Here is a 553,617-nt window from a genome sequence, read left to right on the forward strand (position 1 = left end):
ACACTTCACCACTTCCAGGTTAAATTAATGTGAAAACAAAAGCTGAATGCTATTTCCATAAAGCTGATTTCTCGTGTAAAGGTGTCTTCCCTCCCCTGCCCTGTATTGACGCTGCTGTACCACCACAACAGTCACTGTGTAATGTAGGATGTTTTTAGGAGGTTTAAACATCCTGATTATTTGTTAAACCCAAGTGAAGAAAATAAACCCATTTTCTCTCGGGTTCTCCTTCACACTATGGTTTTAGGTATTAGGATTTTGTCTCAGATTTGTTGCCTTTTATGTTTTTCTTTTGTCTGCCCCTGCTAGGCAGCAGTGCTAATCCCACCCATTCACAATTGATTCATCAATAAGACAGTTTTAATAATAAATAGTGGCTTGGGGTTTTTTATTGCTTCATACTTTCTCAGCCTTTATTGTGCTCAGGTTTTTCCCTGCAACTCTGGACTTGAACAAATTAGCTACCCTTCAGTACTCCTCCCTTTCTGAAACTGAAATCTGCATGTAATGACTTGCTGTCAGGACACAGAGCTTCAGTTCACATCCTGAATATTGCTGGGCTTTCAAGTAAATTGTGAGACCTGACCAGTTTTGGGGATTAATAGAGATAAGCTGATCAACTCATGGTAGCACAAGTGACTTCATTGGATAATTATCTGTTTTCTAGGTCATTCTTAAAAGTAGGATCTGTTGCTAGGTTTCACACTTTGTTATTTTGATAAACTGCCCAAGATGCAAAGGCAAATATCCAGCAGCAATTATAAATATCACACTAGCTATTTCAAAAGCATTTCTGCACAGTTTTACAAAACTGGAGTGTTCCCATCAGCATAATGCAGCATAATAAAAGCTTGCAATGAGTGCAGGAGCACAGCCTGGCCCCTGCCCATCATCTCCTGGGCACGGCCAGAGGCTGTGGCCCAGTCTGGGCATTGTTCCCTGGCCCCAAACTCCATGAACAAACTCCAGACTCCCCCCACTGATTCCAGGTGTCCCAACCAGGTGTGCTTAGGGTGCTGTAAGCCTTATGCAACAGGTAGAGAAGGCATAGTGTCAGTCTTTCTGTCCTGCTGAGGTTTTAAAGCTAACCACTCAGTACCAGGTGACAGAATGACACAGGAAACATCCTGAATTCTAAAGTTGGACAGTGTTTCTTTGCGAGGGAGTTAACCCACAGAAAAACATTTACCCAGTGGAAACATCACAGCAAAGGCAAAGCCCTGCAATGCTAGCTTTATTTAACCTGAGTCCAAGCCCCAAAGCACTTAGGCACTCTAATCCAATGCTGCAAAACATACAGGTACCTGCAGGCAGGATCAGCTTCAAACAAGCTGAGTTTCCTGACAGTCTCCACCTAATGAATGTGGAAAGCCAGCTTAAGCTGTGCCTAAAATTGGGATGACTGCAGACATGAGAAGCCATAAAAATGCCTTTCTTTTTATACCTTACTTTGGATTAGTGCAAACATATAAAAAATAAGGTGGCATGGCACATCATTGTTTCATTCTCCTTTTATCCAATGTATTTGTGTACAGCTCAGCTATGGAAAACATCAGAACAGAAGGAAAAAAAATCTTTAAACTGGCCTTAAAACAGGCACAAAAACCCCCTGGTGAGCAGTGCCCAATTCTTTCTCTAGCTTTCTATTTAAGAAAAAAATTATTGAGGGGAAAAAACAGTTAGGGGCTCACTAGATGTTTAGGTAAGGTATGGGAATGACTGTTCTTAAACAAAACATGTTCCAAAATAAGAACCTGAAAGGCTCAAGTGGCTTGACAAGTTCCTGGCAGATATCTGCTGGAGGTAACATCTGCATGCAAGAAATGAGCAGAAGAATTAAGAGATGTTTGTCATGAAACCGAATTTGTCAGATGTCTAAACATCAAGAGAAAGAGGTGACTTCGCTTTGGACACTTGATGGAACGCCTGGGCTGGATTTGGGAGCGTAGGACAAGGGTGGGAATTGCTCCTTGACCCCAGCAGCTGGATATCCAGCCTGGCAAGTGCTTGGCCCACTGCCAGGAGGAGGAATGGCTGGAGGGCACAAGTAACACATGTCTGGCACACCATCTGCTAGGCGTAGCAGGGAGCAGATGCTCAGGATACTTCCTTACTCTGCCAGGAGGGAACAAGCCTGCGAGGAAGGGAGGATTTTTTCCCCCTCAGACATGTCCCTGTTTCCTCCTCCTCCTTGCTGCATTGCAAGCCCAGCACCTCCCTCAGAGCAGCTTCTCTAGACCTTGCAGTGCCCTCTTTGCTTTTCAGCATTTTCTTCCTTGGTCTCATGCTGGTGAGGAAGCCTCTCCTGTATGTCTGCAGAAAGGGCCAGCTCATCCCAGACAGTTAGCCTCTTCTCAGCTGCACTGCAGCAAAGGCCCAGGTTTATGCTACAGGCTGCTGAAAATGTTTCCTTTTCAATGATCTTTGCAAATCTGGTTGACAAGCAGTAAATGAGCCACCATTACTCACTCACTTTTGATGAGGTAAGCACACCCTTATTTGGATTAAAACCAAGCCTGTTTAATTTTAGATAGATCATTTAGGCACATGTTTAAACTGAAGCAAAACAAGAGCCTGCACAGTGGGGTGTACCAGCATAACCAAGCAGGTCATTGCAATGCTATTTCTCTCTTCACCATCTTCATTTTCCTATTATAACTCAAAGGGTCCCAGGTGCCCAAGGTCACCTACAGCAGAGTAACATGGCACAGAATGCTCCACCTACTTCAACAGGAACAGATTCTGCTTTTCTCTGTACATGTAAAAACTACTTCTACTTACTTCCACCAGTGTGAGAAAAGAAGTTTATGTATTTTCCCTCTTTTCATAAGCTCTGAAGAGCAACAGGCATAGCCAGAGCCTGCTTTGGGCTGCACTGTTGGATGCAGCAGTTTTGCTGAAGTCAGTTGAGTTACTCCATAACTGATGGGACAGGGGTAAAATCAGCGGGTCAGAGCATTGGCCCCAGAGAGGATGCTCTTATAACACCAATGGGACACAGCAGCTTTGAGGCCTTTAATTTGCGTCTCTACAACCCTTTGCAATGTGCTGGAGTCCCAGGAGGCTGCTGGAACCTCCTCCTTCATCATTTTTGCTGAAGAGCTAATCACAGAGAAACAGTGAGGCAGCATTTCTGCAGTCAGATGATTTCCTTGCTGCCAGAACATCTTCCTAGCAATGCCAGTTGTCCTAATGTAAAGCAAGCCCCTGGCAGGTGCATCAGATCTTTCCATCCAAGACAAGGCTCATGTAAAAGTCACTTTCAAAACCCTCTCTCTGCTTCCAAGCAAGCATATTTCTGTGACAGCTCACCTGGGCCAGAATTTGACCTATTTTGGATAACTTAGTGTCACTCCATAGATGACACATGCTTAAAACAGGACATTTTCCCCACATCAGGTGAGCCAAACTGTAAATTACATCTCTTGCTGATGCATTCACATACCCATTGTGCTGCTGAGTAGCTCAGCAAGGTGAGAAACAGCTGTTAGTCCTTCTCTTTTGCCCTGTTCTAAACACAGTATTCCTCAGTGCCAATTTTCTAGATTACATTAAGGAAAACCTTTTTTAAAAACCCCAACAACCCAAACTGAACTGTGGCATTAATTGTATTAATTTAAAAGCTAATCAACTAAATAACTCACAGTAGGTCTGAGCTCTTTGTTATTTTCCTGTGTTATATAAATATCAAGGCCCTCAACGACAAGAGCATCAGGTTTAAATAAAGCAAGCTCAGAAGGCTGGTGAGGCTGTGCAGGCTGACAGTGAAGCAGGCCCTGCATTTTGGAAAGAGGCAGAAGCACACAGAGAGGGGACAGCAGGCAGGGACAAAGCTGCCTGCCAGCCAGCTCACTGAGAGCCTGTACTGAAGGCAATGGGGTATGATCCAGGGCACAGCTGCATTAGTTGGTTCTTTAAGGACTAGACTAAGGAGTTAGGGAACAGATGGTTATTTCCACTCACGTGTCTTGGGAATTCAGAGATTTCACTGGCATCTGCTGTGATTCCTTTATTAATTCCTAATAACTTGAATTTGTATTAAATTCCTGTTATTCCTATTTTGCATGAAAGCAAAATGCACCATTGTGGTCAATGTCAGGAGCCAGTAACTGAGGCAGGGCTCAACTTTAGCACTTGGAAATATCACTGTGTGGATTTAAGATTGTAACAGTAGGTTCCTATTTCATACATCTGGTTAGAAAGAAATAGACTTATACTTCAGTCTTTGATGTATGTCCCTCTGCTCTGTTCTTCAGATAATGCTGCCTTTCCAGAACTGATTAAAAACACCTGCCATAAAAAAGCCTCAACATCCCAAACCCAAAAGAAGGCAAAGCCAGGCAACTGAAACACATCAGACGTCTAAAAGGGATAACTCTAATGTGTTGGGATAACTCTAATGTGTTGATATGGGCAGTGTTTTCACTGGATGTTATAAAATCCACAATTAAGATATAATAAAATGCCTCACTGCTTGGCTCAGAGCCCCCTTGGGAGGGTTCAGGAAAACAAGGGAACAGAGCACCAAGCTAATTGTACCTTGTTAAATGTAACCATTTAAATAACCAGGCCTTAATGGGGAACTTTCTGTAGCTACAGTAGTTTCATATGTCTGAACTGTTTTCCAAAGCAGCTTTTGTGCATCTGCAAACACAAGGGTGTGTTAGTGCAGGGTGTACACTCCCAGGCTTGTGTAGCAGGCGTCTGTTCACACTACTCACAGACATATACAGATGTGGTGTCTTCACTGAAGAGCAAGTCAGGTCTCTCCTTCAGAGAGACTTGCTTAAAGAGCAAGAATGAGCCTGCACTTACACCGACAGAGGACCAGAGATGCAGTACTTCAGAATCACATGCCTAAACTTGTCAGGCAGACTCTCTGCTGCTATAAACATGATTAATTCCATAGGAAGATGAAAGCAGATGTGCTGCAGCTCTTCCTAAGCCATGTCTGTGAGATGAGCTGCTTCCACCTGTAGCGTCAGCATACCAGACTGGCTGCAGGGACCCTGCAAGGGCAGAGATGCACTTTCATCTTCTTCCTTTTGGTAGCTGACCAGGGCTCCCCATATGATGATGGACTGTCAAGACCACATTAAAGACAAGGAAAACTGTTGGCACAATTACAAACAAGAATACAAATATATTTTCCCCTTCTTCTTCTGTCAGGATACATCATTGTATCTGGAAAAAGACCTGTAGTTGGAGGGGAAGAACTGGAAGCCAGAGACATCCTGATTTGAAACCCTATGCAAAGAATGTCACCCTTTATCACTCTGACAGGAAGAAATTCACCCTACTATATACATGTAGCACCGACAAAAGCAATGTTAGTGGTCCTACTCTTGACTGGAGTACTTGCAGTTCTTATAGGCAGTAATGAATGTAACTCATGTGGCAACTGTAGCTCATCATAACAATAAGAAGGTCCTCTGACAAAGTGCTACCCTAAATAAAAACCCACATCAGGTATGATGCCAAGCAGACAGCCAGCATTCTCCTGTTTCCATCTAAGCCCACCTTCCACACAGATATCCCATAGGTATCCCAGGTCTGTCACACTAGAAAATTAATTCCACATTATTTATCACTCCACTGAAACTAGCTGTGGTTTTTATGTCATTGTGGCCATCAGGTTTTGAAGAGTACAGCATTTGCCACTGTGTCACCCATACATTTTGCTCTTGCTGCCTCTGCTTCTCTCCCACCTTCCTGAGCTCTTCTTGCTTCTCCTCCTTACCTCAGCACAATGGACTAGGTTTCCATCACTTGGAAAGCTCCTTATTGTCCCAAAGGTGCCTGGTCCCTGGCACAGTGCAGTGCCACTCACAACACTGCTAAATCCATCAGCCTCATCTTTACTTGTTAGCACTGAGTATGAAACTCCTCCTGCGTAGAGCTTTTGCAGATGGGCAAGTCCTGTCACATTGCTTCCTGAAGACATTCCTAGGGAGAGAAGAGTAAACCAAATGCTTTACTTGGCCAGGTGACTGTGTACTGCTATGTAACATCTTGAAAATGGCAATTTATTCTAAGCATAGAATCACAGAATTGTTTTGGTTGGAAAAGACCTTTAAGCTCATTGAGTCCAACCCCTCCCCCAGCAGTGCCATGGCCACCACTAACCATGTGCCCTGGCACCACAGCTTTGTAATCCCTCCAGGGATGGGGACTCCACCACAGCCCTGGGCAGCCTGGGACATCATCAAGTTGGTCTTTGAACATGTGTTTAGGAATGAGATGTCAGAAAGTAGGGCCAAGCTAGGACCAAAGAAGGCAAAATTTCTGCAAACAGTTCTGTATTTTAATCACTTCAAATATCTTATTGGCATGAGTAAAATTCCTTACCCAAGTATCTGCACCATCATACAGGAGCCAGCATGGCTGGAAAATTGTTTACTTTGCTCCTTAGCTATTGCTAGTCCAGTGATGAAGGGGATACCATCTCCCAGTTCAACACAACCAGACAGAACCACATTAACATGACATATGTCATAGCATTTAACTTAAAACTAAACCAGCCTAAAGGAAATTGTATAACTCAGTGTGCCTTGTTTTATTACATCACACACCCAAATGAAATGCTACTGCAGGACTGGCTTTTTTATTGTTTGGATGCTAACTCTTGTGCTCTTTGCAGCATGTCCTGTGCATTCCGTTCTCATATAATGTGTATTATAGGGAAGGTGGTGTTCAGAGCATGAAAGAGTCCCTCTTACCATACAGGACATTTGGTTTTGACAGTGGCCAGTAAGTACACCTTGTCTTTCACGGAAAAGGTGAGTGAGACCCATGAAATACAAACCACAGGTAAAAACGCCCTGAAAGCAAATGATCTGGCAGCAGGTACACTTTGCATTTGTGTGACAGACTTCAGACCAGGTTCATAGAACCATGTGATGATCATTTGATTGTTTGATGTAGATAAGTCCTATTTACATTACCTGATATCTGTATGGATAGCCATGTAACAACTATGAAGTGTAACACCTTTCAAATAGGAGCATATATTCATTTCTGGGAATGGCTCTGGATTATGGGTGCTTTGTGTGTTGAATTCTCCCTCTGCTCTCAATGTTCAGTGGTGCTTAAGCCAGTGGAAGCTGCAGATACAGAGTAAATCCCATGAATGTAGGGATGTGCCTTCTTCCCCTTCTCTATAGCACAACACATTTCCCACACAAGACTTTTGGTGTGATGAAAACAGTTGAGGAGTAACTCAAAGTGGTGCTCACCAACAACTCACCCACTCAGGCAATGCAGCCCAGCTACCTGAGGGGGAAGCTGGCCAAAGTCAGACCCTGCTGCTTTTTGTATTGAGTGACCCAGACACCCCTGAAGCCTGTACAGTAAGAGAGAAAGGTTTAAACAGTAGAGGGAGAAATGGGACCTGGTGCAGTACCTTTGAAAATCTCTCCCCAGAGACATAACTCAAAAAGCCATTCATAGGGTGGAGAGCTTTCATTACTCAAAGCATGTTTATTGCATGGCTTTCCCCTGAGGAAAACAGCACCCAGCTGTGAAATGGAAGGCAGTTAATGGATTGCAGCAGCAGGAACAGGAACTAAAGATATTTTCTTCTATAAGTACAAAAGAAAGAAGAAAAAGGTCAGCACAGGCACTACTCACGGAGGCTAACTGCTGCCCCAGTTCCCCAGACAACACATCAGTTTTACACCTTCCCACAGAGCTTTTTATGTAAGATGCTCTGTCCCCGGAGGATTATTCCTCCCTAACACTGGCTAAAAGACTCACATTGAACAGCTGTGCACAGAGATATCTGAACAGGCTGGAAGGGACTTAATGGTCAAGGGATGGAGGACTTTGACAGACACAGGTTTTCTGTGGCCATCTCTACAGCCTTTCCTGTGGGCATTCTTAAGTGCCCAGCCCCAGGTCATGGAAGGATGCATCTGGAGGGCCACAGTCTAACATCCCACTGGAAGATCAAGTCTCCCATAGGTTGGTTCAGCTACTCCCAGCCTCTCTGGGTAACATCTGCCACTTTGCTGCTTCACTCCGTTTGGGTAGAATTGCTGGTGTGCAGTCCTCTACCAATTGCCCAACTGTGATGACAGATGATCTATATCTCTAAGGCACCTCCAGGCAGCACATTTCATTTCTTCCACTTGGCCTGTATAGAAACCTGCCCTCCACCACCCCAAACCAGCCCCTAATATAAGCAAATGTGCCCCGGTGCTGAGCACTGGCCATTAGCAAAGAGGCACACCAGGCTGCAGGCTCACCACTGGCCTCACTTCCATGGCTCCTGCCAAACAGCTCTACTGCCTAGCAGGAAAGAGCAAACAGAGGAAAAAGAGCATCACCCTGAGCCTGGCACGTACCATTTCTGTATCTTGTTCTCTACAAATTCTTTCCAGCAGAATAAAGCCAGGGAATCCCCTAACTGAACAATGCAGCTGTGGCTGTCACTCTGATGCTGCAGCACAAACAGAAAGGAATTACTGAAGTGTCAGTGTAGGAAGGAGAAAGGAGAATGCATTCCCCACCCAAGTCTTGGAAGGTGAAGCAAAGCCAAGAGGATTCCCACTTTTAGAAGACTCATACACACTTTAACAAACTGGCATGTACAGGAACTGTTATGGGGTATCTTGAGTTCTTCTGCTGACTTGGAAGATACTGAACAGAACATTGGAAGCTGCAGAGAGATGCTGGCATTTATTCCATTAGAAAAGAGCTGAGATTGAATCATGAGCACCTTTACCCTGGGAACCAACACTGCTCTGAAGGAAATACTGCAGGACATGGGAGAAGGAGACAAATGGATTGGAGAAACATAAACCTCATGGTCTTTACATGCAAAGTCAGAATAAGACTTTGAGGTGAAGAGTCTGTTTTAACTGCTCCTGAAAAGAAGCACATACACTGTCAGCTCCAGGCTCACTGGAGAGTACGTGCTGGCTTTAGACAGCTATGTCTGTGCATACCACTGCTGCCTTTCTGGGCTCCTCAGCTCAAGAGGGACAGGGAACTGCTGGAGAGAGGCCAGTGCAGGGCCACCAAGATGATCAGGGGACTGGAACATCTTTCATATGAGGAAAGGCTGCGGGACCTGGGGCTGTTTAGTCTGGAGAAGAGGAGACTGAGGGGAGATCTTATTAACATTTACAAATATCTAAAGGGTGGGTGTCAGGAGGATGGAACATCCCTTTTTTGTATAGTAGATAGTAACAGGACAAGGGGTGATGGGATGAAGCTGAAACACAAAAAGGTCCACTTAAACATAAGAAAAAACTATTTCAGTGTGAGGTGAGGGAGCCCTGGCACAGGCTGCCCAGAGGGGTTGTGGAGGCTCCTTCCTTGGAGGTCTTCAAGACCCACCTGTACATGTTCCTGTGTGACCTGATCTAGGTGACCCTGCTTCTGCAGGAGGCTTGGACTGGATGATCTCTAAAGGTTCCTTCCAACCCCTACCATTCTGTGATTCTATGATCACTGTTACAGATTATTCTATGCCAGTGATTCAGCCTGGACAGAAGCTGAAACTTCCAGATTTCCCAAATACTGACAAAACAAAACAGCAAAAGAAAGGGATGATTTTCCCCAGCTTTTCTGCCTGGTTCTACAGGAGGCTGTGGTTACAGTGCAATTTTCCAATGGGGAGAAATGAAGTGAGAATGAGAACTAAGAAAGTCAATCAGAAAACTGAGATTTGTGAGGTACTCTTGGAAATACCTCACTGAGACTTCACACTGTGGCCTCCTCATTCCCTACTTCAAGACCCTGTGCTCTACTAAACTATTTGTAGTCTATATAAACTGAGTGGAACTACAATGTTGTGAGAAACAGATGCTGAGGCTGACCATTCCTGACTCTCCACTCCTGGCAGACAGATGATGTGTTCAGTGAGACTGATCCTGTAAAACTATACTTGTGGGGTTGAATTTCTCTTCTATTCAGCTTTTTTTCCCCCTACCCTTCCCCCATGGTGCTTGCCTGGCCAGTAAACCTTTGAAAGGCCCAGCCCCACCTTTAGATTAAACACTTGCAGATGACCACAACCTCCTTTACTAGAGCTTTGTCATCAAAGCCCTTAGTTGCAGTCCTGCCATAATTCTTTCTCCTGTGTGTTTACATTCCTCGTGTTCCCACTTCAAACTCTTCAATGCATGACCCCTGCTCTGTGACCATACCTGGGCTATAGAAATATCTCAGGGCAGGCGTGTTCTTTGCAGGATGTGTGTCTGCTGTAGCTGGAACAGGAGGAGCAGTGGGGTGAGCAGGTCTGCAGTGTGAAGCTTTGAAATACATCCTCAGCCTTTTGCTTGGGCAGCACAGGGGGAATTGCTGCCTCGTGCTCTCTGCAGTCAGACCTTCTGGACTTGTGCATGTGGACAAATCATGTTTTCAAAGCTTTTGCACTCTTGGGAGCTGGACTGTCTCTCCATGTGATGTGGCAGCCATCCCCTACTCCACTCTCTGTCCTCAAATTTAGTTGTGCTGATATTACAGTAGGAAAAAACTAGCTGTGGTTTTTGTGTCATTGTGGCCATCAGGTTTTGAAGAGTACAGCATTTGCCACTGTGTCACCCATACATTTTGCTCTTGCTGCCTCTGCTGCTCTCCCACCTTCCTGAGCTCTTCTTGCTTCTCCTCCTTACCTCAGCACAATGGACCAGGTTTCCATCACTTGGAAAGCTCCTCATTGTCCCAAAGGTGCCTGGTCCCTGGCATAGTGCAGTGCCACTCACAACACTGCTAAATCCATCAGCCTCGTCTTTACTTGTTAGCACTGAGCATGAAACTCCTCCTGCGTAGACCTTTTGCAGATGGGCAAGTCCCGTCACATTGCTTCCTGAAGACATTCCTAGGGAGGGAAGAGTAAACCAAATGCTTTAGTTGGCCAGGTGACTGTGTACTGCTATGTAACATCTTGAAAATGGCAATTTATTCTAAGCATAGAATCACAGAATTGTTTTGGTTGGAAAAGACCTTTAAGCTCATTGAGTCCAACCCCTCCCCCAGCAGTGCCATGGCCACCACTAACCCATGTCCCCTGGCTTTGCAATCCCTTCAGGGATGGGGACTCCACCACAGCCCTGGGCAGCCTGGGACAGGACTGGACAGTATAATTCAGTGCAAATAAATAAACAGTAAGAAACATTAAATAAACCAACTGGAATTGTCAAATTGGGTTCTGAACATGTATTTAGGAATGAGGAGATGTCAGAAGGCAGGGCCAAGCTAGGACCAAAGAAAACAAAGTTTTTTACCAGAATAATCTGTCTCAAACTACTAAGAGAGAGAAGGCAACAATTTTTCACAAATTGAGTGGGCAGCAATTAGGAAGTTTACAAAAGCAGCAGCTGCTGGTGGGCTCTCACCCATTTCCCTTCGTAACCAAGTACCACGCACATGCTCCTAAAACCATTTTGCTCTTGTTAACATTCTTGTTGCCAGTGCCAGAGCTTCTGTGTTTCACTGTCATTCCAGCTACACTTATATTTGTTTTTCTGTCTATTTGGAGACAGGCATAAAGTGACAGCAGTTCCCCCAAACCAGCCACCCCAGCTGCCAGGACGGGTCCTCCTGAAGCTGCCGGGTCATCCAAAGTAGTGGAAATTGGAGAAGCCAACATCAGAGAGGACAAATCTTGGTGCTGCATGCTCAGAGAGGGAACTGGGGCTCCTGGGGATGACCTGTCATCACAGGGGAACACGAGTGGATAGATGGGGCTCAGCAGAGCAGCGTGGGAGCGAGGGGACCTGACTGGTGAGCCACAGCTGTGTTGGAACAGAGAGGCCTCCACACCTACTTCGTTGGCAACTGGTAAGTCTTGCATCAGTATAAATGGGTTTAATCATATGCTCAAGTGCCAAATAATTCCTCCAAATATTAAGTTATTAAAAAAATCATAATAATCCAAGAAAAGTTTGTGGGTGTGAGGTGCTTCAGAGCAAACTCGCTGAGCTTAGTCCTCACCGGCTGTGTGAGGACGGGCCTTTTCTACCAGGACAATGTCATCCTTCAAAGTGTTTTGCTAACATTTTTGACCTATTGCTTAATGCTTCTCTCTTGAAGGCAGTTACATCTGTCCTGCCAATTACTAAGGAAATAGCAGCTATAACAGATGTCTGCCTTAGCTCAGTGACGGTGTCAGTTGTACATGGGTACGGCTCTTGATCCTACAGTTTTGTTCCAGTTATGACACTTAATGTTGTTTCAAGCACAGTTTTAGCAGGACATGGTGTTCTTCTGTAGTAAAGAACCAGAGATTTTGTTTTGGTCTGGATTTCCTTTTTTTAGAATAAAGGCAGAATAAGATTTTAAAGGGATTTGCCCAGGTTTTGGACAAAAATCAGCTTTTCTGAGGCAAATTCTATTTGAAGCAAAAATGTCATACAGTAATTCTTCCCTTTCCTTATAGCATCATTGATTCAATACACATTCACCTGGCTTCTTAAGAACATTAAGTGTCATTTCTTCGGAGTAATGAGATTTAATCATCCCTTTCATAATTACACACACTCCCCAGCCTCAGGGCATTTCCAGTTGAAGGTAAACATGATCAAACCTGAGACAAGAGCACAGGAGAAAGAGGGTGTGGAGACTATTAGCAGAGACAAAGGTAAGAGCAACTGCTCAAAAAGCTGAGCTTTTCTGGAAGGATTATGAAAAAGGAAAAATAATTAAAGTGTGGGAATGCAGCACATGCCAGGAGAGCACAGGGCAGCTATGGCAGAAGAAGCTACTGTGCAGTTCCCAGAGGTGGCTTTAATAACAAAGACAAGGTTGATACAGTACTTGATCTTTCGGAAGATGAGAAAAAAAAGAGGTCAGGAATTAAGAAGTAATTGGGGAGAGGATGGTAGGAACAGACCAAAGGGAAAAAACTGTCTCTTGGATGGTGGGGATCAGCTCATCTGGGAGAAAAGCTCTCAGGTTTCTACCTGAGTATCCAAATTCCAAAAGTTTGCTTTGACAGCATGGGTTGCTGTGGATGTGATGCCTTAGATGCTTCATCCAGGAATGCTACACTGGGGTTTAGGTAGGGCTGAGAGGCTTGAATAGGTTTAAAACATAAGCCAGATCATTTCCAAACCTAATTCCAGTTTAGATGAAGAAGTAGATCAGATTCACGACCCACAGGCTAAGTAAAAATGAACTTAAAACCTGTGCTATTCAGTAGCCTATGCCAGGGAAAAAACCCACACTCTTTCAAAACGTTACAACACATTCTGGAGAAAAGATGAACTTCCCAAACACCTTGGAAATACCCAAAGGGGATTTTAAGAGAAGCTTCTCCCATCTCTTCTACACAAGAACCACGGTAAATCTTAGAGAAACAGTGTGTCAGCATCAACGTCCTTAATGCAGATTGTAAGTTGAGTTGGATGCTCTTTCCCTGCTTATCACAGCTGTGAAGATTAAAAATTAACATGCTGTTGCTAGGTACAGTTTGTATTTCTGAAGTCTCTCCTGTTTCAAGCCATAGACTGCCAACTCACAAAACCAAATATCTAAATCTCAGTCCATGGAGGAAACCAAACACTAAAATCCCAGTCCCTGAAGGCAGCTAAAGTCTCCATCCTCTGGTTTCCAAACAGCCTTTTATCAGAGTGAATCTGACAGTTGACTTAAGGTGACCTCTATCATCTGCAAGGAGAATTCTCAAGCAAAGAGCTGAATCAGCTGATGAATTAGCACAATGTCTCAGATTACTTTGTCTTGCAAAGGGACCAGGGAAAGGTAGGGAGGGGAAAGACAGAAATTTACTCCATTACTCGAATACATCTGAATTGCCTTCAAACTTACAGCTGCTTCAACTACAGCTGCCATTTTAAATGCTGCTCTTCCCTTTACAGAAAACAGGATATAACTACATTGCCCTCAAAGTTGCTGTGGTCTCAAATGCAGAGTTCATGAGCTTCTTATTCTACCCTCAAAATAGGCCAGAGAAGCGTGAGAGAACAATTTGGGATGATACTGGCTGGAATAACTTGCTGGGTGTTTTGAGCACATTTATGCTGATTTCTATACTGGTGGGAAACAGAGGAGCAGTGTATATTTAGCATAACTCTAAGACAGAAATTATCTCTCATCAAGTTTTGAGTTGATTATTAAGACCTGAAGGCTGTTTACACAAGCGAAAACCTGGAACAAGTAATTTTAAAGCATGATTCAAACAGCTGCTGCATCCTTTCCCTGCACTTCAGCTCCTGGATGCTGCTGCAGACAGCCCATGCGAGCAGGGAGCACCAGCTTGGCAGCTCACTCAGATGGATTTCAAGAGGACCACAAAGTAATGAAACAGGGAAGGTGTGAGAAGAGACGTGTCATTTGTCCAGCGTGGATGAGCTTCCAAAATCCATGCCAGAACTAACCAAGTTCAGATGATTTGTGGGAATCAAATGACACAAAGGTTTCTCACCCTCCTCTTATAAAGGTTTGCCCCAAGCAGTAAGTAGCTTGGAGAGACACAGTTTATGCTTCTCTGTCACAACCTGCAGAGGCAATCAGTGTGTTCCCCTCTGACAAATGACTGTGGTAAGTACAACGGAGGCTGATGACCCAATTTACAGACCAGCATTGCTGAAGGGATGCTGCAGAAAAGTGCCTAAGAAGAGCTCCACAGGAAGGTCCAGAGGAGCTGGCATCAGGTTAAAAGATTAACTCCTTGCTGGCAGAGGTGCACAGGGGGTCTGCCCATATGAGAAGCAGTGGGAGGGTTCCTTACATCCTAACACATGTTCTGAAGAGTCTAGCCAGAGATTTTTTTGACCTGGGCATCCAAAATGAAGATTAAAACACTCCCCTTTGCCTTAGCTTCTTATCTCTAAAACAGGGGACAAAATATCCTCTCCCTCCACAGGGCTCAAAATAAAACACAAAGCACCAGTGTGCCATAGCTAGAAGGGTCTGGTAAGCCTCAACAGTCACGATGGATGCAGGAGATAAGACTTGAGTCAATTTATTTGAGAAAATAAATTATTAATGACTTGGTGAGGGTTACCTGTTGCTGCTCTGACTGGACCAGTGACAGGCACCATGCTTAGGAGTTCTGGAAAGTAACACGATGTACCACAGCTGAAGGAAGTGCCAGGAAAGAGTATTTGCAAGAGAAGTTACCAATCTCACAGCCTTCTCTGCATCATAATTTCCAAGGAAATACTATATATAGGGTTCTGGAATGTAGATAAAGTCCCAGGATCTGGTGGTTTTTAATGGCTGATGCCTTTCCTTCAGCTGTACAAATTGTCCTCTGACATATCTATACTCCACAAGGATCCTTCTTCCCAGTAACTAGAGAGCAATGCCTGCTGTGCCTCTTGGAAAGCAGATGCCTTGGTTGAGAAGTGTCAGAGAGGGGAACAGAAAACCTGTAGCTATGACAGAGTTGTTGCCATTATGGGGTTAATTGGGCATTAACAACTGAGGCACAGGGTGCATTTTCTGGGGATTAATGACCATCTGGGAGAAACTGATGGCCCAGGAAACCCTGATTATTAGTGTTTAGAGCTTGTCCTTCCTCAAGGTCATTAGTAGAGCTGAAAACGGAGTTCATGTGCCTATTCAAAGGCCACTCCAACCCCCAGAAATTCTGTCCCTGGCTCTGCAGCTTGTGGTTTGCAGCCAACGGCCGATAAACTGACACGGGTGAGAAGGTTTCTAAAGCATTCAGAGACCATTGTCTGCGTGAAGGGTATAAGGTTCACTGATCAGTTGCATTTTAATCTTTTCAGTTCATACTACTCATCAGTTAATTTGTTTCACAGTAACAATTTTTCCCTCAAGCTCATAAGCTGCTATTTTGCTGGTGTCATTCCCCAAAAGCACAAGTACTGTGGTGCCTCAGAGTTCTACCTGCCATACCTGCCACAAAAAGGTGGGAAATGCAGGACAATCCACCTAAATGGGGAGATTTTCTTGCTTTGGTGTGAAATGGGAAGGTTCCTATCTTCACTGTTTTTATACAGACACTTCATCTATAGACACAGGAGTATATGGATACAGAAAGAGAGAGGAAGACAGGAATGCTGTAAAGGCAATGAGGCCCAGTGCCCAAATAACATGGCTCTGTATCTCTTTCACTCTTAACTAATCTTCAGTTCTAGGTAATTTTGTGTCTTCCTTCTCAGCTCTTGGCTGAGTTATGTGACAGGACCTCTGCTCCAGCACACAGACACATGGTACAAAGCTGCTGATGCCTTCCCTCTGGTGCTGAGCTCATCTGCTTCATTAGGGTGCCCTAAAAAGTTCTGGAGGCGTTTATGGAGGCAGATGAGTTCCCTCAGCTGCCCTTCCTGTCCTGCTGGAGATTAGGCCTCTTGTTCCCCTTTTTATAATAGAATTAGCTGAAATGAATATGCTCTGGCTTTTCACCTGCCTCCATCAAGTGCTGCATTAACTGAGGTACCAAATTAGTTCATCCCAGCAGGACTCTCCAGAGATTACCTGCAATTGCTTCTTATTTGACTACTTTATGTCTCTCATCACTTCCAGTCAGGCAATTTTCCAAGCTTTTTTGCAAAATCAGATATATTTTATTTCATTTTTTAATCCTTTAGCCCTTTATCTTCTATTTTGTCATTCAGAATTTGTTTCAGAAGTGTTTCACCTTGCCCCACCCAGAGGCAGAGCCACTGCTGGGCACTGCCATCCACACAACACAGCACAGCCCTGAAGCAGTAAGGAGTCCTGAACTGTGGGTAAGAAACATGACAGTTGCCAAGAGGGCTGTCAGCAGTTAAACCCCATTAACTCCTGTCTGCTGGTGCCTGCCAAAAATTGCATGTGTAGACTGAACAACCCCATTTTCCATCCCAATGAAGAAAGAATGGTTGGGAAAAGTGAATAATGAGTGTGTAACTTACATTTGCTCACGTTACAAGCAGCTGTGCAGCGTGATGTTTTCAGAGCCCATTGCTGTTTGATCAGAAGCAGCAGTGGTTTCAGAGATAATAACAGATCACATCAAAAGCAAACCCCCTAACTCTTTTTTTTTTTTCTTCCCCAGCAGAAATGACCAATTGAGTTTTGAATAGCTCCAGACTTTAGCAAAGTGTGTATTTGTCCATTATGTGGCTTCAGCCTCTAGACACAGACAAGTCCATACTGAAGCCCAAGCCATGCATTCAGCCAGCATCCTGGTCCATCTTTATTCACTCCATCTCTTATCTTCCTCACCAGCATTTGCACAGGTATTGAAAAATTCTTTTATGATCACTTCACAAAAATACCTGAGTTTGATTGGTTAAAAGCCAGGGCTCTTCAGTACATCCTGGCTACTGCCAACACAGCTGAACACAACCATCCTCTGCTCAGTAGCTCCCAGTGCCTGACAATCTACCAGTAATGCCTCCCATGTTCCAGTACAGGCAGGGGAATGAACCCGTAGAGAGTTGTGTAGGGGAAAGGGACCTGGGGGTGCTGGTGGGCAGCAGGATGAGCATGAGCCAACAACGTGCCCTCATGGCCAACAAGGCCAATGGCATCCTGGGGTGGGTTAGAAGGACTGTGGGCAGTAGGTGGAGAGAGGTTCTGCTCCCCCTCTATTCTGCCCTTGTGAAACCACATCTGGAATAATGTGTCCAGTTCTGGACCTTTCAGTTCCAGAAGGACAGGGAGCTGCTGGAGAGAGTTCAGTGCAGGGACACAAAGATGATGGAGTGGAGCATCTCCCTTGTGATGAAAGGCTGAGGGAGCTGGGGCTCTGCAGCTTGGAGAAGACTGAGGGGTGACCTCACTCATGTTTACAAATATATAAAGGGAAGGTGTCAGGAGGATGGAGCCAGGCTGTTCTCAGTGATGGCCAAAGGTAGGACAAGGGGCAATGGGTACAAGCTGGAACTTGAGAAGAGGTTCCAAAACAAGAAGAGGTTCCAAAGAAACACAAGGAAAAACTTCAGTGTTGAGGTGAGGGAGCACTGGAACAGGCTGACCAGATGGTTTGTGGAGTCTCCTTCTCTGGAGATGTTCCAAACCCACCTGGACAAATTCCTGTGTGACCTACTCTAGGTGCTCCTGCTCTGGCAGGGGGGTTGCATTGGATGATTTTTTGAGGTCCCTTCCAACCCTTAACACTCTGTGATTCTATGAGAAGCCCAGGCACGGGCAGGCCATGCTCAGGGAGTGAGGACCCGAACCTTTCGCTGGTAACAAGCTGCTGTCATCAGATAATCTGAGTGCTTGGCATATGTCCATAGGGCCATTTAAGTGTTCTCTCCTTCAATGTACAGAGTATGTCCTAAAACCCTTAAAGGCTTAACCAAAACCCTACATGCTTATGCTGTTTCTCCATGAAGCTGCTGAACACAAATTGCTTTGTTGTGTTATCCATTACAAATCCGTTAAAGCAAATCATTATTTTCAATATTATAGTACTTAAAGCTTTTCTCATTTCTATTTTGATTGCTCACTAGAAGTCCTTAGAAGTAAAAAGAGAAAGAAGGAGAAAGGGCAAACAGCAATACAACTAACCCAAACACCTCCCCAGGGAGGCATCCTGGCCCTAGGAAACACACATCAAAAATTCCCATTGTTTCAAGTGGACGCTTTTCCAGCCTTTGTCTTTATGGGCTGAATTAAATTGTAACTCTTTAACTAAGCATAGAAAATTACAGCAAGTTCTGACTCTGAGTGCCTCATATTAAGTCTCATTGTGTCCCTTTGTTTATATAAAAATATCAAGAAATGGGTGTTTTAAGAACACAGGCTGACTTAGCTCACAGGTTTTTCCCTGATCCTGGCAGAAAAAAGAGATTTACTACCTCATCTCTTTATATCTTGTCTACTATGTCAAGGTCTTGGTCATCCCTGCCAGTCTGCATGCTTTCCTGAGAGCCCTGTTTGCCTAGAACATCCTCAATTGCATTGACAGTCTGTTTAGAGCAATCAAATTAATTTGTGACAAAGGCAATTGCTCCAAATGACAACAAACAAACCAACCCCTTAATGTTCTGGAGCTCATTTATTTTATTTGTTTACATTGAGCACATTCAAATCATAGTAAAAGTCTTTGTGTTACTGTAAGAGGAGTAAGAATAGTGAACGTTTTTCTTCCCATTCAGTCCTTTCCAGTTTGTGGTCCAAGCATCTACCCGTGGGCACAGCCACGAAAACGCAGCAACTGCCGTTTGCTCACTGGGTTGGGCAGAGGAAATGGGAGGAGGGCTGGGCTAATCCTGCATAGCACAGCTCTCCTTACTGAACAGACATGCTGCTGTGCACAACAAAGCAGTTCAAGCCTTGATTTTGGCTTTCTTCTCCCAGTTATTCTGAAGTTAAGCAGACTTAACTGAGGTCTGTCTAAGCAGCAACATTCAAGGTGGTGGTTGCAGGTGACCCTTCAAAGTTAATGTCCCTTTACCATTGATTGAATTAACATGATTAGCCACAGGAGCTTGTATTTAAATAACTTAAAGCCTCCTTTTATTTTGTTTTTGGATATGCAAAGCTGATGTTCAAGCACTGCTGTTCCCTTGCAAGGTAATTTGCAAGTTTCTAGGGACTGGGGCTCACAAAGGGGAACAGCGCTTTATGATGCCCAGTGCCCCCTGACAAGCTTGGTCTGTGGCTATTGTAGTGTTCTGATCAAATTTGGTTGAGGCTGGTAATCCAGGAGCTATGGTCAAAAGGCAGCACAGCTGATTCAACTACATAGTGCAGAAGATAATTTCTTTTTAGTTATCACATGGCACACACTCTACCTAGCTGGCCACAGGTCTGGTGCCTACCCTATAGCACACTTCATTCTGTTCTCACACATCATGCCTGCATTAACTCTTTCCCCTTGTGCAGCTCCAACTTTTCTCTGAAGCATAAGAAGGTGAAGAACAAGCTACTTCTCTGCTGCAGATCTCCACTGCAGGATCAGTGCTGCATTTGCCTGAGGTAAGCTCTTGCATATGCCGATTTAGGTTTCATTCTTTGGTATGAAATTATTGCCGAGTGAGGAGATGAGAACTCAACTTGAGACCCATGAGTGTGTCACTTATGCTCTCTGAAAGCTCATGTTTCTCCCTACTCAGTTGAAATTTGATCACTTTGACCCTTTCTGGCCCTAAGATGTAGCAGCACACAAAAATGGAACTAGAAATTAAAGACACTTAGAAAAAGAGACAGATTATTTGGGATCCTATTTCAGTCACATCGATTTGCACTGCAGCAGTTGAAAAAACAGAAGTCTATGCTGAAGCAAAAATACCTTTCTACGGTCCCTATTATCATACCACCTTTAATAAATTATCTATTTGAATAAAGAGTCACAGCTGAGTGCAGTGCTTTCAAACACCAGCAGTCTCAGGCTTTTTCCTCAGGTCTCTGGGACCACTGCCCCAGGCTTGGTTACAGCCACAACGTTGTGCTGAGCAAAGAAACAGGAGGAAACACAAAAATCATAGAGCAATTTGAGTTGGAAGGGACATTTCAAGGTGTAGTCCAGTCCCCTGTAATGAGCAGGGACATCTTCAAGTACATCAAGTTGCTCACAGCTTCATCCGACCTGACCTTGTATGTTTCCAGGGTCAGGGCACCTACCACCTCTCACAGCAAACTCTGCCTGTTGTTTCACCACTCTCATCATAAAAAAAGTCTTTCTTACATCTAGCCTGAATCTCTCCTCTTTAAAACCATTACCCCTTGTCCTAGTGCAACAGGCTCTGCTAAAACCTCTGCCCAAAACTCTGCCCTATCTTTCTTTGAAGCCCCTTTTCAGTCTTGAATGGCTGCACTTGGGTCTCCCCAGAGCTGTCTCCTCTCCAGGCTGAACAGCCCCAGCTCTCTCAGCCTGAGGTTTTCCATCCCTCTGACCATTTCTGTGGCCCTGCTCTGGACCCTCTCCAACAGGTCCATGTCTCTCCGGTGCTGAGGACCCCAGAACTGGAGTCAGCACTGCCAGAGCAGAGTCAAGGGGCAGAATCCCCTCCCTTGACCTGCTGCCCACCCCACGCTGCTGGTGATGCAGCCCAGGACACAGTTGGGCTTCTAAACAGCAATGCATGTTGCCAGTTCATGTCCAGCTTTTCATCCACCAGCATCCCCAAGTCCTTCTTAGCAGGAGAAGCTCTCAATCTCTTCATCTCTTACCTGTATTGATACTGGGGATTGCCATGACCTTGATGCAGGACCTTGCACTTGGCTTTGTGGAACCTCATGAGGTTCACCTGGGCCTACTTCTCAAGCTAATCTAGGTCCCTCTGGATAGCATCCCATCCCAAAGGCAGGTCAACCACACCACTCAGCTTGGTGTTGTCTGAAAACTTCCTGAGGGTGCACTCAATCCCAGTGTGTATGTCACTGACGAAGATATTAAACAGTGCTGGTCCCAGCACAGACCCCTGCAGGTCACTGCTTGTCACCAATCTCCACTCACACAGCTCAGCACCTGAAAGAGCTAGGGATGCTTTCAGCCTGCTGGCAGCAGCTGCTAAGAAGAGCCACCTCCTGGTCAAGTTGCTTCCCGGGCCTGAGGAAAATACCAGAACTTCACTGCTTCTGTGCTGCTCTACCTTAGGCGACTATTTTACCACGAAGCACAACAGATGCATGTCTAGGTGCCTACCTGTGCGCGGTCGGGAGGGAGCCCGGGCGGTGCCCGGCCCAGAGGGCGGTGCGGGGACAGGGAAGCCCGCAGCCGCCTCTCCGGCATCCGCCCGGCACCCGGTGACGTCAGGAGGAGCGCGGGCCGCCATTGGCCAAGGGGCAGCGGCACGGCCAATGACAGCGCGGGGAGGGGTTGCGCCGCTGTGGGCCGGGCCGGGCCTCTACCTAGCGCCCGGTGACGTCAGGCGCCGCGCGGGCGGCCGTTGGCGGTCCCTCAGTGGGCTCGATCGGGCGCCGGCGGACGGGGTGAGCGGCGACGGGCGGCGGCCCGTGCGGGGACAGGGCCTGCGCTCGGCGTCACGCCGGGGTATCCCAGCCTGCGGCCAGAAGCGCAGCGGCCATGAGAGGGGGAGCCGAGCCATCCCCCCGCAGCCAGTGGATCCGCGGGGCCGCGGCCCTGACGGCCGGGCCGTGGGGGTGGCCCAGCCCGGGGCCCAGCCGCCTACCGCTGCTGCCCACGGCACCCGGCCCACCCTTCGTGGCACAGAATCCCGTCAAACGATCCCGTCTTTGCCGCCCCGGAGCGCGTTTGTCGCTGGATTTCCCTCTCGGTCCCACGGTCGGCCGCCTGCCCAGGTTCCCTGGGCTCCCAGGCTGTGTGCTGGCCCTGCACCTCCGCTGCCGCCATCCCCCAGCCCCAGGGACCCGCTTCTGGTGCTGATGTGCCCCTGGAAAGGTGTGTGTGGGACGCTGGTTCTGCCATGTGGCTGCCCCAGCCTGCAGAGGCGCTGGCTGGGTTCTGCTGCTTCACGGGAAGCCCAGTGCCCCCAGGGACAGGGACACCCAGTCGATGGGTCAGTGTCAAGGGCTTGTCTCAACCAGGGATGAGGAATGTGGGCGCGAACACTGGAGGTCCCATGTGCACAGGGGTGTCAATTCATGGTTTATTGCCAAGGAGATACGGGGGAATAGCGTGGCCTCGGGGACACCCTGCAGTGTGCTGTGTCATCTGCTTTCAGCTCCTGCAGGAGATGGGTGAGGCTGGTCAAGGGCAGGCAGCTACTGTACCCTGGAGCTGAAGGGGCTGGTGCAGCTGGGTGAGAGGAGACCTCACTTATGCCTGTAGTGCCGGATGGCTCCGGAGAGGCCTACAGCCACAATCAGCAGCACCACTATAGTGATGCCAACAGCAAGACCTATATTGGAGCTGTCTGAAGGGGAAAGAAGAGAGAGGGCTTGTGTGAGTGCATGAGAGGCCAGGACTGGAGCTGCCATTGCAACCTGGCCCACTAACCTCCAAGGAGGTCTGTAGGGCTACTGTACCCCAGAGCCCCAGGTGCCACATACCCCAGGGCACGAGGAGGCTGCGGGTGCCCAGGCTGCTGTGGCGCACACGGCAGGCGTAGCTGTGCCCATCGCGGGGGGCCACAGCCAGGACGCTGCGCAGCTGGTAGGTGAGGTCGGCGTTGGGCAGGATGGCGCTGGTGCTGAGCGCCGGGCCCGGCAGCACCTCCTGGCCGTCCCGCAGCCAGGCCACGCTGATGGGCCGTGGGTAGAAGCCGGTGACGTGGCAAACGAGCAGGAGCTGGGCTGGGCTGGGCGTGCGGGCGAAGACCGTGGCCACGGGGAGCTCTGGAGGGCGAGAGCCAAGGGGTGTGGGGAGGCTCGGTGGGGCACTGCTTGGCCCTGGTTTGTTGGGGGCTTTGGGGTGTCCGTGGCAGAATCAGGGAGGTCTCACCTTGTCTCTCCAGATCAGCCTTCCCAAACTTGATGAATTTCTTCATGTGGTCAACACAGGTCACATTGAGGAGGAACTGCAGGGTCTGAGAGATGCCAGTGTAGCTGCTGAACTCTTTCTCAACTTGTGCTGCCAGCTGACTGTTCTGCTTCCTCTCCCAGTGCCTGTTGTCTACATTGAAGCTGAGGAATTCATGGGCATTGAAGGCAAGATGGCCAAATCTGGTGTAGGAGCCATTGGGATACAAGTCGCAGCCGGCTGTGGCCTGGATGACAAAGGGGTCTGGGAGAGATGGTGGGTGTTACGAGCACAGGTCGAGCTGGAGGATGAAATGGCAGCCTGGCACCCACTGCTTTAGGCTCAGCTCCTGACTGTTTTCCCAAAGCCTGTCAGTGTTCAAGAGGCATTTGGACAGTGCCCTTGATAATTTGCTTTAAATTTTGGCCACTCCTGAAGGAGTCAAGTAGCTGGACAAGATGACCATTGTGGGTCTCTTCCAGCTGAACTATTCTCTTGATTCCATTGCATTCCCCCATGTCACTGCTCTGCTTTACACCAGATGGAAACTGCAGGTGAGAAACGTGTCCTGAGCTCACTGTCCTTGAGCTGCCCCTGCTCACAGCAAGGTCAGGAGCCACAGCAAAATGGGCAGCACTGCTTTGGGGGAGCGAGAGCATATTGGGGGTGTGTGAGGAGGAGGAGGACAGTGGCACTCTATCTGTGCCCTGCTCTTGGATCAGCACTGCTACACCAGTGCCAGACGCTTGCTCTGACTCTCCCCTCTCACTGACCTTCTACTCCACTTCCTCAGATTACTTCTGCAATGAGGTTTGTGGTGTATGCAGAGAATAATAGCAGGGCCTGGTTAAGCAAAACTAAACACAGCCAAGGCTTGTGGGGGGCACCACGGTGGCCCTGTGTGACCTTTGTACAGGACAAGCTGTTTTGGGGGTTTAGGATTGGGTTTACTGGTGCAGGACGAAGCCCTTTCCCTGCCTTCCTGCCAGGCCCAGTTTGGTAAAGCTGTTGGTGGCTCTTAGCAACTTCTCCTAGCTTCCTGCCGTGAGCAAGGAGGAGTTGGGCATCTGGTACTCACAGGGCGTCTGTAACTGGCTAGCATCAGTGGAGAGGGACAATATGAAGTTCTGAAAGTAGATCTTGAACATGTTTATCAAGTTCTTCCACTGTGCATTAGGCAGGGCTGGATAGACCCATGGGTAGCAGTAGAGGACGCTGTTGTTGTGTTTCTGCCATCTAACAAAGATCATGTCCTCCAGGGTGGCCCAGGCTGAAAAATCTACAAAGCTGGTGTTGTGGAAGATCATGGTTTGGAAAAGGTGGAGTTTACAGGAGCCTGTGCGGAGAGTGGGGAGTAGAAGCAGCATTAGAGTGGATGACGAAGAAGGAGGAGGCCAGAAGACTACTGGCCCCATCCTGGTAGATAGCTCTTGGAGGAACGGTGGCTGCAGCGTCCCTGAGGACAGGCAGCACCCACAGCCTGGGTGCAGGGGCCAGGGGGGCTGTGGGGAAGGGGCATTCCCTCCCCGTTTAGGGATCCAGGCAGTGCTCAGGACCAAACCCTAACAGGAGGCAGGACAATGAGTTTGGTGCTGCAGCGCCAGGTGAGGCTCTGGTAGTGAGCAGGGCAGGGTGAGGCTGGTTTTGGAGCAGTGGGTGAGCATCTGCCCTAAAATGGGAATCATGGGCTGGGGATGCAGGGGAGAGGTCGTGGCAGGTGCAGGAGGAGCCTTCTAGCATTGTGTCACTGAGGTTCCAGGGACCATTTGATTACAAGGGAAGTGGTGTGGCAGGCTGAGGGCAGTGCCTAGGAGCTGCTGGAGGGGCTGGAGCCCAGCAAAGGGCTACTGTGCCACAAGGGGCCGAGCACCCCTTCCAGTGTGGTGCCTGTGGTTGCTCCTGCCCCTTTGGGGGCACCCCAGGCCTGGCTGAGGCAACCCTTGGCCCTCAACTGCTCATGTGTCTGAACCCTGGCGCCAGTGATGCTGGGCTGGGCAGGATGATGTGGGGCAGGGAACCCCGAGCATCTGGGCAGGGATGGGGCAGCTTTGGGCACTGTGGGTTAGGGGGTGCCCCCTGTGCCACTCCCACCAGAAAGTGGATCCCACAGCTAAGGGATAGGAGCAGGTGGGGGTGAGCCCAGGCTTCCACTTACCCTCTGGATCTGCCGCCGTCCCAGGGAGCAGAAGGAGAAGGAAGAGGAGGAGGCGAGCGGGCTGCATGGTGCCAGCAACAAGTGTGCAGGAGCAAGTGTAGCAGGAGGAGGAAGAGGCTGTGAAGCCACAACCACACATTTCTCCCCAGGGCTGCTCTAGCAGTGCCAGCGGTGTGCCGCAGCCCCGGCAGCCAATGAGACCAGTGGGGAGGCTTTGGGGGTGGCCAGGGCAGGTGGGCTCAAAGGGAGCTGTGGTGGCTGGTGGAGGGCTGGGGCACTCGGGCTGCGGGCTGTCAGTGCCAGGGGAGTTTGGGTGGGTATGAAGTCATCACTCCTGGCTGCTGCAGCACTCTGATACCCAGGGGAATATGAGCAGAGCCTGACCTGTGGTGGCCTTTGCCTGCTCATGTGGAAACCCCCAGTGCTTTACTCTGTAATCCCCTGTCAGAGGGTACCAGGGTTACGTGGCTGGGATTTGGTAGCAGGTGGACTGCAGAGGTCATGCAAGATGATGCCAGAAGCTTTGCCCATGTCCAACACAGCCAGTTTCAGCCATCTATGGCCAAGGCTGCACCAGTGATGTTGGTAGTGCCTCTGGGACAGTGTTTAAGAAGGGGCAAAAGTGCAACAGCAGCTGTGAGAGAGGAGTGAGAATATGTGACACAAGCATGGAAGCACCAAAGTCAGTGATGAAGCAGAGGAGGAGGTGCCCCAGGCTCAGAGCAGAGGCCTGTGGTTTGGCCTATGATAAGGCTCTGCCCCTGCAGCCATGAGGACCCCATACCAGAGAGAGTGGGTGCCCAAGGGAGGCTGTGACCCAGTGGGAAGCCCATGCTAGAGCAAGTTCCTGGCAAGACCTGGAAACCCACAGAGAGAGGAGCACGGCTTCTGTCAGTACTTGTGACCCTATGTGAGATTCACCCTGGAGCAGTTTGTGAAGAACCAGAGCCCATGGGAAGGAACCTCGTTGAAGAAGTTCTTGAAAGGCTGTTTCCCATGGGAGGGACCCCACACTGGAGCAGAGTGAGGAGGAAGGAGCAACAGAGACAAGAGGGAATGACAAGAGAGGTGGTCACCTAGTGAGTAGCCCAGGTCAACCCATCACACCACACCACAGCACACCAGCCTTCTTGGAGGCACATTGCTCAAAGCCAGAGTCCCCCAGACCCTCTGCATGGGTCTTTCATGGCTCTCAGGTGTATTGGGAGGGTGAGTGTCCCTCACCCTCCAGCTTTTGCAGGGGAAGAAGTCAGGCATGGGGGCAGGGACAAGGAGTGGTGCAGATCCTGTCCCAATGCCGTTGCAGACAAGTGGTGGTGTCAGCACTGGTTCCAGAGTGGCTTTGTGCCTGCTGCAAATGCTTCCCTGCCTCAGGGTCCTGGAGATATCACTTGGCTCCTCCCTTCCCCTCCTCTCCCCAGTGAAACAGCTCAGGTCTCTCCATCATCCCCTGGTCTGTGGCCACTCAGTGGCCTCGTACTGGTCTGATCCCACATTGTCACTGCCCCTGTACTCAGGACAGATGCTGGCCATGGAGATGGTGAGATGTGAGGGAGGTTGGTGGGGAATTGCTGGCCGGGGAGTTGGGTCAGTGCCCAGAAAAAGAGAGAGTTTTCCTGGCTGCAGTGGGAGGTCTGTGCAGTGCAGAGGGAGTTTCCTGGGGGGAAGGTGGGCGAGAGGCACAGGAGTCACATGTGGATGGGGAAGTTTGTAGCTGTTTAATGTGATCCTTTTCCAGAGCAAACCCTCGTTGCTTGGTGGGTCAAGGACAAGTTGTGAGATGAGCAGGGAGAGACAGTGGTGAAGGAGCCCGTTGCTGGGTGGGCAGATCGGCCTCACATCATGAGTTCTGTGGACTCATCGCTTTTCCTGCACTGGCAGGAAAAGATGAGATGAGATGAGATGAGATGAGATGAGATGAGATGAGATGAGATGAGATGATCAAGGAGAGCCAGTGGTGAAGTAGCTCGTTGGACAGATAGACCTCAAATCCTGAATTACTGGGCTTCATCGCTTTTCCTGTATGGACAGGGGCCACCATGAGCTGCACTGAGGGCCGGCAGCTTCATCCCTGCAGAGCTGCTACTGCAACCCCTGCGCAGAGCCATCAGCCCATTGACCCGAGAGCAGCTGGTGGGAGGGGGAGCTCACCTGTGCTTCCACCACCAAAACCCCCCGGCACAGGCTGCGGCCACGAGGAGCAGCACCATGACAGTGATGCCGATGGTCAGAGCTGAGCCGCGCCTTTGTATTTCTGGTTCAGAAAGGGAGAGGAGTTGGCGGCCGTGTGAGCGTGGAGCAGCGGGCAGAAGCTGCCGCTCATGGGGCCAGCTGCTGCCAGCCACACCCTGCTCCCCAGAGCCCCAGGTGCCACATACCCCAAGGCACGAGGAGGCTGCGGGTGCCCAGGCTGCGGTGGCGCACGCGGCAGGCGTAGCTGTGCCCGTCGCGGGGGGCCACGGCCAGGACGCTGCGCAGCTGGTAGGTGAGGTCGGCGTTGGGCAGGATGGCGCTGGTGCTGAGCGCCAGGCCCGGCGGCACCTCCTGGCCGTCCCGCAGCCAGGCCACGCTGATGGGCCGTGGGTAGAAGCCGGTGACGTGGCAAACGAGCAGGAGCTGGGCTGGGCTGGGCGTGCGGGCGAAGACCGTGGCCACGGGGAGCTCTGGAGGGCGAGAGCCAAGGGGGGTGGGGAGGCTCGGTGGGGCACTGCTTGGCCCTGGTGTGTGGGGGGCTTTGGGGTGTCTGTGGCAGGGTCAGGGAGGTCTCACCTTGTCTCTCCAGATCAACCTTCGCATACTGAATGAATTTCTTCATGTGGTCAACACAGGTCACATTGAGGAGGAACTGCAGGGTCTGAGAGAAGATAGTGAAGCTGTTGAACTCTTTTTCAACTTCTGCTGCCAGCTGACTGTTCTGTTTCCTCTCCCAGTGCCTGTTGTCCACATTGAAGCTGAGGAATTCATGGGCATTGAAGGCAAGATGGCCAAATCTGGTGTAGGAGCCATTGGGATACAAGTCGCAGCCAGCTGCACCCTGGATGACAAAAGGGTCTGGGAGAGATGGTGGGTGTTATGAGCACAGGTTGAGCTGGAGGATGAAATGGCAGGCTGGTACCCACTGCTTTGGACTCAGCTCCTTTCCCCCTTCCCTCTACACCCTGAGTCTTCCTCAGGGAGAAGTCACAAAAGGCCAAAGCTCAATTAGAGTTGAAACTGACCAGTGTTGTGTCAGAAAGGAAGAAAGCCTTTTACAATTACATTGATAGCAAGAGGAGGTCTGAAGAAAATATTGGACCGATACTTGCTGAAGGTGGTCACTTGACTGATAGGGATGAAGAAGCAGCAGAGGCATTCAATGCTTTTTCTGCCTGTCTTTGCTAATACTGACAGACCATGGGCTGCTGGTGACCTGAGTGGCAGGACCATGAGTGCAGGAGCAGTGACTTTTGCAGACACTGACATTGCCAAGGACCAGCTGCACCACCTGAGTGTTCACAAGTCCATGGGTCCTGATGGCATTCACCCTGGAGCACAGAAGGAGCTGGTGGATGTCATGGCAAGACCCCTCTCCATCACCTATCCAAGGTCACAGGAATATGGGGAGGTTCCCACTGACTGGGCAAGAAGGGTATGAGGGAAGACTCAGGGACCTAAAGACCTGCAAGTGTGACCTCAGCCCCTGGAAAAATGGTGGAGAAGCTGAGAGCAGGGCAATCATGAGCATCATGAAATGAAACAGAAACACATGCTGGCTGTCTCTCCTGGGGTGGAGTGACACTGGGTACGAATATGAACTGTGAGGGGAGCGGCCCTGCAGAGGGTGCCAAGGATGCAGCTCACCATTTAGTCATTGCATTGCATTCCCCCATGTCATTGCTTTTCTTTACACCAGCTGGAAACTGCAGGTGAGAAACCTGTCCTGAGCTCACTGTCCTTGAGCTGCCCCTGCTCACAGCAGGGTCAGGAGCCACAGCAAAATGGGCAGCACTGCTTTGGGGGAGCGAGAGCATGTGGGGTTGTGTGAGGAGGAGGACAGTGGCACTCTGCCTGTGCCCTGCCCTTGGGTCAGCACTGCTGCACCACTTTGTGGGGCCAGAAACTTGCTTTGACTCTCCCCTCCTACTGACCTTCTACTTCACTTCCTCAGTTGACTTCTGTGGTGGGATTCGTGGTGCCCAGAGAGCAATAGCAGGGCCTGGTTAAGCAAAACTAAACACAGCCAAGGCTTGTGGGGGGCACCAGGGTGGACCTGTGTGACCTTTGTACAGGACAAGCTGGTTTTCAGGTCTTGCTGGTGCAGGATGAAGCTCATTCCCTGCCTTCCTGCCAGACCCAGTTTGGTAAAGCTGTTGGTGGTGGCTCTGAGCAACTTCTCCTAGCTTCCCACCTTGGGCAAGTACAAGCTGAGCATCTGGTACTCACAGGGTGTCTGGGTCAGGTTGACATTGCTGGATAGGGATGGAACGAAGCCATGAAGGTAGTTCTTGAACACATTTATCAAGTTCTTCCACTCTTCTTCAGGCAGGGCTGGATAGACCCATGGGTAGCAGTAGAGGATGCTGTCGTTGTGTTTCTGCCAGCTAGCAAAGACCATGTCCTCCAGGGTGGCCCAGGCTGAAAAATCCGCAAAGCTGGTGTTGTGGAAGATGACGATTTGGAAAAGGTGGAGTTTACAGGAGCCTGTGGGGAGAGTGGGGAGTAGAAGCAGCATTAGGGTGGATGATGAAGAAGGAGCAGACCAGAGACTGCTGGTAGGAAGCCCTGGGGACAGGCAGGGCAAGATGGAGCAGCACGGGGGAGATCCCCTGTTTTCATGCAGTTTGCTGTTTCCTTCCATGGCCTCTCAGAGCCTCTCCCTGCTTCACCTCTAATTTCCTTTCCCTACCCATCTGCCACCCTTGTGACCCTCTGGGAGCTGCCACTGAGCCATGGGGAAGGGATGTCAGGGGGATGTCAGTGCTGCTTCGGGCCGTGCTTTGCTCAACAGGAGCAGCCATACCAGCAACCACAGCCTGAGTGTAGGGGCCAGGGGGGCTGTGGAGAAGGGGCATTCCCTCCCTGTTTAGGGATCCAGGCAGTGCTCAGAACCAAACCCTAAGAGGAGGCAGGAGATCGAGTTTAGTGCTGCAGCGCCAGGTGAGGCTCTGGTAGTGAGCAGGGCAGGGTGAGGCCGTTTTTGGAGCAGTGGGTGAGCATCTGCCCTAAAATGGGAATCACGGGCTGGGGATGCAGGGGAGAGGTCGTGGCAGCTGCAGGAGGAGCCTTCCAGCATTGTGTCACTGAGGTTCCAGGGACCCTTTGATTGCAAGAGAAGTGGTGTGGCAGGCTGAGGGCAGTGCCAAGGAGCTGCTGGAGGGGCTAGAGCCCAGCACAGGGCTGCTGTGCCACGAGGGGCCAAGCGCCCATTCCACTGTGGTGCCTGTGGTTGCTCCTGCCCCTTTGGGGGCACCCCAGGCCTGGCTGAGGCAGCCCTTGGCCCTCAGCTGCTCAGGTGTCTGAACCCTGGCACCAGTGATGCTGGGCTGGGCAGGATGATGTGGGGCAGGGAACCCCGAGCAGCTGGGCAGGGATGGGGCAGCTTTGGGCACTGTGGGTTAGGGGGTGATCGCTGTGCCCCTCCCGCCAAAACTGTGGGTCCCGGAGCTAAGGGATGGGAGCAGGTGGGGGTGAGCCCAGGCTTCCACTTACCCTCTGGATCTGCCGCTGTCCCAGGGAGCAGAAGGAGAAGGAAGAGGAGGAGGCGAGCAGGCTGCATGGTGCCAGCAACAAGTGTGCAGGAGCAAGTGTAGCAGGAGGAGGAAGAGGCTGTGAAGCCACAACCACACATTTCTCCCCAGGGCAGTTCTGGCAGTGCCAGCGGTGTGCCGCAGCCCCGGCAGCCAATGAGACCAGTGGGGAGGTTTTGGGGGTGGCCAGGGCAGGTGGGCTCAGGGGGAGCTGTGGTGGCTGGTGGAGGGCTGGGGCACTCGGGCTGGTGGCTGTCAGTGCCAGGGGAGTTTGGGTGGGTATGAAGTCGTCACTCCTGGCTGCAGCAGCACCCTGATACCCAGGGGGATATGGGCAGAGCCTGACCTGTGATGGCCTTTGCCTGCTCATGTGGAAACCCCCAGGGATTTACTCTGTAATCCCCTGTCAGAGGGTACCAGGGTTACGTGGCTGGGATTTGGTAGCAGGTGGACTGCAGAGGTCATGCAAGATGGTGCCAGAAGCTTTGCCCATGTCCAGCACAGCCAGTTTCAGCCATCTATGGCCAATGCTGCACCAGTGATGTTGGTAGTGCCTCTGGGACAGTGTTTGAGAAGGGGCAAAAGTGCAACAGCAGCTGGGAGAGAGGAGTGAGAATATGTGACACAAGCACGGAGGCACCAAAGTCAGTGATGAAGCCGAGGAGGAGGTGCCCCAGGCTCAGAGCAGAGGCCTGTGGTGTGGCCTGTGATAAGGCCCTGCCCCTGCAGCCATGAGGACCCCATACCAGAGAGAGTGGGTGCTCAAGGGAGGCTGTGACCCAGTGGGAAGCCCATGCTGGAGCAGGTTCCTGGCAGGCCCTGGAAACCCACAGAGAGAGGAGCCCATGTCAGAGCAGGGCTCCTGTCAGTACTTGTGACCCTGTGTGGGATTCACCCTGGAGCAGTTTGTGAAGAACTGGAGCCCATGGGAAGGAACCTCGTTGGAGAAGTTCTTGAAGGGCTGTTTCCCATGGGAGGGACCCCACACTGGAGCAGAGTGAGGAGGAAGGAGCAACAGAGACAAGAGGGTTTGGGACCAGTGCAGATGTGTCAGTGCTGGGGACCTGTGGGAGGGAGAAAAGCCAAAATAAGGTCTCAAATATGAATTGCCATGACAGACTGGGGCTGGGGATAGCTTGTTCACGAGGAGATAGTACAGAAAAGAGGCCCAGGAACTACCCAAGCAGTGGGAGAAAACAGGTTCCCCCGACTCTCCCTCCATGCGGATGGTGCCTTGTGCTGATCCCCGTTCTTGGTTGCATCACACCCAATGAAGGTGATGACAACTCTTGGGTTTCAGCCCTGACAGGAGAAAGACAGCTGCTGTCCCCTCAGCTCTTGCATGGGGAGAAAGGCTGCTTTGGATCTCACTGGCACCTCCAGCTCAGGATCCTCCTGTACCAGCTGCCTCACCCCAGGGATGGGGCTCCTCAGTGAGTAGGTGGTGAGCAGTTTGTGCCCAGCTCACAGCTGCCAGAATAGTGGTGGGGAGCTCCAAGTCTCCCAGGACTGGGCCTGGGTCTGGGCTGCAGCATGGCACTCCCCTTTCCTTCCCATCATCTTTGGTGGGGAACCTCATCCCCCTCCCCAAGTGCCCCTGGGCATGGGAACAGAGATGTTGGGGATCAGCCCCCTGCTCTGTCCCATGGACACCAGTGCCCAGTGCTGGATGGACAATGGGGTGGCCTCACCCCCACAATGGCCTCTGCCCCCTGCTTCTCCCTGGCTGTCCCCTGCCTCCCCCCACCCCACTGCAGTTTCCCTTCCTCTTTCCTGGGTGTGTCTGCACTGGGGGCAAAGGCAGAACCGAAACCACAGCCAAGGGGAAGTTTGAAGTGGGGTCTGTGGTGACCTCCAAACACAAACAGGGCCGAGGCATCCCCTCTGCAGTGTGTCAGGGCTCTGTGTGACCCCTCCAGGTGCAGCAGGGACCGGGTGTCCCTGCTCCACGTCTCCCCTCAGGTGTCCCCAGCTGTGGTGGGCACACGGGGAAGGCCCGTTCGCGGCTGCTGTGGGCTGAGCTCCCACGCCCCGTGACACTGAGTCAGAGATGGGGATACAAGGACACCAAACCCCTTCCTTTCCATGGAGCTGTCCCATGGAGAAGTAGGGATGCTGTGGTAGCCTGGTGGGCCCACAAATGGCACCAGCTTCCCCAGAAACTCAACTCATCACCCAGGGGATGCCCAGCCATGGCACCACAGTGCCCACATCACTCTGGGCAGGGCCAGCAGTGCTGGGGTCAGAGGAGAGTGTTTGGCTGGTGAGGTGGCAAAGCACAGCGCTGGATGGCCAGCATGGGAGGGGCAGGGGGGCTTTTGTCCACATAGTCCCAGGAGATGAGCATTTGTCCTCACAGTCCCCCCTAAGGTGACCATTGTTCACGTCCTGCTGAGCCATCATGTCCTGGTGGCCATTAGCAGGCCCCTGGCTACCACAGGTGTGTGCGAGGTCACTGGTGGCCAAGTAGCTGATGGAGCTGAGCAGGTCCCTGGCTCTGCACGTGCTTATGATGTGTTCAGACTCCCCTGAATTTTCTCCAGATGTCTCCCATTGTTGCTGTGGGCCAGACCCTCTGCTTTAGCACTTCCTCATCACTATGGGGTGTACTTGTCCTCATGTTTTGCTGTTTATTTGCACTTATGTTACTGTAGCAGAGGTTCAGCTTCTTTCTCCTTGATGTGGTCACTCCCTTTGGTCAGCAAATGGCCAAGGGCAGAAGGTGCTTGTTCATCCACACAGACTGTTGGTCCTCACAGTCCCTTAAGGTGGACATTGTTCCTCAGATTCACCCCACAGTTGACCACTGGTCACCTGCATTCCCTCGGGTGACACTGATTGTTACAGGCCTGCTAGGTGACCACTGGTGCTCACTGTGTCCCCCCCCTCTGCCCGGGTGACTGCAGGACTTTGCAGTTCCACCTCAGGTGGACATTGGTCCTCCAGACCACTGAGGTAACTGGGGAGGTGTGTTTGGGCAGAGGTGCAGGGCCTTGGGGTTCTGCACTGCTTGTATGGTCACCAGCATTTGCTGGGCCGAAATGTCTGAAGAGACCCATTGAAACACCGGCTCTGTGTGTGTTACTATAGGGTTTCCTGGGGGCTGTGAACAAACATCTGCCAGCAACTTTGGTACTGGGTGTTTGGGAGCATGTTACTTACTGTAAAGTCTCATGTTCAAAACCTACTCGTATGCATTCCTCTGTGACTTGATCTAGGTGGGACCTGCTTTAGCACACTTCTGGAATATTGTGTCCAGTTCTGGGCCCCTCAGTTCCAGAAGGACAGGGAGCAGCTGGAGAGAGTTCAGTGCAGGGACACAGAGATGATGGAGCAGAGATGAAAGGCTGAGGGAGCTGGAGCTCTTCAGCTTGGAGAAGAGGAGACTGAGGGGTGACCTCATTCATGTTTACAAATACATAAAGGGCAGGTGTCAGGAGGCTGGAGCCAGGCTGTTCTCAGTGATGGCCAATGATAGGACAGGGGGCAACAGGTACAAGCTGGAACAGAGGAGGTTCCAAAGAAACACAAGGAAAAACTTCTTCCCTGTTGAGGTGAGGGAGCCCTGGAAGGGGCTGCCCAGATGGGCTGTGGAGTTGCTGTCTCTGAGGACATTCAAACCCACCTGGATGAGTTCCTGTGTGACTAACTGTAGGTGGTCCTGCTCTGACAGGGGGGTTGGACTAGGTGATCTTTCAAGGTCCCTTCCAACCCTTGAGAGTCTGTGATTCTACAGTGAGTTCCTCAGGCCTTGCAGTGCTGGATGTGGTTCTGGCTGCCAGGGAAATTCAGTCCTGCCCACAGCACTGTGGTTCACAGGGTCTGGCCAGGAGAGAACCAGCCCTGATGGAGCTGTGGTAGAGGTGGCCACAGGCCAGGTGTGGTTCTTCTGACTCAGGTGATAGTTTGCTCGCACACAGCTGCCAGAGTCATATCCTGTGTAACTGCTGAGAAGTTGTCCTGTGAAACAAAACCTCATGAAGCCGCGTGTTCAAGCGTGTGATTGATTGGGAAGACACGCTAAATTCCTTCCTATGCCTGTCTGAACCCCGCTGACTGTAAAGGGAAACCAGCTTCCTTTCTGTCCTTAACTGTGAGGCTTGAGGCCACTCTGCCCCCGTGTGCTCGTCTTTGTATTTGCATGAACTATGTAAGAAGGTGTTTGTACATGCACAAACACACTCTTACTGCTTTTTTTCTTGCCTTGGTGTTTCCTGCAGTTGGCACCAATATTTCAGTGGTGCTCCAGCTTCTATTTGCAGCTGATCAAAACCTCCCCAAGCCCATCAAACTCGTGAGGAAAGGCACGTGTTCTTATTGAAAACATGAATATTTTAATGTCATTTTCTACACACCTGCAGCTCCCACAGATTTCATCAGAGACTCAGAGTTACTCAGAACTTTGTAGGATGGTTTATGTCTATGTCAAACAGTTCCGTTTCAGCACAAATATTTCTGGAATATGGTTTAAAAAGGCAGCTTTTAGGGAAAAAAAAGTGCTAGAAAGCGACAGTAGCAGGGCACAGCTTACTGCCTACCGATAAATGCGTCACTACCACAGAAACTGCCATCTGGGCATTGGGGTGCCCTGAAGAGCCTCATAGGATGCTTGATGCAGTGCCATGAGGTAAGAGGTCGTGTGTAATGGGTGAGGAGGGCTCAGGCTTACATCCTTGTCTGCTTAGTGAGTTGAAGCCCTCCCCAGGTTTCCCCCACTGCAGGTCCAAGTCGAGTTGACCTTGCACTCAGCACTGCCCAGAATTTTGTCAAAGCAGAAAAAGGTGAGAGTTTGTCCTTGAGAGAGTGGTGGAAGGAAACAGAGGCTGCTGGCTCCCCTTCTGGTCTAAGTGTCTCTGCTCAGGATGGAGTTCCTGGACTCTGATTCCTCCAGCTGCCGGCGCTTTCTGGAACGGGCAGAGGGGCAGCTCAGGGGTGGCCCACAGAAGGGACCTCGTGGGGGGCAGCTGACGGGGCCAGAGCAGGGGCTGCGCTGCCGATCTCAGCCATTCCCTGCGGCATTTCACCCCCTCCTCTCCCGCTCTGTGCCATGGGGCAGAACTGGCCTCACCTGTGTCTCCACACACAAAGCGCTGTGATGGCAGCCATGGCCACGGCTGCCAGTAGCCCGGCTCCGAGCCCTGCGATCAGCACCAGCTCCGAGTTCCCTGAGGAACACAAGCAGAGGCTGCCCTGAGCTCTCCTGGCTTTGCAGCTCAGCAGCCCACCCCAGAGCCCCAGGTGCCACGTACCCCAGGGCACGAGGAGGCTGCGGGTGCCCAGGCTGCGGTGGTGCACGCGGCAGGCGTAGCTGTGCCCGTCACGGGGGGCCACAGCCAGGACGCTGCGCAGCTGGTAGGTGAGGTCGGCGTTGGGCAGGATGGCGCTGGTGCTGAGCGCCGGGCCCGGCGGCACCTCCTGGCCGTCCCGCAGCCAGGCCACGCTGATGGGCCGTGGGTAGAAGCCGGTGACGTGGCAAACAAGCAGGAGCTGGGCTGGGCTGGGCGTGCGGGCGAAGACCGTGGCCACGGGGAGCTCTGGAGGGCGAGAGCCAAGGGGTGTGGGGAGGCTTGGTGGGGCACTGCTTGGCCCTGGTGTGTGGGGGGCTTTGGGGTGTCCGTGGCAGGGTCAGGGAGGTCTCACCTTGTCTCTCCAGAGCTGCCATCCCGTAGTGCAGTAACACCTCCGTGTCGTCAACACAGGTTTCGTTGAAGAGAACTTCCACCAGCTCAGTGAAGGCAGTATAGTTGTGGAGGACATCCCGGACATACCGCGACAGGTTGGTGTCTTGGGAGGGGAGCCAGGTGTAATTGTCCATGTTAAAGCTGAGGAAGTCCTGTCCATTGTAGCCCACGTAGGCAAAGGCGTGGGAGGTCCTATTGGAGAAAATCGTGCAGCCTGCCATACACTGTGCCACAAAGGGGTCTGGAGGAACAGAGAGGAGAGAGAGGTTGCATGAGGGGCTGGGACTGCCTTCCTGCCAACGTGGTCGGCATCTCCTGTGCAGTGCCAGCACCGTCTGGTCCTTCCCCACTTCCCAGATGCTGCTCGGAGAGAGGACACAGGGAAGATCATGTACTCACAGGGCACATCCTTCTGCATGGCACCTTCATTGATCAGGTGGTTGAACTGCTGCAGATAGATCTTGATCATGTTCTGAATGGTGTCCCAGTCACTGCGGGGCAGGGCTGGGCGCACCCAGGGCTGGTAGAAGTGGATGGCCCAGGTGTGCTTATCAAGAGAACCAAGCTCAATGTCTTCCAGCAGGCCCAGCCCCTCTGTCTCCACAAAGGTGGTGTTTTGGAAGACGGAGGTCTGCAGCAGCCGGACAGTGAAGGTCCCTGCATGAGACAGGGAGCAACAGGGCGGGAGGAAGTGGGAAGAGATGACTGGGGAAAGTGAAGCAGATGAGAGATGGGTCCTTGGGGTTGCAGGGACCTCTGGGCTCCCCATAAGTGCCCCGCATCGTTGTCAGCCTTGGCTCTCACCCTCTGTACCCACCTGAGGTGGCTGCATCCCTTGCTGGGCAGAAGGTATGGAGCCAAGGAACAAGGAGGGGTGAGGAGGCAGATGCTCAAGGTGGATGGGGAGCAGGGAGATCATGAGATCCCACGGGGACATGGAGCAGATGTGGATGAACCAGGGCTACCACTTACCCTCCGGATCTGCCCGTGTCCCAGAGATGAGGAGGTAGAGGAGAAGGAGGAGGAGGAGACAGCAACGAGGGGGCTGCATGGTCCCAGCAGCAAGGTCCCAGGCAGCACACCAAATGGGTGCAGCAGCAGGAGGAAGGGGCTGTGAGAAATGTGGCTGCAAACTTCTGCTCAGGGTGGCTCCTGAGGCAGCTCCTCTGATGCTTGTGGCCCTGGCAGCCAATGAGGCTGGCACCAAGGTTTCAGGGAGGGCCTCGAGGTTCCTGCTTGGGGTGTGGTGGGCTGATCTGGGCTGGGGAATCCTGAGTAGAGCTGTGGGTACTGGGGGAATTTGAGTGGGAGCCAGGCCATCCCACTGGCTTCAGGAGGGGTTCCTCATGTCTGGGACCTTGCACCTTGACAACTAGGGCAGTGCAGCAACCTGACCCTTCTTTTCTACCTGCATTACAGGTGGAGATGTTAGGAGATGGTAGCTGGGCATAGACTGCATCCACTTTCCCTGAGAGGAACAACCCTCGTTGCCACTCCTACCCAGCAGCACACACATCTCCATCTGCTCTGCGCTGCCTGGTGAGCCAGGAGTGTTTGTCCAACATGGCTCTCCTGCAGGTGAGGCAAATGGAGTTCCTGCAGCCTGTGCCCTCAGGCCTCAGGGCAGCTCCAGGCCCACCCGCAGTCAGGTCATACTGAAGCTGCTGCTGAAACCTGCAGGAGCAGAGCTGGTCCAGGCCAAGGCTGTGGCCATGGACAGCTCTGGGGGACCAGAGTGAGGAGAGCTGGGGATATCCCTGACTTCTTGGCACCACTTCAGGCACTGGCCTGATCCTGGGAAGGTTTTCCCCAGGGAGGAGGTGATGAGCAGTTCAGGCCAGCCGACAGCTGAGGGCTCAGGGGTGGGCGCAGGCAGGGCTGGGAGAACACGGCTCCTCTAGGAAATCCTCTCAGGGCACAGGAAGTGGATGGGCTGGAGCTGCTGTAATGGGATGATTCCCAAGGGGAGAGAGAGGCTGTGGGGACTGCACAGAACTGTTATCCACTGACAGTCATCAGACACTTTGAGCAGTGGCACTTGGCTGGGCAGGATCCCCAAGCTGCGATGGCGATGAGACCATGGTTCACCCCTCCTGAACCCATTCCAGTGGGCTGCAGTGGATAAGCAGTCTCCTCATTTCCATGGAGACCTATCCATGCCAGAGATGCCATGGAGTGTGAGAAATGCTTCACTGCTTTCCTGCACCTCACAGTGCTGGAAAGCTCCAAGTCTCCCATAAATGCACTCACAAGCAGGCCTGGGTCTGGGCTGAAGCATGGCACTCCCCTTTCCTTCCTATCATCTTGTTGCCATCAAGTGCCCTCCGGGCATGGGAACAGGCATGTTGGGGATCAGCCCCCTGCTCTGTCCCATGGACACCAGTGCCCAGTGCTGGATGGACAATGGGGTGGCCTCACCCCTACAGTGGCCTCTGCACCCTGCTTCTCCCTGGCTGTCCCCTGCCTCCCCCCACCCCACTGCAGTTTCCCTTCCTCTTTCCTGGGGGTGTCTGCACTGGGGGCAAAGGCAGAACCGAAACTACAGCCAAGGGGAAGTTGGAGGTGGGGTCTGTGGTGACCTCCAAACACAAACAGGGCCGAGGCATCCCCTCTGCAGTGTGTCAGGGCTCTGTGTGACCCCTCCAGGTGCAGCAGGGACCGGGTGTCCCTGCCCCACGTCTCCCCTCAGGTGTCCCCAGCTGTGGTGGGCACACGGGGAAGGCCCGTTCGCGGCTGCTGTGGGCTGAGCTCCCACGCCCCGTGACACTGAGTCAGAGATGGGGATACAAGGACACCAAACCCCTTCCTTTCCATGGAGCTGTCCCATGGAGAAGTAGGGATGCTGTGGTGGCCTGGTGGGCCCAAAAATAGCACCAGCTTCCCCAGAAATTGATCTCGGCATCACTCAGGGGATGTCCAGCCATGGCACCACAGTGCCCACATCACTCTGGGCAGGGCCAGCAGTGCTGGAGTCAGAGGAGAGTGTTTGGCTGGTGAGGTGGCAAAGCACAGTGCTGGATGGCCAGCATGGGAGGGGCAGGGGGGCTTTTGTCCACACAGTCCCAGGAGATGAGCATTTGTCCTCACAGTCCCCCCTAAGGTGACCATTGTTCACGTCCTGCTGAGCCATCATGTCCTGGTGGCCATTAGCAGGCCCCTGGCTACCACAAGTGTGTGTGAGGTCACTGACACCTATCCTCTCCCTTTCCAGTCTCCACAGTGTTTGTTATATCACAGGTTACCATTACTCCCTTTGATGCAGTGGCAGCAGCATAGAAGGTTGTGTCCAGGGCACAGCTGTGTCTTTCAGCTACTTCTTATTCCTTAAACTTTTTGTCTGCTGCTCCTCCTGTCTTGGCTGTTTCCTTTGCTTCAGAAGTGCCAGAAATGCCTCTTGTTGAAAGACAGTGAGCTGACAGGAACCAGCCATCAACAGCACAGGGCACTTCATCATCTCCTTCCATAGATGTCACCCTGGTAGCCTCCTCATCCCTCCACAACTAACACCTGGCCAGTTATGCCCAATAAAATTCTTTACAGCAGTACAGCTACTGGATGAGTATTTGGCTGAGACTTTGGGAGGGTTGATGCATATTCACCATAGTAGGATGAAAGTTACATTTATGACGTACTGCAGTGCACTTGCACCTTTTTAACTGAGCACAAGGTTGGCTTGCTAACAACTGTCACAAAGACACCGGTAGGAAACTTGGGCATAACCCAACCTCCACTTGGGAAAGGCTTTTTACTGGGTATCTTGTCCTTGCTTCCCATCTGTGCTACACAGGAACTATGTTGCTCTCTGTGTACCTCCTCATTCCTGGCACCAGTCCTGTCCCATGGGTTTATCAGCATCTCAACTGTCACCTCAGGTTTCCTGCGTGACCACTCCTGGTTGATGCTGGTCACAGTCTCCAGACCTGATTCTTACCTTGAGCTTGCTGATTTGACTTCCTGGATCCCAGTTGATGATGTAGCAACCTTCCTCCCTTGCTGTGACCCTCAGTTCTGAGCTCCCTGTCCCTTGTAGAGCAGACTATCCTTAACACCATAGCTGTTAGTGCAACACAGAGGGTTTACCCTAAGACTTCCCAGGGAGATTTTGTGCATGTCTTCATGTGATTTACGTGTACATCTTGTCTACGTGATCCTCGCTGAAGCTACACAAGTTGCCCATCAGCTGATACGGGTACAAGTATCATTGGTCAGGCTCAAAACTCCACATACTCCATTTTCATAAGTGTAGAGTGGGCCAGCCCAGCACTGGCTGCAGGCAGAGCAGAAGGCATGCCAGCACAGCTCCAGGACAGCAGGATGTTGGCAGGGCTGCAGGCAGATGGGCCAGATGATCCCACCAGCAGCTCCGGGAGGCTCCCGGCGCTGCCGCCTCCTGCCTGGATGCCTCCACGATTGCTGCAGGAACTTGGTGTCTGGGTGTTTTGCCTGCGGCAGGCACGATGCACTATTGGTGCCACTTAATGGCTCTGGATGTAGCCCCAGCCCTGCTGGGCCCCACTCTCTTGGTCATGACCCAACTTGCACTCTGCCTCATCTTCCGCCTATTAATGAAGGAAGATGCTAAACAGGAGAGGATCCAGTTCTGAGCCCTGGGAGACAAGTTCCTGGCCTCACACTAGACTTGGTGCCACTCAGCAGCTCCCTCAGGGCCTGGCCGTTCAGCCACCTCAGTCCCACTCGCTCTTGCCTCTGCCAGACCATTTCCGTTTGAGTGACTGGAACTCTGTGTTTCTGAAGCAGAGGCTGCACGATGGGCACAGGCAACCCCCCTGCTTGCAAAATCCCCTAACACAAATTTCTTGGACTGGGTATTTCCACCAACTGCCCCGACACCTACAGAGGAGGAGACATCCCGTGAATGACACATGCAAGACCAACAAGTGTTTTTTGTTCTGGCTGTGGCTGTGTTTTTAATTCTGGCTGAACGCGGATTAAAGTTCTTCCTCAGGGAGCCACGGGCAGGCAGGTCAGCCGGCAGAGCTGTCTGAGTCTCTCAGCTCTTCCTGGCCAGAGGCGGCACTGGGAGGAGGGACAGGGTTGGCTGCTGGCGCCTTTTGCGCAGCTGGGGTCGTTTTTGCTGCTTCCTGGCTCCATTCTCCATCTCTGGCATTGCAGAAGGCAGATGTGGTGCTCCTCCCTCGCCTGGGTTGGCAATCTGTCCCCATCGCCACCACAGTACCCTGACTGCTTGTTTGATGGACATCCCCAGGCTGCTGAAACCCTGCTCCTTCTCTTCCCCCTGCAAAGCTGCCGCAAGGACCACGGCCCCACTCACAGGTGCAGATCTGCTCCCCCCTCTCCGCCTCAGCTGAGTTTGCTGCCAGGCAGCCCTGGGTTTGGGAACCCTCTGGAGTGCCCTGCAGCTCTTCTGGGAGCTGGGATGCTGGAACCCCTGGGAGCGCAGCCACAGCCACAACTTGCAAGAACAAGTCTCCCCTTCCACCTCCGCCGGCCTGGTGGTTCCTCGTAGTCCAAGGGCTCAGCGACCCAGCTGTGGGGATCTGCTGCGGGTCCTGTCCCTGGCACCGCTGCTGGCGCGGCGGGAAGAACGGCTGCGGCTGTGCTGCTGTCTTTTGCTGCCTGCTCTCTGCTGACCCTGCAGCACATCACCAGCTGGCGAGCGCCGGGCTGATCGGGCACGTTGCCTGATGCTGGGTGTACGTGGCGGGATGAGGGGCAGATGGCCGGCACGTGCTTCTCCTGCCCCTGCCTGGGCTAGCTGGCTTCTGCTGGCCGTTTCAGAGCAGCTGCTGTCCCCTGAACACTGCACTGCCGTGTCCTGCAAAGAGAGCTGTGATACCATGCTGCCCTTTCCTCCTGAAAGGACCAGAAGGGTGGGGACTCCCCAGAAGCTGTGTGAGGGGGCAGCTAAGGGCTTCCTGAAGGCTGTCCTGGAGGGGTACAATGGCAGAAGGGCCAAAGGCCCTTTGCATCTAGGGCTGCATCTAGGTGGGAGGCTTTGAGAGGGAGCAGCACTGCAGCTCTGAAGAAAGCTGCAGCATTGGAGAGAAAAGACAGCAAAGCAAGATCCCAGAAAGAAAGATGCTGTCCGTTTGGTGCCCTGGCGCCCCTCCCCAGAGTTACCTTGGTCTGCACAGGTCCCACAGAACCTGCCTGGTTGTTGCCAGCCAACCACTGCTTGACAAAGGAAGGAAGATACGGTGCCACCAGGGAGGAAAAAGCCCAGTCTCCGGTGTTCAGATCAGAGCTCCTGCATTCTGGGCTGCCTTGGACTGCTTCTTCAGTCCTTTCCTTGGAGGAGCTTCTACAAAGGAGAGAAGGAATGGGAAATTCGGTTGGAGTCGTGTGACCAGTTCTTGCCCCTGTCAGAGCAAGTCCTCATTTTTCTACCCACTATGGCCTCCATTGCATAGAAGCATAGAGCCACAGAAGGGTTTGGTTTGGAAGGGACCTTCGAGATCGTGTTCCCACTCTGACATCATCTGGGACACCTTCCTCTAGAAGAGCTTGCTCAAAGCCCCATCCAACCTGGCTTTGAGCCCCTCAACCAGGGGATACCCACAGCTCCTCCAGCCAACCTGTGCCAGTGCCTCACCACCCTCACAGGACAGAATTTCTTCCTAACCAGGAAAAGGAAGCATCTTCCGGACACGTTTTGTCATTACCTGACATAAAACAGTAAATAGGCCTGCTGCTGGAAAACTGTGCTGATGCTACAAGGTTTCACAGACTCATCGTCCATCTTGTACCACTGCCCATTGCCAGCCTGCAAAGAGAGACACAGACATCTGCAGATCAGCTGCACGACTTCTCCACAAAGACAGCGGCAGACAACTGCAGAACCAAGAGGACCACCAAACCAATCCAATCCAGCCCCTAAGGAGACCTTCTCCCCCAAAACCTGCGCTGCCAGGAACCGTGCCGTGGCACTCCTCCAGGGCACACATTTCTCCCCTGCTGGGAAGGGAGCTCCTCTTTACCTTTGTATAGCAGAAGTAGTGTCCTGTGTCACAGGTGTTGCCGCTGTGCACCAGGACAGAGTATAAAGTGTAGAGCGGCGGTTGCGCAGACATCTCAGACATGTATGGCTGAAGATCCAAGTGCTCGGGGTACCTTACGTGCTGGAGAGAGACCAAGAGGGCTCAGAAATGATCCTGAGCTGCTTTGACAAAACAGCCTCCAACACGTTGTGCTTTTGGTGGCAGGAAGCCGTCCTTGGCCAAAGCCGCTCTCTCGGAGCAGAGGAGATGCTCGTCTCCCCACGGGGACTCTCGTCTCCTCAGAGGGCAACGGGAAAAACCCAACATGAACAACATGGGACAGAGCGTCCTGCTTTGGGGAAGCTCCTGCTCCAGGAAGAGAAAGTTGCCCTCCAGTTGTGTACACACCTTGCAGATCTTCCTGTTGCTGAAAGGCTCAAAGCGCTTCAGGCACAGTGTGAGAACCTGGGGCTCGTGATGGACCGTGAAGCTCTTGGAGGCAGCCTCCAGCTTGTTACACCTTGAAAGCAAGCACAGAACCAAATGCCCAAATGCACTCACTCTTCCCACAAGAGGACCAGGCGAGCTTTCATGTCTTACGCAGCCATGCGCTACTTGCGGGGCGGTAGGGAGCAGAAAGCCCTGTGACAAACAACCCCCGGCTCATTCCTGTGCATTAAAACCCACGTGGGGGGGTGACTTGTGCTCCAGGCCATGCAGCACCTTCACATAAAACCAGGAACCAATATGGCATTAGGGATCCTCTTACCTGCCACACCAGAAGCGGTTGTCACCATCCAGCCGCTCGGGTTTCACAAAGGCCTCCAGAGCCGCGGTGACAGACGAGGCTGCCTGGGGGAGCGAGACAGGAGAGCCCTGAGCTCACAGCAATGCCCTTGCCCAAACACTTCACGAGGTGGTGACAAGGAGACCCAGTGTGAGCCCGAAAGCAGTGTGCAGAAGGAGGCAGAAAGAGGGTGAACAGTTCCCCCAGTCCCCAGGGACTGAGCTGGAAGGGTTCAATCAAGAGCTGGTCTCTGTGGCACCACGCGGTTCAACTGCTGATGGTGTGCAAGGGTCACCCGCAATGAAAACAATATAACCCATCGGCCTGGGACCCAGACACTGTGTTGAGGGACGGCAAAAGGAAGAAGGGTGAGAGTACGTCAAGCCTATGCAGAGGAGCATTTGTGCTGTCCCAGCTAAAAGCCAGTACCCACTGCCATGGCCTCCTCAGGAGGAATCCTCGGGAGGGTTCTGGAGAGCAACAAGGGCTGTGGGAGGCTTTGAAAAACAATGAGAAACCCTCTTACTTTTATATCCATGGGGATATCCAGGAAGACCTCGTAGGTAATGGAAGCTGCTGTGCAGCTCAAGCACATGACTAGAAGGCAAAGAAAGATGATCAGCCGCAGGGCAAATGGACTGGCCCTGCGGGTGTCATTCCTTCACACCCACCACCCCAGGCACACGACCAGCTGACCAAGGGCACGGACAATCCCAAGGAGAGCAACAGTCATGGCAGAGTACCTCTGGATCTCAGAAGCCCCCCAAATATTTGATGGATGACAGTAGTCCCTTGGCAGCAGGGGTCCAGGCTGGAAAGGAATAGTAAGGCAGAGAGTTACCTCCTCCATAAGATTTGCTTTGTCCAAAAGCCCTGGGCTCAATGTTTCCCTTAGGGGAGAACATCCAGGAGTCCAAAGGGCCTGGGAACGTGGGAAAGGGAATTTGCTTGTGCTTACTCGCTGCTTCCCTTCAGACAATCTCTCTGCATGGCCTCCACAGTGCAGCGTAGGAACTCATGGGCGTCTTCCTGCCTGCCGAGATGGAAATCTCCTATCCCTAAGAGAGAAGAAGAAGTAAGCACTTCTCTCGTCCAAGAAGGGAAGAAAACGTGTGAAAGCACCTGGGATGACTTACGTGGAAGGACATTGATGACACTACGGGGACAAATGGCTCTCTGGGAGGTTTTCAGGACCACGATAACATGTGCTTCCATACTGCACATCGTGCAGAAGTCTAGCCGACAACCTGGAGGGAGGCAGAGAGGGGAGGAAGGGAAGCAACGTCCTCAGGTTATCCAAATATCCACAGTCATGGGAAACCTAATGCAGATCTTGAAGTTATGAGCGCAGGTACTAGGATCCTAACCAGCCCAGCCACAGGGCTAGGACAAAGGCTGGGCTCGATGATCTTAAAGGCCTCATCCAGCTGAGACCATTCTGTGATTTTAATGCCTACAAAACTTTCTTCAGAGGGATGCTAAACTGACACAAGATTTCTGTGCAGTAAGCCAAAAGAGATTAACGTGCAGGAAGAGGGACAAAGACCCAGAGCTAGAAAGAGGTGCCTTTCTGAAGATGAGCACGCCTAGACTGGACAAGAGGCTTCTGGGCTTCACTGTTCAAGGAACACCAACTCAGGGCGTTGACAAAGGAGGGCTGCTTTTCTCCCAAACCGGATCCCAGATGCTGGGAATCCGTGGCAAGTGCCCAACAGATTGACAAGGAGATGTTGCCCCAGGTACTCACAGGACTGGCTGTGCTCCTGAGAGAGCAGGTAGTTGGCCAGAGGCGGGGTGTGCGTCAGGCACTGCAGGATTGAGTTCAGGAAACACGTGTTGCCCACGTTGTAGAGTCCCACTCCCACGCTCTGCCCTGGCTGCCAGTCCATGCAAAGCTTCTCCGGGGGAAAGAAGGTCCTTTCTGGCGGAGCTATGTCCTGCGGTGCCACTGCAGCTGAATGACATTGGAAATGGATGATACTGTTGTGTGAAAGCACGTTTGGAAAGTCACGTTCTCCACGGGAGCACTTGGCACACCCAGCTCACACCTAACGCTGCAGTGGACGCTTGCCGGGGAAGAAACTGCTTTGGGAAAGAGTCTGCTCCCCAGCTTACTTTGCACAAAGTCCAACAAGCCCATTCTCTGATTGCTGTGCCTTGGGTACCTTCCTTGCCCTCCAGAGTCTGAAATCAGATTATCGGGTCACGTCTTCCCTGAGTTTCCCGATTGCATCCTGACACAAGCGAGCGTGTCCCTAGCAGAGAAGGTAACCCTCCTGATGTCAGATCTTTCTAGGAGCGGTGTTATCTTTCAACATCTTGTACCAGTGGCAGAATGCCTGAGGTCAATTCAAAACCCCTGCCAAAGCCTGGCTACCATCAGGCCGTGCTTCAGGATTCTCTCAAGGCTGCCAGCACAGGAACGTTTGGGGTGGAGAACCAGCCACCGGCATGGCCTTTGGGGTTCACATTGACAAAGCCCAAGCCTGTAGCTTTGAAGCCGCTACTCACAGTTCTTGTTCCCCATGGCGCTTGCCGGTCCTCTTCAGGGACAGACAAGAAAGCTTGTGATGACGATGTCAGGACGCCCTCCAGAAAGCAAAGAGCCGCCCCAATCCCGTCACCTGGTTGCAAAGAAATCATTGCAGCTCAGCAAAATGACCTGAAAAGCCCCAAATGCAGCCACCGGCACAGCATCTGCCATCAAGTGTGTTACAGAAGTCCTTGGGAGCGCTGCAGAGCTGCAGGCCCATGGCCCTGCTGGCCCTGCCACGGGACTCCAAGTGACAGCAGTTACCGAGGCTTCTTTCCAAGACTACGCTGCATATCACCCTCTCTGAAGATGACCTGCCTCTTACGTGGGGCTGGTGTTAGCAGCACAGCCCTCTGGCTCCCCGGCCCTCCCTTGACACCTTGTAGGCAGCACTGAGCAGCCGTTGGCCACTGCTTCAACAGCTGCCCTTGCCTTGCTCCCTTCCTACCGCTTCAGTCAAGGTGGGCTTCCCGTGCTTCTGGGCTGAGCCCAAAGCCTCAGGCTACCCTGCCACCCCACTACTTAGCTGTCGTAGGATACGGTAAAGAAAGAATCGGCAAATGGGAACTCTAGCCATAGCCCTGGGCAGCCCAGAAAGGCGCAACAGCTCAGCCCAGAGGTCAGCAGGTATAGACCAGCCTCTACCTTCACCCGCTCTCTACCTGCTCTGTGATCTGTCCTGAAAGTCAAACGGTAATTACCTTTGAAAGAGGATGAAAGGTGAGGAGACGTGGGCAGCAAACGACAAATGCCGTGAAAAAACACAGGGACACTCGAGCAAGGGAAGGAGCTGAGTGGTCCCAAGGGCAGCTCAGCCCAAATGACTTTTGTCATCCCGCTTCTGCACACCCTGAGCCCCGGACAGGTGATGTCACAGACACTGGGTGGCTCCTGTGACACAGGCCGCAAGACAACGTATCCCCTGGAGACCATGGCAAGGGGCTGGTTTGGCCCTGGCCCCACTCCTGGCCTCTTTTTTTCCCCAGGCCTGCTCAGGGCACTTGGTTTTGCCCCCACTCCACTCCAGGCAGCTTTGCCCTTGCCATGTTTGGCTTGAGGCCCCCACTTTGCCCCGTGCCTTGCCCGGGTGTCTTGCTCACATCGGGTCTCCCTCGGGACGGCTGAGCTGTTCTCCTCTTCTGCTTGCAGGGGCTCATTTTGCCCCTTCCCCACACAGGCTGCCTTCATTTCCTCCAGCCCTGCTCAGGTGGCCTTCTATGCCCTTGCCAAATTGGGCTGGCTGGTTTGGCCGCTGCCCTGTGTGGGGCATTTAGCTCTGCCCCTGTCCTGCTCGGGGCATTCCTTTGCGTCCCTGCTCGCCCCAGGGGCATGTCATTCTGACCATATCCCCGGCCCCACTTGGAGCAGATATTTTTGCCCTTGTCCAAGCTTGGTCCCTCTTTTCCCCAGCCTTTCTCTGCCCCACAGTCTCTTTTGGTGTATTTTCTCTCTCCTCTCCAGCTTACGTGGGGGACTGAGAGTGCCTTTGGTGGGCACCCGAGATCCACTCAGGGTCAGCCCACCGCAGCAGGCCATAATCCTGAGGTGGTATCTCAGCTGGGGCTGTTGTCTCCTGCCTGGATGCCTCCGCGATTGCTGCAGGAACTTGGTGTCCTTGCCAGCTGCTGCTGGGTCTGGATGTCTTGCCTGCTGCAGGCTCTGGATGTAGCCCCAGCCCTGCTGGGCCCCACTCTCTTGGTCATGACCCAACTTGCACTCTGCCTCATCTTCCGCCTATTAATGAAGGAAGATGCTAAACAGGAGAGGATCCAGTTCTGAGCCCTGGGAGACAAGTTCCTGGCCTCACACTAGACTTGGTGCCACTCAGCAGCTCCCTCAGGGCCTGGCCGTTCAGCCACCTCAGTCCCACTCGCTCTTGCCTCTGCCAGACCATTTCCGTTTGAGTGACTGGAACTCTGTGTTTCTGAAGCAGAGGCTGCACGATGGGCACAGGCAACCCCCCTGCTTGCAAAATCCCCTAACACAAATTTCTTGGACTGGGTATTTCCACCAACTGCCCCGACACCTACAGAGGAGGAGACATCCCGTGAATGACACATGCAAGACCAACAAGTGTTTTTTGTTCTGGCTGTGGCTGTGTTTTTAATTCTGGCTGAACGCGGATTAAAGTTCTTCCTCAGGGAGCCACGGGCAGGCAGGTCAGCCGGCAGAGCTGTCTGAGTCTCTCAGCTCTTCCTGGCCAGAGGCGGCACTGGGAGGAGGGACAGGGTTGGCTGCTGGCGCCTTTTGCGCAGCTGGGGTCGTTTTTGCTGCTTCCTGGCTCCATTCTCCATCTCTGGCATTGCAGAAGGCAGATGTGGTGCTCCTCCCTCGCCTGGGTTGGCAATCTGTCCCCATCGCCACCACAGTACCCTGACTGCTTGTTTGATGGACATCCCCAGGCTGCTGAAACCCTGCTCCTTCTCTTCCCCCTGCAAAGCTGCCGCAAGGACCACGGCCCCACTCACAGGTGCAGATCTGCTCCCCCCTCTCCGCCTCAGCTGAGTTTGCTGCCAGGCAGCCCTGGGTTTGGGAACCCTCTGGAGTGCCCTGCAGCTCTTCTGGGAGCTGGGATGCTGGAACCCCTGGGAGCGCAGCCACAGCCACAACTTGCAAGAACAAGTCTCCCCTTCCACCTCCGCCGGCCTGGTGGTTCCTCGTAGTCCAAGGGCTCAGCGACCCAGCTGTGGGGATCTGCTGCGGGTCCTGTCCCTGGCACCGCTGCTGGCGCGGCGGGAAGAACGGCTGCGGCTGTGCTGCTGTCTTTTGCTGCCTGCTCTCTGCTGACCCTGCAGCACATCACCAGCTGGCGAGCGCCGGGCTGATCGGGCACGTTGCCTGATGCTGGGTGTACGTGGCGGGATGAGGGGCAGATGGCCGGCACGTGCTTCTCCTGCCCCTGCCTGGGCTAGCTGGCTTCTGCTGGCCGTTTCAGAGCAGCTGCTGTCCCCTGAACACTGCACTGCCGTGTCCTGCAAAGAGAGCTGTGATACCATGCTGCCCTTTCCTCCTGAAAGGACCAGAAGGGTGGGGACTCCCCAGAAGCTGTGTGAGGGGGCAGCTAAGGGCTTCCTGAAGGCTGTCCTGGAGGGGTACAATGGCAGAAGGGCCAAAGGCCCTTTGCATCTAGGGCTGCATCTAGGTGGGAGGCTTTGAGAGGGAGCAGCACTGCAGCTCTGAAGAAAGCTGCAGCATTGGAGAGAAAAGACAGCAAAGCAAGATCCCAGAAAGAAAGATGCTGTCCGTTTGGTGCCCTGGCGCCCCTCCCCAGAGTTACCTTGGTCTGCACAGGTCCCACAGAACCTGCCTGGTTGTTGCCAGCCAACCACTGCTTGACAAAGGAAGGAAGATACGGTGCCACCAGGGAGGAAAAAGCCCAGTCTCCGGTGTTCAGATCAGAGCTCCTGCATTCTGGGCTGCCTTGGACTGCTTCTTCAGTCCTTTCCTTGGAGGAGCTTCTACAAAGGAGAGAAGGAATGGGAAATTCGGTTGGAGTCGTGTGACCAGTTCTTGCCCCTGTCAGAGCAAGTCCTCATTTTTCTACCCACTATGGCCTCCATTGCATAGAAGCATAGAGCCACAGAAGGGTTTGGTTTGGAAGGGACCTTCGAGATCGTGTTCCCACTCTGACATCATCTGGGACACCTTCCTCTAGAAGAGCTTGCTCAAAGCCCCATCCAACCTGGCTTTGAGCCCCTCAACCAGGGGATACCCACAGCTCCTCCAGCCAACCTGTGCCAGTGCCTCACCACCCTCACAGGACAGAATTTCTTCCTAACCAGGAAAAGGAAGCATCTTCCGGACACGTTTTGTCATTACCTGACATAAAACAGTAAATAGGCCTGCTGCTGGAAAACTGTGCTGATGCTACAAGGTTTCACAGACTCATCGTTCATCTTGTACCACTGCCCATTGCCAGCCTGCAAAGAGAGACACAGACATCTGCAGATCAGCTGCACGACTTCTCCACAAAGACAGCGGCAGACAACTGCAGAACCAAGAGGACCACCAAACCAATCCAATCCAGCCCCTAAGGAGACCTTCTCCCCCAAAACCTGCGCTGCCAGGAACCGTGCCGTGGCACTCCTCCAGGGCACACGTTTCTCCCCTGCTGGGAAGGGAGCTCCTCTTTACCTTTGTATAGCAGAAGTAGTGTCCTGTGTCACAGGTGTTGCCGCTGTGCACCAGGACAGAGTATAAAGTGTAGAGCGGCGGTTGCGCAGACATCTCAGACATGTATGGCTGAAGATCCAAGTGCTCGGGGTACCTTACGTGCTGGAGAGAGACCAAGAGGGCTCAGAAATGATCCTGAGCTGCTTTGACAAAACAGCCTCCAACACGTTGTGCTTTTGGTGGCAGGAAGCCGTCCTTGGCCAAAGCCGCTCTCTCGGAGCAGAGGAGATGCTCGTCTCCCCACGGGGACTCTCGTCTCCTCAGAGGGCAACGGGAAAAACCCAACATGAACAACATGGGACAGAGCGTCCTGCTTTGGGGAAGCTCCTGCTCCAGGAAGAGAAAGTTGCCCTCCAGTTGTGTACACACCTTGCAGATCTTCCTGTTGCTGAAAGGCTCAAAGCGCTTCAGGCACAGTGTGAGAACCTGGGGCTCGTGATGGACCGTGAAGCTCTTGGAGGCAGCCTCCAGCTTGTTACACCTTGAAAGCAAGCACAGAACCAAATGCCCAAATGCACTCACTCTTCCCACAAGAGGACCAGGCGAGCTTTCATGTCTTACGCAGCCATGCGCTACTTGCGGGGCGGTAGGGAGCAGAAAGCCCTGTGACAAACAACCCCCGGCTCATTCCTGTGCATTAAAACCCACGTGGGGGGGTGACTTGTGCTCCAGGCCATGCAGCACCTTCACATAAAACCAGGAACCAATATGGCATTAGGGATCCTCTTACCTGCCACACCAGAAGCGGTTGTCACCATCCAGCCGCTCGGGTTTCACAAAGGCCTCCAGAGCCGCGGTGACAGACGAGGCTGCCTGGGGGAGCGAGACAGGAGAGCCCTGAGCTCACAGCAATGCCCTTGCCCAAACACTTCACGAGGTGGTGACAAGGAGACCCAGTGTGAGCCCGAAAGCAGTGTGCAGAAGGAGGCAGAAAGAGGGTGAACAGTTCCCCCAGTCCCCAGGGACTGAGCTGGAAGGGTTCAATCAAGAGCTGGTCTCTGTGGCACCACGCGGTTCAGCTGCCGATGGTGTGCAAGGGTCACCACAATGAAAACAATATAACCCATCGGCCTGGGACCCAGACACTGTGTTGAGGGACGGCAAAAGGAAGAAGGGTGAGAGTACGTCAAGCCTATGCAGAGGAGCATTTGTGCTGTCCCAGCTAAAAGCCAGTACCCACTGCCATGGCCTCCTCAGGAGGAATCCTCGGGAGGGTTCTGGAGAGCAACAAGGGCTGTGGGAGGCTTTGAAAAACAATGAGAAACCCTCTTACTTTTATATCCATGGGGATATCCAGGAAGACCTCGTAGGTAATGGAAGCTGCTGTGCAGCTCAAGCACATGACTAGAAGGCAAAGAAAGATGATCAGCCGCAGGGCAAATGGACTGGCCCTGCGGGTGTCATTCCTTCACACCCACCACCCCAGGCACACGACCAGCTGACCAAGGGCACGGACAATCCCAAGGAGAGCAACAGTCATGGCAGAGTACCTCTGGATCTCAGAAGCCCCCCAAATATTTGATGGATGACAGTAGTCCCTTGGCAGCAGGGGTCCAGGCTGGAAAGGAATAGTAAGGCAGAGAGTTACCTCCTCCATAAGATTTGCTTTGTCCAAAAGCCCTGGGCTCAATGTTTCCCTTAGGGGAGAACATCCAGAAGTCCAAAGGGCCTGGGAACGTGGGAAAGGGAATTTGCTTGTGCTTACTCGCTGCTTCCCTTCAGACAATCTCTCTGCATGGCCTCCACAGTGCAGCGTAGGAACTCATGGGCGTCTTCCTGCCTGCCGAGATGGAAATCTCCTATCCCTAAGAGAGAAGAAGAAGTAAGCACTTCTCTCGTCCAAGAAGGGAAGAAAACGTGTGAAAGCACCTGGGATGACTTACGTGGAAGGACATTGATGACACTACGGGGACAAATGGCTCTCTGGGAGGTTTTCAGGACCACGATAACATGTGCTTCCATACTGCACATCGTGCAGAAGTCTAGCCGACAACCTGGAGGGAGGCAGAGAGGGGAGGAAGGGAAGCAACGTCCTCAGGTTATCCAAATATCCACAGTCATGGGAAACCTAATGCAGATCTTGAAGTTATGAGCGCAGGTACTAGGATCCTAACCAGCCCAGCCACAGGGCTAGGACAAAGGCTGGGCTCGATGATCTTAAAGGCCTCATCCAGCTGAGACCATTCTGTGATTTTAATGCCTACAAAACTTTCTTCAGAGGGATGCTAAACTGACACAAGATTTCTGTGCAGTAAGCCAAAAGAGATTAACGTGCAGGAAGAGGGACAAAGACCCAGAGCTAGAAAGAGGTGCCTTTCTGAAGATGAGCACGCCTAGACTGGACAAGAGGCTTCTGGGCTTCACTGTTCAAGGAACACCAACTCAGGGCGTTGACAAAGGAGGGCTGCTTTTCTCCCAAACCGGATCCCAGATGCTGGGAATCCGTGGCAAGTGCCCAACAGATTGACAAGGAGATGTTGCCCCAGGTACTCACAGGACTGGCTGTGCTCCTGAGAGAGCAGGTAGTTGGCCAGAGGCGGGGTGTGCGTCAGGCACTGCAGGATTGAGTTCAGGAAACACGTGTTGCCCACGTTGTAGAGTCCCACTCCCACGCTCTGCCCTGGCTGCCAGTCCATGCAAAGCTTCTCCGGGGGAAAGAAGGTCCTTTCTGGCGGAGCTATGTCCTGCGGTGCCACTGCAGCTGAATGACATTGGAAATGGATGATACTGTTGTGTGAAAGCACGTTTGGAAAGTCACGTTCTCCACGGGAGCACTTGGCACACCCAGCTCACACCTAACACTGCAGTGGACGCTTGCCGGGGAAGAAACTGCTTTGGGAAAGAGTCTGCTCCCCAGCTTACTTTGCACAAAGTCCAACAAGCCCATTCTCTGATTGCTGTGCCTTGGGTACCTTCCTTGCCCTCCAGAGCCTGAAATCAGATTATCGGGTCACGTCTTCCCTGAGTTTCCCGATTGCATCCTGACACAAGCGAGCGTGTCCCTAGCAGAGAAGGTAACCCTCCTGATGTCAGATCTTTCTAGGAGCGGTGTCATCTTTCAACATCTTGTACCAGTGGCAGAATGCCTGAGGTCAATTCAAAACCCCTGCCAAAGTCTGGCTGCCATCAGGCCGTGCTTCAGGATTCTCTCAAGGCTGCCAGCACAGGAACGTTTGGGGTGGAGAACCAGCCACCGGCATGGCCTTTGGGGTTCACATTGACAAAGCCCAAGCCTGTAGCTCTGAAGCCGCTACTCACAGTTCTTGTTCCCCATGGCGCTTGCCGGTCCTCTTCAGGGACAGACAAGAAAGCTTGTGATGACGATGTCAGGACGCCCTCCAGAAAGCAAAGAGCCGCCCCAATCCCGTCACCTGGTTGCAAAGAAATCATTGCAGCTCAGCAAAATGACCTGAAAAGCCCCAAATGCAGCCACCGGCACAGCATCTGCCATCAAGTGTGTTACAGAAGTCCTTGGGAGCGCTGCAGAGCTGCAGGCCCATGGCCCTGCTGGCCCTGCCACGGGACTCCAAGTGACAGCAGTTACCGAGGCTTCTTTCCAAGACTACGCTGCATATCACCCTCTCTGAAGATGACCTGCCTCTTACGTGGGGCTGGTGTTAGCAGCACAGCCCTCTGGCTCCCCGGCCCTCCCTTGACACCTTGTAGGCAGCACTGAGCAGCCGTTGGCCACTGCTTCAACAGCTGCCCTTGCCTTGCTCCCTTCCTACCGCTTCAGTCAAGGTGGGCTTCCCGTGCTTCTGGGCTGAGCCCAAAGCCTCAGGCTACCCTGCCACCCCACTACTTAGCTGTCGTAGGATACGGTAAAGAAAGAATCGGCAAATGGGAACTCTAGCCATAGCCCTGGGCAGCCCAGAAAGGCGCAACAGCTCAGCCCAGAGGTCAGCAGGTATAGACCAGCCTCTACCTTCACCCGCTCTCTACCTGCTCTGTGATCTGTCCTGAAAGTCAAACGGTAATTACCTTTGAAAGAGGATGAAAGGTGAGGAGACGTGGGCAGCAAACGACAAATGCCGTGAAAAAACACAGGGACACTCGAGCAAGGGAAGGAGCTGAGTGGTCCCAAGGGCAGCTCAGCCCAAATGACTTTTGTCATCCCGCTTCTGCACACCCTGAGCCCCGGACAGGTGATGTCACAGACACTGGGTGGCTCCTGTGACACAGGCCGCAAGACAACGTATCCCCTGGAGACCATGGCAAGGGGCTGGTTTGGCCCTGGCCCCACTCCTGGCCTCTTTTTTTCCCCAGGCCTGCTCAGGGCACTTGGTTTTGCCCCCACTCCACTCCAGGCAGCTTTGCCCTTGCCATGTTTGGCTTGAGGCCCCCACTTTGCCCCGTGCCTTGCCCGGGTGTCTTGCTCACATCGGGTCTCCCTCGGGACGGCTGAGCTGTTCTCCTCTTCTGCTTGCAGGGGCTCATTTTGCCCCTTCCCCACACAGGCTGCCTGCATTTCCTCCAGCCCTGCTCAGGTGGCCTTCTATGCCCTTGCCAAATTGGGCTGGCTGGTTTGGCCGCTGCCCTGTGTGGGGCATTTAGCTCTGCCCCTGTCCTGCTCGGGGCATTCCTTTGCATCCCTGCTCACCCCAGGGGCATGTCATTCTGACCATATCCCCGGCCCCACTTGGAGCGGATATTTTTGCCCTTGTCCAAGCTTGGTCCCACTTTGCCCCAGCCTTTCTCTGCCCCACAGTTTCTTTTGGTGTATTTTCTGCTTGCAAAATCCCGTAACACAAACTTCTTGGACTGGGTATTTCCACCAACTGCCCCGACACCTACAGAGGAGGAGACATCCCGTGAATGACACATGCAAGACCAACAAGTGTTTTTCGTTCTGGCTGTGGCTGTGTTTTTAATTCTGGCTGAACGCGGATTAAAGCTCTTCCTCAGGGAGCCACGGGCAGGCTCCCTGCTCTCCACACTTAACTAACACTGCCATGGATGCTGATCGGGGAAAAAACTGCTTTGGGAAAGAGTCTACTCCCCTGCTTACTTTGTACAAAGTCCAACAAGCCCACTCTCTGATTACTGTTCCTTGGGTACCTTCCTTGCCCTCCAGAGTTTGAAATCAGATTATCAGGTCAGGTCTTCCCTGAGTTTCCCAATTGCATCCTGACACATGTGATCGTGTTCCTAGCAGAGAAGGTAACCCTCTTGATGTCAGATCTTTCTAGGAGCAGTGTCATCTTTCAACATCTTGTACCAGTGGCAGAATGCCTTTTCCTGAGGTCAATTCAAAACAGTCTGGCTCCCATTGAGGTTAATTGTGGTCTTTTGTTCCTTGATGGGCCTAAACCATGACATTTGGCACCCAACTTGGGGCTGGAGGTACTGGAGATTGGAATTTGTGATAAGGATGTTGAATTGTGAATGGTAATGGACAAAACAGAAGACTAGGTGAGGCCAGGTTGTGTCTAGGGCTGGATTCTGCTGTTGATGTTGAATATGTGTATTCTATTTATGTGTATTTATTATATTATGTGGGTGTCAGGAGGTTAGGATCTATGTCTTTTACTTTCACAGGGAAGTGTTTGATTCTGTTTGATCTTAGTTACTGTGTGGTGACTTGTGAAGGTGGTTCAGATTTCCTTGATGTTTTCTTGTGTAAGTGATTCGCAGAGGCCAGGGGTGGAATGCTATGGTCTAGCAAGGAGCAGTTTTTGCTTGGTAACAGGGGAAGGGGGTTGCAGTGAACACCCGGTAAAGGGTTTGTGGACTCTCTCCCCCGGCTCCTGGGTTGACACCCACCTCCGGCCCAGCTGGGCCAATCTGGCACCTCTACCATTTAGGGACGGGAATTTGAAGTGCTGGCAGGAGGTGTAAGAATTATACAAGATGGAGGTGACCACACGGACTGTTCAGTCAGAGGAGGAAGGAAGGAAGGAGAAGCAATAGACCAGAGACCCCACTGCAAGACCCATGGCAGGGCTGAGAGCCACCAGCAGCTCCGTGTGAGTGAGCCCGGACGGGCAGGGACTGTGTGGGGAGGCGGCCATGGCCCAGGCCATGCTGGAGCCTGTGGGCCCAGAGCAGCCCCACACGAGAGGCCGAGAGGAGCTGCGGCCTTTGGGATGAACGCGCGTGGGAGCAGCCCGGGCAGGGCTGTGTGTGTGTGAGGGACCCCACAGAGGTGCAGGGAGGACGGGTGCGGAGCCCACCTGCCCTGAGGAGGGACAAACAGTAAAGGGTTTGTGGACTCTCTCCCCTGGCTCCTGGGTTCACACCCACCTCCGGCCCGGCTGGGCCAATCTGGCGCCTCTGCCAGCACTATCTGGGGACGGGAATTTGAAGTGCTGGCGGGAGGTGTAAGAGCCATACAAGATGGGGGCGGTCACGCTGACCCTACAGCCAGAGAAGGAGGAAGGGAGGGGGAGCACCAGTCCAGAGACGCCTCTGCAAGCCATGGTGAGAATGCAGCTGTACCCCTGCAGCCCATGGAGACCCATGGCAGGGCTGAGAGCCACCAGCAGCTCCGTGTGAGTGAGCCCGGACGGGCGAGGGACAGGCTGCACACCATGTGTTGTTTCCAGTGCCCATTCTGTAGGTACAAGTATCTGCTTATCTCAGAAATGCTCAAGAAGGGCATCCAAGTCCCCTTCAGGTTGCCGTCCTTCTGCCCAGGTCACAAGAGCTCTGCAGGACAGGCCCATGCTGCGGACACTTTGCCTGCACAGCCATGAACCCATTTGTTTCCCCAGGCCATGGGAACTGCTCCTGTGCTGCTCCTGCCCTGCTGAGCCTACCCACAGGTGCTGCTCCCAGGTGAGGGACAGCCCAGGAGCTGAGAATGTGTCAGCTGTGCTGCCCACAGCACTGGTAAGAGGCTGGCACGTGTATGCCCCTGGGCTTGGGCCAGTGCCCAGGGTGGGCTTGGCAGAGCCTCTCTGCTCCAGGAGGGCTGAAGGCATCACTCTGGCCTGTGCTGCCCCGGGCCTGGGACCCATGCATTTGACCTTCCCGCTTCCTCTTACGGCCTCCAGTGCCAGGTCAGCTCACTGGCCCCAGCACTGCCAGCCAGGCAGCATCAGAGCTGCCCACAGCTCCCTGGCACTGGGGCCAGCCCCAGCAGCCAGCTGCCATCAGGGCCCTGCTGTGGCTGCCCAGCACTCAGAGCAGCAGCTGCTGTAGACCCGCTGCGCCTGTGTGCGTGTGCCAAACCTCTTCCGTGTGCACTGCCCGGCCCCACATCGGCACAGGGCCAGGTGTGTGCCATCGCCGTGCTGCCCCTCCACCGACATAGTAAAGGTGCCCATTAACCTCTGCATGGAGACGCCACACTCGTGTCAGTGCCCTCCTCTCCCCTTCTCAAGGGACTGCGCCCGGGGGCTTGGCAGCACCTTCCCCAGCCCTCCCTCCTGCGGGCTGCCCTCGGCCGGCTGCCCAGCGCCATGGCCTGGCTGGCCGCGCAGCCTGCTCAGCTTCCCCGGGGCCAGCTCACACCCAGCGGCGGGGCCGTGGGGGTCTCTGCCCGCGCCCCGGGAGGGGACGGCAGCTCGGCCCGGCGCGGCCGAGGAGCGTGTCCCGCGTTGGGGCTCGCCCCGCCCGCCGCCGCCGCCGTCTCCCGGCAACGTGGGCCCGCCCGCCCCGCATGGCCCTCGCGGCGCGCCGTAGCGCGGCGGCGGCGGCGGCGCGGCCGGTGAGTGCGGCGGCCGCCGGGCCTGGGCTGCCCGGGCTTCCCCGCGCCCGGCCCGGCAGTGCCGCGAGCCCCTGGCAGCGCCCGGCCCGGCACGGCGTCTGCTCCTGCCGCCGCGGGCTCGGCGGCCGGGCAAGGGGCGTCTCGGGGGTGCGGCCGGGCTCGGGGAGTGCCGTCCGGTGCAGGGAGGGGGCTTCCCCGGCTGCGGGGGCTGGGGGCGGGCGGGGCGGCCCCGGGTTCGGTGGGTTCGTGGGGATGGAGGCGACCGGGGGGTGTCTGTGGCCCCAGGGAGGTCTGCCCGGGCTGGGCGGAGGGTGCTGGTTGGGAGTGTCGCTGGCCTGGGGGCGTGCGGCCAGCTGCGGGGTGCTGCGAGCCACGGGAAGGGTCTGGCTGCAGGGTCGCTGCCTGGAGCTGGGCACTGCTGCCCGCTGGGTCTGGTCTGGGGGTGCTGCCAGCTGTACGCTGCCACAGAGACCCGCGCTCGTGAGGAACACAGAGCTGTTAACGCGCAGCACGGGGCCTCACACAGACGTGTGTGTCCCTCTTCTGCCCTTTCTCTGACCTGTTGAAAGTAGCATCTGCTCCAACCAGAAAAAAAAGCACCAAACCCAACAGCCTGTGGCTGCAGCAGTGCCAGCAGTGCATCTGATACGTGCTGGTGTGGCCATGCTGCCCTCTCTGTTGGGCATTCAGGCTCTTTCAGCAGGCAGATACCAAGCCGGTGGACCTTGGGAAGAGCTTGGGATGCTCTGCACCACCCTTGGGTGTTTTTAACTTGTCCTGCCGGAGGTAAAATCATGTCTCTCACAGTTAGAGTACGTTAAGGGTGGTACACATTGTGCTATCTGCAGTTCTTCAGTAGTAAACAATGTGTTTCTGTTTACAGTTTAATCATTTTATTCCTTGCTTTGAGTCGCTGATGGAGATAGTTCAGGGCCATTGGTCCCGTAGTTTCACTTGGCAGTGCTGCTCCACAGCTGGATTCTGGGGTGACCCTGAGGAAAGAGGCTTTAGGCATTCAGTCTAGCTGAAGCGCAAGGGATCTCTACCAGTGGGGTTGCCATGGCACTCGTGTCACTTGGCAAGTTTGCTGACTTTTCTTGGGCTCACCTTAGTTTCTGCTTTGTATGAGATTGACAGTAGATGTTTAATTCCTGCAGTCTTTGCCCCTGCTCCATCTTCCTGATGCTCTGCTTGTCACAAAACAGTTTGTCAGACGTCTGTCTAGTGAACAAGAGAAACTTCCAGTCCCTCTCCTCTCCAGCCCTCGGGGCAACCAGAAGCAGGAGAGGAGTGTAACCTGATGTTTTGAAGCTGGATGAAACTAGCAGCTTGAATTTATTCTTTTTGTCCTGGCACACCTGAGATCAGCTTGGAGAGCATCTTTTGCATTCTGGTGATACGAGGAAGGGTCATGAATCTTTAGTCTCCTGCTAGCTTTTCGCCTGTAAACACTTCTGCATACTTCTACCTGCGTCTGCTCTTGTCCCTTCAAAACCAGCTGCCGTGTCTTTTGCTTTGTAGTCAGTTATATTCTTTTGTAGTCCAGTCTGTCTGCATTAGTCTCATTCCTTCTCTCTCTCTCTTTCTGTTTTGGATAGCAGAATAATCTAGTAACCTTTTAAGCAGAAGATTAATTCATGTCTTAAAGAATACAGTGTGGGAGAGAAAGGCAGAAGTGTCTCATCAGGACATGAGTAGGGAGGCGATGCAGTTGCCAGTTCTAGTGTTGGTTGGCAGCTGTGGACCTGTGCTGGCTCAGTGCTTCTGGCTCAGACCTGGTGCAAAGGTGGCCTGTGTTTCTGGCTTGGTTCTGCCTGTGCCTTTGGTTGGAGTGGGGTCTGTGTGAGTTTAATGCTTAATGCCTAGTCTGCTCTGGGAAGATTTGGAGCTGTTGGACAGGTGGGACTGAGAGCAGGGTTGTCGGGTAGTTGGCTTTGGGCTCTTGTGTGAGGACCTGGCTGGTTTTTAGCTTATCCTTGTTATTCAATCCAGGTACGTCAACCTTCAAGAAAGGAAGAAGTGTAAAGCCAGCATCCTCCCCAGCAAGTTTTGGTTTAGGTGTCTGTCTTATGTCCGCTCTGGCAGCGGTGCATGTGAAGAATGACGTCGAGAGGTGCTGGGACTGCTTTCCCGAGGAAGAACTACAGGCTGAGCACTGAGCCAGAGAAGTCCAAGGTTACAGGTATGGGCCTGTATGTGCTGTGTAAAAGAAGGACCACTGTGGATCAGGTGAGAGCCTCTTGCCTCACTTGAGATCAGCTGCCTTCCGGTTGCAGTTATGCTGGGAGCTGTGCTGGGGCTGAAATGGACTAAATCCCTGAACTTAGATTTTTGGGAGGGACATTCCTGTGGCACTAAGGACTCCAGAAGCTCATATCACAGTGCTGTTTCTTCGACACACAGCCCTGCCTTGTGAGGCTGGAGAATGTCCTGTTGCCAGGCTTTGTCCCATGTGATTGAAGGAATTCCCTCTCTGGGATGAACAGCTTGTCAGGTTCTGAGATGAATCGTTTTCTGGGAAATGCTGGTACCTGTCAGGCAGTCTCTTTTTCTCTTGGGCTCAACAGTCCTGCAGAAGTGTGCTTATGAGACCACAAATCTGGCATTTGAGGGCTTTGTTGCACCCAGAAGTAAAGCATGCTGTGTCACTGTGTGTTGTGCACAGTGGAAGCTAAAGAGAGGCATACATCATTAAAGAGGGCTGTGGGTTAGGTGAGATGATTTGCATCTGCAGGCCTTTTAGTCTCAGCATCTTCTAGTGCAGTTAAGAAATGTAGGTACTTAAAATGTGCCAGGTGTGAACAGGACATCAGGAATTACAGTAGTGATAAAAATGATCTTTTTCTGTTTTGGAAATGAAATTGGATCCCCAATGCCAGCTTTATCTGGATATACAGCAGGATTCCTGAGGATGGAGTTCCACCTGTGGTCACCAATTGATAGCCTCTCATTTGCTATGGTAGAGCAGCTCAAATTGGAAAGAGCATTGTTATGTGAAGATACACCCCATAATACTAGACTCTAGGGCTGCTACTGAAGGGACTAAGACAACAAATGATTTCTGGAAGCTGCATTTTCCACTGAGTTGATCTGCAAACTTGAACTCCTCATTTTCCTGTAGTTACCAGTTTCTTGCTTGTATGTGGAATTAATGTTTGAGTTTCCATCCTGACTCCTTAAGCTGCTTTCCTTTCTGTTTTCTTGGTTTTTTTCTCACAAGGCATTGTGAACAGCAGGCTGCTGAATGATTATCTGCATCGTGTGTTTACCAATGCTGATGGGAACCAGCCTGCAGCTGCTTACAGGTATCAGACTTCTCCTCATTCACTAGATGGCAAGCGATGCTGTGTCAGTCACCAGATACACAGCACTGTGGGGAAAGGAAAGATCTTTTAGTGCCACACAGTCATCTTGGTTAAAAGCACAGCAACACCATATTATTGAAATGACTCTTAGCTCCGTCCTTTAGTGGCTTTTTCCAATTGCAGGGCTTGCTAGGAAGGATTCTCTGGAAATTGGGGTTTTTTCCATGAGAAATTCCATGTACAAAATCACTAGGCAATGTTTGTGCAATAAATAGGCAGGTAGCCTTTCACCTTATTGCTTCTGTTCCCTCTTGACTTATAAGGAAGTGCAAAATGCACAGGTTGTAGCCACAGGAATGGAAACCAGGTCATCAGTGCTCTGTAAAGTGGAGGTGAGGCTAGTGCTGGTGCGTGGCAGTGGATCGGTGCTACTTCTATTATTAAGAGTCACTGAAGGAAAAGCAACACAAATTTCCTGTTTCCCCTCTGTTTTCTTCCATTTGTTTTTGATTCTCCTCCACTTTGTAGCCCAGAAACTTGTAGCTTTGGATGAGAAGAGTTTCCCTTGCATTTAGCTGTTTTGCCAGAGGCAAGTCAGACAGGTTCAGGACAGGCAGGAGTGTGGTGGAGCCAGGCAGGCGTGGAGCTCCTGCTGCTTGGTGGTGCTGCAGAGCGAGTGGCTGGGGTCACGTTCCACAGGCTATACTTAGTACTGCCAGCTCAAATGTGAGCTCAGAGCTGCTAAAAATAGCTCTTGGCCCTCTTGGTGAGCCAGGGTTATGGCAGGGGGGAGGCAAAGTGGGTCATGTTACTTTGCCACGAGCTCTCCTGCCAACATGCCTTGGAATATTCCATCTGCCTGAGCATTTTGGTTTTCAGTATTTCTAATATCTTTGCCTGGTGATTATTGATTTGAAAGCATAGAACTGAGAGTTTGTTGGACTGATGTCTCTTTTTTTTTTGTCCTGCCTTTTCCCTGGACTTGGCTATTTGGTAGAAAGCCCAATAACAGTCAGATAGGTCTTGAAAATAACGTTTGCCCTTTGAGAGCAGTGTTTATGATGTGACATCTTGTCCCTGGTGGCCTAAGTTCCTCATAGAGGAGCTTGCTGCAGATGTCTCTCTGGCTTTCTCCTGCTCTTATAACCACCTTCCAGAACACCTCCTCCAAGCTGCTGATTGAACTACTTTGCAGAAGCCACCATCTCTTACACCGACCAAAACTGATTCTCTCGTTCCACTTCTGAGCATCTTCACATCCATCAGGCTTTCAAAATGTCTCTCAGCGTGGTTTTAGGGAGACACTGTCCGGATTGAAGTTGCTCCACAGATGTCTTTGGAAATGGGAAGCAGGGATAGGAGCAGCTGGTGACTGACAGTAAAATGAGGTCCTGCTGGGGGTCCCTCAAAGACCTGCAACTCAACATATGTTGTTCCTTGTATCCTTGTGAGACTTGGAAAGGGAGAGAGCATGAGGTGGGAAAGTTTGCTGCTGTTACAAAGCCATTTAGAGCAATGTGAGGGTAAGGTGGCTGTGATAGTGGCTGGAGGGTGAAATGGCCTGTGAAACTCAGCGTGGGGAGATGAAAAATGATACACTGAAAGGACACCACCTTTGTGCATAACATGATGGCCCCTGGGCTGATTTTTAGTGCATAGAAATGAGATTGGGGTGGGAGTGCTAAGTTAGGAAAAGAAAGTAGAAAGTTGGGAATTGTTAGGAAAAGGCTGTAGGATAAGTAAAATCATTATGCCACTGAATAAATTTGTGCTTTATCCTCATCTCCAGTGTCATGTGGGTCTGGTCCCACCAGTTCCCAAAGGGTACTTAAAAGTTGCAGAGGTTTGGAGGAAGGGCAAGAGCGAATCAGATGTCTGGAATGACTGTTGTACAAGGAACAGCTAAGAAAACTAGCCTTGACAAAAAGAGAACAGGATGTGTGTACTCAATGAAGGGATGAAAGGGGGAGGGCAGTATGAGAAAGTTTTCTAAGCCAGTGGCCCAGAGCAGGGTGCATGTGTGACTTCTCAGGGTGAAAGCACAGTGGATTTGGCTGTTGTCAGAGGGTGCTGGGCTAGCCTGACCACTGTCTGAACTGCTGCACCTGCTGGGTTGCTTTCCTCTCTGAAATACTAGGTGAAAAAAACCCAAAACCCAAATCCTGACCATATTTGTGTGATGCTGACTGCAGCAAAGGTGTGGCCCACGGTTGTTGTTAGGACAGCTGGCTTCTACTGCCACTGTACAGTTTTCTTACTGACACAAAATACTCCCAAGCAGACCAAAGACTTTAAGATCCTTTATTACCTACTTTGCTTGTTTGTGCTGTGTTTGGTCCTGGGTTCACTCATGACCCCAGCACTCTGGGCTGCAAATGCCTCAGATCCATGACAGGAAACACACATTGGCAGAACCTCCTTGTTCATGTCTTGTAGCACAGGACCGTGTGGACACAAGTATCTGAGCTGCAATTGTTCAGCACTTGGAGACAGGGTTTTCTGAAGAGTTACTCTGCATGTTTATTCCCTAGAAAGCACCTGACTTTCCAGAACCTGCAGGAGCACCTTGACCGGTTGCTGGCAGAGGAGAATGGCTCTGAAGACAGTCGAGGTAGGAGATGCTGAGTGTCTGTGCAATTTGTGCTCCTGCTTGTGCTGCTTCATTGGGAGGACAAGTTGTATCATGAAAAGCAATTCCCTGAGTGAGCATCATTCTGCCCCTCTGTGCTCTAATTTATTGTACCTTTAAATCCTGCCCGTGAGGGGCTCATCAACCAGCCCTGGAGTCCTGGGCCCTGCTTGTAGAAAGAGGAGGTACATTTCCAGGCAAAAATGCCTGGAAAAGCAGTTTGGGGACAAATGGTGGAGATGTTTCACTGATAATGACATGCAGAGCTGTTGCTGTGAGCAGCAGTGTGCAGTGCTGTTCTCAGCAGGAAGTGCAGAGGCTTGTTGACCATTTTTACCCACCATTCTCTGATGCAGGTATTCACTTTGGGCCTCAGGCTGTTGCCTGTATTCCTGGTAACATCCGTTTCCCTGAGTGAGTCAGGGTATGGCAATGTAGCACCTGTCTCCTCTCCTAAAAAGAAGGGTTTTTCTCACTGCACTCAAAGCAGTCTGACACAGGTGACACTATTTCAGTCTTCCTCCTACTCTAGCAGAATCTAGGTGGTGGTGTAGCCTAGCTGGAGGCACTCATCAGGTGTACTGTTCAATCCTGCACAACTATTCCCTAACAGGTTTTCTGCAACTGTTGTTTCAGATCAGGTAGCAGAGGGACGGCTTGGTCCCTCCACTGTGGTGCTGGACCACACGAGTGGTTTTGAGGGGCTCCTGCTGGTCGATGATGACTTGCTTGGGGTGAGTGTGAGATAAAGGTCTTGTGGGACTAAAGGCACTTTGGGCTTCCTGGTTATCCCTGTTACTGGTTTTGTAGTGTGTTGTAAACAGAGTCTATCCAGAAAGCTGCAGGGTCCTGAGCTCTCCTACGAAAAGGTCTCACAGTACCCCTAAATCTCAGCAAGCTCTGAGTGGAGCTGCAAGGAAGCAAAAGGATTACTCTGTCACAGGGGCTGACTCAAGAGCCTGGCTAAGCAGAGGAAAGGCCAGCAGCCAGCTTTCCTGTCCCTCCCTCCTGCAAACTGCCTCTTCCTTCCTTCCTTCTGGTCTTCTCTAGTAGTGGCAAGAGGCTGAAGCTAAGACTTTCCTTTCCGTTTTGTTTCTACTAGCTCCCTGCATGCTCCTCAGCTGATGTTCCTCATGCAGAAAGTCAGCTGAAAAAGTCCATTGGAATTTAATCCTTTCCTATGTCAGTAATTTTTGTAACTCCTTTAACTCCTTCACTGAGCACACACATCCTGTGCTCATTCCCTCCTTCATCTATGGATCTCCTCTAGCAGAGGAGACTGCCCTGGTCTCCCCTTTCCCATTAAAGCACCCACTGTAGTTTCCTTTGGCTGTATCTAGAACTTACCCTCATGTCAGATCAATCTGGCTGGCCTGTGAATTCTTTGTTGCTACGTTCTTCACTTCCTCTGTCTGAGATTGAGAGTCAGGAGTTAACATGATTTGGCTTCTGGGCAGCACATGGGCAGTCCTGGGCAATCTGAACCTATAGTTTTGTTGAAACTTGTGCAGGATTCAAATGGCTTTCCTATATACTAGTCACTTTTGTGTACCTGTCACAATTCACTGCGAGTCTGTCACCACCCTGCCCCTGTGCTGCTGCCATGCTGCATGCTTCAGCAGGGTTTATCAAGCACACATGAGCCATGAGGAGGACCTGGGTGGTTGCTCAGGGCCTGTCAGCTCTGAGAACAGCTGCTGGTTTGGGGAAGATGTCCTGTCTCTTCCCTACACTGTGCTTGTGAATAGCTCTCCATCTCATTTTGGTTTTTAGGGCTGGGATGGAGGGAATGGAGGACTAAGACTTTTGTCTGACTTTATCTTTTGTTTGTTGGTCCAGGTGATTGGCCACAGTAACTTTGGGTCTATCAGGGCTACGACGTGTGTGTATAAAGGTAAGGAGATAAAGCAATGATGCTTTGGGAAAAGGCCCTGAGGAGAGTGTATGAAGAGCAACACAGCTGGAGAGCTCAGGAAATCTTGAACATGTTCCAGATCTTGAGCCCCCTCTTCCTCAGTTCATCCACTGGCTTTTCCAGGGAGTCAGAAGGATGGAGGGTTGTGTGATGGCAGAGTGAAGACGTGGGAGGGGAATGCTGGGGATGTCCCGAAGGTCCTTTGTGTGTCACATTTATTTATGTGGGAACAGTGTCAGGTTCAGCTTCTCTAACAATGAGTCAGGCAGCAGGGATTTACTGTGTGACATGTCTTTTTCTTTCAGGGAAATGGATTTATGAGGTGCTCATCTCCTCCCAGGGACTCATGCAGATTGGCTGGTGTACTCTCAACTGCAGATTCAATCAGGAGGTAGTACAACTGCTGCACGTGGCACAGGCCTACTCTGTGTTCCTCCACTGCTTTTCAGGTCATTCTGGAGCATCCCATTGGTGCAGTGCTCCTGCCCTGCTGCCGTTATGTGCCCAGCACACATGCTAGAAACACTGGGTCTGCTGTTGTAAAACTCTTTACAAGGCTCTGTGGTCTGTGTTCACAGACTGATGCACGGTGTGAAAGCCTCACACGCTGGGTCTGTTGTTCAGCTGGTGTCTCATCCAGAGAGTGTGTACGTGGGCAGTGCTGGCAGCTGGGATGGCCCTCAGCAGCTACTCCTGCTGGGTTTTCTGCCTAGGACAGCTCTTCTCGGGCACAGGCTGAGAAGGGATGTCAGCTGCAGAGTTTCACTGACTTGTCTCTCTGCAACATGTGAGAGGGGAGGTGATGAGCATCCTGGGGGATGGCTTTGACAGAGGTTTGAAGTGTAGGATGCCAGTACTCCTCTTCTGACCCAAAACCAAGTAGGCAGTGGTGTATTCCTCTGAACCAGAGATCACAGGTCACTGGATTCACTCCTAGCGTGAGGGCGTTTCCCAGGCAGTGCATGTGTGCTATCAGCTCCTCTCCCTGCCTCCTGGTATCCCCCTTAAAGCCACTCTTGCAGTGAGAGGGATCCTCTGTGCTTGGCTTGATCTGAGTCCACTCTTCCACACTTTGGTGCAGGAAGGAGTTGGAGATACACCAGATTCGTACGCGTATGATGGAAACCGGGTGCGCAAGTGGAACGTGACAACGACCAACTACGGCAAAGTGAGTGGCTGTCCTCCCAGGAACTGGGGGTAGAGCATGGGGGAGAAAGCAGGTGGCTCCTTCTGCTCTCTGAAATGCCCTCAAGCTGTCCTCCCTGCTTCAGTCTGCTCTTGGGGAGGCTGTTTGACAGCAGTGGTTTGTACTGTAGGGGTGCCGCACATACTGTGTGGGTGTTTTGTCGAGGCAGCCCCAGCAGACTGATTCCCAGCAGTGTTGCTGTTGGTCTCTGGAAAGTTGTGTTAATCTGTAGCATGTCAGATGTTGCAGTGTTGGGATAAGTATACTTTTGATCTTGTGCATGTTCCCAGTGCTGTAGGGAAAAAAAGATCACAAATGGTGGCTTATGTGCAGCTTCCAGAAGTGTCTGAAAATGAGCTGCTGCGAGAAGGAACTCTCTTTTTCAGCCCTGAATCACAAGGGATTGGTTGGGTTGCAGTCTTTCTTCTGATGTGGGAACACCCTGGATGTATATTTAACCTTTTCTCTCCCTTTATTGCAGTCTTGGGCAGCAGGAGACATTGTCAGCTGTCTGATAGACCTTGATGAGGGCACCATTGCTTTCTGCCTGTAAGCATTTTTGGCCAGTTCCCTGCTTTGTTGATATTTCTGTGTAACATTAAGGTTTCCTCACTGTTCAGCAGGTTTCTGAGTCGTATTTTTACCCTCTCCCCTTTGAGTTCCTTCATAGCTCCAGCCTTTGCTTTTCTGCTTTGTGTTCAGAAACCATCTAAATGGGCTTTTGGGTCTCCTAAGCTCAGGTGAGAGCATTTGGCAGAAAGATATTCAAGCTACAAACTCTGTGCATTTGCTAGGATTTTGTAGGGGAGAGCATCTCTTGTCATGCTTAATACTGCAGTTGACTGAACCACACTGATTGCTTTTGTGGTCAGTGTAGACCTTGTCTGTCCCAGATTCACAAGGAGCTGTGGCAAGAGAGATAAATCTGTAGCCTCCAGTTCCTGTGCACAATGAGCAGAGGCCAGCTCAGATAAGAATTTTTCCCTGGCCCTAAACTACTGCAACAAGTCCACAGTAATTAAATACTGTTAGATGCTCCATGTCATCTTTTAGAGAAGAGCAGATTGAGGAGCATTATCTTTCTATTTCCAACATCATCAAATGAAGGAGGCAAAAATGTCACCTGCCTTTAGAACATCCTGCTGGTCAGTAATAAGCATTTGGGTTGCCCTTGAAGCTGTGTGGGCTCTGCATGTTGTGCAGGCTCCAGTGCCTTCCTGTGCCATCGTATGCAAGTGGGAGTGCTGCTGTGCTTCCCCCTGCAGTTACTCAGCAAAGCTGTGATGTGTGCAGTGTGCCAGCTGAAGGAGCCATGACTGACTGATGTGTCCGTGTTGGCAGCTTGCTGGGAGGGGAATGCACGTACCTGGATTGTCCAGCTGACCTCAGAACCCTCCTCCTATGACTAAGATCTTGTGGTTTTTCCTTCTTTCAGGAATGGCATCTCTCTGGGAACTGCTTTTGATAACATCACAAGGGGTGCTGGCATGGCCTACTTCCCTGCCATCAGCCTCTCCTTCAAGGAGTCCGTCGCGTTTAACTTTGGAAGCCGTCCGCTCCGATATCCTTTGCATGTGGGGAGAGGAGGTTTGAAGGGAGAAGGGCCTCTCTGAGACTGCCAAATGTACATACCTGACTGCTGGTTACTTTCTTCTGTTGGCACTTGTGCATAGAGTAGAGCGAGGGAGAGAAGAACCATCTACCTCCTCAGCTGGAGAACTGCAAGGCACACAAACATCTGTACTGGTCCCCAACAGCTTCTGAAATGAGATTCTCTTTCATCTCTGAGTTGGCAGCTACTGCTGCAGCAAGGGGCTGCCTGTTCCTGGGCACTCACATCCTGCAAAGATCTCACTCTTTAGTTTTAGAAACCCTAATGCTGCTGTGCTGCTGATCCCCTTGATCACTGTTCCATCCACATGGGACCCAGACATGGTATTATGGTTGCCTGTTGCCTTCCTTTGTGAATGCTGAAACCTGCAGCTCCTGTCGGAGCAGTCCTGGCTGTGCCTGTGGTAGCTGGAGTGGAGGCTACTCTTTCTGATGAGAGCAGAAGTGTGCTGTGAAGTACCTCGTGCTTGCAATATTGAGGAAGTGGGGATAAGAGCTTATGGCTTATCATCCATTTAGAAGGCACTGTGGTTTGAACTGTGCCTGAGGCACACGTGAGCATAAAGTAGACACTTTTTTTTTTCCTTGCATAAACAAAAGAAGTCCTGAAAGGATCAGATTACATCTCACCTTAACACTTGCCTACTTATCCAGTGGAAGGTTACCGGCCCTTGCAAGATCCTCCTGCTGCAGACCTGCTGAAGGCTCGCAAGCTGCTGGGCTACCTGAAGAATGTCATCCACATCGGAATAGATGTGACAGTAGGCTGACATCACTGGGTGCAACTGGGGGGCTTCATGCTGGGAAATGTGGTTCTGCACTTTTCAGCACATGCTGGCAGCTCAGATACATCTGAGAGTCCAAATGCTTGAGTGCTTTTGTGCAGGGTGTGGATACCCCTTGGAGCTCTTGAGCTTGCAAAATGGGTTTCCTGATAGTTCCAGGAATTTAAATCAAACTGAGCTTTGTTGTTCTGAGTCCTGTGAAGTTTCATTCCCAGTATGCAAGGGGTGATTCTTGTCAGAGTCAGAACTGCTGGATTTGATTTTGCAGCCTTGAAAGACACTTGTTCATATCCTGGACTTTCTCCTGGTGTCCTGGTGCACCGATGCAGTGACATTCTGGCAGACCTGCCTCACAAACTGTTTTGGCTGTGTGTCTGTTTGCTAGAGACCATTTGGGCTTTTTTCTGCTAGGGTGAGAAATGATCTGTTTATGCCCAAAGCACAGGGAACACCATCTGCTATGGTCTTGGAGTCCTGCTTTACCAGTTGACCTCCTCCGTAGGGATTCCCATTTACAAATGGTCATGTACACTTGAACCCTTCTGTGAAAACATGGTCAAGGTGTGTGCATGTAACTGATAGTAACTGACATCTGGACTGCACTACAGCTCTCTTGAGGCATGGGGCTGGCTCCTTTGCCAACCTAAATTCCAGTGTTCAAGATTTTTACTGCAATCAGACATGGAACAAAAAACCAGTGGCAGCTCCAGCCTCCAGTTCACTGGTGTGTGAATAGATTGGGCTGGATCCAAGCTGTGTGTTTTTTCTGGGTTTGTCATTACAGGAGGGGAAGCTGGTGGAGAAGGACACATCCATGTGGCAGCTGCAGGGAGAACCCACAGTGCTGATTACATTAGCCCACATCTTCAATTATTTCTCACCTCTCATGGTGAGTTTTGCTTGCCCATTGCCAGCTGCTGTAGGTGCCTGTTGTGCTTGCAAGGAGAGATAAACTCCATCTTTCTCTGGGAAGTGTGCCTTGGAGGACTGTTGACGTGGCTCTCTGTCTTGCAGTGCAAGGTGTACCTGGTGGAAGATGTGCTCATGACCTTCCTGTTGAGTATCCTTGAGCAAGGAGGGGCAGTGGAGGCTCATCCCCTCATTCAACAGTTGCTGGATCTCATGTGGCTTCTTATGGAGGTGAGTTATGAGGATGCTAGTTCCTCTCCAGGGATCACAGGGAGAACCTGGGAGGTGCTGAGGACAGGAGCCTGCCCTAGAAAATGCTGATAGAGGTGAAATCCCTTTTTGTGGTAGGCCAGCCTCTCACCTAGTTCATCTAACTGCTGCTTCACACCCAGAGAATGAGGGTTGAACGCAGAGTGACTGGAAATAGTGACACTGGCAGTGAGCTAACAGGGCAGTTCTACACTTCTGCTGCTGAAGGAGCTGGTGATGTTAAATAACTTCCTGCTCCTGGGAACATCAAATTTATCAATAGGAAATGAGTTGATCTCTTGCATGTTGTTAATGCTTATGTGACTGTGGAGGTCTTACATGCCACCATGTGTCCCAAGAGAGTTGATCAAAGTGTACAGGACTGGGGTGGAAATGGGCACTGCACTCTCACCACCTCCAGCACTGCTGGGGGGAACCTCCTCCAGCTTCCCATGCCCCTTCCTGTCCAGGCTGATTGTGGTCATTCCTTCCTGGGGGACACTTGTTTGAGGCAGTTTTTCCTAGCTACTGGGAAGTTGTTGTTGCTAGAGTGCTGGGGTGGTTACACAGAGCCATTCGCTGCCAGGGGTCTGCATGGAGACAGCATGTCTGTCCTTTGAGGTGACAGGTAACAGGGGCACTTGCCCAGCCAGATGTCATGAAAAATGTAATTGAAAAAATGTCATGACCCCTTCAGGCCCATCATCTTAACAGAGAAGCTGAATACCCTGGTAGGGCAGCTGTGCCTGTGGAAGTGTTGGCTGTCATCCTGATGGCTGGCTGTGAGTGGCACTCAGACCTCTCTCCCATCACCACACTTACACAAGAGCAACTTCTTTCCTTACTGGGTTGATTCTACCACGTTTTGAGTCAGTTCAGGAGATAAGAAGACTGGTGACTCAGCCCAAGTGTAGAAGATGTGGGAGCTGGCTTTTTGTAGCTGCCTTTTGGGTTGGCTTTACTACTGCAGGAGTGTTTCCCTGTAGCAAAGCGATGGCACAAACTTCTGCTGGGGCTGTTGCCTGTGGAGTCAGATGGACAAACTCTGTGGGTTCACAGCACCTGCTTTTTCAGTTCCTCCCAGGGTCATAGTCAGGGAGCTATAGCTGTTCCCAGCTCCATGCTCTTACTGCTCAATGTGTTTCTCATTTCCTCAGGAGTATGAAGTGCACGAGTGCCTCAAGCAACTACTGATGTCCCTGCTGCGGGCTTATAGGTTCTCCCCCATCATCCCAGACCTGGGATTACAAGTGAGTTGAAGTTCTGAATCCTCAGGAATCTGTGACTAGCCAGCTTCTGTTATGTCCCCTTGTGCCAAGGTACATGATGTTTTGGATTTTGCAGTTGTTTGGTCCAGGAATGGCAATTCTGTCACCTTGTACCTATTGCAGAGCCGTGTCCTATTCTGCAGGTGGGGTCACTTTTGCTTCTCCTGTTTCCCTAGATTCACTACCTCCGCCTCACCATTGCAGTCTTGAAGCATGAGAAATCCAGGAAGTACCTGCTCAGCAATGTTCTGTATCCTTTGTGCATCCTCTAGTCTCAGTTCTCCCTGCCTTCAGTAATGCAGCCAAGGACACTTCAAGGATCTGCAGGTCCTGGGAGGCAGAAGCTAGCCTGGCTTTGAGACGTCATTTCTAATTTCTCAAGTCTCCTCTATCTGCCTGACACCATTCTCTACAAAGTCCTGCTTTGAGGAGGGGGAGCAGTGTCTTGTCATTCACATCCTGTTAGTACAGAGGACTTCATTTCTCTTTGACTCACCTCTCTAATGTCCCTAGAGCAAAAACACTTTCAGAGCAGTCCAGCTGCCCTGCTAACATTCGGGTAGCTGCTGTGATAACTGCATTGAGGCTTCTCCCAGGAGAAGAGGGCTCTGGATCACGCAGAGCTTTGAGTGGTTGCTGGGAAAGGGGTCTCTCACTACAGCTCTGGAAACGTGTCCTGTACCTTCTCCCGACGTAGCTTCTGTGCTTGCTTTAACTTGGCTGCAGCTTCGATGTGCTCCGTTCGGTCGTGTTCTTCTACATCAAGAGCCCCCTGCGTGTGGAGGAGGCTGGTTTGCAGGAGCTCATTCCCACCACGTGGTGGCCAAACCGCTTCACCAAGGAGGTCAGTGAGTGAGTGAAGGAATTTTGTGGCCTGCTTTCCCAGTCAAGGAAATCCATGGCTTGTGTTTCCAGCTGCAATAGCACTGGTGGACCCTGCTGAGCTATGAGAGCTGTAGCCTTTCTATTGCCCTCTCATCCTTGTTGTCCCCTTACAGGAGATGTTTGGAGTGTGCTGCCCAGAACGGGGGAGGGAGACAACAAATGTGTAAGGGAACTTCATAGTGTCCAAGGAATCACAGTTTGGCTTGGGTGTCCTCAAGAGATCTCCTTCCCTTACTTGTTCCAAGGCCAGGGCGGCTGGTTTAGGTGTGCTGCCAGCTGCAGTCACACGCTGCACCTTGTTCCAGGGAGTTTCTGCTCTCCATTTGGCAAGATATTTTCCTTATGCAGTGATCTCCTACTAATGAGTGTCCTCCAACCAGGGCAAGGAGAGTAAGGAGGTAAAGGAGGAGAGTGCTGAGGAGAGGCTGAGGCGGCGGGCGTACGAGCGAGGCTGCCAGCGGCTCAAGAAACGCATTGAAGGTCTGTGAGGGACGAGGGAAGTTGCTGTGATCCCGTAGCCTTGGTGCCAGGGGAACCAACCCATGAGCTGTTTCCAAATCCCCTTCATGACCTGAAGTCCAGCTGTGTTCCTGCCAGGACAGGCTGTGCTGCAGAGCTGAGGGCTAGCTGTGCTGTTGTCTGATGGAGGGTTTGCAAGTGCTGGGACCCCACTGCCCAGACCTGCAGCATCCCACCGTGGGGCACGAGCAACCCAAAACGCTCCTTTAGGGACATTGTTTATCAGCTGTGGGTGAATTTATTACTAGGTGGTGGAGGAGAAGATTCTCAGTGATGGGATTAGCTTTTGCTGCTGTTGGTTCTTCCTGGGCCCCTCTGCTGAGGAGGTGGCCTTTCTCCTGGGGACAGGGAACTGCAGCTGGGGTTATGGGCTCTCCAGTGCTTGTTTTCTGATGGCAGATGTGTGTCCCCATTTTAGTGGTGGAAGGACTCCAGGTTCAGATTCTAAAGCTACTGCTGAACAACAAGGACAGAGGAGGGGTAAGTGCTCTTTGCTGCAGTATCTCCACAGAACAGGACTTGTAGGGCATGGGTTCACCACCTGCTTTTCCTGCTGCCAGGGGGAAGCCTCCAGATACATCTTCCTGAACAAATTCCGCAAGTTTCTTCAGGAAAATGCCAGCAACAGAGGGGTAAGTCAGAGGAACAGCCTTCCCACAGCCTCACCCTGAGAGCTCTCTGGCATCATCAGGCTGGGATCTCTGCCCTTTTGACTGGTCTGCTTCCAGCAGCTGATCAGCTGAGGCCTAGATGTGGCAAGGGGTGGGATAGAGGAGGAAGATTTGAGGCTGGATAACAGGCAGCTTATCCAAGCCCTGTGCAGTGACTGATGAGATTTATAAGCAGTCCTTGGGAACAGCCTTAGATAGGAGCTGAAAGTTCTCCTAGAAGCTCTGAGGGAGCAGAGCTGTAGCGTGCTCTGGCACAGCTGGCCTGCTGGCTTTGGCATTCTCTTCAGTGCCTGGGTGAGGACTGTTCTTGTGGCCCTGGATGAGGCTGTTGGCCTGCAGCTTTGGGAGCTCAATGGCTGCTGTTGCAGGAAACCCCCTTTTTTTCACATGCATCTCTTGTGTTCCCAATCAGCCCCATTTTCCATGGTGTACAACATGGTGTCCATCCTCCTCTGTCAGTCCAGCTTGTTGATTCAGTGCCCAGGGCTTTTTAGACATATGTAAGCTGCTGCCTGCCACCAGCACTGGGCTCTCTACCAGCACTGGAAGTGAGAGGTGCCAGCAAGACTGAGAATACAAACTTGCTGCCTATCCCTTGTGGCTACTGGGACTAAGATGCACTTTCACACCTGTTCTGACAACTGAACTCTCATTCTTGCCCTAGAACCTGACTGTGTTGTGCCCACCAGAGTACATGGTGTGCTTCCTGCACCGGCTCATCGCTGCCCTGCGCTGCTTCTGGGATGGCCACAAGGCAAAGAGCCCCTCCGCTCTCAGCAGTGAGGGTAAGGCCTGGGGGAGATGCTTTGGAGGCATTTCTGTCATTAGGACAAGGTTTGTCTCTTGGAAGTGCTCTCCACGATGCTGGAAGCATCGTGTTTCTCCTGAGTGCTCGAGCCTTCTGTCAGCCTGTGTCTGCAGTTCCTAGGCACCCTGGGAAATGCCTATGTGCACATCTATTCCAGTTAGCATCCAGGACTTGCAAAGAGGCACCTGTACTGTTTGCTGGTTCCCCCTGTGTGCTCTGGAGCAGGCTCCAATACTGATTATGGGTCTGTAAAGGGCAGCTCAGTGGTTCCATAGTCAAAGATCAGGGGAAGACACCTGTCTGATTCTGTGTTTCCCAGACTGGGGGATTAAGGGGAAGCCAAGTCAGTGCCAGTTCCTTTCCCACTCTCAAACCCCACCTTCTGTGTCCTGCCATGATCTACTTGTCATTCCCTTTTCTTACATTGGGCTGACCCTTTCTCTAGACTCAGTAAGTGCCTTTTGATCCATGTGGGACCAAGTGACAGAGCTGGCACAGCCAGGTGGAGAGCTGCCCAGCTTTCTGATAAGCCAGTTCCCAACCAGTGCCTTGGGGGGTGAAGTACTGGGATGCTTCTTGTCAATGGCCATTGGTTGCTCCTGTTCCTTTGTGGATCTAATACTTGCTTCATTGTGGAAATCACCTCTTCCTTAATGATCTGTGCTTTTATGACAACAGGCTGGGCCCTGGGGGTCTGTCTTAGGAGGGTGTATGTGTCTCTGTGGATTCCGTGCATGGGACTCATGGGAAAAACAAACCTCTTTCTCTGCTTTAGAGGCATATGTCCCTCCTCAACTCTTCTATAATGGGAAGGTGGATTATTTTGACCTTCAGCGACTTGGAGGCCTCCTGTCTCATCTTAAGAAGACTCTGAAAGGTAAATGCTCTTATTTCCCATACCTGCATCCAGCTCCTGGCTGGAGTTCACCCAAGGAACACCCCAGGAAGGGAGCCGTGGGTAATGAACTGTGATTAAATTAGAGGAAACTTGAATTTTACTAAGATGCCAGTTACACTGAAGAAGACACCATCCCTCTTGGGTGGAGTGAGCATCCTTTTATTGTTTCTGTCCCTGAATGGGGCCTGTGGCTGCTGGTGGGAATGGAGTGGTTGGGAATACCCTCTGGTGTGGTGCTCTTGCTGCACCACAGGCAAGGGCTGGGAGCTGTCAAAGCACTGACTGCCAGCCTGGCTCTGCTGGGTGTGAAGGATGTCCAGGATTTCCTTGCTGTAGCACTCCAAGCACACAACAGCAGCCCTGTGTATGTCCTGCAGCTGTGTGTTTGTGTGCAGCATGCTATATTGGCAACAGACTTTCAGAGCCTCCTTTTTGGAAGGGTTGGAAACCCCTTGTCATTCCTTCAGACTTTGTTTGTCTCTGGTTTCTGGCTAATGCGGCACTTGCCTTTGGCTCAGATCTCTTTTCTCCTTCCCCAGTGTGTTTGCAGGATTAAGGCCATTTTCTCTGTCTCAAGTTGATCCCTGTCTGTTCAAAATTAACTTGAGAACCGTGTGATCTCCTCTGATACCTTACCAAGGTCTTCCTGGCCAGCTTGAAAGACAGGGCTATGGACTAGAGGACACCTTGTCCAGGCTTTGTACAGCATTAGCTGTCAGCACAGCCTTCCTCAAGGCTGAGAATGGTTTCTGATCTGAGTCTCAGTCCTAATGACTTGGGGACATATTGTGGGACAACACTGAAGTGCTATATGCTTAAAAATGGCCTCAGGCTGTGAGTTTCCTTCCCCACACCAGTCCAGTTGGCTGTGGTGGTTGTCTCCTGATTCCTCAGTTACTCTAATTGTTGCTGGTAGGACCAGAAACAGGTCCTGGGTGAGCAGCACCTGCTGCAGCTCAATCTCTGCCACATTAGCAAGGGCAGAGCTGTTCTGTCTGAGCTTGTTCTGATGCAGCATCCAACTGTGCTGCTTCTCTACTGCTGAGCAGCAGAGAAGAGGGTGAGCCTAGGGCTGCCTCATGGGGAGCAAAGGGTGACTCCTACTTCATAGCTGCCTTGATGTGCTCTGTGCAGATGACCTGGCTGCAAAAGCCAATGTCTTGATTGACCCTGCGGAGCTGCAGGCAGTGACTATGGATGATCTCGATGAAGATGAGGAGTCAGCAACATCAGCAGCACAGGTGAGCTGTTACTCACCTTCAGAGCCCCTGCTACTGGAGCAACAGGCTCTGCCTCTGGCTTAGAAGAGCTTTGCCTTAGAGGAAGGCAGTCCATGGGCAACCAGATAAGCAGCTGCACTTGCAGGAGGGTCACTGGAAATCAGCAAGGTCCTGGATCCACCAAATTTGAGCAGCAAAGTATCTTTACTGTGTTCTCTCACTACTCACTTGTCTGAATATGCCCCTTCCCTTCCATGGCAGCACTTGCTGCTTGCATGTGAAAGGGTGTAAGCAACTGCAGAGAGCAGCTTCCTCCCTTAGAAGAAGGCTGTTTAGTCTGGAGAAGAGCAGACTGAGGGGGGATCTCATTAATAGTTACAAATATCTAAAGGGTGGGTGTCAGGAGGTTGGAGCAGCACTTTTTTTTTCTATTGTAGCTAGCAACAGGACAAGGGGTGATGGGATGAAGCTGGAACACAAACAGTTCCATCTAAACATAAGGAAAAACTCTTTCAGTGTTTCAGTGAGGGAGCCCTGGCACAGGCTGCCCTGGGAGGGTGTGGAGGCTCCTTCCTTGGAGGTCTTCAAGACCCATCTGGACACGTTCCTGTGTGACCTGATCTAGGTGACCCTGTTTCTGCAGGGGGGTTGGACTGGATGATCTCTAAAGGTCCCTCCCAACCCCTACCATTCTGTGATTCTATGAATATCCATTTGCTGACCTGGCACTGCTGGCCCAACCATGACAGCAAGGGCTTCTACTCACTTTCTGCTGCACACCTCCACCAGCAGCCTTGCTGGTACAAGGGAGGAACAGCGAGCAGCCAAACAACTAGAACTGTTTCTCCCTTAATTGCTTTCCAGTCTCAGCGTCCCTCTGCTGCCCTGGCCATTGGAGGAGCTCTGGCCAGGCCTGGCTGGCTCAGCTCCCCCACCCTGGGCCGTGCCAACCGCTTCCTCAGCACAGCAGCCGTCAGCCTGATGAACCCGCGGCGGCCGCTCGGCGCCCTGGAGAAGATCAAAGTGCGCACGCTCAGCGTGGAGCAGCGCACAGAGGAGGACAGTGAGTGCTGTGCTGCGTGCTTGGGGGCCCAGCTGGGCCCTGGGACGATGGTGTCTTCCAGCTCCCAGTCCTCTGAGGAGCAATGCAAGCCATTTACTGCCAGCGTTGCCCCTTCCCATTCCCAGGGCATGCTGACACCCACGAGCCCACAGCTTTGCCATCCTGCGTGTGACGCTGGTGATGCTGTCACTGTGTGTGAGGAGATGCTGCCTTGGCCCCTGCAAGGTCAGGGAGACTTTGCAGGGAGGTAGTTCAGAGGCAGCTGTAGCCACACTTGCTCTCAACACAGCTCACCCAGAGGATGCCATGTGTATAACAGCACTGTCACTGTTGGATTGGGCCAGGCAGGCCTCTGAAGCTCGTAAAGGGCTCAGGGAAGTGAGACCTGCATGTCTTGGGTCTGTTTGGACAGATCTGGTGGGTCAACCTGATGCAGGTGGTGTGATAGTGTATCTGGTGAATCACAGTGGCTGGGAAGGAGCACTGTGTTACAAAGGCACAGCAGGCCTTTGGCTTCAGAGAAGTGCAGGCAGCAGCTGAGGTGCCAGAACACCTTACTGAAAGCTTCTCTCCTGTCTTGGGGATGCATTGCAGTTGAAGGCAGCCATGGAAACGAGGGTCTCTTGCTGGGCAGACCTCCAGAGGAGCCTGACCAGCCCATCACAGAGAATTCCCTCCTGGAAGTCCTGGATGGGATAGTGATGATGTACAACCTCAGTGTCCACCAGCAGCTTGGGAAGGTGAGTGGCACGTGCTATGCAGGAATCCATTCCCCCCACATCCGTGCTTCTACACCCACTCTGTTTTCTGCTTACTTAGAGACTGTTTGTGCCCTTTTCTTCTCCCAGCCCTTGTGGGGGATCTGGTTGCATGCTTTTAGGTCCAGGGGAAAAAAAGTGTCTTCATTTATTGTTGGAATCTGCTGGTTTTCAGATGGTTGGTGTGTCAGATGATGTGAATGAGTATGCCATGGCACTGAAAGACACAGAGGAAAAAATCAGCCGCTGCCCAAAGAGGGTAAGTCCCAGCTTCTTTCTCTGATGGGACCTCAGCAGCTGGCAAAAAGCATTAAGCAAAGTGGGTGATTTCTAGCCCTGGAGCAGCCAGTATCTTGGATAGGACAGTAAGCCATGCCTAGAGCTGGCAGCACATTTCAAACTATGCAAACTTGCAAATCTCCATGTGCTGCAGACACCTCAGAACCAGGCACCTTGGGGAGGGACCTGTTCTGTACTATTCCAACTGTGGGACACTGTATCTGATGGCATTAAAAAAGACTAAAGCTGCTGTCCACACTGGACCAGCATCTTCATCAGGCCTTGTGGGCTGCAGCTGAGACTGGTAAGAGCTTGTTATAGCCGATTCCCACTTCCTCTGCAGAAAGGCTACTCACCCCGTTCCCTCCTGCTAGCCCAGGATATACCCCCTAGCTAGCCCCAGGGTGGTATTTGTTTATACATTGTTTGCCCAGCTCTGAACAAGGATTCTATAAATGACAGTGACATCTGCCCTCACATCTCTACACTCTTTTCAGAGGAGAGACATCCACGAGGAGCTGCTGAAGAGCCAAAAGGTCTTCTCGGAGAAGCTCAATCACCTCAGCCGCCGCCTCGCTTGGATAAACGTCACCATTTATTCAAAGGTGGGCAGGAGCATCATGTGAGAAGCTCAGAGGAGACTGAGCAAGTGTGCCTCTGTGTCTGTGCTGCGTGGCTCATATGTCCTGAGTGTCATTTTCCCTGGTATTGGAGAAATGCTGATGATCTCTGGGGCTTGTTTTTCCCTTCTTGTGTATCAGACACTCCTTCCTAAGCCTGAACCCTTTCCAGTCCCAGGGCTTGGTCCTATAGTGTTTATTAGGATACATCTCAGTCTGTTCTGAGCTGTGCATGGTGCTGTAGGCTTTGCAGATCAAAGGGGCATTCAGTTCTCAGGGCAGCTCCCCAGGATAGAGGCTACTGTGAACCATTTCCCTGACTTGTGCTGTGTCATGGGGTCTCACTAAGTGCTGCTCTTCCTGAAATCAGGCAGGATTTAAGCCTAGGGGTTTCTATTCAGGTGTTGTCACTTGTTTCCCACATAGAGTGCATCCTGCATTTAGCAATGCAGTGACTTTGCACAGCTTGTTTGGTGTTCCCTGCATCACCATTTCTCAGGATAAAGTCTCTGCTCTGTTTTCTCATGAGCAGTTTTGCTGTTATGCACTGATGATCTGTTCTTATCTTCCCTTGGACGTTGCCTTGTCCCACTTCTGTAGCTTTTTTGTGCTGGACAAAGACAGGTTTCCCTGAACATGCAGCAGCAGCAGGGTCTCTGCATGTGTCCCAGCATCTAAACAGGGAGTGGAGATGTGGTAGTTCCTATGAACACTTGTGGCAGAGCTGCAGTGGCTGCTCCTGACGCATGAGCTTTTTGCTCATCCTGTCCTTCACTCCCAGAGCAGGGCTGCAAGGCCCAGTGCTGTGCTGCAGCAGCTCCCCAGCTGCATTAGCATAGCCCATGCTTGCCAGAAAATGAATCTTCCATCCTGGACTGGTGTGGGAAGGCTGAGGGGTGTTACTGGTGTGCACTGCAGGGGTTGCCAGCCCTGTCTCAGGGGGATCTGTAGGCAGATTAAGCACAGGTGCCCACCTCCCATCAGGAGCGTGGTGTCACCTTTCCTGATGAATCAGCAGTATCTGGGAGTGTAGGTTACAGCCTGCCTGGCCTGTACTCCTCTGGTCTGTGTGGCCTGTGGGCAGAGCAGAGCTGTAGCTGTAACTGCTGGAGGTGTGCCCCAGGAGCCCAGCAAGCTGGCTCTGGAGAGGAATGCAGCTGCATAGAGGAGCTTGTCCTTCCCTTCAGGGCTCCATCTCACAGTCATCCCTGCTGATCTGTGCAGGAGACATCCACAGAGCAGGCTCCTGCGTCCCCAGGGCTTGTGTGCAGGGAAGGGACACATCTGTGGGAGTGTTGCAGGCACGGCTGATGCTGATGGAGAGAAAGAGACTGGTTCTGTCTAGAGGTGAAGTCCTGCTCTGTGCTGAGGTGTCAGAGCAAGGGAGAGGCTGCATCTTCCTCAGGGGAGTTAGTCACTAGTTTATTCTGAGCTGAGAGATTCAAGGTTAGACAAAAAGGAGCACTCTGAGTTTTAAAGTAGATAATCCCGCCTTCAAAATATCCCAGTGGGAAGACTGTTTCAGTTTATTGTAATACAACACTGTATTTATCCATCACAGTGTGGGTAATCACATCTCTGTATCCTCCTGGTGTAAGCTTGCTTCTAGCTTTACAGTACTTGAAATGACATTTTGAGGTTATGGAGCCTCCCTCAGACCAAACACAGCTTTCTTTACCTTCACATTGTCTACTGCACCGTTGCTTTTTACCCTGAAAGCAACAGGAGCTGAGATGTGTGTCAGTGTTGAGACAAAGATGCCTTTTAGTCAGTTCAGTCAATTTACACTGGTTCAGTATAATTTACAGAACAAACCCAGTACACCTCCCGAAGATGGCAGCAACACACCCTAGAAAAGCCACTAAGCAAATGAAATCACTTACCTGTGCCTCTGGTTTTAGTTTCTTAGGTTAGACATGTCACCCTCTCCATCTGTTGTTATGCAAGTTGCTCCTGCTTATGATATTTCTTGGCCTTGCAGGATGTGAAATAATATTTCTTCCTTCTGGGGCTTTGTTGGTGGTGATTTTTATAGCTTAAAGTTATGTAGATGCCCTTAAGTTTCCTGGGTTTAATTTAGGATCCCTTGAGGTTTGCTTAGGGAAGCAAGGGACAGAAAGTCTGCTTGATAGGCTGTGGCTGCCTATTGCAAAGATCTGAGTTGGTGTGAGCTTTCAACCTGTTCCCATTGAATTCCCACAAAGCACCAGCTTTCTTTCCAGCAGGGTTATGCTGGGTCTGCCAGTGCCTGTCTTCCTGCAGCCACTGTGCCTGGAATAAAAGCCAGCATGTCTTTTTTGCCATCAGGCCTGTGTGGTCCCACGTGCCCTAGCAAGGAGTCATTCTTGGAGGGTTTCAGGGCTCAGTCAGATAAAGCCACAGCTGATCTGATGTCACACTGGGGTTGTCATGCTCTGAGCTTGGGGTTGCTGTAGAGATCAGTTGTCCCTTCCCCTTGATGCTTCTGTGGCTCTATGAAAAGGCCGAATGGTGCAGATCTGGTTAATGAACATAGAGCAGTGTTCTGAGGCCCATCTCAGACAGGGAGATGTTTCTGAGCTCCAAGCCTGCTGCTGGTTGTTGTGTTTGTCCAAAGAGACCTGGACAAAAGTGAAATGGGGTTGTTGTGTTCTCTCTGGACAGGAGAAGATGCAGGATATCTATTGGCTGCTGCGTGTCTGCATCCGCACCATCGAGCACGGCGACAGGACGGGCTCGCTCTTCGCTTTCATGCCAGAGTTCTACCTCAGCGTGGCTATGAACAGCTACAGTGCACTCAAAAACTACTTCAGCCCTGTAAATAGCATGGAGGAACTTCCAGGTAAGGACACAGGAAGGCCTGGCCAGTTCTGGCCTCATAAAGTCTAAAGCAAGTCCCATCCTTACGGGGAAGCACCGGTAGCATCATCCCGCCTGTGTCTGCTCCTGGTAGCAATGTAGTGTCCAGTGACAGGACAAGGGGTGATGGACAAAAGCTGGAACACAAAAAGTTCCACTTAAACTCAAGGAAAAACTCCTTTCCTGTTGAGGTGAGGGAGCCCTGGCCCAGGCTGCCCAGGGAGGGTGTTGGAAGCTCCTTCTCTGGAGACATTCCAAACCCACCTGGACTCGTTCCTGTGTGACCTGATCTAGGTAGGACCTGCTTTAGCAGGGGATGGGACTGGATGATCTCTAAAGGTCCTTTCCAACCCCCACCATGCTGTGATACTGTGATTCTGTGATGTCCTACATCAGTGTGTTGACTGGGTGCTCTGGGGCAGGGGCTGAGTGCTGTTCCTTGAGCAGGTACCCACTGGTGAGCCATGGCCATTGCTGTGCCTGGACAGGGACCCCATGCCTTGCCCAAAGCAGTAGCAAGTCACAGGAGCAGCTGTGGTGAGAATCACTGGCAGATGTGGGTTTTGTTTCCAAGAAGGTACCAGGGATGGGCTGGGATGCTGGAAGATGTGATTGCCCCAGCAATGCATGCCGCTGCCTGCTGCTTTCTGGGTGGAAGGAGATGTGCCAGGAGGGCAGGAACAGGGTCTGCTTTCAAATCTCCCTGGGATTTGGATACATTCCTGTGGAGATGACCAGCCACTTGATGGCAAGAATCTGTATTTAGGTGGATTGCCTCTGTACATGTTCTGTGCTTTTCCTGGCTAAGTGATCCCACTGAGCTCTTAGCAAACAGTTCTGTGCTTTCCAGAACCTGCAAATGTAAGAAGAGCTTCTGTTCCCACCAACAAGACATAGCTAAAGTGTTCACATCCATTAAGTGTGGGCTGTTCAGAAGTAGCAGAACTGAAGGATAACAGATCTCTTCAGGGCCTGCAGGCTGGACATGGCTTTTGTGCATAGATGTAGGGTGCTGCTTGTGATAGTCATGGAATCCTTGCAGTTGGAAAAGACCTTTAAGATCATTGAGTCCAACCAGTCATGATAGGAGGGAGAATGATGCTCAGCCTCCTCTGTACTAGGCATCTCTCTCTTGTCATCCAGCTCAATGGCAGGATGTCTTTCTCTGAGTAGCTATTTCAGACTCTGTAGACTGAAGTGAGAGGTTGTTGGACACAAATGTGTTTTCACAGCTGGCTGCTTTGACAACTAGACACACCACAAAGCTGCAGTTAGCTGTGGCAGCAGTTAATTCCATGCCCACAGGAATGCTGGGGCCACAGGGCTGCCCATTAGGCTGTTGGTGTGACCTCTGCTCCTTCCTTCTCTTTGCAGGCTACGAAGAGACCCTGATGCGCCTCGCTGCCATCCTGGCCAAGCATTTTGCTGACTCAAGGATTGTTGGCACAGGTAAAGCTGCACTTCCCTGCTTTGGGGTGGTAACAGGGGTAAAGCTGCACTTCCCTGCTTTGGAGTGGTAACAGGAGTAAAAGCTGCCCTCCTCTGCTTTGGGATAGTAACAGGAGTAAAAGCTGCCCTCCTCTGCTGTGGGTTGTTGATTTTGCAGCTCTGGCCAGATCCACTGCCAGTGGCTCACCAGACATCTGATGGGATGTGTCTTCTGAATCTGTTGAGTGCTTTGTGTCTGCACATGCAAAGAGAGGCCAGGCACTGCCCTTGTCTGGTGTTCCCTGCTTGTTGCAGGGTTGGATGCATCACCTGGGATACCCTTCTGAGAGCGGGACTCATGTCCCAGCTACTTGCATGTCCAATCTGGGCTTATTCCTTAGCTGCATGAGTGTAAGCACACTCTCTACACCAGCTGGGACAGTAAGAGTCAGTCCCTGCAGCCTCTGGTGCTCTGGGCTCCCTGGTGTGCTGTGTCGTCGTGTGCCCAGCCTGGTCCCTTCTCGTTCCTCCTCAGACATCCGGGACTCCCTGATGCAGGCCTTGGCCAGCTACGTCTGCTACCCGCACTCGCTGCGTGCTGTGGAGAGGATCCCAGAGGAGCAGTAAGTGTTCCCTGCCTGTTCCCAGGGGGCTGGGGCAGGGCTGGAGTGGTGGCAGGGCTGGGTGGGGGAGCAGGTGGGCTTCAAAGCACCGCCAAGGGGCTGGGAGCTGCCGCAGGGGACTGGAGTTGATTTGGGAGCCTTCAGTCACCCTTATACCAGTGGCTTTGCCCTGCCCTAGCTCCATGGGTCCTACTTTACTGTGTGTTGCCCCCAGACCCTTTGGGCTGAGCTCTGTCCCTGTCTGACAGGCGAATCTCCATGATGAAGAACCTCCTGGCTCCCTATGAGCAGCGGCCCTGGGCACAGACCAACTGGATCCTCGTCAGGCTGTGGCGGGTGAGTGTCCTCCCTCCCTGCCCCTCAGTGTCTGGGGCTACCTGCACACTGAGCATTTCACTTCTCAGTAGAAGGAAGCTCCAACTGTCTTCAGCCTCTAAGATCTTTTCTTTTGTCTTTTCCCAGGGCTGTGGCTTTGGGTACAGATACACACGGCTCCCACACCTGCTGAAAACCAAGCCTGAGGATGCCAGCCTGCCCAGCCTGCAGAGTGAGTGGGGCAGGGCACAGGCATGGGTGCTGAGGGAGGGCCAGCCTCTTCCCTAGCAGCTGTCCTTACTATGGGCCAGGCCAGCTGCTGAGGTGGCTGCTGAAGAAGGGGAATCCTGACTAAACACCCAGGCCTGATCTTTGCACCCCCAGCCTCTCTGCACTGGCTAGGGACCCTTGTGTGCTGGCTGATTGATTAGATCAATCACAGGGAGGGGTTCTTGCCCTTCAAGGGAGAGGAGAGAGGCCCAGGACTGCATCCTTAGCAGAGCTTTATCCCATAATGTAAGCCTGGGAGAAGACTCTCTGATGGCCACAGAGTTGATGAGTGTGCCAAGCAGCAGGTACTGTGTGAGAGGGAGCAGGTGCCCAGGGAGGCAGGGCTCTGGACAAGGTGGCAAGCAGGGAGTGTTTCTATGAGGCATCTCTCAGAGCCTGTCCTGCCTTTGGCAATGCAGTTTGATTCTTGGCACTGCCACCAAACTGCAGGATTCTTTGACTCTGCTGTGGCTGAGAAAGATGTGGGGAGGAGAAGGTGCCTTTCCTGAGCTGAACACATCCCCAGCTTCACCCTTGCAGGGTCTGGGTCTGTCTGGATACATTCCTGACCCTCCCTCTGCTGTGGAAAAGATTTTGTGGCAGCCCTTGCTCCTGGAGAGCCGCTCAGGGATGGGGAACAGAAGGTGCTGCAGCCTGATGCGGGCAGGCAGCGTGTGAGGTTGTGCACTGAGCCCTGGCCAGTGGGGAAAGCTGCCTGTCTCTGTTTTAACAGCATTCTTGTTCTCTTTCTCTCTCTGTGGGTGCCCAGGAGATCTCTCTGTTGCTAGTTTCCAGAGTAAGTTTGTTATGTGACCCTCTCATGTCTGGTGAAGTAGCTTTTAGAGAGCTCCCTCCTCCTCCTTTCCTGTCTAGAGACACCCTGCTCTGGGGGCAGAGGGCTTCACCCAGTGGTCATTTGTCTCAGTCAGGTGCCTGGGAGATGCCAGGCAGGCTGGTGCCCATGTGACAGTCTCTGAGGCTGCACCATGCATCCCCCCTTACACCTATTTTCTCAGGGCTACCTCTGGGGTCAGAGCCCTGCCACGGGCTGTGCCAGCCTTGGCTTCCTCTCATCCTTGGAGGACAAAGGGCAAGCCCTGGTACACATGTGGGAGAGACCTCATGACTATCCACTCAGCCTCCTCCTACCTCACAAGCAAGCCCCTGAATGGCTGCCACCAGTCCCTGAGCTACACCCATCCCAGGGAGCTGTGGGGCAGGAGCATTGTTGCTCAGCTTTTGGTGCCTGTCTCCATCCACTCTGGGTGGCTCCACACAGTCTGAGCCCGGAGTGGGCCGGGCTGGCTACTGGGGACTTGCTCTTGGGAATGCTATTTTAAGGTGCAACCTAATCAATAATGAATGCTGATTTAATTGGAGAGGGACAGGGGACAGAGGTGTCCTTGAGATGCTGCCCAGGGAGAGAAAAGGAGGCAATGCCCCTCACCTTTCCCCCATTGGTCTTCACCTTGTTGCAATTTGAGCGTTGCCAGAGACAATGGGAAAACTGCTGAGCTGAAGGAAATCCCTGTTTGTCTGGGGCTGCTTTTTCAGGCCAGGCTGAAGGGAGCTTGGGAAGCCCCTCTTCTCTGGTGCTGCAGCCTTGTCCTGCTTTGGAGATGCTCCTTGGAGGACCCTGTCAAGGTGGGGAGGGTGTGCTGGTGCAGCCTTGCACCGTGGCCTGTGCTCACGGATAATGGGCATGGAGGTGGCTGCTGGGCTGGCCCAAGGACAGGGAGAGGCTCAGAACGGCCCTGTGTGTTCCTGCTGGCTCCCTGAGTTGTTCCTTAGCCCTGCAGGCAGAGCTCTGGCCCTGGTTTGGCTGCTGGGAGCAGGCAGGGGTTGTGCTCAGAGGCGGGGGTGGATCTGGAGGAGCTTGTTTTGCTTGCATGGTGCTGGTAAGAGCGGCCAGCCTTGCCACGGCACGCACACGGTGAGCAGCAGCCCCGGCCCTGGGCCAGGCCCAGCCTGCCCTGCTTTCACTGACATGCAGGGTGGCTTCAGGTTGCAGCACAGGGCACCTTTGCCCCAGGCCTTGGGGTGGAGAGGAGGTGGATGGGACGGTGAGATCATCTATCAGAGCTGTTGTGCAGCGTGGGCCAGAGAATTCAGCCACAGCCCCTTCCCAGGTCCTGGAAGTTTAGCCTAAGCTAAAGAGGCCTTTCAGGAGAAATCCTGCTTGATCTGACAATACCTAGAGCATCAGCTGATGGCAATTGAAGTGTCCAAGCCATTTGGATAGTAGTTCCCCACCCTTAGAAAGAAATCCTATCAGTTTTTCCTGCTGGGAAGATACCTGACCTCATCTGTCATCCACTGCTGCTGCTCTGCCTGTCTCTGCTGGGTTAAACTCCGTGCACTACACTTGATTCTTCAAAAGTGTCTGTATATCAGGGACCTTTTCACTGGTCAAAAGCAAGTGTAGCCTCTGTGTCTTACTCAGGAAGGGGTTTTGCTTTTCTGTGAGCTTCAGTGTTCACCCTTCCCACATATCCAGCTGCCCCAGAGGTGCCAGTCAGGGAGCCAGTGTTTGCATTAACCAGCTTGGAGGCATGTGGGAGTCCCAGGCGTGTGCTGGGGTGTCCTGATGCCTTGCACTCAACCACACTGATATCTCATCCCCTGAATGTCACTTGCTTTCCTTCAGCCTCACCCTGCAACGTTCACTTTGGTCCTCCCCAAATGTACCTTTGCACTGTCACAGCTCACTGGTGGCTTGGACCTCTGCATGCCCAGCTTACCCTTCTCACTGCTGTGTCAGCAGTCCAACAGCCACTGAGCTGCAACAGTTTCACATCTACTTTCCAAAACTCCTACTAGTGTTGGGTGGAACAATCTTTCTGCTGAATGTGGTCCATGTGGGGCTTTCCTCCTCTGTGCTCCCAGCCCTGCTGGAAATGCTGCAGTGTGCAGAGCCCCCCTTGGGCTGCTGACCAAGACTTCTCACAAACAGCCCTGTTATAAATCTTCCTGGGTCATTAGCAAACTCTTAAAGTACATCATTATCTTCCTGTGATGAAAGTACATGACCCTACTTCTTTCCAATTGCCTAGTAGGAGCACTTATTGAAGGCTTCCACTTTGCTTGATTGCTTTCTAACTCTATCTGTGGGCCCCTGCTCCTGTTAGATTTTCTCCCATGACTACTTTTTCTGTTACTAATTCTGCTGGGATTCTTTCTCCTGGCTGAAGCAGCTTTGCATGTGGTGTCATTCCTGGTGGATGTTTCTTTTCTGTGTCTTTATTCACTGTGTCCCCTCACACCTAGGTGATTGGCTTTTCTTCCTCTGCCTGTTTTGCTCATGTTTTTGTGGGGAAGTTTGTGTTGTGGAAACATCAGATATATCTGTAATCACTCAGGGCCATGCTCTATTGCCCACATTAAATGTATTGAGGTCATCATTTCTGGCCTTGGAAAACCACTGCTTTCTGTTCCAGTGTCTGATCTTTATCTGTCATAATGATGGCTAAGCCGAGACTGAGTGGCTTTTCTATTAGGGAGTTAGAAGCTTTAGAAACACTTGCCAGGGTTAAGAAGGTAACCACATCAGTGAGGATCCACAGAGTCTTTGTGAAAGGCTGTGCCTGTCTGAACTGGCACAGGTAAGGGCTGTGCTGTCACCCAGGAGGGCAGTGGTGTGACCAAGATGTGAAGGAAGTGGGTGGAAATGTCTGAGCAAAGCAGAACACCTTGCAAGTGAAGGTGAACACAGCACCAGGGTTAGGTTTCTGGTTACCTCTAATGATTGCCTTATGGAGAACCTCACCTGGGAGCTCATACAGGGGATGAAGCTGCTTCTGCTGTGTTCCAAGGCTGATTGCTTGTGTTGCTTCCAAAGCCTGGCAGTGACCTCAGTGTCTTTAGATTCAGAATCCTCTTGGGAGCACTGTTTCCTGGGGTTAGCTTCAAACCCTAAAACAACCTACGTAACTAGGGAGAGGTTTGACCAGAGGCAGCACTTTCTCATGCTTTTATAGGCTGGCACAGTCTTTGCCAGCAGCAGGGAAAGCATTTAAGAACCTAGAATTGGAGATCTGGAGCAAATTCACAGCACTTATTGGAAAACAGACCATTGAGGAAATAGTCATTGGCTCAAAGTCAGGGTAAAGCAAGTTATTACAAGCATGGGAACATCTTCAGAAAGCCAAGGCTGCCTTCAAATGAGGTAGTCTTTGGCTGGGCCATTCATTTTGAGATCAGTCCTGACCTGAAATGTTGATAGAAGAGGCTTTGGCGACAGACCAAGGGGACAGCCCATAAAGCTGATCCTGGCCTGGAACTGCTTCAGTCCTCGAAGGCTGGAGTGTCAGCACTTTCCATGAAAAGCACTTTTTACATGTTGAAGGGAGGTTGGGGAAAACAGAACTCAAAAGCTTAACCCTGGGGTAAGGACCTTCCAGTTCTGAATGACTGGGAGAGAAAACAGGTGGCATTCAGCACTGATGTAGAGTGGTGAATGCAAAGGGAAAATGAAGGTAGAAATTGGTGCTCTGTGAGCTGAGCGTAACCCTTAGAGACAAGATTGCATGATGGGCTACCTGGGACCTGTCTGTGCACCCTCCTGAGGAAAGAGCCTTGATGTTTCAGGTGTGACCTCTCCAGGGCCAAGCAAAGGGGTGGCATCTTCCCTTGATCAACTGAACACATCCTCCTACCATCACCCACCTCTTAGTTGTAGTGAGAGCCTTCACCTGTCCCTATTCAAGCTGGTATCCTACAAAACCCCTTTATGGGATGGTGCTCAGGCTGTAGTTCCCCATCCAGGACTGATGTTTAGGGTCATCCTTCATCAGATGCAGAATTTTGTCCTTTTTTTGTATATGAGCAGGTTTTTCCCCCCAATCCTCACGTTGCTCAAGGTGCCTCTAGCACATCAAACACCCTTGTTTAGTGTCTAAAGCAAATGTGCTGCGCTCTGCCATCCATCACAGAGAGAGAAGACAACCAAGTGGGCTCCAGTGTTGACTGCTGGGCTTCTCCACTTGTGCCTTGCAACCAGCAAGTTCCTGAGACTCTCAAACTGTAGTTCCTGCAACAGGGTTATCCTTGAACTCTCATCTTTTGGAAAATATCAACTTGATGCCCAGTCAAAGCAGCAGCAGCATTTATGAGGGAAGCAAAACAGAAACAAACCAAAGCACGTTATGTCTTTGTGCAAATCTGCCCTGCACTTGTGGTTTGGGTGTTGTGTGAGCTTCTGATCCCACCTCCCCAGAGAAAGTCTGGGAGAACCAGCCAGGCTCAGGGAGGAGTGGCAAAGGGGACAAAAACAGGACACTGGGACTGTTTCCATTTGAAAGACTAACATAAAGGTCTGAAATCGGGGCTAACTGGAGATCCATGTAACTTGAGAGCAGCATCTCACTGCCTCTGCCACTACAAGGGGGAGGTTGCAGAGAACTGAGTAGGAGCCAAGTTCAAATCCAAATCCCTCCAGCCACACACAGCTGAGCTGTGAAGTGTTGCTCCAGGATGTGTTCAATGCTAAAGGCTTACACAGTTTCAGGAAGCCCTGGGCAAGAAACACACTGAGGAGCACTAAATAAGTGAGAGGGATGTCTGGCTTGGGCTGTCCCTGAGCCACGTGTACCCCAGGGCTGGGAAAGAGCCTGCAGGTGGGAGTAGGACAAGAAAAGTGTTTCTTGTGATGAAGTCCCTCCCAGAGATGTACTTTTAGGCAGGATCAAAGCCAGGGTGCTGGTCTGCCCAGAGTGATTATGCACTGTGAGACATCAGTGTGTGTCCTCTCTGACAGCAGAAGCTCATTGAGTACTTACAGAACAATTTATTCTGTTCCCATTTGAGCTGGCAGCCTCCTGCCATCCCTCTCTGGCTTTGCTAATCCCAGCTATCAGTCTGTACTTATCCCTTGCTTCTCAATCCCCCTCCTGAGGGATGTGATGGAGGTCACCCTGTGTTTCTGTTGCCCACTGGCCCTTCCAGCAGGCTGCCACCCCAAAGACCTGCAGTCACAGCACAGCCTGTTCCTCTGGGCACCACAGTGCTGGTGCTGCCAGAGCTTCCCCCTGCTCTTACTTACTAATAGCTTCAGGTAGAGGGAAAAGTAGTTAGATTGGGTGTTTTCCCTACATTTGGTAAGTCTGCTCAAGTTTCTTTCTCCAAGCCCTCAGTTTTAGCCTGTGGTTTGAACTCTGATGCTCTTCCCTCCTAGTGCTGAATGCTTTTGTGAGCCTCTTGCTCACAGTGGATCCTTCTGCTGGTGAGAAGCATCTGTCCCATTTGTGCTTCCTTCCTTTCTTTGCCTGTCCATAGGGGCCAGTGCCACATGCAGCCCTGTTTCCAAGGTGCTGGTTCTGACCCTGTCTGTGCTCTTGATAGTGGAAAACCCCAGAGGTGAGATGTCACTGCAGGGACATCTCTGTGCTCAGGCTGAACCTGGCCAGGGAGCAAGGGCAGCACTGCCTGAGCTTGCTGAAGACAGAGCCAGCCCCAGCTCCATGCAGAAGCCTCTCAAGAGTGGGATTTACTGGTTTCCTTCTTCCTCAGACACAGGCAGACAGGCATGGCCACGTGAGGGCAGAGGTGCCTGTGCTGGCTCCAGGCAGCTGCTGCCACACTGGTATGAGGAGCAGCTACTGCTGACCTGCCCACAGGCTTCTGCAGAGCTGAGCAGGAGGGCTGCTGAGCTGCAGGGCAGTGCTCCTGTGCACGTGGGCAGCAGCCAGCACACAGGGCTCTTCCCTGCTTAATTCGGGCTGGCGTTGCAAAAACGAGCTCGGGGGTATGACAGGCGAGGCTGCTGCTCAGAATAGCCCCTGCTCCCTGGCTCCCAGTGCCCTGCCAGCTCTGCTTACTGTAAGTCACAAACCAACATTTACTGAGCCCAGGACCCAGCCTGCCCCTGCCCCACACCCCCAGGCCTGCTGAACTGTCCCTTTCTCCCTGCAGAGCCGTGTCCCTCCACCTTGCTGCAGCGGCACATGGCAGACCTGCTCCGCAGCGACCGCGACCTGGCCCCCAGCTTCCTCAACAGCGTCCTCAACCAGCTCAACTGGGCTTTCTCCGAGTTCATTGGCATGATTCAGGAGGTGAGGGTGCTGCCCAGGGCTCCACAGGTGCCTGTGTCCTACCTGCATCAAGGTTCAAGACCCGGAGGCTGGGCGTGCAGTGGTTCCCTGCTGTGCACGGGAGCTGGGCTGGGGGTCGTGGCTCTGCTCTGGGGAAGGAGCACTGAGTGACTCTGGCTGTGTTGCTTGGCAGATCCAGCAGGCAGCAGAGCGCTTGGAGAGGAACTTTGTGGACAGCAGGCAGCTGAAGGTGTGTGCCACCTGCTTTGACCTGTCAGTCAGCTTGCTCAGGGTGCTGGAAATGACGGTCACGCTGGCGCCAGAGATCTTCCTCGACTGGAATCGCCCATCCTCAGAGCTGCTGCTCCGGAGGCTTGCGCAGGTACAGCACCCTCTGAAGGGCTGGGAGGGCCCCTCTGCCCTCTCTCTGCATGTGCTGTGCACTGGGAGCTCCTGCTGCCAGTGCTGAAGCAACTAAAGCTGCTGCAGCAGACCCAGCCGCTGCAGAACAAGGGGTGCTCCCTGAAATCCCTATGTCAGCTGCTCCCCTCTTTGGCACAGCTGATTTCCACCCCCACCTTCTTTCTAGAAGAAGGGAGGATGATGGCCACTTAAAATCTTCCATCAGATGAGCTGTGGCCTGTTTCTTGCACTCAGTAAATGCTGAACTTGCCTGTGACAAGCAGTGCTATGAAGTCTGGAAAGGAGGTGTGGTACATCTCAGCAAAGAGCTGTGGAGGCTGTAGCTGCCTTCACAGGGAACATGCCCCAGTGTTTAGGCCTGTGTCTTGGTCCTTTGTCCCTCAGTCCTAGAATATGGTACTATACATCTCCACTTCCCTGCTGGCATGACCAGGACAGCTTCATTCTAACCCATAGCACCCCTTAGGCACCAGTAAATGAGCTTCTGTTCTAAAGCACGGGTAAGCCTGGAGAGCCCTGAGGACAGGCTGCTCTTGTAGGAGTCAGCCTGTGGAGAGCAGTAATGTGTATCCTCACTATACCACAAAGGTTGGGTTGACCCAAGGGTTGAGGGCTCTGAGCAGATGAGTCAAAGCAAGACAGTGTGGTCTAGTTCAGCAATCATGAGGGAAATGCTCAGTCTGGGATTTCTGTAGGGTCACTGTGTGAGGAGGAAACTGAGGGGCCCTTCACAGGTGGGTTAGGCAGAGCTGGGAGATGGGCAGTAGAGAGCAGAGCACTGCAGCATCCCCTTCGTGTCCTGGTGCTGCTGTAAAGCTGTGTCCCATGACTGAACATGCCCACAGAGGGATGCAGTGTTCTGCTCTTCATCCATGAGGGCAAAGGGAAGAGGGGTGCTGCATCTGAGAGCTGATGCTCAGCTTGCAGTGGTCATGTCAAGCCTGGAATGGTCCTTGCTCATCCCACTGTGAGTTTGGATGTGAGCTAATGGGGACTAATTAAGTGTCTTTACAGCTGATTCCTTCTCTGCTGGTCACAGGCAGAAACCCTGCCCTGTGGTGCTGCTGTGTTTGGCAGAGCAGCTGATTGCTCTCTGTGCTCATCCTGTGCTTCAGGGCTGGTAGATCTGTCCTGCTGCCAGCTCCAGGCAGGGCAGGACCCTGCTGACATTGCTTTTGCCTACAGCTGCCAGCTTGCTCTTCACAGGCTGTGGCTGCCCTGGGGACTGCAGAGAGGGAGGCTGGACTCCTAGGGACTGAAGCTTCTGCTTGCCAAGAGCTTTTATCCACAGAAGCAGCTTGACTTCCATAAATGAGACTCAGATTTAGGTGGAGGAGGCTGAGATTCAGGTATCTTGGACTCAGAATGACTCTTCCCTGGTTGGGTCTGGTACAACCATCATGGTGTGGTGCCACCTCCTCCCATGGCAGGACCAAGCTAGGTCAGTGCTGTGAGCCTCCCTCCCTGCAGCCACCAGCTCTCTGGCACCCAGCATGAACCATAAGGACATGCTGCCCCAATGCATGCTCTTTGGATACTGCTTATATGAAGGCCCATCTAGAAAACACAACCCCTCTCTGCTTTTCACCACACAGCTCTTGAACCAAGTGCTGAACCGTGTGACAGCTGAGAGGAACTTGTTTGACAGAGTGGTCAACCTCCGCCTGCCAGGTGAGTCTGTGCACTGACTCTGGCCCTCTGCAGGGAGGTGAGGGATGGCTCACACCAAGGGTTGATGCAGAGGTGTTTGGGATCAGACCTCAGGCCTGCCACATCCCTGCTGGGAATCCAGTTTGGTCCCACACCCTGCCATGGGAATGCTCTCCTCAGAAGACACATAAATCCTCCAGACAGATGTGAGCATTGGTGTTCTCCCTGGGCCCTGAGCCCCTGGCTGCCCAGCAGCTCTGCTTCCCTCCAGGATCCCTGTTCTCACAAGACAGCAGATACCTGGGTCTGGCTGTCTGTGGTGAAAGTGGCAGATGCACTGTGCCTGGCAGGAAGGTGTCCTGTTAGGCACTGATCTGACACAGGTGGGAGCTGTGTGAAAGGCTCAAAGCCCTGGACAATCACAGTTTAGGTAGCAGGCTTGGTTGCTGGGCTCTGCATCAAGTAAAGGGTGCACTGAACTGCTGGGGGAAGCTGCTCACAGCAATACCAGCCCTCTGCCTCATGGAGGTGACTGGGGGCAGCTGAGCTGGGGCTGTGGGCAGAGACTGGCTCCAGGTGCTGGTACAAGCATCCTGCATTTCCCATACAGCAGGTGGGTTCTCCTGCCTGCTTAAGAGGGGACAGACCACCTTTTCCACTTGCAGTGTGGCTGAGGCAGGGGTGCTCCATTGTGACAGCAAGACCTGAGTGTGGGGTTTGCATCAGTGGGGCAAAAACCCATGGCCCCATTGGGTGTTACCTCATCACTGTGCCTCCTGGGCTGCTCTGCATTGAGCTTGGGAGGAGAGATGCAGCCCTGCTGTGCCCTGGGAGGAGAGGTACAGCCCTGCTGTGCTCTGGGAGGAGGGATGCAGCCCTGCTGTGCCCTGGGAGGAGGGGTGCAGCCCTGCTCTGCCCATCACACAGCTCTCTCTTTCCCTTTTCCTTCCATAGGGCTGGAGAGTGTGGACCACTACCCAATCCTCGTGGCTGTGACAGGGATACTGGTCAGGCTGCTTGTGGACACTGATGGTCAGGGGTGAGTGGCTTTTGGTTCCAGAGCAGGTGGCTTTGGGCATTGCAGCAGTCAGCCTCATGGGAGGTGGTGCAGGAGCAATGTGGGTGTGTGGGGACTGAAGTGACACGAGGCAGATGTGTATGGAGCAGGCAGAGGCCAAAGAGCCTCATGCCCCTGCAGCAGCTGTGTTCCAGTGCTACTGCTGGCTGTCAGATTCCTTCCTGTGGTGCAGAAAGGCCCTTGTGAGAGGTAGCTGTGAGGTACTGTACCAACAGCACATGTGAACCTTCACCCTGGGATGGGGCCTGGCACTCTGTGACATGACAGCTGCTGTGGCTGGTGGTGAGTGCTGTGTGTCAAAGTGCTGTGCTGCTGTGGTGACAGAGGCAAAGTGCTGCTGCCATGGGTGGAAGGGAGCTTGTTAGAGCTCCTTCACACTGAACCCATCTCAGGAAGGTATCCAAATGTGTGCAGAATTCTCTGTCTGCCCAGACCTGGTACAAAGGTGGCAGAAATCCTGTCCAAGCACTTAGGTGATGCCTGTTTTCAGATGAAGCAAATCTTCTTGTCTTTATGGTAACCATCAGAGAGATGGCACTGGGGGAATGATGTGGTGGTTGATGTGTGTTTGTGCCTGCTTGTACTGCCAGCAGGCTGGCTGTCACACCCTCTGCAGCCCTGCCTTTGCTTTGTGCCAGTGTCATTTGAAGGTGGCTGACCTGACCAGAGTGCCCTGTAGGGTACTGCAGGAGATGGGGCTGTTTGGCCCATGCTGCACATCCTGCTTGTTTTCACATCTGGAGAACATGATAGTGCCTGGCTTTGCAGAGAGCAGGGTCCCATCTGGCCAAGCAGCTCAGCCCTGCAGCCAGTCTTTCAGCTGCCTCTCTCAAGGACTCAAAGATGCACACAAATATATCTAATTATATCCTGTCTCCCATGGCTGCTGCACCAGCCTCACAGCCCCAAGCATGACAACACCAAGAGCTCAGCACAAGGTCAGCAATCAGTGGCCTTTCTGGACTGTGAGCAGGGGTGGATTTTCCTCACCCTCAGAGTCCTGCTCTGTGGAAAGGGCAAACGTCATGGATGTGGTGCCATAACCAGACACTTCTTCCTGGAGGGATATGGGGAGGTGATAAAGCAATTCCCTGTGTGTCAGGCAGAGAAACCCTTCTCTGTCTCCCTGTCCCTTGAACATCTGTCTCAGGCCAGGTCTTGTGTAAAACCAAAGAGAGAAAGAGATGAAGCACTTTGTGTCCCTCAGTTTAGCAGCCTCCATAGAGCACTGAGAAGATGCTGGTGTGATGGCAATCACATCCTTTCCAGCCTGCAGGGAGACAAAAAGCTTCTGGACTGTGTCTTCTCTGCCTGCAAAGCTGATATGAAAGAGGCTGCAGAGCACCAAGCAGCACTGTGCCCTGTGTGCCAGCAGCACCCTCTGTGCCCTGGGCAGCACCAGGAGCTGATGGATCCTGCAGCTGGGAAGAGGCAGGGCTCTGACTGAACTTGGAGGGCTTTGTGGTCACCTCCTTAGGCACTAGAAAGAACAATGCAAGAAAAGCATCAGGTCCTTATGGTGGACCTAGAAGACGAGCAGCAGAAGCTCTGGGTGGAAGAGGAGGAAGCACAGGGAGATGTGTCTGTAAAACAAAGTGCATCTGCCTGATCTTGCAAAGCCCTGCACTGAAGCTGAGGTTTGATACAGCACTGATCTATGAAAGCAAGCAAAGGTTGCAGTGAGGACACTGAGGTCCAGCACTCTGGATTGAGGACCAGGGTGTGAGTGTTGTACCTCACTTACTTACAGAGGAGTTATGCTCTGTGCAGGTATGTTGAGAAACAGCAAACAGGGTTGGGATGGTGAAAAACAGGGGGTGTGAGAGGACACACAGAGGTTATTCTACTGCCCTTGCGTTCCTTGAGGGTTCAGTCCTGGTTTGATCCTGTGTGCAGGTGCCTTGGCACCACATGGTGCTGAAGATTGGATGTGCAGCTGGGGTGAGCAGAGCCCCATAGGGATGGGTGTCCTCCCCACAGTCACCCAGAAGCCAGACACATGGTACAGGTCAACAGCAGCTGGCCCAGGGCAATGAGAAGTGTGTCTCCAGGCACCTGAGTGAGAGGATGGCCCATGGAGTGGCAGTGGAGAATCTGAACCTGCCAGGGGCCTGTATCCTCCATGGGAGATGATTGCCATGGGCCATGTTGCTGCAAAGGAGTAACTGGAGAGATTTAAAGGCTGCCATATGTAACCAGTCTGGCCAGAGCAGACCTGGTTGTGTGAACTCAGATGGAGACAGCTTCTCTTTTCCCTTTCCCCTGTGTCTCAGTGCAGCGAGCAGGATCACAGGATGGGCCTTTTTCCTTCCTCAGCAGCACTTGCCCCAAGCTGTGCTGGAAGAAGGTAGAAATCTCTTCCAGGTCCCATTTGATAATTCCCACGAGTTCCTGACAGAGATTGTCCAGCCCATGTTAGCATGTAGGAACTTCCCTTGGGACACTTCTGTGTGGGAAGGACCAGGGACACTGGCTGTTACCCTGCCCCAGGGGGTGAGGACGGGACCTTGGCTGACTCTCCTTGGCTTGCCTGTGGTTTTCCTGGCTGCATCTAACCCAGCAAACTGACACTGTGAACAGGCATTTGGCTGGTCCTGGGACAGAGAGGATGGGTTCATGTGGGAGGTGAAGGAGTGAGGTCCCAGTTATGAAGCCAAAACATTGCAGTGAGCACAGTGGGAGTAAGGACAGCAGGGCCCTGCCAACTCCTCCAGCCACGTTAGCAGGACACAGTCGGCTGCCTCACCCAGCACAGGACACTCAGCCAGGCATCAAGTCCCCTTGCTACGGCCTCCTGGCGTCAAACAGCCATTAAGCACGAGAAAAAGGAACATTGCCCAGACTGGGATGTGATGAGACAGTTGATACATGGTACACCTCAGTCCCTGGATGCAGAGGGCTGTGCTTTTGAGAGAGCAGAAGTGCATTTCCTCAGCAGGATGGCTGGTGCTGCTGGTGGTGAGCCACAGCTTCAGTGCCCACCCTGCCCAGCCTTACTGGTGGCTGTGGCACAGCTTCAGAGCCCACCCTGCCCAGCCTTACTGGTCGCTGTGGCACAGCTTCAGTGCCCACCCTGCCCAGCCTTACTGGTGGCTGTGGCACAGCTTCAGAGCCCACCCTGCCCAGCCTTACTGGTCGCTGTGGCACAGCTTCAGTGCCCACCCTGCCCAGCCTTACTGGTGGCTGTGGCACAGCTTCAGAGCCCACCCTGCCCAGCCTTACTGGTGGCTGTGGCACAGCCTGGGCATTTCCCAGCTCAACTCCTTCACAGGGTGCCACGAACTCTGCAAACAGGGTGTCATGGTTTTGTGTGGAGCTGTTTCTGGTAACAGGGGAAGGAGCAGAGGGAAAATTAGTGCAGGAAACAGGCAGGACCCCAGCTGAGGATCTTCTAGTTCCCAGCAGGAGCGTGGCAGCTGCCTGTCCCTGGAGGGCTCCTGGGAGGGAGTGAGAGCTCCCTGGCAGGTGTGAGCAGAGCTGCCTGATGCTGGTGGCTGTGCTGCCTCACCAACAGGCCACAGCTTCACCGTTTAAAGCTGTTTTGGCTTCTGCAGTGTTACTGTAAGACTGCTCAGGCTTCCTGACCAGCTGCCCCATCTCAGCCCACAGGTGTGGGAGCAGTTGGGCAGCACCTTTGTTGTGGGAGTCTGTGTGCCTAGCAGGGCTGAGGGGCAGGGAGGCCCATGTACTGCCCAGGGGCCAGGCCCTGCTGCCAGAGGCCTGGCTTTGCAGCGAGGAGAGGGACGGCAGCATCTGATGAGCTGAGGCAGGAGTTGGACTGAAGTGTTGAGGCCATGCCAGAGACCCTGGCTGCCTTCAGCCAGTATCATCCCCCCATTTGTCTGCTAAATAATTGAGCAGATTCTCTATTAAGGCTCCTTTGGAGTGAGCTAATGGAGCAGTGTTGGCCAGAGCTTGTGTCAGGATGCAGAGCAGAGCGAGCAGCAGGCAGAGGGGTGAGGCAGTCGGTCCCCCACGTGTGAGGGCACGTTGTAATCAGCAGAGGGCATCTCCCTTGGAACAGGCTTTGTGGAAAGTGAGTGGCTGCTCATAGCAGAGATGAGCTGTATTGTGCCAGGGCTTGGCCCCCAGTCTATGCCTCGGGCTTCCCCTGTGGCCACCATCCCCTTGGAGGCAGGGGGAGTGAGGCCAGGCAGTGGCCTCCCCAGCCCTGCCCACAGCTGATGCTCTCAGGGAGGAGACAGCCTGACCAGCCTTCAAAGAGCATCTCCCAGGAACTTCTGCCTGGAGGATGGAGAAGAGAGAGGGAAGAGCACTGTGGTCACCAGGAGGATGGTGGTACCAACCAGCAGAGCTGCAGTCCTGAGCCAGAGACAGCCACATGGTGCTGGGGATGCTGAGCCTGAGCCAGGGACCTGCCAGGATGACATGACGTTGGGGTAGTTCTGGTTGGAGCTCTGCACTCTGCTCCTTGGCACAGTGGGGATGGGTGCAGAGGGAAGGAGTGGCAGGAAAGAAGAGGCAGAGAGGTGCCCTGGACAGAGTATCACACTGGTGAGCAGGGAAGTGAGGAGACACAAGGCCAGGTGAGGGAGGCAGACAAAACAGACTGTTCAATTGCCACATGGTTTTGGGGTCACCTCTGCTGGATAAGTGACAGAAGATCTGGGTCTGCAGGTTCCTAAACTCAGCCTGTCCACCCACCTGTGTGCTTGAGCACTGCTGAGACCCTGAGGACATAGCTGGTCCCCTCTGGACACACCAGGTCTCTGCACTCCCATAGCACCCTGTAGTTAATCAAACACTAAAGCTCCTTCAGCACATGTTGCTGAGCACGCTGGGGTGGAAGGAGCTGCAGGAGTAAACATTCCATGGACCCCTCGGTCTAAAGGAATCCTTGCTACCTTGCTCTAAAAGCTCAGACAATGAGTGGTGCTCAAGTCTTGCAGTGCTGACGTGGTGGTGAGTGGGAGCACAGAGGCATGTCCATCTCACAACTAGGGTTTGTGGTTAACAAAAGTTTGATCTTACAGTTCCTGCAAGCTGCCAGCTGCAAACGCTGCACCCTGAGCAGTGGCACTGCTGAGGCTGGCGTCTCCCTGCCCCTCGGGGCCACAGGAGCAGGCACTGAGCTGGAAATGGGGAGTGCCCAAAGGCAGCCCCTACCCTGCCCAGGCCCCTGTGTGCCAGGGCTGCTGTGCTTTGTGCTGACCCATCGCTTTACCCTGCAGAGTCAGGGAGTGGGAGGCCAGCTTGGCAAGGAGCCGGGGCTGTGATGGTGCAGATGGCTGCTGAGAGGACGCTGCATTCCTCGGGGAATCCAGTACAATTCCCAGCTCCTGCCTGGCAGAGGCTGTGCTCTGGGGCTACCTTTTCCCATGCTGAGATGATTTGCTTTTCAGGCTGCTTAATGAACTGCTTCAACAGTTCACACTGCCTTGCCTCGCTCACTGAAGAGTCCTTTCCAAACATCAGGAAGGTGTGAGAGGCAGCAGCAGGATTTTCCTGGGTACCAGCAGTGGAGCCCTTGGGACAGCACCCATACAAACCTCAGGTGTGCTGTCCCTGGCACAGTGGGGCTCAGCCTTCCCACGGGGACAGGAGGATTGCAGCAAGCCTAGAAGAGCTCTCCTGGGCTTCTCCAGGCTGGTGTGTCCCCAGAGAGGCCCTCGGGAGCTTTTCTTACACTCCAGCTTCAGTCATGAGCCCCATCTGAGGGTGCAGGTTTGCAGGAGCTCTAGTGCCTGGGAAGCTGGTGTTGGCACTGGGGAGGGGGAAGGTTTGCAAGGAGGCCTGTAAGGATGGTGACAGGCACCACAGGTGCTGGAGCCCAGAGCAGCACTTCACCTGCTCACAGCAAATCCACATCCTTTTGTCTGTGGGATCCCTGCCTGGGTGCAAAGCCAGGGCCTGGCATCTCTTCAGCTGCATCCTCTAGGGCCAGGGTGCTACTCATCAGATGCCAAAGCACCCCAGCAGCCCCCAGCACCCTGGGCTCAGCAGGAGCACGGCGCTGGGCCACGCAAGGCGGGGACAGCAGCGGGCAGGAGCGCAGGAGGGCACGGGCTAGCAGGGCCTGGTGCTTCATGGCACCCCAGTGCCTTCACCATGCCACTCTGCACCCCTGCACCTTCACCATGGCTCTCTGCACTCCAGCAGCACCCACGGGGCACATAGCAGCCAGGAGGGAGGAAGGCATGGGGAGCTGCGCTTGTCTCGTGACGCTGCTCTCCCCTCCGTGAGAGTGGGGGTGTTTCTGACAGGGGCAGTGGGCAGGGTTGACTTTCTGGTGGGGAAAAAGGCTGCTTGTTTCCTGGCTGAAAAAGTTGGGAGACAAGTGCTAGTGCTGTCCTGGTGCCACAGGGATCTTCCCCTCCCACCGATCACAGGGCTGCCAGTAGCTTTTGGGGCTGGGCCCCAATGGCTGTGGGGGTGTATGGATTGGGGGGGAAGGTCTGCAAAGGGTCCTGCTCCCTGTTGGCGCAGCCTGGGTTGTGTCTGGGCTGTGCTCCCGTCAGCAGGGTGTCCTCAGTGTCCCCTGTGCTGCAGGTGACAGCTGCATCCTCCTGCTTCAGATGACAGTGGCCAGCAGATGGGGGGACACCCTTAACCCTCTGCAGGATGAGGGACAGAGGCTGTCCCTGTGCCAGGGTGATGTGAGGCTGGGGAAAGCAGTACAAGACTCCAGTGAGGACAGAAGGACTCAGGCAAGTTCAGGGCCCATCTGATCCAGGGTGGGTGTCCCCAGAGTGCCTCTCCCCTGCATCTCAGTCCCACTCATCCCTTTTAGGCTCTGGATATGTCCTTGTCTTCCCAGCTCCCAGGCATCACTTTGCAGACATGCCCTCCCCCAGGACCAGCCCCTGGACGCTCCTTTCGAACCAGCCCCAGGCCACCAGCTCTGTCTGGCCACATTTACCCCTCCGGCACCACTGGATGTGAACAGAGGCTGTGAGTGAGCTCCCTGTGAGCCGCCCAGCTCCGTGTGCCGGGCCAGCAGGAACTCAGGGCTCCCTCAGTGCCACTGCTGTGCCTTCGGGCTGCGGGGTGGCTGCAGGCCACTGCCTGGCAAGGGCAAGGAGACACTCAGCCCAGCATCAGCTTAAAAAAATAGGCATTTTTATTCCAATGTAACTAGAGAATCCCGACCCGAGAGAGCAGAGGGTTACTCACATTTATCAACAGGCTTATTGGGTTACTGCCGCTGGAGCTGGGCTGTAGCAGCGCGGTCGGCTGCCTCAAGGAGAAGCAGCGGAGGAGGATGGTGCAGCTGAGTCCTCCTTGTCCTTGGTGGCACAGGGAGCTCTGAGCGATGCAAACGGGGCGCTGTGTCCTGTCACCTCCTCCTGCTGTCGCTATTTACAGCCTCTGGGGAAGCAGAAGCTTGTAGCGTTTGCTTGGCGGCGGGGATGTATTTGGGGGGGGGGGTGTACCCACCTTGTGAGGGGATCACGCTGCCCCTGCTGCCAGCCACGGCATGCTGATGGGGTGATGGGGACTGGCATGGGCTGGGAGAGGACGGTGGCATTGCTGTCCCCAGGGGCCCTGGCCATGCGAGGACTCGCCATGGTTATTCCTTGGCTCGGGGGTCCGTGGTGGTGGTGCTGGGTCTCGCGTGCCCAGGGATGTGTCAGAGCAGCGTCCTCAGGGTCCTCATTCAGTTCAGCTGCCCCAGTGGAGTGGGGGCTTTCTCAGGTGTGCTCTGCTCGTCAGCATTACCCTTGTGCTCACAAGGCCGTTGCCAGTGGTTGATGCAAGGGGTTCTTGCCAGGCACCCGTGTGCCCCTCGGTCCAAACCCCCCCAGGAGCTCGTGGCTGAAGCAGCTGTGGGTGACGCCGATCACCCTCGTGTGTCGCAGGGGAACTGGGGGGTGCCCGGGAGCGCTGCTTCTGGCAGCGATGGAGCAGAGAGGCTCCCGGGCAGCCCCGGCTCCGCTCCCGGCTCTGCCCCGCTACGACACGATGGGGGTGTCCGAAAAGACGGAACTGATGGACTCCGAGTCCGACTTGAGCTGCAGGACTTTGGGGTGTTTGGGGTCGGGGAAGTCCTCGGCCAGGGCCAGGCGGATCTTGCCGTTGTGCGGCTCCCTGACGGGCTCGAGGAAAGCCACGTGCTTGTTGGCGCTGACCTTGCGGTTCGGCCCGTCGGTGGCGGGGGGGGTGGCGCTGAGGATGGACGACTGGGCGCTGCACTCCTGCGGAGGGCTGGGGGGAGCCGGCCTCCTGCAGCAGCTCAGGCAGCGGCAGGGCGTGAGGTACAAGTAGATGAGCACGAGCAGCAGGCTCACGATGCAGCCCAGCAGGGTGGTGAGGCCGGTGCTGAAGGTCTCCCCGTCTGGCTTGGGGTACTGCACCGTCACGTTGACTTCGCACAGCCTGCTGAAGTTGCGGGGGCTGCTGATGGCCAAGCCCACGTAGACCCCCGAGTGCCAGGGCTTGGCCGCCGCGATCTTCAGGCTGCCGTCGCGGGAGACCTCCACGGAGCGGTTGCTGTTCCCCGGGTGCTTGACGGGCTCGTGGTGGGGGGTGATCCACATGTAGGTGGTGGCCAAGGCCGGGGGGCTGGCGTTGCAGGCCAGCAGCAGGGTCTGGCCCACCATGACGGGGAAGGGCACGGGGTGCACATCTTCGGGGCCCGACGAGCAGTTCTCAAACATGTGGCTGTATTTGAGGAACTTGATGAGGGATCTGGGCACGCTGTCGGACACCTTGCAGGTGTGCTCCTCAAAGAAATCCTTCACGGAGCTGAAACCTCGCTGCTTCCAGCGCTGCAGCATCAGGTAGAGCGGGCAGCTGCACCTGATGGGGTTGTTGTGCAGGTACAGGCCGTTCCTGATGTTTTCGGGCAGAGCCGCCAGCTCCTCCACCGGGACGCTGCTCAGGCTGTTGGAGGAGAGGTCCAGGGTGCGGAGGCTGTAGTTGCCCAGCCCCTGCACCGAGTGGAAGGGGAAGGTGGTCAGGTTGTTCCAGCTCAGGTAGACTTTGCGCAGGCCGCTCAGCTTGGCGAAGGCGTTCTCGGCCACCCGCGTGATGCGGTTGTTGTAGAGCAGCAGCTCCTCCAGGCTCACCAGCGCCTCGAAGTAGTGCGTCTCCACGGCTCGCAGGTGGTTGGAGGACAGGTCGAGGTGCCGCAGGTAGGAGGCGTTGTGGAAAGCCTGCGGAGAGAGGTCCCTGATCTGGTTGTGGCTGACGTGGAGGGCCTCGAGGTGCGGGAGGGCGGCCAGCCAGCGGTCGTGGAGCTGGGTGAGGGCGTTGTGGCTGAGGTCCAGCGTGGTGGCGGTGGGCGGCAGCGCCCGGGGCACTCGCTGCAGCGTCTGCCGGCTGCAGCTCAGCAGGTCGGACGTGCAGATGCATGCGGCGGGGCAGCTGCGGGGCGGCGGGGCGGCGCGGCCGTGCGCGCACAGCTGCAGCAGCACCAGCAGCTCGGCCGCCCGCAGCCAGAGCGGGGCTGATGGGCCCCGGAGGGACATTGTGCCGGGCGGGAGCGTCGGCGCAGCCCGGCGGCACGGCACGGCGCGGCACGGCACGGCGAGGAAACCTGCCGCGCTCAGCCTGCTCTCCTCCTGCGCTGGCTTGGCCGGGGGGTGGCTCTACCAAGCATCCACGGAGAGCCCCCGGCTCCCCGCAAAGGCAGATCCCGATTCCAGTCGTGGGGCTTGAAAGGAGTTAAAGGGCAGCATCACCGTGCCCGGCCGTGCCGCGCCGCCACGTACCTGCGCTCCGGCCGGCCGCGGCTGCCCGGCCCCCGGGAGCTGGTGTCCGGCGTCAGCACAGAGGCGCTCCGGCGCGGGGCTGTGCGGGGGGCTCGCCGCGTCCCGGAGCCCCGCGTCCTGGGAGAGGGAAGCCTGTCGGGGCTGAGCGCGGCTGCAGCGCCCGGCGGTGCCGCGGCCGTCGGGGAGCCCGGTGCGGCGGCGGCTCGCTGCCCGGCAGCATCTCCCGCGGAGCCGCGCGGCCGCCCCTATTTACGCCCTGGCGGTGCGCGGCGCGGGGGCCGGCCGGGATGCCATTGGCCCCGGCGTGGGGAGTGGTGGCAGTGGCCGTGGGCCCTCCTCAGCCCTGCGCGGGCAGGGCGCTGCGCAGCCGGCACCGGCTCGGTGTGGCCGCTTGTCCCCGGGGCCGCTTTGCCGACCCTCCCGCCGGGGAACGGCAGCCACGACCCGCTGTAACCCCTGACGTGACTGGGAGATAAACTCCACCCTCACCTCTGGGAGGTGTCCGACCCTGCCCCCAGGCTGGGAGTGAGGGTGGCATCACCCCAGCCCCGTTTCTGCACTCTCAGTTGTGGTCCTTCCCACTTCTCTCATCCTCGTGAGCTGGCAGGGACCCCCCCACACCCCCCCGAGCACCCAGCCGTGGGGTGAATGGGGTGGGCAGAGCCCAGTGGGGTCCCCAGAGCAGAGGGGTGTGGGGAGGGGGTGGCCGCAGGGTGAAGGACAGGCAGGAATGTCATCGCCCAGCACCCGGAGCGTTAGTGGGAAGCCAAAAGCTCAGCTGGGAATTGGTTTCCATTAGGGCAGCAAAAAAGCTAATTTGCTTCTGCTGCTGCACATCAAGGGGCTGTTAACCCCCTGCACCCCGGCACAGGCGCAGCCCACACTGCTCCCTCCACACACTGCTTGCTGTCTGCTGCCCAGGCAGCTGTGCTGGCCCGAGGGCTGGCCACAGAGCCAGCTCTGCTCCTTGCCAAGGGCTGTGGGCAGGCCACAGCACTGGTGTCTGATGGAGACGCTTGGGAAGGTGCCCTTCAACTGTCCTGATTGTCCCCACTGATGCTTGAAGCCAGGGAGAGCCACGACTGCTCCTTCCTGCTTGGGGAGCACCCGCTTGCCCTGGGGACCTTGAGCTGTCCCTTTGGTGCAGGGGGGCCACAGGTGAAGCTGCAGGGTGCCTTCCCTCCTTTTGTGTGCTGTGAAGTGAGGGTGGCTCTGGCTGCTCGAGCTGCCCTGCAGCTCCCCAGTCTCAGCTGGGCACTGGGCACGAGGGCTGCAGCCTCAGCAACTGCTAATGCACCGTATTGATCCCTGGAGCTCCGAGAGCTGGGGGGAGGACGGCGGCTGCTGCAGCGGCTGCTGCTGCTGCTGCTGCCACCTTTCAGCTGCATCTGAGCATCTTCCCAGCTTGGTGCAGCTGGGAAGGGGGGGTGGCTGTGTGGACAGGGTGGGCTGGAGCTGAGGCCAAGGCCTGACTGTGTCCCTTTGCAGGGCCGAGCGCGCGACGGCGGTGCTGCTGGCGGATCCCTGCTTCCAGCTGCGCTCCATCCAGTACCTGCTGGGCCACGCCGAGCCCTCGGCGCTGGCGGCTGCCGCCCCGGCCACGGACAAGCGCCATTTCTCCCTGCACACCTGTGAGTGTTGGCACGGTGCTGGCAGCTGGGCTCTGCTCGCCACCCGGCCGGGCTGCTGCAGGGACACGGGGCTGCCGGCCTCGGCATCTCCTGCCACACGCCCCTTAGCCCCGGGAACAGCTCCGTAGCTCCGCTGCTGTCCTCTGGCAGCGGCACTTGGGATGGAGCTGTGTCCAGGTGCCCGCTTGTGGCAGCAGTTTTGTCCCTTCATAGTGCCCAGCTTGCTGTCTCAGCACGGGGATCCCTGTCCCGAGCACCAGGCTCCCTGTGCTGGCTGGTCCCCAAGGGCAGCTGCAGCCCAGCTGTGCCTTGCCAGCAGCACTGGGGCAGCCCAAGGCTCAGTCATCCCACGTGCACCTGGTTTGTCCCCACAGACACAGAGTACATCAGTACCGAGGAGCTGGCAAAGGTGGACAAGATGCTGACCCACCTGAGCGAGGAGTCCAAGCAGGCAGCTGCCACCACACTGGTGAGTCGCAGCGCGGTCCCTGTGCCCGGCAGCAGCCCCGGCTCCCTGGGACACGGGCTTTTCGCTGCCACCACTAACTGTTTGCTGCCCCCTGCAGCCCACCAGCGAGGAAGACCTGTGCCCCATCTGCTACGCACACCCCATCTCAGCCATCTTCAGACCCTGCTCCCACAAGTCATGCAAGTGAGTACCCCACACACATGACCCTCACCCCACGCCCCCCTCCATGCCCTGTCAGGGGACCTCATGCCGTTTCCTCCTCTGTCCCAGAGCCTGCATCAACCAGCACCTGATGAACAACAAGGACTGCTTCTTCTGCAAGGCCACCATCACAGGGGTGGATGACTTCACCAAGCCAGCCAGCTCATAGCGCCCAGCCCCGCACCACGGGCTCCCCGAGCTGAGCCAGGCAGTCCCCGGCCACATGCTCATGCTGCCCAGCCCCTGTGGGGGCACGAGGCTGCGGGGAGGGGAGAGGACGGCAGGCAGGAGGCCCAGTGCCAGGCTCTGAGGCCAGCAGAGCCCAGTGCCTGGCCCGCAGCAGCCTCTCTGGCCCACGGGCTGTTCTCAGGGAGGGGAGCCCGAGGCCTCGGCTCTGTGGCAACCCTGGGGCTGGGGGGCCAGGCTGGGCGTTCAGGCTGTTAACTTGCCCCTGGCTGGGGGCTGACATCATGAAATGCAACATTAAATTATTCTTCCTTATGTGGTGCCCCGAGACCCGCGGAGAGGGAGGCAGGGGGAGGCAGGAGGAGGCAGGAGCAGCCCTGGGGCCCGGCTGAGCTGACACTGGGCGGTAAATGCAAATATAAATATTTAATGGCAGCAGGCAGGGCCCGCCGGGGGCTGTCACATGATGATGCGCGGCTCTGGCACCGACTCGGCGATGGACTTGTGCGGCAGCACGTTGGCCCCGTTGAGGTAGAGCTCGTCGTTGACGATGACGTCCTCGCCCAGCACCGTCACGTTCTCCATCCGCACCTGCCCCACGGAGGCCCCGTCACGCCCGGGCCGCGCTCCGTAGAGGCGGGAGGGCAAGCGCCGAGCCCCAGTCCCCCTCGCGGGCACCCCCCGTCCTCACCCACTGCCCCACGGAGCAGCTCCAGCCCACGATGCAGGACTCGAGCCAGGAGTGGGAGCGGATGCGGGCGCCCTCCAGCACGGTGCAGCGTTTGATGCGCACCCCGTCCTCCACCACCACGCCGGCCCCGATCGTCACGTTGGGGCCGATGACGCAGTTCGCCCCGATCTTGGCGCTGGGGTCCTGGAAGGAAGAGGGGCTGCACCACGGCCGGGAGGGCAGCCAGAGCTCTCACACAGCCCACGTCACTCAGCCAGCGCGGGGACAGGAGGGCACAGCTTGAGGACGGCGGCAAGGACGGCGGTGGGAGGACGCAAAGAGCCTGAGGTCAGCGTGCTGAGGGCTGGCACTTACCACCAGCACGTTCCCCACAACACCAGGCCCCGAGTGCAGCTTGTCAGGGTGCTGAGCCCGCAGTGCCTGCAGGTACATGCACATGCCCGTAAGGAAGTCCTTTGGCTGCCCAATGTCCATCCAGAAGCCTGCGGGGACAGGATGGGCTGCAGCGCAGGGGTGACAGCGCAGGCAAGACTCCCGCCACGCTGCCAGCACCGCACGCAGGGCCTTACTCTGCAGCTCCATGGCGTAGAGCTGCCCATCCTGCGCCATGGCCGGGAAGATCTCCTTCTCGATGGAGGTGGGGCGCAGCTGCAGGCACAGGGCACAGGGCTCAGAGTGGGCCCTGCGTCCCCAGCCCAGCCCAGCGTCCCGGCCCGTACCTGGATGCGTCGCAGGATGCCGGGGCTGAAGATGTAGAGCCCGGCGTTGATCTTGTTGGACACGAAGACACGCGGCTTCTCCACGAAGCGGCAGATGCGGCCGGTGTCGGGCTCGCTCACCACCACACCGTACTTGGCCGGCTCCTCCACGCGGGTCACCACCAGCGAGCCCTCGCCGCCGTGCTGCCGGTGGAAACGGGCCAGCGCCGCGAAGGGGAACTCGCAGATCACGTCGCTGTTGAGGACAAAGAAGGGCTCCCCGTCCTCGGCCAGCAGGTCCCGCGCCAGCGCCAGCGGCCCCGCTGCCCGCAGGGAGTGACGCCGCAGGGAAAGGGTGAGCCCAGTGCCCGGCTGCCCCTGGCCCCACAGCCCCTCCTCTGCCCAGGGACAAGGTGAGCCCAGTGCCCGGCTCCCCCTGGCCCCACAGCCCCTCCTCTGCCCAGGGACAAGGTGAGCCCAGTGCCCGGCTGCCCCTGGCCCCACAGCCCCTCCTCTGCCCAGGGACAAGGTGAGCCCAGTGCCCGGCTGCCCCTGGCCCCACAGCCCCTCCTCTGCCCAGGGACAAGGTGAGCCCAGTGCCCGGCTGCCCCTGGCCCCACAGCCCCTCCTCTGCCCAGGGACAAGGTGAGCCCAGTGCCCGGCTGCCCCTGGCCCCACAGCCCCTCCTCTGCCCGTCCCGCCAGCTCTGCTCCCCGCTGGCCCTCCCAAGCCCCCCGTCTCCCTGGAGCCTCGCCCGGCCCTGCAACCCAGCTCCTTCCTGCGCCTGTCCCGATGCGCCTGGACCGTCTCATCCTGCCCGTGCCCATCCTGGCATCCCCCTCCCGGTGTCCCCGGCCCTGCCCAGTCACACGTACCCTCCCGCCCATGCTGTCTCTCTCCCAGCGCCCCCGGCCCTGCCCGTAGCCCGACTCGGTGTCCCCTTCGGCCCCCCCGCCCTGCCCTACCCGTGCCCAGCGGCTCCTTCTCGTGAGACAGGGAGATGCGGATGCCGAGCTGCGGGTCAGAGGGTGAGCGGCGGGTGCGGGCGGGGGGGCGGCGGGGAAGGGGCGAGGGGACACGTCCCTTACCCGCTGCTCCTGCTCCCGCATGGCGGCTTCCAGCGCCTCCGACATGTAGCTGACGGCCAGCACCACATGGCTGACGCCCGCCTGCCGCAGGGCTTCCAGCTGGTGCAGCAGCAGCGCCTTGTTGCAGAACTCCACCAGCGGCTTCGGACGGCTCAGGGTCAGCGGCCGCAGCCGCGTCCCGAAGCCGCCCACCAGGATCAGCGCCCGCATCGCCCCGCGCCCGACCGACACGTCAGCGCCGCGCGCGCCTCCCGCGTCACCGCCGGCCGACAACGCGCCCGCCCCGCGTCCCGCCCCCGCCCCGGCTACCGGCTCCTGCTGCCCGCCCCGCATCCTGCCCCGCCCCGCGTCCCGCCCCCGCCCCGGCTACCGGCTCCTGCTGCCCGCCCCGCGTCCCGCCCCCGCCCCGCATCCCGCCCCGCATCCCACTGCCCGCCCCGGCTACCGGCTCCTGCGGCCCGCCCCGCGTCCCGCCCCGCATCCTGCCCCGCCCCGCGTCCCGCCCCGCGTCCCACTGCCCGCCCCGGCTACCGGCTCCTGCTGCCCGCCCCTCATCCTGCCCCGCCCCGCGTCCCGCCCCCTCCCGGGCTACCGGCTCCTGCTGCCAGCCCCGCATCCCGCCCCCGTCCCGCGTCCCGCCCCCGCCCCGCATCCTGCCCCGCCCCGCTCCCGCCCCACGTCCCGCCCCCGTCCCGCGTCCCCCTGCCCGCCCCGGCTACCGGCTCCTGCTGCCCGCCCCGCGTCCTGCCCCCGCCCCGGCTCCAGCCGCCCGCCCCCTCCCCGCCCCGCGTCTGCCGCCCGCCCCTTGTCCCGCCCCAGGCCCCGGGTCCTAGCGCCCGCCGCCCCCGAGGCTGGCTGCTGGCGCAAAGCAAGCAGCGAGCCGCAGCAGGGTCCCGCCCGCCCCGCACCCCGCCCGGGGGGAGCAAGGATGGAGGTGAGCCCTGAGGAGAAGGCGGAAGGGCCAGAGCCGTTTGCACCCCCTGGCTGCAGGTCCCGGCGGGGAAAGGCAGGCACGACACGCCGCGGACAAAAACAGATCCTTTAATTGTTTTTGGTTCTCTGTGAAGCACAAACAGGGTGATTATTCATGTAAAAACAAGAGGGGGGCGGGTGGGGTCAAAGCTATGTACAAGCTGTGGAGTCCCACCGCGGTGGTCCAAAGGGAAGGAGCGAGGCACCGACCCCTCCAGCACCCCTCGCCCGCACCCGGCCTGCTGAGGGGAGGAAGGGCCCTGCACCCGGGGACAAGGACATGCACACGGTGGGCTGCGGGGGGCAGGGAGGGAGGGGGGAAGCTGTCCCGGGCATCCCGCTGCCTCCTGCAAACCTGTTCCCTGAAAAGCTGGCAAGCCCGGCCTGGCCAGGCAGGAGCCAGCAGAAGCCATGGAGAAGCAGCCCAGCGAAGGGCAGCAGGAATGGAGGTGCTGGTCCAGAGCAGTGATGGGAAGCAGGGGTCAGGGCAAAGGGGGAGACAGGCAGAGAGGATTCAGGCTAAGCTGGCAGGGCCCTGCCCTCTTCCCCAGCCGCCCCGCAGCGAGCCCTCCCGGGCAGCCCGTGCAGGGAGGCAGCACACATGCTACATGCGAGGATTCCCCAAACAAGCTTTCCTGAAGTAAAAAAACCCCAAAAATATCCCCACCCACGCCTGGCCTTGCAGGGCCCCAGCCCCGGGGCAAGGGTAGCGCTGTGGAACGTGACAGTGACACCGGGGAGGGAGCAACCAGGGGCCCAGCACAGAAACACGGGGGTGGTGCAGAGCGAGGTCCGGATGGGGACCCCCAGGCCACACGTCAAACACTAATGCCCTCATCAAGGGAGGCCACGGGAAACACAGGGGTGGGGGGAAGGAGCCCAGGCAGCCAGGCACATCCCCACAGCCAGCACTGGTTTTGGGAAAGATGCTGTGAGGCAAAGCTGAACAGCCAGGTTCCCCCTTACTTGCACCCCCGGCAACCCTGAGGCAGGAGGAGTAGGGGGCAGCCCTGAGCCTTGGCCTCCCCCCACCGTGGTGTGTGGAGCCAGGAGTGGGGGGCAGGTGGGTGCTGGAGGGACACCCACACAGCCCCTGGGACCAACATGACAGGAGGGGAAGGGGTGCACTGGTCCAAAAGGCCCCGCTGCACAGCTGGGGGGTGGGAACTGCTACAGATACTATTGCTAGCCCGCGAGCCGAGTGCTTGCTTGGTCAGTGGTCCAGGGCAGAGCGAGTGGCGCAGAGCCCGGGCCCGTGCCGCTCCCAGCGGGCACAACGCGGGGCAGGCAGCACTACCGCCAGCTCTGACACGGGGTGCATTTGGTCATTTACGCCTTGGGGTGGGTTATTCACAGTGCCCAAATAGTGGAAAAAGGCAGCATCAAAAGCAAAGCCCCGGGGGCAAAGTGCAGGGGGCTCAGAGCCCCTGCTGCCCACCAAGTGCGCAGCGCCCCTTTCCCAAGGGCTGGGGAGAACAGCAAAGGGCAGGCGCTCGCGGGGGCTGCTGAGGCAGGAGGCTCCTCACGCCGCAGCTCCAGCTGCCTCAGGAACCTGGGCCTCTCCTTGCTCTGGCCTAGATCCAGGTCCTCTCTCCAGAGCGCGTGAGCGAAGAACGGGGACACCGAGCTCGCAGGTGGCACGGACAGAGCCTCCTGCAGCAGGCAGAGCTGGGGCACCGAGAGCTCTTTGATCCTGCCTCCCCTCACCTCTTCTATCTCAGTACATTTAAAAACAACGGAGCAATACAATTGTTTAAAACCAAAGCTGTCTGCTTTTCTCCTGTGCTAGTCGGTGGGAGTGTCTGCTCCTGCCACCAGGACAAGAACGAGAGGCCGCAGCCCAGGGCTACTGGTTTTCCTCCCGCATCTGTTCCATGATGTTGATGAGACTCTCCAGCCCGAACACGTAACCCATGTCAGGGCCGTCGTGCACGGTGGGGTCGTCGCGGAAGCCTTTGAAGGTGCTGTGTGCAAAGTCAATCATGCGCACGTCCACCTTGGGCTGTGCGGAGGAGCCGGGCTCCGCGCTGCCGCCGGCCTGCAGGCTCTCCGGGACGCAGCCGTCCACCCGCTTCAGGCGCGGCTCGGGCCGGCGCTCCACCCCCATCCCCGCCCTGCTGTCCTTGCCGTCGTAGATGATGAGCAGGGAGCTGGAGTAGAAGCGGTAGGAGGCCTGTCTCTCCAACACCGCCTTCAGGCTCCGCAGTTTGGCCAGCACGGGCTCAAAGAGGTCCTTGCGCAGCTCGATGCCGTTGTGCAGGTACTGGTACAGGGCGTTGCGGAAGCCCTCGATGGAGAGGCCGCGCCCGTAGTATTTGTTCCTGCATAAGTAATGCCCCGTGTCCAGCTGGTAGACCTAGGGCACCAAAGGAATGCACGTCAGCTGGGAGACACAGGTTAAGGCCACACAGGGAGAGCCCTGAGTTGTCCTGCACCGGGCAGAGGGGATCTGTCCCCACAAGAGGGAGCAGGAAAGGGCTGTGCCTGTTCCCCAAATCCCCAGGCTGCTCCGGGGTGCATGCCACAGGCACAGTTGGGGTGCCCCAGTGCTGGACACCCACAAGGCAGCTCATCAGTCCCCTTGTCCCCAAGCAGCATGGCACAACTGACCCCAGCGTTTAACAGCAAAGTCTCACAGGAGCTGCCTGCACGTATTGCCATTGCTACATGGCACGTGATGTGGCAATGACTGCCCTCATTGCTTCAGAGTCTGTGGGATTACAAGATCCTTCTGTGGGTGGGGAACAGAGTGACTATTGCACAAGAGCTCCAGCTGCACATCCCCGTGTGCAGGGCCCAGCCACACCAGGAGAGCTGTAACAACAGCACAGGGAGGTAAATGTCAGGAGGGACACCTCCCTCCCCAGGCACCGTGGTCCTAGCGGAACAACAAGCCAAAAAGAGCATTTGAGCAGAAAACCACCTCACTGTGACCAAACCAGCCTTGGATAAGACAGGCCACCTCAGGAGAAGCAGGTTCCCTTGTGCTAGGCTTCGAAACGAGGACAAAAAGCACATACCACAGACACTGGTGCACAGGCTGAAGTGGGAGACCCTGCAGCTCCGTGCTCAGTAGGAAGCGCTGCCTGGGAGGTCGGACGGGGGTGCACAAGGGAGCGAGCAGTCCTGCAGCCATGGGATCCCTACCTGCATCCCACACACGCGCACGCCCAGCGTGGCCGAAGTGCTCTGCTCACACTTCTTCATCTGCCGAGCAGCCTTCTCCTCCGAGGCGTCATCGCCGTGCTGCCTGGTCCCCATCTTCAGGTCAAGCACGCAGGGAAGCTTGAAGTGATGCACCACGTTCTCCAGCAAAAGGAACTCTGGGGGAATGTGTCAAGGAGAGCTCAGCTGCCACAGACACTGCTCCCAGGGGCCACCACAAGCACAGACTCGGGCATGAGACAGGATAACAAACAAAACTAAGGAACAGACAAAATGAAGCGCCTATGGAGGTGGAGAAAGGGATGAAACCCCATCAGCGGTGCCCAGGCTTGGACAGCTAGTAGAAGGAATCAGTCTGGAAGGTGGACTGGTCAACAGTAAGCAAGGAGAGCGCATGCAGGCAAACTGGAAACTCGGATGGAACCAAAGAGCAGTGTGAGGAAGGACACAGCACACCAGTAAGAGCTGCTGATACACTCAGGGGAGCTTAAAGTCTTCTCTAGTTAGGAATTTAACCACATGGATAAATACAATCCCTACAGACTGAAAAGGCTCAACACTGTATCACTGCTATCGGCCTACCCAGAACAGCAGCACTGGGGGGAACTGGGGAGGCTGCAGGGCAGCCACAGAACAGCACCCAGCAGCCTCTGATGGCTGCACACACTGTGGGCAAACCCTCTCAAGGGCCCAGCACTGAGAAAAGGATCCATGTGGGTGTTTTTCATGGAGGAACATGACCCTGGGGTCTGCCCCACTCAGTCCTTTACAGCAGCCAGAGTCCTGGCAGGTTAAACTTGCATTCAGGGGGAAAAATGGATCACCAACTGCAGCTCATTGTGAAAGAGGAACCTCATAAAAATAAGGAAGTGCAATTTAAAAGAACAGGAGAGCCAAAGAGAATTGTTTCTCTGCAAGTGAGGCAAGATATTTAAAAATAAGAGCTGGAGGCCAAAGGCACATGTTTTAGAATAGGAAAAGGAAGCCCACACGGCTCAAATGATGAAGAATGCAGATATTAAAAGGGAGTTTGCTTCTATGGGAGGAAATCAGAATCAAGCTCCATCAGGTGAAATAAAAACCCCCCAACAAGCTGGCAAGTTTCAGCCAAAAGCACATGGGAGTCATTTGTGACGGCACAGAGAGTGACAAATCCATCTCTGAGCAGGTGAAGCAGCCAGCCAGACTGCCCCAAGGGTCTGGAGACACTGAAGCCACAGGGGAGGGGGTGTGAAGAGACTCCCTAAAAGACTGTTACCAGTCAGGAATGGGATCTTTTAGAATAGCAGAGGGTGTCAGGACTTAGAAGGGAGAGGAGAGGCAACAGCAGCAAGTGGAAACCTGGACTTTCTGTACTGCCTGCAGTTCCAGGCACTGTGTCCAGAAGGATGTGGGAGAACTGGAAGAGACTCAGGAAAGGTCACATGGACAGACACAGCTCCCTCCCAAGGGATTACTCACTAGGGTAGCCCTGCATCTGTTGCTGGACAAAGCCTGATGTGACAAACTACAGGTCAAAGCACAAGCCAACAAAGAGAAGGGTCAGAGAAAAAAAATCAGTCACAGGACCCAATCAGAACCACGGCTCCTATGAGCACCAGCATCAGACACGAGAGCCCCTGTGTGGGACACAGGAAGGAATAGCAAAAAGGAACACATAATACACAACTTTGGTCATGCAAAGGACAGCAAAGCCACAGGAGACACAGGCAGAGCTGCCTCAGGCTCAGCAGCAACCTGCCCCACTCAGTGCTGCTGTGCAGAGGATACTGTAGAGCTTCCGGTCCTTGGACTCGGAGCGCATGCGGCTCAGCTGCTGCTTGTGGCAGCGCAGGCTCCAGGGGTTGTAGCTGATCTTCTCAGAGCTCAGCCCGCTGTTCCCATCCAACATCTGAAATGGAACATCCGAGTGGATGTGCAAGTCCACCCTGGGACTCTTTGTTTCCTGGATGCTGCTGATATAAAGACAGAACAAGCGTGCCTGTTAGAATCCCCTCGTCCTCCAGGTGCCTACGGTGTTGTGTCCTCCCCCTGCACACATCTACCTCCTGCTCCTTCTCACAACAGGAATCTTCCGAACAGCAAACCCTCACTGAGACCCTGTGCTCTGGACCCATGCTCCAAGATCTGCTCTCTCAAACGTCCCTGCCAGGCTGTGTTGTAATTGATAGGGTAAGCAGGAACGTTTGTTTCTCAGGGAGCTCTGGCTGGAGTGAGGAGGCCGATACCCATATACCCCTGGACAATGCACCCTTGGAAGAAACCTCTGGGTTAATAACCCAGGGTTAATAACCTCTGGGTTAATAACACAGGTGGTTGAATCTGCTCCACATGCTTTGGTCCCACATCCAATGAACTACCAAGATCCAATGAACTATCCTGCATCAGGGGCATTTCACATGGACGAGTTTGTCCTGAACCCAGCAAAGCTCCTGGCACAGTTTGCAGTGCCATAGTGTGCTGGGCTAGCAAATACCAGCCAACCTGGCCACTGTGTGGAAGTGCAAAATCCCCTCAGCACAAGCAGCACGGGACCTGAAAGGGGAAGAGACTCCCTGCCCTCCAGGTTTTACCTCTCTGTGGTGTCAGTGGCCAGGCCAGGCTTCTCCTCCTTGTGCTCAGTGCCACTGCTTGACCTGTGAAGGCTCCGACGCGAGTGCTTGCGTCGTGGCTGGTCCCTCTCTGGCATGTCATCCTGCTCCAGAGCCTCGTTCTCCACATAGGGATAGGCCACCAGGTTAATGTAGCCATCGCTGTCTCCCTCAAAACAGACAGACACCACACCTGCCAGAGAGAAGGGACCTGTCAGTTCTGTTTTCCAGGAGAGGATCCAAACATTCAAGAGGGAGGAGAGCAATGCAGCTAAAAGAGCAGCAAAGCAAATGCAGAGAACTGAAAGAAGACTTAGGATTACATAACCCAAATGTTGTCAGCACAGCAGAGAGGAGAAAATGCCCAAATGGTGCTCTGGGTCACTGCCTGAGCATCCAGCCAGCAGCAGGAGGGGAAGCTCTGCCACCACAGCGTGTGAAAGACAAACATGCAGCTGAGGGCTGTGATTATTTCCTTCTGTCCAGTCTTGCAGCAAATGTCATCAAACTGATGGAAGTCAAGTACAGTCTACCAAAACACTGAAGAGCATACAAAATCTGTATCTAGCTCATTTGGGTAAGCAGCTATCTCCTGCAGAAGCATTCCTGCTGTGGAGAAGGCCAGCAAGGAGGAGTGGAAGGAGCTGGACTTCTCCAGCATTGGCTTTGCAGGGTCCCAGGGCTTCCTAGCAATAAAAATGGGGGGGCCCTGGGAGTAAAACTACATCACCAGGAGCAGCAGGCAAGCAGGATCATTTGTGTCCTGTCTAGTTTTACCTTCTCAAGGCTCCTGGAGAGCACCACAGTCCAAGGGAAGATCTAGATCTTTCACAGCACAGACCGAATACATTTATCTGGCCAGCCACAGAGCAGGACAGCTGGCACTTCTAGTTAGGGCTGACATCTTAATCTTTGGGACTCTCTCAGCCCTGAAAATGAGGCTGTCAGCCCATCTCCTAAGTTGCAATGACAAAAATCTTTCATTAGCTTGTCACCAGTACTGAACAGTTGCCAGGAGTATCAGATGCTAGATGCAGAGAATCAAATGGCTCATCACAAAGGAATCCTTGCACTGCTCAGCTGATGTAGGGGCTGTTGTGCTGCTGTCCTTCCCTTTTCCTTATCTGTACATGACAATAGTAACGAGGTTCAGGCAGCTCAAAACAACTGGAGGGCAGTTCAGACTCCAGCAGGTCACCACAGCAATGGCACTCCCAAGTGCTCTGGCTGCTCAGACACACTCCTGAAGAACACCTCAGTGCTCAGACAGGAAATGGCATCCCTGGTGCTCCTCTCCCTCAGGTCAGGAGGAACAGCTTCTGGGACTGTCAGGAAACTGCATGAGTCTCAGATGAAAGCCCACACTGGGATGGAGGTGCACTGTCTATGAATTTAGGCTACCAAGAAGTATCTGGCTTTAATTACAGAACCACTGAATATTAAGGGCTGGAAGGGACCTTGAAAGATCATCCAGTCCAAGTCTCCATCCAGATAGAATCATCACAGAATCATAGGGGTTGGAAGGGACCTCAACCAGCCCAACCTACTGCTAAAGCAGTTTTCCCTCAATCAGGGGCACAGGAACATGTCCAGGTGGGTTTTGAAAACCTCCAGAGAAGCCGCCACACCCTGTCTGGGCAGCCTGGGCCAGGGCTCCCTCACCTCACAGTGATACAGTTTTTCCTTATGTTTAAGTGGAACTTTTTATGTTCCAGCCTTTGTCCATTTCCCCTTGTCCTGTCACTGGACATTCCAGGAAAAAAGTGCTGCCTCATCCTCTTGACACCTTTCAAATACTTGTGTTAATGAGATCCCCCCTCAGTCTCCTCTTCTCCAGGCTGAACAGTCCCAGGTCCCACAGCCTTTCCTGATAAGAGCCATCAGCTTCATCAGTTTTAAACACCATCTCCCAAGGAAGGTTTGACATGGGAGATGTCAAGATCCATCCTTGTAACTACATGGGCTTCACTAGAGCACCATATGGCCGGAGAGTGGTTTGGGGGTATGAGGACCCGTCTGTTGGAGACAGTATCCTTGACTTGTGAGCTGCTAACAGACACAGGTAGGTAAGCTGACACTGTTACAAGACCTTCAGGCTGCAGCCAGATCAAGTGGGAAGACCCTGAACAGATGGTGGTCCCAGCTGTCTGTGAAGCACCCTCTTCCCAGAGCCACAGAGCAGCAGAGGCAACAGGAACACCGAGTCCCCCAGAAGGCTCCTGCCAGTGTCATCATCCTGAATACATGGCCCAAAGCATATGGAGCTTCTGAAAGCAACTGCCAGCCTCCCACAGCAGCACAGGCCCTGGGAAATTCCTTTCCCTCAGAGTGCCTGAGGCTTCCTTTTCGTGCTGCAAAAGCAGTGCTTCCTGCTTCAGCTCTCTGCTATGGCTCCACAGAAGAGACTGGGTGAGGAAGTAATAAATGACAGGGCTGGAATGTGTAAATGCTTTAGTATGTGATTTAACTCCCATTTGCTCAAGGTCAAGTCTGTAATCGACAATGACTCGGTAGTAAAATTACTTCAGTTACACATTCATAACCTTAAGCTTCAGGCTGCAACTGTCACAGGGGAAATTCTCTGTCTAGAATTCAACTCTGCATGCCTATAGGAAAGAAAAGTTCCTCCTTTCCAAGCACTCCTACCGAAGTGCTAGCCTGGCAAAAGAGAACTAAAACCAACAAACCAAGCGCCACCAAAAGACAGCAGGAAAGTGAGAGGGTGGGTTCCTGAAGCAGGTAACTGCGCTCTGGAAGGGCAAAAGGCCTCACCTTTGTACTCAGGTGTGAACTCCTTCATTTCTGGAGGCAGAGACTCATAGAAGCGCTGCTCTCTGGTGATGAGGGGCTTGCACACAGTGTGGTCGTCGTAGCGCATCATGCTGCTGTGCCCACCCACCTGGTGAATGAAAGGCTCCAGCAGGACCCCCCTGTCTCCAGATCGAGTGGCATTCTTGCCATACTTGCCCACTTCCATGGTTTGACAAACACACATTGCGTTGGGCACCAGTTGCACTCTTGGAGCATGGGGAGAGCCACATGGGCTGGGAGGGGGAGCTCAGCGGCGGTCAGGCAGCCACAGCAGGGAAATCCTGGTGACCTGCTTCCTTACAACGATCTGAAAAAGCAAAGAGGACTCCTGTGAACAGGGGATCACTTCCATTCACTCCCTGACGGCTAGGAAAAGGTTTAGGTATTTATTTACACCCCAAGCTGCTCCTCTTCTGTTTACATCCCACTAGTTCCAGTGTGCCCCTCACCACCTCTTTAATCCTACAGGCAAACACATGCTAATCTGGAGGCAGTCTCACACAGAGCTTCTCCAACAGGGTTGGCAGGAGACAGGGAAAGGAGAAGATATGAGTGTTCTGAGCCTCCTTTAGAAAGTGCTGCTTCCTTCCTTCAGTTCACATTACCAGTGAAGTGACGTGATAATGGTGCACAAACCACAAGCTACAGCACAATTAAAGCCAAGCCCACAGCTGCCTCTCAGTACCAGTGACTGACACAGGCAGAACAAACATCTCCAGAATCCAAGTTCCACTGCTTGTGCCTCTGCATTTTTAACATCTAAATGACTAAATAACTGCTGTTCACCTCCTACTCCAACACTTTTCCTTCCTTTACTGATTTGCTCCTCTTCAAGCTAGCACATGAGAGTGAGAATGAGGCAGTCATTCTGTCACTGTGTGTATGCTGGAACTGAACGGATTCCATTCACATTCTCTCCTTTATTACTCTAAATCCTTCAGGATGACTATTTCCTGATGCTTTCACAACACCTATGTGCACAACAGGTCCCTGATGTCTAGGAAGAGGCAAGAGAGATCACTAAATCCAAACAATCGAGAAGATAAATGCTGTTTTAGTGTTTGCAGAGTGTCCAGCACAGCCACGGAACAATGGTAAAGTAAAGCAGTCCAAATTCTCCCCAGATGATTTGCCCTAATTGCCCTTTCCAGCTCAGATCCTAGCTGCTCCTGAGGCTGCTGGGGAAAACACCACAGCATCTCCTCACAATGATGCATTACTCAGTCTCTTGTATACGAATCATATGGTGACTCCAGCTTCTGAGTTCATCAGACATCCTGTTTCTCGGCACAGCCACAGCCCAGGGCAATAACACAAGAACTGAGGGGTCCTGGAGGCCTGAACAAGGGACAGGGTTCCGGCTGTTCCTCATCCGGCCACGGGGTGTCTCCACAGCTACACCACACCGCCAGGCTTGGGACGCTCTGGATGGAGACGGGCTCTTCTCCCTTCCCTCCAATTCAATCTTAATGTAAAAGATGCTGCTCAAGAAATTCGAAAGGAAGGGTTATACTGCATAACCTGTTTAGCCCAATCTAACTTAAAAGCTCCCCACAGCAGCACAAACGCTTCTCTCTCCCTGTCTGCATGTTCCTGCTCATTCCCTCACACTGGATTTTGGGACAGGATGAGGGTACTAATCCAGTAGAAAACATTTCCTTTTGTGGTTAAATGACCACACAACTACATTCAGTGTGAGGGGAATGATTTGAATATTCAAGCTGGCTTTTCAGTTGAGAGGCAGGGAATAAGAGGGAAAAACCCCCTAAATCCCACAACACTGATAGTCCTTCCCTGTAGCAACTCACATCAAAGTCTCTTCAAGGTATCCTTAACAGCCTCAGCCTCCTAAACTCCCTCAGATCCCAATTCACACCACAAAGACAAAAACCTGAGGATTTCTGTCCTCTCTCTTATTTATCAACAAGGAGCAACTTCAGCAGCACAGGCTTGCTTATGTCAGGGATGGTTTGGTTTGGTTTAAGGGTAGTTAATATCCCACAAGCAGCAAGGTGCCAACATCTGCAACAGAGCACCAATTCAGAGACTTCAGAGGCATACTTCACAGGCTTCAATCTCCCCTTGCTGACACAGCTTTGTCTTGGATTCAGCTTCTTTTATTTTGGCACTGACTGAAGGAGTTTTCAGTTCTTCCAAGACAAGTTTAACTTCACACTTTCCTGTAGTTTCAGCTCCATGGGACAACAGAAAGATTTGTCTGTGTGATAACAATAGCTGCCACACTCAGGAGACACACTGACCAGATGCTCACATCTGGTACTAGCCCCAGTTTTCGCTGAGAGCCAGTCACAGAACCTCTCAGTGAAGGAAGGAAGTACTCTTACCCATGCTTTAGAGAAGGGGGATTATCTAAGCAGACCTATTGATTTCAGACACCTTCACTAAGTTCAGATGGAGATCACAAACACCCAGGCAGACACATATACACAGACCTCCCCCCACAAGGCCCTTGCAGATTGTTCTTGTGGTTATAAATGCCTCACTGGGGGCTTCAGGCACCAGAGCGTGAGATTTGAACCCCCTGCCTGTTCTCAGCAGCCTTCTCTCCCAAAGCTGAGCAACCAGGAAGCACATACCACCTGAATTATTCTGAGGGCAGCAGCCATTGGCTCTGCAGAGTCCCTCAAGCCTCCTCCACTGCACAGCCCCGAGATACGTGCGAGATGTCTGTAGCCACCCAAGTGGCAATGGAAACAGGCTGCAGTCACCATCTGAGTACACCATCACACTCAAGAAAACCCAACACTCAAAGCTTCAGAAGTGCAGGAACACTGGGAGTGACAGCCACAAAACCCAATGTTCTGTCGCCATAAGAGGAGGAGCTGGGCTCCAGGCGGGGAGAGAGCCCAAGTCCAGTTACAACTGCTCCACATATTCATCCAAGAGCTCAGCCACACAGCCAATATCTTCCCACATACAAGGGAACGTGAGAAAAAGTACTTTGTGGCAACTGGCATTTCAGAGAATGTTTTTAAAGAGGAAGCTATCTATAGGGCTTCAAAACCAGACCCTGCATAGCTCAGATCCAGCTCAGTGCTTTTCAGACTAACTCAAAGGTAAACATGGACACTATCCACAGAAAGACAGATGAATCCCAATAGTTTCTAACAAATAGAAAGCAGAAAACTATTTGAAGGCTTACCTATTACTCATCCTTCTGTTAAACAGAGGCATGGGTTCAACTATTTTATTTAGCCTATAAAAGTCAGAGTCCTTCCCATTACACTGTAAAATGCAAAGCACAAGCCACACAACAGCTTGAGGGAAGCCACTTCATCTGCACAACTCCTTCAGTCCCCTCCAACACCACCTTTAGCAGCCCCCTTCCAACAGTGACCTAGAGTCAGCCAGCCAGATTGCCCATGGAGCCAGGCTGGTGAGAGGTGGGGGGTGAGGTTCAGGGGCAGTTGCTGGGGTATGTGTTTCTGCAGTCACCATCCAACGGTCCATTATCTTCCCCAGTGAAAAAACTTCTTGTACTGGAAGAGAATTTGCTCCATGACATTGAAGTCTAGATGCCTGTGTGTCAGTGTACCTGCTCCAAACTCCAACTGCACACCTCATCATGCTAAAAAGTAAGTATTTGAACAAAGAAGAGCAATAAGCTGTATTAGGGTTAGGGTGAACCCTGCCAGTTCACAGTGCCAGAGCAGGGCCACCTGACACCACACAGGAACAAGGGAGTGGAAGAGGAGGGGTGTCCTTTTGATGGTGTAACTCGAGGTGACAGCCAAACTGGCCTCAGAGGTCACCACATAGTTGAGAGGTGAGGACAGAGCTGCTCTGACACAGGTGTGAGAATTACTGCAGACCACAGCAGGATGCTGATGTTTCCACTCTTTACAAGCCACCCAGCAGAGGAACTCGGGCTACACTTGGTGACTCACCAGCCAAGCTATTTTCCAAAATAAAAAGAACAAACAATCAAAACTGTGATGCACTGCACTGGAGAAAGCTGACTGCATTAAGCACTGTTGACTCATGTCTTCAATGTAAGCAGCCTGCACATCTGTCTCTCCAGCACTGCCTTGCTGCAGCTCCCAGGACTGTGGTCAGCTCTTGGGCCCTGCAGTGATGAAGACTAAGGCAGATGGCCACTGAGGATTCTGCAGGCAGACCACAGGCAAGGGATGAACACTGACCTCAAGCTCACACTGCCAGAAGTTGGACTTTCTCTTAACAACCCCAAAGCAGCCAGAAGCAAAGCACAAGAATACAAAACACCAGCATCTGGACAACAAGTGCCTGGTGGCTGCTTCTTGTTAGCCAGGAGAAGCAGCAGCCAGTGTCGGTGCTGACTCTGTGCACAGTGTTTTCCAGACATGATGGATTGGGTGATCCAACTTCTACAAAGAAAATCCAAAGGAGGAAAGATGTCTCCCAGTGTGCTATGAGATCAGGTTCCCAGCACAAAAGCTGACCACAGACCTGAGACATGTCTGTCCAGTCAGCAGAAAAAGGAGATGACCCCTGGGACTGGGGCAGAACACACAACTTGGGAAGAATCTGCAGTAACATTTAGGATGTAACCAGAAACATGTGGCCAGCCTGGTATCCAGGAAGCTACAGACTTTCCAAGCCTGCTTGAGCTTTGAATCCCAAGCCTCTCTCTGCATCTTGTCCAACACTTGAACTATTACCAAATACAGCCCTTTTTGGAGACACTGCCCTCACCAAGGTGAGCGTGGCTCTTCAGATGGAGGCCAGAGAGCAGAATATGATCCTTATGCAAACTCATCAAAAGCAAAACAGATGTTTTAGGGAAAGCTGCTGAAGAATGCCAGTTGGGGAAGGGAATGCCAATAGTAAGGCTGGTGGAGGAACTGCCCTTAACAAGGCCACAGAGAGGACAACAGGCACCATCACCATCTGTGCCTCCATCACCAACACCTCTCCTGCCTCAAGGACAGGGCACCCAGTGCCAAGTGTGCACAAGGAAAGAGCCTCATCTACTTTAAGACACAGCTGGATTGAACTTAAAAGGATCACAGGAAAAATAAAAACAAACTTGTAATATGAATCCTTAGGCATGTCCTCTCCTAGAGATCTGGAGGAAGACTCTTTGTGCCATCCTTCTGTCACACTCATCACAAAGCTCAACAGTCCTGCCAGTAACTTGTGAGACCAAGAACTCTCTTCCTAAGAAAGGAATGGGAGCCAAGTCTTTTCAGGTCTTTCTGAAGAAAGAGAGGCTGAACCATGCACTTGTAACTATGGCTGGAATGCCTAAACCACTCATTAAAACCTGTGCCTAGATCTGGGGTTTAAAAAGGCTTTTTTTCTTGAAGGCCAGATCAGCAGGAATTGCAGAGGCTCTTTCTGCTGAGGTATTTGAAGCCCTTGCTAGAGACCTAGACCCAGGACACAGACAATACTGTTTCCTCACACTGGCACAGTACAGTGATAGCTTCTCTCTTTTTAACAAGCCAAGCCTTAGCACACAACAGTGGACAGGGAGTGTCCCTCACCTTTAGCAACATATGGAGCCAGTATTCTGCAACCTTTGTCAACATCTGTCACGCAGCTGTCTGCAAGGGAAGGTAACCAAAGCCAGGGCTCAAATGGCCTCTTCCAGCTCATATTCCTGCTCAGCCTGAGCTGCCACTACTGTGATAACATCAGGCTGGGGAGCGTGAGAGCACTGCACGTAACAGGGATGATATAAGCTGATTTAACTCCCCTGCTGCTCTTTCCTCCGGGTTTCCCCTCCTTCCCTGGAGAAACACAGTGTCTTGGCAGGAGGGCACAGGCTGCCCAGGGGCCCAGCAGCCCCTGTCACTGCTGTCAGCAGAGCTGCAGGGAGAGGCTTGAGGAAGGTTCGGCACCACTTTCCTCTCCAGTGAGCAGGGAGGATGAGCAAGGGGTAGCTGAGCTGCTGAATCCCACTGCACTTTGCCACAAACACACACTGCCTCAGTAGTAAAGGGCACCTTCCTCCTCTCTTTGGACACTGGCTTCCTCCCAAGCCCGAGTTTCCATGGCAGCAAGACCTGATCAAACACCTATAGTAACAAAAGGTTGCTTTATCAGTACCAGCCCAGATTATTTCCTTCCAAGCTTGTGCCCAGGAGAGCACAGTCATCCAACATCAGCTTTGCATTCTACAGCAGAAATAAGAGTGACACATGCTTTCTAGAGAAGGGCTGAGGGAAGATCAATGCTTGGGAGGCTTCACTGTGCAGCTTTCTGTGAGCTCATTTCTGGCCTCTCTTCATCTCATTTCCAGAAAGGAAAAGTCTCTGCTAGATCCAGGTAATTTTTAAACCATTCCAACAGAAATGCTGCCATTCAGCACAGCTCTCAGGCCCAAGTCAGAGACACTCCGAGAGGAACTTACTTTGAATAGTCATAAACCACAAGGAATCATCCTAACCCATGAGGAAAAGACATCTCTTGAAATCATACTAGTGAAGGGGCTCAGAAAACTCATCAACAGGCTATTCAGCAGAAAACTGCAGTCCTGGCATTCATAGCCAAAGAGCATCAATCCCATTGAAGAGGTCTGGCTCAAAGACTAACCTGGAAAGAATTTGTAATTCAACTCATTGACTGAATAAGCAGAAGGAACAGTTTCACCTCCTGCCTCAAAAATCTGTGTAGGTTTTCATTAATGCTGGTAATAAAGGACACCTGCTCTTCAGTCCCAGACCTTGGCTGCCTCCCCAACAACGAGGCTTAAATAAACCAGCCACAGCCCTAGGGAAGTCCTGAAGGATGGCACCATCACCCAGGTAACTCCACCCAACTGATTCCCCAGTAGGAAGCCAATGGAACAACTCTGCTGAGCTCAGCACAAGGAGGAGCACGTTCAGAAACGCTGCACTTCTCATGTCAGCTGTGAATACCAAATTCTACAGCCTCAACAGCATCAGAAGGTGGGACAGAGAAGCAGGTAAGTGCACTCCACTCATCTGCTGACACAAAGAGAATGAGTCAGAGTTGGTGATGCTTGTGCTGACCAGAGGACAAATGCAGCATGCTGAGAGCCACTGCTGGCAGAAGAAGGCAGGTGTGACCTTGTGGTGACGTGCAGAGAGCCGAGCCAGAGGGATGGCACTGGGGAAGATTGCTCCGGGCCACCAAAGAGACAAGAATCCACCCCAGTCAGGTGAGTGTCAGCTCAGGTTTGTGCCACAATGGGAGCAAACAGAACAACTGGCACACCCTAAGCTAAGGTCTTACCTCATCTTCTCCTGGTTAGAAATGCCCCAGAAGCCCTTGGAGGTGTCAAAGTCAGGGACAAGGAAGTCCTTTTGGCCTAATCACCTGCAGAGCAACTGCTGGCCCACGAGCTGAGAGGATGCTGCTGTTGTACATGTGTGCAAGCACCTCTGGAGTCTGAGCTCACACTCACACCTCCACACAGACTGGACAAGTAGAAGCAGTTGTGTGCCATAGGCCTGTGTCCCTCAGACTCCTAGCCAGTGCAGATCCCTGGAAGGCTGGTGACAAGATGAGACAAGATTCTCCCAGCTCGCATAAGAACAAGAGGAAACTTCCACTAAAAGCACCAAAATCCCAGAAAAGGGAAGTACTTGTGCGGCAATAAAACCTGGAGAGGGCTGTTGACAGGAACTGAAAGGAACAGTCAATGTGCTGCATCTTACACCTGCCACATTCAGAAAGCAAAGCACTGAGGCCAAAGCGAGGATTTTGCAACAGGAAAAAGAGTCAATTCCCCTGCCTCAAGAGCAGAGGCACACATGCACTCCACTTTCAGACCATATGCTAAAGAAGAAAAAAAGTGTTTTCTAGCTCTTCACCCCCCACCATCTCATAAGGAACCCTCAGAAGGGAAAAATAGATTAGAAAAAAAACAAGATCTAGAAAAACAAAATATAAAATCCATTTGAAAGTAAAAGTCCAGTAAAAAAGTTTCATCCACCTGCACTTTGCAATTTTGTCCTGCTTTCAGAATGTCTACACCCAATAAAGTCAGAAGCAAACCTAGGTGAACAGCTAGGCCTCCAGCTCTTAGGGAAATAACAGTCAACAAACATAAATCAAAAGCTTAGTCTGCACAAGGAAAATGTATGTTGGTAGTTTATTCATCCACCACATTCTCTCTAGTACAGTAAAACCAGGCAGATTTTGGGATAGAGTCAACTGCTTGTCTTGATTGCTCTTTAAAGTGATCCTCTGCAGTAAAACCAGCTCCATCCAAAAGCCTGGCTTTAAACCAAAATACCCAATATCCAATTCAGATTTCTTTTGGCACTGATCACAGCCAAATCAGTTTCTAGTTCCTCCTTCAGTTATTTCTTCAGACCTCGGTTACACAGGCAATCCTGTGACAGCTGCACCAGCCTGAGCAGTGCCCTCCCACTCAGCTCTGCTGGTACAACCGTTTGCAGCCTCACCATGAATCAAACCAGGGAACTGAAGCCAGTTAAAAATAAACCAGTACTTTGGTTTGGTTTTTTTAAGGATTAGTTTTCAGCTCAGGTCAGATCCCCAATCTATTGTGCAGCTGTACAAACAGTTGTATCAGCACAAGGTGCCTGAATTGCTGATGGTTATCCTAGTGCCCAAAGCCAACGGCTGCGTTCCCGGCTCACCTCGTACTTCCTGGCTGCTGTAGAACAGGATTCCTTTCTGCATTGAACATGCAGGGTACTTTATTGCTACAGCTTGCAACTGCGTGGAGGGTCTCTTTAATGAGACAAAATGAGGTCACACTGATGTGTATCCTACGAGTAAGGCATGGCTACTGAGCTCCCTTGAGCTGTTGCTTGTCCTAAATGATATGTCATCTCTGCAGATTACACGCTGAAATAAATATCAAAACATGACTAACAAAGTCACTGATGCGAATGAACAGCTTTGGGCCAAGTTCTGAAACACTCCTCTCCTGGAAATTGCATAACCATTAACTATCTTGGTGATCTTCCATTCAAAAAATAACCCTCAAGCCTACGTGATGTGCAGATTCCCACCAATCTGAAGACTGTGACATTCAAGGAGCAGGGAGTCTACCTGTAGTTTTGGCAGCTCTTTAATTGCAGCTGAATTGTGACTTAAACATGGAAATAAAAGAGAAGGAAAACAAAAACAAGCAATGATGAAATGCTAGCACACTTTAGAAATGATCACAAGAGAATGAGACTGAAGGTTCTTTTCCCAAATTACCATCTCAAATGCTGTTTGAAACAAAACCAGCTGAAAACACTTCCTATTCCAGGGCTGCCTGGCAACCTACTGGAAAGGACCTGGTTCCCAGTTCTCTGCTTTCAGCTGGTGACAGGTACCTACATCAGACACACACCATTAAGTAAGGCCTTCTCATTGAAAAGAAGGCACAAAGGAGTGAATAACCATTAAGATTTGACTTCTGGAAGAGGGTCAGAGGCATGTTAATGAAACAGCTTCAGGAAAGAAGATTTCTGCAGTTCCTGTTGTGTCTGCTCTAAACAGAAGGAATCCCAGTCCCTGACCTGTTCAGTAGCCTTGTTTAGTCAATGTCAACAACCCAGTCCACAAGGAAATCCAGTTTCTTGGAAGTCCAAGATTTCCACAGCAAACTAACAAAACTGCTATTTGTCAGATCTTACTGTTTGTTCCTTTACATGCATCTCAGCACGGCTCAATGGCAGCTTAAATCAATCCAAGTCAGCACTCTTCAAACCCATCCTCTCTCCTGAGTCAGCGCTGGCACTGCCCTGATCCTGCTCAGACACTTGCCTGGCAAAAAAAGTTAACTCAGAAAAAAGAATAGGTTGTTTTTGCCAATGGAGCTTCCTGCATTGGTTTAGTGCCAGTGCCCAACAAAAGTAAAAGGGGAGAATCATCCAGCAGGACGAGGGCAGGCAGAAAAGTAGCAGCACCAGTTTCATTCAGCTTCAACTGTCCTGTAGCCATGTGCTCAGAGAACAGTCTCACCCTGACTTTAAAGAGAAATGAGTTGCTGCTCCCAGCAGATAGTTCAACTTGCTCACCTCTCTCCTAATGTCTTTACCTTGGCATCAGCATTCTTGCAGACAGCTAGATTAAGTACCAGATCTGTCAGGAAACTCAACCAGCAACATACAAAACAAAAAGCCTTTAGTTTTCAGCTGAATCAGGCCTCTGGTAGATCTGACCATGAGGTTTGACAGTCCCTCCAGCATCAAAAGGAGAGAGTGCAAACTTGGGACTAAAGGCAAGGAAAGGAAAGGCTGAAGCTCAACTTAAAGCAACCAAAGCTGTGCTCTTAGTCATCACAGACCAAACATGACAATGGGATGACATAACATTTACACAAAACCATTTTTGTACAAAAGATTTTAATTGTACATTGAAAAACAAACCTGCATGTTTCCATTTCCCACAACACATCATCAATACTTACAATACTCTATATCCTCCTAAATAAACCTTTAGTTGTTAGCCACACTCGCTTCAGAGCCAAAGAGCTACTAAAAATATATAGGGGAGAGTGAGAAGCAGCCTGTTGTGATTAACTGGGGCATGACAAACGCAGCAGCAGCATGTGCAAGCAGTACTGGGGAGCAAAGCCAGGAGGAACAGTGTCAACAACATCACACAAACAACATTGATTCATGAACAACAAAGAATTCTTACAAACTGCTGCCTGGGTCATGGCCAAGGTTCTCTTTGCCTTGGTTAAACTACCAAGAAAGTCACTTCAGAAAGCTGACCACTTCTGCACAACCAAGCTTTTTTGGAAGCAAGTGCTCCTCCGTTTAAAGGGCTTTATGTAGAAATCCCTGCAGCAGTTACTGTGAGGTGATCCATAACCAAGTGGGTTCCAGCAGTAATGCACACAACTCAGGTGCAGGAACTCCCCAGAGGAGTGGTCACTCAGGATAACACAGCTTGCTGTCTGCTCTCAAAGGTGAAAGCTTCACCAGACATGCTGCAAAGGCATTAAAGGAAGCTGGAACTAGTAATCTGTCCCCTGCCTCACTGTGAAAGGGGTCTTGTGCCATCACAGCTCTGAAAACTGCATGTATGTACACACTCCTCACCTACTGGAGGCCAAACACTTCACCCTTCAGCATGCATTGCAGTACCTTAGTGCCAGTGACATTTTAGAGTCTTTTCAGATGAACTTCACTTATTCATAGGTCCATTTCATTACTTGAGCCTGACACCCATTTCCTCACAATCCACACCTGTTTTAGCTAGCTCTTGTCACACTCTGGACACAGCATTGATCAAATAGGGGATTCCAGGAAGACCTAAGACTCAGAGATGCAGCAAATGCATTTTCTGATCATCATCTTGCTGCCAGAGCACATCCACAGCACAGTCTGGGCTACTTCCACACACTATGCACACCTCCAACATTCAGAGTTAAAACTGTGGCTGCCTCTGGAATAAGCAGCACGTTTCCAGCACTACTGTATTTGGATCATCTTGAAAGAAAAGGTCTTTTCAAAGCAAAAGAGAAAAATGCCACAACACCTCTGTCCCAATAAATCACTACAATATCATAAATCAGAAGCAAGAACTTTATCTTCAATTCTTGACTGCTGACATTGAAAGTCACTAACATTGGAGGTGTTTCTCCTTAAATATCAAATACACATACTAAAGGATCTAAAATACTATGACAATTCAGTAAAGCCATTATTAAGGACTGCATTTAGACACCTGCATTTCTCCCAACTCTCCAAAACAATAAAACATCTGTGTGACAAAAGAAAGCAAAGGTAAAACAGCAGTAAAGCTGAGGAGCACTAAGTAGAAGCATGTGCTCTCATTTAGACAAAACGATGCTCAGGGTGTCTCATGAGTAATAGATGAGTGTGAGTACAGAGTAAGACTTCATAACGCTGTCACATGCTATCACACACTATTATCAACACATCTGCACAGCTGTCTTCTGGCAGGTAGCCTCTGCTTGTGCAAACCTGAGGCAGTAGGCATTTTACAGAGGTCAAGACTCCTGAAGGATTCATCTAGATCTGTTTTCTGTTGCTGTGAGATGAAATAAGAAAAAAGGGAGAGAAATCGATGACAAAGAGGTAGAGCTTCACACATGGATTGCTTCTCACCCCACAAAAGGTGACCTCCCAAAGCCTCTTTGACTCTCCTCTCTGTTAAGAGGTTTATGGGTCCTCTGCTCAGCTACTGGCCCGCTGATAACTCTACCTTAACACTACGTCTTGTCTCTTCATTTCTATCAACAAAGAGATATTACAAGAATTTATAAGGTCACTGCTCAAAGATCAGGACTTTAAATGAAATCTCTAGGGCAAGCAAGGAAAGGCACAGCCAGTGGTGGCTGGTGGGGACTCTGCTTTGTGGCTACCACAGCACTTCCCTGCTCAAATGCCAGTTCAGCTTATCCCCACACGCAGGCTACCGGCTCCCCTTGGCAGCAGACACTCAGTCAAGAACTGCACACCAGAGATTATCATATGCTATAAAATTAGGGCAAGTCTAGTGAGTGCAGTTCACAGCTCATGTACCAAATCCAAGAGTCTCAGCCAGCACTAAGCCCAGGCACATTTTCAGGAAGCGAGGAGCAGCAATGCACTGCAGGAACACGCTGGCATGTCAAATGGGAAGCCAAGGAGCAGACTGCAGTAAATTCAATTACATAAATCTTTGCTTTTCACACCAGGAGCCAAGAATTGAGAGGCCAATTTCCCCCCCATTCTTTTGGGTTTTGCACCTTCCAACATGACACCATTTGGAGATTTCTGAAGGAAGTCTGTGATGCAAATCCTGAATGATGCTCAGACAGCAGGAATCAGGAATCATTTTCCTTGCCACTGAAGAGTACACAAGTGCAAAAGCAATCTCTGCTGCCATGCAGGTGAATGCATGTGGGATTTCCCTCATAAAGTCATCAAAGTTCAAGTACATTATGAATTCCACAGTTACAAGAACTGGGAAGATTGGACATAAAGAGAAACATTGATAGGTAAGAACACATTGCCAGCAAGGATGCAGAGCCCCTGTGAAAGGAGATTCGGGATGTGATTAGACACAAATAGAAGCTAATCCCAACAGATACAGTCAGTTATGACTGGAGACAAATGCTAAAATGATCTCAGAAGAAACAAAAACGTATGTGACTAACACGACAGAAGAGCTGCTCAGATGCAGCTGGGAGCAGTGTCCCTATTTGTGGCTGTTTCAGAGTACGCAGTGCAATAAGCAAAGCCAAGAGAGAAGAGTTTTAATCAAGAACTGTGCAGAGACACTACAGGGTTAACCACAGAAGCACAAAAGCAGCAAGGAGCTAAACCCATGGAGAATTATCACAAAAGCTGGAAATGCAGAGGTGCTCAAATTACATTCCTTAAGTAGTTCTGATAAAATAAGAATGATCTACAGCTTTCCAAGAGACCAATAACTGAAAGACAAACGTTAGCAGCTTGTGGTGAACTTGCATTTTTAGTATGTGTTCTCAACTTCTGAATTATGATGCTTTTAAAACATAAAACACAGCTTGGAGTAAAAAGAAAATGGCAGTTGCTGCAGATAACCGATTGCCACAGAAAAATCCACAATTAGGGCAAAACAGAACTTCCAATTGCTATTTTTAATTCTGCACTGACAAAAAAACCTCAAGGCAAACATTATGCAAGACCATCAACCTCTTTGCTCATAACTGGCACCTTAATTTAGCACACTACCACACCAGACAGTTTAAACTGAATTCTTCATGCCAATTCTTCTACTGGCTGCAGCCAGGCACAAACAGCAGCAAAGGAAAGGAAAAAAAATCCCAAAGCAAGCACAATATACTGAATTTTACAATTCCTTGGGCACAGGTAGATACCTGAGCCTGAGTAGCTCTAATGAAACAGTATTTCTTCCAGATTGGTAATACCAAAGATCACCAGATGCTCCCTAGTATCTTCAGAACACTGAAGAGAACTTAAAAGTACACAGTAGCTCTGGACTGGCAGAAAACCTCCAACTCACCTTTTACATTTGAATGCAAGGGTCAAACCCAAAGAGGCTGTAACCTGCTGAAAAGAAGATTAATTTCTGTTTTGAGCAACTATTTTTCTCTTGTCAAAAGTAACTTCTCAGCGTTCCACACAGATTCTCAAAGGCAGTTTAAGTCAGGTGTGACTGTAAGGTTCTAAACTGCCACATATCATACTCAACTGCAGTGTGGTGTCTATCACATACACACAAAGGACCGAGCAAAAAACAAGCAAATCTTGAAGAACATTCATGTCAAACACCCCCTCCAACAGAAGACAGATTAATTTTCTACACTGATAATAGGCAAGACTGATGAATTTCAACCAGTCAGCCTCTTAAATATTGTCTTTCATCCACTCTTATCACAGTGTGGCAAACAATGACATTGAGGAGGAAAAGAAAGACTGATTAAGAGCCTGCTTTCAGAAGCTATCGTCCTGCTGTGTGGAAAGAGCTTTTTCCATGAATCACCAGTTTATCCTCCTCTGCCTCCATTTACTCTTCAGAATTCCCTGATGTGCTTTTATTCATACTCCACCCATCCAGACTGCAATGTCCCAACTTGCATACAAGAATACTGTGGGAGATTGCATCAATACACTCCATAAACTTAAGCTAAATGGCCTCTAGTGCTCTTCCTCATCCACAAATCCGATTATTTTATCACAGAAGTCGAGGTGGATCAGACACAACTTACCTTCAGTAAATCCAAACTGACTGCTACCAGTCACATTCCTTCACATGCCCAGAGAGGTGCACCAAAAGCTCCTGACCCATGATTGCCCTTGGGCCTGAAGTAAGGCTGACCAACCTGTAGGTCCCTGGATTATCCTTTGGGCCTATTTTCAAGTGCAACACTTGCTTTTGTCAAGTGACCAGAGACATCCCAGCACCTCTGTGACTTTTCTAAGATGGCCAAGACTGGCATCTCTATGACACAGGCAGCTCAGCACCTTCAGGTGCAGCTCATCAGGTGCCATGGACACACATAGCTCAAATTCTGTCAAGTAATTCCTCAGCTGTTTTATTTGCTTCTGATTGCTTTCCTCTTGGAGCTCTGCCTCTGAACACAAGAGCCTGGGAGACCTTACCACTGAAGGCTTAGGCATAAAAAGCACTCAATACCTGAAGTAAGACTGTTCCAACCATCACTCATTCAGCAGCCTTTGTTTAGTCTTTTACTGATGATATAGAGCTAGAAGCTACATCATAATTATCAGGGATGTTGTAATAAGCACTGTTCTGACAGAAAGCTGTTTCCCCAATTCAAAGAGAGAAACACAGACTAACACAGCTGAGTCTTCTCTGTCTGTATTCCAGGTTGACAAAGCACAGGTCTCTTTGCAGGATTGAGAACTAACTCGCTGGAAGGTTGCACTGACCCTGTTTCTAAACTGTTTGGCAAAAAAGCCTCCCTCTTCCTGTCAGCCAGGCTGAGTGAGTTCAGCGAAGGGAAGTCGGCTCTGTGAAGGGCAAACATAGGCCCTCCTGAAAATCCCTCAGAAAGTTTCATGGAGAAGCTCCTTCTCAGCTTTGGGAAGCAAATGACAATGGAATAAGGAACTAAGATTTTCACCCAGTTAGATGTCAACTAGCCAGCCTGCTTCAGGTACACATAAGGAAATGACTCCATACTCTCATGGCTTTTTAGATGCAAAATATCAGACGAGAGGGAACGGCAGGAGAAAACTCAAAGCTCCTCTAATGCTCCTCACAAGAAAGGGGAATCAAAGGACACAAAACACTCGCAGCCTAGGTCATTGCTGCAGGCTTCTGGCATGGAGCAGGCGTCTCCTTGTGCCATGCTTGCGCTGCCAAGGTGATGGCAGTGCCTGCTGTGTCTCAAAGCCTGCACGGAAGCGGAACACAGGCAAACAAAAGTATGTTTTATAAGGCTCCAGAAGTCCAAGTCTCCCCTGCCCCCTTCTGGGAACAAAGTGGATTTGAAAACTCCTATATCTATTTCAAATGATAAAATCGGTTACTTGAGCAAACAACTAAAAGAAAACCAGGAAGAGTTTTGCCCTGAGCAGGAGTCTCTTCCCTTCAGCAAAGACATGGCTATTATTAAGCACATCTCCTTCAGCAATAGAGAGAGACTCAGGCTGGATTTTCTTTACCCATACACTGAAGCCACCAGCGAGAAATCCATGCCTGCCTGAAAATGGCCTGACAACTCACTACAGCTTAGTTATGACTAAGCCAACCCATTTCTCAGGTCATGAAGATGCACAATGCAGACTCCTTGTTCTTTACCCCAACAACTCCACTGCTTACTTCTACCCCCTAAAAAAAAGATTAAAAGACATAATAACTAGAGCAAAACTTGCAGGATGTGCATTAACTGCACAGCAACTTCCTCCACAAGCTACAGAAACCACATTCTATTAAGCTGCTGACTGAGACCTGACTTAAGCAAAAATCCCTTTGCAGTGACTTGCCACTCCACATACTTATGTTGAGATCTTAATGCAAAAGACAGACCTCACTGGAGCCAGAGGAGAAAGATTCTCCCACCCGCCTCTTCCTACCACTGCTAACAAGGAAAACAGTGTGCTGTTTGTCTGTGCCCCTTTGCATTTCACAGCATTCACCTCCAGAGTGCAGTCCTGCATACTCTGCTGCTCAGAAAAGTTAAGCAGATATTCACACATTTTTCCTTTGTCTCTGCTTTGCATGTGGGCTACTGAAGAGGAAAACTTAGCAAAGGCCCCACATCCCACTCCCAGCTGTGAAAAGCAGGGAATATCCAAAGGAATGGTGCAGGACTGCTGTTAAGCAGCCATTTAGGATCTGTGAAGAGAAACGCTCCTCATTTTGAAGGGACTGACCCCGCACTAGAGATTCAGGAACTGTATCCAACGAGCACATTGTGAGCAAGGACACGTTTGTGCTCTCCCCTCCTTTTGCAAAGTCTGCTGGTAAAGAGCAGAAACTGGCTCCGGGACTCAGGAAGCAGCACAAATGTTTTGTTTCCTAGGAATTAGGACAACATCTAGATTTAAACCTATCAAGTCTGAGAGTTATGCACCACAGACAGACACAAAGGTCCCATGAAAATCCATAACAAGCTAATCTCACCCTTAAGGCCTTTCCAAACCAGCATTTAATTTGGTTTCTCTTCACTGTAAAGCAGCTTTACGATTCCTACAATTTGCTGTGAGCTGTGACACCGCTCTGATCCATCTCCTCCTCAGATCTATACATTGCCCTTTTCCTGAGCTGTCTGAGAATTAATTATATGGAAATGAACAGTGTTAGATAAAGGGATTCCATGCAATTTGCCGTCTCAAAGGAACACACAACTACAGGACCTTTGCCTTCAGGAATCTGTAGTAGTGCCCATTCAGTACAACACATGCAGTTAGAAAGAGAAGGAGCTCAAGGTCTAAGCAATAAGCAAGCAAACATTAGTACTACATCCACTACTACTTGTGGCTAGAAACAAATATGCTTAGCCATGGCATGGCTACCTCTGCCTCTTGTCACCACCAGCCCACATCAGAGTAGCATCCTGACCTGAGGAAGTTCTGCCCAAACTGCAGGTGATCCACCACCAGCAGCTTTAAACACTAAAGATGAATGCTCTGGCTTTAATATATTGTCTGCACAAGCTCCACCTACCCCTCCCTGTAAAGCAAGGCAGTGAGAGTAAGCTGCACCGCCTCGTGCCATCTGGAATTTCACTGCCCAAGAGGACTTTAATCTCACATACACAGGCAGAGATATTTCCAGGGCACTTCAGCAGTCAGAACTGAGTTTGAGAGTGAACGGAGGAGCACGTCCATTAGCATTTTCTCCTCTGTCTCACTGTGCAGATAAGGCTGAAGAAACATTTTTCTTCAGCTACACTTGTCTTTTTTTTTTCCCTACACAGGGAAGCTGAGAACACTCACATTTGGCAGGCCCCAAATGGCACCATGCAGTTTTACCAGACAGCCCAGCTTTTGTCTGAACACTGTTAAAACATTAAAAGTCGGGAGAAATCCAGCAATTCTTACATCTCCCCACTGAAGTTTAGCAGGTCAGCAAAGTGCTCAGTTGATTTGCTTAAGAGACTCTTTAGATAATAGTGATCTGAAGTCATCCAAATGGAAAGGGAAAAAAAAATAGGAATAGGCTACTGGAATTGGGGCTTCCACTGAATGTTTCAATGATCTCAGTCAAACCATTCAGTCATGGTGTACTTCAGCCATCAGCAAAACAGCATTTCAGACAGGAACAGTGGGAGAGCCAAGTAAACTATCTGTATGGTGTTTTGAAAAGGCATCAGTTTGGTGATCAGTTTCTTTTCCATCACCCCCTTGCACCCTGTGCCAGCTTCACCTTATCTGGTAACTAAATTCTCAGGTCTTCAAGAATGTGTGTCCTAGTCCATCGACAACTGAACTGAGTTTGTTAATGCAGACTCAAATTAGGGCACTTCTTTCCAGTGAATGTGGTGCTGTTTGGCTGAAGGACGTAACTCTTTAGCAACTTTTTCTGCTCAAAAGGCACAAACAAAAAAAGGACAATCTAGGAACGCATCAGTTCCACAGAAAGACTTAAGACCATAAAAGCAAGATTATCCAAACAAATTCACTTCACCCTGGTAAACAAATTCTTGTGCCAAAAGCACAAGGAACAGCTGTTAGCTAGTGGTTTCTAGTTCTGAGACACCGACATTAAACAAAATTTGGAGCTTCTTTAAGCATCTGAAAAGGTCAGAGGCAGAGAAATCCAAGACAGTCAGATGTACAGCACTCCAGAGTCTATCAATGCTCAAGACACAGCTTAATTTATTGTATGAGAAAAAAAGAACTTCAGCCTGCCCTGTGATGCCAAGTGGACACAATTCTGTAACAAATATAGCAATACAGTTTGCAGGGATAGGTAAAATCTTTTACCAGACCAACAGACTGAGGACACTCTCCACTCCTGCTGCAACCCCTTCTATTTTCACTCTGCTGTTAAAAAAAATTAATTCATCTGGAAAACAGATATTCTGGGGCCCTACTTTTCTAGCTAGACCTTCTTTCCTTGGAAAAAAAACACTGATAGCTCCTGTGCTAGTCACAACAACAAGAAAAGCACTTGCATCGCTGTCTACCTTCTGAATACCCCCAGCAAAACAAGCTTGATTTTAAAAGTGCAGTTTTACCACTGTAACTGTATCTACATTAAGGGATTCCACTGGCAGAGCTGCACTAGGCAAGGATGAACACATTGATTAATGCAGCTGTCCCAAGCATTTGTAGCAGAAATGACTTTATAAGCACGTCCACAGGGAGTTAAAGCCACAATCACGTTGCAAGTCCATGTCCCCTCCCTGATATCGGTTTAATTTTCCTAAGCAGATGACCCTTAAGGGTCACAGGCAAGAAAACGTGAGCTAGAACTTCCCAACCTGACACTTCTTCATTGGGTTTTTTTCCACGAGAAAGCATCAAATGAAGGTACATTCTCATATACAAAACATTATCTTGTATGGCCAACACACTAAACAAAGGAAAAAAAACAAACGAAGCAGGGGAAAAAAGCATCAGCCGCAGAGAGGAGAAGGAAAGAGAAAAATCTGACCTCTGTGGTAGGAGAAAAAATCCAACCCAGAGCAGGTGGAGCAAGAAAGTAAACAATGTCATGGAAACAGAGGGATAAAGTGTGTCTTTTTGAGGATGAAGACAAAACAAAGTTTCTATCATAACAAATCTGGTTTAGGCAAAGTACTAAAACTAGTACATCATTTCAGTAAACCCTATGTCATAGTATCTGATGGCTCTTAAAGCTACAGTAGCAGATTTCATTTGAAACTACCTACAACCCTAAGGAGAAGTTCACACAAGGATACTGTCACATCAGGAAAGTCCAGCACGGCAAAACATACGTGATGCATCACTCAGGGTCTGTGGAAGGGATTTTGATCTGGGCCTTTTGTTATCCTGTTACTCTTCTGGGGATCAGCATAATCTGCAAGACTCTCAATCAGTCATACCGAAAATCTTAAAGCTGTTAAAATACCTCAGGGGTTGTTTTGTGGCCTGCAGTATGTTCTGGAAGGTAAAGGGCAAAGAATTAACAGAGATGCCCTCAGCCACTCCAGCTGAACCTGAGGCTGTCTCCTCAGAAGATACAAGAATTGGACAGCCAGACACAGCTTCAAGCTTGGCAGGATGCTGTGTGGTTTGAAGGGCAAAACCCAAAACTTAGCATTTAAAAATGTCCTCAAGATCATTTTACCAGACCAGGAGCCAGCACTGCCATCCTTTGGTGTTACCTTCTAGCAAAACTCAACATACCTTTGGCTTTGCAAAAAGAAATATCCCAGGAAGAAAGAGGCTCCTAGATGCCAAAGTAGCAGCCTTGAACACAATTAACTCTACTGTATTTAAGCTCCTTGCAAAGAAAAGAGATATTTAATGCTCAAAAATCTTCATTACTAACTCTCTGGGGCACTGAGACTTTTGGAATATTCTACTACACCAGCCAATTCTGTTTCGAAGGTCTGAAACAAGAAACTCCTCCTTTGCAAACGAGGTGAAGAATCAGAGAAAACAAAGCCTATATTTAACTTCTTATTCACTGCAGTAGTTGCAAACAAGTTCTTGTAAACACTCTACAGGTCACAGACTTCCAATCTCTTATCTAAATGTTAAGCTGCTGAAGTAGAGCTCAAAGCTCTTTCCAACAAGCTTCCTCGAGTGCCACTTACAACAACTGAGGCCACTGTTTAAATACCAGAGCTGTAAAAACAAAGAAAAAGGAAAATAATTTGTTAAACCTCATCTATCGTCAATTACATGCAGCACCTGCAAATATATATATAGATATATAAAATACTTTTGCCTCAAATGCTAAAAAGCACAGCACACAATAAGACACCCAGAGTGTGGTAAGTTTGCTTTCAGCAACAAGTCTGCCTCAGGTAAATAAAAGCTACATTGATTTTTCACACCTTAAATTCCACTAACAATACTGGAAGACCTTGCTTCATCTTCTACAAAACATGAGTCTGCTAAATTAGATGTACTCTCACAGCTGGGTTATGATACATCATGGGCCATCTACAGCTAGGGAAAGCAAATTTGCTCTCTATTTTCTCCTCCAGTTTAGGACAGTGTGGTGGCAGGTGCCAGAAATGTACCCTTTCAGACTGAAAGACAAACTAACAAGCACTGTGAGTAGAAAATAACAGACAGTTCTCTGAAGATCCTAAGAAAACTGCAAATGACAGCAAAGCTCAAACAATAGGCTGCTTTGCATTCACAGAAGAGTCAGTCTGCCAAGTTCACTACAAGACACTGACCTTATCAGAATTTTTCAAAGGTTTTGAATTTTCTGCTGGTTATCCAGACCAAACAGCCCAAGGGCCCACAGCCTTTCCTCAAAAGGAAGATGCTCCAGTCCCCTGATCATCTCGGTGGCCCTGCACTGGACTCTCTCTAGAAGTTCCCTGTCCCTCTTGAGCTGGACACATCTGAGGCCTCCAGATGAGGCCTCACCAGGGCAGAGTAGAGGGGAGTAGAACCTCCCTTAACCTGCTGCACCCCAAGATGCCATTGGCCTTCTTGCCCACAAGGGCTCATTGCTGCTCATGTTTAGTTTGCTGTCAACCAGAGGAGGTATCAAATACGTACAGAAGTGTCAGATGCTACATGACTGATGAACAGACTGCAGGAACGGAAACATCTGTGATCTTACTGAACTAAAGCTAAGAAAAGAGAGAAAAATCAACCCCCAAATTCTCTATTACAGGAAAAAAACACCAGTGTGCAGTGCATGTGAAAGAAGAAAGTGAGAACTCTCCAGTTTCCACATGGTGCAAACCAGTGGTGCTTATTCAGTCTGACTAATGGAGTTAAGACGTTTTCTCTCAGTTCTTGTAAAAATAAAAGACATGTAAAGCATTCCTGATAATGCTTATGGGCTCAGATTTAGCCTACCTTCAAATTTTAATAACTGTCTTCAGGTCAACACTTGTGGAAAGAGCTTTGCAATATTTAAGACCCCAATTACATAAAGAAGATTTGTACCTAACCAAAGAAAATGACAATTGCACTCCATAAGAAAACCCACAATATTTGGTCCAAATAGGAAATAAAGCAAGCCATGCCAGTATTTGCAAAAGTAAGTAAGTTTGTATATGGTCACACTAAATCTAAGCAAAATCTGCATATTCAAGACTAACCTGATGGGGGTTTTATTGTGGGAGGTGTGGTGGTGTTCAATAAACTATCTAAAAATCCCCACAGATGTAGTGTTTCAACACCAACTGAGCTTCAGATTGCTTTAACAATCTTTTGGGGACAGACTTAAAACAAAATTGAAGTTAAAAGGTCTTTTCCCTCATGCCAGATCTGTGGGGTGAGAGAAGTCAACCTGCACAAGGCTGACAGGCATGGCTCCCTCAGAGCTCAGTGTAGCTTCACATGGCAACCACAGCTGGGATAAGTGAAATCCACCTTCCACCAGGCAGCAAGCATTGAGGGCCTTCCACAGCTCCAGAACTGTACCAAACTGCAACCAACAACAATACCCAAATCAACACAGAAGCCCAATTATATCTCATCTTCTGCAGTAGCTCCAGCAATTTCACTGAAGTTATTCTTTGGTTTGACTCAGTCACTGACTAAGACACAGGACTATGCAGCCCCTTAGGCTTCTCTCCCAAATCCTTCCTGCTTTAAATAACTCACTGACATCTGCATTCACTAGTGCACTGATTCTGGTGCTCCAAGCTGCTTATCGCCTATAGTTAGCTGTAATGAGATCATGACTGCCTTCCCCACACGTGCTTAAGCTGCTTACACAGTACTGTCAAAGGACACAGAACAAACAGCCAGCCCTGTCTTCTTGTGCTTTTCTACTGTTTCTGAAATCACTTTTTGATGACTCTTTGATACCAAGAGTGGACAACACTAATGGGAATTAAAGATGACATGATATTTCACATAAACCCACTCTGGCAGTTGAAAAACATGAGGAAAACACAGCTCAGCATAGAACTACAGGGAAAAGGGAGAGAAATGTCACAGCAGAATATATGAGTTATACAATAGTTCACCTTTAGATCAGCACTTAAGTCAGCTGTGACAAAGACATAGGAGCATCCCCTGCAAAGAAGGTACCACACATCTCCCCTCCCTACCCCAGGAAGGCAGTTGTGCAGCTTGGCATCTTTGTTTGTTACCTGTTGCACTTCAAACTACCAAAGGCCATTAGTGCCAGGAGCCTCCTCAGCAGGCATGTGATCTGTGCAACACAACTGCTACTCAAGCACCTTGTCTCGAGTCTGCTGCTGGCAAACAAATGCTTACACCACAGGTACTACGACTGAGTCATAGCCTTGTTGATAAAGAACTGCGGGGAAATGGATACCTTAGACTTTCTTCCTAATTTAGAACAGTACAAAGTAACCCCTCCCTTTCAGCCTGGAAGACTATCAAGGCAGCTGATCATCTTTCAGCAAGCTAACCTCAGAATAGAAAGGAAAAAATACAAACCAGACAATGACAGAGATCCGAAATCATTGTAAGATAATCCAGCTGCAGTTCAGCCACCTAAATGGCCACAATTCCTGAGCCTAAGAGCCAGCCTCCAAATCTTGGAAGCTCAGATCTTATTACAAAGAATTGACCCAAGATTTGATTAAAAGTTAACAATTGTAAAACAGCACTGAGCTCTTCCCTCCGTTCCAGTGCACTTACCTGGGTGTTCCTGTGGCACCCTCCACAGAGATCCCTACGAATCATATCTACATGTACTGACTTGAAGGGTAAAATTACACAGTGAGAAGTAAAAAGCAAGCATTCTTTCTCTTTGCATGGTATTTAAGGTGGCCGCACATGTATTCTGGGCAAAACAGAGAGTAGTTACCTTAGAGACGTCAGCCAAGCTCTCTCTGTTGAGCAGTCACTGGAACGTGGAGCCAGCCTCTCACAGTCAAGAGGGAAGATGCCAGAAGCAAGTCAGCCTGCAAGATGTTGTATGGAAACGAGTTAGCAAGTACTAAACGAGCTTTTATTTCAATCTTTATTTGCTTATCAATTCAGCATCTGAGAACATGTTTGCCCTCAGGTCTGGGACCAGAATTCACTGCCAGCTCACTTCAGGACGCAAATGCTCTCACTCATTCCTCTGCACTCTGACAGATGCCAAAGGTACCTCCAGGATGAGAGGATCACTGCCCCTCAACTGGATGGGATGCCTCCTCCATCCCTCATCTGAAGATTACCAACCAGCAGTGGAACACAACAGGATGTGTGCCTGTTCTTCATCTAGCCTGGTTCACAAGACACCGATTGCTACTAACAAAGAAAGGTTGGAGCGTGGTATATCAAACTGCAGCAGCTGAACAGGGGCTGCTGAAGGCCCTGACACGAGGGAGGTAGCGTTTGGCAAAGCAGCAGGACAGCTGGTGGAGGAGATAACCTTTCTAACTACAAAAGCTAAATCACAGACAGCTTATCTATCAGAGCCCTCAGACACGTGCAGTGACATCTTACCAGGACAGGCACGTTACAGCACATAACCTTTTTTACTGCTTTCATCAGATTTGGTTGACACAGATCATCAACTAATGTAATTATAGCAGCTTATTTTTGAACAGAAACAATTGCACCGATGTTAACTACCATGGATAACATTATACAGCTAGAGAGGCACCCTGCAATAGCAAAGCTTATTCCTTTACTCACAGAGAAAGGGATAAAATCGCTTGTTGTGAATGAAACTGTCCACATACTGACCAGGGGTATGCCAAACAAAAGGAAGCTTGTCTTCTACACACCATTAATGCCACTCAAAAAGCACACAGGCAAGCCTACAGCAACAAGTGAAGGCAAATGACTCGCACCTTTGTACTATCTGCAGAGTGGTGCACCGATGGGGACCATATAGGAGGCACAGGCATGCCAACATGCCAATTAAGAGAACTGCATCTATTAAGAAAGTCCATCTACCCGAACAGCACTCTGGGAAAGCCAAAAATAACAGCTGCTGCCACATCAGAACAGCACAAGCACTGCGTACAAGCAACGCCTGCAAAACTGAAGCGAAGCGGCCGTGCACAAACACTTCCTCTTCCTCCCCCACCAGCCCCAGGACAGCAGCAACAAACCTGAGATGAAACACGTGCCAGCATCCTGCTCTGCATTCCTGTCACATCAGGAATATAACAGAGGGAGGCTGCTAGCTGCTCCTCTATATATCTGAAGGGTTCCTTTAGTTTATAGCAAGTAATGCAAGCATTTGACATGATTCTTTCACTCCTTTCTTCTAGCTCTCCCACTGCAGAGCTCACTAGGGACTCCTTAAATTTACTAGGCTTGTTTTTGATACATTCCTTCTCAAAGACTGAGAAGTCAGACATTAAAGCAGTTGTTTCTAGGCAAGTCACACTATATAAACAAGGAAGTGCAGAGCCAGGGCTCTGCTGAGCTGCCACACGCACTCTGCAAGTTGGGTTCAACTCTTTAACCCCATGCAGCACCAAGGCTGGCCCTGGGACACTGTCAAACACAAGAGTAAACAAACCAGGCTACAGTTTTCTGTCTATACAAAGTTCAGACACTACAAACCTCAGCATCAACCCTCAACTGTGATGCATGTGTCTCAAACACACTAACAGTTCATTTCCAACGGGCAGACTGGGGAGATCAGACAGTAGCGAGGGAAGTGCTTGAGTTACAATGCAGTGCCCCGAGAGTGGCTTGAACAAGGCCTGTCAGGTCTGCTGTGGCTTCAGTATCTGCATTTTGACCACAGAAAGAAGAAACATACATCCTCTGGACCATAGGCTGTGAATATTCAACTTCAAACTTACCACCCACATTTCTCATTGCAATGGAAATCATCAGCCAGTGCACCCCACACCCCAGTGTGCCAGTCAGAGCTCACCAGACTCATGGCAGGCCTTGGACACAGAGGAACCCACTAAAAACCAAAACCCAAGGCAACACGTCATCAAACCTTTCTACAAACATCTGGCCAGTCATTGAACCAAACAGACTGTCTTGTAGGCAGGTGGTTAACGAATAGCTCCAAGCTACTATCAGACTCATCCTCTCAGCCTGGTGGAGCTCAGCAAGGTCACATTTTCAGAGGCTGATAATCTGACTCGAAATGAATAAGCTCCGTAGGTGGGGGGAGAGAAGAAGAATCAAACCAGGAAGCTCAGATGGGATGAGAATAACATGCAAGCGCATGGTCAAGAAGAAATGATAACGCTCAGAAGGCTAATGAACTAAATAAGGGTGCAGGTACTATTTCAGCCTGAGCACTCTCTGCCCTCTGAATGCTGGCTGTTCCAGCATTGGCCTCCCAGCCCTTGCCACGCAATGCACAAAAGCTCACAAGTCAGGCAGGGGCTCTTGCAGTCTGGCCAGGAGTGGGGATCCCAGAGCACAGCTGAGGGAAACATTCTAGAAAGCAAACTGAGGACATGCCCAGGACTGTCATCCTGATGGCACACAGTGGTATTTGCAAACGTAGGAGCAAAGCAGCACAGACACTACTGGTTTATTTCATCTTTCAATATCTGCAATTATGGATTTCAGACATATTTGTTTATAGGTAACTAGACAAACATATAAAAACCCCATTGTTGTACTCTCTCACAGTCACAGGGCTGGAAGGGACCTCAAAAGCTCATCCAGTGCAATCCCAGAGAAGGAGCACCTAGAGTAGGTCACACAGGAACTCATCCAGCTGGGTTTTAATGTCTCCAGAGACATTAACTACACAGCCCGTCTGGGCAGCCCCTGCCAGTGCTCCCTGACCTCAACAGGGAAGAAGTTTTTCCTTGTGTTTCTTTGGAAACACGAGGTTTCCAGCTTGTACCCGTTGCCCCTTGTTCTATCATTGGCCATCACTGAGAACAGCCTGGCTCCAGCCTCCTGACACCTGCCCTCTATGTATTTGTAACATTGATGAGGTCACCCCTCAATCTCCTCCAAGCTAAAGAGCCCCAGCTCCCTCAGCCTTTCATCTCCACTCCATCACCTCTGTGTCCCTGCACTGAACTCTCTCCAGCAGCTCCCTGTCCTCTTGAACTGAGGGGCCCAGAACTGGACACAATATTCCAGATGCAGTCTCATGACTCCACTCCACCAGGAGCCTCACATTCCCACCACTGCCTTTGCAACAGCAAAATCAGTTAAGCATCCACAATGCTGAGGAGAAATACAAAAGTCAGTTGCCTTCAGTTTGCTCAGTCAGGGAACTCTGATTCCCACCTGCACAAACACCCGGCTGGCACCACGGACAGTGCAAGACCCTCCTCTTGGTTTCAGTCTATACTCACATGACCTTAATGCAACTGTGAAGCTACAAATGGGAGGTGACACAAACAAAACTCCTGGTGACTAGAAACAGACCTTACAAACTGTCCCCTTTCTCACCTCAACGGTGAGTTACGCTCACTTGCTCCCTTTCAATGAAAGGAACATGCAAAAATGCCAGAAGGTGCCTACTGGATGATCAAAGGAGAAACTAACTGCTCAGGAGAGGGCCCTGACAGCATATCCCACTCATTCCAGTCCTGTGGCCATCAGGTAACATCCTCCTCCTCCTCACCAAGCCAAGGATGACTTCTCTACCATAAGTCCTTATTAGACAGGAAACAAAGACAATGCCGTGAAAAGGAGACTTCAGATCCACCTAATGAGCTCTAAGCAGGATGCCACAGGTTATTCACCATGCACCTGGAAACAGTTGTACTGAAAAAGCTGAGGAGGATATGAAACACTCTCTAATGCTATAAGAAGAAAAATCAACATCAGGACAACTCAAAAATAAACCAAACAAGAGTTTCATGCAGTTGAAACGGAACCACGATGTTATCTGGCTATATAGAGTTCCTACAATCTTCCCACAAAGTACCACCTTCCTTCCAGCTCCAAAACAAAGCACTTACCTTAGGTCAGTGCTGAACTAACCCAGCCACAGAGAAATACTTCCCAATCTCAATAACAAGGAGCTTCCACACAGGATCAGGATATCCCTAATAGACTCATTACAGCGACAACATCCAATAACCAATCTATCTAATTCTAAGCCATGCCCAAGCTCCTGGTAGAATTTCTGTAAGAAGGAAATCAAAGTCCCAGCTCAGTGATATGGAACACAGTATTTTTCTCCCCCACTTAAAATCTGCCTGTATGCACAAACACACTTGTGTGTACTGAGCTGTCATCAGCTACAGATGACACTTTCAGTACAAAGAGGCTTGCAAAGGACATTACAGCATATTATTTTGTGAGACAAGCTAACAAGCTTACAGACATAGGCCTACCAACTACAGAAATATTACATTAGGAATGAACAGGGCCCCCAAGCCCACTCTGTTCTGGCACCATTCAGTGCTTCATTAGCAAAGGTCAATCTTGAAAATCAGCTTTGGAAGCTCTGAATACCAAGTTAAAGCCAGGTGAACCTGAAAGGAGGAAAAGCAGATGGAGCTGAAACACAGCAAGACAAGCTGAAATGAGACAGGCAGCAGATCCTAAAGCACATTGTTGCAAAGAAAAGAGATGGCCTTGCCAATTCAGAGCTCTAAGATGGAGGGACACAGAGCCTGTCACCAGCTGAAACGCAGAGGAGCTGAAAACCTCACAGGAGTCAGTACCACCTCCTCAAAACCAAGTCCTACATGGAAAGCCCCAGGGGAGGTTGGTAACGGTCCAGGTCTGCAGACCCATGAGCACATCCGTCCCTGGGGACTGCCAGGCCCCTTGCTGTGACCACCAGGACAGTCAGCCTTACCAGAGCCTGCCCACCTCTCCCCTCCCTGTGGGGCTGCCAGCACGCCAGGGTGCAGGAAGGGCCCCCAACCCCACCAGCTTCCTCACCATATTGGTTTCATGTTACCACCGTGGTTTGCCGAGTTCCTTTCTGCACACAGCTCCTGTAGAAGAGAAAGGCACAAAGGAAAGGGGACGTTCGATCTGCGTGCCGGGCACAGCCCTGGGCAGGGGCAGCACGGCCCTGCCCTGGCACCGTGCTGCCCTTCCTAAGCCCAGCTCCCACAGCTCGCCCCATGGCTCTCAGCCCCGGCCGTGGCGCATACGAGCCCCGCACAGCGAGGCACCGGGGTCTCAGTGCCCACCCCACGCACTCCGCGAACACGAGGCCGCGCCCGGCTGCCCCCGCCCCGGGGCCGCGCCTGCGATCCGCGCCCAGCGGCCCGCCCGTGGCTCTCTCCTCCCGGCACGGCTCTGGATCCCCCCACCTCGCCCCGATTCGCCCCAGGGCCGCGCCCGTGCCGCTCCGCGCCGGGCTCTCCCTTCCCCCCTCCCGGGGCCGCGCCCGGTTCTCTGCTCCCTCCCCTGACGGCAGCGCGCCCGCTCCTCGCTCCCTGCCCTCCCCTCACGGCAGCGGCTCGGCCCTCCCCCGCGCCCCGCAGCCTGCTGCGGGCCCCGGCGCGCTGGGGCTCACCGGGCCGGCGCTGCCTGCCCAGCCGGGGGCTGGCGACACCGAGCCCCCCGCGCCGCCGCCGCTCGCCGCGGCCGCCGCTCCAATCAACAACAAGATGGCGGCGCCCGAGCGGGCGGAGCCCCGGTGCCGGCCGTCATAGCAACCGCGCCGTCCAACGCCCGCCCCGCCGCCCCCTGCGGCCAACCACGGCCGAGCCCCGCCCGGCGGGGCCGAGCCTCCCGCGCTGATAGGCCCAAACCGCCGTCACTCAAGCGCGGGGCTGCCCCGCCCCTCTCCGCGCGCGGACCGCCTCCGGACGGCCGCGCACGTTAGGCACACGTGACGCCGCTCCGCCGCCCCGCCTCCCCGCGGGCAGCGCCGTCTCATTGGCTGCCGCCGGGGGACCGCTGGGCCAATGGGAGCGAGCGGCGGGCCGGGCGGGTGTGGGTGCGGGCCCCGGCACGCGCCTCGCGCCTCAGCGCGGCGGCTGCGGCTGCGGCCCCCGGGACGGGACGGGACGGGACGGGACGGGACGGGACGGGCCGAGCGGGGCGGGACAGCACAGCCCAGCACAGGACAGCACAGCACAGGACAGCACAGCACAGCACAGCCCAGCACAGGAGAGCACAGGACAGGACAGCCCAGGACAGCCCAGGACAGCACAGCCCAGCACAGCACAGGACAACCCAGCACAGGACAGCCCAGCACAGGACAGCACAGCCCAGCACAGGACAGCCCAGCACAGGACAGCACAGCACAGCACAGGACAGGACAGCACAGCACAGGACAGGACAGCACAGCACAGGACAGGACAGCCCAGCACAGGACAGCCCAGCACAGCCCAGCACAGCCCAGCACAGGACAGCACAGCACAGCACAGCACAGGACAGGACAGCCCAGGACAGCACAGCCCAGGACAGCACAGCCCAGGACAGCACAGCCCAGGACAGCACAGCACAGGACAGGACAGCACAGGACAGCACAGGACAGGACAGGACAGCACAGGACAGGACAGCCCAGCACAGGACAGCACAGCACAGCACAGGACAGGACAGCACAGCACAGGACAGGACAGCACAGCACAGGACAGGACAGCCCAGCACAGGACAGCCCAGCACAGCACAGCACAGCCCAGGACAGGACAGCACAGCACAGCACAGCACAGGACAGGACAGCCCAGGACAGCACAGCCCAGGACAGCACAGCCCAGGACAGCACAGCACAGGACAGGACAGCACAGGACAGCACAGGACAGGACAGGACAGCACAGGACAGGACAGCCCAGGACAGCACAGCCCAGCACAGCACAGGACAGCACAGCACAGGACAGCACAGCACAGGACAGCCCAGCACAGCACAGCCCAGCACAGGACAGCACAGCCCAGCACAGGACAGCACAGCCCAGCACAGGACAGCCCAGGAGAGCCCAGCCCAGCACAGCACAGCCCAGCACAGGACAGCCCAGCACAGCCCAGCCCAGCACAGCCCAGCCCAGCACAGGACAGCCCAGCACAGGACAGCACAGCACAGCCCAGGACAGCTCAGCCCAGCCCAGCCCAGCCCAGCCAGGCCCAGCCCAGCGCAGCCCAGCGCAGCCCATCACAGTCGCGGGACCGAGCCGGCCGCCCCCCGCTGCCGCCCGGCCTCTCCAGCTGCCCGGGACACACGGCAGGACGGCTGCTTGTCCACCCCGGCTTTCATTCCCGACGGGGGCACGGTGCCGGTGCGCTCGGAGTGAGGGACCCCAGGGAGAGTCGCACGCGTGACCGCTCCCCGCCGTGACCCTTCACAGCTGCCTCCCCGCTGCTCTCCCCGCCTCTCAGCCACCCGCTCCGCAGCCCGCTCTCTCTCTGTACCCGCGGCGCTGCGTCCCGCTGCGCGGCCCTTTGACATTCAGGCAGCCGCCGTCGCGCCTGTCCCCGCGGCCCGGCTCCTTCAAACGCTGCTGCCGCTCGCCTGGCGCGGCTCACCCCCGCACCTAACCCCTGCGGCTCACCCCCGCACCTAACCCCTGCGGCTCACCCCCGCACCTAACCCCTGCGGCTCACCCCCGCACCTAACCCCTGCGGCTCACCCTTGCACCTAACCCCTGCGGCTCACCCCGCACCTAACCCCTGCGGCTCACCCCCGCACCTAACCCCTGCGGCTGACCCCCGCTGTAACCCGGCAGGTCGCGCCTCCCTGCGCACCCGCTAATTCACTTTTCCTCCCAACTAAGAAACCTGAATCACCCGCGATTGCGTTTTCTCGCCTCCGATCACAGCTCCCTGCAGGAACGCCCCGGCTGGGTCACAGCCAGAGCCTGCGGAGCCGCCGCCGCCGCGGCCGCACCAGCCGCTGCCAAAGCACGTTGTTTTTGCAGTGCCAGCCCCAGGCCGGGGCTGCAGTCACTGCCATTCTGGTCCCGGGTCGTGCCACCCGCGTCCCTCACTGGTGACCAGCACAGCAGGACAGCCACCAGCCCGGCCACAGCACTGCCTACAGCAATCACAGCAGCGGGTGCAAACTCTGGCACCGTTTATTGGGTCTGTGCTGGCTGAGGAGGCTCAGGGACGGGCTCACTCTGTGCGGGGCAGGTTTGACCACAAAGGAGAGGTCTCCTCCTGGGTCTGAGGGCCATGCCAGGTGTCTGCTAGTGCCCGGGGCTCTGCCTGGGGAGCCTGTCACCGTGGCAAGCTGCTCACATCCAGCGCCGTGCCCCAGTCACACTGTTGAAGAGATAGTCCCTGCCAGTACCTGGGATGGGAAGCAGCACTCAGCCATTGTCCCACGGACAATGCCCAGGCATCACTGCCTGGTGCTCATCTCTGCCATCCCCAGACCCCTCTGCCCTGAGGGACAAAGTCCACTCACCCGGGTCCTGGGCACGGCCGTCGAACTGCCCCTGTTTGGAGGAGAGATGGGAGAGAGTGCTGGGGGCGCCAGGGCTCCCTCCCATGCCATCAGTGAGACATCCACTCTCACTGCCATGGCACACACTTACCAGGCTGCTGGCACGGGGGTGGCCCCACTCCTCCTCACCCCTGCTCCTCTCTGCCTTGTCCCAGGTGCTGCAGAGGGAAGAGGGGGCAAAGAGGGGACATGCTGTCAGCGAAAAGCCCCTGGCCTCAACTCCAAGGGATGCTGCCAGGAAGGGGTTGCCAGCCAGGCTTTGTACTGCCAGCTCTGCCTGGCTGAGCCCATCACTCACCTACCTGATTGTCCTCTTACCCAGCCCATGTGTCCCCTGGGCACTGAAGGGGATTGCATCAGGGGCTGTGCTCCCCAAGCACCACCACCTTTCATTGATGCCTGAAGGCATCAGGCTGGTCTGACACCACATCCACTTGGCCCACATGCTGGCACACACCCTTCTTGCGCTCAGAAGATGCTCTGCAGGGGGATCTGCAGCCCTCCTAGTGCCAGGACCACCTGCAGGGACTGAGTCTTCTCCCTTGTATAGTCACTACAGCCTCAATGCCTCCAAGCAGTGTGTCTCCAGCCTCACCAATGAACGTGAATCCAGCTGTGCATCATCCCAGAGCAGTTACAGCACTGGAGGTGGCTGTTATCCTGCCAGCAGGTTTGCTCACCTCATCCTCACCTCTTCCTCACCTCCTCCTCACTGTGCAGATGCCCAGCACAGGCTGGGCCAGCTCCAGCATCTCCTCAGGGTGCCTCTCTGACGTCTGTCACCCCTCATCCATCCTCCCAGGGGAGCACAGCCTGCTCGCTTCCTCCCAGGAAGCTTTCCCTATCAAACTGGATCTCCCCTGGTGCCCTGCAGCAGGCAGCAGCACCAGCGCAGTGCATCCCACCCTGCCCATTGCAGAGCTTGTGCCCCAGCTCAGCCACCAACACGGCTGTCCCCCAGCCAAATCACCGTCTCTGCACCCGTGGCTCCAGCCACCACTGTGCCCTTGCCCTGGAGTACAGACGGCTCCCTGGCACAGCAACGCACAGCCACAGGTGGGGTTTGTTAAACACCCCTCACATGCTGCATCTCCCCAGCTGCCTGAGAGGATGCCATAGGAGCCTGTGCCAACATGAACAGCTGCCTCTCGTTGCTGATACGATCACTCCGGCTGTGCAGCACCCACCTCTTGCCCAGGAGCAGCTTGCCAGGGTCTCGGTTGCTGCAGGAGGAGCAGAGGGCAGCTGTAAGCCCCTGGTTTTGCTTGCCATGCCACGCCATGCCACGCCACGCCATGCCATGCCATGCCATAGGGCCAGAGCTCACCTGCACAGCAGGCTCCGGGCCATGCAGCCCAGGATGGCCAGCAACAAGGTGCCAGAGACGGTGAGCACTGCCACGAACCAGGCTGGTGGGTGCCACACCGCCTCTGACCGCATGACAACCAGCGGCTCCTTCTGCCGTGTCTGCAGAGGCAGTGGGGTGAGGGGCACACAGAGGCTGGGGGTCTGCCACTCCCGGGAACACCACCCAGGCAGTGGGCTCTGCTCACCGTGTGCCGGGTGGTGGTGCTGGGTGGCACTGGGGTGCTGCGGGGGGTGACGTGCACCACCAGTGCCACCACCGTGCTGTGGCGGGGGACACCGTGGCTGCTCCACACCTCCACCAGCAGCACAAAGGTGCGGGGCTCAGCTAAGTCACCGGGCAGGAGAGAGATCGTGCTCCCCTCCAGCCGAAAACGTCCGTCCTCGTTGCCTGGACAAGACGGTGTGCTCAGTGCCACACCGCGGTGGGGAGCTGGGTTGTGCCGTGGCACGGCCACTCCTTACCTCCAGTGATGGCATACGCCAGCGCGGCACTGTCGGGGCTGCCCTGGCACGCCAGGCGGGTGACAGGCTGGCGGCCGCTCACCGCAGCCGTGACCCGCAGCTCCTGCACCTCGGGGGTGCACAGCGGTGCCCGGTTCGGCACGGCCTGCCGGGAGCGGGGCGAGGCGGTGTGGCACCCGCGGGGCTGGCACGCACCGCGCCTCCCCCGCCGCGCCCGCGCTCGCACCTGCAGGCGCACGGCCACGCTGCACAGGCAGCTCCGCCGCTCCGCCGGGTCCAGGTCGTTGTGGGTGTCTGTCAGCCGCACCGTCAGCCTGTAGCTCTTGTGCCGCTGCGAGTCCAGGGGTCCCGCCACGCGGATCTCGCCTGCAGGGCGGCACGAGCTGATGGGCACCTGCGGGTGACTGGGATGCGGTGGCGGCTGTGCAGAGGGCCGGGCGCTCACCGGTGCGTGTGTCGATGGAGAAGGGCTGTGCGGGGCCAGAGTCCCCCTCCAGGCTGTACTCGAGGCTGTTCAGTGGGTAATCGCTGTCGGTGCCAGCCACACGCCCCACAATGCTGCCGAAAACCGCTGTCTCCAGCACGGTGAAGACGGTATCATTGGGGCACACCGGTGTGAATTCATTGACGGGCGTCACCATCACTAGCACGGGCACGCGGGCTGTGAGGCACAAGCCGACTCAGCCACGCTGGCACTACCCTACACCCTGCACTGCGTTGGGCATGCTTGCCCTGGACAGGCTGGGGGATATGGGGACAGTGGCACTAGCCCCGGGGTGGGTGTCTAATGGGGCAACAGGGGGGAAAAGTTTTCCCTGTGATCCGCTGGGTTTGGGGCCAGGAAAGGGGCATTTCACACCCCTCAGACCTCCCTCATCACATCCTGTGGGGTCTTGGGCACTCACTGCTCTGTGGGGGCTGCCCTCCTGCCGTCACCACGATGCTGGCTGTGAACTGGAAGCCCACAGCAAGTGCATCCTCCGAGTCATAGTCCAAGGTAGTGTTGACCTGCCAAGCCAGGGGAGGCAAGAAGGTCAGGTAGAGCCAAAGTGCCCTGCAAAAGCTGGGGTGTCCCACAAAGCTGGGGGTATCTGCAAAGCTGCAATGTCAGGGGAGTAGGAGGGGGGGAATAGGGGCAGAGGGGCAATGGGCAGGCATTCCTGGGGAGCCCTGGCCCGGGACTTGGCGTGATGGCACATGTCAGAGAATCCTCAGCGTCCTGCTGGGTCTGGGCTCGCCAGCTGCCTGGGTGCTGCCCGCAGCCCCGCTCACCTGCAGCCGCGGCCCCTCCATGCGGAAGCGGGAGCAGAAGGCAGATGGCCCCTCGAGGGCATAGCGCAGACGGCCCTCGGTGCCAGCAGAGTCGGTGCACCTCAGCGTCACCAGCGTGCTGCCGGGGGACACCGTCTCGGGCACCCGGGACCTGCGGTGGGACAGCCAGTGGCTCAGCTTCTCTTCTGGACACAGACAGGCATCCCCAGCACCACGCTTCTGCGCCGAACCGTACACGGCAATGGCTGGGATGCACCTCAGCCCCCGCCGGTCTGTCCCCTGCACGGTGATGTTGAGCAAGGTGGTGGCGTGGTCAGCGGGGTGCAGCAAGTTGTAAGCCTGGATGAGGAGCTGTGTGTGGGCAGCTTCCAGCCGGCGGGTGCTGCGGATCTCACCCGTCACTGCGGGAGAAGGCACAGCCTCGTGACAGGCACGGCACGGGGGCAGGGTGGCCCTGAGGACCCCCAGCGCCCCGCTCACCTTCATCGATGGTGAAGAGTGCGGGTGCCAGGGGAGCCAGGATGGCATAGCGGACATTGTCACCGCTGGCACGGACGCGTGTGACCACCTTCAAGGGTCCAGTGCCCTCTGGCACTGTCACAGCCTGCTGTGGCTCGCTGCAGGCAAGGCAGGCAGCGTGGTGTGGCCTGGTGCCACCAGCATCCCCCTCCCAGCCCAGCTCCACTCACAGGAAGGTGATACGGGGACGGCGTGATGGTAGCACTTCCACCGTCACGACCCCGCTACAGTTGTGCCCGTGGCGGTCCATTACCTCAATCTCCAGCCTGAATGTCTGCAGGGCAGTGCCAAGGCAGCCATGGGACAGCCCTGAGTGGCACTCGGGACAGGGAGGGGACAGGGGTGGAGACAGAGACAGGAGTGGGACATGGATGAGAATGGGACTTGGAGCAGGAACAGGAGTAGGAAGAAGGTTGGAGAAGATGATGAGGACAAGCTGGAGACTGGAGTGGGGATGGGAACAGGGACAGAGATGAGGACAGGGATGACTCGAGGCGCAGAAGACAGAGTGGGGATAAGGACAGGGCTGGAGCACTCCCAGGGCTGCAGGGAGACAGGAGCCCAAAGGAGGAGCAGAATGTGGAGAGCTGCAGGCAGTGCCAGTGAGGGGCTAAGCCCAGGCAGGCTGACAGGTGGCTGTGACAGCCTCAGGACTCTGGTGCCCACCTGGTTGTCCTTGCTGGGGTCAAAGCCGCCGGCAGGCGCCAGTACGAGGCCATGGCGGGTGAGAGTGAGTGGTGTGTCATGGTTTCGGAGTCTGAACTGTAGAGACACAGATGGTGGGACCCTCCATGCCTTGGGTTGCATTATGTCCAAGGCTGCTCCCGCCCATGGGGACTGCAGGCCGCTGGTGCAGCTGCCACTCACCGTCAGCCCGCCGAGTGGCTGCGGCAGCACCACGTACAAGAGCTCCCGGGGTGCCACATCCGCCAGCACCTTCACCACATCTCCCCCTGCAGCGCAGTGTGGCTGTGAGAGCCCAGTGCCAGCTGGCACCCACGGGCCCTGCTGCCCCATGTTCCTACCCACGCTGGCAAAGGGGCCGTCACAGCGCAGCACCTGCCCTGCCTCCACCTTGACAAAGAGCCGCTCTTCAACCGCATCCTCGCCGGGACAGGCGGCCCAGACAGTGAGGTTGTACAGGTTCACCCGGCGGGCATCGAGCTCTGCACCGGCACGCAGTGTCACCTGCGGCAGGGACACGGTGCTCAGCGGGTGCCCGGTGCCTCCTGCCCTGGTCCCTGCCCCCAGTCGCACCTCTGCCTGAAACGTGGTGGTGGCCGTGGGGTCAGCACTTATGGCGACGGGGTTGAAGGGGTGGCCGGGCTCGATGCCACGGAGGCTGACGTCGGGGCTGCCACTCGTGTTGCTACAGGACACAGTCACCTCCGCGACACGGGTGCCTGGCTCGGCGTCCTCGCTCAGGGTCACCACGCGTGGCAGCCCAAGCAGCGCTGGTGGGACACCCCAGGCATCGGCCTCACTCCTGGCCAGCGCCACGGACAGCTTCCCTGCCGTGCTTATGGAGCTCTGCTCCTGTACCCGTACGGGCACACATCTTCCTGGCCCAGGGCACGCTGCTCTTACCTGATGCTCTGACAAAAGTCCCTGCAAAGAGGAGAGTATCACCCCAGCAATGCCCTGGACAGGCCCCAGAGACAACCCAGTGGTTGCCCCAGTGGCATCCCCAGGATGCCCCAGCGATGCCCCAAGCCAGTCCAGCAATGCCCCTTCCGTGCCTGAACGCAGCCAGGCAGCCACCAGCCCCTCTGCCCATCCTGGGGTAAGCTCCAGCACATGGGGGAAACCAAGGCGGGGCCTTTCCCCTGTCCTCCTTCTCTTGGCCCTCCACCCAGGCTCTGGCAAAGTGTGCTCCCGACTCTGTGAGCCTGAAGTGCCTACCTGGGGCATGGAGGCTGAGGAGGAGGAGGAAGGTGAAGCGTCTGTGCATGCCCATGGCTTGTTAGCTGTTTGGGACAAGCTGGAGCCCGTTGCCAGGGATTGCCAAGGGCACCACCCCAACCCAACGTCACCCATGGGTGCCAGCCAGGCCCAGGGCAGGGCCAGGCCATGGCCCCAGTGCCCCGAGCTCCTGCACACCTCCGCTCCCAGCTTCTCACCAGCCCCCGGCCTGTGCGGGGTGGGCGGGCAGCAGTGCCCCGTGGGGTTTCAGTGCCTCACCACGCCTCGCCACGCCGCACGTTCGGCAGCTGGGGAAATTAGCTGGGAGGTAATTTCTGGCTGCGTTCTCCTTCATTTGCAAGCCAGAGCCGCTTCTCCCGGAATTCCTATTAAGCGCTATTAGCTCCCAATTAATGGAAGCTGGCGGAGCCCGGTCCCTGTGGCCCGAGTCACCTTTCCTTCCTCCAATCCCCAAACCGATTTGGGCAGCCCCGTGACAGCGGGAGCTTCCACCAGGGTCCTGTACCGGGGCCGCTTCTCTTTCCCCGAAAGCTTCCCGGTCCCGGGGCCCAGCCGGGCTGGGGGTGCCGGCTTCCTGCCGCCTCCGCCGGCCTCGACCCCGTCCCCACCGCGAGCGGCTGCAGCGCGGCGCTGGGCGGCGGAGCTGGGGGTGCTGCTGTCCCAGCCGTGAGCGGCTGCGGGGCTGGGGGTGCCGGGGAGCCGCCGTCCCCCCGCCGTGAGCGGTTGCGGGGCTGGGGGTGCCGGGGAGCCGCCGTCCCGCCCCCGTGAGCGCTGCAGCCCGGCGCGGGGCCCCGGGGCGGGCGGGGCGGGGCGGGCGCGGCGGGGCGGGTTCGGGCTCTTGTTACGGCGCCGCCATTGGCTGCGGCGGGGCGGGCGGGGCCGCCCGGGCAGAGCCGGGGACGGGCGGGCGCTGCGCTCCGCTCCGCTGCTGCTCCGCCAGCGGCACTGGCCGGACCGGGAGCGGGGCCGGGAGCGGGGCCGGGCCGGCCATGCACAGCACCCGCCCCGACGGTGGCCCAGGGCAGCTCGGCGCCGAGCGGGTGAGTGTCGCCGCGGGCAGCGGGAGGGGGCCCGGGGCCACCCCGCCCGAGCCCCGCCACACCGGCCGGGCATCGCCGTGATGTCACGGAGCTGCCGGTGACATCAGCGCTGTGACGTCACGCGCGAAGCCACGGCGGGGGACGTGGGCGTCCGGGGGTACGCGGGTGGCGGTGGGCGTACGGTGGCCATGAGACGCGGGTGGCCGCGGGACCCCGTGTACAGTACTAAGAGTATCGGCAGCCCGCAGCTGCCAGCCCGCCGCCCGTCTGGGCTGTCCCGAGGGAATCGAGGGTGACAGGGTGGCCCAGCTGGCTCCCATGGGCCTGCCGCACGCCTGCCCGCTTCCCCACACCGGCACGGTCCTCGGCCAGAGCTGGGACGGGGCAGCTCGGGGCGGTGGCACGTCGCCAGCGGGACTCGCTTAGAGGGTCCCAGCCAGTTGGGAGGGGGACCTGGACCGGCTGGCCAGCAGCTCTGTCGGGGCTAGATGGGGGCGGCTGGTTTACCGAGACGGGGGAGCGATCCCTCCTGCTCGCTCAGCTTCCCGTGGCTCCAGCGCGGAAAGGAAAGCGGACGTAACACCCTGCTTTTGGGTTCAGACAATAGGAATTCATGAGCGAGGAGCGGCCCGGCTGCGGGAGCCAGCCTGCTGCCCCTTCCTGGCCGCGCTGCCTTCAACCCCAGCTGCTGCGGCCCCCCGCGCTCCCCAGCGCTTTGGGGAGCCCTGGCCCTGGGCGCAGGCCTGGCCGTGCCCTGACGGCACCCGGGTGCCCCGGCTGGTGGGCGAGGTGTCCCTGCCAACGCACGGGCAGTGCCCTGCTCCAGCACCCCTGAGCACCCCGGGGCCGCGGCCCTGCACCGCCGGGACGGGTCCTGCCGGGAGGTTGCCCCGCTCCCGCCCCACCGGCGCGGGGGGAATCGAGGGGAACGGGGCGGGGGAACAGTGCACCCGGCTCCTACGTGCCGTGGCCCTGTGTCATTTCCCGCAGGCACGGCCGGGGCTGGGTGCCTGCTTGCTCACCCGACATGCCGCTGCACGCCGGCCGGCTCCGCGCCGGAGCCGTAGGAAAGCGGGGCCCGGGGCTGCAGGCAAGCCGGGGCCTGTGCCCCGCTCCCCGCTGCACGCCCGGCGCCGCGAACGAAGCTTCCCCCGAGCCGGGGCTGAGGGGGCGTTCGGTGTCAGCGGGGCGGGATCGGGGTTCGCGGTGGCGGCCGGGGGGAGCGGGACCGACCGCGCTGACGTGCCCTTTCCCCTCAGCGGTGCCGACGGGAGGCGGGCGCGGCGCCGCGGGCGCACATGAACGGCCCGGGGCAGCCGTCGCACCCCGCCGGAGGAGCGCCGGGGCCGGCCCCCCGCCACCCGCGCCCCGGCTCCGCGGCGGACTCGGCCTGCAGCCTGGAGCCGGGAGGCGAGGAGGAGGACGGGGGGGGGCCGTCCACCCGCTCCCCCCCAGCCAGCGAACGCAGTCTGGAGTTTGACTCGGGGTACTCGGAGGCGTCGGGGGGCACGTGGCGGGAGGACGAGGCGCCCGTGCGGCGCCGGCACCCGCCGCCCTGCCAGCGGGCGCACCGGCTGTCCGCCGGCCCCGCGGCCCCGCCGCCCGCCCCCGCCCGCCGCACCCGCCCCAAATCCACCTCGGACGCCTGCCTGGAGCAGTGGCGGGTGCTGGAGCCGGCCGACGCGCGGGACTGGACCGTGGCGCTGCTGTCGCAGAGCCGGAACCGGCAGCCCCTGGTGCTGGGCGACAACTGTTTCGCAGACCTGGTGGAGAACTGGATGGACCTGCCCGAGGTGGGCGCCGAACCCAGGCGTGGAAGCCCCGCCGAGCCCTCCCGGCGGCTGGCCAAGCCTCCCGCTTTCCTGCTCAGCCTCTCGGGCAACGTCCGCCGCAAGCTGGCCAACATGGCCCGGTCCCGGGGCGCCGAGGGGGCCCGGGCGGGTGCCCGCGATGCCACCAAGCGCTTCTCCTGCCCGCTGGGGCTGGGGGGGCAACCCAAGGGCGCCTGTTTCCACCAGTCCCACAGCAACATCGCCCAGCTGGCCACGGACTTCCACCGCTTCACCGCCCTCATGAACAGCCGCAGCCGCCAGCCCATCATCTGCAACGACGTTATCGGCTACATTTAGCCCTGCCTGCCCCCTCCCCCGCTGTAAATAAACCCCACTTTTGTACGGTACAGCGACCTTTATCGAGGGGGACTGTCTGCACCCAGCGCCGGGCGGGGGGGGCTGCAATGAGCACCAATGCATCCAGTGGCTTTTATTGCATGGGTTGTGGGGTGCCAGGCCCTCAGTCAGGGGAAGATGCAGATGAGAGGGGGACAGGTGTCTTCAGCCTCAGCGTCCTCTCCCTCGCGCACATAGAGCAGCTCCAGCTCCTGCTGCCGCGGCTCCCCGGCAGCCCCCAGGTTCTCCCGTAACCTGTAACGGTGAGAGTGGGTTGTGCTGGCTCGGCCCCCCAGGCTGCCCGGGTGCTCCAGGGGGGCCCTTAGGGCCTTCTGGGACGCCTGGTCAGGCTGGGGGGGATGCAGGGGCCGGCAGCGAGGGGCCGGGCAGGGGTCCCGCCAAGGGAAGTGCTGCCGGCAGGATGTTTATCCAGCAGCTGGCTGGGAGCTGCGACGCAGCTGGAGCAGCTCAGGATGGAGGGAGAGGGGTCTGGCAGCCCCCCTCCTGGAATAGGATTTGGCCCCAGAGCCAGGGACCTACTTCTGTGCCCGCTGCCAGGCCCGTGTCTCTTCATCTGTCTCCCCGTCATAGATGACAGTGTTGCCACGCAGGAGCATGGTCACAGTCCAGCCGTGTGTCTTCTGCAAGAGGTGGGTGTCAGGATGCAGCCCTGCATCCCCCCGAGGTGACTCAGCTGGGTGCTGCCTGCCCCAGGCTCACCTGCAGCCAGTCCAGCACCTCCTGCACTGTCACCTCCTGACCATCTGTGCTGACTGCCTGCATCTCCAGCCGGTCCCAGCAGCTCCACTCCTGCCCACCGTACTGCAAAGGGGAGTGGGAGGTAGCAGCCAGCACTGGCCTGTCACATCCCAGCTGCCAGCACCATGGGGCAGGGACTGGTGGGGCACGAGGGCTGGCAAAGGGACCAGTCTGGGGATAGGAGTCTGGGAGCACCACAGGGGTCTGGGGGAGCACAGCCATCCCCCCGGCCCTGCAAGGGCTGGGATTGGCGTAAGGCCAGCGCTGACCCCAGCCTCAGGCCAGGAAGGGGAGACAAAGAGCCATTGAAGCGCTGCCCAGCCCCACACAATCGCCTCTTCTCACGCCTGTGGCCCCCTGAGCCCAGCTCTGGACCAAGGGGGCCAGAGAGACACCAACCTTGGGGCCACGTGCCTGTGTCTGGGAGGGCTGCCCTGCCATCTGCCCTCGCCCCAGGCAGCACCAGCCCCTGCCCAGCCCTGGCCCCAGCCCCGCTCAGGAAGGGGCGTTCGCACCTGGCCCCGCTCCCCTCCTGCCTTCTGCTGCCTTCTGCTGCCTTCTCACCTCCTGCCTTCTGCTGCCTGCACTTATCCCACCGGGCTGGAAAGGGCTTAACCCCATCCTCACCGGGGCAGTGACTACCCAGCACAGAGGGAACACCATTGCCCAACCAACCTTCTGGTCGAGGCTGCTTGCCCAGGTGGGCTCCCCAGGACCCCCCGGAACCACAGGTCACACCAAGAGGGTCTGAGGCACGTTTGCTCCCACCCTGGCCGAGCACAAAGTGTCTCACTAGGTGCTGTCGGGCACGGAGCTCTGTGTGGGGTGGTGCCGCAGGGACCCGAGGGCACAGCCACCCACCCAAGGACAGTGCCAACGCGGGGGCACCGCAGCCCGCGGGGCAGCTGGGCAGCCCGAAGCGCTGCCGGAGACAGCGTGGAGGCGATGGCGGTGCCTCCCTCCCCCTCTTCCTGCCCCTGGCCCTGGGCCCCCCAGGCCAATCTGGTTCCAATCGACGCTTCCTGCCGTGCCGGAAGGGCTGCCTCGCACGCCATAAACCCCCAGACAAAGGGGCCTCTATCGCCCAGACGGTCCCAATCTGGGCCTGCCCCCGCCCCTGCGCTCCCTCCCCAGCAGAGCGGCTGCGGCTCAGCCCCCCCGCCGCCGGGACCCCCGGCCCCGCTCCCCCCGGCGGCCCTTCCCAGCCCGGTGCCAGCTGCTCTCTGGCTGCTGCAGCTGGTTTCCATAAGCCAGATGTAGGCGGCTGCCATGGCCCCCCCCGCCCCCGGGGCTCGCCGTGGGGTGCCGGGGCTGCCTCAGCCCCACGGGCGCCCCAGAGCACGCTGGCTGGGCCCGAAGCCGGGGCGAGTGGGATGGCAGTGACGGCAGGAAGGATCTGGATCCTCGCTGCCTGGCAGCGTGCCTGGCCCCACCACGGCACCCGGCCCTGTTTCCAGAGCCTCACAGCCAGGCCTGACCCTCCTGCACAGCCACCTCCTTGCTCCCGAGTCTCCTCAGCATCACCCCAGGGCTGCTGCCACTGGGAGCTGTGATACCCTGTGACCTGTGGGCACCCCCCCACCGGCCCTGCCCTAGGGGAGGGGTCCTACCCGGTACGTGGTGGGTGGCAGGGGCTGGATGCGGAGCAGCCTGCAGTCGGACAGCCTGAGGTTGCTGTTGCGGTAGCAGCTGAGGTCCCGGCATTTCCAAACCAGCTTGTAGACCTCCAGGCACGCCAGCCCGGCCACGGCTGCCGTGGTGGTGATGATGGCGGGCACGATCCGCCCGGCGATCCGCTTGCTCTGGGGACAGAAGAGGGGGGTCACACCGCTGTGCTGCACGGCACAGGGACCTCCAAGGCCGTGGGCTGCCCCCCTCACCGTCAGCCAGTCAGCAGGGGGGATGCCGTAGTTCTCTGCTCGCAGGTTGGATGCTGCCGTGATGAAGTCCACGTGGATGTCGTTGTCCTGCAGGGAAGAGCGTGGGGACATCAGCTTCCTGAGGGGACATTTGTGTCCTGTGGGGACTAGCAGCCACCAGGCCCACAAGCCAAGCAGGGCTGCCTGCCTGGCCCTGGATACCTTCTCGAAGTGGATGGGCTCCATCAGGGGCACTGGCACCTCCTCGCCCCCCACCAGCTCCTGTCTCCGCTGCGCCAGGTCCTGGGTGAGCTCCACCAGCCGCCCGTGGTCTGCGGGGGGACACAGGCACTCCTGGAGTGGTTCTCCTGCACCGTAGGGACTATGGCCTGGTGCTCCTCACCTCAGTCTGGGTTCTCCCAGGCACTGGGGCAGGGAGAAGTGTGCCACAGCCCCACTGTGACTGGGCTGTACCAGGGGATGTGCCCTGGGGGACCCTCACCTGCAGATGGCTGTGCCTCGTCCTGCTCCTCTGTGAGGGGGATCTGAAGCCCCTCCTTGGGCACGAAGGGTGGTGGGGAGATGCTGCGGAGGATGGTCTGGGCAGCCACCCGGTCCCTGCACGGTGGCACCTTGTGCACTTGGGCAAAGAGGTGGGAAGCAGCCAGGACATACTCCAGGTGGGTGTCCTGCAGGGACAGAGTGCTCAGGCAGCTGGGGTGGCCCACAGCCTCATGGCCAAAGGCTGCCTGTTTTGCCTTCAGGTAGAGGATGAAGGTGCCTCTCCTCCTCCTCCAGCCAGAGTGTACATGCACTGTCCCCAGTAGTGCCCTGGCTGACTGGAGGATGGGGACAGAGCCGGCTCAGGCTGTGGCAGATGGAGCATGACTACAGCTCAGCATCCACTGTACCCCTGGCATGGGCTGGGCTCTCCCCTCGCCCACACCATCCCCGGTGGGGACCCCACAGCTCTCTCCTGCACTCACATTGTCCGGGTCAAACGACAGCGGATGGGGACAGCTCCTGTCCCCTGCCCAGAAGGGGACACCCGGGCTGGTCTCCTGGCATAGAGAGAGCAGAGTCAGGCCTGGGCACAACCTCCTCCTGGCTGCGGTGAGGCAGCTGGCAAATGGGAGTGGGTGCAGGGGCTGCCAACCCCACGGGTGCCGGGCTCACGTGCTCTGGGGGGAAGGTTTGCAGCAGCTGGGTGATGGCATCGTGGTAGCGGCTCTGCCAGTGCCGCCGGGCCCAGCACACACAGTCCTGCCAGTTGCGTGGCCGCTCCTGCAGGCTTCCCCGCACTTGCTCCAGGACCTCCAGGGCCTTCCCTGCCTGCAGCTGCTCCAGGAAAGCCGGGTCTCTGCAAAACCATATGCAACCGCTGCCACTGGCCCAGGAGCAACCCCATGGGACATCTCGGGCAGGATGCGGAGCTCTGCCCCACTCTCCCCAAGCCCAGCAGTGCGGGAAGCACCCTGGCAGGGCTGGCAGCCCCTCTCCCGGTTGCTGGTCCCCCAAGCCAACTCACTCCATGAACCGGTTGACATGCTCTGCAGGCAGCTGGAAGAGCCCCTCGAACTCATCGCGGGCCCACTGTGGATGGGGAGCAGGGGCTGAGCACTGAGGCTCCATCCCTGTGTCCCGTAGGACCCCCAGTGCCCCCAGCCCAAGCCCGGGCTGGGAGGGCCCCGCTGTGGCTGAGCTCAGGCTGCCAGCACGGAAGCAGCTGGGGCTGTATCCTGCCTGCCGCAGGCCACGGCCGGAGGGGGAAACGGGAAAGGAAAACAAAGGTGCTGGGGCTTCCTTGCTGGGTGCCAAGGACGGCGCGGCGCGGCACGGCCCTACCTGCAGCGTGTGCTGCACAGTGCGGGGGAAGTACCGCAGCGTGCAGAGCGGGAAGGTGCTGTCTGCGGGGACACCGGCCGGCCCCAGCGGCTTGGTCAGGGAAGGCACCATGGCCAGCACGTTCCCCCGGGGCCCCTCTGTGCCCGAGTCCAGCAGTGGTGTGAGGCAGCGTTTGCAGCGGCTTTCCAAGTAGGCACCTGCAGGGAGCCAGAGCTGCTGGGGAGCCAGGGCCACAGCCAGGGGCTCGGCCCCTGCCCTGTCCCCGTCACTCACGGGCCTCCAGCGTGTCCAGGGCACTGACGACACCGTCCAGGCGCCGGAAGAAGTCGTCCCCATAGAGTGACTCGGTGGCAGGTCCCACCTGGTTCTGGTGAGCTGTCACCCGGACATCGGGGTTCATGCGCCGCACAGCTGCCGCGGCCACCACCGACTTCGGCTTCTGCCAGGACAGAGAGGGGGAGGGCAGCTCCCCGCCAGCCCACAGCCCTGGGCACTGCCCAGCTGCCTTTGGGCCAGGGCTCGGTCCCTGCCTCGCAGTGCCTCACCGATATGTCTGCCGAGCGGTAGAGCAGCTGCCGATGGAGGTTGGAGAGGGCGATGGTGTCCATGTCGGTGACGGTGAGCTCCCCATCTGACCCCGCCGCCAGCCCCATCATGGCAAAGTTTTTCAGCAGCTCACAGCCAATGGCACCGGCTCCCACCTGCCGGGGCAGAGCCGCTGCAGCTCCCCACATGCGGGCCGGCCACTCCGCGGCCTCTCCCGGCATCGTGGCACCCGCCCCAGCTCACCACCAAGTACTTCTGCCTGCCCAGCTGCTCCTGGAAGGCAGCCCCAAAGACGGCGATCTGGCCATCGTAACGAGAGCCCCTCTGCCAGGACAGAGCAGCCACGTGAGTGCGGGTGGCCGCGGCACCCCGGGTCTCAGGGAGGGGCCCAGCACACGCTCTCACCGGGGCACAGTCCTGTTCTGTCAGCCACGCCGCCCCCTCCAGCGCCAGGCACTCCAGGGCATCGAAGTACAACCACTGGTTCAGGGGCTGGAACTTCCCAGTGATGGCCTGGGGTGAACAGGGCCAGTCGGTGGCTGGGTCGCCAGCAGGCTCCCTTGTAGCCCACTGCAGCCGGGGCCAGCGTCCCCAGGCAGGCAGCAAGTGCCCTCTCGTGGTCAGCCCACGCTGCCAGACGGCTGTGCTGAGCGTGACCAGCACGATCCCAGAGCCTGGGACCCCCACGCGCTCACCTTCAGTGCCTCCTGTGCCGCCAGGGCCCCGACCACGGCAGCCACGGGGCACAGGTCTCCCGCGCACACGCTGGCGAAGGCTCGCACGACGCGCTCGTCCAGGGGATCCTGCAGGCTCCGCGCCAGCTCCAGCACCCGCTCGGTGTCCGCCTGAGGGGAGAGCGGCGAGGGCAGAGCCGGGCTGGGCGGCAGGGGCTGGGCAGGAGCAGACAGGGACTTACCTGGGCCCTGGGCCGGGGCAGGCGGCCCTGCTCCCCACGGAAGGCGTGCAGGGCCTGGAAGGCGGCGTGCAGGCTGCGACTGTGCGGCAGCTCCTCGGGACTTGCCACCTGGATCTTGGGCGCTGCCAGGGCCTGGCGCAGGCGCTCCTGCCAGCACACAGCCAGGGCTCAGGCGAGCGCTTCGCTGGAGATGGGGCCAGGGCACAGTGTGGCACGGCACGGCACGGCAGTGCCCCAGCCCAGCAGCAGCGCTGCAGGGCCGGTGGGGACTTACATAGGAGTGCAGCTCGGGCTGCCGCACCTGCGACACCAGGCCTCCACGGTGGTAGGGCGAGAAGGAGCTGGTGTCGCCGATCTCCAGCCTAAAGGCATCTGGGGACCAGAAGGGGATGGATGTCATGGTCACCGTCAAGGATGCAGCAAGTTCCCCAACCCTGAGCCAGGCTGGCAGGGACCCTGCGGGTGGCTCACCCAGAGGGCGCACAGGGATGGGCTCCTGGCCATTCAGCTCCGTCATCCCCTCCACGCCAGAAAATGTCACCAGGTCACCATCGCAGAAGAGGTGGCCGCGGCTGTCCTCGACACCTATGTATGTCACCACGCCTGGGTTGCCCTGAGGACAGGGAATGTCAGGGCTGGAGACTGAACCCCAGTGGCATAAAGCCACTGGAGGAGGCAGCGGCGTTTGTGGAGAGCCTGCTAAGGCTGCCCTGCTACCTGAGAGATGTCCTGCACCACAGCACACACTGGGTCCCCTTCTGCTGGGTCTTCAACGACAAAGTGCTCCCCAAAGTCGCAGAACAGTTGCCTGGATGATGGCGTTTTGCCAGAGAAGCCGCCTCAACAAGCTGCCTGAGCATTGCCAGGTTCCTGCCCTGGCCAAGCAGTCCCACCAGTGGGACAGGAACACAGGCTGCAGAGCAGGGCTGGGGGTTCAGGGGACAATGTGACCTTTGACCAGTGGCAGGACCCTGCAGCAGAGACCCCTTACCCTGCCAGCCCCTTGGCATCAGCCACGATGAAGCAGATGCCTTGGTCATGGCAGAAATCCCCAACGCGGAGCTGCTCCTCCAGCGGGGACTCGGTCAGCACCACCACCTGCATGGATACCGTCAGCAGGCAGCGCTGTGCCCAGGGCACCCCAGGGTAGGGGATGTGAGCTCACGTGGAAGGAGGTGAGGAAGGTCTCTGACAGCTCCCCGGTGTGAGCAGCCACCACCACACAGGGGTTCAGCTCGGCCAGGGCCCGCTGGGATGCCTTGGCACGGCTCTGGCCGACATCGCTCTCCCTCAGGAGGAACTGTGGGGTGGGCACACGGTTTGAGGTGCTGCTTGCCACAGTGGGGTGCCCCACAGGGCCCTGTACACACTGGTGAGGGGCCCTCTGGTGACGTCCATATCATGACATGGGACAACCCATGGGCCATAGCTGTGAGGATGTCAGGCACCCTGGCCCGTACCCATGACAGGGACCTCCCATTCCATGCTCCTTACCAGAGTCCCCACCCCATACCTGCTACTGGAAGCCCCTGGCCCCAAACCCATACCAGCAACTGAGCTGTACCCCACACACGATATAGGCACTCCCACCTGTACTTGTACCCATTACCCTGCCCATACCCGCACCTGCTCCCAGCATCCCTGCCCAATACCTGTGCTCATTACCGAGCTGCTCACCCGCATCTGCACCCACTACCGGTATGGCCGCCCGCACCCGCGCCCGTCACGGGCCCCGCCGCTACCTGGTGCCCGAGGTCGGCGGTGCAGACGGTGCCGGTGTCGTGCAGGACGAGCCGCCCGGTCCCCGCCAGCGCCAAGGCCGCCGCCGCCTGTGCCCCCGCCGCCCGCAGCCCCGACACCAGCGCGGCCGCCCCGGACAGCCGCTGCGCGCCGCCGCCTAGCACGTACCTGCGGGCAGCGCCCGTCAGCGCGGCCCGGGCCTTCCCCGCACCGCCGCTGCCCCTGCTCCCGCCCCCCGCTCCCCGTCCCCGCACGCACAGCTGCCGCGAGTACCGCGCCTCGGCGCCGCCGCCCGCCATAGCCAGCCCGCCTCCGAGCGCCGCCCCGCAGCCGCCGGCCCCGCCCGCAGCCCGCCCCGTCCGGCGCAGCCATGGCGGCCGCGGGCTGGCAGGCGCCGTGGCGGGCGCTGGGCGCGCTGGGCCGGGAGCTGGCGGCAGAGTGGGCGGCGCAGGACGTGCGGGCCGCGCTGTGCCAGCTGCTGCTGCTGTGGCTGGGCCTCAGCCTGCTCGGCGTCCGCCTGGCCTGGCGAGCCTACGGCGGGGCCGTGGCCGCGCTCTGCTACCGGACGGGGCCCGCCGGCCGCCGCTCCCCCGGCACCGGCCCCGGGCCCGCCCGGCCCCGCGCGCACTCCCTGTCCCCCGCCGGCCCGGCCGGACGCAACGGCGCCGCCGAACGGCACTGCCCGCCCCGGTGAGTCCCGACCGCCCCCGGGCCCGCACCCCTCACCCTCCCTGCGCCCCGTGCGCCGCGGACCCAACCCGAGCGGCCCCCGGCGCCGTCAGCACCCTCCCGGCCGGGCCCAGGGTGCCCAGCAAGTGCCCTCCCGGCTGCACCCCCAAACGGGAACAGCCTCCCATCCGTGCCCCAGACCACTGTGCCCCAGCAAATGCCCTCCCCTCCCTACCCCAGTGCGCCCCAGCAAGTGCCTTCCAGGGCACACCCCCAGACCACTGCGCCCCAGTAAATGCCTCCCTGGCTGCACCCCTAAATCAGTATACCCCAGAAAACACCCTCTCACCTGTGCCCCCGAACCAGTACCCCGCTGTGAGCACCCCCAGCTGTGCCCTCAGACAAGCATGCCCCGCTAAGTGCAGCCCCAGCTCTGCCCGTCCTTGCCCAGCCCTGTCCCTGTGCCATGCTGTGCCATGCCAAGCTGCAGTGCGGGGATGCCGTCCAGCCCCACTCACGCTGCCCTTCTCTTGCAGGGAGGGCCTGGTGGCAGAGCCGGCGAAGACACACCGTGAGTGAGGAGCGTCAGGGCCAGCGGGCACTGCCCACCATTAAAGTGCTGTGCCGCATCCGCCACCCCTTGCTTTGGCACCCGCCGCTGTCACCAGAGAGGGGACCTGGAGAGTGAGGCAGGGGCGTTTATTGGGGCCAGGGCACCGTGCCCGTGGTGAGCGCCGCCCTCACTTGGCCATGTAGTACTGGGTGGGCACAAAGGGCATCTTGGTGACGAGTGCTGGGTGCTGCTTCTTCCGAACCTCGACGGTGAGTGCGGTGCCGGCCCGGCTGTGCGCTGCCTCCACGTAGCCCATGGCGATGTTCTTGCCCAGGGAGGGCGAGGGGCAGCCGCTGGTCACCGTGCCTGGGGATGTGAGGACACGGGGAGGTGAGTGAGAGCCGGCAGCCCCAGCACCCTCCCCTGCCACGGCTGCAGTGCAGGCCACCCCCACATACCCACTGGAGTGCCCTCAGGGCCCAGGATGGCCGTGTGGGGCCGGATGGGGGGTCCCACTGATGTCAGCCCCACGCGCTTGCGCTTCGGTTTCTCTTTCACTTGCGCCATGATGGCAGCCGCGCCAGGGAAGTCCATGGCCGCCCGCCGGCGCTTCCCTGCGGGCAGAGATGGGCGAGGGTCGGCGATGCCCTCCTGCTCCCCTTATGCCCCACTGGGGCTATGAGGCTGCTGGGCAGATGTGGCCCCGACCTACCCAAGGTCCACAGCAGCCCGGCCTCGGCAGGCGTGGTGCTCTCGTCGATGTCGTTGCCATAGAGGCAGAGCCCGGCCTCCAGGCGCAGGCTGTCCCTGGCCGCCAACCCCGCCGGCCACACCTCGGGGACACCCAGCAGCCGCTCGGCCAGCTCCAGCGCCAGCCCCGCGGGCACCGAGATCTGCAGGGGCACAGGGGCAGGGTCAGCAGGGCACGGCCTGCCCCTGCCGTGGTGCCGTGGCGGGGGTGCTCCCAGGGTACCTCCACGCCGTCCTCGCCGGTGTAGCCGCAGCGCGTGACCTGGCAGCCCGGCACACCGAAGACTGTCGTGGTGACGCTGTTCATGAAGGACAGCTTGGCCAGGTCGTCCGACAGCCCCGCCTGCAGCACTTGCACCATGGAGGGACCTGGGGAGGCAGGTGGCTCTGGGGGACGGGGCAGTCTGGGGAAGGGGGGACACGGGGAGGGCACTGACATCCATCAGGCAAAGGTCTGGAGGAGGGAGCAGGCCGGCAGCCGCTGAGGACGAGCCCCACCCACTACCTTGCAGAGCCAGCAGCGCGTTGTCCAACACCTCCAGACGGACGTCCCCGCCGGCAGCCTGCACCTCCGCCGCCCTGCCCTGCCGGGTGACAGCGGGCCGCTAGCACAGGGGCTGTGCCGGTGCCAGCCGCGCACGTGGCCACGGCCGCTTTGCCCAGCGTCGCTACAGACAGCAGCAGAGGTGGGAGGACTCACTCCCAGCCCCCGTGGGGCTCGGGCAGGCCCGTACCCTCATGATGGCCAAGTCCTTGTCAGCACAGCTGGCGTTGGACACCACGTAGAGGTGATCCTCTGAGGTGTTGGTGACGATGAGGTCATCCACGATGCCGCCCCTCTCATTAGTGACCAGCGTCAGGGTGCCCTATGGGATGTGGGCTTGGGAGCACGTGCCTGTACCCCCCAGCCTCCCCGGGACGCCCCTGGGGGTCTCCGACCCCGCTGGATGCCCGGTGCCCACCCGGCGCCCCGTACCTGTCCCGGCTTCAGCTCGGCGATGTCCCCCACCACCAGGCTCTCCATGAACTTCACACGGTCCCGGCCGTACACGCGGGTCTGGAAGGGGCCGCGGGGTGCCCGTGAGGCGCCGCGGGTGACCCCCCCCGTCCCCACGCCCACCCCTCCCGTCCCGCTCCGCTACCTGCAGCATGTGCGAGACGTCGAAGAGGGAGCAGCGGCGGCGGGTGTGCAGGTGGGACTGGAGGTGGCCCTGCCCGTAGTGCAGGGGCAGGCTCCAGCCGGCGAACGGCACCATCCTGCCGCCGCGGGCCCGGTGGAGGGCGTCCAGCGGCGTCCGCTTCAGCCCCCCCGCGCCGGCCTCGGCCCCCCCGGGCCCGCTCAGCGGCGCGGAGCGCGGGGGCCGGCGGGGCAGCGCGGCGCGGCAGCCCGCCCGCAGCATCCTCCCTCCCTTCCTGGCACGGCCCGGGGCCGCGGGGCCCCTGGGACACGGAGTCCGGCCGGCCCCGCCCCGCCCCGCCCCCCGGCCCCGCCTCCCCCGCCGGCCCGGGGGGATGCCGGCTGCGGGTCCTGCCCGCCCCCCAAGGACAGGCAGACGCAGGCAGGGCCAACGTAGCAGCTTTTAGTCGTGACCGAGGCGCTCCCCGTCACGTCCTCGGACCCCCGGCGCGCCGGGCGCCGGCCCCAGCACCCCCGTGTCTGCGGGAGCCGTGTCTCTCAGCCTGCAGGGCTGGGGCTGCTCCCCAGGGCAGAGGTAGCGGGGGGAGCTGCCCTGCCAGCCAGCGCAGGGGATGGGGCACGGGGAGGGCCTGGGAACCCCCAGGAACAAAGGCCAGTGCAGGAACACAGGAGTCCTCTTGGGCCCCGGGAGCATGGAAGAGCCGGCTCCCTCTGGCCAGCACTGGCGGGGCTCACGTGTAGGAAAGCAGGTTGATATCATAGCAGCCATCCACCTGGAAAAGACAGAACCGTTGGTGCTGCACTGCACCATCGCTCTGCTGGGGCACCCCCCTAGACCTCCACTGCCCTGGTGGGAGCAGCCCCCCGGGAGGGCTCTGCCACCAACACACCAAGGCTGGAGCCCAAGTTGGGTGACAGGACTTACGTCAAAGCGCCCGATGCGGGCAGCTGCCTGGCGAGCCCGGACCACCTCCGTCAGCACCCACATTTGCTGCACCTCTGTCGACACCTTCTCTGGGTCAGGGAGCTCCTGGAAAGAAGCAGGCACACGGCTGTGGAGTGGGAACAGGAGCGGCCGATGGCCCAGGGCCTGGGCAGAGGTGTGGGCGGGGGCTGTGCTGCCTGGGAGCCCATCACCATGGCAGTGCTGCTCACACCACTGACCTGCCGGTGGTTTCTCAACGCAGCAGCGTGAGCAGGGCCCTGCTGTAGGCACATGGACAGCTGAGGAAATGGGTGGTGCCAACGCAGCCCGCTGCTGCTGGCAGGCGTCCAAGCAGAGCACAGAGCGCTGGCTAATGATTACAAACCTAATCACACAGTCCAGAGTTTCCCAAGGCAGCAGCTGCCCCCCGGTGCCTGGAGCCACAGACCCCACTGCAGGGGTGGGTTCTCCCGGGGACCTTCAGCCAGGCAGGGCTCACTGGCTCAGCAGCAGCTCCGCAGGCTGGAGCAAGCCTCTGTGCTGCTCCTGCCCTGCTGCAGCACCGGGGTGCTGGCAGGTGCCTCGGGGTGATGCTGGGACCAGCCAAGCCCAGACTAACCCCCAGCACCTCCTCTGGACCCTCCGTTGCCCAGGGAGCCATGACCCAAGCAATGACCTTGCCACGGCAGTGGTGGTGTGAGGCTGGCAGCAGAAGCGCCCTGGAGGTGCTGGCATTGTGGCACGGTGCCCTGCAGGGCATGACTCAGCAGGATTCTGGCGGTGGGACAGCTGCCCACCCCTGCCCCTGCCTTGCCCAGCCCAGACTTTGCTCACCGAAGGCCATCAGCCAGCCAGATGTGGCTCACAAGCTGTAAACGTGTGCCATGGCTGTGACCTCCCTCTGCCCATCGTGCTCCCCAGCAAAGCACTGGGCACCAGCCAGCCCACCCCCTCCCCTCCCCACACCGAGCCGTGCTGTGCACCCACTGCTCCCACGGGGACCCTCCTGTCCCCACACTAGAGGGTGGGTAGGCTGAAGTGTCACTGCAAATCACACATCCCCGAAGAGATGGGTATTTTTCCCCCTCTGGACTCTGCAAACCACTTGCAGCCATTTCAGGGCTCCACAGCTGTTCCTGGCCAGGACAGGGATAGCGCTGGCAGCCTCACAAGGACCACTCACCCCACACGGGTCCCTCCTTCCCCACCCCACATCACTCACCTTGTGCAGGCTGGTTGGCTGCTCCGGAGGGGTCAGCTGGGAGAGCCAGGAGGGAAAATCCTTCTGGGGGCTCTGAAACAGATGCAGAGGGTCACACAGGGGTGTTCCCGATGGCAGCTCCATCCCTGCCTGGCAGGGAGCGCAGCACCAGCACCTGCTCACCTTCTGTCCAAGGGGAAAGATCTGCAGCTCCTCAATGGTGAAGTGGAGCCAGACCGGGGAGGGCTGCCGCAGGATGAACCGCACCGCCGTCACCTGGTCCATGTCGCACAGCATCTGCCGGGGCAAGGAAGCTGTCACTGGGGAGGCTGGCCAGGCTGGCACTGCTTCGAGGCAGCTCTGGGGCTCTGCTTCAAACCACTCCTGACCCACCCCCGATGGAAGGAGCCCGAGGGAAAAGTCACCCCATGGTGTCTCTCCGGGCTGAGAGAAGGGCCGGCAGTGGCAGGAGAGGCACGGCGGGGTGCCATGGAGGCACTGTGGGGCATTGGCACATAGCCCCGGGGCCCAGGAGCCATCCTGGTGTGCAGGCAAAGCGGGGGTGAGCCCTCAGGGTTTTGGGTGATGCCCCGGGCGTACCGACCTGGTGTCGGTGGAGGGAGAAGTAGTCCTGGGAGCCCTCCTCGGTGTGCGGGCAGGGCATGAGGCAGTAGTCCCGCAGGCAGGTCACCCACCGGCGGGAGCCGGTGGGGCCGGGCCGCTGCACCCGCACGCTCAGGAAGGCCGTGTAGAAGTTCCTGAAGACGATCTCCTGCACCTGTGAGACCGGTGGGCTCAGCCCGAGCCCCGGCATCCCCCCGAGCCCCGGCATCGCCCCCGGCATGGCCCTCCCTGCCGGTACCGGTACCGCCACAGTCCCCGCGCCGGCACCCGCCCCGGCGTTCCCCCGCGCCCCGGGACCGCTTCCCACGCTGCAGTCATCGCCACCGCCGGCGTGCCCCCACCGTCCCCGTGCCCGTGCCCACCGCTCCTCCATGCCGGCACCTCACCGGCACCATCCCCCCGGCCCCGCGGCGCCCTCCGCGCCATCCCCCGCCCCAGGCCGTGCCGCACTCACGTCGGCGGCGGCGCCGCGGGGGAAGCGGAGGTCGATGACGGTGACGCCGGGCCGCGCCGGCTCGGCCCCCCCGCCCAGCTGTAGCGCGGCGGCGGGGCGGGGGGCGCAGGGCAGCGGGGAACGGCTCGGCCCCGCCGCCGGCCCCGGCCCCGGCCCCGCCGCTCCCGACATGGCGGCGCAGCGCGGCCGCCCCTCCTGGGCGGGGCCTGGGCGGGCGGTGACGTCACACGCCGCAACGGCCGCGAGCGGGAGCGCCGCTCTCGCCGCCAGGGGGCGCTGCGCTCCTGCTGCCCCGCTACTGCCGCTGCCCCGCTACTGCCGCTGCCCCGCTACTGCCGCTGCCCCGCTCCTGCTGCCCGGCTACTGCCGCCCCGCTACTGCCGCTGCCCGGCTACTGCTGCCCGGCTACTGCCGCTGCCCCGCTCCTGCTGCCCCGCTACTGCCGCCCCGCTCCTGCTGCCCCGCTACTGCCGCTGCCCGGCTACTGCTGCCCGGCTACTGCCGCTGCCCCGCTCCTGCTGCCCCGCTACTGCCGCCCGGCTACTGCCGCCCGGCTCCCGCTACTGCCGCTGCCCTGCTCCTGCCGCTGCCCCGCTACTCCCGCCCGGCTACTGCTGCCCGGCTCCCGCTGCTGCCCGGCTACTGCTGCCCGGCTACTGCTGCCCGGCTCCCTCTGCCCGGCTCCCTCTGCCCGGCTCCCGCTGCCGCCCGGCTACTGCTGCCCGGCTCCCGCTGCTGCCCGGCTCCCGCTGCTGCCCGGCTACTGCTGCCCGGCTACTGCTGCCCGGCTCCCTCTGCCCGGCTCCCGCTGCTGCCCGGCTCCTGCTGCCCGGCTCCCGCTGCTGCCCGGCTCCCGCTGCTGCCCGGCTCCCGCTGCTGCCCGGCTCCCGCTGCTGCCCGGCTACTGCTGCCCGGCTACTGCTGCCCGGCTCCCTCTGCCCGGCTCCCGCTGCTGCCCGGCTACTGCTGCTGCCCGGCTCCCGCTGCTGCCCGGCTACTGCTGCTGCCCGGCTCCCGCTGCTGCCCGTCTCCCTCTGCCCGGCTCCCGCTGCTGCCCGGCTCCCGCTGCTGCCCGGCTCCCGCTGCTGCCCGGCTCCTGCTGCTGCCCGGCTCCCGCTGCTGCCCGGCTCCTGCTGCTGCCCGGCTCCCGCTGCTGCCCGGCTCCCGCTGCCCAGTCCCTGCTACTGCCGAGTTCCTCCCGCTGCCCGGCTCCCGCTGCCCAGTCCCTGCTACTGCCGAGTTCCTCCCGCTGCCGAGTTCCTCCCGGCTCCCGCTGCCCGCCCGCTGCCTGCTGCCCGGCTCCCGCTGCCCGGCGCGGCGGTGGCAGAGGCATCGCCGTAGTAAAGCACACGGTTTATTGACTCCATACTTTTACACAACGCGGAACCCGTCCCCCCGCGACGCCGAGACGAGATCGGGGCTGGAGGGGAGGTGTGTGAGCACCCCCGGCCCTCGCCCGCCCGCTGCCGCCGCCTCGCCCCGTGCCGGGTGCCCGCCGCCGCACGGCGGGTGTCGCTCCTCCCGCCCTCCCCAACCCGCCCCGCAGAGCGCTGAGGGTAAACACAGACCCATGCTTGAAATGGTACAGGCGAGGGAGAGGCGGAGGCGGCGGGCGGGGGGCGGGGGGCGCCCCGGGGCGGGGAGCTGAGCTCGGACAAACGGCTGGCAGCGGCACACCGGTCGGTAAGTCTCTTTTTAATAAAACAATTGGAGGCTGTATCAAAAATTTAGTAAAAAAATTCTATTTGCGAGTTCACTAATTCGTTTGTCACTATTCGCTGCTGCGGCTGCGCTTTGTTTTTCCTTTCCCCCCCCCCCCCCCCCTCTTTTTTTTTCTCTTTTTCTCTTTAATTTTTAAAAAAAAACGTTTATTTTTTTCCAACAGTGCCCAGGTGTGGAGCAGCCCGGAGCAGCCGGCGGCCCGCAGCAGCCGAGGCCATCCCAGCACTGCTCCTAAGAAGGACTCGAGGCAAAGAGACAGCACCATGCTACGCAGACACCCCACCCTCGCCAAAACACCTCGCAGGGACGGGGTGGGGGGCACGTTTGCTTCAAAACGACCACCCTCCCACCCCCGGGGCTGGCGGTGTGGGGCCTGGCTCGCCCCCCCGCACGTAGCCGTGGGTACCCCGGGCCAGTCCGACCCCACCGGTGACTATTTGTGATGCGTGAGAAAAATAAGATTTCTTTGATTAAAAACAAACAAAAAAAGAATTAAAAAAGAAAAGAATCAAACCCTGAACCAAGCAGCTGATCCCTCCCCTCAGGAGGAGGAGGAGGAGGCTGGCTGTCCTCCCCCTCAGCAGCCCGGCTCGCAGCAGCACAGCGCTGCCCTCCCCGTCCCCCAGCTACACCCCCAGCTTTAGGTAAACAGCAGATTAAATGTAAAAACTTAAAACATCGGCTTCAGAAAGTCCCTTGAATTTAATTGTTTTTAGGCTATCTTTCATGTTACGTCCTGTAGCTAGACACACGTGAATAGAAAAAACAGTACAGTTAGTGTTAAAGGCAAACAGCGGAGACCCAGAGTGCTACCCCAGTGCTGCCTGCTCCTCCCGCCCCGGCCCGGCCCGCCCCCCGGCCCCGGCCCGCAGCCCAGCCGCCGGGAAGGCGTGTTGCGAGACGAGATTTCTTTCTTTTTTTTTCCTCTATGAATAAAATAAAACCAAAGCTTGTTAGGCAAAAATAAAACGAGTGTCCCCCCGAGTCCCGCGAGCGCTCCGGTGCGGCGGGCGCGGCCGGGGAGGGCCTGCTGGGGTTCTGAGTGTCCCGGCTGGCGAGGGGGCTGCCGGCCCACAGACAGCGCTGGCGTGGGGCTGGAAGCCCCTTCTCCCCTCGAGAGCCTCCCGTTCATTAAGGGGGGACGTAGGGCGGTGGGGACCTGTATGGGGTCATGTTCTTCGGGCGAGAGCCTTTCCCCTCCATGGGCGCGGTGAAGGGCGGGGGAGGCTGGTAGGGCGGCGCGTTGGGGTCCTCGTCTTGCAGTGGCGTGTACTCCCCGATGGTGTCCTGGTTGAGCGGCACGGTCTCCTGCAGGCTCTGGTTGGGGTACTCCGGGGGGGGCAGCGGGGCTTTCTCCTCCTGGAGGATGAGGGGCATGCTGGAGGACGGCGGGGGCTTGGAGTCGTCAAGCTCGTCGGCAAAGATGATGGGCACGCCTTTCTTTATGAAGGTGGCCTGGTCTTCGATGGTCAGCTTCCCTTTCCTCTTCTTGCGGTAGCAGATCATGGCGATGATGCCGGCCACGAGGAGGATGGCGGCCACCACCACGGCGGGGATGACGGTGTGCAGGTACACGTCGTCCTCGCTGCTCTTCTCGGGGTCTTTGCCCGCCGCCACCGTCGGCGTCGCCTCCGAGATCACCCTTCCGTCCTTCGTCACGGGGATGAACTGGATGTGCCTGCAGCTGCCGGAGCCAACCACCGACACGTTCAGGGGCTTGAACTCGGGCTGCAGGACGTTGGAGAAAGCCGGGCTCGGCCCGCCCGAGTCATCCGCGATTTTTTTTGCTCAAAGTCCGGATCTGCTCCCGGGGACAGGGCTCCAGGGGCAGGGTGTTGTTTGTCCACTCCACTACGATGGAGCCTTTGGCAATATCCTGCACCGTGATGGTGCTGCTGTTCCTGTCGCCGAAGGCCAGAGCCAGCTTCTTCACCAGCATGATCTTCTTGTTGATGTCGTTCACCACCGCGTTGTGGTCCCCTTCCAGCCTGGCCTTGAACTTCACCGGGGACTTGTCGCCGTGCGGGCGTTTGTGGACGTGGATTTCAAAGGCATCCACGGCGAAGAGCCCGCCCTTGTCGGTCGCGTACATGAAGTACTCGTGCTTCCCGATGTGGTTGTGGTCCGGCATGCCGTACATCAGCTGGCTCGTGCTGTTGAACTGCACCCACGAGTTCTCCTCTATCATCTGCTGTTCCTTCAGCTTCAGGGTCAGCTGCAGTTTGTCAGTGGTGGTATCTTCCTTGTCGTAGAAGGTATCCGATGGTATTTTAACCTCGAAGTAAGTGCCCTCCCACGCGTCCACCCTGTCGATGTGGTTGGTCAGCTTGGGCGGCTCGTTGGGCTCCCAGGGCCGGGGGACCCCGCTGGCTGTGGTGCGCAGGCGGGTCGGCGGGGAGGCCGTCGTTAGCTTGGAGATGGGGGACCTGGTGGTGCTGGGGGGCTTTGTTGGACGGGGCGTTTTGGGCCTTCGAGTAGGCCTTCGCGTCGTCGCCGTGGAGGAATCGGTTGTGGACGGCGTGGCCGGCTTCAGAGTGGAGACTCTGGGTTTCTTGGTGGTAGTTGTGGGCGGCGTGATCACCGCGGTGGGCTCTACGTAGCCAGGCATCGTGGGCCGAATTGGCACGGAGGCTGTGCCGGTGCCTTCTGCCACCCTGGTTGGCTGGATGGGTCCCAGAGTGGGCGTCTGGACGATGGGGCCTCTCGTTCTGATGGTGACTGTCGGCTTCCTCGGCAGCGGAATGTGCTCCCGGACGGGGGGTGCCGTGGTCTCTGTGGGAGGCGCGATGGCGGGCGACGTCGGGGTGGGCACGATCCGGGTCGGCGGCTCTTGTGCCGCGGTGGTGGGCGGCCCGATGGCGGTCAGCGGCGTCGGGGTGGCGTTGATCTGCCGCCGCATCCTCTTGGGGAGGTGAGGCTTCTTGTTAGCAATGTGCCAGCCAACAACAGGGTAGCCGAGGTGGGCAGACATGGTTCCCTCCTTAGCTGGAGCCTCTACCTTGCTGATGTTGGGGACACTGTTTTGGCTCAGAGAACATCCCAGTTTCCACGAGAGCAAGGCCCCGTTTTCCACCACCTTCTTTGCGTTTCCCGGCCCGGCCATGAAGGCCGACATATCAAAGAGTCTGTTATTTACAACGGGAACCAACTTCATGTTATGAAGTTCCACCTCCGAGAAGCTTCTCATTCTGTTTAAGAGCTCAATCCTCTGCTTTGGCGTCATTTTCGTTAAGTCAGCATCCAGAATGACAGTCAGGATGGTGACGGGCTCCTCCGAGCCGCAGACGAACGGCGCCGCGTCGCCCGCGTCTTGGACGGCCGCTCGCACCGACTGAGGCTCGTTGTGGTCTTCTTGGTGAACCTCGACCGAGAAGACGTTTGCGGTCTGCGGCACGTAGCTGCCGTTCGGGAAGGGCTGCAGCGTGGTTACCGAGATGTAGTGGACGCCCTTGTCCGTGTCAAGGGGCAGCCCTTCCAGGGAGCTGCTGTGGGCGTTCCAGTGTAGCCAAGAAGGCAAGGAGTCCTTCCCAGCCTCGGAGATCTACCAAAGGAAAGAAAGAGGGTGTTTTTAGAAGCGCAGCATTAGCACAGGTTCTAGAAAAGTAAGGCTTAATTTAAAGGATTAAAGGGAAAAAAGAGATCTGAAGTGTTAACAGCTGGGGAAGGAACATCCTGGCCAGAGTGGGACAGCGTGCATCTCCTCTGCATGGGGGCAACCATGAGCTCTGCAGGGTACACTGGTCCCAGTGGACTTACAGAGCCTCAAAAGGTCATAAAGTCCTGCAAAGGTCCCTCACCTGCAGGCACTGGCTCTCCAGCACTTGCTGTGCAACTGCTACGCACAAGTGGTTCATTATCTCTGAAGGCAGAAGGGAACTTCAAGTCAGGAGGACAGCCACGACACTGAGGGTGAAGTTACACAACATAGTAGAGTTTATCCAACAAGTACCCTCCTCCCTCTCCTTCTTCTTCCTCTCCCATCTCGCTCCTTTACTCACCTGATCGCACCTGTAAGCCCAATACTCCTGCAGCTCAGCAGAACATGTTTTCACTGTTAATGCTCATCTTTATCCCTCTGCCCTCAGCAGCTGGGCTGAGCTGGAAGGGCCAGAAGCTGACAAACTCCAGCCCAGAGTCCCCTGCTTGGCTGGAGCACACCAGCTCTTAACAAGCAGCAGCAAGTCCCACGTGCTGCGGAGCTGCTTGGAACAGGACGTCCCCCTGCGCTGCCACAGGAATGTCACGCCGGGGCTGAAGGAGGGAGCGAAGCCCATCACCCCTGCATGGGCAGGCAGGATGTGGCACAGGGCTGGGGCACTGCTGGATGCCACACCAGACATGCCAGCCCAGCTTTGTATGCAGAGTCACTTAAAATGGAGGATTTCACTTCCATGTAGCTTACTTCTGCAAGCTACAAACAACAGGCGGCTTCAGCCCGGGCTCTGGGTACCTCAGGGCTCCCAACACATGCCTTACTACTACTTTGAGGTCAACAGCAACACTTTTTTCTTTGCATGACTTGTGGCAGAGATTAGTGAGGTGCAGTCTGAGAGCACAGACCTTCTCTTCACACCCCACGGCCTGACAGCAGGGGCAACGCAGCAACCACAGCATTTCTACACACTGCAGAGGAGCAAGTCTGCAGTACCCTCACTGGCTGCCTTCTCTTCCCAGTTTATCCATTTGTGCCCTTCTGAGCCCACCCTCCTCTTCCTCCTTCCTTCCTACCTAGCCCAGCTCCAGACCCTGGGGGTCTCCTGCCCCTTTTGCTCATGCAGAGAAGACCCTGGTTCTCTCCAGGATGTCACCAGCCATGACTGACATGCTGAAATACCACAGGCCAGGAGACTCCTGCCTCCTGCCCTGGGCTGTCACTGAGGGTGGATAACCAAACCCCTCATTCCCAGCAGCTGGGGTCTGTCTGTCTGCACTATACCCACTCTGACCCCAAGGGACAGCAGAGACACCGGGGCTGTGTGGTGGAAGGGGTGACCCTGACAGCTCGGTGGGCTGCGACGTGTCCCAGGGATGTACGTTTCACAGGGTGAGTAACCTGAGCTTTGCCACTTCCTTGGTGTTTGAAAAGTGCCCTGGCTGGGCTTTCTAGAGCTTGCCATGAAGCATCTCTCCCCTATACTCTGAGGAAATGGGATGTCTTGGGGTCTTCAGCCACATTTCACAGGCTGGTCGAGGCTTTGGGCTCACTGCAGTCCAGCACAGAGCCACGCTCCAGCTCCTCTCCTGAAGGGCTGCTTTGGTTACTCTGCAATTCTGTAAAGCTCATGCATATTTCATAATTTACCCAAATGCAAAGCTGGGTGAGGAGCTCTGCGAGGAAACCTGCCTGGCAGCAGCGAACCCGCGTGCGGCAGAGCTGGAGCTGGGCTTGCCTGACCTGCCCAACCGCAGGCCCTGCCTGGAGAGCCCCGGGGCGCACAGACTGATGCCCAGTGCTGCAGGGCTGGGCACACCCCCGAGCCTTGGCCATCTCTCCCACCCCGCCGGCTGGATTCAGGCTCACAGACTCCCTCCCTCTCCCCCTGCCCAGTTTTGGCACAGTGAAGGGTCTGGATGCACAGCTCTGAAGGGGTAACACAGGACCCGAAAGTCTTTTGGCGAAAGCAGCATGAAAAAGCCTTTGTGCCAGAGGGTTTCGGTCACGACCACACGGGCAACACCCTCATTCCACTTCTCCGGGGAGGATCGGCCCTGCTTTCAGCCAGCCTGGACAAGCTGGAGAGCACATCATGAGACACGCTGGGTACAATTTATGGAGCAGAGTTTAAAGCTGTTAGCACAGCTTTTAGTTAACTCCTCAGCAGCAATGGCCCAGAGCAGGAAATTAAGACTCCTGCTCACACCAGCTGGAGAAGGCCACCCCACGGGCCCTGCAACCTGATGTATCCCATCCCAGCTGAGACATGAACATCCCCTTCTCAAGACCCTGCCCCTGGGCCTTGCTGTCTGCCCACGGGTCTGGCAGAAAACAGCAGGTTTTGGCAGGGCTGCTGCGTGCACTCACCCCACAGCACGGCAAGAACAGGAGCTGCTTTTAGCCCAGCTGGCGCAAAGGAAAAGCAGCCCTTCACCTGAGGTGGGCAGAGGCAGGCCAGCCTCCCTCCTGGGGGACAAAGGACCAAATTGTCCTTCCTTGGCACCACTTCTGCCAAGAGAGAAGAAAGACAGGGTCTACTTGGGCCCAGCCAGAAGAACTGACCTGCACTTGTATTCCTTTTAAAATCTCCAAACCCAGAGATGCCAGGACAGTGCCCAGTGCAACCCGGCACTTACGTCAGCAGGAGCTGGATGGTGCCACTCTTTATCCCCTTGTGCCAGAATTAGCTGCTAACCTGCCCGCTGGGGAGGAGGAAGGGCAGGGCTGCTAGCAACAGAAACACAAGGAGCCAGGACAAAGCTGCAGCGTTACCCAGGCTTACACCATCAAGGAGAATAAAAAGTTTAACAGTGAGTGGTTAAATGCAGCCTGAATGGGCAATGTCAGGCTGCAGCTGGAACAAATCTCCCTCTTCTGCACACCCTGCCCTTAATTACAGCACCACACAGAGCTTCCCTGCCAGAGCGGCCTGGCTGCTGCTCCCTCCTCCCCACCATGGCCCATGACTTGAGGAGGAGAGGTACATGTGTTACCTTTCATCTCATGTCACAAAGGTGACTCTCTCTTCCATCACATGTGCTCCTGCCCTGTGACAGCCAGCCTCACTTAGGAAAGGCAGCCAACCCCACGCACATTTCTTGCTTCGAAATCCATTTTGAACCTGCACTTCACATGTGAGCTCATGTTCTAAAGGGCCCATGTTAAAAAAAAAAACAAAAGGAACTGCAGCTAGACAGATTCACCCTAAAAACTGGGCTCTCCTGAAAAACAAAAACAGGCCAGGAGTCACCTGCCGGGACCACTTGTTCCAGCAGGGATGCGATGCCTGCAACACACTTATAAACCCACTCAAACTTGATTTTAAAAGAGCTGAGATGGTTCAGTGGCATCCAGCATGCAAAGAGATGTGAACTCTTTCTAAGGGTTCCACAAGAGCTGATTAAGAAAATCAAACTCGTGTGTATGAGTCCAGTGAAATGCAGGAAGATGCCTGTGCCTCCCCTGGGAAATCTCTGGGAAGGCAACAGGTCACAAGCTTCCAGGCCAAGGCTCTGCTTTAAACAGAGCTACTGCCCTGGCAGCAGCATTCATCCATGTTTGTGTGACAAAGGAAGAGCCCAGTAAGATCAGAGCAGATAATCAAAGCAGTTATTGGGCTGAAGAGAGGTGCTCGCTCCTCCTAAATGAAGGCTAACCGGTGGGGCCAGGCAGTAGTTGCTGTTTGTGGAGGCAGGAAACCCAGAGAGGTCTGGACTCTGTTCTAGCAGTGTTTCCTTCAAATATTGCTTCAAAAGGGTATTTGTGATGGCTACACATGGTTAATGATTTGGGGTCTCTAGCTTTCATGTAAACTTGCCCCAGTTTCCTATGTACGCAATAAGTATCAGCCCTGAGCCCTGCCATTTCCCTCAAGGGCTCTGACTGGTTTCAAAATAACTCAGGAAAGAAAAAGGCTGTCTTTGTTTACCCATTATTGGAGATAATTGTAAATGAATGCTTATCAGCTAAAGATGACACAAGCCTGGCAGTGTACTGAGGACCATTAAAAACTCAGCCCCGTTTGCCATTTTAAACACATACAGTGGTCTGGCTGGTTATGGAGACCCTGTTCAGAAAGTCCTTTTGGATACACATGGCCTGTTATTTTTAGGCCAGCCAAGCGCAGTCAGCTCATGAAAGAAGATAGTTCAGTTTGATTTGTTTTTTCCAATGGAGATCTTAAAGCCCTGTAGCCAAGAAGACAAAGATAGGCAAAGGAGCAGTGAGCAAAACTGCTGCCTCAGAGGGAATTCAGGCAGAAACTGCCTTCTGGTCTAGGAGAGTGCCCTCTAATCCTCCAAGTATTTAGTCTTCCTCCTGCTAAATCCTCCAAAAATGAGGGATAGAGTCCTTTGCCATGAGACAGGTACCGTAGGATCCTGCCCTGGGTCTCCCCATGGCACGCTGCTATGAAATCCTCCTGGCTCTGATGGGATCTCCCCAGCCCATGCTGCCAGACCTTCCTGTGGGCAGCAGCAGGAGCCATGGACTCTGATCCTTCCTGCACCCTTTCACATCACTCCTAAAAAAAATCCCTGACTGCTTTTGGGCAGGGCTGACCATGGGTACTCCTGTAGCTCTGCCAAATCTCCCCCTGCCCCCCTCCCCTCCCTGTGCCCAGCTGTTGCTAAGAGACAGACCCCTGGCGAGGGATTTCATCTGGAGTATAATTACTGATGACAATTTACCGTACCACAGACTCCCCTTCTGGGTTGCTCCTGCAGCATTACTCTAACATACATGGTCAGTAATGAAAAACACCCCTTTCTGAGCCCTCTCTACATTGGAACAGAAGGCAAGCTGAACTGTGCTCAAGCTGACTGACCTAACCGGTGTTAAACCCAGTCTGCAGCACTCAGGTTTCTGAAAGCAATTAACCAGTGGGCAGGGGAAAGAAAATGGAAATTCAAACGCAATTCAAATGCAAATATAACTGCAGAGAAAGAGTCAAACGTAAGCTGTTTGCCCAGGCAAAGCCCAAGCTTCATCTTAACCCCTGGCTAATGCAGCAGCACCAGGAGGTTTTGTCGGCAGCAGAACAGTCTGTCTCAGCCCCAAATCCGATATGTGGACAGGTAGAATTGGTTTCAGATCCACGGGCACTGCAGTGATTTATGGTGCTGGTGCAGCTGACCCATAGCCCAGAGAAGAGATGAGAACATGAAGCCTGCAGGCTCTGAGTCAGAGGATGGAATCCTCCTTCTGGGAGGTAGGCTCTGCCCCTGGGTCCCTTGGCTGTGTTCCACCTCTCCAGAGGCAGAGCTAGTGACTGCAGGCCTGGAGTGTGTTGACAGCCAAGCTGTGCAGGCTGTCCCAGACAGGTCCAGAGGCTGCTGCATTGGGTCAGGGAACATAATGACTTGAGGCAAGGGCTGGACAACCTCAGATCAAAAAGAACAAGAGACCAGAGACTCTGGCCCCAAAGGAAAGCCCTGACAGCGAAGCTTGCCTGTATGCAGTCTGGAGATGATGCGAGGAGGAGCCTCCAATCTCACATCCCTCCTCCCTCCTTTCCTCAAATACATCAGAACTGCAAACTAGGACATCAGACAGGCCTTGCCTGCAAACACAAGGCCCAGAAAACAGTGGTGAAAGGAGGATGGGCAGCTCAGAGCCTTCTGCTTACTGGGCACAGCTACGGAGCACCACGCAGTGCTGTGCTAGGGGAAAGCTCAGTCTGAAGAAAGGGAAGTTGCATCTGGCTTGGCACAGTGAGCAGGGAGGAATCACAGCACATGCTGTCCCCTCAGAGGGGACTGCAATACCTGTAAGGGCTTTTGGGTATCCTCAGCAGACAGTGCTCTTCTGAGCTGTTGCATGCCTTGGACGAAAGCTGCAGGAACTCACAGACAAAAACAAGCTGCTCCAGGACATTTCATGTAGATGCATCTGCCCCTGAGTCTAAAAACAGCCCAGAGACTTCACTGGCTCTCAGAAGTACGTCAGCCTCAGTGACCTGAGTCTTCGTTACCAGCAGGAGCTCGCCATCTCTGCTCAGAGACCGAAAGATGTGTGGGAACAGCTGGTAATTGGTGCTTCCTTTGTGCACAGGGTAGGTCAGGATGGTTAAACTAGACCCTCATTTCGTCTGGTCCCAGCAAAAGCCCTGCAAAGCTCTTCCTGCATGTCTCTGTGCACTGAAGCTGTGGCCTTAAAAAAGAAACCTAAAGAAAATGAAACCTTTCGGCTTGGAAAGCTGAGCTGAGAGACAACGAGGCTGTGGATGCTGTATCACAGATCCTGGCCCCAAACTTCAGGTTCAAACTTCAGCCCCTGAAGGACCAGGTGGTGAAGATACTTGAAGTAGCTGCACTGCTTTTCCAACCAAGTCGTTTACACGCCTGCTGCTCAGCTGCATTTTCCAGCCATGCAAGAGGCAAGCACAGCCTCATGCAGAGCAAGCCAGCCCCGCTCCGTGGCAGCTGCAAGCACGTGGCTGAGCTGCACACACAGCCTGTCTGCCCCAAGACCAGGCTTGCTCTCCCCAGCTTCTTCACCACCAGGAAAATGGCTTCACGGGGCGCAGGCCAAGCGGCTACACCCCGCTCATGCCACCCTCACATACTCCTGCCATGACGGCTTCTTTTCCAGATGCGCCTCTGCGTTCGCTATAAGGGCACTATTCAGCGTCCCACTCTGCCTGGGCAAGGGAACACAACAGCTGTTTCACTGGGAGGTCACTACAAAACATTGAGTGTCCCGAGAAATCCTCCTTTCATCGGCCCATGCAAGCAGCTTGGAAGGATTTGTTTAGCCTTATTGTTGGAGCGGGAAGGCGCAGCCCGCCCGCGCCGGGGCCGGGGTCAGCACGGGCTGCCCACACCCCGCTTTCTCCCTTGTTTGGGGGGCGAGCGCGGGGCAGGAAAAGCCTCAAGCAGCTTGAAACACAAAGTTCAGTCGGGCTCCTCTTTCAGTGTGACTTTTTATAAGCGAAAGGCCAAAGGGAAGCAAAAATACCACACGGCAGGGATGCCAAGTGCTGGGGGTTAGTACCGCTGCCGCGCAGCTCGCCGGCACCAGCAATTTATTGCTGCCATCAGCAGATTGCTGGCAGGCCAGCGTTCGGGGCTGTGGCATGGACAGGAGAGCAGGATCCCACAGCCTCAGGCCAGCTTCTTCCCAGGACTCTCCTTACCGTCGTGTTCCTCAGCCTCCCCGGATGCTCAGAGCAACAGCCCGTAAGAGCAGGACAAAACAAGGCACTTCCCAGCCCGACTGAAAAGCTGGTTTATAATTAGATTGAGTCACATTTTCCACTCCCTCCAGATTCAGAGCTTGTTACTAAGCACACATTGAAAATGCCAAATTGCCCGACTCTGTCTCACTGCAGGAAAAAGATAAGCGGCCCCCTCGGCCCCCCAGCTGAAATCTTATCAGCTCATCTTATCACTAAGATGGCAGCAGTGGCAGCTCAGCAAAGCCCTGCCCACGGCGTCCTTTGCCTGGACCTGTTCCAGGCACTGCCATTTATCCCACACACTCCCCTCTGAACAGCACCTGTTGCTGTGCTTTCTGGTTAGTCCAAGAAAACTGGGACCCCCGGGATGAGGCAAAGCTCAAATGCTTTGGATGTGGAGAACCTTTTAAGATACCCAGCGTGATGACACAGCTCCTCAGGAGCTTGTCTTCCTCCTTTGAGAAATGCCACTTTAATAAAACTCACATTCAGTTAAAGCTCTGTGAAACAAGAATCACTGCAAGAGACAAACAGCACAGGCACTTGGTAGTGGTCTCCCCTGAAGTTGTGCGTGCCCCGCTGACAGGGGCTGGTGGCTGACAGCCAGCCCTCTGCTGTTGGGTTGGAGCAGGGCTGGGGTGTGTAGCACAGCCCTGACAGCAGGTGCTGGATGGCAGGGCTCCTGCAACCCCAGCTCTGCACGTCCTGTTTATAGAACGAGGTCCCTAAAGCCTGATGAGAGCAAAGCTGTTCAATAAAGGCCACTTCAACAGACGGCAAATAGAACAACCATTGGAAAAGTCAGGCTCCTGATTGGAAAGCAAGATTCCCTTTTGCCTGGGTTAATATCCAACGCTCCAGCAACCCCCCAAACCCGCTGCACTGCGTACATCAGCTGTGCCAGCTAAGTCAGTAGTTCTAATCACTTTGCTCCCAGCCGTGTTTGCACACAGCAACAGCTTTTTGGGGCCTCCTCCACGTGTTTTATCAGTCTTCCCAACAAAGCCCCGGTGAGCCAGTGCACTTCAAACCCAACAATAATCACCAGCAAAGAGACAGCCCAGAAGGGTCAGACTTACCTGTGCTCACCTGAGAGCTTCACCTTACATCAGCTAACAAATCTAGAGCAGACCTGCTCTGAGGGATCCATCCCATAACTAACACCACTGGGATGAAGGCAGGTCAGCAGCTCTATGTTATCTCCAAGGAAGACACAGCAGATCAGCTGCTCATGCAGGGATGTGCCTTGGGACCAGGAGCTTCTCTCCTTCCAGCATACTTGATAGACCCATCTAAAACAAAGCCATTAAATTGCATGCCTGGGGGCATTTAGAGTGCTGGACTGTGCAACGGCTCGAATACCTTCTGAGTACACTTGCAGTAATTAGAGGGAACTGGATTTATCCCTGCATCCCACAGGAAAGAAGGCATTGCCTCAGTGGTGACCCAAGTGCAGTGCCTGGTGTTTCTGGAGAGGTGTTTGCAGCCCAGCTGTCTCCTTTTCAATGCATCTGGCCTAGAGAAACACCATCACAGCCTCTAGCCCACAGATCAGAGCCAGAGAGTCCTTCTTCCAGACTTGGAGATGCCAGATGCTTCTGCACCAAGTCAGACCAATGTCCTGCATGCAGGATTAGGGTGATCACCACAAAAATGCCCTCTTTTGTGTGGTTTTTCTTTCACTGGCCAAGGCCAGTGTCAGCTTTCCCAATGTGTGGCAGGGTATCATCACTGGTGGGATGAGTATCATCCCTGGTAAGCGGCGAGCCACACAGTGCAACAACCACCATCCCAAAGGCTGATGCAGGTGTTGCCAGTGTCAGTGCCACTGTCCTCACCAGATGATTTGTGTCCTCACCTGGACAGCAATGGGAGGCTTAGATTTTCATCCAAGAAAGATGGGACAGCCTTAGGAGATGGGACTAGCAGAACTCATGGAGACCAAGATCAGCACTGCAAAATCAACCATCACGCACCTCACCTAACGTCCCCTTCTGGGACCTCAACAACTGCAACCAAAACACCAATCTACAGACCTGGATATTTCAGCTGACGGCAAGACATCAGAGCCAAAGTAAAGGCAAATATGGAGAGGCAAACAATTGTAGGCTATATCAAAACAAGGTTATTTATGGAAGAGAAAAGGAAGTTTTGATGCCTTTATACAAGGCTCTGGTAACACTTCATCTGGAGTATTTTGTATAGCTGTGGTCATGCAAACGTAAGAGAAATAAACTCAAGCTGGAAGAGGTACAGGAGACAGCTACAAAGATGAGGAGAGGAAAAGAAAGATGAGGAGAGGAAAGGAAAGCTTATTTTATGAAAAAGAAGCTGGCTTGCTTAACCTAATAAAATCAAGACAGGGGAATATCTGTCACTTATAAATATATAAAGGAAATAAATACTAGGAAGGTAGAATTGATTTAAACTAAAGGACAGCACATATAAACATTTCGAGCCATCCCTAAATTTAGGCTAGAAGCTGCATTTTAAAATCAGAGCAGTCAAATTCTGGAGCAGCTTCAAACGGAAACGGCAGGAACAGGAAATCCACCTGGTCTCTGGCCCAAGCGTGATCGGTTCCTTAAACAACAGGACACAGCTGGGAAGTAACAGGTCAGAGTCCACACAGCCTTCAGTGAGGAACTGTCATGCCAAGGCCTGGTGTTTCTAACAACTGCTCATGGAGAGAGTACCAAGCACCAACACCCAACCCATGGCCATCCTGCTCCCAGCCAGTGTCTGCCAGGAGCTGGTGGGAACCTGCACAGCCTCACGCTGCCTGTCTGCAAAGGGGTCATATGATAGAGCAGGGACTGGATGCTTTAATCCAACTCCTGTTAAAAGGCCATTGTTTTGGTGTCAAAGGTGGCAGGAGAGGCTGCAAGGTGCCAAGCTGCTGTTAACCCTTCTGAGGAGGTGCAGCAAAGAGTTTTCATTTCCATGACACCTTCAGTCACCAGGAGAGCATCTTGCAGCGAGAAGCCTTGCTGTATGAGGAAGCTAGAAGGACAGCTCCAATAAATCCAACAGCTGGAACACCTGCCAGCTGCAACCACCCTCTGAGGACACCTCAATGCTTGACCAAGGCACCCACTCTGGATGACAAGTGAAAGGGAGGAAGGGGGTTTCTAATTGCCAGCAATACGGCAGCCACAAAGCTTTGCTGGCAACTGGCTTTGGCCAACATGGAAACAAAGCTCTAAATTAAGACACCAGGTACCTTTTTTCACTGCTTTTCTGTCTGTCCACCTTTTCAGCTTGAGAACATGAAAATAAACTCACTCTTGTGCTTCACCATAAAAATCTCACCTGTTCTTAAGCAGCTTGGGGGTGGCAGGGAAACACTGGTGACAGCTCCCAGGAGCACATCCCTGATTGTGTGCAGAGCCCACATTTCTGTGCAGGAGTGCGTGCCTGGGGGCACTCCTCCGCCATGCTGCAGATGCCTGGCGTTGTTTCCATCCCACAACCAAGTTTGCAGAGAAAAGTATTTTGTCTACAGCCCTCAGGAATCTGCTAACAAGCAGGGAGAGGAGCTGAGAAGCAGCTTCAAGGCTATCCCCACCACGATACGAAGCCAGCCTAGAAATAATCGGCAGGAATTATCTAGAAATGAAGCAATCACACCTTCTTCAGGCTCCAGAAGGGAAGCTCCTGGGAGTCTGGGGGCATGAACTGTCAGCTTTTTGTGTTTTTAAAGAAATTACAGCAAAGGTCTTCAAAATTGAAGAGGACTTAGTGTAGGCAGCCACATCTGATTGTAAACTCCAGCCTACTGTTTCATCTCAAAGGGCACAGCCCTTATTCTTTCTTATTAGGGTTTAAGTCCACCGGTTATAGCAAGATCCAGAAGTATTACACTGGACTGCTCTGGCTGAGAAATGCAAGGCAGCCTGAGAAAAAGACCTGAGCAACTTGCCCTGAACCTTGCCAGTAAAACAAAAATGCGCCCCAGCACCCAAAACTGCCCACGCAGTTCTCACTAGCCAGGACTCAAATCCCCATAGCAAAAGCTGGTTGTGCTGGGCAGCCAACACACATCCTCTGCCAGAGAGAGACTTTCCACACACACCAGCTAAGCCAGGCTGCCAATGGTGCCCTGGAGCCCGCTGCACTGCTGCAATCAATTTCAAGGTGAACAGATGCAACTTGGAAAAGCCCACAGATGAGCATGAAAATCGCTCCCAGTGTTTGCTGAACTCCACACAACCAGCAGCTGTTGGGTCCCGCCCCAGCCCCCTCCATTTGAGGCTTTCAGGCATCTGTTGGTGTTGGCAAACAGGCCTTAACACCAAAGCAGCAGAGGTAGTGTTTGAAGCAATCGGGTGGCAGGGAATAATCTATCAGGGTCTTCCTGCAGCTACTGGAGCTATCACTGATGACTTTTGCGCCAGGGAGAGGAGACAGTGGAAGCTGTGCTGTTACACAAACACTGAAAGTCATCATTGCCATCACAGCAGCTCTTAGACAGCACTAGAACAAGCCACTCCAATGCAGTCCCACACCAAAGCTATAATTTCCATAACACAAGATCTTGGGCTCACCACACCCGTCTGCCCTCTTGTAGCCCAGTGCTGTGCAGGTGCCCTCCACTCAGAACCAGGCTGTGCCTAAAGCAGGGCAGGTACCACTGCCTCCCATCCCAGCCAGCCTCCTCAGCCACAGTCAATGTCACAGCCTTTGCTTCAAAACCAGCCTGTCCTCTTCTTTGACTCCTCTACCCGGGGGCTTGCCCACCACCTTCCTCCTCCTCCCCATCTGACTGGCAGGAACAGATGCATTCTTCACATTTTCTGCCTGCCACTGACACTGGCACCCTCCCTGGAGCCAGCCACATCATGTACCTGGGCTGAGATAATTGCATGACAGTATGCAGAGCAAAACCAAACCTTCCTTCAAGGAGAAGCTCAGATGTCAGACTTGCTCCCGACTTGCTCTCCATCTCCCTCTGATCTTCTGAGACACACCAGAATATTTCATGTTTTCTAAAAACTATTTTTCATGTTTGCTCTCTTGAAAAAATATCCCAAATTGGAAGGTATCTCTGTTTTGTTTTAGAAGCCAGACTTTCTGAACTTTCCATGATCCAAGCAAACAGATGCTAAGGCGACGACTTCTCAGCACCTCCCCAAGAAAGGAGTAAAGATGAGCAAGCGTGTGTTCTCGGTGTGCCTACCCTCCTCTAGGCTATTTGGACACTTTTTTGCCCTTAAGATAAAATTCCACAGCTCAGTTTTCCAGCTTCTACAGTGCCAGTGGTGTGAGGTTGAGACACACAAGGAGAAAGGCTCCCATCTTTCCCAAGAGGGCTTAGGGACCAGGTCAGGGGAGACTGTGTACAAGGAGAGCCCAGAGCCCCGCTGTCAGAACAAAGTCTATTTGTCTAGCAATGTTTTGTTACCACAGTGAAACCAACTCCCTGAGCCACAGAGCAGCTGCCTCAGGGAATTCACAGCTCCCCAGAGCCCGAGGCAACAACTTATCAATGTGCCCAGCATTCCAGGACAGAGTATCTCACAGTTTAAACACAGCCAACAAACCCCAGCAGTCATCTTGGAGAAGTCTCCTCTCTTCACTGCAGAAAGGAACTTTGCCACGAGGTGAGGACTTCAATTACTTTTTAAGCAAACCCTTTCCCCTTAGCCCTGCAAAAGCTGAAGGCTGCTTCACAGCAACCCCCATGACCCAGCCTATTACTCACTTGACTCCTGCGAGAACATAACGGCAAACGAGCCTCAGGAAATGCCATTTCTCACCTGGACAATTTCTCCATTGGAAGCAATTAAATCTGTGGGGATGGAGACTCTGAAGAAGCGTCCCACCACGGCAGAGCTGTCGGGTATGCCCACCACGGCCGGCACCGGCTCCCGCAGCTCCGACAGCACCGAGTGCATGGAGGCCTCCAGCTGGTTTTCCCAGTCCCGAACCACTTCTGCCGGCTGGCTGGGCCAGTGGCACTGAGCAGAGGCTGCCAGCAGCAGCACGGGGAGCCAAGTCCTCCCCAGGAAAGGGGGCTGCAGGACGCATCCAACAGTCATTCTTCCCGGCGGCCTCGGTGGCGGTGCTCCAGCCGGAAAGGGGACCACAGGGGATCTGCAGGCACGGCAGGGGATCCACTGCTCCTTCACAGCAGCCTCATCCTAGGAGTCCTGGGAACCTGGGTAAACAGAGGAAACCCAATCAGCACGTTAATTACCATAGCCAAGCCAGACAGGTAACACACAGACCTCCTCGCAATGGACTTGGGCTACCTGCCACGCTGCCCTTTGTTCCAGCTTTGATTTGACTGCCAAGAGTTACCAGCACCACTAAAGAGAGCAGCAGCTTCTCAGCTCCTCTTCTGACATACAATATCTCTTGAAAAACGAGATGCTCCTGCTTTTCCATGCACACAACCATGTTTCTGCCGCTCTGGACCCACAGATAGTTGCAGCTACGGAGCTGAGGCAGATACAACCAAAACAAGAGCACAGCAGTGATACGTGACTTTCAAGGCAGGCTGAAGCCAGGCTGGGGCATCAGTAGGTTTAAATGCCAGTCAGTCAGTATGAAGGTCTCCAGAGACCTTCAGTACTCCAAAGTTGCCACCCCGACAGATATTTCTGATCCTCTGACCCACATGCCTGGCTTTCCAGCCAGGTCTCCTCTCAGTTCCAGCTTTGCCTATTAGAGTGTTGATTTGGGGACAGCAATATGCACCCCGAAAGTACATACTGTGTCCCACGCTGCTACCTGCTGTCCTGGTCCCTCCTGCCTGCACAGCCTGCCTGTCCACATACTCTGCCAAGAACCACCTCCAGCTCTTCCTCGCTGTGTTTTCTTCTTTCCCTTGCTTCCTGTCCATCCCCACCCTTTCTCTGATCCCCTGGATCACAGCTTCTCCTTTCTCTTCTCTCTTCCTTTGTGTGTTCAGCCACGGCACACAAGAGTTATGGATCTGCACACACCCTCATGTTTCTCCTCACAGCCCGTTTGCCGGAGAGCAAAAGAGTTCATGAAAGAGGACGGAGCCCTTTGGGACCCCAGAGGAGGGTCCACTCTGGCATCTCAGTTTGCAGCTAGCACAGCCCTCTAACTCATCTGTGGTACTGAGCAGGGCAGTGGAATAAGCAGGACTGGAGGACAGACACATTGACCAAGTGGGAGTTGCTCAGCCCCCAGCAGCACACGGGACTGGGTTCCCTTGGGCCAGGCACTCTCATATCCTGAACTAATTCCTTCCAGGCTGAGAGAGAAGTGGCTCTGCATTCCCAAAGCAAATCCAGCACACTGAGCACAGTCAGTGTGTCCTCTGAACACAGCTCAGATTTATTTTAGCCTGTTCCAGCTGTGTTGTATGATGCACATCAGGCCATCCCAAGACACCCTGGAGCTGGACTGGCTGGGAAGGGAAATCCCACCGCTTCTTGCCATTGCAGAGCTCTCGGGGCAGCAGGACAGCAAGACCTGCTGTGCTGTGGCCAGGCAAGTACATATTGCCCACCATGGGCTTGCAGAAGCAGGCAGAGGGCCTGCCCACACAGGCAACTAAGCCCAAGGTTACCACAGCAGGCTCTAGGGATAATAAGAGAGAGAAAAATTGTTTGCTCATCCTAAAACCTCTACTTTAGAGAAGCTGAGAGGCAGTGTGCAAGGACTAGCACAGCCTCACCCCTTGGTGGGCCTTTTCACAATAAACCACTCGTGCAGAGGGGCTGACACCTCCTATCCCAAGGTAATGGGCCCAGCATGCACAGTTGTTGCTGGCCATGAGGGCTGTGGGTAACAGAAGCTACTGGCTGAATGTAATAACCCCTGTCTGTAGCATCTAGAGGCAGATATCCAATCTGATCACTGCCAGTTGCAGAAAACCAGCCTCAAGTGAAAGGCAAGAGAGACTGTAGAGGCAGAATAATATCACTGCAAACCACAGCACAGATGGGAGGAAGGCTGGTGTGAGATGCCAGCACCAGGAGAAAGCTCATTCCCCTGCTGCTTTTGTCCCCTGAACCGAACAGGACAGGAATACAGCAGATGAAGCAACAGGGAAGCCAAGGCCAGGCTCTTCCCAAGGCAAGTGAGCATGCTGTGGGCTTCACCAGGATGAAGTGCCTGAGAGTTGCTTCCCCAGAGGTTATCATCATGAAAGATGAAGGGGCTGAACAGCTAAGGACAGGTCAGACTCTGTACAGGGCACATCTACCAGCTCCCTGCATGGTCAGACAGAGGAGGATCCGACAGAGTCCAACTGACTGTGGTTGAACATAGAGTCACCTCAAAAAGTCGATGACTACCACAGAAGATGTCTGGTGGGGGATATCCAAGAGGCTGTGTGAATGTGCTACACTGATGGAGGAGACCTCTGCAAGAGGCTGAGGAGGTCGCTGGTCATCACAGCAGGAAAATGAGGGACCCTCATCCCTGCAGAAAGAGGAACCACCTCCAGCCTCTGTGGAGCCAGGGTGTGGACACTGCAATGACGATGTCTTGTCCCACGAGCTGCCTCTCCTGAAGCCTGCTCATTGCAAAGCCCTGCTGCATGAGGGACGAGAAGCAACCCCACAGCAAGCACAGGCAGGACCAGAGACCTTGCAGCTGGGGGAGGAATATGGCAGCAGCAGAATTCAGCAGCCCTGTGGCTGCTACAGGCCTGAGATGCTATCAGCATGAAAATGTGGCTGCCTCTCACAGCTGCACTAAGCCTCCACACCTTAGCAGAGGAGAAATACCTCAGACAACCAGACAGACACCTGGCATACAACCACACAGAGCTGCAAAGGCACCTGGAGAGGTTCAGCACCCTCTGCCTGTGTCATGGCTACAGCAGAGCTGGTGCATGAGCCTGGTACAGCTCTGTGGGGCTCAGCCAAATGACGTGATACGGCCTGGAGCGGTTTTGTTGGACAAAGAGGAGTATGTGGGCAGAAGGGAGCTGGTTCTTGATATCTGGGACAAGCAGGAGAGGAAGATTAAGTCATCACCCCTTTCAGAAACAATTACTGGAGCAGGCAACAAACCCTGCCCATCTGATATGTACGTGCCACTCAGCCAAGCCACTCACACACTGGTCATTACGATCTCGTGTGACACTTGCACGTCACAAGAACTCAGAATTCCACTTTAGGGGAACTACAGAAGAACAGCCCCAGCACAGGGAAGCAGAGCACACAGGAGGGATAGCAGGAATTCGGCAGCTGGCAACCAAAAATCCAGAAGAGCTGAGAATAAACTTGCAGCATAGAAAACACCTCTTAACACAGCTCCACCTCACCAAACAATCGACAGAAGCTGAAGCAGTGCCAGCCCCTCGCCCTGTGTGCTAAGGAGGAAAGGCAGGGTGGTTCAGCTCTACAGAGAGCTGGAACACAGCGTTGCTCTGCACTGCAGGGCCCATGTGGGCTATGCCTCAAGGTAGAATGCTCTTTGGCACAGGAAATCCTCTGCCTAAAAGCCAGGCTGGAACAAGCACTGGAGACCCAGGTGGTGCCTCTGTTAAGGGCAGGATCCCAGACCCGCCTATTTGAGACATCACCCCAGCTGTATGCAGGAAAAGTCCGTTTTCTGGATCATTGTCTATGACCAACAAGTGGCACAGAGCTGGAGCTCTACGGGACCAAAAGTCTCAACACATCACAGCTTCCCAGAAGCTCAAAACAGGGCCAAAACCCAAACACAGATGGTGTTCTGTAGGTGGTCTTCCGCTGATCTCTGAGAAGCATCAGGCCGTAGGGCTGACTGACTCAGACTTTCAAGTTAGGAGGGAAGGCTGGACCACCCCAGCTTCTCCACATGGCACAGTGCTCCTTGTTCCAGCAGGATCTGTACTGCCCAGGTTCGCAGAACAAACACAAAGGTTCAGGTTAGTCCTGAATTTCAGGATGTTTCATTCTGTCTGATCTTCTGAAAGAACTGACTTTATCCTCATGCTTCTGTGAGAGCTCTTTTGGTTTCAACTTTGAGCCTCCAGAGCATTGGATGAAACATCAAAGTTAGCATCAACATCTGCTTCAGTCCTAGTGCTCGTTGCACGTGCCAATGCTGATGCCTGATCTCCAGTGCCAAGCCTTCCATCTCAGAGACGTGGAACTGGGCCTGCTTGCTGAAGTCATGTTGATAGTGATGTTGCACCTGATACGATGCCGACTTGTCAAGACAATGCTGGAGCTTGCACCGCCTCCATGCAGCTACAAGGCCCACTAGCAAGTTAAGGACATGCTCTGCCTTCATTGTTCAGAACTGCAGAACAGTGCAGACAGAAGATAGAGCTGAAAAGAAGGACTAAGAGAAGGACAGAGTAGCTACTCCCAGCCACGCACCTTCCCAGAGACCTTTCCTCCTGCACACTGCAGAATCAGGCCAGGGGAGGCATCCCAGCAGCAGAAATGTGGCTGCTCTACAAATCTCTCTTCTTCTGTGGCTGATTACACCACCACTTCAGCAAGAACCAGTGAAAGTGAAGTCTCCATCCAGCTGTGCCTAATCCAATTGCTCAAGCACACAATCACATCACTGGGCTGCGGTAATTAGTCACTGTCAGCACATGAGTGCCACTGAGCCTAGCACACAGCAAGCTCAGGTAACCGCCATGCAGTTCTCTACTCCAGATTAGAAGGTATTTAGGACAGTTGGGAGAAATCCCACTTACCTGATTGCTTATTTACCATCTCCTCATTAAAGAAAGCATTATATGAGTGGCCTTTCTCTAAGGAAGCAAGCTGAGACTCTGCTAAAAAGGGCCAGTGCAACTTTCCAGAACAAAGCTATTGTCTCTGCAAAGATCTCCCGTGCGTGTTCCCACAGGAGGATCTCTGGGCAAGTCCTGTCAGCTCCTGCGTGTCTGCATGTCAAGGCAGCGAGCAGGGGAATGATGAAACGCGGCGGCACCGGCCAGGCACACAAAGGTGGCACTTTGCCGGACATGCTCCCCGCTCCAAAGCACGACAGCCAGGGTGCCAGTCCGGCGGCACGGTGTCGGCAGAGGAGGATGGTGCTGTGTGACATGGCCGTGCCGTGCCAAAGGAGCCCAGCGAGGGAGAAGCAGCTTGGAGGCAGCACGTCTGGCCACAGCAGCCCATCACCAAGTTTATAAAGTAATAGACACGGTCCACTCAAGACTAAGAACGTGTCAGTCTGTGAGCCTGACCCATCATGTGCCAAAAAACACCCTGGAGCGTGAAATTTAGGAAACAGTAAGAGTTTCTGCACTTGCCTGGCTCCGGATGTACCCTGAAACAAAGGCAGCAGCCCCCTCAACAGCCTGCTTTATACGCTACAGGGACGGGCTGCACGTGACTCTGGGATTATTTCCAACTTCAAAGGCTTCAGCCACGTATGTTGGCAGAAGATGACACTGCTGTGCCCAGGATGTGTTATGGAAAGGGACATGCAGGAGGACAACTGCACAGATGCATTCCTCACGCACAGACTAACCAGCTGCTGGAGGGAACAGGCAAGCAGAGGCAGGAAGGCTCACTGCTAGCCACAGCTCCCTGCTCTGCTGAGCTCAGGACACCTGCACTAACCAGGCAGCCACAGGGATGGGGCTTTACAGCGGGACTGGTTGTCTCTGTAAAAGACAAGTTCACTCACAAGTTTTTAGCTTAATGCTGCAGTCACAACTGCTGAAAGAGTCGTGTATGCATCAAAACCAAAGGAACAGGCAGCTTGCCGTCAGAGATCAGACTGCAAGAGAAAGCTGCCTCAGTGGAGAACCCCCAGATCCATGCTCCTGAAGCCCTGGGTACCCCTTCCACCCTCTACCCCACAGCCAGTCAACAAGCTTGTCATCATTAGCTGGTCACCCCAGAGACCATCAACCCAGGAGGTACAAATCAAGCTGTACTTGATTCTTCACCCTAAAGTTCTGTTTCAACGCTCTTCTACAGCTATACCCACCCTGTATTGTCACCAACTTGGTGACAATAGAACTGACACCCAGCTCAAAGGACATATGCACAAAAAAGATGCTGCTTCCAGTCTCGCCCCTTCTCGTATTTCTGCACTGCTCATCTCCAGCACATCTGATGTCAGCAACAGGAAACCCTGACGCTGAAAAACAGGCTAGGGGAAACAAAAAAACCAACCCAAACAAACCCAAAACAGCCATGCTAAAAGTGCTTGTTGGGCAGGGAAACAAGCAGCACCCTCCTGCTGGCAGTGAACGCAGCTGTGAACTGTCACTGACTTGTTTCAAGTCACACATGCCACAGGCAGCTTGGTGAAGCTCGTACGGGAAGTGGTCACAGCAAGAGACACCACACAGTGGTTTTGATTCTGCTGGAGTAAGCACCAAAATGTTTCACTCTCTTGTTGCTAAGAGGGAGCTTTCTACTACCCTTAATTACTTTTTCTTTGAAAACTACAACTTCTGTGCCACCAAGAAGGGACGCAGCCTTCCCACAGCCCTCTCATGTCTCTCCTTGGCCAACAAACCCTGCTCGAGGTTGTCCCCCAGCCTGGGACCAGAGATACTGGTGCCTCTACTCTCATGACAGACAGCAGAGTGCTGAGCCAGCAGCCAGGGGAAGCTGGACTGCTTCAGAGACCACACGGGGTTTGTGCTCCTCAGGACGTGTGACCTGTGGCGCTTCCTGGGGAGGCAGCTCCCACACAGAAGAGATGCAACATTTCCCTTTTCTCCCTTAGGCTGCATCTGCCTGTCTGAAAGCTGGGCCATTACATTGCCCTTCCCAACTGGGGACTCTTGATCCCAGGAAGGCTTCTTTCCCTAGGAGAGGTAAGTACTGAGGATATGCTCCCAGTAGCCCTCCCTCCAGCAAGGGCTGTGCAGGGGAGACACGGCCCTGGCAGCCACTGGCAGGGACACTCCTGCAGAGGCATGTGCATGGGGCACTGCAGAAGCACAGAGGACTCCAGAGCCCTTCTGTCAGATGGACACTGAGTGTGTTTTTCTTCCCCTGCAGAGCACATTTCCCCTGCAAGGCACGGCAATAAGAGGCAAGCACTTTCCCCAGGCTCCTGCAGCCCCAGGGAGGCAGGAGAGGATGAGGATGGTGCCCACAAGTGCCTCTCAACTACGCACTTGCACGCTGACCAGACATATGCTGGAAGACCATATGGATGTCCCACTGCTTGTCAGTCCTGCTCCAGTGGCCCCTCGCAGCCTGTGCGTGCTGCTTGCCCTGTGTTTGAGCTGTGCCTGGAGCAGCTGCTGGGCCTGACCCGTGACAGTGACCAGCAGCTGCAGATCTTGGCTAGGTGAGACTCCTGACTCTTTGATGGAAATTTCAGCAACCACAATCAATCTCTTCCTCCCACTTTGTTATTCCCAGACAGCCAACTCAGATCGTATCTTCAAGTGCATTCAGTTGAAAGGAAACTCAGATATTATCTCCCCAAGTATTTAGAAGGACTTGGAGAGCATTTTTTCCTCTATAATTACAAACATCACAGCCAGGTAGAACTGCCATTTCCCTGGCTGCTGGCAGAAAGTAAATTGGGATAGAAACACCCACCAGCAAGCTGAAGTAGGGGAATAGCTTCACCAGATGGTTTGCATCCTGCAAGCAAGTCCCATCTTGAGGGAGGGCTGGTGGGGAAAGGCACTGAGGATCAAAGGCACAAAATTGATCTTTCCTGGAGGAACAAAGTGGGAAGCACTGGGACATGAGGGTGATGGGAAACAAGAGCCCACACACTCCTCGAACAGGAGGACCACAACACAAAATAATCCAAATCAGGCTCAAACCCAAAGAAAATGAGAGTTTTCCCACTGGGGTTGGGAACATGAACATTAAAGGTCTGTGTGGGTTAAAAAAAATGGGTGGGATTGGGACAATTTTCTCAAAGGCAGAGTTAGCAAGGCAGCATTCCTGGCTCTAGCAGCATTCCTGGCTCCAGAAGCACTCCGTGACAGATAGCAGGATCCTGGGACAGCGCACAGGGAAATGCTGACTCGCATTCCTCTCCAGGCACCTTCTCCCAGGGCTGTTCTTGGAAAGGGCATCCAGACTAAATATCCAGCTGCAGTGGGGCTGAGCGAGGAGCTGTGCCAAAGGGCATGTGGTTTACCAGGGCTTTGGCTTCATGTGGGTTTCCAGTGCGTAGCCAGCTAGAGCACCCCTCTCAAAACTACTTGTAATTCCTGGTTTTATTTGGAAACAGAGTGTAAGAATAACAGATAATTCTGTGTTTAAGAGAGTGCATGCTAAAGCTAGTGCTCAAATCTACAGGAAATTAATCTACAAAAGGTTTAAACAAACAAAAAGACAGGACTAAGCTCTTTCCATACAAATGCCATAAAAATGTGTATTTTGGCAATAAACACCACAAGCATGTACACAAATACACACACACACACGTGCTTCCAAGAGTTAGGAAAAAACAGAACTCCAGGCACCAAGATAAAATAGGTATTTTTTTTACTAAATGTCTCTTTTGTATGGAAAGCTTTGTATCTTGCCGAGTTTGTTTGATGTTAAATCTGAAATGAAGACTATGGCATTACAGAAAAGCATTTTAGCAGCAGCAATCCTGTGGAAGAGCCCAGGACAGAGGACACTCAGACTGGCAGGAGTGCCTGGGCCAGTACAGGAGAGAGGCAGCTGACAGGGATGAGACCTAAGCACCACTCTGACAAAGGAGAGCAACTTTAATTTGGACCACAAAAGAGGTCTCAGTGGTTGGCATACACAGGCAGCAGATTAGTCCCCGTGGCAGCGCACTCGGATTTGAGGGGCACTAATTGCTGGAAACACTGGAAGCAGAAGATGTAGGATTCTTATGATAAATTCCTGGGCCCTCCATGGGCTCACTGTGCCACAGCAGCTTGTATTCACTGAACTCTGATTCTGGACTCTGTAGAAACAATTTACACGGGGGTTTACAATTGGTTGACAAGTGAATTTGCAGGGACAAAGCTGAGTTTTATGTAGTTTTAAAAGTAACGTGGATTTTTGTGCCAAATTGCAAGTCTTCAAGCATACAAATGAGCTCAGACTCTCAGCCATCCCCATCCATGAAAAGCACAAATGATGATTTCTAAATAAGCAAAATAAACTGTTTAAAATGCAGCCTGATGAGATAGCTAGAGGACTCCTCTGCAGTTCTAGCCACTAAGCACAGTTGAGGCATCTGACAAGAAAGCAAATAAAACCAAGAAATAAGATGTCACTTTTTAAAAGTGAGGACTAGGAGGCATCAGAGCCCGACCTTGTATTCCTCAGCAGGCAAGTCATTCCCTACCTAGTGCCAAAAGACCATGTGCAACAGCCTGCAAGAGCATGACAGTCCCACCATGCGTCCTGTCCCCCGGCATCACTCACCACCCACCAGCTGTTTCACGTCTAGTTCATACCAGCTAATAACCTTTGATAGGTCACCAAGCTGAAGAGCATGTTTCTATCAAAGGTGCTGCTTCAGAAACAGGTTTAAAGCAAGGCACTGTCACTGACAGGTGACTGTAGTCACCAAAGGGACAAAATAATCCACAAGCTTCCAGCAGCACCTGACATCTCAGCTGAAGCCTGGAAAAATACTTCTTCCCCAAGCTGCCCTGCTGTACTATGCAGGAAATGCTTGATGTAGTGATGAACACTGAAACCAAGGAGGCTAAAAACATTTTTATCACTTCCTTGATTTTTAAATTGAATTAAAGGCTGAACAAAAACCCCTTATGAGGCTTCAGAGAATCCACATGGAAGAGAAATGACAAATATCCTAATCAGAGAGGAAGCTTCCACTGGACATTTATCTTATCAAACACTAAAGAGTCTGCTCAAAAAGTGAAAGACCCTGAGGGATAAGCTCCTGTGTTCAGCAAGGAAGGAAACCTCACTGAAGTTTCTGCTTTTGCAGCCCATTACATGTTGCATGTGTCACACAGAGGAGTGCAGTGAGCTTTGGGCATCCTTTCAGCCAAAACTCCCACACCTACCTGCTTGCCTACTTTCATTTTTTAATAGAAAAAGCTAAAAGCTCTTTCTGTCAAATTAGCATGCAAAAGCTGACAGAGGAGTGAAGGACAGACTGCTGGGCAGGGCAGTCCTGCAAGTCCCCTTCTTGGGAAACCTGATCTTACTTCCTAACCCTCTTCTGAAGGAAACCTTTCTGAGGCTTCAGCTCTGGTGGTACATGTGGGCCTGAGCAGGGGCCTTGTGCCAGGGCCCTCACACATGTTTTGGCTGCACAATGGCAGAGTACTTCTTTCATCATCAAAGCAGCTCCATGCAGCAAGAACAACGTTTGGGAGTCCTTAGGACTCACTGGCACCATGGCTGCCGGCAAGCAATGGTAGGCAGCTTGGGCCGGTGTGAGGAATAAAGAGCCCAAGGGCTGCAGGCACCAAACCCAAATCTGAAAGTAAGAAAATCTTGATGGAGGTTTCACACTCAAGAGTTGTCTGAAAACGCTGTTTGGCTGGACAGCTTCATGGAGAGGCAGCTACATTCCAGGGGTTTATAATCACCTTCTGGGTATCCCACAAAATTCCTCAGATAATGAAGTATTTTGAGCAGGTCCTTCAAAGTGTTTAAACACTGTAATTCCCTGTAGGTTGATGTCACAGCACCAGGGCTTTGGCACTAAGCACAGGACTGGAAGGAAAGGCTTTGGATCTCTCCCTGACCTGCCAGGGCCCTGGCTGCTGGGCACAAGGTCTGCTGCTACCAAAGGGATGTAAAGCACAAACTGCTGATGTTAAGCAGACACACAGAAGTCAAGCAACACCAACAAATAAGCCACTTTCAGTGCCTCAGTTACATAGGCAGCATAATTTATATTCTTTGTGGCAGCGTAACTAAGGGCAGGCACATTCTGTTTAGAAACATCCCGTTGTTCTGTCAGCTTTACCACCCCACCCAGCAACTCCAAGCCAAGGCATTAAGACTTAACTTTATGCAGTTGCTCAGCCCTAATTTACTACTCAGCTAGCAAAACTGCTATAGCTCTTCAATTAAATATATTTACCAGCCAGTGATTTATGCAGGGCAGCCAGGGCATCAGCTGCAGACCTGCAACTTTGGACATTTCTCATGAAAACTATTCAAAACATTTGGCAGAATGAGATTTAAGTGTTCCAATTTTAATCACCAAGCATAAAATGGGAAAGCTGCAAAATGAAGTAGCATTGCTCCCATGGCAAAGAGGCAGAGAAAACTTCCAGAGAAGGGATTAAATTCCTGGAGATCAGCTGCTTCCAGCTGGGCACATTCCCTTAAACCCACAGAAAGTCGTGAGTCACCAAAACCCATCAAACTGATAACCTCTTCTTGCAGGTGCACACTCTTATAGGTGCCTTCTCCTCCTGCTAGAGACCAAGATGCAAATGGCTGGACTATGGCTGGATTGCTTCAGTCAAACTGCCTGCTCTTCACAATAACCTCTGGCCTGTGACCCTTTTGTTCACACAGTAAGTCTAAAAGCAAAGGATCACTGATGGCACAAGCTTACCAAGGCAGAAGGACAGAGAATGGCTTCACAGGTCCATCTGCTTCTCAACTGCTGTGGTGCAAGAAGATTGATTTAAGTGAAAAAGCAAAGATGAGTACCTCAAAAAACAAGACACTAACAGAGTCTCCACTGCATTCCTGCAGCACTAATGTCACTGTATTATCTTTCAGCTAAATTATGTTGTTTACCTGCACTACATAATTAAAAAAAAGATCCTCATCTGGTTTTGACCTTAATGGCTTCAGCCAGAAACAGAGAAGGCTGGAGCTGCTCATCACAAGTCCACCAATGCACACATAGCTCCAGCTTTTCTCTCCACCCTGCTCTAGTATTGAGAAATCAAGATACAAGTTGAACAATTTCAAGGTTAGTCCAGACCACTGTAAAGAGTATCAGTGAGATTCAGGCTTTTTCTAAACACTAATATTCAGCCCCATCCATATGGATACTGGGCCTGTTCACTCACAGAGCTGAAGCTCATTCCTTACACCAGGAACCAGGCATTCAGGGTCTGGCCAGAAAGGGCCAGAAAAACAACCCTGACATACACACACAGCTGGAACAATTGACTAAATACACTGCAGGGTAACATGCCTCTCTGCAAGAAGCACCTGACACGTCAAAGAAGTTTCAAGGTTGCTCTAAGCAATCCTCCTGCTGAAATTCCAACCCAAACATCCTGCCATTCCCAGCACCCAAACTCCACAAACAAGTCCAAAGTACTTAAAAACAGGATCAAATTGTCCTGCTCAGCCATCAGATAAGCCTTTTAAAACTGGACCCAAGGACAAAGTGGGTGAAGGCAGACTGCCACAGCACAAAGGGAAGACGGAGAGGACAAGACAAGGAAAACTGAGGTTTTTCTTCCGTAAGCAGCCACAGAGCCCACACAGTAACATTTGCAATGGTTAACTAGCTGGCATGGCATCTGGTAGCAGTCCTCAAAAATCAGTCCCAGGCTTTTGTCACAGCACAAAAATCCAGTACTTTCCCCCTTCATCACAGGAAATCTGTTGCAGGTCAGAGGTCAGAAACATGACCTACATGTTTTTGAGGGACAAAAGCCCAAATTCCAGTGTATTTCTAATAGTGTGAGCACAGGACGCATCTCTCTATTTTGACTTGCCACAGTAGGTTTTATCCAGACAGTTTTTACCCAGAGGTTGTGCTCTGCCTTCCCCATGGCCAACAGCATGGCTCACAGCTGCACAGGCAGGGCACATGGACACAGCCGTGTCCTCCTCCCCCACTCCAGTGGGCAGATTAAAACAGGAATGTGAGTTGTAAAGAGAAAAAACCATACTGGAATGAGATGATGGGAGAGATCCTGCCCTAACTTCCTTCCCAGTGCAAAGCAGCACAGCAGAGTCTGTAATGATTACCTACTCCCTCTGCAATAATCCCAGGAATGGGGGCAAAGTCATCACAGCTCCAATGTATGCCTCGGGAAAACAGCCAGATACCATTCCGAGGTGACAAGGAAAATTAAACCAGCACTCAGCTAAAGTATTGTAACAATTTGAGCCTCTTAGAGCCAACCTCTTCTTGCTCGCCATATGTGATTTGAACACCCTAAAACTGCTCTCCCCTTCACACCTGCGTTTCTTACCCAAGTTAGGCATACCCAGACTTTGTAATCCTTTGCAACAGCAGTGCCTTTATGTCCCTATTTTCATTACTTCAAGCTTTTCTCCCACAGAGGAGGGAGGCTTCTCTGCCCTCAGGCACCCAGAAGAGAGCAGACCCCAGCCCTAGGCACAGTCTGTGCTAGCCCCGGGAGAGAAATGAGGACAACCCCACTTTCCAGCGCAACCACCACCCACAACCACCACCCACAACAGTCCTGAGTGTTCCCAAGAGCATGTCACAGCACACAAGTACGTTTGTCCTTAATCACTCCAAGCCTTTTCCTTTGAACCCACCCCCCTCCAAGTCACTCTTGCTTTGATTTCTGCTCAGTACTTTCCCGATCTTCATTACTAATAGGATGCCCAAATCCCATTAATTGGTTTAAAAGGGCATCCCATTATTAGCACCCACTGGACTCTGTCCTCACTGCTCTCAGTCACATTCCTATGGCTCTTCTTGTTTCTAAATAAATCTGAAACACTTCCCAGAAAAAAACCTCATTGCTATCAGATGGCCCAGGAGAACATAAACAGTTTAGTGAGAGGGTAAGGGCTGTATGAAGAGAGATGCTCAAATGCCACAGGAAAAATGCAGTCTTGGAGTTGCAGCGAGGCCGTTAAGCTCTGAAGGTGTGTTCAGCTTGCCTTCGCTTTACAGTGCTGCTGCAGATGCAGGGAAACAATTAAACTGCTTATCACAGTATGTCCCATTCAGCCTCCAGAGCAGGAGGAGCAATTCCAATCCCCAGGTGGCAAGCACAGCAATTAGGTACCCAATTACATGCACCAAAGCTTTGCTTTGCTTATGTTGTTTTATCTCAACGGTTATGTAGTATTTCCTTGGCTTACTGTCATTAAAAGATTGCAAGGTCTCAGCTGAGATCAGGTGGGAGCCGCACACCTAGTTGTGCACCACACTGCATTTGGAGGATGCAAAATGGTGCAGTTGTGACTTAGAGGCTATTCAGCAGAGCCAGTGACAAAGCCTGGCCACAGCCAGCATTTCCTCACCTGTAAGGGCTAGACTTAAAGTTTAAGAGTAATAAAAAAACTCTTCTGGGCTTAACAATAGGTTGCAGGGGAAAAGTGTGGTTTTAGCAGCTCAGCCCAACCCATCTAAAGCAGAGATGCTATGCCAAAAATAACCTGGCTGACTAGTTACAGTCACCAGGCACTCAGCAGGTCTCTGAGCAGGGGCCACAATGCTCTGTGTGCACCACAGCATCACAGTTACCCACACCAGCTGTGCCCTCCCTCTCCTCAACACCACCAAGACCTTTCACATGAAGCAGTTTGCAGTTTTTAAAGCAGCAGCCAGTCAGGACTCATTCATCAGCCTCCCCAAAAGCCTCCCCATTTTCATCCAGCTCAGACAAAGTCTCCAGTGCAGCTCTGCTGCATCTTTAGCCTTTCTGCTGGAGAGGCTGGACTCCTCAGGCAGTTTCGTACCTGGCACTTCCCAGAGCCATGTATGGCAACAGCTACAGCAGCTGTAGTGAGAAGCACATTGTAACGATGAAGAATGATGCAGTTTTGAGACTTCTCAAATATAATCCTAAGTTCAGTGCTGTCCTCCAAAGGCCTCTGCTATCCTACTGCAGTAAAGTCCAGAGCAAACAAAACCATATTACAGAACTGAAGCACCTTCCACAAAAAAAATCAGGGCAAAAAGCTTTCCAAGATACCAGCAGTGCCTCCCAGTGCAGGGCAGCAGCAGCCACCAGCTCAGCCATTTATTCCTCAAGACCTTATACCAGCCAGGAACTTTGTTCACTGCTGTAGGCTGAGCCTAAACCCCCCTCTCCCAACCGAATAAGATGCTGCTCTAGGTGACACAGACAATACTTAAAGCCTTAAAGTTGCAAATAATGAGTTTAAAAAGTCAGAGTACCTGGGAAGTAAGATTGTCCTTGAGCTGGCCACAGCAAACACAATTCACTCCTGTCCTCCACGTCAATTCCAGGTTTTTGTTGTCTCTCCTTTTAAGACAAGCCCTTTACCATCAGCAGGCAGCCAGGAGGCAGGATCCTGCTCCCAGCACCTCCCTCCCACCCCAGCACTGACTCAGCCCCTCCTGAATGGACAGGATCTTTGAAAACCTTAACTTGGCAGATCAAGTCTACAAAGTGAACTGTGAGCCTTTCAGACGCCTGTAACCAGATAAGATACATCAGATATGGGGCATTTTTTGCTGGGACAGGAGATGGCACATCCTTTGCAATCAGACCAAGGGGCTGCCAACCTTGCAGCCATTGTGCCAGACCAAGTACATCTCAATACAAGCAGTTAGGTTCTGTTTGATTTTTAAATACTGACAACTAAAGGTTTTCTGAGTGCTTTTAACTCTTGGAAATTGCTGAACTCTTGTTGTTGAAAAGCTGAAACAAAGCCTGAGGCAGGGACACAACATGGGAAATTCCAGTGCCAGCAATTAAGTTCAAGAGTTAAATGCAATCATCATCCTCTGCAGCAGGCAGTGGGACCCATGTCACCATGACACACAGCTCTTCCATGCAGGCCTGCAGAGGAAAAACACAGCAGCTGAAGCAGGCTGCCCCACACCCTGAGTTTGAGAATTAATCCACTCCAAATAAGAATTAATTCAAAAAAGTCCTGCAAGAGGGAGCTTTGGCCAAACCCCTGCAACTGGGAGGCAACTGCTGGGAAATGCGCTCAGGGGCTCACAGCAGCTGGATGTGCCTGCTGTGCTCCCTGGTTACTGCCGCTACACCCTGCTCCATCCCAGCCCCAGCTCCATCATTCTCCTGGAAGGCAGCTCCAAGGGAGCATTGCTCAGGGGCTGGGCCCATCCGGAGCCACAATCGGAGCCACAATCCAGCTTCACAAGCGAAGGGAGGCTGAATGCAGTTAGGCAGCAATGCAAATGACCCTGTGATTACCATCACTGCTTAAATTGCTGTCTTTGCTCCAGAATATAAACTAATTGCAAACCTGAAGGAAGCACCTCCCAAATCCAAGCCCTGTTCAGGCAAGGTGGTGCTGTCTGAGTGGAGTTTGAAAGTACCACTTCCTTGCTGCCAACAGTCATGTTGCTGAGGTCTTCATTCTGTTCTGCCTGCTCCCTTCTTACTGCTTTGCTTCCTTGTCAAAGACATTTATTTCTTATACTTCTCTATCACCAAAACTAAGAAACAAACTGAAGAAAAACTGATAAGAGAACTTGAGGCAGATGTGCCTTCATTAGCATTGTCCCTGTGAGGGAGATGGGTGCCCTGAAGCACTTTAGGCAGCAGCATTACCCTGACCAGCTGCAGTAGCCTAGCAAAACAACTCCAGTCATTGAAGGAGAGGTTTAATCACATTACCTACAAGTCTACAGCTTATCCTGGGTTTTCCTAGGACCAGCACACAGACCCAAAGCACTGGGATAGCAGGTATTCTGACACAAGCACATCAGCCACAATGAAAGCTTAGAGGCTGGGAAAAACATTGACAATGTCATTTGTGACAGCAGGTTTGCTCTGCTTGTAACATATACTGCCAGCACACTCAGGAAAGCTGCTTAGAGATCAACAGATAAAGGCTTTTACCATTCAGCCTGTTATTTCATGTAAATCAGGTTGTCCTGTTACAAAAAGGCAACTCCATGTGAAGTGCAAGGTGCTCAAAAAATCCCAGAAGCAGCCACAGCAAAAAACAAGTGGGAGAAGTACTCACACCCTGGGTTAATCCCTTCAGACCACCCACTCCTGCAAGGACCCGAGAGAGGGTCCTGCTCCCTTCTCTTCAGATGGAGTTCTGCAATGTCTCCTCACCTGTCAGTGCAGGGGATCTCCCCAAAGCACTACCACCTTAAAATAGGAGTTTGTCCACGGAAATAACTCCAGACTGCTCTGAGATATGAGGTCATGTTTTGTAAAGCAACAGCGCAGCAAATTCAATTAACTCATCGAGCCTGCCTTCTGCTTTGGCAACGTGGAAGCATGATTTCCCAAAGCCCATCTCTCCAAGACGCAGCATGATTTACTGCAATCCTTCCAGGGTGATCTAGAGGGTTTGGCTCCATCCCCCCTCCTCCTCTGGACTCCTGGGGCAGGGAGTCCTGCATACAGTATGCCATGCCCCAGGGAAAAAAAATGGGAAAACTACCCCAGCTCTTATCTTGAAAGAGGCTAGAGGGGGTTGGAGAGGACACATGCAAACCAAGCCGGAGGCAAACAGTAGCTCTTTAGAGGAATAAGCCACTCCTCAGCCTGTCGTGATTGATAAGTACATCTGCCAGTCCCCACCTGCTGTTCACATTCCTGGCATTTCTTTCTGCAGCATTTTCTCCCCAAGAAGGGACTGACTGCTTATCGACTGCTGCAGAGGAGATTTAAAGGAAGGGGAAACAGGCCCCAGCTTAAACAAAAGTAAGAGATTTCAGGCCTCCAGCACACCATATACAGTTTTCTTGCATCAGATTGGGAAACCTGCTAAAGGGTTTATTCCAGGAGCTTTTGCAGGTTCACAAACTTGTGATGGGTATTAAGAACTCCCATTTGCTCATTCCTGCCATCATACCTCCACTAAATTCCTGTCAGAGAGCGCTCCAGAAATGTGTCTGTACCTCCAGCCACTCACACCAAAGTCATTTTTTGTGCCAGTCAACTATCCCCTAGAATAAAAGGGAGAGAGGGGTGAAACCACACCAGCCTCTCCAGAAGGGTGAAAGTTTGGTGCCTGCCATACCACGGAGGGCTGATGGGCACAGACAGACGGCAGCCCGGGCAGGACAGCTGTTCTGGGCAGCAACAGATACTTCTGGGAGTGAATGGCCAGGAGTTGAGGTCTAGTTTTCAATCCTGGACATGGGCTGGAAGTTCCTCCTTTTCCTCAAGTTAGTTGTAACACTGCAGGAAGGTGAAGGAAAATCAAACCAGTACAATTATAGCAGAGCCTGGAAGCGCAGGGGTGGAACGTGAGCCTGTTTGTTGTAGGAAGAGGAGAAACACAGCTCTGAGGAGTTCAAGAGCTCAGTGTCTTTAAGATCCCAACTTCCACATCAAATTATATCAAAATTAGCTATTAGAATGAAGTTTATGGGAGCACATACCCACACTCAAATCCTGCCAGTCACTGCAAGGAGCCAAGGCAAAGCTGTCTCTGGAGTGTGGGTGCCCCAGCACCCATCTAAAAGTGTTCTCACTGAAAGATGAATACACACAACTGTAAACACAATTATGAGTTTGCTTCTTTGCAGCCTTTGGTGAAGGAGGGAGAAGGCAGCAGGAAATAAATGCAGCTTTCCCCACTCCTGGAAGAGGAGCGAAATGCAATCCAGGTTTTTATTTCAGCCCGGGGTGGTTATTTCCATGGACAGGCAGAACCACTCCTTAAGGCAGACAGCCTTTATAAACCAGGGTGACTGCAGGACAAAATCTGACTTATCCCAGATGCTCCTGGGGAAGAGCCCAGCCCTGAGAGCTGTGGCTCAGCAAGCAGGATGCCCCAAACACCATAAGACCCAGTCAGCCCCTTTGCAGAGCAGCTTCCCCACCAGTTGTTGAAGCTATTTCCCAAATCTGCCACGCTCGCTCTTGCAAAGGAGCAAGAAGTTAAGGGCAGAGAGGGGAAGAGGAGGGCAAGCCAGGTGTGAGCAGCATTTGATCAGCTGGCTAATGGGTGCAGCTGTCCTCCGGTTTTACAGCTCTTGGAGGAAATTTAAACAGGAACTTTCTATAAATTAACTGCCCATAAAATGAGCTTGTTTTCTTAACACAGCAGAAGGTCAGGAAAGGTCTACTCAGCCCCCCATTCCCGGGACAAGGCAAACAGCCTCTGCAGTTGCAGTTTCTCCTACCGAAGCAGAAGAATGCAGATTTAGCCCGTGTGGTGGTAAGCTGGTGAAAGCACGCTCACAAAGCAATCAAAGTCATTCTCCATTCACAGCAAACTAATAATTTATGTTTTTCCTAAAACCCCCAATGCAATCCAGATGTCTAAGTAGCCTTTGTCCCAGAAAGCAAACTATACAACGGCCTCGGAAAAGCAGCCATGGCTCCACTTGCCAAAGGCCTCGCAAGGCTGCTTATCCTGTGGAAGTGACAAACACATTGATTCCAACTCCTTCCAGGACTGGAAGCTGCAAGTGATAAGGTGGTTATAGACACTGTCTCCAACCCTTCTGGCTTCCTCTTCCTGGACAGCATTATTTAAGAGTTGCCCTTTAGAGATATTCTGTTGCTAAAAACGCTCTTGACAGGTCCCCAGTTTGGATGGAACCAGGAGGATGGGAAAAAACAGAGTGAAGCCAGTGTAAACATGGGACATAAAAGCAATAAAGCCAATTGCTTAAGCTGCATTAGGAGGAGTGATGTGCATAGGGGGGTGTTCATTCCTCACGGTCACGCTGAGCTGTGGGAGGAGAGCCCCTGGCAGCCAGGACCCTGGGAAGGGCCCTTGCAGCAGGGCACAGGCTGGCTCATCCTGGGAGAGGAGGAGCCAGTCACTTGGCCAAAGGGCTGAATTCTTCTGGCAGCATGAAGGGTAAGCTCACAGCTGCACCTGTCTCAGGGTGACAGACCCACAGCAGCCGGGGAAGGGGCTGGCAGCCCCCCAGCACCCTGCTGTGGGACCGCCAGGCACGAGCTGCAGGTTTCCCGTGCTGGGGGGGCCCAGCACCAAGCCCTCCTGGCACAGCAGCTCTCCCAGCCTGCCCACAGCAGCCCAGGGCTGCAGCACTCCAGGGAAACGCTGTCCAAAAGACCTATTATCAACCCGTCCAAACATTTCCATAGTTTGGGAAACAAACCCTGCCCAGCCATACTCTACCAGGGATATTTTGAGCATTAGTTGCATTCCAGTCCCCAAGTACATTTTCTATAAATATTTTAAGTCACTCCATTTCAAAACTTACTATCAATCAAGTGCAGGGAGGTGCTTCAAATTTTAGGCCTGCAGGCTGCCAGCCAAATTTGCTGTGCTGTGTTACCTGGGGTATAGCATAGGATCATCCTTGGGGGTTTTTTCGGGTGCTTTTCTACAAACGCATTTAATTCTGAGCCTCTTCCAACACACCAAGCCCTGTGGATTAACATATCTTTATTTGCAAACTAACAACAGTGGGTTTATTTTCAAATTTACATTTTCCCCCTTTTTACAAGCCAAAAAGCAAAAGAAAACACACCAGTAATTCTGTATGCAAGGGAACTCTCCCTTGAACTAGGTATTTTTGTCATTGACAAAGCCACAGCACATACAACTGGCAGCAATTCCTGGGAGCTCCATTTGAGCAGCGTGTGCGTCTGCCAGGACACAAGTACTGCACAGAACAAGCCAACTACAGCACAGACATGCCAAAGCTCCCCAAAGGCCCTCCTTCAGCAAAGCATAAGGGAAAATGGATCATCCTGTGTCCTAGCCATGGCACCCTGCCTGCCGAGAGGTCTAGACCCAAACTCTTCAACACAACCATTCCCAGAGATATCTCATCCTTCACAGGCAGAAGGGGAGAACCAGACAACAGCAGTGGTTTTAGAAGGTCCAAAGCACTAGCAAAGTGCAAGGTATGCCTAAGAGCAATCCTGCACCTCAGCTCCACTGGTTGCTCTGCCACTCCAAGCTCCCATGTCACTGGGGATATGGGTTCCTGTGCACCAGAGATAAGAACAAAATATGGCTTAACCTTCAGAGTATAGGTTTCCATTGGCACTTAACAGAACACAAGTATTAGTATTTGCAAATAAATCCAGGCCTGCTTAATCCAAATCCCACACAACTGTGGCCAGGCATGTGTTTTTTTTGGAGAACAGACCAGGCACTCCGAGCCTGGTTGCCTTACCTACTTTTGAAAGCCAGATTTAAGTCAACTGAACAGATAGCAACCAAGCCGAGACACCAACCCTCACCACAAAACCTCCTCCTCTCTGAGCTCTTGGTTGCTATCAAAAGGGGGAAAATACCCTGAAGGTACTGCAGTCATCTCTGCCAGGGAGATGAGGAGAAGACATGCCTGCTGGGTCAGGTGCTCAGGGCAGGTAGCTGCCTGCCAGCGTTCCTCAAGTTATCGGGTAAATCAGAGCAGAAGAGCTCCGTGACTGTTGAGCAGGAACAGGACTAGATGACCCCTCTATCTCCTTTCCCATCCTTACAGCTTAGGCTGTAAATTCTTCAGAGGCAGAGCACTGCTGGCCACAGCTAGGTGGGACCATCACAGGCAGCCACAGCAGCGGCTCCAGCAGCTTCAGGGTAAGGACACCGGGTCAACCTAAAAACTCGGAAAGATGTTGAGTTTGTGGCACTGCTATGAAGATTGCCCTTAAACTGCTCCATTAGATAGAGGCAAGGGAATCAACAGAGGCTAAAATAGAGTGATTTGGCTTAGGGAAATTTGTCTAGGGTGTAGGGTACCCAATATGTGCCATGTTAGTGAAGGGGAGCTTTGGGGTGTGGGGCTGTGCCTTTCAAGGCCACCTGCAGTGAGATGCCACAGCAGTGACACAGCCACATAAGGCTGGGACTGCCTAAGCAACATGAATGCCAGGGCTGGGCCTGGATGTAGCTGATGAACAAAAGTAATTAAGGGGCTTTTATTAGGGAGTCTAGGCAGAGAAAGACAGGGATGAGGGCAATGAAGAGATGAGTCCTGAAATAGAGACCAAAAAAAAGTTCAATAAGGTGTAATGTGCAATATGAAGAACAGAGGAGGGTCAATCTTCCTGTGGTAGGAGCAGGGACAGCTGTGACCCTGCTGTGCAGACTGAATGCCCTGGAATGCTGGGGAACATCCCCCTACGCAACCTTTGGGCTACCCATCCAATCTGCGTCCAAAATACTTGCCATGGGAGGACAAACCAGGATGGACTTGCACCCTAATGCCAAGTGGCACGGAAGGGAAAGGTGACAGATTTGCAGTAATAATGACTGGCTTTAGACTTATAAGTGTGCAAAAGGCTCTAACTATAAATTAGTACCAGTGGTGCTTATTAGTGAAGCAATTAAATAGTTGATGACGAGCTTCTCAGTAGAGTATCACTTTGTAATAAACATCACTGTCTCTCAGGCCAGCTACATCTCCAACCTGCACCCAAAGGGGCTGGATCCCAGCTGGGGCTTAGCTGGGATCCCCAGGCTAGCTGCTGTCTAGGTATGTTGGTTAAGCAAAGCAGATTGGTTAAGCCAGCATGGGCAGCTGAAATCTGGGCTGCTTGTGTTACACCTTTGTACAATGCCTGACACAATGAGGCTCTGAAAATCGTGCATGGCACCACCACAGTGTGAACACACCATTGGCTACACTTTTAATAGCTTCTAATAATAAACAAGGATAAAGAGCTTAAAAGTTTGAAGTGCCTGCATAAATCACACCTGCAATTAGAGGGACACTCAAGAATACCACATCAGCCAGACCAGAGAGCTGGGGATGGGACCCATTTCAGGTCCTCTTGCTCTTCAAGCAGGACTGACCTAAATCCTCCCTCTTGCAGACAGTGGTGGCAGGAGGAAAATGAGCCAGTCTCATTAATTTCACCTCCTGCTGCCTGGTGAACTTCTCTGCAGCAAAAAAAAATAATGATTTAAACCTATGCTGGTGACCTGGCAACTCTAATCTTCTCTGGAGCAGGAGGTGGCAAGCGACCTGCTGCAGCACCACTCACCTAATGGCCAAGCTCTGCTCTTGCTCCCCAGAGCTCCTCAAGTAATTCAGCTGAGCACTTTTTAAAAATCCAGTTAGGACAGCCAGCAAGGGAACCATGTCTCTGCAGGGCAGTTTATGCAATAGAGGGCAAGTAGTCCATTGCCAGCTGGTGGCTCAAAGACTCCCCTGATACGCAGGAGAACCCAAGAGCAGCACGCTGCACAACACAGGCAACACCACCAACTCTTCCCTGCTGCTTCCTTGGAGCCTCACCAGAGCCAAGTACACAGGGGCACCCTATTTTCCTGTAATTTCTAGAGTTCAAGTTTATTTTTTAATCTGATAGTAACAGTAGAAGACTAAAAAACCCCCCACACCGGCCTGAGTGGCTCCAGAGTCTAAAATAAACATGCCAAGCCCTATTTGTGATGGGGTAAAAATAGCTTGTTTCTCATCTCTTCCCAGGACCTCTGCTTCGTACACAAAAGCTTCACAGGTTAACTATAAAAATACCAGACGTGCAAGCACTGCCTTGATTTGAGCTGTTCAGTGTTTGGAGGAGTTCAGAAATCCACCTCAGCCCCGCAGGGAAGGGACTCACCCTCACAGCTTATCTCCCACCCAAGGCTAAAGGCCAGCAGCTGACAACTCCCTTTAATAGAAACTACCATCCTTCTGAATAAAAACATCAAAAACCAGCAAAAAAATCCCAAAACAAACTTCAGTGGAATTACATCTTGTGCCCCTTCTTGGCTGGATACTTTTTAAATGACTCTCGAATCTGGTTCAAAGCTGTGCTGCAGCCAGGGACAGGCTCCCCGGGAAGCAGAGTGAGCACTGTCAGCTTCTGCATCAAAAGGAGAAGAGAGATCGTGGCTGGTCTGGCTCACCCTAAGAACCATCATTTCATAGCAACTTCTGCTAAATTAACTTTTTTTCCAGAGCCTAAATGTATCTCACCCAGCACCTGCCATGCTCAGAACAACACAATAAGACCTGGGAGAGCAGCACCACAGGAGAGCCGTCAGGAAGCCCAGTTTAATCGTTGCATCATTTCTAATGACAGATCAGCCGGACCCACAAGCAAGCACCAACCTATTTGTGACTTGGGCTTTGAAAAGGACAAGAGGAGACTCTGAAGTGCATCTGAGACCTGCTGGTATTTATACACACACTCAAAGGCACCCAGGAGAAAACACCAGACGCACACGTCCCCGGTCCTGCAGCCAAAGCTCACAGGAGCCACCAGCCCCAGGAGCCTTCCCAGAAATGGGCGGCAGCAGCACATCTCCCTACAAGGCAGTGCTGAGAGAGGCACACAGAGTCAGCCATCTGCTGCCTCCTGAGAGCACACTCTGGGCTTTAACCCACCCCAGCACATGGCAGGCACTGGTTTGTGGCACTCCCAGACATCACCTTCCCCAGCACACACACCTACAAACACTGTGCTCAGGCACAGGCTCTGTGTTGGCCATTAAAATTCATCTCCAGAAACCTGGCCTCAAATTGAGGCAGCATAAATTAAGCAGCAATTTGGGGCTTTGGGTAAGATGCAGCAATGTCTCAGAAGAGCTCTTAGCACAGCCACACTCATTTTAAGTGACAGGGACATGAAAAACAAATTTGCTTGCTAAATACACATTTTGTTTAGCTGGTTGTATTGAAACGCTCAACATTTGTAGTTTAGATTATGTTCCTAAACATGCCCACATCATGCTGCAGGCCAGAATCTCATGAGATCTGTTATAACAGTCCCTCAAGTTTCCACCTCTCTATTAAAGTCAATCTAGAGTCAAAAGCTTCAAGAAGTGGGAAAGCCCTAGTCTCTGCTCAGCTTTCTTCCCACTTTTAACAACTCTAGTAAATAAATGAGGAGAAAAGTGCACCTTTTCCAGGTTTTACTTTATCTGGCTTCCTCCTCCTCTTGTTATACACAGACTTTCATCATTTATAATCAAAACCATTTCAGAGAACAAGGAGAGGCATCTAGAAGTTTCCAGCTCTATTGTCCCACCTGCCTATACACTGTCACTGAAGGGTCACCTCACCAGATGCTTCAAGGCAAAAATCACAGCCTCTGTTATTTACATTAATGTCTTGTGTTAGCTGTTAAATACAGCTGCTCTCAAAGGTGGCTTCTCTCAAGCACCCTGCTCTCCTCACCTGCCATTGCTTCCCATTCCTTTAGCTTATTCTGAAAGGGCAAGGCTCCTGAAAATAATTTTTCTTCTTATCTGATAGGCACTGGTATAAGAACCCAGCCAGCAAACAAACAGCACATAACTGTGACACACCAACAATCTCACCCAGTACGTGCAACCCGGGGTTCTGGCTCATACTTCCACGCCACAGTGCACGTTACAGCCATCCTCCCGTCCCTGACGCAAGGCAACGCAGTGCATCATGCTTCCTTCCTATTCCAGTGCACTCTTCCTCCTATTCAGTGGTCCACAAAGATCTCAAGAGACCATACAACACAGGGCCCACAAGCGGCACACACCCTCACGCGGTGGCAAAGACTTGGGAACTCGGTGTTTTGTAGAGAAAGGAATGGCTGGACCTTCTGACTCTTCCTCACGGGGCAGATGTGCCCTGGCCTGCTTGAAAACCCACAGCAGCATCACTGCAGTTTCACAGTCATGTCATGCAAGAGCACTGCACAGTGTCATCAAGGAAAATCCAAACAATCCCGAAAGATAAAGGGAAAAAGAAATTAAACTGGTTTCAGCTGGACATCTCCCATTAATTTCCCACTATTGTCCTAACCAGCACCTAAGCAGCACACGCTGACAGCGAGGGCCACCTCCCACAGCCAGCGCAATTCCCTGAGAGCAGGAGACTCCAACTGGATCTACTCCATATTAATAGTCCACTCGAGCACTTCTGGGCAAACTGCAGCAGGCAGGCAAGTGACCTGACGCAGGTTTCTTTTCAGCCACTAAGCCACTTTAAGAGACATCTAAAAATACATTAAATGCTTTTCTCATGTGACTTTCCTATGCAAGGGCCTGCTTTAAAGCCTGCCAACAGCAAAAGGAACGAGTCGCTGCTGCAAGACCACTTTCCTGCATGGACAGCCTCTGCCTCATCAACTTGTTTGAGTCCAGGAGACAAGCTTAAGATAAAACCTAGAACAACCTGCAGTCCGCTTGGAAGCGCCAGCCACTGCTCATCTTCCCCAAAGGGCTGTGCTTCTTTTCAGCATCACCACCCAGATAGGGAGCTGCAATGTTTTGTAGCTTGTTTCTGCTCCAGAAGGATCTTTAACTAGCTACACTTAGAGGAGTTCAAATAAGTGCTTCCCTCAACCAAGCCTAGAGAACAAAAATAACTTTCCAGCTCTGCTGACACAGGTAATTCCTCTCCATTGAGGAGAGGTGAGGTAAATAGGACAACTGTTTTGCCTTTAAAAGGGATTTGCACATCAGCTCAGCTGGCTGCTACCACAAAGCTCAAGCAAGAGGACACCGGCCATTTCAATTACTCCATCTGGTCCTCAAGCCCATCTCCTTATATCAGATTTACATCACCAAGTTTCCCACCCAAACTCTTCCTCCCCTCTCCATGGGGAGCAGACAGCTTTTCTACCGTTTTGAGATGCAGACCTGTGTGCTCACAAGCTTCTGTAGGTGCCTGGGTCTGCCTTGAATAAGAGCACTGACACACTAGGAAATGCAAGGTCCTGCAGCAGTTCAAGCTGTAGAGCCAACCCATCTGCTTCTACTGATACTGAGGGTGGCTCTTCCTCACCCCAAAGCAGACACCTCGTTGTGTGCCCAGGCAGCTCCTAGCTTCAGCTGACCTTTTCCAGTTGGCACAGCCTACGACTGCTGGTCCCAAACAAGGCTTAGAGTCAGCTGTGCAGAATTCACTAAGAATCATCATAAGTCACTGCTTAAAGAAGAATTCCACCCCTAAACACTTGCACAGGGCCAGCCTGAATTGCCATATATGACCAGAAAAGACTTTAGCCTGTGAAGCACTCTGTCCTGGCCTCTCAGCTGGAGTGACCAAGCCCCATAGCACCCCAGTCCAAAAGATGCTTACAGGAAAGAGCTCTGCACCCTACCTTGCTCTCTCTGTGGTCTCCCTCATGCTAGTGGTACACTGCTTTTCTAGCAGGTTCTGAGCTCTGAACTGACCAGCCTATCACAAAACACAGGTATGAGCAGCCAAGGCTCAAAGGGTAGAATTGCCCCCGTTTGCAATATCTTGATTTCATCTTTAACTTCAGGAAAAATCAGATCCTACAACTCACTGCCTCCTCTGTTCTCTGGTTTTCTTTAGGAACTAAAGAACTGCCTCAAAAGATCTCCTGAAGCATCACATCAAGGCAATGGTTTTCAGCCAGCATGTGATCAGACTATAAGAAATCCAGAAAAGGTGCCAAAAGGCTTACCTGAAGGCAGCAGGATTAAGTTTGCTATATAAAGTTATGCACCTCCAGGGGAAGCTTTAGGAGTCTGCAAGTCAGGGGATAGAAAAAGGCTGGAGGGCGCTGGGCTGAGTCGTGGCAGCACCAGGATGCAGCACAGAGGTCTGCAGGAAACAGCTTCTTCCTGTGACAGCAGGACAGTCCCATGACCCCTCTCCCCTGGGATGCCCATGGGCCAGGCACGGCTGACTGCCAGTCCAGGCTGGCCAGACAGCCAGGCCACATCGGTTTTGCTGATCAGAAGTCACCGAGGTGCCAGCAAGGCTGTACCTGACCCTGGGGGTTTGGGTTGCTGGGGCACAGGGAAAGCAGGAGGTAGAGGTGAGTGGCAGTTCCGCTGTTTCCACTTGACCCAGGGACAAGGATGTTTCAGCAGCACAGAACCAGTGTGGTGGGGAGAGAGGAGGGTGGGGATTCCAGTTTCCAGGAATAAGGGGTGTACAGCACTCATGTACCAGCACTGGAAGACTGGTTTGAGGGGAGGATTGTGACTGAACCATATCACAGGTCTGGAGTACTGCTTCTAGATTCCAGGGGCTCACCCAGTTCTGATTGAGGCTTTTGAGCAAACCTTCTCACGCCTAAATTAGCTGTGGTAATCACAGAGGCCTTCCCTCTGACACGTTCAGCAGACAGAATCACACGCAACTTTTATCCCAGCTTATCACCATTACCACACAGGGGAACACCGCTGCCTTCTCAATGCTTTAAGTCCACAATATGCAATTTTACAGCTTTGCCAGTAGCAAATGAATCCCTTTTTCATGTTAGTTTCGATTACAAAGTGTTCATGAGACTATAAAGCCCTATTCTCATACTTTTCTTACCAGCAGTTTACTACCCAAGGGTCTGTGGTGTTTTGCAGCACCACCACAACATTTTGCTTTAGCTTCTTCTGTATGTTTTTGAGGATGTTTATTTATTCTCAGCAATTGTTATTCTCAGAAGATCAAGCTTCTAACCTCCCTAAAGGCTGACCCCTGACTCTGCTTTATTTTAAGACGAGATAAAGTGTTTCCTGAAAAAGCCACCAGCACCAGGCTGCTGGCCTACAGGTAAACACAAAGCACCAGCGTCACAAACACCGCTGGAAGCACAAAATCTCCCACATAGAGGACAAAAGTTTCACGTTTTGGCCAAACACCTCACTCTGAGGGAACAGAACAGATACTGTGCAAACACATACAGCACCATGGTACAGGCCTTTATGCTAGATCACATGAGCCCATTAGTCATAGAATCATAGAATGGTGGGGGTTGGAAGGGACCTTTAGAGATCATCCAGTCCAACCCCCCTGCAGAAGAAGGTTCACTTAGATCAGGTCACATAGGAACATGTCCAGACAGGTCTTGAAGACTTCCACGGAAGGAGCCTCCACAACTCCTCTGGGCAGCCTGTGCCAGGGCTCCCTCACCCCACAGTGAAATAGGGGTTTTTTATAAGAAACTCGATTCTGTGCCGTTGATCACCACCCTCTGGGCTCTGTCCAAATCACTTCTGTGTTACTGCCACCAACAAAACCCCTGACCTGGACACTAATTAAAAGGTTTACTGCCCTATTCCTGATGCTTTATTCCACACAGGATGGACAGATTGGTGCTGTGACCAAAACTTGCATGACTGCTTATGCACCCCAGACAACAGCTCTTCTGTGCCCAAGCACCAAACAGCAGAAGCTTTAGATGAACTCAAGGCGAGAACTACCAAAATCAATGACAGAAGCTATTTGTGCCCACAAAATTCAGTTGTTGCTAACACTACTGAAATTAGCACATGCTTTAAGACATGTTGTACAGTGTATTGGGTAGCATGCAGGAGAAAGGAAAGATGCTGAGGGTTTTGAGGAGCAGACAGGCAAGGGGTTTTGAATGTTAGGAAAAATAGAGGAAGATTCTCCCTCTGAACCAGTGCAGTCCCACCCTTGTCTCCAGCCAGTCTTTGCCCTGCATCTATAAAGGCAGAAGCCTAATTTCAAGAGAAAAAGAGAGCCAGCTACACTCATTCTGTGTATCCTTCCAAAAGGATCCTGCAAAGTTTAATTGGGAGAAAGTTTTAGAATAACTACCTTTTTATTCTCTAAAGCAGGCCCCAGGCACTATCATAAAAATTCCACTAGAATGCTTCCTTTGGGGTGGGAAAACACCATGCATGGTCTGTCATGCAGGAATCAGCTCCTACAGCAGTGCACTCACATTCCTCAGATATTAAGACCTAAGTAGAAAGTCTAAGGGACATGATCAGGGAATCACTGCAGCCTCAAATATTCACATTCTAACGTCAAAGTCATGCTGGGTTTTCCACTGACAGCAAACTCTGTACTTGTAGACAACTGCAAGACCATTTTATGACAAGAAGCCCTTGCTTTGGGAAAAGCAAAGCACCCTCAGAGAAAGTAGATCTAGAGGGATCCTTAGATTTCCTTAGAGGAAAAAGACAGCCCCAAAATGTCTGGTTAGGTATCAGCACACACTCCTACCTTTTTCTGCCTCCTGGCTCAAAATGCCTCTCACTGTGTACCTAGAAGCCCACACCTGTGTAAGGCCTTCCTGGAGGAATCCCAGGAGCCACAAAAGATCTCACATTTCTACTGTGATTCCAGCAACATGTAGACAGGGCCTGATGAAGCTCTGAAGAAGCTGCTCTCAGCTAGAGACCAGTACTGAAGGGCTGCTTCAGAGAATAAGTTTATGGGAGAGGTACAGAAGCCATACTGGAAAAACTCAGAACTTAATTCCCTTCTGATTAAAGTGGCATCTGAACAGCATCCTGAAGTGCTGAGTAACTAAGCAGACAGATGGGGATCATTATCATTGACCACTCTTAGTCTCTCTCCCCGTTTCAAAGAAGCCACACACATAAGGAAATCCTCTCAAGGCCTCATGTGAGTTCTTGGAAGAGATGTTTCCCCAAAGGGCCTGGAAGAATCTGTTTAGGGGCTGACCTTGTACAGCAAAGAGATGCCTATGTGACAAGAAGCAAGAAGTGCCACCCCAGCAAGGGACTGACAGCACAAACCACCCCCACCTCACAATCTGAAGTTGAGACAGTAGCACAAAGCTTTCACATCATCTGCTGTAATTCAACACTCCAGTGGAAAACTGCTGGTTCAAACTATGGCCCTTCCTCTTCTTACTCAAGCTCATCTCAAATCAATCCCCAGCCCTTGGGACCGATAGACAATGATCAGTATCTGCTGATGGTAACTCTCATCAAAATTACTGCATGCTACTCCCCAGCCTTAAGGAACACACTTCACAGATGATTAAGCTTTCTGAAGTCTAAACTGTACAATCTAGTTCAAAAAAGAAAAGACCCAGTGTGAATTCACTGCCTATGTGCATTCAGCCTGACCTGTAACTATGCTAGAGTAAACTGAAACCTCTCCTGTAATCACTTTTTCAGCCCCTGAGGAGGGAGGGGAGGAATGCTGTTCGTCGGGTCCCTACCAAGAAGTATTCCCAACACCGAGCGCTGCAGGAAGAGGCTTCTAAGCCAATTTGTTGGAAAGCTCCAAGGATTCAAAATATTTCTGAAGCTGCCTATGCAATCTTCTATGAATTGAGTCCTTTTCAGAAAGCAGAGTAGAAAATACACACCATACCCTCATTCAGGGCTGCAGTGGCAGCAAATGCCATAGCTGAGCTCTGCAGTGACAGCAACTCAAGGAAAGGGGAAGAAAGGAGAACTGATCAGCAGAAATCGTCATTCAAACGTATCTTAACGGGTCAGACAAGGTGAGGAGTCTGTTTATTTCTAAAGAACAAAAAAAGAAACAAAGCTGAACGCTGTCCACTTGTGGGGCTAGGACAAACACTGCTGCTGTTTCCAAGTCTCACCCTCCACATGGGAAGGGTGAGACTGCCAGAGATAATGTACTTTGAATCCTACCAAGAATTACACTGCAGGCCTAGAGGATCCCTGCAGGACAGGGAAACCAGGAGCAGACTCAACACTGAATAACAAAAATATCCATGATGGCCAAGAGCATCAACCCAAGGGACAGCTCTGCTGATAGAATGGCTCCCTGCCTCCCAAGATAGCCCAGCTCCACTCCTGATGATTTTGCTAAGCCAGGGAAGGGTCGAGCTGAAAAAAAGAACAATTTTATGCCAAGTTAGCAGGGTCTGTTGATCAGTGCAGTAGCTCAGCACCACAGCTGGCTTGTGGGAGGAGGCAAGAGGGCATGGCTGGGAACAGTGAAAGAGAAGAGCCCTTTTAAGAGCACCAAACCATGAGGCTGGCTGAAGCAGGCACTCATCCTGAGCTAACCCACCACTCCAGCACAGGGACCATGGCCATCTCTTCCTCCTGCTCCTCCAGGCTGGGCCTCACATTCTCTCCACCTGCACTGCTGAGGTGTTTACAAGCTCCTTCCAGCCGGGGCATTTACAAGATCCTTGCAGGGACAATCCAGGTTACTGAGTTGCAGAAAGTTAACCCAGGAAAAAACAAGATCAGCAGAGCAAGATGACTGCAAACACCACAGCTACAGGTCAGACCTCACCTCCTGCTCCACAAGCCTGTACAACCTCACTCTCCACTGTTCCCTGCACCTCACCCTGGGACAACTTTGGTGGCATCAGCACTGGCATGGCCCAGCAGGGACACAGCCCTGGGGGCCACATGGCAGAAGACCATCTGTGTTAACGTGTGGATGAGTGTTGTGAGCTCTCCAGGCAGACATATGCAAGTGCTGCTCTAAGGAGCCAGAGTAGCACGTGGTAGCCCAGCAGCCCCCTCCAGCTCTCAGGTCCTGGCACGCTTCCCAGAGGTGGAAGAGCCTCAAAGCTATCAGCAGAGATTTGGGGGAATTTCCTAGAGTGCATCAGGCCTGGCTCCCATAAACTAGCACTGCCAGGCTGGGGTGACCTTGAGCAGGACTCTGCATTCCTGGAGTGCCTTACATCCCTTGCACCCCAGCTAATAACTTAGGCAGAAGCTACCACCAGGCAAGAAGCTCCAGCTTTAATTTGGGACGTGGTTTCAAGACATCTTCTCATCTGAGCAGGTCACCATCAATAAGAAAAGGAGGCCCCCATTGCCTCCACACATTCCACACCACTCACCTTACCCTGTCTCCTCATCAGACACCCAGAACAGCACACAAACCATGCACAACAGCCAGGGAGCTTGCTGCTGGTCCCCAAGCCACCAGTCCATAGGCATCTGCAGAGGAAGGGAGCAGATGTGCCTGGCCAGGGGACTTGGACCATCTCCTTTGGGCAGTGTCATACCAGCACACCAGTTCATGTGCTCATGAAAAATGCAATATGAAAGTGGTAATATCAAATACATACAATCATCTTTCTCACTGGCAAGCTACAACTTTATCCCAGAAAAGCTAAAGCATGGACAGTTTAAGCCAAGAGATAAGTGCAAGGAGTCAACAGAAGTGCAAGGAGACACACAAAGAGAAAAAAGGCACTAGACTAGAAAGTGCACTCACCCAGAGTATTCATGCAAGGTTTAACTTTCTGTCCAGCAGCAATGTAGCAACTTGCTCAAACTTAGTCTCACAGATCAAGCACTAAAGCACAGGTTCTTTGGGTTGATCTTTTATTTTCCACAGCTTAAACATGGTCATGGTCCTCTGCGAATCGGGTTTAAGGTACAGAGCTCTCCAGACTGCACAAATATCCTAAGAACAAACATTTTCAGCATACCAAGAACTCAGATATGCTAGGTCAATCCAACTGTGTTTATTTGTATTTCACCCAAATCACCACTGAAGTACTGGGAGCTCAAGGAGCAACAGCCTCCCACTGATTCAGCAAGAGACCAGAAGTAATTGGTAGACAGTCTGCAAGCGCCAAAAAGAATGCCAGAGGCATTTATTTACATGACCCCTGCTTGCTCAAGGAGAATTCAAGAGCTTGCATTTTCCTCAAATTAATCATTACTAGAATTAAGTCCTCCATACTATTCCTCAGCTAACAAAAGTAAAGGCACAAACCACCCAAAATCATCTCCACAAAACTCTCTGGACAGCTGTCACTGCCAAAACTAGACAGACTGTGCTCCTGTCAGCTGAAGTTCCTCCCCAGGCTGGCACTGCACCTTGGGACCTCCCCAGGACAATCTCTCTCACTAACTCTCCCAAGGAGGTGGGAAACGAACAGACACACCATTCCTTCTGTGAAGCTTTCTCTCCTGCCAAGGCACAACCATGACACACCTTCTCTGCCACGCTGGCAACACATCACACCTCACATCTATGCTAAAGCATGACAATTCTCCCCAGCACCTGGTTGCTGTAGCCACACGCTCCTCTTCTCCCTCAGACTTGAGCAGCACCACTGGTCTTCAGTGCAAAGCACCTCTCAGGCATGTCAGCTGGTGTACTCCCTGAGGTTACCCCTTGCTGCCAGAGCACAGCTCTGCCCAGAAGAGACACGGGAAAACTCCTCCAGAGCGGTCAGCCATGGCAGACAAGTTGCAGTCAGAGTTTTGAGCCCATTCTAACCATGCACTTTGCAGCTGAAGCTGAGGAAAGGTCTCACTCTACCTGTCACATGTCCTTCTCCTTCATTCCTGGGACCAGCTGAGCCCAGCACACTGGGCAGTGAGAGATGAGAGGAGAAAGAAGTGGATTAAGCAGGGCTGGAGGGAGCAGTGAGTACCAGCCATTTCTAAAAGCAGAGAAGTGCTCAGGGTTAATACATCCCACACAAAACCCCTCGGTACCCAGCGAGGCACAGAACACCTTCCCTGATACCAGCCTCACAGCTTTTGTCAATTCTCCAGGCCTAATATCAGCAATTAAGCAGGATTTACTACTTGGTTTACACATTGCTGAAAAAAATGGGTATTTCTAAGCTAGCATGTGCTGTCAACAACATCATCTTGTTATTCAAGAACTCGTGCCAGCTCCTAAAGAAGCGAGCACAAACTCCTGCAGCAAGACGGCGCGACCTGGAATCAGCCAGGCTTTGCTGATTACTCCTCTGAGTAAACAGTGGTGTTCCCAGCACTTCAGCTTGCTCTCAAGCTTCTCCCATTGGCATACTACCCTATATTTAGGATAGAAGAGCGCAATGACAAGTATCGGGAAGAATGAGTAAGTGGTTCAGGATGCTCGGTATAGCGGCAGAGACTGTGCAAAGAAACCTATGCTGAAATAGAAACTCTGAAAGTGAGGAAAGCAATCTGTAAAGCTCAAGAAGAGACAGCTTTCTACATATTAAGTTAAACAGCAAATTTTGTTAAGGACAGTATTCCCAAGGCAGGAGATGCTAACAGGCCATCCTGCAAAAGCAGTGGGCAGTGGAAAGAAACTCCTACTCAGAGGGGCTGAGAGAAGACAGGTGAATACTTGGCCTTTTAACACAGACTTTGCTAATGATTTTGGTCTCATTTTGGACAACTAGGCAACATCAATGCTGCTTCCCGAGCTCTATGAGCAAGGGAGACACAGCACCTCATGGAGCCTGTGCAAACCCTGCTGCTCAGCTCCCATCTGCCAGCAGCAGAGACCAGGTCAAGCTCTAAAAGCACACACGAGGTCTTTGCAACCTGCTGAAACTTGCTGAATTCATATCCCCTGCTTCAATGGGCGCTGGAGACTCGGGCGAGCCACTCTGCAGCCTGTTGCTTCTGAGGAGCCAAGGAGGCCATAGGGAACATTCCACACCGATGCCTGTTTGTGCAGCACAACTATTTACTCGCACTTGGGGCCCCACATCGCTGACTCAAGACAAAAGTTCGCCCGTGGGTCAGTTATGGCCGGAACAGCGCGTGCTGTTACTCACGCTGGCAGCACTGAGCCCCAAGGTCGGCCCTGGCAGCCGAGGGGGCCTGTATAGTCTCCGGTGAGCTGGGCCGTTCCCGCCGCGGAGCCGCCCCGCAGCCCTGTCCGGGACCGTAACCGCAGAGACCCCCATGCTCACGGACACCTAGGACTATCCACCTGCGCGCCCACGGGGCCAAGGCGGTGCCGGTGAGCGCGGAGAGCCGCCGCGTTCCCGTCCAGCCCAGGAATCCTATGGGGCTCCGGCACCCACGGCCGGGAACCGTGGCAGCTCCAGGGATGGCTGCCTCCGCCGCCGGCACCGGGGCCGCTCCCACCGCGCCCGCCGGCGGCTACAGCGAAGCTCCACACCGAGCCCGGTACAACCCAGGCCGGCTCAGCCGCTCGGAGCCCCGGGCAGGGCCCGCTCCGCCTTCCTGCCCGCCGGCGAGGCCGGCCCCGCCGGAGCCCCCTGATCGCGTCACCCACCCGAGACGGGAGAGGAAGCCGAGGTGTAGGGAAGCGCGGCAAGACGGGGGCAGCGGCAACGGGACCGGACCCCGCAGCCAGCCCGGGCCGCCGCCTTCGCCTGGTCCCGGCAGGCCGCGGAGGGCACGCAGGGGCTGGAGCGGCCGGCGGAGCCGCCTCCGCTAGACCACGCCACCCCGCTGCCCGCGCACCGGGAGGGCCCGGGCGCGCCGCGCCTCTGCCCAGGCCGCGCCGCCGCTCCCGCTCCCGGCCCGCCCAGTAGGCCAAGGGCAGGGCGGCTCGGCAGGTGCCACCGCCGCTGCCGGGCGGAAGCCGGGCCCCGCGCCCGCACCGTTCCCCCGTCCCCGCGGCCCCCTCACCGTGCGACGGCCGGGCCCGGAGGCCGCTCCCCGCCGGCTCTCGCCGCCAGCGGCCCCGACGCACCGAGCGGGCGGCGCGGCGCGAGCGCGACCCCGCGCGGGCACGTACCTGGGGGCGGGGCGGGCGGCGCCTAGCAACCGGCGGCACGAGCGCGCTCCGGCCAATCGGCGCCCGCGCTCGCCCCGCCTCCCCCGCCCGGGCCCCGCCCCCGGGGCCGCCCCAGGCCCCGCCCCCGCCGCGGCCCCGCCCCGCGCCCCGCGCGGCCCCGCCGCCGGGTGGCCGCGGCCCCGCTTGGCCCCGCGCCCGGGGGCACGTATTTGCCCGTGGCCAGCGGCCCGGGGACGCGGGGCCGCCGCCATGCAGCCGCTGCTGGGGGTCCTGCTCGCCCTGGCCGCGGGCCTCAGCTCAGGTAGGGCCCCGGGCCGGGCCGCCGGGGGCTGGAGGGCGTGGGGCAGCGTGGGGCAGCGTGGGGCAGCGTGGGGCCCGGTGCCAGCGTTGGAGGGGGTGGCAGAACTAGGAGGCTGCACGCGTGTGCTGAGCACCCTGGAGGGCAGAGACTCCCCCCGAGCCCGCTGCTGTACGGGACGGGGGTGCCGCTGCTCTATGGGGGAGGCGTCCCACGCTCCACGGGGCCCCGGTGTCCGCGCTGTGCGTGTCATTCCCCCCGTCTGTGACATGCTCCCTAGGCCAGCGCTCGCCCCTCAACGACTTCCAGCGCCTGCGAGCCACTGAGCTGCTGCTGGCAGTGCCCGCAGACCCGCTGCAGCCGCCGGCGCGGGGCTCAGCGGAGCAGTGTGCCCAGCGCTGTGCCGCCAGCCTGGGTTGCCGGTGAGTGCGACGTGGCAGCACAGAGGGTGGGAGTGCAGAGGGCATGACATTGGGGTCACCCTGCATTTGTAGGCTGGGTGCACAAGCGTGCGCCCCCTGGTCCTGTGGGTCCTGGCCCTGCAGGTTGCCCTACCAGGCTGTTCCTTCCAGGGCTTTCCACCATGACCGGCAGAGCCAGCTGTGCCAGCTGCTGCCCAAGACTCAGCACTCACCCCATGTCCAGCTGCAGAAGAACATCCATTACGACCTGTACCAAAAGAAAGGTGTGTGGGTGCCATGGGTGAGCATAGGCACACCGCAGGCCGGGCGCAGGGCTCCACTGCCGAGGTGCCCTGGCTCAGACACGGCGCCCTGATGTGGTGCTTGGCTCTGCCCAGACTACCTGCGGGACTGCATCGTGGCCAATGGCTCCAGCTACCGTGGCACGCGGGCCACGACAGAGAAGGGGCTGCGCTGCCAGCACTGGCAGGCCATGACACCCCATGACCACAGGTGCCCCTGTGTCCTCGGCTGCCCCATGGCACCTGCTGGTGGCCACGGGCAGCATGGGGCAACAGGGAATGGGCTGGGGACAGCATCGGGGCAATGGGGACAACATGAGGGCAATGGGGACAGAGTGGGGGCAATGGTAGCAACCAGGGGTGGCACAGCATTGTGGCTGTGCCCAACCCAGGGCTCAAGGCTCCCAGCAGCTCTCCTACCCAACCTGCTGCCAGCAGGTTCCTGCCATCCCCCCGCAATGGTCTGGAGGAGAATTACTGCCGAAACCCTGACCGGGACAAGCGGGGCCCGTGGTGTTACACCATCGACCCCAACGTCCGGCACCAGAGCTGCGGCATCAAGAAATGTGAGGATGGTGAGTGCCACATTCCAGGAGGTGCCCCGTGCTCTGTGTTCCCCCCACACTGAGCCCCACGGGTTGTCAGCAGCTGTCTGCATGACCTGCAATGGGGAGGAGTACCGTGGCGCCGTGGACCACACCAAGTCGGGGATTGAATGCCAGCGCTGGGACCTGCAGCACCCACACAAGCACCCCTACCACCCTGACAAGTACCAGCCCCTAGCCCCGGGCAGCCGCCCCAGCCACGGCAATTGCCAGGCTGGTGGTGTCACCCTCAACGCCGCTCCCTGTCTCCGGCCCAGGTACCCTGACAAGGGGCTGGACGACAACTACTGCCGCAACCCCGACAGCTCCGAGCGGCCCTGGTGCTACACCACCGACCCCGGGCGGGAGCGCGAGTACTGCCGCATCCGCCTCTGCAGTAAGTCCCCGCCGGGCTCACCGTGCAGCTGGGGCTGGGGGTCCCGAGTGCCACCCTGACCCTACTGCTTGGCCCCACACAAGCAGAGAAACGCCCACGGCCCCACAACGTCACCACCGGCTGCTTCAGGGGCAAGGGCGAAGGCTACCGGGGCCGGGTGAACGTCACTGTGTCAGGGATCCCCTGTCAGCGCTGGGACAGCCAGACCCCGCACCGGCACCACTTTGTGCCCGAGAAGTACCCCTGCAAGTAAGAGAGGGTGGGGGGATGCGCCTGCAGGAGCGGGCAGCAGCCACGGGTGGGGGATTGGGGGGACACCCATGCGGCCCCTCCACCAGGGACCTGCAGGAGAACTACTGCCGCAACCCCGACGGCTCGGAGGCGCCGTGGTGCTTCACCACCCGCCCCAACGTCCGCATCGCCTTCTGCTTCCACATCCGCCGCTGCCCCGACGAGCTGGATGCCCAAGGTGAGCCGCCCCCATGCACCCACCCCCGGGGGGCCTGCCGGGGGTACCAGCCCTCCCTGCCTGTCCCCAGAGTGCTACCACGGCCACGGCGAGCACTACCGCGGCCATGTCAGCAAGACACGCAAGGGCATCACGTGCCAGCCCTGGGCCGCCCACGAGCCCCATGAGCCCCAGTGAGTGTGTGAGGGAGCGGGCAGGGGAGGTGGGGGATGAGGATGGGGATGAGGACGGTGTCTTCCTCTCGCCAGGATCTCGCCCGTCACCCACCCCGAGGCACACCTGGAGGAGAACTACTGCCGCAACCCCGACAACGACAGCCACGGGCCCTGGTGCTACACCATGGACCCCCGCACGCCCTTTGACTACTGTGCCATCAAGTCCTGCTGTGAGCCGCCCCCTGCCCCCCTGCAGAGCTAGAGGAGGTTCCCCAGCCACCCCCTGGGTTGTTTTGGTCCTGCTAGGGTGGCTGAGCCCTCCCTCAATGCCACCCTCTGCCTTCACAGCCAGCAGCACGGTGCCCTCCATCCTGGAGAATGCAGGTGAGGGCCCGTGGGTGCCAAGTGGGTGCTGTGGGGTGGGTGCTGGTGGCACGTCCGCAGCTCACTCCCACCCTTCCCGCAGACGTGGTGGCATTCGAGGAGTGTGGCCGGCGGGACGAGAGGCTGCAGCGGAAAGGGCGCATCGTCGGCGGCCAGCCCGGCAACTCGCCCTGGACCGTCAGCATCCGCAACCGGTGAGCGGGCCCCGCGCACGCCCCGCGGCACGGCCAGCGTCCCCCCTGGGGAGCTCACCCCTGGTCCCCGCAGGGCCGGGGTGCACTTCTGCGGGGGATCTCTGGTGAAGGAGCAGTGGGTGATCAGCACGCGCCAGTGCTTCGCCTCCTGGTAAGGCCGGGGCTGGGGCACGGGGTGCCAGGACTGCCCCATGCCCTCACGCCCCTGTCTCGCAGCGATGCCGACCTAACAGGCTATGAGGTGCAGCTGGGGACGCTCTTCAAGGACCCAGGCCCCGGGGACCCCGACCAGCAGACCATCCCCATCGCACGGATCGTCTGTGGCCCCTCCGAGTCCCAGCTGGTCATGCTGAAGCTGGCGAGGTGAGCGGCTGTGCCCCGGCCCCTGCCATGCCCTGCTGCCAGCTGTGCTGGCACCACCTCCCCCTGCCCCTCTGCCCGCAGGCCGGCTGCTCTGAACAGGCGCGTGGCGCTGATCTGCCTGCCGCCCGAGCGCTACGTCGTGCCTGCGGGCACCGACTGCGAGATCGCCGGCTGGGGGGAAACCAGAGGTACCTGCCATGGGCAGCCCCTGCCATGGCATCTGCCCAACGCGTACCCTGCCCATGCCATTCCCCTGCCATGGCATCTGCCCAATGCGTACCCTGCCTATGCCATTCCCCTGCTATGGCATGCCTCTGCCTCACAGGGTCCCCTGCCCACAGCATCCCCCTGTTCACAGCATCCCCGTGCCCACAGCATCCTCGTGCCTACGGCATTCCCTTGCCCACAGTATCCCCATGCCCACGGCAGCCCCCTGCCCACAACATCCCCTGCTTGAAGTATTCATTGTTCCTGGCATCCCCTCTCCCACAGCATCCACCTGCCATGGCATTTTCCTGCCCATGCCATCCATCCCCCATCTACAGCGTCCCGCTGCCCATGACATGCCCCAGCCCACGACATCTCCCTGTCCCTGCCCTTCTCCTGCTCACACCACCCCCTGCTCACCGTACCCCCCGTGAGGGCACTCCCCAGCAAGGGCAGCACCTCACGCGCCATGTGCCCTGCCCCACGGCCCCTCGCCGCCCCCCTGCCCGCTGCCCCGCGTGCTCATGCCCGCAGGCACGGCGGACGGCAGCGTGCTGAACGTGGCGCGGCTGCCGGTGCTGGCCCACAGCGAGTGTAACGCAGCGCTGCGCGGGCGCGTGAAGGAGAGCGAGCTGTGCACAGCCCCGCTGCGTGCCGGCGTGGGGGCCTGCGAGGTGAGCTGTGCCGGGAGCCGCCGCCTCGGCCAGCCCGCGGTTGCCGGCACCGCGCTGACGCCGCTCTCTGGGTGCCGCAGGGAGATTACGGGGGCCCGCTGGCCTGCCTCACCGCAGACTGCTGGGTGCTGGAGGGGGTGATCACCCCGTCCCGCGTCTGCGCCCGCACCGACCAGCCCGCCCTCTTCATCCGCGTCTCCCTCTATGTTGACTGGATCCAGAAGGTGATGAAGATGGGCTGAGCGGGCTCAGCCCCGGCCTAGCACAGCCGCCGCCGCAGAATAAAGGCCTGGCCGTGGCCACGGGGTTTGGCACTGCACAGGGCCTCACACATTTATTTACCACCAAACCCCAACCCTTGTCCTGTCTCTCCCCAGCTCCATCCGCCTCTGGTCCTGCTGTGGTGCTCAGGGCCAGTGGCCACCCCAGGGACGGCACAGCTGCAGGGCCAGGGTGGGAGTTAAGGGCTGTGCCGGCCCGTCTCATCCCGCCGGGGCGGCCCCAGGTGCTGGAGGAGCCAGCGGGCACAGTTCCCAAACACATCGGCCTCTGTCTCCACGCCAGCCAGTGCATGGCCGCCCTCCGGGTACCACAGCAGCCTGCGGGATGGGATGGGGGTGCTCAGCCAGCACCCCAGGCTTCGCTCCCCACTCCCGCCCCCCTGCACCTCACTCACCGCGCCGGCACCCCCCTGGCCCGCAGCACCCGGTACAGCTCCAGCGCCTGCGTCGGGCTGACGCGCCGGTCTCGGGCCCCCACACACAGCAGCACCGGTGTCTGCACCTGCGGCACAGCGGGTGGGTGCCCAGCCCCCTGCACCCAGCACCCTGCACCCATCCTGCCCCTGCCTTACCCGGTGTGCCTGGGCGATGGGCGAGCGCAGCAGCATGGTGGCCACGTCCTCGGCACGGGGCACCCGCTCGAAGGTGTAGGGCAGCCCCAGGGAGATGTAGCGCCTGCGGCACGGAGGCGCTGGTGGGTGCCGCGGGGACGTGGCAGGGTGGCACAGGGTGGGGGGTGGCACTCACCAGTCCGGGATGTCGGAGGTGCCGAGCAGCGCAGGCAGGTTGCAGACGGGGCTGCGCAGGACACAGGCTCGGTAGCGCTCAGGCTCGCGGGTGAGGAGGTGGAGGGCGATGAAGGCTCCGTGGGAGCCAGCCAGCAGGGCCAGGCGGTGGGGGTCCAGGGGCTCGCTGCCCAGCGCCTGCTCCACTGCCAGCTGCGCCCATGCAGCACCCACCATCAGCACCCAGCCAGTGGCACCCCCCAGCACCCCTGAGCCTCTTGCCCCTCACCTGGGTGTCTGCCACATCCTGCTCACCCACACGGGACAGCAAGGAGCTGATGCCAGCCTGGCCGAAGCCCAGGGAGCCACGGTAGTTCACTGAGGGGATGGAGGTTGTGGGTGCCCTGTCTCCAGAGGGGTATGGGGGCCCAGCATCCCCTGACTCCCTGGCACTTACCCAGCAGCACGGCAAAGCCCAGCCGGCACAGTGCAGCCATGCCCGGGCGCCAGCGGGCGTCGAAGACAGTGTGGGGGCCACCTGAGGCCAGCAGGGATGTCACTAGGGTGCCACCAGCACCGCTGGGCGATCCCTGCCAGCTCCTCACTCACCGTGGGGACACACGACGAGAGGATGCGGGGCTGTGCCGTCCGGAGGGCTCAGCAGCAGGGCCTCGAAGGCCTGGGTACCTGTGCCAGGGAAGGGATCCTGCTCAGCACCCACCACCCTGGGCAGCCAACACCCTGGCACCCTGCCCACCCCCTAGGGCCCCCAGGACCCAGGGGGCACCTAGGCACGACAGGGTCCCCTGGGTGCTCACCATCTGCGGCGGAACACTGCTCCCTGCAGGGTGGATGGACTGTCAGGGTCTTCCAGGTGACACCAGGCACTGTTGGGGCATCCTCCACCAGCACCCAGCGGAGAGGCAGCTCCTGGCCCGCCGGTGGCAGCAGCCCCACCACCTGCAGAGGGGCAGCGAGTAGCACCAGGTGCTGCCAGGCTGCGGTCAGCCACAGTGTGCCTGCAGTGCCAGTGCTCCAGGCTGCCATCTGTGCTGTGCCAGCCTGTGTCATGCCTGTCATGTCATGCTGGTCCTGGTCATACCGTTCCATGCCACGCCACACTGTACCCAGCCCTGCCTTCCTGGGCCTTGCCAAGCTGTGCTGTGCTTGGCCATGCCACCCTCTGCCTTCCCACACTGGATCTGGCTGTGCCATGCTGTGCTGTGCAATACCACGCTGGGCAGTGCTGGGCCTGGCCCTACCATACTGCACCACACTGTGCCACACAGTGCAAGGGCTCTACTCACCAGGCTGGGGGGTCGGTGTGGGGCTGAGCAGGTGGCCACCAGCACGTCCCACTGGAGAGTGAGCAGCTCCCAGCACCCTTCAGGTGACCCTGAGGACAGAGAGCACATCAGCACTCATGGGTGTTCCCCGAGGCACCGCGGGCAGCCTGGTGCCACGTACCTGCCGTCAGGTTGGTGACGGTGGCTGCCTCCGTGTCCACGAGCAGCAGGTCCTGGGAGGGGGCAGAGCACCAGCAGCTGTGTCACCATGGGCTCACAGGGATCACGTCCCCGTGCCCGTGTCCCCAGGGCTCACCGTGCGGCTGCGCTGCGGAGTGCCCAGCACGGCTCGCCGGCTGTCGGCCGCCCAGCACCGTGGCGGCAGGGCTTCCCCGTACAACCCAGCAAAGGCTGGGAGCAGGACAGAGTGTGGGTGAGCTGGGCTGGGGGCTCCTGCATGCGGGGGCCCAGCCCCTCAGCGCCCAGCCCTGCCCGCTGCTCCGTGCTCACCCTCTGTGGGCTCCTGCACCACGTCCAGCACCGTCACCGTCTGCCTCGTCTGCCAGGTGAGCTGGGGAGAGCCAGTGGTCAGGGATGTGCCCCTGCCAGGGAAACTGAGGCAAGATGCTTGGGGACTGAGCCCTGCTCCAGCCAGGCATTGCCAGAGGCTGTGACACAGTCGGCTGGGTCCCACAGCGGCAGCACAGCTGTGCCCGGCACCCACGGGGCCCTGCTCACCATGCGCAGCCGCAGGCACTGCCGGTGGGGCCCCCCCAGGCCCCCCTCCAGGTAGAGCAGGCGGCGGCCATCAGGGCTGAGCCGGGGGCAGCAGGTGGCACCGTGCTCGGCCGACAGCAGCTCTGTGGGTGGCAGCGGGTCAGCACCCCGCGGACCCCCACGGTACCCCCCAGCCCCAGCACTCACCACAGCGCCCGCTGGCCAGGTCCAAGTGGAAAATCCCTGACCTGGAGAGGAGCTATGGGTCAGGCTGGAGCCCCACGGCCATGTTGAAGGCCATTGTGTCAACATGGCACAGGCATGCCGGCACAGCACCGGTGACCCACCTCCTGTTGGAGCAGGCTCTCAGCCCCAGGCGGAAGGGCTCATGCCACCAGCCCACAAACACCACACCGCAGTCATCTGGGGACCACAGGGCCTGTGAGACAGCCAGGCTTGTCCCATGGCCCCAGGCTGGCCACCCCGGGGCTCTCCCTGAACCCCGTCCTGACCTGGCCAGGAGAGAGGTGCGCCGGGATGCCCTCCAGCACTGAGACGCTGCAGCTCTCCAGGTCCAGGACACAGAGGACGGGCACGCTGCGGGTGCTCAGAGCTTCCCCCCAGTCCTCATGGTACAGGAACTGCTCACCCTGCAGCACAGCTCCATCGGCCCCCCAGCCCCCATGGGGCTCTGTGCATGGCACACTTACGGAGTATATGGCATGCTCGGGGGGTGCACAGCACGCTCAGGGTGCACATGGCACTCACCTCCTCATCCTCGCTCTCCTCCGCCATCCTGGTTGCTCCTGGCACATCCCAGGGGCTGGGGGGCCGTGGTTTGGGGCGGCTCTTCTCAGCCACGTAGAGCAGCCGCATCTCTGAGTGGGACCAGGCCAGGCAGGCGAAGGGCCCTGGCACAGTAAGAGGGTGGCAAAGCCCAGCCGGGCACAGGCACAGCTGGGCAGGCACTGGGCTGCTGGCTGTGCCACCCTTGCCTGTGTTGCAGGCAGGTGCATGGGGCAGGAGCCTTACCCTCTGTGTAGACCTCCCCATGCTTCCCCAGTGCCGTGAGGTCTACGCTGTGGCTGCGCCCACTGCTGCCCCACACCTGGGAGACCAGGGCTCAGCACCCACCGCTGGCACTCCGGCCACCCTGGTGAGCCCCAGAGCCGCTGCGCCTGGCACAGCCCACACCTTACCTCCAGCAGCTCGTGGCACTGCCGTGGGCAGCGGCTGAGCACCACGCGGTGCTGCCCCGTGGGCGAGTCCTGGCTGAGGAGCCTGAGCGGGGGAGGGAGGGAGGCTGCAGGAGCAGCACGCTGTGCGTGGGCACCCGCCACACAGCAGGCATCGGCCGTGCCACCTCCTCCCTCAGCCCACCCGTGCCGTACTGGTTGTGGATCTCGGCGCTGAGCGCTGCCCGGCTGACGGCGAGGCCGCCATTGCCCGTGCACCGCAGGCTGTAGTGGCGGCTGAAGCGCAGGAGCCGGCGGCGCGGGGGGTCGGGGCGGCTGCACTCTGCGGGAGGCGGCCGTCAGTGGCACCGGCCCGGCACTGCGGCCCCAGCGCCGGGCGGCCCCAAGGGCAGCGACTCACCGGTGTGGAGCAAGAAGGACTGTGCCCCCAGGGTGGCCCCAAGGGCAGCGCGAGTGACGGCAGGGAACCGGCTCAGCTCCCTGTAGCAGGCGGCAGGGCCACTGGCTGCCTGAGCCGGGGAAGAGACATGCTGGTGGGGGACAAGCTCATCCCTCTGTCTGTGCCCACCCTTGAAACAGGGCTGTGCCCACCCACGCAGCCCCCCTGGGCCCTCTTGCCCACCTCTGTGCCCTGCTGGGTCCCTGAGGCCATGGGGCCTTGCTCTGCTGCGCTGGGCCGCCGCCGTCTGCCGCTCGGCACTGGGCGGGCTGCCAAGGTGTGCGTGAGCTGCCTGGCACGAGGGGCCCGGCCAGTGCTAGCCCCGTGGCTGCCCCACGCTGCCACCCCACGTTGCCTGCCCCACATTGCCCACCAGGCCTGGGGCAGCCAGGCAGGGTCCACCCTCTGCTGTGGCACGGCACAAACGCCGATGCGGGAGGGAGGGAGTTCAGAGGCCATGAACAGGAGCAGCAGCGATGCTGGTGTGGGCAGCACCATGAGCCAGGGCAGGGGGCTGGGTGACACCGTTTATTGAGGGCAGTGGGGGCAGGGGCCGTCAGCCCCGCAGGTGCTGCAGCAGCCACAGCACCATGTTCATGAAGCTGTCGGCTTCGGCCTCGACGCCAGCCAGTGCGTGGTTGTTCCCTGGGTACCAAAGCAGCCTGGAGGGGACAGTGGGGTTAGCATCATACCCACAGCACCCCCCACCCCCCATCTAGGCACCCAGCACCCCACTCACCGTGTGGGGACCCTTCGGGCCTTGAGGGCACGGTAATACTCCAGCCCCTGCTTGGGGGGCACGCGCCGGTCATCCTCCCCCAGCATCAGCAGCACGGGTGCACGGACCTGCAGAGGGGCACAGACTCGGTGCTGGCACCGCCCCAGGGACAGGCACAGGGACAGGGATAGGGACATACCTGGTCGATGTAGCGCATGGGGGACTTATTCAGCATCTCTGCCCACTGGGCAGGGTCTGGGAGGGCGTCGGGTGTGTAGGGCAGCCCCGTCTCCGTCAGGCACCTGTGGGCGAGAGGCAGCGGGGTGTGTGTGGGGCCGGGGTGGTGTGGGGCCGGGGGACAGTGGCACTCACCAGTCAGGGATGTCGGTGGTGGTCACCATGGAGGCGATGTTCACCACGGGGTTGCGGATGACGCCGGCGTGGTAGGTGTCCGGGAACTGTCCGAGGAGGTGGCACGCCAGGAAGCCCCCGTGCGAGCCGCCCACCAGTGCCACCCGGCTGGCATCCAGCGCCTCCTCCTGCAGCACTCGCTCCACGCAGAGCTGCCAGCAGCAGGGACACCCGCTGAGGCAGGCAGCCTTGCCTCCGCTCCTCGGGGGTACCCGCAGGAACACGGGGTGCCCCGGGGCCGTACCTGCACATCCAGCACGTCCTGCGTGCCCACATTGCCTGGGAGGGAGGCCACGCTGTCCTGGCCGAAGCCCAGCGAGCCACGGTAATTCACTGGGGAGAGAGCAGCATCAGAGCCTTGCCTCCCCCCATCCCTGCCCCATGGTGGGCACTGTGCTAGCCAGCAGCCCCGGTGCCCTGGCATTGCTCACCCAGCAGCACGGCGAAGCCCACGCGGCACAGTGCCGCCGGGTACAGCATCCACCCGGCCGTGAACACAGAGTGAGGACCCCCTGCAAAAGGCAAAGAGAAGGGGGGTGATGCAGCCCAGTCGGGGTGGGAGCACGGCAGAGGGCAAGCTCTTACCATGGGGCATCACGACCAGGGGAGGCTTCTGGGCAGCAGGGCCCTTGCTGGGGCGCAGCAGGATGGCATCGAAGTCCAGGCCCTCTGCAGAGGCGGAGTAGGGGGTGTCAGAGCTTGGCGGGAGGTGGCAGAGCCTGGCCCAGCCCCCCCTGGCACTCACTGTACTGGGGGTGCTCCTGCTCCGGCGGGGGCTGCAGGGTGCGGATGCCCCAGCTGATGCCCGGCACAGAGGGTGCATCCTGCAGGCAGACCCAGCGCACCTGCGCCTCCTGGCCCATGGCAGGCAGGACGGCCACGTTCTGCGTGGGGAGACACGTCAGTGACGGTGCTCGGTGGGGTGGTGGGCACTGGGGAGGGGGTGTCACCTTACCAGCTTTGGGGGGCAATTAGGGGTGGAGAACCTGGCCACCAAGAGGTCCCGGTTGATGGTGAGGACGGACCAGCTTCCCTGGGGGGCATCTGGGGAGGCGGGTTGGTGCATCAGACCTGCAAGTGTGACCCCCTCCGAAACCCTGGCATGGCCCTGCCGGTCTGGCACTCACCAGCTGTCAGCGAGGTCGTGGCACCCGTTGCCGTATCAACCACAAACATGTCCTATGGGCAGGAGGGCAGAGTCCAGCACAGCCCTGATCTGGCTTGGCACACCACGTGCCCTCCTGCTGCCCCGGTCCCCCGTGTGCCCCCTGGTCCTCTGTGTGCCCCATGCCCCGCAGCCCTCACCTGCCGGCTGCGCTGGGCCGTGTCCAGCACCAGCCTGCGGCTGTCGGCTGCCCAGCACAGCCCCGGCAGAGCGCCGCAGTAGATGCCCGGGAAGGTGCCTGTAATGAGAGCAATGGTGCTCAGCTGCCCTCTGTGCCCCCCGTAGCCCCCCACGGCGGCACTCACCCCACCTCTGCCGCGGCACGGCCTCCAGCACCGTGCTGGTCTGCTTGGTGTACCAGTCATACTGCGGGAGACACGAGCTGGGATGAGTTTTGTGGGCTCTCATCCCGCGCAGCGCCGCTGCCCTCCCGCCAGCCCCTGCCCGGCTGTGCCTGCCAGTGCTGCTCACCATGCGCAGGCGGCCGCACTGCTGGTGGGGGCCCAAGGCCTCGTTCTCCAGGTAGACAATGCGGCAGCGGTCGGGGCTGAGCCGCGGGGACCACACAGCCCTGGTGTCCTCAGACAGCAGCTCTGCACGGGCATGAGGGGACGGTGAGGGGCTGCGGAGAGCCGGGCTGTCGGCAGGGCAGGGGCACACGCCGCTCACCGCATTGCCCGCCCGTCAGGTCCACGTAGAAGAGAGCTGACCTGTCAGCAGAGATGGGTGTGAGACAGGGGCCGGGGGGCTGGCTGGGGGATGGGGTGTCCCATGAGGCACTCACCGGCGGTTGGTGCAGTGCCGCAGCCCCAGGCGGAAGGGCTCGTGCCACCAGCCCACAAACACCACACCGGTGTCACCGGGGGACCAGAAAGCCTGGGGGAGAGAGGGGGTGAGTGACTAAGCCCACTGTTGCCCTCCAAACTCCCCTGCTCTGCTTCCCCAGGGCTCCCCGTGCTGACCTGGCCGGGAGAGAGGTGCTCCGGGACACCCTCCAGCACCGAGACACTGCTGCCCTCGATGTCCAGGACGCAGAGGACGGGCACACTGCGGGTGGTGAGCGTCTCGCCCCAGTCCTCGTGGTACACGAACTGCTCACCCTGCGGCACAGCCCCATCAGCCCCACGGCTGCCTCACCAACCCCTACCTCTCCTGGGGTGAGGGGACCCCACCTTGAGGGGTGCATCCTCCTTCTTGGGGCACCCCACATCCTCGTCGGAAGTGCCCAGCTCAGGGGCTTTGCTCTGGAAAAAGGACTCGGCCTTGGGACGCTTCTTCTCCGCCACGTAGAGCAGGTGGGTCTCGGACTGTGACCAGGCCAGGCAGCCAAACTGGTCTGCAGGGGAGGATCAGTCCCGTCCTCCCAGGATCCCACAACCCCCCGCATCCCCTGGCCCCTCACCATCGTCGTAGACGCTGCCATGCTTGTCCAGCACCGCCAGGTCGATGCTCTTCACCTTGCGGTTCTGATCCCAGACCTGGGGGCAGAGACACCGGTGTGGGCCTGAGCCTCAACATGGATCCAGCCCCGAATCCCATTGTGGATCCAGCTCCCCCTTCACCTCCAGGAACTGCTTCTCCTTCTCCTTCTCCTTCTCCTTGCCGGGGACCTTGCGCAGGACGGCCTTCAGTGCCCCACTGGGGGACTCCTGGCTCAGCAGCCTGCGGGCGTGTGGGCACCCGTCAGCCCCTGCCATGGGCACTTGAAGGGCAGGGGATGGGATGGGACGGGATGGGATGGGACGGGATGGGACGGGACTTACTCGTCCTTGATCTCAGAGCAGGTGCCCGTGGGCCCCGAGTAGACGATGGAGGCCCCGTCATGGAAGATCAGGTACTGGCGGCAGAACTTGATGTTCTCGGCCCGCAACAGGTCCCGCTGCGACCACTCTGCGAGGAGTGGGGTGAGGAAACCCACCATGCCCCTGCCAGGCAGGCAGAGACCCCCTGGACCCCCCTGGGCTCCCCCCCATCCCCGTACCGGTGTAGAGGCTGCAGTACTTGCCCCCGTACTGGGTGGTGACGTCGGGGCCGAGGCAGGCGGTGCTGAGCCCGGGGTGCCCGCTCAGCTCCCGGTACAGCTCCACCATCTCCTCCACGTTTGGCAGCACCTGCGGGACGTGTTGGGGTGGCTGTGGGCACGGGGCTGTGATCACCAGGGGGTGATCACCAGGGATTGCCAGGGCACAGGGGGCAGTTACTGGGGCACCAGGGTACATGAGAGGTATCAGTAGAGTACCCAGGACCAGATACTGGAGCACCAGGGTGGAGAGTCAGGGCAGTTTGACTGGGGCACTGGCAGCACTGCCTGGAGGTGCAGAGCCAGGGCTGGTCTGGGGTGCAGGTGGGGTATGGGGGCAGTTACTGCAGATCTGGGGCAGTGCCTGGAGCAGCTTCTGGGAACGTGCTGGGGGCACTGGGGGTGCAGAGCTGAGGCAGTTCCTGAGCATGGGGGTGGTTCCTGGGGTACAGGGGTAGTTCCCGGGCACGGGGGCAGTTCCCAGGCATGGGGGCAGTTCCTGGGCATGGAGGCAGTTCACGGGCATGGGGGCAGTTCCTGGGCACAGGGGCGGTTCCTGGGCACGGGGGCAGTTCCCGGGCATGGGGGCAGTTCCCGGGCATGGGGGCAGTTCCCGGGCATGGGGGCAGTTCCTGGGCACAGGGGCGGTTCCTGGGCACGGGGGCAGTTCCCAGGCATGGGGGCAGTTCACGGGCATGGGGGCAGTTCACGGGCATGGGGGCAGTTCACGGGCACGGGGGCGATTCCCTGGGTACATGGGCAGTTACCGGGCACAGCGGCAGTTACAGGGCATGGGGGCAGTTCCTGGGGATGGGGGCAGTTCACGGGCACGGGGGCGGCTCCCGGGTACAGGGCAGTTCCCCGGCACAGGGGCAGTTCCTGGGGCGGCTCCCGGGGCACGGGGCAGTTCCAGGGGCACAGGGGCAGTTCCTGGGCACAGGGGCAGTTCCCGAGACACGGGGGCAGTTCCCAGGGCGGGCTCCCGGGGCCGTGACGTCACCCCCCCCCCCCGCAGCCCCTCACCGGCGGCTCCATGTCGTGGCGGCGCGCAGGGTCCCAGCGCCGGCGCTTCCGGGGCGGGGCCGGACACCGTGCGCCAGCCCGTGTTGGCTGTGGCGCTCGGGCCGCCGCCCGCGCTGCGGCGCCCCCCGGTGGGAGCGGGCGGTGCCGCTGCCGGAGGCGCCGAGGTTTGAGCCCGGGCCGGGTGGGCGGCGGCGGCGGCTCCCGCCCGGAGACATCGGCTCAGCCGCGGGCCTCCGTTTGCAGCCGTAGCCGAGGCGCAGAGCACGGCCCCGCAGCCGCGGTGCTGCCCTGGGGTAGTTTTTCCAACAGGGGGCTGCAGCAGAAGGGCTCCGTGTGCGGGCCGAGGGGAATCCGGCCCTTGCGGGGGCACGCGGGGGCTGCCCTGCCCGGCAGCCCCGGGTGCGGGCAGCGGAGCCCGCAGGTGCGTGGTTGCCAAGCAGGCCCAGGGGGCTGCCGCTCGTGCCGTGCCGGGAGCCCAGCCTCCCCGCCCCCTCGCCGCAGGCAGGCAGGAATCGGGGCCAGTCCGTGCTTTGTGTCAAGTCCTTTTTATTCTGTTCCCACAGAAACACCTGGTGAGGGGGCAGCTTCTGGGAGGGAGTCACGACACAGCGGTGGGGCGGTACGGCACGGTACGGCACGGTACGGCACGGTACGGGGTCACTACGGGTGGCACAGAGCACAGCAGACACGCACACCGTCACAATGTTCAGAAGGAGCGCACCCGGCATCGCACTGACCGCTGGAAACGGCGCCCGGCCGCGCTCGGCCCTTCGTCCCTGCCCGCTCCGCGCCCCCCGCCCCGGCCAGCTGAGCGCCGACGGTGCGGGCTGGGGGCCCGGGCGGCGGGGTGGGCGTCGTGCCCCCGCTCCCGGCAGGCACGGAGGCGAGGCGGCAGATGTGCTTGGGTGGCGAGACGAGCCTCGGCGGGGGTCTCGGTCCCACGTGCGATTTACACACTGTACAAATATTTACAGCGCGAGGAGCGGCGGGGCCGGGGCCCGGAGGAGGCACCCTCAGGCTATGCACTTGTCATCGGCGGGGCCGGGGGTCTCCCCCCTCCACGGAAACACCGCGCTCGCTCCACGGCCGCCGGCCTCTCCCCCCCAGCCTTGGGCACAGGCAGAGCCCCCTGCCAGGGAGCCGCTGCGGAGCGCGGGCATCCCGTGTTGAGCGGGTCCTCGATAACAAGTGCATAAATCTGCTAAGAGCTTTTCAGTACAGTGATGGGACTGATGGAAAAGAAAAGAAATGAAAAGTCCAGGCAAAGAACAGCGAGCACTGAAAGGCAGGTGGAGCCGTGCAGAGAAGTAGCAAGCCATGCTCTACGACGGGACAGACGGTCACGGGCGCTAGGGCTGCCCTTTGGCAAAGTGGCCCTCTGTGGGTCGAACATGCCACGAATTCATACGCACGGGGTGGTTGGTAAAGAGTAGTTATCGGGTCGCTGGGCGGCAACGCTTTGCGATGAGACCCTTGGGCGCGACACTGAACCGATTAGCTATTCACAGGTCTTCTTCTGGAGTCGTGTTGTTTCGTTGCATAGAACATCGGGCGGGTGAACGGGCCGCTGCCACCCGCCGCGGGGGCACCGGGACGCGGGCGGTGCGTGGCTGTACGCTGGCAACCCCTTCCCCTTCTCCTCGGGCTGCCTCCCCTCCCCCGGGGAACCCCCTCCTGGCAGGGCGAGTGGGCTTTGGCCGCCGGCCGCCGCGCCGGTCGTCCCCGCGAAATGGCTTGAGAAGGACTTGGATTGCACAGTAAGAGGAAGGATACTGCCGGAGGCAAAGCTCTCCTGATCTTGTTCCACGGGATTTGTGCTCTTTTGTAGCCTCCTGCGCTCTATTGCTTCTACAGACGACAGCCCGTGTGCTAACTCATCGCACAAAGCAAAGAGGGAAGAGGATTTGGTATAAAGTTTAGAAAAAAAAAACCAACCCAACCAAAACAAAAACCCAAACCCAAAAAGAAAATGAGCCCAAAGAAACCAAGAGAAAAAGATCCCCCCTCGACGACGCCCCGTGCCCCCCCCCCCAGTGCGGATGAGGTATACACAGAAATCAAAGTGGGATGATTAAGGCTGTTCTTGAAAGAAAAGGGGTGCCCGGCGGCGGGCGCGCTGGCTGAGTGGCGAGGGCGAGCGCGGCCCTTTCGATGCTTCCAATGGCTTGGGGCGGCACCGCGCGCCGGGACGCGCCCAGCCGCCGTCGGCAAAGGCCGGCCGCGCCGCCGGCAGAGTCCTATGGCCTCGGATTTCGGTAGTGAAACAGTGTTAGGTCCTAGCTGACGCGCTCCGGGGGCTCCCTGGGCGGGGAGCAGTGCAGGGGGGCGTGGGGACGGCCCCGGCGGGGCGGACGGGCTTGGGAAGGAGGAGCGGCGCCCGCGGCGCCCAGCCCTCGGCTCGTGTTGGGGAAAAACCTATGAAGAGGTCAGAGCTGGGGTTCGGAGGGAGCAACTCTGCGTATAATCTTGAGAAAGGGCCGCGGCCCATCTACGGGGCCTGACCCGACGGTCCAGATCAGGCCCGGCCCCTCGGGGCGGCTGCCGGGGCTCGCCGTGTGCCGCACCGGAGCTGCTCGCCAGGCGTGGGGAGTCGCCCGCCCCGGGGCGTCTGCCGGGCCCCTGCTCGGCCGCCGTTTGGTCCAGCATCCAGGGATCGCCCTGCTTTCAAAAGCTTGTGAGAGACAGAGAGAGAGGAGTTAGCCCGAGTGGCAACGTCCCCGCCGAGGAGACCGAGCGAAGGGGGCGGTCGGGAGCCAAGGGGAGCTGCCGGCGGAGCAGCTGCTGCCGCCCCCGTGCTGGACGGGCTCCCGGAGCAGAGCTCGGGCTGCCCAAACCTTCCTGCAAACCTGGGGTCTGTACCAGCATCCGCGTGGCGTCGGCCCACGCAGCGCTGCCGAGGCCAGGGAACGCGGCCAAGCCCCCACGCCTTGGCCTGGGGCCGGCGCTCGGGGCCGAGGGGATGGGGCTGCGGCGTGTCCTCAGTCTGGGGCTCAGCGGGTGCCAAGGGGGACGGCAGTGCTTTGGGAGCCCTGGCGATGGCACGGTGGAGGGAACCAGTGCGACGGAGAGGCCTGATGTGATGGAGGGGACCGGTGCAGCGGGGGGAACCGGTGCTTGGCTGTGCCCTGGACACTCACCCTTATACTCAGAGTCTGGCGCCGTGTGCTGAATTCATTGGCTTCTTCATAGGTTTTTCCACTGCAACGACTCGATCTCCACTCGCTTCCCAAACTCCTGCGGTGTGGGGAGCGAGAGGGAACAGGAAGGCTTCAGGCATGGCTGGGGCAGGGTGAGCCCGTGGCGCAGCACCCGGTGCTGGCTCCACTCACCTTGTGCCGTTCTCTCACCAGAACGAAGTGAACTTCTTGCCAAAAGCCGACACCGCTGCAGGGAAGCAGAGAGAGATGTCAGCACGGTGCAGTCACCCTGGCCCCCCATCTCCCCGACCCTCCACCTCCCCAGGCCCCAAACTGCAGAACCAGTGCATCCCACTGCTGCACTTGGCTGCCCCATCGCTCCCAGCCCCGTCTTGGTGCAGAAAAGCACCAGAGCCCCATCCCCAGGTGACTGAACTCACCTTCAGTCAGTTTGCCTGCTTGTTCCGCTGCCCCCCCGGGCAGGATTTTGGAGAAAACACTCTCTCCTTCCCCGCCGGGCTGCCCCGTGGCCGTGCCGGCGGGACCACGCGTCCCCGCTGCCCTTGGAGCAGCCTTGCTGTCTGCTGGGGGACAAAAAGAGCCACCATGAGCGGGGGTGGGCCAGGCTGTGGGAGCTCAGCCGAGCTCCTGGGGTGCCAGGCAGCGGGCGTGGGGGAGATTGGCACCGTGCTGCCGAGCCCACTGACCTGCTGCTCCCAGGGGCTGTGCCGTGGGCGCTCTCCCCGGCTGCTGTGGCACTTTCGTTGCAAGTTTGGGTGCATCCGTCTGCTCTGCTTTAGGCTGGAATGGGGAAAACAGTGCTTAGGGCTCACCTTCCTGGCACAGCATGCTCCAGAGAGGGGAGGTGACACCAAAACTCCTAGATACTGCTTCACAGCTCCAAAAGAAGCAGCAAGGGATCCACGTTACAGAGTTGTCCCTTCCTGGGTCCCCTCGAGGGTATGGCTGCTCCCACGGCACCCGTGGTGGGCACAGTGGCGGGCTACGTCGTGCCCCATGGCTCCTATCCCCAACCCTTCCCCTGCTGTGGCCAGTGAGGCGGATCCCAGACAGAGCTGTGGGGTCAGGGGGCCTCTGAGCCCATACTTACGGCCGGTGCTGGGTGCCCGCCTGGCTGTGCGTGGAGCGTGGCCGGCGCCTTTCCCGCCTGGGCTGGCCCCGGTTGCTGCTGCTGCTGCGGTGGCCGGGACGCCGGGGGTCCCTGTGTCCTGCCCCTGGCCTCGGGCTGTGCCGGGGCCGCTGGCTGGGCAGCCTGTCGTGCCGCCGGCTGCTGCCGCGCTGCCTGCTGCCCTGCCTGCTGCTGCCTGCCCGCCGGCTGCTGCGGGTGTGCCACGGGCTCCGGCTTCGGCGCTGGGGTGGCCGGCCCGTGTGGCTGGGGAGGCTTCTGCGACTTGGGGGTCTCGGCACCGTGGTGGTGAGCAGCAGGGCGGGATGACGGGCCGTACTCGGCAGAGCCGGGGCCGTAGGGCGCGGGCGCGCGGGGCTCGGGCTGCTGAGCCTTCTTGGAGGCGGCCGGCGGCCCGTGGCCACGGGGCTCATGGCGACCGGGCTCTCGCGGGTGCTGCTTGGCTGAGCGGCGCGGGGGCTCGTCGCCGGTGTGCCGGGAGGTGCCGGTGTGCCGCCCATACTCCCCGTGGTGCCGGTGCTCGCGGTGCTGGGGGTAGTCGTCGTGCTGCCACGGGTCCTCGTCGGGGGGCTCGTCGTAGTCGTGGTAGGTGTGCTTAACCGGGGGTCTCTTCTGCGAGGAAGAGTGGCCACCGTAGTGCCTGACCCTCTCCGCACGTGCCTCCCTGGGCTTATCAAACCAGTCTGTCTCCTCCTGACCCAAATGATAGGCTTCGGAAACCAAAAACAAACCCCAGTCAGTGTGTGGCTCGAGGCCACCCGGGCGGATGCCATGCAATGAGGTGGGAGCAGCAAGCAGCGGGCAACGCGCGCGGGGGACGGCCTGTGCCGGTGGGGACGGGACGCGGCGGGGCACCGTGCGGGACCGGCCAACACCGAACACCCGGGGCAGGGGGGAGGAAGGCACGTGTCAAGCAAACTGAGGCGGTGAGAGTGTCTCTGGTTACGAGCGGACGGGCATGCCCCGGGGAAGCCATGCTCTGGGGTGGTCACCACAGGGAGCCGTTACCTTCGCTGTCCGAGACAACGCAATGGGCATCGTCCATGCCGTAGCCCTCCTCGTGCTTGTACGAGTGACTCCTTGGCACGTCTTTGATGTGCTTTTGCACGTCAGGCAACGAGTGGCTGGAGCAGAACGGGGAGCAGGGGTCCCCCGACGACTGGGGGCTGGGTCCCCCCACGGCACGCGACCCCCCCACCGTCTTCCCCAGGGGGCTGACGGGGCTCTCCTCCTCCGAGGGCTGCGTGCGGATGGGCGCTCGCCCGCGGCTCTGGCTCATGCCGAGGGAGGAGGGCTTGGAGCTGCCTTTCTGGGAGCGCTCCATACCCTCCCGCTCGTAGGACTTGCTCCGGCCACCCACGTCCCTGCCGGAGGTCTTTTCCACCCCGTAGCCAGAGGAGCGGGTTCTGCTGCTGGCAGAGTAGACCCGCTCCTCCTCATCCACCAGATCCCGGCTGGACACGCCATAGTACTTCTGCTGCTCGTAGACATTCTTCTTCAGGCCATAGGTGATCTCTTCCTGCAGCTTCTTGGCCCTGGAGGCCACGTTGCTGCTGCCGACCGAGGTCGTTGTTGTGTAGGAGGCCAGGTCCGACTCCACATCTTTGGCTTCTTCAATGGGGGAGAACTTGGAGATCTTCTGCTCCATGCCCTGCTTCCTGTGCTTGCTGCGCTTCGAGGAGACGACGGCGGGTGCCAGGTTCTTGGATGAATGTTTCGGTAGCGGTGCACCGGAGCTGTGCTTGTCTACCCGTGAGGAGTGCCGGTACTCACCGTCCCCGTAGTAGTAGGATGAGCCGGTGGAGCTCCCTGACATCCTGCCGTTGCTCTCCATGCCGCGGTGGTAGCTGTTCTTCCCTCGATGGTCGGGGCCGTGGTGGTCATAGATGTCCTCCTCAGACTCCTCCTCAGCTTTGGTGTAGCAGCAGGGCCGGCTGGAGCTCTCAGTGTCCCCCAGCTCACTCTTCTCTCTGCCGTGGCGGCTGTCGGCACCACTGCCCACTGGTTCCGCTTTCTGCCCCTCCACTGCCGGGCTTTCCTTGGTGAGCTCGCTGATGTCTTCGATCATCACGTAGTTACGGGGGATGTTCTGCTCCAGGCTGGTGTAGAGGGACTCAGAAGAGAAGCTGGCCGAGGGGCCCTGCGCCACGCTGGCTCTCTCAGCCGTCCGGGCCTCGGGAGCCTTGTACTGCTCGTAGCTGCCACTTGCCGGCGCAGCGCTGAAGGTGACGTCGGGAACGGCCGAGGAGCTGGTGGCCGCACTGATGACCTCGTAGTTGGTGGGGATCTTCTGCTCCAGGTCAGCCAGCGAGGTCTGCCGTGGCTTCTGGTGCCCACTGGCCATGTCCGCCGGGCTCTGGAAGAGGGTGGGCTGTGCCGCCGGCACGGTGGCCGCCCCAGCGAAGGCGCCTGGGGCTTGGTAGGGGTTTTGGGGCCGGAAGGCTGGCTGGCCTGGGGTGCCCAGCTCCGGGTATGCAGTGCCAGGGGCCGGGAAGGCGCCAGGAGAGGCGAAGGCGGGCAGCGGGGCCGCCGGCAAGCCGTCCTGCGAGGTGCTGGCAGCGGGGTACTGGGGGGGCTGCAGGCGTGCCGGCGGGAAGGCGGCGGGGCCCTGCGGGGCAGGGTACGAGTAGGCGCTGTAGGAGGCGGCGGGGGCAGCGAAGTCAGGGTACTGCCCGGTGGGCGCGGGACGCAGGCCAGCACCGTCGTAGGCGGCGAGGCGCAGGCTGTGCAGCTCGCTGTCCGACAGGTAGTCGCGGCGGTCCCCGGGGCAGCGCAGGTAGGGGTGGTCCCGCCCGGGCCCCCGCTCCTTCAGCAGCGACTCCTTGCGCTGGGTGATGCCCAGCTCCAGGTACTTCAGCTTGGCGTCGATCTCCTTCTCCTCCTCGTCCAGCTCCGCCTGCTTCTTCCTCAGCTTGGTGGCTTCATGCTCCACCAGCTTCAGGTCGCGGTCCAGCTCCTTCAGCAGGCTGGCCTTGGTGACTGGGGCGGTGGCCTTGGGGGCCAGGCTGCTCAGGTAGAGCTGGGAGGCGGCCGGGCTGGCCAGGGGCACGTGGGGCTCCTCGGGCGGCGGGCTGGGCAGTGTCCGCTTCACCTTGCGTGCCAGTGGGCTGGACTGCAGCCCCCCCACCTGCAGAGCCAAGGGACACCGGGTCAGGGGTGCTGGTGGGTGCCCCCCCACATCCCCTCCCACCGCGGAGCTCCTCTCTTGCCCCAGGGTTGTGGCGAGGTGGGCTCTGCCCTGCACGTGTTCCCCCACGCACCGAGGAAGCGGCGTTTATGTAAAAGCGCAATAACTAGGATGGAAGTAACAGGCAGGCACTTCCCGTGAGTAATTACCGGCGGTGGCAGGCGGCCAAGTGCCGGGCGGCCGTGTGCGCGCCGCTGCCTGCCGCAAACACCGTGCTCTGTCCTCGGACGCCGGGCAGCGGGGCTCGGGGGAGCGGCTGGTGGCTGCTGCCCCAGGAATTGCCCCAGGGCTCTTCGCTGGGCACTTGGTAGCCCAAGAACACCTCAGTGCATGAGGGCAAAGGTGGGAGCACAGTGGCCTCTCCTCGGGAGAGGACCCCTCTGGAGTAGGGGACTGCGGACTGACTGTGCCACCCAGCAGCAGCTCCCACCCACTGATGGGCTTGTGCAGCCAAGACAGCTCCAGGGCCTCTGTCCAGCTGCCAGCTCCCGTGCACGGGCCCGTGCCCACTGGCTGCCAGCTCTGGTGCATGCACCCATGCCCACCGGCTGCCGCAGGGTGCTGCCCAAACATTCACTGCTGTAGCAGTAATGAAACCGATGTGCCCCAAGGTGCCTCCTAGGGCTGTTCCCCGAGGGAAAGGTTGTTCCCTGCCCTGACCTACCTGGGTGCCAGGGAGCAACGGGTGCTGGTACAGGGAGAATCTGTCCTTGCCGGCCTCCTCAGCGGTGGGGCTGATGGGTTTGGGGTCAGAGAGGGAGCGCTGCATGGTCTTGATGGGGCGCGGCAGCGTCTGCTGGCGCTGGGCCGAGTCGGCGGTGAAGTGCTTCTGCGGGGGCACGTGAGCCTTGTTCAGCCGCTCGCTGGTGGCGAAGGAGGACTCCAGGAGGCGGTGGGGGGACAGAGGGGAGACGGGGGAGTAGAGCACCTGGGGAGAGCGGGGCGGCTGGCGGGTCACCAGCTGGGAGAGGGACTCCGCTGGCAGGTGGGACTGGTAGCCGATTTCCAGGGGATCGGGCTTCTTCTTCTCAAATTTGCCCAGAGTCTGCTGCCGGACGGAATGTGGGTCCAGGGGCCCCGTGCTCACCATCTGGATGTTGGTGGAGTAGGGTGGGATAGTGGTTGGCACCGTCAGCTGGGGGACCACGACACCGGGCTGTGGGGCTGGCTCTGGCTCTGTCTGGCAGGCCAGGCTCTCACCCCGCTGCGTCTTCTCCGGGGCCGAGATGTACTTCACGATCTCCACCCGGGGGTCATGGGTGGTGATGTGGATGGAGGGGGAGACGCGGAGGAGCTGGTCGGGCTCCGTCTGCACCGAGCAGTCGCTGATGGTCTGGATGCCCACACTGGCCGTGCCGCGGGACACCCCCTCTGCCTTGCCCTCGGCGCCGGCCTCGGCATGCCGCGAGGGCCGGGAGCGCCGGCGGCGCACGGGCTGCTCCCACTCCTCGCTGTCCTCCTCATCTGTCTGCACGCTGCAGTCGGCACTGCGCCGCGCCCGCCGCCGCCGCGACAGCAGGTACCGCTCCTCACCGTCCTCCTCGTCTGTCTGCACGCTGCTGTCTGCCGTCTTCCTCCCCACAAAGGCCTCCCGGGACGTCTCCTTCTCGTAGGCGTCCCGCAGCCGTGGCATCGAGTTCCTCTTCTTGATGCCCCGGCCGGGCTCCCAGGACTCCTCGGCTTGTAGCGACATGTCTGAGGCCGAGCTGCTGAGCGGCCTCTGAGGTGCAGGGTAGCGGGGGCCGGCGGGCCCCTCTGGCGGCCCCTGGCTTGGAGGGGGCCATGGCTGCCCGTTGTGCGGCAGCCCCCGCGGCGCCTCGGCGGGCCCCTCGGGCGGGCGGGCGGGGGGCTCTGCGGGCGTGGGGAAGACGGTCTTCTGCCGCTTCTGCTCCTCCAGCTGCTGCTGCAGCTGGTGCTGCAGCTGGTGGATGTGCTCGAGCTGGAGGCGCTGCTGGGCGAGCTGCTCCCGCTGCAGTGCCAGCTGTGCGTGCCGCTCCTCTTGCTGCTGCTGCAGCACCTGCTGCTTGATGCACTGCAGCTCCTGCAGCTCCCGCTGCACCAGCAGCTGCTCCTTCTCCCGGTGCCGCTGCAGCTCCGCGCGCTCCCGCTCCAGCTCCTCCTGCAGCCGCAGCTGCCGCAGCTTCTCCAGCTCCACACGCTCCCGCTCCAGCTGCAGCACGTGCTCCTGCTGCTTGCGCTGCCGTTCCTCCTCCCGCTCCCGCTCCTCTCGCTGAGCCCCATCTGCTGGGGGCTTGGCCACTGTGGCCACCTGCCCGCTCTCCTTGCCAGCCGCAGGTGCTGCTGGCCCTTCGGCACGGGGAGCAGCTGCCGCAGGCTCCGCTCTCTGCAAGCCACTGGCGGGGGCGGCGGGGGCTTTGGGAGCGGGAGCAGCCCCCGTGGCTGCCGCTGCCGTGGTGATGGGCTTGCCAAGGTAGACGGGTGTCTCCATCAGCGAGGCTGCCGGGGCTGGGCGGCCGGGGGCCGGGTAGCGGTAGAGGCCCTGTGCTGCCAGCGGGACACGGGGGGTGACGACGGGCAGCCTGGCCAGGCTGGCCAGGGGCACGGCCGCCATGCCGCCCGGGCCGTAGGGCCTGTACAGCCCGCGCAGCATGGGCCGCAGCACCGAGGCCGGCTGGGTGGTGATGGGCAACGTGGAGGCGATGGGCGTGTTGATGGTGGAGTAGATCATGCCGTCGGCGGCCCGTACGGTGGCAGTGGAAGGGAACATCTGCCGGACGGCGCCCAGGCGGACGCTGGGGATGTTGTACTGCGACGGGCTGCCGAAGCCCTGCCGCCCCTCCGGGAACGTGGGGTTGTACATCCCGCCAGATTTGGGGGGTGCAGGGCCCTGCTGCTGAGCCACCAGCCCACCCGCACCCGCCGGCCCAGCGCCGGGGCCGTAGGGCAGCATGTCGGGGCCGTTGGCATGCCGGCCCCCGTATTGGTCCATGGAGTTGAGGGCGGCACACATGCGGCTGATCTCGCGAGCCGTGGTGGCACTGTAGTGGGCCAGGCTGGACTCCTGGAAGCTGGCCAGGTCCCCCCGGTGTGAGAAGCGATAGTCGGAGTAGATGTTGGAGGCTGAGCTGTACCTCCGCATGGGGAGCGGGTGGCCCAGCAGCTCTGCCGGCTGACGGAGGTCTGAGAAGGAGCCATACTGCAGTCCCTGGCCCAGGTAACCCCCCTCGGCAAAGCCCACACTGTAGGAGTGCTTCATGGTGCTGAGGTCCACAGCAGCATCGCCCGCTGGGGAGGCGAAGGGCTGATCCCCCTTTGTGGGGTAGTAGCTCATCCCGATTTCAGAGAGGTTCGTGTCTGACATTGAGGAGTAGAGGCGGCCAAAGGTGCCGGTGGGGTAAAACTTCTGCTCCTCATAGAGCGCGGGCGCCGGGGCCGGCTGCTCCCGGTAAGGGAAAGTCTCCTGCAGCTCCGGCTCTCTGCTGCCGTAGAGGACTCCACTGGCTTTCCGGCCAACTGCTGCAGCCTCCCCGGCTTTCTTCTCTGGCATCTTGGAGGTGGGGTTGAAAGTCCCAGTGCAGCTGCCGCCAAAGGGGAATTTGTAGACCACGTCACAGCAGGCCACCTGGCTCTCCGGCTTCATGCCCGTGAGGTCCAGCACGTTGGCTGGTGGCTCCTCCTTCAGCACTTTGGTCACTGGGCCGGCTGCCACCTCGTCCATCTGCACCATCATCACCTGAGACTTCTTGCCACCCAAGGCAAGGAGAGGGCTCTGGCTCTTCAGCTCCACCGGCACTGCCCGGTACAGATCTGAGCCTGGCTCTGGGGGGAAGGGCTGCGGGAGGCCGCTGCTCTGTGCCCCGCCGGGCTGTGTGAGGAGCACGTCCTTCTTCACCCCCTGGCCTGCTATGCCGTACCTCGCAAACTTGCTCTGGGGGGCAGCGGCAGGCTCGGGCTTGCCGCCAGCCACCCCGCTGGCCCTCACAGCAGCTGTCTGCACTCCCTGCTCCACCTGCTTCGCCTGAGCCAGGCACACCGGGCTCCCGGTTCCCTGCCCAAAGTCCACCCGGCTCTGGAAAGGGTCTCCGTAGATCACAGGCTGCTTGGACTGCGAGAGGAGCATGGGGGAGGCGATGGCCAGGCCGGCGGTGCTGGCTGCTGCGATGATGGCGTGTGGCTGCTCCTGGGCATTGAGGTTGATGATCAAGGGCTGGATGGCCGTGGACTGCCGGCTGGGGATTTGGTCCAAGGTCAGGCAGTACTTCCTAGCCTCGGTGGCCAGGGAGGTGAGATCCATGCCTTGGTCCGTTATGATGATGGGGGCGGATTTGAGCGCGGTCCGTAAGTCCACGGCGTTAGTGCTCGGCACTTTGGGCCCCGGCTCGACCCGGGACGTGCCGGGGATGGAGGAGATGCGGCAGAGGGAGATGTTTTCTGCAGGGAGTGCTCCCCAGCCGTACAGCCCTGCGATGCTGTCAGCGGCTGAAGTCACGGCGGGTGCCTTCTGCGTGTGCTCCTTCACCAGCTGAGCCCTGACGTAGGCGCCCGGTGGCTGCTCCGGCTCCGGCGTCTGGGTGTAGCCATGTGCCAGCAGCTGCCGGCTCGGCCTGGTAGGGGACGAGGCGGGAGACGTTGAGGAGCCGGAGCTGGGCGGCTTGGTTTGGCTGGCAGCATCAGCTGCCAGCGTGATCAACATGAAAGGGGCGTCCTGTGAGGAGGATTGCCGGGTCAGGCGCGGCGAGCCCGCATGGTGTGGCGTCTGCGTGCCCTGGGCCACCATGGGGGAAGAGGTGGCAGGGCCGGCAGCGGCAGTATCCTCGTAGGGGAGGAGGGGGCTGTGTGTCTGCGTGGAGAACTCTGCTGTGGCCTTTGTGGTGTGAGTGGGACTCTGCGTGGGGGAGGTGGGTGAGAGCGGAGGGCTGGAGCTCTTGAAGAAGGGGTACGTCTTGGGCAGCGGGGCCTTGCCGTCGCTCGCGGACGGGAGCTTCTCCCTGGCTGTCTGCACGCTGATCTCCACCACTGCCTTGCTCCTGCCAGTGTCCTCCGTCTGGGAGCCGTAGCTGACGGTGCTCTTCACCGGAGTGTAGCTTCTGCTGGCTACAGACACGGCCTCCGGAGCTGGGGAGCTGTAGCTCCGTGGCGCACTGCCGGGGCCGCCTGCCGCAGTCGTCACTGTGTTGGCACCTTTGCCGTAAGCGTAAGGAGTAGCAGCAGCCTTGGATGCCGGGACGGGCGCTGCCGGGGTGCTCTGGAGCTTGGCTGGGTCTTGTCCTTCTTTTGCAAAGTGCTGGGTGACCCGGACATCGGGGATGGCTTTGCCCGTGCTGCTGTCAGAGCTGGCAAAGGAGACGGGGGCGGAGAGCTGCGTGGGGCTGGTGCCAGGGGTGAGCGGGCCACCGTTCTGCTTCATCAGGTCAGCGTAGGCGCTCTCGGCGTTGAGGAAGTGCTTCTCCTGGTACGTTTCCTCCTGCCCCTTCACCTTCTCTCCCTGCTCGACGGCCAGGTCGAAGGAGGACTGGTGCATCCTGGAGATGCTCTGCGAGGTCTGCAGGATCTCCTCGTACACAGCTCCCGCTTTGGGCAGGGCACTGGGGTAACTGGGCTGGGAGGGGTGTGCGGGGCCGCTGTCATACCGGTACTCCTCGGCATACTGGTACTCAAAGCCGTTCTGGCTCTCGGTGCCGCGGTAGCCAACCTGCTGGTAGCTGCCACTGTAGGAAACAGTTGGCTGGGCTTGCTGGACCTGCTGCTTCTGCATCATTTCTGCCTTCCTCATCATCTCCTCGTAGGCTTCCTCGGCGCTCTTGAGGGGCTTGCTGGCAGGCTGGCTGGGGCCGCTCTCCCCCTTCTCTGTCGGGGAATACAGTGACATGAAAGTGGGCAGGTTGTACTCGCTGCCCGACTTGTACAGCTTGGAGGTCACGGCGTCAAAGCTCTCAGCCTCTGAGTCGATGGAAGGCGAGTACTCAGAGCAGGAGGAGCGGTGCAGCTCCTCCATCTCTGCTGCCTGTCGCAGCTCCTCGGTGGGGGAGGCGTCCTCGATGGGGGAGAGGTTGCTAGGGGGGGTTTTGGAGCGCTCCCTCCTCCGCTGGGCCCTCAGCTCCTCCTTGTCACGCTTGGTCTTGCGTGCTGTGCTCCGAATGCGCTGCTGCTCCACCTCCCGCATCTTCTCCTGCTCCCGCAGCAGCTCCTCTTCCTCCCGCAGCTCCTCCTCCTCGGATGAGTCCTCGATGGTGGGCAGCAAGGGGCCGTGCGAGCGGTGGCGAGCCTTCCTCTGCTGCTTCACCTCCTCCAGCCGCTGCCGGCGGCTGGGGCTGCTGTCGCTGTCCTCCTCCAGGGATGAGATGGAGGTGGGTGAGGTGCCCGAGGTGTAGCTGGGCGTCGTGGCCGGCAGGGTGGAAGAATACTCGCCGCGGGAGCGCTCCTCGGGGGAGCCCGTCAAGCTCTCCATCTCCAGCTCGGGCTCCCGGTCCAGGCTGGTGTCTGCCTCCTGGCCCATCTCCATCTCCCGGCCGTAGCCGGTCGTGCTGTTCAGCTCAATGGTTTTGAAGCGCCGTAGCCCGCCTTGGGCCGTGCTCAAGTCATCACCCTCTGCCGCCTCCAGCTCCTTCCTCTCCTCCTTGTAGAGGCCGCCGGGGCCCTGTGGCGGGCGCCGCTTGCCCGAGGCCGGCTCTTTGCCCTTCTCTGCCTCGGCCTTCTGCCCAGCTTTGGGGATGCCGTACTTGGCGCGCCCGTAGCCTTCCTCCTCCTCCTCGAGGTTGTCCTCCTCCGCGCTCATCTCCAGGATCTGCCTCCGCATGAACTCCTCGTCACTCGCCTCTGCCTCTTGTCCCTTGGGCCGGGGGGGCACCGGGGAGAAGCCCCCCCCCTCGCTGCTGTCCTCCACGTAGTCGTGCCGCAGCTTGCTGCCGAACTCGTCCGAGGACTCGGCGCTCTCCCGCCGCTCCCGCTGGTTCTCCCACTCCATCGAGTCCTCATCCTCCTCCAGGATGTCCTCCAGCTCCTCGTCTGAGTCAAAGGCTTCAGGGGTGATGGAGAGGTACCGTGGCCGCTGCCGCTGTCGCTGCTCCTCTCGCGACTCCGGGCCGCCCTTGCCGCGCTCAGTGGGCTCTGGAGGGGTGCCTCGGCCTTCCAGGAGGGGCCGCATGCTGCTCTCCAGCTTGGTAAGCTCGGAGGGGCTGGGGGGGCTCTGCCCGGCCAGCCCAGTGCCGCTCAGCTTCTCCTCCTCCTGCTGCACCAGGCCGGTGATCTCGCTCTGCGAGCTGGAGATGCCGTCGGAGGAGTAGCCGGTGTCGCTCAGGCTCTGGGGGCTGCGGGACAGGTCCGGGGGGTAAGGCTTGCTCCCATCCTGCGGGTGAGGGAGAGCGCAGCGTCAGACCCAGGCAGCTCCACAGCTGCTTCCCCCTGAAATCCTCCCCTGGGGAGCACACTGAAGGTCTGGGCAGTGTTGGGAGCCAGCCCAGCACAAAGGCTGGGGGCTGTCCCGTGACCTCTCTCGTCAGCAACTTGTCTGTGTGCTAACAAAGGACGGCGATGGGGTGTACTACGAGCTGGGGATGGCACAGCAAACACCCCCTGGGGTGCAGGCACTGTGGGACTCATACATGTGTTTAAAATACTGGGCCCCATCAGTGTCATCTCCCTGATCACTAACACCAGAAAGCTGTCTAATAGTGCAATCCTTGTATTTTTACTACCCACCACTTAGGTGGCTGAGCCCCAGGCGTAAGTAAGCCTCAGGGTACTGATGCACCCCTCCCTGCCTTCTGCACTCCCCAGGCTTTTAATGAACTTGAATTTCCCTGAGAGCCCTACAAAGCAGCCTTCAGAAGCAGGGTGGTCCCCAGGATCCTCATTAGATGCCAGCAGAAATAAACAGGCCCTTCAAACTGACATTCCAGTTGGGCAGTGTGAGGGAAAGCTCGGAAAGGTCCATCGTGCCTGGTCCTGGTGCTGCTGGTAGGGTCCCTCTTTCGCCAGCATGGAGGCACTGGGATTGTGTTTGATTTTTGAGGGCACAAGGAGCTTCTCTGCTGGGGGCAGCTGTCCCCTCCCAGCTGATAGGGACCTCCCACCACATCCCATCCCTGTGAGGGGCTGTGCTGGCTGCTGGCTGGAGTGGCTGCTCACAGGGGAAAACCATCCCAATGCAGCCAAGCTTTGACCCCAAATTGTATTGTACTTATAAAAAGCTGGGACAAGGGGCTTGAGAACTGCCCACTGCTGCAGCAAGCAGTGCTGTGACATGAATTTGCCATTGAATGACAAAGTCAGCTGCCCTTACACTATTTTAAAACAAATCCAAAAAGCCAAAGCCAAGCTGAGCCACTGCACTGTGCCAAATTGACGTGATCATGCTAAAGAGAAGGCAAATACCAGCAGGCTGCTGCGGAGTGGTTTGGAAGGGCTGAGACAGCAGTGTCTTGAGCTCACTGTTTCCCAAAAGGCCATTTCCTGAGTCAGGCGGCCTCGATGGGATGATTTCTGCTCCGGCTCCACCTAACCCCCATTTCTGCACACGGCAGAGCAGGGCTCAGCGCCGTGCCAGCACATGGCAGGATGTGACCCCCAGGGATGCTCAGGGCTGGATGCACCCTGAGGGCTCACCTCGTGCTCCTTCGCCCGTGGCGCCTCCGTGGGTGCCCGGCTCTCCTTGCTCTCCACCTCCGGTTTGGAGGTCACGCTCTTGCCCTTGGGCACGGTGCTCTCAGGAGCTCTGGAAGGCTCCGGGGCAGCTTTGGGAAGTGCCTTTTCCTCTGCCGGCGCTGGAGGCTTCTTCTCCGTCGGAGCAGGGCTCGGGGTCCTGCCGTGCTCGGTGGCCCGGAGGCTCCGGGCAGGCGAGGGCTGCCGCTCGGGGGGTGCCGCCGGCTCGGCGGGTGCCGGCGCAGGTGCTCTGTGCTGCGGGCTGGCGGCCGGCAGCGCGTGCCGTGGGGAGCCCGAGGGCGGCTGCTTGGGGGCAGGCAGTGGCATGGGGGCAGGGTCGCCGAGGCTGCCTTCCAGCAGCCGCTGAGTTTGGCAGTTCAAGCACAGCCATTCGTTCTTCTGCAAAACAGAGAGAGGAGAAGGTTTGTTCAAACTCTGGGAGCTTGGTCCCAGCAGGGACCTCACTGAGAAGCACAGCCAACGGGACACACGGTGATGGTGCAAAGGACTCAGCCTGCTCAAAACAAATACCTGGCTTTGGGGAGGCAGGCAAGCACCAAAACGCCATGGCGGGCTGCAGAGGGGTGTGCAGTGCTGGAGCCGTGCCCTGCAAACCATCTAGAAGAAGAGACTGACCATCCAGCTTCAGCCTACCCCTACCCTTGTGTGGCTCTCAGTGGTGTTCAGCCAGGGAGGCCATGGCTGCGACACAGATCTCACACTCTCCCCCACAACACCGCAGCACCACCGGCTCTTCTCATCTCGTCTCGCTGGTGTTTCGGTTTTGACTGAAATGCAACAGTGAAGGCAGCTTGCTGCCGTAGCTTAACACTGCTTGGGCTCCATGCAGCTCCTGTTTCACTCTGATTTGTTTTCCTCGATACAATAAAGGTTTAATAGCATAATCATAATACTTAAGGATCCTTTTTTTTCTAGGTTATCAGAAAATACCAGGTACGCAAGCATGCAAAAATCTCCCAAAGATACTACCCAAAGTACACGCTGTGAGGGAAAAGAACAAGACAATCTCGTCTAGTGAAATTCTCAGCAAGAGCTGGTGTTTTATGGCCTGGAAAAAGCCACTTGCAAGCGGGGCTGTGATGGCAGAGAGCCCGCAGGGCTACGGCAGGGGCTCTGCATTAAGAGATCAGAAGCACTTTCTCCCCCTGGGTCATCCAAAGCGCTATTTTTACCCACCCAGAAATGTCCAGGAATAGAGGCCTTGACATTTCCTTCCCTTCTGATGTTTCATCATCTTTGGGTTTGCTGCTAACAGCCTGGTACCCTCCAAATCCTTTTTCCCCAGGCTTCTCTTTTGTGGATCTGTTGCTCCTGAAGCTCTGGGTGGCCAGCCTCAGGGGTGGCTGGCCCTGGAGGAGCTGTCTCGCTATTGGAGAGGTGGTCTTCAGCTAGAACAGACTAGGACTGGGGCTGCAAGCCAGCTGTGTCCCCTGGGGCCACAAGAGGCCTTAGTCTGCAGGAAGACAATGAGGTTCACCAAAATGATCTTGAGGAAACAGTGTCAAGTTGCACCAGGGGAAGTTCAGATTGGGCATTAGGAAATATTTCTTCACCAAAAAAGGTTATCGAGCACTGTCCCAGGCTGCCCAGGGAAGCAGTGGAGCCCCCATCCCTGGAGCAGTTTCAAAGATGTGAGGATGTGCTGCTGAGGGACATGGGTTGGTGCTGGATGTGGCAGCGTTAGGTTAACAGCTGCACTCGATCACCTTCAGGGTCTTGCCCAACCTAAGTGATTCTACGTTCCATCCTGTGACTCTGAAGCTGTACCTGTGGGCCAGCAGCACTGCAGTGGGCTCAGCACTTACATCCCACACCCAGGAGTGCCCACATCCTCACAGGATGCTGGACATGCCCATGTCCTCAGGGGATGATGGATGTGCCCAGGTCCTCAAGGGATGCTAGGTGTGCCTACTTCCTTAGGGGGTGCTGGACATGCCGTGCAGCTGGTGGTGGCCAGGAGCAGTGCACTGCTCCAGGGACACTGCCTTGCTCACACTGACCCAGACCAGCAGCAGCCCCCAGCCCAGGCTTTGCTGGGGGCAGAGGGGCAGGAGAGGTGCTTCTACAGGGCTGGGGCACACATGCAGCATCCTCCTCCCGCCCCCAACACCCTGCAGCAGCCCCTGCTCTTCATACAAACATCTTAGGAACACATTAGGGCCATAAAAAATTTCCTTTCAGCATGGTGATATTAAATTACTGCTTAATCAAAGAGAAAGTCTAATTAAGGGGCAAGTGCAACCTATTGTATCTTAATGATTGCATTTGTCTTCTTTTATTTGAGAGCTCGCTCTCATCCTTGTGCCTCTGATTCAGACCTCGCCCCGCTCCGCTGGCTAATTATTCCAGACTGCAGAAGGGAAGGTGTGTGCGTGACACACGCTGGAGCTCTGCCTCATGCAAACACGCAGCCTTTCACTTGTCTTTCAGGAATCCCATTTTTCTTCCCCAGAGCTCCCTCCCCAATGCTAGCAGCAAGGGAGAAGCATGATGCAGAGAGGATGGGCTGGCTGTGCCAGGGCACAGCTCAGCTTCTGCCTGTCCAACTCTGCCATGCCACCGTGCCAGCTCCCAGCTTGGTCCTGCAGGAACTGAGATCAGCCCACCTTGAAGTATGCAGCCTACCCAGTCCAGGCCCTCAACACATTCCCTTGATGGGGCAGTGACCATGCTCGTGATGTCCTACCCTGTCAGACTGTGCTGCCTGGGAAGCTCTGGATGGAGGGGATGGGCACAGCTGCTTTTGCCCTTCTAGGGCAAAATTCAAGCCAAGGATGAACATGGAAGGCCAACGCTGGGCACAACGTGCCAACTGCAGATGCTGAGTGCCAATCAGGTCCCATCCAAAGAGGTGGCTCTTGTGCCTGTGAAAAGGCAGAGTCACACACCCTCTGGCCAGTGCCCTGCAGGGATAATCACCAAGGCAGGACAACCCTCCTGTAGCCTCCTAGATCAGTGCACTCCTTTGTCTAGGTTTGCCTGGGTATAGATGTATGTGCTTTGCAAGAGCAGAGGTTCAGGGTGGACATGACTTTAAGCAACCTGGTCTAGTGGAAGGTGTCCCTGTCCATGGCATGGGGATTGGAGCGAGATCTTGAAGGTCCCTTCCAGCCCAAACCATTCTGTGGTTCTATGATATTAGCAAAAGCCCCTGTGCTGAGGCAGTGGTGCAGCCTGGGGCAGTCACCATGGGGTCTCCATCCTTGGACGGGGTTCAAGATTTTGCTAGACTAAATCCCTTGTGTTGGTGCCTGCCCTGCTCTACATGGGAGGCTGGACTGGAGACTCCACTCTCCCCTACCAGCATCTCCCTGAGGCAAGAGCCACCACCTCTGTGTAAGGCAGGAGTCAGTGAAGAGGATCAGCTGGTGTTATCTCATCAGGATGAGGCTTAGGGTGAGTACAAGAGCAGGTGAGTACAAGACACAGGATTGGTCTGTGTCATGGGGACCTGATGGCTCTGCAGATCGATCTGAGCATCCCCCCTCAGGTTCCTCCCAGCCACGGCTCCACAGCCATTCCTCTTGGCAGCTGCCCCAGTTTGAGCAGCTCACCCTGCCATCCTGCTCTCACAGACCTGACAGCTCAACTTCATGGGACCGTGCTGGGAAGCGGGTAAGGGAAGGATGGCTGCTGAAAATAGCCCTGCCAAAAAGATTGTGGAGCTCCACTCTGAAATGCCCCTTGCCTTTCACAGCAGGCAGAGAGGCACAAGTACAGCGGGAAGGAAGGCAGAAACCAGGGAAGGTCTCAGGCAGAGCTGGCCCTTAGCCCTGCCAGCTGTGAGAGGTGCTGGCCAAGCTCCCAGAGACACCCAAGGTGAGACTGGCATATCTGAAGTTTGCATTTTCTCTGGCTTTTCGTTCAGCACTCCAGGAGTCTCCTGCACTGAGGAGACCTTGCTGACAGTCCAGCACCCTGCACTTTGGTCTGAACCTCTGTGGAGGAACCCCTGTGGTTACAGCCTTGGAAGGCAGAGAAGTTTCCTGAGCTGTGGGAGAGTGCCCAGCCCCATCAGCAGCCAGTGCCACGTGGACAGTGCGAGCACAGACCGTGCTGCAGCAACCAGCACAGCATCTGCCATCACATCCCGGCACCTGCTGCGGCAATTACCTCCAGCAGCAGGAGCTGCAGGCTGCCCGGCTCCTACACACGCACGAGGGGGGCAAGAAATCCCGCAGCTGAGGGGGAGATGGAGGCAAGCACAGCCACCCACACCCAACAAGTACGCCTCTGGCAAACCTCTCCAAGCTCTCAGTCTCCATCTTTAAGACACCTCTGCAGCCCTATCGACACTGATACCTGTCGTGCTGCTGATGCTGAAAACCTGGGGTCAGGGAAGATGCTGCATGAGGTATTTCACAGCCCCGCACCAGCGCCGCTGTCAAACGAGCCATCCCTCTCCCGTGGGCCCACAGTGTGCTGGGCTCAGCGTTTGGCTGTCCCAGGGCACCTCTGCTCCCTGGCAGAGGGATCGGCCCCAGGGCAGCCGCCCCATACGCAGAGCTCGGCCCCACTAACGCAGCCAACGGGATTAAGCTGCTGCTGACAAAAATGCAAACGTTCATGGGGCGGCTGATTTGCTAACAGCTTGTAAATCCCCATCCAGATTAACCAGATCCCATGAAGATAATAATAATTAGGCTGTATTTAGTGCTTTACATGTCCAGACCGTTGGGTGCCCAGGAAGTCAGGGTGCCCCTGGCTGTGGCGGTGTGGGTAAGGAGCTTACAGCAAAGGCACAGCAGCGCCTGTCTGAGTCTCGGTGCTTACAGATGCTGGAAATCTCAGCCCAGTCAGGATGGGGCGGGGGCCTTTCTGGAAGCCCAGGTTTGGTGCCTTGGGATGCACGGCAGTGCAAGCACAGGGAGTTTCACTGCATAGGGCACAGGCGCTGGGGAGCCAGGGCAGTAAGGACTGTGGCAATGCTGCATGGGATGCAGAGCGGGCTCCAGGCAAAGGAGAGCATCAATAATTAAAAAGAGGGATGAAACCAAAGTGTGCCCAAGATAACATCTTAAATGAAGAGGTGCTGGCACCACAGGGTGTGCTGGAAAGCAGCCAGTGGGCAGGCAGGAGGGCGAAGGCACCGGGGGCTGAGCAGCCCAACCGGGTTATCGGCTTACACCCCTGGGACAGTCATAGCCCTGAGCCCTCGAGCTCCAGGTCTTCCTCACTCCCAAACCAAGAGAGAGAAACATGGCCATTAGGGGCAGGATGGATCCCCAGGTGCAGGGTGGTCCTGGCCAGTGATGGACAGCGGGTGGCTTTGTCCCAGGCATCACACCCAGGCCCTAACAACCCCATTTCTAACTGCACTGCGAGAGCAGTGCTTGGGGAAGCCAAGATGGGGGAGCTGCCTGCGCTCCCCGCTGGGACCAGGGAGGGTTTGCAGCAGCCCTGCTCCAGGGGAGCCCCAGAGCCAAGGAGGGTTTGCAGCAGCCCTGCTCCAAGGGAGCCCTGGGCCTGCCACCACAGTGCCCCAGAGGGATTCATGGGGGCTGTGCTGGCTCGTCCTGGGCCCTGGCAGCCACTGTCAGGTGGCCACAGCCATGCTCATCAACCTCTGCTGGGTTTTACCCTGCAATTGTTTTCATTTACTAATGGGCAACAAGAAAACTGTAATTAACTAAAACAGAAGTCTTCTCGGGTAATTTTGGTCAACGTTACCTCTTGGCAAGTTAATTAAATGCTGAATCCCCCAGCGCTGCTGGGACTTTTTTAAGGACGGCGCCAGTGAGCTTCAGCATCACAGTTTCACTTGAATTCCTCTTCAGTGACTCGGAGGTCTGAGAGCCTCAGAGAAAGCCAGTGGTGCCAGAGGCTTCCCAGGCTTCCTGGCTTCCCTGGTTAGCTCCTGGCTGCCAGTCTCACCATCCCTGTTCCCCTCAAGACCCTCACTGCAACCTCCTGGGCTTCTGGGAGACGCACAGCTGTGATCTTCATCCCAGCACAAACTGCTCCCCACAATATCATCCCTAGCACTCTGCCCAGTTATTTGTGCTCTAGGGTATTATTTTACACAATCAAAACGATATCTATTAAAATAGCAGGACAAAAATCTGTACAAAATAAGATAAGCAGCATGAGGGATAAGTATCTCGCAAGCCAGATCTCATCTCCCAGCATTAAATGCAGTGAATCTCACAAGAATATTTCATTTATTTGCTGACAAGTACTGTGCAGAGCTCATCACTGTGACAGATGGGTGCCTGGAAAATATGGAAAACACTTCTGGTATCTGAATCAAGATCCAAATTAACAACAAGAACCTCAGAAAAGCACTTTATGAGCATTCCTCTCAGCCCTACTTGCAGGAAACCTCCGGCTTAGGAGAGCTCCTGACATCCAGACACCTTCCACACAGCCTCCTGCAGCAGAAATGGGGCATCTCACCGTGTGACCCCATCTCCCAAGCACTCAGCATCCTTGTGCTAAGAACACCACAGCTCTGTCCATACTGGGGATGGATTTTAGCACAGTTGTAAAGGAAACATACTGAGTCACCATTGCTCATATGTTGCCAGGGTTGTTTCAGACCCACCTCGAGCAGTGCCTGGGGTCTGGCTGGCAGGTTGTCCATCCTCTATGTGTTCCTGTGCCCTCCTCCTCCCCTTGGCAGAAATGCTCTCTGCCAGCAGCCTCCTTGGGTGAACCCTGGTGCTCATTCATTTCAGATGCTGTTGCTCAAGCACTGATGCTTGCTCCCCCTTGGTTTCAGCCCATTCTCTCCCAAGCCTCTCTAAATCTCCTCCCTGTGGCTCCAGGCACCACACACCTCTGCCAAACCCCTCTGACTAGAGGGAACAGGAGCGTGCTGACCCGTGCCAGCCAGCACTTCTCCAGGATGCTCGCCTACAGAGGGGAGGATGCACACCATGGGTTCAGCAAAGGCACGCTCACAAAGGGTGTTTTTAACCTCATGTGCCATCAGCAAATAACCACAAGCCTGGTTTTACCTCCACCCCAGCCCTTATCTCTCCTAGGAGGCTGAGGCAGTGATGGGATTTGAAATGAGAGCAAGGAAACGCAGCGACAGCGGAAGCACCAGAGATCAGGAGGCGAGATGAAGCAAATACAGGAGATGCTTGTCAGAGCTGTGCCTGGCAGGGAAAGAGACCTGAGAGGATTGAGGTGGCCCCAGCACCAAGAGGGGACTGAGATCAAGGGGGACTGGAGGCAGGGGCAGCTGCGGTGGGCTGGGGGACAGACAGGGCTGTGCATGCACCTGTGTTCACACACACCATGGGACAGTCACCTCTGGGATGGGGCAGAAAGCACAGCATGTGCTGTTGCACCTCATCATGACTTTCTGCCCCCCAAAAAACCCTCAAAATCCCACCCAAGCTTGACACAGAGCTGCCTGCAGTTATGAGCCAGCATTCCCCCAGCACAAAGGCCCCTGCTACCAGGACCATGCACAGGGAAAGGCAGCAAGGGGCCAGCACACGACAGGCTTCCCCCCACTGACTGCTCCATGCTAATTGACTCCATTGCCATCAGCTGGGCAAGTATTAGTGCAACCAGGGTTCACAGATCAGCCCAGCTGAAAACCACCACAGTTATTTCAATCCCTTGCTAAATATAGCATTTGACTAAGCAACCCAGCATCAGCCTATTCTTATCTGTTCCCATGGCCTCTCCCAGGCGGATGGAGCCAACAGTCCCCCCTCAGCCCTGGTTTTGATGTGCGCGATGTATCGCTGGCCTTCGCACTGCAGTAACGTGATTAAAGCAGCACAGGGTAACGAGCTCGCTGGGATGAGCTGTGTCACAGGGCTTGTTTTCTGCCTCATATCTGCTCCACTCCGTCTCTCTTCCTTCTCTGTGTCCCAACCTCTCCCAGCTGGAAGAAAGACAGAGGAAGAGGAGCTGGGAGAAGCTGCACACAATAGCTGGGCACTGGGGCTGCCATCAGTATGTTGGGAGGGAAGGAGGTGGGCAGCGGCAGCTCCCAACCCTGACTCCACAGCAACTGCCTGCAGGGGAGACATCATACCTCACACCAACCAAAGCTCATTCCCCATATCAAATCCACCCGGGGGGAAACTGGAGCAGGAGCAGCAGCAGCTGCCCTTCCACCCATCCCCTTTACCGCTGCCACAGAGAGGAGAAGGCAGAGCAGAAAGAGCAGCTGGACAACACCCAGGAGTCTCCTCCTTCCTCTGCTCTCCCTTCTCCTTCTCCCTGCACATACCTCCCACTGGGGACTTTTCTCCTCCCTGCTCCAGGCCACAGCAGGGATGCATCAGCCCTCCATGGCACAGCCCAGGCGTCAGAGAAATAGCCCCTCAAGGCAGTCATGGCCTCTGGCCTCGCAGATCGATACACCACACACCCAGTGGAGGATTACTCCAGCTGAAAGTCTTTGACTGATGAACAACAGCAACGCTCCCCTCCGCTCGCCTTCAAGGAATAGCTGTGCTGGTGCCAAGTCCAGCTTATTGCGCCGCACAGCCGATGTCCGGGCTGCTGCCACGGCCAGGAGGAAGAGGCACAAGCCTCGACACAAACACAGACACAAACGTGGCTTCTAGCAGCAGGGCTGGCCTGCAGCACTGGTGGCAAACCCAGCCCCTGGGTCCGGGCAGCTCCTCCTGCAGCAGAAGTGATCTGCAGAAATGGATGGGCACTCTGGGGCATACGCAGCTCTGCTGCCTCCTAAGCTGTGCCAGGGCTCCCAGCAAGGGCCCTTCCCAAGTTTGGTTTGCTAAGGGCTGAGGAAAAGGCCACCAACTCTTCCATGTTATTAGAGATTGCAGTGTTGGGGTCAAGATAGGCTGCTTTTTTATACTGTTATTTCACTGTTGGACCTCAATAATCTTATTCCATGGGGCTGGGAAAGAAGCTCACCTTGACTGACTCAAATGCCAAGCAACCAGTCGGACAACCAGTTTGGACTGTCTGGCTAGGACCCCAGAATAAGCCCCCTCAGCTCTGGCATCCAGCCAAAGCCCCTATGGGCAAGCAGCGAGTGGCAGAGCCCAGCTCCAGAACACCTCAGTACCTGCAGCCTTGTGCTCACCTAGCCACAGGCTGTGCTCCTCCAGCTCATCCCTGCCCTCAGCCCATCTTCCACCATCTCCAAAATTAGGGCAGCTGCTGCAGCAGGAAGCACCTTCTGTATTTTTGGAATTTGAAAAAAAAATAAAAACCCCACCAAACCCACAAAATCATCTTTTCGAATGGCAAGAATGTTTCTGAGTCAAAGGACTGAAAGTATTTTGCAATCAAGGAAGCGTATTTCCAAACCAGGCCGACTGAGAGAGCTTGGGTGCTGTGTGGGCTGTGTGAAGGGGCTGCTAAAAAAGGGTACACAGCTGTCCAAAATTTGGAAACTGGTACTTTTGCAGAATATATATAGCCATCCCTCCCCACTCAACATATTTCCTTCCAGTTCATTAGATTAAATTACAAAAAAGAAAGAGAGAAGAAATTAAAGGATCGGTACGGCATTGAGGAGAGCGCTCGGGTGCTCTGGGCTTGTCCAAAAGCCACTTTGCCTCGAGACGGTGAGGAGGCGAGACGTGGAGGCCACCCACTTGTAGGTGGGACGTGCACCATCCCCTGCTTTGCTATTTGGAGAAGACTAGTTTGGGGGTCAGATGTGACTACCAGAAATGCCCATCCTCCCTTTGACTCGACAAGTTCACTCACCCCCTTCTGCACCAGGTCATCCCACAGCACTTCGGTTCAGATCAAACACTGCCATGATTTCACATGGTTGCCACCACTGGGCAGCAGCTGTGATTCTCGTTTATCTCTGTTGTTATTTTCAGCCTGGATGTGTTCCCTTTTTTCCCTGGCCATTGGCTACCACCACACATCTTTTGCTGCCTCGACTGTTACCTGCGTCCCCCTGCTGCAGTAAGTAGGTGGAGATAAAGCTGCCCCTGGCCTAGGACAGACTCAAGACAAAGCATCATTCCAAAGAAGTAGGAGACACAGCATGTCCAGGCTGGACCCCCGAAGGTGCCACTGCAGAAGGAGACACATGAGCACAGCTCTGCATATTCACCAGAAAAAGAGAGAATCACAAAGAGTAAGAAAAACAGGAGGAGCAAGACAGCAAGTCTCAGATGCTGAAAGGGCTTTTCGTTTTCCTTTTCACTGAACCTCGCCGTTTCTCTCTGTTTTATCTCAAAGAAAGAGCTAAATTAACTACCAGCTCAGTTCCGAGAGACTGGATCCAAATGGATGAAGAATTAAGAAGATTTTCTGCTCACAGTAAAATCCAGCCAGCGGTATTAGAACAGCAGAGGGTTTGGTCTGCTTTTCAAAGATTAGCTATGGCTGTCCCAAGGTTGACGAGCTCCAGTTTTCCCATTTTGCTCCCACCTGACATTTATAAAGCTGTCTGGATCATTTACACTCCTTATAGACCAGCCTGTGACGACCATCATTCAACCACCTACACGAGTGGGACGATGCTCCCGTCCTGCACCGTGCCCCAGCTCCCCGTTGCCTCTCACCCACACACAGACCAGTTGCTCCCAGTGCACCCTCCCCGAGGACCCCACCAGGCTCCTGCTCTGGCACTGCCAGGGATGCACCCGCTGAGAAATGTCATCTTCCCCACCGGCTCTGCCGCTAACGTCACGCCACCGCTTCTCATGCAGCTCTAACACCCACCAGCACCCAGGCAGGAGTCTATTTTTTCCCCTCCCGATAAAGAAGTAATATATTGTTCATTTTTGTTTGAATCGATCTGGCCATGCATTGTAATTTACTCTGTGATGTAGTACTCCTTAACGAGATTTATCAGCCTGCCAACCAGCCTTATCTTTAACAGGCCCCATTATCAGGATGTATTTCTCAGCCAAGGTTAACAGCAGCAGGAGGATCTCCGAACGCCGGCTGCATGAGAATCATCCTGCATCGAGCTCCTAACTCCCTTTGGTGCTCTGGCAAGGTGCTGCTCAGGGCCACGCTGCTCTTTCAGCATCTTGTTTGAGCTCCTGTCTTCAGGAGCTGTTTGAACCAGGATGTGGCAGATTTCAAGTTTGCAGCAAAATAGCGCTTGCAAAGGGAAAGCTGGCCAAACTCTGCTCAAAACAAATACAACACTCTCTTTGGTTTCCCAGCAGAATGGAAGAAAACCTAAGAAAAGCTAAGTTTATCAGAGGAGTCTTATTTAATCAAACCCTTGTTTTTTTCATAGGCACTAGTGTTGACTAAAATATCCAGCCATCCAACTGGTAATTTTCTGCATCTGATAAAAGCAGATTCAAGCTGTCTGATTGCTCTCTTTTAAATTGCAAAGAGTCCCAAGTGTCTATCAGGCAGCAACCACTCACTTCCAAGCCAGAAGAAAAATCTGCATTTTCAGGAGCTTCAGCTTCCTTCTCATCACGAGCTCTTCAGTCCCCAGTCCCCTCCCACCTCTAAACCAGTCTTACAGCAGCAAACAGGGTTTGAACCTACTTCATGATCATGACAGATCATTTGCAAAGCATGTCGGGGAGCCATCAGTTGTATGGCCTGGAAGCTGAGGATATCACAAACCGATGTCCTGTGGTACCTGCACAGTCATATAATGCCTTCAAAATGTCAAAAATAATTGTACTGTTTTCCCAGGAAACAGCCCTACCTTGCCAGAGACCAAAAACCCCACACACAGGTGGCTGAGGGTACTCAGGGTTCTACTGCTTAGACCTACCAATTCCATCTTCCCATGGTCCTTGCACTTTGGGTAGATGCACCCCAGGAAGAGACATCTGCTAAGAATTGTCCTCAGCTCTTTAGGCCCTGACAGAGAGTGGGACATAATCTTTGGGCTTTCTTGGCTGTTCAGCACCTGGAAAAGGGAGCATCAAAAGCCAAAGGCTTCACCTTTGGGTGGAGAGCAGTCAGAGCTGTGCAGACACTGGTAGACACCCTGGAGTAGCCCATGACCTCTCTGATTTCAGCCTTTTCCCATCCTTTCTTTCTCCATCCTGTTCTGTTTCTATTTCAATGGCTCACTCCAGGATTTTTGCCCTGAAATATGTGCCTTCCTACAATACAGGAAGCTTTGGCTTCTGTTTTACCCCATTCAACGACTGCTGCTACAAAAAAGCCCATATACCTTGTTCCAGGCTTCAAGATTGTGAGCCTTGATTTCAGCAACAGAAATATTTTAATTAAATAAACTACCTTTATGGAATAAATCAAGTGATAAGCTTTAAAAATTAACTCCTGTAATCTTTCATGCCTCTGTGCAAGTCAATAAACTATTACAGTAAAAGGCTGGGAAACATTCTAGAAACATGGGCTGCTTCAACGGAGACAGATGAGCCATTTCAGTCCCCAAATTACACACAGCAGCATCTTAGTGGAATACCTTCCACTAGATGAGGTTTCTCAAAGCCCCATCCAACCTAGTCTTGAATACTTCCAGGGACAGGGCATCCACAGCCTCTCTGGGCAACCTGTGGTCGTGCCTCACACCCTCACAAGGAAGAACTTCCTAATGTCGAATCATCTTCAAGATATTTAAGCTTATTTTCAAAAAGCCCTTACTCAAACTGATTTTAGGTGACAGCCTCCCAACTGCCATGTGGTGATTTGACAGTGAGTCCAGACCTGGGTGATGTTCCCACCGGCAGGGCCAGGTCTCTCTGCAGATGGGAGGTGGGAACTGGCTACAGGCAGGAGCGGAAGAGTTGAGATTTTTCCATCTCAAGAGTAAATTCAGCAAGAATGAAACTGTGAACCAAAATGAAATGTTGAAGTCCACAGAAACTGATTACTTAAAAACAAAATAAAAAATGACTATTTACTCAGCTCAACACACATCTGTGAAGGCATCTCCTTCCCCAGCTGCTCTTTTTGCAGAGACAGACAGATGCCTGTGGGACCTCTTGGCTGCCTGGAGCCGCGGGAGGAACCACCTCATATAAACCCTTTAAGTAATTTAAGAAGCTCCAATTGAAAGAGCACATTGGGGCCAGTGTGGAAACCTGCTCCTCTCAAAAGTGGCAACGCTCATCTGACTTCCAGCCTGAAGAGCTCCCGAGCTCTGTGAAACACGCCACTGCCTCGCTCCAGTTCGCCCTCCTTTTCCTGACGTCCCATTTGCTCTCGGCAAACAGATGACTGTTGGTCATACTTCACAGCTCGGAGGCAAGCGGGGAATTATGTAAAGCTGGGAATTTCACAGCTCCTCTGCAGCCGAGCCCTGTGTGGGTGCTGTTCCCGGCAGCCCCTCACCCAGCGTGCTGCAGGCAGGCAGCGCCAGCCTGGCCCCGTGCCACGCTCATCCCCTGCGGCCTGGGATAGGCCAGAGCCCACATCTGCAGAGCCACGGGCAAACCCACAGCACGGGGATGGCTTCTACACTCACACTCATGTTTTCTGGAGCTACTCCTGACCCAATACCTCATTTTGTAGCCCAAAACAGGGGTATTTTTTAGAATATTTGCTCTCCCGAGCCAACCAAACCCCACTGGAATCAATGCTTTTCTGCTCCAGCAAGCTGTGCAGCCAGGTGGTCCTTGTGCTTCATACAATTAAAAATATCCTAACCAAAAAAACACCCCAAACTCATGTCAAAGATCAGAGACTGCCTGCTACTTATCTCCTCATCATGGCACAAATAAAGACCAAAATCTTCCATCTGTGGGAAAATGTGAAGCATTCAGGGATGCAATCTGAAGATCCCAAAGCAGATCTCTAAATTAAAAGCCTTCTTATCACCCCTAAAGGTGCCTCCATTTCCCTTAAATCCTTCCTCTGGCTTCCAGCATTTTGTTATACTTTTTGCTTCAAGGAACTCAGTGCAATGAGGTCTGCAGGCTAATTCTCCCAAATATCTCCTCCCCACTTCCTAACCTCACCGTTCTTCCTGTTTTTGTGTTCTGAGAAACATAAAAATCAACCGCTCTGCAGTGCCACTTCTGCTGCACGGCACTGAGTGACCCCCGTCCCACCCTGTCCCAGGAGTTTGCTTTGTTGGGTGCAAAGGGCCTCTCCCTCTCAGAAAATCTACCTTTGAGATGCTTCATCATGTCAAAGAAAAGGGTGGTGAAGGTGGTCTCATGTCCACTCCCCTGTGGTTTTTCTTCTGCAAGGAGGCCACATCAACGGGGCACAGAGGGATGAGGAAGACATGAAGGACCTGGGCTGTTCTCCACTTAAGGTCTATTAAGGTTCATTTCATTAAAAGTTGGGCAACTGGTCTCAACGAATCATCTGCTCCAGGCATAAGATGAGCATCTCCAAGATGGGGAGCCAAGACTCTTGCAAGGAGTCACCCTCAGTGACTACTCTCTCCATCAGCGTGGAGAGATGTTTCCACTGCCAGCTCAGCCTGGATGCCAAACCTGCAGACACCTAAAACCTGAGGAAACAAACCCTACCTTCAGTGGCAACCACAGCTTAGAATCACAGAGTGGTTTGGGTTGGAGGGGACCTTTAAAGGTGATCTAATCCAAACCTCCTGCAATGAGCAGGGACATCTTCAACTAGATCAGGTTGCTCCATCCAGCCTGACCTTGAATGTTTGCAGGGCTAGGGTACGTGCCACCTCTCTGGGCAACCTGTGACAGCGTTTCATCACTCTCATGGTGAAAAATACTCTCCTTATATCTAGTCTGAATCTACCTCTTTTAATTCAAGCCCATTATCCCTTGCCCATTGCAACAGGCTCTGCTAAGTCTGTCATCTTTCTTATAACCTCCCTTTAAATACTAAATAACGTCTCCCCAGAGCCTTCTCCCAGCTGAACAACCCCAACTCTCTCGGCCTTTTTTAACAGGAGAGGTACTCCAGCCCTGCCATCGTTTTTGATGACTGTTGTGGCCCTTCTCCCACAGGCCCTGCCTCCCCTGGGCCGCGGCAGCAGCAGCATCCCCATGGGAGGGCTGGCATGTGCCGCGGGCTCACGCCGAGCGGGCCGGGCAGCCTGGGCATGGCGGCGCGGGGCTCCCCGGGGGCAGCAGGCCGCGGCCGCAGCACGCTGCCTTATTTTAGCAGGCAGAGCAGATGGCAGTGGGAAGATACGGAGGCAAGGCAGAATCAAAGAGAACGCTTTTGCAATAAAGCCCTGTGCTCTGCGCCGGGGGGGTTTGGTGCATTTTGTCAGTCGTAGCCAGCGTGAGCTTTGAGGCAGCTCAGAGGTTCGCTGGTGTGAGACCTACAGCCACAGAGAGCAGAGATGGGGAAAAGCCTGTTTTGGTTCCCAAATGCCACTTGGCAGGGACAGCTGGCCTTGGCTCAGCACAGTCTCAGTGAGGCACAAAGAGAACAGAAATAATCCTCAGCAACGGGAGGCAGAGCCCTTGCAGAGGCTTCCAGCCCTGGCGAGAAGGTGCCTCAGCTCGGTCGCCTCCTGCCCACGGGGCTGGGGGGAGCTGGCACCCTTCCTCTCCCTGATGCAGCTGTGGGTTTCTGCATGGCTAGGCCTGAACATCTCTTAGGGCTGCCATCCAGGATCCTCCCTGGTCAAGGTACAGGGGATGCTCTAGAGACCACCCTAGTTTCGCCTCCTCTCCAAGCCTCTGCAGAGTAGGGGACCACAACAGCAGCATGCAGGGACTGGTCTAGCAGTGGCAGTCCTGAGCTGGGACTCCAGGGCACGTTGAGAAGGAGATTTATCCCATACCTGTGCTGTGCAGCCCCAGGCAACCGCACAGATACCACGCTCCACCAGCCCAGCTACCAAGATGCTCTGGCAGATGGTGCCAAAGGCTTTACAAGGCAGATGTCATCCATGTGGGACCTGGCAAGAGTCATCCTGCTGTCCCCTTTGCCTGGCTCTGTGTTCACTGTGACCAGCAAGACAAGGCACCGCAGGGTAGGGGAGTCCATCTGAACCACAGCCGTGTCCTCCCAGATCCCTGCCTGTGCCTTGCTCTCCAGCACACAAAATACAACTCCAGCAGCCAAGCCTTTAAAATTGTTTCCCTTCCAAACACCCTGGAAAGTTGTTTAAGTTGTAAAGTATTACCTAGGGCTTTCGCATTGGGTTCTTAATTAGCTGAAATGATTTGCTTTGTCGGGGAATTGTTTCCAGGGGCTCCTAAACAGCTTTTAATATCAGCTCTAGGAACAGCCTCAGAAGAGAAAAGCGTTTTGTCTGAGCAGTGAGTCAAGCACTGGACTACACCTCTGTCCCCTCCAGCAAATTTCTCCCTGGCTCACAAAGAAGGTAGATGATTTTTAATGATAAGTTCCATATTCCCTTCTGCCAGTGCAGGAGGTTCCCCAGGCTGAGCTTCACCAGATGCTACTTCCCTGGGTGCCCAAAGTGCAAGCAGGGGATATTTTGCTCCCAGTCCAAATGCTGCAGTGGAGTTGGCATCATCATTGTGAGAGGCCAGACCTCACAGTGCCAGAAATAACGTGTGGCAAAGGCAGAGACAAGAGGGGAGACACAGACTGCCCTGGCACCAAACAGGGGCATTGGATTGCAAGTGGCTGAGCCTTTCCACCCCCTTCACAGGAGCAGAAACGGGATAAAAATCAATGCTGGAACAGAGCACAATCATTGCAGGATCAAGCATGAGCATCTATTTTAATGCCTCAGCTTATAATTACAATCACTTACGTTAATAACTGCACCTCCCAGCTAATCCTCCCCACGCTTCTGATTACTGGAAAGGAGCTGGTTTGCAGCCTTATGTGAAAAATGAGACTAAGGAAGCATTGAGCTTGATAAGAAATCCTGTATCAGCACTAAGGAAGCTGCAGCACATGGCCTGCAGTCTGCCCAACAGAGCAGCTGCTGCTAGGCACATTCCATAGCCAGGAAATAAAGACACGTAGGGAAATGAAGCTGTTCCAGTTTAAATGGCAGGGGCAGAGATGATGTTCTGCACTGCAGGCTCACTGAAAGCTGGGAAATGAATGGGGAGTGGAAAATGCAGGGACGTGTCTCTCCCTCTTCTGCTCTGTGAATAAAATATGGGCAGGAGAAGGAAGCAGGGACTGGGGAGCCTGGTTGTCATGATGGCAAGAGTGTAAAAGCTTTTAAGCAGATGAAGAGGCAGGTAAATCCCCTAGGTGGGGGTCAAAGTGCCTGTAAAGGTTTGGTAACCCAACCCCTCAGCATGCCAGGATGCAGGTCTCCAGGAGCCAGCCCAAGAATTTCCTTTAGAAGAGCAAAAAATAAGTATAAATAAAACAAAATCAGAATGTAGTTTCTAGCATCTGGGGTTTTGGCAGTCAGCCCCTGCCCTGGGGTGCCATGCAGGCATCTGGCTTCTGCGAGGATCCCACACCTCCAGAAATCAAACCATCCCTGTGAAACGTCTCCCTGTCAACTAAGTAGCAAAAGTCAACCAAAAAGGTGTTTAATGATGTGCTTCCAGCCAGTTCCTGAGCCCTATGTCTGAAAAATTACCCAAAAGGCAGTCTTTATCCCTCTGCAACTCAGTCCTGGTTGTTAAAAGCAATTCCTGCCCTGAGAGGCTGAAGTTCAGAGGGCTGCAGGGTGGCCCTGGGCAATGCTAATAAGCCCACCACTGGAAATCAGCCTGGATAACATAAGAATGAAATGTTGCTCAAGATCTGCAGAGACCTGCAAGGGCTCAGAGCCTGGAGGGGCTTCAAAGAAAGAGCTTACTTTCATTTTCAATTTCACTTTTGCATTCATTTTTGGTGCAGGCTGGTGCCATCCCCCTTCCCCAGTTCATCAGCCCAGCAGCCAGGCCAGGAGGAAGAAGCAGGTAGCTACTTGGTGCACCCCTTGCTGCATTCAGCTCTTTGGCTATTACTGTGCTTTGAAGCTTTATTTCTCTAAAGAAAAGGCTGAGGTGCCCTCTTGTGCTCCCTGCTGCTGCCCACATCACCTAGCGAGAGGTTCATCGTGTGCAGGGCACATTGCACCAGAGCTCTGCCAAGTCCCAGGGGCACAGCAGCAGTGCAGAACCCCAGTTCCTTGACAGTATTAACCCCAGGCAATACTACAGGCTTGGGGCAGAGAGGCTGGAAAGCTATCTGGCAGAAAAGGATATGGGAGTATTAATAGACAGCCAGCTCAACATGAGGCAGCAGTGTGCCCAGGTGGCCATGGAGACCAATGGCATCCTGGCTTGTATCAGAAACAGCGTGGCCAGTGGGATCAAAGAGGTGATTGTCCCCCTGTACTGAGCACTGGTGAGGCTGCAGCTTGAGTGCTGTGTTCAGTTTTGGGCCTCTCACTACAAGACAGACACAGAGGTTCTGGAGTGTGTCCAGAGATGGGCAATGAAGCTGCTGCAGGGTCTGGAGCACAAGACTCAAGAGGAGCAGCTGAGGGAACTGCGGGTGTTCAACCTAGAGAAGAAGAGGCTGTGAGGAGACGTAATCATACTCTACATATACCTGAAATGGTGCTATAGTGAAGTTGGGGTCAGTGTCTTCTCTACAGTAATGAACTATAGGACACAAGGAGCTGAGTTCAAGTTGCATGAGGGAAAACTGGACGTTAGGAAGAAACCATTTCACTGAGAGGGTTGTTAAGCATTGGAAGAGGCTGCCCAGGGAGGTGGTGGAGTCACCACGTGGCAAAAAGACACATAGATGAGGTGCTGAGGGATAGGGTTTAGTTTAGTGAGGGGCTCAGGAGCGTTGGGTTAGTAGTTGGTCTGGACCTTAAAGGTCTTTTCCAACCGTAATGATTCCATCCTTTTGACTGGGCAGAAAGGTCCTGTTTGATGAGAGACCAGAGTTAACGCCACGATGCAGAGACTTGAGGAGAGGAATGACGATGAGGGCTCAGCCCTCCATCCCACATGGCAGTGCCACCACTCTGATGAGATCAGGCTGTCCTTTCAGCAAAGCCCCACAGATCTTACAGTCCTCATTTCACATGGCTCACCCCAATAGATGCATCATCAGCAAAACAGGGCATCCCAGCACACAGCAAAGGCTGAACTACATGCAATGTGACACATCATCAAACCAGAGCAGAACCCTGCAGTGGTTGAGTTATAGATACCATAAAATGGTCTTTCAGCTCCTGTTGGCCCCTTGGAGCAGGGGACAACCTTCACTGGCATGTGCATGGATGATGAAGGTTTTAGCTTTCTTTGACCTGCCTGCAGCACCCAGAGGCTTCACTGCCCATGTGAGCTCACCCTGCCCTGGGGCTTCACCAACTTCAGTTTTGATGTAGGAGTCAAGGTAAGAGCCTGGCCTGAGCGAGCAATGCCCATCCCCAGCACACACACACACACACAGGGCTGCTGATATTAGCAGCTTCGCCAGCACACCCACACATTTCACTGTCAGCAGCCCCTCTCCTCACTCTGATTTTGTTCAGGGACTTTTACAGATGCTAAAGACTGTGAGATACAACTGAAAAACACCACAGGGTTTACCAGGAGAAATGCCACTGCTTTGGAAGGTGGATCAACACCAACAAAGTCTGTCTGAAATGCTCCCATCACAGCTGGAAAACTGAGCATATCCACTGCATCCCGGCCCTAGAGCTGCCTCCCCTGCAACCCACGCGGAAACCCAGTGTTACAAAGCAATTAAACGCTCGATTAACTGTCCCAACATGTTCCCAAATAAAGTACTGACATAGCAGGCTATTTAAAAAAATAAGAAAGGAAGAAGAAAGCCAGCCCCAGGTTCTGTAATGGCCTGTGAGCACATCAGGATACGCTGTGCCTGCTCCCAGGGAGTGGAATCAGGAGTCGAACGGCCAAATCCCCTCGTCATCTCCAACAGAGATCTGCCCATCGCACCTTCTGACCTGGACTCTGATTTACACGGTCCCACATCCTCACCAGCTGCTGCTAGTACCTGCCCTTGGGCCACACACTTCCTCCATCAGTCCCTGCGATGCAGCTCAAAGGGCCCCTCCAGCCCTACTCCCTTCACAGAATTCTTGTCTTTGTAAGAACAGTGTCACGGCCACAGGCTGATGTTCTCCATTTCTACCAGCAGCTCCTGCCGTGGGCAGGGAAAAGCTCCCATGACACAGGAGACCACATGCCCAGTTGAGCAGCTTGGGTTGGATTCATGGCTACCTCATTGTGCCAGCCCACAGTGAGTCATCCCTGCAAGCTGAGCATCACAGACTGAGACAGAAGCCACTGTCCCTAATGCAGGAGGAGTCTGTCATCCTTCATAGAGTATTTAGAGGCCACCGAGTATCCCCAGCCCAGAGCCTCTGATCTCACCACTGCCTCTATCAGGGCAGAGATGGCAATAACCTGGCTGATTCACCAGAGACTGTGCTGCCATGCAGCAAGGGTTGGGCAGAGAGGAACTTCATGAGGTTCTACAAGGGCAAATGCAGAGTCCTGCATCTGGGAAGGAACAACCCCACACACCAGAACAGGCTGACCAAGAGTGACCTGCTGGAGAGCAGCTCCAGGAGAGGGATCTGGGGGTCCTGGTTGATAATAAACTGAACAAGAGCAGCAACATACCCTTGTGGGCAAGATGCCAATGGCATCCTGAGATGCATCAAGAAGAGTGTGGGCAGCAGGTCGAGGGAGGTTCTGCTCCTCCTCTACTCTGCCCTGCTGAGGCCTCACATCTGGAGTCTTGTGTCCAGTTCTGGGCTCCCCAGCTCAAGAGAAACAGGGAACTGTGGAAGACAGGCCAGTGCAGGGCCACCAAGATGATCAAGGGACTGGAGCACCTTTCTTATAAGGAAAGGCTGCGGGACCTGGGGCTGTTTCACCTAGAAAAGAGAAGACTAAGGAGGGACCTCATTAAAACTGACAAATACTTAAAAGGTGTTTATCAAGAGGATGGGGTGACACCTTTTTTCTGTTGTCTCAAGTGACAGGACATGGGGTAATGAACTTGAGCTGGAACATAAAATGTTCCACTTCAACACAAGGGAAAACTTCTTTCCTGCAAGGGTGAGGGAGCCCTGGCCCAGGCTGCCCAGGGAGGGTGTTTGAGGCTCCTTCTCTGGAGGTTTTCAAAACTTGCCTGGACAAGTTCCTGTGTGACCTGATCTAAGTGGTACCTGCTTTGGCAGGGGGGCTGGACTGGATGATCTCTACAGGTCCCTTCCAATCCCTACCATCATCCTATGATTGTGTGATCACTCAATACAAGACACATCAGGAGGGTCCAGGCTATCACCATCCCACTGAGATTCCCCACACCTCCCCTGTAACACCACACTCCTCCTTCCTTGTCTTCCTCCAGCATCTCTTGCTCTTTGCTGCATGTCACATCTGTAGGAGGGTGCCACAGGAACCTCTTGCTTTGTCTGCACAACGTGTTTGCTGAGGTCTGCATCAGTTCCCTGCAAGTGAGACTCATATGATGAGCTACAAGGACATTTCTTGGGTTGGTCCTGAAGCAGACACTGCCCAAATCAGCAGTCAGGCATGGAGCTCCAGGGCTGCCCCATGATCACAGCTGCTGCGTCTGACTTGAAGACCAAAGACAGCAAATCCTGTGCTAGAACCAGGTACATCTGGATTTTGTGAGTGAAATGGGTTGAGGTTATTTTTCTGCTCTCCAGCACTTGTTTATAAAAACCTTTCTGATATCCATAAAGCATTCTGGAAGCTTTAGTTTATCCTGCATCCTCTCTGTGCTTCTACTTTGACTATTTTTGCTGCCTATTTTTCATGTGTGCAGCAGTAACTCTTTTCAAAGCTTCTCAAGGTCAAGAAAGTCCCTAACAAGGCGCGTCAGGGCAGTTATTGATCTTCTCTCAGACTTTCCCAGAGTGGCTCTGAACTGTGAAACCTCAGTCAGGAGATGGAAAATTACTCAGGTCCTTCCCAGGCTGGTGAATTTTAATATTCATGGCATCTGACTCGTGAGAATATCAAATCCTCTCCCAGCGATAGCCTTGTATGTCTGTCTCTGTGTCTGCTGCAAGGTCGCAGTTCCCTCCCTGTCTACTCAAGGATGGCTTGAGCAGGTTTCTGAAAGATGAGTCTGTGCCACAAAAGTTTCATGGGCAGAATACCATCACCCCTTAGAAGCAGATTTGCAACACATACCAAAGTAAGTGTTTGCTGGGAAAAGCAATCAAAGCCTAGCAGGAGACAGGAGTTGGCATGAAGAGCCACCCATGTTATATGGACAAAAAGTGTTTTCCTACACTATTCCTTGGCACTTTCTAGGAAACATCACAATCAATACAGCACAGATGAAGTTTCACCCATTAAAGCAAAACTAAATCCCCACTGCTGCCTAACGGGATGGTACCAGTCACCCTTCGCTTTCCCAGCCTGAACAGTGGCAGGAACTGGCAGAATCTCCCTTCCGTTGGCTGTGACCACTGGCCCAGCTCAGCAGAGCCCCAGCAGCCCCCCTTGCTCACAGTCACTGCCTGGTGCCCATCCACCCCCATCACTACCTTCTGCAGGGGCCACGGGCCGTGGTTGCACTAACGGCAGTGACTGACACTGCTGCAAGTCACAGCAAGGTGTCAGGCCCTGTGAGTTTGCCCACAGCAGCCTCTTGGAGAATGCTGACCCATGGTTCTTGTTCAGCCTGACTGGTTGTTGGGACAGTCAAGCAGCAGCTGGCACACAGGGGCTGTGAGAGGAGGCAGCAGTGTGGGTAGACACCCATCCCACAGTGAGCTGGTGGCTCCGAGAGCTGGTGTGGCAGCTGCCTGCACTCTTATGGGCTGTTCACAAAGACATTGACAAGAGAGACATAGGTATCACATCTGCCCTGGCACCCACCTGACCTCCAGCACCACAGGCAGCACTACTGATGTCCCAAAAACCAAAGGGCTCCCTGTTTTAAGCCTCAATCTGCCTGCCCTGTGGTGAGCACTCAGGCTTTGCTCTTGACATACTCACTGGCCTTCCCAGCAAGACAGCTCAGGGGAACAACCTTGGCACTGCTGGCCCAGGCAGCTCACTATCCCAGGAGCGCAGGGATACAACAGGCAGCAGCTCCAAGTCCGAGGGCACAGCAAACGTGCTCCGGAAAACCAGTTTGGTATGGGGAAAGCATCATTCACTTCAAATACATCTTCATTTAGAAGCAAGAAAGGCAGGAATCCCTCATCCTGCTCAGCCACTGTCACCACTATTGTTTGGTTGTATGAACCATTGACAACAACCTGCAGGCACGGGCAGCGGTGCCCTCCCAACATCCATCAGCAGGGTTCACAGGCAGCTGACATTTGTCTGTTAATAACATAATTGCATCTAAAAGAGGAAAGGAATCTGGAGGCCTGGGTTGGTTTCTTTTCCTGATTAAAGAAAGGAGCAGCTGTTCTTAAGATAATTTGCTAAGTGACAGCAGGCTCAGGAAGGCAGAGCCCAGCCTTTGGAGTAGACCTAGAACCTCCAAAGACATGCCCAGCAGCAGACACGGAGGTAACATCTACGGGGCTCTGAAGAAAACACAGCAGAGCGGTCCAGAGGGGCTGCTACAGCCCTAGAAACAAGGCTGGCACGGGTGGGACACCCGTGGACCCCACGCATCACCCATTTGATGGGACTCCACTCTTAGCTCAGATCAGCCTGCCAGGTTGCACATCACCACTGACCCCCAGCCCCACTTCAGAGCCCCGTGCTTGCAGGAGGAGCCAGTGGGGAGCCTGGTGCTGCCCAGCAGCAGGAGCGGCTTAATTACAGCGGGTTAAGCAGCACAGAAAACTCCTGAGTCACAGCAAGCTGTTAATTACCAATCTGTAAAGGGATTTGAGGGCTCACATCGGTGAAGCCAACTTCATCTCGTGCTGTCATACGCAGCGCTCTCAGTCTGAGTTCAGTTTGTGTGACTGTCCTCAATAGTCACACCCCTGGGGATGGGGTACTTCGTAAAGATCATGATTTCTTCACAAAAATTGAGGAGAAGCTCAGCGATTGCTGCACTTTTTGGCCAGCATCTCTGGCTGCCACTTCCTCCTGCAGGGAGCTCCAGGGTCTAACCCTCTGCCATAGCGCCTTGCTCCTGCTCCTGTCCCCAGAGCGGGGCCCCGGCTGTCTCAGCATCCAGCCGAGCCGGGGGGACCCTGCCAAGCTGTCACCACAGGATGGCCAGTTTCAGGGAAACCAGCCTCAAAGGGGTGACTGGCAACAGCTGCTCCCTGCTACATCAGGGGCTGCAGAGCGCATCCATCAGCACCCTTCATCCCTCTGAGCACAGTAGGAATAACAGGACCTGGATTCCTATCGAAACACAACACCTAGAAACCCTGCCCGTCCCCCAGCCGCCCCGTCACCACGTGCAGGCAGGCAGCTCTAGGCCAGGCTCTCACACACAGGAGCAAGGACACAGGGCTTTCCAGGGCAGCAAGCTGCCATCTCCCAGCACAGGCACTGCCTGCGCTCCACATGACAAGAGGAAGTGTTTTCTCAAGTCATACCCTGATTTTCCCCCCTAGAATGAGACAGCAGGGCTGCCCAGGAGCCGTGCGTGGCCCCAGACGCCAGACTGGCCCTGGGACAGCGGTGAGCTGGAGGCACTCTCTTAACCCTGCTAATCCGCTTTGGCCCAGAGCTACTGGCTAATTACACTCCCAACGAGAGCAAGGGACCCTTGGGAAGGGGGCAGGGAGGCACGGGCTCATGGCTGCCAGCTCCCACCTGCAGCGAGGGCAGGTGAGGCAGGAGCCTGACCCTCCTCCCCACTCACTTTTTCCTCTTCTATGCACCAACACCAAAACAATTTCGGCACAAAACCCTTCTGCAACCCCCTTTCTCTAACCCATCCACCTGCTGCTGGCAGCGAGACCCTGTTCTGCACAAAGGCTGATCTCACAGAGCTTTTTCCATCTCACTGAACTCCCGTTTTTGCAGGCTCCCTCCCTTCAGCCAAGCACAGGAGCCACAGCAGTTGCTGCAAGTAGGGCAGGCTCAGCCCCATGCTCAGCATCTCAAACACAGCAGCCAGCATCATATCCTGGAGAGCTGTTCTGCTTGGGGCCCAATTTTGCCCAGTGAGAGGTCTTGGAGCGTGACAGAAAGAGAGTCCCAGGGCTTCCCAGAGAGTGTTTGGTATGGTGATTCACAAGCTTTCTGCAAGAAATCCACCTGAACAGGCTCCTTTTACCTGGCTGCAGGTACAATGGGAGCAGCAGAAGGGGAGAGTGACCCACAAAGGGCCCCAGCAAATGCTGCTCCTGTGTGTGGTTGGCTTGTGATATCACATCCAGGACCATGCATGGGACACAGATACATTACATTATATCTAAAGGTCCCTTCCAACCCTACCATTCTGTGATTCCATACACACATGTAACATGGAACCTACCGCAGAGACCAGCCAGAGAGATGGAGCAGCACGCCTAGGACAACACAAGTGTTATAAAAACCCCCAAAAGGATGCCTGGGGAAAGCACAAAACCAAATGCAATGTGAGGATCTGGATGTGGTGTGGTGAGTGCCACAAACCAACGAGAGGAACCTGCTGAGGGTAAGGCACCTGTTGGAGGTCATGGCCTGGCACCCAGGGATCAGTAGCCTTCTTCAACCAAACTTGTCACCACTTCTGTTTCAGGCTGGTTAATTAGGCAAAGGGGCATCCTGCCATGCTTATTTAGTGACACTACATGCATAGTTCATTCAGTCCTTAATGCAAAACCCCTGAAGTCAATTGGGGTCAGTCAGGGTTACCAGGAGAACACTGTGCAAGGGCAGCGCAATCATGTTGCAAGCCAGCTCTTGCCAGATCACTTGCTCCCTTAGCAGACTCTGCCATAAACAGGCACCTCTATATCTTAAATCTCCAGTGAAATGGCCTGGCACTTAAAGTCTTCCTGCAACAGAAACCTCTTTCCTGCCTGCGTGTCACCAGGCTGAGGCTGTAGGGAATTTGGGAGAGCCCCAAAGTGCTGGCTCTCTCTTAGTGAGAACAGCTCCTGGAGCCATTTCCAGGAGGCAGCTCCTGGAGGAGGTGTGATGAGGTGGGAGGAAGCTCCAGGCACCTGTACTTGTGGTAATTCACATAAACAACTTATTTAAAGCTGGGCAACGTGTATCATGGCCAGTATGAAGGAGTGCAGGCTAGGCACACTTTTTGTGTTTCCTCTCTCTGCTGGGCATCCACAGCTTCCAGAGCCACCAGCTACCACAGCCCACATGCTACCATAGCCCACATGCTTCTCCTGGGACGTGCTGCCAAAATATCAGGTTTGTTCCTGAACTCTTCAAGTTCCCTAGCTCCCAGGTCTCACCATCACTCTCTGACCACAACCACCAAGACCCAGGGCCAAAGAAACACCAGTCTTGCTCATTGGATCTCTGGGTTTGAAGGCACTACCCAGCTGCTCTTGGAGCAGCCTCTGCTTGGACTGGACTACATGAGCACTGGGGCCACAGCAGTGCAGGGATAATGAGGGAAATGCAAGTCACCCATTTCTTTTGGTGGCTTGGCACCTGTGCAACTCAGCTGAACTCAGTTCACAGGAAAGGAAAGAAAAAGCACTTTTAGTATTTTCTTCTCTTTTGCTAGGTTGGAGTGCACTTGGCTGAATGAAGCACTGGGGAGGAGGCAGCTCCTTGGATACCTCCCCAGGAGGCTGCAGAGGGTGGGAGAGGATGACAGGGACCTGGAGCCTCCGACTCCATCTTTAGATCAGGAGTGGGATGGAGATGAAAATACCAGGGGTAAATAATAAGGCATCCTTCCAGGGAAATCAGAAGTTTCAAGGGGATGTGGAGGGGGGCAAAAGCTTTTACTGTTTGCTGCATTTCACTCAGTTTTCTTCTCCCCATTTCATAACCACTGTCAGACAGGAACACCTCCTGCCCCCCTGCTCCTGTGAGTGGCGCAAAGGTTGTCCCCTGATGTGGACTGTGTCTCCAGACAGTTGGGACCTGTCACGTCCTGCCAGTTGTCCATCCACACAGCAGAAACACATGCAGACGTGCAGCAGAAGGTCTGTTTCCAGTACTGTGCAGCAGCCTAATGCAGTCTCGCCTCCAATCAGCAAGCTAGGACATCTCAGGGGGTCTCTCTAAACATGTATCTCCTCCATATCTCCCTGTCTCCTTCCCCAGAGATCTGCCTTGGCCACATGCTCCTTCCAAAATCCACCTCAGCTACTTGTTCAGCTGTGATGAATTTGGAAGTCAGCACACGCTAAAGCGCCAGTGTTAGTGGGAGTTAAGGATGCTTTTCATCCCCAGAAACATCCCTAATCAGACAGAGTCCCCAGGGATGTGGTGCTGCCGGCATGCCCTTCAGCTCCCATCATGCTACTGGGGACACCCAGCCCTCCAGCAAGTACCAGTTTCACTCTGAGATGCTGAGCTGTGCCAGCCCACACCAATACAGGGAGAGCAGTCTCCCTCAGAGCAAGCTCCTTAGTGCCTCACTGGCAGTGGGATGATCTGGTTAGCAAACATACTTGTCCTGTATGAGGATTCAAACATTATTTAGGGTTCTTTTTATCCTCCCAAGACAGTCACATAGTTTTACTATGAAGCTATAATCACATGCAGCCCACCAACAGCACCGTGACAAAGCCTCAACTCCTTGCACTGATGATACAACTTTGCTTGCAGAAAACCCCTTCTTGTACCACTGTTTTACTGAAAAACTCAAGCCTTCCTCCAAAAATCAGGCCACCATGGTCCAGGCCCCATCCCTCCCTGTGGCTCACACCGTTTGAACATGGGGTGAAGGCTTTACCCAGGCTCCAGCACTACATACAGAAGGTGCTGCCCGTCTCACCTGCAGCCCACACTCCTCTGCACATACCAGACCTGGGCTCAAATCTCCTCATTAGTTTTCACACAACTTCCAAAGGCAGCTTACAGTCAAGGTCCTAATTCATAAAGCAATTAATGGATCAAGCCTCACTACTTCAAAGAGTGAGCTGTGGTATTTGTGTGAATCTCAGGGCTCGGGACAAGCTCCTGTGAGCTGCAGGCAAAAAAGAGGATCAGACCACAGAGCAATTTTCTCAGAAGATAAGCAAACCCAAAGCCTGACAGAGCTAACAGATCTTGCAGTGTTTTCCTTTCCTCAAAAAGTCGTGTGAAGAACATCCACAACCTAAACGGTGCACATTTCCCTCAGGTCCTAAAAACCCAAACCCCATAAACCAGCTCATCCATTCTGAGCTGTGGAGAACGATTCTGTGGGGAAGGAAACAAACCCCAGGACACCACAAAGCCCAGGTGGGACCTCACTGTGGGTCTTCACTCTGTGTGAAGGCACGTGGATACCACAGTGACGAGCAGCAGCAAGAAGCCCAAGTGGATGTGCAAGGGTGAGTTTGCCAAGGGTGTCTGAAGGCATTTACTCAGGAGCTGAGGGAACCAAGACAGAGCCCAGCCTCTAAACTCTGAAATGTAATGCCAGGTGTCAGCTAGTGACCCTGGAGACAAGCGCTGCGGAGAGGTCACCTTTCCGTTGTACCTGCAGACAGCACCATGTTACTGGGTACAACCCAACCCCAAATTAATTCTCTAATTAATTAATTAACAGGCAAGCGCCAAGAGGAGCGTGTTCAAGCCGTTTCACCAACCTGCAAGCATTCTGAAGCCTGGAAAGACATCATTGCCCAAGGGCACACCAACACAGGGCTTCAGCTCTATCCAAGGGACTACACACTTGGCCACCTTTTTTCACCTAAGCCCTCAGGGCAGGCAGAAGCAGTGGCAGGAGCAACAAGCAGAGTGTTTCTGCTTTCAGCAGTACAAGGAGGGGGCCCCTGAGGAGTTTCCACCTCCAGGCATTGCACCGAGACAGAGGCTCTCCTCCACCACAAACATGAGAAGCAGCAGCTTCAAGGAGAAAAGAAAATTACTGGGGGTAATTGAAACTGCAGGGAGGAGCTAGGGACAGAAGATGTAATTATCCACCATGGAATGAAGCCAAGATTAGCAATCCTACTTCTGGTCATTTAAAGTTGCCTTTAACTTTTCCATGTGCTGATGACACCAGTTTTGTGCCTTGCTGTCTGTGAGATGCAGCACTTGCAGAAGGCTGTGCCCAGGAGCTGGTGGCTTGAGTTAGCCAAGGTGTCTTTTTGGTGCCTGGGAAGATGGTCTGGGTGGGCATCACAGCAATTCAGAAACCTCCTTAACTACAGCTGGTAAGACTGGGTGGACCCCAGACCACCTCAACCTCCCTTCTCCTCTCTCAGCACTCCATCTCAGCAGGCTGGAAGACACACAGCTAATTCACATCCAAACAGCACTGTGGACATCACCACATCCATTCCCTGCTCAGCTCATCCCCCTGCCCTACACCCAGGCACAATAGAGTGGAGTCCTTGCTATCTGGAAGAGAGCAGCAGACCCCAACAGGCCATTACGTGCCCTCAGCTGATTCAAAATCCTCTTGTTGAGGTCTTGCCACTTTCCCTACACCTTCACCATCTGAGGATACAGCACGTCCTTCACCAGCCTCATCCCATCCACAGCAGCACCAGGAGGTGGGTGTTTGTCGGTGACTCCGACATCTGCATGACCTGTTTCTAGCCCTTGCACACCTTTGGGCATGGCTGGAGTGTCCCAAACAACAGCCACCCCTCGCTCTGCTCGGGGCACGAAACCAGCGTGAAATCAGTGTACACATGTGAAACCTGTATCTTTGTCAAGAGCTGCAGCGCCACGGCCTGCAGCCCTGGGGCTTCCCTCACGAGGGACTTTGCTTCAGCAACTTCTTAGAGCCTTTTCAAAACACTTTTGAAGGAAAATGCCCCACCTTTTCTCCTTGTTAAGGCAGGAGAGAGCCCCCAGCCCCGGCGGGAAGGCGCCCGCCCCGCCAGCCCTCTTACCTCCAGCAGGTGAGGCGCGGGGTTGAAGCCGCACATGTTGCAGACCTGCTGCCGGCACGTCGTGCACGTGTTGTAGTTGGGGGGCTCTCCGGAGCCCACGTTGATCTCGGCCTTGCAGAGGGGGCACGAGGCCCTCGCTTTCGGCACTTCCTTTGGCTTGACGTCCTGCTCCGGCTTGCCCGGCTTGGCGGCCGGCGCCGCACCGGCGCGGCCCTGTGCCCCCAGCCCTTTGGGACCAGCTTCTTTGCTGGCATCGCTGAAGACGATTTTTGGAGGCACTTTGCCAGGAGATGGTTGGCTCGGAGGGGGGGCCTCCGGCTGGACAGACATAAGCGTGCTCGCCTGGGTCAGGAGGGACGCCCCGAAGCCGAAGAGCTTCCCCGTGAGCCCCTCCTGGGGCTGCTCTTGCGCCCCAGTGCCGGGGGCAGCGGCGGCAGGCTTCACCCCCGCGTCTCCCGGCGGCTTTCTCTGCTCGGAGGAGGAAGGCTTGGCTTGCTGATGCTGCGGGGAGGACCTGGCTGCCTCCTGAGGTTTTGGCTGGCCTGGGCCGTGCGGTTCCCTCTGCGCTGTGGCGGGGTGAGGTTTGGGTGGCTCGGGCTGCACGGCACGGGCGGCTGCTGGGGATTTATCCGCAGCCGGGGCTGGTGGGTGCTTGGCTGGGGAGTGGGAAGGGGAGGGGGAAGGAGAGTGCAGCTGCTGCTGGCTCTTGGAGCGAGGAGCGGTGGTCATGTCCATCCCCAGCGCCCGCTGCATCTGGCAGTTCAAGCACAACCATTCCTTCACCTGTGAGACAAGGAGAGGACACGGGCAGTGAGTAGTTATCTGCAAGACCCCATCTGTCACAAGTACCCACAGCACAACCTGCCAGTGCAAAAGCAAGCTTCAATTAGCCTTGGTTTGCTTCCAAGGCTTCTGGCTGCTGTAAAGCTCCTGCTAGCCACGAGGCTCTGCCTTCAGGCAGCACGTTTCATGCCTCTCCCAGTGACAGAGGAGCCTTTCTGAGGGCTCCTGACCCCTCCATCTCCCTAAAGCCCATTTTTTTCCCCCTCCCACTTAGTGATCAGAGCTAGCACAGAAAACAGGCCCTCAGACAGGAGCAGAGGGCTGGCAGGAGCTCCAGTGCAGCTCTACAGCGAGCTGCTGCTGTAATGCACATCTACAGCTGCAGCACTCTCCAGCCCAGCACGCTGCTGGCCACACCGGGCACCATACAGGGCAACAACCCCTGACACGGCAGAGATGGCTTTTCTGGAATCAGTGCAGTGGTTGTCATATCCCCCCTCAAAACTGGGCCCTGCAGCCCACAGGGGACAGCAGGGAATGGTTCTCCTGCCACGATGCATCTGCCCAGCAGTGACAAATGGGGAATAAACGGTTAACTCTCACTCTCGCCACAATGAGCTTTTGGATGCAAACAAAAAATATGATGCTCCCTGGCTAAGTGGTGATAAATGAAAGACTTCCCCCCTCGAGAGACATTCCCTGCGACACACTAATGTCTGAATTAAGTTAATTAAAGAGGCTGTATGAAAGCTGTGAGCCTTCCCCTACGAGGAATCCCCAGGATGCTCAGCGGCTCGGAAAAGATTCACGTATAGCACAGTCAGCGGGACAACTGGGTCTGTCAGCAAAAGATTTCTCTGAGACAGGCAACCAAGTTGGCAAAAAGGACCAGAGCATTCCCCAAAACCACAGCAGCATCCAGGACAAGTGGACTCAGGGCTGCTGCACACAGAGCACCTGACAAATAATAAACAGAGGCAATCCCGATCAACCAGGAAAGGTGGATTAAAATTAAAGGGAGGTGCATGAACAAGCCTCCACCCGCCCACTATGGCTCTTCCACTCTCTGCCCAGCACCTGGCTGGCTCATTGGGTTGCAGAGAGCTCTGTGTTGCCTCTTGGTCTCCAGCAAAGCTCTCTCCACCACCTCAGAAGCCTGGCTGCACAGCAGCTCTGTGCTCTTCTCAGCCTTTGCTGTGCGTGCTGAGCTCCTGCACCACTATCCCCACCAGCCTCTGCTCGAGCCCAGTGAAAAGCAGCCTCAATTTTTCCCCAGCCATCTTGCCTTACATTGTTATTTCTCCAAGCTGTTCCAAATGAGACACATTATATTTAGTACCTGAAAACATTGCTTTAGTTTTTATGGTTTCTTATGGTCTCACTGTCTCCCTTCTAACACACAGAATTCCTCGTGTTATTTTTGCTTTCACACCCTCTGGAATTTCTTCCCACTACTCTATTTCAGGAGAGCAGCTCCCCAAATCCTGTCAGCTTTGCCCATCATCCCCATCCGCTCTGGTTAAGGAAGAACCAATCCTTTCTGTTCAGGTTCTCTCTCCTCACAAAGTTCCCAGTATCTGAGAAATGCAAATCTCCTCTCTCCTCCTAATCTCCTTACCCATGCTTTAAGACCCTCCAAGCGAGGTGGGAACTGGGGGAAGAGGAGATATTCCCAGACCTATTGTTAGGGCTGTTTGCATCTAGATTTTAAGAGACCACAACCACAAGGTATGAGGTGAAGGACACACACAACACACGACCAGCGTAGCGTGTATTTAGTGGAGCCTGGCACAAGGTTCAGCTTATTTTCTGGACATGAAAAATACTTTGCCACTCTCCTGCATAAACTTCCAAACAATCAAACAAAATGTTGAGGGAACTCAATTGATTGCTCTGGACTGGCTGCCAGCTTGAATGAGAAGCACTGCTGGTGAACGCCAAACAGCTCGTGGCTCTGGTTGTGCTGGTTCAGCCCCTGGCCAAGGCTGGTGCAGCAGATCTTCTCCCTGGGCACCAGCAGGTACCAGCCCCAGGTCCCATAGCCATGCAAGCTGCACACACATGGACGAGTCTGAGCTTCCTGAGCCCAGGGCTGAGGAACAACGTGATTATTGGAGCTTTCTGCCCTTCCACAACAAAGCTGGCTTACACTACCGACCAAGATGGACAAAAGCCCAGGGGCTTGCAGATGGGATAGGAACCATCAAATTGCTCTGGGTGGCTTGGTGAGCAACTGCTGAGGAAGGTCTGTCCCAGAGCAGGAGAAAGCTGCAGGGAATGCAGAGGGGTGGCAGGCTCCCAGAGCGAGCATTTGAAATGTAAATGTAGTTGGGATTATCTCAAATTGCCTGACTGGCCTCTGCTGATGCAACCAAAGGCACAGATCAAACACGACTTAAAGGATCCTGGAGGGAAGAGAGAAAAGAGAAAGGGCCAAGTCATCTTGGCAAAGATCCTTCCCTGAAAAAAGAGAGAGGAGGACAGAAATCTTTACTAATCCAACCCCTGGAAGTTTTGATTTGGTGGAAATCTGGGCAAATAAAGACACAGAAACAGATGAAACAGACTATTTGGTTGACTTGCACTGTCATCCTCTAAACATCCCTCTTCCAGCCTGCAGACTCCTCCTGCAAGGGGAAAACACTCCAAAAACAGTAGAGAAAATATTAAAATAGAAGATATGAATAGTGGATATGCTAAATGGATTTCAGACCAGTCACTTGGTTGACTGGGGAGACAACAAGGATTCACCACTGCTTAGGCACCTCTCTAGTAAGGTCTTCATTTCACTATGGCTAACACCAGTCACACAACAAATATTGATAAAATGAAAAACATTGATGAAGCCAAGCCTCTGCTGCCTGGCAAAGCTGCTCCTGCTCCATGCACGAAGCCCAGAGCTGCAGCAGGAGTGAGGAGGTGGCTCAGCCTTCTCTTCCAGCACCCAGGGACTCCTTCCAGAGCCCTCAATGGTTCCACACCGACATTTTAAGGAGATTAGTAAAACACTGCAGGAGATACAGCCCAGATCTGTGAGAGCAATTCTAGGGATGCAGAAAATGTCTGAAATGAGAGAATTCAAGAGGTTGATCTTTTTCGTTTATCAAAGAGTAGATTAAGAAGTGACTTGATTACGATATAGCAGCACATTCAGGGGAAACAATATCAGGTACTAAAAGGTTCTTAATTAGGCAGAAAAAGGCATAAAAAGAACTAATGACTGGAAATGGAAGCCAAATATATTAAGCATCACTTTTAACAGCAGATGTTTCTAACCATTAAAGCAAATTATCCACATGCTGTTGGGCTCAGCAGAAGACTCAGGGAGGTAAAGCTTTGCAGGTCTTTCATCTGTAGGGCATTTTATACCCAAACTGATCTCAAAAGCTTGGAAAGTTTGAACCATTTCATCTTTGCCAATATTGGGTATATCTGCACCCAACTCTTGACCCACCTCAGCTCTGCACACAGCCCCCAACACACCCATGACCACCAGCCGCATCCTTCCCAACACAGACCCCTGCAATGTCCCAGAATGTTCCTCTAAACCCTCTCCCAAATCTTGTTATTCCCAGATGCAGGGATGGGTCTGCAACCTGCAGCTCTTACAGGCTCACTGCTGCCGCCCTGCAGCTGCAAGCACTGACCAGTTACAAATGCCATTAGGAAAGAAAACTTTCCTATCAGTCTTCCCATTAAAAAATGCTGGGCAGGACTATAGGCAGCACACGCTGGCTGTGCACAGGGCAGGTTTCAACAATGCCAACAATTATAGATGATTAAGATCACAGACATGCATGGTGGGCCTGGCCCTGGCCCTCTGCAGAGGGCTGTGGTACAGGAGAGCAGAGTTTTGCACAGGTAAATATACAGGGCACCACAAAAGCATCCCTCTGCACTGCAGCTTAGCCATCCCTCTAGAAAAATACCAAGAAAAGCACCCAGTTAAAAATGATCTGAAATGAGAGAGACAGCTTGAGCTTCTAAGGCTTCTAAAGTTATTCTAACACCACCTATTTTAGGAAACTATGTGGAAACAGCTCGTCCCCTGGATTTGTTACCAGGAGATGCAAGGGAGTGCTGGTAACGTGCAGGCTGTTTTGTTCTCCTGAGGTAAGACAATACAGCTCTGAAAGTATCTCAAGTATAGAGTTCAGGCTTTGCAGTAGACAGGAGAAGCTTTGAAATGAGCTGTAAGCAGAAAAACTTTTAAACTGAATGTTCAAGATCTCTCCAAGCCAAAATGTAGGATTATAATGAAGAACAATTCTGTCTTTGCTGAGGTTTGGTTATTTTGGACCATTTGGAGGTCATCCAGGATGCTACCCTACTACATACAAATCAACTCCAAAAGAACAGAAGAGCATTAGATGACCATATTTAAGACTTTGGAGAGTTGAGACCGAATGGCTCCTCACCAGCTCTTCCCTATTTACAACACCTCACTGTGGCCAAAGCCATCTGACCTTGCTGGCTGTATGACCCTGTGTCAGAGGAGGCATTTCAGGAGCACAGTTCATCTGACTTGTTGGACATTATTATTCTAGGCTGGGAAAAACAGCTCCCAACTCATCTCAAGCCAAGTGTGGTCAATTCCATCCAAAGTGAGTCACTTTTGAACAAAATGGAGAAGAAGATACAACCCACCCTCTTCCTCTGGCACGAGACAACCAGGTGCACAACCAATTGAAAAACAAGACAACGAGTTCAGGGAAAAGCAGAGAAGAAAAGGAGTGTGAGTTTCCTCCAAGGTGCCTAAAACTTGTGCATTTAATATTCTACAAAACCAGAAAACCCCACATGTTTGGGAAAGGCAACACAGCAAGAATTCGGCAGGAGCTCTTTGACTCCAAGAGCTCCAAGCAGGCTCCTGCCCCAGAGCTGCCTCCCATGGAGGCAGCCCCCGGTAGATGCACCCCAGGGCCAGGACTGCAGCTCCCTCCTCTGCCTTTTGCAGCCACCAGTACAGACAGACCTAGATGAGTATAAAAATAACCAAAGCTGGAACTAGGTAACAAAGGTACTGTGTTAATCAGGCTAATAGAGAGGCTCCATGCCAAGATCACTGACTGGATGAAGAAGAGTGTCATTAATGGGTGCTACTGGCTTATTATCCTGGAGAAACACTGCAGCAGCCTGGCCTATTCCAAGAGCTGCAAGAGCTGCCAGTGACCTGCCTGAGAGTATCCTTACATGCCTTCAGTTCATCAGCTCTGCCTGCAGATGAACTGTTGTCTCATGAAATCAGCCAGTCAGCGAAACGTCCCTTCCCCTCCATGCCTCCCAGATCCGCTCTGGAGGAGCTCTCTGGGGGGCACATCTTGTGTTTCACATTGTCACGCTGAAAACTGCCAAAGCCATGTACCCTGCAATTAAAGCAACATCCTGATCCAAGAGAAGAGGCAGTGCTAGAAGGCAGCCCTCAGCTTGAGAACAGGGGGAACAGCAAGCTGCAGCGGGGATACTGCTGGCAATGCAGGAGGTGGGGATGGCTGTAGGAGAGCAGGGAAAGCTCAGCAAATCCTGGAAGAGCTGCTGATGCATGTAAAAAGCTAAAGGTACTGCATCTCAGACTGGCTGGCAGAGCACACGACAAATACATGGCTTGTTCTGAAGCTTGGGGTTTGTTTTTTAAAGCAGAACTACTGCCTGTTTCTCCTACAGCAATGCAGGGACAGCTTGCCACAAAGCTCACACGTTGAGGGGAGGGAAAGCAGCCCCTCTTGTTTGGATCAGTGCACAGCCTACGTGCAAGTGAAATGAGAAGCCTGCAAAGCATCCCGTGGGAGGCTGCAATGTGGTGTACCAGCCAGGGTCTGTTATGGGAGGGGAACAGCCAGCATCAGGAGATGAAGTCTCCTAAGGCACCTCTGGAGGACCATGGTGCAGGGAGGACCCTGTGGTCATGCTGCATGTCAAGACACCACCAAAACTCACACACGTGTCCAGGTGGAGAGCAGGCGGATACAAACACACAGGCAGCGTGGGCTGAAGCCTCCTGGTCCAAACCTAACGCACAGTTTGAGGAGAACCCAGGGCTCCAGAAGAACTGTGCAATTAATACTGTACAAAATAGGAGAGTTTCTGCACTTAATTGACAGAGGACTTGGTCACTGTGGCACTTCTCAAAAAGGCCACCTTATGCTCAACTTCATCTACAAACATGTCCATACAAACAAATCTAGCCCATAGCAGAGCTGCCACCAAAGCCATCAGTAATCATCCTGTTAATGTCTGTCAGAAAAGCATCAACTTGCTCGCTTGCTGGTGAGTGAGAGGAACCAGCCCCCAAACCCATCTCCTCCACTGCCAATAACAGATGGGAAACTGTGTTTGTCCAGAGAACCAAGCTGCAGAACAAGACAGTGCCGTTTCATCCTGTTAGTCACTCCTTCACCAGCCCTCATTTCTCTAGTTAGCACTCCCCAAACTAATCAAGGGCTGCTCGAGCAAGTCCTCTCCCCAAAGTGCTTTGAAATCCCTGGGTTTCAAAGAAACTCAGATCCTCTGCATTTCACAGGCAATCTCCAGCTCCTGCTCCTTGCTATTCCAACGATCTTTCCCCACCCTGTGCAGCCAGTGACACAGAGACGAAGCAAACATTCAAACACAATAACTGTGCAGCAGAGCTTTGCACTAACCTGGACCTGCCATCACATCCAGAACGGTGCTCGCCCAGTAGCATCCCCCGTGGTTAATGTGCTGGTCAAGCTGCTGGCCCCTCAGAAAGTGCAAGCATCCCCCTCTTCACTACTCATCCTTGCTGACAGAGAGAAGCAGATGGGCAGGAGGAAACCTCTCCAGCCCCAGCACTGCTCCTCTGCTCCCCCTGCATGCAGGTTTCCCCCCAGAGCAGGGTGCTGCTTAGCTAAGCACGGCACTGCTGCTGCCCGAGGCGAAGGGACAAGTCCTTCCAGTTCATTAGGGAATGTTCCTTGTGCAATTTGCTGCCTCGCTGGCTCTTGTTTAGACAGCCTTTCTTCCATGTCTGCAGGACTGAATGAAAGGTTTGGACATCCCTACGTGCTCAGAGGATGTTGTCCCCAGGGCTTGGTCAGGGAGGACGGCAAAGAGCTCACCCCAGGTTTTAACCTCGTGAGATTCACACGCCCATGTGCTCTAAGTGCAGCCCCAGGTCCCCTCCTGCTCCCTAATGCAGGGCTTCCACAGGAGCCCTCTCAGTCAAGGAAAGCTTAATGGTTGCTTTGCCTTTTGCTGCTGCTGCTCTGGTGCCCTGTCGCCAGCCAAAGGACAGGCGTCTGGAGCAGCAGCAGCCTCTGGTTCTGCTCACTTATTGTCTCCTGCAGAACTCAAATACCAGCCTGGGAGGGAGCCAGGAGAGCTCAAAACTTTCAATTCACTAGTAGCCCCTGCCCAAAGCAAGGAAATACGTGAGGCCATGGGGTTTCTCTGGGTGCAAAGTGGCTACCACGTTCAGCAGCGATGCAATCCAGAGCTGTAACGCTATAAAGCACATGGGCTGCTCTGGACAAATACCAGATGCTTTTAAAAGCAGCCTAGTTTCTTATTGGTAACACAGAATATAATCATCATTCATTTACTGTGTGGCTCCACATTTATTCAGGCCCTCTGCAGCCTTGCCCACGAGTTTCCAGCTCCTTTGGGAACTCTCTTGGACAATTATAGCAATAGGATATAATGGCTGTGCTCAGGGACTAAACTAAACATACTTGAGTATCTGATGGCCCTTTTACACCCCAAGCCTTGTACTACCTTTGCAGCACCAACATCTGAGTACAGCACAGCAGCAGCCTGGGCACGGAGGATCGTGATTCTCCTACCCAGCAGCAAGCATCTGGGATGGAAGGTTTTAATCCTGGTGTAACTAGCCCAAAGTATGTCCAGAGACAGTCACAGACCAGGCGTTACGGCCTTGCATTTCCCCCGACTGAAGGAGCCACGTTTGGCCTTGTTTATCCTGAGCTGAGACGTATTTATGAGTGAAGCTGCTGGCATGAACAGCTCCTGCAAATGAATGGCTGGGAGTGGATCAGTGCATCAGAGCAGAACGTGTTTTCTGCCCTTTTTTTTTATTCCTCTTCTTCTTCTGAATTAAATATGTAATAAATGCTCCTGCAGAATTTAAGGCCTCAAGACAGACAAGCCACTGCACAATCTTTTTACATACCTAAACTGATTTAATTGCTCAATTATTCCAGATAAACACGATAAGTCCCCTGCCATGAATAATGTATCATGCAGCTAGCCACAGAGTCTATGGAGCACAAATCTATGGTGGAAGCAAAGGAAAAGCAAGCAAATACCATGAACCCGAGACACCCTGGCTCTCAGCACACACTGGGCAAAGGAGCAAGAGCACAGGCTGCCCAGGGCAGCTCTGATCTCGCCTGAAATCTCTTGGACAGATTGTACCTTCATTTGGGTTATTGTGTTACTCAGAGGCTGCAAATACTGAACAAATTAAAGAGGCACAAAGTACGTACATGTGCTAGGAGGAGACAGGCACAGCACATACCCCTCTGTTCCTGGCCCAGACATTGCTGGGTGTCCTGCACAGCTCTCCTCAGGAGCTGGCTCTGCTGGTTTCTCCAGGAGAGAAACCATTTCTCCACTAGATTATTGTGAGGGAGCTGAAGAGCTGCAGTGAAGCACAGCGGGATGCAGGAGGGAGGCTTGCGGGGGCTGCCATGAGGGATGGGCACCTTGCAGCAGAGGTGGGGGGAAGAAAGGGCCTGTCCAGGCAGGACTTACCACACTCAGATAGAGGACACCTGACAGAGGGACCTGCAAGGTGTCCAAAAAGGAGGGTTAATCCTAAGCCCATCCCAGGCAGTCCCTTTCCCATGGCAGACGGGTAACGAACCGCAGCGCCATAAAAACTGTTGTACCAACCACACACCAACCAGCAAGAGAGGCAAGTAACCCCCTCCCAGCTCCAGTGACCCTGGACAAACGCAGAAGCCTTCCCCACAGGTCTTGGGGCCCTATAATAAACCTTCAGCAGCTTTATGACTCTTTGAGAAGCAGACAAGAGGCGCTGGTGCGTTCCCTCCAGCCTGGGCATCCAACACAACCTTTCCCTACTCCACTCCCCATTTTTTCCAATAGATGCTCCTGTATCTGAATTTTAGTTACACTGCTTTTTTTTCCCCAACAAACCCACATTAAAGACTTCAGGATCTCACCCTGGTGTTCAGCAGCAGCAAGGAGAGAGGGCCATAAGGGCCTCTGAAAGGTTTTGGCTCTATCTTCTGCCCTGGGCAGAATCAAACAAGCCTGCATCGCTGACAACAGATGTTTGTCTAATTTGGTCTTTAAAACTTCCCATCAGTGGTGGATTTACTGGGTGGGCAGTGAAAGGGGGAATAAAGGGGCTTTGGCTTAACCATCCTTATTGCTAGAAAATGTTCCCAAAATATTAACCTAAATCTTCCTTGCAGTCTAAGTCCATTACTTGCTGTCCTTCAGACCACAAACACTGAACTGCAGCTATTTAATTCAGTAAAAATAGTCTGCCAACAGTTTCTTTGCTGAAGGCATCCACTGGGAGAGCACAGCCTGGCACCAAGGCCACAGTGTGCAAAACGACTCTGCCACCAGCTCCAAGCTGCAGAGCTCTTGGTGTCCACAGCACCTCCATGGCCGTCAGACTCAATTAATGCATTTCTGCATTTCCAGATACAGTTTCTTGGCATTTTTATGAGCTGTTCAGGCAGCTTTGAAGACCTGTGTGCTATGGAAGTTCTCAGCCGTGTACAGTCCCACACCAAAGCATCCTACAGACCACCTCCCATCTTGCTTTCCTCTGAAGAGACTCACTTGGGTGGCCCTGGTGCCTCAAACAAGCTTACAAGTACAGCCATAAACAGCAGAAACAGCCACTCACCAGCTACCTGTATTAATACATTAGAACAGGCTTTCTACAGTGCAATATCCCCATCCAAATGCACCTGGACCCAGCTCATAAATCATCTACTAAGTAAAATACACCAATTCTAACACAAAATTCTGCAAACAATTAGATTTTGTACAGACACTTGTAAAGCTACAGCACTGTTAACTGGGTTTTTATAGCCATGGTACACCCTCTAAGAAGGAGACACTTAATTGCAGGCCAGTCTACAACAGCAATCACCCTTTCTCTGAAAGCAAAGCAGCCAGATTAAAACTGGTCATTCAAAACTGATTCTTTTGCTTGCTGATCTAAAGTCATTATTGCCATGGAGATCTAAACTGATACATCCCAGAAAGGTGAACAAGCTCTTAATCAGAAAGAATCCTGCTATATGAAAGGCTGCTGCTTCTGTCATCACCCAAGCTGAAATATGAAGTTACCCAATTAGGGGAGCACTCTGCTGCCCTCCTGATGAGGGGCTCAAGGGATCACCACAGAGCAACCTGCCTGAGGCCCTGCAAAGCACAACTTAAACCCAAGCTTACAACAAAAGCCAGTTTTGTTGTGCTCAAACAAGGGGCCAAGTCTCTGATTACAAAAGTAGAAAAAATGCAAATAGAAAACACAGGTTTTTTTGAGAAGTCCCAGCAGCATGTCTTTCCTTTACCTTTTCAGGCTTCTTAGCATTTTTTGTTTGAAAGAGCTCCAAACAGCAGTGACTTTGGGTTAACACAGAAAAAAAAAAGAACCCAAACCCACCAAACAAAGATTCAAACACACTTTTTTTGTGCAAACATGCCACTGTCAGCAGCTATTTTAATACTGGTTTTACCTCCTTGCTGATGGTGTGGCCAGCTATCAGCTACCCCTCAGAGCTCCCACTGCTGAGCTACAGCAGCATTTCTAGCACTGGTGACTGCAAAGGGAGGATGGAAAGAGAGCTGGAGATGTATTGGACACTGGTGCATAGAACCCCAAGGGATAAATACCAGCAAAATAAATCAGGTTGCTCATTTGAGCAAAATATTTAAGAGGTCCTAAACAAGGGCATTCATCCACATCACCACAGCTGACAACTGGGTCTGCAGGAGCAGGACAATGTTTAATGAAATCACAGAATCTTAAGGGTTGGAAGGGACCTCAAAAGCTCATCCAGGGCAACTCCCCTGCCAGAGCAGCACCACCTAGAGTAGGTCACACAGGAACTCATCCAGCTGGGTTTGAATGTCCCCAGAGAAGAAGACTCCACAGCCCATCTGGGCAGCCCCTGCCAGTGCTCCCTCACCTGAACACTGAAGAAATTCTTCCTTCTATTTCTTTGGAATCTCTTATGTTCCAGCTTGTACCCATTGCCCCTTGTCCTATCACTGGACATCACTGAGAACAGCCTGGCTCCATCCTCCTGACAACTGCTCTTTACATACTTGTAAACATGAATGAGGTCACTCCTCAGTCTCCTTTTCTCCAAGCTGAAGAGCCCCAGCTCCCTCAACCTTTCATCAGAAGATGATTTCACATCCCATCCCCCTCCCTTTGATTTGCCCTGATAGCAATTAGGAATCCCTTCTGGGGAGAAGCAGTAACTCTTGCTATAGCATCCTGGCCTCAAACCCAGGCGGCTGGAGTGTGATTACCAGCCATCGGGGCTGACTCTCATCTACAGGGCATTTTTCTCAGGTGAGATAGCAGAAGCTATCCCTGCTGTCTCCATTTTCAGGTGTTCAGCTGGAGAGGTCTTGTCTCTGATTTTTGAGTGTTGTGCATCAAAATGTGCAGCTGAATGGTGGAAGCCATGCTGACCATAAGCAATCAGACCCAAATTGGGCACATCAGGGAAGGATTGTCCAGCAAGGGGGAAGTAGCAGGATTCGTGCATCAGGAGGGAAAAACACTTTACATCCAAATAAATATCACCTTCCCATAAGCTTTTATCTGCCCACAGCCTGGTCTGTTGGTTTTAACCCCCTGCCTGGCTAGGCTGGCTCCTGGCACTCTGCAGAGAAAGGCCAGGAGAAGCAGATCTGAACCATGGCATGCAGCAGGCGTTGGGATGCAAACCAGTACACTGTGCCTGGCCAATATCACCTCAGGGGATGCTGCTCGTTGGTGTGCAGCAGCTTGCTCACCCAAGGAGAGGGTCTGGCTGTGCTGAGACCTTGGCTTCCCAGTGGGATACAGGCTGGGTGGCATGGGCCAAGGGCCTGAAGCTGGAAGACATGGGAAAAGGAGTCACATGGAGAAGAAGGGGGACTTGGGACAAAAGCTTGGGCTGTCCAAAACCATCAGGTGAGGCAATGAAGCTTTCACTCTTCTAAAAAAAGAAATGTAGTGCCCCATGCTGGCTCTTGGCTGGGGTAACATGGCTCTGTGATCACATAATGCCGTGGTGCTGGAGCTGTTCAGAGCTCTCTGAACGACACATCCATCAAAACTATCACATCATGGGACTCTTCTGGGCAGATCTGTGAAAACTTGACACTCAGGATCTGCATTAAGCATCATTTCAACATATCCCCAAGGGCTCAACAGGAATTTGGCACCTAGAATTAGTTATAGGAAATAATATTCTAGAAGTCACTGGATTGTTTCTGTTTGTAATTCAATAAAGCAATAATGATTGTCTGCTGAGAGCAAGTAATGGGATCCCAGAAGCAGCTCAAAGACAGATGGCAGCAGCAGCATGCCTGTTTAGTGATATTTCTCAGAGCACTCTCCAGTTTGAAAGCCACAATCATATCACCTGGAAGAATTAATATGGCAGGTCAGAACATAAGGTAGGGTTTGTAAAAACAAATTTCAGGGCATTAGCTGGCCTGGCCCAGCGTCTCAGGACTGACTTGGGGCTCCAGAAAAAGAAACCCACAAAAATCAGGATTTGTGCCCCAAGTCTGTCTCTTGGACAGGTTGCTCAGGACTAGATAGAGCAGCATGTCTGGGTACAAGGGCTCAGATTAACTGGGCTTCACCTTCCTGGGGGAGTGAGGGAACTCCTCTCCCGCCCCAGCATCTCTAGTCTTGCGTTAGCATGTCACAAGTATTTGCTTTTCTGGAAGCTCAATAGGTTTTGCAATACATACACACTACCCATCACAGGCAAAACAGAGGCAGGCTGAAGGACAAGCCTCTCCCCACAGTAAGTACACTCCTTATTTCTGAGGAATCCAGAAATTCAAATAATTCAACTCATCCTCAGCCCTCCAGAGCACAGATCACCAGCTTTTAGCCAGACCTTTCCACTAGACCTGGTATTTTATCTACTGGGGATCGTGCTCTGTTCACAGTGGGAAGGAGCAGCAAGTAGTGCCTTCCAGGAGAAACATGAGATGTCTCATGGGGAAGAAAGATGACATCTGAGAGCACAGGAGGGGCTGAGCAGAACCAGTCTGTGGCCCAGAGCCACGATGAAGCTGATTTTGGAGGAACTCCACACCCGAGGAGTTGCAGTGACACAGCCTTTTCACCTTCCCCACCACTTACATCTTTAGGCATTAGGGTAATCTGCAATTAAGAGGAAGGAGGGGAAAAAAATCCCAAAACTAAAACCCCAAGAGGAGTTCCCATCCTTAGAGCCAAGCCTGGCAGTGCCCCACTCTGACATGCCCCGCTGGTTGCTGCACTACACGTGCAACCCCTACACATTTGCAGCCTTAGCAGGCTTTGAATAGGGAGCACTTGCTGAGCCTGTGTTTCTTGCAAAGCTGAGTCACATGCAGTGACAAGCCTGTTTGCTCTTTAGGGATAGGATCTCAAATAGCTGCTCACTTGTGGCAATTCCAAGGGGCAGAGAGCTGCCGCCGACTCTGTGAGGCTGTGGCTGATGCCAGCGCCAGCTGCACGCTCCAGTAAGGAGAGGGGATGATTCAGAGTAACCTGGGCTTTGCTGAATGTAGAAACCCTTGTCTGTGCTTCAGTTTCTAACAGGAACACTGCATTGTGCTCAGCAGGAGGGTGGCTGGAGGTAGGTGGGCATTGAAACTTCTTCCCCGTAAGACTGATGGACACATCTGTCCTGCCACCACTCAGTCTCCAGCACAAGGCTCTGGCCAGGCTGACTCCATGGCTTGGGCACAGCAAGAGGGTGACAGAGCAGGTGGGGAGATAGCAAAAAGTCAATGGTAAGTCATCTTCTCGTGTTGGGGGCTCTTTGTGAGCTGCAACCTGGCAGCAGGGCTGCTGCACCAGTAGTTGGGACTCAATTAAGATGCAGGAGATAGGCGTCAAAGCCAGCAGGGCAGGGGGACAAGGGAGGAAGGAGAGGGACACGCTGGCCTTTCAGTCTTCAAAACCATCTTCCATCTGGTTTAGTGACCTGTTATGTCCATGCCTTAACTCATTTTGACAAACCTTTAATCCCACAGAGCTGCTACATAGTCTACTCCCATCCCCTTAAGACCACATCTCACTCTCTGGATTTCCCTACTGAGCCATTCCAACAGCTTGCCTTTGAGTTCACCCAGAGCAGAAAGCCCAAGCCAACTGCACAGCCTATTTGCAACATAAACCAAATCCAGAACTGAAACATCCCACCTTTCAGATGTCCTTGATCAGAAGGTTTGCAGCCTAGATAAAATGTCTTTTTGATCAGAGTTGAAATAACCAGCTTTCATAGTCCAATTAGCACCATTATTCCCTCAGATAAGGGCTGCCCAGGAGCATGGCTGCATACTATGTCTCCAAGATGAGGAGCTGGGTGTAACAGGAGGGGGAGGTCTTGGAAGCAAAGCTGCATGAGCTTAAATTAAGGTGTTGAGGAACGTCTGCAGGCACAGGCTGCAGTCCCACAAACACCTTACTGCATTCACAGGGCTGTTCTCAGAAATCTGTCTGCCACACTGTATAAATCCCTTTTTAAGCACATTAAATGTGACCACAGCCGAGACACAGGGTTAAGGAAGAAGCAAGTTGGTTTCTGGTGATGAAGCCCACATGGCTTTATAAATAGAAACAGTGGTTGGCTAAAATTCAGGTCAAAAGAGACACTGCCACCACCTCTGGCAAGCACTGCCATCTTCACAGACCAGATGGACCTTGTATGCCATGACCAGCTAGGGTGAGAAGAGCCACACCATGGTGTCTCCTCATGTGCAGGGGCTCGCCTGTGCTACAGCAGAGATGGTCCCTGAGACAGCAGAGCTGGCAGGGAGCCTCTGACACCCCCACTGGAACCACTCTGTTCCCTGCTGCTTGTAGAAAGACAGAAAACAGGAATTAACTTGGCTGGGATTAACTCAATCCCTGTCAAGGCGCTGGAAGTGCTTGAAGCTTCCTCCCAAGCGCCCCCCAAAAGCAGTGCAGTGTTTCACCACCAAGCACACATTGTAGACAAGGCCATACAAGTGAGAGCTACAAAGCCCTGTGCAAATGCTGCTCTCTGGGATGTTGTGTGCCGCACGTGGGATGCAGAGGGCTGCTCTGCCACACGAGAGCTTTCACACACTCGACTGGTAGGAAAACCTTGAGCTCCATACACCACAGACTGTAAGTGATCTTATTGCCCTGCCCAGGGATGTCCACAGGGGGACTGAAAGCATGTAGAGAAGCTTCCAAAAGCCATGGGCAGCCTCTGCCTCAGTCCCTGCACTGCTTTGGGAAGCCTGATAGCCCCTTCCAATCTGCAGCTTGCTTCTCTCTTTTTAATGATCAAGTGATACGTGAGTTGAGAGCTAGAGGAAAACCAGATCCCATCCAGGCAAACAGCTTGCTGTAACTGAATGTTCCGAGGGAAGGAGGACGCGGGGCGGCGGCGCAGCCTGCGCCTGCTGGGCTTGGCATTTATCAAGCGGCAGGAGATGCCAAGAAGCAAGCAGGCCGCTTCCCATCTCTCAAGGGATTCATCTTTATTTGCAGTTGGGTTTATTACCCCTTCCCACTGCAGCATTGCTCATGTGTGTGGGAAGCCACACTCTCCCCTGCCCTCCAAACCATCTGATGTGTCTCCATAGAATCACAGAATGGTGGGGGTTGGGAGGGACCTTTAGAGATCATCCAGTCCACCCCCCTGCAGAAGCAGGGTCACCTAGATCAGGTCACATAGGAACATGTCCAGGTGGGTCTTGAAGACCTCCAAGGAAGGAGCCTCCACAACCCCTCTGGGCAGCCTGTGCCAGGGCTCCCTCACTGAAACACTGAAAGAGTTTCTTCTTGTGTTTAAGTGGAACTTTTTGTGTTCCAGCTTCATCCCATCACCCCTTGTCCTGTTGCTAGAAAAAAGTGCTGCCCCAACCTCCTGACACCCACCCTTTAGATACTTGTAAATATCTGAGATCTCCCCTCAGTCTCCTCTTCTCCAGACTAAACAGCCCCAGTTCCCGCAGCCTTTCCTCATATGAAAGATGTTCCGTTCTCCTGATCATCTTGGTGGCCCTGTGCTGGCTTCTCTCCAGAAGTTCCCTGTCCCTCTTGAGCTGGGGAGCACAGAACTTCTTGAGCTGGGGAGCCCATGGACCTTCCTGTGTCCCCTCGGTCAGGTCCCTCCGCCGGCCACAGAGCCCCCCTGAGCAGCAGCAGCCCCTTCAGTCACTGGGACCAGTTAGCCAAGATATTCTTTTGACATTTTCCACAAGCGACTTTTGAATTGTTTGAATCATCTACACGAAAGGCGGCGCACTGGGAGGAACAGCCAGAATTACTCATGAGGGGAGGGAGGGTTGTTGTTGGCTCTAACTTACATTGAGATCTGTTGGGCAGCCAAGCCACACATCGCTGCAGACGGCTGGGAGAAGCCCCTGCTCAGGCTGCAGCAGGGGCTGAAAAGGCAAACGAGTTGTTTATATGGAGAAAGCCTCAGCAAGTACAAGTGTGCTACTCTCCATCTTCATATTAGTTGCTTTATTCAGTGCTAATCACCTCATTAAAAAAAAGGAACTAGCTAAAACCTAACCAAGAGAGCACAGAAGCATGCTTCACTGCAACACTGCAGATGCAAGGTGAAACAAGGACTGGGATACTTGGTGCAGGGGTAAGAGGACTAAGAAGTGAAGGGCAATGGTGAGGAAGAGCTAGAGTGTGGGAAACACACAAGCTGTTGGTCCAGGGAGATGAATGCAAGGCTCCTATCAATATCTTGTCATAAAAATACACAGTGTGTTCACTGCGATCACAAAGAGCATGCTTTTAGTGCCTAGCTCACGAAGTGCTCCCAGAGAGCTGCAGGGCTCCTTCAGGTGGGCACATCCCCAGTTAGTCGCAGATGCCAACCCCAAGCACTGGGGAGGGGAGGTGCCCTGCAGCAGCAGACTGGGCCCAGCATCCCTCCCCTTGTGCTCCTCGGGGCAGATGCAGCCCCAATTGCTGCATCCTTGTGAGAAGGCAGCAGCCACGATGAGCCCCAGCTCCTGCAAACAGCATCACATGCTGCACAGACAGGTCACTGCTGGCTGAAGCTCTGCTAAAACCAACCAAAATGGAATAAAACCCACATTCCTATCATGCAGCCTGATCCAATGGAAATCTTCTCCCAGACCTGCAATGTAACACTAATGACAGATTTATTTTTACAGTTGTATCATGAAGAAGGATGATCTCAAAAGAGAAATCATCCTGAAGCAGGTAACTTGACTCAGCAACTTGGCAGGCTTGATGGATATGGGCTGCAACGTTGCCACTTAGAGATGCAAAGGGCTGTCTGACACCACAGCAGCACACAAATCCTGTCTGCCTGAAGGCTTCCTGGGTTTTGACCTGATCATACAAGGAAAAAACCATACTCCTAAACTTGACAAAACATGCAAGGAGACATCTGCTTGCAGACATCTTCCCTACAGCTTTACCTCCCCAGCTACCCTTTCCTTTACCATGGCCACCATGAGCATGGCACCAGGGGGTCAAATCCCCCAGGGGATGCCAGACCAGAGAAACACTCATTTTCAAATGTTATCACACTATAGGATCTGTGCTTTTGAGATTCAGCATTTTTCAGACCCAGCACTCGATCCTTAAGGGTAGAGGGAACTTTGATCTCAGCCTCACGTTTCTGCACGAGCACGATAATAAATCTCTGAGATGCCGTGCTGCACACACAGCAACAGCTCAGGCTGCTTCACAGCCAGGAAAATGAATAGCCAGGGAGGTCCCAAGGGCAAGAGAAAACCTTGTTGGCTTTGCCATTCAGTAAGAGGTGGTGTAAATGCAGTCTCGTGGCCTCTCCCATTGCAAAGACCTAAATCAGACAGGGAGCTGCCACACCCAGAGAAAGCTCAGACGTTTAGGAGACGCCACGTCAGCATCACCCCACAGCTTCCCAGTGAGGAGCCAAGGAGAAGAATCACTTTGGTGGTTTGAAAAGGCAGAGAGAGACAAGGGAGATTAAATCTCTCATTAAAAAATCATGTTTAGTTATCTATTGACAAGTAGAGGCCCTTTTTCATCCAGTCCTCCAGAGCTCACCCCTTGCTGCCCCCTGACCACAGCCAGAGTCCCAGAAACCACCACATTCACACCCAGGAATGACAGGGCAGCATGTCAGAGCACAGCAATTTGTAAAACAGGGCTTCAAGCCACATAAATCACAGAAACATAAATTACAGTCATTCTCTAATGACTCCAGGGTTACTGGGACCACAAGAGACCTGCACCCTGCTACTCCTCACCAAATGCTTTTAGCATCTATTAAACCCCAGGGTGAAGCCACTTCTGCCAGTAGGGATTTTGCTCATGCCTACACAGCAGGCATCAGAGACTTTGTAAGTGTTTGGATGTTCAGTGAATGACAGGCAGGAGAGGAAGAGACTGGGGATTTACTGCTATTAATAACAGCCATCATTTTAATGTAGACATAACAACTCCCCTGGCACCCCAAGCACAGCCCTTTGCTCGTGAGGCTGCTGAACCAGTGGTCACTACTCAAGCCAAAGCCTCCTGAAGCGTAAATACCTCAGACTGAGCCCTTAACTCACAAAGCCATCAGGTTTTACTGAAAATCAGACACTAACAGGCTGCAGGGCAGCAACTCGAGACAATCGATCAAATGAGAAATGGGCTCTTAGGAAAAGCAGCATATGAACACCTTCACAGCTCTGGTGACAGTTGATTTAAGTCATTTGCCAGATAAATGAGGTGATGCTGCAAGCAGGTACCACTTCTGCTGCTGGAGCTGGGCTGGGGAAGGCTTTGGACCAAGGCCACCCCTTCAGCATTGATGAGCACTGCTCCTACCACCAGAGATGCTCTGCTGAGCATTTTGGCATCTGTCTGCTTCCCTTAACTCCTCCTTTGCTCGGCTTTACCCAAATTTTCTTACACTACTGAGCAGAAAGCCACTGTTATGCTACAATAGGATAACTACAGCCCTACACTGTACATCCATACATACTAGTTCATTCTCACCTCCTCAGCTGATGGTTTATTTCCCATTGATACAATCTAAACATCTACCCAAAAGCTTGAAATGATTTCTGTGGATATCTCCTCCCACTACAGATAACTCAAGAGCTGCTGAGACATTTTCCTCCTGACAAACAACCTCAACCACTATTAGGAAACCAACCAGCAAGTGTTCAATGCTCTCTGAGACTTTTTATGTTTCACTTGTTGATGATCCGTGATCAAAGGTTGGTGATGATCTTACATGGCACAGAGCACATAGGGAACAAATCTTTTCATATTATATGACACTCTTAAAGTAAAACATACAAGATTTCTTCTATCTTCCCAAATAGAGCTAAAAACATGGGCCAAAATGGAAGTTTAACAAGTATCACCCCTTCATACAGTCACAAATACAGAGAATGCATTCAAAATGCTCAGAGGCAAATGCAGGGACTTTGAAAAGAAAGAGATTTGGTGAAGAACACCAATGTATAAATATACTCCTTTTACTCAGGGTGGGGAAAAACCCATCTATTGCGTGCAACAGAATGCTTATGAAACTGCATCTGGTGTATAAGACATCAAATGGAACAAAAAGCACAACAGAAACATGAAGAACACAAAGACTTTCCGTAAGCCCAAACAGTTCCAAGTAAATCTATTAGGGAGAGAGACATTTTGACTTCCATTTCAGCACTTTAACCCAGTGCCCCTCGGTTTAGCACTTAAGATGAAGAGGAAATGAATTAAAAGAAACCAAACAAATCTTAGGAGAACACCAAAGAAGAAATTAATTTCTCAAATTAGGATGTGCAATGGCACTTCAAAAGCCCAGAGAAACAGAGAAGATGCCTGCAGGTTAGTCCTTGTGATACCAAACAGAGCAAATCCAATCAGATGAGCATGCTGCAGGATCAGTCAGGCAAAAGCCACAGGAGCAGCATTACAAAGTGAAAGATGTATAAAAGGAGGATTTGCTAAATCTATTGTAGTGGATTGAACCTGAGCTATTTCCCACCAGGGATGACAGCGTTGCTGGTATCGTCCTGCAGAACAAGCCATCCAAAAAAAACCCTCAAAGACAACAGAGGAAACTCGAAAAAAAGTTATAATGAGAAATTAAAACTCCTGCTGGAGCATTGGGGCTGCAACAGTGCACTGAAAAGAACCCATCTCCCTTCAAAAACCTGGTTCCTAACCAGGGCTGTAAGCAAACTGTTAGATGTTAACCATGCTATTTCATAGCTTCTTGTCTTTAATGGTGCCATCGTAGCTCCCTGCTTCACACTTCCCCTTGCTGAAAACAACCACCTATGGGAAGCACCCTGACCTTCAGGAATAAGTGAATGAATGAATAACTAGCACATGACCAAACAGTAAGCAATGACAGCAGTTACTGCTGAGCACGGAGACAAACAGAGGGGAAAAAATGATTATCTACATGTAAAATATTGAGTGACATCGACAGCAGACAGGGACTGCTGTTTACCCAGCCTTCTGAAATCAAAATGAGCTGGTGCTCAAAGGAATAAAAAGACAGTGGATAAAAACAAAACACAAACCAAAGAATGATTCTTTTTTCTTCCCTCCCCTCAACAAGCATCAAGTCAAGATGCCAGAGAGACCAATGGCTTCACCAGCACGGACATTCATTACTTGCCTTTAAGATGAAACGACCATCAAGTCACACAGAAATGAATTTAAAAAGACAAAGTAACATTTTAAAGGAACATACATGCTTCTGAGCAGAAGCTGCCACCTCATTATTCAGGTTAAGGTGTTTTCTGAGGAGGCAGTTACCCCTCCTCTAAAAAAGTCTGCTCTTGGTCTTTGTGCGTGGCAGGATGGAGCGGGAGAGACCACAGCTCATACAGCAAGTCTGCTGATACTTCACTTACAGATATATATTAAAGATATTTTATAGCATGCATATATATATGTGTGTGTGTATATAAAAGATACATCAAGCTCATCTAAACACTTGATTTCAAACCCAGGATCTCAAAACAGTTTCAGAAATCACCATGCCAAACAAGTGCTGGGATTCCCACCTCACTCCACCTGCAGCTTCTGGCAGTCCCTGAGATGGGGCAGGACAGGATTTACAAAGTAAAACATGAGTTTGGGGGATTTTGTGTTTGGTTTTAGACAACGTGGTATTTTTGACAATTCGACGCTGCCAGAGAGCCTTGAAAGCAGAAAAAGAAGTCACAAATGCACATCTACTGCAACACAAAGTGGAAACACCAACTACTCACATGAAAATATATTCATAAAGAAATGCCAGTGGAAAATACAACCCCAGGAATCACCTCATTAGCAATAGTGTACCCTGCAGCATCTGCTGGGCCCGTGGGACCAGACCTCGTGGATGTGTTATCTATGAGGACAGTCAAACACTGGAGCAGCTGGGACTTACACATCCATCCTTGGGAGCTTCCAAGACTCAACTGGATAAAGCCTGGAGCTCCCTTGTCTGATCTCTGCTTTGAGCAGAGGTCCTCAGAGGTCCTTGCCAACCAGGCATCTGCCACCAAGAAAGCCAGCAACCTCTGAGCTGCCTCTTGTTAACCATTTTGAACGCCACCATACTGCTTCAGATACCTTTCTGTGTGACTCTGGAACAGCAGCATGAGTAATTATGCTGAGGAAAGCGAGTCACACTTCAACAAGGCAGCAGCCACTTCTGCTTCCCCAGCCAGCCCATCACACCAGCTGCCAACACTTCTCTTGGACAACCATTTTCATCCCCCAGCTCCCCCAATGACCTACTTACAAGCCACGAGGTTGCTTGCTGTTGAAATGCATATTAAACTCAGAACAGACAAGGCAAAAAACACCTCTTTGCTCAACCCAGGTCCAATTTTTTGACTCAGTGTTTCAAAATGCTCTGCAATCAGTCGCACTTCAGAGGGGATAGAGGCCTAGAGATGCTAAGTGATGACCCAGAGATGCTAAGCAGAAACCATGCACACACGTTAACGTGGGTATCTGCAAGAGGGACTTGGGATAGAGCCCACTGTAGGAAAGCTCTTGGGGCAAGACAGAGGAGACAAGGTCCAAGCTGACCAGAAACTGAGCAGTGGATGCATTTTTGTTTATTTGCTTGTTAACTGACAACATTCAGAGTAGTGAACTGTCAATGCAATGCTTGGACACAAAAATAACTGTTTAGCAAATCTATTTAGAAGCAAAACAGGAAAGTTTTACCCATGCATTTCCTTGCAGGAGCCTGAATTTCCACCTCATGGCTCTTTATTAAGACCTGAGACCTTATACTGCTCTTCAAAGGGGTAAATCTCTATAGGGGGAAAAAAGCAGTACTCAGCTAATTACATCTCACTACACCAGGGGTACCAGCTACCCCAGTTCTCCTTCCACCAGGAAAGGGGACTGGAAGGCAGGAGATTCTCAAGCAACAGCCTGGTGTCAGGAGTGAGCATTGCATGCTTACCAGAAACAGCTCCTGGCAATAAAACCCAGGGGACTTCAGTGCCTGAATCTCATTTTCTCACACTGCAGTGGCACAGTGGCTTTCCAAAGTGTGGCCTCAAGTTTCTGTTAAGCCTGTGAGTAGGAATCCCCATGGTTTGGCTCTTAACAGCCACGAAATGCACCCACATCACTTCCCACCCTACGTGAAGGTTTCTGACCTGGCAGATTGGCACTGGAAGCCTCACATCCTGCCAGCCCCAGCACTCCCTGCTGCTGAATCCACCCCCAGGCACCCAGAGCATCCATCTCACACACATCCCACGAAACACTTCCCCAGGGAGGCATCATCTTGCACACGACTCCTGGCACTTCTACCACCAGCGAGATGCTGTCTGAACCTCATCCACCACCAAAACATCGTCACCTGGGATCACTCAGTGTCTAGGATACTCACCACCCTGGAGTTGCCAGCTACTCCTCTGCTTCCCCTCCCACTGTTGAGTCTTTCAACTTTAGGACAATTTTGGGTAAGTAAACCTCACTTCAGCCAAGTGTTCTGGGGTCTCAGCAACAGAGACCAAACCTCTCTGGTGCTCCACCATTTCCCTTTAACTAATTTGCCTCTCCCATCTTGTTAAAGTTCACATTTTCACAATTATCCCTGATTAGCCAGCAGAGCCCTTGCTCTTGATCAACGCTTTGCAGCTGCCAAAAGCAAAGATGCAACTTCTACACTTGGAGAAAGCCAAAACCTCACCTTCCAAACCTCACCATCAGCCACTCCAACCCCCCAAACCTCACCATCAGCCACTCCAACCCCCCAAACCTCACCATCAGCCACTCCAACCAGCCAGGAGGGCTGCCTGAGGAAGAGGAGGCATTACCTGGGTGAGGTGCGGGTTGGGGTTGAAGCCACACTGGTTGCAGACTTTGCTGTGACACTGAGTGCAGGCGTTGAAGTTGGGCTGCCCGGGGGAGGAGGTGAGCTCTGTTGTCTTGCAGATGGGGCAGAGCGTGCTGCTGGGGAGGGGAGCGATCTGCGGGACCGAGTAGGGAGAGGTGGGGGTGCTGCCCCGGTCTGGGGACACCGACGGAGACCTCCCCGAGCCCTGGCTCCTGGCATCCACCTGCAGCATCTTCCGCTGGCCCTCGGCTGCCGGGGTGGGTTGGCCCCGGCCCCTCATCTCCCGGGGGCTCTGGGAGCTGGGCCCAGGCTGGGCGAGGGACGGGGGTGCCGACCGCTGCTGATCCAGCTGCTCCGGTCTCCTCAGCGGGCTGAAACACCAGGGAACAAACACAAAAGCCCAGGTTTAGTACATTCAAAGGATACCAGTCAATGCAGAAAAGCTCTAAGCCCTCCCTCTCTGCCCCAAAAGCCCCAGCTCAGCCAAGGAGGCACAGCCAAGCCACGCTGCGACTGGGGCAATTGTTCAGATCAGCAGGAGGACACACTTTACCTCGTGAGATAAGGCACAATGTCAGCTTTCTCTTATATAACCCAGCAGCAGAGATGTAATTGAATTATTCGGTGTATTCTAAGCTGAACTTCAGTTGGGAAGTTGCACATAAAACACGAATGAGAAGTTTGGGGCAGCTAAGGGCTCTCCAGCACAAACCTGTGCTTGAAGGGGCTGCAGCAACTCTGGTCTGTAGATTGCAGGGCCTTTTCTGCAGGGAGAGGGCCAACAGACACAAAACTGTCCTCTCCCAACTACTTTTACAAGTTGCTGGGAAACAAAAAGTCTAAAGAGGCCTGAAGGAAGCAGAACTGCTTATACTTTTTCAGCTGTCGAGCTGCCCCATGCATGTCACAGGTGGAAGTAACTGAGAGCTAGTTTCCCATAGGCTACAGCAGTGGGAAATTAAGAAAGCAGTCATTAGCTCTGCTGTTGTGGGGAATAGAGCCTTGTGTGGGCTGGCTGCCCCTCAGGTGAATCCTCTTCTGGGTGATGGAAGTCTTGGCTGGGCAGAAAGCCAGCTGGGATGCACCAGGTCACCGGGACAAGACTATGAAACCTCTCTGGGAAACCCCAGCTATCCCATCCCAAGTCTGCCATTGTACTTGCTGCTGGTCAGGCAGCAGTCCCACAGCCTGTGTAGGATGCTCAGCACTCTGTAGTGTGTGCTCCCTGTCACCTCAGAGCACAGGGAGGGGGTCCGAGAGCCCCAAAGAGATCTGGAGATGCTTCAGCTGCAGCAGTCCTTGTGTTGGAGAGCACAGCGTGACCCTGCACACTCTGCCTTCCCTGTGATTTCAGTGCAGATACCCTGTAATGTGCTGCTGGCAGACCACGAGTGTGTGAGAATGAATCTGTGAGAGATGTTGTTTATCTAATTACAGAATAATTAGGTGCACATGCTTGTCAGTAATGCCCACAAATACTTCTCAAAAAGGCAGAAGCCCTAATGCTCTCCCTACTCGTGATCTACAGCTGTTTCCCAAAAAAATATTACTCAGAAACTCAAACTTAATAAATTGTTGATTTACCCAAGCAGGCTCTGACCTTATAAAGGTTTAAAAAGGGAACTTAAATGCATAAAACTAATGAAATTCAAAGTGCATGTTGCCACAGTAATAGGAAGTCAGAGGAAAATAAATATTCAAGTAGCACTTTGGGAATACTTTTCAGCTGCAGATTGAAACCTGCTTCTCTGAAAGAGGAATGGCACAATGGTAATAAAGCAAAGGAATAAGGAGTAACTGATCTGCTCCAGACTAAAGAGCAAACAGTGCCTGGCCCTGCAGTGAGTGTGGTTTGCACATCTTGCTCCTCCACCCTCAACATTGACACCCTCGAGCTCAGAACTGGGATTTGCCTTCTGGAGCTGAGGGTTGCAAAGCTGCTGCCACATAAAACATGGTGGCTGTAGCTGGTGGAGATGGGAGAGCTTGGTCCCTGACCACATTCACTCTCCTTAATTCTTACAGCATTTGTGTATTAGAATACATACCACCCTAACAATGTACTACACCAACACTGAAACTCGAAAGATTAATGTCTATATGGTCAGACACCTGTTGTTTGGAACAAGGGAATGGTTATTCCACTGCAAATTGCAAAAGTTCAAACTCTTTTTTTTCCCCATTTGATATGAAAAACCTCCATGTTTTCCAACAAGCAGGAATTCTGGCTCCAAACCAGCTCTGACCACAGAAACACCACTTGACCACAGTGTCACTTCCCAGCTCAGTGAAAAATGGGGAAAGCTTGCAGCAGCTGCCCCCACACAGCAGAAGTGCTTAGCAGTATATTAGCAGTTAGCACCTATTTTTGCAGCCAGTATTAGTAGCACTAGCAGTCTGGCTTACATAGTTCAAACACCTTTCTTTATTAAATAAAGAGTGACTTTTCTGCTTAGTGAATTTTTTGCAGCAGATGACACGAGGAGCACTGTACCTCTGAAGCTGTGCTCCATCCAGAGGAGCTGTCACACAAAGTACAGTCTAAGCTAAGTCCATGTCCTACCCAAACCAGAGTCTGGAACTCTCTTGAAAATGCAAAAACCGGGGAGGAAAAATACATGAGGTGCTGTTATTCTGCCTGGAACATCATCCCTGGTGCAGATAAGGGAGTTGGGCACTCACTGCCTGGAGGGACAGGGCTGCTCTCCCAGCCTGAGATGGAGCTCTGTCCCAGCTCCCTCTGCTTTTCCTGGTGCAAAGAAATGCTGTGGATTTATATCACCACTGCATTTATTTGTTCTGTAACTATCCAAGACGCCCCAGCCGTCCTGGGACACAGGATGGACTGTTGCTCACTGGCATCTGCTGAATATGTCCATGAGATTTTAAGACCAGAAGGAATCACTTGGTCTGTCAAACACAGTAACTAAACACAGGAGAGATGCCTCAGGAAGGAATGTGAGGACAGCCATGTTGAGCCAGACACATGCCTACGTACGCTCAATGCATGTTTTGCTAGGATGCTCCAAGGCTCGTGTGTCTCGTGCCCATTGATGAACCCTTTTGTTGTTGTTACACTAGCCCAAACTGCAGCTCATCCACTTTTTTCCATTACAACCTTCATTACCACTGATAAAAACATTAACCTGAACCAGGCTGCTTGCCAGCTCCAAAGGAATTCCCCCCAATGCCACTAGATCGCTCGTTAACAATTAGATTGAGATGAGGCAGGGCTTCACCCATTTGCTGGGGCTGTATTGATTCTGCACCTCCCTAATTGTTGAATTAGAAATACCAGGAGATGCTCAGCCAAATATCTCCACAGGGGCCAAATTCAGCAGTGCTCTCACAGTTACCAACAGAGTTATAATTTTGTCCAAGTAAAGAATATCAAGTGTGTTTGACTAAGCTTATTAACAAATACACTGTCGAGGTTTCCATTTATGATATCCTGTCTATTAGCGCTTTATCAAGGCAGGCAGCTCTATTAATCTGCCTGCAGTCTCTGGCAGGTTGGGCAGCCTGGAAGATGCTATTTTCTTCCCTTTTTTTATTACTTTTAAATTGAAAAATGATGGCTTTCTCCTTGCTGTCTAAAACCTCTTCCATTTTCCAGCACAAAGCCAAAATGGCGTCATGCAAAGCCACAACCAGCCTCCCACCCCAGTGCAGCCCAGCCAGCCTAAGCAATGGCCACCATCAGCCCTTTGCTCCCCTGCCTCTTGCCCAGCCTTCTCTAAATCTGTTGGAGCTGAATTCTGACTCTTTTGAACCAGGGGCATCAAACCAGCCATCACAGCAGATGGCACCAGCCTCTGCTCTCTGCGTTTCACCACCAAGGAGTATGTGGGCTATCTGCAGGTCTGCCTGGGTTTCACTCCCAGCTCTGTGGTGTATCCCTACCACCTCTCTTACACAGAATCTCAAGGGCTGGAAGGGACCTTGAAAGATCATCCAGTGCAACCCCCCTGCCAGAGCAGGACCACCGAGAGCAGGTCACACAGTACCTTCCCTACCCAGTGAAAGAGGCATCCACACATCTCTGTATGCGAAACATTACAAAACAGTAACAACAAATTAACCCTCACCTTCATGCAAGGGAGAAGGCTAAACTGCAAAGTTGCTCTCCAGGCAGCCCAGAGCTAAAAATCACCATGACAGATTAATCTGTACTCGGATCTGCTTCCCCTGATTGAAAAGGTGCAGAATTCTCCTCGTTCCGCTCAGGAACAAGCGCGGATATGAAAACAGCCTTTCTATTTAGGGCTGGTGCAAACGTCCTGGCAGGCTGGGAGGAGATGGAGAAGGACTAGGAAGGAAAAGCTGACTGAGATGATCAGAAACATGAACAGCATAATGAAAACCTAGGGTCCATTCTCTGCAAAATGGAGCTCGGCAGTGTGTCACAAGCACCTTCTCGCCCTGATTTTTTCCCTTCCATAAAAACAATCATTTTTTTCATTGGAATTAAAAGCAAATGGGGAAAGCTTTAAACCCAGAACCCTATTCACAGCCAGTGTTAGGTTTTCAGTTGGCTGGGTCAAGTTTCATTTCAGCAAACAGATGACTTGTCCTAAACCTGACTTTTGATGGCAAGGCCGTGCCAGTGGAAAGATGACGGTGGCTTTCGGAAAGATGAAAGCAATACAGTGACAGTGTACTGGTTTACAATCCCACTCCAGTAACCTGGTACAGCCTTCTTATATGGAAATTCCCATGTAAAGTCAGGGCCTGTGGAAGAGAATTCCTCTAATTTAACTCAGGTGTGTTCACTGGTGCCACTAAATTTTGCAGAGAAGACCCAAGCTCGGAGCCAGCATCCCCAGAGGTGTCAACGGGTCTTTTTTCACATGAGATGCTAACTTGGGAGCAACAACCACTGCAAGGTAAATGCCAACACAGTTAATACCTTTGCTGCAAGAACAAGTAGTAATGGTATTACACAAAAGCTACATGTGTGCATGGAAATGCAAGTCTTGTTCAGACGTGCTGGGAAGAAACGTTCAAGAGAGAGCGTGTGCACTGGTTTTCTCCCAATTTATTTTCTCCCAATTTCACCTCCTCACCTTGAACAGGCCAGCCACATTCATCTGCTCAGCTGCCACCAAAGCCTGCAGCACTCACATCAGCAGAGACTTGGCATTTTTGGTCCAAACAAATCCTTCAGGAGCTGCAGCCCTTCTATGCAACTGGGAAATACGGATTGCATCCCTTTCTCTGCCTGGCGCCAGCTGAAACAAGTCTCCCACTCACCGGGCAATAGATCTAATTACTGCATGACAGTATCTCAAAAGAACATGAAAACAAATGCCACCACCATTTTACAAAGAGCTTGTCCTGCTCAGGCTGTCCAAAAAAGAGCTGGGTTCATCCATGGCAAGGAGCTCCCAGCTCCATATCCACATCAAAAATAAGCAAAATGGGGACAAGCAAGTCTTTTCTATGAGCAGAAAAAAAGAGGGGAAGCAAAGGGCTGCTTACCTGCAGTAAAACCAAGGCTGTGAGAAGCAAACAAATGAAGATAAAGCATGAAAAGAGAGGTGTGTAGATGCTTACACCCAAAAGAGGGAGGCTGAGTTAACGAGCAAGAATTTGAGCTGCTCAGCTACGAGCAGAGATTTGACCTAGTTGGTTTGACTGAAACCTGATGTGAGCATCCACATGACTGATTGTAAGAATCACTGAATATAGCCTATTTAGGAAAAAAAAGAGGTAGCTAAATAAAAGGGGAGTTGCACTCTAGGTCAGAATGACACTGGGTTTGACTCAGAAAAACATCATTCCTGACTCTTATGGGTCAGCACAGAAGTTGCATGGGATAAGATCAAGTATTAGCTGGTATGTACTGCCTATCAGCAAGCCAAGCTGGAAAAGAGGACATGCAACCTTTCAATAAGTAAGCAAAAAAAGAAGTGTCTGACGTGGATGGCCTCTGGTTTCAGCTACATGCCCTGAAAATCTCACACGAGTGATGCTAAAGCATCCACTGAGCTTGGGAGTTTTATCGATGGCAGCTTTGTAGCTCTAGAAGTGCTACATCCAACGTGGGGAATCCTGTGCCACACTATGCTTTGACCAAGAAAAAAAGCAGCAGCTACAGAATTAAAAATCAGCACGTGCTTAAATCCAAGCATCCCTGACTTAATTACATGCCTGGCCATGTGGGATGAGGTTCCTGCTGGAAATGTATGGACTGGATGGGTTAAAAGGAGCGAAGGCCACACGGCTGAAAACAAAACAGAAAATGTGAGACAGTGACTAGAAACTGTCAGGGAGTGTTTTATGAGATAGCATCAGAAGCACTCTTGTGAAAGGCCACAGTGTTTAATGACTCGCTTTTGTGAGCAGTGCAAAAACCCTGTTCTCCTGCAGCTTTGTGCTCCAGGGCTGCTTTATCCCTGTCAAATACGATGCAGCTTCTGTCAGCCCTTTTCCCTGTGACTGAGGCACCCCTCCTGCACATCTCCTGATGCTGGATACTATACCTGAGCTCCTGCTCAAAGCTTTCACCCTATCTGGGCAATCATTCTGGCCCCTAACCTCCATTCACACACCTCTTGTCATAACTGCAGAGGAATGTGGTATCCTGGAGTCCTGTGCCTCCCTGTTAAACCTCACTGGGGCTGAGGCTCAAGGAGGTGCTGCCAGGCAGGTGGTGGCATAAGCCACTTGCATGTAACACAGCAGAGTAAGGACCTTCCCCAGAGGAGCCACGTCCCAGCACGATGGGGCAAATGGCACAGGGTGACACCTTCCTCCTCTGACACTGCTTTCACAGAAGATTACACATGTAGGGCTGTTGCCTTAGTTTCAAATGCAGAGGTCTAGGCAACCCATGGAAAGGTAATAAGAAGCAGCAGTTTTCCAGTTTACATTCCCATTATAGGTGCATGATCCAGTATGCTGCAAAGTCAAGAGTAAGAAACGCATCAGTCCACCACAAACCAGTTATTCTCCACTCAGCATCATGTCTAGTTCAGCCAGGAATCAGCAATGGGCTGAAACATCAGAGAATCATAGAATTGTTTGGTTGGAAAAGCCCTTTAAGCTCATGGAGTCCAACCCCTCTCCTCACCCTGCCCAGCCCAGCACTAACCCCTGGCCCTCAGCACCTCAGCTCCACAGCTGTGGGATCCCTCCAGGGCTGGGCACTCCCCCAGCTCCCTGGGCAGCCTGGCACAGGGGCTGACAACCCTCTCAGGGAAACAGCTCTGCCTCAGCTCCAATCTCAACCTCCCCTGGGGCAACTTGAGGCTGTTTCCTCTTGTGCTGTTACTTGTTACTTGGGAGAAGAGACTGACACCTCACCTCACTACAAGCTCTTGTCAGGGAGTGTCAGAGCGTGCTGATGTCTCCTCTTCTGCAGGCTCAACACCCCCATTCCCTCAGCCCCTCCTCATCACCCTTGTGCTCCAGCCCCTTCCCCAGCTCAGTGCCCGGCTCTGGCCATGCTGCAGCCCCTCAGTGTCCCTGTGGCAGTGAGTGAGGGGCCCAGCACTGACACAGCCCTGGAGCTGCAGCTTCCCCAGGGCCCAGCACAGGGGGACAATCACTGCCCTGATTCTGGTGGTCACACTATGTCTGATACAAGCCAGGATGCCCCTGGCCGCCTTGGCCACCTGGGCACACTGCTGGCTCATGCTCACCAACGTCACTCGTGCTACTCTAGAAAGCACAGATGTTGTATCTGCCATCTTATTAGCTGAATCCTATGTACCAAAAATGGGTTTATGACTGATTTAAGTTCTAAGTAAACATTTGCCTGCTTGTTTTCATTCCTGTGTACTGCCTTTCTGTAACTGTTTGTGAATCATTAGCAATTGCAATTGGACAAGGCGATCACTGCAGATCCCTTCCAGCTGAACACCTCTCTCCTCTCCATCTTGCTCTGTGGCAAATAAATACTTAATTTGCACCTAACTTGTCCCTGGTTGAGCTAAGAGCCACTTCCCCTAGGGTGCTTTGCAATGTAAAACCAGAGCAAGGGCTGCACATGCCCACCAGCCCAGCACCCCCAAACTCCTCTCCAGAGAATCCCGAGGGCTGATGCCCATCAGTCACCCTCTGCAGACCACAACGAACATCTGCAACCGACTGCAAGGCAACTTATCCCCACAGAGTCCAGAGCAGCCTCTATGAACCACAAGACCTGAACTGGAGTCAGGGGACACTTTTTCATATCTCCCATGAGACCTTGTATGTCAGAAAGTCACCAGGTGACCTGCAGACTCTCACATGCTACTCTTTCAGCTGCCGATGCCTGACATGGGCAGCCACCACTGTCAGCATCTTGGCCAAGCCCCTCAGAGCCACCAGCAACTGGCATGACACAAGAGCCTGCCAGTAATGATCTAGTCCAATATATCTCAAAGAGATTTCTTCTGAGATAGCTTTACAGGAGCAGGCATACTAAAGGTTGAAAGATTTGAATAGGTCTCCTTTTCAAGTGATATAACTGTTGCTGAGAACATTTATGATCCCGAACTTCAAAGCATTAAAATCCCTCAGGGATAAGGGAGTGGTCCCATATCCATTCTACCTCTGTGTGAGGGGAAAACCCATTTCCTCTCTGATAGCAGAAAACTACATGCAAATCTTCTAGAGACAGAGTAGAAGCTACTTTGTGATCATAATGCAATTAACTGTGCTGCATAAGAGCTGAGACCCAGGAGGGTGCAGATGCAAAGCAGGAGCCTGGGCTCCTCCATGCCTGCAGAAATGCTGTCCCTGGGGTGAATGTGGAGCTACTGGGAAGGTTCCACGGCATTTCTGATCCAGCATCTGCATCTCTCTGGGCATTTTGCCTGGATATAAAGCCTGGAGGAACAGTAGCTCTTCCAGGGAATGGGTGCAGTCAGTAGGTCAGTTCTGGACCACTGGTGCCAGTGAAGACCAGCCTTGGAGCCTTTGGGGAGTGCAGGAAGGAGAGGAGGTAGTGGGCACTTGGCCTCAAGGGTACTGCCAAAGTGGACTCACCTGCAGGACTCATTACATCCAAACCCCCCATCACTGCAGGTGAGCACTGGGGCTGGCCATGCTGGGGAGCTGCTGGAGGCTGGACAGGAAAGCAGGCTGCTGCCTGAAGAGCTCCTCGCCTCTTTATTGCAGGACTCGAGAGATCTGCAGGAAATGATGAGGAGCCTTGCCACGGAGATACAGCCCTGTGACCCACACCAAAGAGCAGGCAGCCAAAGGGGGCATGAAACGGGGATAAACATCCCCAGAAGTCACAGTGAGCCACCTCTTCAATCGGATTCTCACCTGGCTGTTCAATCCTTCCCTGGTCCAACTGATTGCTGGACAGAGTTGTTTGTGCATGTTAAAAATTACACTCCTTCATAAAGGGTTGTGGCAATACTGTGGGCAGCAGAAAGGCCCCGTGGGATGGGTGTAGCACCCCAGCCACGGAGACATCGCTCCTCTCTGCCTCCATCCGCTTGCACCTTACAACTGAGCTCTAGAAGTTAAATGGTAAAAGAGCCGATTGCCACAGCCATGTTTAACTCCAGACCTTTGTCCCCTAAAGCTAACAGCATGAATTACTGTGTTGTATTTATGAGATGCCAGCAGAGTCAAAAGAGAAACCACGGCATGAAGTGAAAGAACTTTTATGGCACACAGTCGATGAAAGCTTATCTTCCAAATCCATGGCTATAACCCCAGCTCTGACAGCCTCTCTAATGTTAATTGGCACCAGCACCATTCATTTTTGTTTAGGTTGTTAACTATTCCCTACAGCAATGCAGAACTAAGCCCTCAGCGCTGCGACACACACAGCATCTGCTTGGAGATGCCAAAACTGAGGACAGACGCTTTCAGTAACCGTAACAGACTCACCTTCAATCTATTTGGAGGACTGGGAAAACCACACAAATACACAACTACTATAATATTCAGATTTAATGGGGGGAAAAGAAATCAATCAGAAAAAGAAAGTCTGTTCAAAAGCAATTAAAAGCAGCAGGTGGAAGGGTAAGAAAGGGAAGCTTCCTTGGCACCTGTTGGCACACTGAGGCCTCAGGCAAAGCGTATTCTGTCAAGAAAGGATTTAAGACATGGTCATAACAAGGCCATATAATTAAAGAGTGGAGACAGTAAGGCTACAGGAGTCAAAGGAAATCCTTCAAGAAGTAAAAATTCCATCTAGGTGAGGACCAAAACAAAACAAAACCCTAAGATTTTAGTAAATTAGATTTGAAAACATAATAAATCTTCCCAAAACCAATTCCTTAAGCAACAACTGGGGCAAAAACCAAACTAAAATCCTAAAACTTTAGAAACAGGCAATATGCCAAAGGATCTGAAAAACTGAAAGAAGACTGAAGCTCAACAGAAATATTTAAGGAACACAAGACTGTGAAAGAAAAATATAAACCCAACCTTTGCTGTGCTGTTTGCTAAGGAGAAATGTATGAAGGTTCCCACACCAGAACTGTATCATGTGCAGGATTGGTCTGTAAAAATCATCTCAGTAGCAGAAATGTCAGGGTGGAAATCTAGAAAGAAAGAAGGAAGGAAAAAAAAGGTAAAGGATGGTGAAATAAAGGGAAGCCTTCTTGTAGGTTAATAACTGACCACAGTTTAGAATGCCAAGGATAGAGGTAGATGGACAGGTTTTCCCAAGCAGAGCTGCAGGTCTCTGCCATGGGATAAGTGAGATATATTCAGAAATGGCCTAGGATAGAAGGGAATAATGAAAGGACGAGTTTGCTGAGCCATACAAATTTATTCAGAGCGTTCAAAGCTAAAGCAGAATGCAAAGAGCTTTAGAAAGCTCTCCTGAAATGGATGTCTTGAAATGCCGTGGCAGGTGAAACCCAAGGTCAAGAAATGCAGAGTAATGCACAGAAGAGAAGACAACCATAGCCACGTGTAGTGATGGGCTGGAAATGAGATATTGCTGCTCTGCAAAGAGTTCTTCAAGCCATTTTGGACAGTTCTCAGAAAATGTCAATTTAATGCTCATCAACAAATATAGAACAATCTACCAAAAAAAAATGCACAATTAAGTTATTTTGGGAAAAATGTATTCTGGAAAGCAATTCAAAGAGAAGAGCAGAGGCAGCCTGTTCCCTTGACTTGCTTCTGGCTTTTTATCCCTCTAGAGAGTGGCACAAAGGTCTGGTTTTGCACGGCTCCCTTTTCAGGCTTGACTCAGTGCAGGAGCTGGCAGGATTTCTGCAGCTGTCAGTCCATTGTGGGCAAGAGGAGTTTGCTGCTGGTGGGTAAAAAGGGGTGAGTCCCAGGGATATGGCCCTACCAGGACAGCATTCATAGCCCTGTCCACACCACCCAGGGGAAGCACCCTGTGCTTCTACAAAACCTCTGGCAGCAAGAAGCTTGCCTTTGACCATTAAGAAGCTGGGAAGAATGCAGGGTCCCTTTTTTTTGGATGCATTTCACCCATGCTCCAAAATTAAAAGCTGATGCAAAAAAAAGACATTATCCATGTCCATGACAGCTTGAGTCAACCCAACTCAGCCTGGAATGAAGAACAACACTCATTGCAGGCATAAAAAATAGGGAGATCCATCAGAAAGAGAAATGCTGTTAAAAAAGAGGTGGTAATGACATACCAGAAAGAAACCAGCTTGTATTTTTAGAAAAGGGAATGAAAAACCCCAGTTTAAACAGTAATTTCCAGGAGAGGAAATCAGACTATCATACTGCAGAGAGACAAACAGCTCCTGGTGACTGCAGTGAGTGGCAACAGAAAAACCCTGACTTTGCACCCCTCTGTGTTTGAGCCTGGGCAAATGAAACAAAAGACCTAGGGGGTTTTGTTGTTGTTGTTTTCTTGCACCTGTGAAAAGCTGGAGCTTTCTTATCCATTCTGCAATTGTGTCTTTGCACCTCACAGCATTTCAGTCACCTCGTAATTGTCCCTCTAACTCTTCCCCGAGCCACTTAGGTCTTTAATTTCATTGTCGTTGCCTCAAGTTGCCAGGAGAGCTGACATCTGAGGTGTGGAAGAGCAATCAAGAGAAGGTCATTTGGGCAGGAACTGAGGCAGATCAACCCCTGTCCTCTCCAGAGAGGTCCAAGTACTGCACATGTAAAGGGGTAGCTGGTAAAACTGGTGAGCTCACACTTTCCTGCAGGGAGAAGAGCTTTGTGTTCAAGACAGCCAGGTACCATTTCACAAAAAACTTCACATCAGGTTGTGTTGTCAGAAACACTTCTCAGCTGCAGAAGTTTCTACATCCCTGATGTTCTCCCTGACATCTATTATCAGAGACAAAAGGGTGGCTGCAAGTGTCTGCTGGGGACAGCACCCTGGGGCTGCCAGCCAACTGCCTTGTGCAGGATGGGGTCAATAGAGCTGTTTGTGTGTCTGAGATTTGCACTTTCTGGTCTTCAATGATTTGAATTAGAAGCTCAAATGCGAATGGCAAACCAAACCAGGAATTCATTTTGTGTGTAAAACTTGTTATTCACAACAGGAAAGAAAGCAAACCCAAAGAATAATACATTACCAAACCTGTCACAGACACCATCAACTTCAGTATTTCGAGCTGTTCAGTTTAAATGTGCTTCTGAAATAGCAGAGTCTGAAATTCCCCTGTCAAATTCTTTACAGGATCAAAGGAAAACACTTCTCCAGCGTCTGCAGTTCTGTGAGGCGCCCTGTCTCTGCCTGCATTTCCCTGCCACACATACCTCAGACCAGAATGTTTGTCCCCAAAGAGATTGGCCCATCTGCATATTTGATGTATCCATCCTCGTGGTCCCATCAAAAAGGCTTAATGTGGCAGAAATAGAAACAGGTAAAATGTAGGGCCGAGAGGTTTTCACTCGATAAGTGAAGCAGACTTTAGCTATGCTGATGAGTAGAAGGCATTTCATTATTGCCCAAGGCAGCTGGTTCATTTTTGTTTGCACACTTCAAAGAAAAAGAAAGGCATGAGAAGTTGTTAAGTCAAAGTGTTTAGGACTATATTTTTAATTGATAATAAATCAAAATTAAGTGGGTTATTACCAACATGGATCAGATGAAACTGAGTTGTGCAGCTGTCCTGGTTAAACCACGACGACAGCCAAGAGTAGTCAAGCCCTAACCCCATAACCAGTGCAGCCAGGACATATTCCAAGATAAGAAAGGCAGATAAAGTATAAAAGGGACATCTAAGGAGATACTTCTTTAGACTTTTCTCCCAAAGAGATGTTTCTGCATGTCTTAATTTTGACAAGCTAAGGTAATGAATGGCCTGTAATGCAGTAACAGGGACTATCTTTTCCACTCAAACAACTGATGTTCTGTCGTCACCGTAGTGGATCCAGTCAAAACCGAGTCTAATAAAGTGGTAAACAGGCTTTGCCTGCTCTGAAAATCACCACCATGAAAGGTGCAAAGGACCACACTTTCCCCTACTGCTCTGCTGCTGCCAAGCCCCAGGCAGCAGGACCTCACCCAGAGGGAGGAGGGCAGGCTGGGGCTGCACTTGCAGGACCAGCAGACTCCAAGACTTCCACCCCATATACATGGACACAACTCATCTTTCCTTACCTGCTCCCCAGCTACAGGACTGCCAAGGAAAACATCCACAACAACTTGCAGACAGAGGGGAAAAGAGGAAGCTTGGAAATTTCTGCTCCTTGGGTGCCCTAAATAGAGTTGGGGCAGATGCTGAGCAGCATGAGCTGACTTGGAGGGATGTAAGCAGAACCTGCATTGCCTCTTCACATATGCTGGTGTCAGGAGTGTTTCCAGAAGCCACCGCTGCTGCCTGGCCCTGGCACGATGTGCTCCAGCACTATCTGCTGCAGACATCTCCCGAGTTTATAGTGCAGCAGATGCAGCCTGTGGATGCGGCTGGGGAGCAGACTGACAGTGGTTTCCCCAGCGTCCTGAGAGCCATTCCCAGCAGAGGAGAGCAGAGATGGTCTGTCAGGGCAGCAGTCTGAAGGATTGCTACCAGCACCTGCACACTCCTCACCCAGATGACCGTGAGGGGTTACGTATTGATAGCACTGACAGAATCACAGAGTGGTGGGGGTTGGAAGGGACCTCAAGAGCTCATCCAGCCCAACCCCTTGCTAAAGCAGGTCCACTTAGATCAGGTCACACAGAAACAAGTCCAGGTGGGTTTTTAAAACCTCCAGAGAAGGAGCCTCCACACCCTCCCTGGGCAGCCTGGGCCAGGGCTCCCTCATCCTCATAGCAAAGTAGTTTTTCCTTGTATTTAAGTGGAACTTTTTGTGTTCCAACTTATGCCTGTCACTTGAGAGAACCAGAAAAAAGAGCCAACCCATCCTCCTGACATATAACTTTCAAATACTTGTGTTAAAGAGGTCCCTCCTCAGCCTGCTCTTCTGCAGGCTGAACAGTCCCAGGCGCCACAGCCTTTCCTCATAAGGAAGATGGTCTAGCAGTTCCCTGTCCCTGTTGAGCTGGGGAGCCCAGAACTGGACACAGGACTCCAGATGAGGCCTCACCAGGGCAGAGTAGAGGAGGAGGAGAATCTCCCACAACCTACTGGCTACACTCTTCTTGATGCACCCCAGGATGCCATTGGCCTTCTTGGCCACGAGGGCACATTGCTGGCTCATGCTGGCTTAATCCTCCTCAATCCATCAAGAAATCCTGCTGTGAATGGGTCAAAAGAAACTCAAACTATGGTGGCTTACTATCATTGGGCAGAAGATGCAATTCAGAGGAGACATTGGAAAGATCAAGGCACTTCAAGGACAACAGGTAGTTCACCATGTTCTATTGCTAGTCCTACAAGGACTACATTAACGGGTCCCAAAGTTGGGAGCCCCAAAATGAGCCCCCAAACTTGGAATCAATAACACAAGTTACTGTAAACAAGCTACAGAAAAAGTATATTGCAAAATTAAAATGGAAAAATAAATGCATGACTGCATCCTGCAGCCTTGGAGGTTACTTCCAAGCCTGATGAGAAGAGTTTGGCCTGTGGCCACCCCGGCTGCTTGAGCCAACTAACCCAAACCCAGCCTGGCCAGGGCAACACATGCTGCCATCGCTTTGCCCAACCACAGCACAGACACACCTGGAAAAGCCTCAAGCCATCAGTGTTTACTCTGGCAGTTAACTGGGAGTTTAGTGTTTTAAAAAAACCCCAAAATGCAGGGAAAAAAAGCCCCAACCAAACAACAATTTGTCTCCCTAAGAAGATTAATAGGTGCATTTAAAGAAATCTGTCTGTAGGCTTAATGAGAAAGAGGCAGCAAAATCCTAAATGTGAGACCTCCCACAGTTTCTCAGTCCAGCCGTACAATGAAATAATAGTTTATGTAACTGGGATTGGAACAAAATAAATTAAAAGTAATTTCATGTTTCATCAAAGGAAAAAGTACAGTTTGGAGTCAATGTGGAAAAAGATCTAGTTCAGCACTGCCTTCTCCCCCAGCCTTTCATAAGCTTTGTATTACCAGCTGATGTGGGTTTTTTAAGAGGAAGGCAAATTACCAAGTCCCTTAAGAACTTATTATACATTTCCAGATCTCAGCTATTCCTATTTGATAACTCATCACTTCATATATCTGTAACTGAAATGTTGTCTTTAGGAGATGAAGGAAAAAAAACCCACCCCACGTTGTTTTTCCCAGGCTGCAATCTGGGTTTTTTCTGGTTTCTTAAAAAAATAAAAGAGAAGTGGTTACCAGCTACAACATGTCAGTCTTTGAAAGCAATTCCCACGCACGACTCTGTCCTTTCGCAGACATTAAATATGGCAAAATCTCCTCATACTCCTCACGTCTAGACAGATGAAGGAAAGGAACAACCTACCAACAGTCTTTCTTGCACAGGGGAGCCCCATGGCAGACCCACTTGGGTCTTATATGGGATGGTCAGGGGGCAGGACCCCTCTGAATCCATTTAATAGCTGAAGAACACACATCTAACATTGACTTTGTGCCCACGTACAAAGCTTCTGAGGGCAGATCACCCTGAGAAGGAGCATCCTGAAACCATGTCAGAAGAGGACACATCCTCCAAGTATCTCCTAACAGAGCTCAAAGTCCATAAATGAAGACAAATTCCAAAATAAATGTCCACATCCATGATGTTAAAATCCTCAGGAGGGCACTGGTCCTGCAAAGCAATGTCCACTGGAGCCAAGCTGTGAGCTCAGTGTCATCTCCCGTCCCTCACAGCAATTGGAGGAGCCTGTGAGCCCTCATTGCCCAGAAAGTCTGCAAACAGAAAACAGCAATATTCTACTGCCAGGCAAGAGAAAAGAAAAGCAAAAAGGTTCAAAGGCTGCTCTCACTGATTGGCATCTGGCCTTTGAAGGTCTCTCTACCCTGTAATACCTACAGAGACGCCTGTGCCTCTGGCACGCAGGCCTGGATGGAGGAGGGCAGCCCAACCTCACACACACTGCCTCACACACTGATTTTTGTCACATCTGCACCAAGCAACATTTTGGTCCACAGTGATTTTTTTTCTGTGGCCTTCAGAGGAGCTGTCAGATCCTCATCTGAAAGCTGTTCAGCATGGGAAACTGCTTTGTCACATCTGAGAGACTGTGGTCCCAGGCAGGCCCCGGAGCCAAGTGATGAACAGTTAGTCATACCTGCTCCAAAAAACCCAACATTCAGCAACACTTCTCAAGCAGCATGGATGCCATACAGCATCGCCTTGCTCTAGGCTGTGGTATAGGAGTCAAAAAACAGGGCAGCCTTCTGAGAGAAGAGTAGGAGATGCTCTTGTGAGGAACAGCTGAGCATGCTCAGGCAGCAGAGGTTCAGATGCCTGCAGGTGAGATGGGCAGCAAGTCACAGGCAGGAGATGGCCACCTGCACCTCACATGGAGGTTCAGAAGAATAACAGAGAATGAAAAGTAATGCTGAGAAACACAGAAACACTCAACAGTATTGAGGGAGGAGAGAAAGAGCTTCTCATGGTTCAGAAGAGCCCGTGCAGAGCTTGGTGCGACTCAAGAAGTCCCTGTGTAACTGTGATGCAGTGAGACGGCTTGGGGTCCATAAGATGCCTCTTCCTTCCCTCCTGTACAGCCTGTTGCCTGGCTGTGAACACAGAGGAGAGGGGCCTACAAGGGAAGGACCATCTCATTATGTCCTGACCCATGTACCAACAGCTGCCCCCACTGTGTCCCAGCCATGCCATGTGCCCCATCGTCTGGCTGCAGATCCAGAAGTGAGTGAACATCCCAGTCCCCATCACTCCCTTGTGTGAAACCAGCTGGTAAGGACAGCCCAAGTCCAAATCTTTGAACACATCTGGGATGAAGGCTGCATCAACTCTCAGGAAAGCAGATGGAAACTAAGCCACAGCTTGCTGTCTCATTCGAGATCTTAGTTGTTACCCTGTTGGTGGCACTATACAATAGGGTGTCTAACGGTGTCTACCAGTGGGTAATGGCCCAGAGGTCTCCTCCAGGCCCGTGCTCCTACCTTCACCCACCAGTACTGTCCCTGTTTCAGTCACTTGGCTCTCAGACAGCTGTGCCCGCCATCAGCAAGCACGGATGGTCTCTGGGGGGAGATGTTCATCTTGGTTGCTCTAGGGTGAAGATGCAAAGGCTCTTCCTCATGTCAGGAAGTGAGGGGAGGACGAGGGCAGGCTGCTGAGGTGGCCTGTGAGCAATGGGCTTTGAAGAACGACTGCAGGAGACGCTGAGGACAGGGATAGGAGAAAGGGCTGGGGACGGACTGGGCAGGAGATGGGTTTTTGTTGTTGTAGCTCTTCTAAGAAGATGCCTACTGCATTAAATATACACCCATTTTTCTTCTATAGACAATGACCTAGAAACACAGCTAAATCATTTTTGACAAAAGAGAATGCACCAAACTATTTAATCACATCTTCAGGGGGAATAAAGCCAGTATGAAAGGCTAATCTACTGCACACTGCAGAAACTAGGGAGACTCTGTATTTTAGGAGACGAGGCTTTTATTTAAGCCTTCTGTGATCATGTATCCCATTACACCCCCTGGTACACTGCTTCTACACTTATTTATGCTCACTGTTTACAACCATTTCATTGCCATTTGGCAACCTTGGACCTCTAAACTGCAGATTTTGTTTTGCCTCCACTAGCCTTTGTAACAACCTTTACCACCCAGTGCCAGAAGTCAGGCTGCATGGTCTACCATCACTTCTCATCTCAAGCCAAACAATGACACTTAAAACCCAAAAAATGGCATTCCGAGGCTTCTCTTGACTTGGTGGGGGATATTTCTCTGCCTTGGTGGAGCTCAGCATAGGCAGGGAGCTGCTGTCTCTTGCCCCACCAACCCGCTGTCCCCAGTCTGTTGACAAGGCCAGGGTCTGTCTTCATTATCAAACACACACTAGTAAGCTACAAAGAGGCCAAGAGTCAGGGAGATACCATCATCAGCATCACTAAGTCATCTTTGACATCAAACATGAGCAAAGTCTGGGTGAGGAGCCCCCGAGGAACACACCCTCCAGCTTCACAGTGAAACACAGACCAGCATTAATAGCATGCAATGATACTGCTCTCTCTTGTAGGCTCCTAAATAGCTTGTTGGAGGTGCTGGGTGTTGTCAGCAAGGAGACAGCTCACTGTATTTATCAAACCTTTCCAGCACCAGTGCCATGCAAAGTAGTACAGCATGCCCAGCCATGACTGACAGGCTGCACAGCAGCGCTGCGGGGTCACAGCACCTCCAGGCACTAAAAAAGACCAAAAAAACCTGTTTATAAGGCCAGTCATGCCCATGGATTGATGCAAAAATAACAAATCTGTCATTCAGACAGACGTTTGAAAACAGCGACGGCTCAGCGGCGACAATCTCAATCTCAAGGAAATACGTGCAACACTCGCAACAGCTTACAGTGTGTGGGACTGCGGTGACCACCAGCACTTGCTGCCACTCACCGGCCCAAAAACAACCTGAGCAGCATCCAGGAGAGGAGCAGTGGCACTCAGCAGGTCAAGGGAGGTTCTTCTCCCTCTCTACTCTGCCCTGGTGAGGCCTCATCTGGAGTCCTGTGTCCAGGTCTGGGCTCCTCAGCTCAAGAGGGACAGGGAAGTGCTGGAGAGAGGCCAGTGCAGGGCCACCAAGGTGATCAGGGGAATGGAGCATCTTTCATACGAGGAAAGGCTGCGGGAACTGGGGCTGTTTAGTCTGGAGAAGAGGAGACTGAGGGGAGATCTCAGATATTTACAAATATCTAAAGGGTGGGTGTCAGGAGGTTGGGGCAGCACTTTTTTTGATGGTATCTAGCAACAGTACAAGGGGTGATGGGATGAAGCTGGAACACAAAAAGTTCCACTTAAACATAAGAAGAAACTACTTCAGTGTTTCAGTGAGGGAGCCCTGGCACAGGCTGCCCAGGGAGGGTGTGGAGGCTCCTTCCTTGAAGGTCTTCAAGACCCACCTGGACACGTTCCTGTGTGACCTGATCTAGGTGACCCTGCTTCTGCAGGGGGGTGGGACTGGATGATCTCTAAAGGTCCCTTCCAACCCTTCCATTCTACAATTCTATGATTCTATGATCTTCTCTCCACATTTAGTGAGAACTCAGAACACCTTTGCCATGGAGTCCATTTGACCCTACGGAGCAACCTGCGCTTGGAAAACACCCTGACTGGCCGTCACATCCCTCTGCAGATGCATCTCCTGCGCTGGGAAATGGCCTCATCTTGCTACAGAAAAGACTCCTTGGCTGATGGTGAGGTATAGTGCGAGTGCCAGCCCCAGCTGGGGAATCGGTGTAAGGGCTGCACAGCCAGGCAGGGGCTGTGGCACATGGGCTGCATTGTTTGGGCAGGTACATGTCCAGATGCCCACTGAGTACTCACCAAACCATGATAAACTGTAGGAAGCTGCCACAGCACTAAAGAGCTGCTCCCACTGAATTGGAAACATGATGGGAAGTATCAAGTCCTTGCCTCATTCACACAGCAGAGAAAAGGAACTGTATTACTGAGGTGTGCTGGAGCAGCAGAAGCCCTCCCATCACAGGCTCCGGGAGGGACCCACCAGCCCCTGAGCACCAGCAACGGAGCCGAGCCCCAGCACTCAGGATTTCAGAGCACAGAAAGAGGCTCTGCTGTAGCTGCAAATTGCACAGGAAGGAGCAAAAGACCTCTCCAACTTTTCAACCAGCACGAGCCAAAGGAGCGAAGGAAACCAACCCTCCTAAAATCTTCCCCATCTGTCTTTGTGAGCAGAAGCAGACGCTGTGGGTACAGCCCGGAGCCCCTCACGCAGAGACAGCAAAAGGCTGTGGCTCCAGCACAACATGCAGGTAGTTGTGAGCAGAGAGAAGCCCAACCTGTGCAGCGGATTGCAAATCTGTGTGTTTGTTTTGGAAATAAAGGCATTAATATTTGATGCCAAACATTTTGAATATTGATGAGCACATTCACAGAAGAGGTTTGGGAGTTACTTAAGCACCCAGAATTGTGCCATCTAAATTCAGTGGCCTAATGGCTGCTGTCAGAGCTCTCAGAAGTATGCAAAACGCCTCTTGCTGAAGGGAAGACGCGTGGCACCGACACCACCTGCCCATCACGGCACAGGGAGACGAATCCAAGCCCAGTGGGACAATTAACACAGCAAATATTTTGACTTGATCCATCAAGTAAGCCGTTTTGTACTCCTCCTTTTACCTTTTATTTTGCTCACACAAGACTTATGAGCCTGCAATGTTGCATATTTGCTTTTCCTTTCCTGACTTAAACCCAGCCTCAGCTCCGTCCTGACCCTCCAAACATCTGACACCAAATAAACTGAACACTTACTAAGCACTTACCTGGCAGACTTTGCCAAAGTGCCAGCCCACAGTCCAGCAAACAGCCAGGAAAAACCTGTTCCAGTATTTGAGGAAAAGCTTTTTCCAGTGATGCCCCTGACAGCAATGTCTCTGCTGTGTCCTCCTCAGGGGTCAGTCTCTTTGGGGGCAAAAGTGGATGGAAACAAACCCAGAGCTGGCTCTCCAGACAAGCAAGAGCCCTGTCCATAGCCTGGTTTTCCATCAGGCGGCCTCGGTTTATTTGTAGCAGAGTCATTTTGAAAATGGACACTGACTGCTCGCTTTTGCAAGCTCATGAAAAGTGCCCACTTAAAAAGAAATGGGTAAATTTGATTGTTTTTTTAATTACTTTTATGTATATGTTTATTGCCTATTATTGCCATGATGCTTATGGCAAGAAAACAAGCCCAGCAAATGCAAGTGAGCTAAAAAGGGCAGAACAAAGCATCCAAACTGCACTTTTTTTCCCCCCTAAAGCTATGCTATTTTCTCTGTTTTGGAGGGCTGCTTCTTTCAGGCCACTTTCTACTATACTTCTTGTTATCACCTGATTTTTTTTAACTTCAAGCTCCACCAGCTGCCAAACAGCCTGATGCTAAATGTATGGCAGGGCAAAGGAGGCTGACACTTGACTTGCCATTCCAAGCCAAGGCCTTGGAGGAGCACTCATAGAATCATAGAATGGTAGAGGTTGGAAGGGACTTTTAGAGATCATCCAGTCCAAGCCCCCTGCAGAAGCAGGTCCACCTAGATCAGGTCACACAGGAACGTGTCCAGGTGGGTCTTAAAGACCTCCAAGGAAGGAGCCTCCACACCCTCCCTGGGCAGCCTGTGCCAGGGCTCTCTTACCTCACAGTGAAATAGTTTTTTCTTATGTTTAAATGGAACTTTTTGTGTTCCAGCTTCATCCCATCACCCCTTGTCCTGTTGCCAGATACTTGCAGCACGTGCTGGAGCTGCCACCACTCGCTACTGGAAACTTCCTCGCTTGGTCACTTCAAGACCTTTCAGCTCGCCTGAAGCCTGAGAAATGTGAGGTGATTCAGTACAGCAGCTCCTTTACCCCAGAAAACAACGGTGCTGGTGAGGTGTGCTGGTGTGCCAGGGACAGGGCTTCCTCCTGCCTCTGGGGCCCAGCAGCCAGCCCGACTGTTTGCCACACGCAGCTTCCCAGCGCAGACACATGGTGATGCTGAAAGCGCCGCTGCTCCCGCCGACAGCCCCTGCATTTGTAACCGGTCCTCAACACTTCCCAGGAGACTGCCCCTCTTCCCTTCTCCTGTCCTTCAGCCTTAGCTCATGCACCCAGGCATCAAAAAGTCTTTAACGAGCTCCAGAGCCGAGCAGTAGACAGACCAAAAACCTGAATGAGCTGCGCATAAATCAGGCCCAGACAAACGCGACCAGAAGCAGCAATAAAGTCTCTCTTCGGGACACCAGGAAAGCCAGCTGCCTAAAGCACTGTGTCCTAAGCTACCCTTTCTGTCCAACCCCTTTTTGTCAATCCATCAAGCTAAACCCTAAAATGAACTTGTCCTTTCTGTTTAGAGGCTCTCTGGAGGAGCAGACCGGGACTCTAACGCCAAGAAGCCAGAAAGTTTTCTGTCCAAATGCATCTGCATCCCGTTTGTGTTCCTTTGACCTCATGGGTTCAAAACACTCCATCTTTTCATCTCCTCTCAGGCTCTGTTTGCTCAGGCAGACCAGAAGCAACCCTTCTCTCCCTCCTCCTGTCAGGATCACCTCTCTGAGTACCAGAGCTGGGCACAAGTCTCCTAGCTGAGATTCTAGCAGCGCCTTGCACAAGGGGAAGGTCTTCCCATCAGCACTGAAAATGCCTTGCCTGATGCAATCCTGCACCACGTTTGCTTTTCCCAGGGCTGCACACCACTGGCAGAGCCTCATCGCCTCAGGGCTGAGCACTGCACCCATCTTCTTCCCCTTCACCCTCCCTGGCTCCACCACACCTCACCCAGAGCACACAAGCAGGAATCAAAGTTTAGTATTGCTGGTAGATGTTGCAGCCAGGTGAGAGGATGGTAATTCTACAGGATCCTTTGCACTCTCTGAAGTCTCCCCATGGCACAGACACACAGCTTCTTGAAAGCAATTATGATGAGTTTAAACACAAGCCCCTGAAAACCCAGTGTACCACAGAGAAAGGATTCAGACTGTTGCCCTGTATAACTAACACAAAGCAAGTTGTGAAAGGTTACACAGAAAAGTAACACTACAGCAGCTTTCCTGGGCTTGCCTACAGATTTAGGTTACTTAGAATGGGGGGAAAAAAAAGGAGAAGAAACTGCCCAGATTCACTGTCCCTCGTCACTTGGGATTTCTGGCGTGGCACTTTCTGCACTGCACACCCGCTGCTCGGTCAGCACGAGATGGGCTTTGCTAAACCTTTTACAGCATCTTCTGTCTCTTACATTCCCACTCCTGCTTCTCACACCGACGACTTTCTTCTCGAGGCCTGTTTTTTCCCTCAGTCCCACTTTGTTACCTCGAATGAAGATCCCCTGGCGTTATCTCAGCTCCCCACACCCCTCCCACGCTCAGTGTTTAAACACTGGTACAGAGCAGCATCTTCCCCGCGCCGCTCCGCCGCAGCCCGCGCCGCCAGCTCGCACAGCCCCACGCGGCACACCTCTTTAATTGCGTTAATTAATTGCAGGGGAGGGCAGCTCCCAGGCAGCAGCTCCCCAGGAGGGGCAGAAGCATCAGCTCAAACTACACGGACTCAAGCATGTCCAGCAAAACTAACCTGGCAATTCTGGCAGGAGACAAGCGAGCATGGTCAGTGTGGCAGCACCACGCTCCTCCACCCGGCTGGACCCATGTGCTCCGGGACCCCCAAAGCCCCTGAGACCCCCATGTCTGATACAACAGCAAAGGCAGACCTCGGGCAGCAATGGGGGAGCCCTGTGGAAGCGCCAGCAATGGACAGAGCCGGCAGATCTGCACTGCTCTCTCGGCTGATCTCACTACGCTGGCCTAAACAGCCCTGCAGGTATTTCATTTTACATTTTTATGAGCAGCCTGTGCCCAGCTTCTCGCTGGCAGAGTCTGAAGCAGACATGTTAGTGACTCTTTGCAAGGGAAACTGGAAAAACTGTCACGGAGAACGGGCAGGATTTCACTCAGGGGTATTTACTCCTGCTCCTCATGTGAAAGCTAATGGGATTTTACAGAGAGAAGCCTGCCTGCAGCTCGGCCACCCTGTCGGATCCCTGAATCCTGTCTGGCTGTCAAGGTGCAGCCTGTGAGCAGGGATTGCAGCCCACTGGCCAGGAGCAAGGGGAAGCCACTGCAGCCTCCCGCTCGCATTTTCCCTGTTGGAAGCACGACGCCAGCAGCAGCAGCAGCAGCAGAGCTCATTGCTGCACGGGTGAGGTGAAGAGCCCGGAATGCAGCCGCCTCAGCCACGCGCCGTCGGCAAACGGCCCACTGAGTCCTCCACGTCCCTCTGTGCAACTTTCTGCTCCTCACATTTATTTTGCAAGAGATATTTTAGGATCAGGTTTGGGGTTTATTTTTCTAAAGGAATATCTTCAATCCCCCACCTGCTTCTGAAGCGCCTCTCTCCCAGCCAGCACTGCCTGGCAGAAGGGGAGCGGCTCGGCACGGCTCCCCACGAGGTTTTGCACCGATGACTCCTGCCAGGGCTGCACGTCCCTCCTGTTATATAACGACTTTTCCCATTTGGTGCCGACTCTACCTGGGGTGGCCCTACCTGGGGTGGCCACGTTTGGGGTGTTCGGATGTATCAGTGCTGTCAGCTGCGTGATGCCAGGCATCATCTTCCCATCCTGACCCGACCCCCCAGCCCAAGCTTCCCGACCCCAAATCACATTCCTCCCTCCTAACCCTGCTCTCCCTGTACCCACCTCAGCCCTCACTGCCGGAGTCCCCTTTCTCCTGCCCCCTAAACCGCCGCACGGGGGCCGAGGGCACGCCGTCCCTCCCCTGCACGCAGCCCCAAACCGCACCCTTGCGTTCTGCCAGCACTCACGGGTACCCCCGAGCTGCCAGCTCCCTGGGGCTGCACCCTCCAGCAGTGACCAGCCTTAGCTGTCCCTAAGCCCCTCGCTCCACCTTCCTTGTGTGCCCGCACCCGCTGCCTTCTCCCTACGCACCGACATCCCCCGGGGCTACACCCCGACCTCCCGCCGCCTCTCACTCTCCGCTCTTACCCCGCCAGCCCATCTTTCCCTGCACGGACCACGCAGATCCGCAGCACCCGCGCGGCTGCTCCCGCCGCCGTGATCCCCCGCACAGTCCGTGCGCCCAGCGCACCCGCGACCCTCCGCACAGCCCGCGCCCGCAGCGCACCCGCGATCCCCCATACAGTCCGTGTCCCCATCGCACCCGCTATTCCCCGCACAGCCCGTGTACACATCGCACCCTCTACCCCCCGCACAGCCCGTGTCTCCATCACACCCGCGACTCCCCGCCCAGCCCATGTCCCCATCGCACCCGCGACCTCCCGCACAGCCCGTGTCTCCATCACACCCGCGACCTCCCGCACAGCCCGTGTCCCCATCACACCCGCGACCCCCCGCACAGCCCGTGTCCCCATCACACCCGCGACCCCCCGCACAGCCCGTGTCCCCATCACACCCGCGACCCCCCGCATAACCCGTGTCTCCATCACACCCGCGTCCCCCCGCCCAGCCCGTGTCCCCACCGCACCCGCGTCCCCCCGCCCAGCCCGCGTCCCCCCGCCCAGCCCGTGTCTCCATCACACCCGCGACCCCCCGCATAACCCGTGTCTCCATCACACCCGCGTCCCCCCGCCCAGCCCGTGTCCCCACCGCACCCGCGTCCCCCCGCCCAGCCCGTGTCTCCATCACACCCGCGTCCCCCCGCCCAGCCCGTGTCCCCATCGCACCCGGGACCCCCCGCCCAGCCCGTGTCCCCACCGCACCCGCGTCCCCCCGCCCAGCCCGTGTCCCCACCGCACCCGCGACCCCCGCCCAGCCCGTGTCCCCACCGCACCCGCGACCCCCGCGCGGCGCGCGCCCCGTGTGCCCCGCGCGCTCACCTGGGCCCGGGCGCGCTGCCCGGGAGCTGTCCGCCGCCGCCCGGTGCTGAAGGCGGCTTGGCGGCGGCGGCGGGCGGCGGCGGCGCCCCGGCGGCGGCAGCGGCGGCGGCGGCGGGGGGCAGCTGCCCGTCGTCGCCGCCGCCCTCCAGGCTGGCCTCGTTACCCATGGCGGGCCGGGCGGGACGGCTCCCTCAGCGCAGCGCCGCCTCCGCCGCCATCAGCCCCGCGCCGCCATCGCCGCCTGCCCCGCCGCCCCGCGCATGCGCCGCCCCGCGCCCGCCCGCCCAGCGCGCGCCGCGGGCACGCGCGCCTCCCCGACCAATCAGCGCCCGCCGCCCCGCCCCTTCTGCCCCCCCCCATCCCCCCGCCGGCACGTGCCCCCCGCCCCGCGCGCGGCGCGTCGCAGCAGCCAATGGCGGCGCGAGGCGCCGGCGGGAGCGAGGGACGCCCCGCCCCACCCCGCGCGGCGGCCAATCAGCGCTCAGCAGCGCCGCGCGCCCGCCAGGCGGCGCCCCGCCACAACACGCGCTGCCGGCCAGTGAGCAAACGGCTTCCCGTGACGTCACGCCCCGGCGGCCAATCAGCGCCCGCTCCCGCATGAGGTTACACTCCGATAGCCAATGAGCGGCCGCTCGCACACGAGGTCACAAGCTGCTGCTGGATGTCACCCACTGCCAGCCAATGAGGCTGCCCCGGGACCACACACCCTGCCATGGCCTGACAGCCAATCAGCATCCTCCTCGCCCATGACATCATAGACTGACAGCCAATCGTCATCCTCCTTCCCCGTGACATCACAGACTGACAGCCAATCAGCATCCTCCTTTCCCCATGATGTCACTGACTGTCAGCCAATCAGTGTCCCTGAGTCATGAGGTCACACACTGTGCTATGACATCACATCCCCACCAGCCAATCAGCATCATGCTCACTGCCCAGCCTGGGGCATGCAGGGGGCAACTGGGGCACACAGAGGCTTCTGGCACACACACAGGTTCCAGCCCTCCCCACAGGGGCACACGCTGCCCCGCCAGCCATAGCCTTGCCGTGATGGCCAGGGCGCCAGCCCAGGCTGCCCAGCTGTGCCTCGGGGCCAGGCTCAGCCCCTGAGCACCGCTCTGCCACTGGAGGTCAGCAGGAGCACAGCCAAGCCGCAGCCCCTGGCCGTAGCTCACACAGTGCTCAGCCACAGGACAGCCCGCTCTGCGTGGTGTCAGGGGCTGCGGGATGAGGTCAGAGAGCACAGGCTGGACTCGGGCTCCTGCCTCGCACCATCACACCTCACCCACAGCCAGCTCCTGCTTAAGGAGGCTGATCATTAACACAGCCACAGGGGCACAGGGCACCCCAGGGCGGCAGGCAGGGGGCTGGGGCAACCCACAGCTCCTCCTCCATGACCCAGGGAAAGGCTGAGCATCACCTTCAAGGGACTCAGTCCCACCCAAGGGCTGCAGGGTTGCCAGGTGTTCCCACTGCCAGCCAGAGCAGAGGCAGAGTCCTGGGGGCAGCCCTTGTCTGGGCCACCATAGAGGCAGGACCCCAGCCCCAGTTCCCCAGGGCTCAGCAGGAGGGGAGAGGCAGCTCCCTCTTGCTGCCATCAGCCCCAGCCCTGGCAGCAGCAGCTTTTTCTGGGCTGTGAGTCAACACGCACATGCTACGCAGAATCCTAAAATAAATGTGAAACTGGGTCCAGTCTCACCTCTGATGCCACAAAAATAGAAACTGGCTTCAACGTGCCCACAGCAAGACAGAGCCTTTGCCCCTTCTCCACCAACTCTCTGCTGCCCCTCAGCCCAGGGAGCAGCCACGGCTGGGGCTCACTGCCAGGGCCAGCTGTAGGGCAGAAAGGGTGTGAGAGGAGGAGGAAGGCATCAAAATCATCCCTGAGCAAGAGGGAAAAGGCTCCAATGCTTAAGTGCAATACAACAGGAAAAACCCACACATCAGAAACAACTTCTACACCTGCACGTGGAAAGGTGGAGTGCAGGAACGGGTGAAAGGGGATCAGGACTGACAAGGTGCCAGGACACGAGGAAAACAAATGAAAAGAGGCTTGGTTTTGGGAGGAAGGTGGTGTCCCTCAAGTCCAGGAGACTCAAAACTTCTGCCTTAAACTCAGCAGAGGTTTGAGCAGCCACCAGCAGCAGCCCCTGCTCAGGCAGTGCCTAACAGCTGAGTGCCCAGCCATGACACACAAGCCCTTCTGGAAAGCTGCCTTGGTGCCAGAGCCCAGGGAAGCAGAGTCAATAGGGTGATGGGAAAATGCTGCCCATGCACACAGCAGGCAGAGCCAACCCCAAAATGAAGGCACTTCTCCCACAGCAGCCTGAGCAGAACTTTTCAGTGCAGAATGTTTGTTTCCAAAGCCAAGACTGAAGCACTGGAGGGCAACAGGCCCAGCATAAGCTGAACAGAGCAGCCCCAGGTCACGCAGCCATTGTGGTTCCTGATGGGGCCACTGGGCTACAGAGCCACGGCCTGAGCTTTGCTTTTGCTGGGGCCACAGCTGAGCAGGGGACAGGACTGGCTTGATCAGGTGCAAATAACTTTCCCCCAGCCTCTGACAGCGCCCTAGACCAGAGCAGCACAGCTGTGAAAGCCCTTTGCACGCTCTCCAGGCTGGGCCTGGCTCTGCCTTCATGGGTAGAGACATTGCCAGCTCAGCAGCACCCACACGTGGAAGCCCACATGCCATGTCAGCGATGCATACAGCTCCTTAGGAGGGTCTCCTGAACCTGCTTCAGGCCAGAGAGATCTGGAGCAGGTCTGTCCCTTTCTCACAGGTACCTACCTTGAAGAGATGAGTGCACCAAGCAAGAGGGGCAGTAGAAGGCTCCCTGCAGAGGCTCCCCAGGCTTCTCTTCTGAATTGATTAAATCCCCTTCCCTTCCCCCCAGGCTGGTTTCCCAGCCCTCTGAACTCTCTTCTCCCACTCCTCCACTCCCCATCCATTCCATGTCCTTCAGCAGTCAGCCCCAAGGGAGGCAGCTAAAACACAGCCCTTTCTGCAGGCCTTGTCCTTGGCCCTGCAGATCAGCTTCACTTCCATCACAGCTCCATCCCACCACAGCCTGTCCCTGCAGAAGGGGCCTTTCTCCCGAGAGCAGGCACCAAAGGTTTCAGCAGGGAGAGGCACATCCATCACCCCACACTCAGCACCTGAGCTCAGCCCTCCACCCAGAGATGCAACAGGGAGAATGCTCAGAAGCCAGTTGTGTTAACAAGCATGCACAGGCATGTATTTTATTTCCCACAGACATGTTTTTAGCCAGCCCAGGCATCGAGGCTTCAGCCTGAAGCAGCTGGAAACAGGAGACATCCCAGGTTTGTCCCGTAGAGTGCTGTAGGGAGGTACCTCACAGCCCTGCCTCAGCCCCAGGGCAAGAGGGGAGCTCCTGTCCCATGTCTCCAGCTGAAGAACCCCAGGAAGGTTCATCCCCATCAGTCTCCCCCGCCCCTGAAGGGAGCCATTCTCCAGCATTTCCTCAGGCCACTCCAAACCCTCCAACCCCAGTTACAAAAGAACAAACACACCTACAACCTCATTTAAAAAAACCCTAGAAATTCATAACTGAGTTTCACACCAACACGTGCCAAGAACAGAGGTGCCATCAGCACACCCATCCTCCCCTGCCCAGGCCAGCAATTTCAGTGCCAGCTCTGCAAAAACACAGCAGACTTCTAACCAGGGCACTGCAGAACATCCCCTGCCCTGCCTGGGGGTCTCCCCATGCCCCACGGGCCCGTGGCATAGGGAAGGGGTTTAATGTGATGATGAATCTACAGGCTCCCTGCACCTCTCTTCCTCTGGGAAACTTTCTTGGAACTATTTTCAACAGGCACAGAGCTGCTCCAGGTCTCTCCTCCCTGCTCGTGCTCCAGCCATCCCCAGTGCCCTCCCCACACCTCTGCCTCGTGGCTGCATCCAAGTGCAGTTCCACCTCATGTCAGAGCACCCAAGAGCAGCAGCAGCTGCAGAGCTCTGAGCAGGCCAGAAGATGAGAAAATCCTGTTTAGTCTGCATGAAAACAGGAGGAAGGACGGGTAAAATAAGAGGGGTAAATCAGTGCAAGCGTTGGCCAGAGGCTGGGTGTCCTGGGGCTGGCTGTGAGGTGGGGGCAGCACCTCTCCCCCTGCACAGTGCCAGTGGCTGTGTGCTGCTCTGAGCTGGGCTCCAGGCAGGGCCCTCACTGCAGGAAACTGTCCAGTCTGGCTTGGCTGCTGCTGGAGGAAGATGTGGAGGGAGCTGCAGACACTGGCCTGGAGACATTCTTCTTCTTGCTCCTCACGGCTAACGGACGGATTTCTGCCAGGTTTGTCTGGTGGCAAAACTGTCAAGGAAAGATCCACAACCTGATGCCCTGGGGACAGGAGTGATACATGGCTGTGGCAGAGCAGCCCAAAGCACAGGCCTGGGACCTGGCCACCCATCTGCACCCAAAGGAAAGCTTCCCACAGGACAGGTTGGGCTTTGCCCCCTGCTCACAGCAGCAGAGCTCAGCCATGCTCCTGTCCCACGAGCCAAAGAACACTTCCCACTTCTGTGCTACCCCCAGGCACACAAAACAGCACTCAAACAGATCTGTCAGAGCTTTGAGATCTACCCTGTGTGTCAGAGCCAGGACGCTGAGCAGGGCAAGGCCCAGCAGCCAGAGCCTGCAGCCTGCCAAGGCAGTGACCCTGAGAGTCCTCAGAGCAGATTCCCTTGTCATTCACAGGCCAGAGGCAAAGAAGTGGCAAAAACTTAAACCTTCAGCACTGACAGGGAGGTGCAGGCCATGCAAGCAGAACTGCAGAGCTACACAAGCCAGCACACTTGCAGCACTGGGGCTGGGAGAACAGAGCTGCTCCTCCAGCAGCCTCGTGTGAGGGGCAGCACTGGGTCAGCTGCCCACCTTCTCCAGTCACCTCGGGCTGGCAGCACAGGCACCCCCAGCCCCAGAGATCTGGCCCAAGCCTCTCGCTGCTGTTGGGCACCTCCACCATGCCACAGGAGCAGCCACCTGAGGCTTCCCAGTGGTCACACTTTCCAGATGATCATTCCTCTTCCTGGCTTTCTACAAAGCAAAGCCCCCTCAAGACCAGAACCAGGAGCCAGAGCGGGGTCAGAGCCATAGGTGCACCACACAGCTCTCTGACAGCAGTTCCCAGGGAAGGGAGTGCAAGGACAGCTTCTGTGGGGGAGGAGACACTGTTCCTGCATGAGGAGTGGAGTCAGAGCAGCTCTGAGGGCTGTGGGGCTGCCCGGTGGAGCAGCACCAGCCTGCAGGAAGGAAGGCTTTGGCTGCATGGGCTGCCAGAGGCTGCACTGAGATCCCAAGGGAGTCCAAACTGTACTGGTCTCTCATTGCTATGCTCCTCTGTATGAACCCCCACTGATAATGCTCTCAGCAAGTCAGGTCCTTGATGCCTTTGCTGAGCTCAAACTAGTTTAGAGTCAGATAGAGAGAAACCTGATGGTTCCTTCAGGATCCTGCCCCATTTCTGGTTGACTCGGGGACAGGGCTCCCCAGGATGGCCAAGACCGAAGAGGAGGAACAGAGATCAGGTCCTCACAGCATCACCACTGCCATGAGAGCTGCAGGGAAGGATACAGGCTGTATGAACTTTGTTCTGCCTCCCAAGCCATCGTACCCCATCCTCACCTAGGAAAGAGAGATGGAGAAATGAGCTTGGAGCAGCAGCACAGAGCCTGGGCTACCTCTCCTTGTGTTGGTTGTAGGGAAGGGGAAGCATTGCAGGCCACAGATTCTGGGAGAGGGTAACAAGCACCTGGAAACAGTACTTGTGCTGAGCCCTCACTTCTGGAAAAACACAGACCCAAAGGTATTAGTAAAGTTTGGGTATCTTAGGCACTTTCTGAAGCAAGTTGAGCCTTCTGAGCAGCAACAAGGCTTAGGGGTTTGTCACTGGGGCTGAGGAATACAAGGAAAATACCCCAGGCTTCAAGTAGGTGGAGAAATGGGAGATAGAGGGCCATTTAGTCTACTGCCAGGAAGGCAATGAGCATCTGTCATCCCTGGAGCTCTGCAGGATGGGGAAGCAGCCAGGTCGTGCTCCAAGATTTATTTTCCACAGCCTGTATGTGGCAAGGTAAAAGCCTCATTGGTTTCCTCCTGCAGGGTCACTTCAGGACAGAGGTGTGCAGTGCCAGCCCTCCACATGCTCACCAACTGGACAGTCCTACTTACAGTGCCTGTGTGCTTCTGGGGCCCCAGCAAGCTCCCTGAAGAGGGCTTCTTGGAGAGAAGAGAGTTCCTGACAAACGTTGGCAAGAGTCCTTTAAGAGCATCATCCTCCAAATCATCTGCCCAGTTCTGTCCCACAAAATAATGAGAAAAGCCCTTTAACCAGCATGATCTGCAGAATTTAGTCCACATACAGGGAGCACTAACAACACAGACAGCAATTTAGGGTAATGGTTACTGCTGTATCACATGTCAGGCCAAAGAACAGTAGCTTCCAACCTCCCACCGAGGCTCATCTGGAACAGTGCCTGGAGGCAGGGCACAGCACCCAGGCCCTGACCGACCCCACAGCCCTCGTGGGCAGCCCCATGGGTCTGCCAAGCACATCTGAGGCAGGATAATCAGCAAGAAGCACGTGGGTCCCCCATCCTCCCTCTCCTACCCAATTCCAGGAGGCCTGAGGCAGCAAAACAGTGTTTCTAGGAGACTGTGGAACGAAGCTCTTTGAAGCATGTACTGTGTTCCCACAGATGGGCCAGTCTATGGCCACAGCATCTCCTATGTGGAGAAAATGGGTCCTTTATCCCAAGCTTATTGACAGCAGAATCAAAGAGGAGATACAGAAAATTGAGATTAGTCCTTTTACCTCCACTGTTTCCTTCAGAACTTTCTTTGCCAGATTTACCACGGGAGGCCTGTAAGAAGCCCAAGGAGCAAATCAGCAGAGATTGATTGTTCAAGTGGAGCTGGCAAGGACAGACAAGGCCGAACGGATGACGCCAAACCTTGCAGCACGCCATCAGGCAGCTGGAGAGCCATCTGATCTCCCACAGCAGCTTCCAAAGCACACACACACACTTTCATCTCCTTTAGAAACAGAAAGAGGAGGGAAAACTCACGGCTTTTTATCCAGCTTCTGCCTTTTTGCAGGGCTGAGGAGAGACGGGCAGGGCTCGTGTTCAGGGGTGTCCACGTCAGAGGTGGCATCGAGATCGATCTCGGGGCTGTGGGGCGGGCGGTGCAGCTTCGGGGGCCGCAGGTCCACGGGAGCAGGGCTGCAAGGCCATGGCAGTGTCACTCACCCAGGGGGTGACCCAGTGGGACCCAGAGCAGAGCCCCATGCTGCTCACAAGTGCCAGAAGGGGGACAACCCAAATCCCAGCGTTTCTAGCCCGCGTCCCAAAGTGATGCTTGCCCTGGAGCCCAGGGAAACATGCTGGCACACTGCTGCCCCTGTGTACACAGCCCAGGTTGCTGTACTGGGGTCACATCATGGGCTCCTCACATGAAGGGGCTTGATAAACATGTAAAAGATACTGTTTTTCCAGGGTAGGCTCCTCTGCCTGGCTAAGATCTCCAGTCCCCACACACCAGGGCATGCTAACTGGATGGCCAACTGAGGCAACCAGAAGGGCAGCTGTAGGGATACTTCCCCAGAAGGACAAAGAGTGTGTCAAAACCTAGCCTGTTCTTCCTGACCTAAACCATCCAAAACACACATCATTTTTTTAGGTAAACCAAACACCACCTTGTGAGCAACAAGAAAAAAACCAAAATAGGATACAAGGAGCAAAATGGCCATGCTGCTGTGATGCCTGCCAGACTGGAACATCTCTGCCTCTCCACCTAGTTAAACTGCCAGCTCTTACTTTGGACCTGCCATCTCCACCCTTGGCTTGTGTCTGAGGATGGCCCTCACTAACCTTTCAAAGACTAGTCGACTGAGCGTCTCCCTGGTTACAGGTGGGACCTTCAGAGTATCCTGCAAGATGTCAATCTTCTTCTTCAAACTCTGGATGGAAAAGGGAAAACAGATAGCAAGATAAGGAAAGATTTAGTAGCAGCTACTTTGCCCCTTTTCCATAAGTCAGCCTCAGGTGGAGCAAATCAGAGGTAAGGTGGGCTGGGTAACAGTCACTGAGCAGAACTCCTGGGATTGCAGCTGCAGGCCATGGCCAGTTTCCAGTTACTGCAGACTGAGGAATTATATTCTCACCAAGATCTCCTTGTCTGCACTCTTCAGATCCTTCTGGGTGCTTTTTAACTCCTCTTTTGTCTTCTCCAACTCTGAAACCGTCTTCTGCAGCTGCAGGAAAAACAACCCAACCCAAAGAGCAGAGCTCTGGTTAGAACAGACAGGTAAGGGAGGCAGCAGACCCCCTGCCAGCACCGTGCTCTGCAGCACATGCCACTTTCCCCTGTTTAAGGGCTCTGTTTTTCTGTGCCAGTCTGACCAATCTCTCCTCTATCAGAGCACCCGAACGCCTGCCCATTTCCTCAAGCTGCCTGCAGAGGGATCTCCAGGGCTGCTTGCTCGACACAAAACTTCCTCCAGCATTTCCCCAGCATTTATGCCTGACGGCGACAGCTTTTCCCTGCTCTAACGCTTGGTGGCTGCATTGTGAATTCCTGCAGGACTCTGGACACAGCACAGGAATTACAAACCACAGGCTGGCTGATGGCTGTGCATCAGCAGTGTTGGCATCCTGACAAGCCTGATTCAACAGGGAAGCATGCCAGGAGCAGGGGTCAAGAAGTGGCCTGCTACCACATCAGAGACTTCTGTGGGTTCAGGAGCCCAGGCCAGCCCACAACTTGTGGGTACAGTCAGCTCCTCATCAGCTCAGCCCGGATCTCTGCACTGACTCTCATCCTCCTGACCCAGACTGGTGATGGCAGCTCAGCCCTGACTCAGCCAGAAGCCACCTAGTCCTGGCAGCAGCACCTTGTGGAGGGGGTTAACTCCTTTGGGGAGCAGCACAGCAATCTGAGAACCTCCTTCTCCAGTTGAAGGGACCATAACAGCTATGACTGAGCAACAAAAATAGGCCAAATCCACCCACAGTCTCTCACTTTGTGAGCTGGGACATGAGGATGCCCCAGGGAACACCTGTGCCTTGGAGAGCAAGGCTACACACACTTCCTGGGGACTTGCTACCAGAAGTGACAGAAAGCAATTCCTGACCTGAGCTAAGGGAGCTCAGCCAGGCCTAGAGCAGGAGGAGCAGAGCAGCAGAGGCATGTCAGCAGCTCCACACCAGATCAGGATCAGCCCAGGAAGGTTCTGTGCAGAGCCACCTCTTCGTCTTCACCCCACTGTGGGAACCTCTCCTGCACGGGCACAGCATCCTGCAGGCTCCCTGGCCCAGTTCAGTGGGCTGAAGGCACAAGGCTGGGTGTGCCCCTGGTTGTACCAAGCCAAGACTGAGGCCTGCTCAACTGGTGCTGGCTTCAAACACCCTCCTACCTTTCCTAAGGACCTGATTCTGCGGCAGGAGAGGCTGGCAGTGGCACTAGCTCCCGCTCAGCACTGTGGCACATGAAGGCAGAACCCAGTGGCAGCAGCAGAGCACCTGAGTGCTCCTGCCTTCCAGTCCAGGCTCCCTGCCAAACTCTGGCTGGCTCTGACATGCTGCCCCAGCAGTGTCCTCAGAGACTGCACTCCTGACAACAGCCCAGGAGCTGCTCACTCACCACAGCATCACACCCCGAACCAAAATACCCCAACCTGACACTTCCACACCACCTGTACCACTCAAGGATGCTCAGTGAGGGAGGGGGTCACTGCAGAGGGCTTGAACCACAGTTACTGACAGGGATCTAGAGACCAAATGTCACCCTGATGATGCATGCTCTCCCTTTACCTTGCTATTGGCAGAAAACAGCTCCTTCTTCAGCTTCTCTGTCGTTTCATTAGAGATCTTCCGAGCATCCTTCAGGTTTTCATACTCCCTGCAAAGAGGCCAGAAGAGCTGTGCTATTTGTGAAAGGACCAAGCTAGAACTTCTCAGAGACAAGCCAAGACCCTTAATTTGAAGCTCTGCAACTGCAATGCCACCAAAGAAAACCCAGGAGACACAAAGTCCTTTAGGGAACGGGGCGGAGTGTACCAGCACTGACCAAGGGTGTGTCAGATAGCCCACTGCACCACAGGGGAGAGGAGAGCTGCATGATACTGTGCCTGAGAACAAGGCCTGAACGATTTCCCCAGCAAAATGGAAACCAGATCCAGAGCCATTTCAGCTGCCAGTGAAAAAGACAGACAGACAACAGAGCAGCCTCTGTGCTGGCAGCAAAGAGAAGACTTTGCTCTTAGTGACTTTTCAGAGACTTCACACTATTGGCCCTCTAAATTCATCCCCAATTACACCACAGGGACACTTGCCTCATTACAGCCTTGTATCAAAGCTGCAATTATTCAGCTGCCATCAGAACAGACCCAAAGAAGCTGTGGTTTTGCCCAGCAGGCCCAGATGGATTTGCAGGTAGGGAAGGGCAGCAGGTGCAGCTTGGCCTTCCCAGAGCAGCGTGGCAGAGGGTACAGCCCTGAGTCCTCAGCCATTTCCTTCCCCACAGAGAGGGGAAACCATCAGCAGCACCTCACTCCCTTCCCCATGGGGAGGGGGGAACCATCAGCAGCACCTCACAGGTGCACTGACAACTCGAGACAGTTCCCATGGTGACACACATGTCATTCCAGTGACACAGGAACAGCTCGGTGTGACAGGTTCCAATCTCATTCCCCGGGATCTGTCAGTCAAAACCCAGTGGAGGCCCAACCAGGCAGTGAGAGCCCTGCAGAGCCCATGTGCCTGCTGGCACTGGGCAGAGCTTCTCCCTGGGCACACCCTGGACAGTTCCCAGCACCTACTTTTTCAGTGAGACGCAGTAGATGGCCAGCTGCTCCACGGCTGCCTGCCCCACTCCCATCTCTCTGATCATCTTCTCTGCCTCGGGGCGTTGGCTCTGAAGCAACAGCTCAATCCTGCAGCAAAAAAATCCAAAGTACCCTCAGCTCATGAGTCACAAACAGAGCTGGGGAAGAGACAGGAGCCCTGCTTCACCCCTAGGGAGCTGGTGCAGCCTGAGCTGCAGGCATTTGGATGTCACAGGGGAAGAGGCACAATTGCCCCACTACAAGCAGGGCTTTTCGCTACAGAAGAGCAGCACTGCACGGACAGACTAGGGAAGGGACAGCTGTATACAAACACTGCACACATGGGGCCAACATCCCAGCTCTTGGGCCCGTAGCCCTGTGGCTGCCTGTGTTCCAGGGCTGGCATTCTGTTCCCCAGCAATGGCACATAGCCACCTCAGAGCACTGGTGCTGAGGCCAGGCTGCACACAATGCCGCACCTTGCAGCAGCCATCTACCAAGGGCAGGAGCATGGACAGGCAAGGGCAGGTCTGCTAATGCAGCACAGTTTGCAACCTTACAGGGTAAGGAGACCCAGTGTGTGAGCTGGGTGCTGCAGCAGGCAGAGCAGGAGCCTCCTCCCTTGCCTCTGGGGGCAGGGGGGTGCAGCCTGGCACCTCACCGCTCCATGGCTCGCAGCTTGTTTCGCAGGCGACGGGCCTCCTCCTTTGAACTTCTGTTTTCTTCCTGCTGCTGCTCCAGGAATTTCATCTGCTTCTGCAGAGAAGCAAACGCACACACAGACCGTCAGGAAGGCTCCAGGGATTGTTAGAGAAACATCCTGGTTTATGCGCACTGCGGGCAGCTGGGACTATGTATTGGCTCTTAATGCTATCACCACCTCAGCAGCCCAGGATTAGGGAGAGTGAGCTCCCTCCCTGCTGCACCCCCCACTCTGCTCATTGCAGGGGGGTGTTCGCTGCTCATTCTGAGGCCAGTCTGGCGCAGGAACTGCACCGCAGGCTCCTCTCTGCTGGGAGTGTCTGTGGGGCTCTGCAGTACCTGTGCACACAGACCATTTGGTTTTCAAAAGCAAAAAAATACCCCCTTGCTATTGCTTTCTCCTCCATGCACAGCTGAGGCTTTAGCCTCCCAGTTCTGCTTGCCATTAGCTTCTTAGAGCATAAACAGGAATGCGGAGTGGGTCTCTTCTGGGAGACTTCAGCCAAACCAGACACCAAGCCAGGTACTTCTCTCACTTGCCTACAGCAGCCATCAGCTTTCCAGGCTCTCCAGTAACAGAGAGCAGTAACAGAGAATGTCAGCTGAGCTGAGAGAGATCTGCAGTGTGGCAGAGGACAGGGGAAAGCCGCCTGAATTAGCACCGTTCCAACACATCTGTGTTGTCTGGGTTTGCGTGTGCCTGGACACTTCACACAGCACTTCCAAAAGGCTCTGGGCCCGGTTTCTGCACAGTGCTGACTCCAGGGAGAGGCCTGGCCAAAGACCATCACCTCATAAAGCTCCCTTCCACACAGAAGTTAAGGGATTTTTGCTGCTCCCTGCCACAGAGACCGAACATCTGTGAAAGTGCTGAGACTTTGCAGAGGGGATGGTGTTGTAGGCTCATGTGTTGCTCTTGCTTAAGCCTAGCCCATCTTTGGCTCTTCCTAAACAGAGCTCTCTACACTTCAGATCCCCAAAGCAACTTTTTCTGCCAGTTGGAGCAGAGTCCCTCACCTCAGGTTGAAACAGCAGCAAACTCTCAGGCAGAGGTTCAGTAGCAGCAGAGTGCTTGCAGAAGGCAGGCGAGCTAGCAGCCTGCAGGCCTGACCTGCAGCACAGCTGGAGAAGCCTGTGTGCTCACTGCAGAACTTTAGAACCTTAATCTTTAATGAAGCAGCATAAGACAGTGTGTGGCATTCAGCTGTATTCAACCCCTACACCACAGAAAAGATACCTCCAGGTCCCTAATCCTTCTGCCCTGCTCAGCTTCCATTAAAAGGACTTAAGCGCACACAGAGGGTTTTGCAACAGGCGGGATAATCACAGAGCCTCCTCCTGAGGTGCTGAGGCAGGAAAGCCAAGCACAGGGATGTTGAATTGAGCAGCGAGCACCAGCTTCCACTGGCACAATTGTTTCTGCAAGAGCAGGGAGCATCAGAAACATTCTGCCACTGGTACACCCGGGACCCTGGGAGCATCTCTGGCAGGGCACAGACCCAGGCTGCCTTTGCATCCAAGCAGAATGGATATAATCCTGTGGTCAGGCAAAAGAAAACCATGCTGGCTCACAGCAAGGCCTGTCTGGCATTAATTCCTCACTGTGTCTCTCTTTCTGCCTTGTGATTGTACCTCATTGCTGACCCCTACCCTGCCTTTCAGCCTGCAGCTCATAACCCCAGCTGCCTGAACCCTGTCTTCTTGTGACAGACGCATCATCCTCACACAGCAGAGACTGCCCAGCCCGCCACACCAAGGCAAAGTCCTTCTGCTCACTACAAGACATCCCAACCAAGAGGTTCCTGCTCTCACCCTCTTCCCCTTGCTGTTTACGCACAGTACATGACTACACATTGAGTCACTGCACGCTGAAACACAACAGGAATATTTGATCCCTGGACTTCACACATTACTAACCCAACCGAAGGAAAGCCCTGGCAACAGAACAGAGCCTGGAGCTGGATCAGATCCCACTCAGCTGAAGCTTGCAACTCCCCCTCCATATATTTCAGTTTGATTTCTCCTCCACTCAAACTAAGAAACTAATTTGCCTTGAATCCCGTCTGGCCTAAACCCATTTCAGAAGAACATTCTACCGCAGGGAGCCAGCGCGGCGGCAACGGGGCGCTGGGGCCACCTCCCACTCTCGCTTCATGCTGTTACCTTTAGCAGCTGCACTGCCACTTCATTAGCAAGGCTGAGCCAGGAGCCCCTGGGCTGTGCTGGTGGCTCTCCCCCACCACGGCCACCTCTGCCTGGAGCCTGCGGCCGCTTGAGTGCGAGCCACAGGCCTGGCTTTTGCGCCTCTGCATCAGCCACGGGGTGCTCAGGACCTCGAGATCAGCACCACTGCTCGCTTCAGATTACTAAAACCAAAGTGAAACCACAGCCCCGCTGCCCTCCTGGCATTCAGAGATCAAGGAAACAGGCAGCTTGAGGCACCAGATCCATAACCTCACTGGCACCACGTCCTTATTAGCAGGGCCCACAGAGGTCTTCAACCAAACTGACGCTGCCTGTGCAATGGTTAGTGCTGCAGCCCTGCCAGCGATGGGAAAGGTACCTTGAGAGAGGAGCACAGCATCTCTGTCTCTCCCAGCACCTTCTGGAGCGACTCTATCGTGGCATTGCGCACATCCAGAGTGTCCCTCAGCCCATCCACAACAGCTTGGCACTCCCGCTTCTCTTTCTCTGGAAAACAAAAGGAGAAAAAGATTACGGCCTGGCAACCCAAACTTCAGTTGCCCCACAGGAGCAGGAGCACCACAGACAGACACTGCTGCAGCTCAGGCTCCTGGCTGCTAGGAGTTGGCCGTTCCTGTAGAGCCATTCCCCCAAGAGCTGTCTGTACCAGGGGCTGTACTGAGCAACTGCTTCACCCACTGCTAGCAGCCTTCAAGATTTTCTTTACTAAAGATAACAAGTTCCCTTTAATAGCTTTGCAGTGCCAGCCCTGCTAGCATTAAGCTGATGCATCTTAACCCTTGCATGCTCTCCAAGCCAGGCTTGCACAGAGAAAACTGCTCGAGTTCCACCAAGGTGTGTGTGAGGGAGCTGTGGAGCTGAGCCCAGAGGCCTGAGCCCAGCCCCTCCACACGTGGGGAGCCTCTGGGGGCCACCCTGCTGCATCTACAGCAAAGGGCAAGAGGCAGCAAAGCAGAGCCCTGCCAAGCACTGGGGACTGTGCTCCTGCCTCAGATTCCAGTGACTTTTTGCAGGTCACAAAACCTTTGAGTCCTGCTGTTCCTCCCCACACAGGCAAAGGCCGGAAGGAAGCACGTGCCTCTGACCATTGGAGAGAAGGTGATGGGAATCACCACCAGATTTCCATTTGTTTTGTCAAGACAAGGGAAGAACAGCTCACAAAGCAACAACCACGCTCAGGAGCTGACAGACCTAGGCAGGGAACAACCAGCATCACTGGAAAGCTCAAAGCAATTGGGCAATGAGGGAAAGCAGCAGCTCCTCCATACAACCCTGTTGACAGCAGGGTAAAGTCTTCAGCTCAGCATCTTCTGTCTTTGCTAAAATCACCCATGGCTCCAGCCTGGCAATAGTGGAGAGACAATCAGTGCCCTTCCAAAAAAGCTTTTCTCCTTGCAAGCAATCCAGTCCCAATTTGTGCCATGGCACTCCAAGGAAGCATGATCTCCAGGGCAGCCTCGCTGCTCAATGAGACAGTAAAAGAGCCACGTGGGACTGGGGAAGAGGGGAGGAACATATCCCAGCACAAGCAGGCAAGTGTTTAGGGAAACCCACTTCTTTCTTAGCAAAGCATTTTTTTTCCTCTCCATTGATCTGAATAACCCTTCCTCACCAGAGGCAGCACAGCCTGGAGATGCTCCCCTGCATTTGTAGAGACTCAACATCCACCCAAGGAGTTTGAGCTTCTCCCTCCTCCATTCCCAGCTGCCCAGAGGCAGATGGCAGGAGTCAAACCTCCCCATGCAGCAGGCATGAGTTTTCAGCTCATGCAGAGTACCTCCCACAGTGCCTGCTGGGTCTGCTCAGAGCTCAGCACCTCTGGAGCCATTTGCAAGCTGATCAGAGACTGGCAATTACACAGCTCCTCTGCAGCACAGAGCACATCTTTAAGTGAAGAATTTATACACAGGAACCACCAGAGAGCAGAGTGCCCACAGCAAAAGATGCAGGAGGTGGGATGGAGCTTCTCATTTCCAATATGAGAAGAGAATGGGAAAGGGAATGTCAAATCCAACCTCTACTCACCAGAAGCAGAGAAGATGAGCAGGCCTTCGAGCAGTTTTTCTTGGATAACATCCTAGCAAGAATCCCAGCCACCTTCCCCAGAAGATCTGGCTCTCTACCAAGTCACTAAACTCAACCAAGCTGGCAAGAGAACAGGCCTCAGAATAGATGTGCAGACTGTCCAATTCTGCTAAGGACTGAATCCTCCATCTACTGGCTATTCATGTCTGTCTCGTGCAGGCAGGGAAGGCAGAGGAAAGACGCCTCTCGAGGCGTGGGTGAGCCCCCAGCATTCTTTAAGATTCTTTTTTTCCCCCCTTCTGCTAGTGTGTCTTTGGATTTCTGTCACTCAGACTGACATTTTCCTTTTGCTGCTCATGACTCATGTTCTGATGACAGGCTGCCTACAGACGATGCTTAAAACCCATCGACAAGTCTCCAGGGCTTTTGCTTTTCCTGCCTCCCTCAAACATCCTCTAAAATTAAAGATGGGAAGGTGGAAACGCTCGCGCGCTTCACTCCGTCCACTCTGTACACACCACACGTGTGGCACTGCCACAGCCAAACAAACAAACCCACAGCCCTCCCCTGCTCCTGCTTTTGGGCACCAGTTTTACCCCCTCATCTGTTAAGAGGGAACGAGCCTTTGTCATGTACAGCTGTGAGTTTCCTAGGGAGCAAACCCAGGGGTTTTGCTTTCAGCAAGCCTTCTCCAGCTATAGCTGGGCTGCAATTCTGTAGCTTGTGATTAAGAAGGGGGGCAAAAAAAAAAAGGGCATGCTTGTGTGTCAGCCTGCAGAGAACTCCCCAGTCACAGCAGAGCTGGGCCAGGCTGTGGGCTCTGGCTGTCATACAAGCTTTGTACAGCTTTAGGTGGTCTCGCCTCAGAAATGCTCTGAAGAAGCAGCTCCAGCAAAGCAGTTTGCAGCCTGCAGCACGCCCCAGGCTTCAGAGAGGGGTGGGCTGTGCACAGGGGTTCCTCAGGCCTGGGCAAGCCACTTAGCACAGGCAGAGCCCAGGACACACAGACCGCACTCACCTTTGACAGAGAGCTGAGCCTTCACTTTGTCCAGTTCATTCTGAAACACAACAGAGAAAACAATCAGCAAACATCCTGCAGAGGAGCTTTCACCACATCTTACAAGGGCCCAAGAGGTTTCCCAGCAGGACATCTGCACCAGGCAGGTGCTGAGAAGGGACCATGTAAGGGCAGCACCAGGCAAGTTCACAGGGAACACAAAGAGCACCTCCAACTGGCATTCTGCAGGGGGAGAAGATCCCACTTTCATCTTAGCCTTGTCAACCTTGTGTTTCTCACACTGTCAGTCATCTTGTTTTAGCTGAATAATTTTGGAAGGCTCTCAGGGAAACACAGGAAATCAGACAGGAGCAATTTTTATCCTGTTTCACCTAAACAAGGCAGTAAGGCAGGGCTGTTGCCAGACAAGCTGCACCAGGAAGGGCTTTGAACTGAAGCGAACCTCAGGTGGGTGCAGGTGGGAGAAAGAGAGAGAGAGAAGGGCACATCCCAACCCCCAAAAAGGCAAGCCATCAAAAGGTATCAGCCAGCATTCTGACCAACACTGAAGGCACTGCAGTGAGGGATGCTGAGAGGAGCTCAAAGCTCTGTCAAATGGCCATAAACAGAGCACAGATAAACCGACCCATCCCACAGCAAATCGAGGGCACATGGTGTCTCCTGAGTGCCACGAGGGTCTGAGGAACATCAAAGGTTTCTCACGCCTTCATTAAGGATCAGAAAGAAGCTGCAAATGCCCCATAGTTTAAATTATAGATAATGAAGTGGTATGACTTATGAACACTGGCAAATAGCCAAAGGAAATGTACAGAGGTTACAAAGAGAGGCTGTATCTGGTGTTCAACAGAAAAAAAGAGGGAGAGAGAGAGAAATGTATACAGGAAAGAGTCAACAGAAGATGACTTAAAAAGCTGTGTTAGAGAACTGCAGAGGAAAGCACATAACAAGTCAGGCAGGAACTGCAGTGGAATAAAACCACAATAAAATGCCAACACAGTACTGAAGCAGAGCACACAAATCTGTGCAACCCGGAACGCTACATGCAAATCTGAGCTGAGAATAGCACTGCCAGTGACCACAGATCCGATGGGACCACAGCAAAGCTCTGCAAGTGACAGTAAAGGCAGGGGAGAGAATATGGGATGCAAAGCTCAGTAAGCTGAAGGGACTAAATGCAAAGGCTAACAGAGCTGACTTGGATTTGCCCTAGGTAGGGAAGGGGGTGGGCAACAGCTGGAAGGCTGACTGTGGGATTAACTCTGCTGCAGGAACTATTCTGGAGTAGCTTCCTCAGAGTCCTATTCAGGACCGATTAGTGAGCTCACAAAATGTGCTAATTAGCATGAAAGCAAAGAAATCCTGGGTTACTGCGAGCAGCTATGTAACATTACCTCATTCATCAACTTAATCTGAAATCCCTCATCCTCCACCACAGCTCCTAAAGGCTGCTCTCAATTTTCACTCCTCTGACAGAAGCTCTCCTCTGTCAGCCTGAGTTACCAGGCAGGTGTCAGGAGGATGGAGCCAGGCTGTTCTCAGTGATGGCCAATGATAGGATGAGGGGCAACAGAGACAAGCTGGAACATAAGAGGTTCCAAAGAAACACGAGGAAAAACTTCTTCCCTGTTGAGGTGAGGGAGCCCTGGAAGGGGCTGCCCAGATGGGCTGTGGAGGCTCCTCCTCTGGAGACATTCAAACCCACCTGGATGAGTTCCTGCGTACTCTAGGTCCTGCTCTGGCAGGGAGGTTGCACTGGATGAGCTTTCAAGGTCCCTTCCAGCCCTTGAGATTCTGTGATTCCCAAAATTAAATGAGTATATCCTGACCACAAACAGACATCTGTCCTCCCAGGATTCTACCCTCCCCAGCAGGTTCACAAGCAGGAACCATCTTCTTCCTCCTGCCTCCTTTTAGCCAAACTGAACAAGCCAAAGCCTCCAAATCTCCTTCTGAATGAGGGCTCTCAGCTCCCCAGATCACAAGCAACTGTGTCAGGTTCTATACAGCCTCATCGAGATGTTACATCCCAAAACTCACACTTTTCCTGTTCTGGAAACAGCCATGTGGAGACTGCTCTGATCCCTGAGGACCATCTTTAAGAGCACTACAGGATGAGCCCAGAAACAGGTTGGGTCTCAGGTTCAGCACCCAGAAACACTTGGGCATGTTGCGGCATTCTGCCTGCGGTCTGCAGCTGCTCCAGGGAACCAAGTTGCCTCTGGTGCTGAAGTTGAAGCTGGTGCCTGCTGGTGGGAAGCAAAAGCAGCCCTGGCACTCCTTTGACCATCAACATTTCTGAGCAGAACCAAAAGCGAGGAATAGCACCAATGACAATTACTATCCAAAAGATAATGTAGATAATTCTGCAGCAACAGGAAGAGTTTCAGGTTATGAGCTCTTCTCATCACTTATAACTGAGTGCCTAAGACTGGCTCTCAGAAGAGCATCCCAAGCTTGTCTCCCCAAAGCAGAGGACAGCACAGCTACACACTCTGCTTTCCAGCACACTCTGTGCCCTGGTCCAACCTCTCCATGGCAGAAGGCCAGGTGCTCATCTCGGGACATCTGCAGGCTGCAGAGATACAGCTCCAGCTGATGACAAAGCCAAGTAGCACTCCAGAGCCAGGCCACTGGAGGGACAGGCAGTGCATGGGAACAAATCCCAGATTTGAGGGCTTTCTCAGGTGAAATCACTTCTAGCTGAGGAAGTCACTAATACTTTTCACAAACAGAACTGCTGTCTAAATGGACAGCGAATCCCACCCACGCTGGTTGCCTGCACATCTTCCAGAAACAAAGCAGCACACAGCATGGAACTGGTGATGAGGCAGCATCAGCCTCAGCAGCAGCAACCCAAATCAGTGCACAGGGCAGGAAATGCCCACAGTAGCTGCCTACACCAACCTCCACAGAAGATATGTGGTTCTTTCCTGTTAGAGACTTCAGCTCTCATTAGCAAAGCTGCACGCTCAGGGCTACATGCTGCTCTGAGGGCCACACAACCACCTTTGGACGAGCAGGATGAGTTACCATCAAGCTGCTTGTGCAGGAAGAGCTCCAGAGTCCTCCCCTTGAGCAAGGCAGAAGCTCCTCAGCACCACCTGCCTGGAGGAGAAGGCTGAGTGAACCCACCTTAGAGCCTGGGCTGGGACTGAGAGGGAACAGAAAGCTTTGCTAGGGCATTTTTCTCCAGCCAACCCGTTTCCGAGTCCCTCATCTGTTTACACTTGGAGAACAGATTTGAATATGTGCCAAAGGCAATGTTTATCTGCTCTGAGCCATTACTTTCCTTCTAGGACACACAGTTTCAAGTGCCCAGAGATGCTTTTTCATTTCCTTAGCACACATACTTTGCTCTTTGGTTTCTTCATTAGCAGTCTTCGAGGATGACAGTGCTCCTGACATTAGAGTCTGGCTGGCTTTATTTTAAAAACATGCCATATACATATAGCATCGTCATGGCAACTGCTAATTATGGTAATGGCTGTACATGCTGTACACAAGAGGGTACAAGCGTCCCATTATATCAAGGTCAACCAGTTACTTTTTTTGGAACTGGTAACTGCAAGACATGAGGAGTCAGGCTTCATCCACATTAAACAGAGGAGAACATGGAACAGTCACTCTGCATTTAGCCCTTCTCACCCCCAGCTCTCTGCACCCAAGGGTGGCAACTCAGGGAACAGCACCCAGCACCAGACAGGTTTCCCCAGGGGCCCAACACTGTCCATCACTGCTGAGGCAGCTTCAGGCAGTCCCCTTCCTAACTTATCTTGGAGAACCACAACTTTGTCACCACCCAGGCCCTTACAGCATGTGCAAACAAACCTACCTGCACACAAGGAGGTGGCACTTCCTCCAACAGCCCCTTCTTTCCAGAGAGGTTAGCAGGGCTCACGTGCAGCTGAGCCACAGCCCATTCATTGCATTTGGGATTTTTCCTTCTCCTGCCTTTGAGAAAAGTTCTGTAGTCTCATCTCTAAGGCTTTGAGACCCAAGGGAGAAGCAACAATTGGATGTGTATTTGATGCTGCTTCCAGAGGTTTCTGGGTAAGGTGGGAATCAGCAGGAAGAGCAGTGAAGTAGCTTCTTGAATGGCCACATGAGATGTGGTCAGGGGGAACTCTAACCCACCACATGGAGACTTCCTTACGTCAGAGCTGAGACTGGGCAAGGACCAAGAGGAGGAACAGAGACAGGCTGGAAACACTGATGTCTGAAACACGAGTACAGCACAGTGAGCAGCAGCTCAGGAGGTGTCTGCTGGCAGAGGACCATCAGCACAGGCCGTGCTTCCACGAGGCCAAAGCAGAACCATCCAGGCAAATTACCTGCAAGGTCTCTGCATCCGGCGCCGCCTGCTCCTCCAGGGCAACATCAAAGAACAGCTTATTGATGATGTGTCTTTTGCCAACCTAAACACAGGAGATAGCAGAGGCTGATGGACACAGATAAACACAACGGATAAGGAAGACAGGTGATGGGAGAGAAGGTATCACCAGTACTCTGATCACGTGCTGGATGCCATTACTGACACTGCTGTCTCTGCTTTGGCTCAGCAGCAGACCCCCCACTCAGTTTTGAGAGCACGACTCGAGCCCAGCTCCTGAGCCACAGCAGAAAGATTCAGGCCTTACTGAATCGAGCGCAGACTGTTCTCTGGCAGCCAAGGCCCCAGCAGCTGACGCTGAGCTAACACGATGCCAAATCCTAAGACAGAAGTACATGCTGCTTTCTGCAGGCAGAAGGTGCTGTAATTGAATTTGATAGCTCTCCACACCTCCCCCATGCAGTTACAGCTTTGTGTTTTAAGTATTATATACAGTCATGACACCAGCTAATTGCATAGTTACTGCTACATAAGATGTTATTTCGCGATAACTCCATGGTAACCCAGAGATGTAAGAGGCAGAGAAGAACAGAGGGAATCAACAAGTCAGGGAAGGAACAAGGGCCAAGACCTTGAGAGGAAGAAAGAAGCACTAACACAGAACAAGCTGGTGAAAAACCTACACCTGAGTGTGAGGCAACATCTCCTGCAGCCACCACACACCAAGATCTACTGGCGGCAGCAAGGCTGCTGGCATAAGGGACTTCAGAGAAGTTCAGGTCCCAGTTAAGCCACTGGATTCCCAAGCCTCAGCTTCCCATCACAGAAGCACAGCACATCCTTCCCTCCTTCCCCAGCCTTTGCTTTCTCAACAAAGAGCCGAGTGCTGCAAAGCAGGGACTCGGGTCTAATGACCACATGCAGCAACACAGGCTGGTGAGCAGTACTCTAGAAATGCAGCTCTGATGTCCTGACTGACCCCTTCCAGCCCTTTCTACAATTATCCCAGTACTTACTCAGCCTAAATAAGAGCCATGAAAACTCGGGGACCCTTCCTGGAGAAGCTACAATATGAGCAGCAGCAAGGCACCTTCAGAGCAGCCCTCTGATCAGAAGGCTGGCTGAGGGAAGTTCACCTTCTTAAGCCTTTGGGGAGGGCCTCAAGAGACCACAAGCCTGTTCCTTGTATCCCCCCCCCAGGCCAAGGCCACAGCTCCTTGGTGCCTTTTACAGAGAGTTGTGCCACAGAAACAGAAAGGTGTGTGGAGGTGATGGCTTTACCTGGATTCTGCACTGCGGGCAGGTCCGGCTCGGTGCCGTGTCAAACCACTGGATGAGGCTGAGGAAAGAAAACGTACAGTGAATCCTGAACATGCAGGAACCCGGCTCCCAGGAGCCACCTCCCAACTCACCAGGGGATAGCAGGATACAATGCCTTGTTACAAACTACAGCCAGAAAGGCAAACAGGTAGTCCAGAGGTGCAGGTAAGGAGCACACCGTGTTCCAGCCCGGGCTCCACCTTAGCCTCCCAGGCGGTTCTCAGCTGAACACAGCGTGACAGCTTATCTTTACCAGGGCAGTGCTTCTACAGAGCTCACATCTCCTTAGGAGAGAGCCTTTGAGCAACTGCAGCTTTGCAGGAGCGAATGGATCCATGCACAGAGCGGCACAAGAGCTGCTGTATCAGGACAAGACAGCCAGAGCTCCCTCAGTGTGGCCGGCTCCAGAGGCTGTCACCAGCCCCGCCCAGCGGAGCGAGGGACATCCGGCGTCTGCTCTGAGGCGATGAACAAACCTGTCGGGCTCCCCAGGAGAGCTACGAATGCATTTTGCAACCAAGCCACCACGTCACACTCGGAAGGGTTTATTTTTGGAGCAGGGTAGCAACCTGGAGCTGTCAGGCTCCTGTCAGAGCTCCCCCTCCTCCGCTGGTCTGTCGAGCATGCCCGAGCTGTGCCCCACTGCCTAAGGGGTGACCGCGGCACCGGCGAGGGGTGGGCTCTGTCTGTTAGTCAGCTGGAAATGCAACCACTCTCTCCCTCCCCACGCACGGAATGTATTTCCTCAGAAGAACCATTTCCTTCCAACCCAAAACAGCTCCAGCAAAAGCATGAAACCGCCTGGGAGGCTTCGCTCGTACCCGAGCGCAGCTCCTTCCACACCAACACCCTGCAGAGGAGGGCGCGGGGAGGCCGCGGGCAGCGCACTGACAGCGCAGCCGAGCCGCCGCCGTCCCGGTAAAGCCGCCGGGGAGCGGAGCAGCTGGCGGGGCAGCGGGCAGCGAGAGCCGCCGCGCTCCGGGGCTGACAGGCCGCGGCGGCGTCCGCCCGCCTCCACCCGCAGCCCGAGGGCGCGGCGGCGGCGGGGCGCTCACCAGGCGTGGTGGAAAGTGTGCCCGCACGGCACGGCCGCCACGTCGCGCTGGTTGTCGAAGAAGTCGGAGCAGATGGTGCAGTGCGCGCGGATGGGCATGGCGGAGCGGGGCCGAGCCGGGCTGGCGGCGCCGCGCGGACACCGCCGATTCAAACCGGGCCGCGCGCCCGCCGCTTCCGCTCCAGCGCGGAACTGACCTCACGGAGCGAGCGCGGGACACGCGCGGCCGCGGCCCAGGGGGCGGGGCCCAGGGGGCGGGGCCTGAGGCCGGAGCTGCGCCCCCGGGTCCTACCGCCCGCCGCCCGCCGCGCCGGGTGTCCCGCGGGCTGAGCCCGGGCGCTCTGCAGCCTGAGCCCGGGCGCTCTGCAGCCTGAGCCCGGGCGCTCTGCAGCCTGAGCCCGGTCACTCACCTGAGCCCGGGGGCTCTGCAGCCTGAGCCCAGTCACTCACCTGAGTCCGAGTGCCCTGCAGCCTGAGCCCGGGCGCTCTGCCGCCTGAGCCCGGTTGTTCACCTGAGCCCAGACGCCCTGCCGCCTGAGCCCGGGTGCCCTGCCGCCTGAGCCCGGGTGCCCTGCAGCCTGAGCCCGTGCGCTCTGCAGCCTGAGCCCGGGTGCCCTGCAGCCTGAGCCCGTGCACTCTGCCGCCTGAGCCTGGTGCTCACCTGAGCCCAGACGCCCTGCCGCCTGAGCCCGGGTGCCCTGCCGCCTGAGCCCGTGCACTCTGCCGCCTGAGCCAGTGCGCTCTGCAGCCTGAGCCCGGGTGCCCTGCAGCCTGAGCCTGGTGCTCACCTGAGCCCAGACGCCCTGCAGCCTGAGCCAGTGCGCTCTTCCGCCGCCTGAGCCCGGGTGCCCTGCAGCCTGAGCCCGGGTGCCCTGCAGCCGAGCCGGGCTCCGCTGCCCTCGCTGCCCGGGCGCTGCCGCTGCTCCCGGCTGCTGCACCTGACCCAGCCCAGGCCCCGTCCCGCGAGGCGGGCTGCCGGCGTCCCGCGCCCCACAGAGAGACAGGGCAGGCGGCGCTGGTGCTGTCTCAGTTTGTCCTCAGCGGGGTCTTTATTTGCCAGAGATACAGCGCGGGGGGCACGGGCCCGTGGGGTGCCGGCGGCAGCCGCAGGCAGAGCCGGCCCTGCAGGCATGCAGCTGCGAGGGAGGGAAGCGGGGACGGGGGGGAGCATGAGCGGGGCCATTTGGGGTCCTCCGGACACGATGTGTGGGGGGCTGGGCGGCTGCCTCCAGGCAGGGGGACCCCCACGCTCCCTCGCCTCCTGCAACACACCTCCCCCTCTGGCCCCGGGACAGAGAGAAGGTGGCAGGTGCTTTGCCCGCCGGGGCCCCCCCTCCGTCCCACCTGCGGTCCCACACATGCACACGTGTCCCGGGGGGCTCCCGCGCCACACCGCCCCCAGCCCCGCGGCGTGTGCGGCCAGGGGGGCTGCCCCGTATCTCTGGGCATCCCCGGGGGTCGACGGGGGCAGGGGACAGACTGAGAGAGCAGGGGGAGACAGACCGACCGGCAAAGCCACCGAGGGGGCCAGAGGGGGCCGGGGGCGGGGGCGGGGAGGACGGGCTCCATGCAGGGCTCTGCCCCGCGGCCGGCTCTCCGTCGGGGCACGTAGAAAAGGGGGTGCAGGCGGGGGCGCGGGGGGGGGGGACCATGCCGGGACTATGTACAGAGAGGGGGCTCGGGGGCCGCCGCCGTTCAGCCGGTCTGCTCGCTGGGGGATTCGGTAGTGGCGGCAGCGGCGGGGGCTTCCCCGTCCCCGTTACACGTGGTGGCGGGCGGCGTGCCGGGGGCCGGGGGCTGCAGGGCAGCGGGCGGTGTGCCGGGGGCCGCGGGGGCTGCGGGGGCCGCAGTGTCCGTGGCGGCCGTGGTGGCGGCAGTGGCAGCCGTGGTGGTGGCAGTGGCGGCCGTGGTGGTGGCAGTGGTGGCCGTGGCAGTGGCAGCCGTGGCAGTGGCAGTGGTGGCAGCGCTGGCAGCGGTGGTGGTGGCCGGGGCTGGGGCCGGGGCCGGGGCTGGGGCCGAGGCCGGGGCCGGGGCTGTCTCTGTCTGCTCGGGTGCCCGAAGGCGTTTCATGAGCGTAGTCACTCGCACGGCTTTCTGTGGGGAGAGGCGAGTGGCCATGGGGTGCAGGCAGTACTCTGCCCCTGGGCACTTTGTCGGGTGCCCCACCAGGGATGCCTGCCAGGGGCTGGCAGGGTCACAGGGGTTGGCAGCTCCTCCCTTCCCCCCACCCCGAGGCTGATAGCCCTGTGATGGGGAAACAGGCTTGGCTGAGATGGGAAACTGAGGCACCCTCACCCACCTTCCACTTGGCCCGGGCGAAGTTCTTCTCGATCTGCGCACAGACACCATCCTTGATGTTCTTGTCAGAGGCAGCGTTGCCAGAAATCCTGGAAAGGCAGGGAGGGGTGAGCAGCCCCCTCCAGCTCCCCCGTAACCCCACCCACCACTGCTGTCCCTCACCACTCATGGGAGATGGCCTCCTCTGCCGTGATCCGCTGGTCCTGCTCCACCTCCATCAGGCGTGTCACCAGCTCCTTGGCTGAGGGTACAAGTAGGGGCAAGTCAGTGCTGGAGGGGGACAACGTGAGACCCCCATGCCCACCTGCCCCGCAGCGTGGGACTCGCCTGCCTGTGAGATGTCATCCCAGTACGGTGGGTCAAACTCGTAGTCTCCAGCCAGGATTTTGCGGAAGAGGTTCTTGTCATGGTTCTCATAGTCGTCCTCATCTGCCTCCTCGTAGAAAGGGGGGTTCCCCGAGAGGCTGGGGGATGGGGTGGGGGGCTCAGCCCAGCCCCTGGCTCCCAGCCCCCTCCCAGCTTCCCCGACCCTTGCCCCAGACTCACAGGATGTACATGATGACACCAATGGCCCAGCAGTCCACCGGCCGCCCGTACCGCTGCCGCCCCACCACCTCTGGAGCTGCGAGGGACAGGAGAATGGCCCTGCCCTGGGGTCCCCAACACCCTGGCCCCTTACCCTCAGGGTCATGGGAATTGGGAGAGACCCATGGGAAGCACTCAGGATCAGCCCTGGGGTGATGGGGAGCACCTGTGATCAGCCCAGGGGTGATGGGGAGTATGAAGGACCCATGGAGAGCACCCAGGATGAGCTCCAAGGTGATGAGGAGCAAGAGGGATCCATGGAGAACACCCATGATCAGCCCCCAAGGTGATGGGGAGCGTATGAGACCCATGGGGAGCACTCAGGATCAGCCCCGCGGTGATGGGGAGCACCCAGGATCAGCCCAGGGGTGATGGGGAGCATGAGGAACCCATGGGGAGTACCCAGGATCAGCCCAGGGGTGATGGGGAACAAGAAGGACCCTTGAGGAGCGTGCAGGATCCAGCCTGGGGTGTTGGAGAGTGGGAGAGACCCACTGGCAGCACCTGTGACCATCAGGAGGGACCCAACAGAAATCCCCAGAACCAGTCCCTGGGCTTTTGGGGAGCATCAGGGACCTTCTGGGACCCCAGCAGTACCACCCACCCCTGCACATCTGCCTGGAGGGCTGTTACCCACCCAGGTACTCGGGGGTGCCGCAGGGCTCCTTGATGAGCCCGTTCTCCAGCTTGGCCAGGTGGAAGTCGCTGATGACGATCTTGGAGTTCTTCAGGCGGTTATAGTACACCAGGTTCTCCAGCTGCCGGTGCAGGGGCTGTGAGCGCCGGGACGGGGGGCACGCCAGCACCCAGGGGTGCTCACAGCCCCCCACCACCCACCTTGAGGTTCCTGTGGACGATCTTGAGTGAGTGCAGGTACGCGACAGCCTCCAGCACCTGCCGGATGACGTTGCTGGTGTCCTTCTCCGAGTAGTAACCCTGGTCCAGGATCCAGTCGAAGACCTCCCGGCCGGTGGCCCTGCGGAGACCAGGCTGCTGAGACCCACCACGGTGGGAGCACCCCCAAACAGATCCCTCCCCGCACCCTCCAAACCTACAGCTCCAGGAAGATGAAATACTCCTTGCGGGTGATGTAGACATCCACCAGCTGCAGGATGTTGGGGTGCTTCACCCTATAGAGAGATGGGGGAGGTGGATGGGGGTCTCTGCTTTTCCTGGTAGCACTAGAGCCCCTCCTCTTGCCCCAGCCCTCACATTTTGAGGATGATGATCTCATTTTTAGCTGCCTTCCGCACTTTCCGCCCATCCCGCTTCAGAAACTTCTTGCAGGTGTACAGCTTCCCCGTCGTCTTCTCCTTGGCCCGGAAGATTTCACAGAACTCCTCCCTGGAAGTGCATCAGCAGCCGTCACCCCTCCCGGGGACCACCAAGCTCGGGGTGCTCAGGTTGTCCCCAGGCCCACAGCATCCCCCATCCCAGCGGCGAGAGGAGATGCCATGGGGGTGGAAGGAAGCTGCAGCTAAAAACCTCTCCGAAGCAGAGGGAGGAGAAAAACAGAAGAGTAGTGAGAAAGAATAGGCACAGAATAAGCGAATTGATAGGGAAAGGCAAAAATCTGCTGATGAAAAAGTCCCCTCCTCACAGGCAGCAGCTGGGGCAGGTCCTGCTGTGCCGAGGCAGAGCAGCAGCATGCCCCGACATTACTGTTAGCGCTGCGGTCGGGAAGAAAGAAGGGAAGATGTGCTGGTTGCCGGGGGATGCTGCAAGATTTCTGTTCTATTATTAATGGTGCTCGAGCCCATCGGCCGGGCTGGAGCCATGGGGGAGCCCCTGAGGGTACTTGACACTGCTCTGGCAAAGCTTTTGGCTTTCCAACCCCCTAGCTGCACCAAAACCATTGTGACGGCTGCCCTGGGTGCAGGGAAGCCAGGACCCGTGGGCTTTGGACGAGCTGCTTGGAGGATGAAGCAAAGCTTTGAGAGCACCCAAAAAGATCCCTGCTGGCACCCAGTGTCACCCCGCCAGGCACGACCCATGGCCGCACAGTCCTGGTGTTTTGTTGGCTGACAGAAAACATTTTGGTGCTCATTTTGGCTCTTGAGTGGGTCTGAGGGCTTCATTTTGTGGAGCACTTCGTAACAGGTCCCCCCCTGCACGGCAACAGAAATCAGGGGGGAAGCAGCAGCGCTCTGCTCACCCCCAATGTCACCTGCCCTCTCCTCTGCCGGAGCAGAGCCCTCCCCTTCCCGCAGCGCTGGGGGCAGCCGGGGTCGTGGAATCTCTGCAGTCCCCACTGATCTTGCGGGGGGGGAGGGAGGGATGCAGGGCTGCAGCAGGGAAACCTTGGAGCTGGTGGTGAATACCCCCATGCACCCGCCAGAGAGAGGGGATTAACGAGGGGACAGCCACCTCGAAATATCCTCTGCCCCTCCCAGCCAGGGACCGGCACCCCACGGGCAGCATCGTGCCATTCCTCAGCCCGAGGCACGCAGGCAGTTGGGGTCTCCCCGGGGCACCCCCGGAGCCGAGGAGGGACCAACTCACGTTTTGATGACCTGGCCCAGGTCATATCTGTCGGTCACCTCTGACGGCTGGTTATAATCTTTCTTGTCTCCCAGCGTCACGCAGCCAAACGGCATCGCAGGGCCCGGTGCTGGCAGGGCAGGGAGAGGCGGTGAGGGGCCCGGTACCGTCAGCCTCCCCTGGAGCAGCGCCAGCGCCCCCCCGAGCCGCGCTAATTAACGCAAAACCTGACGAAGCGCGGCGGCTGCTCGTGCTCCCCGGCTGGCGCCACGTGCCCGGCCCCACCGATGTGCGCCCATCCCCGTGGCGTCTGGCTGCTCTGCCTGCGCTCAAGCTGCTGGCGTGGCCAAAAGCCGGCTCCCCCGGCCCTCGTTTGCAGATCATTAATGATTCATTAAGTAGCCAGGGCAAGCGCAGAGGCCAGGGCACCCGCTGGGGAGGGAAGCGGAGGCACACGGACCTTTTGCATTTCTCAGCTTGGTTTTACCCCATGCAGATGTTTCTGTAGCCGAGCCTGCCCTGGGCAGGGCACCGTCACACACGTGTGTGGTGAGTTTTGGCAGCCTCAGCTCCCCATCCCTTCCCAGCCCCACTGCAGCACTGGGTAGGTGGGCACTGCAGTTCGGCAGTGCCTGCCGGCAGCGGGCAGGACACCAGCCCCAGCATTCACCAGCTCCTCTGACATTTTGCCCCTTCCTTTCCTGCCAGGAACCCTTTGAAACCCTTCAGAAGCTTCCTCAGCAAAATATGGGGCCCATACATTGATTTTCTTCCCCTTTTCCATCCTGTTACTGGGAAGAAGTTTTAACTGACGCTATTTTCTGATGCCTCAGAAGCAGAGAGCGCTGCCCAGGCCCCCCACAGCCCTCTTGGACAGGCCTGAGCAGGACTGCGTGATGGGATGCTGGCACGGCACTGGCAGCACCCATCACCTGCTGCTGAAGCTCCCAAAACAGCACGCTGGGACGTGCCGGCCGTGCCGTGCCGTGCTGGCTCTGTCTGGGGCCCCGCAGCGAGGGCCACGGGCAGGATGGCAGCGCGGGATGCGGGAGCCCGCATCACGGGTACCCAAGCTCTGAGCCTGTTGCTATGGCAATGGGAGCTGGAGATGCAGAAAGCGGCACATCCTTCGGAGGGGGCAGGGACGGGCAGCACCCGGCAGCACCCGACCCACCTGCGGGTGTGTGGCCCCAGCCCCGCCGCACAGGCCCTGGGAGGAAGGTGGCCCTTCCTCACACAGCACCCAAGGCATGCACCTAAGCCCTCCCTGGGGTGATTGACCCTAAATCTGGTGAGACATGGGTGCAGCGAGCCAGGGAGCAGGGGGATGCTCCTTCCTGCCTCTGTCCCTCAAGGTTGATCTGCCTGAGCAATGCCCACAGGATGGGTGCTCTCAGCTCACACAACACCCAGGCACCTTCCTGCCAGGAAAACCCTTACTGGGCAAGAGCACCCATTGCCATCCCACTCAGGGTGCACCCACGCTCCAAAGAGAAAGACAGCACCCACGGAACACCCTTCCCCACACCATAGACAGGGTGAAGCTTTCCAGTCCAAACTCAGCTCATCCCAGCCTGCCCTGCCTGGCACCTCTGTGTCTCCATGCCATGCGATGCTGGCTCTGCCGTGACACTGTGCCTGGCCAAGGGGGACAAGGGCTGTCCTGGCAGGTGCTGGCACGGTGGCAGGCTCGGTGCTGTGGGCTGGCAGGGGCAGGGCTGGCCTGCGGGCAGGTGGGAAGGCTGCCAGCACCAGCGGCATGATGCCAGGATTAGCTGGGAAGGGGACCCGGGTGGGATGATATATCGGGATTTTATTGCTGTCTCTGCAAGCACTCAGCTAATCTGTGCTCATAAAATTAGTTCCCGTTGGTTTAGTGGGGACTCATCCTGCTGGGGCTGAGCACTGGCAACTTCCCCTGCCCTGGGCTGGCTTAGGGGGAGCTCAGTGCACCCAGGATACTCCACAAAGGAGGCTGGCACCCAACCTCATATCGGGGCCAGCACCTGCGCCCCACAGGTAAGAGCCTCCTCCCCTGCAGCAGGCATACCCAGGCAAGGGGTGGGTGAAAGGATGAGGGTTTCCTCCCCGGGGTGCCAGGGGGGAGGCTGGGTGTTGCGTTGGCACCCACATGCAGCCAGCCCCCCTCCCCCCTTCCCCAAAATGCATTTAATTTGGAAGCAGAAGCAACAGCGGGTGTAAGACAATAGCAGGGAAGTGGGTGGCCGGGTGCAGACGGCAGGGAGGGATGACGCAGCCATGCAGCCCTCGGCAGCAGCCCCCCCAGCCCCCCGAGCCCCGGCTCTGCCCCACGGTGTGGGGAGCCACTGGCCAGTGCTCTGCCTGCGGCTCTGCTTCCACCTGCAGTCACCCTGGACGTGTCCGTGCGGGGGTCCCCACTCACAGCCCGTCCTCCCCACCCAGCTCGGGAGAAAGATGTACCGGGGAGCGGCACAAACGCAGCCGGGCCGAGTGGGACCGAAATATTGCCGGTGCGGGCGGCAAGCAGGCAGCGGGGAGGCGGAGGGGCTGCGCCAGCCCCGTGCTGCCTGCAGGAGCTCGCAGGCTGGGGCAGAGGAAGGGCTGGGAGAGCCCCTCCAGCGCCTGGGAGGTGTGGGGGTGCAGCCCGGGCTGGGCACCGCAGGGAAGGTCTCGGCCGGGACCGGCTCGGAGAGATGCGGCAGCGGGAAGAGCGCAGGCTGCGGGAGAGGGAGGCAGGGGGCCCGGGAGGGGATGCTCGGCGGCGGGGGCGCGGGGAGAGGATCCCGGCAGCAACCCCCTCGTCACGGGGCCGGCCCGGCGGGGGCGGCTCCGGGGTAGCAGCGGCTCCGGGGTAGCAGCGGCTCCGGGAGGCGTGGGGAGAGCCGGGCTCCTGTACCTCCGGCATCCGTCGGGGCTCGGATTCAGCGGGACGCGGAGGGGTCGGCGGGGGCGGGGCGGCAGCGGGCGGCCGGCGGGGCGCACACGCACCCGGGCACGGACCGGCACGGCCCCGATGGGGTGTCCCGGACCACCGGCGACCGGAGTCAGGAGGGAGGGCAGTGAGGGTCAGTCCCAGGCCAAAAAGTGCCAAACCCCAGTAACGTCCCCATCCCTTGCCCGGCCCCCCTCGCCCACGGGCCGGCGGGCTGTGCTGGGCTCGGGGCTGTCCCGGCGCGGCTCACCTGCTGCCTCTCCGACCGCAACGGGGCCGCGGCCGGGGCCGCCGCTCGGGGGGGCGCGCGCCTCTCCCTCCCTCCCGCCCGCGCGGGGCCGAGCCGAGCCGAGCCGGGCTGAGCTGAGCGGAGCGGCGCGGAGCTGAGCTGAGCTGAGCTGAGCTGAGCCGAGCCGAGCCGAGCCGAGCCGAGCTGAGTCGAGCCGTCGGTCCGTCGCGGCGCGGCCCCGCGCGCCCGGCGCGGCAAGTTGGGGAGGCGGGACCGCGGGGCCCCGCCCCCCGCGTGCCCGCCCCGCCCCGCCCCTGACGTCACCGTCCGACTTCGCGCCCCGCCCGTCGAGGCACCCGCGGGGACGGGTCACGCGTGGCGCGCCGCGCCCGGGGCCTCGAGTGCACAGCAGCACCCGCGAGCCCCCGCGCCCTTCTCCCTTGTAGATGGCCCCTGAGCCCGGCCCTGCTGCCCTTCCACAGGCACCTCGCCCCGGGTCTGGATGCCCAAAGCAAGTTTGCACTCCACGGGTCTCACCCCACTGAGCCCTGGGCACTGGGGCAGCCCTGGTGTCACAGCTGGCTTTGCCGAGGTGATGGAGACTGAGACGAGATACAGGGCGAGGGAGTGAGCTGGGGTCCCCTGGGCTGTGCCGTGGCCACCAGCCCTGAATGGGATGGGACAGGAGGAGATGGGATAGGTGGGATGGGTGCGAAGGGATGGGACGGGTGGAATGGGTGGGATGGCAGCACGTTATTATCAGTGCTGAGTGTGGTCTCAGTGTCACAGGTGACTGTCCCCTAAGAGCACTAAAAGGCATGGGTGGACACACTGTCCTGCCTCCCCACTGCCATCCTGTGGGAATCAGGCATCTTCCCTCATCCTCCTTACCCAGCTGTGGGCCCAAAGGCCCCACTCGCTCCCCTACATGCAGAGATTGGCTGTGCCCCACAGCCCAGCCAAGGGGCAAGAAATCCCCGCAGTGATACCTTTAACTCTGCCCACAGCCGGGGCACAGTGCTCATCCCAGGGCGGACGGCCTGATCCTGGGGGTGCAGCAGGGTGCCAGCCCCTTCCCCCAGTCCCTGGAGCCCCTCACCCAGTGCAGCCGTGTGTGCAGGACTCCCGAACGGCTGCGTGCTGTGTGCTGGCATTTGCAGCCCATATGGTGCCACTTCCGAGCTGCACCCCCTCACCTCCCACCCCTGCACATGCCAAACCTCAGCTCCCCAAAACCACTCATCCTGTGCCGCTCTGAGCTGCTGCAGGGATGTGACCCTCTCCCAGGACTCACAGCCCTTCAAGCCCCAGCTGGGCAGGCCCATGGATGGGGAACACCAGGGCCCTGTCCCCAAAGCCAGCATCTCCCCACTGTGCACAGGGACACCAGCCAGCACCCCAAGGCAGAGGCAGCCCGGGGCACCTCCTGCCCCTGTCCCCTGCACAGCACGGAGCCCCAGGAGCCCCGGGCCTGTCGCCACCCATGCTGGGTAATTAACGGTGCGTGAGAGCAAGGGAATTAGCAAGGCACTGTAGTTTGAGCTTCTAATCAAGAGTTTAATCACACTGGCTGGCAGCAGTGCGATGCAGTTATTAATCTCTGCACCTCGTGGGAACCTGGAGTGTAACTCGGAATTACCCAGCAGGCACCCAGCGCAGCTCAGGGCTGCCACGCAATGACTTGTGGCACGAGGGCCAGGCCACCACTCCTCCAGTGTCCCTGGGCTGGGCTCGCACCCATCACCTCCTGGCACCAGCCTCCTGCCCAGGCACAACTGCCTTGGCATTGTGTCCCTGCTCTTGGCCCCAGCTCTGCTTCAGATCTGCTCTGTTTTGAGGTGATGAGCTTTGCTGAGCCCAGTGACATTTGCCATGGCTGTGCCCTGCCCCCCTGGCCTGCTCACCCCTCCACCCCATTCATCCACCTCTCTGTGCACCCACCACTGCCCAGAACTGGGTAGGGGGTGACATGGCCACTCTGGGGTCACATTTCCTGCAGGACCCCTGGAGTGAGTGAGCCTGGGCTGCCTGAGCTGGGGCTGCCAGGGCTGGGGGCGCCTGGCTGTACCCCTCTGTCTCAGGTAGGGGAACATGTGGTGGGGGTGTGTGAGCTCCTCCCGGCGCGGCAGTCCGGTGCTGGGGAGCTCAGTGGGGTGCAGCGGGGGGGGGATGGGGGGTGCAGCGTGTCCGTGACTCAAGGGCCACGTGGCAGCGCATCCCTGCGTGCTCACCATCGCCATGGCAACCGCCAGGCAATCAGCGATAATTGCGCGCGTCGGCCCGGCAACGGGGCCAAATAAACCCCATCCCTCCTTTTGGGGGGCTGGCGCGGGGGGGAGAGGAAAAAAAAAAAACAAAGGGGCGCAGACGTCGATCGCCACCTCTGTCCCTTTTTTGGGGTGAGCAGCCGCGGGGGTGCGCGGCGGCAGGGCTGCCCCCTCCAGAGGCGTCCCGCGGCACCCCAGCGCTTCGGAAGGAGCTGCGGGAGGGAGCCAGCGAGCCGCCGAGCCCCGGCACTGCTGGCCATGCAGCGGCGGGGCCGGCCTGGCGACGGGCCCCCGGCTCGCTGGCCAAGCGCAGGGGGAAGCCGAGCAGCAGCGTGGTGCCCCCGCCAGCAGCAGGCAGGTGGGTGGTGGACAGGGAGGTGCCCACTGTGGTACAGGCTGTGTGGTCCCCCCGCTCCAGCAGAGCCCCAGCAGCCCCGGGGCAGCAGCAGCCAGCAGCACCTCAGGGCAGCCCAACAGCCCCTGGGGCAGCCCCGAGGCTCTGGACAGGGTGAGGGGCAGCGTGAGGGGCAGGGCCTCCCCAGCCCCAGCTCCCCACAGGGTGCAGCAGCGGGTCTGCTTCAAGCATCACAGTGGGTTGGTGCCCAGGTTGCCCCCAAGGGACCTCAGCAGCTGACCCAGGTAGAAGGTGAGGATGTCCCCAGCTACTTCCAGGCAGAAGGTGACATGGGCCAGTGTGTAGCCCTCACATCCCTGCCACGGAGGAGGTGCCAGCACCAGAGCCCATCACACCAGCAGTGCAGTTGTGGGGAGTGGGGCACCAATGTGGCTGGCACCCTGAAGCCCTCAAAGAGCATCTTGGCTTCCTTCTCCAGGCTGGTGATGGGACTCAATCACCACAGTGACTACCTGCTTTGCAGTGGTGACACCACCTGTGGCAGTGGGGTTTGGTGCCCCTTTCCCCTTAGAAGACTTTTGGGGATTGCTGAGTCTCTCTGGGCAGCGCCTGCAGCCACAGGGACCAGGGCACAAGGAGGCTGCACAGAGCGAGGAGTTTTAAGTGCAAATCGAGTGGGACTTCTCACTGGGAGAGAATTGGCCCCCAGGAAGAGGACAGGGACTGGGGCCAGGACTGGGACTAGGACATGGCTGGCACAGGTCCTGACTGGGTGCTGAGATGGGGTGAGCTGAGAGGGGCAGAAAAAAAGGAGAAAAATATGTGCTTTGCAGGCTGTAAGGCTTCAGAGTAAAGAAAAGCTCCCTGGGGGCCAGCAGAGCTGCTTGGGGGCCATCAAAAATCTCTGTGGACCACCAATACTCTCAAGGGGCCCAGCAGAGCTCCCCAGGGGCCAGCAGAGCTGCAGACGGGTGCGGGGGTGCCCCAGGCAGCGCGGGTACCCCCAGGTACAGGTTGGGGGGATGGAGGGACAGGGCTGTCTGCCGGGGCTGGGCACACGGCCCGCCTTGGTGTGGGCAGCAGGGCCAGGGTGCAGGCAGCCCCCCTCCCCCTGCTCACAGCCATCCTTAGCAAAACTTGTTGGTTTCTAAAAATGGCGCCTTGGTGCCGCGGCAGCCGCTCTTCACACCCGCTCCCCACCGCACCGGCAGCCGCTAAAAACAGCTCCGAGCTGCCGCTGCCTCCCGCCGCCTCGCGCCGGAGACCACCAGACGCTGAGCTGGCACAACTCTGCCATGGCCGAGCCAGCCCCCGGCCCTGACGGCCCGGTGGGTCACGGCAGAGGTAACCCTTACTCTCCACACCTCATCTTTGCACCCACTTTGCCGTGAGAGCCCCAAACCGCCGCCGGCACGAGGTGCCGTTGCAATAGCTGTGGTGAAGGCCATGGCAGTGGGTCGCCGCAGCAGGACTGTGCCCGGCTTTGCCTGTGTTTCTGCAGCCCCGTGCCCGGCCACTCATGTTTTATAGATGGCTCTGATTTTAATAATTAATCCCTGCTAACGACAGCACTTTCCCCAAATAAAACATTGAAAGTGCTGTGTGTGCAAGGCGCGCTGTCGGGGCGGGACGCCGGCTCCTCTGCCGCAGCCGTGGCGGGTGGGCATGGCGCGGCATGGCACGGCACAGCGTGGCACAGCCATGGCACGGCATGGCCACACGTGCCTGCAGGTCAGACAGCTTCACTGACCAAGCCCAGCCATGCAACACCTTCGGGTGCCTCTTCCCCAGTGCCCACCTTTGAGTGCCCACTATGCCCAGGCAGCATGGGGCACGCCTCAGCTGGGACAGGGGTGCTGGGTGCTGTGCGAGGTGCCACCCTGTGACGTGCCCCTGTGTGCCCCCACTGCTGTGGCAGTGTTGCAGTGCCAGCACTCATCCCAGCTGGCAGGGGTGGGCAGGGCTGGGCAGGGGTGGGCACTTGTTAGCCCATGGCATTAAAGGCTGGGCACTCGCTCCTCACCTCCTGCAGCGTAATTAGGGCAGGAGAAATGCGTATTAGCATGAAATCTGTCATCTCCGCCAGCACATTCTGGGGGGGGAGCAGCCTAAAGCAAGGGCCCTCCTCACACACGTCACCAAAACCACAGGAGCCTGTCAGCCAACAAGCAGCTCCCTGTGCCATCTCACCACAGGGCAGCGACAGCCTGGCACCCATCCGCACCCAGCAGCAGCCCTGGGTACCCACTCTGCCCTGAGCTGAGGAGAGCAACACTCAGGGTGTTTGTCCATCCATCTATTCGTCCATCCATCTCTCCATCCCTGTATCCTGGCTGCTGGTGGTGTCCCAGCCAGCTGCCTCAGCTGCACCTCCAGCACCAAGTATCCCCCACCCCAGTGCCCAGCATTCCCCACCCCAGTGCCCAGCATCCTGCTGCACCAGCATCCAGCATCCCCCTGCACCAGTGCCCAGCATCCCCCCCACCAGCACCCAGCATCCTCCACCCCAGTGCCCAGCATCCTGCTGGACCAGCACCCAGCATCACCCTGTACCAGCAGCCAGCATCCCCCCGCACCGGTCCCATTTCTGACCCAGCCCTAAGAACCGTGGGTGCCGGTGCCGGGCACTTCTCGTTGCCACAGCAACTCATCAGCACAGCCGAAACGGCGATGCTTGGGCAGCACCAACCCCGAGGGGCTCGGCCATCCGAGACCGAGGGGAAATTGAGGCACGGCCTCGCGGCCCCCCTTGACTGCGGGGTGCCAGGACCGAAGCTGTGCTAAAAATACCCTCCCGCGAGCGGCGGCGGAGCCGTGTAGGTGCGAGGCGCCGGTGGAGACGGACAGTTTGGCTGATGGGAACTGACACGGCCCCGGGCTCCGGCGCCTCTTAATGAGCAACCGGGGAGGTTTTATTTAAAGCCGCGCTGGCCACGGAGCGGGAAGCCGGGCTCCCCTTAGCCACACGGCCGGGGCACATTCAGCATCTCCTGCCCGCGTTCGACTTGCCCCGAGCATCCTCCGCCCACGCACTCACCCCCAAATCCTGCCCTCGCCCCTCCCCGTCCCCCGTCGTGCCCAGGATGTGCACCCAGGGGCATGATGCCCGTCACCGGCCCCCTCCCCTTATCCAGTGTCTTGTTCTCGGGGATTGTTGCCTCGAAACCGGGGAGGAGGGGATCTCCTCATCGGGATGAGCAGCTCACAGATGTGACAGCTGCCACCACTGCCAGCAAAAAGAGCGGAGAAAGCCGCTCACCCCGCGGCGAGCAGCGGTGGGGGCTCAGCGCTGCTCGCAGCTGCTGGGCAGCCCCAGCGCCAGCCTCTGAGCACGCCGCGGGGCACAAGCTGCACCCTCCCCCGCACACTGAAGCAATCAGGGTGTAGTTAAGTGAGGGTAAATGATGCACTAGAGCAGCGGCCCCGGGCTCGGTGCAGTGTCCCACCAGGACGCTGTGTGGGCAGGCGCGGTGGGCAGAGGCAGCAGTGCCCAGGCAGGGCTGGGTGCCACCGTGCCTGCCAGCGTGACTGCGTGTCCTGGGCACCATGGTCCCACGGACACCTCTCAGTGGCACAGAGCTGTCATCCCTTGCCCCGGGCTCCATCACACCAGCAGTACTGTGATCCCACAGCCAGGGACCCATGATCCCAAAGGCACCCTCTCTCAGGCACCCACCATCCCGGGAGCATCGTGATCCCACGGGCACCGTGATCCCCCGTGCAGAAGGATGGGAGTGCTGCCAACCCAGGCACAGCGCCCCTCAAAACACAGCCCAAGCCTGGGAAAAAATATAATCAAGTTTTAATGAGCAATTTGAGTAGCCAAAGGGCTGGAGACTCCACTGGAGCCCTGGCTGTATCCGCTGAGCCTGGGCCCCACAGCACAGCCTCACCACTGTGATGCTGAGCCTGGGGCCCTCCAGCACCCATCTGCTCTGGTGCAGAGCACACAGAGATAACCTTAGGGGTGTGGGGCTGAGCCCCCCAGCACCCAGCCAGAGCAGAACTGAGCCCCACCGCACCCTGTGGCATGGTAGCAAGCCTGGGGAGCACCCAGCAGGGTGTGAGCTGTGGGAGAGCACCCCACACCACCCAGCTGCTTCCTGGCACCAGTCCCATAGGGAAGGTGCCCATAGCACCCAGCTGCATGCTGCAACCCTCCTAGGGAGAGCGTGCCTATGGGGTGTGGCGGTCCAGGAGCCTCCACAGAGCAGGGCACTTCATCAGCACACAGCCATATCCTCTTCCTCCTCCTCTTCCTCCTCCTCCTCAGTATCCTCATCCTCACCATCGGGCAGCTGCCCCGGGGGGGCAGGGGAGAAGGGGGGCCCACGCTCCAGGTTGATGTAGGTGACAGCCAGGTTGACGTAACGCTCGCCCTCCAGCGTGGCCAGGACACGCTCCAGCTCTCCCACCAGCCCCGTGAAGGACGGCCTCTCCTCAGGCGTGGGCGCCCAGCAGCTCAGCAGCACCTCATACCTGCCCCAACACCCCCATCAGCGCCAGCAGCCCCCCCAGCAGCCTCACACCCCCACGCCCACCCCCCAGCCCCACTCACAGGCTGTCGGGGCAGTGGCAGGGCTGTGGCAGCCGTCTCCCCCGCAGCAGGTAGCGGGCCATGTCATATGGGTCCACCCCGGGGTAGGGCGATGCTCCCCGCGTCAGCAGCTCCCACATGAGCACCCCGAAGGACCACTGCCGAGCAGAGAGCCACCGTGGTGGGTGGGTGGGTGGGATGGGGACAGGGGACAGGGCATGGGGGTGGGGGTCCTGCTTACCACGTCTGACTTGGTGGTGAATTTTTGGGTCTGGAGGCTCTCCAGGGCCATCCACTTGACGGGCAGCTTGGCGTGGCGGTGCCGCCGCACGCTGTAGTACTCCTTGCCAAACACGTCCCGTGCCAGCCCAAAGTCTGCCACCTTCACCGTCAGTGTCTCATCCAACCTGTAGGACACCGGTTTTGGGAGAGGTCCGCTGGGCAGCACCCCCTTGCCCACCCCTGACCCCACGACAGGGCTCTAGCGGGGTGGCCACACTCACATGCAGTTCCTGGCTGCCAGGTCACGATGCACAAACTTCTTCTGCGCCAGGTACTCCATGCCCAGGGCCACCTGCAGCCCGAAGCCGATGAGGTCCTTCACCGTGGGGCTCTGTGGAGTGGGAATGGTCAGTGGGATGACCTTGGCTCCCCACCAGCCGCCCTCCCCCGGGGCACCCCCATACCCTCTCCTGGGCACGGATGAAGTTGCGCAGGTCGCCGTGGCTCATGTAGGGCAGGACGACGAGGGGCAGCCCATGGCGGGGCAGGCAGACCCCCAGCAGTGAGAGCACCTGCGGGTGGTGGAAGCTCTTCATAAGGATGCCCTCGCGTAGGAACTCCTCCACCTCCTCTAGGTCCGTGATGCCTGCCGGGAGCCAAGATGTGGAGCTCGCTGCTGCCTGGAGCTGAGCCCTGGGGCACATTGATGCCCAGAGCTGAGCCCTAGGGCAGGCTGCTGCCTGGGGCTGAACCCTGGGGCATGTTGCTGCCTGGAGCTGAGCCCTGGGGCACGCTGGTTCCCAGAGCTGAGCCGTGGGGCACGCTGCTGCCATGCAGGGACTGCCCCATGGGAGCGGCTGGGTGTTACTCACGGTGCAGGGACTTGACAGCGCAGTGGAGCTCCCCCAGCAGAGGGTCTGTGTAGGTGCCATGGTAGACGCTGCCAAAGTGCCCTGCAGGGACAGGCGGTGTGAGGCTGGTGCCGCAGACAGCGACTGGGCGATGCCACAGCCAAACCGGGGTGCTGCATCACCTTTGCCGATGACCCGGTGCCGGTGGGTGACGAGTCGCTCCTCAGGGATGAGGATGTCCTTCACCTCCTCCAGCAGCTCAGGACGCAGGTCCTCCAGGCAGCACGATGTGGCCCTGAGCAGGGGCACGGGGGAGCCACCGCCCGCCACACTGGCACCGGCACCAGCACTGGCACTGACACCGGCCAAGCGGCCCCGTGGGCCCAGCAGGCCAGGACTGCCTGCTGTGGGCAGCACTGCCGGGACAGGTAGAGGCAGGGTGAGGGCTGGGTGGGCACCCAGCAGCCAGCAGCCAGCAGGGACACACACTTACCCAGTACCTCCCTGTAGTCGACGCCAGGGCGCTGGGTGGTGGGGGGGGGGTTGCTGCGGCCGGGCTGTGCCAGCAGCTCCAAGTTCTCCGTCCCTGTGGGCAGCAGCAGGGTGGGTGAGGGGTCAGGGTGCAGCAGGGTGCCCAGCGAGCGCAGGACTCACCCCTCCTCTTCCTCCAGCGCCAGCGGAGCAGAACGGCGGCCAGGATGCAGCAGACCAGGAAGGTGACGCTGGTGCCCAGGGCCAGGCTGGCGGCCACGTCCAGCGAGGTGGCGGCGGGCAGCACCCAGCCCAGCGCCCTGCAGTCGCTGTTCATGCAGATCTGGAGGAGCAGGGACTCGGTGAGGCTGGGGAGGCACACTGAGAGGGGCACACGGAGCGGGGGCATTCACCCAGCGGGGTGCCCACCTACCTCCACGGGGGTGCCGGCGGGGGCCAGGCGCAGGTCGCGGGGCAGGCGGCACGTCACCTCCGTCTTCAGCACGGTGGGATGGCAATCCCGGCCCCCCACCATCATGGTGATGTTCATGCAGGCGGCCATGGCGTCCAGCCCCACATGCTGCCCAGACACAGTGCCCTGAGCCCGTGGGGGTCCCAACCGCCAGACCTCCCCCCTCCCCAGCAGCTCACCCCACTGCCCCACGTACATGCACCTCGATCTCGTTTTCGCCAGGCTTGAGGAGCAGGCGCCTGCCCTCCTGCTCAAAGTGGAAGACTTTGGGCTGGGGGTAGTAGCGGAGGTGGAAGCGCCAGCGGCCGGGGGCTCCGTCCAGCAGCACGCTCAGGTTGCCCAGCACCGTCTCCACCTTGGTCTCGAAGGGGAAGGCTGGGCTGCGGCACAGCAGCTGCTCCGGCACCGCTGGGCGCTCGCACTTCTGTGGGAGAGGGGATGCTGGGCACCAGCATGGTACAGTGCCCCAGGGCTGGGGGTGGGCAATGCAGGGCCGGGGGGCAATAGCCTCCTGCCCTGGTGCTTACTGTGGCTTCAGTCTGTACACTGTTGGCTTCAAAGCGGATCTTGGCGTGAGACACCGAGTCCAGGTGGGTGCCAACGATGGTGAGCATCAAGCCCCTACGATGGGCAAGGATCAGGGCACGGGGGTCCACATGGCTATAGGTAGTCCCCAAGGTACATGTGGTGCCTGGGGTGCATGTGGGCCCCAGCACCTCATCCAGCCTGGCCAGGACAGCAGGGAAACTGGAGCTGTACCCCTCAGGGAAGGGAGCCTATGCACTCACTCATAGGTGCAGCCAGGGCTGACAGCCGAAACGAAGGGGTCAGGGTAGTATTGGAAGGGCTGGGGGGCTGGGAACTCCTCGCCATCGATCCACAGAGTCACCCAGGCTGTGCCCAGGCCACCAGCAGCAGGAGCTGTGCACTCAATTACCCCGTCGCCCTGTCTGGGGATGCAATGGCCATGGCTGGAGGGGACAGTGGGACCCTGAGGGGGTCCCTGTGCCTGTCCCTGTGCCAGGGCCCCTGCTGTGCCTGGCACAGGTGGGACAGGATGTACCTGGGCTGCCCGGCCAGCGGGCACTCGGAGCCATTGACCATCACCCGCCAGCTGCTCCCTGCTGAGAGGTGGGTGCCATTGAGAGAGAGGAGGGTGCCACCCCCCTGGGGCCCAAATTGGGGTTCCAGGGCGCTGATGCCGGGCTCCTGGAGAGAAATGGGGTCAGTGGGGTGGGTGAGTTAAACTCCCCTGCCCCAAACCCTGCCAGGGGTGACACCAGTGTGGGGCCTTACCACGAAAACGAAGCCGCTGAGGGTGGCTGAGCCGTGGACGCGGAAGCCAAAGGGTCCGGCGGGTTCCTCCACAGTGAGCACCACGTCAGCCGGGCCCCTCGCTGCTGCCGGGCCCCCTGGCTCCAGCTCGCACACCAGCACATCCACAAAGTCCTTGCGGTGGGAGGTGGGCAGGGGCCTGTGGGGCAGCGACGGGTCAGCCCCGGGACGGGACACGGCCCCAGCCCCTGCCTGTGCCGCTGTCCCCCCGCAGCACCGGCAGCTACCTGTGGCTGCTGCTCTCCTCTGGCAGCACGGTGCAGCCTCGCCGTCCCACCGTCACCCGGTACGAGGCAGGGGGGCTGCGGTGGGCTTCGGAGTGCGGGTGGGAGCGGAAGGTCATGCCGCAGAGAGTCACCCGCGTGCGGCCCTGCAGCGGGGCGCTCCGGGGGTGGAACTGCGGGACAGGCACCCGCGTCACCCCGAGCCCCGAAAGCCTGGCCACAGCCACGGGTCCAACAAGTCCCATCCCCGGGGGATGCAACGCCCATCCCAGGGAGGTCTCTGGACAGAGCAAAGGGCGGCCTCCCCCTTTGCCGTTGCCCTTCCCACCCGAGTGCCCGGGAGATGCGGGGAGCAGGGGACACGGCGGCGCAGACCTACGTCGGTGAGGACGGGAGGGCAGCTGTCCTGGACCCAGGGGCCGGCGCACTCGTGCCGGCGTGTGCAGCCATCCCCGCACCAGCCGCAGCCCATGAAGCGCTCGGCACGTAGGCAGCGCTGGCACGTGGAGAAGTGGCGGCAGCCCGGGCCGGTGACGTTCAGGTGCCACACCTGGGGACAGAGAGCGGAGGAGAGTGGGGCACGTGGGGCTCAGCACCCACCCTGCACCCCCTGGGCCCCCCAATTCACCTTGGTGCCAGCGGCAAAGAAGAGCGAGTGGCTCTGCAGTCCCATGGCACCCCGCACTGGCCCCGGCTCTCCCAGGGAGAAGTTGGCCAAGGTGAGGAGGTAGGAGCTGGAGCGCTGGAGCACCATCTGCAGCAGGGGAGAGCAGGAGCTGAGCACACTCCACACGCTGCCAGGAGCGCTCCGTCCCTCCCAGACTCCCGTCCCACCTGGAAGATGCGTCCTTTGGCTGTGCCCAGGTGAGCCACAGTGACATTCCCCAGGGTGGTGACGAAGATGGAGGTGAGGAGGACACCAGACAGCTGCCCGTTGAACAGATCCACCTTATGGGAAGTGGCAGGGACGAGGGTGGGCTGGTCCCAGCAGCTGGTGTTGGCCACTGGCGCCGAGAGGTTCACCTGTGGCCGAGCACTGAGTGGGTGCCTTGAAGTCAGCCCCAGCATATTGATCCCCCCATATCCTTGCGGGTGGGCACCAGCTCCAGAGGCAAGATATTGCCCAAACTTCCCTCCAGACTGGGAAGATGTTGGGGGAAAAACCACATCCGTAGCCCCTCCCACAGCCCCCACGCAGCGTCAGATCCTGCTCTCCAATCCCACCACATCTGGATGTGGTTATTGGTGCCGGCACAGTGGGGTCGGCACCCCAAAGCCAGCCGTCCCCATCCCCTGGAGCTCAGCAGGGGCTGGGGATGAAGGGGGACACTGGGTACTATGTGGTCCCCACTGGCCCCCACTGATGCTTGGGGCTGAGGTTCCCCTCTCAGCTTGCCCTGCCAGCAGTGTGAGTCAGCAGCAGTGAGCTGTCTGCTCTGCTGGCGGGAAGAGGAGGGGATTTGGCTGCACTTTGCCCTGCGCCTGGCTGAGAACGCCAAAACTCATATCATGGGTGCTTCCTGGGACCCTGCCTGCAGAAGGGACCCTGCTGGGGCACCTGCCCATCCCTGTTCTGGCCGTGCCAGAGCATGTCTGTAGGACACAGTGTTCCTGCCCCACGGCTGCGGCAGACAAGAAACCCCAGTGACTAATTGCACTTCCGCCTGTGGTTTATTTGCCCGGTGAAGGCGGTGGCCCCAGGGCCAGGGGGGCAACCAGGAGCGGCCGGGTGCCCCACACACCGAGTCCCTGCAGCTTCCCTGCCCCCTGCACACATAAACAAGTTAGAGAAGGTCATCATCAACAACCCAACCCTGGGGACAGTCTGTGTGGGGGCTGGAGCTGGTGCTTCCCAGGGAAGCCACACTGAGGAGACGGAGTTTTGGCCCAATGCACGGCAAGTGGCGACGTGCCCATGTGTCAGGACACGTGTCTGTGGCACCTGGCTCGGGCAAGCACAGGGTGCCTGGGGTGGGGAGTAGCACCGGATCCCTGCCAGTACCCCACCTCCTCGGCGTGGCAGGGCTGACTCACACCCAGGCAACGCAGCTCTCCCCCCGCCCACACCATGCCCCCACCCACTCTGCTGTACCGGTGCTTCCCAGCATCCCAGATCCACCTCCCTGTGTGCCCCCGGCAGGACTCACGTTGTGCGGGCAGTACTCCACCGGCTGGAAGAAGCTGAGCCCCCGCAGCAGCGTCTGGTGCCCGATGCCACAGCACCTGTCCATGCCCTCCTCCATGGCCTGGTTGAGGAGGTGGAGAGGGAAGGCGCAGACGGCCGAGGCCTCCCGTGGCACCCGACTCTCCGGACGGCTCTCGGCGAAGGCGCCGAAGAGCACGGTGTCGGTGTCGTCGATGCCAAGGTCGCGGGCCAGGCGGGCGCTGGGGCGGGCAGCGTGGGCTGCCTGCAGCACGTTGTAGGCGATGTCCCGCTCGGCATCCTCCTCACTGCGCCGCCGCCGCCGCCGCTTGGACTCGTAGCGGCAGTCAAGGACGAGCTCGCGGTAGTGGCGGAGGTCGCGCTCGTGGGTGCTGAGCCGCGCCAGCCGCGTGTGGTACGCCGCTGAGCCCGGCCGCTCAGGCTGCACCGTCAGGAAGTAGACGTGGTCCCCGTCGGCAAAGGAGTGGATGTAGTGGATGGTGTAGTTGTCCTGGTAGCGAGGCAGCACCGTCAGCCCTTGGAAGTCACCCGAAAAGCCGTCCAAGGTGCCCTTCAGCCTGCGGACAGACACCGACTGCGGGCTGTACTGTGCTGCCACGCTGCTGTTGATGGTGGAGCCCAGGTAGAAGAAAGAGGCGTAGGAGGTGGCCACCACAGTGGCACTGGTCCCCAGGGGGCTGGCCACGCAGTCAGGGCAGAACATGGGGCTGTTGCCCATGGCTGAGTACAGGCAGTGCGTGGCTGTGATGGCCACCTTGCCATCCCGCATCTCCAGCTGGTGTTGGTAGCACAGCCCGTGCAATGCCGTGCCGCAGCTGTACAGCCATGGCTCCAGCGGGTCCAGCAGCAGCAGGATGTTGTCCACGTCCTCCGGGCCGTCCGTGGCAGCCGGGCACAGGCGGCAGATCTCACACTCGGCGCTGCCCACCGGGCCGGTGATGAGGACAGAGAGGAGGTGCAGCTCGGGGCTGGCCACAAGGATGCGGTTGCGCACAGCCACAAAGACGGCAGCTGGGCCAGTGGAGTCGGTGAAGACGGCAACATTCTGCACAGGGCTGCCAGCATCCAGGCTGGGCAGCGTGTAGGGGACAGAGAAGTTCCTGGTGGAGCTGTAAGGGATGCGGGGGCACTGCCAGGTGCCGGCGCTCAGCGGGACCAGAGTGAGCACCAGCAAGAGGCACGTGCAGCACGACATTATCAACGGTGCTCAGCACCCGGGGGAGCTGGGACACGTGGAGGACGGGTCACCATCGCATCTGCCAAATAAAGGAGAAAAGGTTTTATCTGCTGCAGTTAGGTGAGGAGCCAGGGGCACTGCCGCAGCCAGGTGTGGGGCAGGGGGTGCCAGGGCCTCTAGGGCCCAGATGCTAATGGGGCCCAGTGCTGCTGGGGGAGCATCAGCTGCACCAAACCCCTTCCGTAACACGGCAAGCAGGAGGTGCAGCCGAGCTGCCTGCGGCTGGGGGCACAACCTCCTTCCTGCTGCCACCTCCCAGAGCCTCGTCTGTCCCCCACAGGCGTCTCTGCCCGAGAAGACCCACATCCCCCCGCCCCGGGGATCGGAATGGGGACCCTGCCAGTCGCCGGTGCACAAGGACCCCGAGGGCACCCTGGGTCCCGGCCAAGGGCGGGGATCTCTGCCAGTGCCCTGGGCCAGCCGTGCGGACAAAGGATCCCGGCGGCGCTGAGACAGGGAACAGTCCCTCAGGAACAAGGGACTCCGCCATACCCCCGGAGCCGTCCCCGCCCAAGACCTCACCGAAGCCGGGAGCGGTCCCCAGCCGAGGTGCCCCGTCGGGTCGGGCTGCCCCTCGCCGCCTGTGCCGGGGCCGCCCGCTCCGCTGCCGAGCCGTGCCGGGCGGCGGGACGCTCACCTGGGCGCTGCCGGGACGGGACGGTCCGGGACGGGGCGGGCTGAGAGAGGCGGGGCGGAGCGGGGCCGGGGCGGAGCGGGCGGCCGGGCCCTTCCCCCGGCCCCGTGGGGCTCCCCGAGGGCCGGCACTGGCACACGCAGCCGGCTCGGTCGGGCACGCTGCCCACGAGAGACGGGACTGAGAAGAGTGGAGGCCCTGATCCAGACACGGGGCGAGGCGCTGGCACGGAGCCCGCCGCAGCCCGGGGTGCCCGTCGGAGCGTCTCCGCGGCTGGGGGGACGCTGACGGCATCGCGATGTGCGTGTGGAGCCCGAGCACACCCACACCCGTTGGCCCCTCTGCCAGCGGCCGCCGGGGCTGTCGACACCCTGGAACCGCCGCTCGCCGAAGCTGCCGGCCCTGGCAGCAACCCAGCCCCGGCCGTGGCAGCCCGCGGGACGGCCCTCGGGGCGGGCGCGGAGCCGCGGCTGTGCGAGGGAAGCCGCGCGAGTTGTTTCTGCGGTGCCCATTCTTTGTCTTGTGCCGCCTTCCCTCGCCCCGGCCGCGCCATGCGGGGCTGCGCGCGGTGCCAGGAGCTGCCGGCGCCCGGCGCTTGCTGCTCCCCCCGGGATGGAGGAAAACATTTACAGTCCCGCAGAGATTTGTCCTCCCAGGGCACCATCGTCCTGCACCGGTGCGGCTGCGGGTCCCGGTCGCATGCCCGGGCTTTGCCTTAGTGCCGGGAGGGACTTTGGTCACAGGAGGTGCCAAACGTGCCAAAAACGGGCTCGTCCCCTGGGCAGCCCCGACCCCGCCGCGCTCCCGCCCCGCGTTGTGCAAGGCGCGGCGGTTACGTTGCCCTTACCCAACAGCTCCTTCCTCCGGCTGCGCGGCTCCCGCTCGGTTTCGACATCAGCTGGCCCCGGCCCCGGCCCGCTCCTCCCGGGGCTGTCGCTGCTCGCATGCTCCTCGGGGCCAGCCCTGCCTCCTGCCAGCGCGGCCCCAGCTGCGCCGCACGGCTCCCCGGCTGCTTGCCTGGCCCCCAGCAGGGCTCCGGGGCTGGACTGAACGCTACCCAAACTTGGACCAAACTCCCTTCCCCAGCTCAGCCATGTGTCCCCCCCAACACAGCAACACGAGACTCGGCTTAGGGGCCAAATAATGTTTATGAGCGAAGACAAGCGGTTACACTCTGGCAGGAGCATAAATACAGGAGCAGAGACCCTGTGCTCATCCTGTGGGGCCCTTCCCTGCTGTCAGGGTGCCATGCTGGTGCCTCTGCCCCTCCTTCAACACCCGTCAGTGCTCGCTGCCAGTCCCAAAGCTCGGGGCTGGGCCATGCCTGGTGTGCTGCTCAGGGGTGCTCAGCCCCACACCAGCACCGGGGAACAGCCAGGGAGGAGGCAGCCCCGGTACAGCAAACTCGGTGTAGGGGCTGCCTTTGGGGGGCAGGTGCCCCTGTGCCAAGGGGAAGATCCTCCTTGGGCTTGGGGCTGTGCTTCAGCCGCTCCTTTAGGGCCCCTTGCCCACAGGAGCCAGCACTGGGAGCCTACAAGCACCCCAATGGGCACTCCAGCACCCCCACTCTCTGGGGCTGCTCTGTGTGTCTATGGGGAGATGGGCAGGATGTCACTGACCTGTCACTTTGCCTGCCGTTGTCCCCAGGGACATTCTTCTCATGGCCGTAGTGGGAAGGGTTGGGGCTCACAGAGATGCCAAGGGAGTAAACCTGCCAGGGCAGGGGCCTCCTGGCAATGAGGGGGGCCCAGCTCTCCCAGGGCAGGGAAAGGAGCAGTGTGTGCCCTGGGCCAGCCCTGTCCTGCCTGAAGAGCATCACCTGCCATCTGTGGGCACAGCAGCATAGGGGGCCCCTGGGAGCTGCCACATCTCCCCAGGGAACCCCCTCCTTGGCATAGCCACAGGATGGCAGAGAAAGGAGGCACAGGCAGCAGGATTTGGTGGCTCAGCTCCCCTCCAACAATCCAAGGTACCTGTAGCCTGTCTCAAGGACCCTCGCAACAAGGAATGGAGCTGGGGGCTGCAGAGGAAGCTCAGCCCCCCAAGCTGGGGGCACTGCCTGCAGATGAGAGAATGTCCTGCTCACCACCATCCCTGGCAGCTGAGCACCCCGTTACTAACAGCCAAGTCGGACAGTCCCATGGGTGGGTTCCCCCATGCTCCAGGGTCCCACCACACCCCTCCCCTGGACACAGGCCCGGGCTCCTGGCACCGCAGGGCTCCCCAGCACCATGCCCTGGCACCATGCCCTGGCACCATGCCCTCAGTACGTCTGGGGCGTGAGGATGAAGAGTCGGTCTTCCTCCTTGCGGATCCACTTCATGAGCTTGTTGACAGCACTGATGGCCCCGGCCTTGGTCCCCAGAGGACTGTAGCATATGTAGAGCTCAAAGGCGCTGGTGACCTGGGTGAAGAAACAAGGTATAAGCTGGGAACATGCCCGTGCTCCACCTGGGGTGGGCACTGCATCTTCTCCCCACGGGCTACCAGGAAAGGGCACAGGGGCTTCAGTGCAGGGACAGGAGGTGGCAGTGGGGTACCCTAAACAGGTGGCATCTGGTCTGTGCAGAAGGGGGAGGATCAAACCCCAGCGTTTGCTCCCAGAATGGGTTTTTTCTGCAGCACTGGGGAGTTCCCAGCAGCACATCACACAGTCCTTGGTGCTGGAGCTCACCAGCCCACACTGCTATCCCTGCCCGCCCTTCCCTGGCACAGGGGTCCTAAGAGGACCATGCATGGGTTGGGGGCCATTCTGGTGCTGTGTTGTGCCACCACCCTTTTAATCCATCGTGCAGCATCAGAGAAAAGGTGGGCTCAGCCAAACCCTGCCGATAGCCCTTACCCAAGCCAGGAGGTTCTCACGGGGGCCTGTGAAGTAGATGTTCTTCAAGGGGCGTGAAGAGTTGTGAGCCCGGCTGTGGAGGTACTGGTACAGCCCCAAGAGCCTCTCCTTGTCCTCCTCCCGCACATAGGGTGCCTCAATCTCAGGGCTGCAGGAACACAGCACCCCGTTAGCTCCCCTGGAGAAGAGGATTCGCATCGCCGTGCCCCAGCGCTCAGCCCAGCGGTTCCCCCCTTCAGGGGCCTCACCTGGTGAAGAGCCCAGAGCTCTTGGACTTGTAGATGAAGTGCCGGAGGTCGGGGATGCCCACCTGGGCCACACTGTAGAAGGGGGTGCGCAGGGCCTCCTGCAGAGCGTGGTGCACCCCCCGCCGCCGCAGCCGCTCCTGGAAGCGCCGCTTGCAGTCGGACACGGTGAAGAAGTCCTCGCGGTCAGTGGAGACCAGCAAGAGGCACAGGTCCATCTCCTGCTCCAGGTAGGAGATGTGGGCGTGGAAGAAGCCGCTGGAGTTGAACTTGGGGAGGCAAATGGGAGTCCAGGCTTCACCCTCCCGGAAGGAGGAAGAAGAGCTGATGAGGTTGAAGAGCAGATGGAGGTCGATGGGGTGAAGGAACTGGTCTTTCTTCCTCACGAGAGACACCAGCTGGTTCCCCGACAGCAGAATAGAGAACACCAGGCTCTTGGCCTTGGCCTGCTGGAGGCTGGTGCTGACAGCGTCCCGCACGCTGGCGGCCAGGGGCAGGCAGCGCACGGCGCCCATGAGGAAGCTGGGGTCGTGGGCCATGAGGTCCAGCAGGTTGTCGGTGATGCGCTCGGAGCCGGCCAGGAGCCTGCGCAGGTCGTAGTTCTGCTTCTGCTGGAAGATGTGGTTGAGCTGGGTCCAGGTGAGCAGGCTCAGGATCTGGTAGTAGATGTAGAGCAGCTCGTGGGCGATCTCCTGCTCCGACTGCCGGGTCCGCGCCACTGCCACCAGTACCAGCGGGCTCCTCCGCACGAAGACCACCTTGTAGCCATCTGTTTGGGAGGGAGACCCCGAGGGCAGACCTGTAAGTCTGGGTCCCCAGGGCTGTGAGGAGGAGATGGTGTGCAGCCTCTCCCTTCATCCACCAATCCACCCTTGGGGACAGCTGACATAGTCCACAGTGACAAGGGCATGGCCAGGTGAGCCACAACACCCCCCATCCCACCCCTCCCCGGGGCAGTACCTGCGTGTATGGACCGGATGGCGTTTTTCTCGGCCTCCAGGAAGGACACCAGAGCCATCATCACACCCATGGTGCTGGACAGGGCCTCCTCGGAGCCGTAGCGGGAGTACACAGGCTTGCCCGCCTCGCTCAGCACGAACACGTGCTTGCGGTGCATGCGCCAGGCGTCCATGGTCACGTCCTCCTCCTCCTTGCCCGACAGCACCGAGTCGCGGCGGGTGCTCTGCGGGGACGGCTCCAGCTTCCCCTCCTTGCTCGGCCTCATCTCCTCCTCCAGGTCGAGGGCCATGCCCGTGAGCTGCGTGCTCAGCTCGCTGAAGTCCTTGCTGATCTGTTCCATGCTGCTGGGCCCGGCCGGCTCCCCTTGCCTCTCCTCCGGGCTCCGCGCCGCCACTGCCCCGTCCTCGGGGCTCGTCAAGTCCTCGTAGGAGCGGGTGTGCACAAACATGGCTCCCTCCTGGCCCGCCCCTGGAACAGCAGGCTGTGCAGCGCCCGTCCGCCTGCGCCCACGGCGGGGGCAAAGGGGACAGGGGGCTGCAGGGAGGGACCTGCCTTCCCATCCCACAGCACCCAGGGGTTTGGGTCTGGCTGGTGGGGTGTTGCCAGTGGGCTTGCTCCCCTTGCCGTCCCCAGAGTGGGCCCAGCCATGTAATGGGGGCTGTTTTCCCCCCTCTGACCCCGCAGGGAGCTCTGCCCCATACCTGGCTCTGTGCCCTGCGCCAGCCCTGGCGTGGGGCTCTCGGACCGCTCCGCATGCTGCCCGTCTCCTGGTGCCAGGGACCCGTTGGGCACTTCCCAGCCTTTCTTCTTGTGGACATCCGCAGCCATTCCTCGGGGCAGGACCTGTGTGTGACCCACAGTCACCTCTCTGTTCCCTCACCCCACAGTGGGGCCGTGCCAGCATCCTCAGCCCCATCCTGCTGGCTCAGCAGGCAGCCCCGAGCCCTGGTGAGATGTCAGGCAAGCAGCTCTAATCCAACAGGATTTCCTCCCTCCTGCGGCCCCAGCTCCCTCCAGCCCCCCAGTACTTTTCATCCAGGCTTGGCCCCGATTTCCCCTGAGCGCTAGAAAAGCTGCTCAGCCTCCCTCTGCCGTGTCCCAGCAGCGAGGGGGAAGGGAGATGGCCCTGGGGGCTGGTCCTGCACATGACTGACAATCCCGGAGGACCCATGTTTGCAAAGGGCGGGTTTTATGGCCCTCCCTGGCCTGGATTAGGTAGCTGGTGACACTCCTCCTGAGGCCATGGCTGCTCAGGTGGCACAATCTGTTGCAAGCGTAGTGTCCTCTCAAACCCCTGCCCCGTGGGTCAGTTCTCTCGGGCACAGCCCCGCCGTGCCTTCAGCCCACACTTTCCTCTCTGTCCTGGAGGGAAACCGGCCCAAAAGTGAACACCAGCACGACCAGCCCACAAGTGAACACAAAGCACACAAGGGACGGCAACAGGAAGGCGTCGGGCTGGCTCGGGTCCCGCGCCCCGGCACCAGCGGGCAGGCAGGCCCGGGGAGCCCTGGCTTCGCTCCACGCTGGGTGACACCCCCTGCTCCTGGACACCCAGCTCCAGCCCCGCAGGTAACGCCACACCTGGGGAAGCCGGACCCGACCCCAAAGGCCTGCGACATCCCAACAGCCCTGGATGGTACCGGCTTTCCTCGCCCGGCCCTTCCCCTCCTGGCCGGGCTGCTGCCAGCCCGCTGCCCTTCCCCCGACCCACCGGACAAGGGTCTCCCCGCGACCTCCGAGACCCAGTGCGGGGCCCGTCACGGCCCCTGCGCCGCCCGGGGCGGGGGCGTGTGTGCCACCGCTCCCGCCGCACCGCCGGGCCGCGGGGGAGCTCCAGGCCCGGCGTCCCCCACACACTCGAAGGACAACGCGCAGAGAACCGACCTTCGCGGCTCCTCCCGTCGACGCCAGAGGCCCGGGCGAGCAGCGCGGCGGGGGCCGCCCGGCAGCGCCCCGGCACAGCCTACGCGCGGCGGGGGGAACGACAGCGGCGGCGGGCAGCCACCTGCCGCCCTGCCCCCGGCCCCGGCAGCCCCGGCGCCACCGGCATCGCGGCACCCGCCCCGGGAGACCGCCCCGCCGCCCGCCGGGCCCGCCCGCGCGGGCCGCTGGGAGTTGTAGGCGGCGCCCGCTCCCCGCCGCCGCCGCGAGCCCCCCCTCCGCGACTACAACTCCCGGCGTGCCGCGGCCCCCGCGCGGGGCACGCTGGGAAGCGGAGTCCGCCCGCGGGGGGCCGCCGGCGTGGGGCATGGCGGGAGCGGTAGTGTGGCGGCGGGCGGGCGGGACTGCGCTTCCCAGCGTGCCCCGCGCCGCGGCGGGAGGGGGGGGGGGAGAAGGCGGAAGTTCCGGTTTCCCGCCGTGGGTGCGCTAGGCCTGGCGCGGCGCGAGCGGTGGCGGCGGTGAGGGCAGTGCGGGGCGGCTCCGCCGCGGGGCAGCGGCTGCGGGGGGGACGGAGGGAGAGAGGGAGGGACGGGGGGTTGTGGTGCGGGGGGCGCGGGGCGCGGCCGTGTGCGGCCCAGCCCGGCTGGGGTGGTAGGCTTTGCTTCGGCGGGGCCGCGCGTGTCCGCAGGCTGGCGTGGGGCCGCGGTCGTGGCGGCGGGGTGGGGGCGGCTCCCGGGGCAGGGCCTCCCGTAGGGCTGTCGGGGGCCACGGGGTGGGGAAAGGGTCTGTGTTTCTGGAGTGACGCCTGCGATAAGGGCGGAGGCCTCGCGCTGTGCCGCGGGGGTCTCCCGAGGGCCGCCCGGCACAGGAAGGCGTTTCGCCGTGATGTGCCCGTGATCCAGGAGCGTGTGTGTGTGAGAGGGATCCTTCTGTGGGGCCACCTGGGAGGGAGGAGCAGGGGCTGCCTCGTGTGCGGCCTGTCAGGATAGAGGAGAGGGACTGCGTGTGTCTCTTTTTAAGGTCACTCATGGCAGGTAGGGGCTGTCTCAGCTGTCCAGAGGCCAGTCCCAGTCATGGCTCAGAGGCTGCTCAATCTCATCGGGAGTGTCCCATGCCCCAGTAGGGCTGGGGCTCACCGTGCTGAGCATTGGGGCCTGCTGTGTGTGCTGATGGTGGTGATTGTAGTGTTGCAGGCTGTCTCTGTGTTATTCTGAGATCCTGGTCAAAAGTAGGGCTTTTCTGGTGCCATATTATACAAGTTGCCTTGAAAAGTGTTTTTAAAAGGAATGGACAGAAAGTGGAGCAGATTGATGCTGCGGCGCAGAGGAGGGTGATAGGGGCTGTCTCTGAGGATGTGAGATCTGATAGCGAGGCTCAAGGATGGGCCGAATGGCACTTGGGATGGTAAATAAAAGCCAAAGGTGGTGGCAGGATGTGGCCCAGCTTGTGCTGGAGGCCGATGAAGGCCAGGTAATGCGGTGGTTGTGAGCTACTGGGAGTAATAACGGTGCTTCTCACGGTATGTGTTTTTAAGTGGCTGGTACCACAGGAGTTTGATGTTGCTGGTGTGTAGTGGTAATTTTAGAAATGCTGCTGGAGGTGGAATCCACTTTTCCTTGGAAGAGCTGAAATAGTTCTCTCTCCCTTTGCTTTGAAACTCGAGGAATGCAGTTTTGATATTTATTCTGTTCTGGATTTGACATCCTTGACTCTGACATTGGAAATAACAGGCTTTCTAGGCTATGTGCAGTGTTTCTGTAACTTGGGGAAACAATTTCTCTTGTACCTCCTGTAGTACTTGTATTTCACAGAGATTTTTTGCCTTTCTTCAGCCTTACAAAAACTGCTGCTCAGAGAAAGTTGTTCTGCAGCAAGTTACATCCCTCTCTGCTCTCAGTGCAGTCCTGTGTGTAGTTGTGTGTTTGGTTTTCTTGTGTTCTATGAATGAGTCTGGCAGCCTTGGCAAAGTCTGGAGAGAAGTTGTGAGTATCAGAGGTTTTTTTTCTGAGTGTAGCACCTCTTTGAAACTTTACCTTGCCTCATCCATCACCAGTTTCTTCTGGCTTCTCCCAGGTTTGGAAAGCAAGCTGCAGAGTTGGGAGGAGATGCCTAAGGCCCGTGCTAGCTTTCCTTGCTCTGACTCTTGCCAGAAATCCTAACTATTCCTCAGAAAGTCTGGCTTCGTAATCTGGCTCAGCACGTGCTTCTGATGCTCTGTGCCATTGTTTTTCCACAGTTAGGATGGGAACTGAATGCAGAGATCCAGAAGAGCCCCTGATCAGGCTTGGCACAGGCAGCTGGGAAGCGGTCTTGGGAGTATCCCCAGTGCTGGGCACAAGGTGGTCTGGGGCTGCCTTGGGGAGAGCAGGAGCACGGTCCTGAGCAGGTCCTGGGCTGTAAATGCCAGGGAGCACCCAAGGCTCCATGGGTCTCCATTGGTCTCCATTGTCTGCTGGGAGGGCTGCACTACAACCAGTCATTGTGGGGACTAAGACCACGAAAGAGTTTCTCTGAGATACCTTTTGTGTCTTCCCTGGGGCCAAGGCTTTGCCATCAGGAAGGAGAGCCAGCTGGGAGACGAGAAGGGAAATAAAGTACCTACTTTCAGATGCATATCGGCCTTCCTGAAGATTCAGTATAATTTAACAGCTAATTATTGTCTTAAAAGGACTCTTCATCTGGGCTCTGAGTAAGTGGATAGGTTGGTGTGTTGTGTGGCTGGGGTACTGTATTGCTCTGAAACACCCTTTGTTGACATCTCCCTCAGATGTGTGGTCATTGCTGAGGTATGGCAAAACTAAATGATGCACTTGAGGGTGGATTTTTGCAATGCTTTGTTGCTGGCCTGGCCCCAGCCCCGGGCTCTGCTGGTGTGTCTTTGGCAGGCAGGCTTACGCCCACTGACCTGTCCCCCAGCATCTGCCTGTGAGCAGGGGGTGGGAGCTGAGCTGGCTGTTCCTCAAAGGGTAAATCCTGAGGGATCTAATTGTAGCGTGCATCTTTTGGAGCAGTTGTAGCAGGGCATGCTTCACAGAATCACAGACTCTCAAGGGCTGGAAGGGACCTCAAAAGCTCATCCAGTGCAACCCCCCTGCCAGAGCAGGGCCACCTAGAGTAGGTCACACGGGAACTTATCCAGCTGGGTTCGAATGTCTCCAGAGAAGGAGCCTCCACAGCCCATCTGGGCAGCCCTTGCCAGTGCTCCCTCACCTGAACACTGAAGAAGTTTTTCCCTGTGTTTCTTTGGAACCTCTTCTGTTTCGACTTGTCCCCGTTGATTTTGTCCCTGTCCCGCAGTTTGCTGTTGCCTTGTTTTCTGGGTCTGTGTAGTAAACAGTATCACTGAAGTGACCTGGGTTAAATATAACTGTTTGGAGGGTCATCCCTGGTGCAGACCCAGAAAAGCTCAAGCTGGCACAACTAACGCACCGTGTGTTGCCAAAGGCAGAGTGGAGAGAGCAGATCGTATCAGGCTGAGCCAGTATTGCTGCCTGTGTTATTGAACCATGACCTCATGCTCATGGATGTTGCTGCATGGCTTGGCTGGTCTATGCCAAGGTCTGATATCAGTCCAGTGCTATTTTTTTTCCCTGTCTGATAATTTGAATTTTATATCCAAACAGTTCCCAGCTGTCAAGGGTTTGGGTTTTTTTTAAGCACTTAATGAGAGCTGGAGTGGGGAAGGAAATCCAAAAGGGAAGATCAAAACCCATCAGGTCTGCAGATGTCTGCAGGCAGCAAAAGATCACAGATAAATGTTCCATCTGATGACAGCCAACTGTAATGATGGCTGCTGTACCCATCTCCTTGTCCTCTCTGTGAAGGGTGTACTGTCAGCTCTCTTGGATTGACCTCCAAGAAGGGAAAATATGATGGAACTCGTGGCCTTGGGACGAGGGAGGTGCTCGTTTCATCAAGGGCCACATCAAATATGAGCAGAGCAGTGCTCTTAGACTTGAGTGGCCAACTGCATGAATCTGTGTCTCTAGAAACGGCAGCTGTGTCAGGATTGGGGTACAGGTTGCCTTCATCAGCTTTCCCCCCTTGCATACTGAGACCTGCCAGGCTCTGCTGCAAGCTCTGTCATCATCTGCCCTCTCGCCCTGCCACACGTGTGGCAGCACTGACCTTTGGAAGTGATAACAAACAGGATCTGTGTGCTTTCCTTTGACATCAGCTGCTCTAGCCAGGCCTGGTGGTGACTTTTCTGCTGTCTTCTGTCCCACCTAGCCACTGCAGTTATTTTAATCCTGTGTTTGAGCTGTTTCCTAGCAGCATGTGAGCCCCAGGTCTCCCAACCTTGGTCTGGTGGCACGGCAGGCCTCCTGGATCAGTCAGTGCCATTTGAGACCACCGGCTTGGTTGAGACCATCACCTCGTGTTGCTCTGCACTCTGCTGCAACCTGGTTTGTTTTCTGGGTTTTGTGTTTGAAGGGTGGAAGTGCTTCCCATTTCAAGTCCCAGCTTTGGCAATCACCAGGAAATCCTCGCCTTTAGTGCTGGTGGGAGGAAGTGGATGAGATTTTAGATCCCTGTTGAGGCAAGTGTTATTTGCAGCACTCAGCTTGATGAGGGCAGCGTTGGAGAACAGTGCCTGCAATGATTTTTTGGCAAAGCCCACTCTGTTATCTACACACTTTTGAGGGCAAAGTAAGTGTAGTAGACCAATATTAGCGATTGTTTCCTTGAACAGCAAAGAGCTTTTGGCAAAAAATAGTTTGGATTAAACGTTAATTGCAAACTGTTATTCGGCAACGGTCCTCGTTGTTTATAGCTGGTGGTGTCATCACATCTCTAGCTGCACTCCCAGTAGTGTCAGACAACACAGTATGTTGAAAAGCTTTATGTTAATCAAAAGAGATATCGAATGGTTTGCTCAGCCCTATTGACAGTTTGATTTCAGAAGTTGTTTGGTGCTTGCAGATTTGAAGGTGGAGAAACGCTGCAGATAAATTCATTCGTGCCTCAGTGTGGTCCATGTGTATTTGTGGGGCCTGCTCAGATCCCCACACCCCTTCTTAACCAGCAGTGTTTTTCTTATGTGATATCTATTCTTTGCCTTGCAGCTTATTGTCATGTTATTTATGCAACAGGTTGTGCTGTCTTGGTGTTCTTAAAGTGAACTATCCTTTTCTGGAAAGCTACCAGCCAAGATCAAAATGTGGGGAGATCACCGACAAGGCAACAGAATGGGCTCTTTTCGGTAAGCATTTGCATGTACAGCTTGTTTTGGCAACATTCTTAAACACAATAAGCCCTGGGGACTTTCTGTTTGTCAATATTTCTGCTCATCCTCCCCTGAGCAGACTGCTTCGATAAAAGTTCTGAGATCAGTGTGGTGCTAAGTGCAACTGCCAAAATAGAAGCCAATGAAGTGACAGTGGAACTTTCTGTACTTCTCTGAAGGTTTTTTCTCATTTCTGGGATTTTTTTAAACAATAATTGCTTTTAATAGTTTGATTCCTTCTCCACACCTCCTTTTCCAGGGCTACTTAGTTTAGCTCTTGTAAGCTAAGGTAATGGTATGCCATATGGATTTTGGTGCTATGCGCAGTTAGAACCTAGAAGACAAGTACTTAATAGTGTGATGTTGATTCTCCTCAGCCCTGATGCTTGCTTAACCTCAGAAATAGTGTTACTTTTGTTGCACACAGGATTTGATGAAAACTTGGAGAGTTTAGCTCTCCCCATGAGGTTCAGTAAATCAAATATCCCCGTGTTCTTGGCCGTGCTCCTCCATAAGACAGTTTTGAATATCACTGGAACTGTTTAAAAGATTTGTGTGCAACTGGACCTGCACAGCATGGTATTTTTCTTAGTTTATATTCCTCTGGTTGTCACTAGGCCCTGTGTTGCAAGAGGGCTCTGGGTTTAAAAAAAACACCCAAACCCAAAGCACTGCAAGCTAGAATTTTCTTCTTTTGTGCATAATTCCTTCATCTTTTGCTCACATGTCCCCTAAGTTACTTGAGTTTCAGTGTGATAAAGGTACTTCCTCACAGCATACCTTAGGTTTCAACAATAAGAACATGTCAAACAATTGTCCAACTGTGATGTCATTTGTGATGTGAGAAAGCTGATGACATTTGAGCTACGAAAACCGGTGTCCTCCAGAACATATCTTAACAGTTTTGATAGGAGCGTGACTGTGACTTGTGATAATATCAGTAGTGCTGCTCTGCTGATTTTAAAGTGTATTTTTTTGGCATAATTCTTCACTGTATTGGGAGGGGAATTGTAACCTTGAACTGAGTTGTAGTTACTGTTCTGCATGGTGGTGAAAGAGGGACACGTAGCTTAGGGAATGTGTCTGTGGCTTGATTAGCTGTGTAGCTGTCACCTTGCTTTCTGTTGGGGAGTGATTGTGTAGAGACACTCAAGGAAGAACACGACTTGCTGTAGTTGCTAAGAAAGTACCCACTGATTTGGGTAGCACTTGGTGGTGGTTTAAAACATGGTGATATTTTATTCTATTTTTTTCAAAAATGTGTTGGAGCCTCCCTTAGATGGAAAATGAGGGAGCTCCTTCTCCAAAAAAACCCCCTCAATGGATTTTGAGAAGCTATCTTAAGAGGAAACCTCTTCCTGAATGGTTTTATGCAGATCTGGGGAGAGCTCAGAGCTGTAGTGTTGGTGTGAGACAGCCAGTCTGGAGGCACAGATCACCTGGAACCTTACTTGTTGACGTGTTCCTGTGAGGCATCCTCAAATTCTGAACTGAGAGCTTTCAGTGATTTGCCAGTTTAGACTCCAGCACAAGGAAGCATCAAACGAATCTCTGTAGTATGTTGCTACAGCATGTTTGGTAACCTCTGCATTTGTGTGCCTCAGGATGCCGTGGTGAGTTAGCTGTTTGTAACCCTGGCCAGAGAGCTTCTGCTCGAGTGGTTCCTCACAGACGAGTGCTGGTGATGCTAACAACCAACCACACCAGCTGGTGGAACCTTGAACAGCTGCAGAGCTGTGTGCAGTGCAGGACTATGTGGATTGCTACCATCATTAACCCATTAATATTGCAGGTATTCCCTGTTGAGTGCTTCTGGAAATTGTGCTGAAATGGGAGCACCCAAGTTTACTTTCTCACATCTGTCGTATGCTGCCTCATCTTAAACTGCCAAACATCAATATCTTCTGCGGATCTTAGACTGTTACACAACTCTATAAAAGTTTAGAGAAGAATGTGCTGCTGTGTTTATTTCAGACTCTAAGCACGTTATGAATAATACTGTCTTTATTTCTACAGTGGGAGCCAAGAAGAAAGGTTTGCTCCCGGGTGGAACAGGGAATATCCTCCTTCCCTTGATAGTCTTGCTCAAGAAAGACACTCTGGCAACTTCTCTGGCAGAGAATCACTTCCTTTTGATATCCAGGCACTCACAGGCCTCCTCAATCCTCAGTTTGCCAACAGAGAGGAACCTTCTTTCAGCTTTGGAGCTAGAGATGGACCACGTAGTGACTTCAGAGGTGGGGAGGGGCACCATGATTTCAGGGGTAGAGATTTTCCACCACCTGACTTCCAGGGCAGGGATGAGTCTCAGATGGATTTCAGAGGTAGGGAGCCACCCTCTTCTGAGTATAGGGGCAGGGATATGTACCCTGGAGACTTCCGGGAGAGAGAAGGGCCACCTATGGACTTCAGAGGGGGGAATGTTCCTTCAGTGGACTACAGGAACAGGGAGACGTTCCGGATGAACTACAGGGATAGGGAAGCACATAACATGGATTACAGGGGCAGAGATGAACCTCCACCAGACTTCAGGGGAAGGGGGTCTTTTGACCTAGACTTCAGAGGGAGAGATGGGTCTCATGCTGACTTTAGGGCAAGAGATGTGTCTGAGTTAGACTACAGGGGCAGAGAGCATTCCTATTCAGACTTCAGAAATAGGGATGTACCCGATTTGGACTTCAGGGGTGTGGGCACTTCTGATTTGGACTTCAGAAACAGAAATGCATCGTCATCAGACTTCAGAAATAGGCACAGGTCCCGGTCTGATCAGGATTTTAGGAGCAGAGATGTGGCTCCTCCTATGGACTTTACAGATAGGGAAATGCCTCCCGTGGATCAAAGCCTGGCAGATTTTAGGCGCAACCAATCTACTGTACCTTTAGCAGAAAGAGAGGGCTCTGGTTTAAGCACCAGCAAGAGAGAGGAGCCTGCACTTGGTCTAGATAGAACTCCCTTTGGTAGCCAAAAAGGAGAATTTCAACATTCAGAAGCATCAGCCAGAGAAGAGGAATCCCTCGGACTGGGACTTGAAGATGACACTTCGCACAATTTCCAAAATAGCTGTGGACCTCTTCCTACTCTTCAGGACCAAGAGGAGCAACCTCAGACCTTTGCTAACACACAGCAACAGCAGCAGCTTTCTGGGGGGGAGCAGCAAAGATCCGATTCTGATCTTGGGTTAAAGGGTGAAGGTGACCTGGATTTCCTTGGAAGGCAAGATACTGACTACCGGAAGATTGAATATCGTGATGTGGATCACCGGCTGCCAGGGAATCAAATGTTTGATTATGAACATGGCAAGTCCTTTTCAGAAGGAAAACCCAGCAAAGATTCTAGGCCCTATAAGAGCCTTCAGGTATGTGGTTTTGTGAGTTGATGTTTCTGTTAAACAGCTGTTGGCCAAAGAACAGAAGGAGCTGGGAAGGAGTCTTCCATTCAAATCCCATCAGTTCAGTTCTGTCCTAATTCACTCTCCTTCTCTGAAGTCATAGAATCACAGAATGGTAGGGATTGGAAGGGACCTTTAGAGATCATCCAGTCCAACCCCCCTGCCAAAGCAGGTTCCACCTAGATCAGGTCACACAGGAACACGTCCAGGCGGGTCTTAAAGACCTCCAAGAAGCCTCCACATCCTCCCTGGGCAGCTTGGGCCAGGGCTCCCTCACCTCACACTGAAATAGGGGTTTTTTTATGTTTAAATGGAACTGTTTGTGTTCCAGCTTCATCCCATCACCCCTTGTCCTGTTGCTAGATACCATAGAAAAAAGGGATGTCCCAGCCTCCTGACATCCACTAAGCATGAGGTCACCCTCATGCTCCGGGTTGTTGTAACAGGAGCCCTTTCTGTCTCAGAAATACTGTCTTCTCAAGAGAAAGGCAGTTTGGCAATTGAGAATTGCTAAATATGTAAAACCAGATTTGGTACAGAAAGTCCCCAGGTTGAAAAGAGGGAGGATGTTGGAGGGGAACTATTGTATAAAAGACCTTGTTTTGTTGTTTTCTCCTGGACATGGTTTATGAGCACTACCAGAGAGAAGCTCCTGGCTTGAGTGGATCTGTGTGGAACAGTACAGTTGTTCTCACGTGTGCATCTTTTTCGTTCAGAGTTAACTTTGAAATCTGAAGGTGACTGTAACTAGTGGGTTAATAATTACTGTGGAATTCGAATCTCATGTGCTGGAAAGCAGAGAGAAGGGGATTTGCTCATTTTGTTTTCCTGGGCCTAGATCTCATTGTACAGCTCAAAGAGCATGTGAAGGTAGCAATAGTAGTCCTTCAAAGCTCTCTGAACCTTAAACAGTGCTGTGGTCAAAGATTTGAGACACTCTGCTTACAGGCCTTTGCCTTTGAATTACACCATGCTTAATTTTGTTACTGTTTATGTATCTTGTGAGCTGGCATCTCTCATTTCTAAAAACCATCTCGATTGTGTGAACTCAAGGACCAAGATTACCGGACCTGTCCCAAATACGTGAAGCCAAGCAAGCTCATTCGGCTCGGAGGAGTGCCTGAAACTGCCACAAAGGATGATGTAAGTGGGGTGATTTTAATCCAAAAACGTCTGTCAAAGGTTTCTAAAAGCACCATTTTTAAGCCTGGTTAAATGTAGTTCAGCTCCCCAGGGAAAATCCAGATTTAGAAGTCATTGCAAAATGTTGTCTTTTATCTGATTATTCTGGGTTTTGGGAGTCTGGAAGCAAAGAGTTTGTCTGCAGGTGCTTGTGGGGTGTTGTTGGCTAAAAGCCTCAACTCCGGACTCTTTTTGATGTGCCTTACTGCTGTCACTGCTTTGTGTGTGCCAAATACTGCTATTGCTTTGTTGTTATATTTTGGGCTCAGAAGGCATGTAGTGTCTCAGTGAACTTGTTCCTTCTTAGTTACTTGCAATTACTTAAATGAGATCTTATAAATATGGAAAAGACATCTACTGCTACTGCTGATTTTAGTGAAAACCCCTAAAATAATCCAGGCTACAAGGTGCAAGAAGCTTCTTTCTAAAAGCTTCCACTTTGAATTAGGATGGAGTTTTTTGGTGTAAGTTCTAGATGCGAGAACTCCTATGTGCCACAGTTTTTGTTAGAGTTAGCTGTGATAACCAGAGCTTCTGAGGCTCGATACTGGAGAGCTCGTGGGAGAAACTTTGACCTTCAGGGGATGATAAGACATGGAATAGTCACTGTTAAAGGCAATTAAGACATTTCTGACCTTAAATAAGGGTCAGAGGTGAACTGTCTGACTGAAACCAGGGTAATAAAGCTTTGTGCAGTTGAATTGGGGTATAAATGATGGTCACTTATTGAAGCAAAGCCCGAAAATACTTCCAAAACTCAATAAAAAGTTCTCAGCCACTGCTGGAACTTAATCAGCAAAACGTGTCAGTTTGTACCAGAGTTAGCCTAGAAAGAAAATAATCCTGAGGAGAGAGAAATGTATGTTAGCAAGTGCTTCACTTCCTGAGGTTTGCTTTTTGGAGACTGAAGAGGATCTTGGTTTCCCTGCAGATCCTCAACGCTTTCCGAGGGCCCGACGGGACGCCCGTGAAGGACTTGCGACTGAAGGATTACAGTTCAGGTGAGAATGGCTTTTCCATTGCTTCTAGTTTCCAGTTTACAAACTGATGCTCACTTAAGCAGTTTGGTTAAAGCCTTTGGTACTCTAATTGCAGGTAATTTCAAATGAAAATACCCACTGAGTTTTGTAGTTTGTCCTCTTGTCTTCAAAACTGATGGCTGTGCTCACTGCTACTTCAGAGGTAATGCATGAGTCCTGGTGACTCTAGAGAGGTGTAGGAGCAGCAGGAAAAACAGTAAGGCTGTTCTAATAGCCATCAAGAGTAAAGCCAATGCTGACATGGGACAGCAGGTTGATTCCTCTATAGATTTTAAAAGTTGTTGTTAAATCCTTTTGGATTGTTCTATGTCTTGTTTCTGAGATGACCTTACTGTGGAACATGTCCTGCACAAACAGTGTCCTCAGGAAAACTGATGCATCCTAACATTTCTCCTTCAGTAACACGAAACTCTTACCCTTCTTAGATATGAAGACAGGTTAAAAAAAAGAGTAAGTTTTATAAGCAAATATCCCAGTACTGGGTCTGGATGCTCCTCTTCACTCCAAGAATAAAATCTTGCTGTACTTCTGATCAGTATTGTATAGGATTCTGAAGAAAGAAATATTTTACAAGGCTGCTTTGTGAGAAAGTTGTACTGGAACAAAGATGTGCGATGGTAGGAAATGCAGGGTGAGTCCTGGGGATTGGTTTGGATAATGCTGGTAGGAAATACCTTCAAACTGGCATTTATTTATTTATTAAACCTGGGAATGCAGAGGCTTCTACCTTCATCAGTGCTTTTCCTCATTACCAGTATGAGTTGCATGTGAAGCAGCTGGAGTTCTTAGTGTCATTACATTATATAAAGGCTTTCTATGTGTTCAGTAGCTGGAGAGAGAAACTGGGGCAATTGGGTATTTCTCAAGTATATTTTTGTTTCTGGAAGCTGTCAAAGGAGGTTTCACAACCTCCTCATGAACCTTTGAACTAAACACCACCCCTGTGTCATATAATCTGGTCTGGCCCAACAAGCAGGGCTTAAGGAACACAGTTCTTGTTTCCTTTCCTCTTTCCTAAGCACAGGGTAGCATGGTTGTCGTCACTTGTGTGACGACTGCAGCCCAATAATTGCAACAGACTCATTTTTGTGCCTGTGCTGGTGTGACTTGTCAGTTGTTGTTTTTCTGAAGCACATCACTTTTCAGTAATAAATCAACTTGAGCTGGGAATCTCTTCATAGGTCTCTTATCCTGTGTAAGGACTTACTGATCTCAATACAGAAGTGTTGTCTCCTCCTTCCCCATTTCAGAGGCTACTCGGGGTGAGACGGTGTCTGAAGTGATGTGCAGAAGCCTTAGTGTCTGCTGGTGGTCACGTATACTATATGGGTTGCAGGTTTCTGCTGTCTCTCCAAAAGCTGCACTCTGTTTCAGTCTGACTCCTCAGCTGTGAAGTTGGCTTTTTAAAAAGTTTTTCTGGCAATTGTGGGGAGAGAAAGACTGAGGTTAAAATTAGCTCGTATTTGATGAGCTATTTAAAGCTGGTTTTTAACCCTGTCTGGTCAACATCAGTAATTTAAGCAGTGTGGCTTTGTTCTGGGTTATGTGGGTGCTCTAAGGCTTTGTTTTGCGTTACATCCTGAGGCTGCAAAAGCAGCTGCTAATTTAAACAGCTTTCTGATCCTTCTAATGCAAGATGGATATGTCTAGGACAATACAAGCTTCCTGAATTGTGAAAACAACTTGAAATTGAGTAACTGGAAGCTGTAGTGAACTTAACCCATCTTTTCACGTTAGGTCATCCTGTAGAGTACTGTGTGAAACTGAATTCATATTCACTTCTGAAAAGCTCAGCCTCTTTGAAACTAGAGGCCAGTCATGGGCCTAAACAATGCTGTCAGGATGGGGTATGTATGTAAATATTCATAAGAATGAAAGTCAAACTTGCAGGGATCACTGCTGTCTCTGGGATATACCTGGGCTCACTGACTGCATTGCTGCATCAACTCAGCGGGCTGCCTGCAGCCTGGCTCAGAGGAGCGCGTGCTGAGCCTGTCTGAGTGGGTTGTGTATTTGAGTGCTGTCCAGAAATGTTAAAAATAACATTGATCCTGAGTATGCATGTGGAGTGTGTTTGAGAGAAGAATGCCTGCAGCTGCTGAAGAACAATAACATCCATAACAAATAACACACAATTAACTCGAAATAAGTGAGGTTCGGCTCAGTTCCACAAAAAGACGGCGCTTATCATAAAGCTTATCTCAGCAGCTTCAACATGATGATTCCACTCTGTGATCTTTCACGAGATTTTCTGGTTTGGGGGAAAAATAGAGGGTTGCTTTTTCTTATAAAAGGCAGCTTAACTTCTTTATAAAGGCTTTTCTTTTTACATACCACGTACGTGCCAATTTCATTGAAGGTCGTGCTGAGCGTGGAACGCTGTTCTTAATATACCTGGCGTGGTTTTGCTGTGCACTCAGGCTGTTTATTCTTAGATTATTTTGTCTCTGAAGCCCACAGACTGAAATGGTGGCTAGACTTGAAAGAATGTAGTGAAAGGAGAGACTTGAAGTGGCATAGTAATTCTATTTAAATCAAGAAGGCAGATATTTACAGACAGTGATAAAATACCAAAGTCAGACTTTATAGTATTACCCTACGCAGTATTAACTTGAAATTTCCACCAGTTAGATTCTTGAGTCGATGCCTGTATGTTCAGACTGAAAGTATTAAATCCATTTGTCTGAGGAAGAGGGCTTCTTCCAACAGAATGGGTAAGCCTTGGCAGAAATAACTGCATTAGCTTGTTTGCTCATCTTTCAGCTTGCCTTTTTAAGAGTGTTTGGTCACGTCTGCTCCATTAATCATTAGAAAGATTAAACCCTGAGGTGATAGTGGAATCTTCTCAAAGCCCACCAGCTGCTTTAGCCTGCAGTATCTCCTGGAGCCTCACAGGGAGGCAGCGCCGTGGATGTGCTGCTGCTTTGGTAGATGCGAGCGGTGATGTCTCCTCAGCAGCTCTCTGAGAAGAGATATCAGTAAGGGCTTGTGAGCTTTCCCTGTCCCATCTGAGGCCATTTATCTCTGCTTATGGGAGTTAAGGTTTTCATGTGGCTTTTACAGTGTGGGCTTCCCTCTGTGGAGCTGTCAGTGCAGTGTGTAACAGCACCAGGCTGCTTGTGGCGTGGTGTCTGTCCTTCTCCCTTTCCTGTGTGTGTGTTTGCGTTGGTGCTGGCTGCCAGGAACTTGAAACTGATGCCTTTTGACTTGAGGAATCTAACATGAGCACACCTTGTCCTGGTTTTGATTTTGATCATATTTTAAACTTATCTCCTGTCTGATTCTCACCAAGCTTTATCTTTACTTTTCTGAGTAATGCCAAACATAAGCAAAGTCTGAGATACCATCTTGAGTGTCTGATGTGCACAGAATTCTTTGACTGAACACACACCAATGCCCTGGGGAAAAGAGCACACAGAGCTATCTTTATCTTTAAGGGCTGCTCATCGTGAGTTGTTCACCCTTAAAAGATGCTGCAGTGATGTCCAAGTAATAAGTGAAAACATGAAGCTTGCTTTGAGCCTTCTGTTCAAATTGTTCTCCTGGATGCAGTCTGCGGTGCGACAAGCTTGGAACACGTGTTTTCCAACCAGGATTCATGTTAGGGTTAGTACCAGCAGTTGGGAAAAGCTGTTCAGGGAAAGCAAGCCTGTGAAATTGCTGGCAGCCCATTAGGCTTTTCTAGCTTGCTCTACAAGACCATCTGGGGAACTGAGAGGAGCTTTTGCTGAGCTGGGAGAGCCTGGTGGAGAATGGACACTCTGAGACGGAGAGCAGCACATGTAGAGAGCAGCGCTGTGAAGCAGGCCTGGATGGACCAAGTGAGGTGGGTTGCTGTCCAAAGGAGCACTGAGGTCTACTATAGCCCCTTTATGTACCCTCTAAATTAGTGCAGCACTTCTGAAATTGGGGAGATTAGGGTTTGTTAATCCTCTTCTGACCCTTCTGAATATTCACTTTGGGACTCTGGATGGGGATGTAGGATCACAGTCCTGCACCCCTGATGAACAGAGCATCCAGAGGTGACTGGAGCAGAGAGGAGCTCTCTGACCGGCAATAAAGCTTGAGGACAGGGGGATGTCCACATGGATACAGGTGGCTCATGCAGTAGAACTTTGTTTCATTTTTCCAGACTTGGCCCTTATGTGGTGCTTGAAACTGCTTCCCTTAGCCCACACTTCGTTAAACTCACTTAGCCAAGTCCTAGAAGATGCTGGATTGTCTTGCTTATTCTCACTAAACTCTGCCACATGAATGCTCTGTTAGATATTAATAAAACCCCTTAGATAAACCTTTAAAAGGTGTTTTCCCATACTAGGGATAAGTTCATCCCCATTTTCTGTGTCTGGATCATGTCCCAAGGCAGTGAGATCTCCTCACTCTTAAAGCAGAGCTCCTGTTGTGGTAGCAGGGATGGCTATGCATTTGTCTGGCCCATATGTAACTGAGCCTTACTTCCCTCACTGGAGCTGTGTATATGGGTGAGATTTGGGCTGGTGATGCTCTTGGAGATCAGAAATGCTGGTGAATACTGGACTTGCTCCCAGCTCCTGCATGCCACGGGTGCCTTAGGTAGGGCTGGAGGGCTGAGCTGCTGCTCTACATGGGGAGGGGATGTTTCTGGAAGTGAGCAGCAGAACTGTGCTAAACTGAGTCCTTTTGTTTCCTTTCAGGAGCAAGGCCCTCTGAAGGACGGATTTGTGGCCAGCTAGTGGCTTCCTCACAAAGAGGGCTGACAACTGGCCCTGTGGAGTTTGATTATGAGTAGATCCCACAAAGAGTGAAGTTAAACATGCTGTGGGTTAATGTGAGATGTCTCTAATACATGCTGTGGAGCAGGGTTGCACCTTGCCTTTTGTGCTATTTATACAGAAGACAGCTTGGCTCACCATCAATGCTGGTGCTAATGCACCACAGGAAGAATTATCTCCTATTGCTGTGTTTAGTGCCTTGCACAGTTAAGATTGTGTGGCCCCCTCTGTGTCAGCCACAGATATGGGCATGCACAGCTCAGGCACTTGCTGAGAGCTGAAGTGATCATCCACAAGCTGACAAGAGGCTGTAGCACATATGGAGTTTCTCTTGAGGTGTGACCAGATCACCTGCTCATCAGCAGAGTTCTTCAGCCTTCAGGGACTCACGTTTCAAGTACTGGGGAAATATCTTCAGTGCTGATCTGTGTGAAGCAATTGATTCTTGTTTGTAGCCAAAATAGCCTGGTGAGGACTGAGAAACCTCTTAGTTGGAATTAGTCCATGGCCATCCATGGCAGTCCTTGCCAGTTTTCCCAGCTAAATGGGCAGTAGGCTTTTGGCTAGTCTTGCTTGACTTCAGGGCAATGGTGCATTGTCTCTTGGACGCAAACGGCATTCTTGCCTGTCTTTCCTTATCTGAGATGTGGTGGCTTAGGAAATAAGAAGTACAAATCTGTTTTAAGTCAGTGTTTGTGATAGTGGTCAACCTTGGTTCAGGGTTATTCAGGCCTATTCAACAGAAAAGGGAACAGAGTCACCCACAAAACCTGCTCACAGCCTTTTTCACACCCAGAATCCTTCTCTCCATAACCTTTTTTTGCATCTCCAGCACAAAACTTCAAGGCTTTTCACATTGTCCTGACATTATTGCCTTGGTTGCTTTTATGAGTGGTTTGTGCTGAGTGACATCATATATTCTGGACACCAGGTTCATATTAGCAGCACTTTAAAACCAAGTTCCTGTCTGCAACACTATGCAGGTATGCAGCGTCCAGTCCTCTCATGGAGTTTTGTGATAGCCTCAGCCTTTCTTGGATTCCAAGTTTCTGTACAAATATAATGTAATACTTTGTCTTTAATAAAGCCTACAGTGTGTATGATTTTAGTGTTGTGAGTTTTTCCCTCCTCTCCTCAGTGCTGGTGTACAAACTCCCCTCTGTCCAGACCAAGAAGGCTTAACAGCCTGCATCCACCTTTGAGGGCATCTTGGGCAGGTCCTTTCTGCATCTTGTTCTCCTGGATGGAGGGAGGAGGATGGACTGCAGTGCTCTACCTTTCAGAATACAGCTGTGTTTCACATGCTGTGGTTTCAGTGCCGTTCTCTTGTGCAGTGCTGTCATGAATAAGTGCATGAGTGTACTTTTTTTAATACAGAGGGGCAGTAGGAAGTGACAGGCCTTTTCCCAGCAGCCAGGTGTGGCTTGTAGATGCTCAACTTTTGAAAGGAATTGGGGATATAGCTTGTTACAGATTGTCCTGTTTAGTATTCAGCAGCAAGCTTTTCTGGTACAGCTCTTTAGCTTTAGTAGCTCTGAAGACCAATTTATCTCCACGGTAAAGAGATCCGACAAATTACGGATGCTCAGAATCCACCAGCTGGCATGAAGAGAGCTCTCACTTTTGGCTTCTGAGCTCATGTTCACCCAGATAGATTGCACCCTTCCTTGCTGTGCTGCGGGGGTGTCCTCCAAGGTTTCAGACTGTGTGGACAGCTTTATTGTCTCTGCTCAGCACAGAAGGCACTGATGCTGCCCGTCCTCGCTGCATAAGCACAGATACAGTCACTACTATGCATGGACAGGAGCCCCTGGCTTCTTGGAAGCACTGAGTGTATTATGCCTGCTAGTAATAGTACACTGTAATGCTGTAAAGATACAGAGAGAGCCTGCTGTTTTCAAGTGTTTTCTTGTGATGTGGTATTTAGTCTTTAGTATGAATGACCTACATCTGCATCTTTCCTTGGAGGAAAGAGAAAAACTTGTGAATGAGGTAATGGATGTATTGCCAAAATCTCCCACAGATGAGGTAGATCTTCCTGTTGGCCAAGGAATAGCAGATTCTTCAAGAACAGTGTGCAAATCTCCTTCTCCACTACCCTAGCTGTACAAAGATCAGTGTGTAAGACTGCAGGTTCCTTCAAGGGACGTGGAAGTCCTTTATATTCACTCCATACTTTATGTCATAGTTGGTTTTAAAGCAATAGAACTTTCTTGTCTAACATAGATGAAATTTTGTATGAGGATTTCCTCACCTGCCCTCTGCTGTGCCATGGTATCTCTGGAGAGATCGTGCAGCAAGAATGTCCTTCCTTCAGGAGACTGGCCACGGCTCTGCTTCAGTGTGCTGTCTCTCAAGTCATCGAAGTGTCCCAAACTGCAAATGTTTTTCTGCTGTGGTAGTTCTGTCTCATCCTACAGGAAAAAAAAACACAAGGGAAGTGGTGTTGGGATTGATGAGAAGCTCTCTGCCTGTGATGACTCCATCAATATCATCTTCTGCCTTCAGGCTGTTGGACTTGCACACCACATTCACAGTCGGTCCAGCCATCCAGTTTAGCATATTGTCTTTTGGGAATCTCATATACAAAGTTACTTTAATAGTTCTGACCTTCCAGGTCAGAGGAGAGAGATGTTCATACTGTACCATAGCAGATGGGTTTTGTGGCAGTTGTCTTTGAGAAGGCAGATGATGGTTCACCATGGACTTAGAGCTGTGTAGCTGTAGTGCTGAGGGACATAGTGGTGGATGTGGCAGTGCTGGGTTAATGGCTGGACTCAAAGGCTTTTTTCAACCTAAACAATTCCGTGATAAGGTTACCTAATGCCTTAAGCTTGTAGGGGCAGGCAGTAATGTGAATGCAGGAGCTGGATCACCTCAAATTGGACACCTTTGTCATCTTGCCGTCATGACTCCCTTCCAAAAGTATCCTTGGTTTGGCATAGGCAGAGCTGCTGTACTTAATGTCACCTTTTCACTTGGCCTCCTAAAATTCCAGAGAGGTTTTTTTGATATCTTCACACTGCTCACAGCCCCTAGCAGAACTACATTATGGTTTTCCTTTATTTAGATCTTTGACATAACAAACTATCATGAAGTAACACATTGCTATGTGTCAGATGTTCAGTAGAAACTGTGTGTGTATAGAAACAAGTTTTATTTTAAGTCCCAAGTCTTTGATCTTTCTATCTGAAGCCAAAGAACAGTAGTTTAAAGTCAGGCTTTCAAGATTTTTAGCCAAAGCGTGTCCTGCTAACAAGGGACCTGCTCTCTGCTGTCAAAATTCACTTCACTAAGAGATAACCTCTTTCAGAGGCAAAACATTCGGTATTCAAATGTTTGCAAAGCAGCTTCCTGGAGCTCTAAATATGTTCCTGCTCCCAAATATTAAGCAATTGTACCCATTTTTAGTGCACAAAACAACTGCATGCTTGGGGAACAGCCGTAGAGGACTGTGTATACATGGAAGCACTTAAGGGCAAACAGAATTCCTCTGGGTTTTATGTGCACGCTCTCCTTGTGCTCTCCTTTTGCTCTCCTTTCACCCTTCTTGTAGAGCCTGTGGTATTGGAGACCTGCACAGCTGGAGAGGAAGTAGTTACATAAGGTAAATAAATAAGTCCTTTGACTCAGTGACTTAAAACACAGGGAGAGATGAGGACATGCATGTGGTATGGCTGTGCTAGGGCCAAAATGTGGATGAGTTCAAGCCTTGGAAGTTGGAAAGTTCATTTGGACAATGTAACTATGCTGCAGCATGGGGGGAAATACTGTTTTATTTCCTTTTTAACAGAGTCTGTGTTGGTCATGTATAGTTCTGCCACAACATAAAGCACTTCTTACTCCATTCTCCTCTTTTGTGGATCCTGAAACTGTAGTATTATACTAACCAGTAACTGAAGGATCAAATTAAGGAGATACCAGGATTTCTGTCTTCCTGTGAAACCTTGCATATGAATTTAAGCCACTTTGAGTTTAAAAAAAAAGCCACATGCTGTAGTCTTCAGCAGTGATTTTGCTTTGCCGGTTTGATAGCTTTGGGTTTACTCTTATGACCTGAAGAATACCAGTGTGTGTCTGAGCTTTTGTTCACAGTTTACCAGGGGGTGCCTGTTGAACCAATTTGTGCCATTAGGTGCCTGGCCCTGTGCCTCTGTCAAAACTCCTTGCCCTGTTTCTGGTTCCAGCAGCTGAAATGCTGAGTTCTGACAGGCAAACTTGTGTGAGGGCTTTGGAGCTAAGGATGTGCAGCCAACACTATGCAAGCTCAGCAGGAGCTGCACAGAGAGTGGAACCTGCCCTACGGAGGAGGCAGGGAAGAGACATAACAGTTGGTGCAGGAGTCTCTGTAGCAGCTTCCCATTAAGAAGCAGCCTCGAGTCACTTGGTTTTGTTTCAAGTGTTGTGCTCTGGGTAGTGGATTATTGCAGATCATGGGAAAAAAACAGCAAATGTTGTGTTTTGAAGGTTCTCTGTAGCAGCACTGTTGTTCCACAGGCCTCCATTTCAGTGGCCTTTCCATCCTGGTCTAAAATGGAGGGATGCTCTGGTGGGGCTGGGTGCAGGGGGCAGGGCAGGGGTACCTACCATCCAAGGATACTTTCTGATTCTCACATACTGAGCCTGCTTGTCAGGTCTTTGCGAAAGGGCTGGATCTGAGGGGCTGGGCAGTGTGAAGCCCCGGCAGAGCTTGGTCGGCAGTTTGGAGCAGAGCAGCAGCTCCGCGCTGCCCCCTGCTTGCATCAGCGCCTCGGTGCTGGCTGTGCAGGGACAGCTCGTCGTGAATTGCAGAAGGCTGCATCCCTCTGCAACCTCACCGCAAGAGCTGAACATCTGGCCTGAAGCTTTTGGGCAGGATATGGAGCCACAGTTTTTTGCTTTGGTTCTCATTTTACTTGTTACTGCAGCTCTGCTTGTTTAGGGGGAGGTGGAGTTTTGTGGGGGAGGGCAGAGGTAAGAAAGTGCAGAAGGAGAAAGAAATGTGCTGGTTTTCCTCTTCACTGTCTCCATGTGATGTTTGGAGTGATCCTATAGCACACATTCCTTCAAGTGCCTCAGCTTTTGTATCTGTGTATAACATTCAGCATTGTGTCATGCTGGATTAAATCCATGTCTAAACCACTCGTTCACTTCCTGAGGACTGTGTAAACTGCCTCTCATTGTAGAGCAAATAGAGTGAAAACTTCTGCAGTCTTGGTTTTGTCTGCCAGGAGACCCACTGCTTTACATGCACAGGGAGATAAGGTAGCATTCTGGTCCTGCCCTGCTGATTACAGCAGCTTGCAAAAATCCTCTCCATGAAGGCAAGTCAGGAGCCTTACAGGCTGAAAAATATCATTCACCTAGCCCTTTTCAAAACAGGAGAGGGAAAACAAGTGACTCTGGAGCTCTAGATTTGAGTAAGACTTCAAAATGTAGCGTGTGAGCCCGCACACTGTGCGGTGAAGTGGCAGAGGTGTCTGCCCAGAATGCAAAACAGCCTCCCAGCAAGGGGCAGCACTGCTCCTGGAGAGCAGCTCTCTTCTGCAGAGAGAACTGCTTCATTTTCAAAATGTGATTTGGTGTGGCTGGAACTGCAGAGATGGATGCTATGGGAACAGCTGGCTGAATTTGGTTCTGTCGATCCTGCCAGCTGAAATTGTACCTCTAGTTCCAGGTGCCCACTTCATGTAAGAATATTGAGTGCCTTTAGCTGCATTCCACCACAGATGGCATGCTGCTGGCCTGCATCCTTCAGTGAGCTGAAAAGCACCCAGGTTGATAAATTTCCCTCTGGTGTAGTTGTATTGGCTGAAATAATATGCAGAAGGGGAATAAATTCCCGTGTGAGGTAGAAGAGGAGCTAGACTCCAATTGGAGTCTCATTGAAAAGGCAAGTGTGCAAGGTCCAGGACTATGCTGTTAGAATAGTGTGCTAAGAGCTCCCAGGATGAAAAAATCCCAAATCAGTGATGAAACAGTTTTGTATGGTCTTGCCTCTGGTGTGGTTAAGTAAAAGATAGCAAAGAAACAAAGAAGGAAATGTTGGAGAGTGCAGCAAGTGTTCTTTGACAAAGGCCTGGGGGAGGCAGAGGCTGTTTTCCAGCAGCCTGGGATGCCTTGCCTGAAAGAACTATGTGTGGTTACCTTCCCGTGGAATGTGAGGTGCTGAAGCAATAGGAACCAGATACATACCTGGCTTGGAGATACTGGTGTTGAGATGTGCATCTTTAGGAGAGGAGACAAGCTCTCCACCAGGACAACTAGGTGCCTAAAATGGTACAATCTACACCCTGACTGGCTTTCCTCTCAGTCTCAACGAGCCAAAAGAACAGCAGGAGGAGGAAACCAAGCCTTTCCTCTGGCTGTTTTTCCCTGTAGAGGCATCTCAGCCCGTGGTCATCTGGAAAGCACTGTTTTGGAGTGAGGTGGCCTTGTCATGTGAAGGGTGAGGTTATGACTTTAGGTTGTTCCTTAGTGCATTGGTACTTGGAGATGGTTTCAACATCAAGGATGGCTCTTAGGATGCTCTGAGCTTCTGTAGTGTTCACCGTGCACTTTTCTGTGGGACATAATGTGTGAGCAGAGGTAGCTGGAGTACACAGGTGAATCAGTGAGTCCCTTCTGTCGCTGACTGAGATGACGTCTTTCCGAGGAGTGAGAAGAGTAAAGGCTCTCTGGTTCCTTGGCTCTAAATTTCAACTCCCATACCCTCTTGTTACGTGTGCAATAACATCTACACCAAAATGAGAAAGCTGAAGTTCTCATTCCTGCTCCATTGCACTTTTTCATAACACAAGGGATTGAACTTCAAAAGTAAGCAGGTGTTGGAAGAAAAATAGCAAAGGCAAAAGAATCGTGTTAGTTCTTTCTGAAATATTACCCCATTAAAATGCTGGCTGCTCGTGTAAAATACATTTGCAGCGAGGTACTTCAGAATGACTTATCAGCCCTTGCTTTGGAGAGCACTGCCTCCAAGGTAGCACAAAACATGAAACTAGCAATGGAAAATCACTGTGCCTTTAAAAAAACAACAAAGCAATTACTTCTTGCCCTAAGGAAGGGTGTGCCTGTCACTGGGTTGTGCAAGGGGAAGTGGGAACACTGTACTATTAACATTCATGATAAACTGCACAGTTAATCATCAGCCAGCTAGTCCTTGCTTTCTCTCCTTTTCATTCTGGAGTAGAGGGGTGGTGATTAGAGGGTTTGTCATTGGAGGGAAAGGGAAAGTGCAATATTTGATGTGGCTTTCTTTATGACAAGGCACTAACATGACTCCCGTCTGTATTTAAATGCTGTCCCCAGGTTACGACTATGGCTATGTCTGCGTGGAGTTTTCACTCTTGGAAGAGGCCATCGGATGCATGGAAGCCAACCAGGTTGCTTTACACTTCGGTCAATGCTGCTAGAAGATTTTAAAAGCTATTTTTGGTGGGGTGGTGGAAAGGCAATGAGGTGGTTTTTTTGAACCATGCAAGGGAAGGTCTGTTCTTGTATAATGCACAACACTGCGGCTTAAAGGTTGTTTCCAGAAGCTTGTAAAAGGCTTAGAAAGGCCAGTGGGAAAGAGCTGCTGGACACAGTCTGCCCTCCTCCCTGGTATGTGTCAGTGCACTGGCTCAAGTCAGAGGCTGGTGGCTGACAGACTCCCAGTGCAGGTTTTGGCCCTGCTGCTTTTGTACTCACACAGAGCCAGTCGGAAGGAGCTCAGCTGGCATTCAGTGCCACCCCCGGTTGTGCGTGCACACACATACACATGTGACTGTAGGTGAGGCCTCTGGTATGCAGCTCTGAGTCAACCAGGACTTGCAGGCTTTGCCTTTCCATATGCCTTGTGTGTGGGAGAGATCCTTAATTGTGTGTCTCCCCCATATCTCTGCTGTCCTTTGGCAAGCTGGAGCTGCAGACATGAGGCCTACCCTACATGCAGTTGTGCCTGGTAAATCTGATTGTTTCCAGCCCATGTCTTAAACCCCCAGTTAGTAAGTGCAGGAGGAGAGCTTTTACTCTGACCTGGTGTTTGAGACTAGAGCTGTTGTCCACCATACAAGAGCAAGATGCATAAAATTTGTTAGATAAAACAGATATTCTCATTGTGCATCACCCTCCCCGTGCCTTGGAACGGCAGGTGATGGATCACTCAAGTAAAAACACTAAGTGAATGATCCCCCTTCCTTCACTAGATCCCTTAAGTCTCTTCACTGCTGCCTTTTTCCTTCTAATTTGCCTGAGTAAGAATCCAGATCAATTATCTAAAGCTTTTTTACCTGAATCCCAAGTCTTGCTGTCATGGGAGGAGAGTCATGAGTCAGATTCAGAGCTGTACATCTGCAAAAATGTACTTACAGTTAATGAGTCTTCACAGCTGGGGTTTCAAAGGTCCCACTAAGCGCTCACATTTGCCTCTATTTTCAGTTACAGAGGTATTGCAACTTACAGAAATGTTTTACAGGAATAATTCTGTTGCTGGGAAAGAGCCTGGCACATTCCCACCAGGGGCTGGTGGGGAGCACAGAGAGAAGAGGCTCCAGACTTATTACTTTTACCATCAGTGACAACTTTTATTTCCCCTTCAGTCTTGCTACAATTCCCAATTGATTTTGTCTTCACTGGGGAATCTGTAATTATGGATGATGCTCCTGTTAAGCAAATGCCTCTCCATATTCTGTCCACAATTCTGCTCCCATGAAATCCTGTCTCCCTACACCAGAGCAGTTCCCAAATGCCTGGGAATTTGAGAGTTCCTCTTTTTCCTGCTGTTGATGCTTCCTGTGCCCCTTCTCCCATTTGGAGCATCCCTGTGTACTTGGGCAGGCGTTTGACTTGATCAGGTTTGTTCCATGGCTACAGTAAACACCAGCTCTTAAGCTGAACCGAGCGCCTAGTGGTGCCCAGTAACTCACTGTGCACACAGAGACCTGGAAGATAGGGTGGTTGGAAGGGATCATCTCCAAAGCCTCCACATGCCAATCTTCACTATGTTCTAGTTGAACTATGGTAGTTTGTAATTAGTGAAGCACAAAACATACTTTTTGGGGTGACCCAAGCTATGACTTTGATCAGGAGAGGTGTAACCTGTGCATTGCCCCACATAGCTTAACTTCTCTAAATTGCCCTTGATTGAACATGAAAAAAAAGGCCCTCTGATTATTTACATTTAAAGAAAAGAACACAAGAAGCAGTAAGATTTGTATCTGACCTGTCACAAGGGAAGGACGTAACTTCTAAGTTCTCAGTAAAAGCCCAGTTGTCCTTAGATGATAACCCATTTTAATATCTTCCAGAGTAGAACTGTAAGATCATCTCCTTAGATTGAGAATTAATCTGCATTTTTACAAGATGCAAAACCTGTGTTAGCTGAGATGTAGGTTCTTGATAGTTCAGTTATTTTCAGAAGGTTATCAGCTGTCCTTGTCAAATTCCATCGCTTGTGAGCGCATAAATAGCAAAACAGTGTCAGCCCACAGTGACATCCCAGTCCCTCACTAGTCAACCTGCCTGTTTCTCAGTCATCTGTAGGCTGGCAATAAATAGCTTCTGCAGAGATAAGGTTTTTTTGATGCTGGTTAGTGCCTGTTTAACTGCCCCTGCCTGAAGAACAGTTCACTACATCCCTATCATTTATAATTGCTATATTCTGGAATCCTTTTGTTTTACTCTGCACAGACCAGCATGTGCTCAAGATCATCCCCAAATTTGCTGTCTACAGATTTACCAGGTCCAACTCCCTCTATTCACAAACTCTGTGTATGTGGCCGCTGAGATTTCAGGGGCCTTCCTTTTGACTACCTTGTGCTAAGGAAACATCCATCTTCTGTGTTGCCCTAATTTTGTAGGAGAGTTTCATTCCACTTGTATTAATTGCTGCAGCTAAAGTAACCTAAATGCCCCCCTTATTAATTACTTTGTTGATTGCTGGTTTGGTGATTTATTACAGCTCAAAGGTCCCATCTAACATGTGAAACGTGATGGATTCTGTTAGTGGTAGTGCAGAGGTGTTGGGTGCAGGTTTGGCTGAGCTCTCCCACTGTCCTCAGGAAGCCCTTTGCCCTGGTAGGGCAGATGGGCTGTTGAATCGTTTGGCAGAACCCAGCTTAGCCCTTGGTGCAGCCTGATGATTGGTGGTGCTTCTGTTGGTCTTTTGTTACAAGTTGGCTGTCATTTGACTTGTATGAGAGACCTCTTTTCTGTCTGTGATGAGCTGTTTTTTCTTCAGGGAGAGACAGGTATTTTGAATGGAAAATGGGGTTTCTGCCTGCTAAGTCATGTGATTTCTCTTAAATATTTTCTCCCTCCTTTATTCTCATTTTTGAAAGGTTGTAGTGAGGTATGATGTTTGTCCTACTGCATTTTCTCTGCATTCAGGCTCGGTGTTTGCCCTGCTGGGGTGGTGTTTATGTCTGGGGACACCAGGTAGGCTTCTTGGAGGCAGCTTTGGGAATACATCCTATGGCTCTTGTTCTCCATATGTGTTGGGGTCTCTGTACTCCTCCTTCATCTGTAGAACAAACACACATAATTAGCTTGTTACTGAGTGCAAGAAAATCAGGTGGGAAGTGAAATACCCTTCATGTGCTGTCATGTATCATAAAGGCAAGTGAAGAAGAAATGAGAAAGCCTGTCTCTGCTGCCTGGATATTTACTGTTTTCACTGAAGTAGAGCTGGTTGTTATACCTATGGAAGCAGAAGGGTTTTTTAAGCTTAATAGTAAATGATTACTTAGTCTTGACTACTCATAGTATTGTCTCCAAATCCTCTCAGGCCTCAAACCTGGCAACTCTGACAGCTTTAGTATTTCCTAACTTTTGTTGCTAGTAAGTAATGTATTCGTAATCTTTTCCTCCTGTTTCTTAAGAAGGCAAAAATGGGAGAGCTATAGTGTGAACTTGGAAAAATATATACTTTGTAAGCTATTGTGGAGGTCTCCAAACCTGTGCTAGAGCCGTTGTTCCAAGTCTTGCTCCTGTGCCTCCCTGCACTGAGGCTGGCATGTAGCAGAGAGTGGTTTTCCCTGCCATGCTTTGCCATCCTGGTTCAGCTCACTGAGCACAGTGATACCTTGATTCCCTGCTTGTTTCTTACTGGAGAGGGCTATTTTATGCTTTATTTGAGCACATTCCACCACTGTGCAACTGGAAGCATCAGCCATGCGTTTCTCCTGCTCTGAGCCCGTCCCCTTTTATCCATTCACATCAGTGCTTTCCTGCCTTGAGTGTGAACACAGCTTCTGGTACAGATCAAGCATAGCAGGATTTTCACTGTAGCTGTTGGTGTTAAAATCCACAAGATGCTGTGACAAACAGGCACAGCCTAGGACTTTCTGTCCTGAAAACATTCATGATAACCAGTCACAACTGTGTGTGGCTTCCCAGTGAAATACCACAGGAGCCTGTGGTTATCTGCAGAGTGCATCTGCGCTGGTGTAGCCTTGGAGTGTTGTTTGAACCCAGTGGTGCAAGGACTGTGGTGCAGTTTGTAAGAGAAAACGTGTGTCCAAGCATCAAAATTGTTTTCCTTTTGGTAGGATATGCCAAGTTGTGGAGGCTGACATTTTTTTCTAGAGTCTGCAAAATCCCCCCATGCAATGGAAGATAACACCAGCCTCAAGTGTATTTTCACTTGAGCTGTCTGTTATCCATCATTTACTGGCTTGACAATGTCACTCCATCTCTTTAGCTTTAACCTGCATTTGAGGGTGGTGGTGACAATGGAGTGTGTCCACAAATACACTGAAATGTGTTTGCATGTTAGCCTATGAGTGCCTGGCTTCTGATATGTCCTCCTTGGATTACCAGCTGACGTGATCTGCTTTTCTTCTTGTATGTGAGGTGTGGATTTTGCTCAGGATGTACTGTTAGCACACATCTGGTTTTTTCCCTGTTAAACCTGCCCTGCTTTTGTCAGTGTGCATTTCTACAGTTAGCTTTTGGAGTCTTCCACTTGCAATGTGTGTATAGAGAGGGGTAAAGCTTGTACCCAGGAACGGTTTCTTCTGTAAACATCCAAATGCCTGTAAACATCCAAATGCTTTGGGAAATGTACATGTTGTGGAGAAATTGTTCTGACCCAAGTGACCTGTGCTACCTTGTAATCAGATGAGTGGATTTCCAGATAGCAGAGCTGCTTTGGGGTGGTTTTTTGTGTCTGATTCAGTGTGTGACGTTGTCATGAGCTCCTGCTGGTTTAGATCACTGAGGCTTGACATGTTGAGTCAATCATTTGTTCGTTGCCGCTTGTGTCTCACTAATCACTGCATGGTTCCGTCATGTAATTGGAGTCGTAAGCCCCTGAGCTCCATGGGGAAGGCTGCAGGGGAGGCTCCTGGTGCTGGGCAGAGGCTTGCCTGTGAATAAGCAGTTGGATCTGCCTGTGATGGCCTGTGACAGGGCTGGGGGTGTGAGTGTACCTGTGTATATCCTGCTGGGGTGTTACAGTGAGTGCACTGTCTGCTTTTCTGTTCGGAAGAACTGACTCTGTGTGCCACAGAGACCTTCCTTGTGCAGAGGAGCATGCCTTTTGTTGTAAAATGTAGCAGCCAGAAAATTCCAGTGCTCAAAATACTTATCTGGACCTTCTTCTCTCCTGTCATCTCAACTTCTTCTGTCATCTCAACTGTTCAAGCTGTGTGAATCCTCTTAGTCTCTCTTCCGTTGGCACGAGGAGATCGTAAGAGATCTTCTGCCAAAGACTTCACACACTCTTCCTTCAGCCAGTGGTAGCTGCCCATCAATGTGTTTTTTCTATCCTTACCCAGATGAAAAACTTACAGCCTTCTTGGCAGCTCTGTCCTTCCTTGCTTCAGGACACAAACCACACTAACCAACGTATCTTAAAATAAGTGCACTTTTAACTGGAGGAGTTGTGAAGCTGCATCCTCTTGCCTTACTTGTGTGATTCCAGCTTGCCATGTCCCTCTATCTCCCTGCTCTTATTCCAAAATCATAGAATCGTATTTCCTTCCTCCTTTTTTCCTTCAGCCTTGCCTTACCCATGTGATAAGGATTGCATGTGTTTGCTGCTGAAGTACTGCTCTGTAATGGGATTGTCCCAAAGGATAGCTTCTGGGTGAGCTGCGTGGAACATGCAGCAGATGTGTAAGCAGGACTTCCTCAGTACCTTGGGTTGCTGTTGGGGATGTATGGCCCTGCAGGGTTATCTGAGGACACAAATATTGCTGTATATTGCAGAATTATATCTTCTGTGTGCTGAAGTTCACTTGGATTGCTGTATAAATAGGTTGTTCCACATAAAGCATCCCCCCTACCCTTCTTTAAAATGAAACTGCTGTCACTTTAGCTCCTGGGCATTTATGTTCTGGTTCTGGGCTTGTTGGGATTTTCTTGCTGATTGACATGAAGTAATCTGGGTGATGATATATCTTGAAATAGCCATTCTTTCCCTGTAGATCCCAAATGCCTTGTTAATCGAGTGTTTTGTTGTTGGGGTAGATGTTCTGTTTACAATGCCAGGAGCTTGAGCTGGCAAACGTTCAGGAATAATTGTGATTTCCTGAAAGCTGTTTAAATGCCTTGATCCACAAGTGGTTGCCAGGATGAGTGTCCAGTCCTCTCTGGTTGATTGATTGTGTGATGTGATTGATATGCAGGTAGTTTCAGAGCATCACTCACTCTTGTTGGGTACCACACACTGCTGTGCAACATCTATAGGTGTGTGAGGATGGATCCTTCCTACACTGGTGGCTCCAAATGAGGAACTACTGTTGGGAATCTGGACCTTTGGTCGTGCTCAGTGTGGCTGTTGTAAAAATGGAGGTGCTTGAAAACTTTAGCTTGTGAACGTGAAGGGCAATGTGTACCACAGATAAGGCTTCTCTCCCCTTCCATAGGACTGAAGTTGTATTTTAGAGCACTCATTGGTAGAGCAACACCTAAGAAATAGCTTTGAATCAAGTCATTGTCAGCATGGGGAGTGATTTCCATCACTGAACATAGCATCTGGCACACTCATCCTTTGAATTCAGTTGTAGGTGAGATTTTGCCTTGAGATAGAAAGCATTTGAAGTAGTCTTTGGATGCATCCACAGGCTGTAGATGCCACCCTGTGTGTGTAGCTATCAGGTCCTCCCCTCCTAAGGTGTTAATGATATGTGTAGGTGCAGTTTCACCTTAAAATAAAGAACATTGCTTTTCTGCTGGCTGCTCTTACCCACAGATTGTATGTTTTGAGCTGTGAAGATCTGTAGAAACCTTAAATATATTCTTGTGTAACCATTTGGAAGGTGTTTATCATTGTAGCATGAAAGCACTTCAGAGGAGGGTGGGAAATCAGCTGTAGGACAGATAGTGCGTTGCAACACTTGATAGACTGTGTACATGGTCAGAAGGTGGTTTTGGATTAAGATGTAAAATCCCTTGATCAAGCTCCTATATGAAAGTGAGCAGGAGTCATGCCACTAATTTGCTTTGATGCTTTTGAAGTTGTCCTTTAAGTAAGTTGGTGACTAAGAGAACTGCAGACACACTCTCAGACATTCCCTCTGTACTCTTGGAAGTGGATGGTGCTGATGATATGACTGAAGTTACTTAAAGGAGACACAGAGGCAGTGAGAGGGAAGTGTCTGTAGGGGTTCAGTTTACATGAATAAGTGTCTTGACGAGCAGACCATAACTTTTCTTTCCAGAGCAAAGACCATTTTACTGTCACGTTTTTGCCATAATGGTTTGCACAAGACCTGTCACTGTGAAAGAGACAGCAATCCTTCTCAGCCCAATCCCAGCAACCTCAAGGGGAACACCAGATATGTTTTATAAGCATATGAGCCAGATTATAGTGCTAAGACTCCATCTGGACTGTTTTGATAAGTAGCAAAACGTTGTTGCAGTTTCCAGTTGATGAGTCGTTTTTGTTCACTTCAGCATCAGAACTGTTGGTGCTTTCATGCTATCTCAGTGGCAGTTGCTTTTCCTTGGTGCGCTGCTGATGTTGGACTGCTGGAACAAGGTAAAAGGTTGAGTCTAGAAGCAGAAAAAAAGAAAAAATCAAACTGCACAGTCCCTGGGGTTATGGAAGGCAGAAGCACTGTTTCCTTCTCTTAGAAGAGCAATGATCTGCCTGCTTTTCTGCAGAAACTAGGCAGGTTTTTTGCATGACTGGTTGTGGCAGTGTGAGAGAGATGGGATTCTTTTCAGGTGGGTATTTTAGTCCGTTTTCTTCCCAGCTGAGTTTGTGTCAGACCTTTTCAGTGTAAATCACAGAAGTTTGACTACCCTGAATTGGGGTGCATTCAAAAAGAGTACCTTGAATTCTGCCATTTTCTGCTCAGGGTGTGAGACTCACACAGGTTAAAGACTAAATTCAGATATTTCAGGTTCAAGTATGCAAGATCAAAGCTGTGACAGACAGCAACTTGTATTTAGGAATTTCTGTTTCCATTTGACTGAAATTGGCCTGTTAATGTTCTTGAGTAGAAATGAAATGTGATTACAGTGGAAAATGGGGGCTGGCATACCTGAGTGGGCTATTGTATCATTATCCATCAATCATAGGTGACAGGAAACAGGTATTTAACACAGAAGGACACACAGTTATTATCTGCCTCATTCCCCTGAAAGCCATGGGGCACCTTCAAGACTATTATTAAAGCTTTAATACCCACAGAGATCACAGGAAACACTGTATGCTCCAGGAGCAGCTATTGGGAGCATTGCTGTCGTTCTGCATCTGTGCAGAACAAGAGAGCAACTTGGGTGGGAGAGCATGGAGAGTGCTGTCAGATAATAACCTTTCTGAGGAAAGGCACAAACTTCCCTTGGTTCTCTCTCATTTCAGAGAGGGAGAATTTCATCTTGCTTCATATCTGGCAACCTGTTTAACCCCATATGTGTGAGTGGTACAGCAACCGAGACATCCTCAGTACCAGTGTGTCACCAGCTTATTGAATCTGTGGCTACACTGGCTCCCAGAGTGGGGGAAGGGAGGAAATGCTGAAACCATTTTGTACAAGAAGACACAAGAGAGAGATGGAAGGTTCTTCCTGGCTTCTGCAGTGACAGAAGCTGTACAATGTGTGGTTGACTCGTTGCAGGGAAGTGTCAGATGTAAAGTATCATTCTGCCTTAAGGTTTGTTTGGCTGTGCTGTTGCACTGTGTGGATGTGTTGACAACTACCAGATGTTGCATCCGAGTGTCCTCTTGCATCTCCATCACTTCGGGCCATGTCTAAATTCAGTTAGTTATGCCTTCCACAGGACGAATGAACAGCTTCCAGAAGTACATTCCTCAAAAGAGAGGGGTCTAAAACCAAGTGTATCATGTAATAAATTACATTTTTAATGAAGGTCCAAGCTATAAAGCCATAAACATGAGATTTAAGTAATTACATCTCTGAAACGAGCTTCTTTAGAACAAGAGGATGAAAGTAATTCTCTCCTGTTTTCATGAGGGAAATCTTTGGGTTTTTTGATGTACAGTCCATGTCTTAGCAGGGAATTAGCAATATTCAGATGGGCATCATGTACCAGATTTGAACCAGGATGGCAGTAACAGCCCAAGCAAACATTTGATGTGCTTTTCCATCGAGGATCTCAGGAGCAGAGTTAACAGAGAAGGTAAATCTAAGTCCTCAGAATCCCAAGATATGTTTTGATACACATAAAATGAGGTTGAGAAGTCTCACTAAAAAGCTGTCTCACGGTGCAAAGCTGTCCATTAGTGATACGATGAGTAAGGTCCTTTACTGTTTATAGTCGTAGGGTTTTGAAAGCCTGATTGATTCTTCCTGCCTTACGATATCACTGGAGAAGAGAGCTGAGATTATTTGGCTGGTTTTGGCCCCTGACAAAGCATTCTTCTGTGCCTGGTCCATGTGACATTGGTGTTTTTTCTCTACCACTGCCTGCTTCTCTGCCTATTGCACTAATTTAGCTTCTTGGGTTTTCTTCCTTCTGATATGTGCTGAATCCATCATTAAATGTAGGAAATGGATTCCAAAATGTTTAACAGACACCTCTTAGTGACAGGCAAATGTCTGATCCATCTGATTCTAAGAGGAGCAGCTGAAAGCATCACCTCTCTGCTGCTGCAGTGCTGTCTGCTGGGAGATGAGAGCTGCACAGGAGGAGCAGCAGGCAGTACCTGTGTTAGTCTGCCCTTGGTGTGCATGGGCCAGGCTCTGTACAGCTCTGGCTGTTGCTGCCTGGCTTGATACATCCCCAGGTATTAGAGTCCCATGAGAGGTTCAAGTGGCAATACCTGAGCCACCCACTACTATGCTGCTTTGATAGTTTAGGGAGATGTCTGTCCATTCTGTTTCCCCTTCCCAGTCCTTTAGGAATTCAGCCAAGCTGGAGAAATTCTGAGTTGTGGTTTTTGCCTTCCTTGGTGTTAGGGTTATCATAGGAACAACTCCTGCTCACTCACTTCTCTGGCTGGGCTCTCCTGAAGAGCTGAGGTCAGCTACCAGAGCCTTAGAGCCTGGATATCCATGTAGGAGTGTTGCTTCTTCTGCCTCTTGTACCCTGAAAACACACTAAACTCCTTTATTCTGGGAATTCACTGGGAAGGAGGGATCTGGATGTACCTCTGGATGTTGTGCCATGAATGAACCTCTGGATAAACCTCTTAAACCTCAGTGCCCCTGTAAAGGAGGAGCTGCTGGGTCCTATGAAGAGCTGGCACCCACTAGTGTTACACTGCACACAAGCCAGGCTGCCAGAAGCTCATTTGTGCCCAAAGGGCTCAGATAGCTGTGTTCTCACACTGTGCCAGGTTTCTTGGGTGAATATTGAGCAAAGATGTTAAAGCAGCTGTTTGCCAAATCACCTCCTGAGATGAATGAACTCTTAAGAGACAGCAGCCACTCAGATGTAGAGCTGGTGCAGATGCCTGCAGATGTGCCAGCTGCCTTGCAGTTCTGTCCAGGTGTCACTGTTAAGGATCTGGCTTTAGCTTTTGGATGGGCTCCCAGCAAGGTCACAATGATGTGCTGGGAGTCTTGTTGAGACAGCACAGGTAAGTGTAGCGCTGCTGCTATGTTTCCTCTGGCAGCTGGCAGGATTCTTTCTCCTTCCCCTAGTCAGTATCACTTTTGCCATTAACTGGTAATTTGGGGATGTTGAGAAACAAAGTATCCAAGATCAAAACTGTCTTTTCATGCAGAGCTGCTCCCTCTTCACAGGGCTTTCGGTCTTTCAGCAGAGAGGCTGCCCAGCAGGGAGCTTGCCTGAGCTCTGGCTGCAGAGAAAGCTTTGCCAGTGAAGACTCCGAGTGCTTGAATCAGTGGGCACAGAAGTGAGTCTGGAGGCATGTCTGGGGAAGCTTCTGGACTGTCCTCTTCCCCATTTACAATTGATTTGTTCTTAGCAAATGGTTGCTGCTGCAAAGAACCCCCAGCACTCAGACTGATTTACTCTGACCTGATTATGCAGGTCAAGCTGTGTTGGAACTGGTGTGTGATCCCATGGTTCCACACTCCAGCAACAGGACATGCTGTTATGTGCTTTGGGGGTCTCTAAATGCTTAATCAAATAGGCCAACCTGTCTGGGAGTAAATTCACCTCTTTCAGGCAGAGCTTTCCATCTTGACCTTTTAACAGCATGATTTTGCATTGAGATTGCTCTTTGGTGTTTTGATATTGTGCTTCAACTCAATGAATAAGTAGCTGGGCCTTTCCTCATTGTTCTCCCAGCTTCCTTATGGCCATTGCTAATTGTCAGGTACCCCTGGGGGAAACAGGCAGGAAGGTCCTGGGCTGGATTAGTGCATTGTGGAAGAAGGTGGCTATGTAGCAAAGTATTGTGAAATATGTGCAGACACTAGAGCAGCATGTTGGAGAGAGAAGGGAAATCCCTGAGTTGGGAGCAAAGGGAGTCTTTAAAGCAGCTGTTGTTCAAACACAGTGTCCAGGCAGTAGACCATGATGAATCAAAAAAGGAATATAGATGAGGCAGAGCTGCGTAGACCCTTCCCAAGAGCCATCTGTGACTAATAGTACTTGATGGGCTATATGTTTGAGTACTCTCAAGTGTTACTAGTTTGTGTACTTTTCAAATAGAGAATGGGGGGTTGACAACACCAAGACACCTGGGAGGATAAGAACCTGGAAAGATGTGTTTGATATGCAATCATGGAATCATTTAGGTTGGAAAAGACATGGAAGTTCATCAGGTCCAACCATTAAAGAAGGCCATGTGCATGAACTTCTTAGCTTAGCTCACAGTAAGTCCTTAAGCATCCCTGCTTCTCTTTGGCTGTGGAATGGAAGCATAGCCAGTAACACCAGAGCACCAAAGTTGTCCCCGTTTGAACTGGCATCTCCCAGTGCCCCTAGACCCTCACTGTCTGAACTGCTCTGACCCCTTTGTACTGTATAGGAAAGGCTTTCATTTTAAAACTTCCACATTTTTCCAGTGATCCTGATCACTGATCAGCAAAGATGCCTTCCTCAGAGGGGTGGGGGTAGCTGGACGTTAGAATTAGCTGGGCAGGGAGACATCAGGACTTTCAGTGACAGCGAAAAGGTCCGCTTTGCTTCACTGGATCAAGGAAAACTTTCAGATATGTTGGAATCTTCTTAAAGGGTGAAATGCAGAAGCCATTCATGTCACCAGCTGCCCAAAGCTGTCCCTAGAGCACGTGAAGCCCAAGGCACATGGTGCATTTTCTCAAGCTGCAACACGTCGCTGGGAGCTTGACTGTGCCGACTGTTTTGGTGGTGTTCTCAGAGCAGGACTGAGTGTGCTGACAAGTGAAACAAATGCTGTGTTTAAAAGATAAGCACTCTGAGAGTCCTAACTCAGAAGTGAATTGGAGTTCAACATTCAGGCAGTAAATGTAGAGAGCTGGCGTGGTCTGAAAGGCAGTTTCTGTCTCTGTTTGCAAAAAGGATGTCAGCGGGGGGAGACAAGTTGAAGAAAGATACTGGGGCTTGCTGAAAAAAGAGTATGGCTGGTGTCCAGGGAATTTATAAATCATAGGAAGAAAACTGGAGATGTCTCAGGAGGCTAGATGAGATGTCTGGGGAAATAAAGTACTTAAAGGATGCAGACTGGCACTTCTGCCAAAGGACAAATCAGCTGGATAACCAGGCAGAAGGGGAAGCCTGAGGAGGGCGGCCTGGGAGCAAGTAGAAATGGGAACTTGTGTGTCATGGTGGATGGTCCTAGTGCAAGTGAGTAAAGGGTTTTGTATGAAAGGGGTTTGAAAAAGAGGCACTGAGTGCTTGCTGTCTGAAATAAAATAATCCTTAGATAGCATCTGATATATTTAGCTACTGCATCTTTAGGACTCTCTAAGTTATCCTCCTAATGCCTCAGTTGGTGTTAGTGCCAGTTTTGTTTAACGTGCCATCAGTGATGTGCCTGACGTTCTCTTAACTCAGGATTGACCATGACATCTCTGGGTTCTCAGTCTCAGGCTTTGCAGCCTAACCTTGAAGCCTGTAAGCCCCAAGCATGCTGTCCTGGTCAGCCTCAGTTCACTGTTGAGTGCCTTACTGTTAAATGCTACATGGTGATGTCACGTGCTCTTCAGCTCCGTAGCGTCGCTGATGCCCAGGAGTCAAACATCCTTCTTTTCAGGTGACCACTAGCACAACATTACTGCCAGATTCATCTTGGTGTGAGTCTGGATAGAGACCTGTGATAATAATACACAGCCAGGATATTTGGATCCAGTTGGTGATGTAACCATTCCTCGGGGATCTACCACTTGTCAGACCATCCTTTTCCCCTGTATATCTTCTACTTTGGCTGTCAGCTACTCAGCAGTAAAGCACCAGACACTGATAGATCAGGCCAATAAAAAGTCCCTGAGCTGCAGATGGTTAGTGAGCTGGAGAGGGAGGTTGAGAGCCTTGGGGAAGGTCCCACTACGCTAGGAATTTGGTTGTGCAGTTTGTGTAGGAAATGTGAGATTGCTGCAATGCCCTGCAGCAGGCTGGATGCTCTCGTCTCTTCATCTCTCCATGTCACACTGCTTTCTAAATGTTTAATTACAGATGGATTGTGGTTTGTTGGTTCACAGCTTTTCTCATCTGCTTTTTGTCAAAGGTAAGCAGATGTACTGCCTGTTGCTCTGTGCAGTTGAGGCCCTTGTACAGCAGCTGCCAAGGAACTCAGAGATAAAAACTTTGGCATATGGAAAAAACGGGATGAGAAGCCAGTTTCTGTGGCTGAGATGATCTTGTTTTGAAATAAATCCAGCTGGTCTCTCATCTCCCCAGGTGTATTGGTGTTAGCCCTCTGCTCCATCCCAGGAAGCTGTGGGGGATGTGTGAGTTAGAGGGATCTTTGGTGTCTGACCCCATCTGCTTGCTCTATTCAAAGATGAATACCTGAAGGGGAGAGCCTTGTGCTCTTCCTGCCAGTGCCCCTCCAGTCTCTGCACAGAGATGCCAGTGATACAGTTACAAAATTGACATTGTGTTGTGGCTGGGGATTGTTAAATTTGCATTGATAATCCATATGCAAACGGGAGAAAGAGCTGAAGGCACTCTGGTTTGTGGTTACAAGTAGACAACCCGACTTCTTCTGTCAGCCACTTGTCAGCTGTCCTGTCCAGTGCATTTGGAGGCCAGAGTTGGAAAATGCCCAGAGGATGGTGAGAGCTCACCTTTCTAGGAGGTGTTGCTGGGATTCTGGGCTCCCTCTGCATTCCCAGGCTGCCTCCTGGGATACTGCCTGAGCCTCCCCCAGGCAATAAACACTAGTCATTAATCCTTTTAAATCATTTAAAAATGATGCATGTGTAATGATTTTTGAGTAACCATCCTAATGACAGTAAATAGGCATAAGAGAGCTGCATTAACATGGAAATGAGGTTAATTCTGGTATTTTAATGTGACTGCTTTGCCATGCTGCCCATGAGCATTCTTCTGTCAAAATCTCCGTATGCAAAGGATATTTTCAGTTCATTTTTAACACGTGGAACCATGTCAGTCTTCCAACTTGGTTATTACTCAGCAAGAAGGATACCAGAACCTTGCACTTCATGGCACAGATATTTTCCATTTAACCAAACTGTGAACAGTGGAAAGAAATAGTTGGCTGAAGTGGTGTTTGGTGTTCTACTAGAGCTAGTTGCTGGAGGAGAGCTGAATGCAGTTTACTTGCAGTGCAGGCACCTCCCTCACTCCCTTGGTTGCTGCTCTGTGGTTGTAGCCAAGGAGAAAACTCTGGGTTATTAATCCTTGTGGATTTGGGAGCTTCAGAGCTGAGCTTTGGTTCTGTTCCAAAAATGACCTGTGCTGCTCCAGGCATGTCATCTGTACAGCTGAGACTGGTAATTGCTGTTCCCCTCAGTCAGGTACCTGTGGCCTTACTTGTACCGTGGGGCAGTGGCACATGGTTACCATGGCACTGGAAGAGCTGGAGCACACTTGTCCCCAGCGGTGCTGGTTGCTACATCCATGTTTCTGTGTAGTTTGGCAGCCCCTGTGGCAACTGCTGAAGCTTCAGCCATGGGGTGGAATACTTGAAGAGCTGTCAGCTCATTGTTAAGAGGCTCTGAAGTGAGATTTTACTGAAGGTTTTAATGTTTGGCCAAATTCAGTTAAAGCAAAAGCCTGGTTTGATTTGAAGGAGTGTGCCATGCTCCGAAAGCTCTCCACACTTCAGATTTTCTAGGTCACTCTTGGATGCTCTAATGTATTTGTTTTTTCCAGAGAAACAGCAGAATCTTTGACATTGATGATTTGTATTTCTCTGTCGTCTCGGTCTTGGAGAGCACAGAGATACTTTTTTGGCAGATTCTCCCCCTTCTTAACCCCCAGTTATCCTCATTAGAAGGCTGTCAACAAGCGTGAGAAATACCAGCTTGCCAACTGTAAATGCTGATTGGCAGATGAGCAGCTGAAGTGGGTAACTCTGACCTGCAGCAGTCTGCCTGCCAGCCCCAGCAGGAGCGGCATGAGATGCTACCTGTGCTCAGCTGCCCACTCCTGCTGCTCTGCTCAGAGCAGGAGGCCACTTCTTCCCTTGCTCAAGTGGTACGATTGCAAAGGGGTTAAACTAGAGATGAATTAAAAGCAAGCTCATGAATGGGTGTTGTGTGTGCTAGGTGTGTGACCTGGGATTTTTCTTCTTACAGTTAGGCAGTTTACCATTTAAGTCTTATTGATATTCCCTCTGTTCTGCCCTACTGAGACTGCAGCTGGAATATTGTGTCCAGTTCTAGGCCCCTCAGTTCCAGGACAGGGAGCTGCTGGAGAGAGTTCAGCACAGGACCACAAAGGTGATGGAGTGGAGCATCTCCCTTCTGATGAAAGAGCTGGGGCTCTTTAGCTTGGAGGAGACTGAGGGGTGACCTTATTCATGTTTACAAATATGTAAAGGGCAGGTGTCAGGAGGCTGGAGCCAGGCTGTTCTCAGTGATGGCCAATGACAAGGACAAGCTGGAACTGAAGAGGTTCCAAAGAAATATAAGGAGAAACTTCTTCAGTGTTCAGGTGAGGGAGCACTGGAAGGGGCTGCCCAGATGGGCTGTGGAGTCTCCTTCTCTGGAGACATTCAAACCCAGCTGGACGAGCTACTCTTGGTGATCCTGCTCTGGCAGGTTGGACTGGATGTTCTTTTTAGGTCCCTTGCAGCCCTTTAGATTCTTGATTCTGTGAATGCTTCTGGTTTAGCTGCCTTTGGGAACAAAGAGCTTGGAAACTGCTCCAGTGAGTTTTGTTCCCGAAGCCTTGTGCCCAGCTGACTCACAGACTCCAAAGACTTTTTGTAAGGATTTCATCACCTGTGGGTATCATGGCTAAGCAGTTTTCCCTTTTTCTTTCCCTCATAAAGTACCCTGTTGTTGTGGGGGTTGTCCCCTGCTCCATGACACGTCTCTGCCCCAGTGTCCTGCTTTGAGACGTTGCTGGGTGCTCTTTCTGCAAACAGCTTTATGGCTTCAAGGCATCACTCTCTGGGACCACCTTGTGATGGGAATGCTCTGTTGCTCAGTCTACTGACAGTAGTAGTTATATACTAGACCACTGGCTATTATTGCAAATGATGCAGAGTTTTTAGTAGCTTTGGCTGAAATGGCTTGTACTGAGTTGTATCACTTGGACTAGAATCCAGTATTGCATCTCCAGCAGACTCTTAAGTGAAAAAACATATATATCTGAAGGATTTCAACCAGTATCATAGATCATTGCCTCCAGCAGTAAAGTCCTGATGCTCTATTTTGATGAATTTGGCAGTTCAGAAAACAACAGCAGAATCTGCTCATGCCCATGGAAGTCTGGGCATTTCCATGGCTGAGAGCTCACTGTTCTAGTACTGCAGAGCTGTGCTGCCTTTTAAACCCTTCACTGGTGAGCCAACTGTGTGTTTGCTGCAAGTTTTGAGGGGGAGGTTCCTGACTGGGAGGACCAGACATTTCTGTATCACACTGATTTAGAAAGAAAAAGCCAAGCTGCTCAGGAGTACAGGATGTTGAAAATCCACAAGGAGAATTAACAGGCATAGTGCAGGTGGGTCTGTGAGAGAGATCCAGGATAAAATGTGTGGATGTAGAAGAAATTGTTACAGTCTGAGTACCAGACAGTACGTCACATACCTTCAGCCTACATTTTTTTCCCTCCTAGCACTGTTCCTTGAAATTCTCAGAAAATCTTTGTGATCTCACAGACATCTTCTCAATTGGAAGTGGTGAACTGAAAATTAGACTATTACCCAAAATGTTTTGCAGAGAAAAGGAAGAAGATACAGATGAAACAAGAATTATCAGTGACAGGGACTAGAGGAAATAAAGGTCCTGAAAATATTTGAGATGAAATCTAGTAACAAAGTGGAGGAATGAGGAATTTACAGTCACTGAGTTCTGACAATGTGTGTCCTAAATGAAGGACTCATTTTGGAGTGTTAAATCATGATTGCAACCTTGAAAATGACTTTATCAAGAAGAAATCAGTAAGAGAGAGCTTGTTGAAAAAGTGAGCAGGCAATCAGCAGGGTGTTAAGGAAATTAGGGAGTAATTATGCAAGTGACACTTTCTGCTGTCTCTGAGCACTGAATTTGCAGTAGAGACCAGCACTACATGCACTTAAAAAAACATTTTCCATAAACCCAAAAATAATCTTAAGGCTTTCTGGCGAGTTTTATCTTCAGTGGCTGGTAGAAGGATGAAGCTGTGTGATGGATTGCCCTGGCAGAGGAAGTGGCCTCAAATCTATTTGTCCTTGTTTCCCGAGCTCAGAGGCAGAGCTGCAGCTGCCTGCTGAGGGGCTGCTGCTTCTGAGGGCTTTCCTGGGCTCGTGGAGTGGGCTCAGCTCTGCTCGTGAGGATGTGCACCCTGCCTTCCCTCCCTGCCTGTGCTCGGTGGGACCTGAGGCAGACACGGGTGTTTCTGGCCTGCTCTCCTGGCACTGCCCATCCCTTGAGTGTGTGGTGTGGTGCGGTGCGGTGCGGTGCAGTGTGTGTGGTGTGATGGGTGCCCTGGCTGGGAGAGGGAACACGTCCATCTCAGAGAGACCAACAGTATCAGTGGGACAGGATTTCCACTTCCCAGTCTTCCTTATTTGTGTTTCCTCACATGCCTTGACCTCCTTCATGTGCAAACCTGCTCCTGAGCACGTGAAGTAGGCAATACTCAGTGGACCCTGAAGGGGTTCCTTGTGTCTGAGGTTGCAGCACTATACTCTGGGTGCACATACCAGCCCTCAGCAAGGAGAGGCTCGGTCTTCTGTGAGGCAATGGCAAATCCATGCTGGAAAGCAGTGCTTGAACAACTGTAAGGCAGAAAGGAAACCCATGAAGTGTTCAACACACATAGGCCTGGCAGGAAAGGATGGCCTCGGTCTGTAGGGCAGGCTGTGGGAAGAGGAGGTGCTGCAACCCTCCACCTTACAGAGCAGTGACTTTAGTCTCCAGCTTCCCTGCTATGTTTTGTTTTAGGGGTTAAAGGATTGTTGATGTACTGCCACTGAGTGATTGGAGTGATTCCTTCCCATGGACTCTTCCCTCCTACTTTACATATTCCCTCACATCTCCCTCACGTTCTGCACAGCAGTTGATGCATGGGTGTATCGTGACTTCTGAATAATAACTCTGGGAACTTGTTTTCTCATGCTTATGGTTTGCTCTGGGGGCTCATGTGTGACTAGGCTACTGGGTCAGAGTACCTGGGAAGCTTCTGATTCCCAAAGGATTCGCAAAATAGCTTGAGGCCATTTCCAGCTCCCTGACATCTGTATGGGCAGAAGAGCAGCTGCTCACCCTGGGCTTGGGAGACCTGGGTCTGAGTCTCGTTATTGTCACCCAGTCTCGTATTGTGGTCTTGGGAAATGCAGACCACATGATCTGGCAGTGCCTCCAGTGACATGAGATGTCTCATGGCTCTCTCTGCTGCTCAGCCTGCCTGCATCCTGCATGCCCAGGCATGCTCTGTTGGCCACGACAGATGAGAGCCACCAGGAATCTTTGCTCACTGCTTTTATGGGCTGCTCCAGGCAGGAGCTGGGGAAACCACACCTATGACTTAATTTCCCCCTTAAATCATCTGCATTTCAGCAGAGCTGGTGGGTGTGTTGGGCTCCTGACATCCCTCCAAAGCGTCACATGTGCTGTCTTTGTGGGCAGTGGAGCTCCTCTGGTGCTGCTGCACAGGAGCTCGAGGGCAGCCCCAGCGAGGACTGGCTGCAGGGCAGCGGCTCTACTGCCTGTGGAGCCAGTGTCCTCGCTGCATGCTGGCCTGCTTCTCTGAAGGAAAGCCAGGCAGGCCTGCATGAGTGACATGAGGACTAACCCAAGTATGAAAATTCTCTCACCTCACTGGCATTTTGCCTTGTATTCCTCCTCAAGTAGCTGCCTCGAGGCCAGCCCGGTGTGAAGGAGGCTTGTCCAGCTGCCCCTTTCAGCGTGCGGACAAAAGCAGGTTAAAGCAGTTTCCCTCTTGTGCTCTGGATACTCTGTCTCTGCTCTTCCTGAGAGGTGGCAAAGCCTCTTCTGCCTAGTTCCCTTGGAGCTTTGTAGCCCCGTGCTAGAGCAGGGCACAGGCAGTTTCCCTTTCACTTCCACGCCAAGCTCCAGCTAACTGAACTGGGAGACTTTGTCCCCCTTTCACCCTGTTTCACTTGCAAAACCTTTAGGAACCAAAGCTTTAACCCCTTTCTCAGCCACTGAGTAATCTCCATGTGCTGGGCACATGTTGTCATTTACCCCCTTGTCTCAACAGGGAACCCTTTCCATCGGTGGCAAGGAAGTGACCCTTGAGTACACCCCGTGCCCAGAGTTCTGGCGCTGCAAACGCGTAAGTATGCGGTCACAGAGTTGTGTCGTGCTTCCCCTGCTGGCTCTCAAGGCAGTGGCAGCACAGAGGACTCTTGGATATTTGCTCAGTGGCTGAAGATCCTTAAGAGCAATAACTCTCCTGAATCTCTTGCCCTCCTCTAAGCTTGTGTGGTTTTCCCTACCTTTTTTGTGGTACCACCTTTGAGAGCATGTTGCTCTGGTACAGGTAGGCAATGTTTATGCCTAGAGCAGTTTTGTCCCTTTGCAATGGTTCCCATTTAACATGGGGAAAATAGCTCGTGGATCCTTTCTCCTTAAAAAACAAAATGAGATCGTGATTCTGGCAATCAGAAGGGAACAGGCTTTCACCCTGCTTCGTATGCATAACCACAAGTGTTTTCACTGCCCGGGTAACCGGAGCTTTCACTGGCATAACAGTGCAAACCACCCCTGTGTCTCATGCAGGAACCTGGGATCTAGATTTGAGTGTAGTAGGTGCAGTGGGGGAGGAAGCACAGAGATGAGGCAGCAGTGAGTACAGCCTGGAACTGGCCTGTGTCTGGGGAGGCGCAGTTGCTCGAGGGTGGGTTTTGCCCCTGTGCCCTTCCTGTGGGGTGCGTGGGCTGCAGCGGGCTGGGAGCAGTGCCAGAGTGAAGGGCAGGGCTGGAGCTTGCAGTCCCACTGCCCACAGGCCCAGAGGCTGCAGCAGGGCAGGAAGTGCTGACCAGACTCCCACCTTGATCACTGGATCACTCTGGGCAACAAAGACTCTCATCCACACTAATTGGATGCACAGCAGTTGCCAGCAGAGCTGTTGCTTGAGGCCTCATCTGTGCTTGCAACACTCCAGAGATCAAGTAGAGACAGCGGTTTCAGACAGGGGTCTCACAACAGCTCTCAGTGCAATGAGAAGTGGCTGGAGCATGTGTCCCTATTGTTGCTGTGCACAGGCATGGCCTGTGCTTTCTCATGCCCCAGGGTTTTTGCAAGGCTTTAGTTAGAGGAAAAAAAAGAAGTTTGAGAGAGGAGAAATGCATTTACAAAGAACTTGAAGAGAAAGTCAGGAATGCTGCGTTTGGAGGGAGCTCTGATGATGGGGCACTTGGCTCTTTCCATGGTGGCACTGGGTGGGACAACCAACTGAGCATGAGCTCTGCCTCCTGGTTAGCAGACAGCTCTTCTATGGCTCTCCCTATGCAGCAAATTACATCAGCATCTATAGCATAGCTCAGGTAAGGGCCTTGTCACTGCTTTAGGAGCAAGTTGAGGTTAGAGAATACAAAGGTAGCTTTGGATCCTTTGAAACAACAGGGTGGCTAGCAGTGTGGGGCCTGGCATGGAGCTTTTTGGTCCAGCCTCACTTGAGAGATGGAAGGGTCCCATCTCAAGGACTAGTGGAGTAGCTCCATGTTGAGAACAAATCTGTGCTCAGAAGTGGTGTGAAAATCCTGTTCCCAAGGCAATCCCAGTGAGCCACGTGAGCATTTCCCTTCCACTGCAGCCAAGGCTCCTGCTGCCATTACCCATCCTGTCTCTCAGGCTCTCACTGTAACTTTTCCATGGCTGTTAGTTTCTGAAAGCACTGCAGAGTCTGGCCTTTTGGAATAGGTTGTACCCACTTGCCTTCCAAACATGACTCCCTCATGCTGTCCATCTTCCATTGCAGTGTAAGGTGTGTACTGTGGGCTACAGATCTTCCTGCTCCTATTGCAAGCTCCCAAGGGATGGTGAGTATATCTAGTCCCTTGTGTTTGCTCAGTTAAAAGTTTCATCTACCCTGACGAGTAGGTTTCTCTTCTGGCCTCCCTGTGGTGGACTAAACTGAGCACTGTGCAGGAAGATTATTAGTTTTGCTTCGTTTAGACCCTTTTCCCTGTCCACACTAAAGATCCAACACGTGGGTGTGATGCCGCCATGTTCTCTGGTCTCATGAGGCTTAGTGGAGAGGTGAATTACTGCACAAAGCATTTCCTCCCTATTGCTCTGGCGTTGTCCTTCATCCGCAGAGTTACAGGTTATGTGTCTTCCAGGACTGTGAGCTAGTACTGCTGGCTGCAGGTGAGATGGCTTCCCCTCAACCCACCTTCTGTGGGAGATGCAGCTGCATGGTTTTAGTGTTATTGTTTGGAGGCTCTCAGATTAGAGGCGAATCCAACATTTGAATGGCTGAACTCACCTTGCTGACTGTCAGAAGGGCATGGAAAGGAGTTCTGCTCCTCCAGGAGCTTCTTCTCACCCCACCAGCATGTCTACTTTTTGGGTGGGTGGGCACAAGAGCCAAAACCTGAGGAAGCGATTCCCTTGAGGAACTGATTTCTTTGGGACACACAGGCATTCTCTAAGCTTTGACTCTGCATCTTTGAGCAGACTTCTGATGTTTTGCATTTCTTACCCACATACCCAAGGCAGAAAGGCATTAAAATAACTGCTGATGCAGAGCTCTTCGTTTACTGAAGCACTGTCCCTGTGGTTGTGCTTTCCTTGGCCTGTGGCTCCTCCATCAGCATTATCAAGGCAAAATTGGCACAGCTGGCACAGCACAACTGTGGAGTGTAACAAAACTGCCAAGGAGCAAATTAAACAGAGCCTTTAAGGTGCTGTGAAGACAGATTGTGGTGTGTGTGTCTCACTGACCTGGTTTTGTTGATTGTGAGAATGTATGTAATAAGGTAACCTCTCTATGTCTGTCCTTTAATTGCTGGGTGAAACAAAATGACTCTCTAGGCATATACAGGCCTGAATTCTTGTGTGCTTTGTGATTGATGGTCTTGAAATGGATTTTAATATGCCTCTCTTACAGGGAGCAAAACAGGCCCAGAGTCCAGAGGTGCTTCTGAGGGAGAGGAAGCAGCAGCTGAGCAAGAATTCAGTAAGAGAATTACTCTCCTCCTCTGCAGAGTGATGCCCACGTCTGTGTGATTTGGATGGGCAAGATTCACAGTGCAATCTGCTGTCATGTGCAAATTCCACACAAGGTTCTGTTCACAAAGTGTAGCCAGATCTCTGCACACTGCAAACTGCAGGCACATCAGTGTGAGCCTGTCCCACCTGGGCTGTGCTGTCAGCTGAGCAAGTCAGTGAGCAGCTTTCCCAGCGTTTACCTGTGTTCTGCCATTCTGCCTCTGCCCCACACAACGAGCCAGGGGAGCTGCTCTGGGGGACATTAGAGAGTGAAGCTTTGCTGAGCCAAGTCTTGCACTCTAATTTCTTTATCTTTGTGGGAAGAGGCTTCAAGCAGCAGGTACAGGACTGGTGATGTCTTGACTTTGCAGCCCCACAGCTTTGGCTTCCCTCTCCAACAGCTTTAGAAGCTCAGGTAGGGATCAGGAAGTGAAGCCAGGTGCTTCAGAAGCTTTCAAGCACAGAAACTTGATGGGATTTATCTTCTCTGTGTTGCATAGCCAGGCTTTGGGCATGTTTGTTTCCACATATCTGCCTCATCAGTGATAAGCGGGCGTCTGATAAAAATCAGTGATTGTATTATGATGCATCTCACTCAGTGGTCATAGGGGTCTGCACCCAGTTTTCCTCTGGCATTGGGATAGAGTGACAGTTACTAGTTGATACTGCTCAACTATAGGTGTCCAAGAACACATCAGGCATAATCAGGGTATCACTGCCATGTAGTTTGTCCTGGACATGGGGGGAACATATCCAAACCTATTCCTGATTCCCATTGTCCAGGCAAGAGCTAATCCCAAAAAGAGACGAAAAAGCCTCTTGTCTCTGACAGGAGAGGTCAGAGGAGAGGTAAAGGAGCCCAACATGCAACAAAGCAATGGAAGGGTGAGCAGTGTATGGCTTGTCCTTTACATACCTTGTGTCTGCAGAGTGTTAAGACACAAGATATGCAGAGGGCAGAACAAGTTGGCCTTTTATAAGGGATGCTGCTGCAGTGGCTGGAAAAACAGCAGAAGGCAAATGCATGCTGGAACCAGTCCATTTCTTCTCTCTAATAGCAGAGCCAAAGCTTGAAAAACCTGAGCAAGAATTATCAGGACAGCCAGAATCTCCAAAGAAGCCTCTTCAGCCCTCAGTTCCTGCTCCACAGCAGGAGTGTCAGCCTCAGGAACAGGAGCCAAGGAAGAGAGATGAAGGGAGAGAGCGTCGGCCCTCACAGGAGAAGAGGAGGGACACGGACTGGCACCAGGAGCTGCCTCCTCAGAGAGAAGCAGAGGAAGCTACACCACAGGATGGTGGAGGAAGCAGAAGTGAGTGGCACAGGGCCCAGTTTTGGCTTCCTTTTCCTTGCACTCCATGAGCCACCTCTGGAGGCTGTTTGCATGTTGTGCAAATCATGGCACCCAGTAGCTGGGCTGTCAGCTCCAATGGTGCTGCCAGATTGCCTTTAGGAAAATGAACTTGGGGCAAGCTGGCTTCAGGATGTCAGTAACTTAGGACAGCAGCAGAATTCTCTTTGGCCAGAAGTTACCCTGGGCTGAGCTCCTCTGAGGAGGGGCCTATTTCTGCCCTCTTTTCTGGAAGGAAAAATCAGTGATTGGAGGCAGCGCTCTGAGCAAAGTGGAGAGGAAGAACCGAAGGAGACATGCTGTTGCTTTGAGTGTCTTTAGTTGTACCTGTTCTGTTACAAGAAACTCCCATCTGAATTCTCTATTTTGCCTCTTTGTTTTTCCCTCGCTGCCCACCCCCTTGGTTGTGCTCCCCAGCCATCATGCTGAAGCGAATCACTCGGTTCACCCCGCCAGAGGTGATCGTGGGGCTGCTGGCGCCCTACGTGCGGCTCTCCACCTCCAGCGTGCGCATCATGAAGAACAAGGCAGGCCGGATGGGGCAGACCTACGGCTTCATCGAGCTGGACTCACACGCTGTAAGTGCTGTCCCTGCTTTCACTTGCTCCCCGTGTTGGCAGCTGTAGTCTGTACGGGTAGAGAAGCCACAGAAAGAGACGTTGCTGTGCTTGTGAGGCAGCTGACCTGGAGTGACTCTCCTCAGCTTGTCTGACTAGGTAGGGGGAGTATCTCATACAGCTGTTGCTCTGTGGCTTTGGGAGCCAAAGATTGTCTCTGTTGTCACACACTGTGATGCTGAGCGAGTAAGCTTAAACTAACTCCTAACTTAACTCCTCCTAAACTTAACACCCCTCACACAGATACTTTGTCAGCAGGGAGCTTCAATTCAATGGTTTGTGTCTGCAGAAAGCCAGAGTCTTAATTAACACCCAGTCCCACGTTGGAGGGTTCATGTTTTCTGCTTCTGGGTGACTGTCAGGCTCCATAACTGTGCCTTGGCCTTGTCCCAGAGTGTGTTCACCACCACTCTTTGGGGCAACAGCAGCCAGGGGACAAGCAGAGAGCCTAAAGATGCATTTATCCTTTTTGTTGCATCGTAAATACCTTTCACTAATATTTAGACAGAAGTGTTATGTTTCCTTGACCTACTATGGTCATCATGTAAGCACAGGCAGACTGAATTTGGGAAACGGGTTTGTGATGCCTTCTCCTGGGTGTGAAACTCTCTTTTCCTTTTACAGGAGGCACTGAGGTTGCTAAAGATACTGCAGAATCTGGATCCCCCAATCTGCATTGATGGACGTAGGGTGGAAGTGAACCTTGCTACAGGGAGGAGAAGGTATAGACAGAGGGAGCAGTAGGGTTGTCCTTTGTGTGCTGTGCTGCGAGGCTAGAGCTGTGTTGTCAGACCAAGGTTGGCACATGAATTAGCACAGATGTCCCTACAGCCTAAAAATGTATTGGAGAGGTGAGGGCATCAGAGCTAGAAGAAGCTTCAGGGATTGAGCAGTGTGGGATTAGTCATCATGCTGCATGGCCTGTTGTTGTCCAGCTGTCAAATCCCATTGGGAAGAAATTAATGGGTTCAGCTTTCTAAGAAGCTGTGGGAGAGCTTTGTCTTTGCAGACACAACAAAGAGTGTGGTTGTACCTCTTGTGCAGGCAAGTCTCCTGGGATGGGCAAAATCCAACATGTTGCCAGCAAAGGTGGTCTTTCTGCCTTTATTGGTCCTGCTGATCATTCTGAGTATGCTGAGGTTCATGTGAAGCCAAACTGACATTAACCTGCAACCTTTGTCTCTAACAGGAATGACTATGGAGAGCATGGTGACAATTCCTACTACGGCCAGGTAGGTCTGCACAGCTTCCCTGCGGCGGCCGCGAAGGGAGGGGGCACTGGGGGTTGTGGCCTTTTCCTTCTGGGCTACTGAAAGTTCAGCGTGTTCAAAGATGGGATGATGGTGTTCAAATGTGCTCTTCACGGCTTCTCTGGCCCTCACACAGCGTTTGTAATGTGCATAGAAGTGCAAGTCCAGGTGCAGAGGCTGCTTGAGGGAGTTCTGGGCTGGATTACTCTGTACCACGCTTTTACAGCATGACTTAATTGCTGACTGATTTCAGTTCCCAGAGGGGTTATCTCTTCTCTAGCACTTGTTACTAGACTACAGGGCTCTTCCCATGCTGAAAGGGCTGGAGGCTTCAGCACGAGTTGCTGTGAGCTCCTCATTTAAGGATTCATGGAGGCTGCAGAGGTCTTGGGGTTTGCCACACTGTCCATTACTCTGCAGATGAAGAGCTGTGTCTGCTCATGCTCTCTTCAGGGTACCTAAATGAGCTGTTTTCCTGGACTTTGGGCCTGTGAGAGGGAGGAGAAGCAATATGATGTTTACCAAAGAGTCTCTGATCTGTTTGTGTTGTTCACTTACTCCAGGGCAGAAGGGGCATGAGAGACAGGAGGGGCGGCGAATCACAGAGACGCACGAGAGCACAGTGTAAGTTAAGCTCTGCCTCACTCCTCCTGTGGAGACTTTTCTTCCTTAAAAGGGCACTGACATGTAGAAATCAGCCCAAAAATATTTTTAAAGGCTAAGAGTAGGTTTGTTTGCTACACCCACTTCTGAGTTCCTTTGCCAACTTTGTTTAGTCACATTTTCCTATCTAATGATGTGTTTCTACTCTGACTGTGCAAAACTCGCTGTGTGCTTTTCGTTGTTGTGGTAAACTGATGGGATAAAGGCAGCCTGGCAATTTCTAGATGAGATGGAAGAAAATACACTTTATGCAGCAGTGCCAGTAGCTGTAAGAACACTCCTGATTGTTGTACTAACTGAATGTAGTATAGCTGAGCTCTAGTAGCTCTTTGGAAATGAGCAGCATTCCTCAAGGCCTGCCTCTTGTAGGAACAGTTTGCTCCCCTGTCTTGTTGGGAGCTTTCATGCACCCACGGGGCAGGAAGGGATGTGGGGAGTATGATTGCTTTAAACAGGAGGCTGTTTGAAAGAGCACAGATCTTCCTTGTTCACAGGGGTGGGTGGACACGGGGCCTGGTACTCATTACCCCGTTCTTAGGGAAAGTACTGAGTTTCGTGTCATTGTCTGGTTGAGTGTTGTGGTCTGGTGATCTCAGCACAGCCCCTCTGAGTGTGTTTTGATATGAAAGTTTTGCCAAAGTCAAGTGTTATGGTCTGGTGATCTCAGCACAGCCCCTGTAAGCCTATTTTCATGTGAAAGTTTTGCCAAAGTCCAAAACAAGAAGAATTGTGGAAACTTATCTCCCTTCTTACTCCTTAAAGAAAAGAAGAGATAGGTCAAGTGTTGTGGGGATACTCATACCTCTCTTGCCAGGACAGGAAAATTCTTCTTTCCCAGTCTTGATCCTTTCACCATGCATTTGATTCACTGATGCATTTGCCTTTGTAAAAGGCAAGCTCTGCCTTTGGAAGATTGCAGTGTTAACTCTTGTCTCTCTGTTCAGCTCCATCAGATGTGTCCACATACATTTACGATCCTGAAACTGGGAATTACTATGATCCCATAGCTGGGACATACTATGACCCCAGGACTCAGGTGAGTGTGTGGGAAGGAAGCTTTACACACAGCACATTCATACAAACTGCCTATGGCTGGAGAGATGTTGCTGCAAGATCCTGAAGACAGGATAGCGTAGAACAGTACAGAGGAGGCTTTGTTTCACCCACTCAGTCCTCTGACCAGTATAAAAGGGATACATGTTCCAAAATACCAGCTTACTCAGAGGCTAGGAACCCATTAGCTGCATGTTGAAACTCTTCCTGTATCTGCTACCTTGGCCTCTGGATCCTTGCCTTTGAGAGTTTTTGGCCTCATCTTCATTGAGCACACCTATGGGCCAAGCATCCTTGTTAGATTTTACTGAAGACATGTGATTTGTGACTCTCTGGATTAAATGACGGACAACAGAGGTCTGTTTTCTTCTGTGGTCTCTTTGCTCCTTGACCCCAGCCAGAAGCAGTTACAAGGATGCCAAAAAAGAGCCATGAGCAGAGGTTCTGTGGGACCATCATCTTGTTTTTGTGATGCTGGAGTTGTGGGTGTTCTGGGTGGTGTTCTGGTGACCTGACTCTGGCAGACTGGCTTCTGCCCGAGAAAAGTGCTTCTGAAGCCTTTGCCCGTAGCTGCTGAGGCTCTGCAGTCCCTTCTTGTGTTGTGCTGCTCTCCTCAGCCCAGTGAGGACAATAAATCCAATAAGATTATTGCAGGGGTTTGGCTACTTCTCTTCCCAATGCCTCTTTCAGAGAGAAGTGACGATAGACCGAGAAGCCTCCTCGTCACCTCCAGAGAGCAGAAGGCGGCGGCACGACAGCCAAGAGCGGGCAAATGAGAGGAAGGAGCCACACAGCAGGGACAGCTGGGACAAAAGGGAGAAAGGGAAAAGTACTCCTGCCAAGGTAAATCCCTCCAGGAACGATCAGTGAGGCTGAGGTAAATAGAGAGTAATTTGTAGAGGACTCAAAAAGGGAGGGACAGTGAGAGAAAACGATGCAATCCATGGGGTCAGCTGCAGGCCAGGAACGTTGGGGTTTGTCTGGCCAGGTGGGAGTAAGTTCCTGACATTTTTCTCTTATGACATTAAGTCAGGGTTTCTCATCCCTTCCTGATGGTAAAGGATTCAGAAACATGCAGCTGAGACACGTTTCACTCACTCCTGAAAGCACCCAGCTATTGTTACAGAGCCAACAGAAGAATAGCTGGGGTGTTTAAACGTGCCAAGTCAGGTAATAATGGAGCCTCAGCTCTCCCCTAACTGCAGTTCCTGCCCCCTCCAAACATCACAGCCAGACAGGAAGATGAGGCAGTTGGTGCCTGAGGTGAACAGAGGTGGGATGCAGGTCCCTCCCAGAGCCCCAGTCCTGGGGCAGTGCCCGTCAGCACTGCTCCCATTGGGTGGTCTCCTCAGTGTGGAGGAGCTGCCCAAAGTGATGTGTGAACAAAAGTGAGCACAGCCCAGTTCCCTGATACTGATAGGGCCTGAAGAATAATGCCAGGAGAGCTAGTAGAAGTGATTTGGCCATAAGCTCAGAAGCTTTATTTTCCTCCTTGCCAGTTGGTCTGGATATGCTCTGTGGTGTGACCAGGCAGTGGAACCTGAAGGGTGTAATTGTTCCTGAGGTTGGTACCAAACCAGCCAAGGAGTCTCATCTGGTATGGAGGATGCCTGCTTTCAAGGACATTGACCTCAGAGAAACACAATCTTGTCTGAATAGAGGGTGAAAGCATTTCTAGTAGAAATCCTCCCATCATTTTTCCCAACTGCCTGGTTTCTGTGGAGGCTCAGGAGTGTGTCCTGGGCTGCTCTGTGCACCTTCTGACCCATGTGCTGCTGATGGCCTTATGTCCAATCTTGGGTTTTTCAGAATGAGCCTGGAGAGGAGAGATTCTTTGCAGAAGATGTCTTCAAAAAGCCCCTGCCTCCCTCAGTGAAAAAGGATGAGAGTGCAGGCCTGGTGAGATGTTGCATAGCACTTTCTTCCCTGGTCAAATATAAATAGCTAATGAACTGCTAAACTAGAGCGTGTCCAGGGCTTCAGGCCAGTTCTCTTCACCCCAGCTTACTCTTTGTGCTGCTGAGCATGCAAGTGAGCATTGCAGCCTCACCCTGTTGCAATGTAAACACCACCATGCTGGCTGAACATGGCCAGAGAAAACACAGCAAAGAGAACTGGTGATGTTGTCTTTTCCCCTTCCCACCTGTAGTACTTGGGCTTTGACTCCTCTCACAGGTGAGCAGGACTGTAACTCTTCCTGGAGTAGTGTGTTTCTTCACTCCCATGCTGTCTTTTTGTGGGGTTGGCTTTGCAACTGGTCCCCGTGTCCTTTGTGCACACACCGATGTGTCCAACTGTAGGCTGTCCCTCACTGGTCTGAGGCATGGCTGGGACCACTGTCAGCATCACACTCCAGCAGAGAGTGAGAGTGGGGCAGACTGGGACAGCACAGTGAGGTGCTGCAGCTGTCCCTGAAACCAAGGGAATAGCTCCAGGACTGCTTCAGATTCCCCAGAATGGAAATGTCTCCCACCAAAATCACCATCTCAGGTCTGCCCATGGCCTGGTTTCCTTGGAGGCCTGTTTAGATGGATGCTTAGCTGTCTTGTGCACTGAGTCCATGCTATGGTTGTCTTAACACCTGATCTTGACTGTTTCAGAATGAGACTGGAGAGGAGAAGTTCTCTGCAGAAGATGTCTTTAAAAAACCATTACCTCCCTCTGTGAAAAAGGACGAGAGTGCAGCCCCAGTAAGTGGCTCCCTAGGGTTGGGCTTTATCTTCCTGGAGCTTGGGACAGGAGTAGAGAGGCTCACCAAAGCCTGGCCATGACCTTGAGTGCCAGAGGTGCCAGCTTCTCATGCCAGAAGGAGCATTGGATGTGAACTGGTGAAGGCACTTTTTGTTTTATAACTCTGAGCTTGTTTGTGGGCTTTTTGCATGGGGAAATTAAGCAGGTTTTCCTCACTCAAGCAGTCCTCAAGCAGAAAACTCTTCCAGCTGCCTCTGGGCTGTGGAGGGAGGGCCAGACCTCACTGCTCTCTCATTGCCAGAGGGGGAGTCTCACAGCAGCTCCCTGACAAACAGCTGCCACTGCAGTGCTTCGATATGTGGCATACTGGGAAAGCCTGGCACCAAAGCACAGCCTGTCTGGAGAACATAAGGGCTTCTACTCTGTGCATTTTAAATGGTGACCTGCAAGCTTCTTACCACTGCCTGCCCATAGGACCAGGCTGCTACCTTCTGGCTCCTGGGCTGGAAGGAAGACAAGTCCTGGGGAGGTGGCTCAGGGGAGCACAGCCCCCAGGGCAGGCCAGGCACAACGCTTCAAATTGTCACATTTTTCTGCCTCTTCCCTCAGCCCAAGGTGGTGAACCCTCTGATAGGGCTTCTGGGAGAGTATGGAGGAGACAGTGACAATGAAGAGGAGGAGGAGGAGGAGGAGCAGCCGCAGTGGCTACCTCCTGCCCAGCCTCCAGCACAGCGTGAGGAGCAGCCACGGAAGGCCAAGGCCAGCGATGACAAGCTGACTGACTGGAACAAACTGGCCTGCTTGCTCTGCAGGAGGCAGTTTCCCAACAAGGAAGTTCTCATCAAGCACCAGCAGCTTTCCAACCTGCACAAGGTAGGGGGGAGCTGGGGGCTGGCAGGGCTGTGGATGTGCTGCCAGCATCGGCTCCACAGCTTGGTGTTCTGCAGGGAAGAGCTGTGCTGAGTTTTGACACAGTAGCAGGCAAAGTTCCCATCCTAGTGGTGTTGAAAGCATTGTGTGAGCTGCTTGTTCCTGCCCCAGCAGTGCTATATCAGCAAGGTGTGACTTTTTAAGCTGTAGTGAGATAGCTCAGGCTTGGGGAGAGTGGGGTGCTGGCACACACTAGTGTGACAGCAGTGAGAACTCAGCATGTGCCTCCCCATGTTCTGTGCTGCCTTTGAGTTCTTGCTTGTAAGGAGGGCCAAACTGCATGCAGGTTAAAATAGAACTGGTTGCCATCTTTACTGTGGAGAGGAAGGGTTTCTGGCCTCTAGCGAGGGAGCAGGTAATCTGGGTTGCAAGAGAAGCTGCAGCACCTGCAGCTGTGTGCTGCTCTGCCTGTACTTCTTACAAGTGGAGCCAGTCACCCTGACAGCTTGTATCCTCTGCTGACACTGGCTTCTCCTTTCCTCCTTCCAGCAAAACCTGGAGATACATATGAAGATCAAACGATCAGAGCAAGAACTGGCGTATTTGGAGAAGAGAGAGCGTGAGGTGGGTCTGTGGTGGTGGACAGCTTGTGGGCTTGCGCTGAGGGGATGGTGGTCCCAGGCAGCCCCTCTGCTTAGGCACCTGTACCTGCAACCTGAGTGTCAGATGCCTCCCAAAGAGTCTTGGGGACTGTGGGCACACTCTACATTTGCACCTGTAGATAGTGCTGTGACTTCTTAGAGCAGGTTTCTCTCCTCCCAGAAGGATCTGAGTGTGGTTCTGTTGTCCTGCAAACCAGTGTTAGACTATGGGCTAAGTGAGACCCAAATTTCCACCTAAAATGGATGCAGTGTATGGGCTGCTGCAGCCTGGTCAGGACTGGGAGAGCTATAACTGTCTGTTTTTTGGAAGGTAGCAGAGCTGCTCCTGGTGCTGTAGCTGGAAGGCTGCAACTACCAGTCTGGATCAGCCCAACAGATGCCATCAGGACAGAATAGGTGGATTGGGGGTCCCAGAAGCATTCAGTGTTTGTGGGTCCCCAGGACAGATCTCCAGCCAGCTGAGGAGTCTCCTGTGGAGCCTTGAATACCTCATAGCTCCCATACTTACTCAATTCTTTCTGTTATGAAGGGGAGATACAAAGACAAAGGAAATGACCGGAGAGAGAAATTCCAGCAGCTGGATTCGCCGGAGAGGAAGCGGCTCAGATACGACGGGGACTCGGAGAGGTGACGGCTGCTCTTGCCTTGGTGTCTGTGGGGTGGCCTGGGTGCTGCTGGGCTAGATCTGCAGGGGTGACAGCCAGGCAGGCTGGGATTCCTGTAGGTAGACTTCCCCAAAGCATGAGCTGCGTGTGCTGCAGGACATTCCAGAGAGGGCAGGAGGAAGGCAGGGGTGGAGACGAGGGTTAGGAGAAAGCAGAGACAAGCTGGAGGGCAGTTTGAGTGTGCCTGGCCAGACTCGGGGAGTAGAACATGGCCTGTGCCCATCCACCTCATCCTTAAGGCACTTGCTGTCCTCCTGTCCTGGCATCTAGCCATCGAAAGAAAGAGCAAAGCTGTGTTTCATCTGTTCCACTGACTCAGAGCAGTGCTGGGAGCTGTTTCCATTTCATTTAGAGTAGGTGGAGGAAGAAAGTGCGTGCTGTGCACAGCTCTCAACAGGCTCTGCCTGCTGGGAGCTCGCGTGTTCCAGTGGTCTGAGGAGCAGCTAGGCATGTGTGGAGACAAAACTGGTTGTGTGCCTGTTCCCTTCTGGTACAGCACCTCAGAAGGAGACCTTTCCTCCTTGTCTTGCAGTTTCATAATCTGCACCTTCTCTTCCCTTTGTTTTCCTGGAATAGTTGTGGATAAACTAAAGCAGTTTGTGTGCAGTGTCAGCAGCAGCCAGAAAGCAGAACTTGCCTGAAAGGAGCTGGTTTTGTGCTGAGAGGTTTTCAAAACTATGGGGTTGGAGTCATGATCTTGAATGAGAAATGATCAGGTGGGAGAAAGAGTGTCCAGATCAACACTGCATCTGTTGAGCTCAGTGACCACAGCACTGGGAGAAAAGAAACATCTAACAGGCAGGGACAGGCTTCACTTTCCTGCTGTTGCTAATATTTGGATTCAGAAATGCAAGCATGGAACACTCCTGGCTTGCTTGTACCATAAGTACCGAGGCCTGAGCTCATTTCCTGTGCCCTGGTGTGTTTTCCCCTGAGGTGGGACACAAAGTGATGTACTCAAAAGTATCTGAGCCCTGCACACTGAATCCACGGTGCTGGTTCCCTTGGGCCATGTGCTTCTTGCAAGCAGTTTGAGTATCCCTCAGGAGAGGTTGGAGTGGCAATGAAGGTGCTATTAGCAGAGCTGAAAGTCCCTGGCATGTGTTGGAAGCACTGCAAAACTGGACAATGGATTCTGCTTCTTCTGCAGTGACTATGACCCCAGGACTGACGGTAACAACAAAGGGAACCGAATGTTGCAGTCCACGGGGTGGAAGAAGGGCTTTGGCCACAACCAGCAAGGCACAACATCACCCATGGAGGTGAGTCTTCCTTTCCTTTCAAAGCCCGTGGCTGTCCTGCAGCCCCTGGGAGTTCCCAGGACAGCTGGAGGAAGTTCCCAGCTGGAACAAGAGTCAGGCCAGGAGTCTCAGCACCCGCTCCATGGAATAATTTGTGTGCACTAATTAACTTTGCTGACTGGGAGGGGCTGCAGGAATGTTGGCAGTGGGAAAAGGTTACACTGTATATGGATCTGGAGAGGTTGAGAAGCCAGTAACAGTGAGCAGGAAGGGTGTGAGCTGCCTGAAGCCAGGCCTGGGTTTGAGCAGGTCACCAGCTCCATGCTCTACAGCCCCATGAGCTGGGGGAAAAGGTCAAACTCCTCTGGAGAGGTGTGAGCCAAAGCCAGGGGGCATGTGATGCTCTTTGTGTGCTCTGCTTGTGGGACTCCTCCTGCTGCTCGGGGCTCTGGAAGGGAATACTGGGGTACATCATCTCACGAGGAGCAGAGTCCCTGTTGGCAAAGAGCTTCAGATCCTGCCTTCTGGGCCAGGCTGGGCTCTCTGGGGACCTTCAACTGCTGCAAAGGGTTATGTGACAAGCAGCCTGGGGTTGGGTCTGCTCTCCCTTGCCCAGGGGCATGTGAGGAGCACGCTGCTTTTGTCTGCCTGCGGCCTGGCAGGCGTGTGGCCTGGCTGCCCCAGTGCATGGTGTCGGTGCGGCGCCCAGGGGCAGGCAGCCTGCAGCGCAGCTCACAGTGTGACATTCACTTTGTTGAGTATATCATTAAAGGCAAATATTTGAGGCTTCATGACGTGTGTTTGCTTGAGCCCACACGCATGAAGCAAGATCCTCTCTTCAGTGCAGACAGCAGGAACTGGCCCCAGCTGTTGCACAGTCCTCACAGAGTTTCCTGTGGCCATAAAACGAGGAGCCGGCTCCAGCGATGCGCTCTGGGAGGTCTGGGAGGTCACACCTCCAATCAGGGCTCCCTGAACGGGATGGGGGAGCTGATTGCAAAGCACAAACCTCTTCCAATTCCTATAAAGGCCTCCCAAAAGAGCCCTAGAGATGTGCTTTCTTCCCACTTCCAAGTCATGCTGGGCAAAGCGATGTGCCCACTTCAGCCCCACAGGACTTTGATCTCAGACTAATTGGTCACGTCTGTGGTGTTTGGATAAGTTGGACTTAAAAGCAAGAGAAACTTCCAGCCTTGGGCCTGTTCTCCAGGGCTAACTCTGGGCAGGTATTCCTGAATAATTCAGACTCTGGCTGCAAAAGGCAGTCGTTAAAAACTGGTTGAAATTCAAAGTGAGCTGCCAGAGCCTGTGGGAACTCTATTAGAGGGAGAGAACAGCTGAGCTTGTGCAAAGGCGGGCTAACTGCAGCCAGCTCTCGCCGGCGCTTCCCTTGGCCGCGTTCCCCTCCTCGCTGGCGCAGCCACCGCCGCTGCCTCTCGCTGCCCGCCCCGCTCCCGCTCCCCAGGTGCTGCTCCTGGGCTCCACAGCCCAGCCCCCTGGTTTCATCCCCAACTGACTGTGGTTTTGTTGCCCGCAAAGGGACGATTGTTTCTTCCAAAACAGCTTTTGGAGGAACAGTGCACTTGCTCTTTCTCCTCTCCCTCATCCACACGGGAGCACTCGGCTGTCCTGAAGCAGCCCGGGGGGAGAAGCTTTCTCTTTAGAGGCAGCTGGTGAAGAGGAGAAATGGGTAACACAAGCTGTGTCTGTTTTCAGGCAGAGAATCGGAAGAAGGGCCCTGGCCTGGGGGCTCAAGGGAAGCCCAGCAAGAGACAGTCCAACGAGACCTACCGTGATGCTGTCAGGAGGGTCATGTTTGCCCGCTACAAGGAGCTCGAGTGAATGGTGGAGAAAACCCCAAGCCTGTCTCTCTCTCTCTCCATCTGTCTCTTCCTCTCTGTGTCATGTTCTTTTGGGGGTTTGGTCTTTTTGGGGTGTTTTTTTTTGGGGGGGAGGGGAATTGTTACAGGTTTTGCTGCTAGAATTTTTTTAATAAAACTGAAAATTTGTCAGTGTTTGTTTCTTGGCCAAAACAGTGTGTTGGAAGATTCCCATCGGGTTTCGCTCAGTGCTGCTGAGGTCTCTGGGAGTTGCAGCCCTATCAGTGGGGCTGGGACAGGTTTGGTGGCCCTGCCAGCAGTGCCACTGCCAGCACAGGGACAGATGTTCCTGGTGCCATGTACTCGTGGGTCAGGGTGTGAGCTGGAAGCAGAGGACAGGAGCAGGAGCAACCTCTGTGGGGTTCATCCTGGCTGTTAACAAGGGCAATTGACTTCTATTAAGAGCAGGTGGTTCAACTAACACTGTGAGAGCAGAGCCCTCCCCTTCATCCCCACAGAGCATAGGGAGGGCTGGGTCAGTGGCAGTGGTGTGGGGGACCCTTGTGGGGACATAGCCATGCTGGTGCAGGGTGACAGGGGCTGTGTAGTGGCCTGCAGGGGCCTGCAAGTTGTGATTGCACAGCCCCGGGAGGCAAAGGGATGTGTAACAGGGGCAGCTTGACTGGAGCACAGTGGGAGTGTGTGTGTGAGTGTGTGAGCATGGTGGGGACAGGACACAGCTGAGTGTGGCCTTTTCTGGGTGAGGCTGATGGTAATGGCAGGCAGGAGCAGATCCTGTGCTTCCTGGGCAAGAGGATGGTGTTGGAGCTGCTCACCTTCAATATTCCAAAGGAGGGAAAACAGGAGCCCTGGAAGCTGAAGTGGGATTTGGAGGTGAAGGGCTACCTGCATCAGCTGACAACTCCTAAAGGCAGCAAAAGACCTGTCCAAGCTACATTTCCTTGTCTCCAACACAGGCAACCCCAGAGAGATGTGGGGGACCTGCTGGCTGGCACCCTGGTCCTTGATGCTGCATCCAGCGATGGAGGAGGCAGAGACGGCCATTGTGGTGCTTGTGAGTCTGTGGGTGTGAGGGGAGGAACGTGTCCCTGGGGCAAGGCATATTGCTTAGAAAGGGTCTCTGTAACAGCCCCCTCCTGCCAGAGAGCCTCTCTTGCTTTAGAGATGCACTTGCAAGTTCAGGTGGAGGCAAGGTCACTAATGCCCTCAGGGACCATGTGGCACAACCAGCAGGCAGGAGCAGCTGGTCAGGGTGTGTGGAAGGAGACGGTCTGGGTAACAAAGATAATGGTGCTTTTAATGGACATATGGGTAATGACCCACAGGACTCCAGTGGAATCATAGAATGGTGGGGATTGGAAGGGACCTTTAGAGATATCCAGTCCACCCCCCTACAGAAGCAGGTCCACTTAGATCAGGTCACACAGGAACGTGTCTAGAAGACCTCCAAGGAAGGAGCCTCCACACCCTCCCTGGGCAGCCTGGGCCAGGGCTCCCTCACCTCACACTGAAATAGCTTTTACTTATGTTTAAATGGAACTTTTTGTGTTCCAGCTTCTTCCTGTCACCCCTTGTCCTGTTGCTAGATACAACAGAAAAAAGGGATGCCCCAACCAATGTTAATGAGAACCCTCCTCTGTCTGCTCCAGACTAATAGCTGTTAGACTGGTAATGGTGAGAAATGATCCCAAAGTACAGCCTGAGCAAGTAATGGGAAATCTCAAAGCTTAGAAACCCGTCACACTCCTCCTAGGGATCTCCAAAGGAGGCTGAAGGAGGCGGCCATGGCTGTTACTGAGGGTGAAGGAGGCGGCCATGGCTGTTACTGAGGGTGAAGGAGGCAGCCATGGCCGTTCCTGAGGGTGAAGGAGGCGGCCATGCCTGTTACCAAGGGCGAAGGAGGCGGCCATGGTCGTTCCTGAGGGCAAAGGAGGCAGCCATGGCTCTTACTGAGGGCGAACGAGGCAGCCATGGCTCTTACTGAGTGCAAAGGAGGCAGCCATGGCTCTTACTGAGGGCGAACGAGGCAGCCATGGCTCTTAACTGAGGGCAAAGGAGGCAGCCATGGCTCTTACTGAGGGCAAAGGAGGCAGCCATGGCTCTTAACTGAGGGCAAAGGAGGCAGCCATGGCTCTTACTGAGGGCAAAGGAGGCAGCCATGGCTCTTACTGAGGGCAAAGGAGGCAGCCATGGCTGTTACCAAGGGCGAAGAAGGCGGCCATGGCCATTCCTGAAGGTGAAGGAGGCGGCCATGGCTGTTACTGAGGGCGAAGGAGGCGGCCATGGCCATTCCTGAGGGCGAAGGAGATGGCCATGGCTGTTACCAAGAGTGAAGGAGGCAGCCATGGCCATTCCTGAGGACGAAGGAGGCAGCCATGGCTGTTACCGAGGCCTGCAGCTGGGCCGTGAGCTGGGCCCGCAGGCCTCGTGAGAGGGAAGGGCGATGAGCTCCTGGGCATGGGCTCTATAAAAGGGGGCAGATGTGGTGGCACAAAGTGTGGAGGGGCAGGAGGTCCTGAGTCTAGGAATTATTCACACCCAAAGGGGAAAGAAGCGTGGCTGCGATGGCACAGCATTGTCAGCAGCACTGGAGCCTGGGAGCAGATCCCAGGGTACCAGGCACCTGCCTGTGCCAAAAATGAGCACCCACAGAGCATCATTCCCAGACGAAATAGGAGGGAGCCCTTTGCAACCACCAATTCAGGAAACCTTCATCTGGTTTTATTAATTTGCTAAGTGGGTACATCCATCTTAGTGAAAACCTGTTAACGACCGATGGCACATAATTAATTAAAAGTTAATAAACCAGATAAATATAAGAGCAGCTTCCTTTGGACAGATGGACCTTGTTAAATAATGCATGTTCCTTGGCTTAGCTTTGCCTTCGCTCACTTGCTTGCTCGTAGTCCGCGTGATGCGTGTATGTGAAATGAGAGGCAAGGCAGCTCTTTCCTTAGGCCAGTTGCCAGCAATGAAATCGGGAACAAGAGAGGAGCAGGAACAGACTGCACTGAAAAGAGGGGGAAACAAATAATCAACCCCCCCCCGCAATTGCAAGGTTCATCTGTCTCCAATCAGGAGAAATGCTTTTTCTCTCAGTCGAGATCTATCTATCTCCCATTGCTTATATTAATCATAGAAATACTTGATTTGTTGGCCTCCATTATTTTAAGGATCATAGTAAATGGTCATGGGAAATCACAAATATTGCTTGTGGCTTAAGATGTTGGACAAACCCCTGTTAAGAATAGAAGTGGGGAATGTCAAGGGGCTGTGCTGTGTGTGGCCTGAAAACACCACTTGCCCAGGCTGGAGAATGTCTCCATCCCAGCCCGTGGAAAATCAAGGTAAGCCCTGCACTTCACATGGGCTTAATTCCTCTGAATTCCTCTTCCCTGAGGTAATACAGTGGATGCCTCGGTGCATTCCCTTGAAGGGAGGTGTGTGAGGGTGTAGGCTGTACATCAGCCATGCAGGTCAGGGAACATGGAGGGCCCTCCTCTGGCAGGGGGCTGAGGTGACTGTGATGAGCTTATTAACAAACTGGAACAGATAAATAGACTGAGAAGCTAAAAGTATTCCAAAGAAGCACCAAGCCAGAAAACAGCCTCTTAGGAAAACAGCAGCATAAGTGGTGATGTAAAAGCCCTGACTGTTTATCAGTGAGGTGGTGGCTTTGATGTCTTCAATATTTTTAATGGATGGTCACCTAAAGCCAACTCTGTATGACAACTGCCTTTATGTCTTACAATGATTTTGCTTGTATTTCAAAGATTATTCCCCACTGCGCCAGTGCTGTTGCACTTCCAGTTCATTGCCTTGCATGCCATCCTGTGGTGATGGGGATGACTGAAGATTACAGTTTGGTTTTTGGAAGGTCCTGATAAGAGTGTTAGAACAGATCACAAGGCAAGTCCTGCGTTGAAGATGTTGATTGGCACAGAGATGTTATTCACAGGAGGAGGACTGGCGCGATCTGTAAGCAGTGCTAAGGTTGGTGTGAGTGGAAGTGTGTATGTGTGTGTTTGAGAGCCCAGGAAGAAAAGACAGAACAAGGGATTTAAAAGGATGGCCTGTGTGGGTGAGGAAGGACACTGCTGGCTGTACTCACCCCATGGATGTTTTTAAGAACATGAGCCATGGACTTCATGTTGGCTGGTTCTAGAAGGACCAAAAGGGAGGTTAAGTCACTATTTAGATGGTGAGAGGTACAGGCAGGACAATTTTACTTGGACCTCTGCCCCACCACTGAGCATCATCAAGCACAAAGCTTGGTATGCAGAAAGCTGCTTCAGACACATGACACTGGAGCAAGAGCTGCTTTTCCCCCACTTTCCCAATGTAAAGAGAGTAGATAGACTCAGATTTTCAATATATATTCATATTAATATTGATATAGCAGTGATTCATGTAAGTGGAACATATAGAGGTAAAGAGCTGGAAAACAGCAAGGTGGGACAAGGGAAGCATTTGTAAAGGGGAAAGAGAAAGGGAAACCATGTTTCCTTCCACAGCAGTAACTTGCTTCAGAGAGAGGAGAGGTTCAACTCCAGCACAGCCAGGAAAAGGCATAAGCAAGTTGTCCTTCTGAAAGGTGGGCACAGGACTTTTCTGCAATTGAATGGAACAAGTGCTGCTCTTTCTCAGTCGTGGCTCCCTTCAGGTTTCATTCTGAAGAGCAGAAGTTACACAGCCTTTTGTGGGCACGTGGTTCCTGCTCAGCTGCCTCTCCCCGGGACCACTCCAGAGAGGAGGCACAGGCTGCAGGGCACAGGGCAAACACTCTGCAGGGAACACACCCCGTGGGGATTCTTCCTCTGCAGTGTGGCACCAAGGGGCTACAGAGGCAGGGGCTCAGGCTGCTCCTCTTGCAGAGTGAGCACACTTGCTCTGGCTGGAGTGCACAAAAATGGCCTTAACACTGGCCAGGGGCTGGGTGTAAGATGAGGTACCTGTCCTGCAGCACAGACCTGGGAGAGCGAAATGCCTGTTACTGGGGCAGTGCAAAGACAGAGCAGTACTGGCCACATCTCCTTGGCCCATTTGGGGACCCTCTCTGAAGTGCACAGCTTTGCATAGAAAAACATCCCATCTCTATAGCCCAGGCACACTCACTCCATCAATGGTGGCATTAAACCCCTTGTTTTTCTCCAACACTGGCAAAACCTGATGCTCCAGAGGTTGGGTTTCTACCACTCAGCTGCAAGTGAACTCAGAAAACCCATTCTCTGGGGATTTCTTGCCTCTTATCACAAGTGCAGCTACTGCTACACATCAGAGGCTTTGGAGACCTGTACAGGTACAGCTGGAATTGGCACTCAGGCAAGTCCTCAACAGGCAAAGCTCAAGCAGAACATGAGTGGGCTACAGTTCTACTGGTAGCATCTTTAGGAGCAAATATGTGGCAATTATCCATCTTGAATGTGTCTTTCAAGCAAATCCATAGGCCTTCTCTTTATCTGAAATCAAAGAAAAGTGGAACAGAGATCTGTGCATGCATCTAATTAAACATGGGAAGATGCCCAGTGAGGTTGTTGCTCGCATCATGCCCCCATTTGCACATTGGTTATGTATTTCTGGGTTTATCCAGACACATACAAGACAAACCATTCTGTTCCCTGTGCCTCACACTGGGGACGTGATGCTTTCAAACATCAACAAGTACAGTCTTTGTGAAACTGCACTTTGATGGACTTCCACCTAGTAGAACAAAGATTCAAAGGCAAACAAAAGACACTGCAGTAAGTCCCATCATGACCTGAGTACCTGTGATAAGCACAGACATAAACCCTTGCCCAAATTCCAAGTGGATCACTTTTTGCCAGCACATTTGAAGGGGCTATGGTTTGGCCAAATTGCTACTGGGGTGTGTGTGGGGAAGGGGTTGAAGGGGACAGCATGGCACCAATCTGACCCACAGCAGCATCCCTCACATGGGGAAAACAGTGCTGGCCTAGGGAACTGACACCTAAGAAAGCTTCCCCACTGCAATGGGCAGCTGAGAGGTCACACCTTCCACTCACCTCCTGTGCTCAGTCCCTGCTGTGTGTGCTCAGGGTCCTGCTGCAGCACATCCCTCACTCGCTCCAGACTCCCCTGGGATCAGCATGACTCTGCCCATTGACCCACGCTGTTTCCCCCAGGCACTCACTCCCCTCTGCCCTTGACACGCTGCCTGTGCTGCTGGAAGGAGAGAAGTGGTGTGGGTTACTCCCCAGAGGAAAAAGGCAGAAGTAGTTGATAGGGCAAAGGGTGTTAGTTTAAAAGGGAGTAGATTCAGACTAGATATAAGGAGAGCATTGTTCACCATGAGGGTGATGAAACACTGTCACAGGTTGCCCCGAGAGGTCGCACGTACCTCAGCCCTGAAAGCATTCAAGGTCAGGCTGGATGGAGCAACCAGATCTAGTTGAAGATGTTCCTGCTCGTTGCAAGGGGTCTGGACTAGATGACCTTTAATGGTTCCCTCCAACCCAAACTCTGTGATTCCATAGCATTTCCAGCTGTGGAGAGGGGTCTCCAGCTTGCTGCAGTTTCACTGGCACATATCCAGCATCTGCTGCTTGCACCAGGGTGTGCTGGGCTAGCCCCAGCCCTGGGAAGCTGAAGGGATCAGTAGCACAAAGACCAACCCAGCTTCACACAGTGCTGCTGTGGGCTCTCCATGCACCCCAGGAGCACAGCTCTGCACTTTTCCCCCCCTCCCCCTGGAGCACACTCTGCTCCCTCCCCATGTTGCTCAGCAGTTTTCAGCCTGGAGGACGCCAGTCCCATCCAGCTGTTGAAGGGCAGAGCGCTTGGGTGTGCTGCCAGGGAGCTGGGGAAGGAGAGCATCACACCCCCTGGGGCAGAGTTCCATGCCCGTGCAATGGAAGGATGGGCTGGGCCAGTAATAGCAGAGGGCTGAGTAACAGTTTGAAGCTCACCCACTGGAGCCACCCCCAGCCATCCCCTTACAAACATACAAGGTGGAGGTGAGCAGCTCCAGAGCTGTACGATGCCTGTCTGCCTCTGTACCACACGGCTTCGTGTTGCAGCACACCAGGCTTCCTCCAGAGGGAAGGAGAGGATCAGTCTGAGGAGCTAGAGTGGCTGTGTTGGGGTGGTTTGGATTCCCATCAAGCAGGAACAGGGTCACCCCAGTGCAGGCAGTGCCCTGTCCCCTGGGATGCAGCCCCCAGGGCCCAAGCAGGGCTAGGTCCCACCAACCAGCTGGTGACAAGGCTGCCTCTAATATTGGTCCAAAGTCCATCCAGGATACAGCCTGAAGTCCACCCAGGAGAGCAGTCTGGAGCTACAGCACAACTTGAGAAAGAGCTCCAAGCCCAGGTCTGAGTTTAAATGAAGCCCTCAGCCCAACAAGCAGCAGGTGGGTGGGTGAGTGCCCAGATGAGGCCAATTAGTGCCTCCAGGGCCCCAGCACCTTCCCTGGCCCTGCTGGGATCTTCGGCAGCTCCCTTGGGCTCTTCTTATGGCTGGGGCTTAGGAGAGGGGCTGATTAGACATCAAAGTCCCTTTTCTCCTAAGTCCCATCAGGGCCTGCTTGCTCCAGCATGTTCATTTGGCTCAGGGGTGCACTTCTGAATCTGATCTCCTGACTTTACTGCCTTTTGGATTGTGTCCTGGAGAAGATCTGGAGAGCTCAGGCTTGGGAAAGCATCATCTGGATTCCTTTCAGATGAAACTTTGTCAAATGTGCTCCAGGAACACACCTCACGCTCCCCGGCCACCGATGGGTGTCCAGGCTATGGCATCACCCCGCAGCTTGGCTGGAGCCAAAAAACCCCTTGTGAATGTATAGTACAGACATTGGTTGTCTGGGTTCTCGGGTGCATGGGTCCACTCCTGCTGCACTGCGCTTGTGCACAGCCGTGGCAGCCCAAATCCTCACAGATGTCCATCCTCAGAGCCCAAATCCCCCAGGTGTCCCTTCCCAGAACCCAAATCCTCCCTGGTGTCCCTTCCCACAGCCCAAATCCCCCAGGCGTCCCTTCCCAGAGCCCAAATCCCCCCTGGTGTCCCTTCCCAGAGCCCAAGTCCCCCAGGTGTCCCTTCCCAGAGCCCAAATCCTCCCTGGTGTCCCTTCCCAGAGCCCAAATCCTCACTGATGTCCCTTCCCAGAGCCCAAATCCCCCGGATGTCCCTTCCCAAGCCCAAATCCTCCCTGAGTGTCCCTTCTCAAGCCCAAATCCTCCAGGTGTCCCTTCCCAGAGCCCAAATCCTCACTGGTGTCCCTTCCCAGAGCCCAAATCCCCCGGATATCCCTTCCCAAGCCCAAATCCTCCCTGAGTGTCCCTTCTCAAGCCCAAATCCTCCAGATGTCCCCTCCTGGAGCCCAAATCCCCCGGGTATCCCTTCCCGTGCCGTTTGGCCCTGGAGCCGCTGGCAGAGCGGAGCTGCCCGTGCTCTCCCTCCCCACAGCCGAGCCGCTGCCTCTCGGTTTCCCCCTTTCCAGCATGAAAAGCGGGCTGCTTTCCTATCCCACTCCCTGGGGCTGCAGGAATTCAGCCTCTCGGGAAGAACTCGTCGGTTTGGGGCTGGTTTCGGCCGAGTCCCGCACCGCTAGATGGCAACTGCGGCTCACCGGCCGCGGGCCCGGCGCGCCGGGAGCCGGCACCGAGGCTCCGGCAGCAGCCGGGGCTGGTTTTATGAATGGAGGGGCTGCCCCCGGCTGCCATCACCCCCCACACACCCCCTTCGCCGGCTCCTCCCTGCAGCCTCCCGAGGCTTTGCGCTGCAGGGCTGGCAGAAGCGCGGGACGGCCGCCGCGGAGATCCCGCAGGCTGGTGAGTAGCCGAGGGATGGTTGTAATCGTTGAAGTGGGCTGGCTGGGTTCTCTCCCCACGGGACAGGCGGCCGGGGCAGCGTTCCGAGGGGCAGCTGAACCAGGTCCGACCCGCTCGGGGCTCCTCTGCTTTTAGGGTGTGCTGAGCTGCGTTTCACAGTCACGAGTGGCTTGTCTTTTCCCAGCCCCTGCGGGGAGAGTGGGGCTTATTCTGCCACTCATGTACGCGATGAAAAGGTTGTGGTAATAAGCTTTTATGGTCATATCGATTAATGCCTTCACTTGGGTCCCGGGACGTTCCGTTGCTGCGGTAAAGCTCTCTGGTTTGTCTGGGGCTCCTTTGCTTTGCTGCTAAGGGTTAACAGCCTGAAATTGGACAGATTTGTCACTAAACATTTAAGCCCATGCTGAGGACTTTTCCACCGCCCAAAGACAACTTTGTTGGATTTCCCACACCCCTCAAAGTCGATGAATTGCCTCGAGGCACTTGTGACAGCCTTGGTCCGAGGAGAAAAACATAACCTCCTCGGTCTGGGGGATATTGTCTCCTGCTGGGGCTTCATGAAACTTGTCAGGACAGATTCAACCCCCCCTCTACAGTGCCTCAGCTCTTGGAAACATCAGGACATACAAAACAGCAGGCAGGAGAGAAAAAGAGCCTGAGAAATGCCGGTGCTCTCCAAAGCGATCCTTTCACTAATCGCTCTCCAAAGTGATCCTTTCACTAATCACCCTCCTGCCTGGAGAGGTATCACAGAGCTTGCCTGGGGATGGGTGGTGGGAGTCGGGAGCCTTACACACCTCCAGTGTCCTGGGAGCCATTGGTGGATGCTTCAGTGAGAAGGGGTTGTGATGCTTGGGGTGAGGGTGGGAGGAAGAAGACTAAATGTTTATTTATACCTAGAAACAAATAACAAAGCACTTGACAAACTTGAATTAAGGCAGAGAGGGTGATTTCTTCCTCTCCTTGAAATAAGACCGCCTCTTGATTGTGGCAGCCCTAGATGACAGGGCCAAGGGGTGCCCTGTCCACAGCAGCCATGAGGAGGCACTTCAGGAGCCTCAGCCCTGAGGCTGCTGCCACGGCTGCGCTCGCTTAAGCCGTTTATTGCCCATAAGGACTCATGGCATCCATCCAGCTGCTGAGCACTGCCATGGAATTGCTGCTAAGCTGGAAACCAGCATCTTTTGATACAGCCCCATGCCCAAGGGAAGAGGGGAGAGCGCTGCAGCCACCCCGCACACATGCCGGCCACGCGAGCGGCGGGGAGCTGCCTCTGTGCCAAGCGGAGCGTGTGCCGGCTCCCGCCTGCCCGGCCTCGCACGGCCTTCAAAGGGAGGGGGCTGGCGGCCCCCTGGGTCACTGCCTCGGCACGAGGGCTGGCTCTGACAGAGAGATTGCTCCTGCAGAGTTAGCAGGACTGAAAACGAGAGCCATCCCAAGGCTCGTGTGATTTATGAGCTGGGGACGGGGAAGTCAATTGCAAAGCCGAGGCAGAGATATCAGCTCTATAAGAAATATGGGAAGAATTCATCCCTAATCTAATCTCACCAAATTCCACAAGGATGCAACACAGGGATCATTTGCTCCAGTTCCTTAGGTTGAGATTTAAACAGGAAACCCCCAAGGATGTAAGTCATTCTCCCAAATACCAATGCTCTTGTGTGTGGAGGCCAGAGCAGGGCTGCCATGGCCTGAGCCCTCTCGGCTGGCTGGGAAAGAGGGTGATGCCAGGCTGCAGGGCTGCCAGGCTGTGGGGCTGCTGAGCAGCCCTGAGCTCAAGCAGAGAGAGCAGGAGCCAAGCCCAGGGTCCTTGTCAGGACTCACTGCTAGGGATGCTCTTTGGCAGACCAAGCCCTTGAGGCAGCGGGGCTGGCAGCGGTTCTCACCAGCACGGGTTTCTGGCTGCCTCACTCTCACTGTGCTCCTGTGACACCCTCTCAGGGGCTGTTTACAGCCAAGGACGATGATTGATGGTAAACCTTGGCTCCTGGGCTTGCAGAGCCGCCTCTTCCTCCAAGTTTGGTCTATCCCCACTCCAGCTGGGATTACTGCGAGAGGCAGCTTCCAGAGCAGGGGGTAATCAGATCTTTACAGGGACTCACTCGCACAGTTCCAAACCTGCTGTTGAGAGCAAAGAGAGATCAGTCAGCTGAGTAACCCCCTGGCCCTGGGGGCAGCTGGGAATGGCTTTTAGATGGGGAATGGGAGGGACACATCCAGCCTCATCTGCCTTCTTCAAGGAGCCCTGCTCAGGGAGGTGTGCTCAGGGGAACCTACTCCACCATGCTCAGGCTGGCAAGGAGCTGCTGCAGAGGACAGGCTGCAGAGGGACTGAGGGTGGACATAGTGTTACCTGTTCTGGATTGAAGGTCCAGCTTTGGTCCTCTCTGGTTTTTGTGAGCCACCCATTGCCTCCCCACCTACTTCTCGCTGCTGCCCTGCTCGCAGGAGCCAACTGTACCTTCTCTGACCCATTTTACCAGCACCGAGTGGCAAAATGACCAGCGTGAGGTTGCAGAGCTGGGCTCACAGTGCCAGGTACCGAATCATTCTCCCTCTCTAAGGGCTAGAAAACCCAGCATCTACTTGTAGCTAGCTGCCAAGAAACAATGAGCCTTTATTATTCTCTGATGTGGGCACTGCAGGATATTTGGGCTCTGCCATCTCCCCACTCAGGGACCCCACGTACCCACCCAGCCCCGCTGTGCCCGAGGCACACCAGCCACAGCATGCCATGCCACGCATGCCCCAGCCTGGCACAACCCAGCTCTGCCATTGGGATGGCATGGCACGGAGCAGGGCTGCTGCCAACGTCATCCCCAGTTGACTTGGGAGCCTGCCCAGGATATGGTTTCCTTCAAACAATGCTGCTCACAAGCCATGTGGAGTTATTGTTCTCATCTCACACGCTGGCGAGCTGCCAGGTATTGTGTGCAGGAACGACTCTGCTTCTCCCACCGTTGAGTTCAGGTTTGTTTCCCTGTTTTCCAGGAGGAGACCACTGACGTCAGCTAATTTGGCTGGAGCATTTTGTGGTGTGGGAAAAAAACAAAGAACAAAAAGAGGCTTTCAGTTTCAATCTGTGCATTGTCCTCTGAGAGCAGAGCTGCTCTTCCCTCAGTGCATGCTCCCACAGTGCTGGCAGCTACAGGCTCACTCCTGCCCGGGCAGTGGTAGAGCCAGGGTAGTGCTGAGCTGGTCTGTACCATAGAAGGATAATCTGTTTGGAGGAAGGTGGGACACTCAGGATCAAACACTGCCCTGCTAAGGTTCCCATCTGGCTGTGGCCTGGTCATTTAGCCCACACTGCAATGCCAACAGCCACTGTGGCCTTCCACAGTGGGATGCTGTGCAGATGGGCACGTGGAGGACTGAGAGGCCTTCACATGGATTTGGGGTCGGACAGAAGGATGTGTGCTGGGAGCAGCTCCTGAAGCATGGTATGTGCTGGTGGTTGCTTTTGAGGACAGTGGCAGAGGGAGCTGTAGGGTGAGGAGGCATCTCTGCTTGAGACCATCCACTACTTTGGGCTTGCTGTGTTTCATCTGGCCGGCTAAACGGCTGCAAGGAGGGGAGCTGCCTGCCCTGAGGCACGCTGCTGCTGCTGCCAGCAGTCCCCTGCCTCCCCTCGCACAAAAGCTGCGGCAGCCGACCAGCGAGTGACCCGCCCCAACCCCTGACAGATGTGCCTTCGCCTTCAGCTCAGCCTGGAGCTGACCCGGCGTCTCCTGGGGAAGCACGAACGAGCAGCCAGCTGGGCTGAACGGCCGGGCCTCATCCTGCAAACACCCTGTACACAAGCTGCGGCTGCGCTCCAGCCATCTAGGGGTGGGCTGCAAGGCTGCTCAGCCCCAGGCATCTGGGGTGGGCTGCAAGGCTGCTCAGCTCCAGGCATGCTCAGCTGGGGTGGGCTGCAAGGCTGCTCAGCCCCAGGCATCTGGGGTGGGCTGCAAGGCTGCTCAGCTCCAGGCATGCTCAGCTGGGGTGGGCTGCAAGGCTGCTCAGCCCCAGGCATCTGCGGTGGGCTGCAAGGCTGCTCAGCCCCAGGCATCTGCGGTGGGCTGCAAGGCTGCTCAGCTCCCGGCACAGCCGTGTGCCCAGGCTCCCCCAGCAGCCGCGGGGAGGGCAGCCCGGGGAGTGTTTGCTCCGCAGGGATCCGTGCCAGCCAGCTCACCCGGCAATCCGGGCTGTAATCACCGCGGAGCCCAGCCAAGAGGCTCTGAGAAGAAGCAGATAACAGCGCAGGCAACCTCTATCCTCATTACAAAGCCCCCCACGCCCGCCCAGCCTGTTCCAATTAGCGCAGCGGAGCTCCCGCTGCTGAAAAGCAAAACACTGCGGAGCTTTCAAGTGCCGGGAGAGGCGGCGGGGCCAGCGGGAGCCGGGCGGGGAGCGAGCGGCAGCCCCGGCCCCGGCAGCCCCGGCCCCGGCAGCCCCGGCCCCGGCAGCCCCGGCCCCGGCAGCCCCGGCCCCGGCAGCTCCGGCCCCGGCAGCTGCCGCACAGCCGACTCCTGCCTGCAGGAGCCCTGGGATCGCAGCCTGACAACGCACAGAGATCCCTGCCCAACAGGTCCGGGGGTGGAGAGCAGGCGTCCCACTGTGAATGAAGAACGTGTGTGATACAAATCGTGCAGGTTCGCTGCAAAACAGCGATAGACTCTGGCTTGGGAGTGCTGGCAAAGGCTGCAGCCTGCCTGCCCGGGGAATGGGGATGCTTCTCTGCTTCCCAGAGCTGGGTCTCTCCTGAGACAGTCCTGGGGAGGAAGCTGTCTCCAGCCCTTGGCTCTCTGCTGAGGTACTTCAGAGAGGACCCTTAGGATGTGCACACCAGGACCTCAGCCAAGCCCATGGCTTCTTTTCCACTGAAAGACCAGCAGCCCAGGACACTGGGTGATGACTGAGCCTGCCCAGGTTTGAGCTGGTGACCCAGCCCTCAGTGTCACCCAGCCCCTCTCCCCAGCAGAGGCTTTTCAGCCAGCCCGGGGCAAGAAGCATTAGCAAACCTGTCCCTGGCTAGAGCTGCTTGTGCTGACTCCTGACCTTGGAGCCCCTGCCAGGTTTTAGCATGTGTGTGATTCACCCAGACCCAGCCAGGAAAGGCCTGAAAATGGCTCGTGATCAGGGCAGAGCTCCCCGAGGCTCCTGAGGGCTGTATTGAATATCAGGCCATGTGGCAGACAGGTGACAAGGGTGGGTTTCAGCCTGTGGTATAAATGGCTGTGAGGAATGCAGCGCAGCCCCTGGGGACCCCTGAGGCTGTGAGGAGCCGGCCTGGCAGCGCAGCAGAGGCACAGAGCCTCCTCACTACCTTATTTGGGTACTTTGACACAACATCAGAGAGTGGCAAGCCCCTTCCCCAAAATGAAAGAGCTTTAAGCTTCTCAGTTGCATTAGGAGGCATGTTGGGAGTTTAATAAGCCAAAGAAATCCAGAGTTTCATACACCAAGTTCACCTGGAGTTTATTAGGCCAGGTCACTCCTGGGTTGGGCTGAGCTGTACAGCTGCTGCCCAGCATGAGACAATTGCCCTGTGTTCATCCCACCCCTCTGACCCTCTGCAGTGTCTGGGGGGAAGCTCAGCCTTCTCCTCTCAGAGCTGCCCCTGTGCTTGCCCCTGGGAGCCCTGGGGGCTGCCGCAGCTGAGCTTGGCAGTGGGGCCTTGGCACTGCTCTGTGCTGGGCCGTGGGCACAGATGCCGTGAACAGAGGTGAGGTCTGGTGCTGGTATGGCAAGGAGAGAGCCAGAGGGGGAGCAGAATCCCAAGAAGTGTCTGGCTGCCCAGGTTTTTCCTGTGGTGTGTTTGCCCAGAGAGCAGTCTGGTGGCACTGGAAGCTGGCTGTGCTCTGGCAGTGTTCTAGGTGAGAGGAGACTTGCAGGATGCCATGGTGTTGTGTCTCCATCTGTCTGGAGACCCTTGGGGTGAATTCAAGGGAGGAATAGCAGAGGTTAGTAGCATTACCTGGCTCTAGCAGCACATTCAGGAACACCAAAAAGCCCTGCAAGTACCACTGGCTGAAAGCATAGACCAGTCCAGCCCTTCAGTGTGCCCATCACTGTGCAGGGAGCCAAGCCCAGCTGCTGGGCCACCTTCCCAGTCTAATGCCTGAGAGCCAAGCAGGGCTTCACCTCCCTCAGTAGCATGGGTAAGGTAGAGGCTGAGCCAGTGGTCTCCCAAGAAAAGGATTAGCAGGATGGTAAATTAAGCCAGCTCCTCATCTCTTCATAAAGTTATTAATATCCTGGCCAAGCCTTGAGCTTGGTAGTTCCCTGTTTGCTTCCAAGAGATATGGCCCCAACCAAAGCATGGCATAAGCTACTGAAACTTCAGGGAGACAGACACTGTTAGAGGAGTTGCTGTATTTGTCCCTCTGAATGTATAGGTTTACCTGCCCCGAAAAATAAGGAGCTGAGCCCAGTTGCACCTTCCAAGGTCCCAAGCAGAGAGAAAACTCCTGCCTGCACAGAAGCAGGGGCAGCTGGGCTCTGCCAGGGCAGCACTGACAGGCACTGACGTGACACTCTGGGTCTCAGGGACCAGGAGTGTTGGCACATCAGCACACGTAAGAAGCTGAGAAGAGGGGAAAAAAGCACTCTGAAGTGTCACCACAGGCAGTGAAGTCCCCCTGACAGCACCCAGGGCACAGAGCTGTCCCCTCCCAGTCACTGTTATCAGCAGGTACCCGTCAGCCTGGCAAGGGTGAGGTGCTGAGCGTGTGCTGAAGGGCCACAGGGTGCCAGCAGCAGCTGGGACTCATCCCTGCTCCCTCGTGGCGCTTGGCACACTCCAGCAGCACGGCTTGGCAGGGAAGGGTGATCTGGGGCTAATTGGGAGCTTGGGCTTTAATCTCAGGAGGCTGTGGGAGATGCCTGGGCTGGCTGGGTGCCTGCTGGCCTGTGCTACCCTGTGCTGGCAGAGAAACGCGAGTGAAGCCTCAGGAACCTCAGCCTTCCGCTGCAGTTCAACTGTTCCTCTGTGAAACCCTCCCAAATGTGCTCCCCTTTGTCTCTGGGGCTCTGCATGCACAAGTGTGACCTGTGCTGTGGAGGCATTCACCAAAACCTGCCACTGCACAGGGCACCACCCCAGCTCTGGCACTGGCTTTTGTGGTCCCAACTTTGGTGTCACACTGCAGGAGCATCACATCCCTCTCCCACAAAGAGCCTCTCCCAGTGTGGGTCCTGCCCTGGTCAGGCAGCTTTGGGAGGAGGCAGGGAGGGAGCTGAGGGCCCACCCCGTGCCTTTGTCCTCCTGTCTGGAAAGGGCGGACAGCTGCCTCTCCCTGCAGCTGCCAGGGCATCCATCATCCTGCACGGGATGAGGGGAACAACCAGAGCCCTGGGCTGAGCAGGGAGGGCTCCTGTGCCTGCCTGGGCAGGGAGGGAGGAGGAGGGACAGCTATGGGCAGGGGTGCACATGGAGGCACACAGACATTACCTCCAGCCCTGCACATTCCCTGCACCCACAGCCCTGTGCTTGCAGGGAATGTAACCTTCACCCACACAGCCTGCACCCACATAACTTGCATCCTCATAACCTGCATCCCCATAACCTGCACCCAGGTAACCTGCATCCTCATAACCTGCATCCCCATAACCTGCACCCAGGTAAACTGCATCCTCATAACCTGCATCCCCATAAACTGCACCCACATAGCCTACACCCACATAGCCTGCACCCACGTAACCTGCACCCATGTAACTTGCAGACTGCAGGGACAGGACAGAGATGGGGAGGAGGAGACTTCCCAGTGGCAGGTCTTGTCTATTGGACCTCCTTGCCTGGCTTTGCCCCTCACTTTGTCAGGGTGAGGCTGCTTTCTCCCCAAAGTGTCTGGGTGGTCCCTGCACACACAGGCAGAGAGACCACTTGCTCCACCTGTGAGGAGAGGCAGGACGGCCTCAAGAATGTGGGGCTTGGGTCTGAGAACCTGGGCTCAGCTGCTCGTCAGCCTCAGCAGCAGCAGCCCCATAGGATCTCAGTTGACGCTCTCCCAGCCCCATGGAGGGGTCTCAGCTCCCTGAGGCTCTCCTAACCCCATGATGAAGGTCTCAGCTCCCTGAGGCTCTCCCCTCTCACAGTACAGCATTCCCATCCCTCTGTGCAGAGGTGACTGCAGCTGGATGCTGGCACGGGCTGCAGCCCCTCTCCTCCTGCCCAGCTCCTCTTGCTAGAGGTCCCCCAGCTGCTGGGGGCAGTGCCTCAGCCCCTGCCCGTGGCCTGGCCAGCCCTGCAGTGTAACTGAAGAAGGCATCAGGCTGCAAACAGTGTGTGGGGATTAGCTGGGGCACAACTGGGGCCTGTGAAGGTGCTGGAGCATGTGGTGGCTGCTGTTAGTGCCGCAGGGTCACTGGAGAGTTCGAGTGCAGCATGCTCTTCGCTCTCAGGAGATAATCCATAGCCTGATAAATCCACTGCCAGGGCCCTTCCCCCTCTGCAGTTTGGGCTGTTTTACACTACTCCTGACACTGCAGCAAATAGGAATTGTCAGGAGGAAATCAGTGCTTTCCTGGGTAAAAATTCCCTCCCAAACTGCTGCATCTCAAATGGGAGGGATTTGTCTTTTCCCTGTGCTGCTCAGTCTCCAACAAGACCTTCATGGGGACTTTGTCTCCAGAGAGAAAGATCAGCACCATGCTGTGAAACTCTACATCATCACCCAGAGCCTTAAACCTGTTGAACTTCTGCAGGTCACCAGTGGGAGGGAAGGGAGGGGAGGGCACAGGATGGCCACTGGCACTGGGGCACTGCTGGCACAGCCAGCCCAGTGCTGTGGTGTCACCTACCCCAAGGGGCTTCCAGCCCCCTGAAACAGGGCTGTGATCACCCACGTCCCCTTCCCGGCCCCACGGTGCTGGGACATGAAACCTCTGCAGCCTTAGCCTCCCCAGCCGTCCCCTGGCCCAGCAGCCTGCCCTCATCAGCACTTCCCTCTCCAAACTGAGATAGAAATACTTGCAGCTTGGGACAGTTGATTATTTAAAGCTGTCGGGAGTGTTTAATTTAACCCTGGATTCAGCAGCAGCAGCTTGTTTCCATCCGCCAGACACCCGCTCCCCCTCTGCCTCTAACTGCTGCCGTGCTCCTCACCCCCAGCCAGCTTTGGGCAGAGGTTTCTAGGGGAAACTGTGGCCCTGCCATGTCCCTCCAGTGTCCCTGCTCTGCCTGGCACTGTGAGGGATGCCCTGTGCCAGGGGCTGTGAGCACAGCCAGGCCGGGGGCTGCTCCTGGGATCTGGGCTGTGCCACGTCCCTCGCTGTTGCCTGGGAAAGACTGAGGGAAGCTCTGAAATCTTGGTGAAAGAACGATGCATAGGAGAAGCTTTTCTTACTGGAAGTTATTATCTGATAGATTTTTCTTCCCCTTTCCACTGCAAGCCCCTCCAGCGAGATCCTCACCTTTTCTGACCCTGCACTCAGCTCTGCCAGGGCTCTGGGTTCCTCCTGTGTGTGGCTGTGGCTCCTGAAACCCTCCAACCTGCCTTTGACACGCCCAGGGCAGGCAGCCAGGGTGCTGCTATAACCACACTGCACACAGGAGTGTGTGTCTGCCCCACTGCCTGACCCTATGCCCTGCATCCCCAGAGCTCTCCCTGCATCCCCAAAGCTCTCCCTGCATCCCCAAAGCTCGCCCTACATCCCCAAAGCTCATTCTGCATCCCCAAAGCTCACCCTTGCATCCTCAGAAGGTCACCCTCCATCCTCAAAGCTCACCCTACATCCCCAAAAGCTCTCCTTGCATTCCCAAAGCTCACCCTGCACCCACAAAACTTGCCCCACAGCCACACATGAGCCTGTGCCCTGCCTGCCATCCCTAGAATCCCACCCAGCCTGGCACCCCTGGGAGCTCGGGGTCAGGAAAGGATCCTCCCAGGGCTGGCTTAGCCCAAGCCTAAGCCTAGCCCAGGACCTGCTCCATTTTTAGACAGCTGCAATTAGAGGCCATCAGTTTCCGAAGTCCTCCAGCAACCAAATGCACATTGGCAAAGAAAAAAACATGAAATATGCTTGTGAAACCCCAGGGATGTCCTTGTGATGAACCACGGGGCAGCAGCCGCTGCCCAGGGCAGAGCTGAAGTTGCTGGGGCTAAACCCAGTGCAGGAAAGCTGCTGGTCAGGCTGGGAGAACAGCTCTCTCACAAGGAAAGGCTGAGAGACCTGAGACCCCCTGGAGAAGAGTGAAGAGGGACCTTAACAACACATAAATACCTAAAGAGTGGGTGTCAAGAGGCTGGGGCCAGTCTTTTTTCCACAGTGCCCAGTGACAGGACAAGGGGGAGCAGGCACAGGCTGGAACACAGGAGTTGTCACTGGAACAGGAGGAGAAACTTCTTTGATGCTGAGGTGAGGGAGCCCTGGCCCAGGCTGCCCAGGGAGGGTGTGGAGGCTCCTTCTCTGGAGGTTTCCAAACCCACCTGGACACGTTCCTGTGCCCCCTGAGCCAGGGGAACCTGCTTGAGCAGGGGTGAGTGGGCTGGATGAACTCTGGAAGTCCCTTGCAGCCCCCCCCCCATTCAGGGATTCTTTGGTTGTGTCATCTGTCTACTGGGAGGTGTTTGTGGGGCAGTTGAGGGTAGCACTGCCTGTTAGTGGTTGCCTGGTTCCTACCTGGGAACTCCCCCTCTCCACAGTGTCAGCAATGAGCAATGACTCATGATGTTTGTGGAGTTTTGGGGTTTTTTCTCTAGTCTGTGGCTCACCTGTTGAAAAGTCTGCCTGGGAGGGGGTAGATGGGTTGAGAAAGCAGCCCCAGACTAAAGAGAGACGGAAAACAACACATCTGAGTTGCAGTGTAGTGCCAGGGCTCCTGGGGTGGAGCAAGGCTCTGGAGCAGAGCAGGATGTGCTGTCCAGGAGAGCGAGGCAGCAGCGAGGGCAGGGAAGCGGCAGGAGAGGAGCTGGGCCAAGGGGCTGCACCCCAGCCTGGCCACAGGCTGCTGCCTGCTCCCTGTGTGCTGGGAGGGACAGAAACCCCAGCCCCACAAGCCCAAAACCTCCTCCCTAAGCAGAACCAAGTGCTCCTTCTTGTGGAAGGTAGAGACCAAGGCAGTTGGGAAGCTTTGGCTGCAGCGTCCCCCGGCAGCCACGGCAGAAATCCCCTGCTCCTCTCGCCAAGAGCCTCGGGCCAGCAGTGAGCCAAGAAGCTCATTTGACATCTTTCAGCCATGGAACTGAAAGAACTTAATGTGCAGCAAGAGCAGGGGTTAGTCAGAGCTGCCAAACAGGGGCTGAGACATTTTCTAAGTGGGGAAAAAGCAGCTGAATGTCCTGAATGAATCGCTGAGAGCTGACAGGCAGCCCCGGGGGAGCGGGGAGGGAGCAGGAGGAGGAGGCTGCGAAGCCCTGAACGTCTCTAGGGGAGTGTGAACGGGCAGAGAATCCTTCCAGCATCCCAGAGACAACGGGTGCTGCTGGCCTCGGAGATGTCTGTGGTGACCAGGCAATTTGCAGAGCTACTGGTCAGAGTGGTGTGTCATGTACAGCATAGCCACAGCTGATGCTGTGGGGATCACCAAAGTGGCACTTGTGGACAGTCCTCCAGAATATTCATTCCTCCTTAAGTGGTACAAAATTTAACCCCAAGCTGAGTATTAGGGATCTCTCATCGGGCTCTGGCCAGGCACTGGGGGTCTAAGCAGGTATTTAGCAGAGGCTGCCCAAGCTCTGAGAGGCTGTGAGGGGGTGTGTTACTCCCCAAGCATTCCTCACCCCTTCCCTCAAGCCAGTCACTCCCAGGATGCCCATACCCAGGTGTTCCTGAGCACCACATGCCGTGGGCATGGTGGCATCACACCACATACCTCTTCTAGACAGGCTGTAATAGCTCATCTTCTGCAGTCCCTGCACATGAAATGCTCTGGAGGGTGCAGGGAGTGAGCGGGTCTCCCGGCCACAGCTGCCTTTCCCAGTACCCAAACTGGCCCCGTGAGCTGGAGGTGAAGGCTGCGGGGTGTCCCAGCGGGGATGGGCACGGCAGAGCTCTGCCAGCTGCAGGAGGTGAAGGGTGCGGGGTGTCCCAGCGGGGATGGGCACGGCAGAGCTCTGCCAGCTGCAGAGGTGAAGGGTGCGGGGTGTCCCAGCGGGGATGGGCACGGCAGAGCTCTGCCAGCTGCAGGAGGTGAAGGGTGCGGGGTGTCCCAGCGGGGATGGGCACGGCAGAGCTCTGCCAGCTGCAGGAGGTGAAGGGTGCGGGGTGTCCCAGCGGGGATGGGCACGGCAGAGCTCTGCCAGCTGCAGAGGTGAAGGGTGCGGGGTGTCCCAGCGGGGATGGGCACGGCAGAGCTCTGCCAGCTGCAGAGGTGAAGGGTGCGGGGTGTCCCAGCGGGGATGGGCACGGCTCGGATCAACGCAGAGGCTCAGAATTCCTCCTCACCCTCCTAGAACCATCGCTGGCTGCTGAGGCGGAGGGGACAGCCCCATCAGCCCGACCGCCGCCTCCCCGGGGCTTTCCCTCCCATCCCGGCGGGTTGGCGCCGGACGAGCTCCCCGGGAGCGCTGGCCCCGGCCCGGCCCCGCGCCGCTGCAGCCGACCCCGGCCCCACACACAGCCCGGACAGAGCAGCCTTCCCCCTTGTCTGCTTGCAGGCGGAGCGGAGGTGGCCCGTCGGCGCTGGACCATGGTGCTGTGAGGGCGCGCCGCGCTCCCCGCCCAGCCCCGCGATGCGCGCCGTGCCCCGCGCCGTGCCCCGCGCCGTGCCCCTGGCCGCGCTCCTGCTCTGCCTCCTCCCGCAGCAGCCGGGCAGCGGCCGCGCCTGGGACCAGCACGCCCCGCGCCTTCGCCTCGCCTACAGAGGTAAGGGCCGCACGGATCCGTGTGCTTGGGGTCCGCGGCTTGCTTGGGAGGGCTGGGAGAGAGTCCAAGAGGGTGCCAGGGCTGGGGGCATGCGGAGGGGGCGGTGGTGGCCGCAGCATCTCCGTGCGTTGTTCCACGGAGGCAGCTCCGGGCTTGGCGCCTGAGGATGCTGCACTGGCACTGCTGGCGTTGGCACGGGGAGAAGGGGCTGAGCAGGGGACACTCTGCCCTGGTTTGGTGCAGCACCAGGACTAGAAGGGACATCTCCCTCTGTTCAGACTCAGTCTGGGCGTCTCATGGTGTGTCCTGGCCTGGAGCTGACCTGGGCAGCCCCAGGGGAGTGTCCCCTGTCTTCAGGCTCAGGATGTGATGGGGACAGGAGAGGCTGACCCACTGTGCAGAGCATTTCCCTGCGGCACCTCACCCTTCCCGCTGCATCTGTCTCATCTGTTTGGATTGTGAGCTCTTCAGGGGAAGCACAGTTTACTCTTCTGGTGCCAGATGCAACAAGGGGCCTCTGCTCTTGGTGACCTGAAGATGCAACAAGAGCAGACTGACAGGTGGCACAGCACACAGCCCAGCAGAGAAGTGGAAAAAGGGAGTCTTGAGGGAAAGGGTCTCTGCATGGCAATGACCTGAGCAGTTTAGAGCTGGCCCTACTAGCCTAGTCATCCTGCCATGGATCTGCAGTGTGGACTCTGCTTTCATTTTCTCCTCTGTGAAAAGGGGCAGGTTGCTTTGCAGGACAGGCAGCTCAGCATATCTTCAGCACTGCCCTGGAGGTGGCAGTCAGCAGGGCCCAACCAATCCCTCTGCATACCCATGAGGTGGCTGTGCAGCTCTCTCATGAGCGTCCTCTTCCCATCACCCTGGGAAGCTGCTCCGTGGGCAGGGACCACCAGCAAGATGGAAGATGCCCCCAGCTTGTGACTGGGGAGGGCTGGACCACCCTGGGAGGCAGGATATCCCTGTGGGGAGGTGACCCTGCTGATAGTCCATCTGGGAAACATGGAGCAGGGTCTACCTTTCCTTGGAGCCCAAGGAGGCAGAGCTGGGCTGCTGGGGCAGAGGGACTGCCAACTTCAAAGCCCCACAGTGTACTGGGACCAGGCATGTCAGAAGCCCTCAAGTCTTGGGCAGAGGCAGAAGAGGAAGCTCCCAGCATCAGGAGGGCTCAAGGACAAGGCAAACAATGGCAGGGGATGTGACTCACAGGACAGCACAGGGCACATTCAAGGACACAATGCCTTGAGAAGTTTAGGCTTAAAAACCCCTAGGAAAACTAATAAAAGGAGGCCTTTGAGAGTGTATCTATGGGAGCAGCATTGCCCTCAGATCACAGCAGGGGGATGCAGGCAGAGCCCTTGGCGGGGTAGGGTGGAAGACGCAAACAGACGAGAAGGAAATGACAGCACCGAAGGCTGAGAGAGCAAAGGAAGGATGGGGCATGGGCACGGGGCCAGGAGCAACAGCAGCAGCTCCCAGCCTGGCAAGGAGGAGGTTTGCCATGGCATGGTGAGCAGGGCTGTGTGAGGCAGCAGGCAGGTGATGGGGCTGGGCAGGGGCTGCCCCAGGGCTGCCCAGCTGGAGCTGAGGCCATGCAGCAGCTCAGCTCTGCAGCGAAACCACCGCACGCTCCTCTCACTGGCACAATTCAGGGCAGGCACAGCTAGGAGCTGGCACATGGCTGTTCTGCCAGCCTTTGATCTGTACCAGCCCAGCCAGGCAGCACACAGGAGCCATCAGCAGGCAGCACGCACCGAGGGGCTCAAGGGGCCCAGGGGTCTGAGGTTATCAGCACCGAAAGCTGCCTTGACACTTCTCTTATCAGCCAACAGCAGTGAGGGGCTGCAGCCTGATTTAGCACCAAGCTTCCCCTGGGCTTCCAGGCTCTGTCCCCCAGGTCTGCTCTGTCTGGAGGCCAGGGGAAGGGGGAGGATGACCCCTGGCACAGCCAGGCTGTGACCCCAGGAAGCCCAGGGTCACCCCGTGCTGAGGATGCTGTGGCTGAGGGGCAGCAGAGATGATGGATGGGACACGGTGGCTGCAGTGGTCTGGACAACAAAGAAAACACCGTGGCCTTGGGAGATAATGAACACAAAGGAGAGGATGTTTCTGTGGCTCACCCGTCAGAAACCGCCTGGTTCTCTGCCTGCAGGGCTGGGGTTTGGATCAAACGCCTTGTGTGTGCAGCTGGCCCCAGGGCAAGGAGGGGCTGGAGTGTGCACAGCAGCTCCCTGCTGGGGGCCTGGAGCCCCAGCGCTTGGCCCCTTGGTGAGGGAGCAGATCTGAGACCCTCCTGGCCATTAACCCTGACAGTGGTCTCACAGTGCAAGTGCAGGGCAGTGAGTCCTACCTGGGTCCCCCACTCCTGCTATCCCAGCAGCAGGGAGGGCTCCTCCAGCCTCCTGCCTGCCCTTGTCCTCAGATGGGGCTGGGGCAGGTCAGATGGTGACCCTCTCTGAGACCAGCCTCATCCCCACTCTGCTTGATTACACCCACATACTGGATGAGCCTCTGGCCACCTCTCCCACCCTAATCCGACTTCCTGCTGCTCTCCTGACATTCCCCCCTGGACCAGGCAGGTCTCCCGAGTGTTGGCAGACACAGGAGGGTGGGTGATGCACAGCAGCCTGCTGGGAACCCAGCAGTGACAATGGTCCTTGGGCAGGGACAGGAATTCAGCTGCTAAACCCATTCAGCTGGTGGGAAATGGCTTGGAAATCTGCTCCAGGGCCCCCAGAGGAGAGCCCTTGGGCAGCCGAGGGTAGGTGGGAGCCAAGTGAGGCAGTGCACAGTTTTTGTGGGAGCAGGAGGGCCAGGAGCTCCCAGACTCAGCTGGGAGTGGCTGCTGGCAGGGGTTTGTGTCCCACGGGGACTGACCCCGGCGGAAGGGGAGAAGGAAGCGTGAGCGGGGAGTGGGGCTGGCTGCGGGATCCGGCCAGGGACCCTGCGGCTCCTGGCCCACGTCAGGGCCATTTCCAGCTCGCAGGCACTGGCCCTGCTTCCCCTCTGCCCTGGAAACGGGGTGGAAGGAAGAGAGAGACGCAGCGTCCCGGGCCAGACGGCCCCTTCGAGCGGCGCCGTGCCCGTGCCCACGTACACCCCACCTGCACCCGGCTGCCCGACGTGTGCTCCTGACCCTGCTCCTCACACGCTGCTTCCAGCCATGGGATTTGGGGTCATTGCTCAGCCTGAACTCTGCAGATCACTCTGCGTTTCCAGCCACTCTCCACCTCCCTCCAGCCCCCATCCAGCAGCAGCCCATCACCACCTCCCCTTCCCACTTGTGTCAAAGCCAAGAGCAGCCTCGCCAGCATCACCAGCCTTCTCCCTGGCTGGATCCTGCCACTGTGGAAGAGGAAAGCAATCTGTTCTGGTTTCTGGAGGCTCTAAGGCCCTCCTTGGTGCTGGTCCCTGCTGCCCTGATGGCTGGGAGCAGACGCTCTCTGTGCCAGCAGCTGCTGTGGCGCCGTGTCCGCTGCAGCAGCCGCTTCCGCAGTGCTGGGGGGATGCTCCCCCCGGCAGCCAGCCCCAAAACCTGGCGCTGCACATCACGCTGCAATGTGGGCCCCCAGGATGTTGTTTCAGGAGTGGTTAACTAAGAGACAAGATCTTATTGTCTCTCTCACACACCCACATGTCTGCAACTGTGCTGGAGGGGCTGTGCCGGTCACCCTGGGTTCCTGCACCGGAGCAGCCACAGCCTGGATGGCAGAACCTGCCTCCGCTCCCCATGGAGCACTCTGGGGCCACTGCACACACTTTCCCATCCCTGTGCCTGAGGTAGAGCCCAGCAGCCAACAGACGCTTCAAGAAAGGCTTAGGGGTGAGCAGAGAGCTGTCTGGACTGGGCTGTAGCAGCTGTTTCCGTACAGCCTTTCCTTGGAGGGATGCTTTACCCCAGCCAATAGACAAAGCCTTTTTTTACCATAAAGTCCCTTGATCTGAAGCCCAGGGAAAGTGTGCTGGGAGTTACAGCAAGCAAGGCTCCTCTGTCCTCAGCCTCCTCCCCACGCTTTCAGGGTGAAGAGTCTCTGGAGCTCCAAGAGTTCCTATGAAGGGCAAGCAGGGAGCTGAGCAGCCTGGGCTCCTAGGGCTGGACCACAGTCCTGCCAACCAGCCCAGCGCAGGGCAAGGTCAGGGTAGTTGTCCTCTTTGTAGGGGTGACTCTGTTTCCTCCAGGTTGGCTCGTGGGAGGAGGCTTTGTGATGATGAGTTTTGCAGCACCAGGGGTGGTGTTTTCCTGCGAAGGCAGTGGCAGGAAAATTGTGTTCCCTTGGGGCCAGGGACGGTCCTGGACAGGGGGAGCACGGCGACTTGGTGGGTTGTTCATGGATGGGTTTGTCTTTTCCCCACCTTGTGCTCCTCAGATCTGCTGAAATCCAACAGCTCTCGCCTGTTGCTGGCCTCAGGGGATGGGCTGGCTTTCCAAGCCCTCTTGGTGGATGAAGACAGGGCATGGCTGATGGCGGGAGCAAAAGATCACATCTTCCTGCTCCACCTGGACCATCCGGGCAGAGAGCCAGAGAAGGTCAGTGCTGGGAGGAGCGTGTGAGGAGCCCCTGGCCAGGCTGGGCTCTTCCTCCCTGGGAGCTGCTCCTGGCTCCAGCACTGGGGCGTGGAAGTGGATGAGCCCCGGGCTGGGGCTGCTCTGACATCCCTGGGAACACATTCACACCAGGATGTCCCAATCAGCGGGGTCAACCCTCCCTGGCAGTGCATCCCAGTCCCGCTGGGACGGGCCAACAGGGAGGGCCAGGAGGGGAGGGCCTGGGTGGACCTCTGGCATGGGTGGAAGGAGCTGCTCCAGCAGCACACCCATTAATGGCATCCCGAGACATCCTGCCAGGCCTGAGTGGCTCCAGCCCTGCCACAGGAAACCTCCTGGCGTGCCACAGCCCGGCGTTCCCACGGGCCAGACTTGCCCCTGGCTGTGCCATGCCATGGCCCACCCATGCCTCATCCCCACCACAGCCCACCCATGCCCCATCCTCCCCACAGCCCACCTGCTGTAGCGGTGCAAGCTGTATTCATTCAAAGATGTAGAGAGTCTAGGTAATGCACGTGCAGAGACATACACAGGCAACATGGTGCAACCAACAGAGCTGACTCAAAGCCATCCTTCCTTTGCTAGCCACTTCCTTATATGCTGCTTCTGCCCATGTGATCACCCAGGGCCCAATTGATTAACTCACAGCACCTGTTTCTGATAATTGGAAGTAGCTTGCCAGCTGCATTAACTTGTCCCTACCATCTTTATTCAAGCTGGCTGGTCTAAGCCACATCTGTGCCGACACCCACCCATGCCCCATCCCCACCATTGCCCACCCATGCCCCATCCCCACCATTGCCCACCCATGCCCCATCCCCACCACAGCCCACCCACACTCCATCCCCACTCCAGAGCCTCTCCCAGCCCAGCTGCCCACCTGCCCGCCGTCACCTGTGCCCTGGGGACTCGAGGGAGTGTCAGACCTGTGGCAGCAGCTGATGGCTGAGCCCGTGCCGCTGGTGCTGGCAGGGGGCCGGCGGGTGGAGGGGAGCAGGGGCTGCAGCAGCAGGGTCTGTGTGTTGCAGATTTTCTGGCCAGCCCCCAGGGAGCAGGTGGAGCATTGTCAGCTGGCGGGGAAGAACGTGGAGGTAAGCTGGGCCGGGAGCCCCATGTGTTGAACACCCACACCACCTGAAAGGGAGCGTGGGGGCTGCTGGGGAGGAGGGTGTTGAGCCAGCTTGGGTTAAGCTCAGCTATGGGGGGCTCAGTCCACTAACAACCATCTCCCCTGGAGCAGACAGAGTGTGCCAACTTCATCCGCCTCCTGCAGCCCTTCAACAGGAGCCACGTATTCGCCTGTGGGACCGGCTCCTACCAACCCGTCTGTGCCTTCATCCAGCTGGGAGCCAGGGGCAAGGTGAGGGACGCCCTGACCAGCCACGGCCCCGTGGCAGAAGGTGGCAAGAGATCCCCCCACTGCGAGTGGCCAGGGAGAGGGAGCCCTGAGCTGAGGCCTTGCACGTGGCCAGAAGCAGCTCTGACTTGGCAGAGACAGGGTGCCCCGTTGGGACAGGACCTGGCCTCAGCACTCCCTCCAGGGACCTGCTCCCTGCAGAACCGAGCACACCGGCCTCCTTCCCGCTCCTCTCCACACGCCCAGCTTGTTTGCAGCCTCCCTGTGTGCTGACATCTCCCCTCTGGCTCTGGCAGGGTCCCGGGGCTCCCACCATGCGGCTGGTGACCAGCTCCTTGGAGTCGGGGCGAGGACGGTGCCCGTACAGCCCCCACGAACCCTTCACGGGCCTCCTCGTTGGTAAGAGGAGGGGGAAGCAGAGGCAGTGGCAGGTGGGCAGGCTGGCAACGGGCTGTGCTGGGAGCAAACGGCAGCAGTGCCTGTGCCCCGCTGTGCTGTGCGTGGCTGCGGTCCTGGGCTGCTCTGTGTGCGACAGGAGCCATCCCACCCAGCCTGGACCTGCGCTGCCTCACCTCCACCCCGCAGTTGCTGCACAGATTCACAGCTGCAGGGTGTAGAACGACTGGCATACACGTGGGGTGTGTGAGGTGACCAGTCTGCCCGCCCCATACCAGTGCCACTGGGGGCCAGGAGCCACGCTGGGTCCCGGGGCTGGAGGAAGCTCCCAGCCAGGCTGTGCCACCTCTGCCCTCCCTGAGCCTCAGAGGACACAGGGGGGGCACCTCTGGCCGTGGCACCCCAGCTCACCCCCACCACCCTGCAGATGGGGAGCTGTATTCGGGCACCTCCAGTGACTTCATGGGCAGCAGTGCTGCCTTCTTCCGCACCTGGGTGCACGGGGCCGAGCAGAGCTACATCCGCACGGAGCAGAACCAGGACCACTGGCTGCATGGTAGGAGCAGAGGGGCTGGGGTGCAGGGGGTTCTCCTGCCCTCTGGGGAGGGGCTGGGGACAGAGGGGCTGGGGACAGAGCTCAGCGGCCTGGCCCCCTTCTCCTCTCCGGGGGAAGCACTGACAAAGCCTCTGGTGGGACTCATGCTCCTGCAGCCTGAGCAGCGGGACTGGGGCTCTGCCTTGCGGGGTGCAGGGTCTCCATGGGGCACCCCACGTGCCCTCAGCATCTCACCCGGCTCCCAGGGGCAGGAGGGCAAGGTCAGAGCAGGGCACAGGGCCACGTTGTGCTGCTGTCTCCCCGCAGAGCCCGTGTTTGTCGGTGCCTTCACCATCCCTGATACCTACAACCCCCACGATGACAAGGTCTACATCTTCTTCCGTGAGACGGCCACAGAAGCCGGGCAGTGGGAGCGGCGGCACATCCACGCCAGGGTGGCCCGGGTCTGCAAGGTCAGGCACCGGCTGGGCCCTCACCTCCCCTGGGCAGCCCGAGCAGGGGCTGACACAAGGCGTGGGGTTGTCACCATGTGCTGCAGCTGGGGTGTCCTGCTGTGGGGATGGGCTGGCAGGTGATGGGGACACCGGGCTGAGCCCAGCTCTCGGGGCTGGGGCAGCAGGTGATGGGGACACTGGGCTGAGCCCAGCTCTTGGGGCTGGGGCAGCAGGTGATGGGGACACTGGGCTGAGCCCAGCTCTCGGGGCTGGGGCTGCAGGTGATGGGGACACTGGGCTGAGCCCAGCTCTTGGGGCTGGGGCAGCAGGTGGTGGGGACACTGGGCTGAGCCCAGCTCTCGGGGCTGGGGCTGCAGGCGATGGGGACACTGGGCTGAGCCCAGCTCTTGGGGCTGGGGCAGCGGGTGGTGGGGACACTGGGCTGAGCCCAGCTCTCGGGGCTGGGGCAGCGGGTGGTGGGGACACTGGGCTGAGCCCAGCTCTCGGGGCTGGGGCAGCGGGTGGTGGGGACACTGGGCTGAGCTTGGCTCCTGGTGCCCGGCAGAATGATGTTGGTGGGAAGCGAGGCCTCATCAACCGCTGGAGCACCTTCCTCAAGGCACGCCTGGTGTGCTCCATCCCCGGGCCCCAGGGCACTGAGACCCACTTTGACCAGCTTGGTGAGTGCATCCGGGACCAACGCTGCCCACCACGGCTGCACCTCCCAGTGTGCCCCGGGGAGGTGGGCACAGCGTCGGGGATGCCTGCTGGCACCTCCATTGCTGCTCCAGCTCCAGGGTGCCTCACCTCCACCCTTCTCTTGGCAGAGGATGTTTTTCTCCTGCACACCCGGGACCCCCAGAACCCCCTCCTCTTTGGCCTCTTCACAGTCTCCAGGTGAGCAGGGCTCCGTTTGGCCCCTGCATGTGACAGAGCAGACCCCCAGCCCCTCGGGAGCCAGCGGTGCTCTGGGCTGGCCTGGCTGTGCCAAAGGGACTCCTGTCACCCCCCGGGTGCCGTGCAGGACAGTGGGGCTCGCAGGGGACAGTGTGGGCACAGGGGCAGGGCCATGCATGTGCCTGCCCCCCCGGGAGCTGCAGGGCCGCTGCCAGCCCCCTGCTCCCCCCACAGCGGGGTCTTCAGCGGCTCCGCCGTCTGCGTCTACTCCATGGCTGCCGTGAGAGCCGCCTTCAGCGGCCCCTTCGCACACAAGGAGGGATTCGACTACCGCTGGGTAGAATACAAGGGCCGTGTTCCCTACCCCCGTCCTGGCATGGTAAGGGGCTGGGGAGCAGGGGGGCAGGGTGGCAGGACGGGCCGGTCTGGCCCTAACACAGCCCCCCCACACCGCCACGCAGTGCCCCAGCGAGACGTACGACCCGCTCCTGCAGTCCACCAAGGACTTCCCCGACGAGCTGATCAGCTTCATGCGCAGCCACCAGCTGATGTGGGAGCCCGTGTACCCGCAGGGCCGCCGGCCCGTCCTGGCCAGGGTCAACGTGCCCTATCGGCTGCGGCGGCTGCTGGTGCACAGGATGGACACCGAGAGCCGCCCCTTCCACGTGCTCTTCCTTGGCACAGGTGGGAGCTGGCCCCGGCTCTGGGGATGCTGACCCCCCTGCAGCCTGCCTGGCACGCCGCTGCTGCCGGCTCGCCTGGCTCCCAGCCCTGACAGCTCCTTCTCCCACCATGCTCACAGACCAAGGGAAGGTGCTGAAGGTGGGGCTGGCCGGGGCCGTGGGCCGTGGTGGCCCCGAGGTGATCAGCCTGGAGGAGATCAGCGTCACTAAGGTACAGGAGGCCAGGCCCAGGGCACACAGCCTCTCCTTGCCCTGTGGCATCCTCCCTGCAGGTCACTGGCCTCTCCCAGGGAGGACCGTTGACTCTCTGCTACTGGCTCCCGCTCGCCCTGACCGGCAAGCAATGCTGTTAGCATGGAAGGGAGCCAGAGCCAAGTCATCTCCCAGCTCCCCACGCAGTCCCTGGATGGATGAGGGTGGCACACTAAAATGGGAGAGCGTTTGAAAGCACAGCTGCTGGGCAGGGCTGCCCTGGGCTGCCCACACTGAGCGGGGCCAGCCCGGGCTGCCTGCGTGGAGCAGGCAGAGCTGGGGCAGGAACCTGAGCCAGGTCCCAGCAGCCACCCACTCCAGGGCTCCCAGGAGGGACCAACATTGCTGCAGCACCCGCTCCTTCCCCTACAGGTGCCTTCTCCCATCCTGGACATGAAGTTATCCCCAAAAAGGGTGAGTCCTCCCCCCTGCTTCTTCCTAAAACAGCCAAGGGACGGGGCCCTCTGCCTGAGTCTCTTGGCCTCGGGGCTTGCACCTTTGGGGAATGTTCCCTGGCTAGCCCAGGTCTCCAGCTGTGGGTGCTGATGGCTGCTGTTGTGCTTGCCTGAGCAGCAGGAGCTGTTTGTGAGCAGCACCCACGGGCTGCTCCAGCTGTCTCTGTACCGCTGCGAGCTCTATGGCAAAACCTGCACTGACTGCTGCCTGGCCAGGGACCCCCTGTGCACCTGGGACGGCAGGGCCTGCGCCCCACACCTCCTCACCGAGAAGAGGTGAGTGGCGACCCAGCCAGCCCTGCTGGCCCCCTGCAAAGGGATGGTCTTCGGAGCAGGGAAGTGCAAGCTGCAGGCCCTGGGGCTTCGTCTGTCAGCCCAGACCCCTACTGCCACCCTGCTTGTTGCCAGCCCTGCCTGGTGCCCCCAGCCTTCCCCTTCTCCCTGGCTGCCTGCCGTGGAAGGGTTGGGCAGCCCGGGGCAGATGCCACCCCACAGCCCCGTCTGCTCTCCGACAGGCGTGCCCGCTGCCAGGACGTGCTGAAGTCAGACCCGCTCAGCCAGTGCCAGGACACTGCAGAAGGTGAGAGCCAGCCCCAGCCCCTCCGAGGAGCCCCAGTGCAGCAGCCAGCTCTGCCAGGGGCCAGCACTGCCAGAGGGCAGGTAGCACAGTGCTGGGAAACCAGTGCCCAGCATCTGCACCAGCACTGCCCACGGCAGACCCCGTGCCACTGCCTGCCGTGCGCTGCATGCTCTGTGCTGTTCCCCTTCCCCACCCGTCACACAGCTCCCACACACGGTACTCAGAATCACAGAGCCCCAGAATGGACGGGGCTGGAAGGAACTCCCAGAGCTCCTCCAGCCCAAAGCCCTGCTAGAGCAGGTTCCCCTTGATCAGGGGCACAAGACTGTGTCCAGGCAGGTTTGGAGACCTCTAGAGGAGACTGCACACCCTCCCTGGGCAGCCTGTGCCAGGGCTGCGTCACCTCAACAGCAAAGAAGTTTCTCCTCACGTTCAAGTGGAACTTCCCGTGTCCCAGCTGTGCCCGTGACCCCTTTTCTTGTCACTGGCCACCACAGAAAAAAGACTGGCCCCATCCTTCTGACACCTGCCTTCAGGAGTTTATCAGCATAGATAAGGTCCCTCCTCAGTCTCCTCCAGGCTGAACAGCCCCAGGTCCCACAGCCTTTCCTCTGGAACAAGAGAGATGCTCCAGTCCCCTGATCACCTTGGTGGCCCTGCTCTGGCCTCTCTCCAGCAGTTCCCTGTCCCTCTTGAGCTGGGGAGCCCAGAACTGGACACAGGACTCCAGATGAGGCATCAGCAGGGCAGAGCAGAGGAAGAGGAGAAACTCCACTGACCTGCTGCCCACGCTTTTCCTACTCACCCCTTCCCCTGTCCCGTGCCTCACACAGGGACCGCTGCTGTGGAGAAGCTGGTTTATGGAGTGGAGAAGAACTCGACGTTCCTGGAGTGCCTGGCGCGCTCCCCACAGACCACTGTGCGGTGGCTGGTGCGTGGGGAGGAGACGGGCCCGAGCGAGGTACGAAGGCCGGGGCAGGGGAGGAGGCGCTGGGTGGCAGAGCAGGGGTGGCTCTGGCCCCGGGGACTGACCCACGGTGCTCTGCCTTTGCCCCAGGTCAGGAACGACGGCCGCTTCTCGGTGCTGGAGCAAGGGCTGCTGATCCGGCAGCTGGCGAGGGAGGACGCGGGCACCTACGAGTGCCAGGCCATGGAACGGTCCTTCTCCCGGCCTCTCACCCGATACAGCCTCCGTGTCATCAGGCACGAGGCCATGGAGGTGCCACCCTACAGACAAAGCAAAGGGGCCGAGCTCGGAGGGACCCACCAGAGCCCCCGGCCTCGAACTGACCTGCACCCGGGCTACAAGGGCTTCCCACGGGCCCTGGGGGCACCGGGCACCAGCCTGGACGCCTACTGCAACGCGCTGCGGCACCAGGAGAGGCAGCGGCACAGAGCCTGGCACCACAAATGGCAGCACCCGGCCCCGGACGGCAGGACCGGGCGCGTGCGGAGGCAGCCGCAGCCCCTGTGACGGGGCACAGCGCCCGGGGCTGCCCCTGCTCCCTCCTCGGGCTCTCCGGGCCCGCAGCAGCCCCGAGCTACCCCTGGGCTGCCGCTGCAGGGGCTCCTGGCTGTTACTACCTCAAAGCCCGGCGGTGCCCGGGGAGAGGGCACACACGCACCCCCCCACACGCAAAGCTATTTACACCCTGCAGAATATTTATTCTTCTTTCCCCCTGGCCCTTAAGGACGATTGTTACTAGCACAGAGGACAGAGAAGGGCAAGAGCCAGCTCCCACAGATGGCTCCCTGATGCCCCAGAACACGGCAGGAGGCAGCGGGGTGGGCAGTGGGGCGCTCGAGGCTGTGCAGGTGCCCCGGTCCAGCTCAGCCCCTTCAAACCACACTGCTCCTGGAAAGGCTGACGCGTGTTTTGCCCCGCAAAGAGGCGAGAGAAGCACCAGGCAGTTATATCAACTTACAATTTATTGGTTTTTTTTTAAAAAAATGACATGAAACACAAGTAAAAATAAATACATCATATAAACAACAAACTGTTCAAAGTCTCTGCTCCGGGGGATCAGGCAAGAGCACGTCCCGTTCGACACAGAGAAGAGGGAAGCACATGATCATGCGTGGGGCCAAGCGACCAACCCGCCCTGCTAGCCACACTCCTCTTTCCAACCACGAAAGACAGGCCACAAACTAAGGCAGCAGTAAAAGAAAAAGGAGAACAAAAAAACCAAACCAAAACCCCAACCAAATGAACCCCAAACCAACAGAAAACCCCAAATGCGACTCGGTGATGGGTTCCTTCAGGCTCTGAGGTGGGTGGTGGCCAGGCCCTGGGAGGCCGCAGAGGTGGCTCTCCCTCCTTCCCTCCCTCCATCATCCCTTTGAGGGCAGAGCTGGCCCAGAGTTGCAAGGAGCCATCATCTCACTGTAATCTACCTGACTACCGTCCCCTTTTACCCTCGGTCCCCCCCCAGCCCTCCCCCCGCCCTGGCTCTTCCAGGACTGGATTAACAAAGTTCCTCCCGGAGTGGCGAGACACGAGGTGTGAAGGATTTGCTGTACTTGTCCCCGTTACCCAGAAGCCACCCGCAGACCAACAGCAATTCAGTCATTTGCTGTCAGTATTAAGTCAGAATACGCATTATTTCTAGCAAAGTGCCAGTGAAAATCCCATCCCCTGCTTGCTGAAATACCTGCTCTCTGGGAGTGCCTGCACCCAGCCCCAGCCTCCCCGGTGCTCTGGGGCCTGATGTGCAGCAGGTCCTGCCCCAGCGTGGGCCAGGCCGGGCTCTGCTGCTCACCACCCCACAAAGCCCCGAGAGCTGTGCCAACAGGACCAGGGGCACACAGCAGCCGCAGACTCCCCCTCACGCCCGTGGCATCATGTCCCACAGCAGTAGCCAACCTTCACCCGACTGACTGTCCCCAGGAGTGGAAACCTGGGTGCGAGGGGAGGGCAGATGGTCACCCTCAGAGCCCTGCAGCTCTGCCCCGGCCTCCGGGCTCTGCTCAGAAACCTTCCTTAGTGTCCAAAAAACCTCAGCAGTGTCCTCGGTGTCACCCACAGCAGCACCTGCAGCCTCGCTGCAAACTGGCAGCTGCTTCACTCTGGTCATTTGGAGACAAATTCAGCAGCAAAAGCAAAATGGAACCCATGTAGGGAAAGCCCCTGCTCCAGGAAAACCGAGACAGGGCCCTCTGCAGCAAAACCCTGCGCTGAAGAGAGCAGTCGGGGGTGGCAGACGAGGAGGACAGGGAGTCCCATGGGGGAGGAGTTTTAGGGCTCAAGAGGGCTCCCCAGTGGGGAAGCCCCTGGATAACTCACAGCCTCTCACAGCTTCTGTGGGGTGCTGGAAATTCTTCCCCCAGCGCTGTGGGGAATCAGAGGCCTCTGGGCACCTCGGAGCAGCCCCCGTTGCCGTCAGCCCCCATGGGAGTCCCGTGGCCAGGGTGTCACGGCTACCTCTGCCACCGCCTCTCAGATGAGACTCTGTTGGGAACCAGGGGATCTGGCCCCTGGCTCAGGGAGCGGGACGTGAGGCAGAGAGGTGTCACAGTGCCCGGCCATGCTGGGAGAGCGGCTGAGGCTCTGTGCAGTGCTGGGGCACCGAGCCACAGCCGCCTTGAGCTGCGGGTGTTTGCCAGTGGGAGGAAGCCACAGGCAACGGGGCACAGCCAGGGGCAGCCGTGCCACGGGAGGCTGAGGGGTCTCCAAGCTGCTATGGCCGTACAGGAGCCAGGAGAGCCCGCACACCTCACCCTGTGCCAGGAGGTTACGGACACAAAGCACGTGCCTTGTGGCAGCCACACCTTGGGCCGTGCCGCGGAGCAGCAGGACATGGACTGGCAGCCTAGTGATGGGCCGAGCCCCTGGTGCTCTCCTGTAGAGGTGAGGAGCAGCAGCCACAGTGGCCACTGCCCACAGCCCAATCTTTGTGCCTGCCCCCAGCACAGAGCCCCAGAACAGCCCCGTTCACAGATGAATCCCCCCCTTAGCCTGATGGCCCCAGGCTGGGCTGGGGGAGGCCTGCCCACACCACAGCCTCCCCACACGCAGGTCTCACCGCTTGCTACTCTGGACAAGGAAAGCCCTTGCCTAAGTCCATTCCCCAATCCCACCGGAAAACTGTCAGCCTCACGGGGACGCAACGGACATCTGGGCAAGCTCGTCACACAAGCAGTGTCACGGGGTTGTGCGTGAGGTGGACACATAGAGCACAGGAGGGCAATGACTCACAGATGCAGCACTGTCAAGTCTTTGGAGAAACTCGCATGAACACCATCAGTTAATTTGCTTTGTTACTTTTGTGGGGGGGTTTGATTTTTATTTCCATGGTGCATCCAAAGACAAGTTGTCCAGCAGTTTGCTCAGAACCCCTCGGTTTTCAACTCCTAGGATATGTTAAAGAAGAAAGCACTATTTTAATGTTTGTCTTTAAAAAAAAAAAGGATAATTAAAATAATTTGCATAGCTGAACTGTTGCTCTAAGGCTTCTATGAATGGTGGGGTTATGTTTGACAGACAATGTCCATTAAACAGAGAAAGACACTAGGAAAGCCCCAGAACATTTTTATTAGGGTTTTGTAACACACGTGTGCACACACCCCCCTCTCTCTCTCTCTCTCAGGGAGGTCCCCATCTTCCAGCACCCTTGGATGGGGGATGTCAGACATCCTGCCCTTTCCTACACCTACTTGGTCCCAGCAAACACCAGTGACTGCGGCTTCCACGGCCCAAGAAGTCTCCTACGAGCTACCACTGCTTGAGGTCCTGGCTGTGCTCTGGGGACATCGCACCCAGGCGAGCACATCCCAGTGCGACACAGACGCTCCTGGATCTTACAGCCTCCATCCTAACGTGTGCACACAGCCCCTCACACACCCAGCAAGCGCAGCTGCGCCGGGGCAGCCCAGCCTGTCCTCAGGAGCCCCGGCAGCCAGGCGAGCAGCCAGCGCGGTGCCTGTGGGGCCAGGCCAGCGGCAGAGCGGGTGCCGCTCCCCGCGTGGGGAAGGGCTCTTCCCTTGGGAGCTCTGCCTCTCTGCCTTGCCCTCCACAGCCTCACAGCCATCCTCCTCCTCACAGAGGGTGCTCCTGCAGGAGAGGAAGGAGTCCTGTGGCAGCTCCTCCCTGCTCTGCTGCCATCCCCAGCAGGGCTCCTCCAGCCCCTGGGCCAGCCCCCGGCCCCGCTGCTGCTGGCTCTGCCTCCAGGCTACACTTGTTGAGCCAGCTGCTTCTCCCTCCCGCAGACAACCCAACAAGCAACCACTGCATGATGGAGGCCAGCATTTTATTTCTTTTTTTAATATGGAAATTAAGTTAAAAGTAGAAAGAAAGAGTCCCCCAAACAATAAATACTATGCCTTCATGAAATAAATTAATGTAGAGGTTCTGTGCAGGGGGAAGTCGCTCCAATCACAGATTCAACAGCAACCTGCACGGGGTCCAGGGGGTCCAGTGTCCCCTCCCAACCTCCTCCACTGCCTGGCACAGCGGGGCAGCAGCAGTGAGCCCACCTGCCCCTGGCTCTGGTGGGCTATGGCGGGATGAGACATGGCCTTCACACAGCCTGGCCGGGCCATGGAGCCGGGGAAGTCACCAGGATTCCCCTCCAAAGGCCACCCAGACATCTGGGATTGCTCTATTCATCTGGCACACGGAGCGGGCGGCAGAACCACAGGATCAACCTACCTTGGACAGGACCCTCCAGAAGGGCCGGGGCAGCTCCTGCCAGAGCCCTGAGCTCCTTGCTGCGGCAGGAGCCTGCCTGGAGCCCTCACACAAGTGAATTTGAAGAGGATGACAAACTGTTTGTGGGGTGTTTTGTTTCTTTTTTTTTTTCTTTCTCTTTTTTTTTACATCAATCCCCCCTTGCCCCAACATACATGACATAGAAGCCCCCCCACTCCCTCCCCAATAAAAACACTTCACCCCCAGCCTCTGCAGGAGTCAGCTCCTGGCCCACACCTCCCGGGTGAGAGAAGTTCACAGATAAGGCAGTTCATGTAAGAGGGAGCTCAGCCCTGCCAGCAGTCAAGCCTGTGCCTCCAGGCCTGAGAAGGGCAGTGACTCGCAACACCAAGCCCCCTGCTTCCAAACAAGACAGAGAACAGACACAGACAGACAGACAGAGCGTGGGAGGGAGGCACTCCTATGGTTTGCATCGCTGCTTCCCTCCTCCCCTGGCTCTTGCTTCCCCAGCCCTCGCAGGTCCACTCTATTCCCCCTCCCATCTCCCAGCCCCTAATACAATTCAGATCCTCGACAGCTAAAAAACAACAAAACGAAAGGAAAGGAACAAAATCAACCCCACACCACACCCTTCGCATCCATCTCCACCCGCTGCAGTGGCCCAGAGGGGAAATCCTGACTCCCAAAAAGGTCCTGCAACTTTTGCCTCCTGGCGGAGCTGAGACCGAGCAGGAGCGGGGCCCGTTATTTCCCTGTGATCTCTATAACATCGTCGTCCTTGTCCTCATCATTAGAGCTGCATCCCACCTCTGGGACCTCCTGGGGTTCAAACTGAGGCACCTGGGACCGAAGGAGGCCCCCGGCCGGGTAGCCCGAGTGAGGGGACATGTAGCCAGGGTAGGCAGACGCCATGCTCCTGGGAAGGCTGCTAGGCAAGACGGGGGCTGGGAAAGGAGCAAACATCCTGGGCTCGGGCAGGAGTGACTGCGTGAAGGGAAGCGAGTAATTGGGCAGCACCCCCGTCAGAGAAGGGTTTAGCATGAACGAGGGGACGCTGGCGGTGGCTGAGGTAGCAGCAGAAGAGCTGGCGGTGCCGGCTGTCAGCAGAGGGTCAGTAGTCACAGGGAACACCAGATGAGGGTCTGGGAGTAAATTGGGCAGCTGGTAGTAAGAGGAGCCAGTGCCCACGTACAAGGAGTTTCCTGGTTGGGAGGCAAACGGATGGGTTAGGTTGTGGTTTAAAGAGACAGGAGGCATGGCGAACCCACCAGAGACGGGGTACCCGTGTTCGTACGGCTGCACGGACGGCGGCAACTGGCGCTTCTTCTGCTGCCTGCGGGCCTGCTCCTCCGGCGCCGACGGCGAGCTCGACTTGCGCTTGCTGCCCCGTAAGTCCAACACGGCGTGGGCATCGGCGTGCTGGCTGCTGGCCGGCAGCGCCGCGGGCGCCGAGGGGGCCACGCAGTGACCGCCCACGCGCTGCTCGGCCCCTCGGGCGGGCATGGGCACGGCATTGGCGCGGGCGGCGGGGCCCTGCGCGGCGGCGCTGCTGGGAGAGCCCTGCCGCGACTCCCGGGCGGCCGCCGCCTCCGCGTACTGCTGCAGCTCGCTGATGATCTCGGGGCTGTCGGGGGAGATGGGCCGAGTGAGCTCCTCTGTGCTGGGGAGCTGCGGTGATGAGGCACTGTGTCTGCCATTGCTCGTGGACTCCAGCGAAGAGCTCTGGGAGCCTGGAAACAAGGGGGAGGGGGCAGGTGAGAGAGACTAGCAGGGGCCAAGAGACAGCGGTGGAAAGGAAGGCGAGGGTCTCATAGGGAGGCTATGCGGACGGCTCTGAACATGGGTGTGACAGAATGCAGCCAGGGAACTCTGCTCCAGACACACACGGGTAGGAAAGCACTTGAGCAAGCCCCGCAGAGCACACACCAGCCCCACACACAACAATCACAAACCCCCCAGAGCACACACCAGCCCCACACACAACACTCACAAGCCCCGCAGAGCACACACCAGCCCCACACACAACAATCACAAGCCCCGCAGAGCACACACCAGCCCCACACACAACAATCACAAGCCCCGCAGAGCACACACCAGCCCCACACACAACAATCACAAGCCCCGCAGAGCACACACCAGCCCCACACACAACAATCACAAGCCCCGCAGAGCACACACCAGCCCCACACACAACAATCACAAGCCCCGCAGAGCACACACCAGCCCCACACACAACAATCACAAGCCCCGCAGAGCACACACCAGCCCCACACATAACAATCACAAGCCCCGCAGAGCACACACCAGCCCCACACACAACAATCACAAGCCCCGCAGAGCACACACCAGCCCCACACACAACAATCACAAGCCCCGCAGAGCACACACCAGCCCCACACACAACAATCACAAGCCCCGCAGAGCACACACCAGCCCCACACACAACAATCACAAACCCCCCAGAGCACACACCAGCCCCACACACAACAATCACAAGCCCCGCAGAGCACACACCAGCCCCACACACAACACTCACAAGCCCCGCAGAGCACACACCAGCCCCACACACAACAATCACAAACCCCCCAGAGCACACACCAGCCCCTACCTGAGGCAGCTGTCCGACGGTCTTCATTGCCCTTGGGCTTCCCAGTGGTCCGGATAGCAAAGATCCGCCCGTCACTGGTCCGGATATACGTCCCTGGAACAGAGGCAGAGCTTCATTCATGGCTTCCAACCTCAGCTTAGGACCCTGGATCCCTGAGCCTGCCCAGGTAGGAACAGGATGACAGTGCTGCATACAGTCAGTCCATGATCATGCAGAGAGATTAGTGTGTGTGGGGCGTTCTGCCTTCTTCCTCACTGCTCACTTCCACCCTTTCATCTTTCCTGGGTTGGAGTTCACCCCCAAATGGTGGGAAATGGGGAACTTCGTGCTTGGGACAGAGTTTGCTCTGGGAGCACCAGGAAGTGCTTGGCTGCCCCAGTAGGTGCAGTGGGCATTGTGAGGAGGAGACATCCAGCCACAGCTCCTCTCAGAGGCAGGAGCAGCCTCTGCTGCAACAGCCCTGAAGCATCAGCCTCAACAGCACAATCAAAGCATGAGCTGCAAGACAGTCACTGCAAAGTCCAGATCTCCTCCCTTTCTTGTTTCTTTTCCTCTGAAGGGACTGGTTCATGCTTTGCCATCCTTTTCTTTGCTAATTAGCATTGGCCAGGGTCCTATCCACAAGTCTTACCAAGAGAGAGAGACTTCCTTACCTTTTGTCCCTCGGATGATGTGGATGCTCTCACCAGCACTGATTCTTGCCTGTACATCAGTGGATGTGTTTGTACCCGGAATCACAATATCTGGCAGCGAGGGAAGAAACAGAACAGTGTCTGTGAAATGCATGCCAGCCACAGGCAGGAGCAGGGATGTGCACCACCAAACCCCTTTGCTTGCAGTGCAGTTTTCTCTCTCACGTGCTCCACTCGAAACCCTGGGTTTACTTCTGAGCAGCACAGGAAGGCAGCAGAGACTCCAGAGAAGCAAAAGCCATGCTGCTCTGGCACAGCATCTCCCCAGTCCCAGTCAAGGACAACTGGTGACAGTACTTCAGGCTCTCTCATAAGGAGTTCACTCCAGCAACCCACCAGGCACACATCCCTTGCACCATTCAGGGAAAGTCCTCAAGGTAAGGGGAACCATTCAAATGAAGAGAGGCAGTATCAGTATCAGACAGGCTCTGATGCCTGTCTGCCCACAGCCTGTCTGGGCATCAACAACTCATTCTGCTCCTTAATTCACCACGGGTATCACAGCTCACAGTGAGCATCAGGAACTCACCTGTGGTGGTGACAATCTTCTGCACAAAGACACCAGCTCGCTGTAGATAGTTGATGGGGAAGTTGACAGCAGGATTGGAACTTGAGGTTGACCCTGCACTGCCCATGGGGACGTGCCGGGGCATCATAGGAATGGGGGTGGATTGAACTGGGCGGACGCTCGCCACAGGCTTGTCCTCACCCTTGAGAGCTGGTCGCCTAGTGACAGAGGAGAGAGGAAAATGCAGTGCCCCCACTGACAGGGCTAAGTGTTCTCTGCCCCCTCATTTTGTGTCTACAGCACAGGAAGAAAGGGAAGAGGCAGGTACCCACCAGTTCCTCTGGCTAAAGGCAGGGATGCTGGTCAGACTCTGGTCACTGGCTGGGTAATACTGTGCGTAGGACGGCCGGGTGTAGGGGACGGATGCTCGCTTCTCCTCCTCATAGCTCTTCTTGGCTGCTTTCTTCTCTGCCTTGGTCAGCTTGTGCTCCTTCCGGTTGATCAGCAGTGACTCATGCTGAAAAGGCTCCTGCAAGCACAAAGCAGGGAGGTTCTAACAGCAACACACCACAAGAGGGAACCAGCACGCCCCAAATGGCACCCACCCAAGCATCAACACTCAGGCTGCCCCTATCCCAGGCTGGGGCAGGGGACAGAGCAGTCAGAAGGCGGGGAGGGTCATGGGCTGACCATGTGTGAGGCAACGCTGGGGAAGTCATCAAGGCTCAGCTTGCAGAGTGACAGGCAGCTAAGCCATTGATCGCCATTGCTAAGCCTGCCTGGCCAAGGCTATAGTTTACCATGAGTGCGTGGCAAAGGGCACAGCACCTGCCCAGATGGCACCTGGTCACAGGCCCATCCTGCAGCACCACTCTGCCACAGACACTCCACAGCACAGGCCAGAGCTGGCTGGCCCTGCCTTGCTTTCAAGCCACCCCAGGAGCAGAGCTGGCAGCAGGCTGAGATATGCCACTGCCACCTTCCTGCCCAGCAACAGGCTGAAGAAAGGGATGTGCTACGACCTACCCTCCAATCTGCCCAGGAGACTCATGGTTCTAAACGTATAGAAGATATAACAGCAAAGAGGTCTTAGGGCTCTCTCTAGAGGATTGTTTTACCTATTCCCACCAGCACATAGATGCATCCTTCTTGTCACTATGTCCCCATCACACAGCTCGACTCCTCCAGGCCTCTTCCTGCTCGTGCAGTGCTGTGCCAGCAAGGAGGCAGGTTGCTCTTACCTTGGTGATGAGGTGAGGATACTTGAGACAGGCTAGTTGTAGAACAGACTCCTTCATCTTGCTCGGATTGAGGGAGAGCTGAGCAGGGTCAGACTCCTCTTCCACAAAATGCAGCAGGTTCTCGACCTCCCTTCGGGTGAAGTTCAGCACTGGGTTCAGATCATCCACCACTCGATCTGGAAAAGAGAGGGAACTGAGTGAGCAGAGAAAGGAAGGGGTAGGTATTGCTGCCTGCTGCCCTTCCTGCACTCCTATCCTAACAGAGCTCCCTGCTTGCAATCTACATGGTCCTCAGAAGCTTTCCATAAATGTCAGGGCAGGGAAAAAAATCATCAGCCATGTTCAGGGATGAACCTGTTTGCCCAAGTCAGGCTGACAAATGCCTTGTGCTCCAGACAGCACAGCAATGCAGCGTGGTGTCCAGTCTCACATCCCAGAGCTGACAACATACAGGCCCTGGGACAGAACTGCAGTCACATCAGTATGTGCCCTCACACAAATCCCACCAGAAAGGCTCAAGTTAATAACCAGGTGCTGAATTTAAAGAACTCTGTTGAGACCAAAGCTCAGAAAAGCAGTCACAGTCCCTCCCTCACAAGAGCCTGAAAGGTTTCCTTGGATGTTACTTCTGGCACAAAGGGCAAAGAAGAGCATGTGGAGAAAACAGCTCCATCCAGGACAATCCTGGGAGCAAGGCAGCTGTCAAGGGACTCTAGCTCGAGTGCAAGACAGCGTACTGAGCCAATCACACTGGGCTGCTCACTCTGGAGATGAGCTTCAAGACAAAGAAGGATGCAAGCAATAGAATCCTTTTTCGGTCACCATAACCCTCAGCTGCATGCTCTACGAGAGCAGCCTGACAGCTGGCACAAACCAGCACAAAAGATACTTTTGGTATGAGGGCAGGTCAGAACTGGCATGAGTTCATTATTCTTGGCTCCTAAGTAAGCACTATCAGTCAAAGGTATCAATTCCTATTTTAATGTTGCTATTTTCCCTCTCCTGCTGCTGGGGAAATGGAGGTACAAGGTATTTAATAAGTAATACTCAGTTTAAAGTAAAATCCAGGCACAAGGGAAAACAGGCTGACCACTCCCCAAGTCTCCAGTCTCTTGAAGCAGCCAGAAGAGAAGCGGGAAAGGCAAATGGCACTGCACTGGACTGGTAGTACAACCCTGCTGCAGAATGCTGTCTCTACAACCCCTACTGCTCTGCCACAAATTTCTTACAGGATCTCATGTCACTGCCAACTCACAAACATGAAACACAGCCCCTAGGACACAGTCTGTCACTTCTTTGGCTGTCTGGTTTGCAACCTTAAGAAAAGAATTTATGAATACACCACAGAAACAGGACTTAAAGGAGCAGAAAGGAGTGAAAGTCAAGAGTAGACTTCCACGTCCATCCACACTTACCTGACATGCCCTGCTTGGAGATCTGACGGTCATAGATCTTCTTCTCAAGGGTGTAATCAGAAACCAGTCTGTAAATGTGGCACGGCTTCTTCTGCCCATAGCGGTAGACACGGCACACGGCCTGGGCGTCGTGGCACGGGTTCCAAGAAGCATCAAACACCACCACTCTGTTTGCTCCAATGAGGTTGACACCCAAACACCCAGCACTGGAAGTTAAAGGCAAATTTCAAATCGCTGCCTTGGCCAACTTTCAAAGCTTCTAGACAGGGAGAGTCACCACAGCCAAGAGGCCATGGGGTGTCTAGGGAAAGCTCCCTCCAGTCATACAGGCAACTTCAAACCCTTGTTTGGTTTATAAGACTGTTGTTAAACTGTTGCAGAGCACTGAGGCTAAAATCCTACACCCCTAGGGAATTTAGAAGCAGATGTCACTATTATCCCATAGCACCTTGAGAGCATGTTCAAAGCAAGTGAAGAACTAAACCCCCATATGCATACAGAGCATCGGTGTGAGTCCTGCTCTGCGCCTTTCTGCTCCAGCCAACTTACCGCGTGGACAAGAGGAAGAGCCAAACAGAGGTGTTGCTGGGGTCATTGAACTGGTTAATGAGTCGTTCCCTTTCTGAGGCAGAGGTGCTGCCATCCAGCCCTAGGGAGGAAATTAAGGACACGTTTAAAAGCTCTGTGTGCTTGGGAGAACCACTTCTGAAACACTGAGCTTTGGCACTGGATTACAATCAATTCTAGGTCTTCTTTGAGTCACACAAGCCCAGAACCCCAACTGGACCACTCAGTACCTAATTTACCCAGTCAGGCAGGTGCAAGGCAGCCAGCCAGGGTGGGATTTGCTAAAGAAAAAGCCCGAGTGAAACACTAATCAAGCTTCGCAAGACGAAGACTGAGAGTGCTACAACACAAAAGTCAAGCTTCATACTAGGGAAGACAGACAACAAGCAAGAGCAGCAGACACAAAGGCCTCACATATGCTGGGAGCTCGAGGAACCAAGAGAAAGCAAAATTAAGAAAGCTTTTGGCAAAAGCCCATAGACTGGATCCGAACACAGCAGTGCTCTGCTCCTGGGCAGCAGCTTGCTTCTGGCAGCTCTGCAGACATCGGGAACACCATATTCACTGCTCCTCTCAGTCCTGGCCTGTAAAGTAGCCACACAAGGCAACAACCCATGCCAGAACAAGACTTAAAGCTGGAAAGAGGGGAGAAGGAATTCACAGCCCCAAGTTAGTGAAAGCATTCATCAGCAATTCTGATTTGGGAAGCAAGATCTAGAAAATAGGCAAACAGGATGCAAAATGTATCTTTTACAACTTAAAAAAGCACTAGTGTGTGAGATGTTAAAGATGTCTAACATCTGAGTAAGATGTCAAAAAGAAGATTTAGAAATTATCAGTTAATTGCTATCAAGCTGATGCTGCCTTCTGAAGCAGCTCCAGAAACCAGTCTGAAAAAGACATCATCAGAGGAATGCTTCAAAAGAGCATTTTCATACCCAGAGACAACTACAAGATGGTGGGTGACTTTCAAGACTTGTCACAGAGGATCAAACAGTTTCACACCAAAAGAGAGGAGGACTGGCTGCACTCACTGTAATAGTTGATGTTTCGGACCCAGTTGTGAACTCCTCCATCTGAGCCTGGAGGACTCGGCATTGGTCTCTCTGCCAAAAACTCTTCAATGACGGATAACGTGGACAAGCTCTGGCTGCAAAACCAAGATCTCTGTTCAGGAGAAAGCCCTCACAGCAGCAAAAGTGGAGTATCAGAACTCTACTCAAACCATGAGAGCATTGATGGCTGCCAAACCCCGTTTCTGGCAGCACACCTCTCACCAGTAAACTTGATAGTAGCAGAAGTATAAAATCCATGGAGCAAAACCAGGATGTAACACAACAAAGGAGAAAAGGGGAACTGCCACATCACCCCCCTGTGTAACAACCTCGAGTACCAGGAGGGTCTCAACTACTCCAGCATCTGGTGACTGTGGGATGAGCTGTTTATACTTTGCTTACCTGAAGACCAGGATCTTGTCTCCAAGCTTCACACTTTCCTCAATCAGGTGGAACAGTAACACCATCTTGGGTGAATTCTCCAAGACTCCCGTCTGGTAATTACACAAGATGTCTTTGGCCTACCGAGAAAAGGGAGACTGTTACAGGTGGAGTTGCTCAGTCCCTGTTTAACAGTCCTGTCTCAAGCTGAGAGAGTGAAGTCATTGCAGAGAGGTTACACACATCCCGCTAGGTCAGGGTGGCAGCATTACTCCCAACCACTGCTGTCACTTCCCATTCCAGAAGCTCCAAATGACAAACTTCTTGAGTGTAGATGAATGAGCATTCTCTTGATTAAACCTCAAGACTCTCTACCCCGAGACCTGTCCTCCAGCCCACTAGACCTACCACCAGATTAAACTTCACAAGGTTTTTGGCCAGATGAAAAAACTGGTATAACAGAGTGCTGCCTACACTCCCACCTCAGGAGTCCCAGAACGTGTCCCAGCACCATGCAGACACGCTTACCAAGTTGCAATGTGGTTGAGAAAATGTAAGAGAATCCCCCAACTCTCCAACAGAAGTGTTTTTTCCCTTGCTCTGCTTCAGAAAACTGCCCTAACAAGAAGAGGTACAGTCTTTCACAGTACGTAGCTAGCCTATGTTTACCATAACTCTCCAGGTGAAGAGTTTTCCAGCAGAAGTACTCACCCACTCATAAGTAACGACCTGATTTGCTCTCTCCTGAAAAGGGTTGAAGCCAACACTCTGGAGGAACTTGCTGTTAGTAGCCTCTCCCACAGGTGATGCCAACGCATTGCTCTCTGTTTTGACTTTAATTCCCTGAGGCTGGCAGCGGGAATTAGTGCTGGCTGTGCTGAGGTCATCCACATCCAAATCCTGCTCGTTTGCCAGATTCTCCTTTTGCAGAGCTTCATACAACACATCTGGATGGTTCCAGATCTGAAGGGGTGAAAAACGAAAGCGGTTAGGCCTGTGCTGGACTGCTGCTTGCCAAGGACTGTGGACTGAAAGCCCCCACAGCTATTCAAAGGAAAGAACTAACATGTTGATTGTCTCGTCATCCCCACATGGAACTGCAGAGAAAACCAGCCTGCATTAAGGTAGTAAAACCAGAAAACACGACTCTGTCATGACATAAGGTACAAACCATCTGAACCAAGGCTCTCCTGACTTCAAAATTGCCACATGTTTCCCTTGAGAACAAAATGAAGGCATTCATTGTGCACCCCACACAGCACAAACCCAGAGGAAGCAGTTTGTTTGCACTGCAGCAGGTACATGGTTAAGGTATCAGTCCAGTACTGGTTCAGCTGACAGCTACAGGTTTCTTGCACTAATTCTGACCCAACATTTAACATCCCTGCACCTCAGTTCTGGACATGGGGATAACAATTCTCCTGGGCCACTGCAGGGCACTGCAATGAAGAATGCAATGAAGATGGTGTGTGTGGCCTGCCACACTTTACCTCCTGTTTTGACCCAGATTCCTGTCTCTCCATTACATACTAGAACATCTCTTTGTGTCTCATGCCAAAACCTACCTTACAACAGACACAGAAAGCCTTGAGTGGGTTCAGTCCCAGCCAGCCACTGTTGCCTGCATCTCGGAACCGGTTCATGAACTCTGTATAAAGGGCCCGCTGGATCTTTGACAAACGTACTAAGATGACATGTTCTTCCTTAGATGGGAGCTGAACCTTCAGCACATCGTGGCCTCGCCTGGGAAAGGAAAAAATAAAGAGAGATAAAGAGAAGGAAAGGAATTTCCCAAAGTGATTCTCTGTGGCTGTCTGCAGGGTAAGGTTTTGACTTCTTGCCCATCCAGCTGCAGGGAAGAAGACCTCTAGTTGCATGCTTCTCTAACGCATGGCCCTTCTGAGATACAGTCTCTGCAGCCAAATACCAACTATAAGCACAATTACAGGGATCAGAAATGTTACAATCTTCTAGCACAGGTCGCAGTGTTAACAGAGAGATGAAAGTCCTGTTTTCCATGGGGGTTGAAAACCAGAAATAAGACCTAAGGTCTCTTTTTAGCTCCCCCAATGACTAAAGACACTCCAAATCACTGGTCCAGTGATTAAAACCCTCATCTGAGAAACTACGCTGATTTATTTTCAGAGTGGTGGAGACATCATCACTTTTCATATCTGAGAGCTCACGAAGCACTTTCAGATCCTCGGGTAGAAGATGACAAAATGTGCACATCCAAATTAACTAAGACATCAAAATAAACCTGAGGTCACTCTGGTACAGCCAAATCAAACTCATACCAAAGTGCTGTTTTTCTTGTACCAACTTTACTCCTACCTCCGAGGCAAAACAGAGCCATAAGGACCACTGTGCCATTGACAGATTGAACAAGATACAGATTCTGAAAGAAAAATGGAGCTGCTAACCAAAGAATCTCCTTTGTGGTCTCCTCTGTGTGCTTAAGATCCTCCAACAAAGACAGATTAAGTATCTGTTTAAAACTCAAGCCTAACAAGCTGGATCAATGGGCAGAAGCTAAGTGCTGGGTCTTGCCCTTGGGCCACGACAACTCCATGCAACACTACAGACTTTGGGATGAGTGGCTGGAAAGCTGCCTGGTAGAAAAGGACCTGAGGGTGTTCATAAACAGCTGTCTGAACATGAGCCAGCAGTGTGCCCAGGTGGACAAGAAGGCCAATGGCATCCTGCCTTGAATCAGAAATAGTGTGGCCAGTAGGATCAAGGAAGTGATTGTCTCTCTGTGCTGGGCCCTGGTGAGGCTGCACCTCAAGTGCTGTGTTCACTGTTGGGTCCCTCACTACAAGAGAGACATTGAGGGGCTGGAATGTGTCCAGAGTCAGGCAACAGAGCTGGGAAAAGGTCTAGAGCACAAGTCTGATTGGGAGCAGCTGAAGGGCCTGGGGGTGTTCAGCCTGGAGAAGGCTGAGGGGAGACCTTATTGCTCTCCACAACTCCCCGACAGGGGGTCGTAATGAGGTGGGGGTTGGTCTCTTCTCCCAAGTAACAAGTGATATGACAAGAGGAAACATCCTTAACTTGTGCCACGTTTAGCTCTGATATCAGGGGAAATTTCTTCATCAAAAGGACTATCAAAGATTAGGAACAGGCTGCCCAGGGAAGCGGTGGAGTCCCCCTCCCTGGAGTCATTTCAAAGACGTGTAGGCATGATGCTGAAGGACGTGGTTTAGTGGTGGACTTGGTAGTGTTCACGGTTGGAATTGAAGATCTGAAGGATCTTTTTGAACCTAAACAACTAAACGATTCCATAAGGCAGCAGGATTAGCTGTACTCCATAAACCCAGCAAACGAGCAGGCTAAATCTGGGATGCAGGAGCTATCTGCATGGGCTACAGTGCTAAGAACTCCTTGAGGACTCACCGCTGCACAAAGCCTTCCAGCAGGCTATGCAGGACGTGGCTGCGGTACCTCATGAGCCGCACATCCTGCGGGGTGCTGTCAATACACTGCCCGTTCAGGATCGGCCGCTCAAACATGTTGCTGAACTCCTGCCGCGAGCCCAGGAAGTCGGGTCGGACAAAGTCCACCATGCACCAGTACTCGATGAGGTTGTTCTGCAGCGGGTAGCCGGTCAGCACCACCCGCCGGCGGGAGCGGATGTTCTTCAGGGCCTGGGAAGTGCTGGCATGGCAGTTCTTTATCCGGTGTCCCTCATCACAAATAACCACATCTGGGCCAGGGCGAGACAAGGCTTTCTCAATCCCTGAGGATAAGGAACATTAAGTGTTAGTTAGAGATGAATAAGACAAAGTTGTAGTTTTATATAGTCATCAACTTCAGGCTGACTCGGGAATTAAAAAGTAGCTAGACACTAGTAGCTAGACACTACATGGTAATGACCTGACATGACTGTCCCTTGATTTCTGCTCAATAACTTGCATTGCATCAAGTTGGGTGTCTTGCACCACATCAGACTGGTAAATCTCCCACAGACAAATCCCCAGTGTACTGATCCCATGCTTACTTACAGCCACTTCAAGAAATAAAAGACTCAACCACAGCTCAACAACATTCCATCTCCAAAGACACAATCCTTCCCAAAGTCTGACCATACCAGGGATGCTAAAAGCAAGTTATAGGTGGCTTGCTGTGCTGCCAGAGTTGATAGCCAGTTGGACAGCAGAATCATACTCTCTCTTTCGAATACTGGTCTCTCACCTTTCAGAAGCTCTTGCTGTCGGTCTTCCTCATCCAAGTCGATAATGACAGGGCCAGTTTGTTTCTTTGATTTCTTCTTCCTGCCAGTGGCAAAGGACTTCTTCAATGAGAGGAGACGGTACATCTCATACCCCATCAGCAGCACACCACCTTCTACTACCCAGTCATTCACCACCTTTGCACGTGCAGCTGTTGTTCTGCAAAACAAACCAACCAACCAAATAAATGGTAAGCTTTCTCTTCAGTTTCAGTTTGAGCCACTGGCTTGGAGTCTGTTGAGAAAAAAGACCTATGAAATTAATTAAAGCATTTTCTCACATAAAACCAGACAGAGGAATTCAATGAAGTTTCTTTAGAAGACAATCTGGTACGGAGGAAAAGAAAACAGCCTTTTATGTGTCATGGTTAGCAGGGCTGAGAATGACAAACCCTTACAGAAACTGAGCTGTAGAAGTTCATCATGTACAAAAACAAAACTCAAGAGCATCCTTTTTAAAGAGCTGCTCAGGAGACTGCCTCTGCAAAAAACATTTTCAGAACAATCTGCCAATATATGTGGTTGCAATGGTCTAGTTGTATATCCCCTGCTCTTGTATCTTCCAATGTCAGTGTCTCTCAATTATTCCTTCCCTGCTAGTTTGCTCAGAATTTGTTCAGGTCAAGGCATTGTCCTCACTCAAGCCTCCCAGAGTACACCAGATCCAATCAAACAGGAAACACATGGCTCTAGTTGCATCAGCAGATACAAAGTACATTCCACTCAGAAAGTGAAGACCTCAACAGACAGAGTATGAACACAGCTGATGAACTGAGAGCTCCCTGGGATCACTACACTGTCCTGATCCAGGCAAGAAAACTGACCCAGAAAGAAACAGAGATCCACGAGCCAAGAATTCCACACTAGGCTGAAACTGCAATCACTCATCTCTCCTTGACAAGGAGGCTCTGTATAACTTGCAGAATCCCTCAAGGACAACACAATTCAAAGAAAGTCACAGTGTTGGGTAGAAGAATCCCTAAGCATGTGAAAAATAGCAGGAGGAAAGTCAAGTAACAGTTAAAATACAAGAGACAGGTGGTGTAGGGGGTATATGTTTCAGGAATCCTGGGACTCTGACAGGACTAGCAGTGTACCACCAGAAACAAACCATGGCACTTCTGCTCCTCTCTGCAGAAGTAGTTCTGTCTCTGGAGCAGGCTTCCTGATATTAGTATATGTGGAAGGACAGGACGACATGTCAGTAGCGTGAGAAGGAAGTACAAGATAGAAATATTGAATTAAAGAGACAGTAAAACTCTCACAGGCACTAGAACCCTTCCCTCAAGACAGCATCCACAACACATGCAGTTAAAAAGAGTATGGAATTAGCCCAAACTAAATAGTCTGCAACAACAGTTCTGATAACAGTTCCATACGATACAGCCCAAGAGCTCAAAAGAGCTTTTACTGGCACTTACTTGTGTTCATCATTCAGGATGTGGACTTTGAAGGTGCGGGGCTGGACCTCTTTGGAGTTATAATCAGCAGGAAGGCTTTCAGGTGCTGGGAGCCACATGTTGAACTCTGCTAGCCAGTTCTGGAGCGTATTCACCTGAAAAAGTTAGCCATGGAAGAATTAAAGCCCCAATTGAGTCACTTGAGATTTTTTAAGAGCCAAAATGAGAACAGAGAAGGAGCAGACCAGAGCATGCAAACTCAGAGACACAAGGAATGAAAGAAGGACAAGATCAAGGGTATGATAGAGATGAGACACCAATCAACCTTCTCTACACAAAGAAAGCAGTAGTGCAAGAAAGTCTCTCAGCCAGCCCTTCATGTGGCTACTTACAGGTACAATGGCAAGAACAGTCTTTGCCTCTGTGTGCCGAAAAAGTACATCCAAGAAAGAGATGACCTGTATGGTCTTGCCCAGGCCCATGCTATGTGCTAAAATACACCCAAACCCACTGCTGGTTTTAAATCTCTCCAAGGACTCGACCAAGTTGTCATACAGGAATCGGATCCCACCGATCTAAACAGAAAAGCAGAAAAGGCTTTAGAAAGGTAGGAGAAAAAAATAAGATAGGTAAGTATTTACAAAGTAGCAATCACATTAGGATTTCATAAACCAAAGAAAAGAGGAGGTTTCAAGTTCACTACAGTACTAATCTTGAGAAGGCTTCGAAAGTCAATGTTTTTAGACACTCACAAAACTTCCTGAGACTATAACAAGTCAGAATTCATTTGAAGCCAGAGAACCTGACTTGGGGCTGATTGGTTTGTTTTTAAAATGTTCACCTAAATATACAAAGATCTGATGATAACAATAGTCAAGGTTATACATAGTCCTTTAATTTGTCCTCATTGACTGACTGTCCACAGAAGTCACCACCACAACCAGACTGGTCACAGAGCTCACCAAAGAAGTTCTGCTGAGATGGCAAGGCAGGCTTGCCCAAACTCATTGCATTTTCAAGGGTAATAAAGCCCACCTGATGAGGTTTTACTGCGCGTGCAAGCTGGGGAGCCAGGAAAATGTCCTCCTCGTTTGGTGGATGATTGATGTTGACAATGACTTGCCCCAGAGCATCTGACTGATTTAAGGCATCATTCACATGAGAGCCACTGCTCTCTTCACTGCCATCCTCCTCCTCTTCATTACCAGAGTCACTGCTATCAACAATTTGCAGGGCATCATCCTCTCCTGAACTCAGCTCAATCACTTCTGTCAAGTAACCAGAACCAGGAGAGAATAAGAGCAAAGATTAACTTGATGTCAGGGTTTATCACGCATGGGAAAAAAAAGGTCCTGTCAAGAAAATAAGGACGCTGCCTCCTGAAATTCCACACTACGCTGGTGACCTATTCTGAACAAGCAGACACGATACAGGCACACATCAGGCCCCTCACACCAGCACATCAAAGCATGAGTTTCCCTCAGTTTCCTCATGTTTCAGAGGACATTAATTTGGACTGATCCAAAGAGAATATGAGACAGTTTCTGTGAGTGTTTTACATTCTCCTCCACATGCCCTCTTAATTCTCAAACCCAGACATGCACTTTATCTGTTATTACAATGTCTAAGGACCCCAAGGAAATCAGGCAAACGTACTCTACCAGAGTGGTATAAAGGAGTCAGGTTAGATCCAACTGGGACAAGGGACACAAAACCCACTTTCAGTTGCAGATCTGAATACTTAGGTGCTCCTTTTATACACAGCAGATGATGCCACATGTCTTGTAAGCATACTTCAGCAGAGCACTGAGCAAAATTAAGTGCATTTATAAAGCAGAAATAAACACAACAGAATGCCTTATGGACCATTTTAGAAGTGTTAGTTTAGGACTCAAAGGCCAGATGTGGCCTTGGCAACTAATAGGCCTACAAAAATCTGAAATGATTCACTACTGGAGCATCTGATTAGATGAAAACAGAAGATCTGTGGCTAAATATACAGCATTGTGTGAGAAGACTAGGTAATTGGTCACTTACCATCTTTAATGCTATTTTTTCCTTTAGTGTCATCTTCACTGCCACTGCTGGTACTATCTAGGCAGATCACTTCCTCAGCCAGGACCTGAGGGGGGAGCTGGGTAGCCTCTGCTGTTCTGAAAACGATATCCTCTACAAACATAAATTACAAACAATAAGTAATTCATAATAATGGGGAAGGAGACAAAACTGTTCAGGAACCAGACAGTACTTCCTTCCACTTTTGCTACAGTAACTTAGCCCTGGAATTTTCCATAACAGACTCTCACTGTCTACAACGTTACTATGACTCATCTTCCTGGGTAACAATCTCCTCCTTTCTCAATATGCTGAAACAATAGCCCACTGCTGATGGCACTCTCTCTGTTGCATGCCCTGGCTAGGGCACACTGACCATGCAACGTCCCTCTTTGTGGTTTTTTTATTCCTGTTTTTTTTTGTCTCAGAAGTAAAAGCTGGTTTTCACCCAGTAGAGAAAGTACCAACTGCTGAAGGGATGATAACTGTCCGTTGTTAGTTGGGACACTGTAATAATTACATCCCACACATTATAAACAACTTCTGCTGATCAAGACCATTTGTTTGTATGTTTAAGTACTGCCATGTGGGGAGAGAGGTTAGCTAACAGGGCCAAATAAGCACCGCTGCAGTGACTCAGCAGGCATTGATGTTATTCTGCAACAGTCACAGTGTGGCAGAAGAGCTCTTATTCCTTCTGTCCCCACATAAAAATGTTTTGAATACTTGCACTTAAAGGGAGAATATACCTTTTCCCAACAGGTAAAGTCAACTCAAGAATTTCTTACTTCTGACAGCTTCCAACTGCACTTCACTGCCCTTTACATCAGTCTGAGTGGCTGTGCTATAAAATAGATCACTGAAGCAATCCAGATCAGGAGACAATTCAAGATGGTATATTCACTAGAAGACAAGGGTGACGCTTAACCATTTATACTGCCTGCTCTTTCCCTGTTTGCTGAAACAAGCAAGAAAGGACAAAGTTACATCATGAACATATGTACACCTCATCTATTGTTCCACGTGTTACCAGACTGTTCACAGGAGAAATATGATCCGGACCAAGGACATGGTAATTCTGTCAAGTTTGTTGATTTAACCTTTCAAAGCAGTGGAAAGTAAAGAGAGATCTGTTCCAGCATCCTACTTACAGACAAGTAACTTGTCAAAGTATCTTCAATAAATGTTACCTGGCACCTTTCGCCGTGCAGACACAGGATCTGGATTCAGAACTAGCTCAGAAGTGCAACTGACTGCAGTGAACCAAAGAGTGATTTTGGAACTGCCATTTCAAGAGTTTACACTTGGAATTCCACGTGCTCTATAGATTCACAGAGTGGTTTGGGTTGGAGGGAACCTTTAAATGTGATCTAATCTAAACCCCCTGCAATGAGCAGGGACATCTTCAACTAGATCAGGTTGCTCCATCCAGCCTGACCTTGAATGTTTGCAGGACTGGGGTACATGTCAGCTCTCTGGGCAACCTGTGACAGTGTTTCATCATCCTCATGGTGAAAAATTTCCTCCTTATATCTAGCCTGAATCTACCCTCTTTTAATTTTAAACTACCACCCTCTGTCTTATTATGGACAAGCATGGCACTACTTTCTTTTCCATTCAGTTTCTATCCTTAACAAAAAAATCTTGCTTCAGGTGGCATCTCCTACTGCTTACCAGGAAGAAACTCTAGGGGTACAGTTGGGATAGTGGCCGGATAATCCTTCCGCTGCTGCTCTAACCGTTTCCTTCTCTCCAACTCCTCCTGCTGAGCTGCTTTTGTCACGGCTTCCAGTTGGTCCTCACGCAACAGCTTTCTGAACACGGCAGCAGAGAGAAAAATAGGATTTGGTTACATTCAATTTCTTTCAGAAACATGAGCAGTTGTACAGCTGGCTAAAAAGACAATTGATAAGCTACAGGTAAATTCTGCAGCGGTTTCAAGACTGTGCTTCCCAACTGCAGGTAACACTGGTATTAGTCAAGGGAAAGACAAAAGTTTGACAGAAGCAAAATAACAAATGGAAGAAAATGTGAGTGGGTAAGTATATACTTAACTAGGTTATCATAGACTAGTTCTTCTATCTGAAAGGATGTTATTTGTTACTATGCAGTTTATAAATGGAAAACGCACCAAGTCATGCAAAGAAGATATACAGGAAGCAAAGACATTGATTCCTAACAAAAAGTCATCACCTTGATTCTCCTCTGACAGTGTTTTAACAATTAACAATTGTTTCAAAGGATGCTTTCAAATCACTTCAGCTTTACAGGTAACTTTCATTACTTCCAAAAGTTGTTTTTCCCCCCACTTCAGTTTCACATATGTAGCTCTGGAAACAAAGGCTCTTTTGCCAGAGGAGAGGTGCAGCAGAAGCAGTGGGAAAATCCATCTCCCTCAAACCACTCTTTAAATCCACCCAACTCCACACTTGAAAGGAACATCTCCTCCACTTTAATGAAGTCTCAGTTTCCAAGGCCTATTCAATGCTCATTCCTTCACCTTTAAGGCAATCAATCTGCACAGGCTTAAATATGAACCAAAACCACCAGCACATTACATACAGGGCAAAAGAGTCATTTGCTCCCACAGTTCTTGCTCAGTTACGATTTCTCTGAGTACTTTAGATCCCCTTGAACAAAATTTCTTGGTGAATCATCACCTCACAAATTGTTCCACAATCAAAAGGTATTGCTTTACAAAACCCAGGTGAAATTGATTTCCAATATTTCAGTCACAGCATCTGCATTCCTGCCAACAAGTACCCAACAGTAGAGGGAAGGACTGTATTTTAGGTTGTTTGCAGCAGGATCCTCACCAGCAAACATCTGAAATTGGATATTTACTTAACAGTGGTACTGGTTTTCAGTTATATGCAATTTTTGCAATATATTCCATAACCAAATATTCACTCTTCTGAAATACCAAACAAGTCTGCACCCACATGCAGCAATCCAGTCTGAGATCATCCTACTCCCACTAGTGAAATCCAAAGGTTTTGGAAAAGAAAAGCCATCTGGTTTGCCAGCAGTGGCAAAACGTAGCGCAGAAGCGAAGTCCAGAGATTCCATTTTTACCCGACAGGTTAACAGGACCCTAACTCTTTCTGCCCTACTGCTGCCTACCTTATGTTCCTCCGCATGTGAGACGGTTTCTGAGCCCTCTTCTTTTTGGTGTCCTCAGAGGCCAGGCTCTTGTGCTGGTTCTGCAAGAGTCGCTCCGCCCGCTCACTCTGAGATGAGGTAGTTGAAGTAGAGCGCTGCCATTCTCCATCCTCCGCGTGTTCAACATGGTCACCGCTGAACACAGCTTCCTGGGGTTGGTCTGGAAAGGCAAGGAGGTAACCATGTGAGAACTGTGCCAGGTTGGCAGCTGGCTTTTACATGAGCATTCATCAGGCTCTGAGATGAATGGGAACCAACAATCTCTACTGTTGCAGGTTTGCAAGCATGTTTCTCTGAGGTTCAAAACTGGGGTCTAACAGACACTTAAGAGAGTGTTAAAAAGCTTAACAGTGACAGGTCTGTGCCCAGCAAAAGCCAAGACTAACATCATTTAACACAGCTCAAATGTGTCTTGACAAGAAACCAAGGCAAAATTATTTCAGTCCATGTAGAGCACTTGCTGCCCTTATGCGCTTGTTTGTCTGTAGGGGCCCCATGAGCTCTGATTAAAACAAGGAACTCAAATCTCCTTTTCTTTGTTTCACAGCATTCCAGTAGGGCAGAAGTTCCCATTTATATGACACCCCTGTAACCATCTTCCAAATTAACAGAACACATCATGCAAGAGGTTATCTGGTTCAAACACTGGGTCATGGCTCAGGAGGCAGCTCGCTGGTTTTATCACCAGGCTCCACTCTCCTCATCTAAATGGTAACTTCTGGCAAGCTTTTTTTAAAACAAAAAGTAAGCAGCAGTACCTTTTCTACATTACAAATCACACACATTCCCTTTTCTCTGCATTCCCCTTTTTTCAGGCTGCTGCTAGTGGCTGATTTCCATCTTCAAGCACCATATGAAACAACACCTTGTTCTATGTGACATTTTACTCTTCGACAGGCTGCCAGTGACCAAGCTAATGCTTGCGGAGCACAGAAAGGAAATGTTTCTGTTCAAAAGCTTCCCTTGAAGTAAACTGTTTCCGACAAGCCTTGTAATAGCTTCTTTGAAGTGTCTTGTCCCCTTCTGTCAGGCAAAGAGACAACCCTGAACCTCATCTCACAATCAGCTTTCTTGCTTATACTGCATATCTGAGCTAATGACAGAACTGAAATGACACTCAGAATCTCGAAGGAAAGAAGACATCAGTGCAGAAGAATGTGGCAGATGAAGTAACACAGAACCAACAAGCATCCCATTGTGACTCTGTGGGATCTGGAGACAAAGAGCATCCTTTCTCAAAAAGCTGGGAGCTTAAACGAAGGATGCAGCACAGTGCATGTAACGGGACCTCTACAGCTACCATGGTAATATGTCCATTAAATCAACCTTTATCACCTCTTAAAATCAAGATGACAAGAATTAGATTTACACCCTGGTCAAAAGTACTAACTTTTCAAGCTTCTTCTCCAGACATCCCACCAGACCTGCCCCAGCATCTCCTTGAAGTCTATTATCAGAACCCATTTAGGACTTCAGGGCTCTCTCCCATGGACTAATACCAGCAGAGCATCTCAAATATTCCTATGAACATCAGTCCCAGTAAGTCCAACACATACTGGAAAAACAGGTATCCACAACTTATGGGAAGAAACAGATCTCACGAGGAATGCAAGAATGACTTATGTTGCATGTGAAGATTAAGGCAAAGGGCTCTTCTGCTACAGTCATGGCAGTTCTACTGCAGCCAAGGACTTCAAGCTCTGTCCTCTCACCATGTGTCCTCCAACTTACAAGTCCAGATATCATGCATCACATTCACTTGCAGAGAGAGATTGTGCTGGGAATAAACCCAGTTTCTCAGGCTTCACAGACAACAGCTCTGCTATTTGAGCTACGGACACATTTTAGTCTCATTACCTGCAATTCTTCAGCACCATTTCCTTCCCCCCACCCCCCTTGACTCCTGGTTATATAACTAGATCAAAAGATTGGATGAAATAGGGCAAAGGGAAGCAGGGAGGCTGCACATGTGGTCACATGCTCTGGGATGAGTCATTAAAGCAGTGACTATCAGGAGGCAAACACTGCCATGGTTACACTGCTGCCATCTCACCCTGGGCCCAGGGGACCTTGACAATGCATCAGAGAGCACAAAGTTACGCTGCTTTGGAAAAGGAAAGGCTTCTCTCCCCACACCCCAGTAATTACCTGTATCACCTCCACCTGCCCCAAGCCAGGAAAGGGTACCTGCAGGATAAGGGTGATGCTAATAAAACCTGAAGGCTCAGCAGACCAAAGGTGAGGCTATGACGTCTCCTCTGTATGTTTTCACATTTGTTGTGCAATCTCTATGTAGACTCATTCCACGTCATCATTTTTACCTTTTATTTCCTCTTAATCGTATGTAACACAAATTCTGGTGAAACTTACCCAGAGCTGGATCAGACAGGTTGTTTTAAAGATGTCATTGCCATCTGACCAGGAGATAGGCCCTCATCTGCCACAGCCACGTCTGCTCAGGCTGGTGTTTGTCCTGCCAGTACAAGTTCTGAGGTGAGGAACACAATCTGTGCCTCAGCCCACACTCCTGACACATTTGCATGTAGATACTGAGATCTCTTTGCTAGTGACAGCTCCAAGCACCACACTGCCTCAACTGCAGTGGGATTCGGAGCACAGGCTCCCCGAGGCTGGGCCCATCCTTGCCACTACAATGAATAAAGGTGCTTTTCACAAAGCTTAACTAATAACAATGAGAAAACCACATATCTAACCATGCAACAGCTCCCACTGCACCTGGGACACAAGCTGACAGTTACTAGCAGGAATTGGTTTGTTGCTGTTTCATATTCAACTCTTGATTGTGTACACAGCCTTAAATCTTGCCACAGGTGAAATGTGAGGCTGCTCACACTCCAGCAGTTTGTTCCAACTGGGACCCACACTGGGGCAGAAACACATTATGAAACAATAACTACATATACAAAAACCTATTCTGTACAAGATCTGGTTTGGTCTTGGGGTTGGAGAGTGTGGGAACAGCCTCATTGAACAGCTCCCATCAGGTGATCAATGGAATAATTTTGCCAAGTCTACATCTACGAGAAATGCAATTATGGCTTTGTAAGAGGAGCTCAATGTGCTACTCTGACATGGCTGTACAAGTAGCTTTTTACACAACACAAAAATTCATCAGCCATGTTTGCATGTCGACAACTGCCTGATCATGCTTAAGCTGTTAGCACACTCTAGGAATACCTGGAAAATTATCCACATTGCCCCAGTGAACAAAGCACTGCCACCAGTTCATGGGTAACAACCCAGCACAGTCTTGTGTAGGGAGATCAGCCACACATATCCAAGCACAGCTGAGCGAAAGAGCAGGCCCAAATCTGCCCAGCAGGAAACAGCCATGGGTCAGTCGAGGTTGGAGAGGACGTAAACCCATCCCATGCTGTGGGCATGCAACACACTTGTCAAGCAGCTGCTCCTTTGGGTGAGTTGCTGCTCTCTGTCTGAGAGGTCCCTGAGCAGTTCCCACTGGTGGTTACAGGCACCTGCACACACCCAGGCACCCTGTCCTGCAAGATACCCCAAACACCAAGAAGGGCATCCTTTCTCACTCACTATAGAGGTTTAAAATGTGCCTGCCCAATCATCAAACCCAACAGACCTGATTACAGCACAGCTCTGGTTTGTGCTGCAGACCAGAAGTTGCTAGTTTTCTTTGCTCAATAAGCAGCAGCAACCACCACCCCCAGCTGTACACAGAAGCAGGGGGAGGTGTTTGGCTTCTCAACCAGCACTTGCATATTACAGTTTAGAAGTCTCTGTAAGGAAAAGAGTCGTGACTCTGCACACTCTGCTTCAGATGCTCCCTGTGTGGTGTGACTGCCAGAGCTGCCCCTGAATACCACACATGGGTGTGACTCATCATGCACAACACAGCAAAAGATTTGTCCCACAGTCAGGCACTTCCAATTGCACCTAAGCTTCTAAAACTCACCTCATCACCACCTCCTTGCAGAATTGCCCTTAAAACAGCACAGGATGCATCCTGGAGGATATTCTCTGGCATCTTCGATTTGGCAGTGAATTGCTCTCAACACATAGAGCCTGCTTTGCAAAGAGGCTCAGGTTGCTGTGAAGTGTCATGAAGCAGCACATACATTTTACTGAGACACAAGATTTCTGTAACTAACACAGTCTTTTCCTGACACTGAGGTGTGTGAGAAACAGTGTTATAGCTGCATCCAGTCTCCAAGGCAAACCTTAATAAGTCCAAGTGTCTGTGCACAGACAGGTTAACATCCACAGTGCAGCTCTAGCAACAGTCCAACACTCCTAGGAGTCCAAAAATTGCCATCCAGGATAAGACTCAAGGGTCATCTGCCTGAGGCTCCTGCACAAGAAGGTCCAAGAGACCCCTCTATGGACAAAACACTGTGTAAGATGGTTACTTCTTTGCTTCCTCTGTTTCTGGCTACCTAATTCAGCTCCCGAGAGGCCAACTTCTCTGCCAGGGTAACTGCAATGACTCCAGGGAAGGCATGCCACTGAAAAACAGACGCTTGTTTATTCCTAAAATCATTTTACTATGGAAACTCAGGATATGCACTATTTTGCTGAGTCTTTGGGCATTATTTCCTACCCCAAGGACAGGGATGTGCACGCACGGTGAGGAAGACAGCTGCAATGCAGAACAGCCAGGAGTTAATTCTTGCTTTGGGAGCTCTCTTTTGTCCTGCACAAAGAACAAGGAGCAGTTAAATATTATTGCAGGCGTCCTGGGAACTTCCATGCAGTTTGTGGGCAATAGCTTGTCAGAGACTAGCTAGTACTAGCTAGTACTACTACAGCCGGTACTGAGCTGTCAGAGCAAGAATGGGAGGAGCACTGAAGGACGGCACAAGAAAGACTAATTGCACAGCTCCAGCTGCAACACTCCCAGTCACTGACACACTGAACTACAACTGTGCCAAAGGCTAGAGAAGCGACTCTGTAGAGCAAGCCCAACTGCAAAGGCACTGGCAGGCTGGAAGGTGTTCTCTGAGGTTATGTGATGGTTTCCTAGTGCACTGGGCACCAGAGAGGTGATGCCAGAGTTCAACTGTTTTTGGCACCCAGAGAACAGCAGTTCTCTAACTGTGGCAAGAGCAATCACCCCAGAGGCTGGCTGCAGCCGGAATGCTCTGGCTCATCCTGTTTTCAGCTGTGGAATATAAATTCAATATTTTCAGAATATTCTTTCTCTGTACACAACTGGGACAGCTGTTGCATGAATGCCATGCAAGAGAGGCATCTGCACAGAGCACCCTCTCAGAGAGGAGGCATTATGAAAACACTTTAGCACCCCAAGGCTAGAGGCAAGAAATTCCTTGTGAAACCCCTCAAGGACAGCTTAGGAGGCTCTGCCTCTACCTGTTGCAACATCCAGGAGAGACACAAAGCCCCCTTCCGTGGCTTGACACATATCTATGCCCCGTTCCTTCCTCCTCAAGCACTCGGAAAGCCACCCCGCAGGGGCACGGAGAGGGATGCAAGCCCTTCTGGGGCTGTATCTACCCCTGCAGCTGCTATCAGGGCAGCTAATTAGCGACAAGACTTTGTTCTGCTCAGAAAATAATCAGGCTCAGTCTTCGAGGGCAGGACACCCCTCCCAGCCACAACTGCTTAACAAAGCCCTAATTATGTAAGCATTATATAAAGCGGCACACCTTCCCCCCCCCGCCCCGCGCCGCAGCACCCGCTTGGCCGCGCTCCCCGCTGCGTGCCGGCACCCAGTGCCGTGCTGCCCACGCCCTGAACACACGGCAGCCTCTGCTCTGCACCCGTGGTCTCTGGCACGCGTGGGCTACTCCTGTGCTCGCCCGGGTGCCCTTCGTGGGTGTCCTCTCCTCGCCAGGGCCATGGCTGTGGGGAGCTCCCACCCAGGCACGCTGCACGCCTCGGGCAGCGGGACTCCAGCCCCTCGCCGTGGGCTGTCCGCGCTCAGCCCGCTGAGCAGGGGAACGAGCGATTCCCACCACTGCTCCCGTACCGGCTCTGCTGCCGGCTGCAATGGTTGGTGTCCTGCTGAGTCACAGCCACGGCACTGCGAGACACAAAGGCATCTTTTGGCTGAGCTTGCCCAGTCCTAGAGCTTGCCTGCTCCCAGGGGAAGCCTCCCTCGCCTGTCAAACTGCACGTAAATCAGTTCTAACATCATCATTCCTGCTGCTGATTTATCTAGGCGTGAACCACCTCAGGTCTGTCTGTCACATATACATGTCACTGGGACCAGATACTGAGACTGTCATATTGGTATAACAAATAGTGCTGCTTGAAGTCTGAGTAACACATTCTTCCTTTCTCTAGGTATTTGTAAAGTGATCAGTCACAGTGGGTTCAAGACACCTAATAGAACTCTGTGGACTGCTAGGGAGAGACGGCAGGCTGCCTCTATCCCCGGCTCAGGATCAGAGGATGGAGGGGAGAGACATGAAATGAGCTCTGAAGAAAACATCACCAGCATAAGCTCTGTGGGCTACTGCATGGGGAGGGAGCAAGGCTAGGAATACACAAAAGCCAAGCCCATCCCCAGACTCCTCCTTGGGCAGGAAGTATGCCCCAATGTATGGAAAACTTTAAAAGATAAATTATAAGGCAGCACTGCCCTTCTGGGTTTTTTTTCCTTCAGAGGTCTTTCCCTGTATCAGTTACTGATGAGGTTATGCTGCAGAGTACAACTTTTTTCCTGGACTGAAGAAATCCTTCAGGAGCAAAAGGCAGCAGAAGTAAAGGGCAGGAGCAAGGAAGATACCACCCAAAATCCAAAGGGAAAGAAAGCAGCCAGGAAGTATTGAGAGGCAGACTGGAACATCAAACAGCCAACTTTGGTGACAGACAATATATCTTCTAGCCCTGGGATTATTCAAGCAGAACCAGGCCCCAAATACTCAAGAGCTCTTGTTCTGGCCAGGCCTCAATGCAGCAGACGCTGAGACCCGGGTTACATAAAGACCCAAGAGCACTTATGTAACTGCTGTATAGCACAAGCCCACAGGCACCAGCACCTCACACCCGGAGTGTGGCAGGTAGCCACCAGCCAGCCCGCTGCCCAGCCCTGCTGCCACCTTGCTCCCATCCCCATGTAAGCCCCCCAAATGCAGCCCAGGTGAGGTGCCCATCAGGTTGTCCTCCCTCTGACAGGCACTCCAGAGGAAGGGTTGACGGTTATTCTGGAGCAGCAGGGAATCTCGTGCCCATTTCTAGCTCTGATGTGCTCAGAGGAGAGTTGTGAAGTTTCAAATCAAACATTTCAATAGTGTTTTGAGATGGCAAGAGCTAGAGGAATACAGAACATTGCTACCTGCCATCCCTCTTCCAGGCATAATCAAAACTACTTTTCCTATTAAAATACTCAAACTTGAAGTGTCAACTGCCTCCTCCTCACAATCCCCCATGTCCCGTGCAGACACTGTGGGCATTAGCCAAGCTGAGGAAACAAAGCTGGGAAACACACCGTTGAGGCAGCGAGTGAAGCAGGGGGGTTACAGATGTCCTTTAGCTGGGGGTGTGCAAGAGGAACTGAGTTACATAAAACTTCTGCACCAGAGTCAGGAAGTGTTTGAGGCTGAGTGCTGGGAAGTTTTCAGCAAGCTGTACACAGGAGGGAGCTGAAACCTCCCCTTTCTGGTTATCCCAGTTAACTAGTAACCCAGAATATGGTTTTGCCAGACAGACTACAGAAAATATCACCATAGGGATCTAAGCCACAAGTAACTGGATTTAACCATCAGACCTTACTCATTTTCACAATAGTTCAAAACTCAAACAAAAAAATCTGCTCCATTCTATTAGGGTGGATAAATACTGATTTAGGTTAATTTAGGTTTTTTTAGGTTAATTTCCCCTCACAGTTTCAGAAAATGGCTACATACAGGGGCTTGACATGCTCCCAGCACATTGAATCCAGCTGGCTGTGACCATGATTCTTCCAGGGATAAATTTCAGGGACTAAGAAAAGAGGACGAGTAGGGGAGCAAGCATTCTGCATTATGCAATGATTACATAAGCATTAGTTTACACTAGGTAGCTGGGAGTTGTGGTATTAGCTTTACACCAGGACACCCTGCAAGCAATGAGACATAATAAAAAAGGGATTATTGTTGCCATAGGCTTCCAAGGCCACCAAAATGGCAAACAAACAATGAGCACAACACAAACTTTCATCTCTGCCCAAAGCCCTCACCATAGCTTCATTCAGGACCTGTTAACAGTGAGGGGGCAGAAGACAGCTGACACTCCTAATTTAAAAGAGCAGCAATGGGAAATAATCCCAGTGTGAAACATCCTTCAGCATCTGAGTGCTCCTTTGTTGTTGCTCATGATGGTAATGGTGTGAGGAGAGATTTCAAAGTTTTAATACCTAGCATTTGCTAGCTATTAACTCCAGTTCAGTGTCAAAGTTGCTCACAAGCATGACAGGGTCCTCAGAATAACCTGAGATACACCCTTCTGTCCCTCTTGCAGAGGAGGAAACTATGGCAAGAACTCACACAGGCATCAGCGTTGTTGGCTCTGACCAACAGGCCCTCTTTCCTCCCCGTGAATCTCATTTCCTACTTGGAAAAACAAAACATAGTTGTGGATTTTTTTAGAACTGTAACAGAGCATTGAACTTTAGCTGCATTCTCTTCTGCTTCAGCCTCTAATTTCAGAGAAGTTTTCAAGGACTCTCTTTAATGAAGGAGGCATCACTTGGGATAAAAATGCAAATTGCTGAGCATGAGCCTGTGTGCCACCACATTCCACTGGCACTTCTCCCACCAAGCGCAGCCAGAAAAGTGACCGAGAGCACCAGAGAGAGCTAACAAGGCCAGGATGGGACACCATCACTCACAGAACAAGCTGTATCTAGTTCGTCTTTTCAAAACATTGGTGGTACTTCGTGTGCTGCTAAAGGAGTTTGACAAAGTGCTGCAAAGTTGTTCACAGCAGACTCACACAAATTGAAGCCACAATGTCACAAGGATACCCCTATCACAGGGATACCCCTATCCAAAATATGCAACACCCTAAAATACAAACATACTACAGTCTGGAAAAAAATCCAAATGAGCAACAGCTCCTTCATAAGGTTGCTAAGATTGCAACTACCTCTATGGTCAAAAAAGCCACATACATGTATATGGGGAAAAGACAGGGCTCTTCAAATAATAGACATTCTAACTTCACAGCAACAGGGTTTCCCCTGTGGTGTGCTACAACAAACCTTGATTTACCAGCTGGTGGGTAGTACCATAAACATAATTCAAATCCTCTCTTGACTTTCCAGAAACATATACAATCAACAGATAGCACGGCACTGCATACACAAGTGCTCGCTACTTTGAAGACCCAAAACAAGTGTTTAAGGCACATGGGGTGAGAAAAAGCCACATAATCCTGAGAGGAAAAGAAACACTGATGGGTAGCTGAAGCACAAAGGCAAGTAAGAAAGAACATGATGTATCAGCTCTGCCCCAGACTCACTCTGTGACCTTGTGCAGTTTATCATCCTCTGTGGTGACAAGAAGGCTATGGAGAAGTGCGACAGAGACCCTCCTGAACACAGCAGTCAGAACACAACCATGTTAGATCAGTTACAAATGCTTCCTCAAACAGATAATCTTGCTGGTAGAGCAGAGTGTGCTAAACCTTGCCCCAGACTTTGCAATGCTGTAAAAGAGGAGTTCACTCTTGCTCTCTTTTAAGTTTGTACAAATGACTCCAAATATCTTTCCACCCAATTTTTTTCAGAAGGCCTCTAACCTTTCATTCTTCCTCCATCAGTGACCTGCAGTCTCATTTCCAAAAGAATCTTCCCCTCCCCGTCTTATCTTTTTATACCTATTATCTAGACTGGGTTACATAAGCCACTAGTATCACCCAGATTCCTCATTTATCCAAACTCATTTTGTGTCGCAATTCCTTTCTCTTCTCATTTCACACTCTCCTAGAATTAGCTTCTTTGTCCTGCCACCACAACCACAGAAACAAGAAAGCAAGAAAAGATGGATTTCTTTTCTTTTTCTAGAATCCAACCCTCCAACTAATGGACAACAAATCCTGCCTGGTTCATTTCTATAAAAACCTCTCTGGGAAGAACACACTGCACTGGGCTCCTCTGGTAAACCAGGGACACAGAGTTAGAACTCCTGAGGACCATTTTTAACCAGCCTATTTAAGTTCATAGCATGAACTTTGGAGGTGTTTGCCATGTGAACAGGGGGAGAGAAGCTGGGTGTCCATAAGTACCTGACCTCAAAGTAACAAGTTAAATTACAAATTTAGAAAGTTCTTCAAATCTGAACAAAAGGGTTTTTTCTTCAACACACAATGACTTTCCACCAGAAAGCAAACTGAACAGCAGCCACCCCAAAACTGTAAACTCACATTAAGGTTTCACCAGTATCTTCTATGTGATTGGGGGGGGGCAAAAAAAGCCAAGTAGCTCTTAGTCTATTAGGCATTAATTAGGGAATCTGAAGCAGACACCAGCAGCTCTGCCTGGTGCCCAGATTGCTGCCTGGTCAGCAAGTCACCAAACATTTCACTGACAAAAGAAGCTCCAAAACTATTATTGAGTAGGATGCTGGGGGAAAGGACATGGCAAAAGTTAAAGGGGGTTGGAGAGAAGATACTGGATATAAAATGATATTAACAGTTGCCTCCTCTCTTGCTAAAAATTACTTTTGCAGCATTACAATGACAGCAGCAAACAATAACAGCCACACTCTGAATGTCACATCACCAAAGTGTTCAGAATTAAAAGCACATAGAAAGAAAGAGGTTCCATCTCATATCCCCTCCATCAAACCAAGAAGCACTGCAAGACTCTGAAAATCCAGCCATTTCCATCCCTGCCCGGTAGGTAGCAAATTAAAACCTGAGCCCCACGTGAGAGTCTCAGTTCATTTCTCGGTACTCCAGAACAGTGGTGGCAGAATTAATTGTTTGTAACAGGAAAGCAAGAGGGAAAAGAAAACAGGGGCAGGGGGGAGAGAAAAATCAACCCCAAAACCCCCAGCCTGTGTCCTACCTGGAAACTGCTGAGACTCATCCAAGAGTAACATGTTCCTCAGTGCACTGAGGCAAGACTTTGCCTGTGACTCTGCCCCAACACGTGTTCAATGTGGCCGCACGCTCTCAGCCTTTCTGCTATTCTTGTCTCGGGGTCTTCAGGACAAAAGTTTCCAGTCAGTCCCAGCAACTCCTCCTTATCTCTGCCCACAGCCCAATGAGCACTAAATCCACTCTCACTGGCTGTTCAGCTCGTAAGCGGGAAATATCTCCTGATAAAAGCAGTCCAGGGTAGAGGCAGGGAAACCTGCACTTAAGGTTTCTGAAAATAACTTTGGTAAATAGTTCCTAGTGCTTGAATCCACCCAGCCGGTGTGACGGGAATCAGTACGCACATATCCTCCCTGCACCCAGCCGAGACGGACCAGGGTCACTGTTATATAACTAGTTAAATATGCCTCGTGTTCAGCCTAAATAAAAATTGTCACTATCTCCTCCCCTGCTCAGGGAGTCAAACGACACAGCCCTGCCCAAGGTAGCTGCTGCAGCTACCGGGAACCGGCGCCTGGAGCTGTGCTGCCCAGCCGGCTGGGCTGCAGTCCGTGTGCCCGGGCTGCAGTCCGTGTGCCCGGTCAGCAGGAGACACCCCGGTTATGCCTGGGAAAAGAGTTTTGAAAGAGACAAGAGTAGGGAGGCTGAGGGGGTGTGTACAGGGGAGGTCTCTCTCCTCTGGAGCTGCGGAGCTGCAGGGCTGTTCAGATCGGATCGGATCCCATTCACTCAGCCTCTGATCCAGTTCAACTAGTGGCAGAGACCAAGAGGAGAATAAAATACAAATCCTTACATAACCGTCGAGGCTCTGGTGGGGCCCCGCACAAGGGGAATCCCAACAGACAACAGGCCGGTCGGGCCACAGCCCTGCTTCCAAGTTTCCCAGCAGGAAAGGAAAAGGGGTGGGGGAATGAGTTGCAGAAAGTAGTACAGCCTCTTTGGCTCTTAAAACAATCTCACTATCTGAGACTTTATGAACTATTGCATGGTGCCTGCTGACTTCCAAGAAACCTGGACAACTGAGGATGAAACCTAAGGATTCCAGGCGAGCTGGTCACCTGTTTGCACAATAACAGGCAAAAGAGCATCCTGTTAGCTGTGTTCAATCAGCACTGCTAGTCTGCAGAAGCCTCACGGGGCAGCAAACAGACTATGAATGAGATTTCTCAGTTTTTAAGAAAGAACCTGTCAGAATTTGTGAAGCATGAGCTTATTTCTAAGTGAGCTTTTCTCCTCATCATCTACTTGCACCAGAAGGACTGGTACAGGAGAGAATAAGTACTTTAACACTGTGGTTAAACCCCTGAAGGCCAACCATCATGCCTCACCTTCAGTGCTACAGAGACTTTTTCCATGCCTGATTCCCTTCAAAGGCATACCCAATACCATTAACAAACAGCAAACTCCATGCTGATAGGCATGCAATGAAATCAGCTCGCTCCTACCAAGCATTTGTCCATGTAATGGAGTCAGCTCTTTGTTGAAACTACTGGCAAGTGAGAGACAGGAAAACCAGGATGGGCAGAAGAAGCCTAAAGCAGGCTGTGTCCAAACAGCTCTGGCACACGACTCCGGGACAAGGAGCTGCACTCTTAACACTAAAGGTCAATCTAAAGGTCTACAAACACAGAGAGGGCAGAGCCCATTTATCCTTTGGATTAGACCTTTCATTTGAAGAGGGTGGTAGGGTGCAGTGAATCCTTGCAACCTTCAAAATACCCTTGTTGCTTCAAGGTACATCAAGACTTTGAAACAAATCCAAGGTGTTATTTTCATTACTAGAGACATATACATTTCATCAAAGAAAAGATGAACTGTAGTAAAATTCAGGGGCTCGGAAACAAGAAAGCCTTTCACCTATGTCACAGATTGAAATAGCCTGTCTGGTACACAAGAACATAAAGTGTCTATCAAGGGGAAAAAAGAGGGACAAATATATTAAGAAAAGTAAATAGCAGAGGATCTCACAGCAGGCCTTGTAAGGACTTTGTGGGATTGGAATAAATAACCAAACATGACCTCAGCATCTGACCTAACAGATTTATGAAACTGAGAAGCAAGATTTAAAGACAAGTATTTGTGTAAATACAACTGGGTACTTTCCAAGGCATGCTTATTACAACAATCAAGCACGAGAAACTGAAGTTCAGCACACTGGGGCAAATAGGCAACCTGTACCTGTCCTTCTGCACACAGCAATAAAAAGTGAATTTCCTTGTCCACCTCAGTGTGCAAAATGCAAAGGAATTTTTCTAGTTTTTCTACTCACAACAGCCTACTGGTGAGGTGTTCTGGTTAGCCATAACTGTTAACCATGATAAATATGTATTGACACAGCCAAGAATTAGATCTGCTGGGATCAGTCAGTTTATGAAATGATCTCCTCATGGAACATAATCTTGTTATAGATAAGCCCTTTACTGAATAGCTTTGCTGTAAGGCCAGTCTTGCCACTAAGGAAGAATGTTCTCCCTCCACTACAGAGTCTGAAATCTTACTTACCTGTCTTACCTCACGTACCTCATACTCAAACCACAAATTCTTTGTAATTGTAGGGCTGTGCTATACATCAGAAGAAGCTTCTCAAGAAACTGTTATCACTTGAGAGGTTCCCTTGCCAAAAACATAGGAGATTCCCCTGTTAAAAAAAGTCACTATAAAGTTTGTATCTTCATAGTGTATCAAGATAAAGGCTCTTCAGAACATAGTTTTTATTCAACTGACAAGTCTTTTCAGCAGCAATGTCAGCATCCCTGACCACTGCAAATTCATAAGGATTAAAACTCACACCTGAATCTGCCTACATGCACAAGAAACGCAATTGTAAAGTTTTTCAGGACACTAGCTCCTGTCTGTATAGCAGAAAACATTGGAGACTAAACTCAGGTCAACCAAAAATTTCAACAAAATATCCCAGAACATATCACAAGAGACTCTTTATTGATCCAGTCCCTTCAAGCTGGAGTAGCTCCTCCCACACCCATGCCTGTTCTCCACCTTGAACCTGGTTCTCTCAATCCACTCTTGCCCTTGCTGAGCTCTCCAGGCTGAGCAGCTCCAGGGCTGCTCAACATTGGCCTTATCCAAGCCCACCAAGCACAGCTTTTTTGAGTGAGAATTGCTGGATCCATAATATGCTACCATACTCTTGGTTCCTACAAGCTAAGGTGGTTCCCTTCTCTGCAGTGACTGTCCTGTGTACAGGGCAATCCCCTCATTGCTGCGCTGCAGAACAGAGAGACCTTCTTTGCTCATCCTCAAATGCTCCACACTGGCTGTGCAGTCCCTTCCCCATCTCACAGCTTTCTCACAGGCATGATTCACATCTACCAGCTGGTTCTGCTCACCCCATTGATCTCTAACAAGTAGAGATCACACAATGGTAGGGGCCTTTACAGATCATCCAGTCCAACCCCCCTGCAGAAGCAGGTTCACCTAGATCAGGTCACTTAAGAACACATCCAGCCAGGTCTTGAAGACCTCCAAGGAAGGAGCCTCCACACCCTCCCAGGGCAGCCTGTGCCAGGGCTCCCTCACCTAAACAGTAAAATATTTTTTTTCTTACATTTAAGTGGAACTGTTTGTGTTCCAGCTTCATCCCATTACCCTTTGTCCTGTTGCTAGCTACTATAGAAAAAAGGGATGTCCCAACCTCCTGACACCCACCCTTTAGATATTTGTAAATGTTCATAAGATCTCCCCTCAGTCTCCTCCAGACTAAGCCCCAGTTCCCACAGTCTTTCCCTCGTATGAAAGATGCTCCATACCCCTGATCATCTTGGTGGCCCTGTGCTGGACTCTCTCCAGCAGTTTCCTGTCCCTCTTGATCTGAGGAACCCACAACTGGACACAGGACTCAGATGAGGCCTCACCAGGGCAGAGTAGAGAGGGAGAAGAACCTCCCTTGACCTGCTGGGCACACTCTTCTTGATGCATCCCAGGTTGCCACTGGCTTCTTGGCCACGAGGGCACATTGAGATGCTGCCAACAAATCTTAATTGTTTGTAAGTTGCTAAACACAAACTAGGCTTGACAGCCAAGTTTCACTCTTAATTATCATCTGCTTGTAGCACATACTAATATGATGAAGGTCACTTTCCCTGTCCCATTTTCCATGTTGTTTTAGCAACATGGAAAACACACAAGAATATCAGGATTGAGTCGGTTATGGTATAAGGTGATGTTTGTCAGCCTAAAACAGTTCAGCAGACAGAACCAAACCGAAACTCCACAACACTATTTGGTGACAACTGAGTACTGCTGGGCTTTGAGAATCATTTACTTCTTAAATAAACACTGTACTGTAAACATGAACTCTTTTTGAGTAAGATGTAAACCAATCATGGAAAAACAGAGGAGTCTTTCCATCGCCTTTTGTGAGTTTTGGATTGAACTGTAAGGCACAGAACTTAATCAGTCTGGTTTTTATCATTTTATTTGTATTCATTTACATCTCGGTTTATTTTTTTTCCCACACTCATCTAAATCATAAGTTGTACACAGTGTAACAAAAATCTAATCACATAAAATACAGGTAGTGATGAAATACACAAAAGATACGCAGCTTCAGCCTCCAACCCCAGTCTTTCAAAGACTGTTTAAATATACTGAAGAGGACAAGCCGTTATTGGACAAGATGTAATGACTTTAAGTCAAACGATTTCGACTGTAGGTATTTATCATCATCCTAATCGAAGCTACATCCATTGAGTTACAATCCCAGTTTTATTTGAGAAACTGATTCTCATCTCCTTGCTACACTGCTGCTGGAGATGACACTGTATTTGTGCACCACAGAAGACCGATTTTGTGCAGCTTTAATTTCATTCCAGTTTTCATCTGAGTGCAAACTTGACATAAATCACAAGCTAAGAGTACACAAAAGTGCCATTTAAATTGCTTCTGATAGATCAAGTATTTAAATATTTTACATAGAGGAAAATTACTTACAGATGTTTTAATTGCAAAATTTGTTTTGACACAGATTGAAACTAGAACTTTCTGTTCACTTATACAAAAAAGATTTTATCATGTAACTTTCTCCTGCCTTGCTCCTATTTGCATATCTGCAAGTGGAAGTAATGTCTTCTGACTCCTACTTAGAATTTTTTGAGACTGAGTCAGTGAACTTCATGTTGAAGAAAATGCAAACAAAACATTTTCAGCATCTGTAGTACAAATTCTCATTATTAAAATAAAAAGCAGGTATTGCATAAAAAGCTTTGATCCAAAGGATGAGCCAGACACTTCCTAAAATTCAATGTTGCAGTTTTCTATAAAGCCCAAGCAGGAAATTAAGACAAGAACTAAAACAAGTAAGTGTGATGTGATTTTATGGTTTAAAATCTGAAGAATACTCCTATGTAATCTAAACAGTTTCCTCTTGTTCCAAACTTACTCCTACTTGGCTAAAAGTATTACACTTGTATAACATACAGCTACATGCACATTTTATTTAACCAGTCATTAAAAACAGTACAATAACACACAAATTAAGGAAAAATGGAAATAAGGACCCCCTGCACAGATTAAACTCAAATGTAAAACAGAAGTGTTTCAACCACTACATTTGAAAATAAAAGGGGCACTATCTAAAATGTAAAGCAGAGGATTTTCATTTGGGCTTCATCACACTCATTAGGCGACCTCGGCACAAGACACTTTGCCACTCCTTGTCTGTTCAAAAGGGAAGATACCACATTACAAATTTGCTAATTAGTTCCCTTGTGATTTCATTATGGTTGCAGAAGCTGCAGATGACCAAGTGTGGTACCTATTAGCAATGACTAGGTGCTGTACAATGCTGACTATACTATACCTAATGTGACAGAGAAGTTAAGAGTGACTGTCCTTCATTAGAGTCTCTGTCTGCTTTGTGAAAGAAGAAAAGCAAGTTTTTAGTCAGTAAAGCAAAACCCTCATATCTTGCAAAGCCTATCAGAAAAGCAGGAAGAAACAAGATACTTCTCTCCATGGAAGACCTGGAGCAATTCTTTGTCTAGCTAATAACTGCTCCTTCATTGACCCTGCTCCCTGTGCATTCATGCTACTCTTACGTCTGTGGCAGCTTTAAGAGAGAACGTAGCTACAGGTAAAAAGAAAAAACACTTGAAAAATCCACATGCACAGAAAATGCAAAGCCATGGACGTGGGCTGTTCTTGAACTGCATAGAAGGATATCTATTTTGTATTCCATCATACACAATAGATCAAAGGGAAGGTGGAAGAAAAGAGGGGAAAAAAAGCATAGCCAGTTATAATAGCCCATCGGTTCAGGAGCTCAGCCAGGCCCTGCGCCCAATCAGTGGGTCTGTAAGAAGCAGAGCTCTGGCGTCATCACCTCCTTTTAAAGAAGTAAAGCGAGTCATTACTCCAGCTTATATAACACTTAGACTACGCCACACTTTGTGCCACCCTCTCAAAAAGGAAGCTGCTGTCAGAGAGCCTGAGACAGGGGCAGAGGAATCACACTTTCATTTGGAGCGTCTCCCTGCTTAGGATAGCAGAGGAGAGCAGGAAAGAGTCTGCACCTCCGGACAGAGCAGGCAGAAGGCAAAAGGCTCCGTGGCTGCCCTGCAGCATCGTCAGTCTGTAATGCCCTGTGAAGGGGGCTGGGGGACAGCACTGTCAGGATCTCATCCTTCCTTCCCACAGCAATGTCAGGCCACACCTCATCCCCCTTGAGAATAACCTAGTTCACAGGTCTAGTTAAAATGCTGGAATAGGTTAATAAACTCCCTCGCAAAAGCCCAGGCATTGCTCCTCCCACACTCCTCTCCAGTCTTGACACTATTCCCTGTTCCTCACAGATTTATGGGTAAACAACCTGTAGATAAGGGACTGACTTCCACCTGCCTATCACAGTCCAACAACTGAAACTGCTCCAACACAAACAAAATGCACAGCAAGGCAACCTGCAGCTTTAGGTTCTGCAGAAAGGGAGCTAACAAAGGATACAGTACTGGCTGTTCCCAGCAAAGAACCCAAGAGGATTTTTTGTTTGTTTTTTAATGTCACCATTTAGGGAGCTCAGTAAAGCCACTGCAAGGGAGCTGGGTGTCTGCCACAGGGTCTGCGTGGGCATTAGCAGCTCCCATACAACGTGCTGACTACACAGACACTTGGTAGCTGAGCAGGTCCAAACCCCTCAGACTACACACAGAAACAACATTTGTTCTAGAAGACAGGCTGTACTACAGGGAAACTGCCAGAATAAAAACAATGGACAAAATATGCAGCCTTCTGTAACAAAGTAAAGTTCCCAGAGGAATCAGTGAGGCTTTTTGCCTAAATGACAGACAAATCTTCCTTGCAATTTCAATGTAACCTTTCTGCATTACTCAGTACCCAGGATTGCTAAAACTGCAAATACTAGCAGCCAGGTTCTTTTCACCTTTTATACTAACTATATCTTTTGTATTTTATTCATGTGGATTGTAGAAACATAGAAGACAGACAACTCCTGACTTTCTGAGTCTTAGGAAATGAACACAAGTCTCAACTGTAAGATTTGTGGAGGTGGAGGGCAGATGCTTGACAGACACAAAGCAACTTCAGAGATGCTCTTATCCCTTTCAAGAACTGAGAAAACACCACCTCAGCTTCTTAGTTTGAGCAAGTCACCTGAGAAGTGCATCCAATATCTGCAGTTAGATGCACATTTGCTGAGTTATCCACAACCAGCTGACAGGAGGCTGAGCCCCACAGTCTGCACCTGTATGATAAAGCATATTTAAACACTCTGATCTGTAACGATCCTTTTTCAAAGGTAATGCAGTTTCCCCTAACAATCTGATGAAGTTTAAACACATGCCAATACACAGGACATTAATTAACAATTAAATTCTTTCACATGTAGCTATTACTTGCTTTGCAAGCAGTTATTGGTTTGGGAGACAATCTATGAAAAGGACTCACAAGAATTAAAATCTACCTGGTTGTTTAAGAATAGTAAAATACACAGTGATAAATGCAAGTTCTGGTTTGGCTGCCCAGGCTTAGAAAGACCAGGGCATGACCAGGGCCATTGCAGAGGCAATAAACAGAAGAGGTTTGCTTCCCCCAGGCTATGCCCTCCCAGCTTTTTTAGAAATAATACAGGTGAACTCTAGAGGGAGCTGCAGCCAGACACAAGAATCCAAAATAAAGAATCAAGATAGGAAAGTCCATCAAGAAGTTTAAAAATGGAAAAAATGTCAATTGCCACTCTTCTCTCCAAGAAATCCTCCCTGTGCTCTGCAAACAGTAACTTACAGATTAAATTACAGGACTTATACTTACTGGCAGACACCACTCTGACACATGCACACACAGAATACAACAGAGGTTAAAGGAACACTCATGATAGTCTTCTGTGCTTTTCTAGATTTAGAGAAGTCTTGACTTCTGCTTCTTTCCACATCTTTCTCCAACTTATCCATTTTCAATCAACAAAAAGAACCTCCTCTGCACTCCAAGCTTACTCTGACAGGCCTGTGCCTTTCCTTTCCCCTTGCTACCAGTCTCCAGCTAAAAAATGACATGTGATCAAAGCACATGTCACACCAGTCTAAGGCAGAAAGCAAGAAGCAACCAAGCTCACTGTGCTTGTGTGCTGCAGGAGATGGAAGCACCTCACTAAAGTGTAATTATAGTCTCTGAGGCTGCCTCGACCTTGGGATACCCACCTGACTCAGTACCAGCTGAAGACGTGGCTGCGAAAAGCTGCTTTCTAAAAGCAATTGAGAGAATAAAGAAGTAAGAAGATGGGGAGCAAATACATCCTTAAGAAATAAATTTCATTTTCTAGCAGATAGGGAGGAAAACTTAACACCATTGTTTCCTAACAGAAAACAATGTGCAGTCTGGTCAAAAGCAGAAGGAAAAAAAGATTTAGCTTGCTAAGATTTACCAATACAAGCAGGATCATTTAAATCAAGTAAAAAGTGCAGGTAAATTACTTTCTAACAGCAGTTCTCCTTTTTATCCCCCTTTTTTTTTCCTCCAACAGTGTGAGTCTTTCTAAATCTGGATATAAAATTATATCAAATAGCATATCATTTAACAGGGTATTATTCAGGAGTCTCCACACTCTTCCTCCACCTCAGTTTCATACAGGTGAGTAAAACATGATCTAATTTATAAGAATAACTTCAGCTGAAAAGCAAAAACTCACATATATGAGCAGGAAGAGCCTGCTAAATGAACAGACTTATAACAAAGGCTTTCCTCTCTTCCCCTGTAAAGACAGTCCTTTGCGCTATTCCCAACCCCACACATCCAGCTTGGGACTCCCACACAGCCCCCACAGTTTTGTTTTGTTCCAGTACTTTGTTGGGGAGAAGAAAAGATGGGATGACTTTGGGGTGGGAAGCACATGAATAACAGCATCTCCCAGAAGGAGCAGCAGCTCCTTGCACCTCAAGGATGCATTAATGTATCATTCAAAGAAACAATAACCCCACTTGCACATGACCTTAGAAACAGATTTCCAAAATAATTTCAGCTTTAATAACTCCAGGTGCTAATGAACTTTTTAGCAAGTATGGTGGTAACTACTGATTTTTCCCATCAGGTTAGACAAAGAAATTATCCAAGCAGCTACAAATCCATTTCACTTTCAATGTAATTGCACCCCTTGCTGCACGAACTGTAATGATGAGACACAAAGAGCCACAAAGGAACATCACATGAAACAAAATCCATTTTTGCTATAATTTCATGCCAACATTTTTTTCCCCAACCACCAAGTGAAAATTGCACACAAAGCTAAACTAGTAGTACCTTTTTAAATAAACAGGCTTTCCTCTAGCAAGAGTTCAAGGAAAGCAAAGAACTTTCCTAATGCGAATCCACAGTGGCTGTCACCTGGAGTCAAGTACTCCTTAGGAAACTCAAAATTGAGCATAGAGTGGCACACTCCAGTTAAACAAAAATCAACCATTTGAAATACATTCTGTATTGTGCTCTAAAAACAAGAGGTAACTCTGAATCTATTATATTATCAAATGTCATAGGCAGAGATGAGCACAGTTTTAAGAGGCTAAGATGAGGAAAAGGGTCTCTTTCCTCCCATGCCAATTTTTCAGAGCTTCTGAGACTTGGCCCTGGTGCCTTCACCCTTCTAAGAAAGTGCAGTGCAAAAGAGCACAGCTACCTGTGTGTCCTCTCTCCTGGGACTTGCAATTCTGTATCACCAACACAACTGTGCTCCTCATTCACTTCACCTTAAGGGTCCACATGTTCATAGAAACCCCACACAAAGCAGTTTTGTATCGCTCCAGCATTTTTTCAGAGAGGAGGGGAACAGTATGACCTGAGGTGAGAAGAGGGAGTACAGACTGCCTCCACCTTCTCTTGGTCTATGTCATGAAGCTACCACATGCCCAGCCCTGCGGAAAGAAAGAGGGGATAGGAAAGGAGAAAACAGGCAAAGTGGACAACACAGGGCAGAAGACAAGGCCAATGGTGTGAAGACTGTCATATTGCAATGGTAGCATCTAATACACTCTTATTTGGTGTTGCCTGGTATATCTGTACGTTAAGAACTGTGGCCCTACCATAGCACTGGAGAACTGTCCCCTGCTATACCCCAGAAGTAGTAACTCCAATCCATGTCTGCTGTATTTCCATTACAGAGGGTGAGGTACAACTAGTAGCCTTTAAGAAGTGTCTGCCTGTACTCTGAAACAACTAGCTCTTTTCACTTTAATCCTGAACTACACTTTTTAAAAGTGTTTAATCTATATACTCAGAGGTAAGAAAACAAGCAACTTGCCATCACTATTAATAGCAGAATTACACCAATGTGTATGAGAGAATGAATTCCAGAGACTTCAATCAGAATAATCCAAAGACATTCAGAAAGCAGAAGAGCAGGAGCACTACGTGGGACTCGTTCAAACACTCGAGAGCTTTCCTCGAGAGTGCTCTAAGGTATGAACAGTCTCTGCATTTGAAATAATCTGTAAAATCCATATTGGAGGTTTGTTTCCTCTTTGCTCAAATTAGGTTTCATTCCTGTGGAGTTTAACACAGCCCTGGGCAACTACCAGGATCAGAGAAAAAGTGCAGGACTTGAAACAGCCCTTTATCTCTACAGTCATGAGTACATCACATATCTACTAAAAAGGATTTAGGGAGTTAACAAAACATGTTCTTAGCAGTCATGTACTGATATCACAAAATCAAAAATGATAAAACAAGTGCTGTTACCCACAAGTAATGAAAAAACAGATGCAGTGGGCAGTGATGACAAGGCTGGAAAAGCAGTGGCAGCCTTCAGCTAGGGCTGAAGCGTGCTGCTAGGATAGGTGTGCAGTCTGGCAGCCACTGGGAAGGAGTTGGAAGTGTCCTGCAAGAGGTACTCCAGAAAAAAAAAAACACACGATGCTAAGGTTTATTGACCAGCACTGAAGAAATGTATAAAGGATGCAATCTAGCTACATGGTTATTATAAGCTTCTGCTAAGTCCGAGACTAATACTATCCACCATCAACAGATGTGGATAACATTACATTAACCATGGAAGGTTTTTAAGTGTCTGAGTCAACATCAAAACATGGAAAACCTATGTTTTCCGCTCTTTTGCAAGCCAGCAAAAGTTAGTTTTGTAATTGTTATCATCACCATTATTTAAAACAAACCATTTCAGTTTGGGGAAAACACATGCAGTCTTCCAAAGAAATAAGCAAGAAGATTAACAATCTTTTAAGTCTTGTAGAGCTTGAAAGATGCAAGAGCCCATCCACAAAGGAAGGATCTCCCTCCAGTATCCCTAATGGAACCTCAATACCAGGAGGGGAGGAGAACAGCACGGCTGGGACAGGGAGAACAAAGTTTTAAAAGAAATTATTAAAATTAAGCTTTTAAAAATGCAGTATAAACACTGCAGCACTTCCTTCTTGTGAATCAAAGTAACTGCCTGTTCCCAAGATGATTTTCATGAATGAGAGTTATCTACAAAGAGACATAAACATCACATGGGTAAAACAAAATGATCCTCTTCATTCTGAAGTCAGCTGTACTTCATAGGCCAAATAACACAAGACAAGTTTTCTATTAGATCTAAAGTAAGATAGATGTCAAATGACATTTCTGAAGCAGAATGTAGCTGTGATGAGACATCAGGGAAAGCTGAGGGGACACCTCCACAGAAAACAATAATTATACAGCTAAGCACAGAGAACTCGTCCTGACATTCTAGCAGGGAGGATTAAAGCTGAAACAATCTGAAACCTCCGAGGTTTATCAATCTAGCCTTGCTCAGACTGTGTAAGAGAGAGTTTTTCCATACCTATTGAACAACTCTAAGAACATTTAATGGTAGTTTAACATGAATCGTCTTTTTACTCTTCTCAGTATTTCCTACATTTGTCTAAAACTACCTTTAATTAGTCACTAAAGAAACACAAAGCACAAAAGTTTCCAGTATTTTAAGATGAAAATAAACAGCTGTCATTAATGGTTCACAATGTTCTGATGTGCCTACATTAATTTTGTTTACTTTGGAAAGCATAATCCTGACAATTCTGAGTATCCAGCCACAATGACATAGCTGTAGATGATAAACTACACAGGTCTTCAATAAAATAACCACGGGGAATGACCCACTCAGGCATGACATACAGACAGGCACTTCTCTCTGTTAATGAAAGTTTGTCAACAACATCACACTTGCTACTGCTCTGCTGGGTGCAAGTTCCCATGAACACAGTGACAAGTTCACCCACAAGTCTCTTTGAGCCAGAATAACTTGTGGCCCCATAACTCTGTTTCCTGGGAATTCCCCTGTTTCTTACCTGAACTAACACTTCCATTACTGCTTTCTCATAAGAAAATGCCATCACATGAATAAAAACAGAGGAATAGAATTAATTTGTGTAAACATTTCATAAACATTTTAAATCCAAATACCATCTTCAAGTAGCACTTGGCTGAAAGAACATTAACAAACAATACTTGAGGACAACAATGTACTTTAAACCCAAAAATACTTTGGTAACTGGAAGAAGAGAGGATATCTGTCTAACACATTCTACATTAAGAAAAGGAACACTACTATTAGTAAGTTGAAGTAGGTAAAATTAAAAAATTTGCACACCCTTTGAAATTTTTAAACCTCAGAATTTAAAAGGAAGCAAACACAGTATCCCCTTAGGCTTAGGTTGTAGTATTATGATACGAGGAGCCTGGTGCCAAACACAGCATGAGGAATTCCATCTGATCCAGGCACTCCTGTCTATGTGCTCTACCACATCAGCCCTTCTGCTGGACCAATTGCTGGACCAATATTTCTAGGATCATGCCATGAATCAGAACAGTAACTTAATCTTGCTTAAATGCAACCTGCACAGCACAGGTCGACAAACAGCTATATTGGTCCTATACAAAGAGGAGAGTATGGTAGTTATAACTAGGTGGGAATAGAAGGTGACAGCTTAGTCAGCACTGCCACTTTTCATATTGTAAACCAACCAAACAAAAATAAATCAACCTGTGTGCTGTTGGAAAAGGATATTTTCCAGTTGTTAAAGATAATTATTGTAAGCAGGTAATGACTGTCCATAGCATCCACTAAATTGTTTAGCTATGAATAAGACAGTGATGTAAATGTATTTCATTTCACCAAATCCTTTTACTAGTACAAGTAACTGTAAATTGATTCATTTACTTCTTTATATAATTGCTTCCCCAGAATCTGTAGCTATTTCAAAAATTCTGTTCTCCAAATATATGCTTGGGGCTTGTTTACATGATGGAAAGTTTTTGTGGCCAGGAGTCCAAATTTAACCTACATTAAAACTCTATCTAAACTAAACACCCACATAAACACTTCTCCCTACCAATGCTGGACAAATCCTAACCCTTACGCTGTCTACCATGGCGTCACTCACTAAAATTAGTGATTCCAGTTTTGTGTAAACACATGTATGCAGATTTTCATAACCTCATTTGCTTACCACTCTCATCAAGTAAGTCCTCCTCGTCATCCCCATCATTGTCCTCCTCCATCGCCTCCTCCTCATCTTCCTCCTCCTCCTCTTCCATATCCTCCTGCTCCAAGTCCGGGTCCAGGTCCGGATCACTCCCTGAGATTGACTCGTCTGACATGATTCCCAGTGGTGCTCCTTGTGCATTACCTGCTCATGTTCTACCGTGAGGCAGTCCTGCAGGAACAGAGAAGAGGTACATAATGAGCCCAGTAAATCCCAACCTTTGAGCCTCAAGGCTCGAAATCATAACAGGATTACTGCATCTAAACCCACAAATCTGCCATTGGTCTTCTAAATTACAGTTTTATCAGACTGTGCACAAAATACTGTGCAGAAAATGGATGCCATAAGCAATGTATCATAATGACACAGGTCCAGTATTGTAGAATCAATATCAGAACCAATATATTAACTAATCACTCACAAACCTCTCCACTTTCTTGGTATCCTTGGCACGTACACACAAAAAGATTCCTACTATCAACGTCTGAATACAAAAAGATGCAACAATAAATAACACTGAAGTGAACATGAAGTGTAGAAAAAAGGATCAGTCTCAGAATCTCAGAGGGACATCTGTTATCCTGAGCATCATCCCAGTATGCAGATCGTGGGTCCCAGATAGAAACCACCTCCCTGACTTAGCTGTACCTGCTGTGAAGGTCACCCAGCTACTCATCACAGCCTGTCTGAAGTCTCTGTTCCAACCAACAGAACAAAGACAGCACTACCTTAATAATGGTACAGAGAAGAGAGCAAAGATCCAGTTTTTAAAGGTTGTACATCCCTTTGTAAAGCAGGGGAAGAAGAAAAGTAAACAGAAAGGAAGGACAGATCGGAGAGTATTTGCATTTCCTTTCTCTAAAGCACAAGAATTGAAGCTGGCTGGGTGTAACTCCTCTGTTACGCTACTTCAGTGCATCACAGCAGAAATCATGGCACAAAACAATAAAACCTAAAGAGAAGGCCAGGGCAATCACAAAGTCACAAGTTTATCCGTTCAGATCATGCACTGTCACTTCTGGACAGTGATGAGTACTCCTGAGTGCCCCTCTTCCATACACAAAGAATGATCATCAAGATGGATGAAAAGAAAGAAATACAACCAAGGAAGGAAAATAAAGAAGGTATCTTTTATCTGAAGGACCATAAAGCAAAGGATGTATTCAAAAATCAAGCCTCAGAAGAATTGCTACCCACACATTCCCCAGAAAGCTTTAAAGAAGGACAAGGGAAATGTTTCCTCATCACTCATTTTCCACTGTCCCCACTTACATCACATTTCCAGTGTAAACTAGAAAACGTTTGAGAATTAATCAGACACTTAAGAACAAAACAATAAAAAACCCCTAAACAACCCAAACTCCTATGTAAATAAGGCACCACACATATCCACAAACACTTCAAGAAAGGAAAAAAAAATCACTTTTAGCTCTGCTTCAGCAGTAACTAGATGTGCTTCGAAACCTGAAGGTTAAAGACACAACTCAACACTCCTGTAGCAGAGCTGAAAATCTAACTGTCGAGTATGCTGAATTATTCCAGCTGAAGTCATCAGTTCCTGCTTTGCCTCTCTCAGCTCTTCAATAACATTGAAGAGTGTCTGAAAGAAAATAAACACAAGAGGAGAAGAGGCTTTGTGGAGATTGGTATTGGAATAGAAAGCCTTTCACCTCTAGGCCCCAGGAGCACTTTACCACCAGGCAGAGACAACTGAAGTCCCTATGCTAGTACATGTGTCACACAAAATAAGTTGGCTTAGTCAAGCAGATGGTAGAAAAGGCCAAAATCTAAATTAGCTCAAGTGGAACTGTGCCAGTTTACACAAGCCAAAGAGATTCATTCAACTTCTGTGGCCTGCTGTTAGGCAGGTAACGAGCCCCATTGCTATCAGCCTGCTGCAATATGGTGACTTCATAGCACTGCAAGGTCCGGGACTGGTAACTTTCTGCCAACTAGTGACTTCAGTCAAGGACTGTAGACACAAAATAGTTTTTCCTGACAACTGATGTGCTAAAGTCTATATCTATTTCAAAACAGTGGCTTATTTGTACTTTTAAATAGCAGCAATGTTCCCTACCAGCTGATAGTTCAGCCCTATGGAAAACAAACATCCTTCACTCTTCACAGGTTGTACTCAAATCTGTAACTGTAGAACTGCATGTGTTTCCTTACATTTCAGGAGGTCATTAGTGTTAGTCTCTGCTGGTCACCTGGGATTTCAAGGAGACTTATTTATTCCATATTGTCTATACTGTGCCATAAAGCACCTGGCATGTTACCTGCTGGAAACCATATCAACAGAGGTATATTTAAAAAATTATGTGTTTTATTATCCCAGCAAACTAAGTACCAACCAAAATCCCATCCAAAATCCAGAAAACAAAACCAAGCAAGCAAACAAAACCCACTACTAAAATGTAAGGAATGAATTCTCATCTACAAACAGGAAAAGCAGAAGTGCTGTAATGCCACTAAATGCTTCAGGTCAAAGAATGACACATGACACAGTTTCTCCCATCAGTATCCTTCTGATTGTCATGTTTCATCATTTGTCACAAACACTTAAAAAAACAAAACAAACCAGGAAATACTTTCTGAACACTGTTTAAAGGAAAGGATATGGGTCTTTGTATTTCTATAAACAAACCCAGTGGAAAGCAGCTATCTCCTCAGGCCGGAGTACAAAAGGGCTGTAATCGAAGCTATATTTTTGTTTAGCAGTAACTATACGTTCTTTACAAGCTATCTCCCGACAGCCGTTCAGCGGGAGAGTTAAACAGAAGCTTTCGAATAGACATAATTAATCTCGCAGAGGCTGGGTGAGACAAAGATGGTTAACTCCTCTGTGCCTTTTGTCACGCTGCTGTCTGTCTCCCTCCCTGCCTCCCGCCCACTCTCCTCTTGGGCTCCCGCACGCCCTGCCCGGCGGCAGTGGGACGGAGCACGCAGCAGGGACCCGGCACACAGGCAGGTAGGCATTACACAGCCGCGACACTGCCCTCCTTTCTCACACCGATCTGACCCAGTTCGGAGCCTTCCACCAAGGGGAATTACACAACAGGGCCAGATTGTAGCTGTCGCTACTGTTTTATGGCTGAGTTATTCCAACTTGCCCCATCTCTTGCCTCTGCACACAGAAGCACACCGTGCTCGGTTGCTGTAGGAAGGCACTTTGTGAGAGATAAACAGATCACCTTCAACTAACCGAAGGTACCATCTGTCTGGACTTTCCAGCAGTCCCACATGAGACCAGCCCTTCAGCCTCCTGCCCTGCTGCACAAAAGGAAGCTGCACCCCCAGCAGCATGCCTTAAGGAGGGTTACCAGCACAAGGACAGACAAAGCAAACCTGCTGCATCACACTTTACAATGGAAAGCTAGAAGTCCATACTGTACAGAACCCAGCTCAGCACATGGTGAGGTTGGGATGGGGGATTAGGTGAAAACACTTTAAAAAATTCCTCTTACTCAGTGAGGAGAACAGAGCTGTCATGTTTATCCTACCCAGGAAGTGAAACCCTGCAATCAACTGCACATCAAATTAACATCCAAGACAGTCTCTCTCATGTATTATGTCCTGTCTTTCAACAAAGATAAAAATAGTTTTGGGGCTTTGCTTTTTTAAGGTAGAACATTTCAGATAGTAAGTAAATGCCATGTGGTGATGACTGCCTCCTCCTCAGCGTGCACAGAAAGAAGACCTAGTTCTGGAGGGAGAAACTTAAAGGGCTTGCAAATTTGGACATATCGCTGTTGTCCTTGGCTGCTTCTTCCACTTTGCAAAGCTTCAAAGTCACTACATCTTCTTATGTGTGAAGCCGAGAGAGAAATGTGAAAGTGAATATTTTCCCTTCAGGATCATGCATGCCATGAGCCAAATGATGAAGTGAAACAGCAAACGTCATGGGATCTGGGCACTGACCCCTTCTGCACAACATCATCAGTTTCGTAAGAGGACTCATCAGTATCATAAATACGAAATTCTTGTTTAATTAACTATTACAAATACAGACAAATGAAGAGAAAGGATGCAGGGCAGATTGGAGTCCTAAGGAAGGAGAAGCAGGATTCCCCTGTACCTCCAGGAAGGCACAGAAGTTGAAGTGGCTTTACAGATACCGCCTGCTATGATACAAGTGATGTAATCACAAGACACGCTCATTCTGGAGTATCCCATACAAATCCTTTCAGAAAAGGCAGAGTTAACACTAATGCTTCTATGGTGCTGGATAGTAAAGAGGATTCCAGCAGCTCCTCAACCTCCAGTCAAGCCCAATGTCTGGGACTCATCAATATTACCCTTTATAGCTTGTTTTATAACCAAGACTTCACAGTGGTCATTGTGGTGCCTGGCCATATAAATAGGATCAAGCATGCTGGCAAATCACACAACCACTTGCACACAGTTTATTAACACCAGGTATTTCAAAATCAGTGCTGCATAATAGTCTTCAGTTTCTGCTCAGGAGAAATAACTTACAATGATATTGCAAAATAAGGATGCTTTTCTGTTCAGTTTAAAAATCTAATGAGAAATAAACCTCACATCAGTGGGTTTTAACAGTTTGATCCTAACAAACATAGAACTTCTCTAATTTCTGTTATGCAACACATTAACATTTCTATTTTACATCCTAATGCAAAAAATAGGGGGGAGAGGGGCAGGAATCATTTAAATGAATAAATATTTTCTCAAAAAAAGCCACCAGTGTTACTGACCAATCCTAGTCTAGCAGATCCCTTCATGGTTTTAACAAAACAAACTTTACTGAAAAATCAACAGGAACTTCTTTCCCCCAGCAACAACTCCCACAAATTGCATTTAAAGCCACCCTTAATTGATTATGTCATGACTTCAATCCCTTCTTCCTTTGCCATCTGAGACTGTTAAGACTCGAGCAATTCAGCCGTGACTCATGGATAACTGGTGGCCACACACTGCTAGCTGGAAAGGAAGAAAACAATTCTCGTCCTTCATTTCCTCTTGGAATCGGTGCCCTCTCTAAGTGATGAGTTTACTAAAGGGAGAAAGGGAAAAGAAACAGCCTGTAAAATCACGAATTGGACAGCATATACTTGTCCTGGACCATCCCTTTGAGGAAGGCGCGTGTGCTTATCTACTCTACATACACATAGGCACAACATATCCAGTCCTTGCCCAGATTTGATGCAAGCATTACCCAGTCCACTGTGATTTGTGGGGAGCAGGAACTGAGAAGAAAAAAAAACCCAACCAACCAAACAAAAGAGTGCTTTAAAAAACAGATCCAGATAGCAGTTTTAGTAGAGTTGCAGGACCTGCTCTTTTATTCTCAGTAGGTTAACAACCTCTTTCCTAAAAGGCACCACAATGCTAAAAACAGCCTGAAACTGGTTGTTCCCTGACAACAAAACCAACAAAAGCTGCTGCAAGAAGGGGTGGGAGAAAGCAAAGAAAAAACTCTAAAACCAATCCATAAAGAAAGAAAAGGGAGAGCTAATCACAGAACCACTGAGGTTGGAAAAGACCTTTAAGATCATTAAGTCCAACCACTAACCTCACACAGCCAGGCTGATCACTAAACTAAACCATATCCCTCAGCACCTCATCTATGTCTCATTTGAATATCTCTAATCCTTCCCCTCTGCTGACATGACAGTGCTGGAATGGAGAATGTGACAATGAACATTACATAAGGCCTGGCTCCCACTGAGATCCTGAACAAAAAGAGCAGTCAATGGCAGAAACTGCAGATCATTACACAACCTGGGCTGGTGGCAGCAGCTCACACCAAGCCTCCTGCCTCGGGGCCCTTCCTCTCCTGCATTTCAGGAGTGATGCAGGTACATCCTACTGCCCGGAGAGTCAATGTCTTGTAAGCTTTAAAGCAAAAATAACGAATACTCCTGGTAAGGTGTCAGAGCTCACTTCCACACAGACTTTGTAAGGCACTGACAAGCTCCTTACTTCTGGACAGAGCCATTTTTGTGTTTGCTTACATGTACATATGTCATTATTTGCCTAAACAAAGAACAAATTTGCCTTTTAAAAGCAATTTTATTTAATCATATTAAAGTAGAAACTGGCTTCCTATTAATCAACTCTTTCCCTGAAATGTCCTCACCAGTGAACCACTCCATGTAGAAGAGTAGTTTGTTTTGTACTACATAAAAGTTCAGGCTATCTCAGGTTAGAAGTACATCATGAGTTTTGCTTGCAGTAATTACTGATATTCATATGGGCTAAAACCACCATGAATGAACAAAAACTTAGTCTCTCACTTCACAGAATCTCCATTTGTGTTGTAAGTGGCAACTTCTGTGTAAATGACACTTGCACTCCCTGGGAAAGAAAACTTTGAAAAAAGGGAACTTTCCTTCCCTAATCACTGTTTCTGCTTTCAAAGCAAACATCATTTCAACAGAAATGCACCCCTTACAAATGTGCTGTTACAGGTTTTGACCAGGGTGCTAGGGTTTAACAATCAGGACTTATCAGAAGAATAAAATCCTGAGAGAAGACTTCAAATGATGAGGAAGACTCAATAGCAGGGCATAGTGTGTCAGGATTCCAAATTATATTAAATACCTTTTATACAGCAGATTAATTTGAGGCAAGTTAGCCTGCCCAGCATTAATGATAGCCATTCTCAAATTCCTAAAGACAGATTTGAAAAGCTTTCTCCTCAGAGAGGTATGCCAAGACTTCTCTTTGTGGGTATCCAAATTATGTCAAGATGTGAGCCAGTTCCCACAAGCAAGGAAGATCCAGATAACTGAAAGCTCTCTCTAGGAGTTAAGCTCTTGTTATACATAGGTGCCAGGGAAGAAGTTATGTAATAAATCAAGAATCATTTACATAAACAGGAGCAGAGGAACAGAGAAGAGTGAGATGGCAAGAGCTAATCTCTGCTCAAGCAAAGATCAATCACTGTCACTCTGTGAAGACAAGCTATGGCTTTGGTCATTGAGATATGCTAACATTATGGCTTACCTCCTTGAAGAGTATCCCACAGAAACAGAGATGGCTCACAAACAATGTTTTCATCTTTCAGAGTGAGGAAAACTGCATGTTTTCCCAATGCTGGAAGGTCTGTCTGATCTACCCGATTTTCTCATTATCATCCCATCCACACACTCTTCTTTCTTTGTGTCCCAGAGAAGCACATTTCATTACAGGGCAATGATTCACTTCTTTTAGATTGTGTTTCTTAGACTGAGGTCTAAGGCAACCCACAGGTCAGGGCAACCCACCATCCCCTATGAGACAGACACTAGTCACATGGGACACTGTCATGAACAGGTCACAAAGTAAACACAACTCTTCCTTTGGTTATATGTCTGCATTTCACTATAGAGATATACAGAGGCCTGGGAGTTTCTTTTTGATGCCTCATCTTTCTTATTTTTCAGAACTGGACTTAAAACTTGAGGTTGTGGTTGATAAAATTTTTTAAAAAGGAAAAATTCAACATGGTTTTGTTCCTTTTCATTCCCTACTCCACCCCCAGCAATGATAATCACACTAGCAATGAGAAAGCATTACTTATGCCACCTACAGTTTAGCAAAGAAATGAGCACAAACAAAAAAAAAAAAGGAAAAGAGAAAAAAGTAGGAGGAAATGGAAATAAACAGTTTTGAATTCAAATGACATGAAGATGACAATTAGCATGTGTTAGACCCAAGTTGCTCCAGTCTGTCAAACAATCAGACATTAAACTAATTTTTATCGGATTCCAGTGTAGATTAAAAATCCATTAAACGATTAAAAACTGTCAGAAACATGGGTTTCTTTCAGTCATTCCCTCCAACAGAACGTTCTACTTGCAGAGTGCTGGAAAACCTTATGTTCTAAGTGCCACTTATGAAAGTCATTTTTTCTGCTGGTTTTGAGAACAAAGCCACCAAAATCTGTTCATCTTTGCCTTTCCCACTAAACAGGTCAAAATAAAACACTCTGGCAGATCCTTATCTATCCTGCACAAACACATTTGTTTGGATAACACTTAAGATTGACACTATAGGCAGCTCACATGGAAAGCAACTGGATGAAACAGGCTCCTGTGGTTTTGTCCTTAGTAATGGAAGCACCACTTTGGTTGTGTTTCGCTGGCTCAAAACCTCCCAATGGTTTGGACAGGCCTGCAAGGGAAAAGAATGCAGCTTACTGCCTCTCATCACACAGTGCAAAAACCCCAACACACTGTTCTGGAGATTGTTTGCATTCACATACAAAATGCACCCCAGGTAGAGATAATAGTATTATTTCACAAAATAAACTGAGCTATGAGCCTCATGATACACATATTATATTTTCAGGTTCTAAAACCAGGAGTATACAACTGTACATGCTTGAGATTACTTTCAAAAGAGCTTTAAAAGCAGCACAATGCAAGTTTAGCTAAGGGAATATGCAGAAAGATAATACACCCCATGGGTCACCATACCCTTTTGGTAAACACACCCAATTGTCCAGTCCCAAGGTATGTTAAATGGCACTTTAACTAGCATTAGGAATGGGTAGAAGCATATCCCATCCTTAGACAGGAAGGTGCAATCACAAAGGGACATATTAACAAAGTATTAAAAAACACTGTATGGTGAATAAGCACCACAACAGTCATCAAAAGATGCTGGCTACTACACACAACTCTTTCGAAACAAAAATGTCACTGCCTCCCAAATGTATAAATTCACTTTCATAAATGCTAGCAATGTCTTCTGAAGTACTTGCTCTTACTGAACAGACAATACTGTACAGATATTCATACCCATGCAGAATTCAAATGTTATATTTCCATGATTCAGAAACAGAATGACAAAGAGCATTCAGCTGTGATCTTCAAAAAAAATATAACCTCTTAGGTGCTTTTTCCATCAAAGTTAAGTGCAAGTTTCAGTCAACTGCATTCCCCAAGTGACCACTTTTTCTATCAAAGCTCATTTAGCATTTGCAAATGCTGTTTGACTGGCAGCCGTATGCAGTGAGCAAGCACAGAAGGAACTGGAGGCAAGTCAGTTCTCCCAGCATCCTGTGGACATGTTACCATTCCAACCGAAGGGGATCATGTGTTGTACACAGTCAACATCCCTACACTCAGTTGCTGATAGCTCCCAAAACATAACAGGAACATAATTTCTTGTCCCAACTCCCTTTTCTCTCCCCTCCTGTTGAATTGTTAGTTAGATTATCAAATTATTCATCTTCAATCAAGGCTGCCAAGTCATTTCACTGAAAGAAACTACCCATTTGGCTAATGGTAGGAATTCTTGATCATTATTGATTTGGGTTGAACACAGAAATTTGAGTGGTAACTATAAATCTTCTTCTGATGGGAGTTCTTGGGTACAATCAATAGCATTCTTCAACAGAGAAAACTAGTCACATGGCATTTCCAGAGCAGATTTACTAGCAATGCTGTAAAATCTCACTCAATTTCATTCATAGTTTTGTCTCTGTTAGGCTGAAGGAGGCAAATGATAAAAGTTAAAGACTTTCTAGAGGATGCACCTTCTCATCACAATAAACGTGGGAATATATATATTCACAAGAAAGTTCCACACTAGCAGCAGAGGCTAACAACTCTGTTACCTCATTCTATTAAAATAAGCATTTCCCTGACCAGAAGTATTGATTTGTTGAAACATTAGATCTCTCTTGCTTTCCAAGAGTGCTATGATAAGTACAGGAGGAAGAAAAAGGCACCTCTAAACATTTTTTTTTAAGGAAGAGCTGGAAAAGCACCACTTTCTTACAGAGTCTGCATGACTAAGCAGAACACCCATTTCCTCAGTGTTCTCATTATCTGGGTCTTATTTCTCTCAAGTAGTTAACTATTGTCATTATAGAATAAACAAATTCAGATCACATAATAAAGGCCTTAGTTACTCGAGTGCCTTGGAGAACAGGATGTGAAGTTACAGTGCACAGAAACTTTAGAATGTTGGCTAGAGTAAATCTCTCTATGTATTGTCCAGAGTTAAAAGAGCTTCACCCCCCAGCCCACTTCCCCCTGGCAAAAACCCCTCAGATTCCCCAGGAAATTCTCCTCCAGAGAAACAGGATCACATCCCAGGACTGAGGGGGAAAAAAACCAATCCTCTGAGAGAACAGCTTTTCCCCAAACATACCATCCCCAAAGCAGCTAACTTCTTCAACCTCAACTTTATTCTACGCACTAGTCATCTTGCTATCTAGTTTTCAAGGGAATTGCTTTACCCTGTTCAGAGTTTGTGGCACACTTCACACACTGCTGAAAGGCACTGACTTTGTGAGGTTTATTTTACAGTCCTGTTCCCTCAATTCATTGACACCTATAGACAAGAAACTTAAAACTCAATCAACAAATCCCACTCCTACAACAAGTTCTCGATTTAAGAAAATACTCTTTGTTCTTGCTCTCTCCCACACCCCAACATCCCCTGCAAAACCAATCTGACTTTTCTTATTTCCTATGCCCAGAAGCTTGTGTTTGGTTGCTGAAGTGCACTCCATAAGCCTGGCACTTCTTTTAAGGAAGGAATATACAACTCTTGCACTACTTCTCGAAAGGAGACGCCACAGCCTGGTGTTAAGTAGCAATGCTGCAAAAGTAATCTAAACCTCTGGATAGTGACATTATGCTATGAATGCTGTTTCTTTCATCAGCAAGTGATGCAAATAATAAACACAAAGACTATGTAGGACGATAAACAGAGGATGGCAACCAAAACCTGATGCTAATCCCACCAATTAGAGAGCTACTGACATTCCTTGACATTGACAGCTTTCAGATATACCAGAAGAGTAACAAACATTTGGCCTTCGTTAAATTACCTATTTTCCCTCTTGCTGACTGCAGGTTCTCAGGCCTGAGACCCACTCTCTGCAGCAGCTGCTCTTTCCTGTTAGTATACCAGTCCCATACTGTGCCAGCACAACTATCTGCATGGCTGGACAGCAAACTGATTCAGCTGAAAAACAACCTGGAAGAAAAATTCAGTTCCCAAATGTAATTTACTACAAAGTTGCATGAACAGATGTGCAGGCACAAAGGGAAAAAAAAACCTAAACAGCCAGTCAAATGTAGAAATGTGTAGCCCTGGGTATGACTTGACTGAAATGGCATTGCTGTCCACAGGGCCATGGTCTTAGCAGCCAGAATGCTGCTCCAGTACAGTGGACAGACAGCATTGGGATTTGATTTGAGAAAGTGAGAGGGACCTTGTGACAAAGCTCCCTTACCTTTGTTACCAACACCAGTCAAAGGATGGTGCATGTATCCAAGGTGACATATGAACATTCTCATACTTGATTCTCTCAATTGTCTCTTTCTTTAAATAGCCACAGCAGCACTATGTGGTTTGGGTGGAGGGGTATCTATTTCTGAAGTTTATTTTGTTGTGTTTTTTAATTGAAATATCAATCCAGTTGCTACTCAAGGGGTAGAAGTATCATAAATTATAGCATGCAGACACCCTGCTGTGCACATCTCTCTCCCCAGAGCAAACAATTATAAACTGCCCAGAGCTCAAAGCAAAAATACTGATAGCCCTCCTCACATAAATCCTTAACATTTAACATATTTAATTATAGCCTCTGTGAACAGGTCTTTGCAATTACATGTCCTAGCATTAAAATGGCAAAGAAAGGATAAGGCTGTGTTCTGGGAAGCAGGAAGATAAACAGCCCTGACCTACAGAAACTGGTAACTAGCACTGACAGAAATTTCTCCAGACCAGGGCAGACCCTCTCCTAAATGCACTCAAGAAGGGCTCATGGAAGGAACTCGACTATGTGGTGCCAAAGGGAAGTGATGCAATCTGCATCATAAGAACACATGGGGAATTTCTTTAACCTCATGAAAAGGAATTTGCTTTGGTCACAATGCCTGACAAGGGATAATTTTAGTACTTGAATAAAAGGAAATCATTTGCCATGAAAACAAAGAAAGGTAGAGGACTTAAGTGTGTCTTCTTATGTCTGGGATAAGTAGGTATCTCTGGGCTGTCCTACAACATAGACCCTTCCCCAAGATCTGCAGGGAATCCATATTTTATTTCATTCTTGATCTCAGAAACCCTTGCTTTGCTCCCTGTCTGTGCTATACTTTGCTGCCTGCTCAAAAATCACAGCTTCAGGTATGCACTGCTTTCTCCATTTGAGGACTAACCTTCTCACAAGAGCAGGGCCTTCCAACCCATCTTACACAATGGCCACTGTACAGTTCTGGCCATAAATAAATACCAGTATGGGTAGATTCTCATGCATATTCCCATCTTGCTTTGTGCTTGCTTCACTCAACACTTGAACTTCACCAAAACCACTCAAGAAGGCATAACTACCTTTGTCATGAAGGCCTAAAAGTCTTTTCTCATCCGTTCTTCTGCTAGGAATGAAGTTGCCATTGTAGAAGCTGCCACTCTTGGTCCCCTTCCACATTTTACAACCTAATACTAAGCAATGTTACAGACAACTGAAGATATAGGTGACAAGGGAAGAGACAGGTCTCAGTAGCCATGAAAAAAGACACCTGTCTAGCATAAGATGTAGGATTTGTTCCAGCTCAGTAAGATAAAATGAAGTAGAAAAAAAGGTAATCCTTATCTCCCAGGTTATACAATTCTTCCCTTAGCCCCAAAATTTCATCCAGATTCCTGGCCAATTAACTCTGTTCCCCATCAATCTTTCCTGCCATAAATAATGACAGAGGTGGAGTTAGCTGGTAATACTCGTGGGAGGGGAACAGCATGAAGCTGATGGGATTTCACAGAGAATAGCCAAAATCAGTTTACTTTCCCTCTTCCCTGTCCTTTTTTATCTCCTAAGACAGTAAACAAATCAAAAAGCCACCCATGAAGAAGAAAAAAACTAGAGTCTCTGAGAATGCCAAAGCCCATTAAAGGGTAGGCTTCAGTTTCTTTTGGCTAGCATATAACAAACACAACTGAGCTAAACTGAAACCTAAAGATAGTAAAAAAAATGAAAGGAAGATTGCAATCATATTCAAGGAAAAGACATCAGAAATTTCAACATTCAAATTCACTTTCTGTAAGGTAAAAGTGAGGGGTTTTTTCAAGTTGAAAAAAACACAAGTTGAAGTTTAAAAGGTAGATTTGTTCTTTCTGGAAATCTGAAAGAGCATCTGTATTCTAAGTTTTGTTTTTGCACCAGTTTGGAGTTTCCTTAAGGAAAGCAGACAAAAACATTTGGTAAATTGCAGCTGCTTTGTTTTCATCTCTCACTCTTCTCCAGTTCTTGTGATGTCATTTTTCCACACTAATAACAACAGTTGTAGTGAAAACAGCAAGACTTGAAAAGCTTGAGAACTCTATATAAAAGTACATGACTACATTTTAACAAAAGTTATATTCAAAAGTATTGTTAAATTGATTTAGAGGACAGATTTAGAAAAAGAAGTCAACAGATTTAGGAAAAGAAGGAACATTCCTTTCAGAACCATTCTGTTCCACAATGATTACTTCCAAGAGAAAAAAAAAAGGGAAAGGAGCCTCAAGCTTAAGCTTTGTGTTCTCCCAAGTCTCATCTGCTGTGAAGGCTAACAGCCCTCCAGAGTGGCATACAGAGCTCAAAAATGTTGTCTAGACTATGATTACAACTCATTGTTGCTACCTTGCTCTTGCCAATCACCAAAAATCTCAAGATACACGATGAATTTTCTTAACTCTCCAAAGCCTACATTGAGGCATGAGACCCCAGGCCAGATGCAAGATTCAACCAGCTCTTCAGCAATGCAACTGCCTTCAACAGCTACAGGCAAGAAGAGAAGCACACAGAGCAGAAACAACTGTAAAGAGAAGCCAGGAAATCACTTTTTTTAAGTCATTGTAAGACTGCAAGTAAAGACACTGTTCTCTTATAACCACTTCTGCTGTTCACTTACAACCACTTCTGTCTCCTTCTTCACTGCCTTCTCTTTGTCAGCAAAATGGGTCAGACAAGATAACAGTAAGGAGAGTGACACACCTTCTACAAGAGGCAAGGAAATCAAAAGATTAAAATATAAACAGTTTCCCTCAATGGAAGGATTTTATCTCTAAGTCTTCCTGCACAGAATAGCCCAAGAGTGCAAAGAAAAGAATACAAGGCCTTATCTGCCTTGATGAAATAATAACATAAGCAACAGAAAGGGAAAGGTAGCACTTGGCTGGAAAATGCTCCAATGAGGTGACTTCTTCCAGCAGGACAGTCTCTTTTAGTGGTAAAGAAGAGATTTGCTATAGCACCTGCCCTTCCCCAAAATCAAGGCTACTGAACATACATACTATGTCTGCCGCTTGCTGGAAACATCTTTTCTGCATGAGCTGTATAATGTACGCACCCGTTTCCTACCGAAGCCGTGGGAACACCCAGGGAAAGGCCATCTAGCAGCAATCTGCCACACGCAAAGCATCCAGCTCCTGCAGGCTGCATCTCCCACAGCCCTTCCTCCGACACATGACTGGGCATGCACTTGTCCTGTGATGGGGCAAAAGATCAAGGTGTCTGGAAAGGTGCCTACCAGAAGCAAGCTGCTGTCACAACTGGACTAGCTGCCATCACCATCCCAGAAGGGTTTAGGAAAACATCCCCAGCCAACTATCCTGATGGGCCATTGAGAATGCACAGGCAATCAGTCATCTCTACACTGGTTGGGGAAGGAGAGGACTGAGCCTTTTTTTTTCCGTTCTACATCTTTCACCTCTTTGGCAGGTAAGAGACAACAGACACCATTCCAGTCAAGAAACACACTGATATACTGGCAAACACAGGATGCTGCATCCTTATGCTTTCATGCTCAGAGCTACTTCTGCCACCATGAACATGGGCAATTTCTTCCCCCAATGACACAGTAATCTTCTATGGAATGTAATGACTTAGCCCCTAACACTTATAATAGAAAGTTTCCTGCTCACTACTGGTGAGTAGACTTCTGAAGAGCACATCTTCAGATTTTTGATGAAAGAGACTGAGGCAGACATTCAAGTTTGTTTATGGAAAAAAAAAACAGTCATCTCTGTCCTGCCCCTTACTGCCCCTTCCTTTCCCCATCATCAAAAATGACAGTGCTTAAAAAAAAATCGATGTCAGAAACATTTGATTTCATTTAAGTACGTGGCTCATACATGCACATTCATTCCCTTGACAGAGAATGCATACTTAATAGATGTAAACGGGTGCTATAAACAAACAACTATCATAACCAGGTCATAGAAACATGGAATGGTAGGGCTTGGAAGGGACCTCTAGAGATCATCTAATTCAATACCCCTGCTAAAGCAGGTCCATCTAGATCAGGTCACACAGGAACGTGTCCAGGCAGGTTTTGAAAGCAAACTCAACACCAGTCAGCAATGTGTCCTCATGGCCAAGAAGGCCAATGGTATTCTGCAATGCAATAAGAAGAGTGTGGGCAGCAGGTTGGGAGAGGTTCTCTTCCCCCTCTGCCCTGGTGAGGCTTCATCTGGAGTCCTGTGTCCAGTTTTGGGCTCCCCAGCTCAAGAGGGACAAGGAACTGTGGAAGAGAGGCCAGAGCAGGGCTACCAAGATGATCAAGGGACCGGAGCATCTCCCTTATGAGGAAAGGCTGCGGGAACTGGGGCTGTTTAGTCTACAGAAGAGGAGACTGAGGGGGAATCTCATTAATGCTTACAAGTACTTAAAAAGTGGATGTCAGGAGGTTGGGGCATCACTTTTTTCTGTTGTATCTAGTGACAGGACGAGGGGTAACAGACAAAAGCTGGAACACAAAAAGTTCCACTTAAACATAAGCAAAAGTTTTTGACTGTTGAGATGAGGGAGCCCTGGCCCAGGCTGCCCAGGGAGGGTGTGGAACTCCTTCAGTCATTTGACCAACCCAGGTATGGACAAGAAGAGACACCTAGTTTCAACACGAACTGGGTCAGATATGCTTGGCATGTGCCAGTATGGTGGCATGCACATTCACAAGCACATGTACACTGTATATGTGCAAATACTCCTTATGCATATCTTTCCAATGATATTTCGTCCTGGCTCAATGACTTCAAGAGGTTGAGACATCCCAATTTCCTGTTATAGTTACAAGCATCTTCCCAATGCCTTTGGTGGTTAATCACACTCATTGTTAACAATCTGTGCCTTTTTCCTAATTTGAAATAATCTTTTAAACTTCCAGGCACTGGCTGTTATCGCATCTTTTTCCACTAAATTAAAGAGCCCTTTAGTACACAGCCTATTTTACCCAAAGAAAATTAAGAAACTTTTAAATACCTCATGATAAGCTAAACCAATTGAGCACTTTTTGTAATGAGTGATTTAATCACCCGAGTAACATTAAGCACTACATCATCTTCATTGTTTTTGAACATCTCTTCAAAACCACTAACACTAAACCTGGTCAAAATGCTCCCCAATGGATTTCATCTCTCTGTCTTTCTTCAGCACTTCCTTTATTATGGCTGCACACTAGTATTAAAAAAATAATCAGCTTATTTTATTAGCCCTCGTGTCTGCAGTGTTGCTCTGAGGACACACATAGTGTTAGGTACCTTCTCTGCTCCTGCCATCCTTTCCAAGGTCACTGGTTTCCGGAAGCACAATTCTTTATTCTAGCCCTACAGGCTCCAGTCTTTCTCACAGCATGAATAACATTGGGCTCTGACTCCGTAAAAACATATTTAGCCATATTAGACCCACTTACCCAACAGTTCAGAGGACACTGTACAGCTGCCATGCTTTCTTCATGCTTCACCACTTAGCACAACCTTTATGTAATCCACAAATTTTATCAGCTCCAATTTCCCGTTTTCTTCCAGGTCACTGATAAAAATACTACAAAGCCCTAAACCTACTAGAAATCCCTGAAAAACCCTCCATTCACATTCTGTTTCCCAAATCTACTATTTTTAATTTAGGTTTTTACTCACTGACCATACATGAAACTGTATCTGTTGAACAAGATTCACTTTTCAAGAACAGACTCATTGATTATCATTAGAAAGAGAGCTGAAATACAATTGGCACAGAAAACCCATGCATATACATATGTTTGATACAAGAGCTTTAATTACCATTTTTTTATCTTCCAGAGCACTGGCACTCACCAGCCACACTGTGGTTTCCTTCCTTTCACTAATTTTGAGTAAATCCTACCAATCAAACAATTCCTTTTTGAGTAACATCCCATTTTCCACGTTGACTTAGCAGACTGGGTGAGCTCCTCCACCTCACAATCCCTTTCCAGGTTTTGGCAGGTTCATAGACTTTGGTTTGGGATTTATTTGGTTGGTTGGTTGTTGTATTGGCCTCTGGATGCAACAAAAAAAGCTAGGGCAATCAACATTAAATCAGTGTACTTTAGCAACCTACTTATTCCAGATTCAACAACTTCAAATATAATAAACCCACACTTAAGTGATGCTGATATCCCAGATAAGACCTGAGTTTCTCAGAGACTGGAGAAAATCTTTGATGAATTATCATGTCTCTAAAACATCATTTCTATAGTTCTGATGGGCTAGAAAAGCTTTCTTCACAAGCAAACATTTCAAGTAGAAATTTTCATTGCTGAGGGAAGAAAGTACAGGTCAAGATTATGTTACCTTCACCATGTTTCAGTCACTCCCCATACTGTCTTTCCCAATGAATTGTTTATACCTCATCAGCCACATTGGCAAAGTAGTGGAAGGGTTCTGCACTTTCTGTTAATCAATTCTGCCCTTGAACAGCTCCAGTTGTGTTACTTAGATCAAGCTAGCTTTTCACAGAGAATGCCAAAGTAAAGTTATCTGCCTGTAATCTGCCAAATCACTACAAAACCTCTTTAATTGCTTCTATAAGCTTAGTCCCTCTCTTATGACTCTCTTATGTAAAGCGTGTTGTTTTGCATGGTAGGCCTTGATCAAAGTTCTCCTCATGTTCAGCACAAGTTTCAATGTATTTCTAACACAAGAAAGCAAGTAGGTATATTGAGCTTTTCCAGCTTTGATTTTCCACTTCTCTGCCAGCAAAATTCCGCCAGTGTAGAACCAATTACAGTGGCAGAAGAGAGCTACTGTTGATGTGCTTCATTCTTGGCTAGAAGTTTCATTTACAGCAGTGGAAAGCACTTTGTGCCAGTGTATTGTATCTAGTAAGGCTTCTGCCAGTATCACTGTGTGTGGAGTCACACCAGACCGAAGCTGATTCATCTCATCAACTCTCCTTTTCAAGTAGGTGTTCAAGAAGCTAACGGTAACTGCACTTCGCAGCTCAAAAACTACTCCTAGGACTGAGGACAATAGGAAAGGACACTGTTTACAAGGTCTGAATGCTGTACACTGCTTTTATACTACAAGTCACACTGATAACATCTAATAGATTTCTTCATCCTCATTTTGAAGCAACTGGCTGAAAAGTCTTCCCCTTTAAGATTTCTGCACCCTTGAACCATATCTTCAGTCATGAAGTTATTTAGCACTTTTATTGAGCACAGAATTGATACTTCCCCAGAACTGGTGCATACCAGCCTTCACATCTTTTCTGATGTTTCAATAATCAACTGTCACTAGTGCCTAAGACAGATCATTGTTCCTTTCTTTCTGCATTCCAGCTTGCAGATACACTTGCAGAAGAGCACCTTTAGGACAAGCTGACAGGCCACCACTCAGTGCTTCAAATCACTGCTCCTACTTGCACATTTTAGAGCACGTTGAAAATGCTCCCATTGAATTAAGTGATATAACACTTTCTTCTTTTCTTTCACCTCCTTCTAGTTACCTTCAAAATGCTACAAGATTTTTGGAGGTGTCAGACTGACCCCCACCTCCAGCACTACCATGGAGCAAGAACAAGATCTAAATTATCACAGTTGCTCTGAGATTACAATGGCATTGAATCAGTTTTGCTTGCAGGACTAAACTGACATTCTGCTATTCCACTTCAGACATAAAACTGAGTCAATGGTTTGTCTGACCTTCAAGAATTTTTAAAAGCACAGGCTATTTCTGTATTTTTCAAATCAACAATTCTTGATGTTTTCTACCTGAATGGCTGAAATCAATATGCATGTTTTCACTCCCCTCTTTTTTTTCTCCCCTAAAAAACTTGCTTCAACTTCAGATATATTTTGTGTGCAAATATGTGCAATTAGCATTTACTGGTTACCACACAGGAAATATTGATCAGTAACTTTCTTAGTGTTACTTATAATGAGAGTTTACCTACTAGCTAGTTTAAAAGATCAAGGACTTAAAAAAAACCCACAACAACAAAACACCATCACCATATTCTCAGAAGTCCAGCTCCTAAAGGTGCCTACTCAACAATTTGTCCCCTCATGGCAACCTGCAATTCCACCTTCTTCCTTCTCATAGTATGTAATGACATTTTATTTCATCAACTAATTCCATCTCTTTCTCAAACAACAAATGGTGTTAATCATTCATCTTCTTCTTTAAGATTCTGTTTCTTAACAAGCCTAAACCTCTAGAAACTTAAGGTTTCTAAAGTTAACAAGTTTTCACTTATTGTTTCAGTATCAGATTCTACACACGCTATTCTACAAGTCCACACCTAAATATTGATTTCAACTTCTTTTGTCTTGGTGTACATACTTAATAAACACTGATTTGGGGGATGGGGGGGAAAACCACAGCTCTCTATAAATTCTTTTTATTTTTATATAGTTAAAAATGTTGCTTAAACACAATAAATTCCAGTCTTACAAGGCTCATTCTCTGAAACAAGCCCAGCTGTAATTGACTCAACATATTTGACAATCAGGAAAATACTACATAAAAATTATTGTGTGTAAACACAAAACATGTATCTCAAAATTATATCTGTACCAAGGACTATCAAATGTTACTTAACATCTGAAGGCAATAAGCTTAAAATAAGAAACTTTGTTACCAGAGAGTATTATCCTACAGGGTATTATATCCTAAAAACCTCCAAGCACCTGAAGGAAACACAATTGCACTGCAACTAACTTCTAAAAAATACTGCACCTAAATGATTCATTTAACTCACCCCCATAAACAAAAGTATTTGAAAACAGGCTGCCTATATTATTACATGCTGGATTGGAATTTGATCAAATGGAGATTCAACTCATTCTTCACAGGAAAAGTCTCACTCCATGGCCACTCCCTTCCTAGCCTAGTAACCCCATATATCTGAAAGAGGTGTTTGAAACAATAACATTTTGATCAACAAAGTCAAGGAAACACAACAAGCACATGCTGGCTGGGGAGCACAACCAGCCAGGTTATGTGTGACAGTGGCAGAGTTGGAAAAGGCCACACATTTAACAGCCACCACTAGTGACAAATGGAATGTGTGGGAAAAGATGGAAAAAATAGTTTAGTGCTGCAGAGGGTGTAATTTGATTTATGTATGTACACATAGACACATGTATAGATATATATATACATATCAATTAGGATCTTCAGCAACATATGGCAGGAGGAGAGGCAATAGTTGTGTGCATGTGTATCCAAATACATACATGTACATACATGTGTATGTACACACAAATACAGACTAAACAGTAGGCTAAACATAAGTCAGCAGTGCACCCTGCCAGGGATGCAAGCTAACAGCACACCAAGCCGTACCAACAGTAGTACAGCCTACCTGAGCAGGGAAAGAGAGCATTCCTTGTAACTTGCCACTTTTCAGATCCATCTCACACACCATGTACAGTTTTAGACACCCCCGCTATGAAATAAGACACAGAGAAACCAGAGAGTTTGGTGGAGGGCTACTGGGATGCTCGGGGGAACAGAGCACTTGCTGTGTGAAGAGAGGCTACTGTTCAACAGAGATGCTGTTGTCCAGTCTGGAGAAGAAAAGGGAGCTGACAGCAGATCTCCCAAGCCTACACGGAGGTTATCAAGAAGAGAGAAGGCTGTGCACAGGCTCTGCACAGAGGTGTGCAGCAGGAGGACATGAGACAAACTGTGGCAGTGGAGGTTGTAACCTGACAGAAAGAAAAGGGTTTTTCCCATGAGGACAGTTGAACACTAGAA

At 53.4% G+C, this 553,617-nt stretch overlaps 25 protein-coding genes across 41 annotated transcripts in view; 6 read left to right on the top strand and 19 right to left on the bottom strand.

Moving 5' to 3' along the window:
* Positions 1-22,473: 22,473 nt before the first annotated feature.
* On the bottom strand, positions 22,474-25,492 carry LOC133626826 (antigen-presenting glycoprotein CD1d-like). Of its 3 annotated transcripts, none has more exons than XM_062008283.1 (5): positions 25,416-25,492; positions 24,339-24,596; positions 23,243-23,524; positions 22,852-23,136; positions 22,474-22,715 (listed from the first exon to the last, which is right to left on the bottom strand). In XM_062008283.1, the coding sequence occupies exons 1-5, from the start codon at positions 25,480-25,482 to the stop codon at positions 22,615-22,617; spliced, it is 993 nt and encodes a 330-aa protein (XP_061864267.1). In that variant the 5' UTR covers positions 25,483-25,492; the 3' UTR covers positions 22,474-22,614. The 3 variants fall into 3 exon arrangements, with proteins under 3 accessions (XP_061864267.1, XP_061864266.1, XP_061864268.1); XM_062008284.1 differs by having other exon boundaries at positions 22,622-22,711; XM_062008282.1 differs by having other exon boundaries at positions 22,474-23,136.
* A 1,631-nt stretch (positions 25,493-27,123) lies between these two features.
* On the bottom strand, positions 27,124-31,209 carry LOC104554668 (antigen-presenting glycoprotein CD1d-like). Of its 2 annotated transcripts, none has more exons than XM_062008509.1 (6): positions 31,104-31,209; positions 29,838-30,029; positions 28,185-28,466; positions 27,794-28,078; positions 27,567-27,669; positions 27,124-27,434 (listed from the first exon to the last, which is right to left on the bottom strand). In XM_062008509.1, exons 1-6 carry the CDS (start codon positions 31,168-31,170, stop codon positions 27,413-27,415), a joined length of 951 nt encoding a protein of 316 aa, XP_061864493.1. In that variant the 5' UTR covers positions 31,171-31,209; the 3' UTR covers positions 27,124-27,412. The 2 variants fall into 2 exon arrangements, with proteins under 2 accessions (XP_061864493.1, XP_061864491.1); XM_062008507.1 differs by having other exon boundaries at positions 29,838-30,095.
* Positions 31,210-35,984: 4,775 nt separating this feature from the next.
* Positions 35,985-37,873, bottom strand: LOC104557179 (antigen-presenting glycoprotein CD1d). Its single transcript, XM_062008658.1, has 6 exons — positions 37,795-37,873; positions 37,222-37,479; positions 36,782-37,063; positions 36,391-36,675; positions 36,210-36,306; positions 35,985-36,045 (listed from the first exon to the last, which is right to left on the bottom strand). Exons 1-6 carry the CDS (start codon positions 37,871-37,873, stop codon positions 35,985-35,987), a joined length of 1,062 nt encoding a protein of 353 aa, XP_061864642.1.
* A 21,025-nt stretch (positions 37,874-58,898) lies between these two features.
* RNF123 (ring finger protein 123) lies at positions 58,899-108,632 on the top strand. 2 transcript variants are annotated; one of them, XM_062008365.1, is made up of 39 exons: positions 58,899-58,925; positions 60,918-61,107; positions 62,146-62,230; positions 64,762-64,841; positions 65,496-65,593; positions 66,699-66,753; positions 67,080-67,165; positions 67,856-67,942; positions 68,442-68,509; positions 69,396-69,521; positions 70,218-70,332; positions 71,141-71,245; positions 71,371-71,496; positions 72,672-72,764; positions 72,959-73,032; positions 73,509-73,626; positions 74,048-74,147; positions 74,605-74,666; positions 74,747-74,818; positions 75,522-75,642; positions 76,441-76,542; positions 77,698-77,804; positions 78,648-78,846; positions 79,441-79,586; positions 79,780-79,863; positions 80,381-80,488; positions 83,147-83,324; positions 84,716-84,790; positions 85,305-85,392; positions 85,641-85,728; positions 85,855-85,939; positions 92,887-93,026; positions 93,199-93,387; positions 95,024-95,099; positions 96,033-96,117; positions 107,319-107,461; positions 107,836-107,930; positions 108,028-108,113; positions 108,201-108,632. In XM_062008365.1, the coding sequence occupies exons 2-39, from the start codon at positions 61,026-61,028 to the stop codon at positions 108,298-108,300; spliced, it is 3,927 nt and encodes a 1,308-aa protein (XP_061864349.1). In that variant the 5' UTR covers positions 58,899-58,925; positions 60,918-61,025; the 3' UTR covers positions 108,301-108,632. The 2 variants fall into 2 exon arrangements, with proteins under 2 accessions (XP_061864349.1, XP_061864350.1); XM_062008366.1 differs by lacking the exon at positions 58,899-58,925 and having other exon boundaries at positions 59,942-61,107.
* AMIGO3 (adhesion molecule with Ig like domain 3) lies at positions 103,696-105,587 on the bottom strand. Its single transcript, XM_062008496.1, has one exon. It carries the CDS (start codon positions 105,585-105,587, stop codon positions 104,070-104,072), a length of 1,518 nt encoding a protein of 505 aa, XP_061864480.1. The 3' UTR covers positions 103,696-104,069.
* A 96-nt stretch (positions 108,633-108,728) lies between the features above and the next one.
* On the bottom strand, positions 108,729-111,056 carry GMPPB (GDP-mannose pyrophosphorylase B). Its single transcript, XM_062008367.1, has 7 exons — positions 110,795-111,056; positions 110,672-110,720; positions 109,728-110,029; positions 109,578-109,656; positions 109,363-109,490; positions 109,009-109,191; positions 108,729-108,908 (listed from the first exon to the last, which is right to left on the bottom strand). The coding sequence occupies exons 1-7, from the start codon at positions 111,002-111,004 to the stop codon at positions 108,777-108,779; spliced, it is 1,083 nt and encodes a 360-aa protein (XP_061864351.1). The 5' UTR covers positions 111,005-111,056; the 3' UTR covers positions 108,729-108,776.
* Positions 111,057-111,819: 763 nt separating this feature from the next.
* IP6K1 (inositol hexakisphosphate kinase 1) lies at positions 111,820-149,744 on the bottom strand. 2 transcript variants are annotated; one of them, XM_062008512.1, is made up of 8 exons: positions 149,659-149,744; positions 149,073-149,128; positions 144,100-144,196; positions 120,295-120,640; positions 117,505-117,715; positions 116,702-116,883; positions 114,914-115,089; positions 111,820-114,122 (listed from the first exon to the last, which is right to left on the bottom strand). In XM_062008512.1, the coding sequence occupies exons 4-8, from the start codon at positions 120,515-120,517 to the stop codon at positions 113,613-113,615; spliced, it is 1,302 nt and encodes a 433-aa protein (XP_061864496.1). In that variant the 5' UTR covers positions 120,518-120,640; positions 144,100-144,196; positions 149,073-149,128; positions 149,659-149,744; the 3' UTR covers positions 111,820-113,612. The 2 variants fall into 2 exon arrangements, with proteins under 2 accessions (XP_061864496.1, XP_061864495.1); XM_062008511.1 differs by having other exon boundaries at positions 116,702-116,886.
* A 2,423-nt stretch (positions 149,745-152,167) lies between these two features.
* On the bottom strand, positions 152,168-158,107 carry CDHR4 (cadherin related family member 4). The gene is made up of 20 exons (XM_062008463.1): positions 158,053-158,107; positions 157,738-157,758; positions 157,408-157,604; positions 157,176-157,338; positions 157,018-157,103; positions 156,817-156,912; positions 156,321-156,424; positions 156,112-156,248; positions 155,867-156,032; positions 155,632-155,782; positions 155,265-155,367; positions 154,805-155,020; positions 154,586-154,725; positions 154,360-154,504; positions 154,083-154,285; positions 153,857-153,996; positions 153,717-153,752; positions 152,621-152,687; positions 152,491-152,521; positions 152,168-152,373 (listed from the first exon to the last, which is right to left on the bottom strand). Exons 1-20 carry the CDS (start codon positions 158,105-158,107, stop codon positions 152,318-152,320), a joined length of 2,313 nt encoding a protein of 770 aa, XP_061864447.1. The 3' UTR covers positions 152,168-152,317.
* A 2,287-nt stretch (positions 158,108-160,394) lies between these two features.
* On the top strand, positions 160,395-161,282 carry INKA1 (inka box actin regulator 1). The gene has a single exon (XM_062008558.1). The coding sequence runs from the start codon at positions 160,412-160,414 to the stop codon at positions 161,240-161,242; it is 831 nt and encodes a 276-aa protein (XP_061864542.1). The 5' UTR covers positions 160,395-160,411; the 3' UTR covers positions 161,243-161,282.
* Positions 161,283-161,351: 69 nt separating this feature from the next.
* UBA7 (ubiquitin like modifier activating enzyme 7) lies at positions 161,352-169,245 on the bottom strand. The gene is made up of 23 exons (XM_062008659.1): positions 168,949-169,245; positions 168,372-168,506; positions 168,198-168,304; positions 167,924-168,014; positions 167,678-167,819; positions 167,481-167,578; positions 167,207-167,353; positions 166,986-167,135; positions 166,696-166,803; positions 166,534-166,614; positions 166,290-166,445; positions 166,018-166,183; positions 165,745-165,941; positions 165,428-165,492; positions 165,076-165,259; positions 164,886-164,960; positions 164,402-164,588; positions 164,122-164,231; positions 163,921-164,007; positions 163,651-163,842; positions 162,002-162,103; positions 161,822-161,922; positions 161,352-161,536 (listed from the first exon to the last, which is right to left on the bottom strand). Exons 1-23 carry the CDS (start codon positions 169,243-169,245, stop codon positions 161,410-161,412), a joined length of 3,105 nt encoding a protein of 1,034 aa, XP_061864643.1. The 3' UTR covers positions 161,352-161,409.
* A 61-nt stretch (positions 169,246-169,306) lies between these two features.
* On the top strand, positions 169,307-170,406 carry TCTA (T cell leukemia translocation altered). The gene is made up of 2 exons (XM_062008294.1): positions 169,307-169,636; positions 170,152-170,406. Exons 1-2 carry the CDS (start codon positions 169,317-169,319, stop codon positions 170,192-170,194), a joined length of 363 nt encoding a protein of 120 aa, XP_061864278.1. The 5' UTR covers positions 169,307-169,316; the 3' UTR covers positions 170,195-170,406.
* On the bottom strand, positions 170,298-172,318 carry AMT (aminomethyltransferase). The gene is made up of 8 exons (XM_062008293.1): positions 172,061-172,318; positions 171,895-171,975; positions 171,653-171,784; positions 171,424-171,502; positions 171,142-171,287; positions 170,881-171,061; positions 170,627-170,782; positions 170,298-170,534 (listed from the first exon to the last, which is right to left on the bottom strand). The coding sequence occupies exons 1-8, from the start codon at positions 172,316-172,318 to the stop codon at positions 170,356-170,358; spliced, it is 1,212 nt and encodes a 403-aa protein (XP_061864277.1). The 3' UTR covers positions 170,298-170,355.
* Positions 172,319-172,478: 160 nt separating this feature from the next.
* On the bottom strand, positions 172,479-175,431 carry NICN1 (nicolin 1, tubulin polyglutamylase complex subunit). Its single transcript, XM_062008660.1, has 7 exons — positions 175,261-175,431; positions 174,787-174,960; positions 174,366-174,479; positions 174,204-174,275; positions 173,221-173,262; positions 172,982-173,086; positions 172,479-172,829 (listed from the first exon to the last, which is right to left on the bottom strand). The coding sequence occupies exons 1-7, from the start codon at positions 175,429-175,431 to the stop codon at positions 172,788-172,790; spliced, it is 720 nt and encodes a 239-aa protein (XP_061864644.1). The 3' UTR covers positions 172,479-172,787.
* A 2,234-nt stretch (positions 175,432-177,665) lies between these two features.
* DAG1 (dystroglycan 1) lies at positions 177,666-229,512 on the bottom strand. Its single transcript, XM_062008488.1, is given in 4 exon segments — positions 177,666-178,767; positions 178,769-180,523; positions 193,574-193,974; positions 229,424-229,512. Coding segments are annotated over 3 exon segments (2,691 nt in total). The 5' UTR covers positions 193,856-193,974; positions 229,424-229,512; the 3' UTR covers positions 177,666-178,113.
* A 228-nt stretch (positions 229,513-229,740) lies between these two features.
* On the top strand, positions 229,741-234,272 carry MST1 (macrophage stimulating 1). 3 transcript variants are annotated; one of them, XM_062008190.1, is made up of 18 exons: positions 229,741-229,833; positions 230,111-230,252; positions 230,403-230,515; positions 230,630-230,744; positions 230,972-231,108; positions 231,182-231,302; positions 231,396-231,514; positions 231,598-231,763; positions 231,853-231,983; positions 232,054-232,156; positions 232,232-232,368; positions 232,487-232,522; positions 232,605-232,716; positions 232,790-232,867; positions 232,933-233,079; positions 233,161-233,267; positions 233,821-233,960; positions 234,041-234,272. In XM_062008190.1, exons 1-18 carry the CDS (start codon positions 229,782-229,784, stop codon positions 234,200-234,202), a joined length of 2,118 nt encoding a protein of 705 aa, XP_061864174.1. In that variant the 5' UTR covers positions 229,741-229,781; the 3' UTR covers positions 234,203-234,272. The 3 variants fall into 3 exon arrangements, with proteins under 3 accessions (XP_061864174.1, XP_061864175.1, XP_061864176.1); XM_062008191.1 differs by having other exon boundaries at positions 231,601-231,763; XM_062008192.1 differs by having other exon boundaries at positions 230,972-231,099.
* Positions 234,273-234,328: 56 nt separating this feature from the next.
* APEH (acylaminoacyl-peptide hydrolase) lies at positions 234,329-238,827 on the bottom strand. Its single transcript, XM_062008436.1, has 22 exons — positions 238,788-238,827; positions 238,566-238,674; positions 238,361-238,487; positions 238,169-238,250; positions 238,002-238,077; positions 237,738-237,880; positions 237,482-237,619; positions 237,317-237,408; positions 237,177-237,217; positions 236,928-237,112; positions 236,763-236,823; positions 236,569-236,663; positions 236,434-236,485; positions 236,274-236,362; positions 235,785-235,926; positions 235,576-235,653; positions 235,424-235,504; positions 235,256-235,344; positions 234,989-235,179; positions 234,814-234,916; positions 234,637-234,743; positions 234,329-234,559 (listed from the first exon to the last, which is right to left on the bottom strand). Exons 1-22 carry the CDS (start codon positions 238,815-238,817, stop codon positions 234,421-234,423), a joined length of 2,250 nt encoding a protein of 749 aa, XP_061864420.1. The 5' UTR covers positions 238,818-238,827; the 3' UTR covers positions 234,329-234,420.
* Positions 238,828-239,116: 289 nt separating this feature from the next.
* On the bottom strand, positions 239,117-243,992 carry LOC133626827 (acylamino-acid-releasing enzyme-like). Its single transcript, XM_062008289.1, has 22 exons — positions 243,942-243,992; positions 242,880-243,009; positions 242,662-242,788; positions 242,461-242,560; positions 242,301-242,376; positions 242,071-242,234; positions 241,861-241,998; positions 241,683-241,774; positions 241,568-241,608; positions 241,370-241,491; positions 241,204-241,264; positions 241,039-241,136; positions 240,861-240,912; positions 240,689-240,777; positions 240,479-240,617; positions 240,319-240,402; positions 240,165-240,245; positions 239,978-240,066; positions 239,695-239,885; positions 239,522-239,624; positions 239,344-239,450; positions 239,117-239,266 (listed from the first exon to the last, which is right to left on the bottom strand). The coding sequence occupies exons 1-22, from the start codon at positions 243,951-243,953 to the stop codon at positions 239,161-239,163; spliced, it is 2,202 nt and encodes a 733-aa protein (XP_061864273.1). The 5' UTR covers positions 243,954-243,992; the 3' UTR covers positions 239,117-239,160.
* A 3,125-nt stretch (positions 243,993-247,117) lies between these two features.
* On the bottom strand, positions 247,118-339,862 carry BSN (bassoon presynaptic cytomatrix protein). The gene is made up of 11 exons (XM_062008396.1): positions 339,696-339,862; positions 313,913-314,303; positions 289,628-290,410; positions 259,978-260,412; positions 252,077-258,718; positions 249,234-251,352; positions 248,190-248,935; positions 247,786-247,879; positions 247,519-247,662; positions 247,271-247,325; positions 247,118-247,175 (listed from the first exon to the last, which is right to left on the bottom strand). The coding sequence occupies exons 1-10, from the start codon at positions 339,860-339,862 to the stop codon at positions 247,285-247,287; spliced, it is 11,562 nt and encodes a 3,853-aa protein (XP_061864380.1). The 3' UTR covers positions 247,118-247,175; positions 247,271-247,284.
* Positions 339,863-343,882: 4,020 nt separating this feature from the next.
* On the bottom strand, positions 343,883-363,293 carry TRAIP (TRAF interacting protein). The gene is made up of 15 exons (XM_062008557.1): positions 363,196-363,293; positions 362,102-362,159; positions 360,822-360,905; positions 356,491-356,530; positions 353,806-353,933; positions 351,202-351,296; positions 350,535-350,648; positions 349,528-349,615; positions 347,880-347,969; positions 347,587-347,675; positions 346,783-346,938; positions 346,530-346,578; positions 345,887-346,012; positions 345,290-345,340; positions 343,883-344,014 (listed from the first exon to the last, which is right to left on the bottom strand). Exons 1-15 carry the CDS (start codon positions 363,291-363,293, stop codon positions 343,883-343,885), a joined length of 1,398 nt encoding a protein of 465 aa, XP_061864541.1.
* A 1,596-nt stretch (positions 363,294-364,889) lies between these two features.
* On the bottom strand, positions 364,890-368,677 carry CAMKV (CaM kinase like vesicle associated). The gene is made up of 10 exons (XM_062008464.1): positions 368,580-368,677; positions 367,290-367,421; positions 367,133-367,207; positions 366,915-367,053; positions 366,715-366,835; positions 366,039-366,114; positions 365,820-365,956; positions 365,655-365,733; positions 365,494-365,581; positions 364,890-365,288 (listed from the first exon to the last, which is right to left on the bottom strand). Exons 1-10 carry the CDS (start codon positions 368,672-368,674, stop codon positions 364,890-364,892), a joined length of 1,341 nt encoding a protein of 446 aa, XP_061864448.1. The 5' UTR covers positions 368,675-368,677.
* Positions 368,678-378,137: 9,460 nt separating this feature from the next.
* MST1R (macrophage stimulating 1 receptor) lies at positions 378,138-386,479 on the bottom strand. 2 transcript variants are annotated; one of them, XM_062008513.1, is made up of 21 exons: positions 386,359-386,479; positions 384,583-385,855; positions 383,270-383,458; positions 383,064-383,189; positions 382,815-382,985; positions 382,439-382,608; positions 382,173-382,350; positions 381,940-382,085; positions 381,665-381,826; positions 381,404-381,497; positions 381,073-381,300; positions 380,838-380,984; positions 380,588-380,747; positions 380,427-380,519; positions 380,116-380,349; positions 379,955-380,035; positions 379,547-379,728; positions 379,364-379,473; positions 379,102-379,267; positions 378,882-379,018; positions 378,138-378,802 (listed from the first exon to the last, which is right to left on the bottom strand). In XM_062008513.1, exons 2-21 carry the CDS (start codon positions 385,792-385,794, stop codon positions 378,547-378,549), a joined length of 4,242 nt encoding a protein of 1,413 aa, XP_061864497.1. In that variant the 5' UTR covers positions 385,795-385,855; positions 386,359-386,479; the 3' UTR covers positions 378,138-378,546. The 2 variants fall into 2 exon arrangements, with proteins under 2 accessions (XP_061864497.1, XP_061864498.1); XM_062008514.1 differs by lacking the exons at positions 378,138-378,802; positions 378,882-379,018 and having other exon boundaries at positions 379,180-379,267; positions 379,547-379,654.
* A 1,120-nt stretch (positions 386,480-387,599) lies between these two features.
* Positions 387,600-392,565, bottom strand: MON1A (MON1 homolog A, secretory trafficking associated). The gene is made up of 6 exons (XM_062008520.1): positions 392,402-392,565; positions 391,219-391,360; positions 390,518-390,985; positions 389,561-390,326; positions 389,313-389,460; positions 387,600-388,874 (listed from the first exon to the last, which is right to left on the bottom strand). The coding sequence occupies exons 2-6, from the start codon at positions 391,343-391,345 to the stop codon at positions 388,734-388,736; spliced, it is 1,650 nt and encodes a 549-aa protein (XP_061864504.1). The 5' UTR covers positions 391,346-391,360; positions 392,402-392,565; the 3' UTR covers positions 387,600-388,733.
* Positions 392,566-392,840: 275 nt separating this feature from the next.
* Positions 392,841-451,055, top strand: RBM6 (RNA binding motif protein 6). Of its 4 annotated transcripts, none has more exons than XM_062008517.1 (23): positions 392,841-392,916; positions 397,492-397,601; positions 399,642-400,980; positions 402,067-402,156; positions 403,127-403,196; positions 415,274-415,347; positions 435,092-435,166; positions 436,814-436,874; positions 437,948-438,016; positions 439,107-439,358; positions 439,815-439,975; positions 440,639-440,736; positions 441,204-441,246; positions 441,828-441,888; positions 442,872-442,963; positions 443,671-443,823; positions 444,790-444,879; positions 445,581-445,670; positions 446,281-446,544; positions 447,091-447,165; positions 447,733-447,830; positions 449,019-449,130; positions 450,826-451,055. In XM_062008517.1, exons 2-23 carry the CDS (start codon positions 397,558-397,560, stop codon positions 450,949-450,951), a joined length of 3,537 nt encoding a protein of 1,178 aa, XP_061864501.1. In that variant the 5' UTR covers positions 392,841-392,916; positions 397,492-397,557; the 3' UTR covers positions 450,952-451,055. The 4 variants fall into 4 exon arrangements, with proteins under 4 accessions (XP_061864501.1, XP_061864502.1, XP_061864500.1 ...); XM_062008518.1 differs by lacking the exon at positions 392,841-392,916 and adding an exon at positions 394,929-395,087; XM_062008516.1 differs by lacking the exon at positions 392,841-392,916 and adding an exon at positions 396,829-397,048.
* Positions 451,056-459,702: 8,647 nt separating this feature from the next.
* On the top strand, positions 459,703-484,678 carry LOC133626878 (semaphorin-3D-like). Its single transcript, XM_062008707.1, has 18 exons — positions 459,703-459,736; positions 472,321-472,528; positions 476,902-477,062; positions 478,109-478,171; positions 478,321-478,440; positions 478,734-478,836; positions 479,261-479,389; positions 479,696-479,841; positions 480,389-480,503; positions 480,651-480,720; positions 480,955-481,099; positions 481,182-481,404; positions 481,523-481,614; positions 482,028-482,069; positions 482,229-482,386; positions 482,626-482,690; positions 483,524-483,651; positions 483,748-484,678. The coding sequence occupies exons 2-18, from the start codon at positions 472,396-472,398 to the stop codon at positions 484,162-484,164; spliced, it is 2,310 nt and encodes a 769-aa protein (XP_061864691.1). The 5' UTR covers positions 459,703-459,736; positions 472,321-472,395; the 3' UTR covers positions 484,165-484,678.
* A 451-nt stretch (positions 484,679-485,129) lies between these two features.
* The window catches only part of RAD54L2 (RAD54 like 2), a 70,626-nt gene continuing 2,138 nt past the window's right edge, over positions 485,130-553,617 (bottom strand). Inside the window, exons 2-24 of one of the 6 annotated variants that reach the window (XM_062008706.1) lie at positions 540,678-540,786; positions 532,630-532,836; positions 507,614-507,812; positions 506,165-506,304; positions 504,473-504,604; positions 503,471-503,703; positions 502,828-503,010; positions 502,457-502,590; positions 500,999-501,195; positions 500,201-500,543; positions 498,370-498,547; positions 497,516-497,767; positions 496,826-496,944; positions 496,403-496,518; positions 495,351-495,450; positions 494,802-495,007; positions 493,387-493,562; positions 492,478-492,674; positions 492,167-492,363; positions 491,599-491,688; positions 490,946-491,038; positions 489,606-490,067; positions 485,130-487,040 (exon numbers count right to left, since the gene is read on the bottom strand). In XM_062008706.1, coding sequence (XP_061864690.1) covers positions 486,973-487,040; positions 489,606-490,067; positions 490,946-491,038; positions 491,599-491,688; positions 492,167-492,363; positions 492,478-492,674; positions 493,387-493,562; positions 494,802-495,007; positions 495,351-495,450; positions 496,403-496,518; positions 496,826-496,944; positions 497,516-497,767; positions 498,370-498,547; positions 500,201-500,543; positions 500,999-501,195; positions 502,457-502,590; positions 502,828-503,010; positions 503,471-503,703; positions 504,473-504,604; positions 506,165-506,304; positions 507,614-507,812; positions 532,630-532,780 — 3,966 coding nt within the window. In that variant the 5' untranslated portion in view covers positions 532,781-532,836; positions 540,678-540,786 and the 3' untranslated portion in view covers positions 485,130-486,972. Of the gene's footprint in view, positions 487,041-488,564; positions 490,068-490,945; positions 491,039-491,598; positions 491,689-492,166; positions 492,364-492,477; positions 492,675-493,386; positions 493,563-494,801; positions 495,008-495,350; positions 495,451-496,402; positions 496,519-496,825; positions 496,945-497,515; positions 497,768-498,369; positions 498,548-500,200; positions 500,544-500,998; positions 501,196-502,456; positions 502,591-502,827; positions 503,011-503,470; positions 503,704-504,472; positions 504,605-506,164; positions 506,305-507,613; positions 507,813-518,657; positions 519,134-532,629; positions 532,837-540,677; positions 540,787-546,965; positions 547,035-553,617 lie in introns of those variants that run through there. The other 5 variants (XM_062008702.1, XM_062008701.1, XM_062008704.1 and 2 more) reach the window with 5 other exon arrangements.

The sequence above is a fragment of the Colius striatus genome, chromosome 15 (assembly GCF_028858725.1).
Source record: "Colius striatus isolate bColStr4 chromosome 15, bColStr4.1.hap1, whole genome shotgun sequence".
NCBI lineage: Eukaryota > Metazoa > Chordata > Aves > Coliiformes > Coliidae > Colius > Colius striatus.

Bases quoted from the DNA above. Each gene is read 5' to 3' on its own strand.
- CDHR4 (XM_062008463.1), bottom strand. From the start codon at position 158,107: ATGGGCATGCACAGACGCTTCACCTTCCTCCTCCTCCTCAGCCTCCAT. The intron at 156,249-156,320 runs GTGAGTGGAGCT...CCTTGCCTGCAG, and splicing joins CGTCCCCGTATCACCTTCCT to CGAGCCACAGCAGGCTGTGA. The intron at 153,753-153,856 runs GTGAGCTCTGGC...CTCCTCCTGCAG, and splicing joins GCCCGGAGCCTGCTGTGCAG to CAACCGAGACCCTGGCAAGC.
- LOC104554668 (XM_062008507.1), bottom strand. From the start codon at position 31,170: ATGCAGCCTGCTCGCCTCCTCCTCTTCCTTCTCCTTCTGCTCCCTGGG. The intron at 28,467-29,837 runs GTGAGTACCAGA...CATCTCTCCCAG, and splicing joins CAACCTGACCCAGACACCCT to ACCCTTTTGTCATCCAGGGT. The intron at 27,435-27,566 runs GTGAGCTCCCCC...CTGTCCATACAG, and splicing joins TTTTGGTGGTGGAAGCACAG to GAAAAGCGATGAAGCCCAGT.
- IP6K1 (XM_062008511.1), bottom strand. From the start codon at position 120,517: ATGTGTGTTTGTCAAACCATGGAAGTGGGCAAGTATGGCAAGAATGCC. The intron at 117,716-120,294 runs GTGAGGCCTTTT...TCTCTCTGGCAG, and splicing joins GTTCACACCTGAGTACAAAG to GTGTGGTGTCTGTCTGTTTT. The intron at 115,090-116,701 runs GTATCCTCTGCA...ACATTCCCCCAG, and splicing joins CAAGGACCGGAAGCTCTACA to AGTTCCTTTTGCTGGAGAAC.
- TRAIP (XM_062008557.1), bottom strand. From the start codon at position 363,293: ATGCCCATCCGCGCGCACTGCACCATCTGCTCCGACTTCTTCGACAAC. The intron at 351,297-353,805 runs GTACCTTTCCCA...GCTTCTCTGCAG, and splicing joins TGCTGTGCTCCTCTCTCAAG to AAGCAGATGAAATTCCTGGA. The intron at 347,970-349,527 runs GTAAAGGGAGAG...TTTTTCCTGCAG, and splicing joins TGTTTTCTGCCAATAGCAAG to CTGCAGAAGACGGTTTCAGA.
- BSN (XM_062008396.1), bottom strand. From the start codon at position 339,862: ATGGGTAACGAGGCCAGCCTGGAGGGCGGCGGCGACGACGGGCAGCTG. The intron at 290,411-313,912 runs GTAATGCCTCCT...CTTGTCTCACAG, and splicing joins CCAACCCGCACCTCACCCAG to GTGAAGGAATGGTTGTGCTT. The intron at 247,880-248,189 runs GTAAGTATGGGC...TCCCCATTCCAG, and splicing joins GCGGGCACCCAGCACCGGCC to CCTAAAGCAGAGCAGACGGA.
- TCTA (XM_062008294.1), top strand. From the start codon at position 169,317: ATGGCGGCCGCGGGCTGGCAGGCGCCGTGGCGGGCGCTGGGCGCGCTG. The intron at 169,637-170,151 runs GTGAGTCCCGAC...CTTCTCTTGCAG, and splicing joins GAACGGCACTGCCCGCCCCG to GGAGGGCCTGGTGGCAGAGC.
- UBA7 (XM_062008659.1), bottom strand. From the start codon at position 169,245: ATGGCGGGCGGCGGCGCCGAGGCGCGGTACTCGCGGCAGCTGTGCGTG. The intron at 164,961-165,075 runs GTGAGCCCGGCA...TCTCTATGCCAG, and splicing joins AAACCTTCCCCCCAGAGCAC to GAGACCAGCCCGGGTGTCCC. The intron at 163,843-163,920 runs GTGAGGGGGGCA...TTCTGTCCCCAG, and splicing joins CCCCTGCTGACTGGCTGACG to AGCAAGCGGATCGCCGGGCG.
- NICN1 (XM_062008660.1), bottom strand. From the start codon at position 175,431: ATGTCGGGAGCGGCGGGGCCGGGGCCGGGGCCGGCGGCGGGGCCGAGC. The intron at 174,961-175,260 runs GTGAGTGCGGCA...CCGGTCTCACAG, and splicing joins CCCGCGGCGCCGCCGCCGAC to GTGCAGGAGATCGTCTTCAG. The intron at 172,830-172,981 runs GTAAGTCCTGTC...TGTCTTTTCCAG, and splicing joins CCCGCATCGGGCGCTTTGAC to GTGGATGGCTGCTATGATAT.
- RNF123 (XM_062008365.1), top strand. From the start codon at position 61,026: ATGACGTCGAGAGGTGCTGGGACTGCTTTCCCGAGGAAGAACTACAGG. The intron at 79,587-79,779 runs GTGAGTGGCACG...GCTGGTTTTCAG, and splicing joins TCCACCAGCAGCTTGGGAAG to ATGGTTGGTGTGTCAGATGA. The intron at 107,462-107,835 runs GTGAGTGTTGGC...TTGTCCCCACAG, and splicing joins CCATTTCTCCCTGCACACCT to ACACAGAGTACATCAGTACC.
- AMIGO3 (XM_062008496.1), bottom strand. From the start codon at position 105,587: ATGTCCCTCCGGGGCCCATCAGCCCCGCTCTGGCTGCGGGCGGCCGAG.
- RBM6 (XM_062008517.1), top strand. From the start codon at position 397,558: ATGTGGGGAGATCACCGACAAGGCAACAGAATGGGCTCTTTTCG. The intron at 440,737-441,203 runs GTATAGACAGAG...TGTCTCTAACAG, and splicing joins CTTGCTACAGGGAGGAGAAG to GAATGACTATGGAGAGCATG. The intron at 441,247-441,827 runs GTAGGTCTGCAC...CACTTACTCCAG, and splicing joins ACAATTCCTACTACGGCCAG to GGCAGAAGGGGCATGAGAGA.
- INKA1 (XM_062008558.1), top strand. From the start codon at position 160,412: ATGAACGGCCCGGGGCAGCCGTCGCACCCCGCCGGAGGAGCGCCGGGG.
- LOC133626826 (XM_062008282.1), bottom strand. From the start codon at position 25,482: ATGCAGCCCGCTCGCCTCCTCCTCTTCCTTCTCCTTCTGCTCCCTGGG. The intron at 23,525-24,338 runs GTGAGTACCAGA...CATCTCTCCCAG, and splicing joins TAGCCAGTTACAGACGCCCT to ACCCCTTTGTCATCCAGGCC. The intron at 23,137-23,242 runs GTGAGACCTCCC...CTCGCCCTCCAG, and splicing joins GGCTGATCTGGAGAGACAAG to AGCTCCCCGTGGCCACGGTC.
- LOC133626878 (XM_062008707.1), top strand. From the start codon at position 472,396: ATGCGCGCCGTGCCCCGCGCCGTGCCCCGCGCCGTGCCCCTGGCCGCG. The intron at 481,100-481,181 runs GTAAGGGGCTGG...ACCGCCACGCAG, and splicing joins CCTACCCCCGTCCTGGCATG to TGCCCCAGCGAGACGTACGA. The intron at 481,405-481,522 runs GTGGGAGCTGGC...CCATGCTCACAG, and splicing joins CGTGCTCTTCCTTGGCACAG to ACCAAGGGAAGGTGCTGAAG.
- LOC104557179 (XM_062008658.1), bottom strand. From the start codon at position 37,873: ATGCAGCCCCCTCGTTGCTGTCTCCTCCTCCTCCTTCTCCTCTACCTC. The intron at 37,064-37,221 runs GTGAGTACATGA...CTGTTCCTCCAG, and splicing joins CATGCAGAAGGATGTGCCCT to ACCCCTTTGTGGCACAGTGT. The intron at 36,046-36,209 runs GTGAGGCCAGTT...TGCCCGTTCCAG, and splicing joins CTTTGTGTGTGGAGACACAG to AAAGCGCCGGCAGCTGGAGG.
- GMPPB (XM_062008367.1), bottom strand. From the start codon at position 111,004: ATGCGGGCGCTGATCCTGGTGGGCGGCTTCGGGACGCGGCTGCGGCCG. The intron at 110,721-110,794 runs GTAAGGGACGTG...TCTGACCCGCAG, and splicing joins TGCGGGAGCAGGAGCAGCGG to CTCGGCATCCGCATCTCCCT. The intron at 110,030-110,671 runs GTAGGGCAGGGC...CCCTGCGGGCAG, and splicing joins GAAGGAGCCGCTGGGCACGG to CGGGGCCGCTGGCGCTGGCG.
- MST1 (XM_062008190.1), top strand. From the start codon at position 229,782: ATGCAGCCGCTGCTGGGGGTCCTGCTCGCCCTGGCCGCGGGCCTCAGC. The intron at 231,303-231,395 runs GTACCAGCCCCT...TCTCCGGCCCAG, and splicing joins CACCCCTACCACCCTGACAA to GTACCCTGACAAGGGGCTGG. The intron at 233,961-234,040 runs GTGAGCTGTGCC...TGGGTGCCGCAG, and splicing joins CCGGCGTGGGGGCCTGCGAG to GGAGATTACGGGGGCCCGCT.
- MST1R (XM_062008513.1), bottom strand. From the start codon at position 385,794: ATGTCGTGCTGCACGTGCCTCTTGCTGGTGCTCACTCTGGTCCCGCTG. The intron at 382,986-383,063 runs GTGAATTGGGGG...CTCTGTCCCCAG, and splicing joins TCTTTGCCGCTGGCACCAAG to GTGTGGCACCTGAACGTCAC. The intron at 380,748-380,837 runs GTAGGTGGGCAC...CTGCTCCTCCAG, and splicing joins CCGCCGGCACCCCCGTGGAG to ATCTGCATGAACAGCGACTG.
- CAMKV (XM_062008464.1), bottom strand. From the start codon at position 368,674: ATGCCGTTTGGCTGCGTGACGCTGGGAGACAAGAAAGATTATAACCAG. The intron at 366,836-366,914 runs GTGGGTGGTGGG...CTGCACCGGCAG, and splicing joins TCGTCCACAGGAACCTCAAG to CTGGAGAACCTGGTGTACTA. The intron at 365,289-365,493 runs GTGGGTGAGGGT...CTCTCCCCACAG, and splicing joins TCGCCCGGGCCAAGTGGAAG to AAAGCCGTGCGAGTGACTAC.
- APEH (XM_062008436.1), bottom strand. From the start codon at position 238,817: ATGGCCTCAGGGACCCAGCAGGGCACAGAG. The intron at 237,881-238,001 runs GTAAGGCTCCTG...TTACTGTGCCAG, and splicing joins TGGGGAGGTCTACACAGAGG to GGCCCTTCGCCTGCCTGGCC. The intron at 236,664-236,762 runs GTGAGCACGGAG...TCCTGCTCCCAG, and splicing joins GGTGCAGGAGCCCACAGAGG to CCTTTGCTGGGTTGTACGGG.
- AMT (XM_062008293.1), bottom strand. From the start codon at position 172,318: ATGCTGCGGGCGGGCTGCCGCGCCGCGCTGCCCCGCCGGCCCCCGCGC. The intron at 171,976-172,060 runs GTAGCGGAGCGG...GGCCCCTTCCAG, and splicing joins ACGTCTCGCACATGCTGCAG to ACCCGCGTGTACGGCCGGGA. The intron at 171,062-171,141 runs GTACCCTGGGAG...GTGCCCCTGCAG, and splicing joins CCGGCGAGGACGGCGTGGAG to ATCTCGGTGCCCGCGGGGCT.
- MON1A (XM_062008520.1), bottom strand. From the start codon at position 391,345: ATGGCTGCGGATGTCCACAAGAAGAAAGGCTGGGAAGTGCCCAACGGG. The intron at 390,327-390,517 runs GTACTGCCCCGG...CCTCCCAAACAG, and splicing joins CATCCGGTCCATACACGCAG to ATGGCTACAAGGTGGTCTTC. The intron at 389,461-389,560 runs GTGAGGCCCCTG...GTGTTCCTGCAG, and splicing joins AGCTCTGGGCTCTTCACCAG to CCCTGAGATTGAGGCACCCT.
- LOC133626827 (XM_062008289.1), bottom strand. The intron at 242,561-242,661 runs GTAAGTCCCGTC...ACACGCCCGCAG, and splicing joins TGCTCTGAGATCAAGGACGA to GCTGCTGAGCCAGGAGTCCC. The intron at 240,913-241,038 runs GTGAGGGCTGCG...TCCTGCCCATAG, and splicing joins CGGCCCAGCGCAGCCGGCAG to GACATGTTTGTGGTTGATAC.